The 460386-nt window shown below is 41.8% G+C and overlaps 7 protein-coding genes and 1 long non-coding RNA gene across 13 annotated transcripts; 4 read left to right on the top strand and 4 right to left on the bottom strand.

The window, feature by feature from the left end:
* The first annotated feature begins 20550 nt into the window (after positions 1 to 20550).
* LOC132575519 (uncharacterized) lies at positions 20551 to 25488 on the top strand. The gene is made up of 2 exons (XM_060244334.1): positions 20551 to 21633; positions 21934 to 25488. The coding sequence occupies exons 1-2, from the start codon at positions 20551 to 20553 to the stop codon at positions 25486 to 25488; spliced, it is 4638 nt and encodes a 1545-aa protein (XP_060100317.1).
* A 49091-nt stretch (positions 25489 to 74579) lies between these two features.
* Positions 74580 to 302681, bottom strand: STAU2 (staufen double-stranded RNA binding protein 2). 2 transcript variants are annotated; one of them, XM_060243645.1, is made up of 15 exons: positions 302415 to 302681; positions 291441 to 291646; positions 290575 to 290705; positions 287689 to 287848; positions 269444 to 269579; positions 234589 to 234748; positions 225878 to 225985; positions 223170 to 223382; positions 210773 to 210910; positions 198874 to 199005; positions 196511 to 196571; positions 178350 to 178663; positions 155567 to 155674; positions 77984 to 78072; positions 74580 to 75706 (listed from the first exon to the last, which is right to left on the bottom strand). In XM_060243645.1, the coding sequence occupies exons 2-15, from the start codon at positions 291631 to 291633 to the stop codon at positions 75613 to 75615; spliced, it is 2037 nt and encodes a 678-aa protein (XP_060099628.1). In that variant the 5' UTR covers positions 291634 to 291646; positions 302415 to 302681; the 3' UTR covers positions 74580 to 75612. The 2 variants fall into 2 exon arrangements, with proteins under 2 accessions (XP_060099628.1, XP_060099627.1); XM_060243644.1 differs by having other exon boundaries at positions 155567 to 155680; positions 178356 to 178663; positions 302415 to 302679.
* A 5875-nt stretch (positions 302682 to 308556) lies between these two features.
* UBE2W (ubiquitin conjugating enzyme E2 W) lies at positions 308557 to 341083 on the bottom strand. 2 transcript variants are annotated; one of them, XM_060243636.1, is made up of 6 exons: positions 340971 to 341083; positions 331457 to 331548; positions 327925 to 328027; positions 324006 to 324161; positions 314337 to 314412; positions 308557 to 310881 (listed from the first exon to the last, which is right to left on the bottom strand). In XM_060243636.1, exons 1-6 carry the CDS (start codon positions 340983 to 340985, stop codon positions 310868 to 310870), a joined length of 456 nt encoding a protein of 151 aa, XP_060099619.1. In that variant the 5' UTR covers positions 340986 to 341083; the 3' UTR covers positions 308557 to 310867. The 2 variants fall into 2 exon arrangements, with proteins under 2 accessions (XP_060099619.1, XP_060099620.1); XM_060243637.1 differs by lacking the exon at positions 340971 to 341083 and adding an exon at positions 340647 to 340666.
* A 7852-nt stretch (positions 341084 to 348935) lies between these two features.
* On the bottom strand, positions 348936 to 352958 carry ELOC (elongin C). The gene is made up of 2 exons (XM_060243635.1): positions 352788 to 352958; positions 348936 to 349352 (listed from the first exon to the last, which is right to left on the bottom strand). The coding sequence occupies exons 1-2, from the start codon at positions 352885 to 352887 to the stop codon at positions 349162 to 349164; spliced, it is 291 nt and encodes a 96-aa protein (XP_060099618.1). The 5' UTR covers positions 352888 to 352958; the 3' UTR covers positions 348936 to 349161.
* An 8388-nt stretch (positions 352959 to 361346) lies between these two features.
* On the bottom strand, positions 361347 to 366672 carry LOC132575139 (uncharacterized). The gene is made up of 2 exons (XR_009555656.1): positions 365766 to 366672; positions 361347 to 361400 (listed from the first exon to the last, which is right to left on the bottom strand). It is a non-coding gene; the product is annotated as an uncharacterized LOC132575139 (long non-coding RNA).
* Positions 366475 to 376709, top strand: HAUS3 (HAUS augmin like complex subunit 3). Of its 3 annotated transcripts, none has more exons than XM_060243631.1 (5): positions 366475 to 366767; positions 371885 to 372907; positions 373925 to 374364; positions 375437 to 375662; positions 376405 to 376709. In XM_060243631.1, exons 2-5 carry the CDS (start codon positions 371996 to 371998, stop codon positions 376636 to 376638), a joined length of 1812 nt encoding a protein of 603 aa, XP_060099614.1. In that variant the 5' UTR covers positions 366475 to 366767; positions 371885 to 371995; the 3' UTR covers positions 376639 to 376709. The 3 variants fall into 3 exon arrangements, with proteins under 3 accessions (XP_060099614.1, XP_060099617.1, XP_060099616.1); XM_060243634.1 differs by having other exon boundaries at positions 366583 to 366829; XM_060243633.1 differs by lacking the exon at positions 366475 to 366767 and adding an exon at positions 366785 to 367090.
* A 4470-nt stretch (positions 376710 to 381179) lies between these two features.
* TMEM70 (transmembrane protein 70) lies at positions 381180 to 386881 on the top strand. 2 transcript variants are annotated; one of them, XM_060243630.1, is made up of 3 exons: positions 381180 to 381534; positions 383157 to 383268; positions 386268 to 386881. In XM_060243630.1, exons 1-3 carry the CDS (start codon positions 381322 to 381324, stop codon positions 386738 to 386740), a joined length of 798 nt encoding a protein of 265 aa, XP_060099613.1. In that variant the 5' UTR covers positions 381180 to 381321; the 3' UTR covers positions 386741 to 386881. The 2 variants fall into 2 exon arrangements, with proteins under 2 accessions (XP_060099613.1, XP_060099612.1); XM_060243629.1 differs by having other exon boundaries at positions 381317 to 381534; positions 383178 to 383268.
* Positions 386882 to 391520: 4639 nt separating this feature from the next.
* On the top strand, positions 391521 to 400693 carry LY96 (lymphocyte antigen 96). Its single transcript, XM_060243628.1, has 5 exons — positions 391521 to 392106; positions 394608 to 394697; positions 395832 to 395960; positions 398719 to 398771; positions 400463 to 400693. The coding sequence occupies exons 1-5, from the start codon at positions 391992 to 391994 to the stop codon at positions 400574 to 400576; spliced, it is 501 nt and encodes a 166-aa protein (XP_060099611.1). The 5' UTR covers positions 391521 to 391991; the 3' UTR covers positions 400577 to 400693.
* The last annotated feature ends 59693 nt before the right edge of the window (positions 400694 to 460386 follow it).

The raw sequence follows: 460386 nt of genomic DNA, 5'->3' as shown, positions 1-460386 counted from the left end.
CATGGATATATCTGTTCTTCTTTCTGCATGCTCATGATAGATTCAATTGTGGCAGTCAAAAAAGCTTAATCAGATTGCGGTCATGCAGGAAAATGGCTAGAACAATAGAATTTGCAACAACACAGCTGTGCAGCTAGATGTCCTCTGGTAATCACTTTGGCTGTTGTTTTGCAGTCTCAGCAAATGATGCTGAGGGGTTCATCCTTGCCTGTACTCCTGCTAGAGGGCTGCCTGCAAACAGAAAAAAGAGAGACACAACAATGGTAATGAGCAATGTTCTGTGTGTGTGCAAAGTGCTGTCAAGTTGCAGCCAACCTAAGGCAACCCCAGCAAGGGGCTTTCAAGGCAAATGAGATTCAGGGGTGGCGGGCCACTGCCTTCCACTGCAGAGTCTTTCTTGGTGGTCTCCCATTGAAGTACTGACCCTGCTTAGCTTCCAAGATCTGACAAGATTGGGCTTTACCATGCTGCCATCCCTCCCAACCAATATTCTGTAGTAGAAAAAACAGCAGCTGGCCTCAAGTATTCTGCATATGATATGAACTGTGGGTTTTAGAAAGTGCCATCACCTGGGTGTTTTTCTAGATCTCATTTCTTCTTGGGGGTTCTCACATTTATAATTCACCTTTTGGGGAACACAATGATGTCACTGGGCCAATATTTAGCCAACCTTTGTAGGTAATTGTGCCATAACACTAATGACCATTTATAGCTGCGTAGCTCCATGGTTTGATGCTATAAGGTAAAATGTGGCATTAGTATTTGGCCACCAACTGGTGATCATGCAAAAAATGTGGTTCTTTCTACTATTATCCTCACTTGCATGTGGGATTAAACCAGCACACATGACATTGTGTCAGCAAGCAAAACTTATGGGGAAAAGGATTTTGCACGGTGCATATCTACTTGTTCTGTGGGAGATACTGCTAGGAACTGCTGAGGGAGGAAAGGCTGCTGAGTCAATACACATCAGGCATATGTTGCTATTGTTGGAATGTGGAGCAGGACAGGACATCTCATCAGTCCATGTTTAGGGCAGGGAAGGATCCACCTTCCTTGCTTTTCTGGGGTATATTTTCCTGGCATCCACAATTGCCGCTTCAGTTCTCCAGTATGATGCTTGTGTCTTGAGGTGGCATACTTGTTAACAGTTGTAAACAGGCTTCTTAATTAAAATTGGGCAATTTTTTTTTAAATCATTTGTGCAGCAATTATAAACAGAAATGCTGTAACAATTATTTTTTTCATCTCTGATTGTCCCCTTTTGAGAAAAGTGCCTTTCTCTCTGGAGTTCCTATTATCAAAGTCCCTTCAGATGTTTTAAGTTCTGTGACAGATTGTGTTAAATGTTATTCCAAATGACCAATATAATAATGTAATTTTACAAAGAAACTTCTAAAAAAAGTTTGTAAGTAAAAATTAACATCCTTCAGAAATCCTTTTTTTTTTTTATAAATTACCATGTATGAGTCTCGTTTGAAGACCAGTAATTCAATGAAAGAATATGGAATTGGTGGTAAATAGTTTTCCAATGATCTTGTTTGTTGGAACAGTGATCTTGTTTGTGTAATAGCAATTGTGTTGTATAAGACACTCCTCTGGAATGCTTATGAATATTGGTGGGAAATAATTATGCCAAAGCATTTTAGTTTGCCATTGGAAGGCAATCCCTAAAGACCACCCTTTCTTTCATGTTTTTCCAGCAGCCATTTATAAATTTAGAGCAATCTAATGCAAGTCAATTGATTTGGAACAGAATAACTCTGCACAGGATTGTTCTCAGTGAATTCCTGCAGCCATGTGGAAGGGACCAATAGGTTCCAACAGCCATTCTCTGTCATTTATTTTAGTATATCCTCAGTCCATACTTGGGAAGTGGGATGATATAGTGTTGAAGATTTGTAGAATGAATGTGTGGGAGAAGGAATTGGCTGTTGTGGAAGGAAGTTCGTGTTAGAGAGTTATCTGCCAGGGAAGCTGTGTGGATTGGGGGAGGGCATCTGGGTACAGGCTAAGAAGGAGGTATCTGTGTGATTGTGTTACATATTTCAAGGTCATATGTTCAATGAACTGGCAATCAATGTTCTCCATTTAGAAGCCCAGGGGGTGCATAGTGGAGTCTCCTGATGTCTTCTGTCTGTATATCTGTAATACATCTATACCTGTTAAATGGCTGATCCCTGCTATAAAGGGACAATTGCCAGAACAACACAGTTGCTGACATTTCTCCACGCTTTGTTGGAAATGATACAGCAGACATTTTTAAAAGATACAACTTTTTGTGCACTAGAGGCAAAAAATAATTCCCCAAAGGTCAAACTTAAGTAAGTAGAAATATGGTTATCGTATCACCGGTACTGGTATCTCTTCAGCTAAGGCAATGTGTTACTAAGACTAAACCCTGGCTGTTCCCTGTTGCTTATCTTAGTGACAGCAGCAGTAGTTTCTTAGATGAAGGACAGCAGGGTGTGAAAATTAGACTCCAAGCTACCCAGCAGTGCTTCATCCAATCTTCCATTTTTATAATGCAAGTAAGAGATCAGGGTCCCAGCTCCAGATAGGTGATAAAGAAGCAGTGAGAAGCAGCTGGACTCAGAGCAGAAAGCCAGCATACCTGTTCATATTAGTTATATTGCTTGCACCTTCCATGGGGCTTCAAACATACTGCTGTTCCTTCCAGGTGTATTTTTAACTTCTAAAATGGGCTTGGAATACAGATGAAAGAAATCCTTTCTCCCTTATTTAGTGGGCACAGAGCAGCAGATGTTCAGTGTTGGACATGTCAAGCTGCCTATTAAAGAATGAAAACAAAATAACACATTTCAAAATCAAGACTTTCATGAAATATTGTAGGTTACTTAGGGTGTTGTTACAAGCACTATTCAATAGGTGCTGCTTTATGTTCCATGCTGCATTCACTATTACAGTTTATGTACCAGCTTAGCAAAGAGCTCCATTTTACGAATAAAAAATAATGGAATAATGTGATATATCCACCTCACAAATGCTATCTAGAGGAAAAATCTGGTTCTCCAGCTCAAGGGGTGAAAAGTTGATCTGGGGTAGTCTAAAGCTAAAGGTAGTCCCCTGTGCAAGCGCCAGTCGTTTCCAACTCTGGGGTGATGTTGCTTTCACAACAGTGAAAGAGGGGAGGGACAGTGGCTCAGCAGTAGAGCATCTGCTTGGTAAGCAGAAGGTCCCAGGTTCAATCCCTGACATCTCCAACTAAAAGGGTCCAGGCAAATAGGCATGAGAAACTTCAGCTTGAAACCGTGGAGAGCCGCTGCCAGTCTGAGTAGACAATACTGACTTTGATGGACCGAGGGTCTGATTCAGTATAAGGCAGCTTCATATGTTCACAACGTTTTCATGGCAGATTTTTTATTTATGTTATTTATTTATTCCTCACATTTATATACCGCCCTCCCTGCCGAAACAGGCTCAGCGTGGTTTTCCATTGCCTTCCCCAGTCATCTACACTTCCCCCCCAGCAAGCTGGATACTCATTTTACCGACCTCGGAAGGATGGAAGGCAACCTGAACCCAGTTGCCACTGGGATCGAATTCAGGTCATGAGCAGAGCTTAGGACTGCAGTACTGCAGCTTTATCACTCTGCGTCATAGTCTAGGCAGTCCCTAATATAACATACAATTGCAGTGGCTGATGGGATAATGAGCAAGAGCATGTTGGCTCAAACATGTGGAAACTTGCTTGACTCAATGCCCATGCAGCATGAGAACTGCAAGAGAAAGGCCTAGGCAGTTACTGGAAAGTAAACAATCCCTATTACAGAGGCAGCTCCCATATAGTGGTCATGTATCATAATAGGGCTGTAGCTATCTAATGTAACTTACAAGTCAAATTTCAAAGTGATGTGTATGCTCTTCAGTTAGCCTCCTTTATCTGGTTTTGTTTTCCACCAAAGATGTAACTTCCAAGCTGTGAATTCTCAGGAATGCAATAGGGCAGTTCCCTGAAATCACAAAGAAGAGATCAGAAGCAGCTGCCCTTTAAAGCAGGCCTATCAATTTCTCCTGAAGCCCTTGGAAAACAAGATAGGGGAAGTATCTCTGAGAAAAAAGATTAACACATGCCATTAATAGATAGATAAAAGGAAATAGCCAAAAGTCTTTGGCACCTTTGAGGGATGCATACCATAGCATATAGTGTAGGCAGAACTATACAGCTGTCAGGTTTATAGTTGGATAAAGCCAGCTCCATGGAGTAAATCTGTGTGGAATCACCTGCAAAATACGTCTGTAAAGTCTGTATTTGAAGTCCCTCTTGGAGGCAGGGGAATTTCATACTAAGCACACATAATACTTAAACTGAAGACACTTAACAGTGTTCCCTCTACGCTGTGCATGTGAGTGGCTGCTCATTAACACAGGACGTCCCACTCAGCAGCAATCTGGAACCATGCAGGGTCTTGCATTGCCTACTGCCCATTTTAAGATTACAGCAGTTATGTTCTGCTCTGGATGTTAACTGCTCAGCCCAGTAGAGGGAACATTGTGCCCAAATACCCTCAAGTCAGAGCTTAAGTCAAAGTATGTGGTCATATCTGCACTAAAATGCCGTCTAATCACAGTAACATTACTGCAGATTGGTATAATTCCCATCTTGGTAGTTAGATAACAAAGGAGCTCTTTTGATCACCACATCTTGCCCTGTTGAGTCATCATGTGTGCTGGTAGAAAATCTTTCTGACACTGGCCAAGTACCAATAGAACTCAAGTAGAATAGTCTGGCTCTACCCTTAGTCAGTAGGACAGCAATGTAGGGAGAGGAATTGCAGAAATCCTTTTATGACACATAGAAGTTAAGATGCAAATGCATAAATCTTCCGTACTTGCTATTCCGTTCTGAAAATGGAGTCCTTACAGACAAATGTAGTCTTTAAAGAAAGAGCAGCTGTAAATACTTTCAGTGCATGGACTGCACTCGCAACTGAAATGAGTTGCTAAAAATACCAGCGATTATAGGCTATATAGTAGTAGCCCTTTAGTGTATATTACTTTAAAGAGAGATTACTATTTATTTATTTATTTATACTAAAATATAAATATACTAAAAGATGATGAGCTGTTTATATAGAGATGCTTACAGAAATAATAGCTGTACACAGTTGCCTAAAAAAATATAAAGCACAGAAACTGTTGGTGATGCAACAAAAAATATTTCTTCTAGTAACCTGTTGTAAGAGAACATAGTTGGCACAAGTTGGTTGGCAAAAGCAAAGCAAACAAACCCAAAAAAGAGATTATCTCTACCCAAATGTGAACAAAATGGGGAACAATGTCAACACATATGTTAATAAACAATAAAGTCATAAATGGCACAGATATTTGCTTCGAAGGACTCTACATAATCCAGTCAGTCATTTGAAAAACTTGTAGTAGAACATCAGTAGGAATATAAACTACAAAAAAAATTGTTGCCAAAGTGCTCAGATGTCAATTAATATGCAGAACAATGTGCAGTGTTCTAATTGATCCCTGGTGTTAAGCTGGTTTATTGGTCCATTTTACAATCAGCCTTACTCACAGATAACAGAACAAATGGGGAAATTGTATCTTGCGTATTCATTGGAAACATAAATGCTGCTGCAATCCATTTATAGCAAACTGTTGGTACAGTCCTTAAAAGAACCCATATTGTCCCAATAAGAATCAGTCTTGGCTTGGCCACCAGATCTTCAGATCTAGGAGGGTCCATGGCTTGTGGGAATAAAATGGATCTTTCATATTGAAGGAAGTTGCTTATTCATTCTGTATAGGAAACTCACATGTGAATTTTGCTGTGATAACAGTTATTTGGGGGTGGAAAGTGCTGGCAAGTTGCAACTGATTTACGGTGACCCAGTCAGTCAGTCAGCCAGCCAGTCAGTCTTCATTACAAGCCATATGGAAGTAGAACCAAAAACATTAACGGTGACGTCGTAGGGCAGGATGGCCAACGGTAGCTCTCCAGATGTTTTTTCCCTACAACTCCCATCAACCCCAGCCATTGGCCATGCTGGCTGGGGCTGATGGGAGTTGTAGGCAAAAAACATCTGGAGAGCTACCGTTGGCCACCCCTGTCATAGGGTTTTCAAAGCAAGAGACATTCAGAGGTGATTTGCCTGTCTCTGCATAGCAACTCTGGATTTTGTCATTCCCTGCATGCCACAGCAAAGGAATTGACATCAGCTGAACTTCTTCACACAGCTATATAAAGGCACCTGGTAGCTTGAAGCAGGGGAGAAGTCTGCCTTGTATTGAGCTGCACAGCCATTAGTAATACCACTGTGTCTTCATAATGAAAAAAATAATGAACATGTAAAAAGAATAGAACAAAGTTTTAGTCCAGTGGCACCTTTAAGACCAACAAAGTTTAATTTCCAGAATCAAACTTTGTTCTATTGCTGCAGACCAACTACCCCCTGCCCCAAATCTATGTAAAAAGAATGTTTCACATGGTTCTAAAAAGCAATAGTTTCCTGGGAGAGGGTGATTTTTTTCCCCTGTGGAATACACTTCTTCTATGTACAAAAGTACCTTCAGCTATTTATAGCATGTCCACATGTGCTTAATGCTCAGCCCAGAATCCTATTTGCAGAGGTCAACCAAATTGCATTCCAAACCTAGCACTGATTTGAAATAATGGTTTCTGCAAAACTTGTCACTGGATTACTCCTTCAGAGACGTAGATAACTGGCTCCTTTGTTTTCTTAATCCAATTAAGAGCCCACATAGCAGCAAAATCTGAGAAACAGCGGAAGCTCAGTTGGCAAGAAAGTTAGTGGACTGTGACTCAAATGGAAAAGAGCTTTGGTTGTCTAAAAACCTTTAGAAGTTTTCAGAACATGCCTATAACACACTTCAAATTCATCCCCCATTGAAACATTCTGCTGTTCAGGTTTTCAGTGACACCCCCTCTTGATTCTTTCTTACTGCCATTTCCCCCCTTTTTCTGAAGTAGGGTTGCTAGCCTCCAAGCTGAACCTGGAGATCTCCTGCTTTTACAACTGATCTCCAGTTGGCAGAGATCAGCTCCCCTGAGAAAAAAATGGCTGCTTTGAAGGGTGGACTCTATGGCATTGTGCCATGCTGAGGCCCCTTCCCTTCCCTTCCCTCCCCTTCCCAAACCCTCCCCTCTCCCAGATCCACTCCCAGTCTCCTGGTATTTTCCAACACAGACCTGGCAACCCTATTCTGAAAGCACAGATTGATACATAATGGGCATAACAGAAATGTATATTTATTACAAATAATTATCAGTTTTATACGTTCAACACAATAATTCTCAGCATTCTGTGAATTGCAGTTTCATGAGAGTGCTGATCATTTTCTGTTAGATACAGATCAGTTTTTTGTCATGAAACTTTGACCCAATTTATCTCTAAGCAAACTTTATTTTAGTAAAATGAAGATATTCACAATCACATTCCAGGGGTGCATGGCTTGGGGATCAGTGCAGGGGTGTCTTTCTGGGTTGCACTGGATTACAATACCCAAAACATTCAGAAATATCCCAATTTTATGTACATCTAAGAAGTCCCACTGAATCCGAAGGAACTTACACTGAATCCGAAGGAACTTAAATGTTAGACCTTTTTAAAATAAGAACATTATTAATATAAGAACACCATACTTGAGTCTCTTCTCATCTCCTCCTACAGTTGCCTGAGTTTTATAAAAATGAAGGATAACTGTCAAACTAACCAGCCTGTAGAGTAGAGGCACCTTCTGTTTCGTAAGCCAAAATGCCCTCAAAACGAGGATGGGGAATTGTCAGGTGGACACCTGGCTTAATTAGGATCTTTTACTTTTGTATACAGGATTCCACGTCCAGAAATTAATGCTTAAAAATATTAGGGACTCTAATTAAGTAAAACAATTACAATTTATTCCAGAAAAATATAGGCTTGCATACAAAATAAAATACTCATAAAATCATACACACAGTCCTAAGAAAAATAGATAGAGATATGGAGGAACACATGGGTAGACAAACAGGGTGATATTTACCTATCGTAGTCTTCAAGGAAGGCTCCAATGACGACAAGCGAGGAAATGGAAGAGGGGACCCGAAACTTGGCCTTAGAATCGGGGATGGATCTAGACAGCGGAATTAGGATACTGCTAGAAGAACACCTGTGGGTAGCTAGTCCACAGGTTATAAGGACTATCTTGAGCCCTTAGGGGATGGGAGGTACGAGGGAGGAGGAAGGTGGTCAGCTGGTGCATGACCTCACAAAAAGGGGAGGCTTCGCAGTGACCATAAGGGCTGGACTACTGTGAGAGCCAATAGAAAGTTCATTGGTGGCACCTAATTGGGTGCCCATACCTGACCAATGAACTGGCTTGAATCCTGGATACCTGAGTGAACTTTCAGGCTGAAATGGACCAGGGTGGGGATGCTCCAAGGGGATAATCTATAGAAGAATGGGGGAAATCACTGGGTGGAGGTGTGCTTGAGTTTATCACACATCTAAAAAGGTGACAATAGAGGGCCAAGTTGTTATCTAAGGTAACACCTGGTTTACACAAAGGAACTTGGCTCTGGCTGAAGATGGTCTTCCTCTTCTTCTATCTTCTTCTTGGTACCAGTCTTTGTCTTGGGTTCCACTGGACAAAGACAGTGGCGGTTGGGCAATTAGCCACGCCTGAGGTGGGTTGATTGCCTACAGGTGACATCTGGCGAGTACGTGAGCCGTTTGCTTTGCTGGAATGGAGTCTGGCCTGGTAGGAAAATGGCTGCATGTGGTGTTAGCCCTCCACGGTGGATTCCATGGTCAGTGCTTCAAAACCGTTCGCCTGGATAGCTCCTGGCGGCGCAGTCTCCTCCGCTTCACAGTCGAGATGGATGTCATACAGAGTGGCAGAAGGCCCTCTGTTCTCTTGGCAGGCACTCTTGTACCGGTCTTGAGTGCCTTTGTAGCATTGTGGCTGCTAGTACTGCATAAGTCCCTTTTGCCCCTGAATAGGTTTACTCACACTCTCTGGCCAGACGTGTGTGAGCTACTTCTCCAGGTGATCTGGCAACCAAGTTGGTGATTACGATGTCCTGCAAGGGGTTTTTCCTCACAGTTTCTCTAAATTATAACACCATGGAAGATCAAAAGATCACCTGAACCAAGTCAAGGCCTTCCACCTGCCACTTTTCTGCAGGTCAATCTGCATAATTAAGACATCAATAAGAAAATTAATTATGTGCTTACAAATGGATAGATTTTTTTTTTTGCAAGAATCATTCCCTAAACTGGGTATTTATAAAGAAACTGAACTGTATTGCAGATTTAATGTTCAAGCTGATCTAACTGTGATATATGGGTAATAACACAAAAGATTAAAAGGAAAAAGTAGAAATAACAAAAATTCATTCCTTGTCCACTAGCAAATGAACTTTAAAAGATTAGTCTTTTCAAGGAAGCTCTCTCTCTCTCTGAATCCTAGGAGATACATTTTTAGGGCTATTAGAATTTTCTTGGTGGTTTGGGTGCGTAGAATTTAGAGAAGTACTCTGCAGAGATGTGATTTCATTCTAGGACATCAATTTCTCCCAATATATCATAAAGTCTTTACTCCAAAGTTTATATTTTTTCCAGGGAAATTTCTGCAGTTCAGATAGCAGTGTAATTCACTGCTATTTTAATATGCATATATGTTTTATATGTACACAATACACACAAACACACACACATTAGAGTAAGTGGAGAAACAAGATGAGTCATTCAAACTGAGTTATCCAAGCTGCAGGATGTGAAATGGAACATAAGCACTGCGGGATGTGAAATGGAACAGCATAGTATAGCCTGATCTCTTCTAATTCTGGAAGCTAAGCAGGGTCAGTTCTTGGATGGGGGACTTTTCAGAGGAAGGCAATGGCAAACCACCTCTTCTTATAACCTCCCTTGAAAACCCTAAAGGGTTGCCATAAGTTGGATGCAACTTGACAAAACTTTACATACACACACTCATAAGCTCTACATGACAAGGAGAAATTAAGCAAGCAAAACTTGCTCATGTGATGGAGACAATTCAAATTTCTCCACACCAGGGAACTAAACACACAGGATTTGTCAGGCTTGGTTTATCCAAAGGTCATCATAAACTTTATTATCAGGTCTTTAAAAATATATCCTGGAAACATGTCTTCTGTCTATTGTACGCATGCCATATTGCATTTTACTAGGCTTAATATTCTTATTTTTTACACCAGACACAAAGAGCTCCAGAATTCCAGTGTTTGCAATGAAGCAAACAAGTCACAAAGAGTCATCTTCTGACAATAACAGATCCCAAATGAGACATACCCCCAAATCTCGCATTCAATTAGTGAAAATTGTGCCAAATTTGTTTTATCAAGATTCCTTGCCAATTATGAGAGATCAAGTAGTTACCAGAAAATGGTTTCAAAGTTGCCCTTTATTTTAAAAGATTTAAAGTCTTAAGGAGCAGATTCTGTCTGTAGATGTAGCACAAAGAGAATTAAGCAGTCAAAGTATTCCTTTTGTCTGTAGGAGCAAATCAACCTTAATTCCTGATTTGCTGGCAGAATCTATGCTGTTTTGCTTTCTAGAAACTGCAGTTTTTGGTTCAGTTTCTTTCCTGTCCCCGCACCTGACCAGTCAGATGTAGAAATATTGTCAGTGTTCCTAGGAACCACCTTAGGGGCTGAGCTTTTGTTACAGAATTGTTGAACCTAGAGCTAAATTTACTCTTTCACATGAGACCCATAAGGCAATCTGGTGTGCTGAATATTCTTAAACTAAGGAAACTGAAGGACAAAGATGGCTGGGAAGCACAAAAATTAAATGTGCACAAGGCCTGAGAGAATAAGATGGAGCAAATGCTGAAATTCCCAATGGGAAGTGCAGTTTCTACAGCTGCTGGTGCTTCCTGCTCCAGGTTGCCTGGAAGATTTTTGCTGTTATCCTCATCTGTTCTTCCTCAAAACCGCTTCACAACCCTATATGGAATCCTAAAGGTTCTTATGACCATGTCGCACACTACATTTTAATATCAGTTAAGATTCAGCCATTATGCTACAAAAAATGACAAACCAGAGAGCAAAACATGCCTTTTGTCAACTTCATACAAAAACTGCATGAAAACTGTATTAATTTATCTGGGACTAAGCCAGCCCAGTTTTGCTAATCCACAGTATGATGACCTTGAGACTGAACTAATGTAACACTGTAGCTCCATGTCAGACTGCCCTTGAAGACAACAATTAGTGCAGAATGCAGCAGATAGAGCGCTGGCAGGGTTTACAATGTTTTAAACATGTCAGCCTGGCCTGTTACACTTTACAATGGTTGCCAATTAATCTTGTGTTCTATAGTGCTAGTGCGGGTGTTAACCTCTACGAGACCTCTTCTGCCTAATCCCATAGATGTCCACAGAGCAATTTTGATAATCAGACCAATGATTATTAGCTGCTCCTCCATTTAGAGGGTTTAATTGTTGTTGCTCAAACTCATGCTTTCTCTGGGGCTACCCCCATGCTGTGGAATGGGCATCTTGAGGATGTGAGGAAGAGCCTGACCTTATGCTGGTTTCGGAGGCTCTGTAAAACCAAGCTATTTTCTTGTGCCTTTGGTAGCCCATGAGTGCAGGCTATGGCTTGCTTCCTATGGTCTTTACTGTCTGTTGCTGTGATGCTTTGTTTTTATGTTTATTTAAACTGCTTGGTGTCCTGTTAATCTGGACAAAAGTGGGATGCCAGAATTTTTAACTAAAAGAACAATCTTGATGACATGATGATATGGCTCAACACCAACAAGGACTAGATCTAAGATCCTTACCCACAGGACAATCCTTTACTTATAGCCTTAGGTGAATGATGGCAAATCACTCTTCTGCAAAAAATCAAAGTTCTGCACTTATTTATTTATTATGTTAAATTTATGGATCACCCAATCCCTGCTACTGCAGGGCTCTGGGGAATGTACATCATTTCATAAAAAATAAAAACATTAAATCACTCACAAATCAATATTAATACTAAATTTCTAAAAAGGTCGGATGGTGACATTTCTTCCAAATGTCTGAGGTTACCTCACAGATGGGGGGCATTATTTGGATACATTATCACACTGAGTGCAGAAAAAAACGCTGTGCATGACAGTGGCTGGCTCATTCTTCAGGATGGGAAGGTCCTGAGGTACTTGCGACCTACAAATTCCTACACCTCTATATATTCCAGCTATGTAATGATATTTTCTTAGTAACATATAGCTAGAAAGCCATGTGGCCAGATCTTGCCTGCTTGTGTACATGCAACATTGCCCTTCTTTAGAAATGTAATTCAACGCCTGGAAAGATAGCACAATACATTACCATATATTAAACAGACCTCCCCCTCTATTTCCTCCTTTGACTTTGTCCACATGTTTTCACTTTAATTTGATCCCAGCTCTTCATGATGACCTCAGATTCAGGCCCAATAGTAATGATGAAGTCAAGAGCTGGGAAATGACAAAGTCTAATCCTGGAGTTCAAGCTCTTATAAATCACAACTATTGATTACTGTGCAGTAGTTCTTACCAGCCTATTATTGGGGGATCTGGCACTTCACCTGCTTTTTGAGTTAGGAGTGATAAATTCCCACAAAAGGAATTTTCCATTCAGGGTCCTATCTATGGCTTCTGAGGTATGGAGGAAGGACAGGTAGGCAAGCTCAGGACTCTTGCTTTGCAAGTACTGCACCAACGAAAGATCCAGTATATTTATTAGAAACAGCCAGTATATTTAAAATGTTTTTATTGTATTTTATTGTTTTATCATATGTTGTACTCTGCCCTGAGCCCCATGGGGAATGGGTGGAATAGAAATATACTAAAATAAATAAAATATTGTAATTATTTGAATTAATTGGAATTAGATATATTAATATATATTAAATGAATCGAATGGATATCAAAGTTATCCAAAACATTTTTGTTCAATTATTTTTAAAGGCACACATAATTTTGTATTGTACTGTGGTCCTTTTGGGGACACTGAAAATATTACCTTTGTGTGGATTGTCAACTTGCTACAAATGTACCTGCATATGTGGAAAGCTTTAGTCCTTTGGATCAATACATTACTCCTGTTGCTTTATCAGAATCAGTAAATATAGCAGTAACTTTCTACTTGATCCTAAAACAATTTTACAAAATTATTTAGGGTACAGCTGTGCCTTTTCAAGACCTCTGAGAAAGCTTAATTCATTTAGGATTAGGACATAAAAGGGAAAAGCCTAGCTGTGTTGAATAACAGTGCAGATTGCTGTGCTGGAGGCTGATCCAAAGCCCAGAGGTGACATCTTGAAATGGTCCAGGACAAAAGAACTGTAGGAACATGTATGTTGGGCTTGACTGAAACATGATGCTGACAAGACAAAGAACTTGTGCATGGTCATTATCTTGTTTAAACTTAGCATGCTAGCACAATATCAACAAGGGCTATGAATCTCTGGTATGCAAAGTCAACACGAGTATCTGGTTTGTATAGGTTGCAGCACAGTTTAAATGAGATCCTAGGGTGAAAAGTCACATAGGAAAGCTCTTTTCTCACATGTATTCAGTTCTATGTCTGAACATCTGCTTGGAATCTCTGTCTTAGTCAAGCAGTGAATGAAGGCAAAGTTCCTAAGCAAGCTGATTTTTTTCTTAGTTGCATTTCAGCTTTTCTTTATTTAGTCTAAGTTTTGTCTTGCAGTTTATATGTTTTCTTGAAATTACCTTCATGATTAGCAAGGGGAACTCAGAAGCAGTTTTAATCATGGCTTGTCCTTTATTGGGGTTAGGTGGGATGCAATTGGACCTTTGGATGACAAATGTGGGAAAGGATTGCTTAAGGATGATGTGAGGCAGCAGAGAAACTGAATTCTTTGCATCTAAAGTCATTGTACAAAATATGGAACTGTTGTTTTTGGGAAAGGGGCCTGAAGAAATTGGTCAAACTGAGGAGAAGAGAGAGGAAATTTGACTTTACAAATTAAAAACTAATAAGTCCAGAGTCCAGAAGGGCCTACTAGCCAAGTCTTCTTAAAAAACTCAAATGTTCATCAAATGATCTTATGTTCATCTACTGTAATGAGAATTTGAGCTGGGAAGTGGTCCACAGTCTACATTCATATGTACGCATGCATTTTTCCAACTACACATGATAGTGACACCCACAAGATATAGCATGCAAACACCGGACTTGTTCTTGCAGTTTTCACCTCTATAGCTTAACCATGACCCCACAGTTGATAAACTACTTTTATACTAGTTGTACTGTAAATTAGTTTGAAAATTTGGGAAAGGACTCTTAAAGAAAAGCTGGAAGAAAGGTTTTGTAGAGCCAGGGCCCGACCACCTACTAGGCAAATTAGGCAATTGCCTACAGTGCAAGCAGTCCAGGGGTGCAGAATAGTACACCTCTCCAACCTCCTCCCCTGCGCTTCTTGAAGTCCCAGAGAGGTGCAGGTGGTGGGACTTTCTCCCCTGGGGTGCAAAAGTAGGGAAAGGATCTTCCCACCTTCCCCTCTCGGAGTCCCCAAGAGGCATGGGCAGTGGGGATTTCCCTCTGCTTTTGCACCCCTGGAGTCTCCAAGAGGTGTGGTCTGTTGGGGCAACCCCTTCTCTAGGGTCACTGTGGCCCAATCTCTCCATTCTATCCTATGGGCCCATAGGATAGAATGGACTCCAGAGAAGGGGTTTAAAGTTTAAAACCCTTTCTATAGGATTGCACTGCTGGTGCTCACTCCATTCTGTCCTATGGACCCATAGAATATAATAGCCCAATCTCTCCATTCGATCCTATGGGCCCATAGGATAGCATGGACTCCATTCTATCCTATGGGCTCCTAGGATAGAATGGAGAGACTGAGCTGCAGCGACCCTGGTGGGGGGGGCGCAAGCAGATAGCCTTGCCTAGGATGCCAAACAGTCTAGGTCCAGCCCTGTGTAGAGCCGGGTTTATGAAAGCTGGTTTCAGGGAGAATGGGCTATGAATTCAATAAAATTAAATTTTAAAATTGTGTTCTTCAGGGTTCAGTTTTATATAGTTACCAGTACAATCCTATGTAGAAAGGTGTAACTCTGCTTAGTATTGCCCTGCTTATGTTATTGTGTGAGTCTCAGATCTGTCTGTATTACTTTTGTATGTTAAGGAGCTACTCCTCTGATTGCCAGATACTGGAGACAAAGAAATACAGTTATTTTCATGCCTTATGTTTGGGTGCCTAGAAGCATATAAAGAAAATGCTGCAATAGGTGGACCTTTGATGTGAATCAACATCACATCCAGGTAGGGTTGCCAAGTCCAATTCAAGAAATATCTGGGGACTTTGGGGGTGGAGCCAGGAGACTTTGGGGGTGGAGCCAAGATCAAGGCTGTGACAAGCATCATTGAACTCCAAAGGGAGTTCTGGCCATCACATTTAAAGGGACGGCACACCTTTTCAATTCCTTCCTTCCATCGGAAATAATGGATAGGGGCACCTTCTATTGGGGCTCATAGAATTGGACCCCCTAGTCCAATCTTTTTGAAACTTGGGGGGGACTTTAGGGAGAGGCACTAGATGCTCAACTGAAAATTTTCTGCCTCTACCCCCCAAAACAGCTTCCCCCAGAGCCCCAGATACCCGCAGATCAGTTCTCCATGATTTTCTATGGGAATAAATCTCCCTAGGGAATAACAGAGTTCCCAGCAGACGTTTCCCTCCCCTCCCCCCGCTTTGGGACGACCCTGAAGCAGGCGGAGGGTCTTCAAACTGGGGGATCCCCTGCCCCCACCTGGGATTGGCATCCCTACATCCAGGCCTCGGATTCAGCAGGAGCTCACAAGCGCAGCTCCTGAACCTTTCTGAGGGTTCCCTCTCCTCCTCCCCACCTTGTCCATTGAATAGTTAAATGATGATGTTAGAGCCTTGTGGGACCTTGCCCAATTCCGCAAGGTTTGTAAAACAGCAGCTCTGTACTTTTTTGTCTGGTCTTCAACTAAAGTACAGAGCTGCTTAACAACATGGTATGGAACTTAGCACCAATATTTGTTGTTCGATATTTAAAGTGCAATTGTTAATTTTAATTGATCTTACTGTAATTGTTTTTATTGTAAGGTTTTATTGTTTTATTGTGGATTTAATGTTTTTGTTAGCTGCCCTGAGCCTGCTTCGGCTGGGAGGGAGGGATATAAATGCAATAAATAAATAAATAAATAGTAGGTGCACTTCATAACAATCCCTGGATGAGCTCCACCACCTATTTTTCTACAAAGCAACCCCTGAACATCATATACATATTGCTATAGCTGCTAATACTTTTTAATAGTAGAGGATAGTGGGTTGATGTTTCTTCAGTGGGAGCTAATAGATGGATATGGTCTCCTAATAGCTGAAAATCTCCAGGTATTTTGAAATTAGATACTTTCAAAGCTTGGGAAAGATAACACCCTTCCTGCTAAGAGGTGGGGACAGGGAGGCAGGCAGGAACTTAGGCAGAGAAGTTTGACCTGAGACAACAAATAAAGAAAAAGGAAAATTCTATCTGGAATTAACTGGAAATTAGGGACCTGTTTTTAGAGCTGTGCAGGTTTCTTTCTGGAAATCAGATGCAGAAATTCTCCCTTGCATTTTTGCATGAGTAGAAAGAGTTCCAAAACTGGAGCAAAAGCTCATGCAATCAGGTGTGTGGATTTCTTCCTATGACTCCTTTTGCAATAGACCCTACAAGTTTGCATCCCATATCATTGCCAAGAGTTTATTATCACCCAGAGCAGCTTTTAGAGATCAGAGGGGGACTCTACTAGGAAGAAGTTAGCAAAAGTCAATTTTAGGAACTTGGTGTATTTATTGAAGAGTTGGATTCAACTCCATGACTGATTCCACAGTAACAGTTGCTCTGCCTCCAGGCTTCTGATTTTCCTGAATCAAGCAATTGATTCTCTACCAGTTGCTGCATAGCTGCATTTTGACCTTAGGCTCCCTCCAATTTCTCCTGCATCTTCCTGATCTTGTTTTTTTAGAGATCAGGAAGATGCAAGGGAAATTGGAGGGAGCTGTGGGTCAAAATGCAGCCATGCAGCAACTGGTGGGGAATCGATCACTTGATCCAGGGAAAGCAGAAGCCCAGGAGTGGAGCAACTTGCTACTGCGGAATCGGTACATGTGTTTTTATTCAGAAATGGTACTCCTGAGTGGCTGAGTGTAAGTGAAAAGCCTGGGAATAACATTGGACCCCATGTTGCTGTTAGTAAAACAAATTTCAGAAGCAGCTAGAAATACTTTGTATTACCTTTATCAAGTACTGTTTGCCTATCTTGATAGTGTTACTGTAGCATCGATCCAAAAGCAATACCAATATCTAATCAATATATATATGGCTTTAGCAATGTTAAGAATATATAAGAGTGCTTGCAAAAATAATCTTCTATAGCAGCTTGAAACAAAGGAGTATTAGCTGAAAGAGAGAAAAAGGGGAACTGCGACAGGTCATTGACCTTGTTAAAACCACAAGCAGGAAAACATAGAACAAAACCTGAAATGTTTCTAGAGAAAGAGGAACCAGGGTTTACAGAGGCCCTAGGAAAGACCCTAAAAAGGACCCAGAAGGTTGAAAAACAATTCGGATTGTGGTAAAAAATATGACGTAGGCTCCTTGAGAACATGAGTGTTTTGAGCTTACAGTTAGGGTGAAGAAACCCTATAAAAAAGGGCAGAAATCTGTAACGGTCGTTCAGACTTCCACCTTTGAGGCAGATGCCTAGGAAGTCTGATCCCACACGTGTGTTAATAAAGCTGTTTTTTTCCCTGATTTTTCGTCTCAGACCTCCTTTTGTCATTGCACCTCTCAGTAAGAACCACCAAGCGGGCGTTTTCCTGCTACATATTTTTGGTGCATTGGCCTTGGGTCAGGTCAGGGTTTTGTGCCCTGGCCGCTTGGCCCGACCGCTTGCCACTGCAGGCGGGGGAGATCTGATCAACGGTACGGAGCTCCCAGCCCTTTTTGGCTGACCGTCATCTCCTACCCCGTCTTCAGTCTCTGTTCGGTCGGCGCCCAGACGGACCTGGACAGACGACAGGGACCAGCTTCTCAAATTAGTAACCACTCCGGATTGTAAGTATGAGCCGTGTACACTGTTGGTAGACCCTCCCATGGAGATTGCTTGGCATTAGGCCCATCTCGGGGGGAAGGCGCGCTTGGCCTCCGCGCTGCAGCACCCGCGGAGCCCTGCAGTTCGGGGAAGACAGGGGCCCTGTTGGCCGCTTCCCACTGCAGCCTTCCAGACGGTGTCTGCTTTTCCGTAGGGACTTTAGGCGAGGACCGTGCTTCTTCGGCCCTTTGTGGGGTGTGCCTAGCCCCCCGGCTCAAAAGCCGTGTATTGAAAAACAGAGAAACAAAAATCCAAAAAAAAAAAAAAAAAGAGTGGAGAGAAAGGGGCATCACACCTCCCCTTGAGTCTTGCAATTCCACTAGAAGTAACTTGATCTGTCTGGTATGTTTGCTGTGTGCATGATGTGTGCCTGAGACAATACTTCGTATTGAAGCGATTGCGGATCTGTCAGTACCGCGTTTCCTGCCTGCGCGAGCACGGTAGGCCGGGACCACAGAGAAGCGGCTGAATAGGCTCCTGTATGTGTTCTCCCCTCTCCCCTCATTGTTTTAGTTGTCCTGTTTGTCTAGCAGGGGGAGAGCCGCAGCCTCATCCATGCCTTTATGAAACAGCTGATTATGACTCATGGACCCCTGGTATTAGGTTTCTCAACTTGATTGGCCCCTGGGTATACACGCCCGGCAAGCTGTCCCTCAAGTGGGAAGCGATTCTTTGCCATTTCCTTAGAATTCAGCTGTGGGCGGGATCCAGCAGGAAGACCACTGCGTGGCTCTTGAACCGACGCAGGAGGTCCTGTAGGACCCCCTCCACCCGCGGATGGCCCTCCGGTTGGACACGCTGGTACTTCTTTAGGCAGCAGGAGGGTGGCCGCATTCACGCCTGGACAGTCCCTAACCGCACCGCACAACCCCTGCGAGATAAGGGGCCGGTGCAGTGGGGGAACGTAGACTGGGCTCCACTGCTGGCCCGGGACCCCGAAGCCTTGCAGCATTTTCATTATTTGCATTGTGATGACTGTAATTAGTAGAGCACCCCATCATTACTGAAACTGCTAGCCCAATGCGTAGGAGCAGTGGTGATTACCAGCTACCCCCGGCCTTGAGCCAGAACGATCAGCTCTATTGGAGCCCACCCCAAAGGTTCCGACGCATTGTCTACCCTTGGCTGCGCCTCACCGATATTTGGGTTTGGGTGTGGCAGCAGCAGCTGTGTCAAAATTATAGCCTACAGTTGTGGAAGGGGAATCTTCCAGGGCACTCGGGATCTGCTTGGCTGATAAAGAGCCGGAGGAAATCTGCGGAAGGGGGGTGGTGGAACACCTATTGGTCCCGGTGGTACTTTCTCCGGTGGGAAGCCGGTGGACGATTAGCGGCCTGGGAGATTAGAAACCAAACTGCCCGGCCCGACTTGCGCCTTTTGGGGTTGGCAGATTCTCCAGAGGCTAGGGCTGCCGCTTGGCAGTATCAAATCTTGCATAGTAACCCGGCCGTGCTTTCCGCGGCCTTGGGGGCGCTACATTCTTTTCGGTGCTCCCAGTGCCCTGATATACCTTACCCCGTTCCCTCCTCCCTGCCACCCCCTTCGGGAAAAACTTCGGACCCTCCAGCGTCCTGCTGCGTCCCCTGGGAACAGACTGCCCCACCGCCGTCTGGGGAGGTTGATCCCTTTGTTGGGTTGTTCTGTTAAGCCATCGAGATGGGCGGCTCCCAGTCCACTAACACCCCCTTGGATTGCATGTTGGCCCACTTCAAGGAGGGCTTCACTGATGACTATGGCGGGCCGGGTCAGACGCCCTTTCGGTTGAGGGCATTTTGCGAGTCTGAATGGCCGACGTTTGGAGTAGGGTGGCCCGCAGAAGGCTCTTTCTCTGTGGACCTGGCCCAGAAGGTCTATCATATTGTTGTAACTCCACCGGGTGACCACCCGGACCAATTCCCTTACATTGACTCATGGCTGTCTTTACTCCAAAAGCCGCCCCCCTGGTTAAAACAATGCATGAAGTCAACGAAGAATATTTTGGTAGTGAAGCCGCAAGAGCGGCCTCAGAGGACAAAAAGCGGCTGCCGCCCTCAGAGGGCTGGCAGCGCACCCGACCTTGGGAAGGCTTCCTACCCCTGTAAAACAGAAGTGTGCGACCCTCAGAGGTCGTTGGTGCGGTCCCAGTCAAAGCCAATATACCCCAGCTTGGAGGGGGGCATGGAGGCACTCGACTTCGAGTGGCCTCCCCCTTATGTTCCCGCGCCTCCACCCGCGCCGCCCCTGCCGACGGTTCGGCATGTGGGTGCTGCGGGAGGGGGAACGCGCGCCCCCGTTCAGGCGACTCCGCCCGCGGTGCCGGCCCCAGTGGTGGGCACGCCGGCGGCGGCAGGGGTGAGGCAGCATCGTATGATCACAAGGTCCCAGGTGCCGGCAGCCTCGGGTTCAACGCCATGGGGGGGGGAGTTCCCGTGGTGGAGTCCTTCCCTGGCTGAGATGGTTGACAGGAGAATGGAAGCCAGGAGAGGTTCTTTCCCGGGTTGCCCCGCGTCCCCCGCCGTCGCCAGTCTGCCCCCTCCCGGTTCTCCCCTGCAGCAATTTGTGCGTACCCCCGGCAGTGCAATTCGGGTTAAGACCCAGGCGGCTGAAGACGAGGAAGGTGCTCCCACAGGGAGCACAGCGGCCCTGCCCAGCCCTAGCGCCTCTCCAAGCACCCCGGCGGCCCAAGTAATGCCGCTGCGGCAGGTCCAGACACCTCAGTTTTTGGGACCGGGCAACCAGGTGCAGGGAGGTCAGAGCCGCTATCTTTACACTCCCTTCTCTTCTGCCGACCTTTTAAATTGGAAAACTCATACGGCCTCCTACACCGAGAAGCCAGAAGCTCTTACAAATCTCCTGACTAGCATAATGGGGACTCATAGCCCAACGTTCTTGGACTGCCAGCAACTTTTCTTGACTCTTTTCACGACTGAAGAGCGTCAGCGTATTTTTAGAGCAGCCAAAAAGAAGGCTGAGGAAGCCACCCCGGCTGGGGAGGCTAACCCTGCCCAATGGTTGGCCGAGAGTTTCCCCGACGCTGACCCTGGGTGGGACGCAAACAACACCGATCATATGAGGCTCTTAAGAGCTTATAGAGGTTACCTCATAGCTGGAATGCAGGAGGCAGCTAAAAAGGCCACCAACATGAGTAAAATCGGTGAGGTCTTGCAGAAGCCAGACAAGGCTCCCGGAGCCTTCCTTGAGCGATTGTATGAGGCCTACCGCTTGTATTCGCCCTTTGACCCCGAAGCAGCTGAGAATCAGCGGATGGTAAACTGTGCGTTTGTAAGCCAGGCCGCGTCAGACATAAAGCGAAAGCTGCAGAAGCAGGAAGGGTTTGCAGGCATGAATATTACTCAGTTGCTAGAAATTGCCCAAAAGGTGTTTGTGAATCGGGAGCAGGAAGTTAAAAAGGCAGAAGATAAAAAGATGAAAATGAAGGCCGCCCTGCTTGCTGCGGCCATAGGGGAGCGGAATAGGAACCAAGGCGGTGGGAGAGCTCCCGCGGTGCCCCAGAGGGGACCCCAAAGGACAGGAGCTGTGAGGCCACCGTTGGCACGAAATGAATGCAGTTTTTGCCACGAAATTGGACATTGGCGAAATTCTTGCCCGCACCGAAGCCTAGCTGCCCCTCCCGTTTCTGGGGATAGAGGAAGAGGCCGCGGGGGAATGCAGCCCTTGAGGGGGCGGGAGAGGGGACCCCGCTACGACCAAAGAGGACCCATGGGAGACATGGATTTCATAGGCCTGGCTGCTATGGGACTCCAGGACCCATGGGACGAATAGGACAGACCGGGTTCCCTATCACTTGGCCCCGGGGAGCCCATGGTCAAAACCAAGGTGGGGGGCCGTGAGCTATCGTTCATGATTGATACCGGCGCTGAATTTTCAGTCGTAAATACACAGGTGGCCCCCACCACCAGACAGACTATGCCCATTGCGGGAGCCACTGGAAAAACCGGCCCAAGACCTTTCCTCCAAGAACGTATTTGTGATTTGGGAACACATTTGGTCCAACACAGGTTCTTATATGTTCCTGAGTGCCCTCTCCCTCTGTTGGGTCGCGACCTCCTATCCAAATTAAGAGCAGCCATCTATTTCGAAGAAGATGGCCAAGCCAGTGTAGAGTTCCGGGCTAAGCCCGCCGGTGTTCTTGTGCTCACTTGCCCTTTGGAAGAGGAGTGGCGACTCTTCCAGGGACCCCCAGAGAAAAGTCTCATAGATCAATGGGCCTCCGTTGTCCCTGGGGTGTGGGCGGAAGACAATCCACCGGGCTTGGCCCGCCACCATGCTCCAATCATTATTGAACTTCAGCCAGGTGTGCAGCCTGTTCGTCTGCGGCAGTACCCCATCCCTTGGAAAGCCATAGAAGGCATTCAAAAACATTTGGACAGACTATTGAAATATGGCATCCTCAAAGAGTGCCAGAGCCCTTGGAACACCCCACTGCTCCCAGTTCAAAAGCCTGGAACAGGCGAGTTTAGGCCATGCCAGGATTTACGCGCAGTAAACAAAAAGACTGTGACCTTGCACCCGGTAGTGCCGAACCCCTATGTCTTGTTGGGGTTGGTACCACAACAGGCGGACTATTTCTCAGTCTTGGATCTCAAAGATGCGTTCTTTTGCCTGCGAATTGCCCCTGTGAGTCAGCCTATATTTGCGTTCCAATGGCAGGAGCAAAGCACTGGAAGAAAGCTCCAGTACACTTGGACGCGCCTTCCCCAAGGTTTTAAAAACAGCCCTACTCTTTTCTCCAATGCATTAGCACAAGACCTGCGGGACTTCGACGCCGTCCCGGGTGAGTGTGTCCTAATTCAGTATGCTGATGACTTATTAATAGCTGCCCAAGGACAGGAGCGCTGCTACCAGGCGACCCTCGAACTTTTGGACTTGTTGTGGAAGGCAGGGTATAAGGTGTCAAGGAAAAAGGCGCAGCTGTGCCAAGCCCAAGTGCGGTATTTAGGGTTCCACGTATCCCAGGGAACTCGCACATTGGGCCGTGAAAGGAAAGAGGCTGTTTGCGCCCTGCCAGAGCCCACGTCCAGACGTCAGGTTCGGGAGTTCCTGGGGGCAGCAGGGTTCTGTCGAGTTTGGATCCCAAATTTTGCCTTGATTGCCAAGCCCCTGTACGAAGCTACTAAAGGAGGGGAGCGAGACCCATTCCTGTGGACTGCTGAGCAGAAAAACGCTTTTCAAGAGCTGAAACGGCTGTTGATGGAAGCCCCTGCATTAGGGCTGCCCGATGTGGAAAAGCCTTTTACCCTTTTCGTTCATGAACGGCAGGGAGTGGCGATTGGTGTGCTGACTCAAGCTCTGGGCTCCTGGCAGCGCCCTGTCGCCTACCTCTCAAAGCAACTGGACTCAGTCGCTAAAGGGTGGCCAAGCTGCATCCGAGCCGTTGCTGCGACTGCAGAACTCATCAAGGTAGCCGACAAGCTGACCTTAGGGCACGAGCTCGAAGTGCAGGTGCCCCACGCCGTCCTGACCCTGATGGACTATAAGGGTAACTATTGGTTCACAAACAGTCGGATGACGAAGTACCAGGCCATGATGTGTGAGAACCCGCGAATTCGCTTGACTGTCACGGGAGCTCTGAACCCCGCATCTTTGCTGCCTATCAGTGACCAACCTATTGAGCATGACTGCATCCAGACCATGGATGAGATCTACTCCAGCCGTCCTGACTTGACGGACACCCCCTTCTCCGACCCAGATGTCGAATACTATAAAGATGGAAGCAGTTTCGTGCAGGGCGAGCATCGTTATGCTGGCTACGCGGTCGTCACATGCCAGAAAACTGTGGAAGCACGACCCTTGCCGCCAGGAACATCTGCCCAGAAGGCCGAATTGATTGCCCTGACCCGTGCCTTGGAACTGGCAGAAGGAGTGACTGCGAATATCTACACCGATTCCAAGTATGCCTTTTTGACTTTGCACGCCCATGGAGCATTGTATAAGGAGAAAGGACTTATAAATGCTGCAGGGAAGGCCATCCGGTACGGGCCGGAAATTCTAAAACTATTAGAGGCCGTTTGGGCCCCACGCAAGGTCGCCGTAATGCACTGCCGGGCTCATCAAAAACCCCTTAGTCCCGTAAGTATGGGAAATCGGAAAGCCGATGAAGCTGCTAAATGGGCAGCGACCCAAGGTGTTGAGCAGGAGCGAGATGCGTCTGCTTACCCCGTGTTCCAGGTTAAATTGTCTGAATGGTGCCCCCGATATAGCAAGGCTGAGGAAGCGTGGGCTGAGGCCCAAGGGGCTTCCAAAACCCGAGTACAAGGGTGGATTCAGCTACCCGATAATAGGCTGGTTGTTCCTGATTCCCTCGCATGGCCCCTTGTGCTACAAGCACATGATGGAACTCATTTTGGGAAAACTGCGTTGGCAGAATTATTAGATAGGCAGGTGTATATTGCAAAATTGCATAGCCTGTGTGAGAAAGCTGCCCTTCGTTGTGTTTCTTGTGCCCAAAACAACCCACGACAGGGTCCAAATCGTCCCCCAGGTATCCAGCACATAGGGACAACCCCCTTTGAGTCTATTATCACTGATTTTACAGAAATGCCTCGAGCGGGCTGTTGGAGATATTTACTTGTGTTTGTGTGTACCTACTCTAATTGGATTGAAGCTTTTCCGACAAGAACGGAAAAGGCCTCAGAGGTAGTGAAACATTTATTAAAGAGCATACTCCCCTTCTGGGGTCTCCCAATAACAATTTCCTCCGATAACGGACCGGCATTTGTCCATAAAATTGTACAGGAGGTGTCACGGGTGTTGCACATTAACTGGAAGCTGCACGCAGCCTATAGACCGCAGTCTTCAGGAAAATGTGAGCGGGCAAACAGGTCTATAAAAGCTCAGCTTTCAAAATTGTGTCAGGAGACTAGTCTGAAATGGCCAGACGCATTGCCCATTGCCTTGTTCAGATTGCATTGCATGCCTAAGAAAGGGCTAAAGGTTAGCCCATATGAAGTGGTCTTTGGTAGACCACCACCTATTGTAAAAGGGATAAAAGGTGACCCGGCCCAAATTGGGAATCTTGTTTGGTTCCAAGAGATACAGTCATTGGGGAAAGCAATGAATGATGTATCTAAATATGTGTTAGAGACTCTCCCTTTGCAGGTCCACAATCCGGTCCACCCGTTCCAACCCGGGGACTCCGTGTGGGTAAAGATTTGGAGAACCCAGCCGCTCCAGCCACGGTGGAAAGGCCCGTTCACTGTCTTGCTTTCTACCCCAACTGCAGTTAAAGTCCAAGGACTGCCCAGGTGGATCCATTGGACACACTTGAAGCGAGCGGCCACTGACTGGCAGGTGCAGCCGGCTCCCGGGGACGGGTTGCGACTGAAGCTCACAAGAAGAAACCGCCCTCTGGACCTCACTCACCGGAAGTAGTGGGGTTCCACAGGCAACTCCCTCTGGAATCCTTGCTTACCGGAAAGAGCAGGATTCCACAGGCACCGGAGACGACCCTCCGCTGCAGTCACACAGGAGCTGACTGCTCTACGCGCGGGAGAAGAGCCATCACGGAGCGTCGGCCGAAGTGCGGCGAAGATCTGTGTATATACATGTTTGAGCTAGAGGCTACCCCTGAGGCGAGTGTAGTATTAGCTGTTTTGCTTGCCATAGCAGTCCTGGTAATCCTGTTCCTCGTATTTTACCCTTATCTGAAACGACTGTGCCAAGCAAGGTTGATCGACAGGTTCCTTAGAGATCATCTGGACAGGTTCCTTAGAGATCATCCACCCCCAGCGTAAATGCTCCCAGAGTTTTTTCAAACCCACGGCTACCTTTTGCCCCTGCTGGGGGGAACAGTTTTCACGCTCGTTTTTCTTGCTGCCATTTGTATTACGCTGTGCTATATAAGCTATAAGGAGAATAAGAAACTGAAACAGAGGTTTAGGGCGGTTACAAACCCCAGAAGAGATGCTGCGTCTCACCCGCATCGCTATTGTATTGCTCTGGATGGAGATACTGATGGGATGGGGGGTAGGGGTCCCACCGAACTGGCCGGGGCTGTGGCCAAGGGATGTAGGGATGCGGCCCTCAGCTCCGAAACCCCCCCGTGTCGTGAGGTGCCATGCTTGGAAGATCCCTCTGGACACCCAGATTTCGTTCGACACGGGTGATGTGCGTTTCCCACGAACCTGTGGAAACCGTAGAAAGCACTCCTTTAACCCCCGAGCGTTCCATAATCCCGCTTCAACCTATAGCCCGCTCCAGGAACTCCTTTCTCCAGACATCCGAAAGGTCTTAGCCCCTTTTCCTTTTGAGAAAACTCCAGACCATCCCTATCGGGTTCCACTAGAGTATGTGTCAAAAGTGGCTAACCTCTCAAAATGCTGGCTCTGTGCCCACACTCGTGAGGCGGGCGGAGCCCTGGCTTGGGGGCCTTTGCATGGTCCTGATTGGATAATGAATTCATCCAACTCCCCTTATATAGGCTTCCAGACTTTTGGCCTAAAAGTTTTCCAGACCCCAGACGGTAGAAATACATCTTGGATAGGCTTTAATTTAAGAACAAAACGAAGTTCCTACGAGAAGAGCTCAGGCCTACTTGACTTTCTGCGTGCCCTCATACCTGGTTGGGGAGTCTCTGATCTGCAAATCTATACTAGAAATCTTTCCCGCATACTGCAAGAGGGGCTCGAGAAAACAGCCTCATCCCTATTTACTCTGCAAAAAGAGGTTGACAGTATTGCTAATGTGGTTCTCCAGAATCGCAGGGTCCTAGACCAAATGCTTTCAGAGCAGGGTGGCGCCTGTGCGTACCTGGGAGAAGTCTGTTGTTTTTATGTCAATAAATCCGGTCAAATCCTTTCAGGAGTAAAGACCCTTAGGGGCCTAGTTAAGCAGGCCCAGGGAGCAGATAAAGCGTTTGATTCCGGGTCAGACCTATTCCAATGGCTGACCAGCTGGCTCCCAGACTTCTCTTGGCTGCGACATGGGTTTGTTATAGCCCTCACATTCATAATAGCCGCCCTGATCATCTATGGATGTACCCGCTGCCTACCAGGGATACTGAAGCATTGTCAAAAGTTGCTTTCACCCTCGGATGGGGAACCCGTGTATGAAATGATGAAAACCATCCGCCAGCAGTATGTGGCAAAGCAGGCGGACCCCGAAAAGGCTAATGGAAAATCAAACTCCGTTTGAAAGAGGGGAAATGTAGCATCGATCCAAAAGCAATACCAATATCTAATCAATATATATATGGCTTTAGCAATGTTAAGAATATATAAGAGTGCTTGCAAAAATAATCTTCTATAGCAGCTTGAAACAAAGGAGTATTAGCTGAAAGAGAGAAAAAGGGGAACTGCGACAGGTCATTGACCTTGTTAAAACCACAAGCAGGAAAACATAGAACAAAACCTGAAATGTTTCTAGAGAAAGAGGAACCAGGGTTTACAGAGGCCCTAGGAAAGACCCTAAAAAGGACCCAGAAGGTTGAAAAACAATTCGGATTGTGGTAAAAAATATGACGTAGGCTCCTTGAGAACATGAGTGTTTTGAGCTTACAGTTAGGGTGAAGAAACCCTATAAAAAAGGGCAGAAATCTGTAACGGTCGTTCAGACTTCCACCTTTGAGGCAGATGCCTAGGAAGTCTGATCCCACACGTGATTTTTCGTCTCAGACCTCCTTTTGTCATTGCACCTCTCAGTAAGAACCACCAAGCGGGCGTTTTCCTGCTACATTACCACACTGGTCCATGCCACTGTAACATCAAGGCTAGATTATTGTAATGTGTTGTATATGGAGCCACCCTTGAAAACTGTTTGGAAACTTCAGTTGGTACAGAATTCTCATGCTAGATGATTGACTGTTTTATGTCTGTACACTCATATTACACCTGTTAGTGTCTTATTTGTTTCTGGGTGCAATTCAAGGTGCTGGTTGTTACCTTTAAAGACTTTTGTGACCTGGAACCTACATATCTAATAGACTGTCTTTCTCCATATGATCCTATGTGCCAACTAAGGTCATCAGGTGCCTTATTTTTGATGGAACCCTTTGTTTGATAGGTCCACTCATCCATAGCTCATGCGCACTCATTTTAGTCACTGTGTAAATTCTTTAGAACAGCCTGCTGGATATGGTATGGAAAGATCCTACTATCTTGCTCTTCTGTAGAAGAGAACAATTATTCTGATGCACTTTTAATGGAAGTAATTAATGAATGTGCCTGACTGGCAGCTGGTGGTGATATATGTTGTGAGAATTACAGTTTTAACTGGATGTACGTTAATTTATGTGTTTTAAATATTTATGTGTTTTTAAAAAATTGTGAATGGTTATATTTTGTAAGGCAACTTGGACACCCTGGGAACGTGTTATATAAATACGATAAATCTATATATAAATATGGCCGTGAGGACCATATCATTCCAGTCTTGGTTCAACTATACTGGAACCCTGCCACAATTCATAGTGTTCTATATGGTTTGGGACCAACATACCTTAAGGACCACCTCCCTTGTGAACCTACCTGACCACTACAATCATTTTCAGAACCCCTGTTTCACGTGCTTTTGCCTCCTGAGATTAGGTAGGTGGCAGTCTCGAAGAGGACTTTCTCAGTTGCAGCACCAAAACTCTTGAACTTTCTCTCCAGAAAGATTTTATTGTTACCATCTTCCACCCAGGACCAGATCTACATGTTTTTCAAGGGGGGGGGGATTAAAAAATGATGCCCCTTATGGGCCCATAATGTCTTATGGACCCCTAGAACAGAATGGACTCCATATCCAATTTGGTACCTCTCCATATCCAATTTGGTACTCAGGGCAAGCGCCCCCTCTGCTCCCCCCTAAATCCAACCCTGCTTCCACCAGCAAGTGCAGACTCTTTTTTTTTGGCTGGTGTTCCCTTTGTAATTCTGCTCTCCTGCTAAAGTTTCAATTGTTTTAAATGTTTTAATTGTTGTTTTAATATTTTTTAGCTCTGCTCTTAAATATTTTAATTATGTTCTGTTGTTTTGGTTGGTTTCAATCATTGTAAAATGTGATTTAACTATGTATGTTAATTTGTTAACAGCCTTAGCGGCTCTTGTGAGGATACAAAAGTTGTAAAATAAATAAAATAAAATAAAAACAAGTGAACATTTTATTGTTGCTGGTATTATGTTCTGTTGTTAACATACATGGTTGAATTCTGTGATTTCCTGAGTAAGGCTGACTTGTTCGGGTGAAGAAAGGCTCATTCTGTAGCACAGGGGTTCCCAACCTTTTTTGCACCAGGGACCGGTATTGTGGAAGACAGTTTTTCCACAGACTGGGGGGAGGTGGTTTTGGGATGATACAATTGTGCACTTTATTTCTATTACTTTGGTGTGGTGGTTAAGTGTGTGGACTCTTGTCTGAGAGAACTGGGTTTGATTTCCCGCTCCTCCACTTGCAGCTGATGGAATGGCCTTGGGTCAGCCATAGCTCTTGAAAGGGCAGCTTCTGGGGAGAGCTCTCTCCCCAGCTCTCTGTGGGGGAGGAAGGTAAAGGAGATTGTAAGCCACTCTGAGACTCTGAAATTCAGAGTGGAGGGCAGGATATAAATCAAATGTTTTTTTCTTATTATTATTACTACATTGTAATATATAATGAAATAATTATACAACTAATGGCCTGGTTGCCAACAGGCTACGGACTGGGACCGGTGCATGGCCTGGGAGTTGGGGGTCCCTGCCGTAGCAGAAGTGAGTAATTAGATCAATTCCATTTTGCTTTAATTCTCTGTTTTATTCAGCAAAGTTTCAGGGATTTTTAAGATAAGTAAGCAATAAACATTATAGATGGGTGGGTGGATAGATACACCTTATACAGAGGAAAAAACCTTTGTTAGGTTCAGATTGTATTCACAATAAGAAATGGCATCCCTGATTAAATTCCATCTTCTATATCCTAGTCATTTTAGGGGAGAAAAAGCTTTAATGTGCCTGAGAGATAAAAATTTCCTGTTACACAATAAGAAGACAGTATAAGCACAGAGGAGACGGAGGTAATAAAGGAATACAACTGTGATACTGACAGTGAATCAGTCACTACTACATTAGTGGGCAACTTCAGATATTTAGGATTGGAGTACTAATGTATTGTGACTTGCAGTACTGTCTGTGGAAAACAAAGTAAAGGAAAATATATGTATTTTAATAGCTTATTTGCTTTCTCTAACCACAGCAGGAAAAGAAGAAGATTCAACATGAGATGGATTGACTCAATAAAGGAAGCCATGGCCCTCAGTCTGTAAGACCGGAGCAACAACAGGGCATTTGGGAAGTCATTAATTCATGGGGCTGCCATACATCGGAAGCAGCTTGATGGCACTTAACACAGAGAAACACACAACTACTGTGTGTCTTGCAAGCATATACTCAGAATAGTTCCAACTCTTAATTCCAACTCTGAATTTCCTGGTTTGTGATTATCTTATTCAAGCCTGAGGCCATATTTAAATGTGTGTGGAGTGTAATGGTTATTCATATTTCATGAATAGAAATGAGACTGGCACCAAATCATGCTTTTCTTAGGAAATGCAAACCAATTGCAGAACAGGAGTTAGAGGAATAGTGAACAAGGCTCTAAACGTTATACAGCAGTTAAGATTCCAGAAGCTAATTTACAAGAAAATATACAAAGAGGCCATTAATTATCCAGAATGTCCTAATATAAGATGATTTTAGTAGCAAATCCATGCAGCCCCAGCTTTACAAGAAATCTAGGGGAGATATTCAATCCGCTTGACAGGATTATGGTAAAAGGAATGCTATTTGATTGGCTTGCTGGTGATTCAGAAAAGAAAATTCAATACACAGTCTTTTGGCAGCAAAGCTCAAGTCTGAATGGACCTTGACCCCTGAATAAGCAGTGACTATCTCATCCACCCACAGTGTGTGTAGGAGGTTCTGTGTGGAAGAATGAGGCTGAATGAGAGAGAAAGTACTTCAGCTGGGTTTTTCTTTTCACATTACGGAAAATGAAGCAAAATCATGAATGAGCATAAGAGTAACAATACTGGAATTTCCCCCCTCTTCCTCTGTTAGGTTGTCTGGTATTTTGTGATGTCATCTTTCAGCTTTTTATCTCCATCTATATTGGCAAAAATTCCAAAATATCTCAATCATATTCCTAGGAAAATGTTTTTAATAGATTCTGTTCCCATGTGGTGATTAAAATTACAACAGGATGCAAAAATTAAGATAAGCCCCACGGAAATTTATCTTCAGGGAAACACTCCAAATAGGAATGCAAAATGGAAAAGCCATTTATAGTACTTAGTAAAGATATTCTGTGCATCTCACTGTCTGCCAGTTGCTCAAGGGACAATATTTTCCTCAGAAAAGTAACTTACAAAATATGTCAGGGAAACTTGGGAAAGAATTCTTTCTTGTGTAGTAAGCATGTGGTGAGGGAAAAGAGCTGCTGCTAAAGCATATCTATAGAGTTACAATGAACTGAGGCTCCAGCAGCCATTTCCACCTTTATTTTTACATGGAGATCTATGTACCTATAAGATAAAAGAAATACCTATCAAAAAGGCTATGGCATCAAATGCATTACTTGTTTACAATTTTCATATTATTATTATTAGTTTATTTATATTCCACCCATTCCCCCATGGGGGCTCATATGGAAAAACAAACATGTGAAACATTCCTCAGAGGCAGTTTCATGACAAAAAACCTAGTTGTACTGGGGAAACAACTCATAAATATATGAAATTAATTCATAAATTACTCCAGCAAGAGAAAGTGTAGGAGAGAAGTGTTATTATAAATGCATGTTCAGATAATTTGAGTTTTCTTTGCCATCCAAAACCTGGTCCATTATAGACCAGGAAGAACATTGAAATTCATTCTTAAAGATGGAGCTGCAGGGGATCATTCTTTCATGTGTAGATTCTTTATGTAAATACACATTACTTTAAACATCAAATAAATCAATTATTTAATTAAACTATGGTTAGTATGATAGTCCAAATAAGGGCTACTACCCTATCTTCAATTATCTGAAGATGTGTGCTTGCACACCTTAATTGAACAAAATTTTGATGGTCTTAAAGATGCCACTGGACTCAAAACTTCATTGTGGTCAATTAAGTTATGTCAAACCAGGATCTGAAACCATGGTTTGAAGTTTATTAACTTCAATTGGATTAATTGTGGTTTTACATGCTTTATGAATGCAGACATCCTGGCTTGTTCCCTGACACTACTCTTGCTGCAGTGGTGTCTGGAATCCTGGTTACATTTCTGTAGGAAAGGCAGCAAATAATTCAGGAGTTTAATACTGGTTTGCCAATTAACTGAAGTTAAATTAAAAATGAAATGAACCATGGATTACCAAAGACTTGGATCCACTCATAATTTCTGTGGATGGAAGGAATTTCTGTCCATGGAACAATTTCTGTCCTTTTCTCTCATTCCTGCAACAGACCCAAATGCCCCCACAGTACAGTTTCTGCATATTCGAGACCCTCAGGAATGGCATGAGGAGAGTCAGAGGTCTGCAGAGGGAGAGAAGAACAGGTGACAATTGCCTTCACCTTTCCATCTGCAGAAATCCAAACCATTATGATTGTTCCAAGAGTAATTACCAAGGAAGGGACATTTGATTAATTTCATGAGTAATAGTCATGTTGATTTTGTCAGTTGAGTTACCTTTGTACAAGGCTATGTTTAGTGATTGCCAAATATGTTAGAGATTGAAAATATGGTATTTATTTTTTCACATAGAGTTGAGGCAATCCTGCTTACTCCCTGTTAGTTTCTTTTCCAACTTGCCCTGGTGACTATCATCTCCTTAACCTTCTTTCAAGTAATGATAGAGCTATCACCTTGGGAGCTGCCACATGTATAAACGTAGCTTGGAGACTCCATGATACTTATGTACATAAAGGTTGATCTTTACTCTGGAATTTAATCTGATTTTCTTTGATTATTCTGATTTTAATTTGTTCAAGATTATTTTAATCATTTGATTCTGCTGCTCATTTTGTTAGCTTTAAATTGTCTAGGTGGGTGGGGGGGTTGTTCTGTTAACATCTTATATTCTATTAGCAAAGGTGGACAAATTATTGGATACATAAATCTGGAGCTGTAAATGGGCAAGACAGATCTTTCCATAAACCTAAAAAAGCCCCAGGTTTGCAGAAAAATGTGAAATAAAAAAATTAATTGTGGGGTTTAAAAGTGCCAAAATGATAAAAAGGAGAACCTATAGCTTTAAGCAACAGATTGCCTCAGTGGCTTTGCTAAGCAACATAGTATTCCAAGCTGGGTTCTGTCAGTAAAAGGCAAGGGCAGGGGACAAGGTGCTTTCAATGCCTATTTGGCCTTTGAGATAGGACTCATTGGGGCCATGCCTGTCAAGGGTTGCCAGCTACATGTTGGGAAATTTCACTCCTCCATGTGCACCTGCTGGTGTGACCACGAGTCAGCCACAAGCTCTCTCAGAACTGTTCTCTCGAGCAGTTTCTGTCAGAGCTCTCAGAGCTCTACCTACCTCACAGGATGTCTGTTGTGAGGAGAAGAAGGGAAAGGAGATTGTAAGCCACTCTGAGACTCCAAGTGAAGGAAGGGGTATAAATACAATCTCTTTTCTTTTTCCCACTGGATGATCATGGACGAGTCACATACTTTCAGACTAATCTGTTTTACAGGGTTGTCATGCAAATAAAAAGGAGAGGAGCATAATGTGAGCTCCACTGTGGAGAAAGGTGAAATGAATAAATAATACAGTTGAAGATGGGAGGTGGATAAAGGTATGTTGGTGAATGAGAAAGAATGAATGAGGCAGGGGAAGGGAAAATAGTGCGGGGAGGGGGATACAGAGGAAAGTGAAGCACCCATCTCACAAATCCTTGATGCAAGTGGGCCAATGCAAGTGGGCCTGACTCAGTGGATGGCACCACATAACTGGGCCATGGTTTTCCTAGGTAAAAGCTGCAAGGACGGGGGGGCGGGGAGAGGGACAGCTTAAGACACAGGGACATATAAATTTAGGTAGGCTGTTGGGTGTGAAGAAGATAAGGCTTCCAACTTCAGGTTAGGAAACTCTGGGGGGTTTGGAGCCTGGGATTTGGAGCCTTGAGTAGAGGAAGGACTTCAGAAAAGTATAATGCCATAGACTGCACCCTCCATGCCATAGACAGTCATTTCCTGCAGATAAACTAGAGATATCAAGCTCCAGTTGAGGGCTGGAGATCACCTGAATTACAACTGCTCCCTGGATGAAAGAGATCAGTTCCCTTGGAGAGAATAGCTGAACTCTATGGCATTATATCCTGCTGAGGTCACTTCCCTCACTAAATCTTGCCGGCCCAAGGCTCTACCCCCAAGTCTCTAGGAATTTCCCAACTTAGAGCTGACAACCATATGGGGAATTGAACTTTGTAGCTGGGAGATCCATTGTGGTTCCATGGGGTTTTCAGGAAAGGAAAATAGGAAATAGTTGGGGAGGGGAAAGTGAGATGCCTCCTTGTAGGTTTCTACCTGCTTTACTCTATTTTAAAAATTTTGCACAAAATGTCATGAGATGTATAGACAAACGTATTAATAAATCAATGTGATGGATATTTATGTTATCACTGACAACATTTGAAAGCCTCTTCTTCAATTTTAGGCATTTGCAGAGTAGTCTATGAAACTGTGTAGTGTAGAGCTTTGGGTATATATGCTGTTGGGGAGAGCAATGAAACTACTTAATCTGCATATTTGAAGTGTATGTAGGAGTGACTGGAAGAAAAAAACTGGGTAGGGGGTGGAGCTGAGGCCGTGCTTCTGGCTCCACCCCAAAATCTCCTGGCTCCAGATGTTTCCTGAGTTGGACCTGACTGTCACAGGCTGGGGCCAGGCCAGGCGAAGTCCAGGGGCAGTCCAAGGTCTGTAGCTGGGTAGCAAGGAGGGTCCAAAGCACCAAAACCGAATCACAGTCCAGGTATCGTAGGTCAGAGGTTCAGAAGCCGAAGTCAGGGGGTCCAGAAGTCAATGCCAGAGTCAGGGGGTCCAGAAGCCAAAGTCAGCAGCCGAAGTGGATGCTAGAACGTCAGGTAAGTGACTAGTTGCTTCTACAAAGCCTTCTCTCAAAGCCCACAGCTATATAGCCCTCTGCTGTCTGTTGCCCATTTGGGCTAATTGCTGACTCAGAGGGCAGCCAGGATCCTGCTGAGACTCAAGCACCCTCCCTCCTAGAAGGGCCAGAATCCTTTCAAAACTCAGGGCTCAGGGAGAGTCTTGCTCATGAGCGTGCCACCCTCCTCCGATCCCTGAGGTCCTGACGAAGGCGGTCACGCACACGAGCCACCCGAGAGGGCGAGGCAGGGGGGCTTGGATCTTCTCCAGAAGGAGGCAGGGGCACTGGTGCAGGTTGCAGGGGCACAGTTTCTTCTGCAGGCTCGGCTTCTTCTGCAGGGCCCCCAGCACCCATGACACTGACAACCATAGTGCTGAGGCATCAGCTGAAGAGGTTTTTGCTGAATGTAACCTAGGATTGCCAACTTGCCAGGTTTCTCCAAGTCCCCAGTGGGGGACTTTGGGGGTAGTCTGGGAGGGGCGGGGCAGCCCAAATGTGATGATGTCACACAGAAGAGATTACATCACTTTGGGTATGAGGGTCACGCATGTTTGCACTCCAAACTGCGATTGTGGCTTGGATTGCAGGTGTGTGCTGCCCCCTGGGGGGGGCACGTGCACGCAATCCAAGCCAGTCCCTACTTTCCCAAAGCATTTAAAGGATACATTTAAATGTTTTGGGGGAGAACGGGGTGGGATCATGTGCATTTGCACTCCAAGCCACAATCCTGGCTTGGAGTGCAAACATGGGTGACTCCCCATCCCCCTTTCTTTCCCAAAACATTTAAAGATGTAAATCAGGGATGTTGAACTAATTTGTTATGAGGTCTGGATTTGACACAAATGGGATTTTGTGGGGCCAAGCCATGTGTGTCATAATATGTAATGCCAGGTAGCAGAGATATAAACTGTATAAAGGATACAAATAAACATAATTAAAGATATTATCTTTAACTTAAAATACAAGCATGCTTAAAACTCTTGTGATATTTTGTTTAAAATGGAAAGGTGGTGGAACAGTGGGATTTGACAATGCAATTTTAAAAATAAAACATCAAGAAAATGTACTCACTAGGCACCAGTTTTCAGGTCCATTCAGCACAGACAAACTGGTTCAAAGCATCCACTCTTTATTTGCATGGAGCTTCAAGTGGCCATAAATGCTGCAAAAGTGAAACTGCTTTAGCTCCACTCTATTAAGCAGCACAGACAAAGTTGCAAGGAAAACACAGAATGGATTTTCCATTAAGGTCTCTGGACCCAGATAGACCAGTCTTTTTGGGTGCAGAGACCTTAATGGAAAATCCATTCCACGTTTTCTTTTCAGCTTTGCAAGCCCAGAAGAGCTTCCAGCTGAAGCCAGCAAAGGCAAGGCAGAAGAAGCTGGAAACATTGTCAGCAGCCCTGGAGCTTCAAATGATGAGGACAGGAGTGGGGGAGAACCCCATGGGCCTGATTGAAAATCTCCATGGGCCTGAGTAGTCCATGAGCTGGCTCATGAGCTGGGAGTTTGATAGTCCTGATATAAAATTTCAGGGAAGAAGTAGGGAGTGTGCCGGCAGTGGGACCTGGGGGCAGGGCTTTTCCTCACTGTCCAGCTGGCCACTGGTGGGTTGGAGCCCCCAAAACCAGAGGAACCCTCACACAGGCCCTAAGGGATGGCAACCCTAATCTAACCATCTGCTGTATTTCAACCAGCTTCTTCAGACTAACAGGAAAACAAAAGGAGAACAGCCTAAAGTGGAGTTTTCCTCCACCCCATAATCAAGTTCTAGTTAACTCCATTTTACTAGACACACAACTTCTGAAATGAATGCAAAACAAACAGAGGGACTGTGCTGGCTTCTCTTCCTTTCTCACATGCTTCACACACTCAGAAGGAAGAGCCACGTGGTTCTGCCTGCTTGCCCTGCCCATGCAGTGTTCCTCCTGCTGAGAATTAAAGGCACACACTCAGTCCAAAACACAAGCAGTTCGCAGTGGATCTAAACCTATGTGTAGGCCAAAGATTGGCCAGGTGGAGTGACTTGCTTGGTTGTTTCTTATGCTATCTGTAAGTTATGCTTGCCTTCCTTTTGGCCAACCAACAGTAAGTTTATCTTTGAAATACATCGTTTTAGTTCTATAAAGATAATCTGACCTGGATAGCCCAGGCTACCCTGATCTTGTTAGATCTTGAAGCTAAGCACTCTGATTAATATTTGGAATGGAGACCACCAAGAAATACTAGAGTTGCTATGCAGAGGCAGGAGTTGGCAACCCCCCTCCCCCCAAATGTCTCTTTCCTTGAAAACCCTCTAAACTGCTATAAATCAATTGCAATTTAACAGCCGGAAAAAAGGGGGGAATATCTATATTACCCAAAATTTATTATAATCCCAGTGTTTTCTCTATGGAGCTGTTCAGTTTTTTTGAAAATAAATAAAATGGCTTATTTTATAAAAGCTTTATATCATTGTCCCATCTGACAAATTGGGCTCTGACTCATTAAAGCATATTACAAATATGTTAGTATTTAAAGTCTTGCAAAACTTTTTGTTATTTTGACTGCATCAGACTAGCGTAGATACCCTCTTGAAATCTGCTGTAAGAACTATCCTATCCTGTTGTGATCTTGTGACTGGCATGCTTCAAATTTTGTCAGTAAAACTTGTTTTTTTAAAATTTTATTTATTAAAACATTTATAACTCTGTCTTTTCCCAAGCAGTGTTGAACACAAACCTGGGGTTTTTTGCAGCTTAATTTTTAACCTAACAGCATGGTGGGGAACAATGTTTGGTTGTTTATGACACATACAGGAATCTAGAGTCTGCCTATAGGAAGTATAAACCACAAACCATCCCCTGCGGTGATGTAGGGTGCTGTGGAACCATAGCTTAATAAATTCTCCTCTGGAAAGAGTAGGCTTTGGTCTAGTGCTGACCACCCACCATATTTAAATGTAGGAAATAGTTCTTTCCCAACTCCTTGAGTATTTCTCTTATTCCTTTGTGATCAAACTGCATGGCCTGACTCACTCTGCTTTGAGTCATCTGGAACTATTACTTTACCAGCAATTGATTGCAGCATACTGACACTCAGGGGAGATGGCTAACACAACGTGAAGAGAGAAAAAATAGAATAGCCCCAGTGCTCCAGGGGCTCTTTCAATCCCAATCCATATTTCTGGTTATTACACAGATTTCCGGTTGCTGCCTTCTGCAAGTTTTCTGTTCAATGTTCAGCAATGTGATAGGCACACTGTAATCCAACAGACAATATGTGATGACATGGAATAAAAATAATAGCAGGTGGGAATGCAAGAGAACATTCTTTTAAGTGTTTGAAGCATCATGTTCTGCAGATCATACAGTTCTGCATGCAGTTGTTCATCATTACTTCTGGGGTTTCATGCTTTGTGTCACACAGTGTAAAGGAGATGTGCATAGAATCTGGATTTTGTCTACTTATTTGGGACATTTATATCCCACTTTTCTACCAATATTGTCTTCCAAGGCAGATTTCCATATCTTTAAAAACAGCTTTATAAAGAGTCCCGTGGCACAAAGTGGTAAAGCTGCAGTACTGCAGTCGGAGCCCTCTGCTCATGACCTGAGTTCAATCCTAGCGGAAGCTGGTTCAGGTAGCCAGCTCAATGTTGACTCAGCCTTCCATCCTTCTGAGGTCGGTAAAATGAGTACCCAGCTTGCTGGGGGGGAAGTGTAGATGACTAGGGAAGGCAATGGCAAACCATCCCGTAAAAAAGTCTGCCGTGAAAATGTTGTGAAAGCAATGTCACTCCAGAGTCAGAAAAGACTGGTGCTTGCACAGGTGACTACTATTACCTTTTTTTACTAAAAACAGCTTTAAACAATCTGGGACTGACCTCCAGATTAAAATCTTGGAATCACAGAGTTGGAAGGGGTCATACAGGCCATCTAGTCCAGCCCCCTGCTCAATGCAGGATCAGCTAAGAGCATCCCTGACAAGCATTTGTCCAGCCTTTGCTTAAATCCTGCCCATGAGGGGGAGTTCACCACCTCCCTAGGTAGCTGATTCCACTGTTGAACAACTGTAAATAAATTTTTCCTAATATCCAGAAGCACCTTCCCGCCCTTAATTTAAACCCATTATTGTGAGTCTCCTTCGAGGCCCGTAGTCAGGATTTTAAAAGTTGGAGGGCACTTAGTGGCCCCCCCTCCCCTGGCTACCACCAGGACTCAGGGTGCTCCACTCAGGGTGCTTGATCTTCCCTCCCACCACCACTTGAGGGCCCTTTAAATAGTATGTGGACAAGGTGATCATCCTTGGTGACTTCAATGCCAGAGTAGGTAAAGACTCGGAAGCCTGGAAAGGAGTACTTGGCAAACACGGCATTGGCAACTGCAATGAGAATGGGCGCCTCCTGCTAGAATTCTGCATGGAGCATCAGCTCACCATTACCAACACTATCTTCCAGCAGAAGAACAGTTTGAAGACAACCTGGATGCACCCACGGTCCAAGCATTGGCACCTTATTGACTACATTCTGGTGCGCCAGAGAGACCTTCGAGATGTCTTACACACTCAAGTAATGCCCAATGCAGAATGTCATATGGATCATCGTCTTGTACGCTGCAATCTCCGTCTTCACTTTAAATCTACACCCAGGAGAGGCGGTATCCCCCGGAGGAAGTTTCAGGTTGGCAACCTTCAGTCAGCCGAAGTTAAAGCTGCCTTCCAGGCAAAACTCCAGACAAGAATTGAGGACCCCAGTTGCCTCACAGATCCTTCTCCAGAAGCACTCTGGGAACACCTAAAAACTACCACCCTGTTGACCTCTGAAGAAGTCCTCGGGTTCTCCACAAGGAAGAACAAGGACTGGTTTGACGAGAACAATCAAGAGATCCAAGAATTACTGGTGAAAAAGAGATCTGCCTACCAAGCACATCTTGCTCAGCCCTCCTGTCCCGGTAAAAAAGCAACCTTTCACGCTGCATGTAGCAACCTCCAGCGCAAGCTTCGAGACATTCAGAACGAGTGGTGGACCAAGCTTGCAGAGAGAACCCAGCTGTGTGCAGACACTGGTGATTTAAGAGGGTTCTACGAAGCCCTGAAGGCAGTATATGGCCCATCATATCAGGCTCAGAGTCCCTTGCGTAGTGCAGACGGCCAAGTGCTTCTCATAGACAAGGCATCCATACTGAACCGATGGTCGGAGTATTTTCAGGTTCTCTTCAGTGCCAATCGCGTAGTTCAAGATTCAGCAATCCACCTCACCCACTTCAACTAGTGAAAACAGAGTTGGATGAGATCCCCACCCTAGAAGAGACTGTTAAAGCCATCAAGCAATTGAAAAATGGCAAGGCAGCGGGAGTTGATGGAATCCCACCAGAGATCTGGAAGCATGGGGGCACAGTACTACATAGCACACTTCACAAAGTACTTGTCACCTGCTGGGAACAAGGCAAACTACCACAGGACTTTCGCAATGCAATCATCATTACTCTACATAAGAACAAAGGGGAAAAGTCAGACTGCTCCAACTACCGGTGGATAACCCTGCTCTCCATCGCAGGCAAAATCCTTGCTAGAATACTCCTGAACAGACTGGTGCCCACCATTGCAGAAGAACTCCTCCCAGAGAGCCAGTGTGGCTTCAGAGCTAACAGGAGCACCACCGACATGGTATGTGTTCTCAGGCAGCTCCAAGAGAAATGCAGGGAACAGAACAAGGGTCTATATGTGACTTTTGTCGACCTTACCAAAGCTTTTGATACCGTTAGAAGGAACGGCCTGTGGCAAATCTTGGAACGTTTAGGATGTCCCCCAAGGTTCCTCAGTATGGTCATCCAGCTACATGAAGACCAGCGAGGCCAAGTCAGACACTGCAACGATCTCTTGGAGCCCTTCCCAATAGGTACAAGTGTAAAGCAAGGCTGTGTTTTCGCGCTAACTCTCTTTACGATCTTCTTTAGCATGATGCTTCAAAGAGCCGCAGTAGATTTAGATGATGACGATGGTGTCTACATCCGCTATCGCACCGATGGCAGCCTATTCAACCTGAGGCGACTAAAGGCCCACTCCAAGACAATGGAAAAACTTATCCGAGAGCTACTGTTTGCTGATGATGCTGCACTTGTCTCCCACTCGGTATCCCACTCCCACTGGTCACCTCGAGACTAGACTACTGTAATGCCCTCTACATGGGGCTGCCCTTATACCGAACGTGGAAACTGCAGGTAGTGCAGAACGCGGCGGCCAGGCTGTTGGTGGGACTACCTCGGTGGGAACACGTGCAGCCTGGGCTGCGGGACCTGCACTGGCTGCCGGTTATGTATCGTGTTCGCTATAAGGTGCTGGTTATTACCTTTAAAGCCCTATATGGCCGAGGACCTGCCTACCTTAGGGACCGCCTCTCCCCATATGTTCCCCAGAGAGCACTGAGATCTAGTTCTCAAAACCTTTTAAAAATCCCTGGGCCAAGAGAGGCTAGATTGAAAACAACGAGGGAGCAAGCCTTTTCAGCAATGCCCCCCCAATGGTGGAATCAACTTCCAGAGGTGGTGCGAGCCCTGCAGGACTTGAATCAGTTCCGCAGGGCTTGCAAAACCATCCTCTTTCAGCTTGCTTTCAAGATAGAACCCGGCTAAATTGACTTTTAGCCATCTAGCCATCTTATACATGACTGTGAACTGTAGCACCTTAACTATTAACTTATAACAGCTGTTTTATCTATTTTAACCTAATCTATAATGGTAATTTAATTGTATTTTAATTTGTATTTTGTCTCAATTGTATTTTATTGAAATAATGGTTGTCCCATGTCTGTGAGCCGCCCTGAGCCTGCCTTCGGCGGGGGAGGGCGGGATACAAAAATAAATTTACCTTACCTTACCTTACCTTATCAGCTCTGCAGCATATGACGTCCTGCTTTGCAGAGTCTGCCAAGCTATTCGGCCCAGAAATTAGTCTGAAGAAGACAGAAGTTCTCCACCAGCCTGCACCCCAGGAAGATTATCACCCTCCTTGCATCACTGTGGGTGAATCAGTTTTGAAGACAGTCCAGCAGTTCAGCTACCTGGGGTGCATCATCTCCTCAGATGCCAAGATCGACAAGGAGATTGACAATAGACTGGCAAAGGCAAACCGTGCATTTGGCCGACTGCATAAAAGAGTGTGGAGCAACAAGCATCTGAAAAAAGGCACAAAGATCAATGTTTACAAAGCGGTTGTGATGACAACCCTCATCTATGGCTCCAAATCGTGGGTTTTATACCGTCATCACCTGCGACTCCTTGAGCGCTTTCATCAGCGCCGCCTTCGCACCATCCTCAACATCCACTGGAGTGACTTTGTGACCAACACTGAAGTCCTCAAGAGGGCGGAGGTTACAAGAATCGAGGCATTACTGTTGAAGACGCAGCTGCGCTGGGCAGGGCATATCTCCAGGAAGGAAAACCACCGCCTTCCCAAGATTGCCCTGTATGGCAAACTTTCCACCAGCCATCGAAATAGAGGGGCACCAAAGAAGAGGTACAAGGACTCCTTGAAGAAATCCCTTGGTACCTGTTGCATTAACCATCACCAGTGGTCTGACCTAGCCTCAGATCGCAAAGCATGGAGGCACACCATCCACCAGGCTGTCTCTTCCTTTGAGAACGCACGCATAGCTGGTCTTGAGGACAAAAGGAGATTGAGGAAGAATCGTACTGCTACAGCACCAACTCCAAATCAGACTTTTCCCTGCAGCCACTGTGGCCGGACCTGCCTGTCCTGCATTGGTCTTGTCAGCCACCAGCGAGCCTGCAGCAGACATGGACTACTGCACCTTTCTTAAATCTTCGTTCGCGAAGTCAAGCCAAGAGAGAGAGGGGCAGTGGCTGCTTCTGGGTACGCCTCCCATGCAATTTAAATTGTGGAGGGAGGAAGGAGGTGGCTCCCAGCCTTTCAGCTTAGCCCCAGAGGAGGAGGGAGGGAAGGTCAGGGCACCTGAGTCTGCTTACAGGAAGTCAGGGAGCAGGGCCCCCACAGGCTCCCATTCAGCTATAGGCCTGTCTGCTCTCAACAGGAACAGCTCCTTGGCCTCTGCTTCAAATAAAGACAGCAATTATGTTCCCCCTCACCATCCTGTTCTCCAGATTGAACATTCCCAAGTCCCTCAGCCTTTCCTCATAGGTCTCCAGGCCCCTGGTCATCCTTGTCACTTTCCTCTGCACCCACTCCATGCATCCTCTCAATCTAAACTGTGTCATAAAACAGAGGTGTCAAAGTCATTCATTTTGAGGGCCGGAACAGACCTAAATAAGACATTGTTGGGCCGGGCCATGTGTGCCATAAAATGTAATGCCAGGTTAGCAGAGATAAACTTCATAAAAGTCACAGAGAAACATAATTAAAGATTTTTTAAAACTTAAAATAAAACATAATATATTAGCACATTGGTCTTAATGGTGCTTTCTTTGTATCTCTCCTGTGAGATCCAGGGAACTGGGCAAAGGAAGCTCTGGCTCTTTCCTTCCTTCCCTAGGGGACGAGGGGGAGAAGCCTTAGCTAATAGAAGGATGAGAGGCTTGGCTCAGTAGGTCTGCTGTGTGATTGAGCGAGCCTGGCAAAACAAGCTGTCTCTCCCTCTCTTCCTCCTTAAGGGAGGAGCCTTAGCCAATGGAGAAAATATGGGCTTTGCTCTGTAGCTCCTGTGCAATTGAGTAAGCCTGGCAAAGCAAGCTGTGGCACAGAAGGAAGCAAGAGAGAGGGAGAAGGAAGCAGATGACAGCCAGTTGCTCGGGGGCCTGAAAGGAGCCCTCTGAGGGCCTGATTCGGCCCTCAAGCCGCATGTTTGACGCCCCTTTCATAGAGGATAAAATGGTAGAGGAGAGAACCAAATATGCTGCTCTATGCTTCTTGAAGGGCAGGGTAAAAATGTAATAAATAAAAGTAACAAATAAATGAAATACGTGGCTGTCAGGTGAACCAAGACATTTTTGTTTTACTCCTTTTATTGCTTCCCATTTATTTTAGGTATCTGTACAGTTTCAAAAAAAAGTGAAGAAGCAACTCTTATTGTTACTTATATGGTTTATGATGACCATCTGTGCTGCCCTAAAAGTACTTTATATATTAGTATTTCTTTTTCTGTCTACTTCCTTGTGTTAATTGTCTTCCCTAGAATAACAACTGCTTCAGCTGAAATGTGCATATGTTTGTAAAGTTTCCTGTGTATTATAGGAGGTATACAGTCATTCATAATTAGTATTTTTGACAGCAAGCTAGCTCTGATGTGCAGTGTCTGTCTACAAAGAGAGGTCAATGATCCAGTGTCCATGAAATACTTTCCCTTCCAAAATGTTTATCTATGCAGTCATTAAGTGGTATTCTTGAGCAACGATGTTCAGCTCTTGGACTGAACTTTCCTACCGTTTCCCAGTAGTTCTGTTGAATAAGAGCCATAAGAATATTCATTTCCTTGGAAACTTCTCTATTGAAACGCTAAATAGTACAGGACTACTAAAGTGCATTGACTATAATGAAAAAAAACCCCAAGTCTGCAGAACTGGTGTGGAAGATGTTTAAATTTTCAAGTAGATTGCAGGAATTTAAGGTTTCAAGTAGAAGCAGAAAACAGGAAGCATCTCCTCTTTCCAAGTAAAGAGGAGCCAGATGTCATTTGTTTGTTGATCAGAATATGGGAACTTGGAGACACTGAACACTGCAATCTTCGTAAGAAAAACAAAAATGGTAATAGAAAATAATTCAACAGCAGTTACTGTACAGGGGGTATTTTCTGTAGAAAGGAGGTAAAAATAAGAATATGGGGAGGCAGATCTACAATGATGGGTACACTAGAGAACCACAATATCTGCGAATGCATCTTTTGTTTGTGAATTAATACCACTTGTGTCCATTCTCCTTTTCTCTTGTTCAAGCACCCATTCATAGTAATCATAATGTAGTTTTCTTCAACAGTATACCCATGTAGAATGAACACTTGGAAGAAGCATTGGGACTTTGTCTAATGGACCTGCCTGTAACTTCCCATAGGTTAGAGATGCCAGGCTCCTACATGCCACCCCCAGGAGGATTTGGAATTAGGGACAGGCACACCAGCATCACAGAGGCATATGAAGTCACTTCAGTGGAAAAACAGAAATAATGTCCTAATGTTGGTGTTCATGAAAAAAACATAGAGTTTTCGCAAATTATTGTCCGTCAATGTAATTATGTCACTTTTTGATATAAACATGCTAGCTTGATGCCAGTGACTCCCTGCCATTCCCCTCCACTGTCCCTTGAGGTGCTGGTAGGCAATGGAGATGAAGCCTGTTGAGATCTCCTGCCATAACAGGAGACCTGTGCAATGAAAACAGAGAATCACAGCAAAAGAGAGACAGGGGAATCAAAAGAAGGAGGCTTCCGTGAAAGCCAGCCTCCAAACAAAAACAAAACATACAAATTGTATAAACAATAAATACAGTATATTCTCAGATAGACAACTCCATCAGTCCTTAATACAAAGCAAGGGACATGTTCACTGGAAACCAGTCCTATTTTCTTTCAGCAAATTAATGCCAAATAACATGAAGTAAATCCAGGTGAAGTAAAAGATGATGTCAAACTGTCCAATATTTCTTGATACGTGCAGCCAACAGTCCATGTAGCAACAAGGTCATACTGGTGCCCTTGTTTCACATTTAGCTTCTCACAAATAATTCCTTCCACTGGGTAAGAACGCCAACAACTTTCAACAATGCATAACAGGAGACCTGGCATCACTACCATAGGTGTCAAATATAGCTTACATACACAGGCTGGTAAACACGAAAGCTTTGTGCTTTATCTCCTCACCTGGAGAATGGCAACATTGGTTCCCTGGGAGGAAATGGCTGGTAGCATCAAGACACCCAGAGGATGTTGCCAGGCCTAGGGTAGCTAACCTCTAGATGAAGCCTGAAGATCTCCTAGGATCATAACAGCTTTGGAGGGTGGACTGTATGCCATTCTGTTCACCTGAGGCATCTCCCTTTGATGATCAACAGCCTGTGTTGCCTAGCAACAGCCTCTGGGTAGCACTTTCCAGGTGGCAGGAAACACTCCCAGCGGAGCCAGACCTCTCTGGCTATTTCTGGGGCCTTTGGAAACTGAGGTTGCTGAGAGGTCTTTAGTGAAGCTGCAGTAGCTCTGCAGCCCTTTCTGAAGCCGGCTGACAGAGAGGACACAGAGAAGAGTTGGAGATGTGGCTGTCTCTGAGGGAAGACTGCGTCTGGCAGTTTGTTCAACATTCCTGGGCCTAAGTAGGCAGGGCAGGGAAGTCAGCCAATGGGAGGCCAGAGACACTGACTGATGTGTGATGGGCCAATGGCCATCTTCAATTTCGCCATGGCAATAAGAGAATTATTACTATAGATGTATTTTACATTGTTAAATAAACAAGATGAATTTAATAGGAAATGAAATTTTGCATGTTCTGATTCCTTCCCCAATTTCCATTTTTTTCTGGAAAAAAATTGTTTTTCTTCCATGCCCTCAACATTTCTGCAAAATGTACATCTCTCTATCAGAGGCATCTGGTATGATGACTTTGGTGAAAATAGTGGATTAGATTATCAGCATTTGACCATTTCCATTAAATGTTTGGCCATTCTAGCATGTTGGTTTCCTGACCATTCATGTTCATGACATCGTCATTGTAATTGCACCTGTATTTGACACGTCTTGACAAGAGATATTTTTGAACAGGATCCACACATCTGAGTTTTAAGCAGAGACTGAAGCCAACTGCCTGCCACGGGGACTGGCTGCATTGTCAGGCAAGGCACTATTAAACAGCAACTGTCATATAACACGATGTGATCTCCTTGGCTGCCTCCAGTCTCTGTGATTACATCTTTAACACATCAATAACGTTGCCTCTGGTTAGCAAGCTTCAACCAAGCATGACTAATTGGCAGATGAAAGTGTCTTTGTGGGGATTAGCTTTAATGAAAAGAAAAGGGATAGTTATTTTGGTAGGTTGAAATCTTTCATAAATCAAAGCAAATACTGACAAAGCAGCTTCATACAGTAAGAATGAAGCCATTGTGAGTGAAATTAAGGCAGCAGCTACTTTTATATAAATCACGGGCTAGGGTAGCATGTATAGGAGGGTCCATGGGAACCAGACCATTTAACTTCAGGTGTAAAGAAAGTGATGTTTGGTCCCATTAAAGCATTGGATTTAAAAAACACACACAAAAACCCCCAACCAAACAGATGGATGAGGTATAATTATTAGTTTTTCTTTTCTTCACAGAGGACACTTATAATTTTCACCCTGGTTCAGTATCAGGGCATATAAACTGGTACTAAGTCCCAAAAAGACTGCCATATTGATCCTCCAAAGGCCAAATGACTTTTTCTGGAGGATTGGTTGTAGATTTTCTGGGCTGTGTTGCCATGGTCTTCACATTGTGAGATCTGACATTTTGCCAGCAACTGTGACTGGCATCCTCAGAGGTGTAATAATAATAATAATAATAATAATAATAATAATATTATTATTTTATTTATATCCCGCCCTCCCCACCTAGGCAGGCTCAGGGCGGCTAACAACATTTATAAACATACAGTACAATAAATATAAGACTTTAAAATTAACATCATTTAAAAACCAGTCAGTATACAATTAAAATTTAACTTAATCTGACAGTGACGGTGGTATTTCCAACGCTAATTTCTGTCAGTTTACATAGTAACACAGGTCTTTAAACAGAACCATATTGGCGGGTCCCTTTGTTAAACAACCATAATTCAGCAGACTGTATACGCTAGCTTGAAGAGGGTGGTCTTGCAGGCCTTGCGGAACTGATCAAGGCTCTGCAGGGCCCGCACCTCCTCCGGGAGCTGATTCCATAGGGAAGGGGCCGCGATTGAAAAGGCCTGTGCACGAGTGTTCTGAAGTTTAGCCTCTTTCGGCCCAGGGATAGTCAGTTTATTTTTCCCGGCTGACCTCAGTGCTCTCTGGGGCTCATATGGGGAAAGACGGTCCCTCAGGTAGGCCGGTCCTCGGCCATATAGGGCTTTAAAGGTAATGACCAGCACTTTGTACTGGACCCGGTATGTAATCGGCAGCCAGTGCAGTTCGCGTAGCCCCGGCTGTATATGCTCCCACCTCGGGAGTCCTAACAACAGCCTGGCCGCCGCGTTTTGCACTAGCTGCAGCCTCCGGGTTCGGCACAAAGGCAGCCCCAAGTAGAGGGCATTACAGTAGTCCAATCTTGAGGTGACCGTCGCGTGGATCACTGTTGCAAGGTCTCGATGTGCTAGGAAAGGGGCCAACTGCCTCGCCCGCCTCAGATGGAAGAATGCTGACTTGGCAGTGGCTGCTATCTGGGCCTCCATTGATAATGAAGGCTCCAGTAAAACACCCAAGCTCTTTACCTGGCGTGCTGCTTTCAATGGCGCGCTGTCGAAGGCCGGGAGAGATATTTCCTTTCCCAGAGCGCCGCGACCCACACAAAGGTGTGGGAGTCGGGAAGCAAGACACGACGACCGTGGGGAAAGCCGACCTCCTCACGCAGGAGCGCTGCTTTATTTATTCTCAGAAACCAGGCGTTGGCTCAGGTAATGATTGATAACCTTTTTGCAACAGTGCAGTGCCAGGGCAAAGTACATGCATACGAGGCAGTTTCTGATGGGGCCCTGCAGGGTGCAGGCAGCACAGGCAAACCACGTGGTTTGCCAGCGTGGAGTCTGGTACTCTTCCTGCACCCCTACATCTCCCCCTTTATGTTTTTAAGCTGATAATAAGCATAATACAGTGCACGCCGTTGCAAGGTTTCTTTAGAACGTGTACACATTTGCAGCAAATTAGGAAGGCACTGAATACAACAACAGGCAGTAATTAAAAGAACAACAACTACGATTATGGCACAAATCAATTGTCAGAGCCAAGTAGGGTCTGGGAGCAGGGAGGTTAGCCAAGCAAAAGGGTCCCAATCAGGACGGAGTGCATTATCCGCAATGAGGTTGTGCAAGTGCTTCAACTCTTCCTCGATGGTTCGGTTGAAGTCTTGAAACCGTACCTCACAGGCTGCTGGTCCAACAATCTTGCAAAACCCTCCCTGGCGTGCCAACAGATAGTCCAGGGCAAGCCGGTGCTGCAACTGTATTTGGTGCAGACTGAAGATCTCCTTCTGTAGGTCACGAATGATGGAGGTAGTTGCATTAATGGATTGTTCTAGACGGCAGGTGAGTCCAATGATGGAAGCGCGGTTCTCCTGTGCTACTACATTAGAGTAGCCGCCTAAGGTTAAAATGCCTGTGAAACTTGCAGCGGCTGCCCTCCCCGTACCCCACTTCTCGGGACCCCCACTTAACTGTGGGTCTACAAAGACAAGATCAGAACACCCTGACCCCAGCGGGCTTTGTGGGTGTCGCTGGGGTTGGGGGGTCTGTGTGGAGCGCAGCACCGTGACAGGTAACGTAAGAAACCCAATAGATGCGCACTCATAATTTCCTGGATGAAAATTAGTGGCGATTCCCCCACCCCAGAAGAACCATAAATTGGGGTCTTTTATGATCCACCCACTACAAATGGACCCGGGGGTAAAGGTGGAAACATTTGGAAACAAGAATGGAAAAGTAACATGAAGCATGTCCCAAGTAGAATTCATAAGGGAAATATTAACATTATAAGAAGAATTAAAGTTCATGTTATTACCGCCTCCCACCCAGAATCGGTCACTACAATGGGTCTGATTCTTGCGACTAAGCCAATGTTTGTTCCCATCAGCAAGTCCCTTCCACTTGGAAAAGGCGTTATTTGTAGCGCCGCAGCAAAAGCACAGTCCTGGCAAGGCATATTGGTAATGAAACATGCGAAAGCGAGTAGCATTAACATCGTCCTCCAATGGGTTGGTAAACATATAGGAGCGGTCAGAGCCCTGCAATTGTGCCAAAACAATTTCTGGGGCTTGAAAAGGGGTAGGCATGAAAGACATAGAGGAAACAGACATGGGGGGCTCATAAACAAGCGTAACATTAGTACCATGATGCCAAAACATATACGCAGCGTGTCGAACCCACAAATTCTGAGGAGGAGACTGATTAGCTAGTTCTGCATTGACTGGAACCAACAACAAACAATAAAAAAGGGCCAGCAGGCCCATCGCAGAATTGCGCTGAATACAAGTAAGAAGACTGCTGTGAAAAACATAAATTCAAATGATTAATAGTAAAGAGCGTTTGTGCTAACAGTGTTTCACATTGGACCGCTGAGGGGGGCTGCTCCCCCTTTTGTTTTTCTAAAACAGCTAATGCCGTTTTCAAAGTACGATTAGCACGTTCCACAATGGCTTGGCCAGTGGAATTAAAGGGAATGCCTCAACTAAGAAATGCAATGCTTGTAGCTTTTCAAGGGGTAGGGGCCACTGTTCTATCCAAACAGGCTCCTGAGAAAGCCAAGTAAGCGTCACAGCAGAAGGCTTGGCCATCACTCATCAAGAATGAGGCTCGCCTTCAATTGGGTGAGTAAGTCTCGACCCCACAAATTCAAGCCCAGTGGAACCACTACTGGCCGGATGTACCCAAGGAGCGCTTTAGTACTTGTATGTTCGACAGAAAGAGAACGTTGACTCTGTCTTGCGGTCCTAGTACCGCCCACACCGTGGACTGCCGGGCTGCTTTCCAAAGGCCAAGCAGCTGGCCACTGCGCTGAATCGATCACAGAAATGTCAGCGCCGGTGTCCAGAAGGCCTTCAAAAGGTTTCCCGTTTAGCAAATAGGTCCGCAGTGGTTTAGAAGCAATGATATCTTGATTCACCAGGGCAATCTGAAAAACAGAAGAAGAGGAAAAACCACCCTCGCGCCCCCTTATGGGGAGCGCATGAACAACAGGAGTATCTGAAGGAAACGAAAAAGGGAGTTGGCTCCATGCCTGCACAAGGAGCGGCACCCCTGGGGGAGGGGCCTCCTCGCAGGCAGGGATGATGAACACTCCCTGCTCTCCCATTTCCTGTAAGGGTAAGATCAACACTGCCTCCGCAGGAAATTCAGAGGGCAGAAGGACGGGCAAGGTGACTACCTCTCCTGGCAAGGGTTGCTTAACAGCAGACGCCGTCACCAAGGTCCAGAGGAGCGACTCTCCCTTTGGGCTTGGGCTAGGAGAGGGCCCGCCTAAGAGTTTTTTCGCTCCATATCGCTTGATGGGACAGAGCGGCATTGATTGGCCCAATGATAGCCTTTCCCACATTTGAAACAATTACCAGTGGGTTTCCTAGGTCGCTCCCCACCCCGGAGGGCGGCTGCCAATAGGGCCATCTCGTGCTGCTTAGACCCAACCTCTGCACACGCGGTTAGCATGTCAGCCAACGTATACCCAGGGCGGCTTATAACTGAACTCAGCACCCGCTTGCAATCAGTGTTAGCATTTTCATAGCCTAATTTAACCAGCAGTTCGCTCTGCGCCTCGATGTTATCCAGCTGCCGCTGGATGGCCTCTTGGAGGCGATCGATGAAGGCGCCATAGGGCTCCCCGTTACCCTGCCGGATGGCACTGAATGATTTTTGTGCCTTCTCTGTAACTGGGACCCGGCGGAAGGAGCGGAGGATGCAAGCTTTAACGCCTGCCAGATGAGCGTCAGTGAGCTGGGCTTGAGCAACCAGGTCAGCAAACTGCCCCGCCCCATAAAGCTGGTCGGCGGTAATTTGTGCGGTGCCAGCAGCAACAGCGGCAGCCCGATATTCACTATCCCAAACAACATACTGTGAAGGCGACAAGATCATACGGGCGAGAGTTTTCCAGTCATAAGGCAACATGGCATAGCCAGTCGCAATGCCCTCCAAGGTGCCCTGCACAAAGGTGGATTTCAACCCATAGTCCTTAATGGATTTATTGAGCTCTCTCAGAACAGAATACGGTAGACCTGACCAGGTCACCTGAACTCGGTTAGGGTGATTAGGATCTGGTCCCCGTGTTATGGGGAACAACCCCGGAGATTCCCCACCCCAATCCTCTGACAAGTCTAGTTCCCCTGCCTCTCGGGCTCGAGCCAAAGAGCGTTCTAAGGGACTGAGAAGCATGGCGGGAGAGGACTGGGGCACCGGGAGGGCTGAGCCCAGCGGCTCACTGGGAGACACAACCGTCTGGGGAGCTCCTGCGGGAGCTGAGGCCTCTGACCAAGGGGCCAGGGCCGGGTAGAGATAAGGAGGGGGTTCACCCGACGTCTCAGGGGGCTTACAGAGGATGTTATCAGCCGGAGTGAACTGGCAGATAGCATGATGAATCCGCTGCCAGGTTATGAGCAGAGACATAGGAGCGCGGGGTTCCTGCCGCAACTCCGCTCCGATTTTCCCCCAGTCACTGGGCTTCATGGAACCACATTGTGGATACCATGGACACTGGCAGTCTATCTCCCGCAGGAGCTCAAGGATCTCTTTCCCTGACGGACATCTGTCTGGCTGCTGCGACTGACAGAATTTCCTTAGTTCATCTGCATGCACAACTTGTTCCTTAGACAACGTTTCCCCCATACTCACCTGAAAGGAGGTGCACCGTGAAGACCGAAGGGTCGGGTGAGCAGAGGCCGGGAGCTGATCACGTCGGGGTCACCAGCTGTGGGAGTCGGGAAGCAAGACACGACGACCGTGGGGAAAGCCGACCTCCTCACGCAGGAGCGCTGCTTTATTTATTCTCAGAAACCAGGCGTTGGCTCAGGTAATGATTGATAACCTTTTTGCAACAGTGCAGTGCCAGGGCAAAGTACATGCATACGAGGCAGTTTCTGATGGGGCCCTGCAGGGTGCAGGCAGCACAGGCAAACCACGTGGTTTGCCAGCGTGGAGTCTGGTACTCTTCCTGCACCCCTACACAAAGGACCTCTGTCTTCGTCGGATTCAGCTTCAGCCCACTCAGCCTAACCCAGAAAACCAACTTTTTGGAGGAGTTTGTTATCAGTAGACAGTGTGATCCAAAGTCCACTCCCCCCGCCCAATTCTGACACATCCAGCGTGAGGTAAACATCTCCCTATTTAATTGTGGCTTGAAACACATTGGGGCAGCATGTGTGGTACTTCCCTAAAATCCCTAAATGACAGCCCTACTAAATGATATGTGAATCTTGTGTGTTATACCTTTGATAAATTAAATCTGAACCATCATTTGAGTTGTGCTGCTTTTAACAATAAAGAAATGGATTGTTTCTGAATCTCTGACATAGGAGAAACCTTCGATATGCCAATCAAAGTCATTCTGTCATCCATAGGAGAAATCATTTCTCTCCCAGTGTTTTCATGTGGTCAAGATCGTGGATGTCTTTTTCCCTCAATCTTTCTAGAAGGGTGGGGGTGGGGTGGGGACACCTGAATGATGTGAACAAATTCACTGTGTTTTACTTTTCCCCTAGAGGACTGCCCCGCAGAAATCCCCTATTCAGGGGAAATTGTTTCAGTTTATTGGAAAGATGACTAAAACTACTCATGTAAATATTTTACAGTGTCACCTGTAGGGACAGATTAATCCAAACGGTGTGTGCATCTTGGTGCTGTACAAGATTAATTTCAGCTATCAGCAGAAATGAGCACCTTTAAACAGATGGCTAGCCAAGTCCATTACTACCATTTTACTTAGCAAAATGCAATATTAACATAACGAAACTGCATGTTAATCTTTCTCTGCCTTGCCTTCAAATCAGCATCATTTAGGTTATAATCAATGGCTACTGCAATATCAATTACAGCAGCCAGCTGGCATTTCCCCATTTCTCCGCTTGTCCTTTGGACCCATGTCCATCTTGACTTGTTAAAGCAGGTAGAGATGACATTCAGGGTACCCTGGCTGAGATCATCAACCAATCCCTGTCATCAGGGGTATTCCCAGCCAAGCTTAAAGAGGCAGTGGTTTGCCCGCTTTTGAAGAAGTCATCTTTGGACCTGATGGTCCTTGCCAATTATCGCCCAGTCTCGAATTTACCGTTTCTGGGCAAGAAAGTGGTGGCAGAGCAGTTCCAAGCTTTCCTGGAAGACACATCCATCCTTGACCACTTCCAGTCTGTCTTCCGTCCCGGTCATGGGGCGGAGACTGCTCTGGTCACCCTTACAGATGACCTTAGAAGGCACCTGGATCAAGGCGGGTCAGCGCTGCTATTGCTTTTAGATCTTTCAGCAGTGTTTGACACCGTCAACTATGATCTAATGACCCACTGCCTTGCTGACATCGGAGTTCAGGGGATAGCCTTACAGTGGTTTTCCTCCTTCCTCCTTGGTAAGGGACAAAGGGTGGTGATTGGCAAGCAGACTTCCTTGCGTTATCCATTAGAATGTGGTGTACCGCAGGGAGCTATTGTCTCGCCAATGATGTTCAACATCTATATGCGCCCCCTTGCCAAGATTGCCAGAGGTTTTGGGCTGGGTTGTCACCAGTATGCAGATGACACCCAGCTCTATCTGATGATGGACAGCCATTCAGACTCTGCCCCAGACCATCTGACCAGGGCATTGGAAGCAGTGGCTGGTTGGTTACAACTGAGCCGGCTGAAGCTTAATCCAACTAAAATGGAGGCCTTGTACATGAGTCGTGGGGGGCCAAGATCGGGCATCCGACTCTCCACCCTGGATGGCACATCTCTTGTGCCGGCTCTGAAGGTGAGGAGTTTGGGTGTGATACTGGATGCCACCCTTTCTATGGAGGCCCAGGTCACTGCTGTTGCACGGTCTGCCTTTCACCATCTTCAACAGGTCAAACAACTAGCACCCTATTTGGCTCCTCAGGACTTAGCTACAGTGATCCATGCACTTCCAGGTTAGACTACTGTAACTCGCTCTATGCAGGCTTGCCCTTGAGACTGATCCGGAAACTCCAGCTGGTACAGAATACAGCCGCACAATTGCTGACTGGATTGCCTTTATGAGCAAGCAGTTGGTCAATGCTGTGCAGTTTGCACAGGCTACCAATAGAGTACCAGATCCGTTTCAAGGTTTTAGTATTGACGTTTAAAGCCTTGTGAGGTCTGGGACCAGCATACCTGCGGGACCGTCTCTCCCCATATGAGCCCAGAAGGCCATTACCATTGGCCAGTCATCATCTTCTTACCATCCCTGCCCCAAAGGACGTCCAGCTTGCCTTGACCAGGGCCAGAACTTTCTCGGCCCTGGCCCCGACCTGGTGGAATCAGCTCCCTATGGAGATTCGGGCGCTTCTGGATTTATTGCCATTCTGGAGGGCCTGCAAAATGGACCTGTTCCACCAGGCCTATGGTTGAGGCAAGTGGGCATCCTCATCATTTTATTACACCATCTAACTGGCTTCCCAGCAATGATTGCCACCCGACTGGGACCAATACTGCTGATAGCTTCGGGCAATCTAAGTTGCCTATGATAATTATGCCTTATGTGCTTACACCATCCAGGCCATCCTAAATTAATTCTGATCTGTGGTCTTAATGGTTTTAATTGTTTAATTGTACTGGTGTTTTATAGTTGGTTTTAATGGTTTTACTATGTTGGAATCCACCTTGGGCCCTCACGGGAAAGGACGGAATATAAATTTTCAGAAATAAATAAAATAAATTTTCCTCCCAACCCACAAATGTGAGCCCCTGTGCATGTAGGTTTCAGTTGACTTGCAAGCACAAATAGTTATCACAAGGAGCCTGCAGACTGAGTTGCTAGCTCCAGGTTGGGAAATACCTGGAGATTTTGAGGTGGAGCTTGAGGAAGGAGGGGTTTGGGGAGGGGGAGGACTTCAGTGGCATATAATGCAATGGAGTTCACCTTCCAAAGTGGCCATTTCTCCAGGGGAACTGAATTTTGTCACCTGGAGATCAGTTGCAATAGCAGGAGATCTCCAGGCACCCACCTGGAGGCTGGCAATACTGCCTGCAGACCGTCTGGCCTTTGCCACAAACAAAGAAATGTGAACTGGAGCTGGTAGCAAATCCACTTCAATACCTGACAATGTGTTTAATGATACAGTGTCCATGGTTGTCTTAATTTTTATATTCATATGTGAAAGATTTATTGAGAAAGATGAGCTGGCTGTTTGAAACTAAATCTTTCGATATGGAATTTAAAGCTTTGAATTCTTAATGAAGCATAACACAATTTTTACATTAAAAAAGCCAAGACTGTAACAAAAGAACCAAAAGGAAATGAAAACTGGACTATATTTGTTTTATTTGTTTTAACATGCTATAATATCTGTTGTTTGTTAGTTTATGCTTTTTGTACTTATGTTATGAACCTGAAGCAGCAACAGAGATCCATGCTTGGAATCAGACATATACAAATTGGGGATCTGAAAGCCCTGATAGTATCTCCCCTTTTCTTGCTTCCTTTCCTTCCCACTTCCCAACCAACATACCTTTATCTGTCTCCTCCATCTTTAGCTCTCTCTCCTTCCTTCCATCTAGCAACCTCTACCTGGGAAAACTATGGACCAGTTGCATGGTGAGGAACCTGCTAGGACTTTTCAGGGTCACATTTCCCCCTGTATCCCTTTCTCCACACTATTTCCTCCTTCCCTCTTCCTGGCAACCTCTTTTCCTGCTTCCTTCACTTCTTCCAAACCACAAATAAACCTGCCTTTTATCTGTCCTCATCTTTAACTCTATTTATTCATTTATACTCTACCTTTCTCTACAATTGGTATTCAAAACTTATATTATTCTCTTTTCCTCCATTTTATCCTCACAGCTACCATCTGAGGTAAGTTTGGTTGGTAATGTGCAACTGGTCCAAAGTCACCTAGGGAGCTGCCAGGGAAGACTGGTGATTCAAGCCTGGGTCTCCCAGATCCTAGTCTGAAATTCTGCTACACCTCATTGGTTTTTGTGGGATAGATGCTGTTGGACAGTAGTGAGCAGTTGGGCCCTGGTGACTCATATAAGTCAGGTAGCAGCAATTTATCCAGTAGTTGCTGATGGACCTGATCTGGCCCTCCCTTAAAGTGAAAACAGCCCTAGAAAGGGCTTTCCCCTCCCTTTGCCTTTTACTGACAGAAACCAAGCCTTGAAGGTTGGCAATACTCTTGTGGTTGCCTAGCAACTCCTATGAAGGCATTTGTTTCTTAAATATATAGGTTCTGCTTCCATTAGTTTGAGAGGCTTAACCCCCTCCCCCTTTGTTTTTAAATATTTCAGTTTTGGGGTTTTTTTGCAAACCTAGGGCATTTTCCAGAGGTTTTCTTTTTGTCATGGCTCCACTCTGGATTTAAATATCAATAATTTTAGCCATACTTAGAATTAGATAAATTGGTGATGTACAGATCTATAGACAGAGAAAATCTGTACTTTGCCTCCTGTCTATGCACCAGGCAAAGGGAAATGATAACTGGGAGTCCATAGGAAGAGTCCCATATTTTGCAAGAAAGGGATTTTGCATGGTATGGTAAGAGGGTTTGAACTGTTTTATAGTCCACTTCATGTCAGAGATTTATTTATTTATTACTTTAGATTTCTATCCCGCCCTCTCCACAAGTGGACTCAGCAGTTTCAAATATTTCTTACAGTCTAAGGTTCCAGTGTCTAAACCTGTATGATAGTTCCATTTTCCAACTTAGAAGGTCTCCTGTCAACCAACATATCTATTTTTACCCAATACAGTTCTCCTGAATCTCCAGTCTGACACTATGTTAAAATATGCATGGGAGAGATCAGCATACAGATACACTTGATATTGGTACCCTTTCCAATTGTTAAGAAGACTTATACCTACATTGGAACAAAGTTCAAATCCAGTGGTACCTTTAAGACCAACAAAGTTTAATTTGGGATATAAGCTTTCATGTATATGCACAGAAATAAACTTTGTTGGTCTTAAAGGTGCCACTGGATTTGAACTTTGTTCTGTGCTTCAGACCAACACAGCTACCCCCTATACCCACACTGCTAAGGTCATTGATGCATGTAGTTCAGTCCTACCCAGTACCGTGCCTCTGTAGGCCTCAGAAGAACCTCTTGATTCATTCTTTTATGAGTGCTATGCAATACTCCCTCTAAGCTGCGAAGTCTTGTGAGCAAAAATTCTACTTTGTGAGCTACTGGCATTAAAGTTCTGAGCGAGCTATTAGGCTGCTGCATGAATTAGTTTGCTCTGGAGCCATTTTTCCTAAGCTAAGACAAAAATGTGTGAGCTGGAGGCTAAAAAACTGTGAGCTAGCTCACACTAATTCAGCACAGAGGGAATGCTGGTGCTATGTTGAGGGCTGTAAGAGTAAAACTTTGTAGAGCAAAATTAACCACCCCTGTGCTTGGAGGGTTTTTTTTTTTTGTAATATACTAGCCCATATTACAGGGGTGGCCAACGGTAGCTCTCCAGATGTTTTTTGCCTACAACTCCCATCAGCCCCAGCTATTGGCCATGCTGGCTGGGGCTGATGGGAGTTGTAGGCAAAAAACATCTGGAGAGCTACCGTTGGCCACCCCTGCCATATAAGATGACCCCAGCTTGCTCAAAGGACCCTCCAGCTACTGTAAGTCTTGTTGACAAACTTTCCTTAACACCAGAGTTTCTTTCCCTAATTATATCATGATTTTACTTTCAGACTGACTCTGATTTTTCTACCTAACCAAATCCTTTGTGTTTGTGTGTTTTAAATTCTGATGAGATTGTTAATAGGAACAATAGCAAATGCTGGGTTAGAGTTGGCTTTTGCATTGCAATCCTTTGTGGGATGTTGCCTTTTGTCTCTAAACCATCTCAAATACTTCTAGTGCTGCAAAAATAATGAAAAACAGCAGTGCTCACATCAGATCAGCACACTGGGAATTCAAGCAGTTGGCATTCTTGGGCGCTGAAAAGAATATGGCAGAAAGATGGGTGTCAGAAAAATAAATCTATAAATGCAAAACCTAGGCTAATAGCATTTAAAGCAGGACGGATTACAATCAAACATGTTGCTCCATAACTCAAGAGTGTTTTTATACTTGAGAGACAATTGTAGTTTGGCTAAGGTGTGTCTATAAGATGTGCAATTTTTTTCAGATGGCAGATGAGGTGATTAAAAACATATATACTTGCAAGCTACACAAGGCCCTTATTCTGATTATACTGCTAAACCAAATAGCAGAGCATGGATTTGTGAGATTGGTGTTAATTGCACAACCCCGAAGAGCAACTGTCACATAAAACAAATCATGTTGTTTTTCTTTTGATCTATCCTGTCAGAAATTGCTGTTTAGTCCCAGCACTTTGTATTAATGGTGTTCATCTCCCACAGTGAATTTGTGGTGATTGGGCTGAATTGAGATATGGAAGTAGGCATTTCTGAGGCTCATAGAAGCAAACCAAGTCCTCTGGAGTGATGCTAGGGTTAGCATTGTGAACATTTGAGTTGAATGCATCCATTGACCCCTCTGTGTTTGAGAACAAGATACAGGCTTATGTCCATCTCCAGAACAGTGAAGTATTAAGAACAGAACCTAAGCCTCTCTGGGAGAGTGACCCTTCTTCTGTTGCCTTTTAATTACAGGGAGAGTTACTTACTTTTCACCTACACTCAGGGAAAGTTACTTACCCAAGTCGTTATTCAGTCTGAAGTCTCTTGAAAACCTCATTGAGGATAACCAGTTAGCCCTAGTTATGAACTGCTACTAGGGTTGCAAGGCCCAACTCAGGAAATATCTGGGGATTTTGGCGGTGGAGCCGGGAGACCTTGGGGGTGGATCAAGGAACAAGGTTGTGACAAGCATAACTGAACTCTGGAGGGAGTTCTGGCCATCTCATTTAAAGGAGACACACTACCTTTAAATGCCTTCCCTCCACTGAAAATAATGGAGGATAGCGGCACCTTTTTGGGGGGCTCACAGAATTGGACCCCCTGATCCATTTTTTTAAAACTTGGAGTTTTTGAGGAGAGACACGATATACTATGCTGAAAATTTGGTGCCTTTACCTCAAAACACAGAGCCCCAGATACCCATGGATTGATTCTCCGTTATATCATGGAGTGTCCAGTGACATTTCCCTTCCCCCCCTTTTTGCTAACCCTGGGGAGGACTTCCAAACCAGGGGATCCCCTGCTCCCAGATGGGGATTGGCAACCCCAACAGCTACACACACATGCCTGATCTTCCAAAGAAGATGGGAAGGAAGTATCCTTAAGACTAAAAGGGACAATTAAAAAATGTCCTCCAGTGATGTGATTTTCTCTTCTCAGTTTCTTGGAATAATGTGATTATCCTAGTACTGATCTGCTTGGTGGCTCCTCTTCCTTTTCCTTTAGCTGCTCCTGTGACTTCACCTCCCAGCCCAACTTCTTTCAAATATGAGAAGTGTACCAGCCACACATACAACCACCACATTGGGATATCTGTATTACTTCCTCCAGTAAATGTCCTTTACTAAAATTGCCTCCCACTTCCCAAGAGGTTGCTGCAAGTTTATTTCTTTCATCTAATATAATTCCCTGATGCCTCTTAGACTTCCAGCCTTCCATTCCTTCCAGTCAAGTTGTTTGTCTTCCTGTCCCACAAAGTCATTCATCCATAATTTATCACTGCTGCTTTTTTTATTGGGACTGGGATTTTTAATCTCATTCTGTGCATAGTCAAGACCACTGGCCTTCTAATAGCCAGTGCAATCCTATGTAATCCTGTTTTAAAATGAGACTTTGCATTCCCCAGAACCTTGAAATTCCACAGAGGATGATCAATAATGGAGAGCAAGCTGCCTATAAATCAGCTTTTGGCAACTGCTGCTGATTTTGGACCTCAATTTAGGATTGCCAGACCCCACCCCTGGTGTGGGTGTGGGTCCCCTGGTTTCAGGCACTTCTCTCTGCTGCACGGCCAGTTGGTCTGTAAGGGAGGAATTACCCTCCCCCTAAATATGCAGGAAGCCAGAAATAAATGTGACATGCCTATGTTACCCAGAAGTGATGTAGGCATGTCAGTGACATTGGGGGCAGACAATCTGGTTTTTGGGAAAAACTCTATGTTAGAAGCTAATTCTATCATAGAGCTTTTGCCCACAAACCAGAGCATCATCCCTGACATGCCTATGTCACTTCTGGGAGATGTAGGCACGTTACGTTTATTTTTGTCTTCTTCCCTCCCCACTCCCAGTAAGTTCACCCCCACCTCCTGCCTGCTGGTCAATAGACCTGGCAACCCTACCTCAACTAGCAACCACAGGAGAAACATTGGGTGCTTCTCAGGTGCTTGCCCAGTTTGCACAGAATGATAACTTAGCCTACCAGGTCTTGCTGATACCTCATTCAATCTGAGAAAGTGCCTTATATACCTAATTGAGTATATGTCATATGCAAATGAGTTGTGCGAATGAGCTCCAGCACCTCTTTTTCTACTAAATGATCCCTGGTCAAGAAGATTAGCAGTAAGCCACCAAATTATATTCTCTCTTTAGCAATTGATCTGGATTGCTATTTGGTATATCAACTGTAGTAGATCTTAGCAATAAATCTTAGAGGACGATAGAAAGGAAATTATGATAATGACACCAACCCAGCTGGAACTGCATTTCTGTGCGTTCCTGCTCAAACCTCCCCCCCCCCCAATAATGATTAAAATAGGGAACAAAGGAAATGATTTTAATGATAATGATAATGAATTTGAGTGAACTGAGGAGGATGGTGGAAGATAGAAGGGAGGGAGGATGGTGGAAGATAGGAGAGGTATTTGTGAGTTCCCTGCATTGTGCAGGGGGTTGGACTAGATGACCCTGGAGGTCCCTTCCAACTCTATGATTCTATGATTTTGCTTCAAACTGCAATGACTCATTTAAAATGCTGTCTCTGATACTTGCGGAAAGCCTTTTGTGGATTAATGTGATTAGAATTCTAATCAACATTTCTTCAAATGGTCTGCAACTTAAAAAACAGTTTGTGCAGACAAGCTTGGTGAATTGTGTGATTTCCAGCTAAGAAAGAATTATGTTAACACAGACCTGCTTTTATCTGCTTAGCAGCAAAGCTTCTGCTTATCCAGAATTAAGGATAATGAATCCGTTGCACCCACACCGATGGGTATAATGTGCTGGCACAACAGCTTATGGAACTGAAGAGGGGGTAGTACCCTAGTATCATTTAAAGGCTAAGACACAGCATAGGAAAGGCAGCATAGCAGATCTCATCAGATCTCAGAAGCTAAGCAGGGTCAGTATTGGATGGAAGACCACCAAGGAAGACTCTGCAGAGGAGGGCAATGACAAGCTACCTCCACTTCTCATTTGCCTTGAAAGTCTTTGTTGGGGTTGCTATAAGCTGGCTGCAACTTTACACACACACACAAGACACATGCCTCCTTGGATTTGGACAGGGATCCAGTCTCAGCTCTAGTTTTTTCAACATAACAATTATGCACTGCTTTGTCAGTGCTTCCTATCTCAATGTGGCACAGCCAGCAGAGTTGGTATTTCGTTGTGCTAGCAGATAGCAAATAAGACCAGTCCAGCAAATGTAAGCACCTTTAAAATGGTTTTTAATGGAAAAATTAATATATACTGTTTTTTTCTGGAAGCAGTGGAACTTAGGCCTGGTCTGGAGCTTATAAAGTGGCAAAAAGGTGGAGGAATGGAATGGTTTCAAATGACAGGTGAGCAAATTATCAATGATGTAAGTAACTCCCAGTAAATAAGAGCTACTGTCTTTAAAAGGGAATAGGGTGGGGAATGATGATATGCTAGTTCCTGCTCAAGGCTGCCCTAGATCAGGGCCAGGAAAGAGGTGGAGGATGATAGTGGCCCAAAACTCTGTGCGTCATGACTTGCCCCATTTCTGATGATACTGATATTTCAGACAAAGAAGCATCCTTTACAGGCCCTGAAATGCTTATGACACAGGTCCCTCTGAATTAGGGTTTCACTCTCTAGGTGTGGCCTGGAGATATCCCAGAATTACAACTGATCTCCAGATGACAGAAAACAGGTCCCCTAAAGAAAACAGCTGCTTTGGAGGCTTGACTCCATGGCATTATACTCCACAGATGCCCCTCCCCTTCACAACCCTGCTCTCCCCAGGCTTCGTATCCAGATCTCCGGCATTTCCTGACTAGGATTGCCAGCGGCAATTGGTGGGAGTCCAAGCGAACATGGAGAAACCTGTAAGTGACATCATGCTTCTAGGGAAACCTGAATGCTAAAATCATGCCTCTCTATGAATCACCAGAAGCTCTATGATAAATCTAGGCTTCCCAACCCTCCCGCTCTGGCGGGAGTCCCCTGGGTTTGCAGCCTCATCTCCCGGTCTTCAAGAAGTGGGAAGCGGGGGGTGGAGGGGGGGAGAACATACCTGTAGGCTTCATTATAGAGCTGCTGAGCCGTTTGTAAAATGTCTGCCGCTTTAAGGCTGGGCAGGGAGCAGGAAGGGCTTGGGAGAACAGCCCCGCCCTTTCTTTTGCTTTCACTTTCACAGCAAGAGTTCTCCGGAAGAAGATCTGGTAAGTGTGTGTGTGTGTGTGTGTGTGAGGGAGGGGGCAGGGGATTCCCTGGTTTGGAGGCCCTCCCCCCTTTTAGAAAGCGTGGGGGGGGGGAGGGAAATGTCTACTGGGCATTCTATTATTCCCTATGGAGAACGATTCCCATAGGGAATAATAGGGAATTCATCCGTTGGTATTGGGGGCTCTGGGGGGGCTATTTTTTGAGGTAGAGGCACCAAATTTTTAGTATAACATCTAGTGCCTCTCCCCAAAATACCCCCCAAGTTTCAAAACGATTGGACCAGAGGGTCCAATTCTATGAGCCCCCAAAGATGGTGCCCCTATACTTCATTATTTCCTATGGAAGAAAGGAATTTTAAAAGGTGTGCTGTCCCTTTAAATGTGATGGCCAGAACTCCCTTGGAGTTCAATTATGCTTGTCACATCCTTGTTCTTGGCTCCACCCCCCAATGTCTCCTGGCTCCACCCCCAAAGTCCCCAGATTTTTCTTTAATTGGACTTGGCAACCCTAGATAAATCCATAGATTTCCCAGTGATTCCTAGAGCAGACTGATGTCATTCCTGAGTTTTACCAGAAATGATGTCAACCTGTCACCTGCTAGTGGGTTTTTTAAAACATAATTTTTCTCCCACAGGAGCAGTGAAGGAATGGTAGCTGAGAGTGAAGGATTTCCCTCTGCAGTGGGAAGCTCCCAAATCTGTTCCCAACTCAAAATTAGTAGCCCTGCTCTGAACAGTTGGATTCTGTGGTCCTCTCCTAGAAACCAGGCATCATCCCCATTCCCAGGGATTCAACTTACTAGGAACCTCTTGAAGAGAGTTGTGCCCTGCCAGAACCTCTGACTAACCTGGTGCTGCTATAGGAGCCCAGACAGGACCTTGCATCCACACACTCCCCCCTAGACTATTGGCACATAGATGGATGATGACAAGGGCAGAGGCATGGACCTGACAAAGGAATACACAAAGGTCTGCTTGAAGCTTACCTAATTTCAGCATTTTTCAGGAAGACTAGGACTGTTTGAAGTCTTGGCAGGAGCTAGGATGTCAGCTAGACTACCAGGAAGAGCAGGGATTCCAGTCCTGTATATAAACCTGAAGGTTGCTAAGCACCTTGCTAGTTCAACAGTTTCCATTGGTTGCTTGTGCCTAGCCAGAAAAGAGTTGGTCCTTCCACTCTAGCCCTGTTAGGGTTGCCATGTTTGTCAACTGGTGGGAGGGACGGAGGGAGGGGAGACAGGATAGTATGCTGCTATGTAACTGCTTGGGGGGAAAACATGGAAGTGACGTAGGATGATGTAGGCTCTATAAATCACCCCAAAAAACCCTTCGGCTTTTGCTGCCTCTCTACTTTCCTGTGAGAAAACCACTGCAATCTACTAGAGACTGAGGGACAACTGGCCTATGCTGTCAGCCAGGCAAGAACAATTCAGTCTTCAAGCTGAAGCCAGTGGGTTGGGTGAAGTAGTGGCCCAAAGAGCAAAGGCAGACCTGATGGAAGGGAACCAAGATGTGGCTCATGACAGCACAACTGACTTATTTGTCACCCTTGAGAGTGAAGCTGTGATTTAAGTGCACTTGAAAATAAGCTAAGTGCCTTTGAGGAAAAGAATACCTGCATACTTGAGATAGTTAAAGTTCCCTGTATGGATTCATGACTTGGTATAATCCAAATGACACATAAGTGAGAGACAAATGCATACATAATCAAGGTCGACTTCCATCACCAAAAGGGATAGTCACACCATGCTATTTAAGTATGGATGCTTCCCAATGAATACAGGGGAGAAAATCACTTTGTGAATCAGCAGGCTATTCCCTGTCTTTGATCTAAAGGTTTTTCTGAAAGGTTCATAATTTAGGAAGCATTTATAAATTGTTGCAAGCTTCCTGTAGTCTCCTTTTGTCTAATAACCTGATAAAACTTGTGATTCTGTTAACAACTGTAACAGTTGGCATTTAAGGAAACTAATACAATAAAGCTACTACACAAATGAGTTTTCACAACCTTTGTGGTTGTTGATAAACCTTTTTTCATACTTTTTAAAAATTACATTCAGCTGAGTGGCATGGGTCTTGAAATAATTATTGAGGTAATGTGCTTTTCTGAGATAATAACTTTAGTAATTTATGGTAATGTGGCATTGATTAATCTTGTAGATATATATGAAATTTGAAGGGCATTTATTGAAAATTTAGTCCAGAACTTGCCTTTTGAAAATGCATCTTATCAGTGTTTAGGGATCGGAATGGAGTAAAGAAGAGCATGCAAAGGGCACCCAATTAGTTTTATATGTAAAAGAACTTCTAAGAAAGCCCTGACTTTAGTGCCCTTCCTTCTCCACTGGCATCGTGAGCATGAAATCTACATTTCAACACTGATAGCTTTTGCCAACTAATGGTATCTTCTTTAACATCTCCAGTGAAACAAATGCAGAATCACAGTAGAAGAAAGGTGAGCATGCATTTAAAACACCAAGAATCTGAAGCTGATTTCTGCCTAAATTCAGTACCAAATGACCTCAGTTACATGAATCTCAGTTATCCAGACTTGACCATTAAGCTATCAGAATTAAAGATCACATCATAAACCTCCCATCTTCTCAACTGGATGGCCTTATACTCAAATGAAGTTGAAATTTTTGCTATCCAAGTATTTGGGATGAACAGCGGAACAATGCAAGTAATGACTTTAATGAAATAATGAACTGGGGACAGTAATGGCTACAAAGCTTCTTAAAAAAAAAAAAACACCTTCCACTACTACTGCTATATTCCCCGATTAAACTGGGATTTGTACAGATGATATTCTTATTATTTAATTTTCTTTCTTTTTTTAATTCTTTAATGTGTTGCCAGTTAAGAAATTAACACTTTATATATGTGGCTGGCTCCTAATACAAATTGCAGAACAACTTGTGAAATCAGTGTAACATGCACTGAGGCATACTTTATTTGGGGAGTCAGAGGACCTAAACAGTCTGTATTTAAAAAGACACCCAGATCTGTAGTCATAATCTCCATGTTTTGTTACTGGAATAAATTATGCCAACCCAATCTGATCTCCTGCAAAAATAAATTTTAGCCTGTTAGATTTTTGCCAAACCTGTTCATTCATTTTCATCTTTTTCTTGAGCCGTGAGGTCTTCTAAATGCAGTCTTTTAGAAATCAAGGCCACAATCCCAATAATAATAAGAATAAACCCCAGTTAACAGCATGGGATTTACTGATGAGTAGACTTCCTTAGGGTTTACTTGGGTGTATTCCGAGGAGCTTACTTCCATGAAGATGTTTTTAGGATTGACATTTAAAGCTCATTTTCCACTTTCTGCAGCAGCAATCAGACTGCAGTATCCATGGTTTTGCAGTGCATTCATAGCCAGGTCATAATGGGTTGCCAGCTTTGGGCTGGGAAATTTCTGGAGATTTGTGGGTGGAGCTTGGGGAGGGAACTCAGGAGTAACATGCACCTCCTGAAGATGCCATTTTCTCTGTAATCTGAAGATCAGTTAGAATCTGGAAGAATTTCCGGCTGCACCTGAAGGTTAGCAAATTTATTTCAGGTACACATACATCTCTTTCATGGTTCTGATCAGCTACGGCCTTGCTGAAGAATATGCATCAGTGGTCGGGAGACCACAGTAATTGACATTCATTTATGAATATAAAACTAATTCATAGAATACACACCATCTGTTGAAAGGTTAAATGTGCATTTGGAGGCCATCATTTGGGTCTGAAATTGTCCAGTTCAAATTCCTTCTTTTTAATTGCATTAGGCCCTTCAGTTTTCCTGATGAAAATCCTTCTCTTGTGTGTAATTGTGTACTTGGTTGGGCCTTGGGGCATAATTAAATATTACTTGACAATAAAATTAAGCTTGTAACCTGTTACAAATGGGTCCCTTAGCCCTTTAAAATAAGAGTAGCTGTACTACATAATTTCAAGCTGTTGTGCTGAGCCACAATCCTTAATGAATCTCTAACCTGGATCTACAAAATGGTATCATGGGTAACGGAAACAAATCCTGCTAGTGGCTCTGCAGGACTAAAAAATAATAAAAATAGCAACACTTATTTTGCCAGGAAATTGCTGAGATAAGTGTTGGAATTCTCAAACAAGAGAGCAGGCTTATGAACAAACATATACTGAAATAGTGACATCGTGATATCACCATGAAAGCTAGTGTGGATTAGTGGCTGAATGTTGGGAGACTTGATTCCCACTCCATCATGAAGCTGAGCCAGTCCCTCTCCTCCAGCCTATCATACCTCATGGTCTTGTTGAGAGGCAAAAATCATGAACTGAGAATAACATATGGAGACTTTTGCTCATTTCAGAAAGAGCAGGATAAAAATCTACTAGACATAACCAGAAATGTGAAAGTCTGGGGGGGGGGAGCAGTTTTTTCAAGGTCTTCCCCCATGTTTTTGATGAAACTCAGCCCCGGGTCATCTGACCTTGGCCTTGGAAGTTGTGGTTGTTTGGTTATGGCAAAGTTGCCTGAAGCTTAATCTAGCTAAAACGGAGGTCCTGTGCATGGGCTGGGGGACTAGGGTCAGGCATTCGGCTCCCAACCTTGGATGGTGCACCACGTGTTGGCTCAGAAGGTGAAGAGCCTGGGAATGACACTGGATGCCTCACTCTCAATGGAGGCACAGGTCATAGCAGTTGCTTGGTCTGCTTTTTATCATCTTCGGCAGGCCAGGCCTACCTATCCCCCCAGGACCTGGTCACATTGATCCATGAGACAGTCGCTTCCAGGTTGGATTACTGTAACTCGCTCTACACAGGCTTACCTTTGAGACTGATCTGGAAGCTCCAGTGGGTGCAGAATGCAGCAGCTCGGCTGTTGATAACAGTACCTATCCGGGCACACATCCGACCAGCACTGCGCTAACTGCACTAGCTGCTAGTTGAGTACCAGATCCATTGCAAGGTCTTAGTTCTGACATTTAAAGCCTTACGCAGCTTGGGACTGACATATTTATGGAACCGCCTCTCCCCACATGTGCCCCAAAGATCATTAAGATCTAGCTCACAGCACCTACTGACCATACCTGGCGTGAAGGATGTCTGACTCAACCAGGGCCAGGGTTTTTTTGGCCTTGGCCCTGGCCTGATGGAATCAGCTCCCTATAGAGATCCAGGTCCTCACTGAATTACTACCTTCTCATAGGGGCTGCAAAACGGAGCTATTCTTCCAAGCCTTTGGTTGAGGCAGCAGGCATCCTACTCCATCGACTGGTCTCTATGCCATGACATCATCTCTGCTGCGTTACCACCATTGATTTAACTATACAGAACTTAGCATGTTGCAAATGTATTTAACCATGCCATTATCTACAATTTGGTTTATAACTTGTGTATTGCTTATTATACTGTTTTATTTGCTTTTAACTGTATAATTTAAATTGTTATTTTAAAATGATGTTATCTGTCATGAGTCCATTCTTGGGAAAGGGCAGAATACAAATTGACTAAATAAATAAACAAACAAATTTGGGGGACACTGTAACCCCCTCATATGATGTATTTTTATTTGAAATGAATGAAATGCCTTTAAAGACAGTTACCAATTCCTCACTAGCAGTCACTGCACCCCGCTTTTGCTTTCCTTAGATCAAGCAATCAAACCACCAGTAGCTGTGCGGGCACATTTTGATCTATGGCTCTTCCAATTTCTCTTGCAGCTTCCCACTATGATTTTTAGAGATTCGGAAGCTGCGAGAGATATTGGAGGGAGCCACAAGTCAAAATGTGGCTGCACAGCAACCAGTGGGGAATCAATTGCTTGATCCAAGGAAAGCAGAAGACTGGGAGTGGAGCAACTGTTAATGAGGAATTGGTCAGTGTTTTACTCATTCCAAATGTATAGTATGAAGTCTAAGGATCACCCCCCCGCCCCCATTTTTAATGGGAATGTTGCAATTTAAGAAACTCCTATGAAACTTTTTGTTTCTTTTTGAATGGAAGAAATACTTTTTATGAGAAGGTTTTACTCACACAAAATGTTTCTGATGGAAAAATTGGAAACTTTGAGGAAACATTAAAAAACTGAGACTTTTTCTGAAACAAGTCAAATGCTTCTAAAACAAGAGTCTGAAGACTTTATTTCAACCCCCCTTCCATTTTCCCATTGGATAAATCGGGGTACTAGGGGGAGTTGTGAAAAAACCTTAGAAGCTCATTGATTCATTAATCTTGAGCACTGAAAGATACTTTGCAAGTAATTTCATTTTTTATTGTCTGATGTTAGTTTTAATTATTTGTAGCTTGCTGGTCAGACTTTTTTTTTGTAAATCATCTTGAGTCACTTTGGTCAGAAGGAAAATATACAAATATTTCAATAATTAAGCAGGTTTTTTGTAGGAAAAAAGCCCAGCAGGAACTAATTTGCATATTAGGCCATACCCCCTGACATCACCAGAAGTGACACCATTGTTAAATCGGTTACTTTCCACATATTGACACTGAACAGTACAGTGCCATCAGCTGCATTTCATGGATGTGTGTTCTGCCACAGCTCAATCAGACTTTGTTTCCCCCCCACACAACACAGCCAGAGAGAGAGAGAGAGAGAGAGAGAGAGAGAGAGAGAGAGAAAGAGAGCCATGTGCAGCAGAGCAGGCAGTAGAAGGCCCAGCTTCTCCTGGGATGGGCACTCATGGACAGCTCTGCATCTCTTTCCACGAGCCTGTTGGAGGCGGCAGAGAGGATGGAGTGCATGGTCTGGGACTACGTGGTTGCCTAGTGCCTTCCCTCTGCTGGAGACCTTTTTTTGAGCCAGAGTCCTGGCCAAGCCAGCTAGAACTGTGTTCCTGCTAAAAAAAAAAAAAGCCCCAAGCATCTTACATACTCTCAGACCCTTCCAAGTGCAGTGCAGTGCAGCACACAAGGATCAAGAATATGAGGGATCATAGAGTCTACAAAATTAACTTCCTTGTGCGATTGGATTCTAAGGCCCAAATCAGCCTTCACGTCAAACCATGGTTTAAGCTAACCATAGTTTAAAGGTCAAAGCAAAATTTCGGTTTTTAAATTAATAAAGGCAACCTATGGTTTTGAAGCAGTTGTCTGCTTTCACATACTACAGCCTTGGAGGCAGTGATGGCTATAACAATGACTTTTCAGTTCAAATACTATTCCAGCATAGATAGCACAATCCTTAACAGGATGAAAGCTAGGCTATGTCACATGGTCAGGGCTGAGAATATATTGTGGTGTGTTTGGAGAACTCCTTCAGAAGGCAAACATATCTGTAGCTCATGCAAAATTCATGTTATCAGTGGATATCCTGGGAGCTTTCACTCTAGCGCTTTCATCCTAATTGGAAGTATGTGAGATCAAAAACCAGAGCACAATGTGGCTTACAATTCTTCAGTCTTTCTGTGCAAACACCCAAATCAGTATCAGTTTTAAGATCTGTGCATCTTTTTTTAAAAAAAGGAAGTTTTAAACATTAAGACTGTGAAGAGAGGATTGAAAATGTGTGGGAAAAACTCAAAAGCATTTTTTCATTTCATTTATATCACTATATCTCACGTTCCTCCCAACATTTCAGGATGTTGCACATACCACAAGGGAGGGGAGTTTAGGGGAACATGTTGGACAGGTCGAGCTTTTGTTTTTCTTCTTGTTGGGCATGGCCAGAGATGCAAGTCTTTTAGCAAAAGCCAAAGGGCTCTTGGTCCTTGGCTGGCAGCTTTGAATTACTGTCTCAGTGGATCTAAGGCAAGCTCAGGATGTTGTTTAGTGTATCTTTTATTCTCTTTGAGTTGCATTCTGGTATTTTTTTTGTAAGCTGCTTTGGGTCCCAGGGCATAAGGGAACAATATGGCATAACATTCAAATCCAGGTTTGTGGGTCCCAGTCCATTGTTTTAAACACTACACTGCTCTTGATGTATGGCTAAGATGGTTTACAACAGGTAAAGAGGTGAGGACACCAGTTCACTATGGAGGAAAAGAAAACTGACCTGGTTTGCATAATGTAGACTTGGCTGGAAGGAAACATGGTTTCTCTGTCCCAATTACTTGCCTGGTTTTGTGGGCTTTCATCAATCTTGCTTTGGGCAGTGGGAGGAGGGGTGGTTATCATCTACCATCTTTCCCCTTTTTGCAGACTCTTGCTGAAAACTATTGTTGGCACTGATTGTATGCTCCTTGGGAGTTTAAGGACAGATCAGATACTCTACTGGTTTACCTGTCTGCCTAGTGGGCACCCTGGTTGAGTTAAAGGATGTGCTTGCAGGCATGGTGATTGAAACACCTAGACCAGGGGTGGCCAAACTGTGACTCAGGAGCCACATGCAGCTCTTTCACACATATTATGCGGCTCCCGGAGGTCAAGGGGGAACTTAATGCAGACTGACTCTCAAGTCTTCCCTATGCTGGTCTTATGGGGACTGTTAGTCCCAGCTTTTATTCTTTAAAAAGTTTCCTTCTAAGATGGTTGTGTTATATAGTGCATACATATGTATTTTATCTCTCTGTGCAAAGAAAGTATTGCGTTTTCATAAAGACATGTATGTAATATTTGTTCACGTCTTGCGGCTGTCAAACATCTGATGTGTATTCTATGTGGCTCTTACATTAAGCAAGTTTGGCCACCCCAACCTAGACTTTTCTAGGGCACTTCCAACATTCATGCTGAGGTTTTCTTGCCAGGACAACCCAGGATTTTGTAGGTTGTTAGCCATTGATATCTTTCAAATCTTCATGAGCCCAACATATGAAAAAGGTCACACCTTGGACTTAATGTTTCCCACTAAGATTTTCAGGAAAGATGTGGTTTCCAGGTTGGAGGTTCAGCATGTGCTGTGGTCTGACCACTATCTACTCAAGGCAAAGATGAATGTGGCTCCAATGTTTTGTAGACAGGGGAAGTTAAAATGGCTCATCCATGGAGACTCATGTATCCTCCTGGATACCAGAATGCTCTGGGGTTTCCAAACAAATAGTTTGTTTTTTTGTATTTTTATGTCCATGTGTGTGTGTGTAAGTCATGATGACCTTTGGTGACTGACCTCTACTGGGGGCATGGAGGATATTCAGAGAGGTGCCCGTGCCTCTTAAGTCTAGTATTCAAGGAGGTCTCCCATCCAAGTACTTGCCAGAGTTGACTCTGCATAGCTTCCAAGATCTGGCTTGCCTGGGATATCCAGATCAGGGCCAAGCAAATGCACTGTTGAGGCTGCAGTGGGAGCTTGGAACTTGATGTTACTATCAGCTATCAATACGGTTGTTCCCTGTTGACCTCTCCCATCCTTGTGGAACAGCCTGCCCTGTAGTTTACCACAGAGCTAGGTGACCCAAAGAGAATTCGGAGTTGTCTAGAGCAATGCTGGTGGAAAACTCATACAGAATAAAACATGCTATAGGGCTCTGTGGAGAAATTCCCTCCACCAAGAAGTGGCAGGGACCGAATTCCAGACTGAAACACTATTTTAGCAGGAGATACTATCGTAATTTCTTACCCAGTTTGTTCTTGTAGAGTGAGGAGAAAAGGTGGTGTTACTGAGAAGAAACTTAGGATGGCCATGGGTTTTTCTGTTTCCTTGGGGCCAACAAGAAGGAACGGGAAGAAGGGGTTTGCAAGTCTGTTCCTTCACAAGCTCAGTGGAAGATCAATTATGCAGCAGTGACAACAGCAAAAAATTGTCTCTGCTAACACTTTATCAGCTAGTTAACAACCATCTAAACTGTTTAAAGTACCTCTTCATCTGCTGATTCCTAAATAGGAGCCTTTATTATCTCAGGAACAGAGAATTAATTGTGATGCTTTTGCAACAAAAAAATTGCTGATAAAATTTCTTGAATATGCTCTAATGTGGATGCTGGTAGTAAGAAAGGTCAGAAGGAGGTCTGGTCTCTTTATGGATCATTTTGATTCAATTGCCACAATGGATATTGACAGGATCTTCGAGTCTGTGAAGGCCACCGCTTGTGCTTTGGATTCTTGCCCATCCTGGTTGCAGAAATCATGCAAGGTGAACATCAAAGAGTCCTTGGTGTCCATCATAAATGAATCACTGACTATGTATGTCAGGTAGCCGGCTCGAGTCTGACTCAGCCTTCCATCCTTCCGAGTAAAATGAATACTCAGCTTGCTGGGGGGAAAGTGTAGATGACTGGGGAAGGCAATGGTAAACCACCCTGTAAAAAGTCTGCTGTGAAAACGTTGTGAAAGCAACGTCACCCCAGAGTTGGAAATGACTGGTGCTTGCACAGGGGACTACCTTTACCTTTTTAATGTATGTCTTATCTCAGCAACTTGAAGATATGGTTATCCACCCACTACTTAATAAACACTAGAGAAAAGCGCTGTGGCCATTTATCACCCAGTCTCTAATTTATCCCTTCTGGGCAAAGTGACTGAGAAAGCAGTAGCAGACCAGCTCCAGGTCTTCTTGGATTATTCATCTGATCTGTACCCTTTCAGGCTGGGCTATGGGATGGAGGCAGTGCTGTTGGCTTTTGTCAATTATCTCCACCATGTTTTCTATTTATGTAAAACCATTTCCTACATTAACATATGTCTAATATTCTGTTTTGCTTCAGATTTCTGTAACCCTAGTCTTAGAACAGTGCTTTTTACAGGTCTCATCATACTGATAGCCTTGGCGAACATTGTATAATATCTCTTGAGTCTTAGTGAGAAAGGCAGACTATAAGCATAGTAAATAAAAAAATAAAGCAAACATTTACTAAAATCACAGAATCGGCCTTTGTCTTGGCAAAGTTTTTTTTAAAAGAATATTTAAGAAAGTTCTTACACACATACACACTTCAAATTAGTTCTCCACAGGTATTCTATGTCTTCTGGTGGCAAATTGTGAAAATGTATATATTTGCAGTTCCCCTATAGTGTTTATTAATTATTATTATTTATTTTTGCAGTTTATTAGTTTATTATGCAATTGGGGGCTGAACATGACTAAAAACACTTGATAGTAAAGTATGTGGGGCAATTTTGTCATAGGAGAAAGTAGCACACTAGAAAATGCAGTCTTGGTTCCTAGTATATAGCAAGAGATAGGGGAAAATGTGATTGGTGTTATTAACACAAAGCAAGAAAGAGACCATACAAGTACTGTATACATGAACTGATGTGGTTTTACTGCATTTGTCTGCTTGATTAATTCAAATATGTTGGTACAAAATGCAGGTGCAAATCCCATCACTGTCAGCTGTGGAATTTGATACAGTTCTGTGTCACCACTTTCTATCCCTCTTCCTAGCTGACGTTTTCATGCTCTTCTGCTGTTCTTGGCCAGAATGCAGATATTAAAAACACTCAGTTGATGCAAATGATGAGTCAACACCAAACACAGAATGGGATGCCAATGTGCCTTCATACAACACAGAGCAGAATGAAAGGGAGGAAAGTGTGGAAGGCCAGGGGCCTCTTTAATCGATACATGGCAAGAAAAATCAAATACCATCGCTGCTTTCTCTTGGAGTACATTGTTAAAAACATCCATTCATATCTAAGCAGATACTTCTCATGATTCAAAATTTCATTTTGCAAACAACTCGGAGTAGTGTATCTTACAGTCATAATTTATTCCATAAGGATATGAAGAATGCATAATGTTGGCATAAAAAGAGAAGCCGTATGACTATATATGAAGACAACAGCTACAACTCTCACAGCACTGTCATTGGTTAATTTTCAAATATTCAAGCATAATTTTGTTGTTTAAAAAAAGAGGAAAGCTAAACTTAGGCTATGCTACGAAAATGTAATAAAAAGTCCACATTGGATTCTTGCATTGTTTCTTCCAGAGTATTAATCAACTGTAAACTTAACTTACCTCCACCTCATCAGACTTAGTTAGTTACTTGCTGTTTAAAACTCCAGTGGCCTGGTCATTATTTTGCTATCTCTGGAATAGTCGGAATTATTAGACGTTCAGTGTTTGGAGGGAAACAGGCAAAGATTTAAGGTATTTCCCTCCTCTGTTCAATAAACAGTACCATGTATATCATCTCTTCTGTTAGAATAGTGTTGTCTTCACATAAGACTCAAATAATGGTATTAGTCATTCATTTCCTTGTACACATACACCCTATTGCGTGTTGACAGGTTTATAAGGATGCAGTGGCAGCCGGGGGTGCTGGGAGGCTCCTAGACGACAGCCTTTGAATCCTTGCAGTCCTGAGCAATGGTGCCTGAGTTAGTCTGTTTATTGTCTGCATTTTCTCCCAGATGCTTGACTTGTCTGAAAGATTAATACATTAACAAGAGCAGTAAGGTCCAGGGTTGCACATCTTTGAGACGTTTTTATTAGCAGATGGCACATGAGACTCAAAGGTCACCACAAGGGGGGACATTTTAGAGTGAAACAACAATATTTATGTTCGGATACTATGCTGGTGAGATCATGTGGTAAATGTTTCTGATTAAATTAGTTTACAAACAGCCACTATATATCAGTTGAAAATTCCATCTCTTGCTTTTCTCCTACCTTGCCTGCTTATTGAGGGCTTTCCCTTGCAAGGAGGAATGTGCAGCCATTGAACTGCATCCTGTGTGTGAACCATTTGGTTACTTATAGTGCCCTTAACTGGTTTCCCCAAAACATTTCTTTTTTTAAATGTCTACACAATGTTATATATGGATTTCCCCACTTTTTTTAAAAAGCAGAAACTGCTTTTAAAGAGGAAATGGTGGGAAATTTGTTCTTTTTTCAATATAACATGACACAAGGATACCCACACCAATGAGTAAGTGCAGATTTCATTAAGCTGAATATATATCATAGCACTTCCTTCACAAAGCAGAGCTACAAAGAATATGGTACTACCTTCAGGTAATATAAAACAATTCAATTTGACCACTGTGTTGTTTTTACACTGGTTGGTTCTTGCATTTTTAGAAGTCCACTATACAGTGTACAGTTATTTGACCTTTTATTTGGGGAATGCTAATGCACACACAAAAACTCCCCCATTCTTGCAGGTTCCTCCATTCACTTACATTGATGGCACAGTACTCAAAGCATAAAGGGAGTCACAGGCTTTCCTTCTTACTGCAATGAAGCGGATGAGCATCTTACTTGTGTCTGGCAAGTTTGTGTGAACTGTGTGGAATATACACAGCACTCTGGACTGCACTGGAGAACCTTGTGAGGCATTTAAATTAATGAAGAACTAGGAAGAAGGCCCACTGTGAGGAAAAATGGAAAAGGCTCTAGGACTGCCCCCCCACCCTTGCTGTCTTCCGACTGCCCCCCCACCCTTGCTGTCTTCCCACCCAAGTGAAGGCATTCAGTCTCCCCTCCCCATCTCCAGGAGAGCCAATATCGGCCATCTGGAGAGCAACTGCAATTTTGAGTAATCTCCAGCCCTCACCAGGAGATTGGCTGGCAACAATGGTTCCTTGGGAGGAAATGGCTGATTTGGAGGGTGGCGTCTATATGGCATTGTACCTATCTGAGGCCTCATCCCTCCTCAAACCCTACCCTCTCCAGGCTCCACCCCTCAAATCTCCACAAATTTCCCAACCTGGAGTTGGCACCTGCTAAGTAACACTGGCTGTCATAGGTGGGCTGCTGCTGAACAGGAGCAAGCAGCCAGGCCTAGGTATGCCAGTCTGGTGGCATCAGGGCACTCAGAGGGTGCTGCCAGGCCTAGGGTAGCCAACCTCCAGGTAGAGCCTGAAAATCTCCTGGTATCACAACTGAACTCCAGACAACAGATCTGTCTCCCCCAGGAGAAAATAACTGCTTTGGCATTATATTCAGCCAAGGCCTCTCCCCTTCCCAAGCTTGGTTGCATTTTACTGGCAGAAACAGCAGCTTCTATTGGTTGCCTAGCAACAACGACTGTCTAGAATTTCCCCAGTGGCCCAATGCTTATCTGTCCTGGGGCTGGCAGTGGGCGGGGGAGAGGAGCAGACCCAGCCAACGACATGCAAGTTGTCTTGACTGAACGTAAGAACATAAGAGAAGCCATACTGAATCAGGCCAATGGCTCATCCAGTCCAATATTTTGTCACAATGGCCAAAAAACCAGGTGCCATTAAAAGGTCCACCAGTGGGGCCAATGGCTGGTAGTTCACAGGCCAATGGCTGATGTAGTATGCACCACAGCCAATGGGAGAGCTGGAAAATGCCACAACATTAGAGAGACAGAGAGAGAGAGAGGCCTAACGTCCTGGCATTTTCCACTACCCGAGTCTACTTTTACATGGCATATTTTAGCTGACAATGAGGGGGATTCTTTAAATGTGACCTTATAACATATTAAATGTTAAAAGCACAACATTCGTGCAGTAAAAAGACCTTGTTGAAAAGGATGGCTGAGGGACTACTAGTTAATAAACATCTAAAGTGATTCTGAAAGTTGTTCTTAGCAATGATGCCGAATGATTGAAACCTTTATACAAATGTTAAAGCAAAAATATTGTTGCAATGTAAAGGGCATCCCACCTTCATTTTTAAAACTCTTAACTGGTACATCTCATAAATACATAAGAATACTGAATATTATCTTACTTTTCAAGAGATCCATTCTCAACCTTTGTAGTTCCATCCACTGGATCCAGGCCCTGTTCTGAAAACTGTTTCAAGGCACTTAAAGCTGCCTGTAACACAGGAATTTTTCTTTAAAAAGTATTACAACTACCACAGAAAGCACAAATTGCACATGGAGGGTTTTTAACACATCAGCACTGTATCAGGGACATAGTAGGAGGTGGCAAGTATCAGAAATGTATCTTAATAAAGAGGAACAAAGGAACAGTTTTATCATGTGTAAATGGGATTGTCCAACTTTAATGAAGGCTACTATTCTTGTATCAGCTTTGTTACTACTATAAAACACAAAACATCTATATGTAGAGTAGTTGGTATCCTGGCAAAAATGGGGGTGGGTGGAGGTGTTTGCATTAATAGGCCATATAAAATAAAACACTGCAATGTCTCTGTATTGCTGAGAGATGCTTGTCATCTTCCTTCACGTATTACTTGGAAGCCAGAAATAAAGACTGTACGACATACTAGGTGGCTGACAAAGTTCATACCCCCCATCTCTTTCTACCTATCCTAAATAAAATCTAGAGATATAAAATGTGTGATGTAACTTCATCACATTGTGAGTTTCCTTGCTCTCGTAAGTGGCTGCCAATGAAGTGTAGTGTAGTAGGGACTCATGCAGTATGATCTCATTCCTTTATGGGCATTACAGGAGAAAGGAGGAGATGTGGGGCCATGTTTTCTGGCTGCAGTCATGGATCTGCCAAAACATATCCTTCAAGCCTAAATTCACAGTACTGTAAACACAAGTGACATGTACAATCATCTTATTTACAAAAAGGTCAAAGTCTTCAACATACAGATGAACTGCAAATATCAATGCATCTTTTCTGGTTCTTCATAACTCACACTATTACTATTCTCTAAAGCATTAACATAGCTCAGTTTTTACACATTTGCACAATGCTCAATATTTTCCTGAATAACAGCGAACAAAAATAAACAATGGGACTTGGCGCTATAGTTTGTGTTCTATGGGAACTCTAAAAGGAGTAGTGCCACATATAAAAGATGCAAGATGCCATTCTGCTGTTGAAGCTAAGCAAGCGCAGTGCTGTAACTTTGCCTGGGTACTACATGTATGCCATGACATGCTTTCTAATGGAAGAGAGGGGCATTCAAAAAAATCTCTCATTAGTCTTTCAAAGAGGCTTCTTTCTGTTAACATGTTTAAAATATTTCAAATGAGAGTTCCTTTCTAAGCAAATAGGATTAAGCAGCCAAAAGTTTCATTGTGGTTTAACTAAGTACTTTGGTTTTGTTCCGTCTGCAAAGTTATTTTGTAGCACCTTAATGAAATATTAACCTAGTTTCTTACAGTATAATGAAGCCTTTTGTGGGAACATCTCTTTCTTTCTTTACCCAGAACATATTTGAAGGGAAAATCACAACAAAAGTGCAAATAACGCTGACTGAAAGTTTTAATTCTTATTCAAAGAATTTCAAGGATACAAAGGTGAAACTTGTGTATCTGACTTTAAAAATAGACCCTAAAAACAGTTAATTTTGGATTAATGAAGGGCTGGCCATTAACTAGTCAAAAAAAGTTTTGGTCAAATAACCAAACATTGAGTGAAGAATATGAGTGAAGAATCCTTAAGTCTCTAACTTCATTAAAACAGCAAAAAAGATACTTTCATAATTAACTAGTCTGGTGCTATGGTAACTGCAAAATTAAGTTAACTATTGTGAAACCATGAAGTTATTGAAAAAAATTAAAATTAACTATTGTCACTTTTAACAATGTATGGTAAGTTTGCCATAATTGGAAATGGTTCACTGAACAGTTCTTCTCCTTAGTTTTTATCTTACAGTTTTAGTTTAAAAAGCTACATAACAGCAACTATAACAGTAATAACAACAAAAAGACAGTTTTTAATGTGCACTCTGGGTCTGGGTATGCATTTGGATCTATTCAAGCTGAAAATATACCTGAAAAATACCTCATCAGTACTTTTCAGGTATATTTCAGCTTCCCAAATGTATATGGGTTTTCTTGGGAAAACTGCAAAAAAATCCCAAGAAAATCCTGGATATATTCAGAAATTTTGGATAGATCTGGAGAGGAGGGAGCACACACTCCTGCCTCATAGCTATTTGTTGGGCAGGCTTATGCAGTCCCTTTAAACTTTAAAGGCACCGCAGATGTTAGCCCAAGGATCAGCCAGGGTGGTGGGGGGCTCTCGACTGTGGCAGGCCTCTCTTGCAGACCAGAAGAATTGCCAATCCCCAGGTGGGGGCAGGGGATACCCTGGTTTGGAGGCTCCCCCCCTTCAGGATCATCAGAAAGCGAGGGGGGGGGGGTTGGAAAGAGGGAAATGTCTGCTGGGCACTCCATTATTCCCTATGGAGACCAATTCCCACAGGGTATAATGGAGAATTGAGCAGTGGGTATCTGGGGGAAGCTGTTTTTTGAGGTAGAGGCACCAAATTTGCAGCATAGCATCCAATGCCTCTCCTCAAAACACCCTCAAAGTTTCAAAAAGACTGGACCAGGGGGTCCAATTCTATGACCCCCCAAAGAAGGTGCCCCTATCCTTCATTAATTCCAATGGAGGGAAGGCATTTAAAAGTTGTGTGGTCCCTTAAATGTGATGGCCAGAACTCCCTTTGGCGTTCAATTATGCTTTTCACAACCTTGTTCCTGGCTCCACCCCCACAGTCCCCAGATATTTCTTGAATTGGACTTGGCAACCCTACAGCCCAGTTTAAACCGGATTAAAGAGAAGTCATCCCAAGATTAACTGGGTGGGTGGGGAGTTGAGAGCTCCCTCCTGATGCAGCTCTGCGCTGCCTTCTCCTTTTGTCCGGTTTAAACCGGGCAGCAGGAGAGGGCAGCCCAGCTGGGATTGCTGTGCATGTGGAGAGCTGACAGTCTGTTAATTGATACTATTTTGCATACTGATTCACTGCCCACTCTCTCTACATGTAGGACTGCTAATTTCATTCCATACCACTGTCTCATGAAGTGTGCTTTTAGCACACGAAAGCCTACAGTTTGAACAGGGCTGGCCCTGCCGCTAGGCAAACTAGGCAATTGCCTAGGGCGCTGGCCTTCTGGGTGCGCCAAATTGGGCACCCTCCATGTGACTCGGTGATGTCAGTGCGGGCGGGGGGAGCGTCAGAAGTTAGCTGTGCCTAGGGTGCCAGATAATCTAGGGCTGGCACTGATTTCGAATAAAACTTCATTGATTCTAAAGGTGCCCCTGGACTCCAACTTTGTTCTACTGCTTCAGACCAATATGGCTGCCCACCTGGATCTATCCTGACCATTAGATAAGGAAAGGTTGGACTATTAGATGATGGTATGCTCTGCTGATCTAGCCTTCACACCCCCTATTTATGGTTTAAACTGTGCCCCTGATAACTGTATCCCCCAGCTCCAATTTCTGGCGATGTCCTCTGTATAAGAAGACAGATTGCTGAAGGGTCACAAAATCAGCAATACTATCTCCTTTCCTTCCTGTCTGTGGATGAAGCTGAGGATCAAGGATTTGTGTGGGGATGATGCAGAGAGAGTGAAAGCAAGTACAGGACAAAAGAAAGTCAGAGTATATAGGACAGAATAAGATATGCTATTGGTGAAGATCTGCTGTACTGCTATCTTTTGGGGTCATTAGCTTTCCTAGGCTCTCACTTTCAACAATATCAGCTCACCTACCTGTATTTCTGTCAAGGTTTGTTAGCTGACTCAAGAAGTCAGGCAAATGTACAAGGACTGGATGAAGTAATGGTACAAACCTGTAAGGATCTATGATGTCCTAAGTACTATTCATTACATTTTGGATGAACTGACCCAATATACGAAATTATTAAAAACTAGCAAACTCTTGATAAATGAATAGCAGAGGAGACACAGGCTGAATATGATATGATTTTTGTGAACAAATTCCTCTTCTGAAGACTGAGCACTTCCTCTAATGATTTTTTCCTTACAAAATAGCATCTGCACAGATATATAGAAATATTTCTCTCCCCCAGAAGATTTTACAACTGCCTTGAGAGCAAAGCCCCATAGGTTATGAAACAGATGTCTTTTACACATTTCATATATCACTTGTTTTCTGTGTAGATACAGCAATGCCAAAAACACAATGCCAACAGGATGCTCTTTGTTTGTCTTGGCTCTTCTCAGTCTAAATATGTGTCTGAATCTGGCTGGAAGTGGATGTTTCCAATCATTTGGGTAATTTTTTTTTTGCTTTTCTTAAGCCAATTAGCAAATCATATTGAAATTTGTTAATTCCACCCTCCTCCCGATTGTTTCTCTGTAGGGAATTGGGTCTTTTGTAATGACAATTTAGTAACATGAAGTAATCCTTGCACAAAGCAGTTGTGTACAGAGACTGTTCTTCAAAAATCTGATTTTAGCTTGCATTCTTACAATAACCATTTGCTTTTTAGTACAATATACAGATGTAGTTCTCCTTTTACATCTGTTTCATTTCCACTTTTTCTCAGGTGTTCTCTAGTGGTACTCTTGCATGAATCTCCCTGCGTCACTTTACTGAGAGTGGCACACACATCTGAGAGTAAGAAACAGCCTTAATCAATATTTTTCTGGTCACCCCTATGATTGAGCTGATACAGAAGCTATGAAACTACAGTTTATAAAGGAAGTTGTAATAATTAAGGCAACAACGTCAAAGGTAATTATGAACAAGTTTATATAAACAACCACTCAATCCCCATTCCTGCCTCTATCTACCTTTTCCTTTTTGATAAACAGCCAGGGAATTTGGGGGCTTGATCCAACAATCTTTTCTATTGGTGGAAAAGAGAAGAATGGTTCTTTCTGAATACCCTTAAAGTCTATGCTGGAGATTATGGACCTGCATGAATATGAGCCACAACTGGATGAGAGCTGAAATAAAGAGGCAAATTCAATTATATTGAATGAAAAAACTGGTTGGACCCAACCCAAAATTACTGCCAGACTTGTAGGTCAAGAACGTAGACCTCTGCTCCAGAAAGTGGTCAAGACAGAGTTCTAAGGGACTTGCTTTCTCAGGCCCTTATCCATTCTGCTATCAGCGACAGGAGCTTAAACATTTAACAGGCCTCTAAACTAAAGGCAGATCGTTGAGTGAACATAAGTGCTCCATCAATTAGTTCTGCTCTGGAAAACTGAAGTCAGTGGACTGACATCTGGCTTTAAATTTCTCTGCTGTTTTGAAAACAAACCACAAAGGGTTTTCATTCTAATTCTAAACTCTATGGGCAAAAATTCATTACTGATGTTCAAGCTCTTGAATTTCATTGAAGTGAAAGGTGTGCAACTTCTTTAAAATGCATGTAACTTCTTAAAAGTAAGCTTTGAAATTAAAAATAATATCCATAGCAGTCTTTAGTGTATCAGTGGAGTAGCTAGTTTCCAAGGATTTCAATTTTTTAAATTTTGCACATGTATTTTAAAATATTCTTTGTCTTTGATATTCTTGGCCTGACTCTGGCAGCGTCACACAAATGATATTGAATTGGCCTGACACAGCAACACCGAAACCAATTTTGTCACATGCAATTGTAATAATCAGGCAGACAATTGAAAGCGGGTGCAAGGTGGGGGAGGGAATGAGGGCATCCGTTTCTTATACAGTCATTTTGCCCCCACAGCCCTTTATATCTCTTCAACTTTCTCATATTGTGGAACACACCTGCAAAGATCAAATGCCAGTCTCCTGTCAAAACACAACATTTTACATTAGTGCCAGGACGGGAAAGACTGCACAATGAGATGCAGGGGAGAAGATGGCATTGCACCAGATCCTCTGGTTGTGTTTGAGCTTAGAAAAATGGGCATGAATACAGTAAGAACTTAAGCAGGGAGTTACACTAATTCTGTATTCTTCCTCTTGCCTTAGCCTCTGAAAGACTTCTCTTTCCCTGTTGAAAATTAAGTATCAGCATGCTTCATCATTTTTGATTTCACATGGGACACTTCATTGGAGTTCAAGACCCTATCTATACGGCGATGCAAGAATGAGTACATTACATTAGCAGCAACAAATGGAGCAGGAATGGGTGAGAATGGGGTCTACAAAAGCCTTCTGAATTATGCTAGCAAATGCCCTCTCTGTAGGAAGATTGCAGCTTTCCATCTCCATTTGCCAGCATAATTCAGAAGGCTTTTGCATCTGGTTACAGAAGAGGTTCAGGACTGGCTTGTTCCTAAACTAAACACCTAAGCGGCACTGAGAGCATTTTGCCATTAATCAGAAATGGCTTGCTCTTAATAAAAATAATTCAGAGGGAACTCAGCCAGCAAAATCCAGAAGGCTTGTGCATCTGGTAAGAGAAGAGGTTCAGGATTGGGTTGCTCCTAAATTAATACATGAATTGAGAGCATCAAACGGCTATCAAAAGGAATAGCTTGCTCCTAATATGTTGTAGAAAGAATCTTGCCAGCAAAATCCAGATGGTTTTTCTATCTGGTTATAGAACAGGGTGGGGAACCTCCGTCCCAAGGGCCGTATATAGCCCTCGAGGTCACTTGGTGTGGCCCTCGGTGATTGTTGGACCGAGCCGAGCCATGTGGAAGCCTCCCTGGAGCCTGGCTGGCCAGCGAGGATCGTGGGGCCCAGCTGCACTGTGCAGCAGCCTCCCCGGGGCCAGGCAGGGATCACAGGGCCTAAATGTACTGTGCGGCAGCCTCCTTGGGGCCTGGCTGGCTGGCCAGAATTGCTGCAGGGCCTGTTAAAGTTACTGTCACAGTTCAGTTTGCACTTGATTATTCCAGATGGTGTGGCCTAATAAGCTAATAAGTGTGTGACCTATTATGCTAATATTAGGGGATGTGGTCTAATATGCTACTGAGTTCCTGCTGGGCTTTTTCTACAAAAAAGCCCTAGACCTATGCATTTGCCTAGGGTGGCAGGCCGTGTGTGTGTGTGTGTGTGCGCCAGATTAGGCTCTCCCCACATGACTTCAAATAGAAAAACAATTATTTGCATTAATTTTGCTGGCCTGAATCATTCTCCCTCAGCAGAGCACTGTTTTTTAAGTTGATAATTTTTTATGGCCTGCGAATGATGTTATAAATATCCATATGGCCCTTGGCAGAAAAAAGGTTCCCCACCCGTTATAGAAGAAGTTCAGGACTGGCTTGCTCCTAATACAAACACTTCAGTGATACTGAGGATGAGAGATTTTGAAGAAAATAAAGACCCTGCAGAGAGCATTAACACTGAATTGTAACAAGAGGCTGATAACTGAAGGAAACAGGAATACTCCTGAGGCAGTTTTTTGACCAAATGAACCTATATCCAGGTGCTCAGTGGTTGGACCTTTCTTGTAATATTGTTAAGCTGTACTTCTTTATAATGTGTACAAAATATTATATGACTCTTTAAAAAGTTTACTAAACATTGTTAGGCAGTATATCACAGTGTTTGTTTTTTGTATTGCCTGTAATATGAACTGTGGTCCTAGGTTGTTGGATTTTCTCTAGGCGAACTGATCTCTAACAGCTGGCCAGTTGTAAAAGTGGGAGATCTCCAAGCCCCACCTGGAAGCTGGCAACCCTAGTTGAGGTGGTGGACACCCAATTATTTGGCCTCCCTTGGTGGAGCTTTTAGCTGCCCACTGTCCACATTAAATAGAACTTACTGTTTTTATTAGGGCCTAGCTGCTTCTAGTGAGTTTGGATTGCTAAATTTTATCTTACCTGTTTTTAATTGTTTTGATTATTTATATAACTGTTTTAATGCTTTTGTAAAATTGTTGTTTATGACTTGCTCTGAGCCTGCTTGTGGAGAGGCAAGGATATAAATTGAAATAAATAAATAGTATAATGTCCAAATCTATATAATTGTTCAATTACCATATATTTTTGTTGCAATTTTCCCAGTTTACTCACAAGAATAAGAACAAGCCAATTTTCTTTACTTTGAGGCTTTCGCTTTCTCCAGTATTACCAGGTTAAACAACCAGGGTTTCATTCCAGAGAGGGTAAGTAGTCTGAAGCAAAATCTGTTTCTAGGGTTGCCAGGTCCAACTCAAGAAATATATGGGGACTTTGGGGGTGGAAAAGTATGACCTCTGAAGGGAGTGCTGGCTATTACATTAAAAGGGACTGCTGACCTTTTAAATGCCTTTCTTTCATTGGAAATAATGGAGGACACGGGCACCTTCTTCTGGGGCTCATAGAATTGGACCCCCTGGTTCAATTTTTTAAAAACTTGGGGGGAGGGGGGAGGAGAGGCACCAGATGCTATGCTGAAAATCTGAAGCCTCTAGAAGGAAGGAAGGAAGGAAGGAAGGAAGGAAGGAAGGAAGGAAGGAAGGAAGGAAGGAAGGAAGGAAGGAAGGAAGAGAGAGAGAGAGAGAGAAAGAAAGAAAGAAAGAAAGAAAGAAAGAAAGAAAGAAAGAAAGAAAGAAAGAAAGAAAGAAAGAAAGAAAGAAAGAAAGAAAGAAAGAAAGAAAGAAAGAAAGAACAAGAGCAACAACATACTTTTAAAAGGACAGCTGTGCATCAGGACAGCAGAGTGCATACCGTATTTTGGAATGGCCAGTATATTTATTGCATCATGTGATCAGCTCACCTGCATTTTAATGTGGCATAGTTCCAGGTGAAACCAAGTAGCTTTATATACAACAGCTATTACAGGAAGGGGTAGCTCATAAAGTGTCTTCTGCTTGCAAAAGGCTAATTTAGTTTCAATCCATTATCTTTGTAATTACCCATCTTTCCTGGGGCTCCAGGCACTGTCCCTTCCTCTCTCTGGCATACATTGTATGTGAATGAATCTCTATATAGGAAATAGTAACTCAAATAGTATCTGTGAGGTCTGAAGGAAAGCTCATGTGAATGAACTCCAGACACTGAATGCTACCCGCCCCCCTCCCCAAGTAGGTGGAGAACTATTAAAGAAATCCATTTGTTTTGCTGGGATGGCTTACAGAAGATGATTTTTCACTATTTGTTTTGCTTCTCTTGAAAGAGGAAAAAAACACACACTATTTTTCACTTTAAATACAGCCAGGGTATTATTTCAAAGGACTATTTGTTTAGCTACAGATACTTTTGCTCTAGAAAAAAGCCTTGGAATATCACGTTTATTTTAAGAATATATTAAGAACAAGAAAAGAAGGATTATATGACTGTCTCTCATGTAAAAAGATCTTTAAATTGTATTGCCTGTCAGTCTTTGTACAACTAGACATGTTAAATTATTTGTAAGCAGCAGTGCATGATGTTCCTCATACAAATCCAAGATTAAGCTATGATGTATATGAAAAGTGTGCACGCGTGTGCATATGTATGCATAACACACACATTATTCTATCATAACATTGCACCAAATTTACAAATGTTATAGCAGTCCTGAAAAGTTCTCTATCCCCTCTCCATGCCTTTTACTGACAGAAACCAAACCTGTTGTGGCTGTTTAGCAAAGGCCACTGAGATAATCCATTTCTTAAAACAACAGGTACTCCAATTTAGTTCTTTTTAGATTTCAGGAAGCCTGGGAGCATTTTTATAGTTTGAAGAAAGATGTCTTGTTAATTCAAGGGTCTAATCTTGGCCTTAAAGATCCTCAGATTAGGCTTACTTGGCTATTAGAACATGGAAGCAGGAACCAGAAGGATCTCATTTCCTTCTTCCCCACTATTTCCTCTTCTTTCTCTGAAATCCCCCATACCCTTTCTCCCCTTCTTCTACTTCCTTCTCTCTTTCCTGCCCAACAGCCAACCAACATTTATTTGCCCCTCTGACTTTAGCTTTGTCCCTGGTAGCCTCTGCCAAGGAAAACTATGGCCTAGTTGTGCAGTGCTGGCTGTTGGGCCACACCCATGTATAGTTAGGAACCCTCAAGGACTTGTAGGGGCACATAACTTTTTCCTGTACCACCCTCTTTCTGGCAATTCCTAATCCTCTCCCCTTTCTCTGCCTCTTTTTCTCATTTTCGGCCATTCAGCCATTCACCAACCTCCCATTCACCAACCTCTCATTTACTTCATTTATAGCCCATCTTTTACAGTGAAGACCAAAGCAGTTTACATTACTCTCCTTTGCTCCTTATAACTTCACAACAAAGTTGTGAGTTAGATTAGGCTGAAAGTATGTGACTAGCCCTACATCACCTAGTGAGGTTCTATGGCAGACTGGGTTCACTACACCCTACTCTGAAGCTCTTAACTGCTAGTTTGGTGTGGTGGTTAAGTGTGTGGACTGTTATCTGGGAAAACTGGGTTTGATTCCCCACTCCTCCACATGCACCTGCTGATATGACCTTGAGTCAGTCACAAGTTCTTGCAGAGCTGTTCCTCTCAAGAGCAGTTTCTGTATGAGCTCTCTCAGCTCCATCTACCTCACAGGGAGTGATTCCTCACCAGCATTTGCTCCGCCCCCCCTTCTCCCTGCGCCAGCTCAAGGAATAGATTCCCCACCCTTCTCCACAGGTGCCTCTTACATCGTGGCTTCTTCCTATTACTGTTGCAGCAACCGGATGCTGTTTTTTTGGAATTCCAGTTGCTGTGATGGAAATCGAAGTAGCCCTGAAGCAAGAGGCGCAGCGGAGTGACTGGTGGGGAATCGATGACTTGTGCCGATGTAAGGAGAAGTGTGGGGGCAGAGCAAATGCCAGTGAGGAATCACTCAGGGTGTCTGTTGTTGGGAGGAGAAGGGAAAGGAGATTGTAAGCCACCCTGAGACTTCTTTGGGTAGTGAAGGGCGGGGTATACATCCAATCTCTTCTCTCTTCTTCGACACCATACTGGCTTTCATAAGGTGGCTGCTGTTGAACAGTAGCAAACAGCCAGGCCTAGCCCTGATGAGTCCTCCCTCAAAGGCCAAAACAAGCTGGATGGGGCACAACCTGCTGCTTCTGCCTTTTACTGAAACAAACAAACCCTAGAATGCTGTAATTCCCTAGCAACTGCTACTGCATTGATGCCTGCATTCCGTGACAGTCTGAAGAACCAGTAAACTGAAACTTAATCCAGACAAGGTCAATGTCCCATTGGTAGGTGATGTTGCTGTCCATGGAAATAGTACTTAGTATGTTTTGGATGTGGTTTCAGTCCTTGAGATTAAGGTTTGCAATATGAGAATCTTATTCATTTATTTTAAATATTTTTGTCTTGTATGTTTAACTGAAGCTATGCAGAAACTTCCTTTGAATATTCAATGTTCTATATGTTTTATATATGTTTTATGAGATTGTGAAAAAAGGCACAAAGATCAATGTTTACAAAGCAGTTGTGATGACAACCCTCATCTATGGCTCCGAATTGTGGGTTTTATACCGTCATCACCTGTGACTCCTTGAGCGCTTTCATCAGCGCTGCCTTCACACCATCCTCAGCATCCACTGGAGTGACTTTGTGACCAACACTGAAGTCCACAAGCGGGCAGAGGTTACAAGCATCGAGGCATTGCTGTTGAAGACGCAGCTGCGCTGGGCAGGGCATATCTCCAGGATGGAAAACCACCGCCTTCCCAAGATTGCCCTGTATGGCGAAATTTCCACCGGCCATCGAAATAGAGGGGCACCAAAGAAGAGGTACAAGGACTCCTTGAAGAAATCCCTTGGTACCTGTTGCATTAACCATCACCAGTGGTCTGACCTAGCCTCAGATCACAAAGCATGGAGGCACACCATCCACCAGGCTGTCTCTTCCTTTGAGAACGCACGCATAGCTGGTCTTGAGGACAAAAGGAGATTGAGGAAGAATCGTACTGCTACAGCACCAACTCCAAATCAGACTTTTCCCTGCAGCCACTGTGGCTGGACCTGCCTGTCCCGCATTGGTCTTGTCAGCCACCAGCAAGCCTGCAGCAGACGTGGACTACTGCACCTTTTTAAAATCTTCGTTCGCAAAGTCAAGCCGAGAGAGAGATATGTTTTATTATTTCACTGTTTTAAATTGTCTAAATTGAAGTATTTTTAAAGCCATTGTTGGAAACTGATGTATTTTAAAGCCAAACTTTGTTAGATTTTATATGTTGTGAGCTGCCCTGAGCCGCTTCGGCGGGAAGGGCGGGATATAAATTGAAATAAACTGAAACTGAAACTACTGAGGACTTCCATTTTTTTAAGCTACAGTTTTTCCTTTTACCGTTTGTGGGTTTTCTAAAATCAATATATATATACACACACACATAAGGTTTCAGATTTTTCTGCAAACCTGGAATATTTTTCAGGTTTGTAGAATGACTGTTTTTGTCTGTTCACAGCTCTGCTCATTGGATTTAGGTATTTCCACAACAGACACCCAGTGAGGGTAGGTTGGGCTGTGAGAGCTCTGAGAGAACTGCTCTTGAAAGAACAGCTCTGAGAGAACTGTGACTGACCCAACATCACCCAGCACCTGGATGTGGAGAAATGAGGAATCAAACCTGGTTCCCCAGATCATAGTTCTCTGCTCTTAACCACTACCCCAAATCGCCTCTCAAGCAAACAAGTACTGGATTATATAAAGAAGTATGGATCTCAAATATTAGAGTACTAGGAATAAGGCCCTGTCATGCCTCACCTGGTCCGGGGCCCCTCGTGCTGCCGTCAGCTTGTGGCCCCCTGGGACCCCACCCTGGGGCAGCTGGGAGGTATCAGGGTAGGGTGGCTGGCCTCTGTCTCTCGAGTCCCCCCCCCCCCCTCTGCATGGCTCTCTCTCTTTCTGGCTCCAGCACCACTCCTAGGTCATTATCGATCTCCCACTGGCTGCCCTTCCCTCCTTTTATTCCTCTCCCAGTTCCCATGCCTCCCCTCCAGTGGGTAACTCCCCAGGCCCTGCCCCCTTCTTAGGTAAGGACGCCCAGCAGCCTCCTCCCTCTCCTGGGACTGGCCAGGTCGGCCATGGCTGGCTGCTCCTGGAATGTGGGCATGGCCTAGAACAATGCTCCCTCACTGCTCTGGCCCCTCCCCTCCTTCTCCTCAGGTGCTCCGCTGGCCTGCGGAGTCCCAGGGGAGGCCAGGCAATGCTGTGCTCTGGTTTGGGGCTGGCCCACTTGTCTGCAGGGTGGCTCCCAGCCCCAGTGTCTTCACAGGCCCCTGCTCCTGCCCCGCTATCCGGGACTGCTGCTTCTGCGGCCACAGCTCCCTCGCCTCCTAGGTAAGTGGGGGCAGCTGGGGCTGCTGACTGCTGGCGTTGGGGGTGCTGGGTGGGTCCAGGAAGTCTGTTGGCAGGCTGGGGGTCCCACACCAGTTTGGGGGGGGGGCATGGGTGGGACAGGCCCATTGTGCAAAAAAATACAACGGCCTCTAGAATGACACTCTGGGTGAGTACCCCCAGCCCTTGCAGTCTTCCCAACCATCCCCATACAAGTGAAGGCATTCACTCCCCCCCCAACTTCCAACCCCCTCCAACTACCAGCCACCCCCAACCACCTCTTCATCTCAATCCCTGTACCCTTGGCACTCCACTACTTCCCCCACCCGTGACATTCACTCACTCTCACACTTGCTGTCTTCCCATTCACCCACCCCTGGCATTCACCCACCACCCCACCCTTGTTGTATTTCCACCCACCCCACAGATGAAGCAGATTCTGGCTCCCCCCCCGCATGTGTGTGCATATGTCCACCTTTCTGTGGTGGCTTAAAGCTATGAAAGAGGCCCAGAATGGACATAAGGAAGAATACTTATGGGGGGTGCAGGGGAGCATGACGACAGTCACACGGACACTGAAGCTCAGCATTCCTTTTGTTTGCAGTGCATTGTTGCCACCTTTTCCTGTCATATTCAGCCCTGAAGCATTTAGGATCAACGTGAACTTGTGGCGTGATCTGTTTTTTTTTTGCCTGGCCTGGTTGTGTTATAGTATATCATAGAGCAGTGGTTCTTAGCCCCTGGGCCATGGACCAGTACCGGGCCATGGCCTGTTAGTAACCAGGCCACCAAGCCGCATGCCCCGCAGGTGCCATGCAGCCTCGCCTCCCCTCTGTGGTGCCTCCCCCCCTCTGTTTCACAATGTTAAGGCTGAGGAAGGGGCCATGAAGTGCCTTCTGGGATCTGTAAAGGCCGACTCCCCCTCGCTGATCAGCTGATTTGTGGGGAAACTGCTGCCACGATTTCCCCACCGATCAGCTGATCAACGGGGGGGTGGGGTCAGCCTTTACAAAACCTGGAAGGCACTTCATGGCCCCTTCCCCAGCCTTATCATTGTGAAAACGGAGGGAGGAGGAGGAGGCGGCGGCACCGGGGGCGCAGGGTGGTGAGGCTTTGCAGTGCCACGGGGGGCAGGGTAAGGCAGTTAGGCCAAATTTGGTGCTCCCACCCTTCCGGCTGGCCCTGGGGCCGGTCCCTGGTACCAAAAAGGTTGGGAACCACTGTCATAGACTATGTGCCTCAAGGTGGCTGCTTTATGTAGGGGGACTGAGCTTTATGTAGGGGGACCTTAAAGTCAGTTCATAAACTCCAATTAGTGCAGAATGATGCAAGCTAGCTATTATTGAGAACTAGATGGGCAAATCAACAACTGTCCATACTCCCGCCTTCTTTGTTGGGGCCCCCACCTTGTGGAATGGCCAGCCTGAAGAGATCAGGAAGCTCCCACTCTCACAGTTTTTTGCAAAATAAGCAAAATTGAACTATCTGAGGGTTTTTATGTGCCACCAATAAACTTGCACTGTACTGATACAGAGTTACTTAGAAACATTATTAGGAGTTTAGATTCAGATGGGTAGCCATGTTGGTCTGAAGCAATAGAACAAAGTTTGAGTCCAGTGGCTCCTTTAAGACCAACAATGATTAATTCTGGGTGCACATTAAAGCTTATACCCATAATTAAACTTTGTTGGTTTTAAAGATGCCACTGGATTCAAACTTTCTATTATTAGGAACTGTGGTCTGTATTACCGTGTACAGACTGCTAAAACTAGGATTCTACTATTGAATTTTGCGTCATTGAATGTATCATGTTAATAATTATACTTTGCTTCAGTTCTGTTTTCAGGCTTCTGGTTGGTTCTACAACCCTAACCCCCTCCTGCACTGTTTACTGAATGTCCCCTCCATTGATTGTATTGACTCACTCTGTAATTCGCCTTCTGTCCAAGTGAGAAAGATGACTATAAATAATGCAAACAAATACATTTTAAAAAGACTAATTCTCTTCTCCCATTGCCAACTTACTATAGCAGTTAACCTAGAAAAATAGATCAATATTTGCAGAACCTTTGTTGCCCCTAAAACAAGCAGTTGCAAGAGTATGCCAGGTCAAATTCTAGTACTGCAAATAGTTATAGCCTTCATGCTGAAGAACAGTAAGAACAGTCACATTGACTCAACAAGGTCATACCTTGTAGCAGTTGCTGTTTGTGAGCAATTAGGAAGACTTTTTTTGTTTTTACTTAAAACATTTGTATGTAGAGTTAGTTAGGGTAAACCAGATGAAACAAAAAAACATCTTCACCAGTCAGTGGAAGATCAAGTGGGCTAGGGAATCTTGGGGAGGAAATTGCATAATTTTGGTATCATGATCAAGAAGGCTCTTTCTTGTATTATCACCCATTTAGCCTCAGATGACGGGAGTACATGAAGCAGAGGCCCTGAAGATGAGTATAACAGTTGGGACTGATTTGTATCAGATTAGCTGGTCCTTAAACTATGCAGGTCCCAGGCCATATAAGGCTTTAAAGATCAATATGAGCACCCTAAATTCAGCTACGGAACAGACTGGAAGCCAGCGCAGATGAAGTAGAGCTGTAGCAATAAGGTCCTTATGTCCCACTCCAAATAGCATCCTCTTACTGCAGAACTGTAGTAATCTAATCTAGATGTTATCATGGTAAGTACCATAGTAGCAAGACCTTCCTTACTCAGAAAACACCACAAATGGCTCACAAGTCACTGGAAGGCACTTCTGCCACTTATTTATATATCTGGCCCTGTTATGATAAAGATGCAGGATCTCATGACTAACACTCAGGGAGTCCTGAGTGTCCTGAACAGAACCATAAACTTCATAAATTTAAGGCTCTGTTCCTTCTCAGATTGCTGGCTGAGAAGAGTTTTCTTTTTGGACAAACAGGCAGCATGGAAATGAGAAGCTGCCCACCTTCTGGGAAGGTGAAAGACAAATGGCTATTAGAATATACTGAGTTACATGATAAAGGTTTTGGGAAGTGTACCTTTATTTGATTGGAGAAAGGGTGCAGGTCAGTATACATGGAACTTATTCCAAAAGTCACCACAGGGTACAGTGAAACCCTTCTAGTGGGGACAAGAAAGAGTAAAGGTCTGATCAACCTGTAAGAAGTATACAAGCTATGGTTTGGGGAACAGGGAACAATGGAGCAAAATCTGTTTTGACCAGCCTCTATTTTTCAAGGTTCCAGTGGGCTTGAGTTCATTCCAGGGAAGAGAATGCCAGTGACTGTACAACTAGCACAATATGTTTTATTTCTTTTATTTTTGTAACACCTTGTAGTGTTTTCATATAGTTTTCTAATGCCCTTGTGCTCTAGTGAATTGAGATTGTATTTTAGTAAATAAAGATATTATCTCATTTCATGCATAGACCACAGACTCCTGATTGGGCTAAAGATGGATACAGTAATTGAGAGTATTGAAGACTGCTGAGAGGGCCAGAACAATCAACTCCCTTTGTACATGCTTCAGTGCTGGCCATTTCACATATTAGACACAGCTTTGGACCAAAGTACATGCACAAGCAAAGAATATTCTTTGGTAAGGTCTACATTCAGATTTTTGCTGAACTTTTCTGCATATGGATGAAATAAAGGCAGTGATATCATGAATACAAATAATGCAAATCTCGACCAGATGTTGCCTTAGACTTGCCAGTCCCCAGGTCCTAGTGGAGGATCCCCTGGTTTTGCAGGCTCCTCCCCACCACCAACCAGCTGGCGGGGGAGGGGGAAAGCATCACCACAACAGCCACTATGTGCCTTTAAATCTCGGCAAGCTTAAAAGAAACTTGGAAACTGCTTGTGTTTTGGAAGGTGTATGTGCCTTTAAATCTCAGTAGGAAGAAAGCTGGATGTGGGTGGGGCAAGCAGGCAGAGCCATGTGGCTCTTCCCTGTGAGTGTGTGAAACTGCAAGAAAGGAAGAGAGCACAGTCACTCAGTTTGTTTTACATTTGTTTCAGAAGTCGTTTACCAAACCTTAAAATGTTATCAGTATTTAAACACATGATATATAGATGATAATTGCTTGCTGACATTTTTAGATATTTGGAAACTTTTAATAGAAATTTGTTTATAGATCAGCTACCATTATTACATTTTTGTCTCTACTGTATGTGTGCCTTTTTAAAAAAATTCTATTTGGGTGTTGGACTTAGAGTTGTCCCCTCCCAGATGTCCCCCTCCCCTGTTTTTTAAAAGAAATAAATAAAAAAGGACTTTAGCTTGCTACAAGTGCCCTAAATGAGACTGCATTATTCTCTCTTTTCAGCAAGGCTCTTTTCCTCATTACTTCACTCTAGCTACTTTTGTTTAACAGTTGATCAGGTTCATGGTCAGGGCTTTTTTTTTTTTTTTTTGAGCCAGAACACACTGGAACGCTGTTCCAGCTCTTTTGGCCAATGCTCCAGGTCAAAAATATCCCTGGAAGGCAGCCACAGGCTCCTCCCTTCCCCAGCCTCTTTCCTCAGAGCAGTGCAAAGTGTGGATGAGACAGAGAAGAAGGAAAGGAAAGAGGTGATGGCAGCTGGGTGAGCAGCGGGAATGGAAGGGCAGGGTTGCTGCTCAGGGAGCTGGTGCTGGGTTCTGGGAGCATATGGGGAGGCAGCAGCTGCCAAGAGTCACTGCCTGCAAATGGCATCCTCTTCCTGCTCTCCCACTGCAACACCAGCCCCCACTCCCCTCCCCGCTGATGCCACCGCTCCAGCCTCACTGCTGCCTCTCATAGCTGGGCTTGCAGGGCAGAGCTGCACTGCGGTGATGGCTCCTTGGATCCCAGCTCACCATGGAGAAGTCTGCCAGCAGGATGAAGCTGGAATGGCCTGTTTTAGAACAAATGCAGCAGAGCTATGTGAGACATAACTCTTTGGCTCCATGACTCGCTCAGCATTGCACCTCCACGCTCACAAACTGCCAAAGCACACATGTACCCACAGCTGCAGACAAGCTGTACCTCCCTCCCTCTAACAGCAGATAAAGGCAAGATGGCTGAGGCAGGAAGAAAGGAGGGGACTCCTCCACGCCCGCGTCTTAGGAGCAAGGCCCATCTGTCTCCCTGTCAGTTTGGCTATGGTGTGGGTGCTGATTGTAGGTGCTGGCCTGAGAGGGAGTTTGTGTACTGCGCTTTTGCACAGGGCTCTTCCCCAGCGCCCCCTGCAAATTGTGGTGTGGGATAAGGCTTGGGTTGCAGGGGGGTCTCTTGCATCCTCTTCTATGCAGATCCTGCTGGGTGAAAAAGGCATCGGGCAGGATCTGGAGAAACTGATGTGTTCTGTCACTATAGGCGAAGTCCTACACATGCTTCAAATACAGAAGACTGTCCTGCTGAGGCAGCCACATGCAGCATGATCTTAACCATGTCTTCTCAGATATAGATTCAATTCTATTTCCTTCTTAATGCCAGGGGTTTAGCCTTGCGGCCACAGGAAAAATAAAACAGGAGGCTTGTGGCACTCCAGCACAAGCTTTCAGAGATCCATTCTTGAGCAGATCCCCATTAGGAAGTGAGTGAAGAGCCACTGCCCTGCATCCTGAAGCAGTAGGCTAGCGTTGTCAACCTCCAGCTGGGACCTGGAGATCTTCCAGAACTGGAATTGCTGTTCAGACAAAACCAATCAATTCCCCTGGGTAAAATGCAGGATGGATCCTATGACATTATTCCGCACTGAGATCCTGTTCCCCCCCTCCCTCCCCAAGCTCCACTCTCCAAATCTCCAGGTATTTCCCAACCCACTGTAGCCCACAGAAGCTTGATGTTGGGAAATGCTGTCTTTAAGATGCCAGTCTGTTTATATTTACTTCCCTTTGTGCGCAGGGAAAATAGAATTACTTCAGAGTAGGTTCTAATAGAAACGAGTGGCTCTTAGTCTCGAGTAAATGCACACGAGCTTGAGACAAAGGCATTTTTGCAACAAAAATCCACCCCTGAAGGAGACTGGCTTTAGGCTGGGAGAGCAAAGCAGTTCTTCAGTTGGGCTGGTTGCTTTAAAAGTGAGGCAGCAAAGACTGGCTGTTTGCTCCAATATTGTCCCTGTCACTTGCCAGTTACCAAGGAGCCTGGGTGCTTTAAAAAAATGTCTATCTCTATGCATGTGATTTTAAGGGGAAATGTCCACAAGCTGGAGCGCTCATAATGCACAGCAGATCTAGGAGCTCATTATATCATGCGACACCCGAATATGCAAAAAAATCAAAGGCGAGGAGGAATGAATGGGAAAAGAACTGGTTGGGGTCTGTCAACAAGCTGGTGCTAGTGTTGTAACAAATAGTTGTTGATACCCTTTAATATTTCCTTAGTATCAGTGAATGAAATGTGTGTGTGTGTTTTGAAAAAAAAGCTAATATGACTTTTAAGAAGGAAAAAAACCATCCTTTCTGAACAAAAGAGGCCCAGTTGCATTGAAAGGCACTGTAAGTTTTCTAACTATAGCTTACTGGAACAAATAATTTCAGCTTGAGTCTCAGCGAGAAAGGCAGACTATAAATAAAGTAAGAGTAAAACAATATTATGAGGAGACTGCATCTCCCTGTATGCTGTGTGAAAACTCAGTAATGTGAATGTAATATGAACTAAAATTAACACCAAATGTTAACACTTCTTAAAAAACACACTATTTATAAATGGCTGATTGGTTTGCTTACTATTAAAATAATTAGTTATGGAGCAATATGCAGAGATGACAGGTCCACGTTTGAGGTGTGTGTGTGAAACAAGGTCTCTCACTGGGCTGTGTAAGAACACACATCCATAAAATGCAGCTGATGGTACTATACTATTCTGTGTCAATATGTGGAAAGTAACCTACTGAATGAGTGATGTCACTTGGGATCATGAGTGACATCATGGGATGTGGCCTAATATGCAAATAAGTTCCTGCTGGACTTTTTCTACAAAAAAAGCCCTGGGTTATATTTTTAACCATTCTAGTTTGGGTGGAAAGAAGAGCCTTGGAACTAAACCACCATCTTTCTTTGATCATATTAGCCTTCCTCCCTGAGTATGCAGAAGGACTAAGATTTTTCTCACACCCCTCTACAGCTGCTGCCTTTAAAAGTGAGGCAAATGGCAACCATAGACACAGGATTTTCTGTGGTGGCACCTCGCCTTTGGAACATGCTCCCCCTTGAGGCTTGCCTGGTGCCTACTTTCCTTTCCTTCAGGCAACAGGCCAAAACACATCTTTTAACGTGACCTGATAATTAGACATTTTATCTTACCAGTTTTTAAAAAGATATCGCTCTGTTTTATGAATTCTTTTATGCAGCTTAGGTACAATGAGTTATTTTATACTGTTGTGCTGTTCAACCACCTTGAGCAGGACTCTGAAGATGTGGCACAGAAATATCCTACATAAATAAATAATCAGAACTCAAACATGCCTAACAGTGCTTAGTTTTTTAAAGGCGCATCTTTTCTTTTTAAATTGTGCCTTGCTCCTGTCTTGTATTGGAGAATGCTGGGTCAGAAATTCCATGAAGAACTGCTGTCAAGCAGTTAGCAGTGCAATTTTGTCCTTGATGATGGCTGATAAGTTGTCTGCATCCCATTTCAACCTCTAACTGTTAGCTCCTTTAATGGAAGTGTCTATAAAGATCCTCCCTAAAATATGCTTTTCCAGCACACTTAATGTCTTTTAATGTCTTTCCAATTAAATCCAGATGTGAAAAGCTTAAGGAACAGTTCTCAGGATTGAAAAAGATGACATAAATCTTGCAGCTGACAGAGATCCCACTGAGCTTGGTTGGGGAAACTCACAGAAGACTTGTTGTGGGCCAGGAAAGCTGCTGGGTATAAAGACAGATGTGTACACTCCTATTGAAAATGCTGAAATAAAGAAAAGCCTCCTGAAATAGGCCAGGGCACTGATAAATACTACAAGAAGAGCAGCCCAATCCTGCAGGGTATAGACTGCACCCTGTGAGGTTGTGATCTCTCTCAGTTTCCACTACCCAGCACAGTTAATTTGTATAGAGAGTGCTGAGCATTTCACAAGAGGAGGTCTCTGCTTTCCTTTTGCTAATAATGAATAAAGGGTCTCCTTCTGCAAGATCATGGCACACTGATTCCAGTGGGAACTGAGAGTTCTTTGCACTTCTCAGGAAGTACTCATCACCTACAGAATCCCAACCAGCTTCCTTTCTTTCCACTAAACAGGTTACCAGTAGTTTAAAAAAAAAAAAACAGCTTACAAACTGCCATATTAATTACAGATTTCCACTGATCAGATGAGAATCTAGGCACTCCCAATGAATGAACAATGCCGCTGGGTGAATGCTGTTTATGCAGCTGGCAATTATTCCCAAAGCTAATTTTGACCAAATTAAGTATTCTTTTCCTCAGCAGATGCTAAGATGTAGCTTATTCCAAGCCATATCTATTTAAAAAGAACAAAATATCCCAAAGTCTAATTTTATAGAATTTCTAGGAAGCATAGCTACAGCTTCTGAATTTTTACATCTCTTTTTGAGCAAGTTATTTCTCCCTTTTCCCAGAGCTGCAGTCCCAATCCATATTCATAGTCGGCCTTGAGAGACTTTTGGTGTGAATTACATGACAGAAAAAACCTACAGTGAATGTCAACATCAAGCTCAGACTGCCGTGGCTCAAACTGAGAAAGTTTAAATTATGTCTTCTACAGCTTGTTCTAATATGTGATATTGCTTAAGGGCTAACAGTTTGAAAATGATTTTAAAACATGTAAATCCTTTGACATTTTGGCTGCGGTACCTTCCAGAAGACATTATTTTTTCATTTCAAAGGGAAGTCTTATGGAATGAACAGGTCTACACTGAACTCACATAAAATGCCAATCAGGCATTAATAATCAGACTACAGAGGCCCATGGTCACTCCCTGCATCTCCTCTCCATGGAATGGGTTGTACTGTCTCCAAAATGTTTCCATTCTCAGGGTAATTGGGGGGAGGGGAGAAGAAGAGAAAGTGCAATTAGGTCTCTTCCCCCTGTGCTAATGGAGACCACCAGGTTGGCTCTGATTTATGGGGTTTTTTTACATTTTATGATAACAGAAATATTTGGTTCTAATTACAAATTGCATTGTTCTGGCTCACTGCCATTGCTTGAATATGCAAAATGCCACATTCCATATTCTGTCAATTTGGGCTATATAGATTCCATTGATACAAGAAACACTATATAAATGATTATATATAGTTTAGGACAGTGAAACAGTTTGCATCCCTTGTAATCACAGACAATGAAAAACTAACAATGTCTGTGGTTCAGAGTCCCAATTCTACAAGTATCCTGTTTTGGAAGAACTTTCCAATCAATAAAACAAGATGGTTAAGATTTAAATTGTAAACTTTTTGTTGAAATCTGAAATGTTTCTTTAAAAATTATTTTATAAATACCAATTACAGTGGAATCCTGTGCAGTTACTCCAGTATATTGAAACTGATAGACCCAAGTAATTCATAACAGGATTACGTAGTTAAGATTTCTGTATATCCTTTTGTTATAAAGCAGATAGCAATAAAGTAACTTTTAGAATTTTGTACAAAGTCCATCTCTATTATTTTATTTATAATGCTATATATATTCCATTGGAAGTGTTTATAACCCACAAGAAACTGCAAAATAAAAAGTTTTGCATGTACACATGGGGCACAATTTAAAAGCAACAGATTGTATTCAGGACAGTGACAGAAAAATTAAGAAAATAGTACATTTGATCCTGATCACTGAATGTCAAGCCCAGGTTTGCTGCCCCTGCTGCTACATTCTAACACATTCTCTTCTAGTCCTCAATATTAAATAATCTTAACTTTTGGTGTTAGCTGGGTAAGAAGTGAAGTCTAAAGAAGGGTGGTAGTGGGGTACAGAATGGGCAGACTGACTATCTAGTCACTTGTCCCTGTACAGCAATTCATTAAGATAGCCTAAATTCTATCTTATAAGAGTTTTTTTTAATTAGTGTTTTTCAAATTAAACATGGCAGAGTTGAATTTACCATTTTTTCCCCTTGGCAATCTTTGGGGAATTCGGTGTGTACTTTTAAACTGGGTGGCTGCTGTTATTTTTTCTTGCCCTTAGTAGGTATAGAAAATTTTCCAATACTTGGTTGGAAAAATGCTTGTTAGTCCTTAATCCAAGGAAAAATGCATATCAGGTTCCAAATACTAAGTCCCCCCCCCTTAAGTACACAGAAAAGTTCTATCAATCAAACAGATCTACCCAGAATGCTATATAGTATGGATTGCTCCCTGAAAAGTGTTCTTAGGATGGTTCTGTTAGCTATCTAACATCATTTTAATATTCAGTGACTACTGTAGATCTGAGTAACTCTATATTTATACTACATTATTCAGATTCCAGTTCACTGAAACATACCTGTACTTAGGGTTGCCAGACTCCTGTTTTTACGACTGATCTCCAGCTGGCAGAGATCCGCTGCACTGGAGAAAATGGCTGCCCTGAAGGGTGCACCATGCTAAGGCCCCTCCCCTCCCCAAATCCCAGATCCACCCTCAATGTCTCCAGGCATTTGCCAACAGAGACTCTATTTGAAAATTATGAAATATACTTATGACACTTTTTTGGTATCTATGAAAATTATCAGATGTTATAAAGAACACTCTCTACACAAACAGCACAACAAGAACACATTCTAGTCACTCACTGGAGTTCCACTTATAAAGAATAGCAGCAGAATGTCATGACACATAGTTCAATGAAAGAACTGACTCTGCATACAGCAAATGTAGAAAAGGCAAATGGGATGCTAGGAATTATTTGCTTTTTAAAAAAAGATTGTGAATAAAGCTGCCAGTATCACAACGCCTTTACATAAATCAATGGTGTGATGGATACATTTAAAATTCTGTGTACAGGTCTGGTTGCCACACATCCAAAAGGCTAATACAGAGCTAGAAAATATGCAGGAAAGAGCTATCAAAATGATCAAGGAACTGGATCACCTTTGCTGTGACAAAAGACTAATGTATTTGGGGCTCTTTAAGTTTAGAAAAAATACAAAGCAGACGCAATAAAGTTTTATACAATCATTCAAGATGTGTCAAAACTGACCACAGCTTACTTTTTCTCCCATAACATTAGAACTCAGTCAATGAAATTGATCAGCAGTAGATTTAGAACAAAAAAAGTATTGCTTCATACAACACATCAAAATTATGTATCTTGCTTGTACAAGGTGGGGTTAGAGTTGCTAGCTTTGATGGCTTTAAAAGAGAGCCTGACAACTGAATGGATGATAGATTTATCAATGGCTAAAGGGAGCTTCTACCCAAGGAAGCAGTATACCACTGTATACTAGCTGCTATGAGGGAGGACAGTAGAGGAAGTCAATTGTCTTCTTGCCCTGCTCGGATACGTATGGTTCCCTTGAGGGAAACAGGTTGTTGGAATAAAGTTACTGTTTTGTCCAATCCGCAAGGGTTGCTCTTATATTCCAAGAGAAAATAGATATTTCTTTCCTTTTGAAAAGAACTGGCTAATGTGGATATAACCTAAGTGAAGTTGGTGGGCTAATTTTAGCCCAGTTTTATATATCTGTCCACTTCTGAAAGACCTCATCTGCCAGGTACCAGGTCTCCTGCAGTATTTTAATTTTAGGAACCCATCCAACTGGCAGTCAACAACATTTATTTGACACTACTTAACTCCACAACTGCAGGCCTGCTTTTTCTCCATTTACAGTTACAGTTACAGTTAAAAAAAAAAAAAAGATGTGTCCAGAACTATCTCAGGCAGCTGCATCTGTTAACTGCTACTTTATCATTCCTACTTAGCACTTATTATTAAATCCATCAATTATAGTTTTTTTAAGCTTTCTTTTAAAAACTGGCAAATTACAAAGCCACCTAAATTGCATGCAGGATGCCTGGAGGTTGGACAGCTGCCTTACAGGGCTGATGGTCCTCTAGTCCTAAAGCAGAAATAAACCTGAAGTCAATGGGTTTAGAAGGATGTATTTCTGCTTAGAACTGTACTGTTAAGAACTTCAGTATTAATACCTGTATTAACAAGTACCATAACTCCTTATGCATATATATATATGCATATGCACACTGGCATAAGAACACAAGAGAAGCCATGTTGGATCAGGCCAATGGCCCATCCCATCCAACGCTCTGTGTCATACAGTAGCCAAAAACCCCAGGTGCCATCAGGAAGCCCATCAGTAGGCCCAGGACACTACATGTCCTCATACTGTCGCACCTCCCAAGCACCAAGAATACAGAGCATCACTTGCCCCAGATAGAGAGTTCTAACAATATGCTGTGCTTAATAGCCACTGATGGACCTCTGCTCCATATATTTACCAATTTCCTCTTGAAGCTGCTATGCTGGTAGCTGCCAACACCTCCTGTGGCAGTGAATTCCACGTGTTAATCACCCTTTGGGTGAAGAAGTACTTCCTTTTATCCATTCTAACCCGACTGCTCAGCAATTTGATTGAGTGCCCATGAGTTCTTGTGTTGTGAGAAAGGGAGAGAAGTACTTCTTTCTCTACCTTCTCTGTCCTGTGCATAAGATTGTAAACCTCTATCATGTCACCCCTGAGTCAATGGGCGTTTTCGCACTGACCTTCAAGTAGCGCGACCACCCTCTTCACACCGGAGGATCTGCCCGGATTTCGCACAAGAAGCGCCGGCGCACCCAAAAGAGCCGGCTACTTCCGTCGCGAAACCCGCTCAAACGTTTTCCTGCTTCTTGGCGGTTTCCGTTTGAGCGGGTTTCGCGACGGAAGTAGCCGGCTCTTTTGGGTGCGCCGGCGCTTCTTGTGCGAAATCCGGGCAGATCCTCCGGTGTGAAGAGGGTGGTCACGCTACTTGAAGGTCAGTGTGAAAACGCCCAATGTTTCTCCAAGCTAAAGAGCCCCAAGTGTTTTAGGTTTTCTTCATAGGGAAATTGTTCCAAACCTTTAATGATTCCAGTTGTCCTTTTCCGGACTTTTCCCAATGCTATCTTTTTTGACGTCTGGTGACCAGAATTGTACACAGTACTCCAAATTAGGCCGCACCATCGATTTATACAGGGGCATTATGATACTGGCTGATTTGTTTTCAGTTCCCTGCCTAATAATTCCTAGCATAGCATTGGCCTTTTTTATTGCAGTTGCACACTGTCTCGACATTTTCAGTGAGTTATCTACCACGACCCCGAGATCTCTCTCTTGGCAAAAAAACGCTGAACCTGATATTTTTAAAAGAACACTTTTTTGAGATAATAGATAATTTTTTGTGAATAGTGGTCTGTCAAGCAATGCCTATAACTTAATGAGCATTACTTCATGTATGTGATACATTTGCCCTAAGAGGAGTGTACAGAGTTGTAAATAAACCTAGAGAAAAAATAAGCAGAACAGAGTAATTCAAAACCAGTGTTTCAGGTTAAACCTGAAAATATTGGAGTGGTTTATGTAGAAGAAAATGGACAATTTAGGCCATTTAGTACACACCATTTCTCAAGACACATACCGTTTTTACACACAGCTTACCTCGCAGTCACAATCCTGTTCCCTCCGCAGCGTCCAGTCGGATTTCCCACCAAATGCGCCGGAGTTATAGGAAGTGCCGCAGCTTCTGTGTAGCAAACATAAACTGGGTTTTAGCGGTTTACGTTTGCTACGCAAAAGCCACAGCACTTCCTGTAACTCCAGGCAGATGGTGTGAAATCCGACCGGACACTGCGGAGGGAACAGAATTGTGACTGTGAGGTTAGCTGTGTGCGAAAACGGTAACAATCTAATAACTAGACCTCCAGCTTTCTTGCAGGACTTTCCTTCTTTCATAAGTGGAAAGAGGTTAACAAGGAATATTCAGATGTGCAAGTATAAATACAATATGATGTCCATCCATTCCAAGGTAACGTATTCCACCCCACTCCAAAACAGGAAAATGGACCACATATATCTGCTTCCCCAACTGTCAGCCAAAAAACCTCAGGTAACCCAGATCCTGAAATTAAAAGATCTCTAAAGTTTGTATCAGGAAAAAGGGAATCTCTTTATGGGCTAAAAACAAGCCTTTGGCATTTTATAAGACTATATTTCAATAGACATGCAGGGACTAGAAGATCCATCAGTAGAAACGTTTCTATACTGCTGTAAATTCTTTGATTTTTTAAAAAATACTGACATAGGGTAAATGTTAACGTTCAAGTAAAATATGTATTTTTGAAACTATTAATTAAACAGGTCTTTCACTACTTTTCCAGCAGATACAAAAGGGACCTTGAATCTGAATAAGACCTTTTAAAAATAAAAACTGTTAATTGGTAATTAAGAGATTACTCGAAAGTTAGTGAAAAAAGATCTCCGTGTTCCAAACCTAAAAAGAAGCAAGAAACATCTTTAGAATGTCACTGGTGAGAGAATATGAAGGTTCTATCCACCCTGCATCTTGTCACCTTGGATCCCAAAGCATTACTATGAAGGACTCCCAAAGCTTGCCTGGGAAATACCCCTTTCCTTCCTGTGTCTCCCTAATGAGGTTTCCTCTTGCTGATGTTGCCAGCTGAATGAAAGCTCCTCCATTCCTTTCAGTTTGACTGCAAAGATCCATTTGCATAGGCACATGGTAAGCTTAAACTAGGGATCCTAATCCCCCGGTCCAAGTGGGGGATCCCTTGATTTAGGGAGTGCTTTAGGGAAAATCCCACCCCCAAAATGAGGTTTTTCGGTAAAACTGGAAGCTGCCCGAAAACCCAGAAGTGCTGCCCCAGATCAGCCATTTGAGTGGGGAAGCAAAAAGGACCACTCAAATGGCTGCAAGGCTTCAGAGATCCATATTGCTGAGAAGACTTGCTGCTAGTTTAGGCTAACAGCCTAAATTGGCTGCAAGCCTTTTCAGGGATCAGTTTTGCTCCTCTCCTTCTGATTAGAAGTGGGGGGGGGGGGAGGGGGTCTTCTGCTTGGCCCTGACAATATCACCTTTGAATCCTGCAACTCTGTTCCATCTCTGACGAGAACATGGAACATGACTGTTTGGAAGCTACTGATGGTGCCACCATGAGTCAGGTGGATTGAATTGTTCATGGATGGAAGCAGCTTCATGAAAAATAGATTCACCAACTATGCCGTAACTACAGAATATCACACCTTGGAGGCAGGGTCCCTCCCTCCCTCCTACTCAGCTCAGGCAGCAGAGCTCTATGCACTTGACTGGTCATTAAATGGCTGGCAGCCATTTAAGTGGTCCATTTTTCACCCCCCTAGATACCACTCAAATGGCTGCCAGCCGTTTCCTGTTTTGGGATTCTTCCAGTTTTACCTTAAGTGGTCCAAAATGTCATTTGCGTCCCTGCCCACCTCCTGGAACACCGCCCAAAAGCCCGTACTGGAATACCCCCCAAAGGCCAGAAAGGTAAGGGGACTTGGCAAACCTAGATGAAATTCAGCTGGGAAATGTGGGTTGCTCTTCTCCCTCCTGTTTCTAGCCCACAGAGAAAAAAAAACCCCAGCCACTTCAAAAAGTCCAAAAAAATCTGAGTCATTCGCTTTACTCTTCCACCCAGCAATGTTCCAGGAGATGATGTCCACTTTAAAAATGTGAGTCCCAGAACCTGCATTAAAGGTAGAGAATTTTACATGAGGTCTACAAGAAAAGCATTCTTCTAATTTCATTATGCCTGGAAATCCACCTGGATCCATGCCACAATAAAAACAAGACTAGACTATTGTAATGTGCTCTATATGGGCCTGCTTTTGAAATCAACTTGGAGATGCCATTTACATATTACACACATTCTGCATTCACTCCTTTGGCTGCCCATCAGTTACCAGGCTTAATTCAAGGCTGGATATCAATTCAAAGTCCTGAATGGTCTGAGACCCTCATATCTGTATGACTGCCTCATCTCCTAAGCTCCACCATGACAGCTTTGCTATTCAGGGCCTTCTTTGGGTGCCACCCTGAAAATGGGCAAGACTAACCACCACCAGTACATGCCCCCACCTTGTGCAATGGCTTGTTTGAGAAGCTCCTGTGTTTCTGTCATTCAGAAAACTGTAAAAAGGCATTGGTCAGAAGGTCATTTCTATAAAGACAATGGAGCTGTACTATAATAGAATGGTTCAGGATGGTACTTTATAAAGGGGAAGGGATTGTGGACTATACTACTGGATACAGGATGTATTATCTGCTTGCTGCATGTATTATCCTGCTGTCACTGCATTATTTTCTACTGATGCAATACCATTTTTCTGTCTTATATCTGCACTCTCTCATGCATAATATTCTATACTTGTTTATATGCCTGTATGATACTGTAGTCCTAGTCCTAGTATTTATTAGTTCTAGTGCTTATTAGATCCAATCATATCAATAACATCAATTTACACTGTGTAATCTGCTTTGAGTCTCAGCAAGGAAGGTATATACAATAGATAAGCAAATAAAAGGCATTGGAAGTAGTTCAAAATAGACTAGTTAACTGGCTGAACCAGTTATCCAAACCATTTTTGAAACCTAAAAACAACTATGTCAAATTTGTAGGAAATACAGCTTAATTTAAAGCAGAACAGGATTCACATTTGAACCTCTGGTTGTCAACTATCAGAAATAAGAAATGAAGCAGAAAGGCTGGAGTGTTGGGCTTTGATGTAGGAAACCCTGGTTGTATCCTCTGTATGACTGTGAAATTCACAGGGCTCTCAGCCTAACTATTCTAGTGGCGTGTTCTACTTGGTCAGGATTGTGATCTGAAGATTTATTAAAAATCTCATTGATGTTTTTGTCTTTTCTTTTCCTAAATCCAAGCCTTATTGTAGCTTTCTAAAAATACAGCCTTCTAAAAAGGGGTATGTATTTTGTTCAGGATGTATATTTGATTGTTTGTCCTACTGGATTATTTAAAATGAGCTTATTAATTGCTTCTGGATACCAATGACAGAAGTTTGAACCTCTTGTCTTGGGTTGAAATTAGTCCTTGCAAATCAAGTATAATATGCATATTCCCACAAATAATCTGGCAGGATCATCAACATTTGTTAACCACCTGGTCACCATCTTGCTGCATGTTTACTCATATGGGTAGGATAGGCCCTGTGAATGTACCCTAAAGTGTGTGACTTTCCTTGTTTCTCAAGTTTTTGGTATAAAACATCTGGTTTATTTGCTCGCTCGTGGAAAAAAAGCTTGTAAAATAAATTTCAACTTGAAAATCTGTTGTAGTCAGTACATTATTGCTGTGATACTCCAACAGGTGTTTTGAACTTCAGCTGTATCAACAAATTTTATTTGGCTAGTACAAATCTGCCAAGTATCACGTGGTATTTTTTTAGACATCAACTGGGAAATATATGCTTCTCCTTCTCTTGCAGGACCTATGGACAGAACGGGCAGATTCTAAACCCAAGCTTTAAAAAACCCCTCATCATTGTTGTCGTCTTCTTCTTTGTCTTCTTCTTCTTTTTCCTCCTCCTCCTCCTCTTCCTCACCCGGTAATTGTAAAGAAACATCAACTGCATAATCTGGCGGATCAGATTACATTGATATCTCAGTTCTTCTGTTAATCTGTTAGTGGTCCTACAGGTAGTATTGCTCAGCGGCACAGTAGTGACAGCCTCATCCCACATTAGTTGTTGCAGGCCTGTCGGAAAAGTTCAGTTTTACAGGTCCTGCAGAATTGGGAGATCCCGCAGTGCTCTTATGGCCTCTGGGAGAGCATTCCAAAGTGTCGGTGCTGCCACTGAGAAGGCCCTGGTCTGTGTAGAGCTTAGTCTGGCCTCTCTTAGTCCGGGAATGGATAGCAAATTTTGGACTCCTGAATGCAGTGCTCTCTGGGGTGTATATGGGGAAAGACGGTCCCTTTGATAGACAGGTTCTCAGCTGTATAGGGCTTTAAAGGTCAATACCAACACTTTGAAATGGATTCAATAAACAATAGGCAGCCAGTGCTGCTCTTTTAGCACTGGTTGAATGTGCTCCCACTGAGGAAGTCCCATTAGCAACCATGCCACAGCATTTTGCGCTAGCTGCATTTTCCAAGTCAGAGTCAAACGTAGCCCCATGAAGAGGGCATTACACTAGTCTATTCTCGAGGTGACCGTAGCATGGATCACCATTGCTAAGTTGCGGTGCTCCAAGAAAGGAGTCAACAGCTGTACCTGCCACAGATGGAAAAAGGCAGACTTGGCAGGGGCTGCTACCTGGGCCTCCATAGTCAGAGAGAACTCCAGAAGCACTCCCAGGCTCCTGGTCTTTGAAAAAGGAGTATATGGAAATGTTCATATTTACATTGAAAGTTCATTCCAAAAGCATGTCAGATGACAACAATTAAAAAACCTATACTTTTGCCCATAGAGCCAACAGAAACTGGTAGTGAGGGTTAGATCAGGAAAAAAAATTAAGTGGAGTTATCCTGCTGATAACTTATCTTGGAAACATTAAAGAAAACCAACTTTATTTAACAGATGCCTGAAGTTTTATAGAGGAAAACTCTGCTGGGGAAAGGGTTAAACATCCCCTAATTCCATTCTCCTGATCCAATTTCCCCTTCCACCCATTTAATTGAAAAATTAACCCTCAAAAAGCAGATGCATGAGATTCAGTTATATATATAAATTATACCTTAATTTTCGGTCCAATGGGGACTTGAAGTGGCTCACAGCATTGCTCTCTCCACCTGTGTTTTATCTAAGAGAAAGTGACTCGCTGAAGATCACCCAGTGAGCTTTCATGAACCTCCTGAGTATAAACAATTTTATTGGTAACATATGGTAGCAAATCTATATCAATATCTTACAACTTAAAAAGAAAAATTTATCTACCGCATATCTTACTTTTCCCCCACCCCTCCCCCCGTTATTTGACCCCCGCCAGTGTTATTTACTTAAAAAACTCCCAAATATTAAAGGTACCCTTAACTATTAAGAAAACCAAAAGTTATATTCTTCTTTTAAAACTTAATCATTATCAAAAATTGTCCAATGTCCTTTTATTTTCCACTCTTTTTCTACGTATCTTCTGAACTTCTTTCACTCCATCTTAAAAACTTCCAAATCATAGTCTCTTAATATTCTTGTTAATTTGTCCATTTCACTCCATGTCATAACTTTTATAATCCAATCCCATTTTTCTAGTATTTTTTCTTGCTTCCACAACTGCGCATACAATGTCCTAGCGGTTGAGAGCAAGTACCAGATTAAAGTTCTATCTTCTTTTGGAAATGTTTCCATTTGTAGTCCCAACAGAAAAGTCTCTGCAACTTTGTTAAGCTCATATCCCAAGATCTTAGAAATCTGTTGCTGAATCATCTGCCAAAACATTTTAGCTCTTTCACAAGTCCACCACATATGGTAGAAAGAATCTTCATGCTTTTTACATTTCCAACATCTGTCTGGCATCTTATTATTCATCTTTGCCAATTTTTTAGGAGTTATATACCATCTATACATCATCTTAAAACAATTTTTCTTTAATACTTTGACATGTTGCGAGTTTCATAGAGTTCTTCCACAGATATTCCCAAGATTCCATCTTTATTTCTTTATTTACATTAATTGCCCATTTAATCATTTGAGATTTCACTACTTCATCTTCTGTAGACCATTGTAAAAGTAATTTGTATACTTTTGAAATTAGTTTATCATTGTCTCCAAGCAGAACTTTTTCCATTTCTGTTTGCTCTTTCCTTATTCTTTCAGTTTTAATGTCATTCTCTACCAAGCTCTTTATTTGTTGCATTTGAAACCAATCATATTTGTGACTCAATTCTTCAGCAGTTTTCAGTTCTATTTTTCCACTTTGTATTTTTAACAACTGATTATATGACAGCCACTTTTCTTCACCTATCTCAGCCGTTATCTTTATTACTTCAGCTGGCACTATCCATAAAGGTCTTCTCTCATCTCCATATTTCTTGTATTTTGTCCATGTATTTAATAAATTGCTTCTTATATAATGGTGAGAGAAAAGACCATCCATCCTCTTTTTTCCATAATACAAATATGCGTGCCAGCCAAATTTATTTCCGTGACCTTCCAACACTAGAAGTTTTTTGTTTAACAGCGTTATCCATTCTTTCATCCACACTAAGCAAACTGCTTCATGATATAATTTTAAATCTGGTAATTGAAATCCGCCTCTCTCTTTTGCATCTGACAGAATTTTCAATTTAATCCTTGGCTTCTTCCCAGCCCACACAAATTCTGAAATTTTCCTACGCCATTTATCAAATTGTTTGGCATCCTTCACAATAGGAATAGTTTGGAACAAATACATTATCCTTGGTAGAATATTCATTTTAATTGCAGCTATTCTGCCCAGCAATGACAGATTAAGCTTATTCCATTTTAGCATATCTTCATCCATTTTATGCCATAACTTCTCATAATTATTTTTAAACAGTTCAATATTTTTCATTGTTATCTCCACCCCTAGATACTTTTTAGAGGTAACTTTACAACCCGTTAGTCTCTGTAATTCTTGTTGTCTATTCATCTGCATATTTTTATACAGAATTTTAGATTCTTCTCTATTTATAGAGAGTCCCGCCAACTCCCCATATTCTTGTATTTTAATTAACAGCAATGGTGTAACTTGTATGGGGTTTTCATTTATAAATATTATATCATCAGCAAACACTCTGTATTTGTAAGTACATCCATTTATTTGTAAACCTTGTATATCTTTTTCTTCTTGAATCTGCATCAATAAAATGTCAAGAGTCATTATAAACAACAGTGGTGAAAACGGACAACCTTGTCTAGTACCAAAGAATTCAGGTTTTCATGGCTGGTAACATCATTAGGGTTTGTAGAATTTTTCGGGATCAAGTGCCATGTTCTACTGGAGAAAGTTTTCCTTCCAGACGTTTCGTTCTCAGCTGCGGAGAACATCCTCAGTGGTGTTGCAGCCGGAGCAGGCGCTCAGACCTTCTTGGCTGCTGTGCATTGAGTGGGGCCAGGGCTGCTGGAGAGCTGCTATTTGAAGGCTGGAGGGGGTGTGATGAAAGGGCAATTGTTTTGTGGATGTGCCCATTGTTTGGTGGGGCTTCCTGGAAGGGTAGTGATAAGGAAACTGGCTGTTGAATGTGACCATTGTTCTGTGTTAATTGCTGGGAAGGTTGGAAGGGGTCTGAAGATAAGGAAGATGGTTGTTGACTGTGCTGATTGTTCTGTGGAATTTGCTGGTTGTTCTGAGACTTTCTGCAATTTATAGTCTGTAGGGTGTTTTGCAGAGCTGGGTACCAAGATTGGTGGATGAAAATGCCTTCTTCCTTTCTGTTAAAATTGTGCTGGTGTTTGTAAATCTTGTCTAGTACCTTTGCTAATTTTCATTTCTTCTGTAAGATCTGCATTAACACACAACCTTGCCCTTTGTTCGGAGTATATTGCTTTTATCATTCTTATAAAACTTTCTCCGAACTCCATTTTTTCCATTACCGCGAACATAAAGTCCCAGCTTAAATTGTCAAATGCTTTCTCTGCATCTGCAAAGAATAATGCTACTTCTTTTTCTGGATGTCTTTCATAATATTCTACAATATTTACAACAGTCCTAATATTGTCTCTTATTTGTCTTTTGGGAAGAAACCCTGCTTGATTTTCCTTTATAAAATTTATCAAATGTTGTTTAAGCCGTTCTGCCAAGATTCTTGTAAATATTTTATAGTCATTATTTAATATCAAAATTGGTCTGTAATTTTTTACATTCGTGGCATCTCTATCTTCTTTAGGTATCAACGAAATAACAGCTTCTTTCCATGTATTTGGTACGTTCCCTTTTATTCTTATTATATTCATCAACTTCTGCAATTTTGGTATTAATTCGTCCTTAAAAGTTTTAAAATATTTAGCTGTATATCCATCTGGCCCAGGAGCTTTTCCATTTTTCATTGCGTTGATTGCTGCTTCAATTTCTATCTTTTCAATTGGATCATTCAAAACTTTTCTCATATTTTCAGTTAGGGGTTCTATTTTTAACTTTTGTAAATATTCATCCATCTTCTCTTTCTTTATTTTAACACCTTTAAACAGTTTGGCATAGTACTTGAAAAATTCTCTTTTTATTCCCTCTTGAGTAACCACTTCTCTTCCATCTACCACAATTCTGTTAATAATTCTATTTTCTCTCTTTTTCTTCAATTGCCAAGCCAAATACTTCCCCGGTTTATTTGCTCCCTCAAAGGATTTCTGCTGAAGTCTTTTCAAACTCCATTCCACTTCTTTATTCAACAAATGTCTCAATTGAGTTTGTAGTATTGTAATTTCCCTTAAAATTTTCTTTTTCCCTGGTCTTTTTCTCAACTCCCCTTCCTTTTTCTTTATTGCATTTTGAATGTCCAACAACTGTTTTTCTTTTCTTGTCTTTATTGTTCAAAGTAATCAACACTCCTCTCATTACTGCTTTATAAGCATCCCAGACCGTCTGAAAATCAATATCTTCTTTATCATTCACTTGGAAAAAGGCTTTAGTTTCTTTTTCTAGATATGTCACTGTTTCTTTATTCAGTAGCAAATCTTCATTCAGTCTCCATTTTCTCAATTTCTTGCACAATTTTGTAATCCACATTATTGGGTTATGGTCAGCCCCTATTTTAGGTAAAATCTCTATCTTCTTTGTTATAAGACTTAAGTCTTTAGTTCCCCACAGCATGTCAATTCTAGAAAAAGTTTTGTGTCTTGCTGAAAAAAAAGTATAGTCCCGAGCTTCAGGATTAAATTTCCTCCATATATCTTCTAAATTTTCTTGTTTAGCCAATTCAAAGAAAGACTTTGGCAATTTCCCTTCTTTCCCATCATTTTCCCCCCTCCAGATCTATCCAATGAGTTCTTAACTGTTCCACGGAAGTCTCCCATTAACAATACTTAATCATAGGTCAGTTCATCAAATTGTTGTGTAATGTCTTTGAAAAAAGCATCCTTTGCACCATTAGGCGCACACAATCCCAATAACAACTTTTTCCCCATTTAATATTGTCTCTGCTGCTACAAATCTTCCGTCCTTATCTTTAAACAATAATTTTGGCTCCAATTATTGTTTTTTATATAAAACCACTCCTCTTTTCTTCTATTCAGCTAGTGAAAAAAATTCTACTCCCAATTGTTTATTCCATAAAAATTTATAATCCTTTTGTTTAATATGTACTTCTTGCAAACATATTATATTACAGTTTTGTTTCTTAATCCAATGAAATGTTGCCCTTTTTTTGTGGTGAATTTAGTCCATTAACATTCCAAGACAATAATTTGTAATCCATCATGGTGCAAATTCTTTATTTTCTTCAAAAAAAATCTATGCAACTCCTGAGCATTTGTAAGTGTGACTCTTTTCCCCTGGAGTTCAAAGCTCAAACCTTCAGGTATAATCCATCTGAACCTCGTGTCATTGTCCCTCAATTTTTCTGTCAGCTTTTTATATGTTCTCCTATCGTTTATCACTTGCCTTGGCAACTTCTTCATGATTCTCACTTTACTGCCTCCCACTATCAGTGCCTTTTCAAAATTTTTATTCATGATCCTCCCCACCATTTCCTTTGTCATATATCTTATAACAACATCTCTTGGTAGATTATTTTTCTTGGCAAAAAGTGAATTCACTCTGTACATATAGTCATACATATTTTTAGTCTCTTCAGGATCTTTATCTAAAAATTCTGCAATTATTTTTATTATATATCCTTTCAAGTCACCATCCTCCACTTCAGGTACTCCTCTCAGACGTATCTGAGTTTCCATCAATTTGCAGTCATGGATTGTCACTTTTTCTTGAATTTTCAACAAGGTGGAATCATATACTTTCATTTTTCCTTCTACTTCCTGCACTTTCTTAGATGTTTCCCCAGTTTCCTTTCTGAGATCTTCCATATCCTTTTTAATCTCTGCAATAATTTCTTCTTTTGATTCATCTATCATCTTCCTTACCCCTCTCATCATTCTGGCTTCCATCGCATCCAATTGTTCCTGCATCTTCTCCAATGAAAGAGCCCTTGTTTGGGGCTGCTTGGCTTCAGACATTTAAAAACACCAAAAATTTTAACCTCACAGATTTTGGATTTAACTGTCAGGTTCAAAAGATTAGGGCTTGCTTTTTATAATAAACTTAGTTTCACCTTCCTCAGCGCTTCCTAGACCAAGATATAAATTTTTAAACCTTTTAAACCCTTCAAAAAACAACGAAATTTTAGATCTCACTGATTTTCATTTTGACTATCCGATTCAAAAGAGTAGGACTTGCCCTTTACGGCAAGCCCAATTTTGCCGTCCTCTGAGCTCCCAGAGTCCAGATATTTATTTTTAAAGTTTTAAATTTTCCAAAATGGCAGCCACAACTTTTTATTACTTCTTGCAATTTCTTTTCCCTTTTAAAAATTTCCAAAGACCACACAAATAATATGACCAATAGTTCTTATCTTCTTACCCTGCTTTCAGTTGATTCCAATAATTTATACTGTCCCGAATTCTTTTTATAATAATGTTTATAATTTAGCCTCCCAGCAATGGCCGCCGATGTTTCTCAATGGTATATATTCCTAGAGTAGGTTTTCTTTCCACTACTTCCTATTTTTGTTACCACAAAGTCACAAGGAGATCTCTCAATACTTGACGAATTTCCTGTCTTGCTCAGATGTGCTGCAGGTCTGTTCCAATATGACGATGTTGCTTTTACTTCCAAAACCGCAAGTAAACAAAACAATAAATTCCTTCTCACTTTTTGGCAGTTTTTAACACTGTCCTTTATATTTATAAAATCCAAATTTCACCTCTTCCTTCCCTCTTCTTCCAAGCTCTCTATATTTTCTTTTCCCACCTTTTAACTTTGTCCCTTTAAGCTATAAATAGCTCCGGAATGAAAAAATAATCTTCTGTACCTTTTCTTCCAATTATCCAAGTTTCCACTGGTCTTTCAAAGCTTTAGATGTTTAGCAATGTCCAAGAAGGTTAGGATCCTGACAAGCTTATGTCAAATAAATGACTCTGAGCACTTCTGCAGACGATGACTATGCAACTTCTCCTGAGACCCCTCAAAGCCTCAAAGAAGTCCCCTCCGGGGCTCCCTTTTAGCCAAGGTAAATCTCCTTAAAGTTTTCTGTGCATGTCTTGGACTATTCTCTAACTGAGAAAAGTAGGCAGTAGGCATTAATTTGCCTTCCACTACCCCGAACAGAAGTTCCAGCCTGCTCCTGTTATGAGAGACAGCTCAGCTCGGCATTTTCCTCCCCCGGAAGTCCAGCTTTCATGAACCTCCTGATGGCACTTGGGGTTTTTTTGGGTTTTTTTGGCCACTGTGTGACACAGAGTGTTGGACTGGATGGGCCATTGGCCTGATCCAACATGGCTTCTCTTATGTTCTTAGAATCAAATGAGGTGACCAGTATCATATTCCAAATTTGGATGCACCATAGATTTATATAAGGTGGTGTTATTCTCTATCCATTTTGTACTATATTCCAAACCCTTCAATCAAAATAACCCAACAATTAAAGGAATTTATGTTACTACACATTGACTGACAAGCATCACAACCCAGGATCTCTTCTTTAGTCATTATCATCAATTCAAATCATCAGTGGATATGTGAAGGTAGGACTGCTTTGCTTGAGTGTACATCATATCACACTGGCTCACACTGAACCACAATAACTATTTTGTTGCCCATTCACCCATTAGGAAAGCTGTTTTTGCGTTCTTTGAGTTGTCACTATCCTTTGGGGATGGGCTGTAGCTTAGTGGTAGAGCATCTGCTTTGCACATGAGAGATCTTAGGTTCAATACCTGGTATCTCCTGTCAAAAGAATCTGGTAGTAAGTAAGAGACTTGTAACTGAGATACTGAAGAGCTGCAACCAGCTAGAATAAATAATCATGACCTTCAAAGACCTTCAATTGTTTGATAGTTTGAAATCTAGAAACTTGGCTACCTCTCCAATCAGGCAGGCAATTTATAAGCAAACAAAATAGCACTGGCTCAATACAGATTTTGTGGGATCACACTACTTACTTCCACTCAACCCAACAGTCTATTTTGTCCTATTCCAATTTTTAACCAGTTGTCAAACTATAAAATAAACATTTCCTTATTCCATGGTTTCCCCCCAAACCACTGTGCTGTAATGGTTAGATTGGATGTGGATCAAAGAGACAAGTTTGAAATCCAAATCAGGTAATGAAACTGCTTGGGTGAATCTGGGCCAGTCGTCATTTCTAACGGCTTCTTTGAGGGCAGGTAGTATATAAATCTAAGCAGGGCTTTTTTTGAGCAGGAATGCACAGGAACACAGTTCTGGCTGGCTTGATGTCAGGGAGTGTGGCCTAATATGCAAATAGGTTCCTGCATGGCTTTTTCTACAAAAAAGCCCTGTGTGAAACAATGGTGATGTCAGGAGTGTGGCCTAATAAGCAAATGAGTTCCTGCTGGGCTTTTACCAAAAAAAGCCCTGACAGCAAGTAAATATAAACAGTCCATCAAATAAGCATGACCACATGCTTGTTGAATCCTCAAGAAGAACTTCAAAAGTTTCTGTATAAATCTTCAGCATTACTTTCTACAGGTGATTTTTAAGAGTGACAGAACACCAAATGCAAACCAAGTGCTCTTGCAGCTTACCCTTAGTCTACAAATGCGCCTATTCCCTTCCATAACAAAGTAGGAATTCTTTCTAAAATTTAATGCTAACAGCCTTAAAATGCATAGATTGCTACATCTGTCCAATTATGACCAAAAATCCGTTTTGACATTTAGAAATGTCATGGTATTCAGTGTAAAATAATTAGTTGAGAAAGGAAAGCAAAACAGAAGTAGAAGTGAACGTCATCCATTAACCTCAAATCAAGAGTCAAAATAAAATATGTAAACAGATAAATTCACTCAAAGAATTCATCCCTTTGCATAGTTAGCCAGAATGGTAAAACAGCCAGTTCTTGGTTTGGTTCCCATATTCTAGTTTAACTGTTTGTTTTTCTTGATATTTGATCTCCACCCTCCCTCCACAATTAGCCTTAGTATGAAGATGAAAAAGGAAAGCTGCCAACCCTACCCCCCACCCCCGCCCCACATTCTTAGAAAGAAGTTTTTGGGATGCTTGTCATTCTGATTCAGACAATCTGAGAGGAACAAAATTATTCTTCACATAAAATGTTATTACTTGTAATATACATCATAGGGTTTCTGCATGGAACTCATATAAATAAATCTTTCTACATTCTTACAGAACTGAAAACCTTGAGAAGTCAAAACATTTTGGACTATTGCTGCATAGAATCCACATGTAGTTTCTGAACATGATTAAAGTTTCAAATCAAATTCTAACTAGATAGGATGAATCCATATGTCCTTCAATAGCAATTCCTGTCATTTCCCCTTTCCTGTTGCAGATCCCCTTCATGTTTCTTAACACCTCCTGTATCCAGGAGCACAATTTTATCTAGATCTGTGGCTTGCAGTGGGAGGGTGAAAGCAAGAAATAAAAGCAAGAGAGAAAAGAGATCAGAATGGGAAAATGTGACGTCTCCTGCTTGGATATGCACAGTCTGAACTCCATCTCTGAAGGAGGGAGATAAAGTGTGAAAGAGAAGTATGGGGAGATTCAAGGAAACAAAGGTGGGGAGAATGGGATGTCCACTTCAAGTTTCTGGCAGGTTCCAACTTGTGAATAACTACCAAATGTGAATAACTACCAAAAGTAAAACCTTAATGCTTAGGCAGTGTGCTGCTGAATACCAGTTGCTGAGTGAAGTAGCAGAAGGCAGTTGTCTCCATGTTCTGTTTATGGGCTTCCCAGAGATGTTTAATGGGTCACTATATAAATAAGGATGGTCTAGTTTATCCTATCTGATTCAGCAAGGCACTTATTATTTACCATAGTGAGCTATTGGCTGCCAGGCAACAATGGGCTTGATGGTCTGCCTCTGTTTACAGCATCTTCATATGTTCCAGAGAAAGGCAAATAACTTTGCCTTCATGATTTTCCTTTTAAAAGGAAGTACTTCTTCACCCAAAGGGTGATTAACATGTGGAATTCACTGCCACAAGAGGTGGTGGTGGCTACAAGCATAGACAGCTTCAAGAGGGGATTGGATAAAAATATGGAGCAGAGGTCCATCAATAGCTATTAGCCACAGTATATGTGTGTGTGTATTTTGGCCACTGTGTGATACAGAGTGTTGGACTGGATGGGCCATTGGCCTGATCCAACATGGCTTCTCTTATGTTCTTATAATTTAAGTAGGAAAAATCCAATGCTTCAATATAGGATGGGGGAGACTTGTCTTGGCAGAGAATGTGTGAAAAGGATCTAAGGTCTTAGTGGACCATACATTAAACATGGGTTAGCAGTATGATGCGGTAGCTCAAAAGGCATATTTATTACAATCAGTTTATAGGTTGCCCTTCCCTGCAAGCAGGACTCAGGACAGCTAGCAACACAGTAAAAATACAGTATCTTAAATTAAAAACAAAATAGTAAAAATGTTAAGAACATAAGAGAAGCCATGCTGGATCAGGCCAATGGCCCATCCAGTCCAACACTCTGTGTCACACAGTGGCTAAAAACCCCCCAAGTGCCATCAGGAGGTTCACAAGAGGGAACATAAGCCCTTCCACTTAGCCCGCCCCCCATCAAGCACCAAGAATACAGAGCATCACTCCCCCAGACAGCTCCAATAATATGCTGTGGCTAATAGCCACTGATGGACCTCTGCTCCATATTTTTATCCAATCCCCTCTTGAAGCTGGCTATGCTTGTAGCTGCTACCACCTTCTGTGGCAGTGAATTCCACATGTTAAGCACCCTTTGGGTGAAGAAGTACTTCCTTTTATCCGTTCTAACCTGACTGCTCAGCAATTTCATTGAATCCCCACAAGTTCTTGTATTGTGAGAAAGGGAGAAAAGTACTTCTTTATATGTTCCTTATATTACAGATGGCAATCATAATTTCTTCAGTGCCTCCTGGAGGAGGCTTACAGAAAATGGAGAGTACTTGGACTGCAAGAAGATCAAATCAGTCAGTCCGAAGGGAAATCAACCCAGACTGTTCCCTGGAAGGTCAGATGCTGAAGATGAAGCTCAAATACTTTGGCCACCAAATGAGAAGGGAGCACTCATTGGAGAAGTTCCTGATGCTGGGAAAGACAGAAGGCAAAAGAAGAAAAGGATGGCAAAAGATGAGATGGCTGGACAGCGTTACTGATGTAACCAACATGAATTTGAGCAGACTTCGGAGGATGGTAGAAGACAGGAGGGCCTGGCATGACTTTATCCATGGGGTTGCAAAGAGTCAAACTCGACTGTGTGACTGAACAACAAAAATGAGAGTACTGTTGCTGCCTCAATCAAATGCCTGGCAAAACATTTCTGCCTTATATGCCCTGCGGAAAGGAAGTAAACCCTGCAGAGATTTTGCTGTATCACTTTGCTCTGCTTTTGAGTAATGTATTCAGTTTTGGGCACCACAATTTAAGACGGACATAGACAAGGTAGAAGGTGTCTAGAGGGGTGCAATAAAGATTGTGAGGGGTCTGGAGACCAAACTCTATGAGGAAAGGTTGAAGGAGCTGGGTATGTTCAGCCTGGAGACAAGATGACTTGAGAGGAAATATGATCACCATCTTCAAGTACTTGAAGGGCTATCATATAGAGGATGGTGCAGAATTGTTTTGTTGCCCCAGAAGGTCAGACCAGAATCAGAGGAGGGAAATTAAATCAAGAGAGTTTCCAGCTCAACATTAGGAAGAACCTCCTGACTGTTAGAGTGGTACCTCAGTGGGACAGGCTTCCTCAGGAGGTAGTGGGCTGTTTTTAAACAGAGGCTAGATGGCCATCTAACAGCAATTCTGATTCTGTGAACTTATGCAGAACATGAGGAGGGCAGGAAGGGTTGCATCAGTGCTTAGTTCTTGTGGCCCTTTCTTATACACCCATGGAAATGCTGATTGTATTTTGCAGTCAGGAAGCAATTTTTCTCCATGCCAGTTTGGCCAGGGATCTTGGAGGTTTTTGGCCATTTTCTGTCCATGGAGCAGAGATCACTGGGTGTGTGGAGGGGTATTTGTGAATTTCCTGCATTGTGTAGGGGCTGGACTAGATGACCCTGGAGAACCCTTCCAACTCTATGATTTTATGATTCCATACAGAATGCCAGGTGACCAGTCTGAGAGGCAGTGGCCTCTCTTAGGCATTAACCAGACTGTACTAGCTGTACTGGGAACAGAAAACACCAATTGCTTCAGCATTGTTGATTAATTTCTGACAAAGTTTTTAAGTACTTTTAGTCTACTTTTTAAAAATCTTCCACTCTAAAATGAATCTTTTTTTAAAAAAAACCCTTGGCCTTAGCTGCCTTTGTGAAAGGAATGCATACACTGACAAAGCGTCCTTATTTCTAATTATTTTAATTACTTATCCCACAGTTTGGATCTTGAATACTTTTATGTACACTACGAGCTTACTCACTGTACTACTTCTGCATGACTGCCTGTATAGACACCTCAGGCCGCCAGAAACAGCCCCTTTCCTAATTAGAAATTCAAGGTTGGGTTTCTTTGTCCTCTTGCTTTTTTAAAACACACACACATGCTGAAATAAGAGTAAGTTCTTTTTCAAATAAAGGCTTGTAAGTTAGTGGGGGAAATGCTGCCTGCTTTCAACGGTGACTTAAAACCTAAAATAAAGTCTAGAACTCATTAAGGTTTTGTGTTATCTTTCAAGAACAAAAGAAGCTTACAAATGTGAAAATGGCTTTTTACACATTCAAAAGAATGTATCTAGTGTATTTAAATACAATGGTGATGAAAGGTTGACTCATGAGAGAATAATACGAAGAAAAATGTTATTTAATTTTTTTAAAATGATGAAATCATGAGTTGATGGTATCTGTGTGTGAGACAAAGGGAAAGACAAACTACCATCAGGACAGCTGTGTGCTGGTTACCAAGCAGCCTATTGGAAACAAGGTTAAATTCCACATTGTGTTATAAAGACACTAACACTTTATATCTTGTTAAAATGGTTTTTTTTTTTACACAATGCACATTGCCAAAACAAAGTGTGCACATTCTTAGACATCATGAATGAGTATAGTTAAGTAGAAGTGACAGTTAAGTTTGAATCAAAAAATAAGGACAGTTAATGGGGAGTTCTGGCAAACTCTTTTTAGACATAGCAGAAGAAACCAATGTGACAGTGACATGCCCAACAGTTTTGATTCACAAAAACCCTCCTAGATGACAGTCTTCCTCTGTTTGTACAGCGGGGCAGAGAGAGAGAAACAACAATGAACAACTCAGTTTGTCTACTCTAATAAATTTAGACAAAAAGAAGGGCACAAATGATTTATAGGCAGAAACCCTTGATTTACAAGGAAGCCAGTGGAATACAGACAGCTCATTAAGCAACTGATTCAGTAATGTGCTGGGATCTCTCAGTGCCCTACCAAAAAGTTCTTAAGGTACCAAAGGAATCCAGTAGCTCTCAGGATCAGGTTCTACTGTACTACACTGTTTCAAAAAACAAAAAAAACCCGAATTATGTGGAAGCGGGAGGGGGGAAATCACCAGGCTTTAACAAGCAACACAAAATTCAATTCTATTATAATATGAGACAAAACAGCTCTTTAAAACAAAGTTGTGAAAGATAACAATGCAGTGACCACGTGTTTGACCTTTTATTATATTTATTGGTGGAAAATGTCAATAAAGTAATTACTACAGGATGAAAACCTAAATTTGTACAAACCTTTTGTTAGGCATTCAGAATTAATTTAACCACTCACCTAAGTGTCTTACTACTAGCAACATAAATAACAAAATAACTACTCTGTCACCACTACAAACTATCTGGGGGGAGGGGGCGGTCTTTGCACTTAAGGAGAGGCATGTGGAATAGGTGGCTTACTATTATTTCCACCAGCAACTTTCCATTTAAAATGTATGCTCTAGTTGTTCTTCTGCCCTCCACTCTTTGGTTTCAGGCCCAGGTCTGTGAGAGAGAGGCTGGGGAAAACAGAGGAAGAAGAGCAGCAAGACCTTTGCAACTGACAAGAGGCTGCAGTGAAAGGTGTTGTTTGGCTCTACAAATAAATGTAACACAGTATTACCAACAAAACCAGGTAAGAGAATGGAAGTATAATAGATATATATTTTAAGATGGAGATATAATTAATTGCAAAAGCCACTTCAGCAATAACAGTCAGATGTAAGCCAACTATGATCTTTTTTGAACAGCCATTTAGTAAATACTAATGTTGTGTTTAATGTTTATACTTCAAAGTGCAGTCTTGAGGAATTTAAAAATTCCCCTCAGTCACCCCTAAACTTTGTGTTAACTGCACGCTTGTTCAAACTGCCCATCTGGTGCTGTTTCCATGCCATTTTTACAAATTCTAATCCTTTCTTATTTAATGCATGATCCCAGCTGATCATGGATCACATAGTTAACTGATGTACCAGGCAGTCAATCAGATATGACTACTTGTGCAACTGAAGCCCTCATGCTGTACTCATTCCTAAATGATAAGGGAAGAGGAAATGTACTCCTGTGCTTAGGCAGCTGGGCTGATATTCCCAGATTACTCACACTGCACTGACAGTTTCGCTGTCTGCCTGCATTGCACAGCAAGACTTTCCCCTCAGCCCAGCTATACACTGTTGATTAGCTGTTGAGCTGCATCCCAATGAAAGTACTGCAGTTAGGACAGATAACATCCAAATTCAAAAGGGAATAAAAGTGTGGCTGTCATCCATTGGCCTTCAGATATGCATCCAAATATGCATCTCGACTCCACCTACATTCTGTTGCAGAAAGAAACTATTCACTATTAGACTGGGGCAAAGAGAGGTTGCCCCGAATACCTTTGAAACAGGGATGCCCCCCTGCCCCCCCAATCCTCCTCAGTCTCATGGCTATTTTTGCACAAAGTCTGCAAATTGAGAAGCATGCACACTCCCAGAATGCATCCATAATAATGGGACAGTGGGTTCCATCTGCAAAATCCATAATAATGAGACAGTTGGTTCCATCTGCAGATCTGTTCCGCTAACAGTATCGGCTCTTATCTGGAACAAGGAGACTTTCCCTGATACATGATGGCCTTCTACTTCAGTATTTTCTTTCCAAAGTTTTAAAGAATTTTCAATAATGAGGATACCTATGGCAAAGCTTCAGCAGTAGGAAACTGATGCCTCACTCTCTGCAGGACTATGGCATATGCCAGAGAAAAGAGATTCTGGCCTACTTTTTGCTGTACTTTAGCATAATATTGAGTTATAATATTGAGTCATCCAGTACTTGAATAATTTCAGGTAAAAGATGAAGAATGTACCTTGCATTGAACACAAATGAATTGTTATCCCCGAAAGGTAAGTCTGATCTTGACCATCACATGTCCATGCTTCCTAATTCTTGTTTTTATTGGAAGCCCTGAATACCTCCTTCTGATTGGAGCATTAAAAGCTGGGAAAGCAGCAGAGGAGAAAGAAATGCTTTGTTCTTTCAACATTCCTAGACTTAAAATTGTTGGTACAAGTTTATCCATGATGTAATTCATCTGAAGCCTTACGCCCTGGAGGAATCAGACCCTTGAAAGTTCAGGTGGTGATTCCAGATTTATTTTATCACATGAGATTGCTTATTCACCCGTTAGGAGCCCCATAACATTTTCATTCAACACAGACATTTTTGCTGGATTCCCACCTCTCAATGAAGAGAAATTAACATGCAATCATGCATGAAGACGTTTGAGCCAGCTGCTGTGTATTTGAAGTACGCCCCAGGTTAAGATTAAAGCAGGGTATCGAGCCAAGTAAATTGACCTAACCAGCAGTTTTCTCTGAGAAGAACACTGAACAGAACGATAATACCTCTCTTAATTTCCTTGCGTCAGCACCAAAGATAACATTTGATAGTAGCTTCACATCATTTACAAGGAAAAGAAAATCATTTGCACACACACAGCAAATGTTATCTACTTACTAAATTGGCAAGAGAAGCAGTGAGGTAGCTAGAAATTTACAGGAAGGAATTAGGTGGAGAAGCAATGAAGGCTAAATTTCCTAGTCTCCTTTCTCCTGAGTTGCATAAAAAGAGACTTAACTCAAAACTGAACACTGTCTAAAAGCGCAAACTGAAGAATGTCTTAAAGTCACAGCACATTTTGATATTCTATTAAAAAGGTAACGGTTATTCCTTAGTAAATATATAATATTAATATGTTACATTCAGTGACTCAGATAAACAAGGCCACAGTATATTCCCTGAAGAGGCTCTTGCAGTATCCTGCCAACGAGCTTTACTTCTGACCTCGAAGCTCAGTTTCCCGGTGCAATTAATACCGCAGCATGAAGATTCATTATGATGAAAGTATTTTCATAATGTAGACATCTGTCAGTTGGCTATTACACTAGCCCAGGGCTTTTCTACATTACACTGCATAAGTGTTACATCTAAGATATTAAAAAGTATACATACAAAAATATGTTGTGTGAATGCAGTGATAAAGGTGAACAGCTGCCTGTAATCTAAGAGCAAACCTTGTATAAATCCATGCAAGTACACTAAAGCAATCATGCAGGGTGCTCCTGCATATGTACTTTTGTGAGACGTCATGTATGCAGCTTCTAATAAAGGACTCACAATAACTAGTATTTGGGCTGCTGAAACTATGGATTATTAATCAACATGTCAATTATTAGTAACATTAAATTGTAATGTAAAGGTTCAGTTATTCAGATTGGTTTCTTTATACTGGATCTGGTGATCTCTTGCTCTGAATTTTGATGTAGTTTAGCTAATTTGCTGACCCTGCATTATAGCCAAGGTCAGGATACACTGTCTCTAAATGCATAAATCTTGACAACAAGGAAACTTGAGAGTCTATCCAGAACATGTTATGCATATTTGCTACAATGTTTCAGTATATTTGCTATAAAGATTCAATAATGAGGAATTCTGTGATATGTTATCTATCTACAGTATGCTTAAGAGTTTCATGTGCTACTCCTGTATTTATTTGTGTACATAAGTTTGCTGATTTAGAACATGTTTACATTTAGGTATCAGCAGCATACTTCTTGGTCTTGATTCTGTTCTCCTTTTTCTTTAATCCTTGAACTCCTAAGTGGCTACAGAGTGCCTATTTCATAAGAATTATTGGATGGACGATATGTACAACTAAAGCCCTCATGTTGTACTCATGTACAGATCAATTACTGATTGAGGATGCTTCTGAAAATGGTTCAAAAATTCTAGCTAGAACAAAAACTGTGGCTGCAGTCCTCATCATGAGGTTAAGCAAAGTATTAATAATCAAGGCTGCTTGATCATCTGCAGGTTTGGCCCGCAGCCTGCTCACAAGCTGAATGTCTGATGGACTATTAATCCAGTTTGAACAGCTTCAATATATTTATGGAAAAGGATAACCACGCATACAACTACACATTACTTAGCTGCAGTTATCTCTTCTCCCCCACTTCATCCATCACTTCCAAGGAACACTTGCTTTAAAGAAAAAAAGCAAAAATTCACATTTTGAGATGAGGCATACTTATCAGTTAGGTAGTACTTTTGTGTCTGTTATGGCAGTGTCACAAGGTGTTTGTTAAGAACTGCTGAACAGCCCAGATATTGATAAATTAATGTATGCATGCTGTTGCACTGCCTCAAAGGTATGGTAGTTTCTCTGTCTCTAATGTCTGCAAATATATATATATATATATTTTAAAAAAATATTTTAAAATTTTATTTCTCTCTTATCCTCTCTTGTCTGCCAAGGCGGATGGCTCTCCACACTGGGTTGGGCACACTGGTTATCCAAGGCTAACTGAGGCTCTTCAGCACTGTTGTTTTTCAGACTTCTACACTAATTAAAATATGTCTGGAGAACTTTTTGCAATAGCACTGCTTGCTCCTGTATGCAATATAGTGATTGTTAACAATGCATCTGACTGCACTGATGCAAACTGAAAAATGTTCTGTGTTTCACAAGTCAATCATATTAATGGTCCTGGAGGATACATGCCTTCTCTGCCAGTGATCAATATAATTTAGCTTACTGGCTGTGAAGGTTCAGGAGCAGCCACAAGCTATAATGCATGAATTACCAATGTAGATAATGTGACTGGACACAGCCATGACTCCATAGCACTAACAATTATTGTGCAGGTACAAGAATGCTCAGTGTGGCATTGGAGCCAAACTTCAAACAACAACTCTGAGGAGACTTGATTTAAAAGCTCATGTGCTGTGAAAGGTTAATGCCTCACTGAGCCAGAGAACCTTTGAGTGACAGGTGAGAAGAAAGAATTGGGAACTGACAGCTGAAGAGAATTTAGTTAAGCATTGACTGAGGACTGGGAAGGTTGGCAAGGCAGAGTGGGAAAGTTGCTGAAGACCCCCATTTGAGCCAGGAAAAATTGATAGATCTTCTATTTAGAGAATTAATTTCCTGTCCAGTTGATTAGGAAGACAGCTCTAAAGAGTGATCTTTGGTTTGTTTAGAGAAGGATTTTTGGGGTACTTAGTGATGCATCTCTGCCTTCTGAAACTTGAAAAGAAGATGAACTCAAGAAGTTATACTGGAGTGTCTAGCAGATGCTGAAACCAAAGCCTCTCATCTCAGTGATTCTAAGACTTGTGAAAGCTTAAAACTCTTACTTGTTGGAAACACATTTACAGGAATTTGTGAAATTACTAAATTACCTCAGAGTTGTTGTTGATTCACCAAAGACATTTTACCCTTGATTTCACCTGACATTGATTTCACCTTCCCCCTTACATTGAATGAAATATTTTGTTTATTTTTGAACTTTCAAAAGCCTCTCATGTGCCATATTCAGAACTATAAATTTAATACATGATCTTGTTTTGTGATACTATTATTGCATTTTAGAGGGAATTAAAAGGAGTGCAAGCAGTTTTGAGCAATGTAAATTGTATGGGATATTTAAATAATTAGGATTAAACCTCTATATAACTGATGTTATTAAAATTATTTGTGTACTAGAGGTTGTGCATTTATAATTCTTTAAAAGCTTTATTTACCTTAATAATTTTACCTTAATATTCCTTGCTATATATGCAATAGCAAGATGTAAATATTTTCAGCTGCTCTGTGATCCTTTCATATCTCACTATTTTATAATTGTATAGTATAAATAACATTTTTATAACTGAGTGTGAGCTAAGATTTTAGCAAAGCAGGTAAAGGATTCTGCTGAAATGTTAGCACAACTTGTGGTTCGATCCAAGGTTTTTTTCTCTTGACAGAAGGGTATTTCTATTTGAGCAAGGGTTTTCTCCCAGTTATTCCATCTGGAACAGATCCTCACACCACACTGGTTCCAAGGGCTCCCTCTGACCTCCAGAAACTGTATTTTGGGGGAGTGAATCAAGCTAGGAGACGAAAAATAACTTCTGTGAACTCTGCTCTTATTGCAATTCTTTAACTCAAACTCCACAGTAACAAAAGATGCTATAAGTGAAAATAAAGTGACATGCGTGATGTGGAGATAAGCTTGAAATTCTCTAGAAGTGTATCATTTAGTCCAAGAGTAAAAATTTTAAAAACAGGTTATGAAGAGATGAGGCAGAAATTTGTCTAAGATTTGCAAAAAGAACTTATTATCTAAATTAAATCTGTTTACAGATACCTAATATGACACTGTGAAAGGAACACTTCTTGAATAGCGCTGAACACTCAGTTTGAAAATTGTTCCTTGTATATTAGCCACCTAAAAGTCTAGATATCATAAATGGATTTTATTTGTAAAAGCTCCATTTCTGAATGAAATCTTGTAAAACATTATTTAAGTCCAACTTTCTAAAAATATATATCTTTTTCATACGAGTGCCAGTCTCAGAACTGATTATACAGATGGGAAAACAGCAATAATATTGCAACAGCATCTTAGTGATGGATTTCAGGATGCAGATAATTTCTTCTGCCTTTATGAAGACACAATGGATGGTGAACATTCAATGAAAACCAACTGGTATGTTTCTAACAGCAACATCTGAAGAAGAGTTAAACGCTTCTAAACTCACTGACTTCAACGGACCTGGAAGGCTGTAACTTTGCTTAGAAGTCATTGAGTTTTATCAGCGTCAAATATTAAAGACTTATTGTGAAAATTTCAGCAGAGTATGAAGACCAATTAATCTTTGTTTTGGGCATCATATCATGCCACAATTTCTTTACTATTCACGTTGACTCTAGGAGCTGTGTAATTTTCTTAATAAATAAACTGAACTATCAACACAAGAATACTAGCTTTCCTTTGATGAGGACTGTGCTCAGATTCCCAGAGCTGGCATAAGATCATCCTTTTTGTCCAGTCACATGAGCAATATCCACTGATACTGATATTTCAGAACTTGACGGAATGAACAATCTATATAGTACAGTATTGTACTAGAGACTTCAGTGGGAAAGAGATACTAAATCAAAAAAATTAGGCTTATAGAGCCAACACTAGAACAGCCCTGAACCAGTCAGGAAATGTTACAAGATGAAGCCATTTGTATTTTGCAACAGAACTGTAATATATTTTAAAAGAGTTATACAATTCAGAATATACACGGCTCTGCAGAATATTATATTAACTGGTATAACTATAGTAAAGCCAGTAAAACAGGTATTAAAGCTGACAATATGTACATGAGAAATAAGTATTCACAACGTAACATTAATCTTGTGAAGATGTTTCTGTACTACAGAATACAGTATTATCATCTTACTGCTTCAGTGATATAAAACCATAATAAATTGCTTTAGGGTAGAAATCTAATGGTCAAAATGAGTCTAGGCAATTAACCCATAATTTTAAAATGCACTGTTGAGGTTAACAAGAGAAGACTTATGAAGAAAAGGGCAATTGAACGCTCAACTTTCAATCTAAGCTTTCACCATATCAAAGATTCTGTTACCTAAATTGTTCCTCAATATTTTAGTGGCAGACTGGCTTTAACAATAATTCATCTCTCTGCAGAGGAAGTAAGGAATGCTCATTCAAACAAAAGCGTTACCAGGCTATCAAAATCTTTACTAAGAAAAATAAACTAATCAAGATTGATCTGAAGGGGCTCTTTGACATTCACAAATTCCACATGTTCGTGTTACATTTCAAGAATAAAACAACAGAGAAAAATTTGACCACTATTTTTTTGGATCACAGCCTTTAACAACTGTATTTGCAAGTGAACAAAATTAATAATGCAGTTAAATATTATTACTTACGATTTAAAAGATATATTATCAAAAGACATTTTAAAAATACCACCAGATCTGCATACATAAAATTTGTTAAAATTAAAAAGCCATTTCTAACTTTCAAAAACCCAAGTACATCAATCTTTTAAAAGATTTTATAAATAAGTATTTTTAAAACTACAGTTACTGGCTTAAGTAGCATTCTAAGAAAGCACATGATAGATTACAATTTAAGGCAAAAATAAGGTTTGCAGATGATGTTAAAGCCAAATGACCACATTGCCATTTAATATTTTTCTTTTCCTCCTCCCTTTGAATACTAATTTCCAAATCATTAATTTAGTAACCCTATAACTATGTTGTTTTATCCATCTATATCACCTTGAAGAACTTTAAAAGCAAGCTTCAAAACAGGCTTGTCAGAGAGGAGATATTACCCATTTTACATAGAATTCGTGAATGAATTTTTTCATAGCAAAAAAGTTTTCTCCAGAACCACATACCAGATAAATAATGTTGAAAGCACCTTTTACAAAGAGGAAAAGAATTTTTAGTAAATTCTATTGAACAAGACTGTAAACAATAAGGGGACTCATGAGGGAAGGGAATCTCATCCTTTGCTGCCCCCTTCTCCTCCTCCTGTCCATCCACCCATTCCTTTTCTCCCCTTCCAACCTGTCCACCCTCCAGTTTCTTTCTCTCCAGTGGCTGTTTTCTATCCTCCTCCAGTTGCCATTTTGTTAATCAATCCTCTTTCTTGCTGCTTTCTTCCCTCAGCTACTCTTTACTTTTCTCTTAAAAATATTTTGGATATTCCAACTATGATCTTGTGAAATATCAGCATTTGGGGGGGGGGGGAGTTGAAAAGTGTGTGCTTCTCCATGTTCTTTCATTTTTCAATCTCCCTAACTTTATCAGTTTGGGAGATTTTCTGCAAACTTGGTAGTTCTCCCAGGTTTGTATAAATATTTTTTTTCTTTTCCATACCTAACTTCACTGTTGAGTTTTTGATCTTCAATCTGATGCCAGATTTGGCATTAGATACTTAATGGCCCCTACCTTCTTTGTTGATTCTTATACTATGGTCTAATATAACATACTTACTGTGCATTTACACTTGTATTAAAAATGAAACTTTCAAGAGAAGGCAGGCTCAGGGGGCTTAAAGAAGAGTACACCCTGCCCTGCTGCTCGCAGCTTCCAAGGTCTGTGCAGACCCGGAAAGCCAAGAGCGGTGGGGTGACGTGGTGGCATGTGTGCTCCTGAGAGCCACCTTTGGCAGGCTCTGAAGAGCACACAGGCTGCCGCCCTACTCTCACCTTCCTGGGTCTGACTGGGGTGGGAGTGGGGCTTAGTGCGCCAGGAATTCTGGCACTTGCCCTGTCAACATGCAACACTCTTTTAAAGACAAACTTTGTGAAAATGAAGTCAGATGATACTGAGTATAAGCCATGCAATTTCGACTGAAAAGATGACAGCTATTATATATATAAACTGTAAAGTTACTTTCCAGATACGTACTTCACATATATTAATTCCTTCCAGAAATCACATTTTCTACATTTAAGAATGCATGATATTGTCAATGAGAATATGCCAGCTATTTCCATACCTGGTGAGGCTGCTGTGGCTTAGCGTTGGGGAATTCCTGGAAACTGACAGTTAAAATGGGCTTAGACTGGAGTAACTCTACATTGGGCTTAGACATGGAGTAACTCTATTGCACTGCAACCCTAAGAAGGTTGGGGTTCAGGGATGGGAAGGATCTCAGAGGGGTATAATGCTATAGAGATTATCTTCCAAGGCAGCCATTTTCTCCAGAGGAAATGATCTCTGTAGTGTGGATCAGTTGTAATTCCAGGAGTTCCAAGTCCCACCTGAAAGTTGGCAATTCTACATGTGATATGAATGGCTGTTTAAAGCCCTATTAATACATGATTCCACCAATATCCAGCCTATCCATGGTCCCTTGCCCACCAAACTCAGGCTCTTCTATGTGTATGTAGCCTAGCACACATGGATCAACTCCATGTGATAGTTTATTTGAAGGAAAACAGTTGCTGGAATTAAGGTTTTAACAGTTGGCCTCTCTATAACAGAGGCTCCTTTTCAGGGTTTTTTTTGTGTAGGAAAAAAACCCAGCAGGAACTCATTTGCATATTAGGCCACATCCCTTGATGCTGAGCCAGTTTTTTTCCTGCTCAAAAAAAGCCCTCTTCCTTTCCCAAAAGCACTCCTAATGTATGGCTGTCAACTGACTTACCGGGGCAAGTGGGTGGGCATGTTACTCTACATAGGTAGGATTATGCAAAAAAGAAGCTTCCAGAGAAGCTGACCAAAATCAAGTCAAACTATGGTAAAACCTGAAATTAGCTTCCAGCATAATTTGTTTCATCCTTTTACCAGACTGGTTGCCAGATGATGCTGAAAATGGGCTTTTCCAAATTTTGCACTGAAGTGTAATACAAGGCTCAGAGGCTGGATGTTGCTCAAGTCAAACCTTTAGCATCAGCAAGACTTCACCTCTTCTTCCCCAATCACTGATGCATGACTTACATATCCAGCTATTCCCATTAGAGAAAAACTATTCTGCAGAACCAAAAAAGTCTAAAACATCTTTAAAAGCGCAGTTTAGATAAACCATCAGTGATCTGTGATCAAGATCAGGTTTGCATGTTAACATACAAACTCTCTAACACTCCTTGAAGTTCTACTCTTTAAGTCCAATATTATGATTTTGTTAAAAAGACAACCTAGCACACCAAAAAGCTCAATGCAAACAAGTAAACTGATATTCTCTAGTTACAGGAACAATGAGCAGATATTGAGCAATTAGAGCTGGGCAGGATGACTTTATTTTTAAATTCATCTTCTTCCTTCTATTGCAGCCTTATTTGCAATTTTCCACAATTTTCTGCTCCACTAACTTAAAAGTCATTTCCTTTAAGAAAACAGATGACAGACAACTTGAGTGACTGATTATATTGTGCCAACACTTTGTTTTTTCTCTGAGGCCTTGGTTTAAGAGGATGGATGTTAGTGTAAATGACAGAAAGGGAGCTTCACATAGGATTTCACTCCTGTTCAAAGACAAGCTAAGGCAACCTCATGGAGGAGCAATCAACTTGACAAATGGATGCTGTGCAACCCTGTGCCTCCCACTGAAACCGGAGAGCCTGATTTACACAGTATTTTCCCTGTAAACTGAAAGAGCAGCAAATTCCAGACAGACTTAATACTGCTTTGCTGTATAATGGGTTGAGCTGATAATTCTTCGCATATAATGAAATCTGATAATAGTGGGGAGGGAAAACACATCACAAAGAAGGGAATGCATTAACAAACTTGTAAAAATACACTTAAGACTTAACAAGATTGATAAAGGGAAACGAACATAGGTTGGATCGGAAATATTTATTTATATGTGGTTAAATTACCTAGGGTTAGACAAGTCTCCTAATTCAGAAGGGTAGAGTTCTTATTTACTGTGGACAGTATGTCCAGCAAATAGAGGTACTTAAATATCAAAGACTTTAAGTGCTGCCGCATTGGTTCATTGCCATCCCCACAGTATTTTATTGATATTCTGAATCATAAAAGAGGAAAAAAATGGATTTGTCTCTAAATATAATGCTCTGTTCTACTATAAGCATTAAACATATATTTGAAAAACATGCTTTTAAAAAGGAACCCAGAAAAAAAAAACAGTTTCTATTCAGTCCCTCCCAGAGGGCACCATATGAACAATGCATTCACTAATGATGGTAATCAAAAGTAGTTTTTGTGTGTGTAAAAGTTGAATAATGCAAACATTTTTTGTGTCCTATTTATTTTCTATTGTCACAAATAAAATAAATTTTAGGGGGGGGGAAGCCCTTGTGTAAACATTTCATGCTGAAGTGAATGGACCTCAACAGCTGCTGATTTGGTGACATTGAGAACCCCAGTGGAGATGCCCTGCTGAATTAATGTCTTGGAAATGTTAAAAAGAAACTTCAAACAGACCTTGTTTAGCAGGTGGTCAAAGCTCTCTCTCTGTGGGGATCATGTGAAGACTAGCAGAACAGTCACTCAGTCATGAATCAGACCTGTCAATAGTAGCCTATTTTCTCAACCGTTTTCTCAATCATACCCTAAAGCCTCTGTTCCTTCCTCCATAATAGCTATTTGAGAAACCATTATTTGTACTGCAACAGGATTTTTCTTTTATTCAATGGCTGCATATTAACAAGAGTCAGAAGAATATCAGAGCAATGCAGGAATGATGTCCAAAATTTTAAACTACGAATAAGCACAGCCTTTGCTATTATTACTGAAGATCTCTGCAGTCCACTGGGTCACTGCTACTTTATACACTACATATTGAAACAAAAAGCATAGTATGACCACAAAAATGTCATTCACTTGAGCTTAATTCTTAACAGGGTGATAAATTTGTATAATGGTCCTTCATTAAAAACAAATCTCAGCACACAGAAAACCAGCAAGTCAAGGTGATTCACATACCTAGAGTCTGCTATGAAGCAGAATTTTCTGTACCAAGAAGCATATGACATATTTACCGTGGACAGTATGTCCTGCAAATAAAGGTTACTGTAACAGTAAAAGGGTTACTGTTACCACTTCACTGAGAGCTAGACCTTGCATAAACAAGAACATAGGAGGAAAGTAACTTTATATTGAACAAAAACTATATACTAAAATGTTTTAATTATATTTTTTCTGTGGGGAAAGTAACCTTTTTCATTAAGGATTTTTTTATTCATTTGAAATGTTAGTGGAATGTTTTGAACCATACAACAAAGGTATGGTTCAAAACATTCCACTACCATTTCAAATGAAGAAAAAAATGGCCAAAAATATTACCTTGCCTGTTCTATGCAACAAAGAGTTAATTTAAAAGATGTTGTTGTTCAGTCGCACAGTCGAGTCCAACTCTTTGTGACCCCATGGACAAAGTCATGCCAGGCCCTCCTGTCTTCCATCATCCTTCGAAGTCTGCTCAAATTCGTGCTTGTTACATCAGTAACGCTGTCCAGCCATCTCATCTTCTGCCCTCTCCTCCTTCTTTTGCCTTCTGTCTTACCCAGCATCAGGATCTTTTCCAGGGAGTGCTCCCTTCTCATTTGGTGGCCAAAGTATTTGAGCTTCAGCTTCAGCATCTGACCTTACAGGGAACAGTCTGCGTTGATTTCCCTTAGGACTGATTGATTGGATCTTCTTGCAGTCCAAGGGACTCTCAAGATTCTTCTCCAGCACCACATCTCAAAAGCATCTATTCTTCTGCGCTTGGCCTTCCTTATGGTCCAGCTCTCACAGCCATACATTACTACTGGGAATACCATTGCTTTGACTATACGTGCTTTTGTTGGCAGGGTGATGTCTCTACTTTTTATTATACTGCCCAGGTTCACCATAGCTGTCCTCCCAAGGAGCAAATGTCTTTTAATTTCATGGCCACAGTCACCATCTGCAGTGATCTTGGATCCCAAAAATGTGAAGTCTGTCACTACTTCCATGTCTTCCCCTTCTATTTGCCAAGGTGTGATGGGGCCAGATGCCATGATCTTAGTTTTTTCTGATGTTGAGTTTCAAGTCTACTTTTGTGCTCTCCCCTTTACCCTCAACAAGAGGTTCTTTAGGTCCTCAATTTCTGCTATTAGAGTGGTATCATCTGCATATCTGAGGTTGATGTTTTTCCCGGCAATCTTAATTCCAGCTTGTGCTTCATCCAGGCCAGCATTCCACATGATGTACTCTGCATATAAATTAAATAAGCAGGGTGACAATATACATCCTTGTTGAACTCCTTTTCCTATTCTAAACCAATCAGTTGTTCCATATCCTGTTCTGACAGTTGCTTCTTGACCTTTATACAGGTTTCTCAGTAGACATGAGAGGTGGTCTGGTACTCCCATCTCTTTAAGGACTTGCCACAGTTTGCAAAGTCCTAAAAAGATACTGAATTTGTAAAAATCTATAATTTTTTCTCCTCCATCCAGCAAATTTCCACACTATAAGATCCTGTGAAACTTTGGAATGTGCCCATTATTGTCTGTCTGTCTGTCTGATCCCTATTTACAGGCCCATCACTTTATAAATAAAAATCAAAATGGGATTTTATAAATTTCCTAAAGTGCATACTTTCTGACTAAATACAACGTACATTCTTCTTAGTGGAAAATAACATGGAGCTTCAATCAGGTTTGTTTTATTTAAGCAACCTACAGATTAGTTGGCTAAAAGTTCTAAACAAGAAAAAAGTCCTGATGATTTTGACAAATGGTGGATAGGCATGTGGGACACGGCCTTTTTAGCTTGTTGCTTTACATAACTTGTCCTGGAGAACAAGCCTAAACAGGTCTATTCAGAATCCAACCCAGGTCTATTCAGTCTGCCTTTCCTCCACAAAAGTAGCCTTCAGATGACACTTAATTTTTCCAGTTACCCTTTAGGCACCACGTCAAGATGGGGCTATTTCAGTACACCTGTGACTGGATGTAATTTCACTGCTATGCTTGTATTAGTTTACATGTATGTAATGCTGCTGTATAGATTTTTGGTGCATCCACATTAGGAATACTGCACATAGTCCTGGCTGCCTCATCTTAAAAAGGATATGATAGAGTTGGAATAAGTGCAGAAGAGGGCAACCAAAACTATGGAGCAGGAACACATTTCCTATGAGGAAAAAGTTTAAAGAGTTTGGAGGTTTTCAGTTTAGGGAAAAGTTTGCTAAGTAAGGAACATTACTATCACTGGCTTTCAAATAAGATTATGAATATTCATGAAATTGGTCCCTCAAAGATTATGGTTGAATGGGACCTCCACGTTCACAGGCAGTGTATATATGTATGATAATTGTCGGCGAACAACAGTTAGGTGAGGCTGCTGGAAGGCAGCAGCAGGGAGCAGTGGGGCAGAAGTATGCAGAGGCCTTTGTGATCCTGCTCTGAGTCTTCTGGAAATCTAGTCAGCCACTGTGGGGAGGAGGTGCTGGATGAGATGGACCATTGATCTGATACAGCAACATTTTTCTTATGTTCTTACTGTTTATTACTTCAGGAGATAGACAATTTATGATATGTTGTGAAAAAAGAAGTCTTAATAGTCACATGTGTGATAGGAGGCAGGGAGTAAATGAGCCTGTGGACCCCTCAAGTTCAACAATTCACCATGATTTGCAAATTAAACACATTAAAGACACGATACGGGAAAAAAGGTTCTCCTATATTTCTGTCATGTTTTCAAATCACAAGGCCCTCCATAACACAGCTTCATAAACAATGTTCCTGAGGAACTTAAATCCAAACACACACTGTAAAGTTTAATAATTTCCAAGTGCCTTTGAGTGTCACGTTAAGTACAGCTAGAAAGGAAAATTAGTTCAGTTTGATCATTCCAGCTGTATGTCAAAATTTCTTCCACACCACTGGACAACATGAAAGTACAACCAGCAGCTCCTGTCACCCTTGACTTAAGAACTTATGACAAGCTACCTCAGTGTAAAGTCTTGTTTAATACTGTCTGTATCATCACTGAGCTTAGAGTGCTACCTGCACTTTAACTTACCAGGATAGGTAACTGAGATTCCCCTCATATAGTCTTAATGTTATGTGATCAGCACCCAAAACTTACCGTAACCAAAAAACCCTTTTATGAATGCCACAGAGTAATCAATAATGTGCCTGCTTTCAGAAGAGTTTTTCTTTCTTCACTATAAAGTGAGAAAGTTGTACCTATATTTTAATAATCATCTATCAGCAGCAGCCAGAATAATCACTGCATTTCACAATGATTACAATTCCAGCCTTGGGAGTCACTTATGCTTTTGTTGAAACCACTTCAGATACAAAACCAGCAGAGGAAATATAGCCTGCCCCTACAGTGTGACAGTAAATACATTAATCTGATACGTACTCCAGAATGCTTAATTGCTATAAAAAACAGTGTCAATATCCCAGAGGGTAAATATCTTGCAGATTCAGGATGCCATTTTGGCAGAGGCTTTGTGACCCATTCAGTTCCACTGCGACGATTTACAGCCTCACAAGGATGAAATCTTAAGTATATATATATAAAAAAATCAGATTACAGCAGTCCCCTTGAATCCAAACAGACATGAAAGGGCATAAATGTTGTATATAAACAAATTATGCTTAAACACCTTAATTGACATGACTGTAAAGGCAATTGCCATAAATACATTTCTGAACACTCAAGGGATGTTATGTATGCCAAAGGGGACTTGGTGTTCTTTTTCTTGAACAAAAGCTGATCTACTGCATGGAAAAACAGCTCTAAAATCTAGAGCATTTTGAAACTCAGCCGGTGATATGATATAGAGGTCTTCTGGTCGAAGGAAAAAGTTTTAAAAATCACAAGCTCTTGGCATTATCAAAGCAGCTCTTTAAATCAGTCTTAGTAACTATCTATGAGTGTAAACCACAGACTAACTTTTCCACATGCTGTTTATAAGATTCTAAACCCATTCCCTTCCATTTTCAAAACCATGTCACTCTTTTCTGTATGTTTCAAATGCTGCCTGCCCTTTTACATTAGATCTGTGAGTTCTGAGACATAGTGCACAACTCTCACAAACTCACCATGTTTTCAGTGAATGACACTTCCATATCTTGCTCCATATAGAACTGCCAACTCCAGCTTGGAAAATTCCTGAACATTTAGGGCAGTGTATGGGGATAGAATTTGGAGAGAGGAAGAATGTAATGCCAGAGTCCACCATCCAAAGCTGCCATTTTCTCCAGGGATACTGATCTCTGTGGTCCGGAGATCAGCTGTAATTCTAAGAGAACTCCAGACGTCATCTGGAAGGTGGTAAACTTGATTCCACCACAAGCGTTCAATCACTACCCTTTGTTTACCTACTGAAAATTTTTCCTGGTGTGGACCACACTGCATGAGTGCCAGCTGCCTCTTAACTACGGAAAACTGCTCTGGTGCATGGCTTATTCCATCAGTCCAACTATCTTCACATTTTCTTTCTATGAAGCCTCTCCCTTGTATACTGTTCAACTGTAATTGCCAGAATTTCTGAATGCCTTAAATCCTTTAAAATTGTTATTTGAAGTAGATGGCATGACCAATTCAGTTTTGGGCTGAGTTATGAACCTCTAATCTACAATCCTAAACATGCTTAACTAAGTTGTTCACAAAAATCATGTCAGGACAAGTAAAGGTTTGCTATTATATTCTACCATTACAATTCTATGCAGAGTTTATTAATTTAAAGATTGGTTTGTGATTTAGAACTGCAATGTGGTCAGTCTTAAAATGATCCAAGAAGACCTTTAGATATCTTTCTAAAACAGTTGGGTTCCACAATAGTATCATTGCAGGGCTGCCAAACTCCCGCTGGGAGTGGGGGATCCTCCAGTTTGGGGGCCCCCAAATCACCAGCACAAAGTGGGCCACTGGGGGATCCCCATCCCCAAAGAGTTTCATTGTTGTGCCTGCCATGATAACATCATCACGCTGGGCATGCTCTAGCCTTCAGGTAAAAACTCTATGATACCATAGAGTTTTTACCCAGATACCAGAGCGTCCCCAGTGTGACAACGTCACTTCAAGGTGATGTCATTGCACCAGATGCTCTGTACGATAGAGAATTATTCCCCTCCCGGCTGAAACTAAGGTAAGACTTGGCAACCCTTTGACTTGGCCACAGCACTAGAATTACTTTAATAGCTACTATAGTCTATGAGATGTTAGTAGATGCCCTTTCACACAGTCTCAAGATTCCATAGATGTACCTGGACTCTTAAAATCCTCTAACATCCACTAGTCAAAGTACTATGTTTTCACATTTGCTTCCTACTGTTAAACTCATTTTTACTACAGATAAGAATGTAACAATAACATGATTTTAATTAATTTATACTGATATTGTGTGTCTTATAACTCGCCCTGAGCCCACTTGTGGGGAGGGCAGGATAAAAATCAAAGAAATAGATAGTGCCAAAAAGAAAAGCTTTTTAATGCTTTTATTTTTTCACCAGCACTCTATGGGCTTTTCCGCATGTTTATCAAATTCATTTGTACCTCACCTTTCTCTCCAAAGATGCTTACAGAATCCTTAGTTTTATCCTCACAACAATGATGTGACATGCTGATACTGTGTGACTGGCCCAAGATCATCCAGTTAGTTTCCATGGAACGAGTGGAGATTTGAACTCGGGTCTTGCAGATACTAATCCAACACTCTTAACCACCACACCATCCTGGCTCTTACTAATTTTCTTGGCAGTCAACCCAAAAGTATTGGAATAATTCTGGATGCGGTTTTTCTGCCTATCTGTGCTCCGTCTGCACCTTTATGGTTGTGGAATCAGTTTACTTTTTTCCAGCATGCGCCTTAAATAATCAAGATTTTCAAGAGAGGGTGATGTCATCCCTGTTGGTGTCATAGTGGCCCCTCTTTTCTATTTACATGTGCTTATAACAATATATTCATATCATGGTTGAATTAAAGATCTAAAATGAACAAATACTTAGGGATGAAGAGAAAGAGTTGGAGGGCTCCACTGACACATGCAAGGTTGTCGGGAGGCATTCCTGGGGCAGAGGGGCTATAGCTGCCTATTGGGAAGGGTTGATGCAAGACCCCATATCCATACCTATCTTTGTAGGGGGAAGCCTAAAAGGGGAGCAGCTCTGCCACCCATCTGTTTGTGAATCATATGTGAAGCACTATGTCTCTTTCACACCCTCACTGCTTTTTCTGGTGCGGGAAGTGGCCAGCCCCTTCCCATACTTTTGCATTAAGGCACTAAAATATCATAATATCATTATATAATTGTAATGACAGGTTTAGCAGACTTTCCAAATTTTCAGTTTTCTTTTTATAGTAAATTTCTAAATTTAAAGTAAATTTTCCCTCACATAGTTACAAGGAAACAGGCATATTTCCACATGGGAAAGGAGTTAAACCTTTTCTTTTGTGCTTGCTTATATCAATACAAGGAATGCATTTTTTTAAAATCAAAAACAAAACCTGAACAACACATCCAATTACCATGTTAGATTACATAGAGAAGCCATTGAAATCCATAAACATAAACACAATGTCAACAGAAGAAAGTTTTAAAATGAACAGGGCATGACCTCCTGTCCTGAAAAACACAAAATGCCCTACAGTTTACAACAGCACTACAGATAAGATTAGAATTTCAATAGCCAATCCATATACAGAAGTACTCCCTCAGGTAAGCTCCTCCATTAGCATGTCACAGCCCAGGAAACTCCCACAAGATGATTCAGCTCTACTCCACCTGCCTGAGTAGATATAAATTACCTGCCTTACAACTTCTTCTCAATTTGACCCAGAGAGAACTCCAGTTTTCTGGGTTACACCTCTGAGGATGCCAGTCACAGTTGCTGGCGAAGCATCAGGTCTCACAATGCCAAGATCACACAGCCTGGAAAATCTACAACCAAAAACAAAACCACTTGTCTTCTGGGACAAAGGTGGGTGGGAATGGGCTGGGCAAAGAAAACCTACAGAAACAAGAAAGAAGATTGGGATAAAAGTGGTCTGAAAAGAATTGGAAAAGGAGGAGGGGAGTGAACAAATTGAAAATTAAAGGCACAGAAATTTGGTGATAAACTGAAACAATATGGTGCCAGAACCAATGAAAATCCCCATATGAAATAGTCCTATGACTGAATGCAGTGGAATATAAAGGGACATAAAATATGCAGACAATTAGAATATGATATGCAGACAATTATATAAATTATATCAATTATATAGATAAAATATGCAAATTATATTAACCAAAAGGGAAAATAAAGCCTTATGAGAAATGAACATGATCCAGTGCACAGAATGCTGAGAACAATTAAGAGTCAGATAAAAGAAAAATGGGGATAGGGAAAATTAGCCTGCTCAAATCCCTGAGAATTTTGGAGGGGAAAATCTTGTGAGGACTTGAGGGACATTTTGTGACATAATATAATAAAATTGAAAAGTTTAGCTGTTAGGAATTAATATAGTTTTAAAATGTAAAATACTCAAGGGAAAGGTAAAATACTCAAGACAAAACAGGTGATTTCTGATTCTATTAAAATGCTGAATAATGGAAAACAAACAACTGTATAAGAATAAAACACTAACAATGATTAACAATCACAGAGATACTATAAAATATTTTATTGTTACAATTTAGAAAGAAATAAAATACCAGTAATAGTTAGAAACTACTGTAAAGAAAAATAGTTTTCATTCCATAGCAACGGTTGGTAGATTACCAAAAAAAGAATAAAGTCACTGTGATTTTTATGGGGCTCTAATTTGTGCAGTTTATACTTTAGAAGCCAGATGCAATAATGGCTTGTTAACTTTATTTTAACAAATGAACAACTATTATAGTTTTCTAATTGAGTTCTTTTAATTTTTTTTAAAAAGAGGGGAAGTTTACACAATAGAGGTTCTTTTTCTATTCCCAAATTAATTACTTTGAAATATCTCTCAGATTACATCAGTTTCTTACTCATGGTCACGTTGTAAGATGGCATCTATTGTATATCCTTAGTGATGCATTAAATTAGTTGTTTACATTATAAAGTCTAAACACAGGAGAATCTTTTGTGTGAGGTCTTCAAAGATTCCTTGTCTAATAAAGCCTCCCGAAACAAGTAAAGATGTCTTTTTTGTTTAGTTAATGCACCACTGGAGAACCTAAAGATGTGTAATCTTGTTGCCATCTATGCCTGAATGCAACAGTATATAAGGTGTTTCTATGAGAATTTGTACTTAAAAAAGAAAAAATACCTTAACACTAAATAGCTACTGAGCATTTTTGATAGCAGATTTTACAGAATTCGCATTTGTAAAAGTTTGTGAAAGATCATATATATGCAAAAGTGGCCCAATTTTAATATACCCTGTCTATATGCAAGTCTATATGCAGACTTAAATTGAACTCAATTGCCATTCTACTGACATAACTACTTTTATATCCGCAATCCTCAATATGCAATCACCAAGACACTTTTCAGAACAGTGTCACTGGCTTATAATCTTTGTATCTAATTTTAAGCATGATCCAAAAATGTAATGAAAAAATACACACAATGGGGCCATATACACATGGGGGAAATTTGCAGAACAATCCAATACATGCGAGTGACCGTTGTTCTTATCTGTATGCCATCATGCTGTCCAATGAACTATAGAAACTATCAAATTGGGCTGTCCTTGCAAGTTTGCTGGTGGCTGGCTCCCCACTAACAAGGTACCTTGTTTTGCCTGCCACAGCAATAGGAGAGGGAAAAGGGAAAAGCAGGAAAGCTGAGCAATGTGCAACCAAGGCTATTATTCTGGAGCATGGCTCCTGTACTCACACCTAGTTGGCAGCAAGTTAACAGGACAAAGAATGCCTTTTAGCCAACTGCTTAATTGGTTTCCAAAACGAGTCACCCAAATACTTCTGGGAAGCCCACAAGAACTGCATGAAAGCAACAGACATTTCATGCTGTGCCTCCATCAACTGGTATTTGGTATCATGCTGTCTCTCAGAGCTGAATTTCTAACTAGCTGAAATGACTAACAATTATTCATAAAGTGATCCTGCAGAAACAGGTCTGATCACCTTTAAGGCAAAGGAAACTAGTGGCTATCATCATCACATCCAGCAGCAGCAAATTCCTTGACTTAATTTTTATGGTGCTTTGTCCTATATGCACAGTCCTCTATTTGCTTCCTGGAAGCTACTGATACCTTCTCATGCTTCCCTGGTATGTTTAAAAACCATCTTGTGCACACAGAGCTTTCATTTATCTGATTGGGAACTATGAAGTCTCCATCACATATGCCCAGCGAAAGAGTTCCTGTTAACATAGAGATGTCAGGCAATCCACTACTTTTATTATTATTTTGCTCCGTTGTCTCCCATAATGTGTAAAGCATCGAAATAGTAAGAGACAGGAATATAGTACTGACTAGAATGGTAGCTGCATTTGATAAAACAATGCCACACCAAGCGTAGTACTTTGGAGCATGTTTGCTTAGCAGAAAACTTGAGGGGGCTAGGCTGGAGGGGGAGCAGATGGATCTAAGCCACCTGCCTACTCCCCCCACAGTGAGATTTCTTTATCTGCAGTTTAATTTTAAACATCAGCCTAAATTATGATGCTCCAAATTACATTGGCAGGAAGAATCTCCTAGCAACTTCTTTACTGGCCAGGTATGAATAACTGTGGAACAAATTGTATTCCAGCCACTCTCCCCTTTGCAATCTCAGTTCTTCCACTATGTCAACATGACAGGGAAAGAATGACACAGTTTGTGTGTTTTGTTATCACTCAGAGCCCCCCCCCCCTTCCAAAGGAATACTGTGCTGTTCCACAAAGAGAACTTCAAAGATTCCTTGTGCTGTGATATTTCTTGCTTGGGATTCATAATAACCATTAGTGCTAGATCAGCATAAATGGTAGCTGAGGACTGGAACCCACTACATAACTATTTCCAGCCTTCCCATTCCAGAATCATGGTGACTAAAGAGCAGCACAAGTATGGACTTCTCAACTTTTCCAAAGAAAGAAATAATGATAGTTAGTTCTCTAAAGACAGTGAAGACCACATGGTATTGGGTTATAAAGGTAACTCTGGATTAAAGTAAATCATGTGTGAAATAGCAACAAAAGTTATATGGAAAAAAGTTCTTGCAGTGGAATTTTTGATGTGATCCAAAGAGTACCCTGTAAAAATAAAGGATATAGGGAATACTACTATTTGTATGTGGTTGATAAGCTTTAAAATGTTATAAAAGTTGAAAAAAGGAAGTCGTCATGTGAGGGTTTCAGTGAGAAAACCCACACACATGCTCAGATTGCCTAAGGATGGACTGCACAGTTTTAGACTTTTAAGCTAGAAAATCAGTCTCAACAGCTGGATGATGAACATCATGATTAGACCACTGAAATCCACTGTATGTGGAATTGCCTTTGAGGAGTGTCCAGAACCTCCAATGGATGCAGATTGCTGCAGCCAGAATTCTGATTGGAGTGAGCTGTCATTCCAGTCTTTTTCCACCTATACTGGGTCTCAATTTGCTTCTGGACTCAATTCAAGGTGCCTTTAAAACTCTTCTACAGCTTGTGGCCAGCATACTATAAGGACAGCCACAGCAGTCATCTTTGGAGGCCATGTTTCCCTGCCATTGGAGTCTACATGGGCCTTCACTGTTGTGGCACCAAAATGATGGAATCTCTCTAAGGAGATTCATCTGACACCTTCTACAACTGGCTTTTGCCAGAGGATGAAACTTACCTGTTTTCTCTGGTATTCCCTCACTCAATCTTATTGACCCTCCTTCCATTCGAGTGTTTTATGTGTTATTGTTTATATACACCTGTGCTTAAAATCTTGTTTTAATGCTTTTATTGTTCTCCTCTGGAGACTGTAGGTTTGAGGGAAATGTGTCTTAAAATGTTTTATGTAAATAAATAAACATAATTAGGTAATGGACCAATAAACTGCTGGGTGTTAGCTAGAAACATGAAAACTGTCTAGGATGAGGCTACTGAAAGGACTCTACATTTATATGAACTTCCATGTGTTCCAAACTTCTAAGTGAAGGTCTAGCTACCAGAAACATGCTCTTCATGTTATTGCCTCTGGAACTATGGAACTATTTTTCTGATGCCAAATTTGTTACTGTTTAAGAACCAGGTTAACATATTCCTTTATTCCCTGGCATTTTTGGATTATTTAGTCCTCTCCTCCTCTTCAGGTGTTGGGATTCTTCTTCCTCTTTCCCTCTTCTTTCTGTGAAAGCCCCGCCTTTGCATTTCTTTTCCATCTTCTAAGAAAACCTGGAGCCTCATCATGTACTGAGAAAACTGTCAACAATCGAAAAGCACACTAGCTAACATATGTGTGCTCTTTGGTAAATAACTGTTGGCTCCATGCCATGAACTCTGGATGCTTATGGTTTATGGCATGGAGGCAACAATTATGAATTAGGGACCCACGAGAAATGCTACTCATTATAATCCTCAGAGATGGTCTAACAGGTGATAGACTCCAAGTGTGAGCAATGACTGTCCTGTTCCCCTTTCCCCCATTTCCCTTTATGGTGGATGGAGTGGTTAGTGACACAGCCAGAATGCATTGCCTCAAAAATTGCTTGCATTGAGTTCAGAGTAAGGGCAAATGGATGTTTTACTACTACACCTTTCCTAATAATGCCTTTTCCAAGGATCATCCCAGAGGCTCAGCAGCATTGCTAATGATGAGCTCTGTCTGCCTTTTGTGTCCTTGTTTGGGACATCAGAGCTTTTCCTGCCATGGCAGACAGGGATGCCACAGTTCAGTCTGGATATCACCCATGTTTTTGTGGCTGTCCCCATAGTATTAGCTGTCAATGGAGGGCATCAATGCCTAATGCTGCTGGGCTGGGTTCCATGACTGGGCTCTACCTACACTGTACCATAATATGAGATCACTGGATTATCTTGCACTTAATGTGGCCAGGTTGCAGCTGAGACTCTACTTGCTTTCATCTAGTCACACAGAAGCTATAGCTGATGCTATGGTGAGGTGGAAAGCTTCTTGTAGTCAAGAGCTGAGTCTCTTCTGTCACCTCCAAGCATATCTCAATTTGGCTGGGTGCTGTGGCCTATTGCTCTATAGCCTCAAGCAGGCAGCAGCTGGCTTTTTTCTTATCTTGTGCAGATATGGCATGTGCTGGAATACTCCCCACTCCAAAGGGACAAGGCTAGCATGTAGACAAAGTGCTGAGGTCTCTTCTGACCAAGGGCAGGGGGCAGAAGAGCATGGGAAGTTAATTGGAGGAAGGAAGAGGAAAAGAGACTTTCAAAAGGGTGATAATAATTGTTATTGTTATTATAAATACTGGTGTCACCAAACACAATTACAAGCTTATCTAAGATCCTGCTTAACACTACACGGGCAAACCTCATCTAGGAAAATTATCCCCCCCCCACAACATATAGATTATGTGCTGACTAAGAGTAGGCACTGTTATGAAGATCAAAGACTGTCCCATCAAGGAACCACTGCAGAAAGTACCAGAAAGGATTCTCAAAAAGGGTTTCTAGATCCAAATAAGGGAATCAACAATGTTATGCTATTTCCAAGATTAGAAACCCTCCTTATGTTTCACAGACTTATGATACTATGTAACAATTACATTTAACAGAAAGATGTTTGAATCAGACATATTAATTTTAAAAACAAGACAATTGAAAGCCCTATTGTGAAAATGTGAGCTAGAAAAGATCGCCACTGGAATGAAACATGAACATTTATTTAAGGTAAAATACTACTGTTTTGCATTCTTAACTAAACATTCATGAGATGACTTCAACTGTCACAAAATATATTGGTGTCAGAATCAAAGATATAGGATTAAATTAGCAGCTAAACAACAACAACAAAATCCCCAACATAAAAACAAACATATTATAAACCAGAAATGACAAGACTATAACATTAAAACAATCATCAAAGGAATAGAAGGATACTGTTTTCAGCTTTGGGAGTGGGCAAAATAGTAACAATCTCTTCTTCAGTATATATTCTGAATAAGTGAAGTGCAACTTAAATAGGATGTCATCACTGCTTCAGAACAAATTACATCCAAGACCAAATATATCTGCTTTTAAAAATTAACCACTAAATGAGGGCTACCACAGCCACACACAGATAATCCAACTGGTCAGATGCAAATCTTCTCATCTCAAGGTATTTTGGTCAACTGTATAATCCTGCCAAGTGATATTTTAGCACTTATCTGCTGTAGAATTTTTTTTACAAAATATGTAGTATAAAATGTAGCAGGTGGCAGTCCCTGGAATCCACCTGTGAGGGGGCACTACTTTTAAAAGCCACATGGAGATTAAAACTTTAACTAAATTTAAGCAAGGTGTTTACTACTGAAACATATTCTGCTTTATGCTGAATGCTCACTTAAAACATTCAATCCTGGTAAGGCACAACCCTCAATTTCTATTTGTTTGCTTGTCCCAGGTTCAAAATGAAACCCTATGCTTCCCAACCAATAAACAGCCAATGTGTTAAGACTTTTATTTAAAAATAATCTGAAGACTCTAGCTCTGATTAAATAAAGCATTATAGAATAGGCAACAGAAAACACTGGCACATCCCTATATATCAGTCCTATATAAGCATACATGTCATTCCTATTTTTAAAAATAGTTAAGAAAATAGGTAACATTCAACGCTTACCCAGAGCTTTGCTAAAACAGGAGAAAGCAGATTTCATTTGACTCCAAATTTGAGAATCAGCTTATATTGATGTTTACATAGACCAATTCACAATGTTACTACACCTTCTGATTTGTGCTTTCTGAAGCCATGATGTAAGATACCCCTGAGCAACCCAAAGAATAATTCCTGTAAACCCTGTTCCACTTGTTCTGGAATTTATTATGTACAAAAGTTATTTATTCATGTTATCCTTTAAGGCTGAAAATTGTTGTTAATTAGAACAGTGAAAAAATGCATGTTTGCAGATTTATATAATAATAATCTATATATTAGTATTAGTGATGCATGGCCCCCATCTGTAGATAGCTAAATCCATGGATCAGGGCTTCACAGACAATAAACAGATTTTTCAGCAAGTTTGGGAGATGTGCAGAAAAATCTGAAATGTTTAAATTTTCTCCAAAGTAAAAAAAAAAAAAGTGTTCTCTGCATATTTGCAGACAATTTACTTTGATTTTGTGGCGGCAGCTGTAGCAAGGGCCTGTGGCTTTGCTGTGGTGGATGCTGGGAACTGCTTGGGGTCTGGCTATGATGGGTGCTGAATGCAGCTTGGAGCCTTGCTGCAGTGCAGGATACCAGGTGCCATTTGGGATCTGATTGTGGCACACACCAGGAGCCACTGGCGGTTGGAGTGGCCCCCAAACACAGGGAAGGGGGGAAGGAAGTCTCAGTGAGCCTGCCCAGGGCAGCTGTGTGAGGGAGGAGAAGCCTCAGCATGCAATCCAAAAGCAGCATGAAAGGATATGGGGACTTGTCAGGAAAAGGGAAAGGGGGAAAATGTAAGGAGAATATAGCAGAAAATGATGTGCACCACAATTTTGATGGTTCCCTATCATGCAAGTGTGCCTGACCCAGTGGTTGGCGCTACTCAACTGTGCTCTAGTTTTCCTAAGTAGAGGTTGACCATGTGTGTGTGTGTGTGTGGGGGGGAACTAGAGAGACAGATAAAGGTAGGTTTGCTGTTTGGTGGGAAGGAGAGAGGCTTTGGGGGCTCTCAGGAAAGAAAAAGAGGAAATAGGGGTGGAGATATGAAAGGAGCGTTGCAAGTTTTTGTGAGTTCCCATTTGTAAAACCACACCCTCTGGCCTATTGTATCTGAAACATCTGAAACTGTGATTTGAAGTAAGAATCCACAACCTATGAATTAGAAACAATGTAACTCTTACATGGTATATGTTGTGGAATAGAAATCTATCCTTTGTTCAAAGCTCTTTATGATTATCTTTAACATGTTCCATATTGTCTTTCTCCCATCATGGACTTCAAGATGGTATATCTCCCATCAAGAGACCAATGAGAGCCAGACCTCCTTAGCTTCAGTTGTATCATTCAGCTTGCTGTATCATTTCCTTTCCAACCATAATCCTGGGTTTGAAACCAGTACGGCCAGAATGACTGTACAATATGCAATTGTTCAGAGCAAGCGCATGACGTAGACTGCGATTTCACTAAGCCAACAATTTGGAAAACTGAATGACAAGCAAGATTTTGGCAATTAGTCATTGTTTTCATAACAGTTGACAAGGTATTTATTATGTGTCAAATGCACAAATTATTGTGAATGTAAAGTGACCAAAGAAAAATAGTGTGCATTTCTGTGGGTGGAACAGGTTCAAATGCCATTTATATAATTAGTTGGGCAACTCAGCAATTTCACTGAACAAAAGTAAAACTGGTTACCAAATACCAGAATCCAGATCAGTTAGCATCAGAGCTGGAACTGGTAAGCATGTGAACTTACTGGGGAAGTAAGTTCACATGAAGAGAATAAAGAATATGTACTCAGAAAATATTTCAAGAACCATTTCCTTGTAAAGTTTAACACCTATGAAAAGTAAAATGTTTCTTAAGAAGTTAAAGAATATTGCACTTGGCTCTGTGTATGACAATGTACATTCATTAGAAAAGGGGGAAGCAGAGGAACGTATGTGCACAAGGGAAGGGGATTAATGGCAGGAGAACTTTACACTCATGGTGTACTGTGGAAGGGAAGAGAAGAGTGTGGTGAGAAACTGGATCAGCCCCTACACTTTAAATTGCCATGCTTTTCTTAGCAAAACTGTGAAAGAACTGGCAGAGCTAGAATCAGGAATACATAGATATGGTCACTGCTGCTATATGTGATGAAACAAAAGGAACAGATGTTGGTCCCCTGGTCAGCAATGTTTTTTTTAGCTGCAGAATACTTCCTCTCACCCAAGCTATTGGCTGCCTTTTCCTCAACAGGAAGAACTACTAATGCTTCCAGTTCAGATTGGGATTCTGTCTGAGCAGCAATATTTTCATTGACTGATTCCTGGCTTGACTCTTGGTTTCTGATTCCCAGAGTATGACCTCTAAATTCTGACCTCTATGACTTCAGGTTTCTGGGCCCTGATTTGCTGCTTGCTGTCTATGGCTTTCACAAATAAATGTATCAGAAAAAAATCCATGTGTACTGTGGTGTAATTACTAACCTACTAATCCAGGGGAAATTTTTCAGAATATTTATAGTGGAGCTATCCTATGACTCCTTCTGAATGTCCTTAAAAAAAAAAAGTCACACATGAAACAATCACCTTTTTGCATGCTAAATGACAGAAGGCTCTCTCTATCCCAACCTATTGTTCTTCAGGGAACTTATTAATATAATATAGTTATATATTATATAATATAGTTATATATTATATTGTAACTATATTAATATGTTACGAATGATCATTATTTTCTTTTCCAAATGTTTTGATCTTGGTTTGCTGAAGAACAGTAGTTACTTTTTTTTTGTTTAAAAAAAAACACCTTTCTATTTCTGATATAATGTCATTTTTAACACTATTTCCCAAAATGCAGGGTGAGCCCTCTGATATTTATTTCTGTCTCAGTAAATCCTATTCTTTGCATTACTGTGGCTATGATCTGATAACCAGCATTATATTCCCTATTAAATGCTCTTCCTCAGAGACAAAATACTCCATTGTATGTCTTGCAAAGAGATCCTAGGGAGAACCTTCACCCATCCCCATAATGCAATGAGCCAGCTCATCGTCATGGAGAAGTGCAACACGAAGTTCAGTTACAGCAACCCACTCACATCCACGCAAACCTAGTTAAAAAGATCAGCCAACAAGCAACAATGATATATGTCATATCTGTTAGGGTCCTAAACAACTGATCCTTCTAAACAATATTTGATTTAGTAGGCATCATTAAATATTGTTCATAAAGTAGTTCTTGTAAACTTTCATGTTACACAGTGCTCTTTGGAAATGGCAGACAGCCAACCTACGTTGTTCTGCTGGCAATTAATTCTTGTGCAATGTACTTATATAACTGCTGTAAGAAAGCTAGCAACTGAAATAGTCCAAGCTAGTATGTCCAAGGGTGGAAGAAGATGGTGCCTCAAACCACAAGGTTTTCTTATTCTCCTATTAAAGTCTTCACCATAAGCAGAGTTCTCTTACCTAATATACTGGAGCAGGAGGAAAGAACCCTATTGTATAGGGATGCCAAGTTCCCTCTGGGCACCAGTGGGGGATGGGGGAGTTGCAGGATGCAGGCTGGGAAACTCCTGGAGATTTAGGAATGAAGGCTGAGGAGGACAGGGACCTCAGTCAGTACAATACCACAGCGTCTTCCCTCCAAAGCATCAATTTTTCCAAGGGAAATTGATCTCTGTAGTCTGGAGATAAGGTATAAGGACATGGGGATCTAGGAGATCCCCATGTCCCACCTGGAGTGTGGCATCCCTGCAACTGTGAATCAGTACGCTACACTGAAGCACATAGAATTTAGTTAACTAAAACTCTGAAATGTTATACCTTTGTTTGCAAAGTTTTCTGAGATACTTTTCAACAAATCTTCTGAGCAAAAAACTATAGAAACTGGTGATTTGACTTCTGCCAATTTGACTTCTGCCAATTCTCCACTGCAACATACTTTGCATGGTCTCCAGTGCAAAGGAACACACGCAACTATAAACCAAGCTGTATAAATGAAGCATTCTTTGCCCATTTTGAGGAACTTGAAATAATAATAATACATTTTATTTACAATACATTATAATACTTAACAACTTAATAATATACAGGCCCAGTACTACAATGAGGAAAATGCATGAGAACTCTAACCAAAACACTAAGGATGCTAACGAGAGACACATCCTGCACTACCTTATGTATCCTTTTCTCTTGTAAGGCACAATATGTTATGAATGATCATTATTCTGTGCATTACCCAATCCTCTCTACGTGGGGCTACCCTTGATTCTGCTCTGAAAACTCCAGTGGGTGTAGAACGCATTGAGACCTATGTGGGCACGGATGCATCTGCTGCTGTATGAACTGCACTGGCTACCTCTTGAGTACTGGATCAGCTTCAAGGTGTTGGTACTCAACTTTAAGGCCCTTTACAGTCAGGGGCCTGCATATCTGTGGGACTACCTCTCCTCATATGAGCCCCGCCCCCCCAATTCTGAGGTCTGCTTCATAACATCTCCTTGTGGTCCCTGGGCCTAAGGACTCCTAACTGGCTTCAACAAGGGCCAGGGCTTTTTCGGTCTGGGCCCTTACCTGGTAGAATGAGCTCCATCTGGAGATTCAATCCCTGCGAGACTTGACAAAGTTCCACAGGGCTTGCAAGATGGAGCTCTTCTGACAGGCTTTTAACTGATCTGGCAGGCATCCTTTTTTTGAATGTCATCGTTTCTCCCCACCATCATGGTGGTTGTATAGAGAACATAAGAACATAAGAGAAGCCATGTTGGATCAGGTCAATGGCCCATCCAGTCCAACACTCTGTGTCACACAGTGGCAAAAAATGTTATATATACACACACACTGTGGCTAATAGCCACTGATGGACCTCTGCTCCATATTTTTATCTAAACCCCACTTGAAGGTGGCTATGCTTGTGGCCGCCACCACCTCCTGTGGCAGTGAATTCCACATGTTAATCACCCTTTGGGTGAAGAAGTACTTCCTTTTATCCATTTTAACCTGTCTGCTCAGCAATTTCATCGAATGCCCACGAGTTCTTGTATTGTGAGAAAGGGAGAAAAGTACTTCTTTCTCTACTTTCTCCATCCCATGCATTATCTTGTAAACCTCTATCATGTCACCCTGCAGTCAACGTTTCTCCAAGCTAAAGAGTCCCAAGCGTTTCAACCTTTCTTCATAGGCAAAGTGTTCCAGCCCTTTAATCATTCTAGTTGCCCTTTTCTGGACTTTTTCCAATGCTATAATATCCTTTTTGAGGTGCGGCGACCAGAACTGCACACCGTTCTCCAAATGAGACCGCACCATCGATTTATACAGGGGCATTATGATACTGGCTGATTTGTTTTCAATTCCCTTCCTAATAATTCCCAGCATGGCGTTGGCCTTTTTTATTGCAAACGCACACTGTCTTGACATTTTCAGTGAGTTATCTACCACGACCCCAAAATCTCTCTCTTGGTCAGTCTCTGCCAGTTCACACCCCATCAACTTGTATTTGTAACTGGGATTCAACAAGTCATGGGTCTACATGCTGTTGTATGTTTGCCACCTGTCTGAAATAGTGTCTTTTTTTCTGAATATACTGATCTGATCTTATAGTAATTGTTTTATGAGGTTTAAATCTTGATGTTTGTTTTTATTGATGTAAGTCACCCTGAGCCCGCTTGTGGGATAGCGTGGGGTATAAATTAATTTTTTTTTTTAAAAAAATTAAATTAAATCCTGACTTCACATCATAAACTGCTGTCAACTGACACAGAGTGATGTGCTGTGTGGTGATACTAATCACTCACTGACTTTACCTAAATATTATTACAAAAGTTAAGGGATACATCCACAGTATTCCAGTGTTTCTCTTTTAGAATTGTGTATCAGTAAAATTATTTGTATTGACATAATCAAAATAGGGATATTGGCTATATATCATTACATATGCTTTACCCATTTTCACTATATTTTATTGTATTCCTTTTTCCTGTGGCAAACTAGAATGATGTTTACATGTTAAAAAGTAAATTAGGTGGACATGAACTGCTCTACATACTTCTTGTCAGCAGAGCACAACACGCTTTTGCGGGGGGCGGGGAGGGTTTACCAGGAGAGGTGGTCCCAAAGATACATGCATCTCTGGCAGTTCAAGGCCTTAAAGGTTATCATCATAACCTTGAACCTGATCCAGTACTCCACTGGAAGCCAGTGCAACTCACAGAGTACAGGAGGGTTATGTGTTGTGCACACAGTCCCCATAAGGACTCATGCTGCCACACTCTGGATTAGTTGAAATTTCCAAGTCAGACTCAAGAGTAGCCCTACATAGAGAGAGTTACAGTAGTCCAATTGGGAGGTGACTGTTACATGGATTACAGTGGCTATGTCAGGGCAAGAAAGGCAGGTGGCCAGTTGCCTGACTAGGTGCAGCTAGAAAAACACCAACCTGGCAACATTTGCAATCTGGGCCTGCACTGATAAGGAGGAGTCCAAGATCACAGCCAGGCTCTTGAGAATTGGAGCTGGTGTCAAGGGCACACCATCAAGAGCTGGGAGACAACATACCAACCCTGAATACTCCCTCCCCAGTCACAGAATTCCATCTTAGTTGAATTCAGTCTCAGCTGGTTCTGCTTAAACCACTTCACCATGGCCTCCAAGCACTCAGCCAGATTTGCTGGGACAGTATTTGGCCAGCCACTCACCAACAGATATAGCTATGTGTCATCAGCGTACTGGTGACGGTCCAGCTCAAAACTCTGTACCAGTTGGGCAACAGGGTGCAAGTAGATGTTAAATAACACTGGAGAGAGGACTGCCCCCTGAGGAACCCTGCACACTAGCTCCTGTGACAACCAAAACATATAACTTTCAGTTTTTCCTTAAGATTAATGGAGAATCAGGAACTAAATAATCAAGATTGCCCCCCTTTCTGAATAACAAATTTATTCCATGTTTTAATGACAACATAGGCATTTGTTGCAATACAAATCTAATGTATTGTGAGGCATTGTAAATGCAATTTTGGATATAGTTGCAGAGATTAATACTTTACATGAAATGCAAGGTTAGGCAACTCTGTATATACCTGGTCATGGCTGGTTTCAATGGAGTTTCCAAAACCATGGAAAGTCTTCTGTAAAGGAGACAGTGTCAAACAGGTCATGCACTCTTTGCCATTCTGTCTGTCGCTGTACTGTACCTATAACAGAATAATTCATCATCTGTTAAAACTCAAAGCTATTAAAGAGAGTAATTCTAACACCAGATGCAAAAAGCTTTTAAATAAAATCAGATAACAGATTGGTCTATCTCCACTTCAGTATAAGGGAAAACTAGCAATTCTAATGCTTGAATAAAGAATGAGCTACGCTGAGAATGTCACTGAACCACAGTTGCAGGAGAAGAATAAGATTCAACAGTGCTAGCTCATCTGTGGGAAATCTATGTCCATCAATTGTCACATTTAATACTAGAACTCTGGGTGGCAAATATTTTTCTGATTCGCCACTTTGAATAGGCTGTAGGGTTAACAGTTCCAAAACTCAACACCTTCACTAAGATCAGTCTTCCAGAAAATCTAACCACTGCTCCCAGCTTGCCAAAAAATGATCTGAGAGACTTGACAATCTACAGAATTAATGCCACAATGAATATGCTACAGAAGACATGAAATCTGAAAAGTAGGTGGGAGCAAATTACAAGACAAAAAGGGGGAAGCAAAATCACCCTGAAGACTCCTGAGAGCCCAGAGTGTGCTTGAAGATTTTGAGGAATTTCCACACTATTTCCCCTCTTGTAGTTCCCTGAGGGCCCCATTGTGTCCTTGATAATACCAAAAGCTGGTCTACCTGCCTACAGAAGAGATCTCCCGTGTATATCTGTATTGTGATTTTAAAAATAACATGTATGATATCATTATTTCACTCAACATTTGATACAAGTTTTCTAGCTACTTTCACATATTGTTTATACCTATACATCAAGCAGGCCTGCTAAATTTAGTAATTGTTTACCAGATAAACCTTACTGCTAACTGAGAAAACAAACAGAAAATCCCCTTACACACAATAGCTTAATTTTGAAGAAGCAAAACCTGATCTGATACTTGATATTTTCTATTTATCAACAATTAACATTACAAAAATGTTTCAGGAACTTAGAAGTGTAGCACGTTGCAGCCACAGCCCTAGTATTTAGCAGTGTTCTGTAACAAACTATATTTTCTTGACCTTTCCAGTTATCACATGCAAAAAAGTATCCTTTGTGACAGACATATCAGGATTTTTCAGTGAACAAAATTTGCTAGTTTACATAACCAGAGGCTATAGCATTTCAGTGAAACTCAGTCTGATTGTTTGCATGTTTCTCATAATGAACTCCCCCAGCATTTAACAGGGCTTATTTGCAGGCAAGCAGAATATGAAGCTGCCTGATACTGACCATTTTTACACAAGTGCAAACCTCTGTATCAGCATTTTTAAATAATCTTTGTAAAACTTTCTCCACAACTTTTTGACTCTCCAGTAGAAGATCCGAATTTAATGCCCCATTACCCTGAGTTTTCCAAATTCACTTTTTTAGCATGTTTTCCCCCTTTGAATCTGAACTTGTTTTTCAGTGAGAAATTCCTGACTTTGAATTTTGCTTCCTGCTGCCCTTTTGTGTCATATTGTATGTTCACACTGCTTCTCACCTCCCCTTAAGCTGTCCCCTAAGTGATCCGCTAATTTTTAAAAGTGTAATGTTTGATTGTGTTACAACACATTTTTTCCCATTATAATATAGCAATGTTGTAACATTGGGACAAAACTGGCAGTGAAGTTTCACGTAGTCTTCTTAGTGCAATTTCAAGTTCTTTTTGTCACCTCGTGCTTGAATTGTTGTGCTTGTCACCTCATGCTTGTATTGTATTCAGGCCTTGGATTCAGCAGGAGCTCACAGGAGCATAGCTCCTGAACCTTTCTGAGGGTTCCCCCTCCTCCTCCCCACTTTGTCCACCGAATAGCAGGTGCAGCTGCATAAAAATCCCTGGATGAGCTCAACCACCTTTCTACAAAGCGACCCCTGATTGTTTTGTTTCTTCATTGTCCCCCCCCTTTCCCTCTAGCTCCCGGTGCGTTTTCAATGATAGCTCAGTCTTTCAAACATCTAAAAATAATGGAATTATATAAATGATATGATCATCATGGAAACTCAACATGCACAGTGTTTCCATTTAGCATGTTCCATAACTACTGAATACCGTTATGAATTGGTGTATGCAGTTCCACAATTGCAAATGGAATACTATTTTCCTTAGTATTTTATGGGACCAGCCATTTCCTCAGTTGGCAACTGAGAAGGAGCAGGGGACCTTTGAAATGGCAGCAACCATGCTGTTCCCCATGATACACCCAGCCTTCGTACAATGTTAAGATGTTATAACATCACTACATATGCAAAAAAGGAAGTTCTGTTGCTAATGAAGTACATGACAACAAATTTAGCGTGCTTCATAATTACTGTTTATTGAATATAAACTGTAGCATCTAGTTCAACAATCGCCAGCCATTTTTTTGCTTGGAGACCAAGGAGGAGCGAGGGACCTTTAAAAAACAATGCCTTTTAAAAACAATGTTATAAAATTGCTGCATTTCTGCAAAAAAAGAGAGGAACTTCCATCAATGACCAAAGTACATGATAACACGGCTGCACATCCCCTTTTCAGAACACACAGGGAGGGTTGGATTAAGAAGAAATCTCCCCAAATAAATGACAGTATTGCGGGGGGGGGGGGGGGGGGAGAAGGCTTGGCAATATAGGTGAAGTAACATGGGAAAAGAGACAGCAAAAAGAAATGACAATAGTTGCAAGAGTGGAGGGGGAGGAATGACAGTAGCCATGGCTGAAATAGCAAAAAAGAGACAGTAACAGACAAATAATGACAGTGTATGTGGGGAGGGGGAGACAATGATGAAGTGACTGGAATGGCTCCCCCCTCGCCCCAAGCTCCTCGTGGGTTTCCACTAGGTACGAATATAGTTTACCCTTCCAAACTGGGGCAGAATATCAGCTTGCAAATTGTGACTATGTACTTAAATCAGTAAATGTGCTTAGCTACCAGATACCTGATTCTGGAATTATTATGCCTAACTAATGGACCACAAACCCGTCTACAGCTGTGTTACCCAACTGCGGTTCCCAGGAATGTCACTTCTGTTTCTTCAGATTTCTGAATAATTCCACCTCTCAAAAGTCTGTGTATCTGGATCTAGGTTTGCTGCTCTTCACTCTTCCCTCTATATACTCCTTTGCTTCCTATTACTTTTATTTGCTCAGTATTGCCTCTGTGTCTTCCTAAGACTATTCAGCATCTGTCCCATTGATTCTGTGCAACAAAAACTTTTTCACGAAGACAACACAACGGTGGATAAAAACCCTCTCAAATGCTAGAGCATCTAATGCAACATGTGTGGTTGACTACCCCAGCTCTTCAAATAAGGCTGGCTTTCCTTTCCTAAGAAAACCATCCCATCAGAAACGTTAAAAAAAGATTTGTAGGTGAAGGGTTTCAGCCATTACTGTTCTTAGGAAGTAGCCTTTTATTATTTATTGCCAGTGGCTGTAAATAATTAAAATTTATGCACTCTATTGGAAAATGCATTAGCCTTCCATTAACCAGATACCAATGAGATTACAAAAAGCTCATTTATGTGAAGAAATTTTCCCACACCATGGCTTTGCTACTCACAGTTTGAAAACACATTTCTGTCTGGTTAAATGCTTTCTTCCTTTAACATTTATTAGCTTTAAAAAATTATTTTAAAAGTCATGGGTGACAGTGGAGTTCATGTATCCAGCCCCTGAAACGTCCCCTGTATGATTCAAAGCACCAGCAGGAGTTTCAGAAGGCTAGACAGAAATAAACTGGTAATAAAATGCCCCCGTGTCCTTCGATGCACAAATCTCATCAACTGACAGGTCTGTGCCATTTACTAAGAAAAGAAGGAAAAGGGCTTCTTTAAAATGTCTCTCTCATAAAGGATATGAGAAACCTATCTCAAAAAATAATTGCTTATTTCATGTAGCTCTAGTTGTTAACTGATGCAAGGCAAGTCTGGACACAGAATCAACATATACAAATTCACTTGGTGTTGTCACAGTTTTAGGGGGACTAATGGAGCAGCTCACAATACAAAAGATTAACTCCATACAGAGGTTCACAGACAAGAGAAAATGGTGATGAACTAATGACATGTTAACATGGTGCCCTAAGATGTGAGCAAAACTTGATGGTTTTACCATACAGTTTTGCCTAAATCCTAGAAATTCACAATGATGTCATGCCTGCAGCATAATGTTACTTCTAGGTATTTGCCAGAAGTGATGTTTCACCTATGGCATATTGCCTTTTGTGAAGAAGAAGAAGAAGACGACAACATCCTCCTGCTAGCCTTCAGCAGGCAATGAATAGGGTGAGTGGAAGTCCCACTGAAATGAGACACCTGGTCTCCCTAACTCTGCAATGTACATGCCAGCGTCATGCAATGTACATGGCATCAGCAAATGTTGCCTATATGTAAGTATAAGATTGTGCAGTGCAGTAAAATGACACAGGGTTGTTATGAGACAGTGAAATAAAGAAATTACAACTCCTAATACATTTTGTTAATTTAATTATGGCAGCGTATTTGCTTTCTCTAAGTCACTGCACCTCAGCTCTACGTAATACCTTGGTCAGTACATATCATACAGCATACGTTTCTGTGTATATGACAAAGGCACACTTCTCCAGCTCCATCCTGCATTATTGCTCAAGTTTTAATAAATCATACACTACTAACTTTGTTAATTATCACACAAGTTTATAGACTATGGCCACAAATTTGTGCATTTATCCTTTCTTATATTTCAGTGGACATTAAATGTGCTACAAGAACAGTGGGATTGAAAATTGCAAAACAAGTCATAAAGACACCAAGACAAACTACTTGTATTTGATTGTACAAAAATACAAGCAAAGAAAAAAAAACCCTATTCTGAATTGATGTAACATCACATTAAAATGGCTGTTTTATTTTTTAAAAAACTTGTTTCCTGCAATGCTGGAGTTTCTTGATCTATGGCACAACTAAATATAGCATTTTACTAATCTCACTGGGGAGCTGGCTAACTGCTCACCCCCTGTGGAACAAATCTAAGGAGTACATGAAAAACACCCACATTTAACCAAGACCCCTTGCTAGATCATTAAGCTCAGATAAAGGCCTGTGATATATAACACAATCATTGTGTCAAGAAAACATATGTTTGATTAGTACGCCTCAGGTTCATTAATCGCTGTGTCTGCTTCACAGTGGTGGGCAGAGTTTCCATTGTAGCTACTGCACAGGGGGAAGATACTCAACAGCTAAAAGACTGACAGCTCCATTCAATATCGGGAAACATTCAAAACATGATCTGTCCTTGAAGAATCTATAAACTTATTTTTAAAAGTCATTACTACATAGCACAGAGCTTCTCACTACACAGAATACAGTATCTACATCAGTTATATGTAAAAAAAACAAAACCCAAGTAATGATAAGTTTAAGATTGCTTTTCATAAAATATAATGTCATAAAATATAATGCCAGGTAGCAGAGATATAAACTTTATAAAGGACAGAAACACAATCAAATATGTTTTAAACTTAAAATACAAACATGCTTAAAACTCTTGTAATATTTTGTTTAAAATGGAAAAGTGGTAGAATAGTGGGATTTGGCAATGCAATTAAAAAAAACATTAAGAAAAAGCACAAGGATCACAGCAGAAACTAAAAATACAAAATGCTTTCCCTAGGAAAACATGAAATGGCTGAGCACTGCAAGCTTCTCCTCCCCACTTCATGTACTCAGATTGGCAATGGATCTCCAGTGTAATTTCCCCCTTTGGCTGTGGGTTCCCATGGTAGAGTTCACACTAAGTAGCAGTCTTCATGTCCATTCTGCAGAGACAAGGTGCTCAAAGCATCAACTCTTTATTTGCAAGGACACAACTCCAGGAAGCAACAGCTTCAGCTGGCCATAGGAACTTAGAAGTGAAACACACTGCAGCACAAAATTACAAGGAAAACATGGAATAGATTTTCTTTAATGGAAAATCCACTCTGCATTTTCTTTGCAGCTTTACTTCCTGCTGCAGTTGGCAAAGACAAGGTGGAAACAGCAGGAAACTTCAGCAGCCTTGGAGCTTCAAAAAGTGAGGACAGGAGTGGGGGAGAGAGAAGAGCCCCATGGTCCTGATTAAAGCCTTGGGAAAGCCGGTTCTGGCCCACAGGCCGAACATTTGACACACTTGCTTTAGGCTTTTTCTTTTTTATGGAGTAAATAAATAAATGTTCTTTATGCCAGGTATTACTTGCTTAAAATAAATTAAATTTGGCCAATTTCTCAGATCTGCATGCCCCTCCCAAACTGATTTCCCCCATGAAATCTGAGCTTGGCAGAAATCAGAGAATAAAAAACAAATTTTGGTTTGTTTTTTAAACCAAGACCATTTGGTTCAGAGCTTGGTGATATCATTAGTTGGGTGAAAAATTAATCTGGCTCCCGGATCTAGTTTGTCAAGGCCTGCCATACATAAGAGAAGTCATGTTGGAAGTTACATAAGAGAAGTCATGTTGGATCAGGCCAATGGCCCATCCAGTCCAACACTCTGTGTCACACAGTGGCAAAAAAAACCCCAGGCACCATCAGAAGGTCCATTAGTCCTCTCAATATGCCACAATGGATGTAAAAAGGGATTAACATTAAATGCACAAAAACTGCCTTATACCAAGTCAGAAGTTGTTATTTCAGTGTCAGTATTATCAATTTGGACTGGCAACAGTATTATCTATTCTGACTGTGACAAGGTGACCGCTTTATTAGGCACCCCTCTATAAAATGATCACCGTGCTGTTGTCTCAGTTTTCAAATCTTCCCCTTCAGAAAGGCACACTTAAATAGTGTTTTATTTATCAAAGATTTCAGGTTTTCACGGCTGGTAACATCATTAGGGTTTGTAGAATCTTTCGGGCTCAAGTGCCGTGTTCTACTGGAGAAAGTTTTCCTTCCAGACGAAACGAAACGTACTCAGCTGTATCCCTTTAAGACTAGGGTTTTTCTACTAGACCCTATTCTCTGGCAAGTTCATTATTATCTTCTCTTTAAGATAAATAACCTGGGCTTTTGCCGTGTGTAGGGCCTTTCAAAGTTGCTTCAAACCATTTGCCAAGTCCTTATCTTCCAGATGGGCAGTCTTTTCACACTGGATATTAAGCTTAAAATTGGAAGACTAATTTCCCTCGCAAGCTGTGTTTCTTTGTTTCAAAGACAGAGATTGTTTATCCTTCAGACCCTCTCCTTTTCCCAAAGCCACACTACACTGAGAATGAAACGTCTGGAAGGAAAACTTTCTCCAGTAGAACACGGCACTTGAGCCCGAAAGATTCTACAAACCCTAATAATGTTTTACTTATCTGAACAAACCGGCAGGGAAGGGAATCAATATTTATATAGTGTTTGGGATTTGGAATTGGTAGACAGACAGTTAAATATAATCACAGAACTACATCTTATGTTGCTGAATACACAAGAGATGTTTTTAGACTTAGGGCTGTTTGGTTTTCACTGAAGGTTTTACAGACGTTACACTGCTTTTTCTTAGAGAATACTTGATACAAATTTCCTTTTGAATTTCACACTTGTTAGTCACACAGCCTTGAAAATGTACTCAGCTATATCCCTTTGTTTAAGACTAGGGTTTTTCTACTAGACCCTATTCTCTGGCAAGTTCATTATTATCTTCTCTTTAAGATAAATAACCTGGGCTTTTGCCGTGTTTAGGGCCTTTCAAAGTTGCTTCAAACCATTTGCCAAGTCCTTATCTTCCAGATGGGCAGTCTTTTCACACTGGATATTAAGCTTAAAACTGGAAGACCAATTTCCCTCGCAAGCTGTGTTCCTTTGTTTCACAGACAGAGATTGTTTATCCTTCAGACCCTCTCCTTTTCCCAAAGCCACACTACACTGGCTGTGAAACAGACTCTGCTTTTTAGACTCTTCTCACACTCAAGAGTCTCAACAAGTCACCACTCTCTTCTCTGTACACTTTCCAACTCCTCGACTGCCTGTCATCCTCTTCTTGACAGTTAGCTGCAGTTCCCCAGAGTGAGTTCCAGGTCAGCCAACTCCCTCTCTTCTAAGCAGTACTGCCTTTAAGCATGCCTCTGCTTGCTGTCTGTCACAGTATCAGAGGTCTTTCAGATCACCTAACATGATCCCTTAATTGGAGGTGTCAGGGATTAAACCTGAGACATGCGAAGCAGATGGTATACAACTGTTTCATGGCCCTACCCTAAAGTTCAGGCACTATGAGAAATCTTTTAATTAGAGTTAGCCTGATCATCTTAAGATCCTTTTCACTGAGCACAAGAGCCAGGGTTTCTGGAGCATGGGGGGGGGGGGGGGATTATTGGTGAATAAAGGTTTAATATAATAATCTCTCATAATCTCAAAGATCTGCATTCCAGCAGAGTATGAAAGAATGTATCAATCCTGTTAAGTCCACAGGGGCAAATTTTATCAGTGTAGGCCTATTAAAAAATCTCCCTTGAAAAACCATTGTAGGTATAATGTTTAGTCTTTAAACAAAAAAGCTCTGCAATAACATGGGATGGTAAGATAGTAAGAGGGATGGTAAGAGGGAAGTAAAGGTTTTGGGTAATGAAAACAAAAAAAGTAGGCGCAAGCATACTCTGCGGTCTTAGATTTATAATCTGAATATAGGTCACCAGGCTAACTAGTTTATTAGGGTCTCTTAAACTAGGTTCTGAAACTATGATTTGAAGTTGGTTTATTAAGCACAGCTGATCTTAATTACAGTTTTGTATACCATACAAATAGGCCAGAGTGACTAGCATTTGTCAGGGTAAACCAACATCCAAGTGATTAGCAGGAAGGTAAATCCAGCTTTCAGAAACGAACCATATTTGTAATAAATCATTCTGTATTAAATTTCTAGCCTGAATCAGATTAGAGGAAAACAAGCTAGCAAGAGTGGAAGTATTACCTTCATATTAAAAGGGAAAATCAACATTAAAGCTCCCCCCAACCTTATTAAGTATAGAACAAATGTATGAATTTGGGCATTTAAATATATATATATATATATTCAAATATATATATTTAATATATATATATATATATATATATATATATATTTAAATGCCCAAATTCATACATTTATTCTATACTTAATAAGGTTGGGGGGAGCTTTAATGTTGATTATATATATATAAATGTTATTATCATTCTTAGAATATTTCAAAAATATGGTCCAACTGTGTTAAGGCACATGTTGGACAGTGATAAAGGCAGAAGAATGGGTTAACAGAAAACACTTAACACTGGTACAGTCCCATGGCTCCAATGAAATACAAAGCAGCAGAGAAAGACCACAATTATATATAAAAGAAGCAAATTAACTATCTTGAAATGCATACAAGCAGGTTTGTTGTGCACATACTAAATATTAATTCATAATAATTCCCTTGAAAATTAGATGGTATCCATGTACAGACAGAAATGTTCTTAGTCATAGTAAAGGTAAACAAGGCAAACTTTCAAATATGTCTAGAGAAGTTTCAGTGAGCTCATATTTTATTGTAAATCTGGAAAACAACAGCAGTAGCTCAAAACTTGACAATATTCTAGGCTGTATCCATCTCCCGTAGAGCCCTGATGTGGTCTGCCATGCAACTGACCCTCTACCGCTTCCTCCTTCCTGTTTCTTGCATCACAGCTCCTTTCGCCCAGTCTCTCTTATTACCTGCTTTGCAGAGGAGAGAAAGAAAGCCTTCTCTCAATTGACTGAGGGAGGAGGGAAAGAGCCAGAGAAAGCCTTCCCTTGATTGGCTGAGAGTTCCTCCCCCTTAGGAAGGGAGGGAGAGGGAAAGGGCCAGAGAAAGAATGGCAAAAAAAGCAAATGTTTCATTCCAGATATAAGCTTTTTTGTGTAAGCACACTTCTTCAGAGAGAGAGGGGGGAAGGGGGAGGGAATGAGCCAGAGAGAGACAGAGAGTCTTGTGTGCAAGCACACTTTCTTCACAGAGAGAGAGAGAAGAAGGGGGAAAGCAGAGAGAAAGAGAGAGCATTTCTATTTCTTACAGATGGAGGGGTGGGAACCTATGACAGGGCATTGAGCTTTCATGAGTCACTGCTCACTTCTTCAGATACAGCTAGATTAGAGTGTGAATCCATATGTCCTTATATCTTGGAAAGCGAAGTTATTTCAGATGCCAAATGACAATAGCAGGCATTGGTAATGAGAGAAGAAACCTGGGTTTCAGTTCAGTCCAGAAAGATGCATTGCCTTGGACTCCATTATCAGTTGCAATTCAGCAGTCTCTTTTCCTAATCTCCCCTTGAAATTTCTTTGTAAGAGAACTGCTATTCTTAAATGAGCAAATGAATGTCCTGGAAGGTTAGTGACTGGTTTTTTAATGTTTCTGTTTCTAATAGCAATAGAAAAGAGCAAGAATCTAGTAGCACCTTAAAGACTAATAAAAATTGTGGTAGGGTATGTTCTTTCTTGAATCAAGTCAAATTTCAAAACCTTTAACAGCATAATTCAAAACCTTTAATGTCATAATTTGTGAGTCACTGCTCACTTTTTCAGACTTATTTCCATTTATTCTTCGCATCCTCCTCCACCAAATTGAGACCTAGGTTTCTGTCCGGGCTGCCTCCTCCCACCGCCTCCTGAAAACCCCGGCTCTGTGAAAGGGGGTAGGGATGGCCACAATGAGCTTCAATGGCCGGCAGCTGCCCGTTGCGCCCCGGAGCCCACCTACCAGCGGGGCTGGTGCTGGGCATCCTGGGGCCTCGGTGGGGAAGCAGTCTGGCCCGGGTCGCCTTGCCCCGTCAGAGGAGCACAGATGCAACTGTCCCTGACGGGCTCGGGAGCCCAGGCGGAGAGTGGGCCAGCGGCACTGAAGATGACAGGTGGCGCTGAGGCCATCACAGTTGTTGCGCCTGACATAGCGGGTGCCCCACCCATGGAGTCATTCCGGGGAGTGGGGCATGCAGCGCGCCGCAGAGCAGGGGGCAGGAGGATGCAAGGAATGGCGGGGTCGCAACCAATGGCTGGGGGAGGAAGGTGATGGGCAGGCAATCACGGGGCTGGACGGGGAAGGAGTACTGTGGCACAGAGGTGTGAGAGAATAAAACGGGGGGAAATGCTGACGGCCAGGGAGGAAGAAATGATGGAGAAGAACAGGCCATCCCAGAGAGAGACAGAGTGCCTGACTCCGCTAAGGAGGTGGTGGCGTGAGGCAATGCACACACTCCTCCAATTCTGAGACCACAAGCACCCCTTTCCCTCCCTCCTCCACGCCACGGCCACCCCGAGGGGTGGGGCCAGTGTGAGGGGAGATCACCGTTTCCTATCTCATTACCAATGCTGATATCTCCATGCCTATTACCCCTTTGCACATCACACTTAATCCAATCAAGCCTACTATTGCCATTTGGCAACTGAAATAATCTTTATAAAGTTTATATCTCTGGTACCTCATGTTACATTTTATGGCACACATGGCCCAGCCCAACGAAGTGACATTTATGTCAGATCTGGCCCTTGTAACAATTGAGTTCGATACCCCTGAAATGTGCTTATACCTGGCAAATATTTTCTTCTTGGTTATGCATGGGACAGAGAAAGAGAAAGAAATACTTTTCTCTCTTTCTCACAATACAAGAACTTGTGGACACTCAATGAAATTACTGAGAAGTCAGGTTAGAATGGATAAAAAGGAAGTACTTCTTCACCCAAAGGGTGATTAACAGATGGAATTCACTGCAACAGGAGGTGGTAGAAGCTACATGCATAGACAACTTCCAAGAGGGAACTGGATAAACATATGGAGCAGAGGTCCATCAGTTGCTATTAGTCACAGGGTATGGATGGAACTCTGACTGGGGCAGTGATGCTCTGTATTCTTGGGGGAACAACAGTGGAAGGGCTTCTAGGGTCTTGGCCCCACTGATGGATCTTCTGATGGCACCTGGTTTTTTTGGCCACTATGTGGCAGAGTGTTGGACTGGGTGGGGCACTGGCTTGATCCAACATGGCTTCTCTTATGTTCTCAACTGTTGTTGTTTGCCCACAGTGGGTAAAGAGAAAAGACTATGAAGTACAAATGAATTTGGAAACTAGAGCGCATTTAAGCCAGTGGGTAAACGGAGCAGATCAAGCTACGTATGTTCTGGAAGCTGATGAAAAGTACAGTGCTGATTCATTTATAGCTTTGCACCACAATGCACACAAAACACAGTTATTTCCATTTATGCTAAATTTATACTGAATATAATGCTGTTTGGTCCTTGTGTTTATAATTTACAAGCTTATTTTCATTAGAAGCTCCTCACTGAAAACTCACCCTGTGGAAATCTAGATTTTTTACTTTCAGAGGACCCATTTTAATGGCACTTCCCCAACTCCCTTTTCCCCATAATCTGTTTCTTTTGAAATCTACACTTCTCACTTCAAGCAGCCCCATTTTAATGGCATTTCCTCCAACTCCCCTTTCCTTGTAATCTGTTTTCTTGCTACTTTTCTTTTGAAGGATTGTGTTTCTAAATCAAATGCACAGATTACAGCTGAATAATTAAGCACCAGCCTACACACAACTGAACACGATGCCTTTGCAGTTCCGTCTGTAGTGACTCAAGTCTCCTAAACTTGGCTTCATCCCAGTGTAAGGTTGGCATCTAGTTTTATCAAGGATTTACTCAAAAGGAACTTGGCAGGGAGTATAGGCGGCTTTGTTTAGTACTGGCTACATTACTTTGAGAGGTCCTGAAAGCTTTGCTGCTATTTAAAAGCCAAACAAAAACCAAATGTACTAGTTTTAAAAATACAATTTACATTTTTCAGGCTGGATGCAAGCATTTGTCACAGTGAACGGGGTGTTCATAAGTGAGGCAAAACTATTTTAGTCAAACCCTATACTTATTTGTACACAATCCTGCTATTTCTGTGTACCCATCTTTTTTAACACTGCAAGACAAAAACTTGGGACAAGAAAATCCCATTTGTTGTTTGCTGTACAAAGTCATGTCAAGAAATCAATGCTTTTAAATACTGGGCTTTCTTCCTTTTCGCTGTGGCAGCAATGGGCAGGTATATGATTACTAATTCACTAAGGTAGAGGTAGTGTCACACATCATCTTGATTTCCAGATATTTTAGAAATCACTCACTATTAAAGTATGAAACGGAAGCTATGTCCATTTATTATACTTAAGAGTGCAATTCTACAGAGAATTACTCTAGTCCATACCCATTTATTTTGGTGAGCTTAGACTGAAGTAACTATAGGATTGCACTGTTAGGCTGCAATGATATACTTACCTGGGAGGAAGCCCATTGAGGGAAGTAAACTTTGTCGTTGTTGTTTTTTAAATGCTGTATGAATAATTTTAACTTGGGGGGGGGTGCTTTGTGATTTTATGTTTTACCTGTACACTTCCTTAAGCAGGTTTCCTGGAAAGGTGGTCTAGCAATGGTATTCATGGTCTGCTGTGAGTGCATCCTATGTCCCAGGTTATGCTCAAACACAGATGAGAGGCCCATCAATTGCTACAAGCCATGGTTAATAGAGAGAATCTCCATATGCAGAGGCAGCAAACCTCAAAGGCTGCTATTTATGCTACTGTTTATTTATGTTATTGTTTGTTCATTTATACTATTATTTATTTATGCTATTCCTCCCCCCTTTTATAAAGCTTTCCAAAGAAACTGGGCAACTGCTGTAAAAAACAGTATGGTGGACTATATGGACACCCAAACCAAATGGCCCCAATCCCATGCAGAATTGTGCATTGGAGTAAGCTTAATGTTGTTGCCGTGTGGCTAACTAACATGTGCACTGTATTTCAGCAGCTGAAAATATAAAAGCGAAGTGAAACAATGCTTCACACAGTTGTCAGTTGATTATGCCAAGGTACCTGGGTGTTTTAGCCACTGTGTGACTCAGAGTGTTGTACTGGGTGGGCCACTGGCCTGATCCAACATGGCTTCACTTATGTTCTTAAGACAAGCTTACAAGACATTTGTTCTCTTTTACCAATTAGGCTTTGTCTCCCCCCCCCCCCCCCTTTTAACTGAAAAAGCAACTCTTTGCAGCAGCTTACCATTCAATATAATACCTCAATACCACTGTATCCCTAACACAGATGGATACTTTTGGGAGAAGATCAGGATTGTGCTCTTCTATCCCTATTCCACCAAAGATGTTTGTCCAATGGCCTGTTAACTTTGAACAGGAAGATCAATCAAATGTAGGATAAGTTCACCGCAAAATCAGAGATACAGAACATATTTTCCAGTCTTCATCCATGACATTCTGCAATGTGGACACCAGAGTGGGGCAGGATAAACCAGCCCAATCCCAAAACCCTATTGAAAGAATATTTGCATATGTCTTATGTCACTTAGAGCCGGCGCGTGGGAGTAGGCCATGTAGGCAGCTGCCTAGGACACCACATGGCCTATGGGGCACCTCTAGGCGCCCCCCTCCCCACACGCCAACCCACTCAGCTTCCCTGTGCTACAGGGAGGTGGAGTGGGGTTGGGTGTTTGCATGCCAGGCTCAAGAGGAGCCTGCTGTGCAAACCGAGCCATGTGCCCCACTTTGCTTACCCATGCTGTGGGGAGGTGGAGCGGGGCGTTTGCAGACCAGGCTCCTCAAGAGAAGCCCGCTGTGCAAACCGAGCCATCCACCCTGCTTCGCTTCCCCGCAGTGCAGGGAGGCAAGGCCGGGCATTTGCATGCCGGGCTTCTCGAGAGGAGCCCGCCCTGCAAACTGGGCCAAGGGTGGGGGGGAAGGCCTTGCTGGGGGCAGCAAAAGTCCCAGCACCAGCCCTGCACACATGTAAAAATGTGAAGTTCAGTTTCATGACCAGGAAGGCTGAACCTGTACTGTTTCTGTAAAATTATATTGTCTATTAGCAATCAAAATCCTGCTTTATTAGTCTGAATTATCTGATGTAAAATTGAACACGTACTGATGCAATCATTCTCTAACATCATAATAATATAAAATGTAAGTAGTGATTTGAGAAACTATGAACCAGATTGCACAGACATGGGCTTGGATCCATTGATGTGTGAGTGGAAACACAAACAGGCCAAGAGCAGTTCCGTTTATGTTTTGTGCAACACCTAGTGCTTTCCTCCTATATATTACAGTACCCAGAACCTAGTTCCACAATATCGTGCACAAAGGAAAATGCAAGTGGAATATAAGAAGTCTGACTTCACACACACAGCTTCTGTGGTCTTTTTTTTGAATTTCACCTTGACTAAGAGCTGTAGAGAAATTAGAAATTTTGAACCTTATCCAACTATGAACGTCACTCAATTTTTCATCATTCAATTTCTCAGCAGAAAACTGTTGCCAGCGGAATGGTTGTCAGTGTATTCTGTTTATGCTGGAAGAGTCCATTTGAGGAGAGAACCGTTCCCCCGCCATTTCAGATACCATGCAATCATTCCTCAGATCCACATATACGGATTATTATGAAGCATAAAAACATAACTACAAAATGTAATTAAAATACACTGTTTTTAGCAACTGAATTCTGAATATATCCAGAAAGGATGCGAATCTTGTCCTGCACCAAATGAAATGTGTCCGTTAGTTGATCTACAATGTCAAATTCATACATGAAATCCAACATAATGAACCAATTATCAACAACATATACATTCCCTACAGTTACATAAGAAAAAAATTCTTGAAACTTCTAGGCATTGTTCATACATATACACTCTGATATGGAAAGTTTATGAATGCATGGACAAAGTTTTGTATGCCTTTTCTGTGAAGCTGATTTCTTACATGAGTTAGTCAACTTGTTTGCAATGACATGCTGAAAATGGCCACATCAATGCAATACCCAGTCTTTACAAACAGCTGGCTATGTAGAGTTAACTACACACAGCTGTCTTTCCAAAAGCTACCATGTTACATTATGCACATATGGATTTAGCCTCAGGTTTAAACAGGAACACAGAAGTACACAAAACTCATATTCAAAATGTTTCTAAAATAGAGACATAAGGATAAATAACAGAAACTGGAATATAATGTTATTGTTATATGTTTTTCAAGCCAGTTCTGTAGAGCCTTTCTCCGCTGATGTAAATATATCAACAGCATAACAATACAGTCTCAATTACTCTTACCACTCCACCAAAGAGGATACATTTACACATCTATCTCCAATTTTGACATTTATCTGCTTCACTGCTTCCCTCCAGAATTAGATCTAAAAAAATGGTGACCATATAAACTTAGCTTGTTATTCCTGTTTGCATCTGTTAAAACATCTTCATTATGTTGTATGCTAATTTGCTGTTCAATCTCTACCTTTATGTATAGACTGGTAACTTCCATTTCTATGTATCAGAGAAAGTATGAGTGCACATGGAAGCTCATACCTGGAATAAAACTTTGCTGGTCTTAAAGGTGGCCACTGGACTCAAACTTTGTTCCCTTCAAGGAAGACAGGGTGGTATACATGGTTCTCCCTCCAATTTTGTCACCATAGCAATCACGCAAGGCTGAGAGGGTGTGATAGGCTCAAAGTCACCCAATCATCACTATGGCAGAACATAAATCAGAAACTGTCTCATCAGTGTGTCTCACCACACTAGTAACTTTAAGAAGGGCATAATTCTTGGTAGTAAAATAGGAAGAGAACTTTCTAAAAATCCAGAATGACAAATCTTGCAATGAAAATCTGAAATGCACTAGTTTTTATTTTAAATGAGGGGTGTCCTTATCTAAATTGGGGGGGGGGGGTGCATTTCCTACAAAACCTGGGCGCTGCAGTTTTACCCTCCTACAAATTACTATATCTTGCAAAAATGCAGTCAGATTAGCTTTATACATGCAAAACTTCAGACAGCAAATTCTGTGGAGAATAAACTATTACTAGGATTAACCCCTCACCCTGCACAAATGCTGAGCAGCACTGCATTTTACTCAGCACAAATACCTGGTTCCCCACCACATCAACAGAGGCAAGAACCTCAGGCACTGGCAATGACACTGGGGCCAGTGATTCAAGAGGAAGCAACAGGCATGGCTTATGCCTGCCACTGATTCCTAGACCCACACAGCTGACAATTGTGATGAGCCTGAAGTGCAAGCAATGCTGCTGAGGCCTGGCTTGCTCTCAAAATGTCTGACGAAGTATGTCATTCAGCCCACCCATCTTTTTATCTGCCAGCACACCAACACCTTCAGAGGTAGAACCAACCAGGGCCAACCGTAGGGCATGTGGCACCCCAGGCAGACTCATGGCCCTGCGATCCACATGACGGACAAGTGATAGGGAGGAGGAGAGCTACTGAGGGGGGAGGAAGGGGCGGATGGAGAAAGAGGATAACATCGGCAGGTAAGGTACTGAGGGGGGGAAGGGGTGGGCGAGCAGAGGAAGAGGATGGCGTCGGTGGGCGAGCTACTGATGAGGGGAAGGGGTGGGCGAGCCGATGAAGAGGACAGTGTTGGCGGGTGAGCTACTGAGGGGAAGAAGGGGCGGTTGGAGGAAGAAAATGGCGAGGCAGGCAAGCTACGGAGAAGCGGAAGGGGTGGGCGGGTAGAGGAAGAGGCAAAGTAGGGATTTGTCTAGGGCATGGAGAGGGCCACTTTGGCGCACCCTGCCCTGCTGGTGCCCTAGGCAAATGCCTAGTTTGCCTAGTGGGTGAGCCGGTCCTGGGCAAAACAAAGTTGGAGTTCAGTGGCATCTTTAAGTTTTATTATGGTATAAACTTTCATGTGCAAACACAAAATACAGGTCTTGTATCTGATGAAGTGTGCATGCATATGAAAGCTTATACCATGAATAAAACTTTGTTAGTCTTAAAGGTATCACTGGACTCAAACTTTCTTTTAATACTTCAGATCAACATTGCTACCCACCTTCAGAGGTAGATGATGCACTTTCTTGTGTGTGAGGGAGTCAGCCAAAAAGATTTCCTAACCCTGAGCAACCTTACTTTCAAGATAGTATTGAAGTTCACTGTGTAAGTGCTGCAGGCTCTCCCAGGAATATGGCTGCTATATCATCTAGATCATCAACTGTTGTGGTATTCTGGTCTTGATATTGTCTAGGAAGACCTACACCAACCCTATGGACAGTCCAGTTAATCTGGTTACTGCTCTGCCTAATAAAGTATAGCTGAAGTAGATCAGTCATGTTAGCTAGCCGAGACCATTCCAACAGGCAGCCAGACCATTTTTAAAAATAAATATGTGGAATAAATGTAAACAAAATCTTTGAAATATTTCATTTACATTGTTTTTGTTTAACCTTTTCTATTTAAATCGCAAAACAATGAACTAAATGGTATGTAATCATTAAAATAGCTACCCTAATTTTATGTGCAGCTGATTTTATTTAATAGCTAGTTTCCAAGCAAGTGGCTCAAACCATAAACTCAGAGTTTACATAGACTTAAACTGTAAGAATGCTTTATGCAGATACCACAGCTTTTTGGCTTCACTAATCTGAATTGAATCAAAGTACAACACCACTCTTTTAATAACAGAGGACTGTAATAGTGGGCAATGAATAATTTAATATGCTGTATATTATATAGTGATCTCAACAATTCTGAAATATTTAGGGTTTGTAACACATGTGTGCTTTATATATGAAATGAATTCAGAAAAGTTTAAATTAAATAATCAAACATTTTAAAGGGTATGCCTTCTAGCTGGAGATTCTCCAGTTACAGTTTATAAAATCAATGTGGACTTCTTTTTCTTTATTATAGCAATAAAGCTTCCCGGGAAGCCTTTTGAATTTTTAAAAAATTAAAATACAATGCTGGAGACCAAACTGTTTACATACGATCATTGATGAAATACAAAGGTAGGTTAATAAGAAATATACAATTAGAAATTATTGTTCCCTAACAATTTTGGAACATCTGTTCGGAGGCATTCAGTCAACTTGAAAGAAGTACCCTTCTGGTAAACATGTTATTTTTTTGTAACTAGTGAATCTACATGGTATAACTAACCTGTAAAGAAAAAGGCTTTTAAGACCTTGAACAGAAAGAGCTTTCTGTGGTGAAATGGTGAAGAGACCTGTGCTAGGCACTTGACAGCTCACTAAGCCATTTCCCACAGAGATTCTGTTTAACACGCTGCTCTGTGCTCAGTGATCCAGTACAGAGCTTCACACTCATTCCAAAAAACTCAGGCAGCCAAGGTATTAAACTGAACTAAACAAAAGGGCTGTGGGTACGAAGCCAAAATCACCAGTTTTCTTGATACATTGAGAGGAATTAGAAAGAAGAGAGGAAATTAGAGAGAATATCTACTGAGGTTCATGTAGAATCAAGTATAATAAGCAACAACCTAGGTTAAGGGGAACAAGGATTCTATTTTTCAAGCCAACCTGAGAATTGCCAGGGGCCGTTCAAGCAGAAGAATGGTGCAATGATCAGTACAAGTAATTGTATAATACAACTAGGGAAGAAGAAAAAACTAACTCAAAGGAAAAAATACTAATGTATTATGTTTTTAGTGTATGAAAATTAAACATTTTTTGACAAGCATATTTGGTAAGATTTGAAAGAAAGGCAAGAGAGAAAAAAATGGAATATATGAGGACAGAATTTCCTTTCAGCTGGATTTGTGTGATCCTAATGTAAGCAGATGAACTGAAAAATGCTAAACATATTCAGTTCAACTGGACAACCTACCTACATTGAGGCAACCCTTCAGTTTCTGTTCCTAGTATCAGGATTATCTGAAATAGTATATTGATTTGTCAAACCAAGCCTTTCTATATGCAAAAATGCTTCTATGTATGATGTGAGGGGGCTCCTCCAGCTCCACCAGCTTGTGCTCCATCATCTTGCTCATTGTCTCAGGCAGGTCTCCACAGGCCTCAGAATGGGGAAGAAAAGGGTGTTGTTCCACCGTATTAATTTTCCTTTCCGCAGGACCACACAGAAAAGCTGTGTCATCTTTAGGGGTGTGTGCTCAGTATATACCAAGCCAAATTTTCAGGTATTTATTTTTTCAGGATGCCAAAATAGCCATGCCTGACTAAATACCAATTTTATCTACTGGGCACAGCTAAATGACTTCTTTTGTTGAGTCAAGCCGCCACAGCAGAATGACTCAGTGAGTGAACTGAATGCATTTAAAGTTTCACATACACATGAAGCTGCCTTATGCTGAATCAGACTTGTGGTCCATCGAAGTCAGTATTGTCTACTCAGACCAGCAGCAGTTCTCCAGGGTCTAAGGCAGAGGTCTTTCACATCACCCACTGCCTGGTTCTTAACTAAAGATGCTGGGGATTGAACCTGGGACCTTCTGTGTGCCAAGCAGATGCTCTGCCACTGAGCCTTGGCCCCTCCCTGTAAAAGACTTCACTTGTTGAGTCAGGCCGTAGAAGCAGTGGGACTTAGAAAACAAACTTCAATTCACTCTCTGAGTTGTGCTGCAGTGGCAGCCTGACTTGGCCAATGAACTGGAGGCATTTAAAGTTTCAGTGCCTTCAGTTCACTCACCAACTCACGCCACTGCAGGCACGACTTGCCCAGTGAAATTCTCCATTATTCCCTATGAGGACGGTCCCCACAGGGTATTAATAGAGCTGAATAAATTCAAGTTTCTGGAATATTTACCTGAATACCAATACAATACTTATACTGATATTCAGGAATATTTGGGAATCAAAAGAGTTTCCGGCTCAACATTAGGAAGAACTTCCTGACTGTTAGAGCGATTCCTCAGTGGAACAGGCTTCCTCGGGAGGTGATGGGCTCTCCTTCCTTGGAGGTTTTTAAGCAGAGGCTAGCAATGAAGCAATGAAGATCCTGTGAATTTATAATAATAATAATAATAATAATAAATTTTATTTCTACCCCGCCCTCCCCGCAAAGCGGCTCAGGGCGGCTAACAGTAAGTAATGTATTAACATAAATAGTAAAACATTAGATTAGCAATTAAAATTACACATATAAAAACCCGTTAATTCAGTTAAAATACTTAATTTACAATTACATTATATATATATCTGGCAGTAATAGCTGTTCTGGCGCTGATTCTGCCAGTTTAAATGGTGTTAAAGATGGCGGTTCTTCGTTCATTGCAACTCAGCAGTCCGTATCATTATAGGCGTATCTAAAAAGGGCAGTCTTGCAGGCCCTGCGGAACTGGTCGAGGTTCCGCAGGGCCCGCACCTCCTCCGGGAGCTGGTTCCACAGTGCAGGTGCCGCAACTGAAAAGGCTCGCACCCTGGTGCTTTGGAGCCTGGCCTCTCTCGGCCCAGGGATGGTCATTTTGTTTTTACTTGCTGACCTCAGTGCCCTCTGGGGTTCATACGGGGAGAGACGGTCCCTTAGGTAGGCAGGTCCTCGGCCATATAGGGCTTTAAAGGTAATAACCAACACTTTGTACTGGACTCGGTAGATAACTGGCAGCCAGTGCAGTCCGCGCAGCCCCGGCTGTATGTGCTCCCATTTCGGGAGCCCCAGTAACAGCCTGGCCGCCGCATTCTGCACTAGCTGCAGCTTCCGAGTCCGGCACAGAGGTAGCCCCAAGTAGAGGGCATTACAGTAGTCCAATCTTGAGGTGACCGTTGCATGGATCACTGTTGCAAGGTCGCGGCGTTCCAGGAAGGGGGCCAACTGCCTTGCCCGCTTCAGATGAAAGAATGCTGACTTGGCAGTGGCTGCTATCTGGGCCTCCATTGATAATGAAGGCTCCAGTAAAACACCCAAACTCTTTACCTTTAGGGGGAGGTATTTGTGAGTTTCCTGCATTGTGCAGGGGGTTGGACTAGATGACCCTGGAGGTCCCTTCCAACTCTATGTTTCTATGATTCTATGACTAGGGGTGCGCAAAAAAAAAACCCCTTTAAAATCCAATTTGGGTCTATTGGACCCAGAAAATATTCACATTCCAGTATCAGGATTGACCCTGGCTTCTCCTGAGACTTGCTATTTCCTTTTTGTTGTTAACAATAAATCCCTTTGACTGGAGGTCTTCAGCCATACAATAATATATAGTACAAATATTAACAATCACAGAATGATAATAAAAGAAAATTATGCTCCAATAAAATACAAAATTGTCAGATTATTACTTAACAGGAAAATGTCACAAAGATATAACAGACAAGAATTTGGCCACAGTTTGCATGACTATAGATCTAGGTCTAGTGTCAGCAAAAATGAAACTTGCAGTTTCATGGCAAGTTAATAGTTGTTCAAAATATTCAAAGTTCTTGCAAGGAGGACCACTGATCAAAGAATAACAACATGCCAAAGGTACAATGATAGAGGCATCCAGAGAATGGAGGCTTGCCTTTGTGCAGGCCTCTCTGGCCTTGTCTAGGCTATGCAGATAAGGCTACTTTGGCTCACTCCAACATTGGGCCCCAGCTGTTCTTCCACCTGCATTTGGAGTTGAGGTGCTAGGTAAGAGCCCTGTGTGGCCACCCAGAAGGCTCTCTATCAGTGGGGATAGAGCTGCTGGGACACACACATCTTCAAGGAAAGCCAAAGTTATCTTTAACTTCTTTTGATAACACTTCAGATAATGTACAGCATCATTACTTAGAGACACTTCATTCGCTAGCTTCCTCCCTATTAACATTAAGCACCAGAGTGACCTTTACAAACAGAACCCTTAGGTTAGAACCTTGCACAGTAACAGAATTGACAGGCAGGGGTCTCTCTTGGGAATCACAATGAAAATATAGTAATGCTATATTATCATCTACACTGTCTGCACAATTTAAAAAAAAATTATTTTAGACCTACATGTACCTGAAAACCTTGGATTCTTGCCAAATATTCCAGCTGTTTTGAAGGCTGCACTGTAGAGCAAGGGGAAGTCAGTGACATTCCTTTCAGACCTATGGCTTCAGCAGTTGGGGATGTTCCATTCATAAGTAGTTCTCTGGCAATCGTAGCTGTACTATTAGTGGCAGGAGATATGCTGAAGAAACAACTAGAAGTTTGGCTCATTTCCTTGGATGGCATATAGTTTACAGTGGTACCAGGAGATGCTTTGTTGCGGCTGGCTTCCATCTCTTGATAAACATCAGGAGAGAGATGGAGAATTCCCTTTGGTGCTGAAAGCAAAGCAAACATCATTCTTATTACATTTATAATTGTTTAAATGTTACAAAAAAACCCTGGGTCAGATTCTGTAGAAAAACTTGTGGGAGGAACTAGAAGAGTAGATATCTCCCCACCTTCCTGTCTCCTACTCAACTAGCTGTTTGTCTTTAACCTCTTCTCTGAGGTTGGGGGAGCCCCCAGAAACAAAATGTACCATGAGGCAGAGTGCTACAGCAACAAGGAGAAAAGGTAAAATCACCTTCCCTTCCACTAATGCACTATAGAGCCAGAAGATACTATTTTATGAATAATTTTTCGCCATACACTGTTGAGTTCAATGTTAAGGGCATGAAGTGCAAGATTCAGGTTAAAAGCCACAGCATATTCAGTATATATAAATACTTTTAATTTGTGGCCTTACACTCACAGCTATGAAGCAGCTATCGGTAACAGTGGGATGGATTGCAGTGACATGTGACAGATACATGATTTCTACTGGTACATCTGCAGACTAAAACAAAAGACAATGCCAACACAAGGAAGTTGCAAGTGCTCACATTTTCTTTGAATATTGTCTAATGAAAATCTGATTTTCACAAAAGTGCTTCATATATATAATACATATATACACACATGCAACATTAAACAATATAAATGAAAAAAAATGTGTTTGTTCAGAAATAATAATAGAATTAATACGGTGAAAGAAAACCCATTTAAAATTCCAGTACAATACTATAAAACATTTTAAACCACATCAAAAAGTACAGATGTCTAGTCCACTGATGTAATATCACTTCAAACAAACATTTCACATGCTCTCTCAGCCTTTTCAGTGTTTTTACATGATCCACCCAAATATCTAACTGCTGTCTGGAACAATAGTTGGGAATTCTTCCAGATTACGAATCTTTCTAAATGTTAAAATAACGAATATGAAGCATAGGATGAATAAAAAAACCCATGTCCAGCATAATACACCATATGTTTTTAAACTGTATCCATATTACTATAATAACATCACTCAATTAGTAAAAATGACAAGAACTTTCCATTTATGTAACACCTTTTGTTTTGAAGATTTGGAAGTATTACACACGTCAACAAATTATGTCACACAGTTCTTCTTTGAGGTTTGAGCCATTCTGGAACTACCAATGATATTTCTAACAAAACTCTTGTTTTAAATAATGTCATATAAAAGCATTATTCATATTTGCATTATGAAATGGGGTTTCACTTCAGAGTGACTGAAGTGATTCCAGAGAGTGACTTCTGTATTCTTTTTTTATATTCAGTGAAGACATGACAGAATTTTAATTGAGCAGTCTTGTTATGTAATTCTGCTTATCTTTTTGTATACATTGGTTTCCCAGATCTTTGATATCTGAAACTATTAAGATTCACTTATTACAAATGGTTGATCAACATGTCGGAAGCTAATGTATTTAACAACTCTGATATGATTCAGTCATTAACTGAACTTGGAGACCTATAATTTAACGTATAATATTGGAGCATCAGTTTAATTATAAATTCCTGCAAAGGCCTAATTTGATATAATCCTATCTCAAAGGCATTATGTATAAGAATCAGACTCATTATCTTAAAAATAATTTTATGACCACACACTACTTGCACCTGTTTGTTATTTCTTCTTCTAATTTTATTTATTTATTAAATTTATATTCTTCCCTTCCCAAAATGGGGTCAACTTCTTTTTCTAAATAGCTGTTACATTAAATTTATATCCCACTCTTCCCAAAACAGGTTCAACTTCAGTTTGTCAACTTCTTATGACACCTTCTTACTCCTTGATGGCACTTCCAAGGATATGGTGGAACCAAGTAGACAACTTGATTGGAAACCTTTTCAGCTGTGCCCAATGTACTTGGAGATGCCATCAAGTAGTAAGAAGGTGTTTTACATAGCTATAACATTAACAATAAAAAAGGGAAAAAAATGTCAACCAAGAGTACTGCAAATGTGGGAAGTCCTTATGCTTTTACCAAATTTTCCCAACTACCACATAAAAGGAAGGCTCTACACCATCACATTCTACAAACCTATGATATTAAAGACTCCTTTAAAATAAGCACTTTAGGTTTTTAATATTAAAAGCATTTTACATTTGCTAACAAAACAAGCTAGAAAAACCTTGGGTTGGTGAGAGAGTTACAAATTAAAATACACATGATGGCCAGGATTCTAAATATTGTTTATGCTGTGCATCATTCCGGCTGTATTTAATAGGAATTGGCTAAGTGAAGCACTGTTTTTAAAGTTGTGGGTACTATTGGATACATATTTTCCAAGCAAGAAAGCAAATAAATAAATGTTCAAGCACAAATTTGTACAATTAAGAACATATGCACATCAGAAAAACAGTTAAGCTCAATCCAGATTTCACTGGTCTGTGCTAACTTCTGTTGTATTTTAAATGTATGTACAAGATAAGATTTAAAACACTGCTGTTCCAAGGGTTTTTGTCCCACTTTGGTTCCCAAACTGCTTTGTCAGGTCTTACTGTTAGCAAAGTGGCACCAGTGCTGTCTTATGACACCTTCTTACTACTTGATGGCACTTCCAAGGATATGGTGGAACCAAGTAGACAGCTTGATTGGAAACCTTTTCAGCTGTGCCCAATGTACTTGGAGGTGCCATCAAGTAGTAGGAAGGTGTCATGAGACAGCACTGGTGTCACTTTGCTAACAGTAAGACCTGACAAAGCAGTTTGGGGAAAAAAGCAGGACAAAAAACCTTGGAATAGCAGTGTTTTAAATGCATCTTCTGGCATTATGTATTTATGCATCTTCTGGCCCTCTGCTGAGGATTATATTCCACATTTTCTTAATCTATTCGCTACTGTCTATTTGCTTTTGCCTTGAATAGCATGTAAAACACTATTTCACAAAATAAAGTTTGCTCAACAATTAAATCATTCAGTCTGATGATCCTTGGGTTTATTTGCTTGTACCCTGGAAAATTGTTTAATATCCAGGATATACAGAATAACATCTACAAGCATGGGGTTTCAGGCACACACAAACTGCAGGAGGCTAAAAGTATGCTTAATGAATCACCAGCAACAGGTGATGCTTTGCTTTCTACCAAATGAGACCATACCATGGCAAAGCAGTGTTTATTGCCTGCTATGGTTTGTCGATTCAGGCAACATGGCAAATCAGGTTTCCCAAACCATGGTATGCAAAATCAACTGATCTCAAATCACAGTTTATTAATTCATATGTCATAAAATAAGTTAAATTTTGTTCTTGGCAAATGCAAATTGATGGTAAGTATCTGATACAGGATTCTGAGGAGCATATTGCTAAAAAAAAAAAATAGGATAAACAACATTTATTTGAATGTTTCACAAGAAGGAAACAGCCAGGAAGATGACTGTGCCTCCTCTTACCAGTATAGCACTGGAAGGACTACTAAAAAGGTAAGACTGTAGAAATGCTTAATAATTTATTTGCATAATAATCTGAAAGGTGTATAGCAGATTTCTTACTCCAGAACTGCTATTTATGGAAGAGGGTATCTGAAGTATGAGGTCAGCTAGAATTACAGAAGTGAAGTGGGTACATATTTCTGTCCCACTTTCAGAGTATACTGAACTACAAAACAATAGTTAGTTCTTAATTTAAAAATAGCAAGTCAGTGGCCTGCATTCTAGTGTTCAATCTCATTGGCAATAGAACCACTCAAGTTATTGGAAGATTCCTTAGGCTGGAAGCGGCTCCAGATTTTCCTGAACAAAGTAGTTGAAAACATACCTCCCACTCCCAGATGGCATATACTAGAGACCATGAATGTAGCAATGGGCACCAGCATAAATGGCTTCAAATGGGGATTAGACAGATTAAAAGAATGTAAACCAATCACTGGCCAATAGCCATTATAACTAATAGAGCCTTCAGATACAAAGTTATTAAAATTCAGAATACCAGTGCTAAGAAGCAACATAAAGGAAATATCTTGGCCTTTTTGTCCTCTTTGTTGGTCTTCTAGGGCAACAATTTAGACACTGTACAAATCAGAATGCTAGACAAGATGGATGACCCGGACCATTTGTCTGATCCAGCACAGATCTTATGTATGTGGACATCCAAAAGGTCTTAACAAACTCTTTCATTAAATGATTCCACCTAGGATCAGCAGTTATGGGGATAAAAGGACAGTTGCTCTTATAACAGGAAGAAGAATATTAAATTAAACTGTCAATTTTCACAATGGAGGAAGGTAAGCAATGGTGTTCTCCAAGGATCTGATAGGACTTGGAGCTATTTTCATTTGTTTACAAATGATCCAGAATTGTAGATGAGAATGAAGTATTTACGATGGAAATCAAAATGGACTGTGAAGTGCTTCAAAATGACCTCTCAAAACTGGGCAAGTGGGCAACAATATAGAAACTAAATCTCAAGTAAAGATAAAGCACAGATATTTACTGATGTGGCAAAGAGAGTGATTTGAAGATTGTAATTAATTAGGTGCATAGCAATACGAAAAAGGCAAATTTATATAATAGATATTATGAAGAAATAAAGTGAAATAGAAGTATGCAGTATAATAATGATGTTATATTAATCAATGTTGTAAGCATATTTGGAATAGTGTGTACAGTTCTGGTCATCCTTATTCCAAAGTTCTAGTTTTCTCTCTTTTCTAAGAATTGGAAAAAGATATAGTAAAAATGACCATGAAGATCATAGCATTTTTCCTACAAGGAAAATATGAAAGGCTTGTGCTTTTCTATTTAGAAAATAATATGCCAAGGGAGGTACACAACAGATGCTTATAAAATTATGTATGGTATGGACAACTCGTCTCCCCCCCCACACACAACGTTCAAATGAGGGGACATTCAATAAAGGTCATAGTAGATTCAAGGAATACAAAAGAAAGGTTTTCATTAAAATTATTTATATACCATTTTATGAATGTTGTTCTCTCAAACTGACTAAATAAGTGAATTTTTAAGACTACACTACCATTACTTTTGCTAATATTCACCTCACAGGAAACAATGAACAATTTACACATAAGAGTTTTCACTTTCAGAGCTTCAGCAACATTTGTGAATGAAGGAATAGGAAAGTGCAATGATGTAATCACAGTTGGTAGCTGCAGACAGGAAACAGAAAACCTACAGAACATTCATAATCAAAACAGTGGCTCAATTTTATCAAGTCTTATACTCTCCTTAACAGTGACTTGGCTTTTCTCACAATTAAGTCACCACTACCTGACTAAATTCTTCTAAAGACCCAATGGTTTTGTCTTTTTTGTTAATATGCACTGAGGTTAGACAACAGTAAGAGTAAGCAGACTAACCATGTGATTTCAGGAGTTGGAAATCTGATGAAGGCTCAATGAAGACAAGGATGTAACACTGTACTTACTGAAACAACAGAGGTGGCCTGTAAATAAAGCTGAAGACACAACAAACCAAACACACCCCTGCATAAACAGGATGGACAACTGGCAGGGATCCTTTGTTGAAAGGGAAGTTTAATGAGAAGTACTGTTCACATTGAATCCCCCCCCCCCAAAAAAAAGTGGTTAAATAACTGGATAAGAAATCTTGTCATGTTTCCTAAAAATGGGAGGAATCGATCAATGAAAAACTGTATAGAGGCTTCCGGTGGAAATGTAACAGAGGGCTGACATCATCACAGGAAGTGAAAACACAACACAGCTAATTACTAACTAGGAGGGCTCTCCGGTCAGCAAAATCTCCCGAGATTAAAAGGGAGATCAAAGAGACAAACCATTTTTTGTATTGCTATTAAGGTTGCTCCTTGAATGTTTTCTGTTGAAGCAGAGGCTTTACAAGACACCTCTCGAAAGTTGAGCAATCTAAAGTTTTGGAATTTACAATTTAGCTACCTACTGCGTTTGAAATCCTGATAAGGACTAAAGCCTGACCACCTTCACTTCTTAATTTTTATGGACATAATTATCTACAGCTAAGGAGAAATTTTCTTGAAGACAAAAGAGACAACCTCCTGGGATTATAAAAACTTTTACAGAATTTTTTTAAATAATAATTTTGGCAAAAAGTCTAATTAAGAATCAGAAAAGCTGAATGGATGAGGGATTATTTTTCCCACTCCTTATTTTTAATCTTTGATTTTATTTTTTATGAAAGTGAGCATGCATATAAGTTTTTGGTAGAGAAGTTAAACTGCTGTGAGACTGTTCTTATATTTAATATAGAATCATAGAGTTGGAAGGGACCTCCAGAGTCATCTAGTCCAACCCTCTGCACAATGCAGGAAACTCACAAATACCTCCTCCTAAATTCACAGGATCTTCATTGCTGTCAGATGGTCATCTAGCCTCTGTTTAAAAACCTCCAAGGAAGGAGAGTCCACCACCTCCCGAGGAAGCCTGTTCCACTGAGGAACTACTCTAAGGGTCAGGAAGTTCTTCCTAATGTTTAGCCGGAAACTCTTTTGATTTAATTTCAACCCACTAGTTCTGGTCCTACCTTCTGGGGCCACAGAAGATTACTTGTTATTGGCCAATTATATAGAAGATAAGACTCTAGGACACTCTGAGACTGATTGACCTTGGTGAAAGGTACAAACTTCTGATGGCTAAAAGCGAAAGTAACTGATTTGAAAACACTGCAGAGTACCTGCTTGGGTTTTTAATTTTTTGTTGCCATGGTGAAGGGATGCAAACTGCTGACAGATAAAAGTGAAAGCATTTGATTTGAAAATGTTCTCTCTCTATTTCTATCTTCCTGCATCTTGGATTCTTTTCTAATGTGAGTATCAGTAAGAATCTTGATAGGGAAGGTTCATCAGATCAACCTGTCACATCAAATACGATGAAGAAATTATTCAAGCAAATGGGACGCAGAATAGAGAGCAAAATAGAAAATATTGTAAATAAGATAGAGGTTTTTGAGAAAGGAATTAATGAGATTTTACGGAAACCTAAATAAGAAATTAAAGATTTGAAATTAAGACAAGAAGTTAAAGAAAAAACTTGAAGGAACAATAGGGCATATTGCAGAAGAAGTTAAGCAAATCAATGATAAAGTGGTTGCTGTAGAAAATAAAACAGAAATTGACAAAGAACTTGAGATGCATCTGGATTTCTTAGCCTATATGGACTTGAGAGAAAAAGAATGTCTGAGGTTGAGAGGTAACCAAAAAGAAACGGACAAAGAGAGAGGATTATACTATTTTTGGCCAATTTTTTCACAAAGGGATGGCATTTGCAGAAGATTCTAAGATACAGCTGAAATCAGAGTCCTCTTTGCTGGGTTTATCTGCTGGAAAGAAGTTATGTTTTGCTCCTATATATGACTAAGGCAGTGACAATGACATTATGAATGGCTGCGGAAGATGTTGGACTTCTTAATACAGCTGAATTTAGAGAAAAATAAATTCTTCATTTATTAGAGATTGAAAAAACCTTTATTTTTTGCATGGAAAATATGACTTTATTGTGTTTTTCTAACAAGAAATTTGCTTAAGGGGAAATATAGAGAGAGCTCTTGTTTTTGTTTATAAGGAAGGAAAATTTTGAAATCAAAACTGTATTTGTTATACAGAAAATCAGAAGCCTTTTTTTGATTTACAACATAAAAATAAAAACAAGCAAAAACTAAGAGAAAAAAGGGAAGAGGAAACCTTTTATCCCCTCTCCCTTTTCCCCCTCTTATATTTTTGTTTGGGTTTTTTCATGTTGTATTTTGTTGATGTTTGTGCATGGCTTCAAGTTTTTCTTTATGTCTTCTAGTTCTGTTTCTCTGACGAAACTAAAATTTTGGAGAAAAAGTGTATAAAATATCAAAACACACTGAAGTCAAATTTTCCTTTCTGAAGTTCTGACAGTTAAATACAACCCAAACTGAGTTCTTCCTTCCACCATTGGCCCTTCATGCTCTACTGAGCTGTCTAGCTCAAGAGTATGTAACCCTTTTCAGCATGTGGACACCTTTGAAATTCTGACCAATGGTGGTGCACTGCAACCCAAAATGGCTGTCACAGGGGGTGGAGTCAAACACAATATGGCTACAACATGAAGTGAATCTAACCACATAATGTCAGTGACTGAGGTTATGCATAACTGTGATAGTATTTCTTCACCATTTTAGGCAGAATCTCTGTTTAATGGGCTACCTTTTAAAATATATATATATATATTTAAAAATATGTTCTTCAATGAACAAAGAATAAGTATACATATTGAAAACCTAGGCTAAGAAACCCTCATCTAGGAATATTTGTCTTCATTTTGTAGGCAGGAATCTAGTTCACACACAAAAGGAAAATATGCTTTACATAAAACTATATTGTCTGCTTTATACCATGCACATCAAAAACACATGATGTTCCACCTCGCCCCAACTACTTTCTAAAAACAGTTGGTGGACACCAGTAAAAGTACTGGCAGGCACTCCAGGTACTAGACTGGGGACCCTTGGTGTAGCCTTTTATGTTTGGCTCAATAGATTTGTTTCATTTTTAATTTAATATTGTACTTTTGCTTTGCTTATTTTTATTATCTTAAGAATTCCATTCGTGAACTGCAGAGGTAAAAGGATGCTATGCAAACTGCTTTAGAATAAGGGAAAGATCCATGGGGACTTAAGATTCTGCTTAGCTCTCAACTAGTTGGGCTGGGGCTGTTTGGAGTTTAGAGTATTATATATTTTACTGCTATATAATCAAGTCTATATAATAATGTACATCTGGTTCAGATAATGTCCTGTTTCTGTCTTAATAACTATTTTGCCTGAAGTGCAGTATAACTATGCACATTTTCTTCAGTGCCCAGATTTGATGTGTTTTTGTATTTTGAGTGTATTGCTTTAATATGACTTTCTTTGCTGGATTGTGCTTAATAATTTTAATTACTTTTGATAAAATAATGAGTCAGTTATGTTTCTCACTGATCAGCAGTATCTCATTAAGGAAAATGATGACCAAGACTTACAGAGTGCTCCCTGACTGTTATACCTGAGGCTCCTTCAGTAAGTGACATGTACGGAATTCCTCAGCTGACTCTGGGTCGGATCTTCAATATTTTTCTAGTACTGTGAGGCAAAGCACCCTGATTTCCCCTCAAGGGTTAACATGATTAGCAGGCCTGCTCTGGCTCTGTCCATACTTGGGCCTTCCTGCTGACACCATCCTTATCTCTTTCAAAGTTGAATTAAAAAATGTGATGATTGGTTAATTGTAATAACCTGTGTTCAGTTGCATAACTATATTTTATTTATTTATTTAATTACATTGTATCCTGTCCTCCCCTGATGGCGAACAATAGTTAAAACAACAGTGCTAAAATAAAATTACAAGAAGGTCATTAAAAATATTTCATACAATTTTGTACAGTTTAAAACAATCCTTCAGTTTCATTCCCTAAAGTCCAAGATGGCGTGGTTAGTTCTTATTGAGTACTACATGTAATAATGATATTAGGTGTTGTTTAGCACTCTACATTTATATTGGGATGGGTTCAAATACAAATGCTATGGGATGGTGGAATAATGGTCACCTCCCCTTTAGATGTAAAATGCCAGCCTAAACAATTCTGTCTTCGGTGGGAAGAATCAGGAGTGGATCTTACCATCTTCTGGAGAGTTCCATCAGGAGAGCTCCTTGACTGTTTGAGAGACCATCTCATTTCAGAGTGCAAAATGCTATCTATAATAAGGCTATAGGTCAGGGGGAAGCCATGCTAACTTTATGATTCTGCCCTACTAGTATTCTTTTGCTATGGTATGCTACATCATAACCCAGGAGGATCCAGGCTTGGGTTCTTGACTACTCATTTATTTATTTACTAGCAGTAAAGCCCATTGTAGGACAGCATACAATGGACCCTAGAAAAAAAATATTCGGGAGGAGGGTAATGAATGTGTAGGTGGCAGGATGGAAGGAAGAATGAAAGAAAAAGAGAAAGAGAAAGAACAGTAGGAAAAAGATGGGGAGAAAAGAGTGAAAGAGAAATGGATGTAAGGAAAGTAGACACAGGCTGCAATCACACATTAAATAATGCAGTTTCAATCCAGCTTCAAAGCACTTTCCATCTGAATTTTGCCAGTTCACACAGTAAAATCCAGCTGGAAAGTGCATTGGAAGCGGATTGAAAGAAGGGTTGCCAATTCCCAGTTGGGGTGTGACAAAAAAGGGAAAGGAACACGGAAAGTAGAAGACTGGGAGAAAACCATGAGAATCGATAGTGCCTGCCTTGAGTAAACTGATCAGCAACGTTACCATTATAGAGTATAGAGCACTGGTTTCAGATTAATTGCTCTCAGCTTGCGGCGTTGGCCACTCATAGAGAACTGTTGCCTAATGAAACTGACCTAAGCATATTATGAATTGAGCCATGGTTCCAGAAAATGACCGTCTTTTGTCAGACGAAGAACCGCATTCGAAACATGACCTTTACCGGAATCGTGTCACATTCTCATGTTCTTCTGGATGAGAAACTTCTGACACCTTCCTATAATTTTCATGTATTAAATGCTTTTCCTGTGCAGGAGGACTATACATGGAATTATTGTAGATTGATATATGTGTTCATATTTTCATTGTATGCTTTCTTCAATGTATGAGTGTTAAGTGATTTTTCTAGACATTATTAATAATAAGCAATGTGTAATCAGTACTTTTTGTGAGTAATGTGCAATCACTACTTCTTGTGAGTAACAGTGATTTAATGTTGGTAATTTTTCACTTGTAACACAGTTTTCTCCCAATTCCCAGTTGGGGGCAGGAGATCCCCTGGTTTGGAGGCTCTCCCCCAGCATCAGGGTCATCAGGTAGCAGGGGGGAGGGGGAGGGGAATGTCTTCAGGGTATGCCATTATTCTTTTCGGAGACTGATTCCCATAGGGATTGGCCATGGGTATCTGGGGCTCTAGAGCAATTGTTTTTTGAGGTAGAGGCATCAAAGCTACAGCTTAGCATCCAGTGCCTCTGCTCAAAACACCCTCCAAGTTGCAAAAAGATTGGACCAGGGGGTCCAATTCTATGAGCCCAAAAAGAAAGTGCCCCTATCCATTATTTCCAATGGAGGGAAAACATTTAAAAGGTGTGCAGTCCCTTTAAATGTGATGGCCAGAACTCCCTTTGGAGTTCAATGATGCTTGCCACAACCTTGCTCCTGGCTCCACCCCCCAAATCCCCAGATATTTCTTGACTTTGACCTGGCAATCCTAAATGAAAGTGCATTATTTGGTGCAGCAGCATCAAACTCATTATGAGGGCTGGATCTGACATAAATGAGAACTTGTCAGGCCGGGCCATGTCAGGTTGGGCCAAGCCATGTTGGGCCGGGCCATGTGTGTACCTATTTAAGATTAGGTAGCAGAGATATAAATTGTATAAAGGACACAGAAAAACACAATTTTAAAAAAAAAGGGGGGAGGAATGGAAGAAAAATTAGAAGTAAGACAGACAGAATGAAGAAGACGACATTGGATTTATATTCTGCTCTCCACTCAAGAGTCTCAGAGTGGCTCACAATCTTCTTTATCTTCCTCCCCCACAACAGACACCCCCTGTGAGGTAGGTGGGGCTGAGAGGACTCTCACAGCAGCTGTCCTTTTCAGGACAACCTCTGCCAAAGCTATAGCTGATCCAAGGTCATTCCAAGCAGGCGCAAGTGGAAGAGTGGGGAATCAAACCTGGTTCTCCCAGATAAGAGTCCACACACTTAATCACTACACCAAACTGGCTCTCTGGCCCACCCAGATGCTCTCACCTTCATGCAAGAGCAGCTGAAATGGGTGCTGCCTTCTCCTCTGAGCTCAGCTGGAGCAGGGGAAAGATACTGCCCCAGGCAAAGAAAAAGACAAAGGCCCTTTCTCCATTCAGCTTTGCTCCACATATAGTGAGCACTGAATCCGCCTGCTACAAACTCACATCATTTAAAATGCTTCCACATTTAAAAATTTGATCCTTACCTTTTGCGGATTTTTACATTTACATTTGTAAAAGAAGGAAGAAAGCCTGCAAGCCCTCACTCCACCCAGAGGCTGGAGGTTCAATCCAGCTGCCTCTCAAGATTGCCTGCTCATAGGTGGTGGTGGGGTTTTGAAACCTTAGTCAAGCTGCTGCTGTCACAAACACTCCAAACCATCCAAAATGGGCTTTGCTTTGGGTCTGGTTGGAACTGGGCTTTTATTCCAGGGGACAGGAGAAGTGGGCAGAGCCGCCAACAACCTGAAGCAGGGGAAAGATACTGCCCCAGGCAACGACCCCTACCCCTCACTTGGCAGTATGTACATTGCTGTCATATGCCACCTCTTTCTCCTTGCAAGGGAAGCCGAGCTCAGAGGAGAAGGCGGCACCCGTTTCGGCTGTTCTTGCATGAAGGTGAGAGCATCTGGGTGGGCCAGGCACACTCTTCTCCTCCAAACTTGGAGGAGAAGAACGTGCCCCGCTCAGCAGCTTCTGAGCGGTGTACATGTCACCACTGCTTCTTTTGCCTGCCCAGGCTGCGGGGAGGCCCAGGGCCAGGGCCTTGGGTGCTCCAGGCCAGCACCTGCTCTGCACCTCTGCACCCGTGCCTGCCCTGCTGTCGCACTTTTGCCTGTGGAGAGAACAGGCAACGCAGCATGGAAGGAGGGCTGGGCGGGCTCCGGCTGAGCCAGGCCTGCGCAGTGTTCTCTTGAAGGCATGGAGCACCTCCGAGAGCACATTGCGGAGGCATTCTTCTGAGTCGTGCTCAGAGAAGCTATGCCGATGCCCTGCCCAGCTGCTTTTACCTTGAAGGTAAGAGTAGTCAGGTGGAGTGTGTTGTCCTCCGTATCGGGCCTCCAAAGGTGGGTGGGGCTGAGAGAGCTCCCCAGAAGCTGCCCTTTCAAGGACAACTCCTGTGAAAGCTATGGCTGACCCAAGGCCATTCCAGCAGCTACAAGTGGAGGAGTGGGGAATCAAACCCGGTTCTCCTAGAACTGGGTTCTCCGCACTCTTAACCACTACACCAAACTGAAACAGCTCAAATGCGAGGGTTTGGAAGGGATGTAACAAACAGCCGAATTAAGACCCAAAATATGTAACTGAGCTAAACATAATTTATAAACAAATGATGAAATTATCAGTAATCCAGTTCAGTAGGACACAAATGACATAGAAGGATACAATCCATACACACAACTATACTCCAGAAGTTTAAAAGTTACACTGGAAAAATTGAGCACCATATTTTATCTTATTTTGATTTTATTTATGTAGCACATATTTAACCTGGTCTAGTCACAGACCTATATAATCTTGGGCATGGGGAAATCAAGAGTACACTAAGAAGATATTAAAAATTATGAAGTATGATAGTACTTTGTACACCAGATCTGATTTTAGCATATCTAAAACTTATTTTATTATTAAATAAACTGAAATCACTTCAGTTATCAACCATGGAAATGCATGCATGTTAAATTAGCCACAGGAGGGCTCCACTAACATTCACTGTCCTGGATAAAAAGAAACATAATGGGGTAAAAAGAAACAAAAGAGAAGTCACAAAATTATTCAGCACAAGGTTATAAACTTCTAATAAATGCGCTTCATATTTTAGATGAAAATCTACAGCACACAGATTTCCTAAAGGCCTGTCTTAATGTAATTTGTCTTAACAATAGCAACAGTGAAATAAATAAGCACGTTCTGATAATTATTTTCTGTATTATTTTTCCTTATTGAGTGACAAAAGTATATCTATGGGATATTGTTGACCATAGGTTGTTATGATAAGCTTTTCCTACCTGTTTTTTTCTGAGAAAAAATAGTTGTATTCATTACAAAATTTGATCTGAAAAAAATAACTATGACACAAATATCTTTTTCTCCATGCTTATTCTTCTTTGTTCCTTAGGAGTTCATGATTTCCTGCTGCTTGTTCACCACCTGAAATCATAATCATCTGTTTGTGACATCACAATTAGTTACTGTGAAAATGATTAGTGTGTCACAAACAGATGATTATGATTTCAGATGGTGAACAAACAGCAGGAGCAGATGGACTCCTAAGGAACAAAGTTCCAGATTTCATGCAAAAAGACCAGAGTAATAAATGAGTTAGGGAAAAAAAAACAAGTGTTTGGAAATAAATTGTTTTTCCATGTTTTTTTTTAATTTTTGCATGGCCATCTCAGATGTAGAGAGAATTTAATCATGATGTATACTAATATAATAGGTTTTTTCCTGAACTACATTCTCTAGCTTTCTTTTCAAACTCAAAAGCTTTTCTACTTTATATGCTCAGAATTTGCTCAAACCTTATTATTTTGAACATAATGATTATTTTCTATGGTTCTTGAGATGTTACTAAGATAAAATTACTTTTCTGAATAGGTTTACATAACATTAAATCACAGGCTCATTAAAAAGGTAGTAACCCTACAGAGAGATTAAAGCATAAGAAACACTGATCTTGGACTCATTTCAATTACAAATCTCAAAAAGATCTACAAGAACACAAACATGTAAGTGATCATCATTCTTTGTGGCAGCAGTTCTCCTGGCTCTGCATAGCAACCAGGAATGATAAGGCTCTTTTTTGTAAGCTCTTGGAGGATTGGCTACATCAGGGGTGTGTAGCCTAATATGCAGAAGAGCTCCTGCTAGAATTCCACTCCTGGTTGGAAGGATGGGCTGATTTTTGTCAATTCACTATCTCACTACAGCCCCTACTTTGTCCTCAGTTCTGTTCAAAAAGGTCTACTGATCCTCAGGAAAAAAAACTATGGGGGGGGGGAGTGTTTTCAGGGAGCTACAGAAGGTGGTGGAAGCACATGAATATTTTTCTGTATGCTTCGCTCCACCCTGAGATCTTGCAGATAAAACTAGAAAAACCAACATTTATTTATTTATTTTGGTAGATTTATATTCCGCCCTTTCCCATAGTGGCTCAGGACAGGTTCCAAACATAATACATAACCGTTAAAACCCAACAATAAAATAATAGTAAAACAATCAAAACAAGCACAACAAGATAAAATACAACATAGGCAGTGCGGGCACATGTTGCAGATTAAAACACAGATGTCAGCCCAAAATATAACAGTCAAGATGGTAAACAAAGTGTACAGAAGGGCAATAGATCAGAGGTGTCAAACTCATTCATTTTGAGGGCCGGAACAGACATAAATGAGACATTGTTGGGCCGGGCTATGTGTGTCATAAAATGTAATGCCAGGTTAGAAAAGTCACAGACAAACATAATTAAAGATTTTTTTAAAACTTAAAATAAAACATGATTAATATATTAGTGCATTGGTCTCAATAATGCTTTCTTTGTATCTTTCCTGTGAGATCCAGGGAACCGGGCAAAGGAAGCTCTGGCTCTTTCCTTCCTTCCCTAGGGGACCAGGAGGGGGAGGAGTCTCAGCTAACAGAAGGGACTAAAGGACAAGTTAGCTGTAAGTCTCCTTCATCTGTGTGCCTCATGCCAGGAATGGAAGTAAAGGGCCTGCCCGTTTCAACAAACCACCACCCTTCTCCAAGCTAGCCACAATACAGAGAGAGGTTAAAGTGCCACCAGCATCACAGCAGTCTACCGACAAAGAGCAAACTGGCCACAGTGGGGTGGGTGATGGTGTTATATCCTTTCTCCACACTCAGCTTTCTTGCCTCTGAATACTTTGACACATTTTTTGCCTAACCTGCTTTAGATCATGCTGAGAATAAAGCAAGCAGACAGAGAGAGAAGTACTTCCCTTCACTTCAAGAAACTCAACCCCCCCCCCCCCAATTTATTGAGTTTATTACAATATATATATAAAACAAGAACACAGCAGTATTGTACAACTTTGTAATGTGGGATATTGTAATGTGGGACATAAAATACACAAAACATCATACAAAAATACTTCTCAATTATGTTGCATTAAAGAAGTAGGTCATAACAACGAATTTTAAACAACCAACCTTCCAAACAATCTTGCTTTTGGAAGGTATCATACAACCTTTTTAATGTCAGATGTTAAGCAAGTTCTTATGGACCGTTTTTTTAGGAACCACTTTGTGAGTAGACAACCTAATACAGGAAAACAGTTTTCTACAAATTCAGAGTACATATCCATATTACATTTTTGCACTTATTTGATTGGTGATATTTCCCCATTATATACAGATTCCATATCTTGTTATGACACATATTTAAGGAAGGCCCTGACGTGCCTCTCCATTTAGCACCTATAGCTGTTTTTGTTGCAATCAGTAATATGGCTATTAAATTTTTAATAATTTTTGTATATCTAGATCTGATCAGTAGTTTAGAAATAAGAGTTCTGATTCCATAGGTATATTAAAACCAGTCATAATATAAATCTAATTTAAAACCAGTTCCCAAAATATCATGATAACCTTGCACCTCTACCAACAATACTCAGACGAGCCCACTTCACACATTTTCCAGTACAATGGAGCACACTTAGAAGGCATGTGAGACAATTTAAGAGGGGTTAAATATCCATGAGACAGAATTTTAGAGGTCTGAAGTGTTATATCAAGTGAAGAGGTATTAAAGATATAAAATGACCAGAGCAGAGACTACTGACCTTTGGATAATTCCAGCTGACAGCTCCTTTGCCACTTTTTATTGATATGTCTATTTAACGCTCTCCAAAGAGATCAAAATTTTATATATTGTGGAAAGAGTACCCCTTTTTACTGGGCAAGAGAAATTCAGTATTTGCTCAAGAGCTGAAAAGAGCAGAGTAATAACTTGGGACAAGTTTAAATGCTCAACTAGGTTTTTTAAAAATTAAGACAGGTGGGGAACCTTTTTTCTGTCAAGGGCCATATGGATATTTATAACATCATTTGCGGGCCATAAAAATTAACTTAAAAAACAGTGCTGCACTGAGGGAGAATGATTCAAGCCAGCAAAATTAATGCAAATAATTGTTTTTTTCTTTTTGAAGTCATGTGGGGAGAGCCTAATCTCGCACACACACACACATGGCCCGCCACCCTAGGCAAATGCATAGGTCCAGGGCTTTTTTGTAGAAAAAGCACAGCAGGACTCAGTAGCATATTAGGTCACACACTCATTAGCATATTAGGCCACACCATCTGGGATAATCAAACTGAACTGCGACAGTAACTTTTCCAGGCCCTGCAGCAATTCTGGCCGGCCAGCCAGGCCCCAGGGAGGCTGCCGCACAGTACATCTGAGCCCTGTGATCCCTGCCAAGCCCTGGGGAGGCTGCTGCATGGCGCAGCTGGGCCCCACAATCCTTACTGGCCAACCAGGCCCCAGGGAGGCTGCCGCATCTATGTATCTGTCCAGCAATCCCAGAGGGCCACACCAAGTGATCTCGAGGGCCGTATACGGCCCTCGGGATGGAGGTTCCCCACCCCTGATTTAAGATATTGAAACCATTGCAGTTTATTATTCAGTTTACCTTCAAGCTCAATTTTATTCGCAAGGTCCCTTTTAGTAGAGATGTCTATAAGCTTTTCCAATTTGGCTTTCCTCCATAATGAATAAAAAGAGTGCTGATTTCCGGGCAAAAGGGCTGGCTGAGGTTCAGCAGTGGGGAGGAAGACATACACAGAATTATGCTGTTAATTAAACACAAACACATGCACTATAGCTATTAATGTGTGTGTGTGTGCATGTTTAGTGGAGTGGCAACCGGGACATACAATAGTCATTTGGCCCTTTTGGTTTATGGGAATGTGATTCTCCATGGGTGGCAGAGGTAGTATCACTCATGTACACTGATAAAACAGATATATATTCAGATATTTAATGCATACTCATTTGGTTCTGCATCGTCCATAATAATCTAAAAATTGACAGTTTAGATTAACCAAATACTGAATGAAAAGGAAATAAAATTAATATAAAAGTGGAACTTACTGTTACTTGTTGGTTCGGGGTATCCAACATTTTGGCCGTTCCACCCCTTAATCTCTCTTGGCTGACAAAAATAAAACATAAACATAAGAGGCAGCATGCTATAAGACATACAAATGCTATGAAATTGCTTGCAGGGACTGGGATGGTCAACATCTGAAAGAAATCCACTGAGTGGCCAAAGCAAATTCACAAAGAAAGCTCTTCTAGATTGTACCTACCACAAGTGTTCAAGGACTAGTCTGCCTGTGCTTAAATACTAACTTTTGGCAAAATTCCATACAACATGAAAATATTAATCCAGAACTGAGTGCTGAGAGGACAGTTATGGCTGCCCTGACATCCCCCCTCCCATTTTTTCCAACAACAGTTGGAAGTACTGAAAAATATCCTATGAAATAATTTCTTTCAGCATGAGTAAAATGCTTCTGGAAATAAGGTTCAATTCTGTTCATTCATTTTAATTTAAGAGAATAGACAGCATTTGAATATGAGCATTCTTGTCTAAAGTGGATATATATACAACACTTCCAAGGATTATATTTATTTTTAAACATGACAGATTTTGTCAACAATTAACATTATATGTTTATAATAGTAATTCAAAGTTACAGATATCCAATACACTGCTATTCCAACTGTTTACTTATTTATAGCCAGCTTTTCTCACTGAGACTCAAAGCAAATTATATTGTATAAACATTACAAAAAATTGCCTGAATGTACAAGATTAGAAATGCAATATTTTAAATATGTTTATTGTTTAAACATGACTAATTTTGTCCACAGTTAATATTCTATAATGCTTATAATACACCACTGAAGAATTTTAAGTTATAGATATCCAGCATAGTACTACAATAATTTATTTATAGCCACCTTTTTCAGTGAGACTGAAGGCAGATTACAATATATACAACACAGGACCATCTCCACTCATGTTTTTGCAGCTTGCCAGTTAAGATTTTCTTCTGAAGCCATGATCTCTGTACCCCCTCTTTCAGAGGTGAGGCCGACAGCAGTTTGAGGCAGGGTTCCTTCAGTGGTGGCACTTCACATGTGGAATGCCCTCCTCTGTGACTCATCTGACACTCATCTTACTTTCTTTGAGGTGCTTGGCTAAAACATTTTTTCTATATCCAAGCTTTTAACTAAAGGGGTTTACCTTTTAAATGTTTTATGATCCTCTTCTAGACATTTAATCAGCATCATTTAGGAGTGCAATGTTTATTTTATGTTGTTACAATGCTCTGGCTTATTTTAATGGTCCTGACTTGACACTTAGAGTGGCTTGTGTTAATGGCACTGACTTGTTTTTAATGGCTTTGGTTTTCATGGTTTTCTTTTATTATCTTAGTTGTAAATTGCTTTGAGCAGCACTGTGATGAGACAGCACGTAAATTATCAAAACAAGTAAGTAAATATTTTTCAACCTTTGCTTTTCTCTATGCTTCAATAGCAAAAACTAAGATATCTGTGTTAAAGTAGCATAGGGCACAACGATTTGTAACTCTCTCTTTAGTACGGTGTATAATGGCAATTTGACTTTGTGGAACATGAAGGAATTATTATTTTATAAGTATATCAAAAAGTACAATGGATATGCAAGCCAAGTTATAAGTGATGAGTTATATGTTGTTAAAGCAATAAAATTAGTAAAATTAAACAAGAAATAAGTACTGCACAGATTTTCCTTCACAATTCCTTTATTTCTCCAGGAAGAACCATGTTTCACCCCACCCCCCCAACCATGGTTTCAAATATTTCCAGAAATTTTCATTCCTAATGTGACCCTTGATTTTGCATACATGATTTTATCTGTTGTAGCATTCTGTTCTGGTTTCAAAAACTTGAACACCTTCGGTAAATTTCTGGTATTAGAATAACAAAGATGCACTATAGGTAAAGACATAGTGAAGGATAGTTACATTTTTTCCAAAACTGATATGAAAATACAAGCTCTTTGATACAATGATATTAATATTTCTGACTTTTAAGACATATAGACCAATATTTAAAAAAAGTCCTCACAAGGCACAAATAAGTGTTCACAAATAGTGTAATAGCTCTTTCAAAAACAGAAAGCATTTACCTACAATTTTATTAATTTAATCTGCTGAGATTTTATTTGCTATTGAGCAGCATAGCCCTTTATGACCAGACCCCCTTGGAGACTTGTAAACTGGAGGTGATTATAATCCTCAACAAACTGATAGCAACTGCACTGGGATTTACTTGGGTCCTGAGATGCTCATGAGAAAGACAGGCATATAAATATTTTAAATAAATGTATTTGAACTTCTGCAAAAAGCAATGTGCTGAGATCACATGAAAAATACCCCTTCTCCACCAGGAACACCTTTTACCTTTTCTGCCTGTTCTTGAAGCGGCAAAGAGGCCTTGTAGCCAAGCTGTAGTAACATGGCTTCAGCTGCATTTCTTTTTGCTATTTTCTTGTTGGGGCCTGTCCCAGTGGTAATGCCATTGCCTATTTTGACCTAGTAAAACAGAACAAAAAATATGAGTGATTAAAACTTGGCCCTCTAACAGTGCAATCCTAATCAGAGTTACATTCTTCTAAGACCACTGACTGCAATGGATTTAAAAGAACTCTGTTTAGAATTGCACTGTTAAACAAAAAATTGTTAACCTGATTAATTTTCTTTTATGTTTTGCATGTAGAGCAGGGTTGTTGAACTCATTTGTTATGAGGGCTGGATCTGACATAAATGAGACCTTGCTGGGCCAGGCCATGTGTGCCATAAAATGTAATGTCAGGTAACAGAGGTATAAACTTTATAAAGGACACAAACGCAAAGATTTTTTAAAAAACTTAAAAAAAATGCTTAAAACATCAGCACTTGTTGGTCTTAAAGGTCGTTTCTATTTCTGCTGTGCAATCCAGGCTCAGTTGCACAGCAGAGCTACTGAGCCAAGCCTCACTTCCTTCTATTGGCTGAGGCTCCTCCCCCCTTGGTCCTCTGGGGAAGGAAAGAGCCAGAGTTTCCTTTGAAGCAAGCTATCCCTTCCCCTTTCTTCCCTGAGGAGCCTCAGCCAAAGTAGAAAATAGAGGTTTTGCTCTGTAGCTCCTGTGCAACTGAGCAAGCTTGGCAAAGCAAGCTGTGATGCAGAAGGAAGCTGTGATGCAGAAGGAAGCAAGAGAGAGGTAGAAGGAAGCAGATGACAGCCAATTGCTTGGGGGCCAGATAGGAGCCCTCCGGGGGCCTGATTCGGCCCCTGGGTTGCATGTTTGACACCCCTGATCTAGAGCCATCTAGAGCTTTATCCATAACTGCATATAAAAGCCATGGAGGTATAGATTTTCAGACCAAACAAGTTTAGTAGTCACTTCAGTCTTCCTACAAAAAATCTAGACAAATGTTCTTCATGTAAATTTTATTCAGCGAGGGGTAAAGGTAGACCCCTGTGCAAGCACAAGTTGTTTCTGACTCTAAGGTGACGTTGCTTTCACGTTTTCACGGCAGACTTTTTACGGGGTAGTTTGCCATTGCCTTCCCCAGTCATCTACACATTCCCCCCAGCAAGCTGGGTACCCATTTTATCAGCCTCGGAAGGATGAGTCAACCTCGAGCCAGCTACCTGAACCCAGCTTCCACTGGGATCAAACTCAGGTTGTGAGCAGAGTTTAGGATTAGTATTTTAGGATTAGTATTGCAGCTTTACCACTTTGCGCCACAAATGTTATCCCAATCTATCATTGCTTTCTGTCTTTTTCCTAAAGAAAATGCAATTTCCCTTAGGGAATATGGAATAAAAGAAAAAAATCAATTCAATCTATTGAAGGTTGTTGTTTATTTTGTTCTCATATGCTCACTTTAAAAAGTAGCGTTCCCATAAAATGTTATTGCAAGACTCTGCAGCTATGGGATTTGCAAATCTCTTACAGATCTGAAACCATTACGCTACTCTTTCTTGAAGCCTGAGCGTTATAGCAGATCCAGTGTTTCACCTGGACAAGGGAATCCTGAGATTAAATGTACAAATTATCTCTCCACGCAACACAGTTAAGACAACAAAATTAAGATTGCATTTTCTTCACACAATTGTGTAGAACTTGAATTAATTTGATGGTTGTTTCCCTAAGTGTATACTGAATGAAAATGTAAGCAATTCTCTTCTTTAAAAGTAAATCCAGAAACATTTTTTTTTTTAAAAAAAATCCAAATGTTATAATGTACCATTGGCACTCACTGCGTTATAGCAGATCTGCGTTATAGCAGATCCAGTGTTTCACCTGGACAAGGGAATCCTGAGATTAAATGTACAAATTATCTCTCCACGCAACACAGTTAAGACAACAAAATTAAGATTGCATTTTCTTCACACAATTGTGTAGAACTTGAATTAATTTGATGGTTGTTTCCCTAAGTGTATACTGAATGAAAATGTAAGCAATTCTCTTCTTTAAAAGTAAATCCAGAAACATTTTTTTTTAAAAAAAATCCAAATGTTATAATGTACCATTGGCACTCACTGTGAGGGGTCCTTCTCCTCAAATGTTATAACTTTATTTTTCTATTTTTCTAACTGAAGGAATATACCATATGGAATGGTATAAATGCAACAAACACAGCTCTCTAAACATGATTTTTTAAAAAATGTGAATGAAATAAAATGAAGTGTGATGCCATTATCTTAACTGCTATTTTTCAGACCTGTATAACTTGCTTAGGTATTATTGTAACATATATCAAGGATTAAAGGTCTGACTACAAAGAAAAAGCTTTCTGAAATTAACTTTGGGAACAGAACACCAACTAATGTCATCAGAGGTTTTCTTCTGTTTATATAACCGTCAGCATAAGTAATTGGATCCATTTCATCACATCTAAACTTGCTCTTTGTGTGACAGATAAAAATGAACATATTATCTCTGGATACTTTACTTCCACATTCAATTAAAACAAATGAAAACACAGTTTAAAAACTTTATACAAAAAGACCCTTAACTTTCTGAAAGCCATAATAAATCTACTGGGAATTTGGAAAAACAAAATGAAATTATTTTAGTGTGAAACTTGAAAAGACAATAGTATGTTACATAAACTATGATGGCTACAAACAACTGACCTAAAAGCAATGGCTAGGGCAGTGATGGCGAGTCTTTTAGAGACTGAGTGCCCAGACTGCAACCCAAAACCCACTTATTTATTGCAAAGTGCCAACAGGGCAATTTAACCTGAATACTGAGGTTTTAGTTTAGAAAAAAAAAACTCATAGTGAAATTAATAAACTGAAAGAACATTCGGTCTGGATAGCATTTGCTTAGGATACCAACAAAATAGTAACATGTCAGAATGAAGAATGATGGTGAGAGCATCATAAGGCAATAAATGGAGGCCGTTGATTGCTCTGTTGCTTGTTAGTCTGGGTTAAACTGAGAACATGCCTTTCCCAGAGGAATTCCTGTCCACCTAATTTACATTTGAACATGTAACATACATTATAAACATCATTCTAGTTTGCCATTAGGAAAAAAGAATATATTAAAATACAGTGTGCTTAGTAGGTGCTGGTGGTTAGGGTGTCCAAATCAGATCTGGGAGGTCCTGATTCATATGCCCACTCTGCCCTGGCAGCTTGCTGGGAAACCTCTGACCAGTAATATACTCTGAGTTAGCCCACCTCATAGGTTCGTTGTGAGGATAAAACAGAAGGGGAGAGTGTGTCAAACCACTTCATTGTCCTTTTGGGGGAGGAAGGCAGGGGATACATGATGTTAGTTAATAAATTAAGTTGATGAAAGGAGTCCATTGATTTATATGGCTAAATCTGAGTCCAGCAGCACCTTAGAGAACAAGATTTTTGAGCTCCTTTTATCTAATCGAGGGAGCTCTAATGCTGGAAAGCTTGTGCCCCCTCCCCCAAATCTCTAAGGTGCTCCTGGGCTCAAATCTAGTTGTTCTACTATGGCCCAGCACGGCTACCCTTGGAAACTTCAGGGATAGTCTGAATTGTATTAACTAGAAAGTCTGATATGAGAAAGCAGGGCCAGTTTGGTGTAGAGGTTAAGTGGGTAGACTCTTATCTGGGAGAACTGGGTTTGATTCTCCACTCCTCCACTTGCAGCTGTTGAAATGGCCTTGGATCAGCCATAGCTATCACAGAGCTGTCCTTGAAAGGACAGCTTCTGGGAGAGTTTCTCTCAGCCCCACCTACCTTACAGGGTGTCTGTTGTGGGGGAGGAAGATAGAGGAGATTGTGAGCTGCTCTAAGACCCTGAGATTCAGAGTGAAGGGCAGGATATAAATCCAGTATCTTCTTTCTTTATACTAAAACTGTGTAGAGAGTAGGTGCCATAGTGCTAACTGTAGATTACTTCCGAGTAACCATGGAGAGCGAGCCCAATGAGGAAAGACTAATGGACTTGGGGATATTCAGTCTGGAGAAGAGGAGGTTGAGGGGGGAGACATGACTGCTCTTTTGAAGTATTAGAAGGGCTGCCACTTAGAGGAGGGCAGGGAGCTGTTCCTGCTGGCAGCAGAGAAGAGGACTGGCATAGGAAAAACTTTTTAACAGTAAGAGTTGTTCAACAGTGCAATTGACTCCCTCACTGGCAGTATTTAAGCAGTGGCTATACAAACATTTGTCAGGAATGCTGTAGAAAACCAGAACAGCAGTACAACAGTTCAAAACAGCTTATCAACAATTTGCCTTATGGTCCCTGTAGCTTGAAAGAGCTCTGCTCAGATACTGCTATCAGAAGCATATTTGAAAGCAAGGAAGCCTGCAGTTCCTCCCTTTCCACGCCTAAACCAGAGGCAATCCCGGGCCGCTGTTTCTGCCAGATAAATGGGATCCACTAATCCTGTAATAAACCCACATTCCTTAAAAAAATGTGCTTGATTCAAGGTCCTGATCTCTCCTCCCTCCCGCCCCCTTCCCACACACCCATGCTCTCTTCCTCCCTTTGGCTTGGACCGTGCCACAACAGTTTTGAAATATGAAATGCAACCAGGTCTTGGCCACATGAAAACGTGACGCTGCCTTATACCCATCTCTCTAGTGCACGGGTGGCCAAACTGTGGCTCTTTTACACACATCGTGTGGCTCTTGAAGCCTCGACCAGAGAAGGCATTTGTCTCTTTAAACCATTTCTTCAAGCCAAGCTAGCCAGTGGCTTGGAGAATTCATTTAAAGTTCAAGTTGCTTTCTTTCCACCTCTCTCTCTCCCCCACCTATTTTTCTTCCTTCCTTCCTGCTCTCAGACATCTGACAGTCATGTCTGGTGGCTCTCACACATTTATTCTATGTGGCTCTTATGTTAAGCAAGTTTGGCCACCTAGTGGGTCCCATCTAACCCCCTCCCTAAAACTGCAGGAACACCTGCAAGGAATTTTCCTCTGTATTGCGCTTGGGGGCTGCATTGTGGTTGCACCCCCCCAAACTCAGAATTCCAAAGGTACCCATGAGCTCAAAAAGGTTGGAGTGCCCTGTTGTCTCTCTGAAGGAGGCCCAGTTAGGGTTGCCAGGTTTAAGTTGGGAAATACCTGGAGATTTGGGGGAAGGAGCCTAAGTTTGGGGAGAGAAGGAGGTTCAATGAGATATTACTTCAGAGTCTACCTTCCAAAGCAGCCATCTTCTCCAGGAAAACCAATATCGTATCGCCTGGAGATTCGTTGTAATCCCAGGAGGTTTCCAGCCACTACCTTGGGGTTGGCAACCCTGTTCTGCACCCATGCTCAGAAGGGTATAATGCCACAGGGTCCACTCTCCAAAGCAGATATTTTCTCCAGGTGAACTGACCTCCGTCATCTGGAGATCAGCTGTAAAAGCCAGCAACCTCCAGCTACCACCTGGAGCAGGGGTGGTCAAACCGTGACTCAGGAGCTACCGATGGTTCTTTCGCAACTATTGTGTGGCTCTCAAAGCCCCCACCACCCCATCAGCCAGCTTGGAGAAGGCATTTGTTTCTTTAAATCCCTCTCCAAATCAAGCCACACAGAGCCCTCTCTGTGGGCACGCGTGCTCCCTGTTCTTCCCCACACACGAGGCTTGGCTTCCCCCCACAGCTGCCCCCCGCCTTCCCTCGCTCTCTGGAGCTACAATGCAGCTGCACTCTGTGGCTGCCCTTCCTCCTCAGAGGTGCACCGAGCCGTGCTGTGCCGAAGCTGGACCCTACCGGCTTTGATGTGGCCAGCGCACCTAACTCTTTGAAGCCAGAAGTGAGGGGGAGCGAAGCCTTCTCTCTCACAAGCTTCAGAGAATTAGAAGGCATGCCGGCCGCATCGAAGCCGGTAGGGTCCAGCTTCGGCGTAGCACGGCTCAGTGTGCCTCTGAGGAGGGGGGCCACGGAGCATGACAGCATTGCAGCTTCAGGGAGGAAGGGAAGGTGGGGGGCCGTGGGGGGGGCCGAGCCTTGTATGCTGGGGGGGGGCAAGGAAGCGCGCATGCCCATAGGAAGGGCTCTGAGTGCCAACTCTGGCACCCGTGCCATAGGTTCGCCACCACTGGGCTAGGGTATAATGAAACATAGTATTTATTTGATTTCTGGTTTTATTTGTATTTTGACTAGATACCCCAAAGCAAATGACATTTATAGAATACAAGAGTCAGTTTTTGAAAATAAAAACAAATTTCAATCTTCAGCACTGTGAGGTCCTATTGCTTTTGGGGAAAAATTAAATACATGCTTAATAACCCATTACATTAACAGGGTTCATCTATAGCGGGATCATGTCCTTTCAAAGCAACAGAATAATTTACAATATCCAACAATAATTTTCTGTATCTATAAAAATATCAGTATCCAGCCTTTTTATTAAAATATAACATTTGTCTGATTGAGCAATATGTCTGGCCAACCTGATCTGAAATACCAGTTTTTCCACTCATTCTAACTTGCTAAACTCTAAAGTACTACCTATTTCAGCTGAGGCAGTGGACATCACTTGTTACCGGCCTCCTCCCTTTATTCCATTCCAGTGCTGTAAGATCTACTGGACCTGGAAAACGGCCCAAGTCTGTGAGGCATAACCTTCCATTTTAGTCATTATGTAGTTTTAGATGTTATATATTTAAATTGGCCTTTTATTGTTTTTATTATTGATTTTTTTATGATGTAACCCACCCTGAGCCTGTTCTATGAGAAGGGCGGGCTAAAAATCGAATAAAATAAAAATATAAAAATATTTCAATTGAATACTTATTTGTTTTTTTTTACATTGCTGGACAATGTTTTATTTGGTGCTGTTAGTAAGAAGCATATCAGTTTGTTATAAAGAATACTATTTTGAAGAGGAAAAAAAGTCTGATCCCTACAGGACTATGCCAGAGTCTAACTGTCCTGGATACATGTATAATTGCACTGATTTTGGTAAACACTTCATGTTGTTTGTATGTAAGAGTACTTTTACCACAAGTGACAAAATGCTCCCTCTTCCCTGAAATCTCTCCAACAATTTATCTCACATATATAAATATATAAATCCAATCTTTCTAACAACTTGGAGATGTTTGTTTTGTAGATCGAACAAAGTATTGTGTGTTCTTTATGGATGAGTTTGGAATTGAGCTTTTATTGAATTTGGCATAATATGGCATAATGGTATTTTCCATATATTACTCAAGAATCTGTCATGAATACTTAATTCTTGTTCCTACTTTCTTTTTTTAAAAAAAATTATAAATGATATATTAGCTTTTTTCACTTTGGAGGTTTGCAACTTTTTATAGGAGATTCAAATTTGTAAGACACCTCCATGTTTGCTTTTTGAATTCTGGATTGAACACATAGTGATGAAGACCACTAATCCAAGGTAAATTTTGTGCATTCTGACTGGTAATAGCTTTACAGGGTTTGAGCTACACATCCTTCACATCACTTTCAAGGACAACTCCTACGAGAGTTATGGATGATTCAAGGCTATTCCAGCAGCTGCAAGTGGAAGAGTGGAGACTCAAACTCAGTTCTCCCAGATAAGAGTCTGCATACTTAACCACTACACCAAACTGGCTCCCCACTGCCCCATTTGCTGGCTTGGAGAAGGCATTTTTCCCTTTAAATCACTTCTCTAAGCTAGGGTGGCCAGACCGTCCCGGGCACCCGGGAATGTCCCGGTTCTGGCCCCCTATTCCCGCCTCCCAGGCTGGCTATACCGGGACCATTAGAGGTCCCGGTTTAGCCAGCCCCGGAGGCGGTGGGCCGCGCGCCCCGGCGGGGAAGGCGGCGAGGGAGGGAGGGAGCGTCCCTGCGCGTGCGCAGGGCCCCTGTGCACGCACAGGGACGCTCCCTCCCTCCCTCGCCGCCTTCCCCGCCCGCGCGCGGGGCCCGGCGGTGGTGGCAGAGGCCGGGGAGGCGGCGGAGAGGCTGGCGCTGGAGGCCCTCCAGAGACTCTGGAGGGCCTCCAGCGACCAGCGCCGACCAGCGCTGACCAGCGGAGGCCGCGGAGAGGCCGGTGCTGGTCCCTGGAGGCCCTCCAGAGACTCTGGAGGGCCTCCAGGGACCAGCGCCGGCCTCTCCGCGGCCTCCACTGGCCCGGCGCTGGTCGCTGGAGGCCCTCCAGAGGAAGCGAGCTAGACTGCTGTTCTTTTGAGGGGTTATAGAGTGTTTCGAGCTCGTCCCTGTGGCATTGGTCCCATCGTTGTGGGGCCCAGGGGGCCGGTGCAGCGGCACGCTGAAGCAGCCTGTCGGTCACTTCCGGGTTCCTGTCCTGCATCTCGACCTGTGTTATTAGTGACAGGCTGCTTCGGCGTGCCGCTGCGCCGGCCCCCTGGGTCCCACAACGATGGGACCGATGCCGCAGGGACGGGCTCGAAACACACTATAATCCCTCAAAAGAACAGCAGTCTAGCTCGCTTCCCCCGAGCCCTGCCGCCATAAGCCTCAAGGGGGCTCATTTTGCGGCATCTCCCGGCGGGAGGGTGGCACCCGCACGGGACACATATCAAATGAAAGAGGGGGCGCAAGGCTATCAGAAACAGCCGGCGGAGGGAGTCGGGAGACCACCCCACTGGGGGATCCACACCCCGAAAGTGATGAAGGTGGCGCAGATAGAGCCAACAGAGCAAACAGGACAAAATAAATAGGCTGCATTATGCAGCACAGTCTCACTGGAATATGACTGGCTTCTCAGCATGGAACCCGTTCTCTCTAGTCTTCTCACTTTGAAAAAAGTAAAAAAAGAGTTTCATTTAACTTTACTTCCCCCTTTCCCTCTCTATAAATAATCTTGGTGTTTCCGGCGGTGATATTTGGGGGATTTTTGGGGACGTCACAGGAAGTGCTGTGAAGTCACTTCCTGTTTCCGGCAGTGGCATTTGGGGGAAATGATGTCATTTGGGGGAAATGATGTCACAGGAAGTGATGTCACTTCCTGCTTCTGGCAGGTGGCGCGGGGGGGGGAATGATGTCACAGGAAGTGATGTCACTTCCTGCTTCCGGCAGGTGGCGTGGGGGGGGGAGAAATGATGTCACAGGAAGTGACGTCACTTCCTGTTTCCGGCGGTGGCATGCCGTCACCGGAAGTGACGTCACTTCCTGTTTCCGGCGGTGCGCGCACTCCTACTTCCCCCCCCCCCAAAAAAGGTGTCCCTGGCTGGCCTTCAGACATTATGGCCACCCGCCATGTGGCGGTACAGAGAATACATTTAAAGTTAAAAGTTGCTTTTTTCCCCACCTCTTCCTCCATCTATTTTCCTTTCTTCCTTTAGGCTCTCAAACATCTGATGTTTACCATATGTGCTTCTTATGTTAAGCAAGTTTGGCCATCCTTGTGTCAGATACTATACCAGGGCATTCCGCATGCAGTCAGAAGGGATACACACTCACACACCACAATCTGATATACTTGTAGATGCATCAGTTGGAGTACTATATTTTTTATGCCTCTGTTTCCAAGACAACATAAGGCATCTTCTCTGAATTAGAGGGTTATGTACTACTATGCTTTTCAAAGGACTGTAACACATACAAAAAAAAATAAGAACAAGAACAAGGTCAAGACAAGAAAAAATAGAACTCTGAAGATCTGCCTTTGCATAAATTTATAACCAACCTCCTGACCTGCGGCTCTAATCTTTTCAGTGAAAAAAGGACTCACTTCTGAGTAAATTATTTAAGAATGGGGTTTAAGTGTTTGGAAAATCCAGTTATTTGTACTGAAGTGTGTTTATAAGTATATTAAGGTTTGCTTGTTAAACATGTCTATTTAACAAGGGCAGCGCAAACTTAAACACAAATAACTATATGACATAATATAATTAATACAATAAAGGAAAAATAAAACCAAAGTAAAGATTTTGGAACTTTAGTGACAAAACATTAACTTGATAAAAACTCATTAATTATGTGTACAAGGACTGTTTCACAGGCCAACTTTTACATTCTTTTCTATGAAGACCACAGAACTATCGCTATTTATTTTACAAAATCTATACTGTCTTTCCGCTCTTACAAGGGCTGCCAAATCAGCTAACAAATTAAAATATACATAATAAAATTCACATAAAATCTTAAAAAACCATTTAAACTAACAAAACCATAATAGTACTACTAAAACCAGAGCATACCATAAGAGTAAAAATAGAAACATAAAAACAACAACTGAAACACTGGGCAAGATGGAAGGATCTCTAGTTCCCCAGAACTAATACTGGAACTAGGGGGGAGGTATTTGTAAGTTTCCTGCATTGTGCAGGGAGTTGGTTTTAATGACCCTGGAGGTCCCTTCCAACTCTATGATTCTATGACTTCTTAATCATCTCATGAGAATTAAATAAACATACAGCATTAATAGTTACATCACCTCAGAAAAGGAGAGACATAGTCTAACAAGGAAGAGGGATTGCATTGCAAATGGGAGAATATCTACAACTAAAGAACTGGGTACCTTCCATTTCTACAGCTGAAGAGCTGGGTACCTTCCATTCCTGATATTTTAGTAGTAGTCCAGGAAATTAAAATGTTTAAACAAGGAGTGTCAAATGTCCATCTCACGGGCATGATCTGGTTCCCAGAGGGCTTCTATGTGGCCCTCCACAGTCTGCTTCTTTCTCCCTCTCTCCTGCTTCTGTCATTGCCATATTTGTTTTCCTCAGTGCGATTGAGGCAGCAAAGCAAAGCAGCCTCTCCTCTCTCTTGTCTTTCCCAAGGGAGGGGAAGTCTCAGCCAATGGAGAAGCTTTGATCTGTAGCTCTGTATAATTGAGTTGGCCTGGCACAGCTCAATCACACAGCAGAGCTATAGAGCCAAGTTCCTCCATTGGCTGAGACACCTCGTCACTACTCCCCCTTTGGGGAAGGGGGTAGAGGGAAAGAGCAAGGGGAGGCTGCCTCAATCCCACTGGAGAAATACAAAAAGCACCTTTAAAACTAACACAGTTTTATTCAAGGTAATTAAGAGCTTTTCGCCTTGCCTTCCTGCCTCTCCCTCTCTCTGGTCTCTCTCTCTTCTCAATGTTTTCTTCAGCCATCCTTCCCTTCCAAAGCTGGTTTTGCCTGGGCTTTCCAGGGTGCAACTGGGTTCCCTCCTCCTTTTCACTGTATTCATGCGGAAGACCACAGCTTTGCAGATAACACATAGCCCTCATTCTGTGCCATGGTGCCTTTACATGTTCTTGACCAGCACATGAAGCACTTATATACAAAAATTCACAATGCCCAGCCATTTCATGTTTTCCCCTGGATCCTAGGGCACAGAGCACTGACCGTGAGATTTCTGTAATGAATGGCAATAAATCAAAAGTAGGTTTGAAAGTACAGATACACACCTGAACTGCATACTCAAGATTGCAATAGCACAGACATTGGGTGTGCTCACACTACACTAAATAATGCATTTTGCTATTCAAAAATCCAATTGCAAAATGCATTATTTAGTGTAGTGTGAATGCACCCACTGTCTCCAGATTTTGATGCAATAATTCAGATCAAGGAGGTGCCAGTTACCAGATGCTGTTAAATAGACAAAATATTGCAAGATTGCTAATGTTTTATTTTAAATTTTTTAAAAAATCTTTGTGTTTGTCTGTGCTCTTTATAAAGTTTTCATCTCCGCTACCTGGCATTACATAAATTCTGCTAATACTGTTTGGTTCTTCAGCTTTGAGTTCTTCAGCCGCAAGAGCCAAATGGATAATCAGAAGCATTAAGGGTACTGGAGACTACATTTTTTGTATTATAATCATAGAGTTGTACACAAAGGTGCTTTTCCAATCATTCCATAGTCTGGATCCGAACCATATTTTTCCACATTTGATCAGAAAAAATAAAAGTCCTTCACCTGAATATAATACATGAACATACCTGCATAACAAACTCCCGACGACGAGGCATCCCTCTTTCTGAAAGAAGAAGGTATTCTGGCTCCTTCTCCCTTCTGACTTGCTGAATCTGAGCCAGACGGCTAATGGGGTTCATTCCTTGACCATACTCTGGTCCAGTCTAAAGCAAATTAAAAATCAAAGTCCAGTTTTTTTTCTGGCACCTATCATAAATTCTGTTGCAATGCTTATTGTTTTAGTAATTTTTTGGTCAGATATGACATTAATTTTTTACAAACATAGGTTGACTCCTGAGGAGATATGTCCGTAAGTGTCTTCACATGAAAACATACAACCAAAGGAATCAAATTACTTATTTTACTTGTGGACTAACTTTTTAGCTATATCTATTCAGGATGGAAAATCCTCTCACCTGTTAATAACTTAAGGTAAGTAACAACCCAATCTACAACTTCACACACATGCAAGAAAACTTATGGGAAGAGGTGAAAAACTTTACTATGAACTGACTTGGCTCCTTAAGACAAAATAGCAAAATAAGAAAAACAGTGCTTTCTGTCTTCTAATGACAGAGATGGATGAACAGGAATATCACATAAGTCTCTTCATGGCTAGTGAGGAAAAAAGACCCCAGGAACTATAAAGTAAAATAGTAAAATAAGAAAAAGTAAAGTAAGTAAAATAAGAAAAAACAGTACTGTCTCCTAATGACAGATGGATTAACAGATTATCACATAAATCACATTTTGGCTAGTGAGAAAAAAAAGCCCATGGGAAGTATAAATTTCAGACTCCCATGTACATTTCTTTGCGAGCAACTTCCCTATTGCAAGTGCAGGATGCTTGCAAACCCATAAAATAACACGACAAAGAAGATAACAGAGGGTACACAAGAGAAAGGCACAATCAGGATTAAAAAGAAGCATAGGCAAAGAAGACATGTGTGCCTGCACAGAAACCTCGCCGAAAAAAGAAAAACAGAAATCTAAGCAGATCTGAGAATGGGCTTTGATTTCAAAAGTGGAAAAGAAACAAAACTGATGTACATGTTATTCACCCTCCCTAGCTTCATCCAGCAGCTCCAGTTCATGATTCAGCCTTTGGGCAAAACATCCCTTACATACTAATAGCTCAGGGGTGAAAAGAATAGCACCATCTAATATCTACTTACCTGCCAGCATTAAGCATACGAATGCTTGCAAAAAGCAGGCTTTAACATCATGGTCTGAAATGGGGCTTTTTTTGTAGCAGGAACTCCTTTGCATATTAGGCCACACACCCCTGTTGTAACCAATCCTCCAAGAGCTTACAGGACTGTAAGTAGTACAGGGCCTACTGTAAGCTCCAGGAGGACTGGCTGCATCAGGGGTGCGTGGCTTAATATGCAAAGGAGTTCCTGATACAAAAAAACTCCTGAATATTTCTTCTGCCCCTACCTACTTCTCTTTCATTTTGTAACATACAGCCTGTTGAAGAATTCTTAAATATATTATAGGGATAGTGCTTTGTTTCTGGATTTTAATTTTGGACCACCACAGCTGCAAACAACTTTGGTCTATGTATCAGGGTCCGGAATGCCTCTTAGTCCAAACCATTTTACATGAACAACAAGTCTACTATATATTCTGACCTACACATTGTATAGAACCAAAGAGTAGTTTTCAGTAAATTTCCTATGCTGACTTGTCCACATTCAAGGGATCATCATAGGTATCCCCCCAGAATAAGTAAAGTTCTTGGTGTTCTAAAACACTGTCAGCCCACCTATGTTCTGAATGATACAAATGGCATCCAACAGAGAACCTCCTTTTCAAAATGTTTATAACCCACAGAAATCCTCAGAATAATTCTGCATGGAAAATTCTACTGCACCATTTGTGTAGATGGAACAGGAGAAAGGTCAAAGAGATTAGTTTACCTAACATTACACAATGAGACAAGACTCAAAGATAGACTGACTCCCTCCAGCCATCCTATATAAAACATCTCCATGACAAATTACATGCAAGAAAAATGGTTACATGGTGTAGATAGCTATCAAAATTGATATTGTAGAAGTGCGCACTGGGAGTAACTTATGCAGGAAAACGAAAGCACAAACTAATTTATTGGATGTCACATGTGTTTGGTTCATTTGCCACAACAGAAAGGAATAATTTATAAGTGAAGAATAAATGAAGCTTGCAGGCAAAACTAAGACATAACCACTGATTTACAAACCAGATAAGCAGAATAGTTAAACATAAGCCAGTCACTCATTCAAAATTTATTATGCTGACTTATAGGCCATTATGCTACTAAATATTAAACAACACTAAAGGAAACACTACACTAAAAATGATTCACAAATACAACTCGATATACAATTCAAAACAGAACTTAAGTGAAATTTAAACTAAACCTGATTACCAGTGTATATAAACCATAAGATTTAGATAAGGGGTGTGTGTGTGCACGTGTCTTATTCTGTACAGCCAAAATAATCTCAGTATTAATATGCTACATGAATCAGAAATTATATCCCACACAAATATACACATTTCAGAAGAATTGCAGTGCCCTTCTAATCAGCTGTACACTGACTGAAGCAGCACTGTTTAGGATGGCAGTGTTAATAATGCACTTTCAATGCACTTTCCAACTGGATTTTACTGTCTGAACTGGCAAAACCCAGTTGGAAAGTACATTGAAAGTGCATTATTTTGTGTGTGTGATCACGGCATTACTCTTGTTAACTTCCATGGAACTAAACTGGCTTATACCCAAAGACTTCAGGCGTAGCTGTTTCTGCTGACTTTGAAGGAACTTGCTTTCCATTGTATTGCTGCAAGTGACTTAACAAGGTGCAAGGAAACATCACTCATGGTCAAATAGCTTTGACTGCTTTACTACCATAGTTATTATTAGCCCCCCCCCCCCCCCCGCAAGCCAACTCCAGTAAAATAAGATGTGGGAGGGGAGGGACACTTACAAAGCACAATGAAGAGATGAGAGACTAAAGAGATTGTTTTTATGATGCTAAGCTTTAAGTGGTAATGTTTCACAAATTATATAGGGGGTGGCATATGGCTGACTTCCACAACACCTGAGTTTTATCAGATTTAGTGCAGATAAGCCCAACTCTGCCCCTTCCCCCATCTACCCTTTCAGGAGGAATTTCAGATGAATACACAAATCAGGACCAGCCTCTCAACAATGAAGCTCATGAATCCTAGAAGCAGCAATAAATCCACTGCCACCAGGAATAAACACTCCATTTAAGAAATTTGAGCTTATAGGAATTTAGAAGGCTCAGGGGGAAAAAGCTTCATTTAGAGCACTAGAAAGCACACTAATATCCTGTAAGGGGGGAAAACATGGTGGGTGGGTTACAATTCAACAAGCACTTATGGACATGATAATTAAAAGGCAACTTAGACATGGCACCCCAACATGTTCTTGAAAATCAGATAGTTTCTAAACAGCAGTTAATCAACACAGGAAACAAACAAAATTTGAAATTCATAGAAATTTGAACAGGTCTTTGTGTTCACTGCAAAGAACAATCACTGATTAATCAATTTTTAAGAAACTGGAGCTGGCATTTGCAGACCAGCTGAATTCACCTCTTTCAAATTCTAAGATCTTGACTTTCAAGACCATGTAAACAATAAATGTTTCTGGGTAAAGTGAGAAAGTTTGACTAATATCATCAACATACCTAAAAGCCTGTGTGGCTCTTGATCACGCTGGGCTCCTGAGCTTGTGTCCTTTCCACTCTTCACATATAGAGGCACTACCCATCTTTTCAACCCCCTGAATAAGAATGCAGTGAGCTACTGAGCTTGAATTACAAAATGAAGGATGAATTTGCTATTCCCAGATCTGATGATGTTCTTCCAACTATCATAAAACAGAACAACCTGGTGACCTACAGGTCTTTTCCCCAATCCTCCACATGACAAGAATAGTAATCTGGGGGTATAGCATGCACTGACAGAAAATGAAGATCAAAATATAGCCTATCGTACGTATAAATACTATGCCAAATTGCAACTGTATTATAACCCATGGAAAGGTTCAAGCTGCAGAGGCACAAGAAATGATTTATTCTACTACAGCCAAAGCACAATCTTGTTTTTGGCAATGCACGACAAACAATCTTTCCTGCTAACCCTCTAGACTAGTCAATATGGCCACTGGAAGGGTGCTAGAGAGAAGCCTCTCCCTCTGTCAGACCAGTGGAACAAGTAGATGGTATACATTGCTAGAGACATCTGGGGTCTGGAGGATCACAAGTTTTCCACCATGGATGTACTGGACTGGAAGTGATAGAATTTGTTGTTGCCAAAATTAGACAGCAAGCCTAGGTCACCACTGAATACCTTCCAAGCAGTAGAGGAAGGGCATAATTTGCAATATAGCAGCAGCAAAGAAGTAGCTGAACTCTTCCTCCACACACTTGTTTTTCCTCTTTAACTACCTTTCCTGGCTGATTTCAGCTGCAACAAACAACCTAAAAAAACTCTAAACCCCAGCTGAGAGGAAGTGGCAAGGGAACGGGTTCCAGGTGAAAATCAGCATGTAGGAGGAAAATTCAGCAACATTTTTTACCTGCTGCTTTGCTGCTACAAACCTGTGCCCTCCATTGGCCCTTTTCCTGCCACTTTTGCAGCTGTTTAGAAGAGACCAGGGTTTCTTTCTGAGCTGCCTTCTGGCTTGGCCCTTAGAATTAGACTCTCAAGTGCCATTTTCATGGCCAGATTAGTACAACAGTGAGGGAAATGGCATGGCTGCAGTTAATTTAGATTTTGCTGGGATCCAAAATGTATTGCTCAGTTTTGTCTGTAAAGTTTATGAGCCCATAATGATCCAACTAGATGCAGCTGGACTCCTTTGTTTCAGCATGAGACATCTTTTTTAAAAAAAGATGACAAAAATAGAACAAACAGAACTACTCATCAGATGGGAGCCATAAAACCAGCAAAAACAAATTAGGTAAAGACTTCATGAGATGGCTGCTGCCATTCTTTGAGAACAATCTAGTGCCATAGACTCTCCTGGGAGAAAACAGACCTATTACAGACCTATTAGAATCAGGGGACTTTTTATTTTGGATCTATAACAAACATGCATACCACCTATCATCCTAATAACTAGATCTCTTATCTTATTTATTCTACTTCTTATTTTCTCGGGGGGGGGGGGGGTTGGTTAATGCAAAGTATTCATTAAAAATGCCGCTGCAAAGTTTTCAATCTTTTGCTTTCTTGCAGAGCAACCTCAAATTTACACAAATTATGTTGGCTTTTAATCAAAGGCTCATATTCAATTGACTACCAGGGGAAATGTAAGCATCTCTATTCCCACATCCCCTCTCTGCTGCAAAGTACCTTCTGCAGTAGAAAAGAAGCCACTGGGCAAATGCTACATATGTTTGCAGTATAACATGTAACAGTATAACATATAACATGTAACATTAGTCCTTGGAATGACCTGCCTCATAGAACTGTTGTAACAAGTGAAACAGCAATAAAATGCAATGATCAATGTTAACCAGAAAAAGAATCACAGCTATATTTTTTTGTGTGAGTGTGCAAATATATATCTATAAATACACACACACACACACATATATATATAACTTCAAACTGCAGATTAGAAACAATTATTTTTAAAATTGCCTTGACATTTCTCACATGGGCTAATTCCAAAAAGGTTCTTGCCACCATGTGGGTTGGCATTAATCTCAGAATGCCTACCATGACAGAGAGTGAAAGCAGCAACATTTTTCCTTTCATATGAGAAAGAGACTCTCAGATCCTGTCATCATTAATGTTCCTAAAGCAGGATGCAAACTACTAAAACTCCCTTATGTCGTTCAATGAAAAAGAGACTGCCTGATAGTTCTTAGTCTACTGCATGAGGAAAACAAAGAAAAGTGGCAAAACTCTAGTCATAAAAATGAAGGTGAAAACAGTGAGCAGTTTTAGTGATTTCTTGGAAGTGGTCACTGCATACATAGAACACACACACAGAGAAAAATAGCTGTGATTCTTTTTCAGGTTAACATTCATCTCCGAGCCAGAGCTCCAGGTCTGATAATCAGAGATGGGTATGAACTGGCTCACAAAGAAAAGTTCATCACAATTTTTGGCCAGTTCATGGTTTGAGAAGCCATGTTAGTAGAAGGGCATCCGACATGAACATTCCACAAACTTTGGTGCCGTTTGATGGTATGTAAGATACATCTCTAAATGAACTGCCTCCACTCAAACTGCTTACAAAACTCCAAACAAACCGGGGTGGTGGTGGTGGTGTTGAATTCTTTTCTTGGAAACATCAAGATCCAGTTTGGTGTAGTGGTTAAGTGTGCAGACTCTTATCTGGGAGAACCGGGTTTGATTCCCCACTCCTCCACTTGCACCTGCTGGCATGGCCTTGGGTCAGCCATAGCTCTGGCAGAGGTTGTCCTTGAAAGGGCAGCTGCTGTGAGAGCCCTCTCCAGCCCCACCCACTTCACAGGGTGTCTGTTGTGGGGGAGGAAGGTAAAGGAGATTGTGAGCCGCTCTGAGACTCTTCGGAGTGGAGGGCGGGATATAAATCCAATATCTTCTTCATCTTCTTCAATAGGAGACCTCCAAAGCTTAACAGGCACTGCTGATTACAAATAACAAGTTCCCATTCTGCTCCACAGGATCAGAAAGCTATATATACACTCAGCTCAACTCCATACTCTTTTGTCTGTTGGCTGTTTGCAGTTAACCAGAGAGGCAGGGAATTTGTTGAAAGCTGACTAGTGGAACACATTAATTTATTCCCTCCTGATTGTGAACTCCTTTTCCCAGCTGCGGTCTTAGCATTAGTGGACTCAGGGTTCTGAGTCACCTCATCTCATGCCGAGCAGAGGAGCTTAGCCTTGGCTAAGTGAGGACCCACTTTTATATCTTCCTGACTGAAAACTTATTTTCTTGCTAGTGTCTGAATGCTGGCGGATTCAGGGCTCATGGCCATGTAAAAGAGGCTGGGCCAGATGACAGCCCTGCGTGACCAGTACTCCAGGGGATTGGTAGCAGTCTCAGGGAATTTGGCAAGGTACTCCCTCACCATCACCTCTGCTACTGCATGCCTGTCATCCCTGCTGCTGCTGACCTTCTGGCTCACTACTGACAATGATGGGTCTTCTCCCTGGTTGGTCTCTTTGAGGGAAAGGTGCTGGGCTGTGGCTCCTCCTCCTCCTCTCCAGCCTCTTCCACCTGCTGTTCTCTTTGGCCTTGTCTGTTGGCTTGTAGCCTCTGCAGTCTTTGCAGAGCTCATGCTTCCATTGCAAGAGCTCTGTATTCAGGAGAGCAATGCTGCCTTTTATCTGAGGTCATAGTCTATACAGCCGCTTTATTGCAGAGCGGATGCAACCTGGTGTTGATGTCCACCTGCAGTCTCTCTGCTAAGGCCCTGACCTTTGGGAAAACAGCCAGCTCCAGTGTGGAACCTAGTGCCCGGTTCAGCCCTCGAATAAGAGGAGATGATTCACTCCAGGCTGGCTGAATGGGTACACAGCACATAAATGGTGTCCTGGAAGGGCTTGAGGACATGCATCATTTGGGAGAGGGTCACTCAGTTGGAGCTGATACTGAGCTCCTCTTCCCCATGCAGGATTGTCAAGGAGGAAATGACATCCTTCACAGCACTCTTCTGCTCCACTAAATATGGCATAGGTGGACTTCCTCATCCCTCTCCCCTTGCCTGTTGAACAGTAGGCAGGCAGACTTGATGCTGCATGGGAATTGGGCGATCAGACACCAGGCAGGTCTTGAGCAAGAACTACATCTCGAGGGGGATGGTATCCCAGGTGGCCTTGTTGGTGCTTCCTGGCCCCAGAGCATTCTTCACCACCAGCTGAAGTATATGTGCCAGGCAGACAATGCCCTTGAGGCATGCACACTTCACCTTTGCCAACACATTGGTGCTGGTGTCCATGACCACATAGCCACAGACAGTACTGCCACTGCACACCCACTCCCTCATGCTTCTCTGTATCACACACTGATGTTTTTTGTCATGTGGTCTGCATCCATCCCCTGCATATGCAGCAGAATCACTTTGTAGCCCAGTGGTAGGACTGTTCCCTCCAGAGGCCTGGGCCATGCCCCAACAGAGCTGTGTGCAGATATTCTGAAGAGCGTGCATTGATCCATGTATAAGAGTTGTATAGGAATGACTGTGATTGTATGAGGGACTAAGCAGACTAAGGACATCGAAACTGTCTTGAAGTTCCGGAAAGGATGAGTTCTCTTTAGCTCTTCTTTTGGGCTTCTGTTGAATCTCTTCAAAGTGCACAGTTCCAGAACATTTATTTATCAGTGTGAACTTTAGGCCATCGATACTGAAGTTGGATATGTTTATAAAAAGGAGCTTCACAGCACAAGGATTTAAAATAGATGTCTACACAGAGTCCTGTGGCTATTGTGATTTGCAACATATGAAATAACAGAAATGACTATATGAATTTATATTTTTGATGTTAATGTGCTGCATTGCTTTATAGAGAATATATACAAACTGTACATTTTACATTATTTTTCAGTGTATTTTGTTTCCGACAGTCATGCTGGCTGCTCCAGAGGCCTGCCGTGAAGTGCACAATTCTGCCTTGTGCTCTGGAAAGCTGAGCCTTGACTATTATGACTGCAGCTACTGAAAAGCTACATCCTCCACAAGGTAAAAGGGTTAGCTATTCACAGTAATCATCTTGTCGAATATGAGTTGAATTACTGCTTTCTGGCCCCTCCAGGTAGCCTTTTGACCTTTTGGAGGGTGGCCCACTTGATGTCCCACCCACGGCAGCCTGAGAGCAGGGAGCCTTCCTTGGAGGGGCCTCCTGCCATCCCTCCACTTCTCCCTGCTGAGAGGGAGTGGGCCTCTTTTTCCTCCCACTGCCCACTACTATTTTCCCTGGCAACATACAGGGGTGACTTTTTGGGGGGAATTCATAATCAGGACCCCAGAAAAGTAATCCACCTCCATTTTAGAGAGACTGTGTAGAGCAGCGGTCCCAAACATTTTCGCCACCAGGGACCAGTTTTGTGGAAGACAATTTTTCCAGGGACCAGGGGGAAGGGTGCTGTGGGTGGGACATCAAGTGGGCCACCCTCCAAGAGGTCAAAAGGCTACCTGAAGGGGCCAGAAAGCAGTCTTTGCAGACAGTAAGTAGTGGGGTGCCGCAGGGCTCAGTACTGGATCCCATGCTCTTTAACTTGTTCATTAATGATCTGGAGTTGGGAGTAAGCAGTGAAGTGGCCAAGTTTGCAGATGACACTAAATTGTTCAGGGTGGTGAGAACCAGAGAGGATTGTGAGGAACTCCAAAGGGATCTGTTGAGGCTGGGTGAGTGGGCGTCAACATGGCAGATGAGGTTCAATGTGGCCAAGTGCAAAGTAATGCACACTGGGGCCAAGAATCCCAGCTACAAATACAAGTTGATGGGGTGTGAACTGGCAGAGACTGACCAAAAGGTCGTGGTAGATAACTCACTGAAAATGTCAGTGTGCGATTGCAATAAAAAAGGGCAACGCCATGCTGGGAATTATTAGGAAGGGAATTGAAAACAAATCAGCCAGTATCATAATGCCCCTGTATAAATCGAAGGTGCGGTCTCATTTGGAGTACTGTGTGCAATTCTGGTCACCGCACCTCAAAAAGGATATTATAGCATTGGAAAAAGTGCAGAAAAGGGCAACTAGAATTATTAAAGGTTTGGAACACTTTCCCTATGAAGAAAGGTTAAAACACTTGGGGCTCTTTAGCTTGGAGTAACGTCGAATACGGGGTGACATGATAGAGGTTTACAAGATTATGCATAGGATGGAGAAAGTAGAGAAAGGAGTCCTTTTCTCCCTTTCTCACAATACAAGAACTCATGGGCATTCAATGAAATTGCCGAGCAGTCAGGTTAGAATGGATAAAAGGAAGTACTTCTTCACCCAAAGGGTGATTAACATGTGGAATTCACTGCCACAGGAGGTGGTGGCAGCTACAAGCATAGCCAGCTTCAAGAGGGGATTGGATAAAAATATGGAGCAGAGGTCCATCAGTGGCTATTAGCCACTGTGTGTGTGTGTGTGTGTATTGGGCACTGTGTGATACAGAGTGTTGGACTGGATGGGCCACTGGCCTGATCCAACATGGCTTCTCTTATGTTCTCAAGGGTGATGGTTTCGGGATGATACAATTGTGCACTTTATTTCTATTAGTTGGTGTAGTGGTTAAGTATGTGGACTCTTATCTAGGAGAACTGGGTTTGATTTTCCACTCCTCAACTTGCAACTGCTGGAATGGCCTTGGGTCAGCCATAGCTCTCGCAGGAGTTGTTCTCTCATCTCCACCCACCTCACAGGGTGTCTGTTGTGGGGGAGAAAGGTAAAGGAGATTGTGAGCCGCTCTGAGACTCTGAAATTCGGAGTGGAAGGCAGGATATAAATCCAATGTCATCGTCTTCTTCTTATTATTACATTGTAATATATAATGAATAACTATACAACTCACGGCCCGGTTGCTAACAGGTCACGGATCAGTACCGGTCCACAGACCGGGGGTTGGGGACCTCTGGTGTAGAGGACTGGTCAGCAGGGTGAGGTTCCCTGTGCATTTGGGGTGTGTGTAGCTTGCAGGGAGTCCATTCTATACACTTCTGAGCCTTTGAACCTGACATTTTCCCCAAAAGAACTTTCCTGGCTTGACCTTAGCTCTATTGGGTTTGCAGTGCCACAGTTACTTTGGCCCTGCTGGGCCTGCAAAAATGTCCCCCACCTTAAGTTTCTGCTGCATAGATTCTCTGGAACTTTGATTCTGTTCTGCAGGGCTTCTATTGCCCTTGATTTTTTTTTTTTTATTTTCGCTGGTTTCCCTCCCCCCCACTGGAAACAATGGAGGGCCATAACTTGAATCTCATAAATCTAGTCTTCGCCAAACCTGGAGGGCTAGTAGAGGAGAGTCAACCAGAGATCTGCTGTGAGTTTGGTGTCTCCAGCTTGCACATGATCCATTCTATACACTTCTGAACCTATACCTCATTTCCCCAGAAAGCACTTTACTGGAGGGCACCTTCTTTTTGGGGCTGTTACTTGGACCCATAAATCCAACTGTCCCCAGAGTTGATAGGTAAAGGAGAGTCAGCTGGAGATCCCCTGAAAGTCTGGTGTCTCTGGCGTCCTGGTGTTCCACTGGATCAGAACCTCACAAACCAAACCAGTTATCTAGTGTCAAAAAGTTTGCGATGGTCAGTGTTTCACAAACTGCACAAATTTTTCCAGTTTGTGCCCTTCCCTGTTGATAATCAAGTTCCAATACAACATGAAGTGGTAGATTTGAAGGACCAACGATAGTTACTAGGCAGGTGAGAAGTTGCTCCAACAGATGACAACGCTCAACTGAATATCACTGCAATTTCTTCTATGAGCTTTCTGAAGAGTGGTTAAAGGGCACCAGCTTCCAAACTTACACTATGACAGGGCTGGAGAGCCCCAGGATGTGTTTTCTGTCTTCTCTGCTGGTGGTTCACTGGATACTGATAGGTACTGAGTTAATGGTGACTGAATAGTTGTGAAATTATTTTTCAATTACCTTCCAAGTATGCAATATCTGAGTATGTAATACCTGAAAAGTGTCAGGCAAGCTGCTAATCTGAACAACTGTTGTAAATAAAAACAAACAACTTCTGAAGATTGGCACTGCCTTTCCTTGTAGACTTGTTAATGAAGATATTTCCAGAACAGGGCTCAAGGTTCTTGTTGGCTTTCTTAGCTGCCCTCTTGTACTGAGGAAAACTATAAACACTGATAGCAATACCAATGAATCAAACAAGGAAATAATTAAGTGCAGAGTTTAATGCCAGTCACTCATTTGGATGTCTGTTCTTGCTATTCCTTTGACTTTCCATCCTAATTTTGTTGCCAGGTTTGGGAGTCCAGTATTCTTTAAAATCTTTTCAAGGTCTGTCTTCCCTGCACTGTACAAGACTATGGTAGCATTTGATCTCTTGTCTCAAAGGGAAGAAAGTCTGCTTTCCACAGCAATATTCTAGCATCATCCGGAAAGAGTACTACTTCACAATACGAGGACCACTGTATTAAAAATACACTTCACAGGAATTAAATGTGGAAATCATAACCGAGGACTTTTAAGTTGACAGTATAACGGACAAATAATGGAATAAATATCAATGGTCAAATCTTTCCTGACAGTGGAGACATATTACTTGTAGAAACAGTGATTTGTTGTTCCAAATGAGGTAACTGTTCACTGCTTGTATTAATTTCCTTAAAAATAAAACTTCTAGTTTAGTACTCAAATAATTTTGTTGCAAAACTTAAGAAGCAAACGAAAGAAGGTTTTTTTTCCCAGCACTATGAGTCTACATCATGGTCTTTCACACAAACCCTTACCTTTAATAATGTTCTGGGACGTTTTTTAAAGTGAAGTTTTGGCTTTTCAACCACAGGGAGTGGGGAAAGTTTCCGAAGTTCTTGCAGGACAGCTATTGCAGCACGCTTCTTTGAGAGTTTCTTGCTGTTTCCTTCACCTTCTGCTGAGAACTCTCCCACTGATACTCGAGTAACAAAGCTCTTCATATGTGGTGGCCCACTTTCCTTTATTACCTATTTCATTAGAAAACACAAGAAAATCAAATAGTCATAGAATTTATTATTAATCTTTTTAATATAAATCTGTATTTATTACATTTTTGAGGTACATGACTAACATTAATAGGATACAGGAAGATTGATAATGAACTTGGAAATGAGGACTGATAATGAATATTTTTTCAAAGCATCAATTTTTACTTGCTATGAATTTCCATTTCGATTTAGCCATCTGTTTATTACACTATATTTTAAGTGTCTTTAAGTCTTACCCTAGCCATATTCACTAGGTAAGTTCCTGTGATGTCTACTGGATTTACTTCTTAGTGTTCTTAAGATCACAGCTTGCTACATACCTTCTGAATTTCAGTGGAATTCAGGCATGCCTAAGATTGTCTGGATTATATCCATGTGGAATCAATTGATTGGAAACCATTAATAATGTAAATTTCCTTTCATCTTAGAATCACTACGTAAGGTAAAACAAATACTTACTGTTTTACTGAAAGGATAAATTTTATATATATGTTTTTAAATGCCTCAAAGGAACATTTGCAAGATATCTTGGGAATTTTACAATATACTGAAATAAAAAAGGGGCAATTTTGTATTTTTAGTTTTACTCTGATAAAGACTGATGCTTGCAACAAACAGAGATACACACAATAAATCACAAAAAAACAGTAAACATGGTTTAACCATTCATCAGTATAAAACATACTTCAATTTAAGTTATTTAAGTTTAAGTTATTTCATACCAATAGTCTATAACTCAGTATTTTAAACTTCTTTAATCTCAGCAATGTAGTCCAATATATATCCAATTGTGTTACATTCTGGGCCCTTTGCAAAGCAGTAATAATAACTAATACATACAACTCCCTAAATTCTAACTCATTTTCTTAGGGACTTTTAGTTCTTTTCCTGTGCCTCATGAAGGCTAAGTTTTCCTTATCAAATTTTTGATTGCACTTTTGCGGCTTTGCCATTGCCTTCTTAACTATTAGATAATACCTGTTACATCACTGGTGAAATCCAATACATTCCCTGTCTTCATTCTTTGCAGCAATTAGAGAATTGCTCTTAAATTTTTATTTATTTTTGGTATCGTATCATAAAGGATAAGGCATTTGATATCAAGTCTAACTTACTTCATCAGACACAGTGAGTGAGAATATGCAATTGTGTAGTTCCTCTGGGCCAAATGTTTAGGGCAAGATTTTGCCCTTGGGCCAAGACTGCTGACATCATAGGGAAGAACTTGGCTGAAACTTGCATTGCACACACCACACCCATTTTCCAGATATTGTGCAAGGCTGAAAAGCTGTTTACATGAAATACCTTTTAACTGTTTGCTAACTTACATAAGTGTGATGATATAATGTTGTCTGTGGTTTTTATAACATTCATAGAATAGTTGCAAAGCATCTAAGGACGTTTTGAAAGCTTTAATGCATGCCTGACAAAATAATACTAACAGCTCTTAAATTAAAATCCTATTACAAACACTAGATCCTGTGGCCTATTACAAAATAATGAGTCATTGTACTGAAATAAGCCCTTGCTTCCAAATATAGAATTTGGGTTAAACCTGAATTTCATCTGTGTATGTATCTATAGTGGCTTTTCTCAACAAGTCTTTTTTTGCCCTTCAGAAATGGGTGTCTCAGGTTAGCAATTGTACTTTTGAAAAGAGTTCACAGAAAACTGATTGAAAGGTTAGGTTTTATCTGAGACAACCTAACAACACAGACTGGAAAAGAACACTGATAGAAACCCTGGCACAGATTCTTTTTGTTTCTAAATTCAAGGTAGGTGCAAGATGAATAACAAAGCAACAGCTGTGGCTCGTGATCAAGCAGGCCAGTTAGCCACATATTTCAATTTCTAGCATACAGCCATACAGGACTGTCTCTTTCTTGTTGTACTCTGATGTGGCAGGCTACCCAGAAATGATCTGCCTGGTAGGGCAGGCCAGGGCAGGCCCTTGGGCCGAGCAGTATGTCTCACCTTGAACAGCATGGGAGCAGGGGAAGAAAGGTGCCATCAGGATAGCCTCAGCAATGGGAATGCCTTAGCAGTTTGGCCCAGGACTCAAAAGGTGTGAAGGAAGTGAGCAAGCCTGGGTAGGAGAACAATAGCTCTCTGAGCCCAGGTGTTTTGAGGCAGGGCAGGGAACACAGGAGAGGAGGGCAAAGCTTAGCTTAGAAAACAAAAACTGTTAAGTCAGACAGTAAGGAATATTTTTATACTGGCCATTAGAGTTAATAATACTAAGCAGAATTTAGCTGGTCTAAATTCAAGTCCAATTGAACTTTAGAGAACAACAAGATGTTCAGGGTATAAACTTTTGAAAGTCAAAGCTCCCTTCATCAGATATGAGCTGGCAAAAATTACTTGGCATCCTTTTTCTAGTCAATCTGCATGTTCAAGACAATGATGTGTACTAACAACCAGGAGATGAAAAGGGAGATTATGTCTATACTAGAAGAATCCAATGTTAAACTTACTTCAAAACTGACAGGCATGTTGCGTTTCAGTGCAATTTCAAAGACTACACTGATCTCTGACTTGTTTGCGTCTTTTTCTTCTTCCAGTTCTTTTCCGGTCTCTCCATTCTGATCAAGCAAGATAATAAAGTTCTATTAAAACTTTCTAAGAACAAAATTTCAATGCATTAGTTAAAATCTGAAGCGTTTTTTTTCCAGTTGGAACACTGTTTGGAAGAATGTAAATTTTCTTGATGTGGAATATTGTTGAATTTATATATTGATTATTGTCTGCTTTCCGGGCAGCATTTTCCCAGAGCACTTCACATAAATCGAGAGACACAGGTCCTGCCCTTGGGCTTACAAACTAGAAAGGGAAGGAAGGCTATTTATAATCTTTCTATTATGGAATCATAAGTGTCAAACTGATATGAAACAAGGCTCTTCCATATTCATTCTGTAGTTTCTCAGATTGCACAACTTTGTGCAACAGTTCACCAAGAGCTGTACCTAATATTTTTTACATCCTGCCCTTTCTTCCTGGAAGTCAAGGTGACTTTCATAGAGCTGAATCACTTGGTAAATTTCCATTAAAAGCACAACTTTCTGTAGAACAATTCAGTACTGTTTTGCAAATACTTTCTAAAGATGTGAGATATAACACATGTCCACAAATAATTCTTTAGGCGACAGTTATAGAATAACTGAAATAAAAGGAAGTGCAACATGGTTGTAAACACAATTTTACCAACCAATACTGGTTTTAAATGTTCTATTACTCAAGAATTAGTATAACTCAGGAATTTCATAATTCTGTAACATCTTCAGCGATTAAATGAAGTGAATCTCTGCACACATATACCATAAAACACATTTCAACTTATTAGTGAAGGGAATTATATTTTTTCTTTAAGTTAAGTTGTTCTGAGCACTTTATCCTAGAGAGCAGTCCTTAACACTGCATAATACAACCACTTCCATCAAGCAGAAAGGGCTTGATTTTGATTGGGGGGCAGGGGAGAGAGCCCTGTTTTTTCACTGTAAGAAGCCACTGGTTACTTTTAAACACTGAACCTAAACAGCACTAGAATCAAAGGCTCAGCTCCTCACTACTATTAATAAAGGTATTTTCCACACTGGACAGTTCTGTGTTCCAGTCCCCTAAAGCCATTTCCCTGGTTCCCAATACCATAGGGGCCTTTCCACTTTAAAAAAAGCAAGTGAATATCATTATGTTTTAATAACATAATAATTTCTCTGAATTATTGGTTTCTTTACAAAACCCAATCTTTCTAGCCCCTTTCTTTGCAACAATATAATATGTCTATATATCTCTGTAATGAGAAGGGCTAGATACTTTAAAAAAAAATGGAAATTATGAGTTCAGAGAACCTGGTAGACAAACTGTTATAATGTTAAGATATTCAACTGCCAATTTTCAAAAGCCCTTCTCCCAGTAGTGAGGAAGGAGGAGATTGCTGTTAGGGGGACAGGGAAAATGCCTGCCCTGTGGATGGGACCAGGAAAATCTGACCTTTCCTGCTTATACAGCAGCCAACTAAATTTTGGTACAATTTTTGCCCAAACTTTGAAGCAAAGCAGACTTACAAAACGCAAGAGAAAAGCCAAGGAAAACCCAGAAGGTGCACAAATATCTTATAAAACTACAGAGAAAACGGGAAAAACCACTTCCCAGCAGCACTAAATCCGTGGCAAATGAACCATATGGAAAGGGGCAGGGAGTGAGTTTGCTGCTAGAAAATGAGGATACAGGCTATACTTGGTCCTTGTACAAACATTAAATGGTTAGCACTAGTCACAAATTTGTTCCTTCAACTCTAGTTAAGACACCAAAAGCACAATAAAGCCATATCTCAGTCTTGTGAACCTAAATTCTAAGCCCAGACAATAGGTAAAGGGGAAAGAGACTAGCAAAAGGAAACTGCCTTAAAAATGGCTTGTTCAGTTCAACATCACTGCAACAATTAACTATAGTTTGCAAACTCAATTTAAACCATAGTTTCCATATCCTCATCTGAAGCTTTAATCAGTTTTGAGTAAAAAGGCATAATATTTCAGAAAGTAACAATGATTTGTAACAATGTTTCAATAAGTAACAATGATTTTAAGTAAAAAAGCATGCTTCAGAAAGTAACAATGATCAAGTGTATATGTACAGAATGTTTGAAGCACAAAGCAAATCAGGTATTTTAGGACCAGAAATTGACCATCACTTACTAAATGGTTTGCAGGGTTTATAACATGCAACTTTTAAAATTATAAACCATTAACTAATAGCTGAAAATTACGTTTTGTACATTTCTAGGTTTTATACATGGAGAGACGAAGGCTAACTCATAGTGTGGTTTTGTACTGAGGTTAGTGGTTAGCCATGAATTCTCAGAAGAACACTTGAAGGCCCTTGACTTCCATGCAGCCAAACTTTTAGTAAAACAGGGGCTGTTAGAACAGAGTGCTTAATCTGATGTGGATTAATGTGGATTTTAAGAACAACCGTCCTTTAAAGTCGTTACTTCCTTCTCCCCCTACTCTTCCAGAGTACTTTAATGACATCATGATGCGTATAGAAAGGTTTTCACTAAGGCATGCCTGAATACATATAGTGGAATAGTCTGCTCCTGTGACTGTAGGTCTATTGAGAATTTCTCTCATGTCACATTCCAGTGTCTGAGATATGAGGCTCAGTGAATATGCAACCTTTTAACTTACATGCCTTAACCATCAAATGCTTACCTTATAAAAGTGGGCAGCTGAAATCTAGCAGAAGCTAAACAGGGACACGAGTACTCTCTTGCCTTATTCATAGTTATTGGCACAAAGCAGCAGCAACTCTTGAATCCCTTTCACATAAACTTCCTTACCACCAAGACAAAAATAAAGGTCCAGGGACGGGTTGATGATTGGTTTAGTTGTTCTGAAGATCCATGGCTTATGTGTGATTCTCATCACAGCAGTAAAGCTCTTGGCTATGCATTCCCTTCTCAGGCCTCACTTCAGCCACTTGGCAGGAATAATCTGGCAGCTGTATAGCAGTTCTTTCATGAAGGCGGGTTCGTGTTCCTCGTTTTCTTCACCACTGTTTGCGTTGTGCTTTCCCCAAATAGACACAATGAAGACTTACACTCATAAAGTCTCTCTTTTTAGCTGTAGCATACTTTTACATGTACTTCATTTTAAGTTAAAGGGGAAATGCTTACGAGACTTATTTGCTTGGTACCAAGTTGTGGCCACTATGCATACAGAGGATTTTTTAAAATTTCAGTCTAAAACAGAAGTTCACATATATGGTAAACCAGGTGTACCAGCCCAGCAGCACTGTTTCTTACTGAGAAGTTTTTGTAACAGCTCTGAGTAACTGTAAACTTTCCATCTAGAAATGGGAAAACTGCAATAGTAGTCACATTCGGGTTCCTTGACATCTAGGGTCCAAATATACCAGTGGAAAAGATAATTCTAGCCTTATAGGGCTGTTGTAAGTATTATTAAGGGTAATATACATAAAGAGATTTGAGTGTTTGAAATATGCTAAAAATTATTATTATACTCAAACAAGAGGTTGCTCATTGAATCATAGCCACAGTATAGGCAATAGAGCAAAAGTGACAACTGAAGAAAAGTCACTTCTTTCTTCAAGTACATATTTTGTCCATGGTTAAGAAAATCTGAAAACTATCAAAATCATGAACAACTTCCATTAAAATAGATGGGACGTCATTTGTCATGTCCCAATCCATTGTTTTCAACAGGACAGGCATCTTGTTTATGTTCACTTACAAAGAAAGAAGCCCACTGTATTTAGTGGACTTATTTCAAGTAAATCCAAGTAAGTTCATAGCCTTAGTCACAGCTAATTTTGACTACATTATGCTTAAACATTACAAACATTTTCAATATGTGCTTACTATTATCGTATGTTTGGAAACTGTATCAAAATGACTCTGTAATATATGTAGTATAGCCAGGAGATCCTAAGATTGTCTGGCAGCCAAAAGTTCTCGCTCTTTTAGCATTATGCACCACTAGGTGGCAAACCAGACTTGTTTTTAAGGCAAGAGATGTTTCAGAGGTGGTTTGCCACTGCCTGCCTCTGCATCACAACCCTAGTATTCCTTGGAGACTGTCCTCCCAAATACTAGCCAAGGCCATCCCTGGTTAGCTTCTAAGATCTGATGAGATCAGGCTAGCCTGGACTTCAGGGCTCAAGATGTACTGTCTACAAGGGATAGTTCTTGAAAATACATACTATTGGGCCAAACTACAAGCAATGTTAATGATTTGCCAACATAACTAAGCATAACTACCTCGGAGCATAGGAAGCACATTTGTATTAGAGCTGCAGCAATGGAACAGGAGCTTAAAGAAGTTTGATCCCACCCACCCCCCTGCTCATACAAGGAGGGCATGCTTTCTCACGGGAGAACTGCTGGCAAATCTTGAGAACATGAAATTGCCTTATACTTAATCAGACCACTGTTCCATCAAGGACTGGGAGAGCATCTCCAGGATCTTAGGTCTTTCCATCACCCACTACCCAATTTTTTCAACTGGAAAAGTGGGAATTGAACCAGGGACCTTCTGTATGACAAGGAGATGCTCTTCAACTGAACCACAGCCCCTCCCAAAGCCCCAATCTAATCCCTCATACCTTTAAACTACATGTGGTGATCTTAAACTACACGTGGAGAAATCACAATTCTCAACATCAATAATTGATCCTCTGCCTATAATCGTTTGGATTCTGTTCTTTCTTTGCTAATCTTTCCTTTTGTACTACAGATTTGAAACAGTATTTATTCATTCACCTTTTCATTCTCTTGAAAATGTTTCCTCAGTAAAATAATGAAAGCATTACATCTTAAAACTGGAAGACTGAGCAAACTAATGATGCACTGGGAGACCCAAACAGACTGAAAAATCCATTCAATAATTGTTTGGAAACTGTATCAAAATGACTCTGTAATCTTATTTGCATGCACAAGAATTAATATCAAAAATATCATTATTTGGAAAATTATGCAGTATTTAAAAAATCTGTATATCACTTTGGATAGTTTTATCCAACTGATAATTACTCTTTTATGCCAACAATGATTATACTGCCATTGTTCTTTTGCTATTGTTACTTTTTATTTTTTGCCAGTTTTAGCTATTCCAATTTTATTGTTGTTTTTTGTTTTTGATCAACTGTGCTTACAGATTTTATTTTATTTCTGTTTCATTGATACACTTGTGTTGTGAGACGAACTCAGAAAGGTTTTGTTATGGAGAGTTCTCATAGAAACATGCTAAATATGTAAAACTATGTAGCAAAGTGTTGTCTTTCAAAGGGGAGAAGAAAACAAAACTGCTGTAATGTTGCAGATGCAGGGCATATAGATGTAGAATACAAATCTTCCTTCCTGGTTCTACCTCCAATGATATTTTACCAAATTGCAATTCAGTTCCTTATTAAATGTGATTATCCCGCCACCTAGTGCCTTTATAGATTTAATACCATTGTGTAGAAAGTTCCTGGTAAGTATGATAGTCAACAGCACCTCATTGGACAGTGCCCATAAAGACACTACTCAAACCAACATTCCCTCAAGTATTGGGAATTTTTAAACACTGAAAGGGTATTTTTTTGTACTTTGTAGTCTACAGTTTTCTGATCAACTGTGTCCCTTGAAAGAAAGCTTGTGGCAATTTTAAGTCAGGCAATTTTTTCTCTCATAACAATCACCACACCATTTTGGAATGCAACTTCTTGTAAAGCAACTTTATAGAGTTATGAATATCAACACCAGACACTAGGGACTTACAACCTGGCCATCATTTGTATAATGAGAAACACTCCATGCACACAGAAACTAAGCAAATACACAAAGCTGTAACCAGGAATTGGATTCCTTGGAGTGGAATTTGTATGTTATATTTTTATTTATTTCCCTGCTGAGGGGGAAAAAATCAAGGGCTGGTTCCTAGATATAGTGAGTTAAACTATGTTTACATTAGAAAGGCTTCCTTACCTGTAAGGAGTCATGGGTATGATGTTCCAAATCCACTATCACCCTCCAGATGTTGCTAGTGAATCTGCTAACAGCTGATGCTGTTTGAGGGAATCTGTGTTCTCACACATATAGGAAAACTTGAACATGCACAGTATCCCCTGGAATCTTCTAGAGCTAAGTGTGAAAGCTGTTTTTGGCACTGAATCCACTCATTTTAAGGAAAGAGGCAATAGTGTGCATGCCATATGTGGGTGAAGCTACATCTTCCAGCTCAGTTTTTCCCAAGCCAATGCAGCATGAGAAACCCTGATCTGTTGAAGGGAAAGAAGACAGGTTATGTGAATGCATGGATGACCACTTCAAGAATATCAGCTACTTCCAAAAGTGCTGGCAACATCCAATGGGCAATAGTGGATTCAGAATCTCATACTGCTAACTGGAACAATCATATATTGAATGATGTTTGTTTAACTTCTACAAGCCTTGAACAATCATATATTGAATGATACTTGTTTAGCTTTGCAGCCATCCAAATGAATTGCTCTGAGCAAAGCATGTAAAGGAAAGGAAGTCTTCTGTCCCAACATTACTGATATGAGTGATGAGACATCCAAATCAGAGGAATCACCTTGTTCTACAATTAAAGAAGTCCTGGATCTAGCCCTGGAATGATTACATGGGTCGGGAGAAGGGACACAACGCCTCCTCAGATCCAGGCACCAGAACTGAATCCATAGGGTACTATTGCAGGTTAGGAAGAGCCAAGGGTCTGTTCCTGGAGGCCAGCCAAAATTCAAGCAAGAGAAACTGAGTCCAGGGTCCGGTCCAAGAATTCAGAGACAAGCGAACCATTACCAAAGGGTTGTCTGAGAGGCATAGTCAAGCAGTCCAAGGGTTACTTGCAAACACAAGTCTAGCAGAGCCAAAAGCTGTAGTCAAAAGTTGGTCCAACTGTCACATGAGCAAGGCAGGATCCGAGTCAGTGACTGCAGAGTCAGTGGTAGAATGACTTGTCACTTCCATGTCTAATAGCCTCCCTTGGCGGGTTTTTGTAAGCATGTGCCTAAGGGTCAAATTTGCAGCCAGCTGCATGGAAGTAATTTTGCAACTACTTAAACAGCTGGTGCCAAACCCTGAAGTGAGCACTCTGTTCTCTCCTATAGTTCTTATTATAGTCTGTCTGCAGCATTTAGAGGGTGTGGGCAATACTGGAGGGTCTGGGAAAGATAAACTTAGTTTCATCTGGACTCACAAGGCTGGAGACTGTTGGTGGCTTCGCACCAGCTGTTGGCTTGAATCTTGACCAGTCTGCAGTTCGTCTTCTTGCTTGTGAGCGAGAGAAACTTCTCCTGAGGAGTCCACACTTAGCTATGGCTGACCCACAAAAGGTTCAAACCTATCGTCAGAACCAAAGCTGTGAGGTATGTACTGGACTTGAGAAAATGGCACTTGAGATAAGGAATCACAGCCAGCGCAGTTGCTGGTTTTTGAGGCATAATGGCTGAAAGGATGTCAAATAGACTCTGTGATTTGACTTCTGCTTTGCCTCATGTCAGGATCTCTTCAGAGGTGAAAGAATTGTCAACTGCCCAGCTGTTCAGGTGTATGAGACAACAGAAGTGGAAACATAGGCAATTTTGAGTATGTTGATGGTTTAGACCTTGGTAATGCTAGCACTGAAGAACTTGGTCCAGATGCAATGGATTTGGGGAGAGTCAAGGCATCTTCACATGATATTTACTCCAAGAGCATGGCTCTAAGCAATGAAGAACTCCCCCCACACACACTTGTTTTGTGACCTTTTGACATTGCTGACAAGAATATGGTTGATGTTCTTGCCCGGAACAGAATAAGGAATGTCCATCTGTGCATAGAATTCTGACACAGTATGTAAATAGACCAAAGTGTCATAAGACAAAGAAATCTGTGTCCTGAGAAGATGCCACATTCTCCTCAAAATGCTGCAGGGGTGGGGATGTCAGTGAGTGGACAGCATACAGTATAATGGGAAGTCTGCAATGGGAAGGGAAATCAGTAGAACTCTTACAGAAGGAAACCTGGGATCTAACCACAAGTCTGTCATTCTCATATGACTGCTATGATTTGTTCCACATTGGGGTACATTTGAAAATATTTGCTTGCTATGGTTTGTAGCTAGTGGACACAGATTTCCCATTCATTCTACACCCCCACCATGTCTTTTTAACTTCAGAAAAGCTAACACTAGAGAGTACAGAACTGGAATTGACAAAAAAAGTATGTAGGCCAGGAGGCTACAGTGAGAAGGGGAGAATTCCCCTCACTCACCTATCTTCCAAGACTCCACTGGCAAATGAAAAAGGAAAAGCAATTTACCTCCTCCCTATTTGACTTTTTTTGCACAAGGGTTTTACAACCAATGTTTCCTCTAAGCTGCAGAGTCTTGTGAGCAAAAATTCTACTTCATGAGCTACTGCCATTAAAGTTGTGAGCTACTGCATAAATTATTGTGCTCTGGGGCCATCCTTCCTGAGCTAGGACAAAAGTCTGTGAGCTAGCTCACTCTAACTCAGCTTAGAGGGAACACTGCTTACAACCTCCAGCATCAGCCTTTAGAGAACAAATTGGTTTCTTCATCGGAGAAAGGGAACAGATAAAGCTCTTTTTTCATCATCACTTTTGTAGAATGATGGGGGGGAAATCACCAGTACTGGTAGAAAGAGTGGGGGGAAAATCACTAACCTGAGGTAACTTTTTAGGAATTGGCTCATTCTGAAGAGCTTGAAGTGCTTTCATTGCAGCATTGTGTCTAGCAGCTTGGCGCGTCTTCCCTTCACCCAAAAACTCACGGTCGCCCACAGTCAACTGGACATAGAAAATCTTAGGCACTGGGCAGTGATATCTAAGAAAATGTATTGACAAATCAATTCCTCAATCGTTTTCTACAATATAATAAAATTATATTTAAACTGACTTTCAAATATACTATTAGTAATAAAAACAGGCTGAAAATTAGTCAATGAATGAATTATATAATAGATTAGAAATCCTTCAGACTGGTCTGGGCTACAGACAAGTAGAGGCAAAAGCACCACAGTACTCTTGTCTCAAACAAAATAAAGTATAAGACTGAGATGTTTGTCTGTCTGTCTGTCTTTCTTGAAAGTTGTAACGGGCAACTTCTGGTTTTGAGGAAGGTATCCTAGTTCCTAATTCTTCTGCAGATAATTTTCATAATATAAATATTTACTAAAAGGAAGAAATCCCCACCCTACAGATGACATGGGCCAACTGAGTAAAGAAAAGTGAACATAAAAGGCTCTGGTGGCTCTTTAATAAATAATGTTATTGAAGATTATTCAGGAGGTAACAGTCTAAACCATGGATGCAGCAGAAGATAGAAGGTTCCACCAATCCTTCTTTCTTGTATACTACCATCCTTCTTTCTTGTATACTACCACCACTGGGAGACTCGTCCAAAATTAATAAAATGTAAAACATCCAAGCTATAAAACCAGTTATGTAATATATTATTTGAGTCCTCTCAATTATTTACTACCAATTCTACAGCACACTCCAAGATTCTAAATCTAGGGTTTGAGCTGTGACCATGAAAAGAGATTTCCTTGACTTCTGAAAGCAGTCAACAGACCTGCTTAAATTTTTATCTGCCTGCATAAAGAAATATCACAATTGGCATCATAATTGGAAGCATACCCTCCAATAGCAGAAGTGATGGGGCGGCTTTAAAATGATGATATATTCTCAAAGCATTCTGATATGACAGGAAAAAAGCACTCTGACACACAGACTGCAGTTTTAATTTTTATAAAAGCACTAAATATATCTTATAACACAATAAGGAAGGGGATCTTGTTGTTATTTCAGGCATACCAGAACAAGAGTGGAAAATTCAAACCCAAGGTAAACTCTCTAGTTTTCTTACCTGAATCACACTCTCTGGATAGCTTACACCTCAAGAGAACTTGCCATACTTATCAGTTTTGTCCACATTTCATCGTACTATTGTTATCAAAGTGATGTTCCAAAATATTTGACTGTTATAAAAGAGAAAGTTGGCTTGCTTCTCTGCTATAAAAGGAACTGTAAACTGCTAACGAGCAGGAAGAAATAAACTTATCTGTTTATTTACTTATTGGTTTTATCCTGCTGTTAAGACGAAGAATTCAGTGAAGCTTTCTCATTTTATCCTTAGAACAAGATTGTAACGTAGTTCAGGTGGGTAGTCATAATGGTCTGGAGCCAAAGATTTAAGTTCAGTTGCGCCATAAAGACCAGTAAAATTTCCAGGGTATAAGCTTTTGAGAGTCAAAGCTCCCTATCTGTTAGACAGAGAAGCAGCACATTTTTCCAAGACCATCCAGCAGATTTCAACTCAAAGTTATACAACAGCAAAATATAATAAACTCAGTAAGAACCTTTTGAGATGAAAATAATTCAATTACAAACAGTAAAATCAATAAAATACCATAAAATCAATAAGATATCTGGTAACAGTGATATCCTAAGCAGCGGTAAATCTTTCTAAGGCCATCTTGGACTTTATGGACATAGAAGACTATAACTCTGCTAAGAATTGCGCTGTAACTGTCTTACATTTGGCAACAAAAAGTACCTGTTTGGATTCTGTCTGCTCCCCACTAGTTAGCAGAGGCTTTTTTCATGTTTACATTTTATGCACAAAGTTCACACAAGAAAAGAGACCCTAAGAGACAGATGAACAGACAAACACCCCAGTGGCATGTACAGCATTATGAGATTCTAGGAGTACCACTACTAGTCTCTTTTAGCAGAAAATGAGAATTCAGTAGGATCTTAGCCATCAACAAATTCATTATGAAATGTACTTTTGAAGGACCAGAAAGTTTACTTAACCAGATGCATGAAATAGACAGACAGATTCCCACAGGAATCTGAGGTAGGGATGGGCATGAATCCTATTTTTGCACTTTGGTTCATGGTTTACGACTATTAGTGAACCAAACTAAGAACTGAACCGAATGGATATGCCAGCCCTGAATTGAAACATTATATATAGTTTGTACGCCATTTAAAGTTTAAAACTGTGCTTTCTGTTTCCTGCAAAAGTGGGGAGGGAGCCCAAGGTGGAGGTAAAGTGCTCCCTGGAAGGCACTTCATCCTTTCCATTTAAACTCTGCTGCTAGCTCCTGCAAAAGTGGGAGGAGCAGAAAGCCATTTAATTCAAACAGCCCGAAGCAATTTAAACCTTCCAGTTCCACCCTCTGCTGCTTTGAAGTGTGGGTAAGAAGAAGATGATGATATTGGATTTATATCCCGCCCTATACTCTGAATCTCAGAGCGGTCACAATCTCCTTTACCTCCCCCCCCCCCCCCCGCAACAACAGACACCCTGTGAGGTAAGTGGGACTAAGAGAGCTCTTACAGCAGCTGCCCGTTCAAGGACAACTCCTATGAAAGCTATGGCTGACCCAAGGCATTCCAGCTGGTGCAAGTGGAGGAGTGGGGAATCAAACCCAGTTCTCCCAGATAAGAGTCTGCACACTTAACCACTATACCAAACTGGGAGGGAGCAAAACCAGCAGAATAAATGTGGGGTGAAGTACCCCCAGGAAGGCACTTTACCCCTTCCTTACTTGTGGACCAGTATCTTAGCCCACTCACGTAGCCTGTTTAAAGGTGCTGTGTCAGGCATGCTGAGGAAGCTGAGCCAATGTGCAGTGCCCATCCCTACCCCAGCTGTCTCAGGTCCACACACATAGCCTGTTTAAAGGGGCTACACCAGGGAACCAGAGGCAGCTGAGCAAGCAAGAAGAGCCTTCTCTGCGTGAGCCCAGTAGTCTCAGACCCACTTGCACAGCCTGTTTAAGGACTTCTCCATGCCAGCTCAGCTGCCTTGGGATGCCTGGCTCAGCCCCTTTAAACAGGTGTGCAAGTGAGTCTGAGACAGCTAGGCCAGCACAGAGAAAGCTCTCCTCACTGGCTCAGCTGTCTCAGGCTCTCTCATGTAGCCTATTTAAACAGGCTGTGCCAGGAAGCCCAAGGTGGAGGCAAAGTGCCATCTGGAAGACACTTCACCTCTTCCATTTAAACTCTGCTGTTAGCTCCCTGAGGCTTTTCACAGGGAGCAGAAAGCAGTGGCTGTTTAAATGGCTTTGGGCCATTTAAACCCTTTCTATTCCCCATGAAAAGCTGTGGGGAGCTGAAAGCTATTTAAACCAAACCTCTGAGCAATGGGGAACTCCCAGCCACTCAGGTGTTTCTGGTGAAGAGCAGAAAGCAGGGATAAACCTGCTTTCATGATGAACATTAGTTCATCAACTGACTTGTGCCCATCCCTAATCTCAGGTCTACTGCAAAAATAGGAAATGTCTCCTTTAGTTTCCAGATTTGTCTGACAACACAAGGAAAAGGGCACAGCTGCCTGGACTGAGATAGGCCCAGAATAGAAAGAAAGTGCTAAATTATTTTTGTCTCCTATTGCAGCTTCCCACATCTCAATCATGAAACCTACCTAATATTTGGAATATTGTGGATTTGGGCAACAATTACTAAACAAGCACTAAGTAGAATGTGAACATTATAACAGTCCATCACAAAACTTCCCATTAATGAGATTTGCATATGTGATGCCTCATTAATTTCAACAGGAATTGCATAGGTAAAATTTCTAGTGGATTATATCCAGCATATTAGCATAAAGTTCATTAAATACACTTCAATACACTCAAAAAGTTAATTCTTATTATAGGTGTCTGTTTCTAGCAGACCACTAATATCAGTGTTAATGTGTCAAGCTGCAAATCAGCTTTGGAACTATGACCCAGCACGCAGTGATGAGAAAATGTTTACAGTTATTTTGTAAAATGAAAATGGGGGTTCATAATGTGCCTTCAAGTTGGTAGGATCAGGCGCCACTGCAATTAAATAAATCACTATGGTCTGTTGACAATTACAAAACTCATTTTGGTTTGCCACAGAGGGAAACAAAATTTTGGTTCATTATAATTTTACAGGAATATGATGTCATAACATATTATCATGCTGAAACAATCTGCGGCTTTTCTTGCCAAAATATTAATTGCATACTAAAGATCCCAAGCGGCCTCTTCCTGTACGGTCATCAAATGCACACACAGACAAAGAACCAAAGACAAATAAAGCAATAATGTAGCAAGTAATGCGTTTATGTTGCATTTCCTGTTATTTCTACAGATTCTTCAAGGGCATAAGCATTCCTGGAAGAGTGTGTAAATTTACAAACCTCTTAAACAAAGCAGGTAAAATTTCACAATTTCCAAATTTCCTGTTAACTTTTATAGGTAAACATGAACATTTGAACTGTATGTTCAACTGAGCATATTTTCAGCACTGAAAAGTTGTTTTCAGAGATCCAAAAGTGTAGTTTAGGGTACAGTCACTGCTACTGATGTGTCACTGAGTAAGGGCATTCCAAAGATTCATTTGCCTTTACTGGTATTGCTATTGACTGACATCAACTTTACCAAGAAGCAGGGCTTTTTTTGTAGTAGGAACTCGTTTGCATATTAGGCCACACTCCCCTGATGTAGCCAATCCTCCTGCAGCTTACAGTAGGCCCTGTATCAAGAGCCTATAAGCTCTTGGAGGATTGCCTGCATCAGGGGTGGGTGGTCTAATATGCAAAGGAATTCCTGCTACAAAAAAAGCCCTGCCAAGAAGCATAATGTCTACCTGAAGTGATACCAAAGCTACAGCTGACCAGAGCTGCAAAAAGTTATAAAATGAAATGTTGCTGCTCCCCACAATGCCAAATATGGGCACTCCTGCTTGAATGTGTGTTTTCTCATTGTGATTCCCTCTGTCTCCAAGGAAAAAAAATTGCCAAAGAGCAACTCCAGAAGACTGTCACGAAAGAAAAAAGGAGGAAATTGGCAAAGGAGAGAAATGTTTGTGAAACATGCCCTTCCCCCAGTTTTGCATCAATCCTACAAACGTGTTTTCTTCAATTAGTTCTAAATAAATGTCTGGCTTTCATATTTGCATCTTCCAGTTCAGCAAACTTTACTTTTCTATTCAGAGCTCTTCAGTATTAAAATGCTATGTGTGTCTCTTTCATCTGATGCTGTGTCTTGTAGTAAGAGAAACACATTAGTCAATACTAATTTAAACCACAGTTTCAAATCACATTATCTTGGTTAGGGTAGGATCAGCCCCTTCCTTGCAGGAGGTATCTGGTTTACCTAGCCTAGTTATATCTGAAAGTAGATGTTAAGGTAGCAGAACTCCTGACCTTCTGTTTCTTTTAGCAACTATAACACATGTGCTGCTTCCAGTAGTTTTGCAAAGACAGTCAGCTCCCGCTAGCCCTCTTCTGCTTTCTTACAAACACAGGGAGATTAAGAGAAAAATAATTAAACCAATAGTTAGACACAACAGTAGTTGCTTAAATTGGCTAACCCAGAGATACGAAATTACTCTAAGAGAGCTTTCAAACTAACCAGAAAATCTTAACAAAGCTTGTAGTATTTTGAAAGGCAGAAAAATAATTAAAAAGAAATTAAAGGCAATCTGAAGTACTTTCTTAATCTCAACAGAGTACATTTTAAAGGCTAATCTGATTGCCTTTGGCTCTAGTACGTTAGTTTTGTCTCCTGTGGTGACCAATGGCCCTGGACTAGAGATTCCTAAAGAGTCTCTCCCCAACCCGTCAGACTGGCATCTGTAAACAGCTGTGTTGAATGTTTGCACCAGAAGTATTTTCCCTGCACCAGATTCTGTGACCTGGTCCACCATCGAAGACTCATCTTTACCTGCAATGGGACCTTGAGCAAGAGGTTCCTCTTCTTGGATATGTGATATTGGTATGGGCAAAGAAAGTCCTGGAGTGGTCTGATATGAAATTGACCCCAATGAATCATGTCTATGGACGAAACCATTAGGTCCTGAAATGCCGCTAGTGACATGAGTGGTGACTGCCTGGCCTTGATGATTGACACCGCTGCTTCTTTGATCTTGGCTGCTTTCCACTGCGGCAGCAACAGTTTGTTCGAGTTGATGTTGATTAGTAATCCCAGGTGTTCCATTTGGTGAGATGGATGGAGAGAACTCTTCTGGAAATTCACTATGAAGCCGAAGTCCTGCAGGCATTTGTCTGTCATTGTTATGTCCTGATGCGCCCTTGGGACTGATGGCACTCTTATCAGGTTATCGTTGAGGTATGGATGAATATGAATACCTCTCTTCATGAGAAACGTGATCGGGCTCGCCATAACCTTGGTGAACACACGGGGGCTGATGCCAGACCAAACGGGAGTGCCCTGAACTGATAACGATTGCCTGCGTAACAGAATCTGAGGAATTTCCTGTGACCTACAAAAATTGGGAATATGGAGGTATGCTTCGGAAAGGTCTATGGACGTTAACAGCTCCTGATGTTGAAGGGATTCTGCTATGGTCTTCAGTGTTTTCATCCTGAAGTGTTTGGCCAGGACAAACGTGTTTAGGAATTTCAGATCCAGAACCAATCTCCAATCCCCTGACTTTTTTGGCATTGTGAAGAAGATCAAGTACACCCCAGAAGTCCTCTCTTCTGAAGGGACATGTTCTATAGCTTTGATTGATAGGAGATCTTGTATTACCTGGAGTGTCCTTGACTTCTTGGCAGAGTTCCTGTGTTCCAGTGAGGACAGGAATCTGTTTGGGGGAAAGGAATGGAACTCTACTTTGTAGCCATCTGAAGCTATTTTCCTGCACCAGTTGTCTTCTGAATTCACTTGCCAATGATGTTGAAAGTGCAGGAGTCTCACTCCAACAGGGATTGCCAAGTAGTCATGCTTTGGATTTGGGGTCTCTATTCGTTCTGCCCTGTTGTTTGGAAGACTTGTTGAACTGGTTGCCGAAGCTAGATCTTCTGAATCGCTGATTGTTTGAATTCCAGGATCCCTTCTTTGTTTCTTGGTGAAAGTGTGATAATGCATGTTGGGAACGAAAGGAAGAAGGGTTAGATGACCTTCTGTCTGTGCGACGTATGAACTTCGGCATCGCTTTTTTCTTGTCTTTAGTTTCAACCAAGATTTTTTCTAAGGCGTCCCCAAATAGTATGCCTCCCTTGAAGGGATAGGCCATAACTATGTTCTTTGAGTGGTGATCTGCTGACAATGCACGCAGCCATAGCGCTCTTCTGGCTGCTGTAAAAGAGGCGATTGCTCGAGATGCAAAGACCATCGAGTCTAGCATTGAGTCTGTCAGAAAAGATACAGCTTTTCGTATTCTACTGTGCGTGAGTTTTCCTGTGGTATTTTTGTTATGAGTTTCCTCATCCACACTATCAAGGCTCTGACTACCATAGAGCCGATGGCTGAAGCTTTGAGAACCATGGAGCATGCCTCATGGACACGTTTGAGTGCAAATTCTGATTTTTTTGTCTAAATTATCTCTCAGTGCACCGTGCTCATCTTCTGAGACCAGTCCTGTGCTCTGTAGGGCTGTTATAGGTGCATCCACCAGGGGTGTCTGCAGGAATTCGTTAGTAAAAGAATAGAGATTATACAGCTTTCTAATGAACCCTGGATATTGTTTATTGGCACAGGGTCTTTTCTACTCAGCCCTCATCTGTCTTTCAAAATAAGCTGGGAATGGGAATGCTTTTTCTGATGATCTGTGTCTTGGGAAGAATTCACTATTCCCCCTTTGTGCTTGTTTTTTGTATTTCCATCTTCATCTTCTACATCTGGATCATCGTACAAATCTAGTGCTGCCAATGTTTTAGATAGTAAGTGTTGGTAGTCTTCCAAATTAAAGAACCTGTGTGCAGGCTCTGGGACTTCAATGTCGCTATCCTGCTCCTCAGAGGAAAAGTCTCCCTCCTCCCTATCGCTTCCCCTATCAGTGTCCCTATCTTCTCTGACAGGTGACCTGGACATGTGGGCCTTGCTCCGTTTTTGAGCTGCTTTTGTGGGCTAAGGGTGTTTTCCTTGTTGACCTAGCCCTCTGCATGGGGATGTTGAGGGAGAGAGAGAGAGAGGAGTAGGAGGGGGGTGACTGATGTCGTTTTCTTCCCCTTGGCTTACATAGGGTAAGTATTTCCCCTTTTAGCTGCTACTTGAATTTTACAAAACTATCAAGAGGCATTAGGACTAGAACTAGCTCCCTTTGGCTATTACTATCTTGGTTCCCTCCTGGCTATACTCGCAGGCTGCTGTTCTTGGGGAATGTAAATCCTGTCCGGGGGGTGGGGGTGGGGAGAGGCACTTGCTGTGCGATTTATGGGGCCCTGGGCTTCCGAAGCACAATTCTCACTGCTCCCTGATGAGGACATGGTCTGCTACTTGTGCTCCCTCTTTTGACTCTGAGTCTCACCCTGCTCTCAGCAGCCGTGATTTTGGTGCACTTTTCTTCAGGGCCGTTTGCCGATCGCATCGGAGATAAGGAGGCCGTGGCAAGCTGCTAGTGGCTTTTGCCCGCTCCTGTCTTGCTGGCTTGCCTGAGCCTGTTTGCTCTCCCCCTGGAACGGGTCCTCTTCGGAGCTGGGGGTCATGGCCAGTTGCCAGGGCAGTCTGCTGAGGCTCCAGGACTCAGTTTCGTGGAGCGAGCAGAAAATGGCGGCCAGGCAGAAAAGCAGGAAAAACGGAGGGGTAAGGTCCAGAAGGAGAGAGATTGAAAGAGGACAGGTAGGAGAAAGTGTTTTTTTGTTTGTTTTTTTAAAGTCAATGGAGACAGAAGGAAGGAGTAAAAGGAATGAGGCTAGACAGAGTCTAATGAGATGCTCTCCCTACTGAGGCAGGAAATGAACAGAGGAAAATGGGTGACTCCAGACAGGAACAGGAAGTTGAAATTTGTTCCTGCCTCCCTACAAGTAGGGTGGGAGATCACCCACAAGATGTCCGACTGCCTCAGAGGGAGAATGCCATTTTTCAATATATGAAAACTGCATTCAAGTGAAAAACCAGAATACTGAGGAAAAGTTCTCGCCCAGCATGAATGATATTATGGCAATTCTCTGTTTACAGAGGTTTTTAAAATAAATATAGATCCAGAGTAGTTAGCTATGTTAGTCTGTTGCTGCAAAATAGTAAGAGTCCGGTAGCACCTTTAAGACTAACATTTTTTTCTTGTAGCATAAGCTTTTGAGAAACACAGCTCTCTTTGTCAGATGCATGGAGAGAGTTTCTACATACCCTCCATGCATCTGACAAAGAGAACTGTGTTTATTGAATACTTATGGTACAATTAAATGTGTTAGTCTTAAAGGTGCTACTGGACTCTTTATTATTAATATAGGACAGTGTTAAAAAGTACAAGTGTGGATACTTGCAGGCGGATCCTTTCTTCTGCTTAACTTTAATCCCTCCATCACTGCCAGCTAAGAAAGGGAAGAGACACTCCCCTATGAGCCTTGTGGCTCTTGCCCTCCCACTGTTGCTGCCACTGCTGCTGGGCCGCTGAATTCTTTTCCTACAGTCTGCAGCCTACTATTGTCATTGAAGCTAGTGAGCCCAGAGCAGCTCTTGGCCTCCATTGCCGGGCCACTGAAGCTTCAGAAGCTGTCCAAGCCCAAAAGCTTCTACTGCCGGGCCATCTTGCTGCCATCTCTTACCCACCAGCACCAACACTGATGGCAGCCAGCACGGCTTCAGGCCTCTGCCACCAGGCCTGCTGTTGGCTTCAGAATCCCTCCAGCTATAAAGCTTCTGCTGCCAGGTCATCTCATTCTCACCTCAACCCCCCCCCCCCCCAATATCAATGCTGGCAAGCTCCAAGAGGTTCCAAGGCTTCACCCACTGTCCCTCTCCCATCACTGCTGAGACTAACAAAGGTTAGGTGCTTTTGTTTTGATTTTCCAGTTCTCCATCCTCAGCATCTTTGAAGACCACTGGCAATACTGACCATGATAGGCTAACAGTCTGATTCAGCAAAAGTCAATACAATGAAAATTCAGTTCTACACAATATATATGCTCTGCAGAATACAACAGAACTACCCATAAGGTTAATTTACCGGGTTTTGCTTAAAGAAACTATTCAAATATTATCTCTCTTCCTTTAATTACCAAAAAGACAGAGAAAGAGAGAGAGACCCCCAAAAGCCCCCAACAACGCTTGCAGTTGAAGGTCCACAAAGAACCCCTGGGCTGCATTCCTTGCCAGAGAGGAACTGCCCAAAGTCCACCCCCATTGCACTGGCAGCAAGAGTCCATGGAGGAGCACTGGGCCACCAGCTTGCTCTGCTCCCCCTGACCTCTACTGTTCCAATGGCACTGGTGGTGCAGGGCCAAAGAAGGAGCCAGGCCAGTCCAAACAGAACCACCCCAGGAGCACAATTGCCATCTTCCTAATCCAGCTCCATCACCCCCTGACCTCCACCAGTTAGGGACCTGCTGCAGCCCCCCCCCCCCCCCCAATGGCAAGCTGGGAGCAACTTCAGGACATGAGGGAGCTCTGGGGAGAGGCTATGAACTGCAGCAAACAGTTCCCCATTTGGGTTACTTGCTGCTGTGGAGGTCGGCACTGGGAGAGGCTGGCTCCCAGCCATGAAGAATTTGCTGTGGGAGGAGGAGAGACTTGATGGGAGCCTCAGTAACCATACCCCCCACCCCTCCCTCACCCAGCTTTGACCGATACAGCTCCTGCCTTTTCTGCCTCCCCCCTGCAATTCACCTCACCTGGAGGATTGCATGACCCTGGAACTTGGAGGCTCAGTCAGGTAGACATGGTAGGGCTGAGCAACAGGATGATTTATTTATTTATTTGATTTATATCCCGCCCTCCCCACCGAGGCAGGCTCAGGGCAGCTTACAACATATAAACATAAAACAATAAAATTAATAATTATTAAACTACATATTCAATAATTTACAGTAGCTAAAACAATTAAGACAGCAGAAACAGAGACAGTCTATTAATTTGGTGTTAATCTGATGGTGATAGGCTTCTTCCAAAGTTCTTAAATGCCAGTCAGTTGTATGCTAAATGGAAGAAGACAGTCTTGCAGGCCTTGCGGAACTGCCCAAGGTTCCGCAAGGCCCTCACTTCATCCGGTAACTTGTTCCACCAGCAGGGGGCTGTGACTGAAAAGGCCCTATCTCTGGTCAATTTCAGTTGGGCCTCCTTCGGCCTGGGGATTACTAGCAGATTTTGTGATCCAGATCTAAGGACTCTCTGGGGAACATGTGGGGAGAGACGGTCCCTAAGGTAGATAGGTCCTAGGCCATATAGGGCTTTAAAGGTGATAACGAACCTTGTAATGAACCCGGTATACTATTGGCAGCCAGTGCAGTTCCCGCAGTCCCGGCTGAATGTGCTCCCGCCTGGGAAGCCCTAGTATCAGCCAGGCCGCAGCGTTCTGCACTATCTCCAACTTCTGGGTTCGGCACAGGGGCAGCTCCATGTAGAGGGCATTACAGTAGTCCAGCCTTGAGGTGACCGTTGCATGGATCACTGTTGCCAGGTCGCTGTGCTCTAGGAAGGGGACCAACTGCCTTGCCCGCCTAAGATGAAGGAATGCGAATTTAGCAGTGGCTGCTATCTGGGCCTCCATTGTCAAGGCGGGCTCCAGTAGTACCCCCAAGCTCCTGACCTTGTGAGCCATTGTTAGTGGTGCACCGTCAAAGGCCGGTAGGGGAATTTCCCTTCCCGGACCACCGCAACCCAGGCAAAGCACCTCTGTCTTTGCTGGATTAAGCTTCAGTCTACTCAGCCTAAGCCATCCAGCCATGGCTTGCAACGCCAGGTCCAAATTTTCTGGGACACAGTCAGACCGGCCATCCATCAGCAGATAGAGCTGAGTGTCATCAGCATACTGGTGACAACCCAACCCATACCTCCGGGGAATCTGGGCAAGGGGGCGCATGTAGATGTTAAACAGCATCGGGGAGAGCACCACCCCCTGAGGCACCCCGCAATCAAGCGTGTGTCTCTGGGACAGTTCACCCCCAATTGCCACCCTTTGTCCCTGACCATCAAGGAAAGAGGAAAGCCATTGTAAGGCCAACCCCTGAATCCCTGCGTCGGCGAGACGGCAGATCAGCAACCGATGGTCGACTGTATCAAATGCTGCTGATAGGTCTAACAACATCAGTACTGCCGAGCCACCTCGATCCAGGTGCCTCTGGAGGTCATCTACCAGGGCGACCAGCACTGTCCCCACCCCACGCCTGGGCGAAAGTCGGACTGGTGGGGATCTAAAATGGAAGCGTCCTCTAGAAAGCTCTGTAACTGCAGTGCCACTGCCTTCTCAATAATTTTACCCACGAAGGGTAAATTCAAGACCAGCCGGTAATGTGCCAATTCGGCCAGGTCTAATGTTGATTTTTTTCAAGAGAGGGCGGACCACGGCCTCTTTAAGAGGTGTTGGAAAATGCCCTTCCATAAGGGATCTATTCACGATATCCCGCATAGGATATCTGAGCTCCCTCTGGCAACCTTTGATAAGCCAGGAGGGGCAAGGGTCCAGATCACAACTTGTAGGGCGTGCAGTGGAGAGGATCATGTCAACTTCCTCTAGTACTGAAGCAATCCAGAACAAAACCAGAAGACAGGCACGGGGCCTCGAGTTCACATACTGTCTCCAATGTGGCGGGAAGGTCGTGGCGGAGCGACGAGATCTTGTCTGCAAAGAAATTCGCAAAAGCCTCACAGCCGATCTCCAATTCCTTAGAATTTGACCTGCCTTGTGGCAGAGTTGTAAGGGTCCGAATTGTATTGAAGATTTGTGCTGGGCGCGAAATTGCAGATGCAATCTTGGTCGCAAAGTACTTTTTCTTTGCGGCTTTGACTGCCATCTCATAGGACCTCATAAACTCTCTGTAAGATGTTTTAGTCGCTTCGCCTCGAGTACACCTCCACTGCCTCTCTAGTCGTCTGAGTCCTCACTTCATCTGCCGTAACTCCATGTTATACCATGGTGCCAGCTTCGAGCAGGGGCGCAGAAGACGCTGAGGTGCGATCTCATCGATGGCTCTGGAAAGTCTGTCATACCAAGATTCTGTCAGGTCATCCAGGGAATTGCCAAGAGGCCAGAGATCCCGTAGAGCCATCTGGAACCATTCCGCGTCCATCTGGCTCCGCGGGCGAACTAAAATATGCTCGCCGCCTAAACGGATTTGGGGTGGGACATCCACAACAGCCTTGAGGGCATAGTGGTCCGACCATGTCACTGCTTCAGCAGTAATGCCATCCACTAAAACTCCTGTCACAAAGATCAAGTCTAACATGTGCCCCACCTGGTGAGTGGGTGTTGTAACAATTTGGGAGAGTCCCAGTGTCGCCATGGATGACACTAGGTCCATCGCCTGACTGGAGGTCACATCATTGGCATGAACATTGAAGTCACCCAGGATCAAAAGCCTTGGGTACTCCAACGCCCAGCCCGTTACAGCCTCCATCAGGGACGGTAAGGCGCCAGGTGGTGCGTTAGGCGGATGGTACACCAGCCAGACCGCCAATCCCACCGCAACGTCCCATGCCAGAACGGCACTTTCAATACCCTTAATCTCCGAGGCCGGGACAGCCCGGAAGGAGTAAGCCTCTCGTATGAGTAGAGCCACCCCTCCCCCCCGCCCGCTAGTCCGGGGGGGACTGGTGAAAGACTGAGTATCCTGGGGGGGGCATCTGGGAGAGAGCTACAGTCTCCCAATCGCGCACCCAGGTCTCAGTCACGCAAGCCAGGTCCACATCCTGCTCAAGCAAGAACTCCCACAGGGTTGAGATCTTATTGTTAATAGACCTGGCATTGCATAACAACAGTGATGGAGGTGAGTAATTCAACCTGGCCCCACTACCTACTATGGTTGGGATGGGACGCAGGCTGGAAGGGGGCCGAGCATTATCATGTCTTGGCCTCCTTCCTTTATAATTCTGTCTGTTCCCACCGTCATACCTTCCCCTCCCCAGGAGTACTGGAATCCCCAGGCCAGTCATCCCCTGCCGGTCTCCGCCACAGCCTCAGACCTGTTATAGATAGGCCTGGTTCACCACCCTACTCCACTCCCCAATCCTCTCTTCTCACGCCAATCAATCAATTCTCAATTTAGGCTAACCTTATAATAATTTATCTAATAGTTACTTTAATCTAAAAGACCCCACCCCCATAATCTACCCTTTAATTCATTAGCTAAAAATTTAATTAATTCTACTGGCTCCTTAATTGTAAAAAACCCCTCCCAATCGATTACGCTTCCCACTTAATTTGCCAAAGATATAAGATTCATCAAATAGCCAATCAATTAATCAGTAATCCAAATTAATTAGCCAATAAAATTTCATTAACAATCCATTTAGCAGTCAGCGGTTCTCTCTTGATACATCAGCAGTTAAGATCAGGTTAAAGTTAAAAAGGTACTGGGTAAAAGCGCTGCAGTACTTAAAGTGATGGCCAATGGTGGAAGTGGGGCTGCCAGGTGCTTTTATAGGGCCTGCAGGGCTGGCTGAGCGGGAGGGTGGGGTCACCCCCAGAGAAAAGGGAACCAATGCAGAAAAAAATCTCTGTGCAGCAGGATAAAAATCAGTGTGCAAATTAACAATTGTATACATTAGAGAGAATTCTGCTTTTCACCAAGTATTTCCTCAAGAGGAGACTGTAGGAAATCCAAGCTCTATAACTATGGTTGTATGATAAATCTGTTTTCAAAAATCTGTTTCTAATGTTCAAATTTTCCACTTCTAGGGAAGCAGGTAGAAATGTAGTACATGAAAAAGAGCAGCTCTGTCATGATCCTGGGCCTAGTGAAGCCTATAAGCTCCAGAGAAGCCTGCCTAGGAGTTATTTCAGAAAGCCTACATTTCCCAGGATCCCTTCTGTCCCTCTGATTGGCTGGCAAAGGTTTGGAGGGAAACAAGCCCAGAGAGGAGTGCAACCTGAGTGGAAAGCAAAAAGGGCCAAGCACAGACAGGGTATGTTCTTCCCTGAAGAGGCTGCAGGCAGGGAGCTTTCTCTTTGGAAGGCTGAGCTAGAGGCAGGCTATAGTCTAGAGCGCTTGCACCTGGGAAGAAATCCCTCACCCAAATGAGGTGGTGAATTTTGCTATTAGTAGCAGGGAATGTCTAATAAGTTGTGTTCGAGCTTCTGTTTATTTGCACCAACCTCTACTGTTTTCATATCCACTATTGCACTAAATGTTTATCACCCACCTTTTGTTTTAGAGCACTAATAATGAACTCCTTTTGTTGTTATCCTGTCTTGTTATCACGTCTCCTTGGTCACAATAAAGAGGATTTACTAATAAGGAAGACAGGGGTGGTTGGGTGCTCTGGGCCCTCCCATGTAGACCCTTACCAGAGTGATGGCAGCCAGTGGAAGGCCCTCCTAGGCCCCTGCTGTGACAAGCTCTATGAAAAATAGTTTGTGTAACATGGCTAGAACCATTTAAGAACATAAAGAGAGTTCTGCTGAATCAGATCAGTTGTCCATCTAGTCCAGTATCCTGACTCACACAGTGGCCAACCAGTTCCTTTGGAGGGCCAACGACAGGATATAAAGGCTGAGACCTTCCCCTGACGTTGTCCCCTGACTTTGGAATTTAGAAGTTTAGTGCATCCGTATGCTGAGGTTTCCCCTCAGTCACCCTTGCTAGTATCCACAGATAGACCAGTCCTCTATTAATCTATCTAATCCCACTTTAAAGGTGCTTATTCCTGTGGCCATCACTGCACCTTCTGGCAGTGAATTCCAAACTTTAATCATTCTCTGTGTAAAAAAGTATTTCTTTTTGTCCATCCTGAATCTATTGCCCCATTAACTTCATTTGATGCCCTTGAGTTCTAATATTTTGGGAGAAGGAGAAACATTTCTCTTTGTCAACTCTCTCTACCCCATACAAAATTCTATAAACCTCTATTGTGTCCACTCTTAGTTGTCTCTTTTCTATACTGAAAAGTCCCATACTCTTCAGCCTTTCCTCATAGGGAAGGTGCTCCAACCTCCTCCTCATCTTGGCTGCCCTCCTCTGTATTTTTTTTCCAGCTCTGTAATGTCCTTTTTGACCACAATAGTATTCCAAATGAGGCCACACCATAGATCTGTACAGGGGCATTATAATATTGGCTGTTTTATGTTCAATTCCTTTCTTAAGAGCAAGGAAATGCAAAATTGAACAATTCTTGAAATCACAAGGAGAATGATACCTATCTCTACATTGTTATATTCAGCATTTAAATAACTCATCAAGATAAAATCACCAAGTCTGTCCTGCTTCCCTGCTTCCCCCTTTGTCCAATTACCCCCTTGCTAGGTAATGTATTCTGTTTCTCATGGTGCAGTGCCAATGCAGTCACTTTTGCAACTCTGTCCTTGTTGTTTGGCTTTGAAAAGTGACTGGCAGGAAGCTGAAGAAACGGTCATGGTAACTTTATAGAGCAGAGCCGAAGGTTAACACAGAAAACAGTTACTTTATAAAACTATAATCAGGTTTTGTATTGTACTTTAGATGTGCTCTAAAACAAAGAATTATGATGTTCCTTATATAAAGTAGAAAGACAACATCAATGATATGAACATTCAAGTGTCTTATCTCCCTCAGCTCATAAAATTTCCCATGAACCCTATTACTCACCAATTATAACAGAACTCAGAGTGGTTAGCAAGAACATTTTCCAAATACTTATTAGGGCAAAAGAACATAAACAGCGCTCTATATCCAAGTGCAGGATTATTTTCTTCCTACATAAAAGAGCACACTGAAAAGAACATTGTACTTGCCAACATAGTGGTTATGTAAATACAAATAACGTTATTTAGTTCAATACTATATTTACTGCTGCTGTTGTTACAAAGACCAACCAAATTATTTACATGAAATTATCTATAGACATAAAATTGGTTTCATGTTGGCAAATCCAAGCATCCTGATTGGCTGGAACTGGGTGAGACTGCACTTCATCAACCTTTGGCTCATCGAACTACCAATCAAGAGTACTTGCGTGCCATTGGTTGAATCCACTCCTCTCTCTCACCTGAGTGGCTGTTGCTACCCAGCAAAGCTGATTCTGTCAGTAAAATGCAACCAACCTTAGATCTGGCAGTTACTGGCTCTCCTAACTCTCCCCCATTGGCTGAACCGCCTGTTGCACTGATTCACAAAGGAGAGGAAAAAGGAGGTCACTCAGAATTACAACTGCTCTCCAGATGGTAGAAATCAGGTGCGGGGGAGTGAATGCCTTCACTTGGGTGGGAAGACAGCAAGGGGGGGGGGGGGCACTTGCCTGCAGATGGTAGAAATCAGGTGCAGGGAGTGAATGCCTTCACTTGGGTGGGTGGGAAGAAAGCAAGTGGGGAGGGGGGGCACACGCCTGCAGCCTCCTTCTAGAGCCCACTGCATTTTTCTTCACAACAGGCCTTACTCCTAGTGATACATAATACAGGAATGGGCATAAATGATCAGTTTTGTTAGTACAGAGAACTAAATCATGGATGTCGAAGTATTCTACAGTGATGACTGTTCTTTTTAATGTATTGAGCCACCTAGAAAAAAATGAGTATATATCAAAGTGGCACAATATGCTGAAGATACAGAATTAGTAAAGTCATTATGTCTAGTCAGCAATAAATGTACTCTGAGAATTTTCCAGTTATAAGCTTGAATTTTACAGTATAATTCATGTATACAGTCCTTTACAGTGTAACATAAACAAACAAATGAAAGACTACCTGCCTTAAAGAAATTACTATTTACATTTTAGTAGTGGACAAAAGACAAAGAGAAAGTAATGGTACAGTTACAGATATAGCCAGAAATATAGGTGAAAAAACAAAACCATAGGAAACGCTTCTGAACACAAAGACAAAGCTAGCCTGACTTCCCAGCTACAGCATGCCAAAAAGAGAGCTTAGAGTCTCAGAACAGACAGTCTGAGAGAACATGAAAATGAAGTAGTAACCAAACTGTATGGCCTTGTGTAGATAGAAGCCACCTAACTCATCTCAACAGATACCAGAAGTGTTGAGGTCCAGAGGCAAAGATCATCTGAGAATGTCCAAGTTCAAATGTATGAGAAACTTGTAAGCATTGTTTTTGAACAGACATCATAAATCATAATTCTCTTGTTGTGGCCAAATGGAGCACGGCCATTGGCTAATATGTGCAGTTACAAATTATTGGCCCATCACACATTGGTCACCGCCTGTGGCTTTCCACCGGCTCACTCAATTGTCCCCTGTTCCCTGTGGCATTCCGAATGCTGACAGAGCCTGCCAAAATGCTCTTACATCAGAGACAGCTCTTTCTTGTTCAAGATACCCTGCACATACCTGCCACTCTGATCTGGCCTCCAGACCACCTTAGCAGCCACTACTCCAGGCCCATACATCCCTGGTCTCTCTCCTATGGCCTCTCACTGGCCCCACAGTTGCTGTCCCACCCTCCCAAACAGCCTTGCCACTACCAGTGGCAACAGCCATCTGCCACCTCCTAAAAGCCCACAGAAAACTGCTCCCACCTGCTCCTGACCCCATCGCTGTCTCCTCAAGCCTTCCAAGTGTTCATACAGGCCCTGCAGCTCTGACACACACTCATGCCTGCCGTAGGACAACATAGGTTGAGCACCCTCTGTTGCCCCCTTGCCACCCACTGATCCCATCACTGGCCTTCCAAGCTCTGACCTGGCTTCAGCCAAAAGCCTGACCCGCTGGCCCTCTCAGACTCCCACCTGACAGACCAGCTGGCCTCCAGTGCCTCCTAACCCACAGAACATCAGTCTGGTGGGCTGGCTGCAGCTCACCCAGCCCACTTGGCTCCAGATGGGCATCAACTCAGCTACAGCACTTCACATTTTGCAACCTTTCTGATGTGCAGATCAATGCCAGGTTCTCTGCCTGCGTCTCCCGGACAATTTATCTCCAGTTTTTGTGACCACCTATTGTCTCCACCAGGAGCCTACAGTCATCTTACTCAAGGGCTCTGACATGAAGTTTCCCAGCCTCTTGCATCTCATCATTTCCTACCGCTCCACACCAGACATTCTCCCACTCCCTTTGCATCTTCCCCAGGCCATCTGAAAGCTAGAGGCCATCACACGTTTGGGACTTGAATTTTAGAGCTCATCCTTCAACACCAGCCAGCCTTACTGGTGTCACCTTTGAGTGTGAGCACAGACCCTCTGCTGCTTTCTACATAACCCTGAAGGACAGAACTGCAAGCAGTTGGTCGCTGCAGATCCTACAGAGACTTATCATTTACAGGAATGCCACTGGAGGACATGGGTGCCTCACATCAACACTTCAAGAGCAGCATCAAGGTGCAAGTCTCCATGAAGGCTGCCAGCCCCCCCACCTTCAACAGCTGCCCCACCACTCCTCATTCCAGTTTGGAAGAAGAATCCACTCAATGTGCCTCAGTTTCCTGTTTCTTGTGGGGGAAACTGGTCTTCCAGATGCCACCCATCACCTCACATTTCCTCACAAGCAGGCCTCAGATTCAGTGGGAGCTCACATGAGCACAGCTCCTGAACCTTTCTGAAAGTTCCACCTCTTCCTTCTGAGAGTTCCATCTCCTTGTCCATTGAAAAGTATGTGCAGCTGCATAACAATTCCTGGATGAGCTCCACCATCTATTTTGCTACAAAATGACCGCTGCTCACAAGCCACAGTGAGGTCAGAGGCCTACCATGTGCCCTTCAGCAATGGCGGGACTAGGGAGAAGGAAGACACGCATCACTTTGAGGTTTCCTTCAATAGAGCTCCCTGTTGATGCGCTTGTGCTTAGGAGGGTGGTCTTTAGTGACACAAAGAATGAAGGCTTGCACACAGTAGTGTTAAAACCACTATATACAATTTATTTACACCTCTCACTCTCCAATCCGACAAAGTGCTCCGCTGCTCTCCAACATACATATCCCACACACAGTAAAGTGTCTTTGTACATTTATACATCAAGTCCAGCCAGGTAACCAATCAGCTTCCTGCTGAGTCATGCTGACTTTGCTCCAGGCTGATGCAATCTGGCAACCAGCCACCTTCTGTCACTTAGATGATATACCTGGCAGATTAGTCACTTTCACTTTCCCAGCGTGTGCTAAAACTGTCAAGGCTTTTGCATATAACGGACACTCCCGTCTCCTCCTTGGGTCAGGTGCTGCATGTTACAGAAGAGGAACAGACAGAGTCACAGGATAAGGGTTTTGACCTAGCACCCTCCTTAGGACATCCCAGCCCATGAGAGGGACACTTGGAGTACCAAGCTTTACTTTTTCAACCTGAGTCTTCTTGAGAAGTTCCAAAAAATGAGTTTCTGTGGAATTTTGCTGAGGCAGGCATGTGCTAGGACAGGTGTTCCCTCTGAACTGAGTTAGCATGAGCTAGCTCACAGATTTTTAACCTCCAGCTCACACATTTTTGTCTTAGCTCAGGAAGGATGACCTCAGAGTACAATAACTTATGCAGTGGCTCACAACTTTAATACCAGTAGCTCACAAAATAGAATTTTTACCCACAAGACTCTGTAGCTTAGAGGGAACATTTACTTCTCTGAGAAGGACAGAAGCTTACTGGTCAAAGCAGGAAGCAGAGAGGCTGGAAAAAAAAACTACCTGGATCCTCTCTAAGTTCTTGGGAGTAAAATTTGGAACCTGGGAGTTGCAGCTTTTCAGTTTTCTGTTCTTCATAGAAAAAGGCTTCAGAAGGGCTTCCTGGCCAGTGACTTACTTATTTGAGGGGGTATGAAATATTTATGGATGTGTGTATTTGCTCTCCCTTAATTATCTGTATAACAATGACAGAGAAATGGTACAATGTTTTGCTGATTTAGTCAGTGTTAAGAATAGTTACGCTATCCAGGTCAGCTTTTGCTTCATTTCCTGTCTTTGGACTAGCTTCTGCTTCATTTCCTGTCTTTGGTCCAGAAATTCCAGCTTGTCCAGTATAAGCTGCCCACAAAGCCCTACTTATCTTTTCAGCCTCAACCTGCCCCTGAACAAAGCATTTCCTCTCTTTATCTTATTTGGAATAATGTCCATAACCCCACACTATCTTCCTAATGCCCAGAGCTGGCCCTAGGGTTCATGGTGCCCCAGGCAGCCTCACCCCCTTCCACGGTGCTGTGGTGTCCCCCCCTTCTGCAATGCTGCCTCCTCCCTCCATTAAAATTTCAATACCTGGAAAGGGGTGGTGGAGTGCTGCGCTCCCCGGGCTCTTCGAAGGCACCCCCCCATGATCAGCTGATTGATGGGTAAAATGCACCAGAGGTTTGCGGCTCCTATGCCAGCCCTCCAGCACAATCAGGATCAGTGCAGGGTTGAGAGGGCAGCAGAAGCGGGAAGGACAAGCGAGCCGCTGAAAGAGAGGCCACCACCGCTGCCTTCCCCCTCCCTCCTTTCCTGGATCACGGGGGAAGGAAGGGGGGGAGGCAGTGGTGGCCGCTCTTTCAGCCACTCACTCGTCCTTCTGCCCCCTCAACCCCACACTGATCTTGATTGCGCCAAAGGGCCGGCATAGGAGCTGCAAGCCTCCGGTGCATTTTACCTGCTGATCAGCTGATCAGCGGGGGGGGGGAGGCCTTTAAAGAGCCCGAGAAGCAAGGCACTCGACCACTCCTTTCTGGGAATTGAAATGGTGAGGGAGGCAAATGGGGATTTGCCTAGGGGGTGGGGGGAGGGCAGAATTTGGTGCCCCCACCCTGCCAGCACCCTAGGCAAATGCTTAATTTGCTTAGTGGGAGGGACAGCCCTGCTCATGCCCTTGCCAGTGAAGACACACACCAGGCCATGACTTCTGCCTTTCCCTTCTTTCCAGGTCTGGAAAAAAAAAAATCACTTTTTGTTTTGAGTCCCAGATGCCTGCCTTGTAACTGAGAACAGATCCTTTCCCCAAAGAGCTCTTTTTATGGGCTCCAAACTACACATCTGTGTGCCTACAGACCAGCACCCTTCCCAGCCTCTTACCTCCATGCCTAAATTTGTGTGAAGTAACCTGTTTGATAGTGGGGGAACTTACTGCCAACTATTAAATACTGGATATTAGTATTATTCAATGGCTTAAGGCTTGCTAATTCCCCTACCAAAGTATTTGCCTTACTTCCCATAATAAAATATTTCCAATATTCATTTTATCTAGGTTGCACTTATATGAGGGTTATTTCACTATTTGAAATAGTTACTGTTAGAACCGAAGCCAACAGTTCTTTAGGCAGAGAGCAAGGGAGAGAGATTAGTTTGGGTTTGATTTTTAATGGGTATAATACAGACAGGTATATTATACAAGCTAAATATGTATTCTGACCACACACCAAATAACAGCATGATTTACAGTTCAAACTTGTGAGTCAATGAGTAAGCACCAAGGAAGGTTTGGTGATTGAGGCTTGAACCATTCATAACCAAAGGGCTTATACGTAGTTTGTCTTATTAAGTAATTTAGTTGAAAAATGTATATGAAATCTTTCCATGGATCTGCTCAGATGGCATACAACTAAACGAATAAAACAAAACTATTAAAGCACAAAGAACTAAACACAGCCACTAAAAATAATCTCAGGCATAAAAAACACATAGCAAGCATGCTAAAATGATAATGATAAAAGTCCTCAGGCCAGAGACCACAGAAAAAGTCTGCGCAAAAGCCCTCCCATCTTCAATACACATCCATATTTTAAGATATAATAAGGAAAATATGTATGCTTTTCCAACATGAGTGATATGCATAAAAGACTATCCCTTCCAGGCAGATTCACACAAATGTTGTTTATTTGTTCCAAAGTCCTAACGCTAATCACTATCCTCCAAAGTGACAGATACTGGCAATAGCACAGCACATCACCTGCAGACTTCCTTGCCACAGTGCTCCAGGGACGGCTTCTTAAACAGATGTTTCTACTTCTTAAAAAGTTACAGGAAATGGACTGACTTTCTCTGTTTCCTTTTTTAAAAAGAAGTACTAGGCACAGCTGTAGTCCATACTTCCTTTAAAACAATGTGTGTGGAGGAGGGAGGTATATATTGATAATAAACAAGTCAACACTAAAGATACTGTGCAAATAATAACTATTAATTTGGTTTAAAAAACTGATGTGATGATGGCAGTTAGGCAGGTTAGATTCCACAAGTAATTAAGGAATGCTGATCTGCTTCTCCATTTGCTGGCCCAAGGAAATGGGAGGAGGGGAATAGGTAGGCCTGAATTAACTAATGCCTTTGGTTCCACAGAAGTTCACTTTTTATCAAATTTAGCCATTACTACTTGCATACGATAGTACAGAAGATTGCAAAAACCTGCCAGAGAGGTTTTGCAATCAAATATGCCCCCCATCATTCTTCAGAATGCAATAGGATCTATGAGAGTTCAAGAAGAGTTCTGCTTTTGAGAATGTTTCCACTATTGTTCTCCAGTGTTTGTAGACACCACAAACACTTGGAAAATATGTATTTTCAAGTTCCATAGTTCATCTATATTTCCATGAGGCTGATGCTGTCTACAACGCTTCCTTATCTTTCGCCACCGAGATTGGTCCCTCCCAAGATCATGGCTTCTCCACGTCAAAAGGGCCCCACGCCCCGTAGATCCCCTTTGCATTCGGCTCACATCCCCAACTCTGTCCTGGAGCAGATCGATCTCACACAGTGCTCGTCGGGATCGGCGCAAGGGAGTAAAGATGATTCCCCGTTTCAACCCTGAAGGTTCCTCTCGCCCATTCATCAGGAGAAACCGGACTGAAGAGATCGTCCTAGGTGTGATGATGACAGGTACCAGTGGTACCATGACACCCTTCCACCCTGGGAGCCCAGTGCTCTTTCTCTCGCCTGCGTTTAGGTGAAACGGTTGAAGCTTTAGAGTGCATTTTTGTCTTTGGAGTCGATGTCAGATCGGCCTTCTGGACAGGCGGCGTCTTGACCGTCGTCGGGGTGGAAGTCGATGCCGATTGGTCCGAAGACCCCGGTGCCGAAATGTGTTCCACTGGCTGAGGAGCTAGAGCCGATTGAAGCAATGCCACCCGGAGCCTCATGGCTTGGTTTTTCCTGGTTTGCTTACTAAATTTTAAGCAGTGACCACAGGAATCAGTGCGATGCCCCTCTCCCAAACAAAGCAGGCAAAGGGAGTGACCATCAGGCAGGGCAAGCCTGCTGCCACACTTGAGCCCCCTTTTGAAAAAACCTCACATAGACGTAAGTCCTACTGACCGGAGGCTGAGTGCCCGCCGGTGGTAGAGAAAGAAGGGGGGGGGCTGAAGCCCAGACTCATGGAGACACAAGGATAACTTTTTCTTCTTTTTTTTTTGGAACACGACAAAGAGAAAACACAGAAGAGGAACTGGAGCACGATGAGGAAAGATGAAGGAGCTAATCATTTTTACAGCAACCGGAGAGCTGAAGGTAGGTCCAAACAGTGCGGCGGTCAGAAAAAAACTGGTGGGATCTTACTGCCCCACCTACTGGGCATGCGTGGTAGTTTCTGTGGGCATGCCCAGTGGCTGAGACATAAAGATCTACGATAGAGCTTTTCAGTACCGGTTGGAGCCAGCGTAGGCGCCAGGAATCCCCAAGGGTGTGATGCACAGAAACCACAAAGAAGATCAAGTAAGTATTTTATACTTTCATGATCAGCTACCAGGAATCATCTGCCTGTCTACAGTCCTGCATTGGATCTGACGGTATCTACTTGCATAAGTCCTGTGTACAGTCCGGACTGTTCTTGTCTCCTGGTCTTCTCTTCTGCTTTTTGAATATCTATAGCTGGCTGTGATACTGGCTATTTTTTACTTATTCTGATTATGTTTATCGATCTGACTGCTTTCCTCACCATGTGATTTGCATTTACTCCCATCTGGTCCTGTTAGCCCTATTCAGTTTCCCTGAACTTTTAAATTTGCTGACTTTGTTTACTCACTGGATTCTGATCCTGCATAGACTTTGGGAAGAGCGACACTGAATAATGCATAATGAGCCAAGTTTAAATTAAGTGGAGCCTAATTAAGTTGGGGATAAAAGAGGGAAAAGGAGTAAAAGAATATGATGGGGGAAAAGGGGAAGCACAGATCAGGCAGGCTGTCGGAGAATGGCAAAAATTTTTAGAACAGAACAGCACAGATTAGAGAGACATCACAGAAAGCCAGTAAATTGTACTGCAGTTGGGTAGGTTTCAATTGCGCAACACTTTAATTTTCTTGGTACCCAAGAATGCACTTACAATCAACCGAGTAATCTTAAAATAAGAACATGTTTTTATACCCAGGATATTATAGTCTTGCCGATTGTTTAAAAATACTTTCAAAAACACTGTGACTAAACTTTGCAGTCATCTATTTCTAATTGCTTTAAGATGAGATTATGAAATAATATGCAGTAAGTAATAGAAGAGCACTTTATCCAAAATGCTTTTGGATGGACCTTCTGCAATCAAACTTTAGAACAAAAGACAAATTCATGATGGCCTAGGAAAACTTAGAATTACTCACTTTAGTAGCAATATTTCCAACAAGTTATGTTCGTAGTGGCAATTGCTCCTTGGGATCTAGTAAGTCACAATAACAAATCTCCCTCCAAAGGCTGGTTTTATGCATCACTCTGCTGCAGGCAAGTAACTAGGGAAAACTTCCCCTTGATAGTATTTCCCTATGCACTAAGCACATAATTCCTTCAAATCACATGGCGTTTCTCTACTGCCTTTCCTTGCAGGTGTTAATAAGGACAGATTCCAGATGACTTTGGGCAATTTCCTTGCCTTGCACGCATTTACTGCCACAAGGGCACAAGGTTGCATTACTCAATGGTTTCCTTACAGCTGAAGTAAATGGCCCTGGTAGGCTGATCTGGCAGAGTGGTTAAAGAACAGGACTAGGACCCAGGACAAACTGAGTTTGAATTCCTTGCTTGAACATGGAAGCCTGCCAGGTGATCCTGGGCCCATCACAATCTCTCACAACGAAGCTGTTGTGTGTATTGTGGAAGAGGGGGTCACTGCTTTGGGTCCATGATCAAAGAGAAAAGAGGACTATAAGATTTAAAAAAAAATTATGAAGAACTGCATGGATCCCTGTTAACTATGCAGCAAAAATATCTTATATACAGCCTCCAACTACATAACAAACATAGCAGTACTGCCAGCCAAAAGCTTCCAAGAAATTAATGGATATGGGTGGTGGTAACAATGCTGAGCTTCCCATGATGTCAGCATCAATGAATGAATGATCATCTCCTCATCTGATTGCTGACACTATAAAATAGCTTTTCTACAAATACTTTTTTTTAAAAGCAACTGTAGGAGTTCCCTTGTTTACGTGTGTACAATATGCAGTTTGTTTTAAAGTTTGTCTTTTGCACAAATTACTTCTCAAAAACAAAACAAAACACGGAGGTAATATGCTGTCGAAGGCTTTCACGTCCGGAGTCTATTGGTTGTTGTAGATTTTCTGGGCTGCGTGGCTGTGGTCTTGGCATTATGAGACCTGACATTTTGCCAGCAACTGTGACTAGCATCCTCAGAGGTGGAACCCAGAAAACTGGAGTGCTCTCTGGGTCAAATTGGGAACAAGCTGGTAGGCAGGTAATTTATATCTATTCAGGCAGGTGGGGTAGGGCTGAGCCATTATCTTGTGGGTGCTTCCTGGACTGTGACATGCTAATGGAGAAGCTTACCTGAGGAGGTTCTTTTGTATATGGATTGGCTGTGGAAATTCTAATCTTATCTGTAGTGTTGTTGTAAGCTGTAGGGCATTTTGTTTTTTTCAAAATCTAAACCATGCCCTTCAAGCAAATGGCAACTCTAAGAATGAAATCAGAAGAGCAATTAAACCAAGGATTAAATAAACAACTGAAGAAAAGCAATCTCCCACAAAAAGGTGTTTTTGCCATATATCAAAGGAATCACTGATCAGATGGGAAAATTTATGAGGAAACATAACCTACAAACAGTGTTCAGATCCATCAGAAAAATACACCAGATACTACAATCTGCAAAAGACAGAAGAGACTCCCTCACTTCTGCAGAAGTATATCGCATACCCTGCAGTTGTGGACAAGTTTACATCGGAACCACACAACATAGCATCCAGACAAGAATAAAAGGACATGAAAGACTCTGCAGACTTGGCCAACCTGAAAAATCAGCAGTGGCTGAACATAGCCTAACTCAAATAGGGCACAGTATCTTATTCCAGGACTCTCTCTCTCTCGGCTTGCCTTCGTGAACGAAGATTTAAGAAGCAGTAGTCCACGTCTGCTGCAGGCTCGCTGGTGGCTGACAAGACCAATGCGGAACAGGCAGGTCCGGCCACAGTGGCTGCAGGGAAAAGTCTGATTTGGGGTTGGTGCTGTAGCAGTACGATTCTTCCTCAATCTCCTTTTGTCCTCAAGACCAGCTATGCGTGCGTTCTCAAAGGAAGAGACAGCCTGGTGGATGGTGTGCCTCCATGCTTTGCAATCTGAGGCTAGGTCAGACCACTGGTGATGGTTGATGCGACAGGTGCCAAGGGATTTCTTCAAGGAGTCCTTGTACCTCTTCTTTGGTGCCCCTCTATTTCGATGGCCAGTGGAAAGTTCGCCATACAGAGCAATCTTGCGAAGGCGGTGGTTTTCCATCCTAGAAATATGCCCTGCCCAGCGCAGCTGCGTCTTCAACAGCAGTGCCTCGATGCTTGTAACCTCTGTCCTCTTGAGGACTTCAGTGTTGGTCACAAAGTCACTCCAGTGGATGTTGAGGATGGTGCGAAGGCAGCGCTGATGAAAGCGCTCAAGGAGTCGCAGGTGATGACGGTATAAAACCCACGATTCGGAGCCATAGATGAGGGTTGTCATCACAACCGCTTTGTAAACATTGATCTTTGTGCCTTTTTTCAGATGCTTGTTGCTCCACACTCTTTTGTGCAGTCGGCCAAAGGCACGGTTTGCCTTTGCCAGCCTGTTGTCAATCTCCTTGTCGATCTTGGCATCTGAGGAGATGATGCACCCCAGGTAGCTGAACTGCTGGGACTGTCTTCAGAACTGATTCACCCACAGTGATGCAGGGAGGGTGATAATCTTCCTGGGGTGCAGGCTGGTGGAGAACTTCTGTCTTCTTCAGACTAACTTCTAGGCCGAATAGCTTGGCAGCCTCTGCAAAGCAGGACGTCATATGCTGCAGAGCTGATACCGAGTGGGAGACGAGTGCAGCATCATCAGCAAACAGTAGCTCTCAGATAAGTTTTTCCATTGTCTTGGAGTGAGCCTTTAGTCGCCTCAGGTTGAACAGGCTGCCATCGGTACGATAGCGGATGTAGACACCATCGTCATCATCTAGATCTACTGCAGCTCTTTGAAGCATCATGCTAAAGAAGATCGTAAAGAGAGTTGGCGCAAGAACGCAGCCTTGCTTTACACCTGTGCCTATTGGGAAGGGCTCCGAGAGGTCGTTGCAGTGTCTGACTTGGCCTTGCTGGTCTTCATGTAGCTGGATGATCATGCTGAGGAACCTTGGGGGACATCCTAAACGTTCCAAGATTTGCCACAGGCCTTTCCTGCTAACGGTATCGAAAGCTTTGGTAAGGTCGACAAAAGTCACATACAGAGCCTTGTTCTGTTCCCTGCATTTCTCTTGGAGCTGCCTGAGAACACATACCATGTCGGTGGTGCTCCTGTTAGCTCTGAAGCCGCACTGGCTCTCTGGGAGGAGTTCTTCTGCAATGGTGGGCACCAGTCTGTTCAGGAGTATTCTGACAAGGATTTTGCCTGCGATGGAGAGCAGGGTTATCCCCCGGTAGCTGGAGCAGTCTGACTTTCCCCCTTTGTTCTTGTGTAGAGTGATGATGATTGCATCGCAAAAGTCCTGAGGTAGTTTGCCTTGTTCCCAGCAGGTGACAAGTACTTTGTGAAGTGTGCTATGTAGTACTGTGCCCCCATGCTTCCAGATCTCTGGTGGGATTCCATCAACTCCCGCTGCCTTGCCACTCAATAAAATTTTGTTGTTGTTGTTGTTGCTTGATGGCTTTAACAGTCTCTTCTAGGGTGGGGATCTCATCCAACTCTGTTTTCACTGGTTGAAGTGGGGTGAGGTGGATTGCTGAATCTTGAACTACGCGGTTGGCACTGAAGAGAACCTGAAAATACTCCGACCACCGGTTCAGTATGGATGCCTTGTCTGTGAGGAGCACTTGGCCGTCTGCACTACGCAAGGGACTCTGAGCCTGATATGATGGGCCATATACTGCCTTCAGGGCTTCGTAGAACCCTCTTAAATCACCAGTGTCTGCACACAGCTGGGTTCTCTCTGGAAGCTTGGTCCACCACTCGTTCTGAATGTCTCGAAGCTTGCGCTGGAGGTTGCTACATGCAGCACGAAAGATTGCTTTTTTCCCGGGACAGGAGGGCTGAGCAAGATGTGCTTGGTAGGCAGATCTCTTTTTCGCTAGTAATTCTTGGATCTCTTGATTGTTCTCGTCAAACCAGTCCTTGTTCTTCCTTGTGGAGAACCCGAGGACTTCTTCAGAGATCAACAGGGTGGTAGTTTTTAGGTGTTCCCAGAGTGCTTCTGGAGAAGAGTCTGTGGGGCAACTGGGGTCCTCAATTCTTGACTGGAGTTTTGCCTGGAAGGCAGCTTTAACTTCGGCTGACTGAAGGCTGCCAACCTGAAGCTTCCTCCGAGGGATACCTCCTCTCCTGGGTGTGGGTTTAAAGTGAAGATGGAGATTGCAGCGTACAAGACGATGATCCGTACGACATTCCGCACTGGGCATTACTCAGGTATGTAAGACATCTCGAAGGTCTCTCTGGCGCACCAGAATGTAGTCGATAAGGTGCCAGTGCTTGGACCCTGGGTGCATCCAGGTTGTCTTCAGGCTGTTCTTCTGCTGAAAGATAGTGTTGGTGATGGTGAGCTGGTGCTCCGTGCAGAATTCTAGTAGGAGGCGCCCGTTATCATTGCAGTTGCCAATGCCGTGTTTGCCAAGTACTCCTTTCCAGGCTTCCGAGTCTTTACCTACTCTGGCATTGAAGTCGCCAAGGATGATCACCTTGTCCTCTGTAGGGGTCTTCCGTACGAGGTTACGTAGATCAGCATAGAACTTGTTCTTTTCTGCAGGATCTGCTTGAAGGGTTGGGGCATACACCCTGAAGAGTGTTGCATGCTGCTTGTTTTGAAGTGGGAGGCGCATGGACATGATGCGATCTGAGTGACCTCTTGGCAGGTTTTCGAGTTTGGAGGCAATGGAGTTCCTGACCATGAAGCCAACGCCAGAAAGGCGGCTCTCAGCCTTTAACTTACCTGACCAGTAGAGGGTATAGCCAGCACCGTGTTCTCGAAGACTACCTTCCTCAGGGAAACGGATCTCACTGAGAGCTGCTATGTCAATATTCAACCTGAGAAGTTCATGGGCAACTAGAGCAGAGCGTCGTTCAGGGCGACCACTGTCTACTGTGTCAAGCATGGTTCTGATGTTCCAACACGCAAGCTTTAGTCTTTGCACACTTTGTGAGGCAGGTGCATGCCTTTTCTTTGTTGTTATTTTTCGACCGCAAGTAAGGATGCCCGTTGACTGCGGCTAGCCAACTGGGGGGGGGGGGGGAGATGAGCTTTGTTTAGGCCACCTTTTCTAGGCCCCTCTCCATGCGGAGCAAGCAAGCAGTCCCTAGATAAGGCTGCTTGGTTGTTCAGGGTGCTGCCAAAAAATGCTTTCGTCTTCGGGTCAGCATCAGGCGACCAATACCCTGAACCACCTACATGCAGGATCGGGACTGCGGCTTCCAGTGGCATCTTCCACCTGCCGTTTCGCCCCTTGCCCATCGCTGAAGGACTTGGTGTGTTGTGGGTTGTGGATGTGGATATGCCCTTCAGGCCTGCGCCGAGGAATTTTTAGGTGAAGCACAGTGTGCGCGGTATTGGCTCCACCCTTTCACCTTGGGGTCATCTGCCATGGCCCAGTAAGCCGGGACGCCGGCAGCAAGTCCTCCAGGTGGTAGGTGTTACATTAACGAGCTCTATCTGCCTGGGTTTGATGTTAGAGTTTTCCTTCTCTTGGCTGACGAGGTTGGTGAGCCCAGCCTGCCCATCCGGTTATACCGCCGAACATTCGGTCGCACCATGACATGGCAAACTCTGTGAGAAACGGGGGGGGACCAGCGGGAAGGTGTTGCCATGGATGCAATAATGCAGGAGAGGCCATTGCAGTGACCATCTGCCAGGCATAGCCGGACAGTGACCACACGGCATTCACTACACCAGGAAAGGAGAGGCTATGTATTGCGCATACACTTTCCCTGGAGGGGCAGGATACCCAAGAGGGAGCCCACTCCCCCTCCCCCCCTATTCCAGGACACTGTAATGCTAAACAACACATCCAATCAACATGTTAGATTGCACAGAGAAGCCATTGAAATCCATAAACACAAACACAATTTCAACAGGAAGGAAGTTTAAAAATGAATAGGGCATGGCTTCCAGTCCTGAAAAACACCAAATTCCCTAGAGCTTACAACAGCACTACTGATAAGATTACAATTTCAATAGCCAGTCCATATACAAAAGAACCCCCTCAGGTAAGCTCCTCCATTAACATTGTCATAGCCCAGGAAGCACCCACAAGATAATGACTCAGCCCTACACCACCTGCCTGAGTAGATATAAATTACTTGCCTACCAACTTCTTCTCAATTTGACCCAGAGAGAACTCCAGTTTTCTGGGTTACACCTCTGAGGATGCCAGTCACAGTTGCTGGCAAAATATCAGGTCTCACAATGCCAAGACCACAGCCACACAGCTTGCAAAATCTGTAAGAACCAAACATGAAGGTCTTTTAAAAAACAGAGTGGTTGAACCTGTTCATACTATCTCCACAATAAAGCCTGGGTACCACTGCCAATTCCTTACATTTTCTCTGTTCACTGACTCCCTTGAGTCTTTTGATATGACTTTCTTTAACTCAATAAACTAAATGAAACTGGTATACTGGTGCTATCCCAACAGAACACTTCAGCTATTCTACTAAATAGTTATTAGTATGCTAGCTGATAGGTTTGAACAGTGACAGCTTTCCTATTATAGCCCTACATTTAATCAAAATACATATCATAGGGGGGCTGCAGATAAATGGCAGAACATCTGCTTCGCATGTTGAAGTTTCCAAGCTCAATCTCTTGGAATCTCCAGTTAAAAGGGTCAGGTAAGCAGGTGTTATAAAAAGTATCTACCCAAAACTGGAAAGCTGATACCAGCCAGAGGAGGCAATAATGACCTTAACAGATCAATGACTAGAAAATAACGATAGCCTCACATGGCTAAGATAAACAGGATTGGACAGGCAAAAGCCAGTTCTCCACAACAATTACTCCCATATGACAAACTAAGGGAACAGAGTTTTAATGGAGTTTGTGGAATTTAAGACACTTTTTATTGCATTTTTCACTGTGTGTTTTAATTGTGCTGTTTAGTGTAGTGGTTAAGTGTGTGGACTCTTATCTGGGAGAACCGGGTTTGATTCCCCACTCCTCCACTTGCACCTGCTGGGATGGCCTTGGGTCAGCCATAGCTCTGGCAGAGGTTGTCCTTGAAAGGGCAGCTGCTGTGAGAGCCCTCTCCAGCCCCACCTATCTCACAGGGTGTCTGTTGTGGGGGAGGAAGGTAAAGGAGATTGTGAGCCACTCTGAGACTCTTCGGAGTGGAGGGCGGGATATAAATCCAATATCTTCTTCTTCTTCAATTCTGTAATTCATATTCACTGCCCTGTTCATTGCATGTAATTTACTGTTTCACTGCACTGTTCTCCACTCCTGTAATTATCTGTATTATACAGTCTTGTTAATGTATTGTTTCTCTAATTTTGTAATCCAGTTTTATTATTGCTTTTAATTTTGAGGGTTTTTTGTTGTTTACTGATTTTTGATATTGGTAATAGTTTCCTGGAAGGTCCCCACACGGGGATAGGAAGACAGGATCAAAATGTTTTGGTACAAAAACTAAAAAAATAAATAAACAGAAAGTACATACAGAGCAGTAAGGCACCATTTGGAGCAATCCCACCGAATAACTCAAACAATAAAACAAAGCTACATGCTGCAGGGATATATTACAAGTCTCTAGAACTTAACTGTTCCAATTAATTCAGCACTGGTTTTTTCAAAAATCAGATCATTTATATTACTGCCAAAATATTCCATGCCTGCAAAGTGCCAGCCTGCATCAGGACCCTGACGGGATTCCAAAACATACAAGAAATGCACAATCATCTCTGACTGGGTGGCATCACAGCCCAGGTTACTGTCAGATTCAAAAACAATAATTTACTCTTAATATCTTTCATACTGACTAGTAATATTTGCCAGGAAAAGCCTTCATATTCAAGAGCAGATGAAACAGAGGCACAGAGAAAAATGGGATGCTCCATATTGCTCCTCCCTATGACTTACTTGCACCGAACCTAGCAATATTTATTAATTCAGAAATGTATATGCCACTTCACTAGAGACCTGCTTGAGGTGGCTCACAACTAGAACAAGACAACAAAACCAAGTCAACTATTAACTAACAAGCCATGTCATTTCAAAGACAAGGTACCACCCCCCAAAAAGCCCCATCTCTGGATACTATCTATCATATCTCTCCAGCAGAGATATGAAGAGCAGGGCTGGGGAAAAGGATCTCAGCAGGTAGGATGGACAGTATGGGAGGAAACAGTACATCAAGTGAATCATCGGTTGCACTATTCAGCAAAAAGTACTTGGCTATGACAGGGCAGGGTTGTATGTTTTCACTGGGTTAACTTGTAAACTAAAACTAGTTAGTTGAAGGGAATTTGAGACAACGCAGCTAAGTGTACGCTTTATTTGATGAAGTGATTCTGATACTGATGTCTGACTACAAGAATGAATACAAATTAAATATTAAAAGTAGCACTTTCCTTCTAACAGGAGCAAATGCATTTATTAACTCACATTTATTTTAGGCTTTTGTAATAATTACATTTAATCAAGAAACTGATCTAAAACTTCACCATTAAAAATTCTTTATTCCCACAATGATCCCTATGGTTGCATTATCTATGGATATCACAGTCAAAGAATAGCCCTGCAGTAAAACATGGTGTGAAAGGGAAAAAACAAGAGACGCAACACAGGCCAAGAATTACATGTCCTCAAATGACCGGATTATGAAATCATACTGAAATCAGCAATTCTAACCTGCACAAAATAAAGACCACACTTGAAAATGCTTGAACACTTTCATAGAAAAGAAAAATACCCAGAAGAATAAGGAAGTTCTAGGATTCAAAACTGCCAAAACCTCTTATATACTTCAATTTCATAAGCTTCTAAAATTGTTCAGACTTTAAAAAGTGCAGAGTGCAGCTTGAAAAAGCAAGGTTTTTTTTTAATATAACAGCTGTAGAGAGATCATATCCATTTCTAGGAATGTCTTATATGGGAGGTTTGCAAAATATGAAGTTTTTTTTTTAAAAAAAAAGCCAAATGCTATCAAGTAACAACATCTGCAAATTGAGGAATGCCATAAATATCTACTGGGATGGAGGAACAGTTCCGTTTCCTGCTAGGTTTCCAGATGCAGCTTCTCAGTCTCATCCAAAAGGAAAGGGAAATCCAGGGAATGCTTGAAGAAGATATAGTATCAAGCAATGAAAAGCAACACAAAGAATGAGAAGCTAAACATCTGCCTTCAGTTTGCCACAGCTCCAGCTATTTGGAAAAGCAACAAAAAAGCACTTGAAAATGAACAAACCTCTGATTGTACATGCCTCGAAAGTTATAATTTGCTCTGTAGTTGGGGACTGGCTTTTGATCTAATGGTCTATAGATGGCAGGCTCTCCCCTTTTCATGGCAAGACCATTCAGTTCCACTGTTGGGGTAATACTGCCTGTCAAAGGAATAACAATAAGAATATAAGAAACATGCTATACATTAAAAAAAAATCACACTTTTTACAGCTATAAACTATTAGGAAGCAGAAAACCCTGAGGACCTATCCTGGGAGTTTATGGGGATAGGGGGCAATAACTTCTTTAAAAGGAAGTCCAATATATACATTTTTCCATACATGAGTTGGGATTTTTGTATCAGTTCACATGTTACAGTTAAAGCATTATCATACTGGGACTGTTTATCTGGAACTGTTTATTTTAGAAATGCAATGTATTGCATTTTATTTATTTATTTTATTATTTATTTTATTCGATTTTTAGCCCGCACTTCCCTTAGAACAGGCTCAGGGTGGGTTACATCAAAAACAGTCAACAGTAAAAACAGTAAAAGTCTAGTTTAAAATATATTTTCCACAACTGTAACACCTGAAATACCATCAAATGCAACAAACAAAAAAAGGCAAGAAGTTCTTGGACCCTTGTCTTGTTTCAGATGACAAAAGGGCACTTACACTGGCAGAAGACCAGGGTGATTTTCAGTCATTCCATCTATCCACTGATGACCTACCTGCTAAATGGGACCCCAATTACAGAGTTTCCAGGGGCTCAATGAAGGAGAGACAGGAATATCTCTCTCCATATGCTTCACTTTGCTCACAAAATCACTCAGGAGTCAAGTCACAAAACAAAAATCAGAAAAACAGGTTTAACATTAATGACTGCATAAAACAGTCTTACATTTAGGAACTGTATAATATGTGAAGCTTCCTATATGTATATCAAGTAGGATGATTATCGTCCAATGAAGGAACATATGTTCCATCATTTATTATATAATTCTTTTGCCTTTGACATTTGGACAGTATAGTGGTCTGTGTAAAACAGAAAAATCTGCCCTTTGAAACTAACTGTAATGTTACTTTCTGCCTGTACAACTTTTAAAAATCTTGTGCTTCTTAATAATCTGCTACAATCGTAAAAGGTAGTCATCTCACTTTGACAAAACAGATGAAAAAGTGGTATTAACATTAGAGGTACTTTATGATCAAATATATTAACTGTGACTATTTCTATAACAAACAGAACACAAGTAAAGACTGGCATGTTTTTTAGAAATGATACGTAAATCTAATATGAATGTTGCTTTTTATTATTTAGGAACACTGAATCAAACCATGAGCACTGCAGCCCTCTGCTGGACAACTAGTAAAACAATGTGAACCACAGGTTTGAGAGTCTGCTCAGAACAAATCTCTGCCAAACTAAGTTTGTTTCCATCTCCTCCCCAAGCATGCAGAGCATAACTGAAGGCTTCCTATTTTCAAAAGCCTTGAAATAAAACCCCAGTTTGCTGTGAAGTCTGATCACGGGGCCCTGGCAAAACTGAAGCTTGTTCCTTTCCACAAACCAATACTTTAGAAACCTATGGAGCTTCGGACTTGGTTATGCAAAACCTCTTCCTGTTTTCCTATTCCCCTCACGGACAGCGAGCTAATGAGCAACATCTACTTTCACAGCAAACCATGTGAAACAGTAAACACTGATTTCCCCATCATAGGACTACTACCCCAGTCAGAGCCTTCTCAGTAGTGGCTACAGCATTACAGAAGATCCCTCTCAGTGGTGGACACTGCAAGTAACAAACACACAAATAATACTAAAAGGAGTCTTGTAACACCATAAAGACAGAGCCCTGTGGCGCAGAGTGGTAAGCTGCAGTACTGAAGTCCAAGCTCTCTGCTCACGACCTGAGTTCAATCCCAGCGGAAGCTGGGTTCAGGTAGTCAGCTCAAGGTTGACCCATCATTCCAAGGTCAGTAAAATGAGTGCCCAGCTTGCTGGGGGGAAAGGGTAGATGACTGGGGAAGGCAATGGCAAACCACCCCGTAAAAAGTCTGCCATGAAAACATCGTGATCTATGTCACTCCAGTCGGAAATGACTGGTGCTTTCACAGGGGACTACCTTTACCTTTTAGCACCATAAAGATGGTAAGATTTACTGTGGCCTACATTTTCACTGACTAAAGCCTACTTCATCAGCTACATGTAGCGTATCATGCACTTCATGCATCTGATAAAAGTGACCTCGATTCAACAGAAGTTGGTAACACAATAACTCTTTTGTCTTTAAAGTGCCACAATACTTCTTTTTATTTTTGCTTCAACAGACAATCATGGCTAGTTTGTCGATGTAATCCTAATTTGGAATCCTAATTTACAGAAAGAGTACATGGTTTGTTAGTTCAGATTCTACCGTTTGTCAGAACTCACCATATAAGTGGGAGAGAGAAACAGAATCCATGTAGTGAACCTGAAGCACCCTCAAGGATTGTATGTGTAATATCAAACCATAATACCAGAACCACGGCTGTGTTGGAAGTGTAAAACACAAAGGCATCATCAAGTTAAAGCCAAGTCCAAAGAATTCTCTGAGGAGGTTTTAAGCATGTGCTGAACTCCCCTACTTCAGAGCTCAATCCGGGGGGGGGGGGGAGGAAAGTCTTTTGGGAGCAGACGAGCCGCAATGTGGGCACAGGAAGGGTTTGCGCCGATGCACGAATGGCGCCACCATAGCAGAGGGGAGTTCTGTGGGCGGGGGGCTGCCTGAGCACCACTCTGTCCAAGGACTGTGCCCGAGTGTGGGCGGAAGTAAGGCGGAGCGCGGTCAGGCTTAGGTGGTTTCCTGAGCAGTTTGGCCCATGACACGTTCCCCCCAAGAGGTGCAACTTTATGCCTGCAAAAATGGTGGCATGCCCCATAGGCACTCATTGAAACGAAAAACAAAGGTCACCTCCGCTGCTGTGGAAGCTTGCAAACCCTTTAGGGAGCAGTGTGATTGCCTCACCAATCCCCTTGCGCTTTGGGCTGACGAGCCCCCTCCTCAGCACCCAATCGTGGTCTCACCCCTCCTAGAAATACTTCCGCTCTGGCCTCGCACAACTCAGTTGTTAGGGAGAGGAGTGCGTGGCAGGAAGTTATGCTGGCGAGCTCCCAGCCATACGGACTTAGAGTGGGACAGGTAGGCACAATGGTGATGGGTTTTGCACCTCATGGTTGCTTTGACAGTATCTGTGACTTGCAAGGGGAAGAGAGAGGTCTCTCCCATGGGGCTAACTGTTCGTTTCCAGGTCTCCACAGGTTCCGGGCTCCTGGAGGCTCTGCATGTGAGGACTTTTGCCCATGGCTGGGTAAGTTCCACTGTCTCCCCCCCTGCCTCCCCCTCCCCTCGCTCTCGGCCGCTTGGTGTGCAAGCGTCTCTGGCACGTGAACCAGGCAGTGGGCTCCGGCAGGGGGCATCTGCTAACCTTGCTCCCGTATGCTGCCGCCTGCTCCCTTCCCTTGTGTTGCCTGCTCCCTTCTGCCGTGAGACTGCCCAGCGCGCACCAGGGAAACTGCTGCACTCTGTTCCGGAAAAATAAAGTCTGAGCTGTGCCCTCTGTCATCTCTCCTGCTTGGCATATGCTGCACATTCCCAGGGCAACCCTCCCCTTCTCGTCAGTGGCCTCTCCGAGGGAGTGCCTGGGAGGGTGAGCAGACTTGGTTCTTGGGGGCAGGGAATGGGCTGTGAGCCGCCATGCTGCCCCCTGCGTGGCTGGACAGGGGAGGGGGGGCGTTGCCCCTCAGCCTGTCCGGGCTGACAGCCTAACCAATTGCGCATAGTTGCTGTGTGCTGGGCACTTGGGGGGGGGGGGGGTTTGCTAAAGTGAATGCATGCCCAGCAGCTCACACTCCAAGTTCTGTGGCCCCCAGGGGAGGAGTTCCTTGAACATAGCGGGGGGCGGCAGCAGGGCAACACCGGGGGGGGGACTCCAGGTGGTGGTGTCTTTTGGACTTGGTCTGGCCGCTCCCAGGCACACATTCCAGCTGCTGTCTAGGACAGAGAACTCCTGCACTTGGCACTTCCTGCTTGTCCACGCATGCCCCTGGCCGCCAGCCTGCCAATGGCAGAGTCTCTGACAGCGGGAGGGAGTGGGGGGATTGATGGCCGCGCAGGCTTTTCGCCCCCTCGCCCAGTCATGTGCAACAGACTGGCCAATCCCGTGGTCCCGCGTGAGCCTGTGCCTCCCCCACCCCCGCCTTGGCAGCGGGCCAATTGTGTGCATCTGGGTGGAATCACCATGATGATGGGTTCTCTCTCGCTCGTTAGGCCCATCTTCCCTTTCCTGGCATGGCATACTGTCTCCCCTTTGGAAGCCAACAAGCGGCAGTGTAGATCCGCCCACACCTGAGCGGCCGCCCGCCACATATGTCTGAATTGGCTGCCCTTCTACTGAAATCATAGGAACCTAAAGTACTTGATTTTCAATGACATCCTAAACAATTTACATAAAAAGCAATATAATACACTCACACAAAGAACCGCTATAATACAGACTTTTAAAATCCTTTCTACTCAGACTTAATCTCTGAGCCACTAAAGTAAATAATTTAGGTTAGTACAACACATTATAGAGCCCCATGGTGCAGAGTGGTAAAACTAAAGTACTGCAGTTGGAGCCCTCTGCTCACGACCTGAGTTCGATCCCAGCAAAACTTGTTCAGGTAGCCGGCTCGAGGTTGACTCAACCTTCCATCCTTCCGAGGTTGGTAAAATGAGTATCCAGCTTCCTGGGGGTAAAGTGTAGATGACAGGGGAAGGCAATGGCAAACAACCCTGTAAAAAGTCTGCCATGAAAACGTCATGATGTGACATCACCCCAGAGACGGAAACAACTGGTACTTTACCTTTTTATATAAAGAAAGCAAACCTTAACATGGTCAGGGAGTTTGTGTATGTCAGTGAAGCTGAGAGCAATATCTGTCCAGAGGCTAATCTAGCACAGTCACTCAAGGAAGAATGGTGACAGCTGAGACACCAGACTAAGATCCACCCCCTTCAGGAATCAATCAAGCAGAACAGAATGGACAGGTGATGGGGACAGAGAGCTTCTTGAAGGGTAGCTACTGGGCAGCAGCAGTAGTAGAAGGTGACACTAGCTTGGGGACCTATCACAGACAATGGCAGTGACACTTCAGCTAACCCTGGTTAGTACTGTGCAGAAGGCAGCAATGGTAAACCACTTCGGATCATCTCACACCTTGATGAAACAATCCAAAACCCCCCATAACATATAGTGCTAGAAGATGGAAACCACAGATCAGATAGCACTCAATCAGCTATTGGGGAGAAGTAGAGCACAAGTACAAGCAGCAATATGACACACCTGGATCGAAGCAAGAAGGATGTTCGGTTGTTGATGTGAATGAATGCAAAAGGACAAACAGCAGGAACACATGTAAGCTTAAAATCATAAAATGAGAAATGGAACATTTAAAATTGCAATCCTGGGGGTGATGTACTAAAGTGGACTGGATGGGGACATTTTTGTCAGTGTTTTACTCAGGAAATGACAAGCACAGAAAAAACAGAGTTGCTCTAATAGTGTGGCGAGATGAGGCACAAGCAATCAGAGGCTAGGGTGCAAAGTCTGACTAATATAAGACTTCATAGAAAGCCTAATAACATAATCATTAAAGTTTACACCCCAACTACAGATGCTGAAGAGGAAGAAACTGAAAGTTTTCGTGCAAGAATCCAGGAAAAAGTTGATCACACACCTAAACAAGATGTACAGATAATCATAGGTGATTGGAATGCAAAAGTGGGAAACAAAATAGAATCAATTATTGTCAGAAAATATGGACTTAGGAGCATGAAAAGAAGTAGGAGAGCAACTCATAGAATTATGTGAAGACAATAAGCTGTTCAAATACAAACATGTTTCAGCCAACTAGACAGACAATTGTACATATGAGCATCACCAAACACAAATGCAGAAATCAAATAGATTACATAATCAGAAGCAGAAGATGAAGTTCTATTCTCTCTGCTAAAATAAGACCAAGAGCTGATTGTCCTGCAAATTATGGATTGTTAATGTTGAAAATTAGACTAAAGCTGAAGAATAACAACTAAAGATTCACAGTGGCAAAATACACTCTAAATAACATACCTGAAGAGTTTAAAGACTATGACCGATTTCGCACTCAGCTTCTCTGCACAGTGTCCGTCGGATTTCCCACTATCTGTGCCAGAGTTACGGGAAGTGTCGCGGCTTTTGCGCAGCAAACAGAAACCACTAAAAACCAGTTTCTGTTTGCTGCACAAAAGCCACAACACTTCCTGTAACTCCAGCGCAGATAGTGGGAAATCCGATGGACGCTGCACAAAGAGGAACGTGACTGCGGGGTAAGCTGAGCTCGAAATCGGTCTATGTCAAGAATAGATTTGCATTACTAAGCTCAAGTGAATGGGAACTGGAAGAAATATAGTTTGAAACCAGAGATATTATCAAGTACGAATGCACATATTCCTGTAACAAAAAAAAAAAAAAGAAAAGCCTTGATAAGTGACTGAGGGAAACTCTTAAAATTGCTAAAGATAGACAAGAAGGAAAAGTAAAATGTGACAGAAGCAGAAGTCTAAATGCAGTATTCCAGTGACTAGCACATAGAGATAAAGAAACAAAGAATTGTTATAAAACCCAGAATGAATATACAAGAACAAAAAAGGAAGAACAAGAGACCTGTTCCACAAGTTCCAAGAAATCAAGGGGAATTTTAAAGCACAGTTAGGTATGCTTGAAAGATCAACATGGAAAATAAACTATAAATAAAAGCAGAATCTTTTGAAGATCAGCATTTTTGAAAGTGAAGTAAAAACTATACTCAAAGCAACTGGGAGAAACAAATCACCAGGAGTAGACAGAATATCAATGGAGCAAGTCACAGAAATGGAGTCTATCACAATCTTAACACAAATATGCCAACAAATACGGAAAACAAAACAATGCCACACAAACTGGAAATGCTCAAATACATTCCAGTTCCAAAAAAAAGAGTCAGAAAAGGAAGAACTACAGATCATATTGCAACTTTGCAACACTGCATAGCAATGGTGTGACTCCAAAAAATGCAGCTTCACACACAGGTACAAAATGAATACATAACAGCCAACATGTGGCCCAGCCCAACATGGCTCAACCATACCTGACATGGCCCAGCCCAATGAGGTCTCATTTATGTCAGATCTGGCCCTCATAACAAATGAATTTGACACCCATGGTATACATCATGAAAAGCTAAGGTTGGTTTTAAAAGAAACAGGTGTTACACAACATCTGATTATTTTTGATGCACAACCTATACTCTGGACAAAAGTCTACTGATTATGGGGAATTGACATGAATATGGAGAATCAGAAGAGTTTCCAATTGGCAACTGTGTCAGACAAGGACGTACTTTATCTCCATATCTGTTCAATCTGTATGCAGAACATATAATAAACATAGATGGATTAGATTTAGATGAAAGTGGAGTAAAAATTGGTGGATATCTGAGATATGCAGATGATACCACATTACTGGCAGAAAATAGTGAAGACCTGAAACAACTCCTGATGAAGGTTAAAGCAGAAAGTGCCAAAGGAGAATTACAGATGAACATCAAGAGGACAAATGTAATGACTAGGGATGGGCATAAACTACTGAGAATTACACTCATTAAGGCTGACATGAAGAAACTGAAATTGTTCAAGATTTATTCATCAACTGAAAAGGACATTGCAACCAATAAATCAGAAGGAGATTGAGACTAGGAAGGGCAGCCATAAGGAGCTAGAAAGATCCTTAAACTGAAGGATGTGTTGCTGATGACCAAATTCATGACATCAAATACTACAGTATTCCCCATTACTATGTATGAGTGGGAAAGTTGGACAGGGAAGAAAGCTGACATGAAGGAAGTTAATTGATTTGACTCAAATATGGGGTATTTTTCAGGTTTGTAGAAAGGTCTTTCTTATCTAGTCACCAGATTTAAGTATCCTCAGATTTGGCCAATGTGGCTATTAGAATATATGATGATTTGATTTATATCCCCCCTCCCTGCCAAAGCAGGCTCGGGGCGGCTCACAGTATAAAACCCACAACAAACAATTAAAAACGATACATATTATAAAAATTACACATTCAATAGTTAAAACAATCAGAGTAATTTGGTGCTAATCTCTTTGATATTACATGTTATCAGTGGCGACAGTATCTCTTCAGTTTCCCTACAGTAAAGGCTCAGCATCAGTTGAAAGCCAACCAGAAGAGAGAGGTCTTATAGGCCTTACAAAACTGGACAAGGTTCTGCAAGGCCCTCACTTCCTCTGGTAGTTGATTTCACCAGTAGGGGGCTGCAATCGAGAAGGCCCTCTCACTAGTGCTCTTTAATTTGCCTCCTTTGGCCCAGGGATTCCTAATAGATTTTGAGATCCAGATTGAAGTACACTCTGCGGAACGTGTGGGGAGAGATGGTCCCTAAGGTAGGCAGGTCCTAGGCCATACAGGACTTTAAAGGTAATAACCAGCACCTTGTAGCAAATCTGGTATACTATTGGCAGCCAATGCAGTTCCCGCAGTTCCAGCTGTATGTGCTCTAACCTGGGAAGCCCCAATAGCAGCCTGGCCGCCGCGTTCTGCACTAGCTGTAGTTTCCGGGTTTGACACAGGGGCAGCCCTAAGTATAGGGCATTACAGTAGTCCAACCTCGAGGTGACAGTTGCATGGATCACCGTTGCCAGGTCATCGCACTCCAGGAAGGGGACAGACTGCCTCACCTGCCTAAGATGGAAGAAAGCAGATTTAGCAGTGGCTGTTATCTGGACCTTCATTGTCAAGGCAGGCTCCAGCGGCACCCTCAAGCTTCTTCTGACCTTGTGCGCCATTGTCAGTGGCGCACCGTCAAATGCTGGTAAGGGGATTTCCCTACCTAGACCGCTGCGACTCAAGCAAAGGACATCTGTCTTCACTGGATTCAGCTTCAAGCAACTCAGCCTAAGCCATCCTGCTACGGCTTGCAACGTCAGATCTAGATTTTCTGGAACACAGCCAGGCTGGCCATCCATCAGCAGATAGAGCTGGGTATCATCAACGTACTGGTGGCAACCCAACCCATACCTCCGGGCAATCTGGGCAAGTGGGCGCCTGTAGATATTAAACAACATCGGGGAGAGCACCGCCCCTTTAGGCACCCCACAATTAAGCACGTGCCTCCAGGACAGCTTTCCCCCAATTGCCACCCTTTGTCCCCGACCATCTAGGAAAGAAGAAAGCCATTGCAAGGCCAACCCCTGAATCCCTGCGTTGGTGAGATGGCAGGTCAGTAACCGATGGCCGTCCGTATCGAACACAGCCTATAGGTCTAACAACATCAGTATTGCCAAGCCGCCTCGGTCCAGATGCTGCTGGAAGTCATCCACCAGGGCGACCAGCACTTTTTCCGTCCCATGACCTGGGCAAAAGCCAGACTGGTGGGGGTCTAAAACAGAAGCGTCATCCAGAAAACTCTGTAACTGTAGCGCTACTGCCCTTTCAATAATTTTACCCCAAAAGGGTAAATTCAAGACCGACCAATAGTGTGCCAATTCAGCTGGGTCTAATGTAGGTTTTTTCAAGAAAGGGCAGACCACAGCCTCTTTAAGAGGCATTGAAAAAAGCCCTTCAGAGAGGGATCTATTTACGATATCCCGTATAGGATATCTGAGCTCCCTCTAGCAAGCTTTAATTAGCCAGGAGGGGCAAGGGTCCTAATCACAGGTTGTTGGGCACACAGTGGAGAGGATTCTGTCAACTTCCTCCAGGCTGAGTGTATCAAAGCAATCAAAACTGGCCCAGAAGACAGACTTGGGGCCTCGAGTTCACGTACTGTTTCCAATGTGGTGGGAAGGTCGTGGCGGAGCAAAGAGATCTTATCTGCAAAAAAGTTCATGAAAGCCTCACAGCCAATCTCCAATTTCCTAAAGTTTTGTCTGCCTTGCGGGCAGTGTTGTAAGAGTCCGAATTGTGTTAAACAATTGTGCCGGGCACAAAGTCGCGGATGCAATCTTGGCCGTAAAGTAAGTTTTCTTTGTGGCTTTGACTGCCATCTCATAGGACCTCATAAACTCTCTATAAGATGTTCTCGTCGCTTTGTCTTGAGTACGCTGCCATTGCCTCTCTGAGCCCTCGTTTCATCTGCCGCGATTCCGGGGTATACCCCGATGATAGCTTAGAACGAGGATGCAGAAGATGCCAAGGTACAATCTCATCGATGGCTTTGGAAAGCTGGCCATGCCAAGACTCAACCAGGTCATCCAGAGAATCGCCAGAGGGGCAGGAATCCCATAGAGCCATTTGGAACTGCTCAGGGTCCATCAGGCTTTGCGGGCGAGCCAAAAGATGCTCACCATCTAAACGGGCTTGGGGTGGGACATCCATACAAGCCTTGAGGGCATAATGGTCCGACCATGGCACTGCTTCAGCAGTAATACCATCCACTAAGACTCCCGCCGCAAAGTTCAAATCTAGCATGTGCCCCGTCTGGTGAGTGGCTGTTGTAATAAATTGGGAGAGTTCCAGTGATGCCATGGATGACACTAGGTCCATCGCTTAAATGGTGGTCATGTCATCAGCATGAACATTGAAGTCACCCAGGATCAAGAGCCTTGGGTACTTCAATGCCCAGCCTGTTACGGCCTCCATCAGGGACAGTAAGGCGCCGGCCGGTGCGTTAGACGGTACACCAGTCATATCGCCAACCTCTCCCCTACGTCCCACACCAGACCGGCACATTCAATGCCATTGATCTCTGGGGCCGAGAGAGCCCGGAAGAAGTAAGCCTCTCGTATGAATCGAGCCACCCCTCCCCTTTGCCTGCCAGTCCATGATTGGTGAAAGATTGAGTATTCTGGGGGAGCCGTTTGGGAGATAGCTACAGTCTCCCCGTCTTACACCCAAGGTCTCTGTCACACAAGCCAGGTCCACGTCCTGCTCAAGCAGGAAATCCTGAAGGACTGAGATCTTATTATTTATGGACCTGGCACTGCATAACACCAATGATGGAGGCAAGTAATTCAGCCTGACCCCACTACCTGCCACCGTTGGGATGGGACACATTCTGGAAGGGGGCTGAGTGCTTCCAAATCTTGGCCTCCTTCCCTTATAGTGATGTTCCCACCGTCATATCTTCCCCTCCCCAGGAGTACTGGAATCCCCAGACCAGTCATCCCCTACTGGTCTCTGCCACAGCCTCAGACCAGTTGTACAAGAACACAGCTCACCACCCAGCAACTAACTAACTCACTAACCCTTTTCACCCTTGCCAATCCAAGTCATCTTCCTAATTTTGTCTATACCTGCCAATTAATCTAGTCTAATATTTAAGTAATATTTAAAACCCCCAAACCCTGCTAATCTCCTCTTTAATTAGCTAATAATAATTCAATCAATTCTACTAGCTCCTTAATTGTAAAACCCTCCCAATCAAATTGATACACCCCTAATATGATTAATTCATAGGGTCATTAATTCATAGGATGGCCATAGGTTGGAAGCAATTTAGCAGTTTTTAAGACACACACACAACAGCCAAGATAATCCCCAGCCTCTCTAATGAAAATAATCTCAAACAGAAGGGCAGGGAACATCTGCGGCCTGAACCCTTGCCTTGCCATTGCTAGTCATAATAGACAATACTGGGGTAGATGTATAAATGGTGTGACTCCACATAAAGCAGATTCACACATAGGTACAAAATGAATACATAATGGCACCCTGTTATAAATTAATCCAGTTGATTAGTCCTATTTTGCAAATACCCTTACTTTGAAAGATTTTTAAGAATATCTAAACAAAAACTGACTAGAAAGAAAATCAAAACTTACAGATCTCAATACCTTAGCAAGAAGCAAGATTTGTATAACATTACTCTAACAAATGTTTACAAAAAAAATGGCGGCGGCAGTGGAAGCCTAGACACTAGGGCTCCCGCTGTTACTAACACCTATTAACAGCAATAACTATCAATAACATCAACACTGATACTACAGCGACTGCACTGATACATCTAAGTGATATAGAAGCAACGAATAAGCAACAACTAAGAGTAAACAGCTGAACGAATGTCGAACCCCACCTGCAAACAACGGAGGCAGAGGCTGGGCCTGGTGCTGAGGCGGAGGAGAGACGCGACCACGAGCTGCCGTGCGGGGGAGTCTGGGTGAGACTGCGGGAGGTGCGGAGCCACAGAAAAGCGGAGGCCGGGTGAGACTGCGGGAGGTGCGGAGCCGCAGAAACGCGGAGGCAGGAGCCAGGCGGCCCGCTGGGAACGCCGAGGACGAGCTGCGGGGGTCGGCCGGGGGGCTGCCACGAGTGGAGGCTGGGAAGCGGCTGCGGAGTTGTGTGGAGCTTGAGGAGCAGCACGGACAGTGAGCGGGCAGTGGACCGTCCTCGGGACGTGGGTCTTGGTGGGCGCTCTCTGGCCCCCGCCCCCTCGCCCTCCTCCCCGCCCCCCTCCTTGCTCCCTCCATCTTCACCCCCACCCCCACCCTTTCCATCTACAGACGCTACCCAGCGTGGCCGACCCAACGGCCTGGATACTCCCCGACAGAGAAGCCCTGTACAGGGCTCAGGGGAGCCCAGGAGTGTGTCGAGCCGCAAGGGATCGGAGACGAAGAGTGTGTTTAAACATCAACTGCACTGGCATCTGCACTTTATCAGCACCTAGGACCAACTTATAAGTATGACTTTAAGATCTGTAACCCATAGACAATATACACCGCCACCCCCTCTACAGAATATTCGGACTTACAACTTATTAATTAATTGAGCGCTGACCACTAATGGAAATTTGTCAAAATTGTTATTAATTAATTTATTTGATTTTTAGCCAATTAATTAGTGACTGATTATTTATAATATATTTATATATCAGATTATATATATCTATATTTATAACTTTTAGCATATTAATTAGGAAGGGGTGGGAGGGATTATTTATTAATAGTGCTAGAACCGATTAAATTTATGTAATGTAATGTAATGTAAAATTTTATTTGTATCCCGCCCTCCCCCGCCGAAGCAGGCTCAGGGCGGCTAACAACATTTAAGGTGAACCACACAATAATAAAACAATAAATTCACATTAAATTCACATTAAAACCAATCAATGATTAAAACATTAGTAAAAACATTAGTAAAATTTATAATATTTTACTAATTGATTGGAAGGGAGACTGGGACGTGCTATTAAATTAATTAAGTTAAGATATAAGTAGTGTGTTAGCAGTTAAGAATAGGAGGGACTGGCGGGGGGGGGTAAATTGAACGGCAGGTGGAGATAAATTGGGAGACAAATTGGGAGGGGGCCATACTGTGAGCTCATTCCAGGCAGGTGCAGATGTTTGCCCAAGGGATTCCAGTGCTCCTGGGGAGGGGAAGATATGACGGTGGGAATAGACAGATATATAAGGGAAGGAGACAGAGACAAAACGGTGCTCGGCCACCTTCCAGTCTACTTCCCATCCCAATGGTGGCAGGTAGTGGGGCCAAGAGGAAATGCTCGTCTCCGTCACTGGTGTTATGCAACGCCAGGTCCATTAACAATAAGACCTCGACCCTTAAGGAGTTTCTGCTCCAACAGGATGTGGACCTGGCTTGCGTGACCGAGACCTGGGTGCGGGATGGAGAGACAGTAGCTCTCTCCCAGATGACCTCCCCCCAAGTTACTCGGTCTTTCACCAGTCACGGAATAACGGGCGGGGGGGAGGGGTGGCGTTGTTCATATGGGAGGGTTACTCCTTTCGAGCTCTCCCGGCCCCAAAGATCGATGGTATCGAATGTGCCGGTCTGACGTGGGATGTTGGAGGGGGGTTGGCGATCTGGCTGGTGTACCATCCGCCTAACGCACCAGCTAGCGCCTTACCATCACTATTGGAGGCAGTGGCGGGCTGGGCATTGGAGTACCCGGGGCTTATGGTCCTGGGCGACTTCAATGTCCATGCCGATGACACGGCCTCCACTCAGGCGATGGACCTAGTGTCTTCCATGGCGACACTGGGGCTCTCTCAGTTTGTCACAACTCCCACGCATCAGGCCAGGCACACACTAGACCTGATCTTTGCGTCTGGGATTTTGGTGAACGATATCGCGGTTGAAGCGGTTCCATGGTCGGATCACCTAGCCCTTAAGGCCCGTATGGAGACATCGCCCCAACCCTGTATGGGCGGAGAGCCCATTTTGGCTTGCCCCCAGGGCCTGATGGACCCGGAACGGTTCCAAACAGCCCTGAGGGATCCCTGGCCCACTGGCAATTCCCTCGATGACCTGGTGGAAGTCTGGCAAGGCCAGCTATCCAGGGCTATTGATGAAATTGCACCTCGGCGCCCTCGTGTGAGGCTGGCTCCATGGTATACCTTGGAGTTACGCCAGCTGAAACAAGGGCTCAGACGACTAGAGAGGCGGTGGAGGCATACTTGGGACGAAGCGACGAGAACATCCTATAGAACGTTTATGAGGTCTTATGAGATGGCAGTTAAGGCTGCAAAGAAAGATTACTTTGCAACCAAGATTGCCTCTGCAAATTCGCGCCCAGCACAATTGTTTAGAGTAATTGGGGACCTTATAACATTGCCACAAGGCAAACCAAACGTTAGAGAATTAGAGATAGGCTGTGAGGCATTTGCAAAATACTTTGCAGATAAAATCTCGTCGCTCCGCCAAGACCTGCCTATCACATTAGATACAGTAAGTGAAACTGAGGCTACGCACCTGTCTTCGGATTTAGTGCTGGGCCACTTCGACCCACTCAGCCTGGAGGAAGTCGATGGAATCCTCTCTGCTGCTCGCCCAACAACATGTGATTTGGACCCTTGCCCCTCTTGGCTGATTAAATCCTGCCAGAGGGAGCTTAGATGTCCTTTACGGGACATCATAAATAGATCCCTCTTAGAGGGGCATTTTCCAACACCTCTGAAAGAGGCCTTGGTCCGCCCCCTCCTGAAAAAATCTACAGCAGACCCGGCCGAATTGGCAAATTATCGACCGGTGTCTAATTTACCATTCTTAGGTAAAATTACTGAGAGGGCAGTGGCGTTGCAGCTACAGAGGTTTCTAGATGACGCTTCTTTCCTAGACCCGTGCCAGTCTGGTTTCCGGCCGGGCCACGAGACCGAGACGGTCCTGGTCGCCTTGGTAGATGACCTCCAGCGGCAACTGGATCGAGGCGGTGTGGCAGTGCTGATGTTACTAGATCTGTCGGCTGCATTTGATACAGTCAACCATCAGCTGCTGATCCATCGCCTCGCCGACATAGGGGTTAGGGGGTTGGCCTTACAATGGCTTTCCTCCTTCCTCATGGGTTGGGGACAAAGGGTGGCGATTGGGGGTGAGCGATCTCAGAGGCGCACACTAGACTGTGGGGTACCTCAGGGAGCAGTTCTCTCCCCGATGTTATTCAACATCTATATGCGCCCCCTTGCCCAGATTGCCCGGAGGTTTGGGCTGGGTTGCCATCAATATGCAGATGACACCCAGCTCTATCTGCTAATGGACGGACGGCCCGCCTCCGCCCCGGGGAACCTGGACCAGGCTTTACAGGCTGTTGCAACGTGGCTTAGGCTGAGTGGGCTGAAGTTGAACCCGGCAAAGACAGAGGTTCTCTGTGTGGGTCGTGGCGCTCTGGGGAAGGAAATATCTCTCCCGGCCTTCGATGGTGCGCCGCTGAAGGCGACGCAACAGGTAAAGAGCTTGGGTGTTTTACTGGAGCCTTCGTTATCAATGGAGGCCCAGATAACAGCCACTGCCAAGTCAGCATTTTTCCATCTGAGGCGGGCGAGGCAGTTGGCCCCTTTCCTAGAGCGTCAGGACCTAGCAACGGTGATCCATGCAACGGTCACCTCAAGACTGGACTACTGTAACGCCCTCTACCTGGGGCTGCCTCTGTGCCGGACCCGGAGGTTGCAGCTAGTGCAGAAGGCGGCGGCCAGGCTGTTGCTAGGTCTCCCAAGATGGGAGCATATACGGCCGGGGCTACGCAAACTGCACTGGCTGCCGATTGTATACCGGGTCCAGTACAAAGTGCTGGTCATCACCTTTAAAGCCCTATATGGCCGAGGACCGACCTACCTGAGGGACCGTCTCTCCCAGTACGAGCCCCAGAGAGCACTGAGGTCAGTAGGGAAAAACAAATTGACCATCCCTGGGCCAAAAGAACTTCAGAATACCCGCGCACGGGCCTTTTCTACCGCGGCCCCATTCCTTTGGAATCAGCTCCCAGAGGAGGTGCGGGCCCTGCGGAGCCTTGATCAGTTCCGCAGGGCCTGCAAGACCACCCTCTTCAAGCTGGCGTTTATGAATTGCTGAATTATAAGTGTGTAACAAAGGAAAACGCCAAAACGGTCCAGTTCAGGATCTTGCTATTATTATGTCAACTGACAGGGATAGCGTCAAACAACAATGTTACTGTCAAATTTAGTAATTTAGTAATGTTTTAATTAAGTAGTGATTGGTTTTAATATGTTAATTTAATGTTTTTATTTACTGTATTGTTTATTTACGAATGCTGTTAGCCGCCCTGAGCCTGCTTTGGCGGGGGAGGGCGGGATACAAATAAAATTTTACTCACTTACTTACTTGTTCCCACGACAAGCAACACTACTGTATTCAGCAAATCAGGTGACTATCTCACAAAACTCTACTATGATTAAGACATTTATATACAGACTTTCCACTCTGAAAAGTCTAAAAAAACATTTTCACAAATATTAAAATATTAAAACTACAATAAACAAAAATTCTAAAAAATGAGAAAACCTGTACAGTATTCACTAGAAGATATCTCTGCATTAGAAAGCTAAACTGGCAGGCATCTTACTCTTAAAAGAAACAAATCCTTTCCTTGGACAGGAGTGAAAAAGCTAAAGGAAACGAAGAAGAAACAAAATTCCTTGGGTTGGATCCACCAGAGAATTCCCATTCACAGAGTGATTTTCACACACAGAGTGCAATTTTCTTTCCTCCAAGCTGCAGTCCAAAATACCTGCTGAAATGCTGTTCAACACCTTTGTAGGTACATGACTCCTGATTCTGCAATATTTAACTAAGAATGAGATTATTCCATTTAATGTACACTTCCGGGACTAGATTTATATCTGAGTGTATGGTCACTTACAGTTTCTCTGTTGGGGTTATGTACTGGCTTAATGCCCTTAGTAGCAGGAGTATGGTACTTGCCTTCGCTTTACTATCTAGGTGTTATTACTTCTTTCCTTCGCCTGTTTTCCCTGATGATATGTGGGTTTTTGATGAAATAAATTATTTAATTTTTTTAAGAAAAGAAAAAAGAAATGCTGTTTGGGGGTTGGGAAGATGGCGGGGGGGGGGGGATCACACTGCAGGCAAAAAACCTTTTATCCATTGAAATGCTCCAGAGAATACAAGCCTAGTTCCTATTTGCTGCCAATTTGGAAATTAGAAATTTTTACTTCTAAATTTTAGCTAAAAACTATTTAACAAAAAGACTGAATTTCCAACACAGAATATTTTTAAACATCTAGGCAAATGAGACAGACTAAATAGGATTTAGAATAAAGACACCATGAGTTCCTAAAGGTACAGTAGTTTGTTTAGTTTACTAGTACTGCAAGGGGGGGAGGACTATTTCTAGGACATCATTAAAACCAGGCAGGAATCTATTAACTACTATTACTATGTTATTCAGCTGCAAAGAAGAGGAATGGAGGGAAAGATTTGGTCAAAATACTAAATAAAATTGGTCCCTGCCTAACTTTATAAAATCAAGACAAAAAGTCTATTATGTCTTCTTGTTGTTCTTTTGGCCTAATCACAACATGATATTTTTGACAAGACAACTAATTCTGTTTACAACTTAATTCTTCAAAGCTGAATTTCATAGATACACATAGAGAGAAATTCAAAAGTTCAGTAACTTCTATTATGACAAAAAAAAGGATAAGCACATGCTCAGTGTAAGATCCACATTTAAAGGTGATCATTCTGTTTATTTCATTTTTTCATTTAAAAAAAACACAGCTGAAACAAGAGTAACCGAAGAGACCAGTGGCACCTTTAAGACCAACAAAGTTTTACCTTGAGTAAAACCTTGGCCTTAAAGGAGCTACTGGACTCAAACTTTGTTCTACTGCTTCAGACCAACATGGCTACCCACCTGGATCTAAGGGCAACCAAGTTAACCCAGAGCCGAGATACTGAGAAATACTACGGAAAGTGGCACATATCTTACCTGGGTTGTTATTAACATTATTTTTGGGTGGTCTTGGTGTTGGCTTGGGTAGAGTAGTTTCACTCAGAGCTTTGCTAGCAGCAGAATGATGAGCCTTTTTAATACTGCTTCCTTCAGCTTCCCATGTCTGTTCTCCAAGAGTCAGCTGCACTGTGAACATCTCCAAAGACATTAAAAGACAGATGTCAGTAAGATCAAACACTGACAAAGTCTCCTACAAAAGAACTACATTCTTTGATGGGTCATGCAATTTGATTTAGGGATGAGAACTAGTGTAGACTGAAGTTTTTATGACACATTTTTGACTTATCAGTGTGTGGATATTGTGAGGCAAAGCACCCCTGGACCCCGCCCTTCAAGGGTTACTGTGAATGGTTATGGGCTTGTTCCATCCTGCAGGTGTTACTAATTGGTCTCTCAGCCTACACAGTCCTTCAAGGCCAGAGCTGGAAGTGTGGAAATTAGCTTCTCAAGAGAACCTGCAGCCCACAGGATGGGAGAGGGGAATCAGGAGTGATGAGGTAGTTTTCTAGAGTTCCAGCAAGAATGTGTCCTGATTGGGTATCATCACAACCTGATGCTGCTTGGCCAAAAACTATAATTGGGTTAAGGGCCTGGGTAAGGTAGCTAGCTTGGATTTTGATGGATTGAGGGTTCTATGCTTATACTGCAATAGAGATATTGAGAATGCATGAGCTATGGCCTTTGCTTCTTGGACTTAAGTATTGCAGGACATGTAAGACAGAGATGTTCCACTAGGCATTTGGTTGAGGACAGTGACCATCTTCCATTTGGCTGGCGCTCTTGTTTCTCCAACTTCTCCACCCATGAGGCAGTGACATACTTTGGCAGTTGCATTGCCATCTGACTGGTAATTTATTGTTGCACATTTTTATGATTTTAAGTTTTTTATTATAATTATGTAAGTATTTCATTGATGTTTACTGCCCTGAGTCCTGTCCCATGGGGGGGGGGTAGTCTAAAAACTGAACTAAATAAATAAACAAAATACAAAGGTTTGTGCCTTCTAAAGTAGGTTCTGAAAATATGTCAGATAGTTATGCTACAGTTCTTGTTTTCCTGCTGTATGAACTTCATGCATTGTATTGCTTGTAGATAAAATGTTTTTTTACAGAAATTAAATAAAACTTCATATAATTTTTTTAAAAAATAAAGAAAGCTTTGGTTACTCATGTACAACAGCCCTGGGGACCCACAGGGTTCAGCTTTGAGAAAAGCTGGCCTCCCTCACTGAAGTTTGCCCATCATTCTTTGGCACATATTAAGATCTCCAATCGCTCCAGGTGAAATCGCATCTGTGATTATTTATGCCTTGCTGTTGTACTATTGTACTATTTAGTTGTTTTAAATATTGTTATACATCTATTAATGTATGTATTTTATTTATCTCGATGCGATCTGCTCTGAGCCCGCCCACAGAGAGGGCAGAATATAAGTCCAAATAAATAAATAAATAACTTTTAAAGTGCCTTTTGATTCATGATACTGCCCACATTTCTGATTCAGAGCAATGGTGGGATAACAGATACCTCATAAACTGTTGTTGAAAAATAAACACATAGAATTTTATTTTAGACCTATTTATTTTAGACCTATTAATAATCACAGTCTAGTTCTTCCAAGGTTTATTTTTTTCTTCGTGGCAGTTTCATCTATTCTATAAAGTGGGGATATGTTTATAAATATCTTTGTGTAAAGAACTCAGTTCTTCTGTCTTTTGTCATGTTTAGATAAATGAAGAACTAACAGTACATTGCTTCATTTTTTGATTTAGCTGGTTTAGCCCATTGTAAAGGTGCTATATCACAGACCTGAAAAAAATATTATCTGGATGGTTCTCAGTTTGCCAGTCCTGCCTGGGTACTCCTATATCTGTCCACCCCCCCTCCAGGAGAGGGGTGCAAACAGTCCTTAAATTTTAAGGACTGGGATTTAAATAATTTCTTTCTAGAGATTGCTAAAAAGCAGACTAGGAAGGGAAGGCATCATGATATAGCCCAATCTTGTCAGTTCTCAGAAACTAAATACAGTCAGTACTTGGAAGAGAGACAATGGTGGAAGACTTTACAGAGGAAAGCAATGGCAAACCACCTTTGAATCTCAATTGCCTTGAGAGCTAGTAGCTGGGGTCACCGTATGTCTGCTGTCACTTGACAGTATTTTACACACACACACACACAGACAAATCAGACTATGTATGGGATGTACATGACAACTGATACTTAGGACCAACTAAAATGCAACATTTGCCAGGGAAGTTACAGTAAGTAGAAATTACTTGAGGGGAGGGACGGTGGCTCAGTGGTAGAGCATTTGCTTGGTAAGCAGAAGGTCCCAGGTTCAATCCCCAGCATCTCCAACTAAAAGGGTCCAGGCAAAATAGGTGTGAAAAACCTTAGCTTGAGACCCTGGAGAGCCACTGCCAGTCTGAATAGACAATACTGACTTTGATGGACCGAGGGTCTGATTCAGTATAAGGCAGCTTCATATGTACTCTTATGCTTACTTAGTTTAAAAGCTAAGAAATGATTACAAATACAGCTGTCCTCGACCAGAGACAGGGCATTCTCCGCTCTGTCTCCAACCTGGTGTAACTCTCTGCTGACTAACAACTATGCCTTGTGGGATTTGTTACAGTTTTGCAGGGCTTGTAAGGCAGAGGTATTCCACCAGGCGTTTGGTAGAGGCCAGTGATGGTTCCATCTTGGCACTCCCATTACACAACTGTACTGCAAAGCACCATCTTTTAGGCTCATTTCTGCTTTTAGTCTAATTGATGTTTTATATGACACGTTGTGCACCGCCCTGAACCTGGCTTTGCCAGGGAGAGTGGCTGAAAAATAGAAATAAATAAATAAATGTTACCTTTGCATGAGCAGGTCCTCGTTCGTTCAGAAGTTTATACAGAGGCTGAATTCTATTGAAACGGGCTAACTCATTTACCAGACACATTGGTGTTTTCTCTTTGGGGTTTACCATGTTATCTTGGAAAGGAACTGTAAATAAATAATTGACAAGCCAATTCAGAAGTAACATATATAGAAAAAAATAAAAAATATATAGCTTAACTAGAATATCTCAGACACCCTATTGTATACTGAACTCCATCTGGATTATTATTTTCTATAATAACAGAAATGTGTACATTTTTAACATAAGTTTTTAGAAAATCTGAAAATAAGAAAGTTGATTAAAACATTCTAATTTGAATTAACCACACTTCTGAAATTTAAAACCTGTTCTGTTCTTGGCCTTTAACATTTAAAGAGCAAACTTTAACGTTTACAGTTTCCCTGTTTCTTTCTTTTCTCCTGTCTATACATTCTAAATCTCTGTTGCTTAAACCCAGGAATGCTTGCGAGTCTTCAGGTTTGCTAACAGTATATTTTCTCTGCACATTCTCTCTCTTTTTTCTGTCCATTCTCTTCATATTCAACACCAAAAACTTTCAGTGTAGTTTTACTTTTGGAGGCCAATGTTTCAATGTACAGCACTAGGAACTACATTTTATTTACAGGACTTCAAAAGAAGTACCACTTGTTGCCAAAAAGACTTAGACATTATGTTCTATAAAGAAATGCAGCTGGATCACTTCCAGCTGTCTTAAATGTTTCTACACAAATACTGATTCAGCTGTTTTGTATAAATTGCCCATTTTGTGCTTATTACAAACACTCTAAAGTTGATTACACAAATTAAAAAAAATAGCTTAAAACCAATCACCCACTCACCAGGTGAGCTGGTACAATCCACCAAACCAGCTGTAGAATTATTACAGTCTACAGCCAACTCTGGAACAGATCCATTTACGGAGGACTGAAGACCAACTGAACTTGTTGCCATTACTGATGGGGCTGGTGTTGCTGGGGTAGTCAGGGCAGGTCCAGAGTGATTTGTTACAGTCTGTGTTTTGACTTGTGCCATTATTATTTTTTTACTGAAGAAGAAAACAACAATAAATATATAAGAGCAGTGCTGCTGTTTGCCTATCCCTCCATTCCCAAGGGAAACTGCAAATATGGCCTGCAACCCAACACCAGCGTTAAAAAAAAAAAAAGGTCTATTAACCAGTCTCTTGGTATCCAAACAAACTTTAAAGAACATAGCACAGCGATGGACAAACTTGCTTAATGCAAGACCACATAGAATAAATGTCAGATGTTCAAGAGCCACAAGACATGAACATCAGATGTTCAAGAGCAGGCAGGCAGGAAGGAAGGAAGTAGGGAAGGAAGGAAGGTAGGTAAATAAATGGAGGGGAGGGTGGAGGGAGGGAGAGGAGGAAATAAAGCAACTGACTTTAAAAGCATTCTCCAAGCTGCCAGCTGGCTTGGCTCGGAGAAGTGCTTTAAAGAAAGAAATGCCTTCTCCAAACCAGCCAGTGGGGTGGGGCAGGCTTCAAGAGCCACACAATATGTGTGAAAGAGTCACATGTGGCTCCTGAGCCGCAGTTCAACAACCCCTGATATAGCAGAATACAGAAAGATTTAGGCAATATAGGTGCCTGATAATGAGAACAATTATAATGTACCTAAATTACTTCTACACGCTTAAGTTCTATTGACCTTTCCATCAGCTCAGAATAAATTCTCAGTGATGCTTTGTATTTAGCAATGGTAATAAAACATATGAGACTGGATCCAGCTAGTTCTTCCATTGGTGAAAAAAGAAGGGGTTCCCTAACAACACCAAAAAGACTGTGTTTCGGATCATGAGACCTGCTTTGACAAAAGCCTGTAAAACAGATGCAGTAATAATGGCTGAGTTTAAAAAGTTGACTGAGACCTTCTCAGTAGCTGCTTCCTATCTTTAGTACTCCCATCCTACAGAGATTTGACAAAGCCTGAACCTCAGCATATTTCAGAAACAAGGAACTGCTTTTCTGCATTCAAATAAACTTATCAAAGATATGCAGGAAGTATTTTAATGGCAAATTTCCTTGGTAATATATGTATAAGTGATACATTATTTTAAATTTGTCCTTTAATTCACATGACAAATTAGAAAGCCAAATAAATAATGTCATTCCTGATATTTATAAATTGTGTAGCGTTTATTATTTGAACTTCCACGTTCCTATTTAATATTCTATATATATTTTATATATATATATATATATATATATATACACACATACATATATTTAAAAACAAGAAAAATTGAGAGGAAACATATATAAACAATAAAAAGAAAAAAGAAAAGAAAAGAAAATAGAGCAGAGAAACGTATCTTTACAGTTTAACCAAACCCAAGAAATATTTTGGCGGCAAAGAACAATATAATCATTACCACAATCCAACTTATTCCTCTCTTTTCCTATACTGTATAAACTTAATTATATACCCTTACTCTTCAAATCAACATATCAAGTTATTTTTTTCTTTAGCATACATAAAGTCAAGGGGCTTCCAACTAGCAATAAAAGTAAATAATCTCTTTTCTTTGACTGAATAAGTAAATTTAGCCATTTCTATTAATCCCAACATCTTCAACCACCATTCTTCTACTGCAAGTATTTTCATAGTTTTCCAGCTCTCTGCATAGAGTAACCTTGCTGCTATAATCACATATTTTTAAAAGTTCTGTGACTGTTTTCCAGATGTTTGTCCATCAGTCCCAACAAAAAAGTTTCCAGTTTCATTAGTATATTCATTCTTAAAATTTTCTGTATCTATAAATGTATTTGTATCCAGTATGTTTTGGCTTTATCACAAGTCCACCACAGATGATAAAATGTTCCTTCCTGCTGCTCACATTTCAAACATTTATTTGAAGTGTTTTTATATATTCTAGTCAGCTTATCTGACTAGAACAAAACAACAAAACATCATCTTATATTTTTTTTCTTTTAGAGTAACATTTAATGTAAACTTGAGTCCTTTCAACCATAATCTTGCTCACTGTTCCATTAGTATATCATGTTCAAAATTCTAGCCCATTTTATCATACAGTCTTTCACCTGTTCTTCTTCTGTTTCATATTTCAACAATTTATACATTTTAGCAATGCAAATGAACTTCCATGTTACAATCATTCTAACAGCACTGTTAATTGAAAAATGTCTAATAATCCTGATGACATTCCTTCTCATAACATCCCTGTTACTTCTTATAAATTGTGAAGAACATCACTGTTACTCCTACTACACAAATAGAGATCCCGACTGCCTGTTTTCATTGGAAGTCTCTCAAATTATTCAACCAATTTGCAACAACCAGTATCAGTTAAAACCTCATGGCACATAGGAAATGCTTAAAGTGATTGAGCTCTGCAATAAAGATGAGCCACTCCTTGTGATCTGGGTTTTACTGACTAAGAGTTTATAAAGCCTGCAGAGGTCAGACTGAGCCCAAGTCTTCAGTGGGTTATCTGTTAACTAAGCCAATGTCAGTAAAGGAAATTTGACATCTCTGCATGCTCTGACAGTTGCATTATAACAGGTAGAGAGAAGACAAGAGGTCAAGGAGTTCCTGGGATAACAAAGATAGAATACTCAGTTATCCCCGGCTGGTTTGTTCCCGGCCCTAAGGACATCTGTTTAGCCTTGACTAGGGCCAGGGCCTTCTCTGCCCTGGCCTCAGCCTGGTGGAACATGCTCCCACTGGAGGTTAGAGCCTGCCAGATTTATTACTGTTTCAAAGGGCTTATAAGATGGAGCTGTTCCACCAGGCCTTCAATTGAGGCAGCGGGCATCCAAATTAAACCAAATTGGCCTCCTTTGATGTAGTGTGCGAAAGGTGTTGAAATATCTTGACAGCCCAGTCATCTTATGATATTAGTTGACTTATTAACTAGCTGGATAAAATTAACAGGATAACATTTAAGTTATTTGAGGAGCTCAAATAAAAATTAGTTACATAGACTAAAACATTGACCTCCTTATTTTGGAAATGGGATGGATGCAAAGTTTTTAAGTATTTGGCCAGGATCAAAACACCCATAAAACTCTTGGTTCATGCTCTCAATAGGACTTTAAACATTGTTTGCAATATATCATGGGGTTTAAAGAAAGGTTAAAAATGTTGGTAATACACTTCCTCAGCCATGTTTAAAACATGATTTGTTCAAAGTGAGGTGGAAGAGTTGCTTATTTTGTATGCTACACATTATTTGTGAAAGAAGGAACAGAGAGAAATTCTGAGTTTTACAGAACAAAATCATATGCAGTTATTCCACTGCATATTTTATATGTAGTTATTACACTAGAGTAATTTTGCACTAGGGAGCCCCATGGTGCAGAGTGTTAAAGCTGCAGTACTGCAGTCTGAGTTCTCTGCTCACGACCTGAGTTTGATCCCATTGGAAGCTGGGTTCAGGTAGCCAGCTCAAGGTTGACCCATCCTTCCAAGGTCAGTAAAATGAGTACCCAGCTTGCTGGGGGAAAAGATAACTTGGGAAGGCAATGGCAAACCACCTCATAAAAAGTCTGCTGTGAAAACGTCATGATGCAATGTCACCCCAGGGTCGGAAACGACTGGCGCTTGAACAGGGGAGTGATTACCTTTACCTTTAAAAAAAAAAAAATTTACACTGGACTGCACTATATATCACGTTAGTTATTAACTAGCTAAATATTTCATTGATGAACTGGTGGGAGACAACTGTGAAGGTGAGAGGAAATTTTAATGGATTATGATGTAGGTTATAAAGAAGAACTGAGTAAAGCACTTTTAATGACTCAGCACACTGGAACATTACTCCCCTTTTGGGTTTTTAATGTCTAAACACTGCTAGAACTCTTACTCTGAAAGACTTTCCCTCAATTAAAATGGAATTACCTATCAAGTTTGGATCATTGGCATTTCAGGCTCACTTTGCAAATACATTTATTCAAACATTCAGTTCAAATTTACTTCTGTTAGCATAAAACAGTATGTCTATTAGGGATGTCCTTGACAACTATGACAGTGAAATCGCTCACCTCGAGCCAGACTTCCTGGAGTGTGAAGTCAAATGGGCCTTAGAAAGCATTACTAACAACAAAGCAAGCGGAGATGACGGTATCCCAGTTGAGCTATTCAAAGTCCTAAAAGATGATGCTGTTAAAGTGATGCACACATTATGTCAACAAATTTGGAAAATGCAACAGTGGCCACAGGATTGGAAAAGGTCAGTTTATATTCCAATCCCAAAGAAGGGTAATGCCAAAGAATGTTCAAACTATCGCACCATTGCACTCATTTTACATGCCAGCACGGTCATGTTAAAGATCCTACAAGCTAGGCTTCAGTAGTATGTAGATCGGGAACTACCAGAAGTTCAAGCTGGGTTTCGGAGAGGTAGAGGAACTAGAGATAAAATTGCCAACATTCAATGGATTATGGAGAAAGTACGGGAGTATCAGAAAAACATCTATTTCTGCTTCATTGACTATGCTAAAGCCTTTGATTGTGTGGATCACAACAAACTGTGGCAAGTCCTTAAAGAGATGGGAGTACCAGACCAGAAACCTGTATAAGGGTCAAGAAGCAACTGTCAGAACGGGATATGGAACAACTGGTTGGTTTAGAATAGAAAAAGGAGTTCGACAAGGATGTATATTGTCACCCTGCTTATTTAATTTATATGCAGAGTACATCATGCGGAATGCTGGCCTGGATGAAGCAGAAGCCAGAATTAAGATTGCCAGGAAAAACATCAACAACCTCAGATATGCAGATGACACCACTCTAATGGCAGAAAGTGAGGAGGACCTAAAGAACCTCTTGTTGAGGGTGAAAGAGGAGAGCACAAAAGTAGGCTTGAAACTCAACATCAAAAAAAAAAAAACCCTAAGATCATGGCATCCAGCCCCATCATACCTTGGCAAATAGAAGGGGAAGACATAGAAGTAGTGAGACTTCACATTTCTGGGATCCAAGATCACTGCAGATGGTGACTGTAGCCATGAAATTAAAAGATGTTTGCTCCATGAAAGGACAGCTATGGCGAACCTGGGAAGTATAATAAAAAGTAGAGACATCACCCGGCCAATAAAAGTCCATATAGTCAAAGCGATGGTATTCCCAGTAGTAATGTTTGGCTGTGAGAGCTGGACCATAAGGAAGGCCAAACGCAGAAGAATAGATGCTTTTGAGATGTGGTGCTGGAGAAGAATCTTGAGAGTTCCTTGGACTGCAAGAAGATCTAATCAGTCAGTCCTAAGGGAAATCAACCAAGACTGTTCCCTGGAAGGTCAGATGCTGAAGCTAAAATACTTTGGCCACCAAATGAGAAAGGAGCACTCACTGGAGAAGATCCTGATGCTGGGAAAGACAGAAGGCAAAAGAAGGGGACGGCAAAAGATGAGATGGCTGGACAGCGTTACTGATGTAACAAACACGAATTTGAGCAGACTTCGGAGGATGGTGGAAGACAGGAGGACCTGGCATGACTTTGTCCATTTGCAAAGAGTCGGACTCAACTGTGCGACTGAACAACAACAATTAGGGATGGGCGTGGAGCAGAAAAATGGAGGTCCCACACACTTCCATGGACTTTGCAATTTAAGAACTAGTTTGTGGCTTGGGAAGTCCATGACAGGTGCAACCCAGAAGTGGTCTCAGAAGGTATTGAAATGCCTCGTGAGCCCACTTCTGGATTGCCTACCATGGCAGGGCAATGTCACTCACAGCACATCACAGCAGTGGAATGGCTTCAAAGGGTTCCCTGGGAGCCAACATGTCTGGCTCACAGACTGCCCCAACAGACCAAATGGACCACCTAAAAAAATTTGCAGTCCATGGGTGGTCCATCAAAACTGCAAATGCATGGAATGGGCAAACAGACTGTGAACCGGGCCCCAGTCCATCATGAAATTAGGGCACTGGGCTGGTCCATACCCACCCCTAACTCTACACATGTCCTTCAGCTCCCTGCAAAGATACAGCATTGTCCTATTATGGATTCCTATGCTTATAGCAGCAAATGATTGAAAGCAAGCTCACAGCATAAGCTTACTCCTATAGTGCAATCCTAATGGTTTACATGGGCTTAAAATGGAGTAACTCTGCATACGATTATTTATTTTTAATATAAAATTTTATTCTGCTCTCTCCGCAAACAGGTTCAGAGTGGATCACATCATAAATAAAGATACATTAATAGAATATAAGAACTTAAAACAATTAATAATACAGTCTAAACACAAATAATACTATGACCACAATGCACAAGTTTCCACATCAGCCACAAGGTCAATCCTGCGTAGTGTAGGTTACAGTAATCAAGCCTGGAAGTGACCATTGCATGGGTCACTGTAGCCAAGTCATGGGGAGAGAGATAGGGGGCCAGCTGCCTGATCTGCCAAAGGTAAGGATTTATTAAGGAAATGCTGTTTTCAGCAGCTTTGCACCTGCTACATGCAACTCTTTGCAGCTAAGGAAGACATCAGGCTAGGTACTCTTGAAATAAAAATTCTAGATTAGAGGATTTATAAATTCAGCATGGCAGTTATTTTCTTAAGTTGTTTCTTCTTCTTATGGTGCATTATTTCAAATAGTTGTCTACTCCTACAGCAACAATCAAATAATTCATTTCTTCACTGCCATGGAGCCAGTTCAATTTATTCCCTGCTGAGCTGACTCTAGATGGTACTGCCAAAGTAACCGCTGGTGTAAACTTCCGAGAATACCAATGTAAATACACTCCCACTGTCACCTTCCTTCTCTCTTTTTACAATGTGCTTTCACTATGTTCTGTGTGTTTAAAGTGAAGGTCTGTGGAATCATTCAATTTTAAAATTCTACAAAAAACCAAAAAAAGTCAAGGCATTAGAGGGGATGTATGGCTCAAATCACATAGTAAGTGCAACCTCAATATGAAACCCACTGTGTTACACTGGCCATATTTGTTAGCATGTTAAATACTTGCAGCCTAGTCCTACCCATGCTTACTCAGAAGTCCCGTTGATATACTTCGCTTAATAATATAAGCGCAATATGGAAGCCCTTAGTGCTTGGTAAAGATACAAGTTTTTCATAGAAAAAATATAAGTTTAAGAACCAGCTTTACAGTCACGCTATTTTGTTCTCAAATGCTGTGATAAGTTTTTTTTAAAAATGTCTAAAACAGCTAACTATAATAGTTTTCACCAGAAGACAATTACCGTATTTTTTGCACCATAAGACTCACTTTTCCCCCCAAAAAAAGTGGAGGGAAAAGTGTGTGCGTCTTAAGGAGCGAATACTGCAAAAAATTCACACAAATGCCTCTAAATTCACACAAACAGCTCTAAAAACTAGGTGCGTCTTATGCTCAGGTGCGTCTTATGGAGCGAAAAATACGGTAGTTTGATTACAGAATTTGGTCTGCTGTGACAGCTCTGTTCATCTTAACAAGGCCTTCTGAAGATGCTACCCTGCAAACTGATGAATACAGCAGCTACTGCATAGAATGTGAACAATGGAACTGCCTTCAAGGTCATTTATACAAATAGAACATCATTGGAACTTTTAATGTCAAATGTTTGTAACTGATTTTTCCTGTTATACATAGTTGGCTTTTAATTTCTGTAATCCACTTTATTTATTTATGTCATCAATACCAGACTTTTCTTCCCAGTGGGGACAGTTTACATCCTCCTCCTTTATTTTATCATCACAAGTCTGTGATCACTTGGGCTGAGAGTGTGTGACTAGCTCAGCTTCAACCAACAAGCTTACAATAACCAGACTAGGGATTCATACTTGGCTCACCCAGATCCTAGACTGACAGTAAGCAGTACACAACACTTGCTCACCATGAGTCTTCTGTGAGAAAGGTAAATAAAAATGAAGTAAATAAATGTACCAGTGCTTTTTTATGTAACTAATATTACAGCTGACTTCAAAATAGTGTATTATGCATGTGTTTTAATTTACAACTACAGTATCAAAACATTTTTTTTTCAATTCCAGATTCTAGGACTAAAAACATGGCAGCTCTTATCCAGAAGAATGAACTATTTACTGAATGCAGCCATGGAAATAACTGAACAGGTGCCATTTAACTGTTCATTTTATATTTGTTCCCAGTATATTATCCCTATTTTATCTAACTTTCCAGGCAGATCTGATAAATGATACACATATTCCTTGCAGATTTGATCATAATAAATGAGATTTTTAAAAATATAGCATAGTGTCCAGTAACATATACTTTACCATGTTTCTGGAAGCTGCTAGTTCAATGAGCTAATCCTAAGTACATTTATTCAGAAATAAGTAGCACTGTAATAAATTGACCTTTACTTATGTTCAATGTTCGTAACCTTCCCTTCTTCTGTCCACAAAAGGCACCCTGTGAGGTAATGAGGCTGAGAGAGCTCTGAGAGAGCTGTGACTGACCCAAGGTCACCCAGAGAAAACTGAGGAAGATCTTGATGGCTTGCTGTAGCAATTGATGTCTGTTCAGGAAGACAGCCCACTTCTGCAGGTATTCGACGGAGTGTGTGTGTGTGTGTGCATGCAGTGACATGACTCAGAGCTTTTGGCTATTAGTCTGTAGCTCTCAAACTAGGACCTGTAAAAAATCAGTTTCCCAGAACCAAGCTAGCTCAGATTTGTTTTTATTGTTCTGCAGTTTGGGGCTTTGTTTGTAAGCTGCTTTAGGTCTCTTCGGTAGTGGAGTGAGCAGTCTAAAAATGCTCGTATAAATAAATTTTTCCTTGTTTCACATTAGATGTTGATCACTAATTAAGCCAAAGGGAACAAAACAAAGCAAAGATTAGGTCATGTATAAAGAATCTGGTGTATTTAAGCAGAGCACTGCTCTTGCCTGACAAGAGATCCTGCTTTGTTTCTTGTACATCCCTTCTAGAGATAAAAACAGGAGTAACTTTCACCACTGGTAGTACTAGCATTACATCCTTATAGAGCCATATCATCTGCTTAGAGTTCCAACTCTCCACTGAAGTGGGGGCCTCTGAGGTTATTTTTAACATATTAAATGTTTAGTAAAAGCAAAATATATCTATCTGAAAACTGCTGGCATGCTGATTCCCCAGCAGAGAGAAAAAGAATAACTTTTACGTAATTTACTCTTAGGAGTGCAGCCATGTTGGTCTGAAGCAGCAGAACAAATTTTAAGTTCCATGGCACCTTTAAGACCAACAAAAGTTTATTAACGATATGAGCTTTTGTTTGCAGGCCCACTTCTTCAGATACATACTGAATTTACTTTTGTGTGTGTAGATAAGTACAACCTTTTAAATAAGGAAGTGAGTGCAGAATTCTGCACTCTTTAATACTTTATTCCAGGGCTTTTTTTGAGCAGGAATGCACAGGAACACAGTTCCAGCTGGCTTGGCATCAGGGAGTGTGCCTAATATGCAAATATCCCATTGGGCCTTTTTCTACAAAAAAGCCCGTGTAAAAGAATGGTGATATTGGGGTGTGTGGCCTAATATGCAAATGAGTTCCTGCTGGGCTTTTCCTACAACAAAAGTCCTGCTTTATTCTATTATTTGTGTAACAAAGTGTTTCTTCCCTCTCAACACTTGGAATTGCTAGCATTTACTACCTGGAATAATACCTCAACCTGAATGGATCAAGCTAAACAGATCATGGGTATTTTAGCAGCTATGAATGAAAACCACAAAATCCTCAGTCCAATTTTTATGTCAACCATGAACTCTTCAGGTTGACTTAGGCAAACCAGGTTTCTTGTCCACACATCTGCAGTACAGAGATAAGACTTGCTGGAAGGATTTCTGAGATAAGGCACTCAAATTCCAAGTGCTTTTAGATAATTATTTAAGACCTATATAATTATTTCAGCTGAAGGTAATAGTGCAACAAACCTTAAGCTGTATACAAAATCATATACAAAAAGGAATTATAGGAATGTAATGGACTATCTGACCAATCAAGGATTCCTTATTCCATTAATAAGCCTTCTGCCTAAATGAACATTGCCTGTAACCCACATGGTTACCTTCCCAAAGCTCAACTTTTATATAAGAAAACAGAGAACCAGGATTCACATACTCAGCACTTTGACCTAGGAACAAGCAGGTGGATGCATTCTTGGATCAGTACCCATTTTCACCATTGGGTTAAAAAAAAAAAAGTCCCCTCCAGGGATAACCACGAAGGAAAGCCACTGAACAAACTACCCGTTTTCTTTGAACACCGTAGCAATGTACTTTATTTCCTTAAGTACGGGAGAGGGGTGTATGGGGGAAGATAACTAGTTTTCCCTGGAGAACGTCACTTATGCCAAGCCACTCCAGTTCCACAAAACAAGGACCGCACTTCACTCCTTGCAGACCCTGCCGTTCTCCCTTTGCCAGGAGGCTTTGGGGGCGTGCATCCCGCAAGGTAGGGATCGACCTCACCTGTGTACCTGCTGCCCCTTGTCCTAAAGGCAGCCGACCTATATCGTAACCCACTCCCATCCCCCCTCGCGGCTTGGGCGGGGGGGGGGCGTTTCCTGAAACAGGCAGCTGGGAGAGAGAGACCGGGAGCAGCAAGTCGCTCGCCTTCGGCCGGGCCCGGACGGCGCTTCCATTCCCCCGTCAGTCCTCCCCTTCTACCGCCGGCAGATGCGGCCGGGACAGAGGAGGAAGGTGAGGGAGGGAGGCGGCGTCTGGCTCTGCCTGCTGGCAGCCCGGGCGGCGGCACCCGCATCTCCCACTTCTGCCCACCTTCCCCCTGGCGCCGCAGTGCTTGCGGCTCTTGGTCTCACCCATTCCCTCCTGGTGTCCCAGCGGGGCTCGTCCGGGCGCCCCCCACGGCCCCAGTTACCTGGTTCCCGGAGACACTTTGGTGACGCCTCCAACATCGGCAAACACTAAAGTGAACTGACCCCGCTGTGCCTCGGCGGCCGCCGGCCACAACCAACCACTTCACCACCCCCCGCTGGCCGGCCACGAATACAGGCCCGTAGTCGCCGCGGCCTGCTGCTTCGGCGCCGCCCCAGAGCCGAAGCCTAGGCCTCCCCGGCCCATCCTACTACGCGGCCGCCTCGCCAGAGGCCTCCCCGCACGGAACCCGCTCCATCACTCCCCCCCTCTTCTGCCAGCACAAATGGCCCAGTCCGCATCCCCTTCCCTTGCGCCTCCCGGCCGATGGAGAATACCCCACGCCCCCTAGCGGCAGCTCTGGGTGCAACGCAGTTGCTAGTTGCATAGCAAAGAGCTTAGCCGGAGTGGTTTGTGGCCTCTGATGCCATGATTTAGCGGGAGCCCGGGCCCACTGGACGCAGGTGTGGGCCGTTTGGATGCAAGGATGTTCCGGTCATATGGCACAATTGTTGACTCATCGGGGCAGATACCCGCTTTGCTCTCTGCATTGATTTCGGCTGCTGCAGGATTCCACAACAGAACTCTTTAGTCTAGGGTTACCGTATTTTGAAAAACAAAAAGGAACTACCGTACTTCAAACAAGTGATCATGAGGATAGCCCTATTACTTAAGCCGTGATAATTGCCGGTAACTATGAATATTCCTAACCTTCTAACCCCAAAAGAGGACATTTTCTTGTTTTTTAAAAGCAGCCCAAAAGAGGATGCACACAAAAAAGGATGTATTAAAAAGAATGACAAGATTGCCCACTGGAAACAGTGGGAGAGGTGTGAAGGCCCATTGAAGATAATGGGAGTCAGGAATGCCAGTTGACATGCATAGACTCCATTGAAATACACTGTAGCCCAAAAAAGATGCAAAGAAAATGGGACCAGATAGACTACTCTTGGGAATAGTGCTCTGCAACTGGGATCACAAACCATAGTGTGGAATGAAATACTTCATATTTTAATTTATATTTTGGCAGGTGTGTAGCTATCACGAAATCAGCCCCACCTCGATAGTTATCCTGCCTGTCAGCTCCTCAGTTTCCTTATGAATTCATGAGGTTGATGTCAGCCATCTATTGTCAAGTATAAATCTTGGCCTTGTTCCCCCTTTTGCTGGAAGTTAATCTTTAAAGTGAACTCCTGTTTATTATTTGTCTGCACAGGCAACAAATTTTATCCTAAGGTGCATTCAGTCTACATATTTGTAGTTTAACTCGTGATAAAAAGAAAATGCAAACATTACAGCAACTATCAGTGTCACCTTTCTGCGAATAAACTACATTAAATAAACCTGAATAGGATTTGGAGTAGACCTGCTTAGAATTGCACTGCAAAATTAATAGCTAGTTCAACTAACTAAGCAGCACACAGACTGGATAATAAGCTAAATGTTAAATACTTTTTATTTTAAATTTTGATTGATGCAGACTATGCAGCCACAAGAACACCACCACACGGGCTAGCAGTGCTGTACCCTACATCACATTAGCAGTGTCATCCTACGACAATGCCATAACAGTATAAAGCACCACTTGTTTCACTGATATTCAGCTGTACCCTTTATATTTACATATATATATTTATATAACCATGCTTTATAGGTAAATTTGTTGTCAAAATAAAAACATTAAATATTTTAAAATAGTTTGAATGATTTATGCTAATACTAGTAGCTAATAAAGTGGTGTCTCTGATCATTCTTGAAATGGGACTGGAGAAAAGATTCCAAGGTACCAACTCTGAGTCATGAGTCAAAGGACCTATGCATGGTGTTCCACTGAACATAGCATGACTTGGCGTTTACAGCGCAAAAGCCTAATTAAAAACCTAATATTAAAAATCTTTGCTTGAAAAGAAACAAATTGAAAATACTAATACTAATAAGAAATACTAATAAGCCCCCCCATCTCCAAAGCTAATCTAGTTGCTACCTCCCCATAGTTCTCTCTCCCATAGCTGACAGAAGAAAGAAGGAATAGGAATCAGAGTTCAAAAGCACTCGATTTTCCTTTCACTGCAATTTTCCTCTGATTCTCCGCTTGCCTTCCTAAGCTTTTTCATAACTGAAGAAAAAAAAAAAGTAATTGGGCAGAAAAGTTCAAAAGGAATGAATTATTACCCTCACATTTCCTTTATTTCAATCAATTTTGAAAGCCTGATGTAGCAAAATAAAGTTCAGTCGTCATGATTTCTATGGTGTGATCCACTACAAAGGGGACCTGTTAAATTCAAATATTTAAGACAGTACAATGTCATCTTAAAAGTGGAACTTTTGGAAACTTTCTCTCATGCTCATAATGGTGCCAAATATGAAAAAGCTAGCTAGATTTTGTAGATATATATGAGAGGCAACATTTACAGATGTGTATTTTAATAAATTGATGCTGAACATATGGGTGTCAGATTTTTTTTCAAATGCAGAATTATAGACCAATGGAGGAAAGTGTACTGTTATTATTTGGTCAAACATCTGGCAAAAAGATACTGGTAAGGTACACATTCCAGTTTTTCTGATTTCCCCCCCTGCAATTACCTTGCTTTCACATATCAAAACATGGTCTGCTTATCCTTTGTCTAGTTGTCTAATGTATTTAGCAAATCTTGATTGCTCAGAGATGATAGAGATGGGCTATCAGTGTGCCCACTCCTTGCCACAGGCTGGCAGTTTACCTCATCCAATCACTTCAAAAGTTATAGGTCCTAATACCTTGGCTTTGAGTGCTATGATAGGGCATTCAGCTGTCCTGCTGCCTATGAAATTATCACAACCTGATCAAACAAATTTTTGAAGCAAAACAGACAATTAGCACCACTTTTGCAGTGGTGCAGCACTACATGAAAATTCTTGCACTTAAGATTTTTAAATTTAAATTAGGTGGATTGGAATTTGTACCATGCAGAACTTGGGAGTCTTTGTGGAACATTTTTTAACATGTTCTTCAATGGTTGCATAGAACTTGGCTGAAATAAGATTTTAAAAATTCACTTATGTAGAAAAGTATAAAACAGCATTAGGTTCACATCATAAATTGCTTTTTGTACACTTGATTCAGATGATACTGTAGAACATGAGAAGCCACCAATGGACAGTCATTGTCTTAAACAGAGATGTCAGGTTGATTTTGATTTATGTGAGAAAGGATCAATTTTCTATGGACCAATGATAATCAAATGTGATGGAATCTGTTGCCAAAAGAATACATAACTTTTGCTGCCTTTGGAGGCAGGTATACACCAATAATGTGACTAATGGTTTTGGGAGGTGATACAATTATTCTGCTTAACTGTAGATAGTAGTGCTGGGGTACAACCCAGAGACAATTTACACTTGTCAAGATTTCAGCCAATGTTTTATTTTGAAGCTGGAAGTGGTACTGTACCTGATATCGATCTCATGTTGTAGGCAAAGGAATCTATTATATACAAGGGATATCATTGTACGTCATCTCTAATGTCACAGTGAAGCTACTGTCTCATGGTTATGAATGACTAACACCCAACCTTCTATAAGTGGAAGAGTATTTCAGAGAACTTGTTCACTGCATGGTGTAATGAAGCAGCTGCCTTACCACATCCCCCCCCTTTTTTTTACTGCTCCCATAAGACCAAGATACTAAATTTATCTTTCATGCTATAAGTGTTACTAAGAGAGGCACTATTAAACTCCAGGGCTTCCCCCACCCCCAGCACTTTCTTTGAGGAATCAACTGCAAAATTGGTTTGGTTACTTTCTGCTAAAGTACCCACTTTCATACTGTTTTATATTATAACTGTAAGGTTGACTGGGAAGAGTTCCCTTACTGAGAGGAATTTTATTCTGCTTCTGAAGATACTTGATGCAATGGCACACATGGGTAGCCACTAGAAAACAGTTCCTTCATGTTATATTCTCTTAGTCCTATAACTTGCATTGGGGTCGCAAAGAGTTGGACTTGACTGTGCGACTGAACAACAAAAATCACTAGAAACAAACTGAATTGAACCAACAATACTGTCATTCCCCATCTCTGTTTCATATATTTAGCTGCTGATGGTGAGGAGATGTACATGCCATCACATGTAAGTGAAACAACGTATGGGAAATAGCGCAATTCAATGAATGCCCAGTCCCTCATGAAGTCTGGGGTGCTCTGAAGTGAAAGAGCCACAGATTGAGAAAAGACAAAGGAATTTATTCTTGTGATCACTTTCACAAATTATAAAGCAATGGAATGGTTCTAAGTTTACACGGCTCAGCACAGCCCTTCCCCCACTGATAATGGACTGTTTTGGATAAAATTAAGGTTTGATTAGATCAAGCATACCACTGCTCTCCAATCAGCATTACAGGTAATTCTTTTTGTGGCAAACATCAGGTACCACTGTGTCCTGCAATTTGCCTTGTTCAGAGATGTGCCCATGCAGAAAAAAATCAAGAATATGTACAAGGATTGCTGAGAGAGGATCTTCAAATTATTCCTGTGCTGACTCAGTTCTGATTATAATGGAAATAAGAACGGGAATCATCTGTACCACAAACAACACCATGACTTGACTTTTCTTGATCAGATGACACCTTGTCTTTCTGTAGGTACTTGAACAATCCAGCAGAGAAGCATGGATAGAAAAGGTAGACACATTAATACTTGTGCCATTTCATTTCGAGCCAAAACAACATGAAATTTATTTCTCAGATTTGTAGCCCTCATTTGGCCAGAGCTCTCAATGCATTATAGTACCAAAGGATGCAAAGCCTTAGGAGGAAGTAGTATACTACAAACAACTTTCTTGAAGTACAAGCTTCACTAGGAAAGCTTTCTTGTTTAATGCAGCCTTTTCACCATCCAGAAAAGGGGTTCCCAACTTTGCTGAGTTTATAGGTGTTTCTGAGATTTTGAGAATACTGAGTGGTACTGAGGTGGCTACCACCTGGGCCAGGGCCCATAACAAAAGTATTGGGAAATTCCAAGCCAAGTATCTTCCCACAATAAAGGTAAAAATTTCCTGTTGACACGAAGGTGATGCCTCCTCAGTTCTTCTGAAACACTGTGGCCTCCTGTACCAATGAGGTAGAAGAAAGCAACATTTCTTTGTTTTGGGGAAGATAATAAGATGCCACACATGGAAAGGCAGTACTTTGGGGATCACTACTTCAAACCAGCCAATTTCAATATCACTGATTCTCTGCACCCATGCAAGACAAGCAATTGGAGCATCCATAGGCTTCAGTTGTCCTGAACCAGGTCTTGACACCATCTTAACAAGACTCAAGTAATAAATACTGAAATAGGATTCATTTGCACCAAGGCAAAAGAGCTGCTGTTGGGGAAAAAATTACTTTATTGAGGAATACGAATACCTCACCAGAAGAGACATATATAAAAATTTCAAGTTCATTTCGGTAAACTAGTTTCAAACTTCTCTGCATGAAGTATAACATTATCTTTCTAAGAAAGATGAGCCCTACACTGAAGTTTCATAATGTAGTTAAAATTCACAGAAAGCCTGATTTTTTTTCTTCTTTCTTCACAGTATTTGTAGAATTTTTAAAGATTTTCCAGCAAAATATTTTATAATAAGATTCCAAATCAACTGAACAAAAATGAATGGTTTTGGAACAAAAGCCTGTCATTTCTTTGAAAGATTTTTGCTGATGACTGCTTACAATAAGTAACCCACATACAGCATAATAGCAAGCCAGTACAAGATCAATTGGATTTATGTATTTTTTTTCTTTTTCAGCAGCAGTCTGCTGTATGAGCTCACCTCGCACGGGTACTATTGCGGCAACACACACATCTTGCAAGTATGTATGTGACTAATGATGTATCATGATGTGTGACTGTAACCTACTGGGACTTCACATGCAATTCTATTAAAGATATTTGAATGTATATTCTAAAAAAATTTTTTTAAAGAAGATGTTTCTACCAAGAAGCAAGAACTATGGAGTTAATATGCAGTGTGAATACCAGAATGTTCTATTTAAGGTTCATTCTAACCTATATTCCTGCTTCACTGCAAGAGATGCAGTATTTTTAGGTAACAGCATTTAACACATTTCACAACAAAACAAAACAGTAGTAGCATAAAGAAACCCAGATACTTCAAGGCTTGCTTAGTAATTTCTATTTAATCCATACTGTGGTATTTATATAAGTGAATCAAAATAGGTGCAACAATAACGCATGGATTTTGAGAATGTACACAAAGAATCTTTAAAAAACATTATAATCCACAGTATGGAATAATTACATTAATCTTTTAAATGCACAGATGAATCCATTCTTTCAGGTGTATTAAGGTGTTCCAACACTGTGGACAGGAGAACAAATTGACATGATTATGCAATTCTGCAGTATGAACAATATACATAGCTTTCCAACACATACATCAAGTGAAACGTTTTGTATATATGAAGATATGGATGAAATATTCAGTAGTTACTGCTCATGCATACTATTAATTTGTAAATATCTTTTAGTTGATTGCTGTAGTTTAATTCACAAATGGAAATATTACAGAAAAAACTATAACAAGGAATATGTGTCCTAATTCCTCAATAATATTTTTGGCTTGACAGACATCCAAAAGTGATAGTTTTCATTTTGAATATTGCAAACATACGTACACATGTTAATACCCACAGCTTCTGTCAAACTTTTAAGAGGGCAGTAAAGATTTCCTCAAAACAGAAAAAGTAAGAGTTTCTTGTTTAAAACAACACACTGCATCGATAGCGTGTAATTCAGTGCCACCAATGAACACCGTTATATCTCCATTTCATTTCTACCCACCCCTGAGCTTATCAATTGTGTTTTAGATAGTTGCAAAGTATAGTAGTATGTACATATCTATAAAATTTGCAAGTTACTACACAGCAGTTTAAAAAACCACTAGAATTATCTTCAGCCAACTCTGATAGGCTGAACTTTGCTGATCTGGTTCTTACTTTAAAAATCAAGTAAGTTTTATTCAGTTCAGACATTCATTTATTAACTATTAGGTTTGATTTTTTTTGTTTGTGCAACAGTAAGGCATCATTAAAAAGAGCACTGAAATAGAAAGTTTGCATAAGTGTAAGGTAGTAAGTTTATAAAAGACATCAGTGCTTATAAAAGACAGCCTATATGTAGTATCATAAAATTACAGAGGTGAAGAATAATTCACTATTTAACAATTGTTTTTCTATATAAAAAAGGTAAATCTAGTTGTAGTCAGATACTTGAAGAAAAAACCTGGAAAATTGCTATGGCTGTATGGGACAAGCAAGGTAAGAAAAATATACTTTTGTCTAAACTTAAATAAAAAGATCCACACCTTTTTGTCAAAACAGTTCATCTCTGTCCAAAATGTATTTTTTCCTTTATAATACAGGATTAAAAGACAAGATAACGTTTACAAGGTAAAGAAATAGTTTACAAGAAAATATCTTCTGACAGCTTTTCAGTGAAAATATTGTTTTGTAACATTCAAATGTGACATACAACACAAAAGTAACCATGAACTCAAAACAAAAAAAAGTCCAAACATATAAATAAATGAAATATTGTGTAGGCAACAGGGCTCATGCTGAAGGCTACTGGGAAGTAACAATGTGCAATCTACTTGGAAAATAGCTCTAGTGTACATATTAACAAGCCCCTTCAAGGACTGCAGCAAATTCAGTATCATCACTACCATCTGTTCCCATTTCCAGAACAAAGTTTGCCTTGATTAAATCATTCCTACCTTATTTTATTCCTACCTTTCCTTCAGAAATATAGTATACAAACAAAAGGTATCTATTTCACCACAGGGATATCATAGTACGTACCTCTCTGCTGATATAACTTGAAAATATTCCATGTCAAAATACTGACAGTTCAATAAATATGCAATGATCTTATTAGTCCTTCAGCTAAGCATGTTTTAATTCACGCTGCTAGTCTTATGATCACAGTGCATAGAATCCAAATTTAAACAATTAGGTGGCTTTCAAAATGATAGGTTACTTAATCTCAATATACTTAAATCTTTTCATAGGCCCTATCATGCATCTACCTTTTCTTGTGGCAGGTTATAAGTTTCCTGATACAATCTTTTGCCGGCAGTGGATATACCAACACCGTCAAGAATCATATTATTGCACAATACACGAAGACCTAAAATTCTTCCAAAAGTTTATTTTAAAAAATGGAATTCTGATATTTCCCAACACCTGCATTAATACTGTACGACTAAGAAAAGCATGTCAGTAGCATGGATTGAACCAGCGATCAACATGCGCCCAGAATGCACACTAGTAAAAATGCAGTCAGAGGAAGTAGTCTTCATTGCCTATTGTCACTTCCAGTCAGAGGTTAAAGTTCAAAGACTGAATGATCAAAGTGCTCATTTTCTCAGTAGGACTATCTTCTGTTAGGTGAATTTCAAAATGGTGGCATCAACAAGTGTCATCTTTAAGAGAACATAAAATAAGGTAGAATATATGAATGCACATCCAACATCTACATCTTCTAATAAAGAAATATATTATAACAATACATGTATTAAGAAATATATTGGACTTCTTTATTTAATAAGGAAATTCTAACAAAGACTAATCTCAAGCCATTATCCTACTTTGTTCAAAGAAACTGAAATCAAGACGCACTAATCAAGTAAACTGCTCCTCTAAAATTATATTCACAGGCAGGTTAGGACCCAAGTCCTTGTACTTAAGACCTATGAATCCCAGGAAAACTGAGACTTCTCTTTCCTCAAATAGCAGTGTTCTCACCATGCCATGTGCCATGTAGCATAGATGACAACTGCTTAAAGAGAACAAACATTCCATTTTGCTGAAATGAAAGCCAGAACAAATCCTAGTTGATGAGAGAATTTTGGAGTTTTAGAAATCCACCACTTCTCAGTTTCTCTGTTCTGCACACACCTGCATCTATTCTAACATCATACATTTTTATAAATACAGAATTTCATTTTATATTCACATATATGTTAAACATTTGCATCTAGACATTGTTTTCTTATGATGGTATGAATTTTATGTATCCAGTTCACATGAGGGTAGTCACCCATCACAGCAGTTTTTAATTAACTGTCTTCCTGATTTCTCTCTGTATCTAGGAACAGTCCTAACAATGGAGCAGGTGCCTCAGGTTCCCAAGCTGAGGGAGGTGACCACCCTCAGTTCACCTGCTGCCAACTGCATCATACCTGCCTGCCACAGCAGTGCTGTTCCAACTGCTCTGTTAGCCACTAGGGCAACTATGCAGCTAGGCATCCGGGCCAAAGTACAGGTGGCAGTTGCATGGTACCACTGTTCAAACAGTAATCTCATCAGATGAATCTGTAAGGCAGTATGCAGCTGCTGACTCACAGCACTGAGCCCAACCAGCTGAATAGACATCAGCTGCAACAACCAGGGAACAGAGATAGTGAATGAAAGCCTGGTGTGCTGGATGGCGAAGGAATGTAAGCTATGGGGCCTGTGCTGCCAACCACGTTTGCTGGGCCAGGCTGAAGAAGTGTGGCTCTGCACATCCTCCTCCATGGCAGCACATGTAGTATGTGCTTGGACTTGATGCTCCACCTTCTCCCACCTTCCAGCAGCAGCTGAAGTCACTGTTGTGATTGTTTCCTTTCTCTTGCACACAGCTTAAGTCTCTAGGTGCTATCCTAGTTTCTTTCTCCTCCCTCTCCACCAGCCACACCACTTGTGGCAACTGAGGTGGCCCCCACTGTTGGTTGCCCATTAGCACTATTTTTAAAATTGAAACACTTGTTTACAGAACCTTGTAAATAAGTTGGTAGGAGGTGTACATCCCTTAACCTGCTTAAGATTCCACTATCCCTAACCATTCATCTGCACATTCTCAGAAGGTGAGAAGAGAGCTGCTTCTCCACAGAGCAGTGCTACAGGTGTCTTTTTGTCTGCCCTTTAGGAAAGAAAGCTGTGTTGCCTCCAGAACCATGTAAAGAATTCATCTGCTTTTAAGCCTGGAAGGAAGAAGAGTTTCTGCTAAAGACAGGTTTGTTCACAAGCGGTCCATTAACTGCAAACTCTGCAGATAATCTGAATTTGTTCACAGATATACTTGTCTTCTTCCTAAAACCCTTAATATATGAAATGAGTGTAAAAACAGAATACATCCTGGAAATGTGTTAAGTCCTGAAAGGGCCTTTAAACCCATGTTGTAGTGTAATGATTAGTGTTGAACTAGAATCTGGAAGGCTCTAGTTTGAATCCCAGCTCTGCTATGGAATCTTATTGGATGACCTTGGACAAATTCACATACTCTCAACCTAACCTACCCTTTGGGTTATTGTGAGGATAAAAAGGAGGGATAAAAATGTGGTAATTTGGCAAATAGTGAGAACCTGTGCTCAGCTGTATAACCAGATGGGAGGGGGGAATTAGGTGCAGTTGCCAACATCCTCTGGAATGTCCTTGAGATGAAGAGCTATGATAAAAAAGCTATGATAAGGATATAGGTCAGAGAGAATTATGCTAACACCATGCTAGTATGCACAGATATGTTATGCTTCATCATGGTGGACTGCAATGTATAGAATGCTTTGTATGCTACTGATTGGATTTTATGCTGCAAAGGAGTGGCCACCTAATGCTAAGGTATTCAGTGTATTAGATAGAAAAGTTAGCTTCTTTGTTTACTTGATGCTGAGCTAAAGAGACTTTACTGCATAGTCAATTCTTCTAATAATTTAATGAAAGTTTATACATTTTTACAAGGTTTGGTTTTCTTGTGTGCATCCAACCTTAAAGGCCCACAGGTCTGGGAAGCTGTTCAGGGGTTTGTAGCAGGCAACCAGGATCCATAAGCCAGGGGGACTCAGCTAGGGTCTCTAACAGATCAAGATCCAGCTTTTACTATTTTCTGCAGGTATGAACTGCCATCATTGCAGTGTGATAAGTGAATCACTGAATAATTAACTGCTAAAATGAGAGGCATCTGCTTTGCAGTCATGCAGTTTGTCCTGGAAAATCTCATTTGTAGATTCAGATTATGGTGTCTGGTTTCAGGTTACTCAGGATGAAAAGGCATTTCATGATGCACAGTTTCAAAGCTATTCTTTATTGTGAAGTTTCCTTATACTGGACCAGACCATATGCCTCACAAAGTCCAATACTGCAATTAGCAGAGGTTTTACTCCAGTCCTGCTATCTGAGATTTTTTTTGAGATGCCATGAATTTATTTACTTATTTTTCATTTATACCTTACCTTGCTCCCCAACAGGGACTCAAAGAAACTCCTATTGTTCTCTTCTTTTCCATGTTATCCTCACAATAACCTCATGGGGTTCAAGCAACTGGCTTTCAGTAGCAACTCACGCTCGTAAGAACATAAGAACATAGGAGAAGCCATGTTGGATCAGGCCAATGGCCTACCCAGTCCAACACTCTGTGTCACACAGTGGCCAAAAAAACCAGGCACCATCAGGAGGTCCATCAGAGGCCGTCCCACTGTGGCCCCCCCAAGCCTTTGCCCTTCAAAGTTCTGCTTTTCAAGTCAGTTCTTTGCACAATAACTGGCATACCCAGCAATACTATTTCAACTTTTAACCACCTAAGTTGGAGGTTTTCCATCAGGAAACAATACTTATTCCAAGTGACATATGGCACCCTTATATATCATGATCACTGACTTCTGATAGCTTTCTCCATTGTAGCAGATAGAAATACTGTGCATATTTTTGCAACTGGAGTTGAGTGACGCTGAATTTGAATTAACTGGATTGCTTCCTACTGCTCTGCTTAAATGCAGAACCTTTCACTGGCAGAAGAGACTTTTTTGCATTGAAGGGATGCTATAAACATAAGTAAATATAGTGGATATAACAGATTTATTTCTATACCTGGTGGATAACATATGTTAAAGTAAATACTTACCATGATACCACCATTTAGTTTTCTTTGGATTCTTGTTACATGTTCTTACATAAAATGAATTATCTGGTGGTCGTCTCTGAAATAAAAAGGCCAGACTAATCAAATAACTAGGAAATTGCAGTATGGTTTATACAGTTTGTATGTATTCGAGGAAACAATTATACAGTCAGAGAAATACATTAGAATTTCCTTCCAAAAGAATCCTCAAAGTACATCCACAAAAGCCATATGAAATTTGGACAGCAAAGTTAACCTGCTATCTATTATTTGAAAATAATTTTGATTTAACTTTTCAGACCTTCAACAACACAAATTTAATTTTGGAGAACACAGGCAGTCCACACTACCCTAACAAACTTTTGGAAATGGCATAGAGAAGCAGACTGTCTAATTCAAAAAAACACACCCTGCATCTTGGGCTACGACAAGGGTCAGTGGGTATGAAGGAACACTTTGCCTCAGAGCAGCAAAAAGTGAAAAAAAGTTTTGCTAGCCATTTGGAACAAAAACACCAGCTATAAAGCCAAGCCAAAAACACTGCACTTGTCTCAAGAAATAACAGTGACAACCCAGCTTTCTTTCAGTTCTTTGTCTGGATGATAATGATGAATTAATTTACAAGGAGGCAATAAGGAGAAATGAATGAGAGATTACTCTGTTTTGGCCCTGAACTGATTGACTTTAGAGAAGGTAATTCAACAATACACTATGCCAGGAGTGTCAAACATGCAGCCTGGGGGCTGAATCAGGCCCCCAGAGGGCTTCTTATCAGGCCCCTGAGCAACTGGCTCGTCTGCTTCCTTCTCCCTCTTTGCTTCCTCCTGCATCACAGCTTACTTTGCAAGGCTTGCTCAATCGCACAGGAGCTACAGAGCAAAATGACCACTGGTACCTACCATGAAGGGTCCTTCTCCCGTGAGGTCAGGAGGACATTTCTGTGGGTTATTCCCATCCATCCTTCAGGGAGGCAGGAAATTCTTTTTTCTACTTCCTGTTGGTGCCTTTGGAATGACCCACCCTTCAGTTCTGGGACTCCGAAAGCAGTAACCATAATTTAAGTAATACTCTAATTCTGTTAAAGAAAACGTACTAAACAAGAGTATTAATGGCCACATAACAGTACCCAGTGAGACACAGAGTAGAAAGACAAAAAGAACAGCACACAGAAACAGGAATGTCGATGATGATGGGAGGGCCGAGATGGCCTCCTGACCTCAGAGAAGGACCCTTCATGGTAAGTACCAATGGTCATTGTCCCTCTGAGGCGGAGGCCATCTCTATGGGACCTCCCAGAGCAGTGTCCCTTAGATGGGTGGGTCATCATCATCGGCTATTATCTAAGTGTGCTGCAAAACTCTTCTTCTAAATAATTCAGCTTGTAATGACAAACAAAAGTGGAAATGGAAAAACACGCAGTAGCTTTACAAGCTTCTGCAAACGATCTATTAAGTAGGGCTGCATTGGTGGATGAACTACACAAGGAATGTGGCATAATTCTGGTAGGTGTCTCCAGGATAGAAGCCTTGTAGGCTACATATCACAAGCCTTGAGAACTAAGCTAATGGAAGTCTTGGATATTCAACCTCCAGACCTGGAGGGTGATATGTTGCTGAAGCAGCTGTCTGTTTTCCTGATGGAGTCTGTCCTTGAAGTGTAGATATAAAACACTCTGTGGACATCCAGGGTATGCAACACAAATTCCTTGGGATGCTTGGACTGTAGGCAAAATGTGGGAAGATAGATCTCTTGTAATCTGTGAAAATTCAAAGAAACTTTAGGCAAAAAAATGTTGGATCAGCACTGAGCACTACCTTATCTGTGTGAAAGATGAAAGGTTTGATTTTACAGATAAGGCACTAATCTCCGAGACTCTGTGAGCTGAGGTTACAACAATTAAAAAAAGAGTCATCTTGAGTACCCACTACAGACCAACTCCCCTGAAAGGCTCAAAGGGAGACTTTGCAAGGACAGACGATAACATAGCCTCCAAATAGGATAGCAAAATACTGGAGGAGGTACCTAGAGCATAGCATTTTGCAGGAGAACACAGGACATGATGTTTGGGCAGCTTGTATCCTCCATAAATAGGAAGCGCTGTGTTAAGGGCAGCAATCTGACTGTAGATAGTGAGGACTTTAGACCTAATGTCAGACCATCCTGGAGAAAAACTAACAGAAAAACAGTGAAGGGTGCCAACAGTTCAATCTGATTTTGTTTGCACCATCTCACAAAAGCTGTCCAGATAGTGTTGTGAATGTGATTGGCTCTTGGATAGTGTCTTTTACTCCAGAAGAGTAACCAGAAGAGTGTTTTGCACTCAATCTCCAGTGGGAAAACGAAGCCAATCTTGCTGGGGGCACCAGATCAGGCTCTGATTAAGCATGTCTGGAGAGAGACTGGAACAGACAGAGGAGGGCAGATCTCTATAATTGCCAAGAGCCAAGGATGTCGAGCCCTATGACAGGCCATCAGTATGACCTTGGCTGCCTGTTGCCAAATCCTGCAAATGGTCTTAGGAATGAGTAGAAGCAGAGGGAAGCAAAGAGGAGTCCTGGGGCAGGAAGACGTGAGAACGTTGATCACCTCCACCTTCATGCAGTAATACCCCATGAAAGAAGTGAGGAAGCTGATGATTCGTGCTTGATGCAAATTGGTTTAGGAAAGGACATCCTAGGTGTTGGCAAATGAAGTTGAAGATCTTGGGATGGAAGGACCATTCCCCTCCGCCAGTCCAGTCACGTGCTGTCCACCCCTCTGATGTACTCCACTCTGATGGGAGATTCCTCTCTTCCCAGGCCAAGATCCTCAAATCCACTCTGTGGAGCTCAAATGACTGAGAGCCCCTTGCTAGTACAGATATGCCTTGGTAGCGATGTTGTCCATCCGGATAAAGACAGGCTGATGGGCCGGTTCCAACCTGAAGTAATTCAGAGCCAGCTGGATGACCCTGAGTTCTAGAAGTTGATGGGAAGACTCTGTTCTTCGAGAGTCCACTGACCCTGTAGCAGAACCTTGTTCAGGATAGCTCCCCAGTGTTGAGGGCTTGCAGCTGTGAAGAACTCCCTATAGACCTGGGCGTACAATACCTCGCCCTGTCAAAGGCTGCTGACCTTCACCTGCCAGAGAAGACTGGATCTGATGGATACAGGAATCCAGAGATGAAAAATCCTCTTTCCCATGATGGACAACTGGTAGGAACAAAGGGAATACTGAAGTGGTCTGGAATGAAGCCTGGCTCACCGGACTGTGTCTAAGCAGGAGATCAGCAGACACATGAGTTTGTCCAGAAACAATAAGGATGAAAAGTTGTCCTGGATTACCAGGATTACAGCAGCCTGGATCTTGCGCCTTTTCCAGTGGGAGGAAAAGCGAACTGCAGGATGTGTCTATGATGGTTCCCAGTTGAAGGGAACTCTTGACTGGTTTACAATAAAACCATGTTCCTGTGAGCAGAGAGTGGACTAGGTGCCCTGAATGTATTTGGAGAGGCTGCTGGACCTGATGAGAAGGGCATCCAATTATGGATGGACATAAATCCCCTTGTGCCGCCTGAGGTCGACTACAGGATTTACCAGGATCTTGGTACATGCCCTGGGGGCCTTGGAAAGTCCAAAAGGAAGTGTCCAGCATTGGGAACATTCACTGCAAAGCTGAGAAATATTTTGTGAGCAGGATTAATGGGGATGTGTAAGTAGACATCAGTCAGGACTACTGAAGTCAAAAAATACCTGGGGTTGAAGGGCCTCTGTTATGGACTTCGAAGATTCCTTAAGCAAGCCCCGAAGCTTGACAAACTTGTTGAGAAACTTGAGATCCAAACTGGCCCTCCAATTGGTATTCCTCTCAGAAACAATAAAATGGAATATACTCCCCAATCCCACTCTGGAAGGGGAATGGGCTGCATAACCCAAATGTGACAAAATGCTGTATGGCATTTTTGTAATGGTTATTCTTTGGATGCAGACCTTGGACACCAGAGACTGAATGAATCGTTGCAATGGGAGATTGTGGATTTTAAGGTGTAGCCATGAACAATGACTTCTATGGTCCACAAGTCTTCTTGCCAGTTTGGTGTAGTGGTTAAGTGTGCGGACTCTTATCTGGGAGAACCGGGTTTGATTCCCCACTCCTCCACTTGCACCTGCTGGAATGGCCTTGGGTCAGCCATAGCTCTGGCAGAGGTTGTCCTTGAAAGGGCAGCTGCTGTGAGAGCCCTCTCAGCCCCACCCACCTCACAGGGTGTCTGTTGTGGGGGAGGAAGGTAAAGGAGATTGTGAGCCGCTCTGAGACTCTTCGGAGTGGAGGGCAGGATATAAATCCAATATCTTCTTCTTGAGAATACCTTCAGACCAGAAGGAAGGTCAAAAACCTGACTCCCATTGGAAGGGACATGCAGACATGCTTGCATGGGATTGGACTTACATTGCCTTTTGGTGGGGGGTGCACAGAGCAAAACCTGGACAAGGAGTACTAAGCATAAAAGGAGTGATTTCCCCATCTATCAAAACGACAGATGTACAGAGACACAGTGTGTTTCTAGTCATCTAGAAATCTACCAAGGCAGTCACCAAGGAGACTATCCTTCTGGAATGCAGATACCAGAGATTTGGGAAGCATGCCTGCAGGCCAAGCACTCAACCTCCTAGCCACAGCATGGAAGTCATGGCCTTAGAAATGAACATTAAGCTTTCTAAGGTAATGTGCAAAGTAATGCACATTGGGGCCAAGAATCCCAGCTACAAATACAAGTTGGTGAGGTGTGAACTGGCAGAGAATGACCAAGAGAGAGATCTTGGGGTCGTGGTAGCTAACTCACTGAAAATGTCAAGACAGTGTGCGATGGCAATAAAAAAGGCCAACGCCATGCTGGGAATTATTATGAAGGGAATTGAAAACAAATCAGCCAGTATCATAATGCCCCTGCAGTCTCATTTGGAATACTGTGTACAATTCTGGTCACCACACCTCAAAAAGGATATTATAGCATTAGAAAAAGTGCAGAAAAGGACAACTAGAATGATTAAAGGTTTGGAACACTTCCCCTATGAAGAAAGGTTAAAATGCTTGGGGCTGTTTAGCTTGGAGAAGCGTCGACTGTGGGGTGACATGATAGAAGTTTACAAGATTATGCATGGGATGGAGAAAGTAGAGAAAGAAGTACTTTTCTCCCTTTCTCACAATACAAGAACTCGTGGGCATTCAATGAAATTGCTGAGCAGTCAGGTTAAAACGGATAGAAGGAAGTACTTCTTCACCCAAAGGGTGATTAACATGTGGAATTCACTGCTACAGGAGGTGGTGGCGGCTACAAGCATAGCCAGCTTCAAGAGGGGGTTGGATAAAAATATGGAGCAGAGGTCCATCAGTGGCTGTTAGCCACAGTGTGTGTGTGTGTGTATTGGCCACTGTGTGACACAGAGTGTTGGACTGGATGGGCCGTTGGCCTGATCCAACATGGCTTCTCTTATGTTCTTATGTAGGTGGCATCAGTAAGAAAGAAGGCAGTCTTCAGTCTCCTGCTAGTGCCATCAAGGAGGCAGTGGTTGTTCTCTGACAAGACATGGTTAACCTTGTGGACCCAGACGATTGTTGCTCTGGATGTGATGGAGGCTGTAGTGGAAGCTCTCACCATCCTCAGGAAGCAGACCAGTAGACTGCAATGTTGCCATGGGCCGTCAACTGGGGAGACCTGTAATAACTCATCAGCACAATTAGACAGAGCATAAAGCATTTAAACAAATGTGGAAACTGCCCATTTGAGTCAGGTTTGCCCCATTCCACCCTGAGGTGACATTCAAATATTCAGCCACAGTATGAAAGGGAAAACTCATTAGTACTCGTGGCCATAACCTTTCTACAAGAAGCTTTAAGCTCCTATGCATGTGGAAGGTAAGCATGAAATACAAGGGCTGCTATAGCCTTTGTTAAGAAAGCCACCTGAGTTTCTTCCTCCTTCTCCTCTTTGATAGGGATTGCCCCTCCTCCTAGTCATCAGGCACAGAGTCAGATAACCTAGGTTCTGCTCCAGGGCTTCTCCATCTCTTTGTATGGGTAACAGCCTACCTGGGTGCCTTAGTGGCCCAGGGCAGGAAGGGCTGAGAAGTTTGAGGAGGTTGAAATAAATGCCCTGTGAAATAAATGCCATCTTAGGGCAGAAAGAAGCCATCCCCTCTTGCATGTTTTTGCAGAAGGTTCACATCACTCCAATGTGGAATAAATAAACTCCCAGAACTGGGTACTTTACCACTGAGGAAGGCGGCTCTGTGAGGACCCTGCTCTGTCTGGTATGCACCTGTGTCACTGTCAGCCATTGCCAGGGCTAGTTGATGTGGAGGGAATGGAGTAGATGCAGACTTCGAGCCTCCAAAATGGCCGCCACCAGCTACTGACAGCCCTGAAGGACTAGCAAGCAGCACTTCTTGGCCTGTCATTTGACTGCCGCTGCCACTGACTGCTGGGCTCTGTTGAGATGGATAGCACAAACGAGCCACGAAGGCAAGTTGGCCCCACCTGAAAGTAGATGGCACTTCTTGGCCTGTCATTTGTCTGCCAGTGTCACTGACTGCTGGGCTCCATTGAGACGGATGGCATGAGCAAGCCATGAAGGCATGTTGGCCCCGCCTAAAAGGTATGTAGCAATCACAGCTGCGGACGCCTCTGACTCCTTGTCAGTCAGAAAAGCCTCTGAGTGTTCTGCCTCCACCATTTGGTGAGAGAAAAAATATTATGTAGGAGCACTTCAAAAGTGTGAAAAAGTATCGATCCTCTGTAGGCCTCTGAAGAGAAAGGGGGAGGGAGGCAGAGGAGAAAAGTGGTAAGATATAGAAAGGAAACACAGAACATGGAGGAACATTCTCCTGTGAGGGAGAATGCAGCAGATTTTATTTGTTAGTCTTCACCAAATGAGTTAGACTATAAGGCAGAACAGTGAAGGAAGTATATAAAGGTAGTTATGAGGGAAAATATGTATAAAAATCTAGAGTTTAAGAGTTGGATGAAGGTAAGACCTGATCTAAGCTGCTCTCCCTGTAGAGGCAGGAAAAGAACTGAAGGACGGGTCATTCCAAAGGCGCCAACAGGAAGTAGAAAAAAGTATTCCCTTCCTCCCTGAAGGATAGATGGGAATAACCCACAAAGATGGCCTCCGCCTTAGAGGGAGAACCTCTATTTTCTCCAGTGGTTGAGGCTCCTCCCCCTCCTGGTCCCCTGGGGAGGGAGGGAAAGAGCCAGCACTTCCTAGTTCCCTGATTCCATGGGAGAAATACAAAGAAAGCACCTTTAAGACCAATAAGTGGTAATGTTTTAAGCATGTTTTATTTTAAGATTGGTTTTTTAAAAATCTTGTCATGTTTGTCTGTGTCCTTTAAAAAGTTTATATCTCTGCTACCTAATCTTAAATAGGTACACACATAGCCTGGCCCAACACAGCCCAGCCCAACAAGGTCTCATTTATATCAGATCTGGCCCTCATAATAAATGAGTTCAACACCCCTGCACTATGTTCATTTTCTGGGGCACCTTGCTAAAAACACACACATCTTATTTATTTACATTATTTTATAGTCTACCTTTCTCATTGAGACTCAAGAAGGACTACACATAGTGGGTCAGTTGACAAAATGGCCATTCAGTAACCAACGCACTAGGATTTCAGAAGTCTGGAATCATGATAAAGAACTGAAGCATAGCATAAATATTTACATGGCACATTAAGCAGTACAGAAATTACATAAACAGAATCCTACTTAGAATAAATTATACATAGCAGAATAGATCAGAGTTCCTAGTCATTTACCCCAGCAAGTTTGTAAAACCAATTTATATGGTGCAGCCCTATTAGCTGTGCATAAAAGCCTGCTTGGTAATTCAGTTTTGCATAGTCTGAAGGAAGCCAGGAGAGTTGGAGCTTCCCTAACTTCTCAGGCAAACTGTTTCACAAGGTGGGAGCCACAAGAGGGAAAGCGCATGCACAGGCAGGTGTTCATTTTTCCCATTTTCAGGCTGGTACCTGCAGAAGCCTCTGCTGACTTAAGTGAAGTTGTCATGGTCAAACACAGGGAGAAAGGCAGTCCCACAAATAAGAGGGGACAATGCCGTGAAGGGCTTTACACATTATAGCCAATGGAGCCCAGTAACTGATGAGCAGCCAATGGAGGTCTACAGAATATTATTTGGGTGGTCACCAGGGCTGGCTTGCCCACTAGGCAAACTAAGCGGTTGCCTAGGGTGCTGGGAGGGAGGGGCCCAGTGCCCAAGACAACTGCCTAGTTTGCCTCCCTTCCCCCCGCCTCCACCAGCTTCCTCCTGCCTGCCACACCCCTGTCCGCCCTCCAAAAGCTCGCCCTGCTGCCGCTGCCATCAGCTCCTGCCCTGCTGCAGCGACCTCGAGAAGCTCACCGTGAGGATCCAGAGCCATACTGGCTTCGAGGTTTGCACGTGTTTTAAGGGATCTCTGGAAAAAGTTCCTCCTCCCTCCTTTCCGGAAAAGAGGGGGGAGAAACTTCTTCCAGAAGTCTCTTCAAAACACGCGCAGACCTTGAGGCCGGCATGGTTAGGCGTCTTTGCGGCGAGTGGAGTGAGGGGGGCACCTGCCGCCTACTTGCAAGTAGCCCTGCACCTGCCGCCTACTCGGATTCTCAGATTCTTCAGCCTTTAGTCATAGAGAAGGTGCTCCAATCCTCTAAACCATCTTGGTTGCTCTCTTCTATAGTAAAATATGCCCAACAGTTTCATCCTCCCTGTCTGCAAAATGACATGTACGTTCCTGATATGCAGGCTCTTCGAGGACAGCCTCATATATATCGTATTGCATCAATCTAATCTAGGTGTTATCAGGGCCATACACCACAGTGGTGAGATCTTTTTTTACTCAGGAAATGCCTCAAATGACTCATGAGCCAACTCTTCTTTAAAATGAGTTCTAGCCCATCTGTTTTCAAATTCATCATGTCTTTCTCCATGGCTGCTATATTTCCCTTATCTTTCCATATTTGCAATTCTGTTGAGACTCTCTGAAGAGATGCACGTCAATAATCTTTGGCCATCTTAAGGGTTAACACAAATTAGCCATTCTGTTCTTTAAAATGCCACAAGCAGTCACAACAAAAGGTAAAATATAATGAGTATTAATCCATTAGAGATTATTTTCACCTATGCAATAAATAACAAATAAGGATTCAATACAGTGTGTGATCTTAAGAAGCACACGTAGCCATAACAAAAATTACTATTTAGAAGAACCAAAAGATTTACTATGCTACAAGAGACTAACATGGTTGTTCATCTGGAATTTGTCTGAACAGATGTTAAGTTATTTCTAGAAAAAGGTGATTCAAGAAAATATGTTCACACATCTAATGTGTATTCTATTCATTTTACAATTTTTATAGATAACTATTTAGCAAATGAAATTCATATACTTTCTTAAATCCTGGTTACTATTTACTCCATAAACACAGAAAGTATTTTGCCCATTCAAAACCTCTATCCCTGCAATATGCAAGCTAACAGAATATATTTGATTCCAACACAAAACTTACCCTTCAACTTTCAGGTTATTCTGGAACATCTAAAATGTTACACACATAAGTACTGGTAAAACCTCACCTAAGAATTTAAGATCTTATTACTTTCGCTTACTTTATCTCAAAGTTACATCTGAAGTCATACCTTTTCTTTGCAGCTGGAAAGCATGCTAATAATGCTAAGACAAACTGATTGCACTGAAAGAGCTGGAGACCAGTCTTCTGTTAGAATAGACAGACAGATATGCCCGTTGCTATAAACATGAGGGTGAACAGGAATATTTTCACCAGTAAACATGACCTTTTTAAAAAAAAAGAAAAGAAAAGGTAATCAGTATTTGAATTACAAATATTAGATAAACAACTCTTCCTTGAGCATTGTAATCTGTCCCTGTAGCAATTATATAAAATTTCACATTTATTTGGTTCACTTACTTCTGTGGGATTGAGAAGATTTAATCTTCAACATGAAAAAACTGTCCTGAAAAATGTCTAGTGAACCACAGAACATAACAGATCTTTTAAAAACAGAAGAATGTAAAAACTGCCACATTTCAGTACATCACAGGTAGATATAATAGTCTTCTGAAGGCCTGTTATTACTTAAATGGTATATTATTCAGTGTATTGAAAGCTGTACTGCAAAACAGGGAATTTAAGATCAAGAAAAACTGATTCACCATTTTATTGGTAAAGTGTATATACGCTGGTTTCTCTTCGTGTGTGTGTGGAAAAGTTCTTAGAAAACAGATTCTACCAATTTCTCTACAACACCCTTCCCTCAGTAGTCCCTTTTTTGACTCTAAAGAAGTTGATGCTGGAGGTCACAGGGCCTGTATAGAATAAGGTCAGGATGGGAAGAGAGGATTCAGTAAACAGGGGAAATAGATGGGAAAAACTTCTCTTCTGCCATAAGAGCCTCAGAAAAGAAGGAGAAGGTGATAGTTTCATCTGATCCCTACTTCCCTCTGCAACCCCCACCCCATATGACTTTTAGTCTATGTGGGTCCTGCAACTTCCAGAACCCTTTTTTTTTTTTAAGGCCAGAAGATGTTACAGGAATAAAAAGACACCATAGATAACCATGCAACTCCACAGCATCTATATTAAAGAACCAGGACTATGTCCACATCTCCAGTACTTTGAAGAATCAGAAGGATTTTCAGAAAGTCACAGTGGCATCCAGTGTGACTAAAAGATCAGTATTTGTTGGATTCATTACAGACTTAAATTGATTGTAGATATATTACAATATGACCTTCCACTGATGTCTATGTAAGATGTAAGGTCCATCTTTCACTCAACTCTGCATTTATTTTGATTCTAACTACATCTGCTCATGGAAAATACTGATTTTTCTTGATTCCCACTCTTACTGCAAGCCCCTGTACTCTTTTTGTGGGTCTACAACTCTCAAGACAGAATTTCAGGAGTTAAGATAGGCTAAAGTGAAAGAGGGCAGGCTGGAATATTCCTGTCCGCAAACAATGATGCACTCATGCAGCATGGTTCCAAACCCTGGTTCAGAACAAGCTGCAATTTGTTGTGAAGTTCAAATGGGGCAAAATAACACATTCTTATTTGTTGACTCCACATGTGCAGATGTCACACCAAACTCCATTTTTTCCCGAACTAGCAGGAAGAACAAAATGCTTGTGTCATGATCTGTGCAGGACTGGGAGACAAGGCCTAGGGAGGCCTAGGCCTAGAGACCAGAGTGGGAGTAGAAAGCAGACACAGCCTACAATCCCCACAATGCTTGGTGCCCACTGTCCAGGGATTGTATGAGGAGATTGACACATAAACTTCGTGGGCTGTGGAACTGCGTTCTTTTCTCTCACAGAGTCAGTGTGGGAGGGCAGTAGAATGCAGCTAATGCACCTTCTTTTAATTGTAATAATTACACCTGCATGCTGTTCATTATACAATACACTATTGTTCTTATCAAAGATTTCAGGTTTTCACGGCTGGTAACATCATTAGGGTTTGTAGAATCTTTCAGGCTCAAGTGCCTTGTTCTACTGGAGAAAGTTTTCCTTCCAGACGTTTCGTTCTCAGCTGCGGAGAACATCCTCAGTGGCGTTGCAGCCGGAACAGGCGCTCTGACCTTCTTGGCTTTCTCCAGTAGAACACGGCACTTGAGCCCGAAAGATTCTACAAACCCTAACTATTGTTCTTGCTCCTCTTCTCAGAAAGCTAGTAAGTGTTCTGTGAAGTGGTATCTGAAAAAGTTGCATTTTGTTAGCTACATGTTTATTCCTAGTTTGAAAATCTTTGTAAATACTTACAAAATGCTAATTGGAAACACAAATAAATCTGCAAAACAAATATTTCTAAACACAAGTTATAGTGCAATCCACTTAGTAGTAAAACACATGCAAATTTAGAAATTAGTAATTTATTCATAGCTTTCTGTGATTAATGCTGTTTTTATATTGCATACTTCTTATACTAAAAGAAATTCACCTTAATGAATGCAAAATCAATTTGAAGACAAGATAAGTGCACAAAGGAGAGAAAAAACAGCAACCTTACAGCAACTAGAGTTACTCTTTAATACAATCCCCAGATAGCAATTAGAGTCTAGCAAGCTGTCAAAAAGCTAGTGGGAATTAATCTGGATGGAATTATGTTCTGCTTCATCATGTATTTTCAGGTTCTGTGCTATAATCTGCTCTGTATCCAGGATTGTTACTACTAAAGAAAAATCTAATATTCATCCTGTATTAATTACTACAATTCCAAGCTGCTCAACTATTGAATTATGGATAGTGTTATACTGAAACTGATAATTAGATTATATGAGTACATCAACAATTTTATGGAAAGTATAAGCGCTATTATGCGAGCCAGTGCTGAGCAATGCAAGCATTGAGCAAAGTGCTACTTAGGACCTATAGGTGCAGAAGCAGTTATTGCAGAGAGATCTTCAAAGTCATAACTTTACTGTATCACAAGAGCCATCGCTTACCTTAATGACAGAAGCACAACATGAAAAGGATGAACATACTAGTTTCACTCCCATTTTATCTTTTAGAAAAGTACATAAACAGAATATAACAAATAAAATCTATTGTTTTTAAAATATGTCCCACCTTCCCAGTTTTTCCCCAAGGCAGCTCACAACATGTATGATTAAAATGAGAGCAATAATTTTTCCAACCAGCAACAGTAGCTGCAATGTAGACAATATTTGCTGTTCAAGTCTTCCATGTTTAACAGTCATTATATATATTTAGTGGAAATGCAGGCAAGTAAAAAAAGATAGCAGAATCTTTAGGGTTCAGTCATCAGTAGCCAGCTATGTTACCTAAAACTTCACTCCTGTTTATACTGATTTCATAGCCATTTTCAGGTTGCAGTCAAACAGCCAAAACTCCTGACCTACTATATTTGATACTGGCTTTTAAGAAATATGAACTGCAAATAAGTGTGTTCGACTAGACAACCTAGCCCACAATCAAATGTACTGTAAACAGAGATGCCACTGTTGTACAAAATACTGTTGCCCTTGGGGCATACAGGAACATGCTTTTAGCTAAACTATTCTTCTTGCTCTGTCTCCACAAGTCCTTTTTACTGGGTCTTTTCTGAAGGTGCTCTTCTTTGCTAGTTCATTTTTGTTGGGGAGCACCCTCAGGAGGGAAGCTCTCAAAAGTGAACAAGAACATCATGGACCCTGTAATTAGATGCCACCAGCTTTTCGAAAGTGAGAGGTGAGAATGAAGAATATCTGAGAAGCACCTTCCATCCCCTCCCTCATTTACAATCTCAGCTACATAGTGTTTTCAGGTCTCTACTAATAGTGTTGTATTCTGGGAAATTTTGCCAGGGAGAAATAAATCCAGCAGAATGCTGAATTTATTTATTTATATGTTGCCTCTCCAGAGACCTGCTGCATCACAGCAATCGTCTTTAATTAAGTGTAACAGTTTAACTTCTAAGTAACTTTGAGAGCCAATTTAAAAACCCTCAAGAGTCAGAACAAAAACCTCAATAAACTGTCATTCTATATTTATAGCAGTTTTAAAACATAAGCTAAACAAACAATAGTGCCAAGTTACCTGAGGAGAGTCAAATGGATATCGACTACTGAATTTAAACAGCAGCTGAAATTTCTCCCCTTCATATAATGTTCCAGGAGCACCTTCCATGTCTACAATCCACCTTTGGAAATAAAAAGGATAACAAATGTGAAAAAAGCACAAGAACATCTCTTAAAGCATTATCACAATTCAGAGTATGGTCTGATTAATGTTACACATCACCTAAAGTTTGACTGCTAGTTTGCAAACAACTGTTCTTCATTCTGTGTAGGAAAACATTAGCTTTGGAGTTTCAAAATGGCAGTTTTCAGCCTTGCAATATTATTGAAGATAGGAAAGTCCCCCTCAAGAGTCAGAATTGTGGCTTCAGTTTATCATATCCCAATAGCTATATCATTCCTCAAAATTTCAGAGAACTATAATGTAGTCTCAGACTACTGCCTTTCTGATTTCAAGTTACCAACCAGTATCAGACATTCAAATGAATTCAAAGACTAATTCTAATCCAACTAAAATTTACAGAAGAAAAAGTTAATGAATTTATATTGCTGAATTATTTTGGCAAGAGGCTGCTGAAAGATGTTACTGTTACCAAGCTAGTCAGATGCTGAAAACAATTTAGTCTGACTTTTCAGTTCACATCAGCGCATCTAGAATGCTTGATAGCTCAATCCTTTAAAGATTTTCCTGTTTCAATCTTTTTAAAATATTGTACTAATTTTGTTAGCCATGCCTTTCAATATGCTAGAAGAACTAGGAGTGTGCATTCGGCTCTATACGAGCCAGAAAAAATAGTTGGGAAATACCTTCTCTGTATTTATTGGCTATTCTTTCAGCCAGAAATAGAGGGGAGTGTAGTTTTGGCTATTAAACATAGCCAATCCCAAATAATCCTGGGGAAAAATCGGGATTATCCGAGAAAACAGGATAGCTGCAATTAAACAGTATTTGTAGAAAGTGAACTCCCTTTAAATGCCATTCCAGGTGAATCTGCAGCTTCATAAATCCATTTAGAGGGACTACAATACCTTTATAGCCTATGGGGACCTGTTATAGTCAGTTCCTCATAAACTACAATGGGAAATGTATCTGGGGATATGCAGGGCTCTGGGGAGCTTGTCTTTTTTTTATGTAGAGGCACCAGATTTTTAGCATAGCTTTTAATGCCTCTAGTCAAAGGACGCCCTACATTTCAAAAAGATTGAGCCAGGGGATCCAATTCTATGGGCTCCCATATGCCCTCATCCTCCATTATTTCCAATGGGGGGTGGAAACAGCAAAAATGCAGAGCATCAAACCAGGTAATTTTTGTAGTACAAACTGAAGAGAGGAGGGGAATGTGCAGAACCTGTGTAATTGTACAATGCCAGCTCAACAAATCCAAGTAAGGGGGGCGCTTTTTCCAAGCCCAGCCTGCCCAGTGCATGTACAGAGTGCTAAGCAGTACCAGTGCAATTTATTAATGTCCAGCAAAATCCAGCACCTTCCCTTAAATGCTTTCTTTTTTTCCTCCACTGAAAATAATGAATGGGGGCACTTCTTTGGGCACTCTGTACATAAGATGCCATTTTCTCCAGGGGAACTGATCTCTGCAGTAAATAAAAACATTCAAGCATATACAATTCAACTTGCATAACTTGCATACTGTTTAGTTTCCTAGACACGACATTTAATATTGACAAATTAATCATAATGAAAGAGCTTAGTACTGAATCTATATATTCACAAAACATCTCTATATCTTTACGTCATTGAGGAAGTGTATGTAACCAATTCCACTGTACTAAGAGTTACCCATATTTAACCACTGATATACACTGTTCCTAACAATTTCTGTAGCAGTTTCATTATGCTTTTAGTTTTATAACCCTTCCTTCACATCCTATTATCAGAAACTTCTACTGATGCAAAATATGGTGAACAACCACTATTCTGTTCCCATCTGCAGTCCTGAACAAATTTCAAGGTGCATTTATACCTCAAATCCTCTTTTTGGTTTAGCGGAATTTTATCACAGGGTCTGAAAATTGATACTACTACCTCTCTAAGACATTTATTTAGTTCAGAATTCTGATTAACAACCAGTGTTATGTAGGGGTTAGAATGTCAGACTAGGATCTGGGAGACTCAAGTTCAAATCTCCATTCTACTCAAGCAAGCTTGCTGGGTGACCTTAGACCAGTCAAACTCTCAGTCTAACTAACCTCACAGGATTGCTATGAGAATAAAATGGAAAAGAGGATAAACATGTAAGCCACTTTGGGTCCTCACAGGAAGAAAGGTGGGGCATAAATGAACAGAAAAATTATGGCCCACTCTGGATATTTTATATAAGGATTCTACCAACAGAGATAAAATTACGGCTGTCTTCACAATTTGGAGTAATTCCCACTAGAAAATGGCAAATAAGTTAGTTTTGATTGAGGGATGGGGTACAGATCGAGCCTGATAAGTTGTTGTCAGAGGATGAGGACACCATGATTGCTTATCCTAAAAAGGTCAAAACCCTGGGAGATCCTGAGGTTCCTGGGCCCTCTAGGGACACACAGCTAGCCTTGGTGTCAGGCCAGAAGCCAAATGGCCTATTAACATAAAACAGAGTCAGAGACTGGGACTGCTGAGGACATCATCCATTACCAGCAGCCCTACAGTCACTGTCACAACTCCAGGAGCAGAAAATACAGAAAACTAGGATAGAAGCTCGGTTCAGATGGCAGATTATATAGTTGAAAACTATCTGTGCATTTTACCTTCCATCTCTGGATTTTTTTAAAAAAGGAAGTTAAAAATCTGGGCCAGGCAATGGGCCAAGTGAGTACTGGGCAGAATGTCCAGATTCCAGGTAAAACTCAGACAAGTGGTCAATATGGAGACCCTATCTGCAGAATTCTTCAAACCAGTGAACAAAAACATGCAAACAGAATTTCTAAAATATAGTGCAATTCTCTTCCCTCCTGATTACTTATATTTTTATTTTAGTACTTTGCAGCCAAGAGACAAGCAAAACACTTTAAAAATAGCCTTTTTCAATTACAATTTGGGATTCTACTCAGACCAAGCAGCAACAATGCTAACACTCTTTAGGCACCTCCATATCATAGATATAAAAAAAGCAAAGGTAGTCCCCTGTGCAAGCACCAGTTGTTTTCAACTCTGGAGTGACACTGCTTTCACAACGTTTTCACGGCAGACTTTTTACAGGGTGGTTTGCCATTGCCTTCCCAGTCATCTACACTTTCCCCCCAGCAAGGCTGGGTACTCATTTTACTGACCTCGGAAGGATGGAAAGCTGAGTCAACCTCGAGCCGACTACCTGAACCAGCTTCCACTGGGATTGAACTCAGGTCATGAGAAGAGGGTTCTGACTGCAGTACTGCAGCTTTACCACTCTGCACCAAGGGGCTCTTTATCATATACACTACGCTATAACTGAGAATCACTAACATACATACATGCACATCTACGGCTTTATTTTACATTTTAAATAGTATATTGATAGGAAAATACCATTTTCACTTGTAACAAAACATATGAAGATGTAGACACTCACTGTGTAATTGAATTTTGTACGCTCTTTTCATTCAAGGTCATTCCTGGAGGTGGGTCATTCTGTAAAGCCAATAGCTCTTTCTGTAGCCTCTTCTAAAAAAGAAATTATTTCATGAAAGCACACATCCCTTAACATTACACATTTTAAATATATTATTGCTGAGTAATACACTACCCTGAGCGCTTTTACTATATTATTGCTAAGTAACAAACTACACTAACAAAGAACAGGGTTGTTTCTTTCAAAACAAACTTCCCAAAGTTAATAAAATGACTGCTTCCTTTTTTAAAATGTCAGAATGACAAGCTGCTTTTTTTGAAGCCACTGATCATCAACATTGCATTGAGTGGCATTTTACTTTTTGGCAGTAATTCATGGCACATTGAAAACTCTGACAATTTCTTTTCTGCTCAATGTACTTTGATTCTCAATGTTCTAGAAACTGGTGCAATATAGATGTTAAGTCATAGCATTAATATTCAAAGTGATCATTCATCTCTCTCTCAAAAAAGGTACAAATTAAGTATAAATAAAATGAAATATGTCCAATTAGACTTTAAGATTGTGTTTCCACTCATTCCAAATGGGGAACAGAGAAGGCATTTCTGCAAAATTACACACAATTGTTTCAAGGGCCAAGACCTTAAAGTTCTATTTGATTGCTGGCCAACATATTAGAATATTATTCTCTTTGACTTTCAATCTTTGCCTTTCAGGGTTGGTATGCATGTGGGGGGGAGGGGTAAAGATAGTTGCAAGCAGGCCTCAGATTCAGTGGGAGCTCACAGGAGCACAGCTCCTGCACCTTTATGAGAGTTCTACCTCCTCCTTCTGTGAGTTCCACCTCCTTGTCCATTGAATAGTATGTGCAGTTGCATAACAACCCCTGGATGAGCTCCACCACCTATTTCTCTACAAAACAATCCCTGGTTGCAAGGAGAAAAATACACCCCTATACTGACACTCCAGTATGACAGGAAGGGAACAGCTTTGCTGATCAATCAATAGCAAATTTCTACATTGTAATAACTTCCTGATAACAAATTAATCTATTGTCAAAAATATGAACAACCAAGCTATATTCATAGGCACTTGATGTGGTGGTGCAAAGTGCTGTCAAGTCACAGCCGACTTATGTTGATCCTGGCGGGTTTTCAAGGCAAGAGGCAAACAGAGGTGGCTTGCCATTGCTGCTTCTGTGTAACATCCATGGACATGCTTGGTGGTCTTATCAAATCCTAACCAGGGCTGATCTTGCTTAGCCTCCAAGATGCCACAAGCGTGGGTTATTTAGGTCAGAGCAAATAATAATGAGTCCAGAGGAGGGCGACAAAGATGGTGAGGGGTCTGGAGACCAAGTCCTATGAGGAAAGGTTGAAGGAGCTGGGGATGTTTAGCCTGGAGAGGAGGCAACTGAGAGGTGTTGTGATCACCATCTTCAAGTACTTGAAGGACTGTCATATAGAGGGTGGTGTGGAATTGTTTTCTGTGGCCCCAGAAGGTAGGACCAGAACCAATGGATTGAAATTAAATCAAAAGGGTTTCCGGCTCAATATTAGGAAGAACTTCCTGAAAGAGCGATTCCTCAGTGGAACAGGCTTCCTCGGGAGGTGGTGGACTCTCCTTCCTTGGAGGTTTTTAAACAGAGGCTAGATGGCCATCTGACAGCAATGAAGATCGTGTGAATTTAGGGGGGAGGTGTTTGTGAGTTTCCTGCATTGTGCAGGGGGTTGGACTAGATGACCCTAGAGGTTCCTTCCAACTCTATGAGTCTATGATTCTAATATGATGTAGTCATTAGCAAATGACTTCCCACATAAATTTCATATGATAAACGTTAAATGAATGCACTCTCAGGTGGTGGAAACTGGTATTTACAATGCCCAAGTAAGTACCTTAAGACCATAATTTGGCAAAAAATCAATGTCCATCTGGGTTAGTGGCCACTTTTTCCCCATACACTGCAATTGCTGGGAGGAATTAGGCAATGAGGGTTTTTTTATGGTCATTCTGCTTAGGGCACATGAGCTAGCAAGTAGGTATTTTACCACAACAATGGAAAAATATGATGAGTTATGATATCAAGTATGTAAAAGAAGAAGAGATTGTATTTATACCCTGCCCTTCACTACCTGAAGGTGTCTCAGAGTAGCTTACAATTTCCTTTCCCCTCTCCTCCCCAAAACAGACAACCTGTGAAGTAAGTGGAGCTGAGAGCTCTGACAAAAACTGCTCTTGAGAGGAACAGCTCTTTGAGAGCTTGTGACTGACAAGGTCACATCAGCAGGTGCACATGGTGGGGTGGGGAAATCAAACCTGGTTCTCCCAGATAAAAGTCCATGCACTTAACCCACTACAACAAACTGGCTCTAGTTGCATTATAGACAGCAATACAAATACAGCAAAAGGTCTAATGGAATCTAGAGCATAAGTACATGACAATCCAAAATGTATGCGTGATGCAGCTCATTATCATAAATGCCAGTGCTTCAGCTTTACTTAAAAAAGCAGAAACCTAAAGCAAAGGAAAGAAAACATACTTTGCAGGCACTATCCTCCAATCCCACTTGTGTTAAATGAATTCTGAAATCTACCATAGCACAGTGAAATAGAAATGAAAAGTATTACAAAATGAGGAAAAGGGGATCCTTTGCAGCAGCTTGTAAAATGTGCCATTTACCTTTCCTAGTACCTGTTACTGAACTGCACAAAGTTGTTCTGTCTGTTTCTGGTACAAGCCTTTAATTATAGAAAGACGTCTATTTTATCACAATTACACAGATTATTGCATCTCTCAAGAGCCAGTTTGGTGTAGTGGTTAAGTGCATGGACTCTTATCTGGGAGAACCGGGTTTGATTCCCCACTCCTCCACTTGCACCTGCTGGAATGGCCTTGGGGCAGCCATAGCTCTGGCAGAGGTTGTCCTTGAAAGGGCAGCTGCTGTGAGAGCCCTCTCCAGCCCCACCCACCTCACAGGGTGTCTGTTGTGGGGGAGGAAGGTAAAGGAGATTGTGAGCCGCTCTGAGACTCTTCGGAGTGGAGGGCGGGATATAAATCCAATATCATCATCATCATCAATTCATTTGCTGAATTAAGTAGAATTTTTTGTTGTCTGTTGATGTCCAGCCTGATGCCACCTCAACTCAGCACCATTTTATCTATTAAAGCCTGCTTGGTATGCTACACAGGATGCAAACAAGAGTGCTTAAGGCAGACCTGGAATCATAGAATAACAGAGTTGAAGGGACCTCCAGGGTCATCTAGTCCAACGCCCTGCACAATGCAGGAAATACACAAATACCTCCCCCTAAATCAACAGGATCCACATTGCTGTCAGATGGCCATCTAGCCTCTGTTTAAAAATCTCCAAGGCAGAAGAGTCCACCACTTCCCGAGGAAGCTTGTTCCACTGAGGAACCACTCTGTCAGGAAGTTCTTTCTAATGTTGAGCCAGAAACTCTTTCGATTTAATTTCAACCCAGTGGTTCTGGTCCTATCTTCTGGAGCCACAGAAAACAATTCCACACCATCCTTAATATGACAGCCCTTCAAGTACTTGAAGATGGTGATCTCAGCCACCTCCTCTCCAGCCTAAACATGCCCAGCTACATCAACCTTTCTTCATAGGACTTGGTCTACAGATCCCTCGCCATCTTCATCGCCCTCCTCTGGACCCATTCCAGTTTGTCTATATTCTTCTTAAAATGTGGTGCCAAAAACTGAACACAATACTCCAGGTGAGGTATTACCAGAGCAGAGTAAAGTGATACCATCACTTCACATGATCTGGACACTATACTCCTGTTAATACAGCCCAAATTTGCATTTGCCTTTTTAGCCACCGCATCACACTATTGACTCATGTTCAGCATATGGTCCATTAAGACCCCTAGACCCCTTTTGCACATACTACTGTCAAGACAAACCTCACCCATCCTATAACCATGCACTGGATTTTTGCTACCTAAATACAGAACTTAACATTTATCCCTGTTAAAATTCATTTTATCGGTTTTAGCCCAGTTTTCCAGCCTGTCAGTTTTCCATCCTGTATCCTGTTTGTTTTCTACTGTATTTACAATCCCTCCCAATTTAGTATCATCTGCAAATTTAAGACGCATTTCCTCATCCAAATCATTTATAATGATGTTGAACAAAACAGGTCCCAAGACAAGATTCTTGAGGCACTCCACTTGTCACTCCTCTCCAAGAGGATAAAGAACCATTCACAAGCACTCTTTGACTGTGATCTGGCAGCCAGTTACAGATCCACCTAGCAGTAACAGGATCCAAACCACATTGGATCAACTTGTCAACAAGGATAGTATGTGGAACCTTATCAAAAACATTTCAGCCTCCCAGGGCAATCAGTGGGTGACCTCAAAGTAGCTGTTTTATTGAAAAGGAATTTCAGCAATAAACTAAAACAGGAGAATGCTGAATTACAAGTTATTACAACACTCAGAACAATGGAACCCCCAGGGCTTAACAGAGATATCAGGTTCTTATCTCACTATACATGCTAAATCCCTCAGTTCTCACTTATACCCAGAATTAAATTTTGTTGGTCTTAAAGGGGTCACTGGACTCAAACTTAGTTCTCACATCTGTTAACTTTTATTATATGTATGTTAATTTGCTGCTATCCACAGGTCTTACCAACTGCATTAATTCAATCTTAGCTATACTTATTGCTCAGTCACTTTTGCATCTTGATTCTAATTAGCCCTTCCTGGCAACTAACTCCCACTCTACCTATATGTAATGCCTGAGGAAGTCTTTTAAAGTATCTGAAAAAGTGTGCATCTGCTTATGCTAAGTCACTCTGTTCTTGCTTATATACAGAATTAAATTTGGTTGGTCTTAAAGGTGCCACTGGTCTCAAACTTAGTTCTCACATCTGTTGGTTAACTGTTTTATTTGTATGCTAATTTGTTGCTATCCACAGGTCTTACCAACTGCTTTAATCCAATCTTAGCTATATTTATCACTCAGTTACTTATGTATCTTTATCTACTTTGCCTTTCCTGGCAACTAACCCCCCTCTACCTATATGTAAGACTTGAGGAAGTCTGTTTCAACGTATCTGAAAAAGTGTGCATGCACATGAAATCTTGTACCAAGAAAAATCAGCAAGCTCCTGGGGTTTGCACCCCAAAGGGGGGGGGGTTGTTTACAGAAAGCAAACTTTAAGTGGTAAGCAGATCTGCTTGGTCACCTGAACATGAGTAAACACTGTTCCCAACATCCTAAGGGAAAAAGAAATGTAGACCAACTTACCTATGCATTCTGCCCTGCCCCCAATTACAACAGAGGCATAAACTCACCCCAAACAAGGTTTATGGTAATGCTTCCCTTCCAACACCAGAAGTCTTGTCTCCTTTGACTGCCCTTCTACCTTGTGCTGCTGGAAGGCTTCTTGCACCCCAAGATAGGGCTGCCATTAGCAGATTAGATACAAAGGATCCAGCCCTCCACATTTTCTAGGACATGGAAGCAATCCAGTCCATGCTTTTGCTGTATACTTTATGCATTTCTAACTCTGACCATTTTTTCTAGTCTTCACACTGGCTCAGTAGGGATCTGATAAAATCCACTGTCTATCTTTGATAAATGTAAATGCTATTTTGAGATAAGTGATTTCATACAACTTTTATGAAGACCTAAAAACAGTGTCGATGAATTGCAGGAATATATCCACAGTTTAGGAGAGGGTAATTTCCCGTGCCAATAACTATATAATTTTCAAACCATATTAACCAAAGTTTATCATTTCTAAGTTCACTTAAGAATGAACCCTTATCCATTTTAGTACCCTTTTTTTTAAGGACAGAACTGTTTATCCACAGCAATACCTCACACTTTCAAGAACCACTCATTATTAAAGTAGTAAATGGCCCCTCCTCCATCCCACAGCAATTGTCACCACAACCCTCTACATTTTAACACTGAACACACCACTGCTGTAGCATTGTTATTAATGCCACCTGAAAACCAGACAGAAAGAAAAATTACTTGTACAAATTTGAGACCTAAAGGGGGAGCAAGAGTTCTGTACTGTTTCTGAATGTCAGCCTTCTACAGGATAACTGACATAATGGCTGTGATCCAGAAAATTGTATAGGAAGACAAATGCTTTCACCCTAATGCCATTTTACAAACTGCTTTTTAAAAACTCAGGGCTAGTTCAAGAGTAGCTTCCGGGATGCATGCACTTAAAACTTTGAATTACAGTCACAAATCATTTTTGAGCACATTTTTTTTTTTTTTTAAATAACCACACAGGACCTAGGGTTTCAATTATTTTAGTTAACAATAATTTCAGTGAAGTCTGGGCAGACAACTTCAACAAAAATGAAACTAATTTGGTTTCACAAGCCTACGTAAACATACCAATGTTTGCTCAAGGATTCAGCTTTAATATATGTACCAACCCTAACTACATCACCAAGGGGGGGAAAGGTAGCTAGCTAGGGCATAATCACAATTGTGCTAATTAACACATACAGGCAATCTGCTGGGTTATTTTGAGCAGATATACTGGCAATAGCATATAAGAACCATGTGTTACGAGAACATTATGTACTTCAAATGCTACTGTGAGACGCAGCTCAGAGCAAGAGACAAAGACTTGCCCAAGGCCATTCTGAAAGCTTTATGGCTCACCAATACATACATCAAATAAATACATTGCACCAAGCTGGCCTACCTTCTCAAGTGTTATATGCCAGTACTACAGATTAAAATATAACACAATTTTGTTAGTGTATTTTGAGTATTAGCAATAATTTGATTCCCATGATGGCAAATGGTTGACTCCAGAATATCAAAAGATAACCTTCTACAAACCTTCTTCCCTTTTATGGAAAATTATTGCCACTAAATATCTTGTGTACTAGACGCTGTGGAAAAACAGAAATTACAGGGTTTGCACCTCACCATCATCAATACCTCACAAAATACTCACTGGGCACCTGGGACAAGCAGTGAGCCAATAGACCAGGGGTGGCCAATGGTAGCTCTCCAGATGTTTTTGCCTACAACTCCCATTAGCCCCAGCCATTGGCCATGCTGGCTGAGGCTGATGGGAGTTGTAGGCAAAAAAACATCTGGAGAGCTACCATTGGCCACCCCTGCAATAGACTGTTATATTTTAGTCTATGAATTCTTCACTACATAGACTTGGTCCAAGAAACCAAGAATGTTTTGGAATGCTATTTAATAAGATGGAAAAATCAATGCTTAACCCATTCCTTTGATTCCCTGGTCAAACTACCTAAAATATTTATATCAGTTAGTTCAACAAATACCCTTGCCATTACAGCCTCAACAGTACGAAAAGATTGCTGTGATAACTTTATCATTGTCACTTACCTAGGAAAAGATCAAGAAACTTCCCTAAATGTAAAATACTATCTTAAGTAGAATAGTCCTTCAGTAGTGTTGTGACTTTTTGTAGCCACAGGGCTGAGAACCTTGTTCTATTCTGCAATGCATAAACTAAAACAAAGTTATGAGGAACTGTATAGGAGGGACAGAGAAAAGGAAAACTGTGCCTCAGAAAAGAATACAGCCACTCTGCATGCCATCCATGATTCTCAAATCACTTTCCTAGCTTATGACTTCTAAAAGCAGCACACTCTGTATTGCTTCAATCCAATTTGCAAGTCAGCTTCATGAAAGGCAGCATATAAAACAGACTGGATAAACAAACTGGAAATAAACAAGCTCCTTGGACTTCTGTCCACCAATCTGTTAGGAACTGTTAAATATTATATGTTCTTACAGTGCTCTTCTACATAGAGTTATGCTTTTCTAAGCCCATTGGCTCCAACTGGCATAGAAGGGTGTAATTTTGCTTAGGATGGCAAGTGTTTCATTCACTCTTATTCCCAAAACACTCTTGATAGCACCCTTGGCAAATTTTCAGACGCTTCATTCTTAAAGTTTTTGCAATCAACAACTATCCTACTTTTTCACACATTTAGCTTGTTTAACTTCTACATTAATCCTAAATACTGATGGTTGCTGATTTTTTTTTTTTTGCCATCAAGTCACAACTAATTTATAGTGACTAGGTTTTCAGGGCAAGAGACGTTCAGAGGCAGTTTGACATTGTCCACCTCCACAGCACAACCCTGGTATTCCTTGGAGGTCTTCCATCCAAATACTAGCTGGGTCCAACCTTACTTAGATTCTAAGATCTGATGAGATTTGGCTAGCTTGGGCTATCCAGGTCAGGGCTTACTGGCCTGGATAACATACAAATATAGAACTGTAATTTTGTCCTAAAAAAAGAGCCCTGTGTTACTCCAAAAATGTCCAATGACTTGAGGCATTGAGCTTTCATAGGCAAGATTTTTATTTTGTAGAATGATATGCTTGTTTAAGATGGGCCAGCTTGTACTTCTAGAAATTATAACAAATTTCAATAATTAACTTTACAAAAAGCAACAGATATTGTGCTATAAATAGTAGGTAGAGTTTATCAAAGATGTTTCTTCAAACTTGTTGTCTCAAAGACTCCTACAACAACCCTGTCAAGTAAGCCGGCACCGGGGAAGTGCATGCTCGTTGAACTTTTTAGCACTGTGAGATACAAACTGGAAATTCTCCACAGCATACTCTCAGTTTGAAGTCTAGAGCAATCACACCACACAGGAAAAAAAAATACAGTGACTAATGCTTGAAAAAATGAAAGGAGAAAAACAATGACATACTTCCTGACTTTCAAAGTGACCCCCCTCCTCTCCCCCGCCTTCTTCAGCCCTCCCACAAACACATACCCCTACCTGGGTCTGGCCTGGGTTTTTTTTCCCTCTTTTCCCCTGCGTTCTGCAGCAGCCCTACCAGGGAAAGCGTTAATTTAAGCTCCAAGGAAGCTGAATTTGCATTATGCACACAAACCCACTGAGGTGCGAATAGACCTGTCACAGCAAGTAGGCCGTCGAGAGTCTCTTCCCACAGCAACTACCAGCTAGCCAGGCCAGGCAGCCACAGCCCAAACCCCACGCCTAGGAAAGAGCCAGGGCCGGGCACGGCACCTGCTCTTCCTGGAACCTGCCCTACCTGCCGCGGCCCTTCTCACACGCCCTCACCACCCCCGCCAAAAAGCCCTTTTTGCTCAACCCGCTTCCCTTCTCCTGCGGGCCTGAGAAAGCAGACAGGCTTCCCTTGGGCTATGCTTACCCCTCACTCTCCCATCGCCCACCCGCAGATTCTCAACATCCTCCTCCGAGGCGGGGGGGGGGGGTGTGAAGGAAGAGTTCCTCCTGACGAGACTCAGTCTGTCCCCACAGCTGCTGCTGCCTCGTAGCTAGCCGCAGACGGAAAGAGAGAGAGATAGCGAACTAGAGAGAGACGCCGCTCCTCCAACCGTCACCAACCCCTCCTCGGACTTCCACGTTCCGACAGCAGCGCCACTCTTCTCGCTCCCTTCCCTGCCCACCTTAGCGCCGAGTCCACCTCAGGGCAAAAGGACACGCTAACCCAGCCCCGCCGCAGGCTGCTCACCTGCATAGACGCCATGATGGATCCGCCCTCCCTCCCGCCCTCCTCTGGTGAGCCGCCGGCCGGGACCGGGAGAGACGCAGAGCGGCGGCGGCGCCGGCACCCCTCCCTCTTCTTCTCCCCCCCCCCCTCCAAGCATCCTCCGCGTCACGTGGGAGTTCCGGCCATCCCGAGGAGCGTGCGCGTGCGCATTAGAGCGCTGCCGCGGTAGCTTCCAGGTAGAGAGCGTTCTGAAACGGACTTTGGGCGTTCTGTCCTCTGTTCTTGAGGTTTGTACTAGAGACGCTCATTTCTTTTGTTCCGGAGAGGACTGGGAAGGTTACCCGATGTTTTAGGACCATGGGATCCTAGTATAAAACTATATTGCATTACTTTTTAAAAATGGAAGAGGAAGAGACGGGGAAAGGATTGGCAGCATACCGCTACATCCTCCGCCTGATTACTCTCGGGCTCCAGTTGGTTAATCGGGGTGGCTGTCACGTATACTTAGAAGAGCAGCTGGACTTGCTTAGTTAATTCATTTATATCCCACCTTTCTCTCCAGTGGGGATCCAAAACGAATTATAACCTCATCATCGCGTAGATTAGCTTGAGAGAGTGTGCCTGGCCCGAGGTCACCCTGCTAGTTTCCATGGCCCAAGCAGGGATTCGAGTCCAGGTCTCCCAGGTACTAGCAGTCGGACACTCTTAGCCACTACACCACATTGTCTCTCTCAGTGTAGACTTATGCATATTTACTCGGAGTTAAGTCTGGTACAGTTCTTTGTGATTTACTCCCAAGTAAATGCAGACAACATGGCAGCTTCAGAAGGCTGAAAACGATTTGTAACAGGAGAAATCCAAAAATTGTGTCCCCCCCCCAAAAAAAAAAATAAATTTGTTTCTGGCATAAGAACTTTTAATTTACAAAGAAACACAGTTCAGTGCCCTAAGGTTGCAATCCTAAACATGGACTAGGAAGTAAGTCATATTAAAATAATGGAATTTACTTCTGACATGCTTGTGGTTGTTCTGTATATCTGCCTCTGAAGTCAGTATTTGATAATAGATTCACCACAGCCTCAGGACATTTTGTCATTTTGTTTTATACAAAGAGTCTTGCTGGTCAGACCAGTGGTCCACCTAGACCAGCATCATGTCTCACATGGCCAACCAGTTCTTCTGGAGGGTCAACCACAGGGCACAGAGGCTTAGACCTTCCCCCAGTGTTGCCTCCTGGCTCTGGGATTCAGAGGATTAGTGCTTCTGAACTGGAGGTTCCCTTCGGTCACCATGGCTAGTAGCCACTGATAGACCTATTCTCTGCCATCTTTCCATCTTCTCTTAGCAGTCCCTTTATTCCTTGCTCATCCAGTGGCCCAACTGCTTCTCTTTCTGGCTTCCTGTTCTAGATATGTTTAAATAAATGTTTATTGTTTGTCTTGATGGTTGTAGCAACCTGCTCCTCAAATTCTCTTTTTGCATGTGTAGTTATTGACTTAAATGCATTTTCCCAGAGCCTGTAGTCCTTTCTATTTAGTTCATTGGTGCAGACTTTCCACTTTTAAAAAGAAGCCTCTTTACTTTTTATAGCTTTCTTGACTTGCATTGCTAAACTATACAGGCATTTTTTTTGGACTTGGCAGTGTCTTTCTCACCTCTGGAATGCATTCTATCAGGTTTTAAAGGATGCTTCCAAGCATCCTCTAGGGATTTTACTCTCTCGTGTTTTCCCTGTTTTGAAATAAAATGTTACACTTTTGGACTTTAGGGATAACTTTCCATTGTTGACTTTAGTAGCATTGTGGTCACTGTTCCCAATTGGTGCAGCAACCTCTACATCTCTCACCTTGTCTTGAGACCTGCTCAGAACCAAGGTCAAGATCACTACCCCTTCTGGCTGGTTCTGTGACCAGCTGTTCCAGTGTTCAGTCATTTATGATGTCTAGGAATCTCATTTCTATAGCATGACTCGAGCACATGTTTACCTAGTCAATATGAGGGTAATTGAAGTGTATCTCAGTATAATAACGCTTTAGTCACTTCCCTTATTCCTGTTTCCATCTCAAGATCAGCCTCAAGGGTTTAATCAGATGAGTAATAGTACACCCCCACTTTTAAGTAACCCTTACAGCTTAGTATTTCCACCCATATCACTTCTGTTGGGGAGTTTTCTTCTTATGTTTTCTAACATATTTTATTCCATGTCCTCTTTGATGTACAATGTAACACCTTCATCAACCCATCCCTCCCTGTCCTGCCTGCAGAGTTTATACCCAGGAAATCCTTCTGGAGACAGATTACAAGTAAAATACTTTAAAAACCTTTCCAGCTCAGTGAGTAAACAAATTACACCACGTGCTCAAAACAGAAATGGTGTAACTCTGCATTGGATTGTTATATTAAACTATTGACCAAAGGTAAATTATTGTTGGAGATTTATTGGCCACTCCATCTAAACCACTCAGTGCAGCCTGCAGCATTACCTAAATAAGTGTCAGTTGGTGTTGTGGTTAAGAGCAGCAGACTCTGGAGAACTGGATTTGACCCCCTCCCCTTTCACCACATGAAGCCTGATAGTTGACCTTGGGTCAGTCATAATTCTCTCAGAACTCTCTCAGCTCCACCTACTTCACAAAGTACCTGTTGTGGGAAGAGGAAGGCAAGGCAATTGTAAACCACTTTGAGACTCCTTAGGGTAGAGAAAAGCAAGGTAAAAAAAATCCAACTCTTCTGCTGGTCAAAGGGATCCCCTATTTAAGGCTGTGTGACTGAGCAATCCTGGCAAAGTAAGTTGTGATACAGAAAGAAGCAAGATAAAGGGAGAAGAAAGCAGATGACAGCCAGTTGCTCAGGGGCCTGATAGCCCATTTGGTTAAAAGTTCCACTGAAACCACTAGTAACTTGAACAACAGTTGCAGATATATTTTCCAGAACTTGCAGCATTCCAGCATAGTATGTTAAGATGCCTCTTTCCAACACTGCACAGCATATTTACTGACACAACAACAACTAAGTTTAAAGAGGAGATTGCAGCCCAGTCAGGGCAATGACATCGTCACTGCTTTTCAGAATACCCTTTAAAAGAGCTTTAATAGACGGCTTTGGTTTGGATTGGTTTGTTGGTTATATTTTTTTTAACATATGAAGCTGCTTTATACCAAGTCTGACCACTGGCCTGTAAGTATTGCTTACTGTATGGCTAGTTACAGGTAGATATTTGCTATCACTTGATATTTTAATTGGAAATACCAGGGTCTGAACTCGGTAAGTCAAAAGAAACAACAAAATAAACATGAATGCAGCCATAAACTATTAATTGTTGTCACAGGTTAACAAAAACATTTTCCATAATTTTTTCCCCTCAAAGAAACAAGACGACTTTAATGTTTGCTGCAGCACATTTCTGAATCCATGTTCTTTACAGTGAAAGCCATGTTTATCTGTTGCCAGCAAAATAACAGTCATAAGACTCCATTAGGTTTTCTTGTATTACACTCTTGTCTTAAAACAAGTTATATTCAGTAAAGAGGAATATTTTTAATTTTTTAAAAAAGTAAATTCTAATATACTCTTTGCCCTGCCAGTCAGAGTTTAGGGGATGGAATGGAGCTTTCTGGTCAATAGTAATTTTTCTGGGATTCCCCAGCCCCAATGGCCCAGGATGTAGCAAAGAGTCTCAGTATATCCCTTTCAATCTCTTGTGTGCACTATAGTCTTCCTGCTCTGTCAGAAGCAGGGAGGAAAAGGGGGTCCTGAAACAGCACAATGTTGCTTATTTCATTGCTCTTCAGTAGAGTAAATTTGTAAGAGTCCTTATTTGCTGCTCTGAGGGTAGCCATGTCAGTCTGCCATAGTAGAAAGTGCCATGGATCCCCATTCCTGCTTGTATCTGACAAAGGGAGCTTTGACTCTTGAAAGCTTATAACCTAAACATCTCATTGGTCTCTAAGGCTCAACAGAACTTGAACCTAGTTGTGTGCTGCTTGTAATATGATGGACAAAATAACTAGTAGTTTTATATCTTGTTGGATTATCACAGAGAAAGTGATGTGATTCTAACCATAGTATAGTCCAAGATTTACTATAATAAGTAGTAACATACAAAAGGCATAAAAGTCTGCAATACTCCTGTGATAGGTTGACTGATGAATGCTTGTGATAAGGTGTACAGGCCTATTTCAACCTCCCGTTCCTTCAATATAGTTCAGGAATCACTGCTGTAATCAATATGCAATATTTAACAAGTTTGTCTTAGCATCCACTTGAATTGTATCAGATGTTTCATCCATGTGCTATATACACACACGTATGTATAAAGTATTTGGTAGCTGCTGTAACTAATGGAATAGTTTTATCCCCACCACCTTCACAGCATAGCTATTTTGCCACTTACCTCTCCTTCCAGTTATATATTCATCTGATGGGCTGGTTGCATAGCAACTGTACTTTGCAGTACCAAACAGCCAGATCTCATAGACACTGACAGCACACCTTACTGGAATTGCACTTATTCTCATATCATCAATGCTTGCCAACTTAAAAGCTACTGAGAATAGTTGATATTTTGAAAGGAACTGAATCCCTTCCACAAAATATTCTTTTCATCTGAATGTTTCTTTGCTGTTCTGGCACTGTAACACAGCACTTGAACTACCAAAATAGTAGTTCTGCTAACAGTAGCCAGAGGAACGATTTTTGCCAATTTGCCAAATTTTGTCAATTTTCCAATGCAGACCCCACTCACTCCAAGAAAATCTGAGTATTTTCTTAAAATAGCAGACTCTAATCTGAAGAGCCAGGTTTGATTTTCCAAACCTCCTCCACATGCAACAGCTGGTTGACCTTGGATCAGTTGCAGTTCTCTCAGCCCCAGCTACCTCATAGGGTGTCTGTTGTGGGAAACGGAAGGGAAGGAGATTGTAAGCCGCTCTGAGACTCCATGTGAAGAGTGGGGTATAAATCTAAATCTTTTATGTCCAGGAGCACAATGGGCTGAGAGCTAGGGCCTACGAGGGAGGGAGGGAGGGAGGGAAGCCCCATTCTGTGAACTTTGTTCAGCTCACTACTTTGGATCCAAGCCAAGAAAGCAAAAAATACTATCTTAAAGAGGGTGTAAAAAAGTATCTAATCGTGCTAAACTAAAGCAGTGAACACAGTGGAGGAATAGAGAGTAGCCACTGCTTCCCTTGGTACTGCCCAGGGGGCTGCAGCCTCCATTGTTATTTTATAGTCCAGCAGCCTCTAGACCAGAGGCGTGAAACTCATTTATTATGAGGGCCAGATCTGACATAAATGTCGCTTTGCTGGGGCGTATGTGCTATAAAATACAACATGAAGTACCGGGGATATAAATTTTATAAAGATGATTTCAGATGCCAAATGGCAATAGGTGTGATTGGATGAGGTGTGATATGCAGAGGGGTAGTAGACGTGGAGATATAAAACCAGCAGAGGAACATTTTAACCTTCCAGGACAATTCAGTTGCTGACCTAAGAATATCAGTTCTCTTATAAAGGAATTTCAAAAGATTAGAAGATATTGGATTTATATCCTACCCTATACTCTGAATCTCAGTCTCAGAGTGGTCAAAATCTCCTTTACCCCCCACCCCAACAGACATTCTGTGAGGTAGATGGGGCTGAGAGCTCTCACAGAAGCTACTCTTCAGGGACAACTCTTATGAGTTATGGCTGACCCAAGGCCATTCCAGCAGCTGCAAGTGGAAGAGTGGGGAATCAAACCCAGTTCTCCCAGATAAGAGACCGCACACTTAACCACTACTCCAAACTTTAGAGAGACTGCTAAATTGCAACTGATAATGAAGCTCAAGGCAATGCATCCTCCTGGACTCAACAGAGATGTAGATTTTGTCTCTCATTACCAAAGCCTGCTGTTGTCATTTGGTATCTGAAATCACTTCACTCTCCAAAATATAAGAACAGATGGATTCACATTCTAGCTCAGGGGTGTTAGGGTCAGATCTGACATAGATGAGACCTTGTTGGGCCGGGCCGTGTTGGGTTCGGCTGGGCGATGTCAGGCCAGCCCATGTGTGTACCTATTTAAGATTAGATAGTAGAGATATAAACTTTATAAAGGACATAAACAAACACAATTTTTTTTAAAAAAAATTCTTAAAATGTTAGCACTCGTTTTTAAAGGTGCTTTCTTTGTATTTCTCCCATAGATCCAGGGAACTGGGCAAAGGAACCTCTGGCTCTTTCCTTCCTTCCTCAGGGGACTGGTGGGGGAGGAGACTCAACCAATAGAAGAGAGGTTTGGCTCAGTAGCTCTGCTGTGTGATTGAGAGCCTGGAAAAACAAGCTGTGCCTCTCCACCTTGTCTCCCCAATGGAGGAACCTCAGCCAATGGAGAAAATAGAGGTTTTTCTCTGTAGCCCCTGTGCTATTGCGCAAACCTTAAAAAGCAAGCTGTGATGCAAAAGAAAGCAAGAGAGAGAAACAGCTGACAGCCAGTTGCTTAGGGGGCTGATAGGAGCCCTCCAGGGGCCTAAGTTGACCCCCAGGCCACATGTTTGACACCCCTGTTCTAGCTGTATCTGAAGTGATCAGTGACTCATGAAAGCTCATGCCCTGCCACAAAATTTGTTAAGGGGCTTCTGTGGACTCTTCCTCGCATTAATTAAGAATTCAAACTGTGGTGTTAGGTTCCTCCCCCCCCCCCCTATCTGTTAGAACTGGAAGGGACATCTCTCCAAGTGCCATCCCTCTTGCATTCTCTCTCTGGATATTTCTTTCTCTTGCTCCTTCTCTCTCTCTGGAGAAGTAGGCACACAACAGCTTATAGCTAGAACAAAATGCTGTTGGTCTTCTTAAAGGTGCTGCAGGGTTCTCTGGCTCTTCCCTTTGTCCTCCCTCCCCAGAGGGGGAGGAGCTCTCAGCCAATCAAGGAAAGGAAGGCTTAGCTTTCTTTCTTTTCTCTGCAAGGCAGGGAATAGGAGAGACTGGGCAAAAGCTAGGTCCAAAGCTGAAAACAGGAAGTTTGCTGATGGAGCTGATAGAGGAGTCCTACAGGGACTGGATCCAGCCCATGGGCCTTATTTGACACCCCTACTCTGGACCATAGTTTGCCACACACTTACATTTCAGCAGTTGTTTATGTACGCATTCAATTTATGCATGAAGTCTTTGTTATTGACCAGGTACTTCCAAGCAGGGGAAAGTTTTGGCTTGAGTGATGAAGGATGGACAAATGAAAAAGTACCTTCTTTCTCGAATGCTCTTTGAGCAACTGCTAGCTACTGTTGGAATTGACTTCCAGGGTACTTGGTTTCTGAAGTTGCCATTAACAGTGAAGGAAGCATGGTCCACCTTCCTTATTTTAAATATCTCATACCTAGAATGGAATGAGAAGGGCACAACTCCCCACCCCAAGTCTACATATACTTGATTCAAATGACACCTAAAGATATTGTTCAGAAGACTGTCTCCATTTCCAGGTGAATTTGTTATAGACTGGTTCCACAAGACCAGCATCACAGACATATATGGCTCCAGGAGGTCAGTGGGTGGCAGGGTGCTCTTGAAGGGCTGGAGCTCTCTCTCTTTTGACCTGCAAACCCTTCTCTCCTGGGGAAAGGACAGATTTGAATGCTGCTACTTAGATTGCTGGCAAAAGCATGCATATGTACAGCAAGCAAAGGTCTTGCTGAAGTATAGCTAAATATGTGGAACTCAGAAATTTTAGATTTGGATGCTAGATTTCTGATTTACACATTTAACAGTGCTATACAAAACCGCCCTTTGCCCACTGGAGCATGATAAGCTACTACACAAATGTAATAATGACTACTGGTATCATGAATACTCAAGTAAAAATAAGTTTTAAATCATAAGAAGACAACAGTTAACAGTGGCTGTAAGTATGTAGTTTTTCTGATGCTTCAATCACAAGAATAAAGTAATCAGTGTACAAGTTATAAAGTGTGAAAAATTCTGTCACTGCTGAAGGATAAGGCAAAGTCATCCACGAGTTGACATGTTTATTTTTCAGTTGGTGAGAAGACTGTTATTGATGTAAGCAGTGAAACAAAATCCATGCATGTCAAACCACTGCAGATGATGGTCCCTTGCAGTGATCATTACAGTCCTTAACCAAACATACACAACATGCTATATGAAAAAAGGTACTAACTGAACTAAGTGTATTAAATATCGAAAAAAGTTTACATTTTTATTATAATTTATTTATTTAACAATCTAAGAAGTTTGCAGCCATCAGCAGTTCCAGTGCAATTTCTGGTGCAATTGGAAATTCAGGAATTTCTGTGGAGCTGTTAGTGTAGCGAACCTTGTAGGTGAAATACATGCACACTTTGGATAGGACATGGGAGGGGATCTCTCTGAAATTTACTTCATTTGTTTCATTTTCAGCAAACTGTCCTAAAGAGAGAGAGAGATATTTTGAGTATATAAAAATAAGACAATGAGAATAGCAATCCTGCAGCAAATAAAATTTAGTAAGTCATAAGAATTCATTGCTGTCTGAATATGGGTATTTTTATTTATTTATTTACGTTATATTTATATCCCGCCCATTCTATGCAGACTCAAGGCAGCTAACAACATAAAATACACAATAAACAATATAATAAGAATGTTGTGTCATTTGAATGTTGTAAGAAATGGCAGCTTTTGAGTGTCTTGCTATTCAATTTCTAGCTGATGTTGTGTCACTTACTAGATACAGACTCAACTATGAATTTTCTGCTGGTCTCTTTTGAGGTGATCACTGGGAGAGCTCCCTTGATTTTCAGATCTGCAGTCATCTTGAGAGGTTAGTAGCCTTTGAGTGTGCGAGAAGCATTCCTGTCACAAGTATTTGCGAACTTACTTCTTTGCAATAACATTAGGAGAACAAGGTAGATTTTTCTCTCTCTAGCATGATGAGTGGATACTGAGAGCTTTTCTCAAGGTACTTCATGTGGTTCTAGGGTAAAATTGTTTGTATAAATAAATCTCTCATCTTGGATATGTTTTGGAGTATAAATTCAGAGCTTTGATTCTGAGCTCCATCTTCAAAAAGGATTACACTTACTAGTTTTATAATTCATTTAAAAGCAATATGCAAAAACATATTGTGTACATCCAAAACAACAATCTAAAACATTTTTTAAAAATTAGGTAGAAGGAGAGTTGGATTTATACCCCACCATTCACTTGGAGTCTCAGAGCAGCTTATAATCTCCTTCCCTTCCTCTCCCCAAACAGACACCCTGTGAGCAATGTTCCCTCTAAGCTGCAGTCTTGTTAGCAAAAATTTTACTTTGTGAGCTACTGGCATTAAAGTTGTGAGCTACTGGTGAAACTATATGTGTGGTTAGATACTTAAGACCTTTTGGTGTCAACTTTTATCTCCTTCTTCTGTAATGTATATTATTAATATTATACATATTAGAAATGTAAATATAATTTAGCCAAAGACTTACAATTGTTAAAACTTGGAGTCTATATGGCCGAGGACCTGTCTACCTTAGGGACCGTCTCTCCCCACATGTTCCCCAGAGGGTACATAGATCTGGATCGCAGAATTTACTGTCAATCCCCGGGCCGAGGGAGGCAAGACTGAAGGCTACCAGAGAAAGAGCCTTCTCAATTGCTGCCCCCCACTGGTGGAACCAACTGCCAGAAGATGTAAGGGCCTTGCGGGACCTTGCTCAGTTCCGCAAGACCTGAGCCGCTTCGGCGGGGAGGGCGGGATACAAATAAAATGTGATGATCATGGAAAACAGTTCTATTTTGACTTGCCTTTAGTTAAACTACAGTATAAGTAGATGCCCAACATCGCTATGTAATGGTACCAACACTAGCACCAAAAATTGTTTTAAACTATTTTAAACTGCTTTAAATTGTTAATTGGTAATGATTGTTAATTTTAATTGTTTGTTTACTGCTTTATTGTTTGGGTTTGATTGTTGTTAGCCGCCCTGAGCCTGCTTTGGCGGGGAGGGCAGGATATAAATACGAGGAATAAATAAATAAAACATTTTACTAAGAGCATGATGACACAGAGTAAAGTGATAATAATATTTGATAAGGTGTGACTTTAAGGAAGTATTTTCATACAGGCTAAACTATATTGGCATTGATGTCTGTATCTAATTTTCTATTTTCTTTTCCCCTGTTCCCTTTACTTTTCTGGAAAACCAATAAAAATTTAAAACTGACTAAAGTTGTGAGCTACTGCATAAATTATTGTGCTCTGTGATCTGAGGCTAAAAATCTGTGAGCTAATTCACACTAACTCAGCTTAGAGGGAACACTTTGAGGTAGATGGGGCACTCAGCTGGCTGAATGTGGAGAAGTGGGGAATCAAACACAGTTTTCCAGATTAGAGTCTGCAGCTCTTAACCACTATGGCAGACTGGCTCTCAGTAAAATTTATTTCCAAAAAGAATACGGACTTGTTCCATAAGTGTTTCCTTTTGAACATCCTAAGAATAGGAGACTGGATGCAAAAGTACTGTTCCACTAACTGTAGAGGCTTCTGGTGCCAGGAATCTGTCATCAGCAGAATGCACCATATTGGTCCAAGGACAGCTCTAGAGTCAGTGCCTTAGAACATTTGGATCCAATGAACCTGTCTAAATTAATTTTATCACAAAGTGGGATAATTTGCATGCATTAATAAGTATTACTGAGTCAGATTCTTAAAACAAAGCCTTGGCAAGGCTGGTTAGGCATATGGAAAGCAAGTTGGTCTCTTGTTTTGCAAGTTATCTGCCATTCTACATTGTTTCTTTCTCTCTCTCTCTCTGAAATGCCAAGAGTGATAACCATTTTAAAATGGATTTTTCTCATATATAATGTATTGAATGTGAAATTTTCTCAAAATGAAATAAAAACACCATTGTATCCAAATTTTGCTTTAATTTACAAATAATTCCTGTAGACAGACTCTTAAGAGCTCTCAGTTTATATAGCAAAGCACTTTCAAAACTCCCTTGAGTTTTAAAAAAAAATATTGTGATACAATAATTCAAGCAAGAGATAGCTATTGTTTATCAACGGAACTCCAACATCCCCCTTGGGTGCTCAGAACTAATTGTGCCATTATTAAACAGTATTGTCATTTTTGCTTGTGTTTATCAATTCATCAGGATCTGAAATAATTGCACTCTGATCTGCACTAACAGTTCTGTGCTTGGCCTGAGATGTCATAAGAAATTCTGCGCTGAATGACTTCATTGGATAAGCATTAATAAAATAAAGTTTTTAAAGATATTTTAAAAATGGACAAGATGCCTCTTCTAGATTTTAAAGCATAATGAAACACAGCAGGCTTAGAATACCCAGTTTCAACCAGCAATGAACTCTTATTATCACATATACTACTAGCATATAATTGAAAGCCTTCCCACAAGTGCACATACCACAAAACCCAATGAATTTGTCCCTTCTGCTCACCCCAATGCAGCGGTGATTATAAGGCATAGTGCTTATATAAGATCCAAACCTGAAAGCAGTACAGTTTCTCTTGTTTACTGGTGACAATGGAATTATTTTTCAAATTCAAACATGATTAATTTTAAGCAGTCTAAATATTTTGGAATCAAATCCTTATGTATTTCTATTTATACTCAAATGTTAATCAGAAAAATATGCATTCACTTCAGACATCTGACAATAAGACCCAGTTTCCAAACTGTTTAAGATAATATCGATTCATGCACTTCTAGTTGTCCAGCTACATTATCTTTGATAGCAAAGGTATCATAGTAAAAGCTTCCATAAGCTGAATTTTCACCAAAGAAGCTGGGGGATCATATACTGCACAGGGAACCAAGGAATTCTAAACCTACCATTTGTTGTACTTACCTGGGCCACTCAACATAGCTTTTATCGTTCCTGATGTGAGTGCATGTTCCCTTTTGACAATGAATTCATGGCCATCAGAGGATATCAACTTCACATACATAGCATCAGGGCCTTCACACCCACCATATGTTTTCTCTTCTCCATCTACAAGACATTGTTATTTTAATTGTGTCTAAGAACCCCAAATGAAGTTTCATAGTACAATAGTCAATTATGAAACAGAATAATTGTATTAAATAATCGAACAGTAATAAACTGTTAGGCTGTTCATACCCTTCTGATATTTCATTTTGTAAAGGACACTGTTCATTAATGTGAAAGTCTTGTTTCCAGACATAACTAGCAAGCCACAGTTTACCACTACACATACAAGTCTGTGGACTACACAGGCTCAAGCACTCCCTCCTCCCAAGCATGCAGCAAGCTAATAAACAGTTCTGTTCTCAAAGTAAGTGTAGTGTAACAACCAAACCAGCAACCTACAGTTCACACTTTCCCTTCAAACCAGTTTGGAATCTGGTTTACTGGGAAAACTAAAACTGTCATTTGCCAATTTGAACATAATGGTAAATAGTAGTTGACCAGAAAAGCAAAAACATCTCTGATGGTTTTAGTAATTTCTTGTTCCACAGGACTCAGCATTATTGTTGGAGAAGTTGAGTCAGCACTCTATGAGCTGACATGCAGAATGCCTCAGAGTTGAGTGCTCTTTCAAAGTTATTTAATATTTATGTCAGACCATATAACCTGTAGCTTTGGAGGTCAAATGAAATCAGTGTGTTGATGACATCCAGTTTTATATTTGGAGGTCAAATGAAATCAGTGTGTTGATGACATCCAGTTTTATATTTGGAGGTCAAATGAAATCAGTGTGTTGATGACATCCAGTTTTATATTTCTTTAATGGACCAAACACCCCCCACCCCCACCCCCACCCCACCCCCCGCAGAAGCTGCCAATCTTTGCCCTAGGCCTGTGCTTGGACAACATAATCAAGTAGCCAAGGTAGAAAAAACTGAAGCTCAATCCAGATAAGATACAGGAGATACTGGCTGGAAAGACTGAAAAGTTGGATGGAATGGTACTGCCAGCCCTACACGGGGTGAGCTTGATCAGAAAGAATAAAGATTTTCATGTTTTCTTCCCCCCTCCCCCAACTGGTACTTCTTTTTTTCTTTTTTAAACAATTTTATTGATAATATACGGTAATAATTTCCATTAATAACTTCATTTCATCTATCCCATATGCTTCTTTCTAATCACCCCTCCCCCCGTTACTTGACCCCCGCCAGTGTTATTTACTCAAAATACTAACATTAAAAGGTACCCTTAATTCCTAAGAACTAAAATTAATATTCTTCTTTCTTCTAAAGTTTAATCATTATCAAAAATTGTCCAATGTCTTTTTACTTTCCACTCGTCTTCTACATAACTTCTAAATTTTTTCCACTCCCTTTTAAAATCTTCTAAATCATAGTTTCTTAAAGTTCTTGTTAATTTGTCCATCTCACTCCATGTCATGACTTTTACAATCCAATCCCATTTTTCTGGTATTTTTTCTTGCTTCCATAACTGCGCATATAGTGTCCTAGCAGCTGAAAGCAAGTACCAAATTATAGTTCTATCTTCTTTTGGAAATTTTTCCATTTGTAATCCCAACAGAAAAGTCTCTGCAGCTTTCTTGAATTCATATCCCAAGATCCTAGAAATTTCTTGTTGGATCATCTGCCAATACTTTTTCGCTCTTTCACACGTCTACCACATATGGTAGAAAGAACCTTCATGTTTTTTACATTTTCAACATCTATCTGGCATCTTGTTATTCATCTTTGCCAATTTTTAGGAGTCATATACCATCTATACATCATTTTAAAACAGTTCTCTTTAATACTCCGACATGTTGAAAGTTTCATAGAGTTCTTCCATAAATATTCCCATGTATCCATCTGTATTTCTTTATTTATATTTATCGCCCATTTAATCATTTGAGATTTCACTACTTCATCTTCTGTAGACCATTTTAAAAGTAACATACGTTTTTGAAATTAATTTTTCATTATCTCCAAGCAGAACTTTTTCCATTTCTGTTTGCTCACGTCTTATTCCGTCAGTTTTAATATCGTTTTCCACCAAACTCTTTATTTGTTGCATTTGAAACCAATCATATTTGTTATTCAACGCCACAGCAGTTTTCAATTCTATTTTGCCACTTTGTATTTTTAATAGTTGATTGTATGACAGCCATTTTTCCTCACCTGTCTCAGCTGTTATTTTTATCACTTCTGCTGGCACTATCCATAATGGGTTTTTTTCATCACCATATTTCTTATACTTCATCCAGGTATTCAACAAATTATTTCTTATATAATGATGAGAGAAAAAACTATCCATCTTTTTCTTCCCATAATACATATAAGCGTGCCAGCCGAATTTATTTCCATGACCTTCCAACACTAAAAGTTTTTTATTCAACAGCGTCACCCAATCTTTTATCCACACAAAACAAACTGCTTCATGATATAGTCTTAAATCTGGTAATCGGAATCCTCCTCTTTCTTTAGCATCTATTAAAATGTTCATTTTAATCCTTGGTTTCTTCCCAGCCCATACAAATTCCATTTGTTAAATTGTTTACTGTCTTTCACAATCGGAATAGTTTGAAACAAATAATTATTCTCGGCAAAATATTCATCTTAATTGCAGCTATTCTTCCAAACAATGACAAGTTAAGCTTATTCCATTTTATCATATCTTCATCCATTTTACGCCATAGCTTTCCATAGTTATTTTTGAACAGGTCAATATTCTTCATTGTTATTTCCACACCCAAATATTTTACTTTAAAGGTAACTTCACATCCTGTTAGTCTCTGCAACTCCTTTTGTTTATTCGCTTGCATATTTTTACATAAAAATTTTGATTTTTCTTTATTAACATAAAATCCCACCAGTTCTCCATATTCTTGTATTTTAGCTAGGTGTTACTCGTGTAGGATTTTCATTTATAAACATTGTATCATCTGCAAATGCTCTATATTTGTAAAGAAATCCTTTAACTCTCAACCCTTCTATTTCTTCATCATCTTGTATTTGCATCAATAAAATTTCAAGAATCATTATAAACAACAAAGGTGAAAGCGGACAACCTTGTCTTGTACCTTTGCTGATTTTCATTTCATCTGTAAGATCTGCATTTATACATAACCTTGCACGTTGTTCAGTATATATTGCCTTTATCATTCTTATAAAGTTTTCCTCCAACTCTATTTTCTCCATTACTACAAAAATAAAGTCCCAGTTCAAATTATCAAAAGCTTTCTCTGCATCCGCAAGCAACTTCCTTCTCTGGATGTCTTTCATAATATTCTACAATATATACAACAGTTCTAATATTGTCTCTTATTTGCCTTTTAGGGAGAAATCCCGCTTGGTCTTCCTTTATGAAATGTATCAAATATTGTTTAAGTCGTTCTGCCAAAATTCTTGTATATATCTTATAATCATTATTTAGTAATGAAATTGGTCTATAGTTCTTTACATCTGTGACATCTCTATCTTCCTTAGGAATCAAAGAAATTACAGCTTCCTTCCATGTATTTGGTATTTTCCCTTTTATTCTTATCATATTCATCAATTTTTGAAGTTTCGGTACTAATTCTTATTTAAAAATTTAAAATTTTTTTGCTATATATCCATCTGGCCCAGGTGCTTTTCCAATTTTCATTGCATTAATCACTGCTTCAATTTCTATTTTTTCAATTGGATCATTCAAAAATTTTTCATATATTCAGTTAAGGGTGCTATTTTAATCTTTTGCAAATACGCTTCCATCCTTTCCTTCTTTAACGCCTTTAAATAATTTAGCATAGTACTTGAAAAATTCTCTTTATTCCTTCTTGATCTACCATCTCTCTTCCATAAACCACAATTTTATTAATAATTTTACTTCCTTTCTTTTTCTTCAGTTGCCAGGCCAAATACTTTCCAGGTTTATTTGCTCCCTCAAAGGACTTCTGTTGTAATTTTTTCAAATTCCATTCCAATTCCTTATTTAACAAATGTCTCATTTGTGCTTATAGTATTGTAATCTCCCTTATAATTTTCTTTTTCCCTGGCCTTTTCCTCAATTCCCCTTCTTTTTTCTTTATTTCATTTTGAATATCCAACATCTGTTTCTCTTTTGCCCTTTTGTCATTGTTAAATGTAATCAATATTCCTCTCATTACGGCTTTATAAGCATCCCATACCATCTGAAATTCTATATCTTTATCATTTATTTGGAAAAAAGCTTTAGTTTCATTTTCTAGAGATGTCACTAATTCTTTATTTTGTAGTAAATCTTCATTTAATCTCCATCTTCTAGAGATGTCACTAATTCTTTATTTTGTAGTAAATCTTCATTTAATCTCCATCTTCTCACTTTTTAAGACAATTTTGTAATCCATAATATTGGGTTATGATCTGCACCTATCTTTGGTAAGATCTCTATTTTCTTAGTTATAAGGCCTAAGTCCTTTGTACCTCATAACATGTCAATTCTGGAAAAAGTATTATGTCTTGCTGAAAAAAATGTATAATCTTGTACTTCAGGATTAAATTTTCTCCATATGTCTTCCAGGTTTTCTTATTTAACCAGTTCAAAGAAGGATTTTGGCAACTTTCCTTCTTTATTGTTATTTTTCCCCCAGATCTGTCCAATGTATTCTGAATTATTCCATTAAAGTCTCCCATAATCATGACCTGGTCATATGTCACTTCATCAAGTTGTTTTATAATGTCTTTAAAAAAAAAACATATTTTGCACCATTCGGTGCATACAGTCCCAATAATAAAAATTTTTTCGCATTTATTATTACTTCTACTGCCACAAATCTTCCATCTTTATCTTTAAATATTATTTTTGGGTCCAATTCTTGTTTAATATAAAAAATCACACCCATTTTCTTCTGTTCAGCCAATGAAAAAAATTCCAGTCCCAATTGTTTATTCCATAAAAATTTATAATCTTTTTGTTTAATATGAACTTCTTGTAAACAAGTTATATTACAGTTTTGTTTTTCAATCCAATGAAATATTGCCTTTCTTTTTTGTGGTGAATTAGTCCATTTACATTCCAAGATAATAATTTAAAATCCATCATGGTGCAAATTCTTTATTCTCTTCATAAAATTTACACAGCTCTTGTGTATTTGTAATTGTAATCCTTCTTCCTTGTAGCTCGAAGCTCAAACCTTCAGGTATTATCCATCTATACCTCATTCTATTGTCACGTAGTTTTTCTGTTAATTTCTTATATGTTCTCCTGTCATTTATCACTTGTCTTGGCAATTCTTTCATTATTCTTACTCTGCTTCCTCCCATGGTCAATGTCTTTTCAAAATTTTTATTCAAGATTTTCCCCACCATTTCTTTGGTCATATATCTTATAACCACATCTCTTGGTAAGTTATTTTTCTTGGCATATGATGAATTCACTCTATACATATAATCATACATATTTCTAGTCCCTTCAGGATCTTCCTCTAAGAAATCAGCAATTATTTTTATTACATGTTCTTTTAAGTCTGTCCCTTCTTTTTCAGGTACTCCTCTCAGACATATTTGTGTCTCCATCAATTTACAGTCATGGATTGTTATTTTTTCTTGCATTTTTAATAAGGTGGAATTCTGGAGTTTAACTTTCCCTTCTATCTCCTGCACTTTTTTTTGACACCACCACTGTTTCATTTTTAAGCTCTTCCATTTCTTTTTTAAAGTCCTCAATATCTTTTTTAAGTTCTTTTTTGCAAGCATTATCATCTTTTCCACCCCTTTCATCATCCTAGCTTCCAACTGATCTTGCATCTTCTCCAGTGAGGCAGCCCTTGCATGGGTTACCTTTGACTCTGACATTAAAAAAAAGCAAAAAAAATTGATATCACCAAATTAAATTTCAACTATCAGGTTTGATAGATTAGAACTTGCCCTTTCAAATGAGCCTAATTTCGTTGTCCTCCGACCTTCCCAGGCTCAGATATTAATTTTTTAAAAATTTAGCCTCCCAGTAATGGCCGCCGATGTTTTTCTACAGCAATACAATCCTAGAGTAGGTCCACTTCTTCAATAATTACTTCCTGCTTTGCTTGCCCCAAGTCACATTCTCACTGGTAACAAAGTCTCACGATACTTGATGTATTTCCTGTGTTGACTGTAGAAACTGCAGATCTCTGATGATGGTGCTTTCACTCCACGACCGCAGGTAGACAAAACAATAAATTCCTTTCCAATTTTTAACACTGTCCTTAATTTAACAAAGTCCAAAATTCACCCCTTCTCCTCTTCTTCACCCATGCTTTCAAACTTTCTCTTTCCCACCTTCTAATATTATTTTGTTTGCTTTAAAATAGTCCCAGAATAATAGATAACAATCAATACCTTTTTCTAAGGTTATCCAGATCAACACTGGTCTCGTACAGAATCAGATGTTTAGCAGTCTCAAAGAAGATTAGGATCTTTCAAGCTTATGTCAAATAAATGACTCTTTAAGCTTCTGCAGATGATGAATATGCAACTCTTCTCCGAGGATCCCTCAAAGGAGCCCCCCCCCCCGGGACTACCTTTTAGCCAAGGTAAATCACCTCAAAGTTTCCTGTGCATATCTTGGACTAATCTCTCACTGAGAAAAGTAGGCAGAAGGCAAAAATTTGCCCTTTACTACCCCAAACAGAAGCTCCAGTCTGCCCCCCTTAGAGAGGCAGGTCAGCTCAGCATTCTCCAAATCCCGGAAGTCCCCCCACAGCTGGTACTTCTGACCCGCAGACAGTTCATTTATAGGGTTGAAGGCCCATGTGGACAAAGAGCCATGCAAGTTGTGAGGCTCCAATGAAGAACAGTGTAGAGGGCAAAAGTTCCTCCGGCTACCCTCTTTCGATAGCATAGCTTCAATGCTGGGAAAGGGGGAAACCTATGAAAATCTGTATCTGCAGGTATCTTCCATCAGATCACACAATCCAACCCAGTAGCTTTATCTTTGGCAAAGGCTGTGCAGAGCCCAGGAGGATGCAAAAATCCAGCCTTACTGATGGGCAAAAAGGTTGATATATTAATAACTATATTTTAAGGTACATCTGGTATGTAGGCTGACCCTTTATTTATATTAAACTGATCTCAGTAACCTCAAACTTAGATTACTGCAATGTACTGTATATGGGACTGTGTTTAAATACAACTTTTATAATACACTGTGGTACACTCATTAACTGGGGTACCCATTTGTTTTCAACACATTACATTAATCATGAAAGTGTTCCATTGTACTATATATGCTAGACACTGCCAATTTGTTTCTATTTATATATATCTGAAGGACTGCTTCCCCCTGTATGAATTGGTCTGCCAACTCCACCCCAGATCAGTTCTTCTTCTCTATCCCTGACACAGAGGTTAAGACAGTGGCAGCACATTGCAAGTTTCTTTTAGTGGTAGCTCCAATGCTTTGGAATGGGCTGCCATTGAAAGTATGAACACTTTCCTTCCACTCTGCTTGTAAGTAATGTAGAGCTATTCAACTTACAACAGACTTTAGTTAGCCTTGCCTATTGGTTTTAGTGGAGTTGACACACCAATTCATACAGGGAAAGGCAATCCTTCAGATATAGCTTCAAAAAGGTAAGGATGGTTTTTGTTTCTTTGTTATTGAGTGCAGATACACGTTGATTCTATTGATGGATTTCAGATATGTATAAATTCCCTTGCGTGTGGAGGAAAAGGATTGGGAGTTTTTAAAAAACCCAGTACATAAAAATCTAATTAGTTGGCCCAGTGCAAGAGGGAAAAGGTAGCCCAAGTATCCAAAGCAGGATATCATGATTTACTATTTCAAATCAAGTAAAATGAATATTCCCATTAGACTCTGGACAGTACAATCCTAGGCAGAATTATTCCACTTTAAGCCACTGATTTCAGCAGGCTTATACAGAGGTAAGTCTAGTTTGAGTAGATAAAAATACAGATATACAAACCAGTTAAATCTTTTACCACTTATTAAATGAATATAAAAATAGAGCAGATATATTAACCCATATGAACAACTCTGTATTACTAAAGAGTTCTCATTTATTCCTATTACAGATTAAAATGCATTAAACATCACTGTAAACAGCTGTTGCTAGATTCCTAATGGGTTGTTACTATGTGTATCAGATATAGAAGAATAACAGTACAATAATATCCTCTGCAGACATATTCCAGTAAACATCAGTGGATTTAGACTGCAGTAACTCTTAATAGGACTGTACTGTCAAACCCCTTCAGTGCCAGAATCTATTTTTAAATGCTAACCTTTAAGAATACACGAGATTTCAACACTATATTCACTGCAGATTACAATAATGTTTATAGCTGTTTTAATCTCTTTATCTCATATTCCCCATCCCTTCAGGTTAATTTTCCATTATATTGTAGACATTCTACTAGCTTGTACCAAAGTTGGTTTCTATTATCCTGCTTAAACACTGAGCAGTTTCCTAAAGATATATCCCAAGATGCCTTTCAAAGCTAATTTTCACAAAGCACTTACCCATTTTCTCCTTATCAAATAGCTGTTTCTTTACTTCTGCAGTTTTTGTAATAAGAACTGGAAACAAATAGAAAAGTACATACTTACTCAAGTTCATTAGTAAAAGCAAACAAGGTTAGGTGGAAATCTAAAAAGGTCACTAACTTCATATAGAGGACGCCAAGTGTTATTTGAATTTAACTGTGGTTATGTTTACTATGTCACATTACTAGATTGAACGGAGATGCCATTCTTTGAAAATTCTTTACTCACCAGCCCAGGTTGGAAGTCAAGGTCATTCAATAACCCATCCAGTGCAAGGGGTATGCCCCTCTCTGTATGATGTGGCCACCAAAACTATACATCCCATGTCCAGTGCAGAGCCCACAACCAAGCCATACTCTAAACATAGCTTAAAACTATTTACCTCTTACAAACCTACCCAAGCCACTAAGGTCATATTTGGAGGCACCCACCTTCTAAGATTAGGTTGGTGGTTACCCAGGAGAGGGCCTTCTCAGTCACGGCACTCTGGGACTCTCTGCTTAGGAGACTTGTCTGTCCTCTTCTGCTGCCATCTTCCACAAGAGTGGGAAGACTTTTTTTAAATTTGGCATTTCCTCAGTGATTTCTCTTTCCTGCCCAATGTTTTAATTTTTATATGTATTTTAGTTCTAATTTTAATTGTATTAATGATATATTTTAGTTGGTTTTAATAGTTTTTAAGATATGATTTTACTTTGGTAAAGATAAATGTAGATTCTGGCTATGAAACAGAGAGGGATGCAGGAAAAAGTTATGGCACTTTCAGGGAGGGGAGAGAGAAAATAGTGTGTGTGTGGGAGTAAGATTACCACCCCAAATGTACTTGCAGGTCACTTGTTTGTAGCATACTAAATACTGAAAAAATTATGCAGATGTTCAGAAGCATTGACAGAATAAGAAAAGGTTTACGAATAGCAGCTAATTATGTATAAGCAATGGGAGTTTGAACCCATCATTTTTGTTGTAATGCAATTATTACATATTTACTTCTCTTAAGTTTCACCAGGTTTACTTTTCATGTTGGTTTTTTTTTGGGGGGGGGGGTAAAATGTGCAGCTTAGTTCATCACAATCCTATTGATCTTCCCCCTTTCCCAGCTTTAAAAAAAATGATACTGGTTTGTACTCGCCATATATTTGATGAAGAGCATCTGGAATACAAGATTAGAATTGTCTTGCTTTTTAAGAAACAGTCAAGGGCAGCAGGATATAAGTCTCCCTAATGTACAACATTTGTATGTAAAGTATCACAGCAACACCCAACAAGGCTTTCATAGCTACCCCAGATGTAAAGGAAAGAATCAGTATTTTCTGTTCCTTTCCCCTGCGAATATCTGCTAACACATTTTTACATTCTACCTACATTCCCAAACACAAGGATCTGCGGACAGATTAGCTGGCACCAACTTTGTTCTCAAGCTATCAGAAAGCAAAGTAGACACCAGCAGTTCTGCAGATTATCTAGAAGCAATGACAGTCAACAGCTTTGTTGAATTTAGCAGTGCATAAGTTCACCAAGTCAGCTGGGGAGGCGTGGCAGGGGAGGAAGCATACAGTGTAGCTAGGATACAGAACTGAAATTGATTCCTAGTTACTTATTGGCAGTTTCTATTTTCTTGTTAAATTCAGGAGGTGGAAGCAAACAGGACATTCTGATCACAGTACAAACAAATCAAATAAGCACATTTTAAACTGGGATTTGACTACATTTGTAAATCAAAATAGCTTTTGAAGTACTTCAGATTGTATTCCCAAAACACAAGTTTTCTTGTTCAAACTGCCCCAACATGCATGATACAAAAATTAATTTTGGTATAATAGTAGTTCAAGCATGGTGCTCCAGTGTACACACTTGGTTTGACCATCAGGAACTGGAATTTAGTTTGATAAACAGGAAGCTAGCATTTGACCAGCTCTGCATCCCCAAATGTGCAATTTATGGATCTTTTTGGTACAGAAACTGAGGATTGTTCCCTTTCACTTTTCAATACACAGAATACACAAGCAGATCTTTCTACTCCAAGAATTATTGGCTTCAAATGTCTGACCCAGGAATTTCTCTAATAAAAATGTATGTCTAAGTATTTATTTTGATCTGGTGGTGACAGATACACTGTTTGTTTTCAGGATGCACTGACCAAGTATCGCTATTTCCGCCATTTTCTTATACTTGACACTCAAGTGTCCTTTCTTGCTAAATAGTCCAAAACCATTTAAAATGTGCCTTAAACGTGAAAAAAATGACTATATTGTCAGAACAAACTGGGAAACCTTTCTGGCTTAAATTTACAATTTCTGCTTTCACAAACACCTAGAGTGAAAGTTACTAACTAAATGAATAGAAAACTGTTTGAAAAGTCTTTTGTCAAATGCAAAGTAGGACAATCAGGCAGAAAAATAAAGGCTTTGCCACATTAATGGCTAATATATTATTACTTCCAGACTGCACAAGAGAAAGTCGCAATCTGCTCTATTCCAAACAGTCACTGTTTGGAATAGGCTTTACTATAGCAGTGGTTGAAATATCATTATTCTCTGTTCATTTCCAGGCAGCAAAGGGGAAAAAGAGGTCAGCTTTACTAAATACAAATGCAGTCTCAGGCAACACGTGACTTCTTTCTCCATAAAACTTTGCTGTTTACAGAAACTGAAAAGTTTTTTTGAACAAGAATCTGTTGTAAAATTTTATTATAAAGAATGATGTAGTGGTCTGTTGATAAACTAAGATGTGTGCATATCCTGGTTTCTGCAAGTCTGACTAAGGTGAAGGTAGTCTCCTGTGCAAGCACCGAATCATAACTGACCCATGGAGTAACATCACATCACAATGTTTTATTGGCAGACTTTTTGTTACGGGGTGGTTTGCCATTTACCTTAAGCAAGCTGGGTACTCATTTCACCAACCTCAGAAGGATGAAAGGCTGAGTCAACCCTGAGCCAGCTACTTGAACCTGGCTTCCACCAGGATTGAGCTCAGTTCATGGCAGAGCTTGGACTGCAGTATTGCATCTTACTATTCTGTGCCACGAAGCTCCTAAGTCTGACTAACGTCACTCTAATTATCAGATAATTCGATGTAATTCAAAAATTGGGCTGCTATATATACAAGGGAATAAAAGAATTCACAGACTTTTGGACCAAAGCCAAATAAATTATTAATTAACAATATCTGACTGGACAATTTACCAGTATCCCAACACTACAAAATGGTAATCAAATTAAAGATTGGTTTACCTCTGTGGCAGTGGAAGTTCTAATGGAAGTAGACAAAAAAAGCTCCATGTGTCCATATTTAGATGATTTCACTGTCCCCTTCTCTCTCCATTCCTGTACCTAACAATTCTTTTCTGTTACCATCATCTACAGTTGAGGTCTCAACTCCCACGAACAAGCTCACCCTTTTTTGTATGCTGCACTCCCATTTTTGCCAGATCCACATCAGCAAAATAATATTAAGAATTTATTAAGAACTGTTAAGAATTTATGCGGAAACATTCTGCCTTATAAACACAGCTGTGTGTTGAATAATTTTCAAAGCCTTATCAAGCTCTGTAACATTTTAAAGTTTCCTACTGAATCTAATATTGTCTTCTTCATGTACAGTACAAAGTAAGTCCTGTAGGCCTCAGCAGAACTTCCAAACACACAAAGAATCAGAAAAAATAGTGAAGGGTTACATGCATGCCACACATTGATGTCTAAGTACAAAAACACTATCCTTCAGGCAGCCTCTTTATTTACCATTTGAAGGATATAAAGTACATCACAATACTTGGGAAGAAAAGTCATATAAACAAAGTGCCTCGACAAATGGCACTGGATACCAGAAGAGAGTAATCAAGTGCATTGTATGGTGGGAAGGCGCATTACATGATACAGCAACCATGATGAAACTAAGGGAATGTTGTGTTATACCGCTCTGAGTTCCACGAGGAAACATTATAGATATAAGATGGAAGTCATGCGAGAAGGGTCGGTTACGCCTGGAGTGGACCTGTAAGCCGTAAGCAATTCCACAGAGAATACAAGTGGGGAAGGGAGGAGAGACAGAGCCTAATACACGCAACGCTCGGAAGAGACGGGAGCAGGAAGAAAGCGGGGCAGGAACTGCCGTGCGTGTTTTTCAGAGAACAGTCCAATCTATTGCATAAGAGACCAAAGGGATTTTCCTGAAATGGAGAAACAATTGAAAGCGGTTGTGCTTCAGCTCTGCGTTTCAGACAGAAGAAAACGACTCACAGAAGACACGGAGTTCAGGGGCGGTTAGTGTCTGTCTACGGAATTCTTTCCCTTCCCGTAGCTCCGGGCCATCAACAGGGAGGGGGAAACAGCTCCGCAGAGTAGACAACGACACAGAAGACGGGAAGCGTTTAGCAGACTCTTTCGAGCTCACACTCACCTCCGCCCTGCCAGCGCCCGAAGATATTCACGGGGCAGCTTCGCAAAAACCCCCGCTGATTCCAGCCGGGCCAGTCGCCCTGCCAAATCACTTCCGTTGGGTCACAAGGATGAACTTCCGGTCTGCCAAGCGCAGAAAGATTTAACTAGCTTCTAAGGGAGCGTGCTAGACCGTAACAGATGTAACAAAGGGCTGGACTGACGGTCGTTTTGTTTACAGGCTGGATTTTTTCGTTATTTTCGACATTACGAAGAGCAAAGGATACCAGCCAGGGATAGCAAAGTCCCACGATAAATGCAGTGTAACGGCAGAATTGGTCTTTAAAAAAAAAATCAGTGCAGTGTGTAAGCTTTTGACTTTTTCAGATCTTTTTAACAGGCCTAGATCCAGGTGGGTAGCCGTGTTGGTCTGAAGCAGTATAACAAAGCAGGAGTCAAGTTGCACCCTACCAGGCCTGAAAGATCTGCCCCCCGTCCTCTTTTTTTGTATTTTTTACCCTTCAGAAGAATAGTTCTGGATATCTCGAAGACCTGTAAACTGTTATTTTGGGTGGTCTTAACAAAAGGTTAAATAACCGCTTTTGTTGACTGGATTCTCCTCAGCAGAGACACACAATTCCCTTTTCTTCCGGGGAGGAGACTTAGCCACGTTACTGGCATGGATCACAGTTTCCGAGAACAGCCCTACGTAATCTCGTTAGTTCCTCCTTGAAGTCAAACTAAGGGTGGGCGGTTTCAGTATCTTTCTAGGCATGCTCAGTCTAACCGCAGTTCCGCACGACGGTGCTACAAAAATAAGATAATGAAACGACCACATTCCTGGGGTTTTATGATATTATATTCCTGAAAGGGGGGAAATGCTAATTTTTAGCCTCTGTAGAACTGACAACCTATCTACCATGCCTTCTGTATGGGTGTCATCGTCTTGACCTGAAATAAACAGGTTCATTTCCGAGAGAGCGAGCGTTCCTGGGAAATGTAGTCCCCACACTGTCGTACTAAGGTAAACGTAGAGGCTACACGTTTCGTGCTTAGTGGATTCAATGTGAAGGACTATAATTCGAGGTACAAGCAGGGTTTTTTTTTTTAAAGTGTCAAATATCTACTTACATTTCGTGGTGTTACTTTTGAAAATCCGCTAAAGAAAAGAGCGGATGCGGCTTTGCATGTCGGGCAGATCCGTGTCAAGTATCGCGAGACTTTAGGGTCTGGCTCGCGAAAGAGAAGCGCAATTTTGAAAAGAAAAAAAAAATCTCGCTTCTCGCGCGCCAAACAGCGTCTGCGAGCAGTTGCTGCCAGTTCTGGGTCTTTTCAGTTGGAGTGGAGGTAAATTTAACAGGACTTATTGCCGAGTTACTGTCGGGGGGGGGGGGGGGCAGTTTTTAAATTTGACCTTTATGTTCTTTAAATTCTTATGTACCCCCATTAATTTATTTAATATCGCTTAAATGTTATAGCGAATTCCTAAACGGGCGGATGGATTTATCTAGGGAGAGAGACTGGTAAAAACCGCTAATCCCTCTAGACTGGATGTTATGCAAAATGGGCATAAGAGAGAAACGGCAAGAGCAAAAGATGTTGTTGGCTAATTAAAAAGGTTCAGTCTGCGTTTCTAATTACACGGTGTGTAGAAATATTATTCGAGCATAAATGAGTTATATAAAAACAAATGTTCAGATACCTGAATTTTCTTCCTTCTTTTCCCCTTTTGTATAATGTTGGAGGCAGTTGTATCACATTTAGGTATCACCAAAGGGTACGATGTACATACAGTTAAACTGCTCTTCCTTTGAAAATCTGACTGCAGAGTAGAGTTGCTGGTTCCTCGATTACGACAGGAGGGCTCCTACTGTTGGGCCCTCCCTCCTCTTTTGTCTGGGTCAGTAGAAGAAAGGTCTGGGGTTGGAAATGATCACTCCCAGCCAAAAGCCCAGATGTGATACACATGCATTAGGTGGCACTCTACTTGCCACAGAGATATCATTTCTGGCGTTTTGACTGGATGTGATGTCACATGTTGTGCCCTGTCATTTCCAGCCCTTGCTACACCTCTGAAGCTCCAAGGGATGTGGGTCACCATCCTGCCATTACTAGTACTGAGATATGAAGGAAGGGGATATGATGAAAAATATAATTCATAGTTATGAATGAAGCTCAGTGTTAGAGCAACTATTTTGCATGCAGGAGGTCTGAAGTTCATTTCCCAGGATCAGGTAACGTGAAAGACCTCTACCTGTTACCCTTGGAATCACACTGTTCCCTCTAAGCTGTGGAGTGTTGTGAACAAACATTCTACTTTGTGAGTTACTGACATTAAGGTTGTGAGTTACTGCATAAATTAGTGTGCTCAGGGGCTGTCCTTTCTGAGCAAGCTGAGCTAAGACAAAAATGTGTGAGCCAGAGACTAAAAAACTGTAAGCTGGCTCACATGAACTCAGAGGGAACACTGCTTGCAGAGCTGCTGTTAGAGTAAACAGCACTTACCTTAATTGGTATGTAGGGGAACTTTGTGTGTTCTTACAAAATAAAAAAGGCCAAACTACTCAAAGGATTATCAGTTTGTGTAACTGTGTGATTGCTGAAAATTCTGAGTTTGTGGTTGCTGGGGAACTGCTGTTTGTTTGGTTTGAGTGGGCTGAAGGTGATTGTTGCTGATTGATTAGGAGTGGCTGTGTTCCTGGGGCAGACTGAGGCTCCACCCTCTTTGCATTATTAAGCTGCGCCTTGCCAGAGGGCGAGAGCTAAAGGTCTCTCGGCCTGGGGGCTGTGTAAGGACCAGGAACCCAGATGCCTATTTTCTTTGTGTTCCCAATAAGGTGAGTAGACCCTCCAGAAGGAGAGCCACATTAAAAAACAGAATTTAAAAGGAGACTGTATATTTTTAAAAAGCTATAATGAAGGTAGAATGCCAGCAGGGGGGTGGGGGCTTTCCAGTGTTTTGCACTGAGTGTCACATGTATGATTATCTGCCCACAGGACAGAAGTCTTGGGTGTGTGCTCAATGCAAGGAGCTCCTGGTCCTCAGGGAACGAGTTCATACCCTTTAGGCCGAGGTGATTGACCTGGAGAAGCAGAGACAGTCAGTTAGGCACTCAGAGAAGACTCTCGGGGACGTATTAGATGAGCCCCACTCTGTGGCAGCCCCATTGCTGCCAGGGAGCATGAGGGTCGAGAGGGAACAGGGCACCGTGCTGAGGATAAGGGGAATGCACCCTCAGAAGGGACTTCTTCAGTTGGTGAGCGGGTATCCCTTCACACCAAGGAACCATCCCTGGGCAGGGAGAAAGGGGTGGTCTTGGTAGTTGGTGATTCGATCCTTAGGCAAGTAGACAGCTGGGTGGCAAAACTGTGTACTGACTGTATGGTGACTAACCTGCCTGGTGCAAAGGTAGCAGACATTACGCGTGTTGTAGATAGATTGATAGACAGTGTTGGGGAGGAGCCAGTGGTCATGGTGCATGTTGGCACCAACGATGTGGGGAAATGCAGTCATGAGGTCCTGGAGGAAAAATTTAGGCTGCTAGGCAGGAGACTTAAGTCCAGGACCTCCAAGGTAGCCTTCTCAGAAGTGCTACCTGTTCCACGTGCAGGGCTGGAGAGACAGTCACAAATTAGAAGTCTCAATGTGTGGATAAGATGATGGTGTAGGGAGGAATGGTTTAAGTCTGTTAGGCACTGGGATGCTTTCTGGAACAAGCGGGAGCTGTACAAAAGAGACGGTCTCCACGTCCCCAGATGGAACCAAGCTGCTGGCACTTAAAATCAAAAAGGTGGCAGAGCAGTTTTTAAACTAAATCTTGGGGGAAAGCCGACAGGAGATGAAATGTCTCTGGTTCGGGAGGACTCGTCTCAAAAGAGATGAAGGGTTAGCTGTTACTTTTCTACCAGGTAATGGATCAGAGTTTTCCACTGAGATGGTGACAAACAGTATGGAGTGTCTGCCAAAGTCTTGAAGCAGCAGGAGGAAGGTTGCGGGCCTAACTTGCCTGGGAAATTATAGATGTTTGTATACAAATGCTAAAAGTGTTCGAAGTAAAATTGGTGAGTTGGAATCCTTAGTGTTGGGAGAAAACATAGACATTGTGGGAATTTCAGAAACTTGGTGGAATGAGGAGAATCAGTAGGACACGGTGATTCCTGGATATGTTATATTGGAAGGATAAGGAGGGAAGGGTCGGAGGTGGGTGGCTCTGTATGTCAGAGAGGGTATACAGTCCAGTAAGACTGAGGTCAAAGAATTAGATTCCCTTCTAGAAATGCTTTGGGTTGAAATAGAGGACCCAAAAGGAAATTTAAGGAAGTTTGTTATTGCCCACCAAATCAAAATATAGAGGATGATTATAATATGATGGAAGGATTAAAGATAGCGGCTAAACGTAAAAACTGTGTCGTAATAGGGGATTTTAACTACCCGCAGATTGATTGGGTCAATATGTATTCAAGTCGAGAGAAAGAGATTGCGTTTCTAGATGCTCTCAATGACTGTGCTATGGAGCAGATGGTCACAGAACCAACCAGGGGTGGAGCAATCCTGGATTTGGTCCTAAGTAATGCCCAAGACGTGGTGAGAGATGTAAAAGTGATTAGGAAGGGAACTGAAAACAAATCAGCCAATATCATAATGCCCCTATATAAATCGATGGTGTGGTCACATTTGGAGTACTGTGTACAATTCTGGTCACCGCACCTCAAAAAGGATATTATAGCATTGGAAGAAGTGCAGAAAAGGGCAACTAGAATGATTAAAGGTTTGGAACACTTTCCCTATGAAGAAAGGTTAAAACGCTTGGGGCTTTTAGCTTGGAGAAACGTCAAATGCGGGGTGACGTGATAGTGGTTTACAAGATTATGCATGGGTTGGAGAAAGCAGAGAAAGAAGTACTTTTCTTCCTTTCTCACAATACAAGAACTCGTGGGCATTCAATGAAATTGCTGAGCAGTCAGGTTAAAATGGATAAAAGGAAGTACTTCTTCACCCAAAGGGTGATTAACATGTGGAATTCACTGCCACAGGAGGTGGTGGCGGCTACAAGTATAGCCAGCTTTAAGAGGGGATTGGATATAAATATGGAGCAGAGGTCTAGCAGTGGCTATTAGCCACAGTATGTATGTATATAAAAAGTGTGTGTGTGTGTGTACACATATATTGGCCACTGTGTGACACAGAGTGTTGGACTGGATGGGCCATTGGCCTGATCCAACATGGCTTCTCTTATGTTTTTATACAGAGCATAAAAAGAAATGTGATCCAGTCAAAAGCATAAAAGACCTAGCTAAGGTAGGTAACTAGCTAGCTCCCAGCTGACAATAGATTAAAACAGGATGAATAGGGAAGAAATAAATACCTTAATTAAATTGCATTTTTATCTCATTCTTCTTTCAAGGACCTCAGGAAGAATGGTAAAAGCATCACAATAATGAAAATTTTAAAATAACTTTCCGTATGTTAGGCTCTTCTTTTCTAAATACTGAAACTTAATCTGTATTTTGGCTGAGTTGTGGAATCTGTTTCGAGCGCTGTTACCCTTGGCTAAATGAAGTAGAAATTAAGAGAGTTTTATCCTTATCACTGGGTAACTAACCTAATTCAGCAAACAATGAGGTTTCCATCCAGATAGAGTGACTTTCTAACAAATGAAAAGAAAAAGCAATCAGCACTTGACTGCAGGCAGTCCACATTCCCAGCTTTCTAAAAGTTATTATGAAGTGATGAATTGTGGATGTTTGTTGTGAAGAAAAATTTTAATTGACCTACCTGTACTTTTGAAGTTTAAACCTGTTGCAGCAATAGTTAAATTTGGCAGTCAGTTGTGATGCCCTTGCCTCAAATGAGCACAGCTCTTTGCCAGTCAGTCAGTTGATAACCTTAAATTTCCTGGTTCCCCCCTCCCTCCTTTGATTCATGATCTCTTGGATTATATCCCCAATACTCAAGAAGCAGTTTGAGTGCCAGGAAATTGGGAGGTGCTATATTGAGGATCAGGGAAATTTTTATTGGACAATTCAGTGTAATGCTGTGTTGTTTTGCTATCTGTTAGATAATTACAGGTTTATTATTGGTGTTGAAATTCTAAATTGTCTAGGAATATACAGTACCTTATATTCTGTTTTTCATTGCAGATACTTAAATTTGACCAGTAAGATAAAGTACTACTTTTGTTTGATATGAATACTTAAGAAGCCTGCTAGCAAATCCAACAGTGCCTAAGGTTGTAGGCTGCCCTTGAAACCATGAATTGTGGAACTCAGTTTGTTGAAACTCTCAAGAGGATAGGCTATTCAGAGGCAGCTTCCCTTAATGGAGAAGACTTTGACTGGTTGTTTGAGTCATTGGAAGAGAAAGCATTTTTTGAATGGTTTTGTACAAATCTGAATGAGCAGCATGCATTATCTGAAGAAGAGTTGCTGTCATTTAACACCCTCCTTAACTCTACAAAGCCTGTGCTAGAAGAAGAGGCTCTGGATGAAGTTCTTAAGACCTGTAAGCCTCTTGATTTGAACACTAGTAATTTTGAAGAAGAACACCTTAAAACATTAGAAGATGAACTTCAAGCACTCCAAAAGATTAAAAATCTAAAGATCCATCGCTGTAACAAACTTCAAGCAATGACTTCAATCAATAGCCTTCTGTCACCGAAGCTTAAAGAGACAGCAGAGGAAACTGCTAAAAGCCTGAAAGATGGACAGGCAGTGTTCACTGTCATGAATACAAAAATAAACAATGAGCTGAAGTCTCTTACTGAACGAGTTCAGAAGCTGACTTCTTTCTTCACTGTTCAATGCAGGCAGAAAGGGTTGGACCCTCAACCTGTGCTGTTAGCCCAGCTTGCCTTGGATGAATACTTGTGCCAAGAAGAAGAAAGCACTGCAGCACTTACTCTGTATACAAAAAAACAATTTTTCAAAGGAATATCTGAGTTAGTTGAAAGTTCAAATGAAGAGAACTTTCAGCTTGTTGATATAAGAAGTTCATTCACAGACACTGAGAACAGTGATATTTGTGAAGAGCAGCTTGAGCTTACCAGGCTGCAAACGGCTTATGTTTGTGCTCAGCATCAACTAATTCAGCAGAAAGCTAGAGACCGAAGCATGAGATCAGCTCTTCAGTGGGCAGAGGATCATATTTGCTCTTTAAAGAAGGAGGTAAGTCCTGTTGCTTCTTAAAATTTACAGACTGTTTTACTCCCTCTATATGGACCTAAAGAACAGAATGAAGTATAGTTAATAATTTCAGTTGTTTCCTGTGCTTAATAAACTGTATCAGACCTTTATGAGCTGTGCCTGTTGTGTGCCATCAAGTTCCTTCTGAATTGATGACCTCCCAGGCATCCTATTGGTAACAGCCTTTCTAAGGTCTTGTAAACTGAAGGCCATGGCTTCCTTTGCTGAATCAATCCATTTCAAGTTGTATTTTTGTACGGCTTTATTTTTCTAGTTTTATTATCTTTTTCAGTGAGACTTGTCTTCTCATGATGTGATCAAAGTACAATAAGCCTCAATTTACAGTGCAATCTTAAGAACACTTTCCTGGGAATAAGCCTCATTGAGTAGATATGAGTAATGTTCTTAGCAGACCTGCTTAGGATTGCTCTCTTTGTCATTTTAGCTTGATTTGACCTAGAACTGACGTATTTGTTTTTTATTGTCCATGGTATCTGTAAAATTCTACTTCAACACATTTCAAATGAATAATTTTTTTTATTATCAACTTCCTTAATTGTCCAGTTTTCACATCCATGCATAGTGATGGGTAACAACACAGTGTATCCTGATCCTGGTCTCCAACAATGCTTCCCTACACTTAAGGATCTTTTCTACTTCATTCATGGTTGCTCCTTCAAGTCTCAATCTCTTTTATGAGCTAATGGCATTCAATTTTTTTTCATTTCTATAGGAATATATTTGTTTATATTAGTTATAATGGCTATTGGCTGTGAGAATACATGTTTGTTATCAACCTTTTGTTAGAATTCCTTGTTTTTGTTAGAAAACTGTGTATGTGTATCTTTTCATAAGAGCAGATCATACAGGAATGCTTAAATCTTGAATAAAACCTGAATGCTGTCTCCCTGTGAAAAGATGATAACTTGAATTTGTTAGATGTATGAATACAGACTAATAAGTGTATGGTTTACAGAATCTGGTATTCTTTTCTCCCAGATTCTTGGAAAAGAAGATTTTGAAGCTAGAATTTCTAATTTGAACAATGAAATCTCAAAAATAAAAAAGCAGTTGACTCAGATAAACAACGAAACCCTGCCTTCACTAGTAAAGGAAGATGCAGAATTACTGAATATGCCTGTGGTGAAGGGAGACTTTAATCTACAGATTGCTCGGCAGGATTACTACACATCAAGACAAGACCAGATTTGTAATCAGTTGCTCAAACAGAAGGCGTCATTTGAAGTTCTTCAATTGGCTTATGAAATTGAGTTGAGAAAACTAAGGGATAACAGCCATCTGCTGGACAAAATGATACAAGATTTGAAGCAGAACAGTAACATTTTGGAGCAGACACTAGAAACAATGTCTGAGCCATCTATATCCCAGTATAAAATACCAAGAAGCACCATTGATTCAAGAGATAATGCTACACACAGGTAAGCATTGCTGCTATTCTGTGAAATTCTGTGTTAAAATATGGACTGTAAAACATATTGTGTAAAATGCCCTGCCTTTCTCTCCAGTCAGGGCCACCAAGGCAATTAATAGATTAACAGCTCAATAAAGAAATTACATCATTAAAATTAAATCCAAAACTAAAATATGCACACAAAAACAAAAATAGCAAAACATAGGACAAGAAGTCGGGATCGCAGAGGGCACTGCAAACAAAACAAAAGTCTTCACTTGTTGGTGAAAAATGGCATCAGAATGATACAGACAAGTTATATGAGGAGACTTCCATAGTCTTGTTGTCATGACCACAAAGACTCTCTCCAGGGTTGCCACCTGCCTAATCTCAAGGTGGGGGCACCCAAAGCCATGCCTCCAAAGATGTATAGGGGATGGCAACCTCATCCAGAATGGGTGACTTTCCACAATGGTTTCATTAAATCCATTATATACAGAAGAAATTACAATTAAAATAAATGTATTTTTCTTCTGTAGAATTATCAGACTCTGTATCTGTTGATACAAGCACTGGAGTTCTTTCCTACCTTTCTCCTTCACTAATACCCTTTCTGATCCCAGGAAAGTGGATTCCTAGAGTTGCAGAACCCATTTGAACAGTAGCCATATGGGTCAGGAGGCTGCACTGTGGATAGAACACAGCAAGCACATCTACACTGATGGAATGCAGGACAATTTCACGTACACAGCCCCTGACACCCTCTTGGTGCATATGGCTAGAAGTGTATATATCTAACGAACCTGGCAGTTGGCTTCAGAAGGGACGGCAGGGAAAGATATCTGATCATCAGTGCCTTCTGTTGAGGGATTGTTGGATCCAATCCAGTCATTCTACATTTGTGTGTTATCACTCTGATCAACAATGTAGGCCAGAATACTTGGATTTAAAATGTGTCAGTTGCCAAGAAAACCTGTGGCATGTGTATTGCGTTGCCAAAGCTCTTTCTGCTATGTTACAAATCTCAAATAGGTTTTTGTGAGTATTGTTCGTATCTCAGCATGTCTATTGTTTTTAATTTGCACTTTTATATTTTGAAGGTTGTATCAGCTTCTGGAAGGAAAGAATGCAAAACAATTGTTCAGAACTAATGAAGGCCTTGAGCAGGTGGCTGAAAAACTGCATCTAGACACAAAGTCAGTTCTTGATCAATTAGCAGCCTTGAGTCAAGAACAAACACTTTTTCTATCAAAGATGGATGCTGATTTAGTTAGCCTTCATGAGTCTACATACTTCAGAGGAGATAGGGTCTCTCTTAGTAACCAGGTAAGCAAACAGATGGGAATTGGGAAACCTGTCAAATTATTTCTCTTAAATATGCAGGTGTTCAATTTCCTGGAAGTCAGCATCAAGCTACTGAGATTCTATAGCAGGCCTCCAAAAATTAGGTAGCTTGTGGCAGTTGCCCCAATGAATGGCATCCCGAACCAGATTAGCCCTTTCTCCTTTCCCTTCTATTCTTCAAGCACCTCAGGCTTTTAGTCATCATGCCTTGGCTTCTCTCTCTCCTTTTCCCTTCCAGAGTGATTTGTCTTTCCTGCTATATTCCAAATCATGCAGCCACACCAAGTGTTGGTCTACCATACATCTGTCTTATATGTATCTCTGGCATTCATCATGTGAAGTGTATATGTCTAATGGTCCTGGTCTATATACCAATTAGAATCTGGGATTTGCGGCAGGGAGAAGCAGCATCAGTGCCTCTGACTGCTTCTGCCCATCCAAAGCTCAGAATTACATGATGACCCCACCCCCCTTCCCTCTCCAAATATTCAGGAAGAAAAGACTTGGTGATCCTCCTAAACGATTCCTTGCCCATAGACTCCTTGATAATTGATCATAAAAGTAGGCTTCCAGAGAATCCCAAAGTTTAATATGTAAATAAGCAAATTGAGAAAAACAGCTGCTGACGGCTAGACACATAATGATTTAAAATTCACGTGTGCTATTTACTGATATAAATATAAAAGTATAGTATATAACCTTATTTTTTGTTTCTCTCATTTAGGAATTGACTGAGCAGTTTCATCAGCTGGAATTTCAGTTAAATAAATTAAATCAGTATGTTATGGATTTTCTTGCTGACATAAAGGCTAAGAAGAAGGTTTTGGAGAATAATAAATTACAACAGACTGAAAGAAAATTATATGTTTACTTTTTTCAAGATAAAGAACATTTGAAGAATGTTGTAGAGAAAATGGAACAACAGGTGAAGACTCAAGCCATTTGTTTTGAACATTAATTTTTTTATTTTTTAAAACTAAATTTTAATTCACATGTTAAATATTAAAGATTTTATGCTGAATTTTGAAATGTTGGATTTAACAAATTCAAGAAAAGAATGTTCTGTAGCATTAGCAAAATCACAAAAAAACCCCACTCCTAAGTATTGATAATCGTTCACTATAAAATTGTTCTAGATTTAAGGTGGTCTATGGCAAAAGAAAAGCCTGTTTTGCAAGTGTATATGGTCTTCCCCATTCCAGCTAAAAAGAGTGCCTTCTCACCAAGCACAGAGTACTTTGTGTGACTGTAGACTTTTGGCTAGAATGGGGAAGACCAAAGACTTACTGGGGTTGTTTTCTATTTGACATGTTTTTATGATGTCTTTTCCCTGAGAGGAAGGGAATACTTTGATACTCTTCAGGTAGAGAAAAGTGGAGTATAAAAACAACTCTTTATTCTGCCTATCGCCACATAATATCCATTCTGCTGATATACAACACTAATATTCACTAATCTTTAATACTGAACATGTGAGTTTGTGGTACCTGTGGTTCTCCCTCTCCCCCAAATCAGTAAATGCTACTTTCACTATAAAGTAGGCCACATATGAATAATTGGAAACAATTAAAATGTTCTATTTTAACATTCTGGAAAAGAATGTAGCTTTATGTGCTTTTGACTTGGCTTTTCACAATAAGAGCCTGAATGTTGTTTAAGGATTGTGACTTTTGAAATTTAATGCTGAATGAACATAGTGAAGAGAATAAGGTCACAATCCTTATAACACTCAGTGGGCCTTACTTCCAAGTAATTTAGCTGTAAAAGCTGATACTATTAAATTGTGAGCTTGAAAGATATAGTTAAATCTGTATGTAAATGCTGTAAGCAACTGTAATCCATTTTTAACAGTTCTCAGTACTAGGAGTTTGTTTTCTTTCTTGGGAATAGGAAAATGTATAGATTTTTATCACATTCATATCTTACCATGCCAAGGTGCTCAGGAGTATCATACTTCTATCAACAGTTTTGTGAGATAACTTAGGATATTAACCATTACTTTTAGTCACATTATAATTTTTTATATCTTTTCCAAGTGCAGCTACTGGGGCTGCTTGCTTGAGTGCACAGGGAGAAAAGGACTCTAATCTCTCTTCCCCAACTTTTTCCATCGTGGAAAAAATTCACCTTTGAATATGTAGTCTGAGTTGGGTTCCACACTCCCACCTACCATTTGTAGGGCCAGATTGGGCAGCCTTAATAGGATAGATAGCAGACAACTCTCCATTCCCACAGGGAGTATGATGGGGCTCCGAGTATTAGGTCAGGCAAGATAGGGTCAATTCAGTCCAAGATCAGGTTCCAAGAATTTGGCGAGGAAGAGTTGGTGATTTAATATGTTGTATCCACACTTGACAGTCTCTCTTGGCTGGTTTTATAGCTATGCACCTAGCTGCTCAGAAGCAATCTTGCTTGTCTTCATTGTCAGCAAGCAGCTGGCACTGGAGCAGGAGATGCGCTCTTTGTTGTCTTGTCTGTAGTTCTGTTCTCAGCCTTCATCTGTGGCCCTATAAGTGTGTAGATGATATTGGTGGGCTGGGAATGACCAACTGAAGTTCATCTGCTGAACCAGAGCTAGAGGGTGTCGGTGGCTCTGCACCAGCTGTTGGCTGTGAATCTTGACAGGCCTGCATCTCATTTTCCTGCTGGTCAGTATCTGTTGACTCAAAGTTGTCTATATAGGACTCCTCTTCTGAGGAGTCCTTGCTGTCACTGACTGACTCATGACATGTGGACACAGTATTGATTGCAAAACTCTTTATTTGGGACTCACAGCTAGCAGAGTTCTGGGTCAGTTTACAGCACTGTGTTTTCTGGCCACCTATTGTCCCTTTCCTCATCTGTGCCCTCATCCTCACCTTCCAATTTCAGGCATATGTGCTACTCTTGTTCTGAACTGCCAATTCCCCTCCAAGGCTCCTTAAATCCTCCCATGGCTTTGGTCCAGCACTCATGGATTCCTCAGTCAGCACAGCAGTTTTCCCAACCCAGAGTCACACAATCTCCAGACCAAGTAGTGCCATTCTTTTCCTAGCTAGAGCCCTTCTGCTTATAATCAAGTTTGGTGGTTAGAGAAACATTTGATTTGTATCATGGAAAAATCGTGTTTGTTTATTATCCTACCTGATAAAGCTTGTATATTTTTAATAATTTAATTGGTCATGATAAAAGGTATATGACTTCTGGGGTTTTTTATGACTTCTGTTTTCTATGGCGCAACCTGCACCATCTGCCTACATGTTATGGAATTTACTGTCTGAAGATGTGGTTCTGCTCACTAGCTTTTTTTTGCCATTAAGTTGCAGCCAACTTATAGCAACCGCATAGGCAAGAGACTTTCAGAGGTGGTTTGCCATTGCCTGCCTCTGCCTCATGATCCTGGTATTCCTTTGTGGTTTTTCATCCAAATACTAAGCAGGGCTGATCCTGCTTAGCTTCTGAGATCTGCCTAGCCTGGGCTACCCAGCTTAGGTAGCTTTAAAAGACATTTTCAGGCACTGGTGGGCAACAATGGTGGAGGACGATAGCCTTCATTCTCTGTTTGCAGACTCTTCAAGGAGCCATGGGATTGGCCAATTAAAAAATGCTGGACTAAGATCTTTGATTAAGTCAGGGTTTTTGAACACGTGAAGCTGCCTTATACTGAATTAGTCCAAGGTTATTATTGTCTACTCAGACTGGCAGCAGCTCTCCAGGGTCTCAGGTACAGATCTTTCAGATCACCTATTACCTGCTTTTAACTAGACATGCCAGGGATTGCACCTGGAACATTCTGCGTGACAAGGCAGCTCTACTGGTGAGCCACAGCCCCTCTTTTAAAATCATTACACCATTCCCTAGTAGAATCAAGGTAAGCCTCTGATACTGTGCTACAAGTATTTCATTACACATCGGTAAAACAAAGTTCACAGATGGAACTGAATGCACACTATTTACTGAAAGGTACTTTCATGGATTGCTGCCTTGACGTGACGGGAGAACTTGTGTGGTTCAGTGAGGCTGTGGGCTATGCCATGCAGGGCCACCCAAGATGGACAGGCCACAGCTGAGAACCCAGACAAAATGTGATCCACTGGAGAAGGAAATGGCAACCCACTCCAGTATCCTTGCCAAGAAAACCCCATGGATAGTAACAAAAGGCTAAAAGATTAGATGGACAGCATTACTGATCTAACGAACACAAATTTGAGCCGACTTTGGAGGATGGTGGAAGACAGGAGGGCCTGGTGTGACTTGATCCATGGGGTCGCAGAGTTGGACTCGACTGTGCGACTGAACAACAACAAACTTGCTTTCACCATAAAACAGCATTTTCCAGAAAACCATACAGATTTACAGAACTAAATGCTTCATCTTTACATTCAGTTCTTATATTCAAGATAAATAAACCTGGCTCAAAGAAGTATTTAAATGTCACTATCATCAAATAAGCTCTGGATTACACGGACTTGGACCTTTATGTGCCCTATGATTTATTCCAGATCCTGGAAGCCAAGCAGGGTCACCCCCAGTTAGTATTTGGATGGCTGGCCACCAAAGAAGTCCAGGGTTGCTATGCAGAGGCAGGCAATGGCAAACCACCTCTGATCATTTCTTGCCTTGAAAACCTTATGAGGTCATCATAATTCAGCTTGGACTTGATGGCACTTTCCTCAACCCAATCTTAGTTTGATCTCTATAAACTTGTGGAGGAAAAGCTAATCTTCAGGAATGAAATCCCCACATCCTGTGCAGCTTTTCACATGTACGTATGGAACAACCCTAGGTTGCCTCTTCCCAAAAAAAGCCCTGTTCCTTTAACAGAGCTTGATGGGATATTTACCTCCATACTATTAAAAGCTTTAGTTACCCATTTCTACACCTATTAAAAAGGCAGTTTTCTCTAGGCCTGTTGACAACCCTACCTGCCAGTGGAATGACAAATACCTTTATACAAAGACAGGCAGTAAACTCCCTGCTTTTTCTTTATCTTGGATCTTGATTTGATCTGGACCTGTTCAGAATTTCAGTCTTCAATCCCGGAGAACATGTACAAAGTTCAGCCATGATGCTTACTGGGTGATCTTGGACTAATCACTAAACAATAAAGGAATGTCAACCTCCAGGTAGTGGCTGAAGATATCCTTGGATTCCAACTGATCTCCAGGTATAGAGGTCAATTTCCCTGGAGAAAGTATTTGCTTTGGGAGGTCGGCTCTAAGGCATCTTGCTGAGGTCCCTCTCCTCCCCAAACCCCGCCCTCTCTAGGCTTCACTCCCCAAATCTCCAGGTATTTCCCAACCTGGGGCTGGCAAGGCATCCCTGCAACCACACGTCACAGAGGCAATACGAGGATTAAGTAGTGAAGGGAATGGCGCTTCTTTCGAGGTAACACCCAGACTACAGCGTGTGTCTCTCTTCGCTGACTCCCCAAAAATATGCCCGATATAAAGATACTCTGGAGAGCTGCCCAGTTCCTTTGCTTCTGCCGTTAAATACGAAACGAAAGCCCACAGCAGCAACGCTAGGACACGCCTCCTGCTCACCCTCCCCTCCATTACGATAAAGCTGCACCGGAAGGGGAACGGCCCAGGGAGTGGAGACGCAGGCTCTCCTGCTGGGTGGTTTAAGCAGCAGCGCAAACCACAGGAGAGGGACGGAGATGCTGTTCCTGGCCGCGGTAGGGTGCCGTGTGCCGGGCCCAGGGCCATGGCTGCGCGGAGCCTGGCGGTGCCGAGCTCTCCTGCTTCTGGAGAAATGTTCCGCAGCTGGGGAGCTGAGAAACGCCCCCGCGGCCTCTTGCAGCAGGCCAGGGCCGCGAACCGTCTGGTGCGGAGCAGCTCGATCCTTCTCCAGCATGGCGGGAAGCAAGCAGGTGCTGTCCCAGGCCTATAGCTACAGTGGGGGTCCAGGCCCCACCAATCTAACCCCCGTGAAACCTTTCCGACCTCATTAATCAGCCCCCCCATTGCTCAATGCCGCTCTGTTCAAGAGGCTTTAATCCTTTTCTCCCGTCCCCCCTGAGAAAAAATGCAGGGGACTTGAACGTTCTTGCATAATTTTATGATAATAAAAGGGATAATGTGGCATTTGTTTTTAAAGGGGCATTTACAGGATATTTTGAGAGTTGACACTGAGAGCCTGCCCCCCCCCAAACAAAAAATACTTCCTGTGGCCCCACCACATTTAAAATCCTGGCTAAGACCCTGTGCTGCCACCTTGAGGGCTTCTTTCTCTGCTTAGCTGATCAGCGGAAGGAAGGGAGCACCTTGACAGACAGTGCTGAATTCCTTAAAAGAATTAGAAGTGCCCAAAGGCTATGCCCTATTGCCTTCTGCACCACCCACGCTTTAATGCTCAGCATGGTGGGTGGCAAGCTGTGGATTGTCTGTGGATAATGGTCACAAGCTCAGGACACTCTTTTTAATGTTAAGTCCCACATCCTGGGGCTCTGCCCTTCAAAAATAAATTCTGAGGCTCAGTCCTAGATCAAAAGCAAGAGTTAGAAGCCCAGGTGGAAATGCCCCCAAGTTTGCTCGAATTCCCATAAACTGCAAATCCTTAAAATCTTTTGGTTCCTGTGATCACACCTTCAAGATTGACTCTCTAATTATAGGTCATTCATTTTGGGTTTTAACAAGCACTTTGTTCAGGGATAGTGCAAAAACGGGGCTGCTATAATCTGAGGAAATTTGGCAGTAGAAAGTATAATTGCATGCCTTTGGTCTTTTGCTTGGTAATTCCTCCCAACAGTGTGGAATTTGATAAATCCTGCTTTAACCTGTGCTGTGTCCTTCAGCATCAACAACCATGTATTGGTGACTTTAAAGAAGTTGGAATTGGGTCTCCAGCAGCTCACTACCAGTTATAGTCTGCTGAGCTAGGAAGCTTGAAAAGAAAACTAGAACTATTGTATTATTTATCTTAAATGGTGGGAAGAGAGCCTCCTACCTCAGGTTTCCAATGGGGGGGGGCTGGTTATAATTATTCAGTAATTATTATTCATTTCCAGTTTCTGACCTAAATTTAAACAAGCCCAAAATCAAACTGATAACACCATGATAGTTTTCTCCATTTGATGTTATACCCAAACTCAGTTTTGGTTGTGTAGTGTTTGTTAGACCTGACCTGGATAACCCGAGTTAGCCCAATCTTGTCAGCTCTGGGGTTGGCCCTGGAAACTATTTGGATGGGAGACCACCAAGGAATACCAGGGTTGCTATCCAGAGGCAGGCAACGGCAAACCACCTCTGAACTTCTCTTTTTGAAAGCCATGGGGGTCAGCTCCAATCTGACAGCAAAAAAGTGGTTTTTTAGTGTTTTAGGGATTAATACCATTAGCAACACATACAAAAGATTATTTGAAAAATGTTTGTTGGTTAGAGGCATAGCTATCTTCTGAGATTTGCTATGGGTTTACGTAGGTTGTTGTTATACCTTGTAAACTGTTGGAAGAGCTGCTGACACCTATCACTCTGTGTGATCCTCATCCTCAAGGTTCTGTTTTCTCGTATGGAGCCTCTATGTTGTTTCAGCACATCACCCCTCCATGACAATTCTGAATATGGAAGATTGGTTTACTGTGGAAATTTGGCCAAGGTAATATTAGGTAGGTATTTTAGTTTTGGCTTCTTGTTATCTCTTGTTTCTAAATCTTTTCTAATCTTGCAAGTGATTGAAACATCGTTTTTAAATGTTGAGAGTAATTTTTAATGCAGTCTGTACTTTTGGGAGTATATGCCAGGAGTGGCCAATAGTAGCTCTTCAGATGTTTTTTGCCTACGACTCCCATCAGCCCCAGCCGTTGGCCATGCTGGCTGGGGCTGATGGGAGTTGTAGGCAAAAAAACATCTGGAGAGCCACCGTTGGCCACCCCTGGTATATGCTAAGGGCAGAAGATGAAATTCTTCATTTAGATTATTGACAGTACTATCCTAAGCCATTACTCCCTTCTAGTCCATTGATGCCAGTGTTGACTTAGAATGGGGTAACTGTTTAAGGTAAAAGTCCAACAGCACCTTAAAGACTAACAACATTTGTGGTAGGGTATGAGCTTTTGTGATTCAAGTGAGTAGTGACTCACAAAAGTGCATAAAAGGTAAAGGTAGTCCCCTGTGCAAGCACAGAGTTGTTACCGACCCATGGGGTGACATCACATCAGGATGTTTTCATAGCAAACTTTTTATGGGGTGGTTTGCCATTGCCTTCCCCAGTCAGCAAGTCTTTACTGCCAGCAAGCTGGGTATTCATTTTACTGATCTTGGAAGGATGGAAGGCTGAGTCAAACTTGAGCCAGCTACCTGAACCCAGCTTCTGCTAGGATCGAACTCAGGTCGTGAGCAGAGCGTGAACTTCAGTAGCACAGCTTACCACTCTATGTCACGGGGCATCTGTTACGAAAGCGCATATGCTACCACAAATTTTGTTAGTCTTTAAGTTGCTACTGACTCTTTCCTATTGCTACAGACAGGCTAACACAGCTACTCATCTTGATCTCTTAATTTACCAGTACCAAGGTAGGCCCTTGCCTGGGAAGAGTGATAGCTGCCCCCAGTCAATTGGGTAACTCTCAGCTTGAAGAAGTCAGGATGTTTTGGTCTTTCATGCTCAGGGCGAGGAGAGACTGGAAGGGAGATATATGTATGATAGCACAATGGCATTCTTTGTAGCCTTGGTACACCACTTCCACAAGATATTATGGCTAGCAGAATCAGTTATAAGTGTTTTGTACTGCTGGTCCTGGTCCAGTTAAGGAGCATTATGACTGGAGAGGGAGTATTGCTAATGGGTAGTTCAGAACAAGTTGGCTAGAATGGTGGGTGTCTCAGTGTGCAAGGCTGGTTTAATAAGAAGCAAAAGCATGAGTGAGTCTCCAGGTATGTTTGTGCAGCTCAGAATGTTGCATCCAGGCCTCAGATTCAGTGGGAGCTCACAGCTCCTGAACCCTTCTGAGAGTTCCATCTCCTCATTCTGAGAGTTTCACCTGCTTGTCCATTGAATAGTATGTGCAGCTGCATAGCAATCCCTGGATGAGCTCCACCACTTATTTTTCTACAAAATGACCCCTGGTTGCATCAATATCCAAGTGCCCAATGCCAGGGCAGGCTGCTTCACATATCATGCTTGTTTGGATGTCTGTCTACTTCTGGAAGATATAGCCAGATGTAGCCATACAATGTGTGTCTGCTTTTTTCACTTCCAAGATAGTGCCAGGCATTGTCCACCCACTTCTACAGCTGCAGTTCTATAGACACTTGCTCAGTTGAAATCTTCTCAATAAATATGCACCGAATTAAGTCTTATCTCTTTAGGCTTAAGAAAAGTTGGCTTTAAAAATATGTGTGTAAGGTTCTAAGAGTGCATTTTTCACTTTTGAAAAATATGAGTAGAAGTTCTTAGGGTTCTGAATTCAGGTTGATTCACATATTACAAAGACATGTTCTGTGCCTCTAAGGCACCTTGGGGCCTAATTTTTTGGGACTGCTGGATCCAGGGGAGAGTGCTTAGCCTACCCCTCACCCCAATGCCATTTTCTCAAGGAAACACTGCCCAGCTGGGAAAATCTATGTATTCTGATTGCTATACACAAGCTTCTGCCGTAGTGTGAATAGTGACTCCATGGGTGTTTTTGGTTGGGAAAAAGGAATCCAAACTATGACTTTGTAATGTGAACACTTAGTGTCCAGCACCAACATCCATGCTTATGTGGGGAAATCTCAGAATTTCAACCCCCTACTTTTAATTCTGAGCATGTTTGGGACTCCTTCTGTAGCTTCATTGCATGGTGCTGTTGTAATGCTATAAGGGTTTAAGAAAGAACAATTGTGTGAATCCTCAGCATCTGATTGTTCCCTGCAAGCCTAACCAATTGTCAGGCCTTTAATTGCACAGCAGCGCAGGGGGATGAAGCCATGGAGGAACCTCCTGCTATTCTGCTGCAGCTTGTATGAAGGGCACCTCAGAAAGTGATAACTGAGAGAATCAGATGTGTAGTACATGTGGGCAGGGGGTGGGGCTTTGGCACATGCTAGTCTCTGGCAGTCCATGCTGCATACAGGAATCATTGCATGCTATGAGGTCCTTGTGGCTGACTTCCTGAGGTAAGAGGGTGGGTTATCCTGGATGGAAGTCAAACTGCAAGTGTAGCAAACTGTTTTTTAGAAGTACTCTAAAGGGCTATTGGTTGGGTTCAGCAGTTCATGGATAGGAAAGGAACAATGGCCTTAGTACAGTTCCACTTACAAGCATTGGTGCAATGCCTGCAGCAGCAAAACCACAACATACATTTGGAGCAATTGAATGTACATTGGATGGTTTCATTTAATTTGGTTTTGGAACTGTACCTGAAGAAATACTGTGTGCTCTGTTTGCACGTGCAAAAGAGATAGGGAGAGATAGAAATGCTTTCACTCCGTGTAAGCAGATAGTGAGGAAAAATGTTAGTACTTACTTGTGCAAGGATTTTTACACATGCAGCATCTTCTGTGGAACTGACCCTGAGTGCTGTTTATGGTTAACGGCTGCATGCCAATAATATATATTGTCCAACTGCAAGAGGAGTTACTGTAAACTCAGTGTTTTTTTACCTTTGCTGTCTTTCTTTTGCAGGTGTGAAATTTTTCTCCTATTCTACCAGCATGCTTAGCCTTAGCATAATGCCTCTCATCATCTTCAAAACAGGTGTGGGTTTTAACAGCCTGCCCTTGCAAATTGCCTTTTATAGTATTGTAGGATTATTTACATTTATAACACCAGTCACCCTGCATTTAATTACAAAGGGCTATGTGATTCGGTTGTATCATAAGGCTGAAACGGACACCTACACAGCCATTACATACAGTGCCATTTTGGCAGAAAAGAAAACAGTATTCCATCAGAAGGATGTGAAAATCCCAGACATCAGCAAGTTGTTCACAACATTTTATGCTAGAACAAAGTCAATGCTTGTGAACCCAGGGCTCTTCCAGTATCCTCAGGACTATAACCATCTTATGGGATATGACAAACCCTTCTCTTTTGACTTGGGAGAATCAGACGAATCAGCGGAAGGCAAACAGAACTCTAAAATGTCAGATGCTTGAGTTTTGGAAGTTTGTATATATGCAGATGATTCAGTGTCCTGTTACAGATTGCAAAATCCTGAAAGTGCTTTTCTCTGTTAAAAAAAGTTCACTCATAATGTCATTAAATATTGATTAAAACTGAAATTAGTTATGAAGAAAGAGTGTATCCAAAGGGTGCTTATGTGTGATTAGTGTAAGCCCTATTTTTATCATTAACTACATCTGACATTTGTGTGTTCCATGTTGCAAACTTTAGAGGGCCATCTGTGTATGAGTGGTACTCTTGTAATTACATGCTTCTTGTTCAGGATGGACAATGCCCCATTTTCCCATGTGCAATTCTTTAATTTTTCTTCAGAGTTGTAATACTCTTGCGAATCCCTCTCAGCCAAGGCCAAGTATATTCTGGAAAGAATTACTGGAAATACAATCAAATAAGTTCTAAACACAGTAGTCTTTATGTAATAGCACAAATTGTTCAAATTCAAGGACAGCATGCTCTATATTTTATTTGAATCTGATAGGTGAAGTATGCTCTGTGTGTACAATAGGAATTTGTTCTTAAAGTGGCAAGTGTCACTATATTATTTCAAAATTTGCAATCCATCACTGTCTAGTTATCAAGGCATTAACTTCACTGATGACCACAGCTTGCAGCTAGTCAGGACAATGATCTCCAGTGTGGTCCTTGTGCATCCCATAGTGCCCACCAATTTGTAGTGCCCACTTCCTTTCTTGCTCAAATCAAAGAGCCAATCCAAGGAATTGTTCCAGAAGAGCTAGGGAGAAATCACCTTTGTGCCTGTTGGAAGCACCCATTTTGAAACTGCTGCCTCCAGGAGGATGCTTTGCTTGGAACCTTGCAACATTTTGTGATTTGCACCAGAATCTATGGGAGTCATGCTGTGGTGGTGCCTGCTGCCAGTTCTTGAAATTCCAAAACCTACAGGCTCCACAAGATTTGGGATTACTGTGTTAGAACTTGAAGCATTCTTAGCATACACTGAAGTACAAAAGCTCAATTTAAAAAGCCCTCACTGTGCAGTATTGTGGATCTTGGAACATTCCTACACATGAGAATTCACTTTTGGGTCCTTCAGAATGTGTATATTTACATCCAGGTTGATCTTTGTTATTGTGGAACAAGGGTGCAGGGAAGGATTTGTAATATGAATGTAGGCTGTGACCAATGTATGCTTTGCATTTACAAAACACCACTGTAAGCCTCACATGGAAACAGTGAATTCCACAGCTTGTGCCATCTTTCTGCATATTTAGAGAAAGACTTGGCAATACTGGGATGATACTGAGACATTGAGTCCAAAGCCACTGCTCAGCATTAGTGAACAGTGTTTCTAATGGCTACCTTTGTAAATGCAGTATGGATATGAAACCTTAGACTGGGACAAGGATTTCTTGAAATATTTTTAACAAATGAGTGTTTTAAATTAAAAAAAATTAAGCTGCTATTTCTCCTTGGTCTGTGTATGTCAGTTAAATCAAAGCATGTGATAATAGGATTTTTTTTTCAAGTGAAAGAACTGGTAGTTTTGAAACTCTTGATTTCTGATGTTTGTGCATCCAAATGGCTACAGTTTTTCTGCCTTTTGCCAATAGACTTATCAGAGCTTTCATCGAGCTATTTTCCATTAGTTTGATTGTGATTGATAGACCCGCAAGTATCAGCAAACAGCTATTAATATGAAGTATACTCCACTGAAATGAGTGAAAACTGACTTATAAAATGGTGACAGGCAGTGAACACAATTAAAATAAGTGAGACCAGTGTATAATTATTATGTTCTTCATTTGAATCCCAAATGTTTTTTCTGGTTGTGTTGTTGGGCGGGGGGGGGGGGGGGGAGGGCTGCACTGCTTTTTGTTTCTGGGGAGTAGTGGGCCTTTTGGGGTGCCTTCAGATAGGTCCAGCTTTTTTGGGCATCGGGGGAGAGCCCCCTGTAGCTGCCCTGCCATTTTGAGGGTTCTCCCTCAAACCCCCGTCCCCCAGCTGTCTTTGATAATACCCTATGTTGTGCCATTGACTTTAATGGCCCATAGGGTATAATGGTGGGATGGGGGCACTCTTTTTGGATGTCCTTGGAATTGGGACCCCCTGGTCCAATCTTTTTGGGACTTGAGATAGAGTCCCCTGGAGCTGCCCTGCAGTTTTGGAGGCTCTCTCCCAAACCCCCTCCCCTCCAGACAGCTTCTATTGTACCCTATGTTGCCATTGACTTCAGTGGCCCATAGGATATAATGGGGCCAAATATCTGGATATCTCCTGTATATTCAGATATATAAGATAGTAGTATTTGGAAGTATCTGGAATTCCAGATAGTTTGGCCCCAAATATTTCTGGATTTGGATATTACCAATTTGTGTGGTGTGCGTGTGTGCGCATTCCTATTGGTGCCTGTGTCTCCTAAAAGATCTGAAAGGGACACAAATATTTTTTGTGTGTGCCAGCATTAGCCACTAGAGGGACACATTTCCTGAGCCAAAACACCAATGGGACTTTAGAAAAGCTTTGCATTGTCTAAACTGAGATAAAAATGACATATAAAACCAGATAGGTATGTATTTGACATTAAAGCACAAATGTCTGTACAATAATGCACATTAGTTGTTTCAATGGTACTTTAATTATTTGGGAAACCAAAGAGAAGAAATTGGCCTCATCTCCACCTTTTGACTTCAGCGTCCTTAGCTTGTTTTGGATATGGATTTTCAGTGCACCTTGTTGTTAACACCTTTCAAGAAGAATGTGCAACACAGCAGAACTACAGCTCCATCACTTCTAAATATTCCCATGTGCTAAACTAAGGAGAGTTCAACTAGCTAAGCATTTATTTATTAAAACATTTTTATCCTGTCTTTTTTCATGGTGGCTTACAATAAGAGTTAAAAATATTGTCAGTTGAAAACAAAAAATAAAATAGCAAAACCCAAATATCTCCCCTTTTCCCCAAAAAAGATTCCAGCAATTCAACCCCCCCCGAAAGCCCTGGCAAAGAGATAGGCCTTACAGCACCTTCTGAAGATCTCCAAGAGGGCCCCCCCTTGTGTCTTCAAGGAGCCTGGGCCATAAAGGAAAAGTCCCAAGCTCTGGTCAATGCCAGATAGCCTACCCTAAGTGTGGGATGGCCAACAGATGGCTGCCTCACAACTGTAGTCGGCACATAGATACCTATGAAAGGAGATAGCCTTTCATAACCAGGGGTTTCATTTCCACTGATTTAAGAAAGTAGGACAGTTCACTCTCACAGGTAAGATCAGGGCCCTGCAGAACCTACTACAGAAATTTCCATAGGTCTGGAAAACATGTTCCTCCAGCTGTTTGGTTGAGGCAGTGGGTTACATCAGCCTCCCCTGTTCCACCAGGTCTTGCACCATTAATGTTGTGTTTTTGATTGTGATTTGCCCACTTACCCAGTACTTGGTCCATCTCAAGCAAACATAGAAATTGGGGGGCACTTGTTAACCGTGCCTGATAGCTATCTTGTTGAGTTGTGCAATCTTTTGAATAGGTTTTAACATGTTTTAATTTTTAATTCTTTATAATTGTTGTAATGAGCCCTGCTGTGTAGGGAGGGCAGGATAGAAAGCCAGTTAAATAAATAATAAATCTTGAAAGTAATAACATGGATTCCAGCCTTCAAAACTCACTTCAACAAATGGATTAATCTAAGGTAGCAGTCCTTGGAAAGCACACCAATATCAATACACAGTAGAACCAAGGGTCTGACTCTCAGGTCGTTTTCACACTCACCTCCAGCCGGCACGACCCCCCTCTTCACCGCGCAGGATCTGCGCGGATTTCGCACTAAATGCCGCGGAGCAGCCTTTTGCGCCGGAAACTCCCGTCGCAAAAGCCGCTCAAACGTAAATCGCCAAAAAGCAGTTTGGCGTTTGAGCGGCTTTTGCGCCGGGAGTTTCCGGCACAAAAGGCTGCTCCGCGGCATTTAGTGCGAAATCCACGCAGATCCTGCGCGGTGAGGAGGGGGGTCACGCCGGCTGGAGGTAAGTGCAAAAATGACCTCAGAGATCTACCATCCATGTTCTGATTCTATTTAACTGCTACAGCTTCCTCCAAAGAAGTCTCAGTATCATAGTTTGGTGCCAAGATCCCCAGTGATTCTTATGGGGTGGGGGTGGGGAATGAAATTTGACCTGTTGTGTATGTAACTTAATGTCAGAACTTTCAGTTCACATGAGATTGAAGTTCTAATCCAAGATAAGAAATTAAATGCAACCAGAAAAGCCCTAAACTCAGCTGTGCTTACAGCTTAAATTTTATAGCGCTCATAAGGGTAGGCCCTTCCCATAAGCACTTCATTCCTCAAGCCAGCTGCCAAGCAGAGTGGCAGAATCAGTCCAGAACTACAGGTATTTGGGTTGCCTTATTGTTAAGCCTCTGGTTCAGATATGCTCCCAATATATGAGAGTTTCTTATATTATACCAGAATTCAGTTTTCATAATGACATTTTCTAAAATCTAGCTACTGTGGTTAAAAACATTTCTACATATAGCAGGCAGATCAACGATTTAAAATGATGCATGATCAGCTGCAGAATTAGCTATTTTTTTCTTAAACCACAATAGAGCTTTTATCTGTTTCCAGTTGTTTCTTATGTCTTTCTTGTTAAGAAAATTAACAGTGCAATATTACAAACACTTCTCTAGAAGTAAGCAGTTTATTGAGTTGACCTGCTTAGTGTAGCATAAAGGAGCAGTTCTAAACAGGTCTACTCCGAATCCTACTTTGCTCTCTTTAGAAAGGCTTATTCCCAATCCCAGGAAAGTGTTTTTAGGAATGCACAGTAAGGCAGCAACCCTAGCCATTTTTACATGTAGGTAAGCCCCACTGAAATTACTGAAGACGACTCCCAAGAAAGATTGTTGAATATGCTTGTTTTCATGTGTTTCCGAAGCCTCCTTTCACTTCCTTATCTGACAATGTTATATAAATAGGTGGCTCAATCTTTTTCTCTTTTATAATTCAGTTGCTGAAAATGGAGTTTTATATAAATTAGGTTATCAGTAAACTGACCTTTTCTTATTTTCCTCCTGAAATTACCAATAACCAATTAAAGTATCCATTAAAGATTTGGAAATGTAAGAAGAACCACAGGCCAAACTCTCAGAAATCACGTGACTAAGGGAGGGTGACTAAGCGTAACTTTTGTTCCTCTTAATTAAAAGTGAAGTAATGTAGTGTTACCTTCCTCCATTTACTGTAATAGCAGCTGTTAAAAATGATTTAAAGTCATGGACATATGCTGTATTGTTTTTCTAACTCTTTTGGCTTCTGGATTTATTGCGGCACAAGAAAAACAACTACTTTGCAGGTCACCTGATTTAGTACTCTCATATTCTTCCTGTGGTAAGTTACCAGCTTGATTTCATTTCCCATGCTGTTACAAAACTCTTGGGAGTATTCTCCTGTGATTAGAAATGCTTATTTTTATGTTGTTGTTGCTTAAAGAATAGTATCTGTTCTGATTAATGCCAAATATTTTTGGGGTTTTTTGTCTTTAAAGGGAAATGGCCACTGATTATTTGTTCCAGTTAAGCTGTGTTGCAACTTGAGTTCTTTTGGATGTCATTAGTCTGTTTCCTGAATCTTAATGTCATTAGTCTGTTTCCTGAATCATCCATTTAAGACTGTCACCATTTGCAAAGTGCCCTGCATCATGCATTGTGCTAATAATGTCTTTTAAATTTCCCATTCTTTTAAAAAATATAGCCTGAGAAGGAGTCTGTAAAACTTAGTTGGGCCTAGAAAAGGTATCATGCTTCTGTTTTGGGGAAAACATTATTTGTAACCTGAAGGGATTCTGTATTTATTTTCAAGGAATATTACAAATGGTGAAGTTGTCACACCAGTGTGGCATAGTGGTGCAATTGTGTGTGTGAAGTGCCAGCAAGTTGCAGCAGACTTATGGTGACCCCAGCAAGGGGTTCTCAAGGCAAGCACGAAACAGAGGTGGTTTGCCATTCCATCCTCTGGAGAGTCTCCCTTGGTGATCTCCCTTCCAAGTACTGACCCTCCTTAGGTTCCAAGATCCATCAGTGTCTATAAGCCAAGAGGTTCATCAGTGGCTATTAGCCACAGTGTATTTTTGAAACTCTCTGTCTGGGGCAGTGATGCTCTGTATTCTTGGTGCTTGTGAAGGCGGCACAGTGGGAGGGCTTCTAGTGTCCTGGCCCCACTGATGGACCTCCTGATGGTGCCTGGGGTTTTTTTGGCCATGGTATGACACAGTGTTGGACTGGATGGGCCATTGGCCTGATCCAACATGGCTTCTCTTATGCTCTTAAGATCTGATGAGATTATGCTATACCAGGAGTGGCAAAACTTGCTTAATGTAACAGCCACATAGAATAAACATCAAATGTTTGAGTGAAGGAAGGGAGAGAGGGAGGGGGAGGGAGGGAGAGGTGGAAAGAAAGCAACTGTTACTTGCATTCTCCAAGCCACTGGTTGGTTTGGCTTAGAGAAGTGTTTTAAAGAGACAAATACCTTCTTTAAGCTGGTTGACAGGACAGTGGGGGCTTCAAGAACCACATAATATGTGAAAGAGCCACATGTGGCTCCCAAACTACAGTTTGGCTACCGTGCACTATACCATGCTGTCTTCCCTCCAGTGGTCTAATTAGGGATACAAAGATTTAGATCACGGCTCTGCTGTTATGTTATCTGGATGACTTTGCTTTAGTAATTCTCTCTCAGCCTAACCTACCTCACAGAGTTGTTGTGAGGATAAAATATAGGAGAGGGGGCCTATGTACTACGCTTCTTGTTAGGATAGCATGATGGAAATGTTACAAAAGGTAGCAAAATACAGGATGTAGAAATAGCATGATCTACTGTATATACTATTGGCAGAGGTGTTTGCAGACTTTTTGGATGGATTAGCATATATGCCCATTTACTTTTTGCAGTCAAATGGACAAATTGGGTGTACTTTCTTTATAGAAAACAAAACTACTATAGTGCTCATAGAGATTAGAAAAATCCTGTGCCAGCCATCATCGCACACAGTCTCAGGAATTCCATAATTTCTGTGCTGATCCGCACCCCCCCCCCCTCAATATGACATCTTTCATATCTCATTTTTTGCACCTTCAGGACAGGCTGGTGACCACCTTGAACCTTACCCACTTCACATCTTTTCTATTGATGTCAAAATGTATTCTAAACCAATAGACTATTCTTCATATTTGATTTCAACAGCCCCTTTCATTGCAAAGATATAAGGGGAAGTGTTTCCTTTTGTATCTCTGTAAAGAAAAGGAAATTTTTCTTCAAAAAAAGAGGAAAGATTGGAATTCTGAGGCTCTGGTAGATCATGCCCAAAGATCGTTGTGATGTTATTGTGCTATAGCAATCTAATAATTCTCTTTGTTTGTTTTTTAAAAAGCCTACGAAGTCCTCAGTGGTGGTGGGAAATGACAGCCATACTGGCTTGAGACAAGGAAAGTGTGAGAAAACTGTAATGTGGCTGTCCCTCTGCCACTGCAAATGGCTCCACATTTTATTTTGCTTATTTTGAAAATTTATATCCTGCATTTCTGCCTTCATCAGAGCAATAAGAGCTACATGGATAGGGTTGCCACAGGCCTGGAGAAAAATGTCCTGTCCTTTTAGCAGAGGCTTAACAGGTGGAAAGGGGCATGGAGGTAAACAATAACACCAGACACAGAGCCCACCCCCCATGTTAAAGAACAGGACACTTTTTCCAGGCAGGTAGCAATGGTTTCCCTGGATAGCTATTACTACCTATGGTTGTATTTCAGTCTAGAACTGGATCTAGGAGTGATCAAAGTTTCATGTCATTTCCTAATGAGTTTTATGATGTTGCTAAATCCTTTTTCTCATAGGTTCCAGCATTGAAACGCTTGTCTTTGGAGTGGAGCCATGTTATCTTAATGGATTTTCAAAATGGAAGGGCACTATATTCTGGATTCCAAGTGAGTTTGATCTTGTATTTCAAATAGCATTAGAATCAGAGCAGGAATACATAGGAACACAGTTCTGGCTGGCTTGATGTCAGGGGTCTGGCCTAATATGCAAATGATTCCTGCTGGGCTTTTCCCACAAAAAAGCTCTGTGTGAAACAATGGTGATGTCAGGGGGCGTGACCTAATATGCAAATCTGATGCCATGCTAGGCTTTTTCTGCAAAAAAAGTCCCTGATTAGAATAGTTACCTTTGCAATATTGAAATAAGATCTGCTTTACCCATCACTATTTCAATGATCTGAGGTGAAGTACATATGTAGTACAGGGCTAGTACTCACCAAGCTGAATATATAACCCATATAATCCTCTACCTCCTCCTCCCATTTCTGTAGCCCCAATCAGACTTAGTATATTCTTAGTGGGCTGGAAGTTTTGAAGAGCTGCTGTTGTTCAGATTGTTGGTGATTCCTAGTTGTCCTTTTGGGACAGAATCACCTGAAGGAAGGTCTTGAATGACCTGAAGGCTATCATGTTTCTAGCTTACCACACAAGCATCATAAATTTGGTAAAGTAGCATCTCTCTATATGTAAAAGGCCAGCTATGTTGCCAATGATTCACCTCACCTTCCTCTGGCTGAGCCACATGTCACTCAGTTTCAATGTAGAGCAACCCCATCCTCCAGCCCCAAGACTGATGGGACTGGGACACTGGGAATCTGTCTTCACCAGTGACTCACTTTTCCCTCAGTGGCTGTTGCTAGGCAACCACAGTATTCCAAGTTTGGTTCTGTCAGTATATGGTAGGAGGAGGAAGCCTCTTCCCGGTCTATTTTGGCCTTTGAGAGATAGTCTCTATCCATTTTCTCTTCCTCATGCATACTTTAAGAAGTCCCTATCATATATGAAGGAAAGTGACCAGCCACTATCCAGTTTTGATAGAAAGAATAATGGTATATCTAATTCATGCCATTTTTCTGGCTATACTGCTGTACATTATGAATACGTTTTCAATCAGCTTATCACACAAAACTCACTATCAAAAGATTCACAGGTTTGAAAGAATTGTTCTCTAAGAAAATAAAATGAAAATGGATGTAATCTACTGAAGCATCTGTACTCTTTTTGATTGTGTTATTTTTATAGAGAGAGATGTAACCTTTCTCAGAACAACAACAGTCCTGTGGTATGAACGTAAGAAAGTATTAGAATGGAGACAAGTTCTTTGCATTGGTGAAGATGATGCCTATACATTTTGTGGAGCTCTGAAGGGAGGCAAGTGTGAAAGACAAAAAATTTCACTGACATATAAAATCTGCTTGGCTACTACAGTCACCCTATGCCAAGCTTTTCAGCAAATCAGTGCATATGAATGGTGTATACAGAAATGTAAAAATCATAGAACTATTGTGGGTTGTCAAAACTCACCTGTCTAAAATGGAAACCTTTGTTTTGGATCTTCATTTTCAAACAGGCTGGACTCTTTAAAGCATATGAAATGAGTTTTCAGTCTTGATGCTTTTTAAAGTTGTTCAGAGAGTTGCAAGTGCCTGCACATTTATATTATTTTTGAATGCAACTAGAAAATTGACAAAATTGTACAAGTGTTGTCATCTATTACCTCTACAGCACATTTCCTACAGTAAGAGGATTGAATGTTGTGCCAACAGATATGAGTTTTGAGGCTTAGTCATGCATAGCAAACAAACAATCCAGCAAGGGATAATGTTATAGGAAAGGCACACAGCATCATCTAAGACAATGGGTGTGAAATCCATGGTCCTTCAAACTGATAGTCACCAGCAATTAATTCGTATGTTTGAACCTCTTACCTCCAATGACTACAGTATCCTGCAACAGGACTAAAAACAAAGGCACAATACTTAGAAGATCCTCACCCCCCTCCCCATTTAATAGTCCCAGGAGTGGTTGACTTAAAATTTGCTAAAAGCAACAGAACTGGAAGAATAAATGGAATATTTAACCATTTTCCAGTTCACCCAGTAAAGATTCCACACACATCCCCGCCACACACCCCCAGCAGCTTCTTGTTCCTCTGGGGGGGAAATATTGATGTCTGGTTCCCCTACCACCAACATGTGGTTAGGAAAGGAAAGGTCCCCTGTTCAAGCACCAGTTGTTTCCGACTCTGGGGTGACGTTGCTTTCACAATGTTTTCATGGCAGACTTTTTATGTGGTGGTTTGCCATTGCTTACCCCAGTCATCTACACTTTCCCCCTGCAAGCTGGGTACTCATTTTACTGACCTCAGAAGGATGGAAGGCTGAGTCAACCTTGAGCCAGCTACCTGAAAACCCAGCTTCCACCGGAGATCGAACTCAGGTAGTGAACAGAGCTTAGGACTGCAGTACTGCAGCTTTAACACTCTGTGCCACAGGGCCACGTGTGGTTAACAGCAGCTCAAAAAAGCAATTTTGATGAAGAAAATGGTGTCTTCTCCTAGAGCCACTGCTTTAATCATATTTGGAGGTGTTCCATCCAGGAAATGCATGAAAGCGAAAACATAACTATTAGGAGATCCAACTATGTATCTCTTAAGTAATGCATAGTTATGAACTAGATCTACTGTACTTAGAAGTTAAGTATCAGGGCTAGGAACAAAGCAGCCTGGGCAAGGACAAGCCCAGAATGCTTAGAGGCACACATTTAATTTATGTGGGATGCATTGTGAGTATTGCTTCTCCATCAGGAACCAAAAAAACTTCCTGCCACATCAGAGAGCAGTTTAGAGCACACTGCAGAGCAGCACACAGGCAAGAAGCAGCATGTGTGGATTTTGAGCAACATCTGGCAAGAGACAAAAGAACACCTCAGAATCCTTCTGCAGGATGACAGAGCTTTATTAGACATGCCACTGAATCCATGTTACTTCTGGCCATGTCAAAAGCAGTGTATGAGCACAGAGTCTCCACAAAAATCAGAATCTGGTATGGGCACCATGATGTGTTGCAAATACCAGAATCTGGTACGGGCACCATGATGTGTTGCCACAGGGGTCATTTTGTAGAAAAATAGGTGGTGGAGCTCATCCAGGGATTATTGTTCAACTGCACCTACTATTCAGTGGACAAGGTGGAAAGGAGGAGGTGGAACTCTCAGAAAGGTTCAGTAGCTGTGCTCATGTGAGCTCTGCTGAATCCAAGGCCTGCATATACACATGGGCTTTTCAGTCTTCTCATTCTGGCAGCAGCCTTCTACACTCCCTGAATGTTAGATATCCCTCCAGAATGGCATTCCTTCAGGCATAAGGGAAACCTAGGTCTCAACCGTGGTAAGATCCTTATACAAGACCCTAGTCTTGTACTGTCATTGGGAAGTATAAACTTATTCCCATGCATTAAAAAATTAACCTGGCTTTTCAGCTCAGCACAGTTCTTGGAAATGGAGTTCTGGCTCTAGGTTGGCTCATATGGCCAAACAGCTATTTGGAGGGGTTTTTTGTTGCAGCGAGCCAATCTAATATCATGAGCAGCATCCACATTATGAGATTTCAGTGGCCACCACCCAGCAATTAGGCTGATGTTAAGAAAGTGCATGATAGGCAAGGCTTGACTAAGAGGGCATGTCTTAATATGATTATAGCTTTGGATGAGGTTTCCCTCCTCCAGATGAAGCCTGGGGATCTCCTGGAATTACATCTAATGTCAGACTACATCAGTTCTCCTAGATAAAACAGATGCTTTGGAAGGTAGACTCTATGTTATTGTACCCCACTGAGGGCCCTGTCCTCTCCAGGCTCCACCCCCAAATCTTCAGGAATTTCCCAGCCTGCTGCTAACAGCCCTCACCTGTGACCGGTGTGTGTGTGAGAGAGAGAGAGACCTGTCAATCCTAGCTTTGGTGGTTCTTATTGCTATGCTGCTTTTGACTTCCTGTTCATGTCCTCTGCCTCCAGTGTATGTCCTATGTCTGGAAGGGAGGGAATACTGAAGAAACTGATATACTTGCAACTGGGGAAAATGACAGGATGATGGTAGTGCCTTGTATCTAAATAATCATTTCTATTTTGCAGAGACTGTCAACACAACTACGAGAATCGCTGGTGATAAAGCAAACTATCCAATGGTACTTTTTCAGAGCTACACTTTAACAAATGCTAAGTGTTAGAAAAGTTGAAAAATAACTAGCATACAATGTATTTATTTTTTTAAACAAACAAACATATCCTTCCATAATAATATCCAAGTGAGTGCATTCAGACCAGCAGTCTTAATGGACTTCATTTAATCCCATGCCACTGTAACAATACCAAGGAGTTCCTGTTTCTGGAATGATAAACTCAGTTTCTTAATTTTTTAAAATGACTATTAAATTTCAATTAATTGAATGTCCCACAATAAGTTGAGAAAAACAGAGTGGGGCACAGGGATGGGAGTGTCAGATACGTAGATCACCAGAAGAACTGCTGCTCTGAACCCAACCATTGGAGAAGGATGTAATGAAATAAACACATGTAATGAAATAAATAGGACAGCACTTCTGTTCCTTGCTTTTCCCCCTGAGAGTCAGTGCCACAATTGGAAGTGTTGAGTGCCATTAAATTAGATCAATGATTGTACTTCCACTGTAAACAGAACTTATAAACCCTAGAGCAGTGGGACAAAATAGCAAGTATTATAGATCCTGGTGTTGGTCTGAAGCAGTAGAATAACGTTTGAGTCCAGTGGCACCTTTAAGACCAACACAGTTTTAATTCAGGGTATGAGCTTTCATGTGCATAAACACTTCTTCAGACACAATGAAACGAAAGAAAACCGTTCAAATTATAGGCAGAGGCTGAACTGCAAATTAGCATGTAACATGATGACGATATGTTGAGACCAAACAGGAATAACAAATTAAGTGTATAGTGTCAAAAGCTATAGGTAACAATTGAAGCAATATGTCAAAACAGAATGTGTAAGATAATGTGGGAAGTTAACCGAGACTCCTTTACAACACCCCATTTGTCTTTTCTAATGCATGAAGGTGACAAACAGCATTTCTCCCTCTTTAGTTGGGGTGGTGTGCAATATTATGTAGGGGAATATATTTCAAGTTTCATTGCATTACATTACAATCACTACATGTTGTTCTATACTATACCAATATATTGTTCTTTAGAGGTGTTATGTCAGAAAACTCTATTCCTATATATTTTTTTTATTTATTTTATCAAATTTATATCCCACCCTCCCCTAACGGGCTCAGTATTCCAGTATATTGCGTCAGTATTCCAATATATTATTCCACAAAATGCATCAAAATACAGAGGATGTATAATCCTTCTTGGTGAGAATGAGTTCATACATATGAGATAAGAAACCGATATCTCTGTTAAGTTTGGGGTGGGGGGAGTTGTTCTAAATGTTGTCATAACTTGTAATCCAGCAATGTCCCTTTCCATTCTATGGAATTGCTGAATTCCATTCTGTCTGAAGAAGTGTGCATGCACACAAAAGCTCCTGTTTTGAATAAAACTTTGTTGCTCTTCAAGGTGCCACTGGACTCTAACTTTATTCTATAGCAAGTATTGTGCGACCAACAAAGCTATTGCTTGCCAACAGTCAGTCTAGCAATCAACAAACTCATCGATTCAGTCTAGAGATTGCACCCACTCCTGGTAACAGGAAGAGTCCTTGAAACAATGACATCTTTGAGGGAGTCCCTGGTCTTGTGAACTAGCCTCAACCCCATTGGAATGTGTGGGACTTGTTTGGTCTGCACTGCAGACTATCTGACTCCATCTACAAATTGACTTCTTTTCTTTGTTGTAGGGAGAATATACCGCAGTCTTGAAAGGATTCTATGGCCATTCTGAAGCAGATTTATTTTTCTGTATGAATTTTACATTAATTCTTAAAAAGGAGCCTTCCTACAATTTTGGATAAGTTGTTGTAAACTGCGTAAGAGCTGCTTTCCAAGACTCAAACAGTAGAATCAACTGCTGCCAGGTTTTGCCTTTGCTGGTGGAATTGTCTGAAAAATAAAAGTCTATTCTTATGTTATAAGCAGATTAAATTCACATGACATTTTAGTTGAAATTTGCTATATATATATATATATATATATATAAATATGATCAAAACAGAGCCATGGTAATGAATGAATTTCAGCATTATCTTTGTGCTAGCAACAATCGGGGCCTTTCACAATTTGCTGAACAAAGCATTTGTTGTTTGTGGCAGAAAGTACTGCCAGACTTGGGAAATCTAATATTTGTCTTCCTTTTTTCTTTTTTTTTTTGCACCAATACAACTTTTTTTCTATAGTCAATATAGCAGGGTGTTTTTTTTTTTTAAATGGCATTCTATTAGTGCCAGTTTACATACAGGTTATATATTCAATGAGGATGGGTTCAAGGTTTCAGGGGTCGCTGGGCAGAAAGTACTCAGCAGCCCTCTCCCCTCTCCACTGCTACCTCCCACTCACAAGCTCTACCCACAGCTGTACATCTTTCCCCTGCCTACATACTTCTGAGCCCTCCACCACCCATCCCCCAAGTTACAAGCAAGACCTGCTTGCTCCTTGCCTGATAGCACTTGGAACCAGGTCTGGCTGAGAGCATGGGCAGGAGGGAGCATATATGGGTAAGCAGCACTGCAGCAGTGGGCCACACCAGATGTTTTGGGACTCAGTAGCTGCCCCACCTCAGGCTATGTTGCTGCTGACCTTATATGCCATGGCTACAAGAATAAGCCATAATGCCCAGCCTTCCCAACTGTGGACAAATTTTAAAGACAGCTGAGGTCTATGCATGCAAATGTGAGTATGTAAAAGTTTTCACTCATTCAGTTTGTATATTGTAATTGGATTGGATTGTTTCTGCAAAGAACATAAGAACCCCACAGAACCAGAGCAGTGGTCTTTCTAGTCCAGCATCCTGCTTTACACAGTTGCTAACCAGTTGCCCTGGAGGACCAACAAAGAGGGTATGGAAGCCAATGCCTTCCCCTGATGTTGCATCAACACTAGCATCATGGAGCCTAATGTCTGAAAAGTGAGCTGAATGTTGAATAAATAAATAGGCAGGGTAGACTCTTGAACAGGACCTGCTTGCATAGGCAATTACACACTTAGGCTGTGAGACCTGTTAAAAGGTGCTTGGGGGGACATAGTGGAAGGACTTCTAGCCCCACTGGTGGACCTCTTGATGGCACTTGGGTTTTTTGGCCACTGTATGACACAGAGTGTTGGACTGGATGGGCCATTGGCCTGATCCAACATGGCTTCTCATGTTCTTAAGGTTGTATGCTTGGTAGACAAATGGCCACAAGTGCCCCATTTCCATGCATGCATACACCTGGCTGATGTGTGAATCTGGGATGGTTCAAACATAATGCCAAACACCCTATCTAAATAGCCCAGGCAATCCTGATCTCATCAGCTAAGCAGAGTTGACTCTGACAAGTACTTGGATGGAAGACCTTCTTGGAATACCAGAGCTGAAGGCAGAGGCAGGCTTTATTTGGCCACCTCTTTGAATATCCTCCATGCCCCAGTAGGAGTCAGTCATCAGAGGTCACCGTACCTTCCAGGTGTGTGCACGAACACACTCACATGTGTGTGTACACACATGCTCATTAAAAAAACCAACCCCAACAATGGTTTACATGAATGATATCTTGCTTTATTTTAGTTCAGACCATAGTTTGCAATGATGAGCCTTCTGCTTCTCCTCTGGCTGGGATAGTGCTGTTGATCATAGCAGTGACCTGCTGGACTATAACATCTTGCTTTTCAGTATTAAATCAGTCACAGGTAAAAAAGGCATCCAGAAGAGGGCTGCCCTAGCACATATCACTGAAACCTGATTAGGGTAGGAAGGAGGGGTTAACCTCTTCCAACTGGGTACTTGATAATATGTCAGCATAGGCATAGTGGATGGCAATGGAATGTCATTGTAGTACATGGGGAATCTATTCTCCCAGTGTGATGCCTTGTCTAAAACATTTCCAGTTTTGAGAGTGTTTACCTAGTTCTGGGACCGTGAAACAAAATTGGGAGTCTGTTGGTGTATCACCCCCCTCCCCCACTGCCCAACTGTAACATTACCTGAAGGTGGTCTCTGGGGTGGTTGAGGACCCCTAGGCTGAGGTTTTGCAGGCTTCAGTATCCATGGTGAAGCTACCTTGTTGAGATCTGCTCAGGATTTCATGATTGCCATGACAACCTTGGACCTGTCTCAAGTAATAATTGGCCCCACATGCTGTGCAAGTCACACTTTTGATCTTTTTTTTTTATTCTGGGCAGGCTGAATGCTGCCTGAGAGTGGAAGAATTGATCACGGTTTCTTTGTCATTGTTAGATCTTTATTTGCTTGGGTTTAGACTTAAAAGTGTACCAAAACTCTGCAGGGGTAGGGGGATCTCTTAAAATGATTGAGCCCTGGAGTCAGATGGCTTTCTGACAGACATAGGGGATTTTCCTGGTGGTATGGTTGGAGTTTTGTTGATGCCCTGGTTGATTTCTGGAATGAGGAAATTACCTGAGTAGTTGGCACAATCATTCCTAGGTGTCCTCTCTCAGGTCTTAGGGACAGCCCCTTAGTCTATTTGAAGGCCTGTGGACTATGAAAATACAAGGGAGATGGCTGGAGAAAGACTTGTGATGACTCCTCAAGATGTGGGCTAGAGCTCATTTCAAAGCCTGTTCTATGGTGGTGATGGCAGCCAAGAAACAACACTTCACCACCATCACTGAGTATAGACAGTGGAAGCCTGCAGAACTCTTCAGGGTGGTCTGCCCTGAGAGAAAAGACATAGGCTCTCCAGGGTCTCAGATGATAGGTGTTTTTCACATCATCTACTGCTTGGTCCTTTTATCTGGAGATGCCAAAGATTGAGCATGAAACCTTCAGCATGCTAAGCAGAGCCACTATTCTTCTGAAATGCCTTTCAAGGTTGGAACTAGGAGATATTGTTCTGCAGTAGATTCAGTCTTCCCCAGAAGGTTCCAGAGGGTAGGACTCATGGACTGCTACTCTTCCATTTGGCCTTTGACCTACAGGATCATGCAAGGTTCCACCCTATTCCCCATGCTTTTTAATATCTATATGAAGCCACTGAGCAAGGTCACCCAGAGACCTGGGCTGGCTTGTCCCCAATATGCAGGTGATACTCGGATGTATCTCACACTTCCAACAGATCCCCAGAAGGCTCTGGAAACTATGAAGTGGTGTTTGGTGGCAGCTTTGGGATAGATGAGGGTTAACAAACTGAATCTTAATCCTGACAAAACAGAACTGCTACTGGTAGTAAAAAGACTGATGCAGTAAGTGCAATTTCTCCTTTACTGGATGGGGTGCTATGACTTGGTGCTGCTGGACTTGGGGCTCTATTAATCAGATGGTAGCACCACTTAGTGGAGACTTTTCTGTTTTATTTGGCATTCTCTCAGTGACCTTCACTAACCTTCCTTTTTGTTTATATGTGTGTTTGTTGGATTGTTTTTATTGTTTTACATATATGTATTTTAAAATCTGTTTTAATGTTTTGACTGTTTGCCACCTTAGTAGCCTGGAAGTGGATAGAAAGGTGGGATTAAAATGTTTTAAATCAACACAATCTACTTCATTTCCACAGAGCTGAACCTTAGAACAAATCATTTTTAAAAGGTTTAGATTCATAGAGAATTGGTCTATAATTTTAATAGATATCACCTGTGTTAAACAGAACATCCATGTTCAGAGGTGATATTACAAAGGCAAACATTGGGAATAACCGTCTGTCACCCCCTGGTCTGTGAGCTTTCCACATACTGGACTAACTGCTATTAGAGATATTATGTTGCAGAATTATTATATGGAGTTTTGGTATGACCAAGCTTTTTCTTACCTTTCTTATTTGTAGACTGTTTCAGCTATGCACAAAATGGAAAAGAGAGAACCTTGAGAAAAGACCACGAAAACAAAAAACAAATATTGTGACCAAATTACTAATACATATTTCTAACTATATTTGTTCCAACATTCCCTAAAATATCACCCAGTATAAGTCCACATAGTCACATATACAAAACCTTAAGTTGATACAATCATGCAGAGACACAATTAAAGTCCTTAATATGTTCCAATAGCTGCTAAATCAGTTTGTTGTGGCAATAAGAATATGATTACATGCTGAACCACAACAGAACCTCTTAAAAATGGATCCAATTCTCTTTCAAAACTTGGTCAGGTAAGATGAATGATCCTTTCATGCATTTTCAAGACCAGTCTGATTGGAATCCACCATCTGTATATTTTGATGATCAAAAGTCCCAGCTGATGAGCAGTTGAGTGGAAATGCCTGTTTCACTTCTGGTTTCTTCACGGTCAGGACAGTCCATCAAAACTCCTAAATTCAGTCTCCAATATCTCATATCTGGGCACAAAAACTCCAAGGATGTTTTCTCATTAAATGGCATTCACTCCCACAATGCACAGCACTAAAGGGGCTCATTTCAGGTACTGATTATTCTCAACAAACCAGATTCCATGCCAAAAATTGTTCAAGCAATCCTGAATAGTTTGCCTATAGCAGAGAACAATGTGTTCCCATGATGAAGGCACACAACAAAACACATCATTGTGAATGTATAGGAGGAAAATGGTGACATCACACAAGGCTCTGATTACTGCTCTCTATGAGAATGAAAAAGCAGAAGCTGGCCCTTAATTTCAGTTCTCAGTGCCTTGTTTGTCACAGTTTGGAAGAAGCAGAATGAAAGCGCATTGTGTCAAAATACACGCCATTGTTTACTTTCTCTTTGCTCTATCCAACATCTCAGTTCCCTTCTCTGTAACTGTGTGTGTTCTCTTAACATTGGTATTTAAGATGGATGGTTTCCAACAAGAGAACTTTTAACCAATGCTGTGGTTCTTTTGATGATGCAAAAAATGCAGCTGTAGACCATGAGAACTATAGCAATAGTATAATACTAACCTACTGAAACTTACAAAGCAGTTAGCAGAGCTAGCTTTCACATTTCACCGATCTCTTTGTCAGGCAGAATGCAAAGAGAGAGTGAGACAAAGTAAGCGAGCAAGTAAATGCCTGGAGCATGATATTGATGCAAAAGGCATAAAGGAGATCCACCTGCAATAGATAATAGTCTTCAAAGGACTTTCTGTTGGTGATACAGAAAGCTTTTGCAGACTAATTAAACCATCTTGTGCCAAAGGTGGGAGTTCTCAGGTTGCACCAAAGCACGAAAGCTAATTCTCTAATCTGTGACTTTCAGTTTGTCCTAATGTTTGTGCTTCTTGGCGGGGTGGGGGGGGGGGGGGGGGCTTTGATTAGATGGTCGAGTCACTAAAGCTGCACTTTGCACTATAGCCACTAGGCTGTGCTGTGTTTCATTGCTTATTTCAACAGTTAAAAGTTTTTTTTTATTTTAACAAACTTGCATATTTTAAGCTAAAAATTTGAAAATAAGACATTGCATATTAGGCCAAAGAAAATGTCACATCAGTGTCAAAGTAATAGTTTGCTTAGGCAAGGTTGCCTTCTGCCTTTCCATCAACACGAGAAAGAGAAAAATAAGTAATTTCTTTTATGGTTAGTGAATAAGGGACATGTAGAATAGCAGTGACCAAGCAACTTCAATGAATAACTGTCACACACCTTATCCCAAGAGTAAACTTACTCAGTGAACACATACAATCTGTATATAGTGTAGCCTTTAAATATATTTTGATACATATGTTCAGTAATTCTCATGTTAAATTAAATGCACGTGCAACTGAACATGTGGTTGACATCACACATTTATCAACGTGCTGGTCTCCAGTTTCATTTGTAAAATGAATACACGTTTGTTCTTTCCTACAGATGTACACATGTATACGCTGGAACTTGTGAACAAGACTCAAGAGTTCATGCAGTTCAGAGTTCAAAACATACAATTCCCACCACCAAAGCATGATCATCTTCATCAAATGTTATGTCTACATTATTATCACACATCACATTATTACTAAAATATTAGTTGTTTCAGAACAATTTAATTTCAGCCAGATGCATTACATACAGTTCTCAAAGAAGATGACTCATAGAGCATACCTTTTTTTTAAGGCATGTGATTTCCTATTTTAAGCACACATTTTATATACTGCTACCATTTAACCATATTAAGAAAAATATATACTGTACCTCTTTCATAGTGGGAGGATATGTATTTGAGTTCCAGCATCCACTGATTTCATGTGAATGTATTCTGTTATCAACAAAAGAAAAAGGAACTCCCCGTTTCAATCTGTGCAACCTTTAAAAGGTCTCCTGGCTTCATCCAGCTGTTTGTCACTCCTGAGGTCTGAGTAGAGTTATGTGACAGCTGTCTTTCAGTCTTGCGTAAAAATACCCTTTGACAGTTGCTGGTCATACCGGATGAACAACTATTTGGCTGGTCCTACATGTAAGTGGGAAGGAGTTGGTTGTTCTGGCTGCCTTTGAACCTGGCTAATTTTTCAGAATGTTCCTGTTGAGCATTGGAACAGGATGCCTGCAGATATATGACCCTGGATCAGGGGTGGGGAACAGTGGCTCTCCAGATGTTTTTTGCCTACAACCTCCATCAGCCCCAGCCATTGGCCATGCTGGCTGGGGCTGATGGGAGTTGTAGGCAAAAAAAATCTGTAGAGCCACTGTTCCCCACCCCTGCCCTGGATGTATCCATGACAGGCACCAGTCTTTTTTTACAGTCAGACATACACTGTAACATTTAGTTGAATTGTGTTTGTGGCCACAGTTGATTAATGCTGAGAACAGCAGAGAGCTGGCTGTAAGTATCTGGAATACTGCAAAGAGGAATCAGCACATTATGCTCTCCCTTTCCAGGCATAACAGGAAAGGAATGTACACAATATGCTGAGCAACCTGCCCTTTAAAATAGTTTCAGAGGGCAGCTGTCTTGGTTTGCAGTACAAGAGCTTGATTGGAGTCCAGTCGCCCTTAGCCACCAACCAGATTTGCAGACTAGAGCTTTTGAGAGTCCAGGCTCCCTTCATCAGACACAAGCAGGAATGGAGATCAATGAATTTTATATCCCTGTTAGGAGGTGGGCAGTGTGTTGCAAAGAAGGGAGTCAGGATGCAAACTGTAGTCAGTTTGATTAGAGCAGGGGAGAAATGCGTAGGGGCAGAAATGAACCAACTGAACTTGAGTTCATCGGCAGATTCAGAACAACAGAGCCCCCCTCCCTGGCTGAATAGGGGCATAGCATTCTTATCTCACTACAGATGCACATTTTCTGTCCCTAAGCATTTCTTGAATACAATGGGTCATGTGACTAAATGCAATTCTAAGTACCTGTCTAAGGTCATTGACTTCAGTGAACTTTGAAGGCTGTAACTCTAACACTGCACTATATACACATCAGGATTAAAAACTGACTGGAAGGGGCTTTCCAGGATTGGATTAAAATATGTTGGTACTTCTAACTGATAGAACCAGGGATCCCCAACATGATGACTATGAGCACCACAGCACCTGCCGACACCTTTTGTAGTTCCAGCCAAATGTTTTTAGAAAGTGAGCAGGGCCAGCTGGAGCTTTTGTCCAGCAGGGTATTTGACTAGGGTTGCCAGATCTGGGTTGGAAATACTTGGAAATTTTGGGGGTGAAGTTTGGGGAGGGAAGGGGCCTCAGCAAGGTACAATGCCATAGAATCCACCCTCCAAAGCAGCAGCCATTTTCTCCAGGAGAACAGCACTGTCACCTGGAATCACTTGTACTTTTGGGAGATCTCCAGGTGTCACCAGGAAACTGGCAACCCTACAGGTTCTGGCTTGCCATTGTAGATCAAATTTTCTTTAAATAAACTTTTTTTCCCATTCCTCCTGATTCTTGTTTGCTACTGAATTACAGTTCCCAGTTTGGTGTAGTGGTGAAGTGTGTGGACTCTTATCTGGGAGAACCGGGTTTGATTCCCCACTCCTCCACCTGCACCTGCTGGAATAGCCTTGGGTCAGCCATAGCTCTGGCAGAGGTTGTCCTTGAAAGGGCAGCTGCTGTGAGAGCCCTCTCAGTCCCACCCACCTCACAGGGTGTCTGTTGTGGGAGAGGAAGATAAAGGAGATTGTGAACTGCTCTGAGACTCTGAGTGGAGGGCGGGATAAAAATCCAATATCATCATCATCTTCTTCTTCTTCTTCCTAGCATGTTACCTCTGGGTGGTTTTGGGAAATGAGGGGACAACCAGAGTTAGACAAAGAAACTTGTAAATACATGTGACAGTCTGAAATGCCAGTGTTCACTAATTTAATGGAAGACATGGAAACACTGATCTTACAGGTCTCATGGAAGCACCATGTATGAGGCCTAGTTCAGCTCTGGATTACCATTTGGGAAGGATGCTTATTATCCAAAAGTTCTCACAACTGAAAAGCAGATTCACTTTGAAAGAGAAATAATTTTTCTATATTCTATATTTTCTGTTGCCAAACACATCTAAAGACATCCTTCCACAACTTTTTTTTTTTTGCAATCAAGTCAAGCTGACTTCTGGGGACTACTAGTGGGACTTAGGCAGAGGGACATTCAGAGGTGGCTTGCCATCTGTGCCATGACCCTGGTATTCCTTGGAGGTTACTCTTACAAATACTAGCCAGGGCTGGCCCTGCTTAGCTTGTGAGATTTGATGAGATCAGGATTGCCTGGACTGTCCAGGTTAGAGCTGCCTTCCACAACTTTTGACCCACAAAGTCTATCTACCATCAGTGTGTTAAAACCTGCATCCACCAATTGTATTTTTTTAAAAAAATTCCTGGGAGGTACAAAAACCAGAAGATGTATTGTGCTCAGTAGTCCACAAGTCCAGTCACTACAGTGATTGTTCATTATCCCTGTCCCTTCTTTCATCTCTAACTTTGCAGTCCGCTTCAGAGACATGTGTATCAGAGATTCAGAGGTACTCAAAACTCAGCACAAACTCATGCAGCAGGACCTAGAAGCAGAGGTAATCTCTGACTTTGTTCTGTGCTTCAAAGACTTCAGAATGTACATTCTGAAGGGAAGTGTGAATTCAGAATTGAAACCTTGGTCCTCTCTCAGATCTTCTATGCATGCTATAAGAATCAGAAATGGACCAGTTTGATGGTGACAGAACAGTAGTTGCCTATCAGTGATTGAGGCTTTAGTGGGCTGCCAAACTTGGCTGATGCCTTACATCTTTGAGGGTCATAAATTGTATATAAACTATTTTCTTTAAAATCATTTTTGTTTTGCTTATAGGCACCAATACAATTGAACTCAACTGGACTGACTCCTTGGCAGCAGTCATCAAAGACTATATGTAAACTTGATTGCTTTACTTGATCAAAACCTACAATTTGGATTATATATTAAAATAACACAAACAGTAATGAAAATGCTAAGCTAAATTTTATGTGTTGATCAAACACTCCCTGGAATTTCCATCATCTACTAAGAGGAGAATGAATGATTAATTTCCTGTTTTACTGAAAAATATCCTTTCCCAAGGAAGCCCTCTAACCTTTACTTCCTCATCTGTTCCTCCCTGTAACCTCTTTCTTTGTATTGGCTGGAGGGGTGAGGGGAGTGTTTGTAGCTGTTTTCTGTTTCGAGGAGAAGTTGAAGTTTAATACAAAAATAAGCCTGCAGTTTATTGCAGAGATGATATCAGTGTTTGATTGTATTAAGTCATATACATCTCTGCACATGAAATGCAGAGGAATCCATTTCTTAAACTCGAACCAGAAACTACCCTTCTTTGGAGAGAACTTGTATAAAAACAGAACCAAAGTACACTAGATGAATGAGAAGTTTAATGAATTGTTTTCTTGTTCTAGTCACTTACTGTTTTGACTGAATTGGAAAGGTATGTAACAGCATTTATTCTAAGGTTTTTAAAATCACTGCACAAGTAGCTAGTGTAGTCATAATTCTCAGAACTCTTTATCTGGCAGATTGTTATGTTCCTCCAAGTCTTCACCTGGCAATGGGCTCTTGATTCACCCCATCCCAAAATTTCTGTGTCTATGAAAGGCCAGGACTTAACAATATCATGAATGAGAAGCTGCACTTCTTATCTCTACTTAAAGCTGGGCTGCAATGCAGAAATATTTGGGGTGAATCAGAAGCCAACTCCCATCTGAGACACAGCAAAGTGAGTGGGAGGTCAGAAGCTGACTCCTGTGTAGTTGTAAGGAATCAACTGGGAAATGACTTCTGATCCCCTCCTAGGGTTGCCAAGTCCAATTCAAGAAATATCTGTGGACTTTGGGGGTGGAGCCAGGAGACTTTGGGGGTGCAGCCAGGAGACATTGGGGGCGGAGCCAGGAGCAAGGGTGTGATAAGCAGTATTGAACTCCAAGGGAGTTCTGGCCATCACATTTAAAGGGACCGCACACCTTTTAAAATGCCTTCCTTCCATAGAAAATAATGAAAGATAGGGGCACCTTCTTTTGGGGCTCATAGAATTTGACCCCCTGGTCCAATCCTTTTGAAACTTGGGGGGTATTTTGGGGAGAGGCACTAGATGCTATACTGAAAATTTGGCACCTCTACCTCAAAAAACAGCCCCCCCAGAGCCCCCGATACTCGCAGATCAATTCCCCATCATTCCCTATGGGAATTGTTCATGGAGATGCATAATGGCTGTGGGGGAGGGGCTTCCCCCGGCCAGCTGGCTGGGGGAGGGGGGAAGCCTGTAAAACCAGGGGATCCCCCGCTGGGCCCTGGGGATTGGGAAGCCTATCCCCTCCCTCCAATCTTTGCTGTGTTCCAGCAAGGTTTTCAGCTGATCCCAGCATCCAGATGGAAGTTGGCTTTTTGATCCAGCTCCCAAACTTCCCTGCACATTGCCTATTCCTGCCAAACAAGCATTAACCGGTCAAACGCAGCCAGGCAGCAGCCTGATTGCAAGTGCTAAACAGGATGTGAGCTGAACTGGTGGGTGTTGGAGCATCTCTAATTAGTTCTTGAACAAGGCTTAGAGACTGCTGTGCAAGATGTGTTGTTACTGTTCACAGTGAAGTTGTTTTAAGTAATTCCTTATTCTGTTAGTCTTTATCTGTGGAACTAAGTACCTGACATTGGGGGGGGGGGGGACACCAAATGGCGGCACCGTTACATAGCCACATGGCAGATAAAGGGTTCTTATGAGCTTGGTGCTGCTTGCAGTTCTCGTGCTTGACACCCCGGATCTAGGGAATAGCTAGACTATCAGGCATCTAACATGCCATGCATACTTTACATACTGTCCTAAGAGACAGCTGAAGAGTCACCATTTCATTCTGCTATGCAGTCAATGAAAATAGATTTTAAGTAGTCCAAATAAGAATAATAACCCAAGCCCTTAGGCTACTGAATACATCCTCCGTTCATATTCACGAGAGGAAGAAAACTGAAGAAGTGGCTCTGAAGCTTATTAAAGACTATTCTGATGTGGGCAGAGAGCTCTGTGTGCATATGATTTTCTTGTTCTATTTCATGATAGAGTTGTCAGCTCCTGCTTGGGAAATTCCTAGAGATTTGGGGGCAGCACCTGGGGAGGTCAGAGGTTGGGAAGGGGTTAGAACCAGTGGAAATGTGATGCTATAAGTTCTACCCTCTGAAGCTGCCAATTCCTCCAGGGGAGCTAATCTCTGTACTCTGAAGATCAGTTGTTCATTAATGTCTGAAAGACCTCTGGGTTCCCAGGCCCTTTTCAGAGGGCAAATAGTATGGCAATGAGGTTCAGGCAATCTATCTTAAGAAAGGAGCTCCCACTATTCCTAAAAGAACAACAATTTGAGCATTTTTGCAGCACCACTAGAGTATACTAAAGTATGTCAAATTATTTCTATGATCCAACAACCCTGGATGGGGAACATTAATATTCCCCTGTTGCAAATGATGGAATGGATTAGAATGAGTGATCATATCTTAGCTTAATTAAAGCGACCCAGGGAGTTCATAGCAGCAGTGAGATTTGAATTACAGATTTTCAGTGTTAGCAAGTCTGCCAAGTAAGTACTCATGATTTGTTTAGAAGTAAGACTCATTGGATAAATTGGTAGTTATTTCTGAAGAAACTTATAAGACTACCCCATACTAAAAGCCTTAACAGAATAGAGATGGAACCAGCTATCATAATGGAATGCCCATTGCTTCTTTCATGTTCCATTGTTCAGTGTATAATAAATAGAAGATGAAGAAGAAGATATTGGATTTATATCCCGCCCTCCACTCCGAAGAGTCTCAGAGTGGCTCACAATCTCCTTTACCTTCCTCACACACAGCAGACACCCTGTGAGGTGGGTGGGGCTGGAGAGGGCTCTCACAGCAGCTGCCCTTTCAAGGACAACCTCTGCCAGAGCTATGGCTGACCCAAGGCCATGTTAGCAGGTGCAAGTGGAGGAGTGGGGAATCAAACCTGGTTCTCCCAGATAAGAGTCCGCACACTTAACCACTACATCAAACTGGCTCTCCAGTAACGTATATGAACAATATATAACCCTTGTTATATAAACACTGATGAATCTGTAGATTTTTCTTCTTTTCATACAATATGCTTGCAGGGAGGGTGGGATATAAATCCAATAAAATAAAATAAGCAACAGGGACAGCCAAACTTATTTAATGTAAGAGCCACATAGAATAAATGTCAGATGTTGAAAGACATGAACAAATATTATTATATACACATCTTTATTAAAACTTATGTCTTTCTTTGTATAGAAAGATCAAATACATATGTATGCACTTTACAACACAATCATGCTAGAAGGAGATTTTAAAAAACAACAACCCAAAAGCTGGGAATAACAGTTCCTATAAGAACAGCACAGGGAAATGTTAGGAAATTATTTTTTGGCAACAGTGGGAGAAAGAAATACATGTGTACTATATAAATCACTGGCCACTGTTTGCATCATTATGCATCTCTCTTTGCCTTGACACCAAGGTTAGTAAATATAACTCTTACAAGAGCTATGAAACTAAGGGGGAACCCTGCACCACCTTCTTTAATTCTCTTTCCCCACTCTAGGTCTCTGGATGACCTCTGTGGTGAAGAAGAGCTTGCAAGCCTACCTATTTCCCCCTCCTTCCCTGCTTCACACATGGCAGAAATAGTCACCTGCCTACTGGTCAGCACTCAGAAGCTGACTCAGGTCCCGGTGCTAAGCACACTTAAGAGTAAGGCTGCATTAACTTCCTCCTTGACCTCCAGGAGCTGCACAATGTGTGTGAAAGAGTTGCTATGTGGCTTTCAAACCACAGTTTGGCTGCCCCTGCTATACAACATCTGCTAACACTTCATTAAAGAGTCAGCTAAGTTAGCAAACACAATTTCTACATTGTTTGCCATAGTCATTACTAGTAATTAAATTCAATTGTTTTACCCCTACCATTGGGTTGTATACTGTGGAGGATTTCCATGGTCAGAAAGAGGATGGGTTGCCAGTTCTTCTCTTCTGTTGCAGAACTCTGGTTCCCCTTTCAGACTGTTCTTAGGGGAGGGGGCTGTTCCCTAGGAGCAACATTTCATTTGGAACTGCACTGTAACTACAAAGGTGAAAAATTCATGCTCCTTCCAACAGTGAAAATGTCAGTGGGCTTGAAAATAAAATTTGTCTAATGGTAGATTACTGCATTCACTTTTCTCATTTCTAAAAAAAAGAACAAGGCAAAAATATTTTTAAAGTTGATAATGCAAGTTTGTCATGAGCTTCTAGATCATAAGAAGGATTTTGAATACCTAAATGGGATCCTAATAGCCAACAACCAATTCTGAATCATGCTGGGACTACAGGAATCTGTTTTGATATTAAGACCCTGGAGGCTTGCTACTAGTTAGTTTACCTGACTCGTAGGGTTGCTAGCCTCCAGGTGAGGCCTGGAGATCTGCTTTTACAACTGACCTCCAGCTGGCAGAGATCAGCTGCCCTGGAGAAAATGGCTGCTTTGAAGGGTGGACTGTATGGCATTGTGCCATGCTGAGGCCCCTCCCCTCCTCAAACCCCACCTTTCCCTGATCGATCCCCAAAGTCTCCAGATATTTTCCAGCACCTACTGACCTGACATTCTCACATTATGGTCATTTTTAAGGATGCGCTTGTTTGACAATTGTCGCTATTCTGCTACCATTCTTTGACCCATTTCATATGTTTGTGTTCATTCTGAACCCTGTTCTGTCAATGGAAGTTTTTTCCTCCAGTGGAAGTCACCTTCCCTTGAAGTATGACACACTTTGGAACAACGTGCATCATAAAAGGCTTCTCCCATCACAGGAAAGTACTAGCAGGATGGGTTCACAGGATACAATCCTGCATTTCTTTGACTATTTGGTAGCTTATAATCAAGGGCAGACTGGGAGGAAAAAATGGTCCTGGAAAGGGGCATTGGCACACCATGGTTCACCTAAGGCTGGGCCTGTGCCAGGCCAAGCCAGACCAGACCTTTTCTCCAACTGTACATGACTGGGCACTGCTGTTTCCCTAGTGTGGGCAGCCAGGCACTGCCTTTCTCCTTCTGTAGCTCAGCATTGCCTGAAGCCGCCTTTCACACATCTGGGATGGCCTGGTCAATGTCAGTAGATGACAGGCCTTTTGTTCACCAGGAAAAGTGCTGGAGGCCATCATGGCTGCTGAAAACAAAGTTCAGTGCTAATATCCAAACCAATTAAAGCAACTTACGGGAGGCCTAGAAGGACTGTTGAAGGCTTTCACTAGGGCAGGGGTGGGGAACCTTTTTGCTGCCAAGGGCCATTTGGATATTTATAACATCATTCTCAGGCCATAAAAAATTATCAACTTAAACAACAGTGCTCCGCGGAGGGAGAATGATTCAGACCAGCAAAATTAATGCAAATAATTGTTTTCCTATTGGAAGTCATGCGGAGAGAGCCTAATCTGGTGCGCACACACACACAGTCCGCCGCCCTAGGCAAATGCCTTGCAGAAAAAGCTCAGCAGGAACTCATTAGCACATTAGACCACATCCTCTAATATTAGCATATTAGGTCACACACTCATTCGCATATTAGGCCACACCATCTGGGATAATCAAGTGCAAACTAAACTATGACAGTAACTTTTCCAGGCCCTGCAGTAATTCTGGCTGGCTGGCCAGGCCCCAGGGAGGCTGCCGCATAGTACATCTGGGCCCTATGATCCCTGCCTGGCCCTAGGGAGGCTGCTGCACAGCATGGCTGGGCCCCACAATCCTCGTTGGCCAGCCAGACCCCAGGGAGGCTGCCACATGGCTCAGTTCAGCCCAGCAATCCCCGAGGGCCACATCAAGTGACCTTGAGGGCCATATACCGGGATGGAGGTTCCCCACCCCTGCACTAGGGGCTCAAGTCACTGGCATTTGTTTTCAATTAAGAGGAGCCCTATGGGAGGGGAAGTCACTGGCAACCAGTGGGAGTTGGGAGAAGGACAGAGTTATGGGGGGCATTATCAGCTGACCATGTTACATCACTTTTGGGGAAAACATAGAAGTAATTTCAGTCTTCTCTAGGATTCACCAGAAACTCTGTGGTAAAAATTATAAGAAAAAAAATCAATCATGGAAAAGTGGACAAATGAATGCACTAAGATAAACTAAAACACTGTAGATTTTTACTACCCCATCTAGATATGAATAGAAAAATAAATTACAATGACATAATAATATTTTTTTAAATTACAAAGAACATAAAATCAATACAACATGTAACATTTTGTTCAAAATTATATGTATTTTCTTAATTATCTGCAAACTGGGGTTCAAATATTTCCAATATGCCGTATATTTAATCTCCTATGAGATTATATGATGATAAAATCACTTTGTCCAGACCACATTGTAATTTCATACAATATCACTGAAGAAATTCTGTAAAATGTAATCATTGCAAACAACAGTTGAATAAAATACATATTTCAATGAGAGCATTCTTTAATAGTTTTTTTAACGAAATACCATTTTCTCTCTAGTAAAAGAAAAATCCTCCTCCTCCTGCTCTATCCTCTGATCTGCATGAAATGACACAGCCTGGTGTCCTGTCCCCACGCAGAGTGCGATTCATGTTGCCTGAGGAACGGTTTGGAAAGAGATAGAAGAGGTTTTAATTAGAAGAACAGAACCCAGACTGTCATTCTCAACAGTTCTAAATACAGGATATGAATTTAGTATTAAATCTAAATAACTGAAGTTTACAGAAATCTTACCTCAGGGGTGCTGTAAACGTCATCTTTTTGCTGCATTTTTGGGGACTTCATTTTGCTTTCCCACCTTTCTTTACTTCTAACCTATCCATGACACTGCTAAAAACATATATGTTCTCTCACATACAATCTAAAATTTCACATTTGCAGAATTGTGGAGCATTTCCCTGACCTGGATAGACTAGGCTAACTTGATTTCATCAGATCTCAGAAACTAAGCAGGGTCAGCCTTAGTGAGTATTTGGATGGCTGCCCACCAAGGAAGTCCAGGGCTGTGAAGCAGAGCCAGGCCCAGGCAAACCACTCTTGTCTTGAAAACCCTGCCAGCGGGCCTTAAGTCAGCTGTGACTGGATGGGGGGGTGGGGAAGAGCACAGAATTTTCATGAGCTTTTATCTGCTTGTTTGTTTATATCTCACTTTGCTCCCTAGCTATAACCCAAAGTGGCTTACAATAGCCAATATCAGTAAGCAGAAGAGAAATGAACTCAGCCAGATATTGTTCAGCATTTGTTAGCCAACTAACAGACTCTTTCATGCTTCCTCCTCTGTAAAAATGTTCATAAAATCTTTTCTCTTTTCAGCAATTTTGTGTATTTTGGTTTGCAGCCATCACTCATCTGATCTGCTGCTCCTTGCTTGTCGTGCTTGCACCAAGGCTGCATCGCACTGGCATATGCCTTTCATGGAACATCATATAGTGCAGGGAAGGAAGGGGAGAGGAAGCAGGGAATGGATGCAGATTATATTCCTCTGCATGACATTACTTTAACTGAAATACAGATACACATTGGCTGTGTTGCCTTGGAAATGGGAACAGACTCCCTCTTCGCTGACACCTTGCAAACAATTCCATGCCCTTTTATCCAATAGATGGGGGAAATTGCCAGAAAGGTGATGTGTGTGTGAAATGTAGCCTTAATTTCAACTCTCTTTCTTGAGTATCTCACAGTCTTTTTTAACGTCATAGATGAGTTTCAAATTCTTTTATTTGCAAACAAGGAGAAAATACCATTTGCTGACCACTGGAAAACCAGAGAGGTTTGAGGGGGAGAATTTCTGATGGATGCATTTGGACATGTGTAATGTCATTGGGGGAGATGGCTTTATTGCCCCATAAATGCAAGGGTACTTCTCCTTACATCTCACAGCCCAGTCAGGAGTCAGAAAATTGTGTGTGTGTGAATGTGTACATGTATGTATGCATGCATGATGTATGTAATGCATTTGTGCCCTGTCCTTCTTTTGGGGACCCAAAACAGTTTACATCATTCTCCATTTTATCCTCACAAAAATCCTGTGAGGTAGTTTAGATTGAGAAATACCTGGTGACTTTGGGGGTGGATCTGAGAGAGGGGAGGGTTTGGGGAGGGGCCTCAGCATAGTACAATGCCATAGAGTCCACCCATTTTCTCCAGGGCAGCTGATCTACGCCAGCTGGAGGTCAGATGTAAAAGCAGGAGATATCCAGGCCCAAGGTCACCCAGCCAACTTTTATGGCATGAGTGCGAATTTGAATCTCCCAATTCTAGTGCAATATTCTAACCACTACACTACAATAGTAACTAGTAGTAATGCTAGATAAGGAGTCTCAAAACCTAAAAGCTAAAAATATGAACATCTGAAAAGGTACAGTAACATATACAAGGGGAAATAATTACTTTATTTCAATTTGTTTTGCCCAGAAATGCTTCACAACTTCCAAAGGTTGATCTCCAGGCTATCCCCAGAAGCAAGCCTTAGCTTTGCAAAGGGTTAAGTAATAAAGCTATGCTTTAACTATGAACAGAATGTGTTCTGCCTATAAATATATAATATCCACTGCCCATCTGGGATTGTTTGCACAAATGTAATTAATGACATGTCTTTTTAAAGAAATTAAACATTGAAGCAACTCAAGTTTATACAAAAATGGGGTCTGTGGATTTCAGGACATATCTAGTCATTTTTAGACTACTGAATTAGCAGTTTTCATCTCTGCTTTCCTTCAGCTAGACTTGCCAATCCCCGGGTCCCAGTGGGGGTTCTCCTGCTTTCCCAGGCTCCTTCCTGCTCCCAGTCAGCTGGTCGGCGGGGGGAAGCCCCGCCGCCACAGCCACCATGTGCCTTTCCACTTTCGGAGGCTTCCTCTTGAGATGGTGTGTCTGTGTCTTTAAGGCTGCATGGGGGCAGGGAGAGCACGCAGAAGAACAACATGGCTGTTCCCAGACCCTCCATTGGTTGCACAATCTTTTCAGAGGTCATTTGCATAGGAAGGGGTAAACGTGAACCTTTGGTTGCTCTGTGTTACTTTGAAGAAGTTGGAAGTTCAGCAACTCGTGAGCAGAGATGCCAATGCCCCGCTTCAGAGTTGTCAGAAACGGGGGGTCGGGGGGAGAGGGAAATGTCTGCTGGGCACTTCATTATTCCCTATGGAGATTGATTCTCATAGGGTATAATGGAGAATTGATCTGGGGGTATCTGGGGCTCTTGAGGGACTGCGTTTTGAGGTAGAGGCACCAAATTTTCAGCATAGCATCTGATGACTCCCCTCAAAACACCCTCCAAGTTTCAAAAAAGATTGACCGGGGGTACAATTCTATGAGCCTCAAAAGAAGGTGCCCCAATCCTTTATTCTTTCTAACGTAGGGAAGGGATTTAAAAGGTGTGTGGTTCCTTTAAATGTGATGGCCAGAACTCCCTTTTGAGTTCAATTGTGCTTGTCACAACTTTGCTTATAGCTTCACCACCAATGTCTCCTGGCTCCACCCCCAAAGTCCCCAGATATTTCTTGAATTGGACTTGGCAACCCTACCTTCAACATTGAGAGATAAAAAAACACCTCATTGGTTGTATAGTTGTGAAGTTCCTGGAGATCTGGGGGAGCAGCCTGGCAAGAGCAAGGACTGGGGAGGGTGTCAATAGTATAGTGCTATACTGTCTCCCCCCCCACCCACCAAGTTTCCATTTTCTTCATGGGAACTAGTCTGGAGATGAGTTGTAATTCTGGGAATTTCCAGGCTCCTCTTGGAGGTTGGCAGAGCTTTTTTTGTAGCAGGAACTCATTTGCATATTAGGCCACACATCCCTGATAGCCAATCATTCAAGAGCTTACAGAGCTCTTCTTACAGGGCCTACTGTAAGCTCTTGGAGAATTGGCTGCATCAGGGATGTGTGACCTAATATGCAAAGGAGTTCCAGCTACAAAAAAGCCCTGGAGGTTGGAAACCTTCTGACATATGTCCCCCACACTACAGGCCAGATCACAGAAAACCTGAACAAGAGCATCCCATTCATTTAGTGCACCAGCAGTCAACTCATCAACCACCTTATAATTCAGTGGTGGACAACGGTAGCTCTCCAGATGTTTTTTGCCTACAACTCCCATCAGTCCCAGCCAGCATGGTCAATGGCTGGGGCTGATGGGAGTTGTAGGCAAAAAAACATCTGGAGAGCTACCATTGTCCACCCCTGCTATAATCTCTTCCACCACCAGCTGCTTCTTTAAACTGAATAAAAAGTAGAATGAGACAAAGAGGATTCTTCCTTTACAATGTGGACCAGGGGACAATTAGGAAGAATCCGGAAGGGCCATTTTCTGACTCTTGACAGGCCAGTTGACAGTTTTGGATAACTTCAGACAAGATATTAATTCAGGCATGTGGTGCCATTTCAGTGTGTATATTTTCTTCATTTTGCTCTTACATTATAAGCCCGTCTTGCAATGATGTTTAGAGAATTATGATGAACATGGTGTCTTTAGGGTTTTTTTCATACTAGTATTTATCTTATTTATCATCCTTTTTGGTGTAAAAGATGGGTCCTCTTGATGAAGAATCTGGAATTTTAAATACATAATACATGTAACTGTGCATTTCCCTGCTCTGAATTATTTGATTGATTGATCAGATTGCTCAGGCCAACTCCTGCAGCTGCTCCCGACTGATACAATCTCCAAGATTTGTGCAGCTATACAGTTTGTACAGGATCATGAGTGGAGTGTTTCTATCCTGAAAATATGAATGACTAGTACATATGGCTACCGAACCCTACTCATTACGCTGTGGTGCGAGGTTCTTACAAGAAAAGGTATTTAGAAGGCCCATGCATGGAATATGATTCTGTATGTCACCAGCTCTGAGGTGATAATCACGGACCTGAGCACAGGCAGCCTCTTTGCATGTACTGATGGTCTTGCCTTTTCACTGGTTCAGAAGAAGGCATTTAACTGGAGAGAAGTCAGATATGCTGGTCTGAGGCTGTTAGGGGTCCTGTGCGTGCCTTTTACGCCAGCAACAGAATTTAAGTACAATTTGTCTGTGAGAAAGATCTGATACTTGTATGGCAGCCAAAGCTTTTGCAAGCTGTAACGCCAGCTGTGCTTACCTGCCTAAGGCACTGATCAAGCCATCTGAGCAAGATGCAAGAAAATCTCTGCCACACAGTTCAAGAATATTAACCATGCACATTTCTAGACAGTGGATATTTTGTCGTTTGTTCCTTCCCATCACAGGAACCAATCTGTTACAGAAAATTATAGCAACATGTACTCGCTTCAACCTCATATGAAGATTGTAGTGCGTGGCATACATTGCACTATATTCTAATGAATAGTTTAACACTTATTTTCAGCATAATCTACCCATTATTGGGGGGCTCCCATGCAAAATGCTCTTGAACGCCCACCCCCACTAGACAGGCTGCAGATGTCTCTTTCCTGAATTCATATCTAAGGATGCAGTCAGACGGCTGCTTATCCTGCTCTGGCTGCATTTCTAATTTGATCTAGATTTTTTTGTTCTGGGGTGGATCGAGCAGACACCCTGGAGTGGCTCTCTCTCACCTCACTCCTGCTTTGCTTGCAGGCAGATGGGGATGTTCTTCCAGCCTGGCCTGGCTCCTTCAGGGCTGTGGCTGCTGCGGTAGGACAACCAGTAGAGAGGGGCACACTACAGTCTGCAGCAGCGGCAGTGCCTCCTATTCTCCAAGTCTTATGCATACCTGGGGGAAGTCAGTTATAGGAATGTGGCTGAAGTGTTAGTGGTGCTGGTGTTGCTGCTGCCACCTCCCTCCACTGCCACTTTATATGGTAAACAGCCACCTTAGTTTAGGAAAGGGACAGGCAAGATGGTGGCTCTGAAGGGAGGCGGAAGGCTGCCTCCAGTTCAACTGGGGATAGATGCATGCTGAGAGGGGTGAATGAGCAGGCGGGGGAGTGGACTTCCCAAAAGGTGTCACCCCACAAGAGAGCTATCAAGTGTTGTGAAACTGGTAGGATCCGTAAATATCAGACTTTCTGTAGTGTCAGGAAAGTCAGGGATGAGCAGAAGGGACTGAGGACTGTTGGTTGCCATCTGATTGTGCAATTCAAATCCGTTTGGGAGGAGCAATGACAACAGATCAAACAGCTTGTCTGATTGCAACCTAATACTGTAGCTATGGTATGTATTATGGGTGTCACAAGCTGTCTGCCTTGATTCAGAACTGAGAGGTAACAAGTTTGCTAACATATGGTGCAGTTTGAAATTCTAAAAATATTACATTCCAGGGAAAAGGAGATATGGTCTATGGGAGAGTAATGCAACCCAACCTTATGGTCAACTGTCTTACATGAGTATCATGTGGTTAGGTGTTAGGGATGACCCAGTGGCAGGGCTAGATAAGGTGGACTATATAGTTATAGAAAAGTATACTAGAGGCTGTTGGGGCAGGTTGGAGTTTGAATGTTGGTGTATGGACTGAAGGTTTCAATCAGGTTCAAGGGAGATACTAGTGTGGTAACTAAGCGTTTATTATGAGATTTCCTGGGTAATGACAATAAAAATATAGTGATTTAGGTCATTGATATCTGAAGTGTGATTTCTGTAGGGAGAGGCATATTCTGAGTACAATTTGTCCAAGAACTTTCATTTGTGGAGGAGATATGGCACTGGATCCATGAAGGCGGGAATTGACTTGTGAAAATTACATTCTCATGGGAAAATTCTAGAATTGGGTTGTAGATACACATTTAACCCCTAATGAGTTTTATAGGAGTATATATTAAACCCTGTATCCCAGGGGTCCCCAATCCCTGGCCTGTTAGCTACCAGACTGCACAGCAAAAGAGAGGGCAGCAGCAGCAGCAAGACATGTGATGGATATCAGGATTTTTTTTCCTCCTTCAGACAGCTGCCTTTGCTCCAGCTCACCTCCCACCTTCCCTGAGGCAGAAACGGTGAGATAAAAGGAGGGGTGGGGCCAGGCTGGCTGGGCTCTGCCCCCTTTTGGCTGCTCTCCCTTGCTCATTTCCTCAATGCACCAATCAGGTGCTGAAGTTGGAGGCAGTGGGCGAAACAAATTCTGACATGGAGATCTGGTCCGGCATGATGGGGAGGGAGGAAAGGAAGGAGGGAAAGGATGGGATAGTGGTGGCAGGGCAGCTTCAACAGAGGAAAAGTCTGATGAACGGGTGAAAACTGTGGATCTGTTCAGCCTGCTGGCCAGGGCTTGGGAACTGAGTGAGCTGCAGCAAAGGAGTGGTGGGAAAACAGAGAGTTGTTGGGTAGGCCTAGCTAGTGCAACAGACGGGGCTCTTCTTAGAGGCATATTTTCATTCCAAGGAGGGAGGGAGGCTCAGCAGTGGCAGGGCAGGGGTGAACTCAGCCGGAAGAAAGAGAAAGGTCTGGTGAGCCCAAGGTGGGGTTTGGCCAATGCAGTTGTGAAATCTTGCAGACTCCTTGCAGCCAATTTAGGAGGTGCTACCTGCCACCCTGTTTCCTCTTTCTGGGGACTTCCTTTGGGTACAGTCACTTTGTGTTATATTCTTAGTCTGTTGTGGACTCTGGGTGGGTTATGCAGAGTGAGTTCTGAGGCATCACACCTAAAATGGCACTGCAAAATGGACCCCCCCACACACACAGACTTCCAGTGTGGATGTGTGGTGTGTTGTATAATTATTTCATTATATATTACAATGTAATAATAGAAATAAAGTGCACAATTATATCATCCCAAAATCATCGCCGCCCCCCCTGGTCCTTGGAAAAATTGTCTTCCACAAAACTGGCCCTTGGTGCCAAAAAGGTTGGGGACCACTGCTGTATCCCTTTCAGCCCTTTCTCATATATCTTAATTATGATGAATGAACTAATTTAATTCCCAGCATAAACACAGGAACCTCAAAGGTCATCTTGACACCAATCAGACAGCAACACAGAAAGAAATGAGGTTGAAAGCTGTGCTTTATTACAGCCTAGTGACCTTAATCTGTGTTCATGGTGACCAGTCAGAGCCACACTGTGCTGTAATTAGCTCTAAAGTGCTCTGACAGGATTGATAATTTGTTTATTGATCTTTTACTTCCATTACTTTATATCTCAAAGCTGCCCAGTCTCCAGAATTATCTATCAAATTATCCAGGCTATGTCCACTTAGATCATTGGGCATATTTCAAAAGGGGGGGGGGCAGGTAAAAGAGAGAAAGAACATGACATTTCCAGAGTTTAGATTACTCTTGTCAGCCACCAGGCTGTGGCTGGCTGCAACCCACCTCAGAGAACTCACTGTATGCTATCCCTGTCACTTTGGATCTGAAGCAAGACTGAGGCTCCAAGTGATCTGAATACCTCTCAGACTGTATCCTGTTCTCTGCTGTAAGGGTTTTTGGCCACAGCATGTCTTTCGGAACACACTAGCTGCTGGGTGGATGATGAAGCTGTGGCGAGTAATAATCAAGGACAGCTTGTCACATGCTGCTGTCAGTGTCCCAGAGTTCAAATGAAGGACAAAAGCCAAAAGACAAATCAGGCCATAGACTCCTTGGAGATAAACATTTGGTTCCTTGCAAATCTAAGCAGTAGGGGGCATTGCTCACTGCCTAGAAAGTGTGTTCATCCTTTGGCAAATACAGCAAGCTTTCTACACCGTGTGTGCCTGAGTGTGAGCCTCAAATGCCTTCCTCATCACAGAGTCTGTCAGTGTTGCCATGCATGCATTATGATATCCTGGCCAAAGCTAGAATATTATCATGGCAAGGTTGGCAACCTATGTGACAAAGACATTGGTCTTTGCCTTTAGAGGCTCTGGTACTGGTACTTCATCATAGAGGTTCTGGTGATCATAGAGATAAGACAGCAGTACTACTAAAATGTTATGTCTTTATCCTAGTCTATCATACAATCTGCCTGTGGAGATGAGTAAATTTCTGGACAAGTCCCATGGATTTCAAAGGGTTTGCTGTGGGATGTTATGTCACTAGACCATGCCATTTATTCAGTCTAAGAGCAGTCTAATGAAAACTTAACACGTAGTTCATCTCACTCCATCAATAGTGAGTAATCCAAGTAATAAAACTTGAAATTTGTCCTAATAGGAGGCTTTTCAAGTTCCATAAATGTATCACCTATATCTAATCATACAGCCCAAGCTTCTCAGACATTGAAATCCAAACAATCAACACAGCTACAACTAACTATCGAGCATTCAAATCTAGAAGAACCCATAGGTATGCCATGGAATCCAAACACTGTTAGAAAACATTCCAATGCATCCCCAAATCTTGGTAATATTGTCTGCAATATTTGTAAAAAGTTGGCCTGATTATGTTTACCATTTAGGATTGTCATATTAAACACAAATAAAAGCAGAAGCACCGCAAGCTTCAGAGTGGCTTGGAAGGGTAATGGAAAAACACCCTTTAGACAGCTAAAGAAGGGAGGATGAAATATCACACAACAGAGAGCTGCCTGCCAGTTTGAAATTTTTAAAAAATATTTTATTAAATCTAATCCAATACAAAAGGAGCATAGGGAAAATAAATAATAAAAATTTAAATCTAACCTACAAGAATCCAATTTAGACCATTGGATGCATATAACAAACAGTTTACAAAAACAGTACATAATATGCTAGGTATTGAGAATTGAGAAATAGCCTATAATTCATTCTATTAGGTAAAAAAGAAATTTTTCCAAAGAATTTCAAAACCGGGGCCCAAAGCAAATCATAATCTATAGCCAAATCAGTATTGTTATAAAAAAAAAGGGTTATTAGTTGTCTTTCCCATTACATACTGGTCCCATAACTTATCATATCACATTTCAATTGTGGGGGTATGTGGGGGTTTCCAATTTTTAGCAATTGTCATGTGAGCTATCACCAACATTGTCGAGATTAAATATTTCTGATCTTTACTCGTCAATCTACTAAATAAAAGAAGTTTAAAATCTACTGGAATGGTTAGATTGAATATAAGTTTTATTTGCTATATAGAATGTAATCTCTTATGACATTTAGACCAAAAGGTTCCTCTTAAAGAGAAGGGGGAAACATATTCTTGTTTGATACTGATCTAAGCTTCTACCAGATTTGCCCTAATCATTTTAACTGTTTGGGCAAGATTAGCTGCATAATAGTAGATTCTTAGATTGGGTATTGAAACTCACCCCCCTACTTGATGGGTCTACACATTGTTGAAAATTTTATCCTAGGCCTAGCGTTATTCCAAATAAATCAATTTAAGATTTGTTGCCATGTATTCAAAGTTTTTTTTCTGATATTTCTATTGGAATAGCCTGGAATAAATATAAAAATTTAGGAAGAATAACGCATTTGATACTCATGATTCTTTCATGCCAGGAAAGGTTGATTCTGTTCCATTTAACTAATAATGCGTGAACTTCCTTTAGCAACTCATCACATTTCATTTAAAGCCTTAATTTCCTTTGGGATATTTATCCCTAAATATTTAGGCATTTTGAAAGTGGAGTTTAGCTCTGCTCACACTCCTGTTGATAGTCGCTTTGCAGTTTTTCATTTGCATGCACATGTAATTTTGGGGACTTCCAGCATTCCATGCAGAGAAAAATCCCTGTGTAGAATAGTCCTGGATTATTGCAAAACTCTATAAATCTTTAAAGTTTACCAGTACAACCATAAGAATGACTTTCCTGGAAGTAAGCCCTGCTGAACAGATCTGGGTAGGATCCTGAGGAATCCTGCTTAGAATTGCTTTATTTCCCTAGTTCTTCTTGTCCTACTAGCTTTTTACATTGCACTATTTTATACAACCTGGTCACTAGGGCTGCGAACTCCATTTGGTAAATACATGGAAATTTGGGAGTGTAGCCTGGGAATGATGAGGTTTATAGAGGAGTGGGGTATAATGCTATAGAGTCCACCATTCCAAAGCAGTTGTAATGCGAGGAGGTTTCCAGACCCTATCTGGAGGTTGGCAGCCCTAGCTGGTCTCCCAAATGTTTGGAATAACTTGTTAAGTAATTGACGTTAACAGAAAAAAACCCAATTACATAGAAAGAAAATAATTTTAGGGCCAAAGTAGAAGATCACACAGAGAAGATCACAACATGATCCTTACACTTCTATTTTTACTTGAAAATAGTCACAGAACATAATGACCTTGAAGAAAGTAATGGCACTGTAGAAAGGTGTGGTCAATCTCTTTTCCCAATATGGTTTTCGAAGTTAAATAATATTTTAGAGCTACTGTTTTCCCTGCTGTGGAAAATACATGCAGTTCACTCAAGAATATGGAGATCAATATTATCCTATAGTACTGTTGTCTTCCTTTCACTCATCCTTCTAATTGTTCTTCCTGCTCAAATCCACAAAGAAGTAATTTGCTAATATAGAACCAATTACTTTTCATAAAAATTAGCTTCCTCAGTCATCAGTAGTGTAATTCACATACATGAGAAATGAACACTGCATAACATACCAGAGGAAACAAGGCAAGAGAAAGAAGAGTTTTGACTTTTGTTCCTTCCATCCCAAAAGCATTTCAACAAACATGAGTCCAAACTCCCCTTAGACATGAATAACCCATTGTATACTTCCTTGTATCTAGGGCTGCTAAACCCCCGGGCCAGGCAGGGGTTCTCCCACCCTGGAGGTTTCCAACCCACCAGCCCACATTGGGCTGGCAGGGGGAATCTTCCCCGATGTTGCCAGCATGATGACATCACTTGTGGGTGATGTCATCATGCCAGCGACATTGCGCTCTGGCCACTCTAGGCGTTTCTGAGAAAACTCTATGGTTTTCCCAGACGCTCTAGCAATTTGAGAGGAAAAGCTCTATGGTACAATAGGTACCATAGAGTTTTCCCTCCCAAATTGTTAGTGTTTGGGAAAACCATAGAGTTTTCCCAGAAACACCTAGAGTGGCCAATGCCCAATGGCACTGGCGCGATGATGTCATTTGCAGGGGTTTTTTCATAACCTCTGTTTTTAAAAGCAATTTCAAATTAAACTTCTGTTTCTCTCAAGAACATATTTGTCCTGATTATGGGTACATTTATAAACATCTATGCTAGCAAAGTCCAAACTGAAGATGGGGCTGCAGTTTTGAATTTACATGGGAGGCTTGGCTCTGAGATTTTTGCTCAACTCACTGCCAGTTTCTAAACACTTCTTAGAATGACAAAATGATCTGGAACTGGACTTATTTCAAATCATTTCAAAGGTTGATGAACTCACATATGATTCTCTTGGGAAACCTCATATCCTATCATATATAGTTTCCATCCTCTATTGAATATCTTCTACTCAACACTCTATCAAGTTTCTTATTTTTACTCTAGGGATTAAGAAACACCTTTCTTATGGCATCCTTTACCTCCACTTGGTAAAATTACTATCACTGCTTTGACATCAAAGAATCAATTTGGTCTAGTTTGGAATATTGTCAGCAAAATGACATTGCTAAGCAAAGTGGTGACGATTATTGTAAAGTCTGCAGTGCTTGAATTGACTTACGGTTTGAGTGTCAGAAAGGAGAGGTTGGCTTTGAGCTTCCTTATTCTCCTTTGTGCTCCTATAGCAAATAGGAAATTGCAGGACATTTTTCAGGCTGACCTCCTCCAGACATCCTGTCACTATCCAAAATAACTCTTGCTACTGCTGATAGAGGAAGTTTACTTTCTTCTAATGCTGTCACAGATTACACCATGCTAATCAGAAGTCTTTGTTGAAAACACTCTTTATATGCTTCACATTTATATGAACTATAAAAGCAATGCATTTAATCCAGATTTTTAAAGTCTTGCTGCAAACGTCTTTTTGGAAGAATGAATCTTCACTTTCTATATCAGACTGGTCTGAAAAGTTAGGTCATAACTATAGTGACAATGTTTGATGTATTTTAGAAAAAGTTAAATAAATAATCAATATGATACATTAGCACAAAAGATCTTATTTGTCATCAACTGGAATATGACTGGCCTGTTTTGGATTTGTTATGACTTCGCTTACCTTTATTTGTTGCCATGACTAAGATGGCACCGTAGTTTCCTTTTTTCTGTCTTTCATTTTAAATGGTTGTCATGATTTTATCTTTCTAGTTATTGCAAATGATTGCAGCTTTTTCTAATTTTGGTGATATTTTGCTAAATTTTCTAATATTTTATTCTGTTGGTTTACCCACTTGTTTGTAGTTTTCATTGAAATATATATTACAGAATCTGTGATCTGTCATTTCAGCACACAGCAATCAATGATGAGAAGAAATAAGACATTAGTGAGTTACATTTACTTTTTGCTTTTGATAATTTTGTCCAAGGAGAATAATGCACTAGAGCAACTAAAATAACATTTGTTTCTAACAATTGGAATACAGGCATCTCATGCCTCAGTGTGTCAGGATAAGCCTGCCATGCTTTCTTTCTTGTGAACTATATTAAGTTTAGTTTCTCTAGTGCTTGCATGTAACAATACACTGTTAAGTGTGTGCAGGAGGGGAATGGAGAACAAAGACCTTGTTATACATATATCATTGCTGTAATGAACTTGCTTATCTAGTTGTTATAGAAATGGGCCCATTTGGCCTGGGAATGCAACTATGACCTTGGAAGTGGGAAGTCTCAGAAGATGCCTTGCTCCTTGAAGTATCAACCTCTATGGAAACCAATGGACCAAGGGAGGTGGGGATAATGTTAGTCCACACTTTTTGCTATTTACAGTTGTAACCACTTTGCCTATTGGGTCATTACTGGCAATAGCTTTCTAGCAGAAGGTTAACTCTTGTATCTTACTTTAATAAATCTTAACCATATTCACATGAGCACAGATTTGTTAAGTCAATAACTGGCAGAAACTTACACAGTGGTCTTAAAAACTCATATCTAGACTCCTTAAGTACACAAATTTTCATTGTACGTCTGCTATGGAAAAAGGTTCAGCAGGCCTACTGTATTCTCTACACCTTTTGTGTGAACATACATTAAAACAGGAAGCTGCCTTGTCTGTCTGGAGGTGACTCTCTAGCAGAGGTTTTCAGATCATCTACTGGTGGTGGAAAGTGTCATCACATTGCAACTGATTTAGGGTGACCCCTAGGGTTTTCAGGGCAAGAGACTAACAGATGTGGTTTGCCACTGCCTGCCTCCATTAGGGCTGCCAGCCTATAGATAGCACCTGGAGATCTCCTGCTATTACAGTTGATTTCCAGATGACCAAGATAGTTCCCCTGGAGAAAATGGCTGCTTTGGAGGGTGGACTCTATAGCATTGAATAATTGCTCCTCTCCTCCCCTCCCCACACCTCACTCTCCATGTGGCTCTGATTTAGCTATCTGCAGTTGGGGGCCACACATGGCTAGTAGCTTACAGTTATAGGTTAGTGTGTGGTTTTTAATAGCAATAAATGCATTGCTAACTATGAACTCTGATTCACTTAAAAGGCAGATATGCTTCCTTTTTCACTCTGTAATCTACTGCTCTGAATTCTAAGATGAAAGTTTGTATGGGCCCACTAACATGAAGCAATATGAACCAAGAGTTTGAAAGTCCTTGGCCCTGTGGGATTGGGGAAGTTTGGTCCTTGCTCCTCTCCGATTTGAACCCCTGTCATGGGCTGCTTCCAATGCCTAAGGGGAGCAGGGGAAGGAAGAGATCCAATGAAAAATTTAGTGACCATGCTGGTCAGATGAGTCCCACTAGAGATCCCTATTAATGGGATTGATGCTTTGTATGTGTAAGAACTAGTCCTTTGCCCTTGAAAATGGATCTCAGGCAGCTGGGTTGAGTACAGCTAGTTCTCCATGCCAGGTGCTACAGTATTTCTAGGGGTGCATTCAGGGGAAGAATAGTCTTGCCTAGGCCCCTGCAGTGAGTCGGGCTATATAAAGATTAGGTAGTTAGATCCTTTGTCTGATTCATTATGCTACCTCACTAATACTGCATATAGGAGACTGACCTAAACAGGGATTTTGGATTCCTAATCACAACCAGAGGTTGCAGCTGTGTGTCATTGGCTCCACTCTCCTAAAATCATGACTAACTAAAAGCAATGAACGGTCCAAAATCTAAAAGAATGTTGTGAGGCTATGCAGCTTTTTAAAAATTCATTCATACTTTGCTTGTGGGGGAAAAACATTTCAAACAATGTAGTTGGCCTCTTGGCAACCCCCAAATTAAGGCCATGCTTTGCTGTATACGTGAATAGCTGTGCCTTCGAATGACGTACATTAACAAGCAACTCAGCACTCTGCAGATTTAAATCTGATAGGCAATAACAGGTGGTTGCCATACAGATTAACCTTGGAAAGATGACCGTCCCCACAAGTGGCTATTAATTTCCATGTGATGGTTGTTAGGTAAAATAGGGGTTAATTAAGGAACTTCCAGAGGGAATACAGGATGTTCAGGTGAAAGGTGGACAGAAGAATGTGCAGGCACAGAAGCTGAAACAACACTGTATAAAACAAAGAACATTTAGGAAAAATCTGACATCTATGCTCATCTCCAATCCTACTAGCTGGATACAAAAGAGATCTGGGACAGTGACAGGACCATCTACAAAGGAGCCTGGCCATGAACAGGGCAGACTTTCACAGCATTATTTATAAGGACTTTTTAAAGCTTTTCAGAAACCATTTAATGTTGGTACAGGAGTCTACTGGGAACAGGAATAGCAGCAGGTCCTGTTTTCAAGGTATGCTTGTTCATTTTAAGGTTAAATACTTCATGAAAAGCTGGGAAATGGGTACAGGGAGATGTATAGATGTTGTTCTGATCTAAATGTGAATGTGTATATGTTAGGGGTGGAGCTTTTGCTACAACTATTCCAGTTCCCTGCTCCAATACTTGCCTCTAGTACAATGAAAGGCACTTAATACAAGTGATGTTATTCTGCTAATGCTTTAAGACCTCTACTTTTTTTTTTGGCTAACATTCTAGATTTGTTTTCTAGGCGAGCTTAGAGCCCTTTGCCTGTCTTTACATTTAGAAACACTAATCTTTCAGTTTCTGATCTACAGTATCAGCAGTGTTCTAGCTGCAGCAAGTTCTAGTTTTACATGATCCAAATTGCAGAGACTCTCTCAAACATCTGGGAGTTCAGATACACAGCAAGTATATTCTTAGCAAGGATTCCATTATCAACCATAAAGATAGCACGTCTGTTCTGCTAATTTGCTGCTTGTAGTGATACTACAAGCATGTGGGTGTGTACTCCACCCAGGCAAAGGAATCTTACAGATAGACAATTCTGCTGGAGTCGGGGCATTTTGTTGGCTCAGTAAAATTTAGACAGCCTAGAAGGCTATTCAGCATTGCACTGAAACAGCTGAACAGAAGAATCAACAATACATTTTATGCATATGTCTTCCTGTCCCTATCCTATTTCATTACCAAGAGTCTTGAGATTTAACTGTTGTGACAGCCAATTATACACAATATTTTGAACAGTAAAATATGTTATGGAAAGTTGGGCTTTTGAAATAAAGATAAATATTTGCTTATGGATGCTGTTTGGTTCCAGGAACACTATTACTGAACAGCATCTCTATCCTACACATTTGTTGAGTTGTAACTGTACATCATATGCAGGTTACATCATAGTTTGCAACCCAATGCCTGTTTCTGTAGTCACAGCAAGTTTTAAGACTGTGATGAGGATAAAACGTCCAGGTGGGTATGTAATTGTGAAAAGTAGGATAGATCACAGGGTAAATATTCCAAATGTGGAAAGCAAATAAAAATTTAGAATTTAAAAAATTTATACCTCTGCAAAGGGTGCAGCATTTGCACTTACAATCTCTGCCAAGAACATCCAGTGTTGATTCTTCAGCCTATCCCTGTTGCAATCTATGTGCATGATGTCAGTAGTACTGTGTATGGGCTCTGGGCATCACGTTTCCCCCCCAGCCATGCTGAAAAATGTAGCACTTGCTCTGCCAAAATAAGGACAAGAGAATCTCATGGAATTACATCACAAGGTAAGAATTCTCCAGGCAGAAACTAAATGGATATGTAAGCCCTGAGTTTTATTCAGTCAGCATTAAACATAATATTTCCATGTAAGGCTTCTTGAAAAGAATGCTGCCTGTGACATCAGAAAGATGGGGCAAGAACCCAGGAAAAAACACAGCATCCTGCATCCAGAAGATATACAGCCATCTTCTTTTCTTTAGCTTGGCTATTCTTTTACAATCTACTACTATTTACAGCAAATAAGAGATGAGACCTGACATAGATTTTGCCATCTGCGTAATAAAATTTACCCTGTACCATTCTTCCCAAAGGCAAGAATTTAATTAAATCAGAGTGTCATTGAGTTGAAAGTGACCAAAAGTCTTTTAAATCCAGCTTTCAAATGCCTGGAAAGGTGACACACAGCAGCCTGAACTACAATATGACATGATCAGAAAGCAGGTGCACTGCACAGCACATAGAGCCAGAGGATGTAACAAAGGAATCCAGCAGTCTTAATGAGGATCATGAAGACACGGCAGTGTGTGAAGTCACATTGGTGGCTTCTAATCCTATCAGCCACTGGGATTTTACATTTCAATGAGCAATAAAATGAGAACGTCCAGATTATTCGTCTATCAATAAAATCATAAAATAGTTGGGTAGCCATGGTTTTTATTCTTTAAAATGGCCTCCATGTGAGAAGTGAGTTTCCATTTCAACAGCAGCACCTGATTTCTCCTTGCCTGAGTCTCACAGCACAAAGTCCTCATCCTGGGAAGAAGGAGCTAAAGTGTTGCCCTTCATTAATGAGAGGGGGAAATCAGCACCGTAGCCAGGATTTGAAGAATTGGGGGGCCCTGATTTTTTTCATGGGGCACATAGTGGTCCCAACCTCCATGGCCTTTTCTCCTACCACCACTGAGGAGGAAAGCTGCCAGTTCGCTGCCATACAGCCTCCCCACTCCCCACAGCTGCCCCAAGGTGATTCCTTTCCACGCCTCTTCCAGCAGCTCTGGTGGGGAGCCACTCAGAGGTTTAGATACGTGCTGCACGGTCTCCTGCCCTTACCTGTAGCATGATCCAGCTAGGCAAGCTTGGTGAGACAAAGGGGGGGGGGGTGAAGGCGAAACCAAGGCACCACCAGCAACTGACTTCTGGGGCTACAAGTCCTCCAATTTGGATTTCTTCCTGTCGGAGGGTGAGCCGAGGCTGCCCAAGCGCAGCTCCCACCCTCGCTCGGGTGGCCAGCGGGACCAGGCCAGAAAACCTCTGCAGGCGATCATCACCTCTCCACTGATCTCCAGTCCAGGACTGCAGCCGGGACCTCCACTTGTGTGTGCCAGCCTACCCTACCCTGCCCTGTCTGCAATGGAGCCATCTGCCCCCTACCCCCACCACCCCACTTGAGGGCCAGAACGGCCTCTTCTTGCAGGCGCCCTCTAGCCCAACGTCAGCCCAATGTGGAGCTTAACTTTCAGTCTTGGGCGCTGAAAGTGCCCTGTTGTTTCTACTGGCTGGGGGGCCAGAGATTTCTTCCAGCCCCTAAGCAAGCAGAAGCAACACGGAGCTTAACTTTCAGTCCTGGGCACTGAAAGTGCTCCATTGTTTCTGCTTGCTGAGGGGTCAGAGATTTCTTCCAGCCCCTAAGCAAGCAGAAGCAACTTTGAGCTTAACTTTCAGTCCTCAACTCTGAAAATGCCCCGTTGTTTCTGCTTGCTGAGGGGTAAGAGATTTCTTCCAGCCCCAAAGCAAGCAGAAGGAACAGGAAGCTTAACTTTCAGTCCTGGGAGCTGAAAGTGCTCCATTGTTTCTGCTTGCTGAGGAGTCAGAGAATTCTTCCGGCCCCTAAGCAAGCAGAAGCAACTGTGTATGACGGCAGAATGGAGAAGGATGCAGCTGAGGTATTGGAGGCTGATTAGGGGCCCCAAGTCAGGGGGCTCTGCCTAGCAGTCAGGGCACTGTGCCCCCCACAGGCCCCCTCGTAGCTATGGGCCTGGGGGGAATAGTGAAGATTGTATGCTTAAAATGCTGCAAACCACAATGGGTTTATGATCAATAAAGAAGGGTATTGACTACATATATACATAAACGTGGTCGCTGCTTTATATGTATTAGCCTTGAAATGGCTAAGGGAATAATCCTTAACATTTTCATATCAAAGAGTCACTAGGCTGCTGGGGATACCTGGGTTTAAATTCTCACTCAGCCATAGGCTTCCTAGGTGATTTTAGTTAAGTCATGCTGTATCAGCTACTTAAAGTACCTCACAGGCATCCCTATCTAGGCACGGGACTCCCCAGATATGCAGAAAAAAGTAACTTTGAATATTACCCTCCAAAATGGGAAAAGCCTATTTCACAGTGCGATCAGAATCAAATTTTGTCTAAAAGGATTGAATGCTAAGAATCAGTTAAAGGGGGGGGGGAAGAGGGGGACGGGGAGAAAATCAGCCTGCTCAGATTAAGAATTTAGGGAATTCTGGGATGGGGATATCTGGTGCAGGGTGGAATTTCTAAACTGTCTTTCTCTCATGATTCCTATGGGCTCTTAGCTTCTATACTGAATATTGCTACACATAATTCAGAACACAGCTGAAATTTGCAGGCAATTCTTAAAGTTCAATTTACTCATCACTCCACAGTCATGTTGTTTTGGCTGAGGTTCCTTGGCAGAGACTAGAAATAAGAACGAAACAGCTTTCTCTTGGTTTAGCAACCATTCTCAACCAGTGTTCTACAAGATGTATATTCATAGGAATGCCTGCTGTGACTAATGTAAGCTGATAGTCCCTGCAGTGCAATGTTGCAAGCCTGGAGGCATTTACAGTTGTTTTAAATGAATATGTGTAAAGCAACATGGCAACAAAATTCTGGGAGAAAGAAATGTATGTTGGCATTAATGAGGCTGGAAAAATTCTGTGGTCCACCTAATGTGTTTTGAAAGACATTGCTATGGACAGAAAGTAATCATGAATTTCAGTTTTAGTTAGCATTATTTAAAATTGTTAAACACAATAAAAACCAGTGGCCTTTTCTTTTCCAGCTCATATTAAAACACGCATATACATACTCTCACAGCATTATCCCTATATGATCATTATGATCTACTCCTCTCATAAAATTACATCTCGGCTAAACTGAAGCCACTATGATATAAAGAACTCATCCATGACTATGAGCTATTTTACTGTGTTAAATGGGTTAATATAAGAGAAGGTTGACTATGCCTGAGACCCATGGATTTGTTAGAGGCTGTTGTAATATTTAATGGGGAAAACTATATTAAACAATGTGCAGGAGAATAAAATGCAACACAAACAGCCATAATACAATGGAACTGTTTTTATACCTGCTCTCAAAATGGCTGCTGCCCTGAGTTTAAATTCTTGTCTAGGGGGTGCGGTCACACGTACCATTAGTGGCGACACAGCTCCGTCTCGCTGACGGATTAAATATGTTCGTCCACACATCCACATCGGGCAATCGAGCATCATCCAGGGTCATTCTGACTTGCTGTGGATCAGTGCCGCATTAATTTGACAGCGCAGAAAGTCCGGCCCTTTTTCAAAAAAGCAGCACAAGATCGGCTTTTTCCTGTTTGGACAGCTCACGCGATACTGCCCCTTGGAATGTTTACTGCCCCTCCCACTTTTTTTTTTTAAAAAAAGCCTCAGCAGATATGCACATTGCCAGATCATCCAGGAATCTGAGGTGACGCTTCTGCTTCTCCAATCAACACAGGATCGGGGGGGGGGGGGGGGGACGTTATCCCACTATTCAGAATAGGAAAAAAATCTTTTTTTTCAATGTGGAGGATTTCAAGATATCATTGTCACTGCCAATTTCTAGGAAAGTAATTGCTGGCAGTTCCTTGGTTTGAATCGGCAACGTTAATTCCGGAAACTTTCCCCCTTCCCCCCTGCCTCTGAAGCAGCGTTTGATTTCCCAACTGCAAACAGTTGGGTGCATGTTCAATGGACCCCCCCCCCCCCCCAGAAATCACCATCTGATCACGCATGCTCCAAGAAAAGAGCGTGATAGTATTGGATGTCTGAACGCTCAACAACAGAATGAGTAGCATTCTTGGATGCTCGTCTGAATGACCCTGCATTGAATCAATATTGAGCGGTTCAAATTTGAGCGCTACACAACCGCTTTTAATGTGACGTATGACCGCACCCTAGAGTTACCACAACTGCTTGTCTCTAGGCCATACTCCTGAAATACGGTGGTTCCTACCAGGGGTCATTTTGTAGAAAAATGGGTGGTGGAGCTTATCCAGGATTGTTATACATCTGCACCTACTATTCAATGGACAAGGTGGGAAGGAGGAGGTGGAACTCTCAGAAAGGTTCAGAAGCTGCGCTCCTGTGAGCTCCCACTGAACCCAAAGCCTGGTTCTGACAATTATTTCAGATGCTCTTCATATGTACCCTCAGCTCTGGTGTGTTTTGGATGTTGTCACTGATCCCTGACAAAATAACTGAAAAAAGATAGAAGATCCATTATACCAGATGCTTATATAGAAAGAGTTCTATACAACTTGGATTTTGGCTACTCTTGCAAAGTAACAAATATTATGAAGGTACCATTTTGATTAGCCCTGACTTGGATAGCTCAGGCTAGCCCAAATCTTGCAAGATCTCAGAAGATAAGCAGGGTCAACCCTCATTAGTATTTGGATGGGAGCAGCCCCCACCGCTCCCAAAGGTATACCAGGGTTGTGCTGTGGATGCAGGCAATGGCAAACCGCTCCTGAAACATGTCTTGACTTGAAAACCCTACAGGGCCGCTATACGTCACCTATGACTGTATGGCACTTTCCTCCATAATACCATTTGGTTGAAGCTGTCTTCAGTATGTCCTGTGGCAAACATTAGTTCAAGTTACAAGATTGCTAATATTAAAACATTTCTTTAACTGTATCAGGTAAAAACATAAGACATTGTGGTGACAGAGCAGGAAAATATTGGCTATTATATCCTATGTAATTAATAAACCTTAGTTTATGAATAACCTGCAGTTTATCTGCTTCTTGTCTTCTTTCTCCCAGCAGACATCCTTCCTATACTGCTGTCTTTATGGTTCAAGGGAGGTGCTACTCAACAAATCATGGTTTGCAACTTCAGTAGTAACAGCAAACTATTATTAGCTCACATTGGTTCACAAACCCTGCTATGAAATTCGACTTGGTACCAACCAACAAGCTGTTTCCTTCCATGACTCTATAGCTTTAAGAAACATTCAGGGTGTTGTTCAGGGTGGTGAGAACCAGAGAGGATTGTGAGGCACTCCAAAGGGATCTGTTGAGGCTGGGTGAGTGGGCGTCAACATGGCAGATGAGGTTTAATGTGGCCAAGTGCAAAGTAATACACATTGGGGCCAAGAATCCCAGCTACAAATACAAGTTGATGGGGTGTGAACTGGCAGAGACTGACCAAGAGAGAGATCTTGGGGTCGTGGTAGATAACTCACTGAAAATGTCAAAACAGTGTGCGATTGCAATAAAAAAGGCCAATGCCATGCTGGGAATTATTAGGAAGGGAATTGAAAACAAATCAGCCAGTATCACAATGCCCCTGTATAAATCGATGGGACGGTCTCATTTGGAATACTGTGTGCAATTCTGGTCACCGCACCTCAAAAAGGATATTATAGCATTGGAAAAAGTCCAGAAAAGGGCAACTAGAATTATTAAAGGGTTGGAACACTTTCCCTATGGAGAAAGGTTAAAACGCTTGGGACTCTTTAGCTTGGAGAAACGTTGACTGCGGGGTGACATGATAGAGGTTTACAAGATAGTGCATGGGATGGAGAAAGTAGAGAAAGAAGTACTTTTCTCCCTTTCTCACAATACAAGAACTTGTGGGCATTCGATAAAATTGCTGAGCAGTCAGGTTAAAACGGATAAAAGGAAGTACTTCTTCACCCAAAGGGTGATTAACATGTAGAATTCACTGCCACAGGAGGTGGTGGCAACTACAAGCATAGCCAGCTTCAAGAGGGGGTTAGATAAAAATATGGAGCAAAGGTCCATCAGTGGCTATTAGCCACAGTGTGTATATATATATATATGTGTGTGTGTGTGTGTGTGTGTGTGTGTGTATGTATATAATTTTTTGGCCACTGTGTGATACAGAGTGTTGGACTGGATGGGCCTTTGGCCTGATCCAACATGGCTTCTCTTATGTTCTTAACATAACACACCACAGCAACCACACACTCTTGCCAGGAAGGAAGCTGTGCCTCCAACTAGCATGAAATGGACTAGCTTGAAAAAGGGAAGGGAAACCAACCAATTGAACAATTGATTCAGCACTTGGGTGTCATTATGTATAACTTGAATAGCAAAAGTATATATTTTTGTTTTAAAAAGCACAAGATATGTCTTTCAGCTACCATGGCACGTAGCAATTAGGAGATAAGGTTTTTACTGTTTCTACTGCTCTGAGAGAAGCTAGATTCTAATTCCAATTGACACAGCACAGATTAATTGTACTTTATCACAATGGAGTTCAGAAATCTTTAAAACATTAGCTTTTATATCTTACAGAATACAAAGACCACTGCCAGAAACACCAGCTCAGAAGCCCAGGCACAGCAGTTAACCAAGATGCTTCTCTTCTGCTTCTCTTTTCCTTGTGCTGCCCCTCTGTTTGTAAATCAAAAAGATGGGAGTAAGACATCACTAGTAGCACAGTAAATAAAACATAAAGGGCATAATAAAATCCAAGGTCCTGGAGCATTAAATAAGGGCATTCACCTATATTTATCTTCCAACCATCTGGCCTGCTTCCAACGTTATGTATTGTTACACAGGAAACAGTGTGTCAAGTCACTTCCGACCTATGAATTAATGACCTCCAAAACATCCTACTCAGGTTTTGCAAACCAAAGGCTGTCATTTCCTTGACTGAATATATCCATCTCTTGTTGGGGCTTCCTCTTTTCCAGCTGCCTTGAATTCTTCCTAGCTTTATTGTCTTTTCCAGTGAATCTTGTCTTTTCATAATAGGACCAAAGTACTATAGACTCAGTTTAGTCATTTTAGCTTCTAGGGAGAGTTCAGTCTTGATTTGATCTAGAACTCACTTTTTGGCTTTCCACAGCATCCGTAAAACTCTCCTCCAACACATTTCAAATGAATCACCTTTCCTTCAGTCAGCTTTCTTCATTGTCCAACTTTCACACCCATACAAAGTAATGGGAAGTATTATGGCATGAATTTTCTTGATCTTGAGATATGTAGACCATGTATCAATTGCAGATGTGTTTACATGGTCCATCACAAAGTTTCAGTAACATATAGCTACATTCAGCAAAACAGTTGCAGATATGATAATTGTGTATTGGCCTACATGCAATTTCCCACCCTTTCCTTCATGACAATGTTCACTATGAGAAGGACTGAGAATGCCACATAGTATGGCCAAAGCAGTAAGAAACACAGGGCCAAATGGTGTGTGCATCATTTCATGGGTACATAGAGGTTACTAGCAAGACTACTGAGACAGGGTAAGGAGGACTAGGGAGACAAACTTTCCCAAAGTCCATTTCAACCTACGCAGCATTTATTAAAGTCAGCACTTTCATATGCGGACTCTAAATACAACTATTGTGATTATGCAATTCATGGAGTCCATAAGTATAGCCCACAGGTGGAGTTGCCAGTTCTCACAAGTGGGACATCTACACAAAAAGCCATAAGTTCATCAGAAATGGGTTCAGTCCACCACCCTCAGTGCTTTTAGAAGTGTTGCTGTTAAATGCTGTGAGGCAAAGTGAAAAAGGTAAAGGTCGTCCCCTGTGCAAGCACCAAGTCATTACCAACCCATTGGGTGATGATGTTTTCTTGGCAGACTTTTTACAGGGTGGTTTGCCATTGCTTTCCCCAGTCATCTACACTTTACCCCCAGCAAGCTGGGTACTCATTTTACTGATCTCAGAAGGATGGAAGGCTGAGTCAATCTTGAGCCAGCTACCGGAACCCAGCTTCTGCTAGGATTGAACTCAGGTCATGAGCGGAACTTGGACTGCAATACTGCAGCTTACCACTCTGCGCCACAGGGCTCCCTTTGTGAGGCAAAGTAGCCCGCTGCTTTTCAGATAATAGCACAGTATTCATTCCCTGTAGCTTATGAATGAACGTAAGGTTTGTTATATTGTTTTATTGGTGATGTGTCTGTTTAAGCAAACTGCAGAGTTGTTTTCTGATGCTTACAGAACAGAACCATAAATCTTCACAGACCTTAAGCTTGCTAAGATGTTCTGGGAAGGGGCTATGGCTCAGTGGGAGACCATCCACAAGGTCTCAAACTCAAATCTCTGGCACCTCCAGTTAAAAGGATCAGGTAGCAGGTGATATGAAGTGCTTTTACCTGAGGCTCCAGAGAACTACTGCCAGTCAAAGTAGATAGTACTAATCTTGGCAGACCAATATTTTAATTCAGTATGAAGCAGGCTCATGTGTTGAGGTTACCAATGCCAAGCATAGGAATCTGAAAAAAGTGAACATTTTTGTTAGGAATATTTTTGGGAACAAAATTAGACAGCTTGGTGATGTTCCCTTTTGCTCTCTCTTGCAAGGCTAGATCTCGCTTCTTAAATGTCCATTATTCCACTGTCAAACCCTAACACATTTTCTGATGATGTGAGTAGATTAATTTTCAGAAGGAAGTGTTCTTTTTACACACTCTGATTTCATATTTCTCAAAAATTTACAAGTTCCTGGGAGCTTCAAAATCAGTATTACATACATATCTTTAGATAGGTAATTGAGATGACTGATTTAGTCTATAAAAATGCAAATTTACAATGGTATTTTGTGGGGCATTGTGATGGACAGGAGACAGTCCTGCCCCTGTGGGAGTGCTGCACCAGCATCCAATCCCCTTTCAGAAGGCAGAGCACAACAGGAAAGAGTTGAAATTTGCCTCAGGAAGAGGGTAGTGATAGTTTGGGGTCTGCTTCTGCAAAAAAGTAGAAAGCAAAAAAAAAATCTCAGTGGGAACAAATAGAGTATAAATATAACAGTATGCTTAAAGGTACATGATATTCATTCACAAAACTTTATAAACTGTAAGAAACATATGATCTATAACATGGCACTCTTCTTGAACCTATACATAGAGGCTATAAAGTCTTCTCACTAGGTGTGCAAAAATGTTTTAAAATCCATCAATTTCACCAGACTGAAAAGTGTTTGTATGATATTCCCCAAAGCCTCCACTGCCCAAAAGTGCTTGAATAAATTCTCAAAGGTCTCCTCTTCCCAACAGCTGTTTCAACAAACAAAACAGTCTTTATCAAGGGCCAGGAGTAATCCTCTTAATAAAATTGATCCGGGAACTGCTATTCCTATTTCTTTTTCTTCAATCCCAAGAAAACTTCTTGTTGCTAGCAAATAATATGAGGCTTTGGATGTTGGTAGAATCCTCTGTGTGTGAAAGGATTCACCCTAATGAATAGTCAGTGAAAGCCTGTTTGTATCTGGAAGCATTATATGGAATTCAAACCAAACCTGAAGTCATAACTAGCTTAAACTTCTGTGTCTCTTGTGTTTAAAAAATCAGCACATTAATTAAAACAAGTAAACAAGAAATTTGTGTCCTAAGGGCTGTCCTCAGCATCCTTGTACACATGCAATTTTTTTTTTTTTAAATCAATACATACACTCAGTACATATACATATATGGGGTTTTTTTGTTCAGTTGCACAGTTGAATCTGACTCTTTGCGACCCCATGGACCAAGTCACGCCAGGCCCTCCTGTCTTCCAGCATCCTCCAAAGTCCAAAGTACATATATGTACACAAAACAAATTCACCTGAACTGTTATAATAAATCATAATAAGCAAATGGATATATTTATAATATATTTTCATTAAAATGAATAATATCAAATGTTTATCATTAAACAAGGTTCTATAAAATTGCCCCTCCTAGCCTTTTGATAGTATGTTAATGTAGATTAATAGTTAAATAAGCCAAAACTTGTTAAACCATTCTTTGATAGTTGATGATTCTGGCTTTTTCCAGTTTACTGCAATAACCATCCTTGCTGCTGTAAGTAAACTTAGTACTAATTCCAAATCTGAATTTATATAACGTCTCAAAAAACCCAGAAGAATGAATTTTGGTTCAAAAGGTATTTCCCTACCCAGCATTTAATTAACATAATTTACCACAGTCTTCCAAAATGTTTGACTCTTCAAGCAAGACCAGAAAATATGGAACATGTCTGCAGAGGAACTGTTACATCTCCAGTACTTACCCTCTGTAGTATACTATATATCAGGGGTGGCCATTGGTAGCTCTCCAGATGTTTTTTGCCTACAACTCCCATCAGCCCCAGGCTACCCCTGCTATATATAAAGGCTAATTTATAGGGAGTTAGGTGCCATTGGAGAAGTAATTTATACATGACAGTCTAGGAACAGCTCTTACTCAAGGCCAATCCCATCCATCTTCTGCGAATGTAATTTGCAAATCCTTTCTCCATTTTCTAGTATAGCTCAATGGACTACAGTTCATAGTAATTAGCCAATAATACAACAATGTAATAGCATATAGCACCATTTGACATTACTATAGAACAAGCACCCCTCTCCTCCCCTGAACCCGATAGGGGAGGGTGGGATATAAAAATAATAATAATAAAAAATAAAAGATATTTTAGATCTTAAACCTACATATTTCCTTAAAAGTGCATGTACTAACCATTTCTGATTTGGGGGGGACCCTGAAATGATGGGGCTTTTATCCCACCCATTTTTATCAGCATCGCATATGATAACGTATTATTCAGTTGTTAATGTCAATTGCTTTGAACTCCAGACACAATTACTTAAAGATGTATGCCCTCCAGCAAATTGTGCAACAAATATTGTCACTTCTTGATGTTGTAGGGACAAGGCACAGGTGTGCTTTTATGTGGAATGGGCAGCACTGACATATAATTGTCCAAAATCAACATTGCAAACCCAAGCAGAATTGATGTCAATGTATTTAAAACAGTGTAATTCTGTTCAGGATTACATTGCAAAGTACTTTTGCTGAGGACAACCTTTCCTGTCACTGATTCAAGTCAATCTCTAGCATCTTGTTGCACAGTCCTATGCAAGTTCTTGGAATGAAGTTCTGTTTACTCCTAGGTAAGTATTCACAGGACTGTAGACTTGACCCTGTTTCTTGTCTGTCTTTGCCACCTCTCTATGTAGCTTGATTTATGGTGCTAGATGCCATTGTTGGTATTGGACACATAACAGATTAACTCAAGATGACCCAGTTCTATATGAAGCATGAGAAATGGCCGTTCTATTTGTTTTTGAGTTCCAAAGCCGCAGGGCCACTCTAAAGAAAACCTGAACGGCATGACTACCTTCTGAACCTCTGTAGGTAGTACACACAACAAAACATTTCCACATGACCTCAGGATATCATGTTGGTGAAGGCTGTTATTTCAAGTGACTAATTCCTAAGCAACTATCTTGTTCAAAATGGCATGTTATTGGCAAAAGTTATCTGATTTCATTTATTTCAATCTGTTGCATTCTATGCCTGTAAATGCTAAAGCACAAAAAGACACATACAGAAAAGCAAATAGCATATAACTCATCGTCCCAATTTTTAAAATTCCTTTTGGAGGCAACTCGAGGATAAAAACAGCCACTTTAATTGTAGAAAGCAGCAGCTGGTCTCACTATATTTTAGTTCTGCCCCTGATATTCATATTTTGGATAGTCATACTAATAACAGAATGATTAAAATAAATTCAGAGAGTGATTATGTGGGCTATGGCATACTATCACTGGAATTTATCTGGAATGCAGGATTACTGTGTATATTTATTTAGCCAAGAATTGTTAACACCAAGGCTAAACAAAATTACCCTTGTCTATCTATTTTCATAGCATCAATGGCATCTAGCACATACACTTCATCATAGTTTCAACTCTGTGGTCAATCATAATAAAAATACTGAGGCTCTTTAAAGGATCTTAATGTCCTAATAATCTTACATATATGAAAAGCCTTCTCTCGCAAATTGAGAGGAATTTCAATGAGCAATTATTGGGCCTTAGTAAATAACCCACTGACTTTTACAGTAAGCATTGCTATTGGAGGTGGTAATAAATATTTGATGAATATAAACCTACAAATAACAAGATCTCAGATATACAACTTGAATACACTACGGAAAAAAGATGAGTTTGGGCTGTGTGGTGTGCACTGGGTAGCATGTTGCATTATTGACATCACTTTTAGTTATGGATCAAATGAATAGTTAATCTGATCCAGCATCCCATTTACCAGGAAGATGCTCCAAACCCCCAATGGTATTCAGATACGGCCTTGTAATATAGAGGTTCCATTTAGCCATCATGCATAATAGCCATTAATAGATTTACTGCTCATGATTCAGGAGTGCACTGATGAGCAGATAAAAGGCATACATTTGGCACAGAGACTGGATAGTATTCATTCCTGCAAAAAGATACTTAACAATTAGGAAACATTAAAGACATAGTCATAGTTAAGACCAATGTTCCCTCTAAGCTGTGGAGTCTTGTGAGAAAAAATTCTTATTTGTGAGTGATTGGCATTAAAGTTGTGAGCTACTGAATAAATCAGTTTGCTCTGGGGCCATCCTTCCTGAGCTAAGACAAAAATGTGTGATCCAGAGTCTAAAAAATTGTGAGCTAGCTCACACTAACTCAGCTTAGAGGGAACACTGGTTAAGACAATCATTTCTCAGCTCCTTCATAACGCAACATCTTAAAGAAGAATTGTGTTCTCATCATACATAGAAATGGAAGTTAGGCTGTATAAACAAATGAAACACTACCAGTCCCCATTACCTTAAGTGAACTTCATCAGTCATGATAATCATTATTTTCCTTCATAGAATTTTTCCTAATGTGAGGGAACTAATGAAAAAATCCTTTTTCTTTTAATCCATTACAAAGCAATTAGGATGGTCTTGTATGCTTCACCCAGATAAATTCCAAAGCCGATTACATAAATTTTTGTTGTATTTCTAGTGAATTCTGTAAATTTATCTGTGGGAGAGAATAAAATACTTCAGTGTTATTCTACTTGAACTTTTCAAATGGATTGGAATTTAGCTTGATGTCATATGATCCCATCAAGAACAGTGGCTGTGAAGTCAAGGATAAATAATGCCTATCATTGCCACGTCCTTAAGCAACCTGTACATGTTGTAAAACATCAGAGATATTTCTTAATTGGGAGGGGGGCTTAGAGATGAAAGACTACTGGAAACTTCAGGAGAGCCCAGAAAACTGTCATTGGGACTCTGAAACAACTAATGAGGAAAAGCACAGTTAAGTGTAGCTGGCCTCAGATTTTCTGGTGTAGCTATTTTGCACTTATTCATTTTGCAGAGAAATATCAAGTGATAATTTGGATATGAACCAAATGAAAGCAGAAGTTCTTATCTTTATGAGGATCATGGTGATAATCAAGCCTTATATTCAGTGGGAGCTCACAGTAGCGCAGTTCCTGAACCTTTCTGAGAGTTCCACTTAGGCTTGCCAATCTCCAGGTCCCAGCGGGAGTTCTTCTGCTTTCACAGGCTCCTTCCCACCCCCAGTCAGCTGGCTGGCGGGGGGAAGCCCCACCCCCAAAGGACCATGTGCCTTTGCCCCTCCAGGGGCTTCAGTCTCCGATTGAAAGGCTTCCTCTTGGGATGGTGTGTCTGTGTTGCTGTGAAGAAGTTGGCAGCAACTCGTGAGTAGAGAGGCCAATCCCTCGCTTCAGTCGCCAGAAATGGGGTCGGGGGCGGAGAGAAACGTCTGCTGAGCACTTCATTGTTCCCTATGTGGAGATCGATTCTCATAGGGTATAATGGGGAATTGATCTGGAGGTTTCGGAGGCTCTGGGGGAGCTGTTTTTTGAGGTAGAGGCACCACATTTTCAATATAGTATCTAGTGCCTCTCCCCAAAGTACCCCCCAAGTTTCAAAACGATTGGACCAAGGGGTCCAATTCTATGAGCCCCAAAAGAAGGTGCCCCTATCCTTCATTATTTCCTATAGAAGGAAGACATTTAAAAAGGTGTGCTATCCCTTCAAATGTGATGGCCAGAACTCTCTTGGAGTTCAATTATGCTTGTCACACCCTTGTTCTTGGCTCTGCCCCCAATGTCTCCTGGCTCCACCCCCAAAGTCCCCAGATATTTCTTGAATTGGACTTGGCAATCCTAGTTCCACTCCTCCTCCTGAGAGTTTCACCTCCTTGTCCATTGAATAGTATTGCAGCTACATAACAATCCCTAGATGAGTTCCACCACCTATTTTTCTGCAAAATGACCTCTGGTGATAATAATGATATAATGTACACCATTAAACATCTGCTGTATGGTGCTGGCATCACTGATCTCACTATTTTGCCCAGATGGAGAAATGGACAGTGGTACTGAGCTACAAGAATTCGATATTTCAGTGTTGTTTTATTTGAACTTTTCAAATGGATTGGAATTCAGCTTGATGTCATATGATCCTGAGAAGAACAGTGGGTAGTCTGTTCTCTGCATGACTTGCTGTGCTTTTAGACATCAACATTGCTTAAGAAAACCTGAATAATTTTATATGACTGGCTAACTAAACAGGTTTCAAAAGATCCTTTATTCAATGAAGGAAGTGTCATTCATTCTATTTGAAGTATATATGCTAATGGTGATTTTCTCATGTTTTACTTTGTAAACTGTCTTGAGCAGGTTGTTAGAGAAGTAGCATACAGATATTCTAAACCGCCCCCCTCCCCAATAAAAATGTGATTAATGAATTTCATCCCATAGAGCTTATTGGAGTTTAAAGGGACTTCTACTTTTGTGTGGCAGAACTAAATAAGTACAGCTTTAACACTCTTATCTAGACTTCTAGATTAAGAGAGCAATCATAAACAGGGCAAGTCAGAATCCAAATAAGAACTGTTCAATTGGGCTTAATCCCAGGGAAGTGTTTTTAGGATTGCACTGTTAGTTTTGGAGAGAAACAACTTTTTGAAATGCATTGGACTCACAAAGAAACTTCTTGTACACATGCTAGAGTGAATGCAGGTAAATAAGGCCTACCCACCACCTCCCAAAGAAGCCTGTTCCACTGAGGAAGGCTCTGAAGGAAGTACTCCCTAATGTTTAGCTGAAAAATCTTGGTAGATTGCCAGGTCCAACTCAGGAAATACTTGGGAACTTTGAAGATGGAGCTGGGAGACTTTCCCATTTCCTAAAATCTATTGGTAATCCCTGGGCAGAGGGAGGCCAAACTGAAAGTCACCAGAGATAGGGCCTTCTTGATGGTAGCCCCCCACTGGTGGAACCAATTCCCAGAGGAGGTGCGGGCCTTGCGGAGCCTTGCCCAGTTCCGCAGTGTCAGACAATGGAACTTCAAATTAAGCAAACTCCATTTGTTACAATGTTAAGCCTTTATTTAATAGTTCATAGTTTCTGAGCGTAGCAAAAGGTTAGAACTGATACTCTTCCTTAGAAGCTTAGATATTTTAATGAGTTGTACATCAAAGGTTTTCTAAACAAATCTACATTCCCACAATAGAGTGATACATTTCACACAGTTGTTGGCTCTTATCTCGTTGGGGTTCTCATTCTCACAGAGACGGCTCCACTGGCCTTCCCTGAGGCATTTTATCTTCAAAGGGAGGTTGCCTTTGTTAGTAGCATAGACAGGAATTCACACCAGTGTTAGTAGCAACTTTACTTCTGCTTTGATATGCAAGGTTTCTACTTGGGGTTAGTGACATATGTTAGAAAATGGAGTTAGTTAAGCTAAGCAGTTCATCACAATTCAGATTCAGCATCATATTATATCATAGTAACTTTCCAGTGTCTGACACGCACGGCCTGCAAGACTACTCTTTTCCAGCTGGCCTATACTTATGAAGGAATTTACTGTAGAAGAATACCGTTGCCATGGAAAAACTGTAAAATGTGTAACATCAAGATTTTAGCTCCAAACGAATTTAAATGGTTTTAATGTTTGATTTCTAATATATGATTTTAATGTATGATTTATAATATGTATTAATGATCTATTATTATATGTATTTTGATTGTTGAAATTTTTATGCTGTGAGCTGCGCTGAGCCTGCTACGGCAGGGATGGCAGGATATAAATTAAATATTATTATTAAAATAAATAAAAATGCAGAAGTGTAGTTCCCTTGAATACAGTCCTGTTTTCTGCCTTCAAAGGGCTCCCCAAGCAGCTGCACTTCCACTAAATGAAAGTGAACGCACACACATACACACGCATGCACAGCAGCCAAAATGAACAGTTTACAAGCCCATACTTTTGTGATCTCAGTGGAGAAATTTACTCATGGGAGTTACCAGATGTAGCAGTCTGCTGTATTTCAACCAACTTTTTCAGACTAACACAGGAAAATGAAACTACTGAACAGAGCAGTCTAGGTTCTGGTTAACTGTTTACTATCCATACAAATAACCAGATTCTGGTTAATTCTTTACTATCCATACAAATGACTTCTGAAATGAATGCCAAACAAACAGACGGACTGTGCTGGCTTCCTCTCACACACACTCACCCCAGCCCACTGCAGCCCTGTCCTGCTGAGATTTAAAGGCACACAGACCTTCCAAAACACAAATGGTTCTTTGCAAGCTTCTTCTAAGCCTGCAGAGATTTAAAGGTACATGGTGGCTGTTGGGGCAGGGCTTCCCCCCACTGGTCAGCTGGCTGCTGGTGGGGAGGAGCCTGCAAAACTGGGAATCCCCCACTGGGACCTGGTAAGCCTACCTGTTGGTTCTGGTGCAACCTTCTGAATGAACTTTTGAACTGTTCTCTTAATCCAACATCTTGGATCTTGTGTTACAAATTGACTTTAGTTATCTAGGTTTAAGCTGATTTTCGCCTCAGCGTCACTCAGTTAGACATAGTCTTTCCCTCCTAACTCCCCACCTGCCAAGTCACAACTGCTCTCTTAACTGCTGTTTTTCAACTGTCCACTCACCAACATTCCATCAGCTCTTATGAAGAGGCGGAACCTAACCTGTATCTCATATGTTTTGAATGTAATATGAGAATACTCAACACACGTATAAAGAAAAATCAAAGCTGCACACATTGTATGTGCTTTTGTTGTAAATAGGGCACGTAGACTATATCTGAAGGAGATTCTTCCATTTGCCTCTTATATTCTCCAAATATGCAAGAAAATGTGATTCCTACACATATGCTTTGATATACAACACATTTAATTTGTTTTAATCATAGTAAGAATTGACTTTATGGGTGGTTCTCATATTTGAGTGTATCAGTTGATTTCTTGTAATATTCATAACTTGCAGCTGAATGTTTGAAGAGACTCCATTAAAACAGTACTGTTTGAGGTATGAAAGTTCTAGTTGTGATGCTTATTCTGTGACAGTTGATTTATTGGTGCAAAAACATCACTGCTGCAATCAAGCAAAGAATGTTCACATGAGAACTGAACCTTATACCTTTGCAGAAAGTGATTCTGGTACTATATAAGGGGTAGAGACTTATATATCCTGGGGAATGATTTCTGGAACCCATGCAAAGAACTAATGCCCTAATTCAGGGGTCTCCAACCTTTTTGAGCTGACAGGCACTTTTAGAAGTCCAACAGTGTGGTGAGTGCAGTCAGAAAATGGCTACCACAGAAATGTTACTGCAAGAGGCATAGCTAGGCACAAAATTGCTGCCACAACTTATGTTCAGTTACATGGTAAAGATCTCTGTGCAGTGATGGCAGCTGTCGCCAAAGCAAGGTTTCAAAAAATCTACACAGTCAATCAAAAGCCTTACTGGGAAAAAGAACCACCTGCCTGGCCCTACTCACTTTCTAAAAACACTTGGCAGGGACCAGGAAAAGTATTGGACATCATGCTTCTCAAGGGCCCAGTGTAAGGAACTCCTGCCCTAATCTTTATGCAGACAAGAACTAGTGAGATAATAATAATAATAATAATAATAATAATAATAATAATAATAATAATAATAATAATAATAATAATAACAACAACAACAACAACTTTTTATTTGTATCCCGCCCTCCCCGCACAAGCAGGCTCAGGGCGGCTCACAACATAGGAATGCAATACAATATAATAAAATCACATAAAACAGTAAAATTAATATGCAGTTACATTAAAATTAACATTAAGGTGCTTAATATGCATGCAGACAAGAACTACTGAGGTTGAGGATACATGATTCCTTTGTCATGTAGCTTCATATGGCAACTTTATTCATTCTTCAAGTGACCAGCACCTCCCCCCCCCCCCGGACTTACCTCCAAGCTGATGTTTACACTGAATTTGGACTAGCGTCAAGTGCAAATTGAGATCAAAAGTGTATTTTGTATCTGGGAAAGGACATGGCAGTATCTTGGCAACAGCCTTGCTTCTTTTCAGCCATGCCTAATAATACAACATTCTCTGCCAACAAAGCTTTGACAGAACATATCTGGAATACTGAAAATACCTTTACAGCCTTGACACAACATCTGACTCCCACGACCATATGCAAAATATTTGTGATATGATGGAATCACCTAAAATTTCAGGAGATTGCAGCTGTGATGGTGGGCATACATGCCCTCTACAGGTTGAAGCATTATCTGCTATTATGCCTGTGGAGTGAGTAGTTTAAATATCCATGATAGGTATTACTGTTTTAGTCTGGTAGGCAGAAAGTTGTTTTCTAAAGCTAAACAGCATGAATTCTTTCCCAGCATTACTCTTATTAACTTTGGTAGTAGCTACAGTTCTTCTCAAATGAGAAAGGAGTACTCACTGGAGAAGATCCTGATGCTGGGAAAGACAGAAGGCAAAAGAAGAAGGGGACGGCAAAAGATGAGATGGCTGGACAGTGTTACTGATGTAACAAACAGGAATTTGAGCAGACTTCAGAGGATGGTGGTTGTGGAAGACAGAAGGGCCTGGCATGACTTTGTCCACGGGGTTGCAAAGAGTTGGACTCGACTGTGCGACTGAACAACAAAACCCAATTTTTTAGATGGGACAGTAAGTGGCTTGAGCAGTGGATATGTAAGCAAGCCATTTAAAAACAGTGCTGTAGGAAAAGAAAATGCTGCAGTTTCTAATCAATGAAAGCTATCTTGTTTGGATGCACAGCAATATCACACATGGCAAGAGGAATTCTTTTTTGTTTAGAATGTATCAATTTTTTAAATGTAGTCAATGTAGTATGGTAGGTAGAATGCAGCTATTATACAAATGAAGGTACATTTTCATTGGACTGACAGATAACAGTTTTTTTTTAAAAAAAGACCCAGGATTTCATGCAGTGCAAATGCTATAGAAATTATATGAACCTCTGCTCCAAATGTTTTTGGAATGGAAGGGAGGGATGGTGGCTCAGTGGCAGAGCATCTGCTTGGGAAGCAGAAGGTCCCAGGTTCAATCCCCGGCATCTCCAAAAAAGGGTCCAGGCAAATAGGTGTGAAAAACCTCAGCTTGAGACCCTGGAGAGCCGCTGCCAGTCTGAGAAGACAATACTGACTTTGATGGACCAAAGGTCTGATTCAGTATAAGGCAGCTTCATATGTTCATATATATGTAAAGGAAACATGATTGTGACCTGTTCGACTGTTTACTGTGTTTATTATCTTGCTCTTACTGTTATTTTCTACTTTTGTAATTCCATTCTTGTTGGCATTGTTTCATTTTTTTTGTGATTCTAGTCTTCTTGTATTGTTTGTTAGAGTCTCATTATTGGATTGCATTGTGTTACTCTGTGAAATCTGCCTTGAGTCCCAGAGAGAAAAGTGAATTATAAATAAAAGTACATAGAAATAAACCAAAGTCCAAAAGGAAATTCTGGGTTAAAAATGAGGAAGCACGCTTTATGGAATAGAAGGAGATCTACTGCCTTCTGGCAGGCAGGTTGGGATAAAAGCACACAAGAAAGGCCATGTCCGGACATTCCTAAACCCTGCCTTAAGAGCTGAAAATTCTTAGTTTTGTGGGAATATCACTGACCTCTTTATTTCACCAGTTTCAGAACATATGTAGTACAACATACAAAGCTGGGGGATTTCACTAGGAAATACTGGCTCACTATTTGGGCAAGAGCTGCAGCATGTTAAAAGTTCATTGCTTCTTTACTATGGTGAAGGTCCTGGAGCCAAGGTGTGAACCACTATAGCACAGAATTGTCATCATGCCACGTAAAGCCTTGCTATGTTTGTCCCAAGGCCTCTGTGTGGTAAGGGAAAAGACTAGCTGCACGATTCCACTCATATGTAATAGCTGTAACATTTGGAACCTCTTTGTCCTAAACAACCATACACAATATTAATAAGAATCAGATCAGAGGGCTCCATTCTTGATTTAAGTTTGCAACATTGTTACTGTAGGGATACATTGGCTTGTCGGAGCGGGAGTAGCAGAGTGAGGGAGATGACTTGCCCGACACAGGGCTTCAGGAAAGAAAATCAGGCAGACACGTGCAACTAGTGCCAAAAGGTGTATTAACATATATACACAACAAGTGCTCTCTTGTGCAGTCTATACAATATCACCTCCACGGACAAAGTGCTTCGCCTAACCACCATCTCACAGGGAGAGACCTGTGTGATGCACACACAGATCATATATAGTCCAAGCAGCCAATCCTGGCCGTGCTGACTCAGCAGATTGCATCACTTGGCTTCTGCCGGCTCAAGCCGGTCTGCTGATCAGGTCACTGTGACCTAGCCTGGCAGCTAGATCACCAGCTGTCATACTGTAGCTGTCAGACTGGGTTTATGTAGATTCTTGCTCCAACACACCTCCTAATCTATTTAAACCCAGTATACCCAAACACTTTACACAGTTTTCATGTTCACTTGCAGTTAAACATTTCGTGAATATATCAGCGGCATTCTCATCCGATGTACACTTTATTATTTTTATGAGGTTTTTAGCCGCTGCTTCCTTCACATTTTGGTACCTGATAAGTATATGCTTGCTTTTCCCTCGAGCAGCTTGGTTCTCCGTCAGTTCTTTGGCTGCTGAGTTGTCAGTATATACTGAAACTGGCAAATTTACAGGTATGCTAAAGTCCCTCATCAGTTGTACTGCCCACTCTAGGTTAAGTACACATTCGTTTATGGCACCGTACTCTGCCTCACACGTGCTACATGCCACCAGGGTCTGCTTGGTGGCTTTCCATACTACTAGGGCATCTCCCAGAAATATTCCAATTCCTGTGGTTGATTTTGCCTTGGGCCGGTCCCCCCAGCTTGCGTCAGCATAGGCGCGTAGTTCAGGTTTTTCTCCTACTCTGAGGGATAGCTTACGTTCTATTGTGCCGCTGAGGTAACGTAGTACTCTTTTAGCCGCCACCCAATCTTTGTGGTGGGGTTCAGCATTTTTCTGGCACAATATATGTACCGCATAGCTGATATCTGGCCTGGTCCAGCACGCTAGGTGCAATAAGGACCCGATCAGGGACTGGTATAATGGTACATTCTTGAATATCTCACCTTCAGGTTCCTTGCTATAACCTGTGGTCATGGGCGTTTGCACACTGCTAGCTTCGTTCATACCATACTGAGCTAGCAGCGCTCTCACTTTGTTGCTCTGGGACAGTTCAAAACAACCATCGGCCCTCCTCGCTATTTCCACCCCTAGGTAGTAGCTCACTGGCCCCAGGTGCTTGATAGTGAACAGCTTACTGGCTGTTTCTTGAAACCATGCTAATTGTTGGTTGGAGTCCACTAAGACAATCAGATCGTCCACAAAGATGAGGACTATCATTCTGGACTCTCCCACCACCCTGCTAAACATGCAAGGGTCTGCCAGATGCTGGTTGAATCCTACTTTCATTAATGCTGACTTCAAACACTTGTACCATGCGTGTCCGGCTTGTTTCAAACCATACAAGGCTTTGTTCAGTTTTAACACACCACTCCCACCATCAAAACCGGGGATTTGTTCCATAAACAGCTCCTGGTCTAAGGGGGAGTTCAAATAGGCTGTCTCGAAGTCAAAGTGATGGGCTTGTTGCCCCGTACTTCCAGCCTTACACAATGCTGCCCTGAGGGTTTCAGCTTTTAAAGTGGGGGCAAACACTTGCTGATAATCCAATCCCTTCCTTTGGCTGAACCCTCTGGCCACTAACCTGGCCTTTCGTTGCACGGCTCCATTTGCGTCTTTCTTTAACCGGTAGGTCCACCTACAGGAGATAATGTTCCGGTTGCCCGGCCTTAGCACCTCAGTAAACACTCTGTTTTTCAGCAAGGAATCATATTCCTTCTGCATTGCGGCAAACCATGCTAGCCTTTCTTTACTATCTAGCTTCAGCACCTCCTCGTATGTTTCAGGTTCAGGGGTGCTGACTTGGTTTGCACTTGGGAACCCGTATCTAGCAGGAGGGATGCCTTTTGTGGCTCTAGCCGACACCCGTGGCCCTGTGCCAGGATTCGGCTCACCTTCTCCAGCCCCACTGGGTGCCACCTCCTGGGCTGGAGTTCTGGGCTGCGCTCCAACATCGTTATCGCTACTTGGCAGCAGGACAAATTGTTTCTGCAAGGAGTGCAACCTTGGCCAGCTGCTTTCTTCATTGAACTGGGCACTCTTACTAAGTGTTATCTTGCTTTTGCTATTGCAGAAACGATAACACCTGGCCCTTGGCTTGTAGCCCAGAAAAATTAGGCTCTCTGCCCGGACATCCCCCTCCCCGCTACTCGTGGAGTGGATGCCAACCCGAGCCCGTGACCCAAAGACTTTTAAAGAACTCAAATCTGGGGTCTTGTTCAACAGTAACCTGTAAGGCACATTTTTCACAGTATTACACCAAACCCTATTTTGCAAAAAAACAGCTGCATGTATGGTTTCTGCCCAATAGGTCATTGGCAGTTGTGCATCCTCTAACATGCAATACATCACATTCTGCAATACAGCCCCATGCCCATTTTCTCGGGGCGTTGCCGGGTTCGTCAGACGGTGGGCGATGCCCTTGTTCTCCAGCCAACGTTTCATCTGGTTAGATAAGAATTCCCCCCCTCTGTCGGTTTGTACAGCCAGGAGATTAACCCCTAATTGTCTCTCCACTGCTTTGACCCACTTGGTGAATGTCTTATACACCTCAGACTTATGCACCATGGTGAAAACCCACGCGTACCTCGTGTGGTCGTCGGTGGCCACCAAGCAGTATCTCCTCCCCGACAGACTCTTTGGCAATGGGCCAATAACGTCTAAATGGACTAGTTCCAGGGCTCGTGTGCTTTCCCTTGAGCTTTCTTTAGCAACAGCACACGCCTTGCTTTTGGTCTTCTTGCAGACCTGGCAATCCAAGTAACATTTGCAAGGATTTACTTTCAAACTAGGCACAAGCTCCAGGGTTTTCTTTAACGCCCTAAATCCGCAGTGCCCAAGTCTCCTATGGAGCAAAGGTATACAATTATTGTGCACAGGCTCATTCGACACCTGAGCCACCTGGGCACAATCACTCTGGACCACATACAGTTTACCTTCCCTCTTTCCTGTCACAAGCAACTTTCCCCCACCTCCCAGGATTTTGCAGCAGGTTTTCTCAAATCTCACCTGGTATCCCTGGTCAAACAGTGTGCTAACACTCAACAGGTTAGACTGCAGTGAGGGTACATACAACACATTTTGCAACATACATTTCAGTGCAGGAAATTCCACATTGCCTGAGCAAACAGAATTGGCAGTGGTCCCATCAGCCAATCTCACATACTTATGCTCAGGACTGTCAATGTTTTTCAACAACTCCTTCTCGCAGCAGAGATGGCTCGTTGCCCCGGAGTCTAAAATCCAAGCAGACCCTGTGCTCTCTACTGCAGACGTGACCAGCCGGGTCGCTTCCTCACACGGGCTGGCGGTCCTCCGCTCTCGCCGCACACGCCCCCGCCTCTTCTCCCTCTCAGGGCAAGCTCGGAGCAGGTGCTGCGACGACCCGCATCCATAGCAGCGACGGACTGCAAACGCAGTCGGCTCCACTTCCTCCACCTTCGGACGCCTGCCAGCAGCAAAAGCTGGCTCATTCTTGGCTGTCTTCCCGGACACACCGATAACAGCACGCTGCCTGGCCGACACCCCCGGACAGCTCACGGCCGCAATTCTCTCTTGGAAGTCAAGCAGGTGGGCACAGACGTATTCCATGGTCAGGGTCGCTACGTCCACCGTCTCCAGAGAAGTTATCAGGGGAGTGTACTCAGGTGGCAACGACGACAGCAAAATGTACACTCTGTCGTCTGGAGCTACAGTCTTGCCTCTTGCCTCCAGCTCAACGAAACAGTCCGTTAGCCGTTTGATGTGATCTTTCACACACCCTCCAGCCGGCATAACGGTGCGGAACATCCTCCTTGTCAAGGCCATGAGGGAACCAGCAGTGGTGCTAACATGCACCGCACTCAACGCGTCCCAGGCAGCCTTGGGAGTGTCCTTCCCTCGCACATAAACCAGCTGGTCATCTCCTATAGATAGCACTATGTTGGCCAGTGCCTTATCCGATAACACAGTCTCGGCAGGAGATAAGTCAGCAGGGGGGTTACTCACGAACAGCCATTGCCCTTCACGCTTGAGGTAGTGTTGCATTCTCAGGCTCCACACCGCGTAGTTGGCTGAGGTGAGCTTCTCAACGGCTACTCCAAGCTGTTGCTGAGCCATCGTGCCGACTCCTCCTCACGGCTGGCTGCCGACGTCCCTCTGGCTCTCAAACAGAGAACGGTGGTGCTTCTGTGTCCTTCACCGGCGTTCCTCGCCTCCGGCTCTTTCCAAACTCACAGTCAGCTCAACTCTCAACTCTCTCCTCCGCGCAGCGGAACCGCCCTGGGCCCATAACCCTGTCGGAGCGGGAGTAGCAGAGTGAGGGAGATGACTTGCCCGACACAGGGCTTCAGGAAAGAAAATCAGGCAGACACGTGCAACTAGTGCCAAAAGGTGTATTAACATATATACACAACAAGTGCTCTCTTGTGCAGTCTATACAATATCACCTCCACGGACAAAGTGCTTCGCCTAACCACCATCTCACAGGGAGAGACCTGTGTGATGCACACACAGATCATATATAGTCCAAGCAGCCAATCCTGGCCGTGCTGACTCAGCAGATTGCATCACTTGGCTTCTGCCGGCTCAAGCCGGTCTGCTGATCAGGTCACTGTGACCTAGCCTGGCAGCTAGATCACCAGCTGTCATACTGTAGCTGTCAGACTGGGTTTATGTAGATTCTTGCTCCAACATGGCTAGCTCTGTGCCTTGAAGCACCACAATTAGAACTATTTCCATTTTCCTAGAACAGAAGTGATTTCTTAAGTGTAATTTCATCAAAAAATTACACTGGTCATACAACTGTACTGCAAAAAAATCGGAACTATATTAATAAAGATAATGAAAATAATGCAAGTATGAAAGCTTCCAAGGTTGATCATCTCTTCAGGCTTAATCAGCATGTAACATTCAGTTTCCTATAACCTATCGTACAGTGTAGCTTTCCATGCAGTTGTCTAAAAATGAGCCATGTAAAAAGAGTCATGCATCAGACATTCAGAGATCCAGCAAAAATCAGCCAATTAGGTTGCTAAATTGTGTCTGTGATATCTGAGTATTGAACCATGCATTATAAGATGTGTCAGGCTGCTGCTAAAAATCAGCAGCCCTGTGTTGAATTTCCCCTGCCCTTTCATAATAGCTGAAACAATGTACCTTCTATCTTTTTACTCTTATGTTGTTTGGCCATTCCACTAGACTGGCTGCTGGCAGGGGCACTGAAAATATGTACTAGAGTAGGTTGCACTATACATCCCAAAGTGAATGAAGAACTTGACATGATGTTAGAACAAAGTTTGAATCCAGTGGCACTGTGACGGAACCGGCCCGATTCTGCCTTCAGACCCGGTCCCGTCAGCTCCCTATTGAGTCGCCAACTCCTGGAGGGAGCTATTTCTCCTCCTGCCCCTTGGGCTCGCTGCCACCACCTGCTCAGTCTAGGGGTTCAGATTGAGAGGAACAGGACTCCCAATCCCCCTCTCCCACTATGAGGCCGGGCCTCAAAGTCCTCTGCCACCCTGTACTTGGGTATCACAGAGACCTCAGCACTTCTTTGGGGAACCCCTGGAGGATTGGCACCTTATCCAACTGCATGCCTTCCCCCTTGCCCGGGGCCCCCTTTATAAAACAGTGTGGTCTAAGGCGGTTGGGGATCTATGTGGTACAGAGATGGACTGCCAGCATTTAAAACAGTAAAAATATTTAATTAAAAGAGAAAAAGAAAATAAAAGAAGAACAAAACAAAAACAGTTGCATGTAAGCACAGCACAGCACCCGTACAGCAAACAGCCTGACAAACAAAATGTGGTTTTAAACGCGTCCTACTGTCCCTGGTCTAAACACGCCCTGCCTTTTGGATGACTTACTTTGTCTGGCTGCCTGGGGGCCTCATTTTGCGTAAATAGGCCTCTTCCCCAGGCAGGAGCTCCCAGTCTCACATCCTTCTCCGTTGAGTGCTAGCTGAGAACTGAAAACTCTTCCTCCTAACTCACATGCAGAGAACAAAAGAACTTCCTGTCTCTCTAGGAGACTTTCCCCCTAGCGTTGTTGGTTTGGCTCTGGAAGGGAGGGGGGAGTGAGGGGAAGGCTAGGCCCAAGCCTGCTTCGCAGTTTCATGTTTTCCCTCCCAATGAAGCTCCAACATTGACTAAAATGGCGTTTCTCTACAGGCACCATCAATGTTTTACTCAAGGTATAAGCTTTTGTGTGCAAGCACACTTCTTCAGACACAGAAGCATCACCTTTATGTCTGCAATGAGCAACCATTAGGAAGCAGTTGCTTGCGGCATAGGATGACATTGAGACTGGAATTTTGTGATTAGCTCCATACTGGGTCAGTCATTTTCTCAAAATTCCTGAGGTGCTCATATGTGCAACGAAGTTGGAGACTGTCGAGTTAGTCCATCACATAATTTAAAATCATGGCAATCCAGCTAGCCTTACAGAGTTGATTTCCAATTACTTTTTGTCCAGTTCTTTATTCTCAGTCACTTACAAGTTATCTTACCTGAAGGCTCAGCATCGGAAGCTTTTCTTAAGGATAAGACCTGCAATTTTTCTTGCTGCCAAAATTTTTTCTAATTATGCAGCTGTGCAAGAAGTCCCACACATCTGTTCATTTGATAAACCCATAGATGCCCTTACTGAGAATTCTAAATAATGTGAGCTTGATGTCCTGTGTTCCTATAACCCAAAGGATCAATTCAAAACATCTGGAAGTATGAATCAAATTACTCTGAGATCAAGATAAAAGTGTACAAGTTTGGGCATCTACACACTGCCAATGTAAGGGCACTTGAGGGTCCTCTTCTGCCTTCCATTTCTTCAAATACACGCCTTGAGGTAAAGTGTTCAAG

Source organism: Heteronotia binoei, chromosome 7 (genome assembly GCF_032191835.1).
Source record: "Heteronotia binoei isolate CCM8104 ecotype False Entrance Well chromosome 7, APGP_CSIRO_Hbin_v1, whole genome shotgun sequence".
Taxonomy (NCBI): Eukaryota; Metazoa; Chordata; class Lepidosauria; order Squamata; family Gekkonidae; genus Heteronotia; species Heteronotia binoei.
This window is presented reverse-complemented; position numbering and strand designations above follow the sequence as displayed.

Bases quoted from the DNA above. Each gene is read 5' to 3' on its own strand.
- LOC132575519 (XM_060244334.1), top strand. From the start codon at position 20,551: ATGGTTGACAGGAGAATGGAAGCCAGGAGAGGTTCTTTCCCGGGTTGC. The intron at 21,634-21,933 runs GTGAGGCCACCG...GTCAAAACCAAG, and splicing joins GACCCCAAAGGACAGGAGCT to GTGGGGGGCCGTGAGCTATC.
- STAU2 (XM_060243645.1), bottom strand. From the start codon at position 291,633: ATGGCACAAGTCAAAACACAGACTGTAACAAATCACTCTGGACCTGCC. The intron at 225,986-234,588 runs GTTAGTGATTTT...TTGCTTGATCAG, and splicing joins TTCCTAAAAAGTTACCTCAG to AATGGAGAGACCGGAAAAGA. The intron at 199,006-210,772 runs GTATGTTCATGT...CTGTTTTACTAG, and splicing joins GTCGGGAGTTTGTTATGCAG to GTCAAAATAGGCAATGGCAT.
- UBE2W (XM_060243636.1), bottom strand. The intron at 324,162-327,924 runs GTAACTTGGCAC...TTTTTTAAAAAG, and splicing joins ATCCATTTGACTCTCCTCAG to GTCATGTTTACTGGTGAAAA. The intron at 314,413-324,005 runs GTATGACTTCAG...TTTTTATTTCAG, and splicing joins TTTCCAGCTGCAAAGAAAAG to AGACGACCACCAGATAATTC.
- ELOC (XM_060243635.1), bottom strand. From the start codon at position 352,887: ATGTATGTGAAGTTGATATCCTCTGATGGCCATGAATTCATTGTCAAA. The intron at 349,353-352,787 runs GTAAGTACAACA...CTCTCTCTTTAG, and splicing joins AGCTATGTTGAGTGGCCCAG to GACAGTTTGCTGAAAATGAA.
- HAUS3 (XM_060243631.1), top strand. From the start codon at position 371,996: ATGAATTGTGGAACTCAGTTTGTTGAAACTCTCAAGAGGATAGGCTAT. The intron at 372,908-373,924 runs GTAAGTCCTGTT...CTTTTCTCCCAG, and splicing joins TTTGCTCTTTAAAGAAGGAG to ATTCTTGGAAAAGAAGATTT. The intron at 375,663-376,404 runs GTAAGCAAACAG...TCTCTCATTTAG, and splicing joins GGGTCTCTCTTAGTAACCAG to GAATTGACTGAGCAGTTTCA.
- TMEM70 (XM_060243630.1), top strand. From the start codon at position 381,322: ATGCTGTTCCTGGCCGCGGTAGGGTGCCGTGTGCCGGGCCCAGGGCCA. The intron at 381,535-383,156 runs GTGCTGTCCCAG...CTCATCCTCAAG, and splicing joins GCATGGCGGGAAGCAAGCAG to GTTCTGTTTTCTCGTATGGA. The intron at 383,269-386,267 runs GTAGGTATTTTA...TTTCTTTTGCAG, and splicing joins TTTGGCCAAGGTAATATTAG to GTGTGAAATTTTTCTCCTAT.
- LY96 (XM_060243628.1), top strand. From the start codon at position 391,992: ATGGACATATGCTGTATTGTTTTTCTAACTCTTTTGGCTTCTGGATTT. The intron at 394,698-395,831 runs GTGAGTTTGATC...TTATTTTTATAG, and splicing joins CACTATATTCTGGATTCCAA to AGAGAGATGTAACCTTTCTC. The intron at 395,961-398,718 runs GCAAGTGTGAAA...TCTATTTTGCAG, and splicing joins TTGTGGAGCTCTGAAGGGAG to AGACTGTCAACACAACTACG.